Genomic DNA, 576,716 nt, shown 5'->3' with positions numbered 1-576,716 from the left:
TTATGCAGATAACAAGGTTTTTTTTAACGTTCTTTTTTTTTTTTTTTTTTTTTTTTTTTTAGAGAGAGAGCACAAGCAGGGGAGGGGCAGAGAGAGGAGGAGGCAGAGGATCCAGAGCCAGCTCAGTGCTCACAGCAGACAGCCCGATGCGGAGCTTGAACTCATGAACCATGAGATCATGACCTAAGCCGAAGTTGGATGTTTAACCAATTGAGCTACACAGGTGCCCTGGAAAGTTTGTTTTTTTTTTTTAATGTTGGACCTCAATTATAGAATTTCAAATGTGATATATCATTGATTTCACGGGCATACTCCAGATATCCTAATACCTAGTGCTGCTCAAACATTAATGTCTACATCGGTCACCTAGGGATTTTGTTAAAATCAAATTTTGATTGAGTAGATATGGCATGGAGCCTAAGAATCTGCCATTATTGCAAGCTTCCAGGTGAGGCTGACGCTGCTGGTCCCCCATGATATTTGGGGAAGCAGAATCCAAAGCATTTCCTCTTTGACAGAACTAATTAATTGGTGGGTGATCGAGCATCGCACAGCTGTTAGCTCTGAAGCCACAGAACTATCAGATACAGGCTATTGTCCTCTTGTGCAAACACAAATCAACTATTTCTTTCCAAGGAGGTATTACTTATCTGAAACTTTATTTTAACTGCCTTCTACTGGGCATTTGGAAATAAATCTTAAATGAGAGTGAGGAAGTTTGAAATTTGTATTCCTTATTGAAAAGAGATTGCTTCATTTTTCGTGAGGCTCAGGGTCGCCGTCTAGTTGGTGGTAAGTCATATCTGTGCACAAGCATTCTGGTTCTCATGGAGGGCTTGCACTTCTCCACACCTTTGAAATTTGTGTCAGAGTAATGTGACTTGTCTTGGCTACTGAAGCCTTAGGACATGAGGGTCGCATCACCTCTAAGCAGGAACATCAAGAGCTTGTGCACAATTTGCCAAGTGCCCTTTTCTTTTTATTATTTTTTATTTTTTTTTTCAACGTTTATTTATTTTTGGGACAGAGAGAGACAGAGCATGAACAGGGGAGGGGCAGAGAGAGAGGAGGACACAGAATCGGAAACAGGCTCCAGGCTCTGAGCCATCAGCCCAGAGCCTGACGCGGGGCTCGAACTCACTGACCGCGAGATCGTGACCTGGCTGAAGTCGGACGCTTAACCAACTGCGCCACCCAGGCGCCCTGCCAAGTGCCCTTTTCCTGGCTTTGTGATCATGGAGACATATCCCGAGATGGAATCTCTGTCGGGCTTAGGTCCCTGAGTGATTTCAATGATTGGACACCTACCCTACACACGCGTGTGCTGCTTCAAATTGGTTGTGTAACATAAGCAAGGAATAATCAACTGAGATTCAGGGGGTATTTGTTAAGGTGGCCTAACCCATCCTGACTTATATAGGAATTGAAACCATCTCTGAGAAATAATTCTTAGAAAGTTCAAGAGTTTGGGGATCCTGGCTGGCTCAACTCTTGATCTCGGGTTTGTGGGTTTGAGCCCCATGTTGGGTTGTAGAGATTACTTAAATATAATAAAATCTTTTTAAAAAGGTGGAGGGGGGGGCGACTGGGTAGCTTAATCAGTTAGGTGTCCAACTTCGATTCAGGTCATGATCTCACGGGGTTCGAGGGCTCAAGCCCCACATCGGACTCTGTGCTGACACCTCAGAGCCTGGAGCCTGCTTCAGATTCTGTGTCTCCTTCTCTCTCTGCCTGTTCCCTGCTTGCACTCTGTCTGTCTCTCAAAAATAAATAAAATGTTAAAAAATATTTTTTTTAAAGTTCAAGAGTTTTACACAAGTAGTTTCACAATCATGGACTGGTTTTGAGTGCATATGAGGTTATGTAGCTGAGGTGGCTCATTTCTTTTGAAAGGGAAATAAAAGTAATCAGTTTATAACTGTAACTGGCCCTTAAACAGTTCGAACTGTGTGCGTCCACTTATACGCAGATAATTTTTGATAAATTCAATACAGTACTGTAATTGTGTTTTCCCTTCATTATGGTTTTCTTTCTTTTTTTTTCAGTTTATTTATTTATTTTGATAGAGACAGAGAGAGTGCAAGCGGGAGAAGGGCAGAGAGAGGGAGAATCCCAAGCAGGCTCCCTGTGGTCAGTGCAGAGCAAGATGTGGGACTCAAACTCACGAAACCATGAGATATGACCTGAACCGATATCAAAGAGTCAGGAGCTTAACCAGCTGAGCCATCCAGGCACCTCCCTGGTGATTGTCTTAATAACATTCTCTTGTATCGAGCTTACTTTATTGTAATATAGTATATGATATATATAGCATACAAAATATGTGTTAATCAACTACTTATGTTATCAGTAAGGCTTCTGATCAACAGTAGTAGTTAAATTTGGGGGAAGTTGAATGTTATATGCACATTTTCGACTGTGTGAGGGTTCAGCAAGCTTACCCCTACCCCCTGCCCCCCACCGCAGTAGGATCGACTGCATATGATCTGTGTTTTGAGTGACCTTATCCTGGATTTACTGGGCATATATGTTAGATGACTTATATAAGAAAATATTCTGCAGTCTAGCTGAGAGAAGAATTTGTGGTTGGTAGCATTTTCACATACCTTCAGAGAAGGGTTCTGAAGAAACAAAGAGATGTCATGCTCACACTCTATTTTAGAGTGGTCAGGATATCGCCTTGCGACAAGAGACCAAGATATTATAATACATTTCAGGCAAGATTTAACATCATGAGACAGTTTGGATTCCTATCACAAAGAAAATGAAGGAAAAAAATGAAGCCTCTAGTTTGAATTGCAGATTATTTTTGGACAAGACAACCCTGGAAATTATTTCTGTCAAGGGAATCCAAAACAATTATGTAAATGAGCCTGGTGCTTCCTATTCTATTTTGTTTAAGGTGAATGGGGATCAGTTCAACTCTTGTAAATTTCCCTAATATCTACTGGCAGAAACATCATCACATAGGTTAATGAGTTTATTAAAATGGATGGTGAAAAAGTAAGAAATAATATTTATCTCTTACTGATATGGGACAGTCTCTCCTTAATCAGTCTCTTTTTTTCAGTTTTAATATGAAGCTACTTTCTGACCTTTAATGTTACCAAATTACTTCAGCTCCTGAAAGATATTAATATAGCATAATACATTTTGTCATTTCAGTAGAAGGTTCTGAGTAAGACTGGTCAGTTTGGGAGCCTGAAAAAAATTAGTTCTAAGTTATTTCCTCGTGACTGAAATTGCAAACGTCAGATTCCATTACAGGTGGCTAACAGTGGAAGACTTCCTCCCTTCATTCAACCCAGGGTATCTTGGAAATCTTTGTGCACTGTTTATATAGCTTAAAAAGCTTTCTATAGCTTTATATAAAAAGCTTTATATAGCTTACAACAGGACTAAGACTTTGGGATACTCTTATCTTTACTGAACACCTACACATAGTGAATCCTGTGCCAGCCACTGAGGACGTGATTGTGAGCAGCACAGACATGCCACCTGGTCTCATGGAGCTTCCAATCTCTTGGAGGCGTCAGATCCATAAGCAAATGCTTGTGAACGACCACTAGGGCGATGTTCCCATTACTATTGCTGTGTAACAAACCACATGAGTCTAGGCCTCATGGACTCTATGGGTCAAGGATTCAGGGTGTGGCTACGTGATTCTTCTACTCCTCCTGGAGTGACTGACGTTACTCAGTGGGACTCAGCTGGTGGATGGATGGGCTGATCTAGAGGCTCCAAACAGCTTCACTCACATGTTTGGTGGTAGGAGTGGCTAAAAGACTGAGCTCACATGGGACTTTTAGCTACTCACTTATCCGAGTGGTTAAAAATCTGAGCCAGTGGGGCGCCTGGGTGGCCCAGTCGGTTAAGCATCCGACTTCGGCTCAGGTCATGATCTCGCGGTCCCTGAGTTCCAGCCCACATCGGGCTCTGTGCTGACAGCTCAGAGCCTGGAGCCTGCTTCGGATTCTGTGTCTCCCTCTCTCTCTGCCCCTCCCCTGCTCATGTTCTGTCTCTCTCTGTCTCAAAAATAAATAAACATTAAGAAAAAAAAAATTAAAAAAAAGAAATCTGAGCCAGCATCCATGCATGTTTCCAGCCTGGTGGTCTCAAGGTGGTTGGATTTCTTATAACGGGGTCAGCTTCCTCCAGACCACATGTCTCAAGAAAATTAGGTGGAAGCTTCATGACCTTTTTGGACCTAGCCTGGAAAGTCACACAACAAGACTTTTAGCAACTTCTTGTCTGTTAACAAGTGAGTCATAAGGCCAGCCTAGATTCAAGGGCAAAGAAATTGGATCCCATTTCTTGGTGTGAGACTAGCAAATTCACACTGCAGAAAGCTTGTGGGAAGGGAGATATTATTATGGACCTCTTTTAATGGTGAACAATGTGTACTTAGAATTAGCTAGCAGGACTCAGTTCAGACAATCACTTTTGTTGGTAACATCCAAAGTACCATAGTTGGGAACTAGCTGAACATATGCCTTATTCTCATCATCAGGATTGATCAAGGGGTTGACTTCGACCATATCAATGTCATACAGTTTCTTTATAGCCTGTTTGATCTGGTGCTTGTTGGTTTTGGCATGCACAACAAATAGAAGTGTGTTCTTGTCTTCTGTGTTCTTCATGGCTAACTCAGTAGTCAGAGGGCTTGATGATGGCATAGGGGTCAATCAAGCCTGTTTCTCCTGGGGGCATTTTTCCGAGGATATTTGGGCTGCCTTCAGAGCCACAGTGTCTTGGGCCATCAGAAGTTGGTTGATAGGCAAATCTTCTTTATGACTATCTTCAAAAATGCGATCTTCTAGAAAAAGAAAGAAAGAAAGAACACGGGATCCTGGGTGGCTCAGTTGGTTGAGTGCTTTTGACTCTTTTTTTTTTTTTAATTTTTTTTTAACGTTTATTTATTTTTGAGACAGAGAGAGACAGAGCATGAACGGGGGAGGGGCAGAGAGAGAGGGAGACACAGAATCGGAAACAGGCGCCAGGCTCTGAGCCATCAGCCCAGAGCCCGACACGGGGCTCGAACTCACGGACCGCGAGATCGTGACCTGAGCTGAAGTCGGACGCTTAACCGACTGCGCCACCCAGGCGCCCCGAGTGCTTTTGACTCTTGATTTCAGCTTAGGTCATGATCCTGGAGTCATGAGATCGAGCCCTGTGTCAGGAGCTACTCTGAGCATGGAGCCTGCTTCAGATTCTCTCTCTTCCTCTGTCCCTGTCTCCTGCTGGTTCTCTCTCTCTCTCTTTCTCATTTAAAAAAGAAAAAGAAAAAACCCCACAGAGTTGGAGAGAAAGACTTTACAGAACTATAGGTAAGAAAGAGTGGGCATTTAGAAAGGTAGTAAGAGGAAGGCAATAGAGACATCCCTAAGCAGAGTAAATACTCCTCACAAAGGCAATGTGGTGAAGAGGAATTTGCCAAATTTGAGTAACAAAACAAAACAAAACAAAACAAAACAAAACAGTTGTAGCTGGAGCATGGAGAGTGAGGGAGAGGGTGAGGTTCAAAGATCAGGTAGCATCTTGCAAGCCATGTTAAGACATCCGAATGCTATGCTAAAAGCAGTGGCAATCAGGGGCGCCTGGGTGGCGCAGTCGGTTAAGCGTCCGACTTCAGCCAGGTCACGATCTCGCGGTCCGTGAGTTCGAGCCCCGCGTCGGGCTCTGGGCTGATGGCTCAGAGCCTGGAGCTGTTTCCGATTCTGTGTCTCCCTCTCTCTCTGCCCCTCCCCCGTTCATGCTCTGTCTCTCTCTGTCCCAAAAATAAATAAACGTTGAAAAAAAAAAATTTTAAAAGCAGTGGAAATCAGATGTTTAAGCAGAGAGTGAACATGATCTGAGGCTTTGCGTGGATCTTTCTGAATGAATTGAAGGGGTCAAGTCTGGGCCAGTGAGGAAATATTTGCAGTGCCCACACTGATGATAAGGGTGGCCTGAATTAATATGGCAGCAGAAAAGTAGACAGATTTGAGTTCTATTTAGAGATGTAATTGACAGATCTTGCTAGCAGATTGAACGTGTAGAGGGTAGGGATTGTGCGATGTATTGGTTTCCTAGGTCTGCTGTAACAAATGTGAAAGGTGAAATAAAATGGAATAGCTTATGTCAAGGGGTTTTAATGTTTTTATTTTTATTTTTGAGACAGAGAGAGACAGAGCATGAGCAGGGGAGGGGCAGAGAGAGAGGGAGACACAGAATCCGAAGCAGGCTCCAGGCTCTGAGCTGTCAGCACAGAGCCCGACGCGGGGCTGGAACTCACAGACTGTGAGATCATGACCTGAGCTGAAGTCAGATGCTCAACCGACTGAGCCACCCAGGCGCCCCAAAATGGAGCAAGGAGGCCATTAAGGAAATGGGCCCTTATGCATGTCCTCACTAAATAAAACCATGAAACTTTGAATTGGGCCAAACTCCAAATATTCCAAGGACTTTGCAACCTGCTACAGTAACAGACTTGGCTTAGTGATAGCTTAGCAACTAGTTATGTCTACAAAGATGTTTTCTGCCACCAACGCCAATCAAAATCTTTGTAAACAACCTCTACAAGTGTCCCATTTTGTTTTTTAAAACTCCTGGCTTCGGGGCGCCTGGGTGGCTCAGTCGGTTAAGTGTGCAACTTCAGCTCAGGTCATGATCTGACAGTTTGTGAGTTCGAGCCTTGCGTCAGGCTCTGTGCTGACAGCTCGGAGCCTGGAGCCTGCTTCAGATTCTGTGTCTCCCTCTCTCTCTTCCCTTCCTCCACTCACACTCTGTCTCTGTCTCTCTCAAAAATAAATAAACATTAAAATTTTTTAAAATAAATAATAAAAAAAATAAAACTCTTGGCTTCTGTTCCTTAGTGGGACACAATTTCAGTTACTACCTGAATCTATACTCCCCAAATGATACTCCCCATCACTTTGCTTCAGTCATCACATGGGAGACTCCTGTGTGTCTGTCTCTGTGTCTCTTCTCTTCTTAGAAGAACACCAGTCATATTGGATTAAGGGCCCACCCTACCCTTGTATGACCTCGTCTTTACTAATTACATCTGCAAAGACCCTATTTCCAAACAAGGTCACAGTCACAGATGTCAGGAGTAAGGACTTCAACTCACCTTTTTTTGTGCAGAGGGCAAAATTTAATCCACAATATGAGGAAAAGAAAGGATGCCCCTCAGGTTCCAGCACAAATCCTTGAAGGAGTAGTAGTGAATGGTGTTGAGGCGCAAGCAGGCTGGGGGAGGCAGCTGGGGAATCCAGCGTTTATGTTGAATAGGTTAAATGTCACTTAACAGTGAGATGCCCAGGTGGGGATATCAAGCAGGTAGTTGGATAGACAAGTCTAGAGATCTCTGGCTGGATATCTGAACAAGAAGCCCAATGATGAGGGAACTGTATCCTGCTAGGTGACAAGCAAGAAAGTGCAGGATAACTGGATGGTGAGAACAGAGAGAAAAGCCTAGAGCCCAGGGGACCTCCACTGAGTATCTCAGTTCATAGAAGAGGAAATCAAGGCCAATGGTCTTCTAGTAAATGTTTAACAACTTGTGCTCACTTTGCCAGCACATATACTAACTACTAGCTCTCCAGGGGGAGGAGAGGAGAGAAAGCCCTGATTTGCAAAGTTCACCAACTCCTGTGGTGTCAATATTCCTGCCATGGTCACTGGCTTGAAAAATTCCTGAAAATTTAAAAAATTGATTTCTTACAAGCTGGTACAAGCTGGCTTGAACACATCTCTCCTGCTTCAAGCTAAACCATCAGCCTACCCTTTATGGGCCTTAGTGTCTTTATCTATGAAATGAATGGCTGCTCCAAATGGTTTCTTCAAAGTCCCTTCCTGCTTTCACATAGTGTAAATCCTAACAGCAAAACTTGGGGTCTGTCCTGATGTTCCCTTTGAACACAGTATTTTCCAATTAAACAGTTGAATGGGTAAGGTATAAGTAGTGACACTCCTGTTCAGTGACTGTCAGCTCCTGGCTTTCAGATTTATAGGCAATCACATAGAGGAGGAAGGCTGGAAACTACTCTCACTCTCTGGAGTCCTGTTGGCAAGTCTAAGCTCTCTTTATCTCTCCTCAATTTGCCCTGCCCTTGCCCCAACAGGTCAACTACAGGCTACCCCTTGGACAAGGTCTGCCCTTGAGTGTGAAGAGGTCTATAGAAGCCCTGAAAGAGGACTCAGGCCACAGACAGAGGATTCTGAGGTCTCTGGACTCAGAGCATAATCTATTCAGAGAAGAGATAGAGGTTCTGGTGGTTACAACTACTTGGCCCCATGGACTTGGAGGGGCTTCTCTTCCCCCTCTTGCCTAAGGGAGATGTTGTCAAAACACATGGATTATATGAAATCAAGTACGGTTAAACCTTGGTTTGTGAGCACAATTTATTCTAGAAACATGCTTGTAATCTAAAGCTCTTGTGTATCCAAGCGAATTTCCCCTTAAGAAATAATGGAAACTCAGATGATTCATTCTACAACCCAAAAAATATTCATATAAGAATGATTACAATGCTGTAATATAATACAAAATAACAAGGAAAATACAAAATATAAAGAAAAAGAAACAAATTAACCTGCACTTACATTTGAAAAACCTTCGTGGCTGGTGTGAGGGAGACCAGAGACAGGAGGGTTGTTGTGTAGGACAACTTTCACTATCACTAATGGAACCACTGCTATCTATTGGCTCAATGGGATCTTTTTCTGCATGGGGGCCATTGTATATACTTGCATGGATGTTGACTACAGTAGAGTATTAATAAACTCTTGTCATATGCTGTATTTAATGTAACTGACAATAAGGCAGCAGAGGAAAGGGTCTATATCTGACCTGGAATGAAGCAAAGCATTCCTAAGCCTACTCTTGTTTGGAAAAGCAAAGGACTGTCCACGGGTGCTTTGAAGTGACAAAAAAATACACTAGCGCCAATTGTGGGCACCTTCCAACATTCTGAAAAATCACGGATTTCTGCCAAACACCATGGCCTAAGACTGAGCATCCGAGCATGGGAGACAGTCACCCGCAATCCCACAGCAAGAGAGAGAGAGAGAGATAAGAACCATTGGCTCATTTGTGATCATGTGACTTTCGGTGTCACGTACTACTCATATTGCAAGACACTGCTCATTTATCAAGTTAAAATTTATGAGAAATGTTCGCTTGTCTTGTGGAACACCCACAGGAGAAGTTACTCGCAATCCAAGGTTTTATTGTAATAGGAAAGAACCTACTACATGTGTGACACATAGTAGGTGTTAAAAATGGTGGACTCCATTTCTCCTCATGGTTGTATTTGACTAAAAGAGGTTCTTTCTATAGGAATTAAATATATATGTATTAAGCACATGCTTTATACTGTGGGAGACACCAGCTGTGTGTAATACACTATCTCTGCTCTCATAGGCATTAAAAACTTGTTGAAAAAAGAAGACACTTCAAAGGTGTAACTGATCCAGAAGGCACTTTATGAAATGTACAAAATGGTGCATGACCTGGCTGTATGGAATACAGAGAAGTGGGAGAATTTGAACTTGGAACTTCAGAGAAAGCCACACAGAAGATGCTGTGGGAATAGACAGACAAATAAGGTTGTATTCAGGGTCCATAGTCAAATTCAGGGACCCTGAGTGGGCTATAGAGTTGGAAAGCAATATTAAATAAACTGGAAGAGACAATGCTGATCAGCGTCTATCTTTGATGCTGGAAAATGAAGAGCTATTGAAGAATTGCTTTCTTTTAATGCTAAAAAACAGTCAAAATAGTTACTCAGAGATTTTTAGGGGTTTTTTGCCTGCAAATTGACCTTTGCAAGGGAGATGATCCAAAGGCTGTTAATGAACCAAGGCAAAAGAGGATTTATGAAAGAAAGGAGAAAGGAAAGAGAAAAACTGGATGGTCTGGGAAAAGTGAACCTTGGTTTACTCGTTTTGGGTAAACAGATTTGCTGGTAGCTAGATAAAAAGTTAGCTGGAGCATCTGATCTTGAGCAGGTTAATAAGGTATTGAATACAATCATTTTATTTCTTTTCAGATGTGGGAAAAGCTTACCTTTTAAGTGTGGCACACACATGTGACAGGCCATCTCTTTGGAATCCCTGCATATTTCCTTCATTAGCATCTCCACCTTCCTTAGGCCACAATATACCATGTCTTTCTTCAGAGGTAATTTAGTGATGGTATAGGAAATTTTGAAAATCAGGCAGAAAATCACCCTTTTAGTACAATTTTTTAGCAGGGGGTATCACTTCATGGTCAATTTCAATTTTTTTTTAACATTTATTTAATTTTGAGAGAAAGAGACAGACCGTGAGGGGGAGAGGGACAGAGAGGGAGGGAGACACAGAATCTGAAGCAGGCTCCAGGCTCTGAGCTGTCAGCACAGAGCCCGACGCGGGACTTGAACTCACGAACCGTGAGATCATGACCTGAGCTGAAGTTGGATGCTCAACCGACTGAGCCACTCAGGCACCCCACTTCATGGTCAATTTCATATGCTTTTTGCCTCACATCACTTTTTCTCACTCCTAGCTCCTCAGGGGTTTTGGGGGAAGCGGTTAAAGAAACACCAAAAAAGAAAAAAAAAAGCAATATTTAGAGAAACAAAAATTCATAAAAAGCAAGTAAGAGGTCTTTCTAGAGTTGAAAGTTTGCTTGTGGAGGAGAAGCCTGGCTTGCTCTGAATGGTCCCAGAGCTCTTGAGTTAAGACCAAGAGGTAAACATCACAGAAAGACACGTTTTACCTTGTAGAGCACACTGAAAACCGTGCCTGCTGTCTCAGGGTGGTAAGTCCCCATCACTGTAGTTCAGGTGAGACAGGAAGGATCACCTACCAGGGACACTTCTGCAGGTATCTAAGCATGGAATGTGGGGCAGGAATGAATGGCATCTCGGAGCCTAACATTTAGCCTGTTGGGCTGCTCTGGTGTTCTATAGTTGTGAACAAATCATCTTAAAAAACAGTGTCTTGAGGGGCGCCTGGGTGGCTCAGTGGGTTGAGCGTCCGACTTCAACTCAGGTCATGATCTCATGGTTCGTGAGTTCGAGCCCCGTGTCGGGCTCTGTGGTGACAGCTTGGAGCCTGGAGCCTGCTTCGGATTCTGTGTCTCCCTCTCTCTCTCTACCCCTCCCTTGCTCGCATTCTGTCTCTTTGTCTCTCAAAAATAAATAGACATTTAAAAAAATTAAAAAAAAAATAGTGTCTTGAGGGGCACCTGGGTGACTCACTTGAGCTAGTTGAGCATCTGACTCTTGATTTTGGCTTGGGTCATGATCTCACACTTCATGAGATCACTCACTGTCAGCACAGAGCCTGCTTGGGATTCTCTCCCTCTCTCTCTGCCCTTCCCCTGCTCACGCACTCTCTCTCTCAAAATAAATAAATAAACATTAAAAAAAATTAGTGGTTTGAGACTACAATAATCATTTGATTATTCTTTCTCACAGCTCTGAGGTTCAACTAGGCTCAGCTAGGCAGGTCTTGCTAGGGTATCTCACATCAGACAGTGGTTGGGGTTGGGATCCTCTCAAACACTCCCTCACTCCCATGTCCGCACCTGGGTTGGCAAGACTCAAACAGCTGCAGGGCTGGAATGCCTGGCATCCTTGGGCATCTCTCTCTCCTGTGTGCTCTTTTCAGTACTGTGACTTTAGGGGAATGGACCTCTTACAAGGTGGCTCAGAACTAGAAATGCACGTCAGGAGAGCAACTGACAGAGAGAGAGAGAGAGAGCGCACATATGCCAGGCAGAAGGCATTTTGCCTTGGTGAGTCAGCCTCCAGAGTCCCATAGAATCTCTTCTGCTGTCCTCTATTAATTGAGACAGTCACAAAGACCTGCCCAGGTTCAAAGGAAGAGGACACAGACTCTACTCTTGATGAGAACAGTGGAAAACTTCTTGAAGTTCATGTGGGACCAGAGATATTCTTTTTTTTTTTTATGAAATTTATTGACAAATTGGTTTCCATACAACACCCAGTGCTCATCCCAAAAGGTGCCCTCCTCAATACCCATCACCCACCCTCTCCTCCCTCCCACCCCCCATCAACCCTCAGTTTGTTCTCAGTTTTTAACAGTCTCTTATGCTTTGGCTCTCTCCCATTCTAACCTCTTTTTTTTTTTTTCCTTCCCCTCCCCCATGGGTTCCTGTTAAGTTTCTCAGGATCCACATAAGAGTGAAACTATATGGTATCTGTCTTTCTCTGTATGGCTTATTTCACTTAGCATCACACTCTCCAGTTCCATCCACGTTGCTACAAAAGGCCATATTTCATTTTTTCTCATTGCCACGTAATATTCCATTGTGTATATAAACCACAATTTCTTTATCCATTCATCAGTTGATGGACATTTAGGCTCTTTCCATAATTTGGCTATTGTTGAGAGTGCTGCTATGAACATTGGGGTACAAGTGGCCCTATGCATCAGTACTCCTATATCCCTTGGATAAATTCCTAGCAGTGCTATTGCTGGGTCATAGGGTAGGTCTATTTTTAATTTTCTGAGGAACCTCCACACTGCTTTCCAGAGCGGCTGCACCAATTTGCATTCCCACCAACAGTGCAAGAGGGTTCCCGTTTCTCCACATCCTCGCCAGCATCTATAGTCTCCTGATTTGTTCATTTTGGCCACTCTGACTGGCGTGAGGTGATACCTGAGTGTGGTTTTGATTTGTATTTCCCTGATAAGGAGCGACGCTGAACATCTTTTCATGTGCCTGTTGGCCATCCGGATGTCTTCTTTAGAGAAGTGTCTATTCATGTTTTCTGCCCATTTCTTCACTGGGTTATTTGTTTTTCGGGTGTGGAGTTTGGTGAGCTCTTTATAGATTTTGGATACTAGCCCTTTGTCCGATAGGTCATTTGCGAATATCTTTTCCCATTCCGTTGGTTGCCTTTTAGTTTTGTTGGTTGTTTCCTTTGCTGTGCAGAAGCTTTTTATCTTCATAATGTCCCAGTAATTCACTTTTGCTTTTAATTCCCTTGCCTTTGGGGATGTGTCGAGTAAGAGATTGCTACGGCTGAGGTCAGAGAGGTCTTTTCCTGCTTTCTCCTCTAAGGTTTTGATGGTTTCCTGTCTCACATTTAGGTCCTTTATCCATTTTGAGTTTATTTTTGTGAATGGTGTGAGAAAGTGGTCTAGTTTCAACCTTCTGCATGTTGCTGTCCAGTTCTCCCAGCACCATTTGTTAAAGAGGCTGTCTTTTTTCCATTGGATGTTTTTTCCTGCTTTGTTGGCCATACGTTTGTGGGTCTAGTTCTGGGGTTTCTATTCTATTCCATTGGTCTATGTGTCTGTTTTTGTGCCACAGAGATATTCTTATATTCACTTTGGAAAACACAAACTGCCACATGAGCTATCTCTTGGATGAGTTTTCTCCCATTTCTGGATGGGATGTCAAGGCAACATAATCATAACTCTCTTTTTTAAAAAATTTTTTTTTAATGTTTATTTATTTTGGGGACAGAGAGAGACAGAGCATGAATGGGGGAGGGGCAGAGAGAGAGGGAGACACAGAATCAGAAACAGGCTCCAGGCTCTGAGCCATCAGCCCAGAGCCCGACGCGGGGCTCGAACTCACGGACCGCGAGATCGTGACCTGGCTGAAGTCGGACTCCCAACCGACTGAGCCACCCAGGCGCCCCAATCATAACTCTCTTAAGGTGCCTCAAGCTTCTGGGGCCATGGATGTCTCTTATATAAATGTCATAACAGGGGTCTGCAGTCTTTATCTGAGGAGAGATAGTTCTTCTTTTCCCCAGTTCTTGAGATCAACCCAGAACTGAAGAAAGGGGAATAAACAGGACAGACCTGATAGTGACATTCATGAATAGTTCAGGGAGCCAAACATGGGGCTAGATGCATGGATATGTATCCCTCTTCGCTGGGATTCCTGTGGAGAGGGAAACACTGTCAGCACCCACTGATTAGCCTTAATCTATAGGTTGGAAAAGATGGATACTACATTTCTAGCCATTTGCATCAGTGGGGGATCACGTTCAACTGCTAACAACAGAGATTCATTTGCAGTAGCTGGAACTCACAAAGGTTTATTATATAAAACACAGCTGAAAATCAGCAGGGCAGGGCAGTTCTGCAAATTCTTTGTGGATCAGTCTTCCCCATATTTTTTTGCTCTGTTTTGCTGCTCTATTTTTCCATTTCCATTCAAAAGATCACCTCATGGTTCAAGGTGGCTGCTGGAGTTCCAGCTATTATATCCACATTCCAGGCAGCAGGAAGGAAGGAGGAAGCTTATCTCATTGTCTTTTATTTTGAGAGAGAGAGAGAGAGAGAGAGAGCAGGAGTTGGGGAGACAGGCAGAGGGAGTCCTAAGCAGGTTCCACACTTGGTGTGGAACCCAGCGTGGAGCTGGATCCCATGACCCTGGGATCATGATCTGAGCTCACATCAAGAGACAGAAGCTCAGTAGACTGAGCCACCCAGGCACCCCTCACTGTCTTTTAAGTAGGCTTCTCAGAAGTCTCAAACTATATCACTTTGAACAGAACTTAGTTTTATGGGCTCACCTAGTTACAAGCAAGGCTAGGAAATATAGTTTCTTAGCAGGAGATGTCTGAGGTTTTGTTTTCTAAAGACAAGAAGTGAAAATTAATATTTGCCTTATCTGTCAAATTTCTACTTAATGATAAAAAAAAGATACCCACCCAGTTAAATGAATCATAGAGACCTTTCTAGTGACATGTAATTGTGGTAACATTTCTTCTTTTTGAGCGCCTTCAAGAAATCAGAGATTTAATTCAATATTTCAAAATCTGAGATGGGAAATAGATTTTGTAGAATCTATTTCCACTCTGAACAGTTGATGACAGCATACAAAGCATGTTTTTAACACCCCCTCACCGCCCCCCACCCCACACTTCTCCAATTTGGCCTTTTGGTCTAAATGACTGAAGTCACAGCTAATGCAAGATACAAGAGGACAATTTAAACCTTAAAGAATGGCATTAGCTCTCTGCAGCGTTCAGTGAGCTGGTCCCCGAGACTCTCCTTGACGTGCTGGCAATTTAGGTAATTGCCGCTATTAAGACATTTGCGTGTGTTACATACACACGAATGTGCATGCCCATCCGCTCAGAGAATATCAGGAAGTGTTCTAGCTTTCCCCACCTGCAAACATCTAACCCTTGAAGGGCCACCTGAAGTCCCATTTCATTCCTGAATATTCTCCTAACACCTGTGCTCTGCCATGTCTCCCCTCTCTTTACTCAGAGACTGATTCTACTGTTTGCGTTTAACGATTAGTACCCAACATTTAACAAACATTGAGAGAACGTATGGGCTGCCTGGGTTGCTCAGTTGGTTGAGCGTCCGACTCTCGATTGGGGGTCGGGTCGTGATCCCGAGGTTGTAGGATCAAGCCCGGCCTCAGGCTCTGTGCTAAGCATGGAGCCTGCTTGAGATTCTCTCCCTCTCCCTCTGCCCATCTCTCCTGCTTGTGCTCTCTCTCTCTCTCTCTGAAAAAAAAAATAAATTAAATTAAAAAAAAAAAGAGAATGTCTAACATGAGTCTCAAAGACTTTAGGACTTCAGTGTGGCCTATTGGTGTCATATGTAGGATTCTTATCTCTCCAGGTTGAGCGTGAGCTCTTTGAGGGCCTCATACTTGTTTTATATCATTCCATTTTAAGCATTAATTATTTCCCGGGTTGAGAGATTGCTCTGGTACTAGGCATCAGAAACTAGAGGAGTGTGTACTAACCGGGTCATTGCATGTTTCCATTAAGGAAAAACAAAACAAAACAAAACAAAACAAAAACCTTATTCCAAATCTTTTTTTTTTTTATTATTTTTAATTAAACTCTATGACTAACATGGGGCTCCAACTCAAAATCCTGAGATCAAGAGGTTCGTGTTTTACTGACTGATCCAGCCAGGCACCGCCTTACTCCAAATCTTTGAGTGTCAAAAGCAAACTGGAAGACACATTCCAGAATAGTGTGAAAATGGGAAAGACAGACAATACCAAGTGTGGAATCACTGGAATGCTCATTGTTGGTAGGAGTGCAAATTAGTACGGCCACTTTGGAAAGCTATTTAATCGTATCAACTAAAGTTGAACATAGGCATATTTTATGACCCAGCAACTCCACTTTGACTTAACTACTCAATAGAAATGCCTGTCAACAACAATAGCAACACAACAAACGTGCACCAGAATGTTCAGAGTATTATTCGTAATAGCTCCAAACTGGAAACTACCCATGTGTCTTTCAGCAGTATAATGGATAAAGAGATTAAATAAAATGTAAATTCAAACAATGGAATATTATAGGAAGACAAAAATGGGCAAACTCTCGCTGCATGAAACAACGTGGATAAATCTTACAAATATAACGTTGAGTGAGAGAAGCCAGGCATAAAATAGGCCTTGCTGTTTGGTTTCATTTATATGAATTTTAAAAACAGGCACACTAATCCATCCTATTGGAAATCAGGATAGAGGTTACCTGGAGTGGGAAGGGGTTGCCCATGGAAAGAGGCACAGTGAGGGTTTTGGGGGTGCTGTGAATGTTGTATTTCCCAGTCCGGGTGCTGGTGACATGGTTACGATGAAATACAAGCTGAGCTGTACACACGATGGTGCATTGTTATCTGAGTGTGTTACAGCTCAAAGAAAACATATTAGAAAACAAAGCCAGAAATGACAAGCTGTGGGATACAGTAGGTAATCACCCACCCAAACTTCCTGTGTTCCTGGGCATTATAAAAGGAGAGGGCTACTAGAAAACCTCCTAACTTGCTTTTCACTCTAACATCCTATGGTTCTACGATTCTATTAAGAGCCCATCAAGGGGCGCCTGGGTGGCTCTGTAGGTTAAGCGTCCAACTTCAGCTCAGGTCATGACCTCACAGTTTGTGAGTTCGAGCCTCCTGTTGGGCTCTGTGCTTACAGCTTGGAGCCTGCCTCAGATCCTCTGTCCCCCTTCCCCACTTGTTCCTCTCTCTCTCAAAAATAAATAAAACTTTTTTTTTAAAGAGCCCCTTGGAAAAAGACTAGAAGAAGAGTTCTTTGACTCTAGGTCACAGAAAGAAATTCCAATTGCCAGGTAGGAGCCTGGGACCAGGCACCCTATGTGTCCGACCCTACTGTCCGGTGTCCCAAGACCTGGGAGAGGGCGGTGTGCAGCTGTGCAGAGCATCCTTTACTAAAGAGGCGAGAGAGGCTGGGAGGCTGGCTGCAGCTGCACCTTCTAGATTTCCTCCTCCCCTTCTCTTACAGTGTCCTCTGTCTCCCTTCCATTGTCAGCGGCTTTCCTGGCTGGCACCCTTGGTTTTCTGGGGCTGACAGTCGGCTGGGAGAAATGCCCCTTTTCTCTCCCTTCGTTAGCAGCTGTCTCAGTTCTTCTCATTATGGCTGTTCCTGTGAGCTCACAGGTCCTCTGTGTTGTGTGTTCTCCACCCACCTAATAGCTGAAGTTGCCCTAGTTCCTTTTCCTGGTGGCACACAGCATTTCAAAGTTAAATATGTCAAAAGTCTCCCTCTCTGCCTTACCTCTCAATGGCACACTTGTCCATTTCAGTGTGCTCCACTACACTGATGGCTCAGAAAAAATAATCAAGGGATAAAAATCAAGAATAGAGATGCTACAGGGGCACCTGAGTGGCTCAGTTAATCGAGCATAGACTTTGGCTCAGGTCACGATCTCACGGTTCCTGAGTTTAAGCCCCGAATCAAGCTCACTGCTGTTAGTGTAAAGCCCTCTTCAGATCCTCTCTCCCCCCTCTTTCTGCCCCTCCCCCACTCTCCCTCTTTCTCTGTATCTCTCTCAAAAATAATAAAACACTTATAAAAAAAAAAGGATAGAGGTGCTACAAATGGGCAGAAGGATCGAAGGTGGAGACGGACATTGACCAGCACCTCCCAGCCAATCACTTAGTTATTAAGTAGTCTCTACTCACACGTGGGGACAGGTTACAGAAAACGCAAACAATGCCAGGTGTGCCCTCCACAAGCTCCTGGCCTAAAGGGGATGCGGGATGCGGGCAAATGTAGAGGTAATCGACAAAGAGAAATCGCAAATGAATAATAATGCAGCGATGAAATGGAGAAGACACAGGGACACAAAAGGGGCCCGGGGGCCCCCAAGACAGTGCCAGTTGCATAAACAAAGCCTTGTGGAAGGCAGACAGGTTAAAATTGGAATCACTTTCAGTGCAGTCCAAGTCTGAGGCTGGTTTGGGAGATTAATGGAGCATGTGGCAGGCTGGCTCCATAATCATGAAATATAGATGGGACAGAAGTTGGCTCTGTGAGTTTCACTTGGGGGCTTCTTTGGTGGAAGATTATTTCCAAGGGAGGGAGAAGAAATAAGGGTGACTGTGTGAAGCTGAGGAAATTTTTGAGCAAGGAGAAATAAAATCTAGTCCATGCTGGGAGAGTTGTCAGGATAAAAATTGTGCAGGTTCTACCACTTGTGCTTGGAACATTGTGGGAACTTGGCCTTTCCCCCTCCCACCCCCAGTGCATGGTCTGGGCCCTAGTCCTGCCTGCTTTGGGTCTGATGTGTTCACCGGGTCTCCAGAGGTAGACAGGCAGGGGAAGTAAAGAGTATCAGTTTATTCCTTCCACCCTCCATTCCCACCCCTGATAGAAAACACCAGTCATAGGGTGCCTGGGAGGCTCAGTCAGTTAAGCGTCTGACTCTTGGTTTCTGCTCAGGTCATGATCTCATGGTTTGTGAGTTTGAGCCCTGCATCGGGGCTTGGGATTCTGTCTGCCTCTCTCTCTGCTCTTTCCCTGCTCACTCTCTATCTCTCTCTCAAAATAAATAAAATTTAAGCATTCTTCTTTTTTCCTTTAATGTTTATTTATTTATTTATTTGAGAGAGAGAGAGAAAGACAGAGCATGAGTGGGGAAAGGGCAGAGAGAGCGAGAGACACAGAATCAGAAGAAGGCTCCAGGCTCTGAGCTGTCAGCACACGCGGAGCTCGAACTCACAAGCCCTGAGATCATGACCTGAGCCAAAGTTGGACACTTAACCGACTGAGCCACCCAGGTGTCCGAATAAAAATAAACTTTAAAAAAAAGAAAAAGAAAAAGAAAAAAAAAATCTTAAAAAATAAAATAAAAAAAATAAAATACCAGTCACTAAACAATCTGATCCAACCATTAAAGGATGAGCCAGATGTGGTGAGATGTATCTCATCAACTTTTAATTTCTGTGGTTTTCTGGACTGCAAACCAATTGGCTATAATAGAGAAAAATAGCCCAGGTTCTGTGGGAAGTACATGAAGTAAAATATGATGCTGAAGACTGGATCTCATCACCTGCTTTCGGGATCATTGTCCACAAAGTCACCAAAAGATGAAAACGGGTACAAAACTTAATAGTAAATGCCATAAGAGCAAACACTTTTATGGGGTTTACCATGTACCCAACCCGATGTTCTAAGTACTTGTTCGAACCACAACCCTGTGATCGAGTTACTGTAACTACGCGCATTTTAGAGAAAGAAAGCAACTGAAGGACAGGGATGTCCATGTCACTCATTCATTCATTTGACAAATATTTTTGAGCTCCTACTGTATGCCCAGACACAGGAGGTCTGCTCAATTGCAGTCAACAGAAGGCACAGTCACAAGCCTAGCCTGCACAGGCTGTCATAACAAAGTACCACGGACTCGGTGGCTTAAAGAGCAGTTTATTTTCTCACGGTTCTGGAGCCTGGAAGTCCCCAGAGAGGTGGTTTCTTCCAAGGTCTCTCTCCATAGCTTGCAGATGGCTGCCTCCTCCCATGTCCTCACACAACCTTTGCTCTGTGAATGTGCCTTAAAAAAATTTTTTTTTAACGTTTAGTTATTTTTTAGAGAGAGAGAGACAGAGAGAGACAGAGAGAGAGAGAGGGCGGGCAGGGGAGGAGCAAGACAGAGAGGGAGACACAGAATCCAAAGCAGACTCCAGGATCTGAGCTGTCAGCACAGAGCCCGACGTGGGGCTCGATCCCACAAACTGTGAGATCATGACCTGAGCCGAAGTTGGACCCTTAACCGACTGAGCCACCCCAAAGCCACTGTGAGTGTGCATTTTTGACGTCTCTATGTCCTAATCTCCTCCTCCTATAAGGACACCAGACAGACTGGATTAAGGCTGTGGGTCTCATTTTTAACGTAATCACTTCTTTAAAAGTGCTATTTACAAATACGGTCACATCCTGAGGTACTGGGGTGGGGAGGTTAGGGCCTCAACATATGAATTGGGGGTGGGGTGGGCATGGACACCACTTAGCTCCTTAGCTGGGAAGACAATTGGATCCCTTGACCAAGGTCATGGAACCTTCACCTCATCCCTCTAAACTGAGGTTGGAAGGTTTCTTTCCCCCAGTAACATCAGAATCCACCAAGAGTCTAAACCCTGAATGCCTGTGGCGGGCGGAGGAGGAGGCTCACCGAGGCCGTTTCCCACATTGTTATCCAACGGTCTACTGACTGCAGTACAATGGTGGCTTGTGTGCACCAAGGGAAGCAACAGTGTCCAATTGCCCAGAGTGTTTGCTAAAAACGCTGAAAAGGAAACATCTGCTTATACTATATCCCCCCACCCTTTTTTCTCTCTCTGAATGCTTCAAAAGCGAATAAAGTGGATTTCAGTAACCCTGCCACACAAAGCTGGATTCATGCCTTCAGTAATCCCTTCTATGCTTGTCACATTCATTCTTGCTCTGAGGCACTTCAAACACTGTTGATTTATTCTTCCATGAATCTGAATGAAGGTAACGCTGTGGAGCCAAGTTGCCCTCGCTCTTCGGGTGGGATTTCACGGTCTATCTGCCAACTCATTAAAAACACCCACCCCTTCCAGTTTTCAGGATTTATCCTGAATGTAATTTCTCTTAGTCTTCTTAATCTTGAAATAAAGAGCTTTTGGACCCCTCAGTGTATTATATCCACCAAAATATTCTTTTACTTCAATCCCTCGAGATGATTTGGAAGAATATTTAAAAATGTTTAAAAGGGACATGAGTGTGGCTGAGCAATCACAAGGCACTGGCTGCACAATGCTATCGAAATGTGTTCCCAACTTGAAATGTCCCGATCCCTTTAGAGGGCAGGGAAATAGACAGTTCAGACGCAACCACTCCTAGGAAGATAAAGATCCTTGTATGTTTCCACAGAACCATTTTTCTCTCTCCTTTTCAAGCCCTTTGTAAATATTCAAGATTTGGAAATCCAGGTAGTACACGGCATCATAACTGCTGGTCTGGAAGGGCTGCAGACAATTTGGTGCCGCATCTAACTCCCTCCTGCCGTAAGTTAAAAAGGCTGTCTTTGGTGGAGAACAAAGAGCAGCCATCTGCTTATTCAGGAGAAGCCCCTTTTGTGCGGAAGAAGAAGCTGGAAGGATGTGCATTCTGTGCCCAGTTCCACTAGGGATTCCTTCTGTGACTTAAGAGATCATTTTACATCCCATCACCTCGAGTGTCTTCCCTTTAAGATGGCAGTGCTTTACCACGTTCCTCGCTCAGGGGAGTCTCGTGCAGAACAATTAAGGGTTAATTAATTAATTACAGAACAACCGACCAAGAGAGATAATGAGGATTTCTGCTGCATTTCCTTGGCTTTGGGTAAGGCTACCCCTAAATCAACTTTAATCAGAGGCGTAGGCCTCAATTTTTCATTCGTAGTCACACTGTGAGGTTTCAAATGAGCATGAATCCCTTGAATATAATTTTTCCCAACTCAGATATTTTTTCCCTTGCAAGACTGATCTCTAGTAACTACTTCACTGGGTTAATCAATAAGTGTTCTTGCATTAAATTTCATAGTTCTGTTATGAGTCGATGAAAATGACAAGCATTTTTTCTTTGCTATTTAATGTGGGTTTTTGTTGTTGTTACTGCTGTTGTTGTTGCATATCTAAGTTAAAAGGAAGAAATTCCATATGAGTTTGGTTATGTCCAGCTTTTAAAAAAAATGTTTTTAATGTTCTATTTATTCTTAAGAGAGAGAGAGAGACAGAGACAGAGCATGAGTGGGAGAGGGGCAGAGAGAGAGGGAGATACAGAATCCAAAGCAGGCTCCAGGCTCTGAGCACAGAGCCTGACACGGGGCTCGAACTCACAAACCATGAGATCATGACCTGAGCCAAAGTTGGACGCTTAACTGACTGAGCCACCCAGTCATAAGCCCCTGCTTATGTCCATCTTTTATCTTCAGAGATAGTCCTGCCCAAACCCGGGACAGAATAATGGCACACCTTGGATGCAAAATCAATGACTTTGAGAAAGAAAAAAAAAAATCTCTGACCACCTGCTGATTATCCAAATGCTCGTTTTCTAGGGTGAACGTGACGTATTTTCCTCCCCATCTCCCTCCTGGTGCTCACTTTGTTGACGGAAGATGAGCTGGAGTGCACATATGTAGACCAAGAAGGCTGCATGAATGGATATACTCCCTGCTGCTGGGAGGGCTGGCATGAGTTCTAAGCTCAACCCTAAAGAGCTGTAGTTCAAGTTTGAACTTTAACGTTTCAGACCAGTGATGCCCCAGGTGGTGGCTGAACTCTCATTTCCTTACCACCTGATTCTGTTCCAAACAGAATGGGATCTCTCATTCGTGTCCTGCAGAATGCAAGATACAGTTCCCCACCATATAAAACAGCCCACTTCCCCCTCTCACGGCCACAGCAAATCACATCACTGTCTTGCTGAATGTAGAAAACTTCTCCCTTGGGCTAGAGGTGCAACCTCCACTGTTTCCAGTTTCCCAAAGAAATATGCTGTCAGTCCTCAAGAAACATATTCTACTTGGTGAAGACAGCTCAATTTTATTCAACTTATTCAACCAATGTTTATTGATGATCAATGTGCGACATCACTAGGAACAAACTACTAGGAACAGAAAGAAGGTATCAGGCACAGTCTGCCTCGATGGGGTCAGAGTTCATCTAGAGGATAAGAGCCACATAGCAAGGCAAGAAGGTTAAACGCAAATTCATTGGTCAAAGGAAATCTGGTCAAAGACAAGTAAACAGAAAAAGTTTAAGAGAAGATGGAAGTTTTCCTTTGGGGATTAAGTATCCAAAGTCCAAATCTGGGAATACTAAGAATTCATTCTTGCAGTAGAAATTCCTGTACTTTCGGGATGCCTGGGTGGCTCAGTCATTTGAGTGTCCAACTCTTGATTTTGGCTCAGGTCATGATCCTAAGGTCGTGGGATCAAGCCCTGCTTCGGGCTCTGTACTGAGCATGGAGTTATCTGTACTGCTTGGGATTCTCTCTCTCTCCCCACGCCCCTCCCCTGCTCTCTCTCTCTAAGAAGAAATAAAGAAAGGAAGGAAGAAAGAAAGAAAGAAAGAAAGAAAGGAAGAAAAAGAAAGAACCTATTTTTGTTGGGTTCAGAAGAATTTCTTTTTGGTAAATTCTTACAGATAAATCCAAATTTCTTCTTACTAATAGTGGAGTGAGTAGAGGGGTCCCAGAGATAATCCAACCCCCTCATTTAAAAAGGTTTATTTATTTATTTATTTATTTATTTAGAGAGATCGAGAGAGAGAATGGGGAAGGGGCAGAGAGAGAGGGAAAGAGAGAGAATCTCAAGCAGGCTCCATGCTGTCAGCTCAGAGCCTGATGCAGGGCTTGAACTTACAAACTGTGATTTCATGACCTGAGCCAAAATCAAGAGTCATACACTTAACTGACTGAGCCACTCAGGTGCCCTCAACCCCCTCATTTCACATATTAGAAAAATCAAACTCCTAAGCTAAATGATTTGCCAAAAATCACATTGATAACAAATGGTGGACTGGGTCTAGAATTCAATTTTCCTGCTCAATCTCATGTTATATGGGAATAAAAAAAAATTACTATGTATTTACTGTAATTTCCCATTGTATTTTTTTCCTAATACCTTCAAATTTGTGGAGAAACCTTTAAGCTACATTAATAGAATTAATTAAAATATAATTTGATAGATTGCAAAATTGCCACAGATTCTTTCATTCTGTTACCCCTTGAATGTTTTCTTTACTTTATGACTGGCTTTAACCAATAGGGCATGAATGAGAGTAAGGTTAGCTGAGGCCTCAAGGGAGCTCATGCTTTGGGGCTTGCCCTCTGGCTGCTGTTGGAACCCAGGCTCCATGTAAAGGAGCAGAACATAGCCTTCCGGATGATGAGAGACGCATGGACCGGTCAGACCAATTGCCCCCATCAGCCAACAGCCCAGGCAGCCCTCAGCCAAATCACCAACTGGCTACAAATCCATGAATGAGCCTGGCTGAACTCAGCCGAGCCTAGCACAGAGCACCCAGTCAACTATTGAGCTAGATAAATGCTGGTAAGTCCCATAATAGTTGGCGATGGTTCATTGCAAAGCAAAAATTGGCTAATACAATGAATATAAGAATGAATAATAACCATTGAAGAAGTAAGTTCAAGCAGGAGGGTGCATGTTGCTAGTTGGAGTAAATGGTTAGAGGTTCCATTAAAAAAAATTTTTTTTAATGTTTCTCTATTTTTGAGAGACAGAGACAGAGTGTGAGCAGGGGAGGGTCAGAGAGAGAGGGAGACACAGAATCCGAAGCAGGCTCCAGGCTCTGAGCTGTCAGCACAGAACCCAACGGGGGACTCAACCTCACAAACTGTGAGATCTTGACCCGAGCTGAAGTCAGACGCTTAACCGACTGAGCCACCCGGGTGCCCCCAAAGGTTCCTTTTTAAACCTATACTTGATATTCTAGAGGGCAGAACCTTAGTGCTGAATTTGCTATTTTATGAAGGAAAAGGCAGAAGCTGTATGTTATCCTTTCTTCCCAGGAGAAACTTCCTTATGAGATGGAGACAACTTCTCATTACACTTGTTTCCTAATTTAATTTCGAGCCTTGGCCAATAACTGGCCACTAATTAACATGAAATTGCAAATGAAACTTTCTATTAAGAGCACACACAGGCGTCTACATATGCACACATGCGTGCACAGGCACACACACACACGCGATGCTGGCAGATGCAGAATTGTGCCTCGTCTTACAGGATCATTTGTCCGGGAGACTGCATATTGTGTTCTCTTCCAGCCAGAGCTCTGTTTACTGTGGATTTCTGCCAAGATAACCCTTGGCATTCTTCAAACAAAGATTTCTCTTTTACCAAGAACATCTCTATAATGCAATATGTTTTTCTGGAGTTGAAATATAACCCTGATAGAATATAAAGATAACTCCTTGTAATAAATAAATGAAACACTATATCCTGTGTTCTCTGAGAACAAAACTTAAAAGAAAAACAGTTTTTAAAGTCCATTCAGAAAGAGATAGGCTCCTGACGATATTTGGAAACTTCTTCCCACTGCATCATCTTAGAAGTTCTAAGAGAAATATGTATCTTAAGACAAATACATAACCAGTTTGGAAAACAAGAAGAGGTGTTTTTGGTAGATCAGAAGGAAAATAAGATTGTACCATAAAAAGGAAAAGCCCATGTAGGAAAAGACTTCCATAAAATACGGGTGGCTTCCAGCCTAAAGGTACATAACTGGGAGTGGACAAGGATCTGGGTGGGGGTGGCTTCTGGATTGCTGGTTGGGATAATGCCAACACACAAGCCAGATAGTTGACCACTCTTCTTCCCTTTCCACCTCCCCACCAGCTGGATGGTGCTCAACTGGACTGCCTTAATCTAAGTAAAGTGAATCTGGCAGCTAGATGGGAGAGGCATCACACAATACTCAGGGGGATGGTGACCAAAAGGAGTACTGGAAATGACCCATGTCCGGAGCATGGCATGCTTTGCCTACCCATGCATCCTGTGCCTTCGTCTACTCCCAAACCCAGGCAGGGATGCAGTCCACCCCACCTAGAAGCAGATCCTTCTCATCCAGTGTAATCAATGATGGGTGGTCATGACAAACGGACAAAATATTCACAGAATCAGGTGAACAGGAAATCAGGGCAAGAATCCACAAACATGTGAATGGATCAACAACACGGAAAAAGCCTCACCCAACTCAACAAATGGAGAAATGCAGTTAATACGGCAAACAGGAGAAGCTTTTAGAATGGTTGTAATCCCCATTCTTAAGTGCATCTTAAGAGGACACTGTAGCCATCAAAAACAATGAGTTGAAGATCTAGGGAAAAATTTTTTTTTTATGTTTATTTATTTTTGACACACAGAGAGAAAGAGAGAGAGCATGAGCGGGGGAGGCGCAGAGAGAGAGGGAGACACAGAATCTGAAACAGGCTCCAGGCTCTGAGCTGTCAGCACAGAGCCTGACGCGGGGCTCGAACTCACAGACTGTGAGATCATGACCTGAGCTGAAGTTGGGCGCTCAACAGACTGAGCCACCCATGTGCCCCGATCTAGGAAAAATTTTTAAATATGTTTTTAAAATTAAAAACCAAGTAACAGTCGGATGCCTATGTGACTCAGTTGGTTGAGTGTCTGACTCCTGATGTCGGCTCAGGTCATGATCTCATGGTTCGTGAGATTGAGCCCCATATCGGGCTCTGCGCTGACAGCATGGAGCCTACTTGGGATTCTCTCTCTCTCCCTCTCTCTCTCTGCCCCTCCTCATTCTCTCTCTCTCTCTCTTTCATAAATAAATAAATAAACATTAAAAAAATTAAACTGAGTAATGGGACAAACAGCAAAATAGACATTGATTGTCACATAAGTTGGTGGCCTAGAATAGGAATTCTGCCAGAATGCTGAACAGGAGAAAGCATTATAAGGCAGAGAAGAAAAATTAAGGGATTTGGAGGAACAAGTCAGAAGTCCCAATATTGTCTAGTAGTAATTCTGGGAGAGAATAGAGTGAAGGGTGAGCATGAGAACACTCAAAGCAGTAACAAAAAAGGAAGTCACAAAACTAAAGAAAAACAGCACTTGAACCGGGAGGCTTAGCTCTATGCTATTGACAAGAGATATATCTATATTATAACCATGCTGAAGATTGAAAATAAATACATATAAAGCTCTATAAGGTAAAAGCTACCAAAAGAAGGCTGAAGACCAGTATTTCTAGGCAAATTGAAATCAGAAAACATTACAGGAACTAGAGGTATTTCATACTGATAAAAGGAACAATGAGCCACCACAACTGTTATAAACTCTATGCCCTTTCTTTCCCTGCTTTAGAATATTTAAAAAAAAAGTTTTAATGTTTATTTATTATTGAGAGACAGGGAGACACGGAACGTGAGCAGGGGAGGGGCAGAGAGAGGGGGAGACCCAGAATCTGAAGTAGGCTCCAGGCCCCGAGCTGTCAGCGCAGAGCCCGACATGGGGCTCAAACTCACAAACTGTGAGATCATGACCTGAGCCGAAGTCAGTCACCCAACCAACTGAGCCACCCAGGTGCCCCGGTGCTTTAGAATATTTAAACAAAAAGTGAATAGAAGAAGAAAAAACTAAACAAATTCATCCCAACGGATACTAGCGATTACATCTGGGGAGGAGGGAGATTTGGAGATTTGGTTTAGACAATAAAGAAGACTGAGCCACTCAGCTGCCCCTAAAGAAGACTTTCCTAAATCTGTATTACTTGAAATTATTTTTACAAATAGATGGATCCATATATTAATTTTGCACATAATTAAAAAAATAAGAGCTATATATTTTAGTTTGTACCCTACTTAATAGTACTTTGCATATTTAAGCCAGAAATAATTCCAACACCAGCCCAAACTGGTCTTCCTTTCTCATTTACTAAAATCTTGTTCATCTCTGCCACATAGATTTTAGCATGAAATTTCTTGCCTTTTTGCACTGTTAAGTTGTTAAGTGGACTTCAATCGTGTAACTTCAATTAGGGTATCCTGGATGAAAAGGGTTTTTCTTATATTCTAAATAATAGCAGAATATTATTAATAGCATTCAGAAGTAGTGTTTTGTAATGAGTGCTTCTGATGTAGTACTATTTGTATTATCTCATTTAATCTTCTCAATGGTCCTTTAGAATAAGTACCAGGACAGATCCCACTTTACAGGTGGGGCAGTTGAAGGTTTTTTTTTTTTTTTCTTCCTTAGGCAGGATAAATAATTTGTCCAAATTCCCAGAGCAAATAACAACAGAAAGAACCAATATTTGAAAGTAGGTCGGTCCAATGCGGGATTCTGAATTTTAACCGCTGTGAACCGGTCTGGGCACACAGAACCTGCTCAACATAGGTTTTGATGGCTGTTGGCTGATTTCATGTCTCTCGGGCAGTCCTCTGGCTTCAACTCTCTTTGATGTCAAGAGAAGGGATCTGAATTGGAGCATTTGAAGTCATAATTAAAGACTGTAGTCAGGGGAGAATCTCAGCAATCATTTTACAGGGGAAGAAAATGAAGCCCAGAGAGGTTAAGGGAGTAGTCCTAGGTCACAGAGCTCAATCCTGGAACAGCTAGTACTGAAACCAACTCTCTTAGCTCCTGGATGGCAGACGCAGCAGGTGCAGCTTCCAAGCGGCCTGCCTGCCGCATTGTTGGCTAGGGCTCTCCCAGCTGCCCCCTCCCTGCCTCCAAGCCTCAGCACATAAACTGCCCACAGCGTGGCTTGAAGTGGACCACGCGATCCATCGCTATGGGCTTTTCCAGAATGAAGGTGTGAAAATCAGAAAGGATTCCAGGAGCAGAATGCAGGACTTCAGACGGTAAAAGAGGTGCCGAGGGGAGAAAACCAGAGAAAGGTTACAGAATAGAACAGAAAGACAGAAAGATACAGAGAATAGAAAGATCCTGAGAAAATCCGGAAGGCAGAAGAACTGGGGCTGTCCAAGGGGGAGAGAACAGCTTCAGACAACCCCCAGAAGGACTGGATGAAAACCAACCAGAACCTTCTGTAGTCATTCCAGGGCTCTTGTTTCTTCTGTGGTGGCCTCATCTGTGAGTAGTCACCATGAGAAACATCTAACTGAACTGTGGCCTTTGTCTGGGGTACAAGCTGTAGTCTGTGAAGTGACCTGTAAAATAAAACGGATTTTGTTTCCTTTCCTGTTTTTATAAAAAAGCTTTGTAAACATTTTCTTTAAACTGTGTGTTTCAAAGCCAGAGGTGTTTCAAAAATGAAGTCATGAACACCTCTTGCCTAGATTCTCCAATGGTTTTGCCACATCTCTGTGTATTTTTCCTGTTCTTTTTCTTGCTGAACCAGTTCAGAATTCATATATCATAACTCTTTACCCCTAAATACCTCAACCTACATATCCTAAGAACAGGGACATTCCCTTCTGTAATTAAAACCTAATCATCCTGGTTATTTTACACTGGTACACTATTTAAAAATTTTTTTTAATGTTTATTTATTTTTGAGAGAGAGAGAGAGAGAGAGACAGAGTGTGAGTGGGCAAGGGGTAGAAAGATAGAAGGAGACACAGAATCTGAAGCAGACCCCAGGCTTTGAGCTGTCGGCACAGTGGGGCTTGAACTCACGAACCATGAGATCATGACCTGAGCCAAAGGCAGATGCTTAGCCAACTGAGCCAACCAGGTGCCCCTCGCTGGTACACTATTATTGTTGACTATCCAGTCCATATTCAAATTGCTCCAGCTTCTCTTAAAAATATTCTTTATAGGGGTGCCTGAGTGGCTTAATAAGTTAAGCATCAGACTCTTGGTTTCAGCTCAGGTCATGATCTCATGGTTTGTGGGTTCGAGTCCTGCATCGGGCTCTGCACTGACAGTGTGGAGCCTACTTGGGATTCTCTCTCTCTCTCTCTCTCTCTCAAAGAAACTTTAAAAAAAATGTTTTTTATAGCATTTTTTTTTCCCTGATCCAGGAACCCATCTCAGATCAAACACTGCATAGAACTGACATTTCTCCTTAGCCTCCTTTAATCTGGAACCGTTCCTCAGCCATTCTTTGTTCTTCATGACCTTGACATTTTGAATAGTATTAGCTGTCCCTCAGTTGGGGGTTATCCAGTGTTTTCTTGTGATGAGAATCATTCAGTTTTCATGGCAGGCCTCCTGCAAGAGTGAGGTTGTGTTCAAGTGCAATGGCTTTAATCACAAGGATTTTATATAGTATTAATCCTGTTTAAGGAGTGTAATGCTAAGTGACATCAAATTAACCAGGAAGCAAGCCCTGAAGAGAGAAAGCACACTCAAAAGGGAGGTCAGCGTGTTGACAATACTCTCACTGCCTGCCCATTCAGTATGCAAAACAACTTCCTCTCAGTGAGCTCCCATCACACTGACCTCTTTATTTCTACCACGAGGACACCACTGAGCGCCATTAATTTTTCTGCAGAAAGGAGGGGAAAAAAATCTAGGCGGAAAATTACTCTTCATTTCAGTCTGCCCATAAATGCAAATGTAGAAACTCTCATTGTCAAACATAATCATTGCCCTTCGGAAACATCATAGCCTTCAAAGAATTTGAAGAGTTGGAAGAATTAAATCAACTGTCTAGTTTTCACCACTGAAATTTTTAAAAATGATGAGGTCAGCCTGTCACCTTTAAAGACGTCCATTTCACCGTGTGTTTATACCCATGTTTGTGTTAAGGGTGTTGTGTTAAGCTTTCGTTTAAGAAGCTCACAATGTTGAGTTTCTGAATGCTAAAGGTACCTCCTGCATTTACTGGTTTCCATTTCCCAAACTCATCTCTTCTGTCCGGGCACCTGCCAACCCTTGCTCCGAGCCTCCATTGTCTTCCTCAACACTGTTCTAAGAGTTTCCTGACTGCACGCAGCACCCACTCTTGCTCCAGCAGAATCCAGTTTCCACAGAGCAGACAAATAGATTCCCCTACAATGTACCTCAGATCCTGCTACTTTCCTGCCCAATGACTTCCTCTTCGCTGACTTTCTCAAAATCCAAGTCGCCTACCACCGCCAAAAGGATTACCCCTTCCTCCTTCTCCAACTGCCCCTCCTCCTCTTCTCTCCCTCAATCAGCCTCTTCCAGTCATGCTAACTGTTCTGTTCCTTGAGTGAGCCTGTTTCATTCACCTCAGGGCCTTCGTACTTGCCAATCTTTCTGCGTGGAACCCTTTTTTCTTTGACTTGACCCAAGATAGTTCTTTCTTGTCATTTGGGTGGCAGCTCAAATGTCACCTCATAGGAGAGGTTCCACTCCAAACCAGTCACGTCCTTCGGAAAACTTTCTGAATTCTCTTTCTGAATTTATCCCATTGATACATTTGTTTATAATTTCATCATGTGACTCCACTGCAACATAGGGTCCATGGAGACAAAAAAGCGTTTTTTTCTTGCTCCCTGCCAAATCTTGAGTGCCTAAAACGACTTCTGGCATGGGATGAGTGCTCTGTAAATATCTATTGGATGCGTGAAAATGATTACAGATTACAACTAGACCCACTGAGAGAGGCGATTTATCCGGTGTTGAACAAATGCTATCGCCTTAACGAGCTATCCACCTTGGTCACCAGATTTACCTCCAAATGCTTTAGCTATTTACAAAGATAGTTCTACCAATTAAGGGGAAATAAACAGGGATGGGGGCCGAAGCATAAAGGAATAAAAATATGAAACACGAGGGCCTCATGCAAACATGTTTCATATGTTTCATATGTAACATATGCAGTGGGTTAATTTAACCCACTGCACCTAAGGAGTGCAATAAATGAACCTTAAGAAGTACACAATCTACTGCACGTGATGCCACCCTGTCCCAGGTCCCATAGCCTGCTGTCCACCTCTTGTGAGTCTCTATAGCACTTCATCTTCCTTCTGCTTGTCTCCCCAAATGTAGGCTTTTCCCCATAATGGAGGTGAGACAGCCTTCTTTTTTGTTAATGTAGTTTATTTATTTATTGAGAGAGAGAGCGTGTGCGCACACAGGCAGGGAAGGGACAGAGAGAGAGAGAATCTCGGTGCTGACGGTACAGAGCCTGACATGGGGCTCGATCCAACAAACCAGGAGATCATGACCTGAGCTGAAATCAAGAGTCAGACGCTTAACTAATGGAGCCATCCAGGTGCCCGGAAAGCCTTCTGTCTCTATATGCCTTGTTTCTCAGTGTTCTCATTGACTTCATAGCTGTACCCATCATTTTTCTACCAGAAAATCCCAAATTCATCTCTCAGTGTGTTCCAGATCATCGCCAGCTGGAATTTTTTTGGCAATCTGAATACTTCTTAGAATGCCTCAGCAAGTCCGGTCTAGTTTGTCCAGAAGGCAAAAGGCCCATAGTTGCCCATTATTCAGAAAGGTCTGTTAATTTCTGAAGTGCATGGATCATATCTCACTTCATTTCTTTATGATAGAATAAGCATCCGCTGAGGCAAGTTTGAGGTCACATAAACTTAGCAGGAAATAAAGACTTTACTATGTTAGTGGAAATACACACATCGCATGGCTTTTTGTGTGTGTGATAAATGACACCAAAGTTAGTGGCTTAAAAGAGTAACCATTTTCTTGGTTTGTGATTCTGTGGGTTCGACCTCAGGCTAGTGCTCATCCAGTTGGTTTTTCTGGTCTTGGCTGGGCTTAGTCATGCACCTGCCCTCAACTGCTGAGTTGGCTGGGGCAGAGGTACTTCAACTCTTACCTCTGCTTCCTGTGGTCTCTCATACTCCAGGAGGCTAGCTTGGGCTTGTTCTCATGGTGATGACGGACGGGATCCCGGGAGAGCAAGAAGAAGTGTGCAGGGCCCCTGGGAGTGTGCCCTGGGAAGTGTGCAGGGAGTGTGATTCCCAGGCTTGGAACTAGCATGCCGCCAGTTCCACTACCTTTACGCTACCACGCAAACCGCAAGGCCGTCATCTCTCGATGGGAGATGCGGCAAAGTCACACTGCCTGGGGGTGTGGATGCAGCCGGGGAGAAGATTGTGGCTATTTCTGCTAACAGTTCACCACAGTGAGGAGCGGTTTGCTAGGGGAATGCATCTCTCTGAAGTGTGTGTAAGAGAAGACACACGGAAAATGGTAGTCAGGCAACAAACCCTAACTTCCTGTGTTTGCACGAAATACCGTAAGTCACGACCTGGTCCTCGCTAAGTGTGTTTCAGTGTGCTGCTCCTCGGGAAGGAAGTCGGAACTGCTACTGCTCCAGAACAGTTGTGCCCCAGTGGGTGCCCGCCTGGCCCCGACCGGTTCCCTGGGAGTGGGAGATGATGACAGCCACAGCAAGTAAAGCCTGAGATAGCAGTCTCCGTGGATGTGGCTTGGAAGCTACAGGGGATCAACCACCTGCCTGAATGGGTGACGGAAAAGCTCAGCTCAGGAGGATGGCAGAGGGGAGTGAGGCTTCTAGGACAGTGCGTTTGGTCATTCCTTTTCTACCTGCCCTGTTGCTATGACAACCGAAGGCTGTCTTGTAGATTCATCAAATAGACAGGGGCATATTTGAAGTGCAGGAGAACTGCTTTGATGGAGATTTATTTTTTTTTCTCTAACTTGCCACAAGCAGGTGCTACTTCCTGAGTTTTTTTCATTGGCAGTCCTGAATGGAAATTTACATGCCGATAAATCAGATTAAGGCTTTCTCAGGCAGTTAGAGGAAGGTGCCAATACATCCTGGCTGCTTATTCCAATCCCTTGTAATGTTTTTCAAACATATTGGAGCCCCACAAGCAAGAAATATAATTGGTGTAAGGTGGTACCCCTTAAGGATTTTTTTACACGTTTATTTATTTATTTTTGAGAAGGGGGGCAGGGGCAGAGAGAGAGGGAGATGGAGGCTCCAAAGCAGGCTCTGTGCTGACAGCAGAGAGCCTGATGCGGGGCTCGAACTCACGAACCTTGAGATCATGACCTGAGCTGAAATCAAGAGCAGGATGTTTAACCGACTGAGCCACCCAGGCGTCCCAATGATTTTGTTTTTAAAGGTGACCAGGTGACTGATGTGCATCTAGAGTTTTGAATGGCTGTGCTAACGTGATAAACTCAAAGTCATGAAGAATGACGGTGTTGCAAAAGCACTTGTAGGTGTATTTGTGTTTTAATTCTGGCTCCACCACCTTCTAAGCTGTGTGGCCTTGAGAAGCCTCACTGTCCTCATCCACATAATGGGACCAATAATACCTATTGCACACCACTTGTGAGGACAAGAAATAGCATTTTTTTAAAATATGAAATTTATTGTCAAACTGGTTTCCACACAACACCCAGTGGTCATCCCAACAGGTACCCTCCTCAATACCCATCACCCACCCTCCCCTCCCTCCCACCCCCATCAACCCTCAGCCTGTTCTCAGTTTTTAAGAGTCTCCTATGCTTTGGCTCTCTCCCTCTCTAACCTCTTTTTTTTTTTTTTTTTTTTTTTTTTTTTTTTTTTTTTTAAGAAATAGCATTTTGAAAGTATACAGCAGGGGTGCCTGGCCGGCTCAGTTGATTAAGTGTCTGACTCTTGGTTTTGGCTCAGGTCATGATCTCACGGTTCGTAAGATTGAGCCCCGCATCCAGCTCTGCGTTGACAACGTGGAGTCTTCTTGGGATTCTCTCTCTGCCCCTCCCCTGCTCGTGCTCTCTCTCTCTCTCTTACTCTCAAAATAAATAAATAAACATTTTTTAAAAAGTGTAGAGCAAAAGAAAATGAAAGGAAATGTCAAATTATAAGGAATGGCCAAGAACAAATGAAACTGATTGGAAATGCACAACTGGATGATAAAACTCTTACTAAAGTGTCTACCTATCAAAGTCAGAGTACATATTTGTACACCTATGTTTATGGCAACATTATTCACAATATCAAAAGGTGGAAACAACCCAAATGTCCAACAACGCATGAATGGTCAAGCAAAATGTGGTGATACACACAGTGGAATATCATACAGGAAGGAATTTCTGACACTTGCTACAACAAGAAAGCACCCTAAAGACATATGCTAAGTGAAATAAAGAAGTCACAAAAGGACAAATACGTATGAGTCCACTTACATGGAGAACCTAGGGTAGTTGAGGCTGGACACTTGGTTCCTGGGCCTGTTTTATTTACTTTTTAAATTATTTTTTAATGTTTATTTATTTATTTTTTGAGAGACAGAGAGTGAGTGGAGAGGGGCGGAGAGAGAGGGAGACATAGAATCCGAAGCAGGCTTCAGGCTCCAAGCTGTCAGTACAGAGCCCAATGCAAACCTTGAACTCATAAACCGTGAGATCATGACCTGAGCCGAAGTCACACGCTTAACCGACTCAGCCAACCAGGCGCCCCTGTTTTAAAAGCATAAGCAGAACCATAGTTGTCTTAGTTGCCTTGTTAACTCAACTCCACATTCTGGCTTGTTCCCGACTTAATTAACTTTGCCATTTTACTCCCATTCCTTGTTGACCCAATGATTGTAGAAGAATGCTTACCTCCAGGTTGTTTCAAGGCCCCCTTCCTCAAGGTTTCAAGAACCCCCTGACTCTCCTCTCAGGTATATAAGCTGCCCTGAGGCTCAACGGGGCAAGGCAGTCCCCTGCCTCCTTTGTGAGCTTCCCTTCTGATAATAAAGCTTGCCCTGCTTCAAAACCAGTGTGTCAGACGTTGGTTTCCCATGCAGTGGGTGCACGGATGAGTTTGGGTTTGGTAACACACTCAAATTCACAGAGACGGAAAGTAGAATGGCACTTGCCAGGGGCTGGGGAAGGGGGTAATGGAATATCGTTTACTGGGTACAGAGTTTCAGCTGTGGAAGATGAGAAAGTTCTGGAGATGGATAATGGTGATGGTTGCACAACAGTGTGAATGTACTAAATGCCAATGAATCGCACACTTAAAAATAGCTCAAATGATGAATTTTCTATTATGCATTTCACTACAATAAAGAAGATAAAACAATGGTTTTGTTTCGTGGGGAAAGGAAACAAGAGGTTCCGATTAGGGTGAAGCAAACGGGAGGGTCTAGTGTCACCAGCCAGGTTCTGTTTCTTGATCGCGGTGGTGTTCACAACGGTATTCGTCTCGTAATAATTCATTATTTGTTTTGTTTCATTTTCTGTTTTATTTTACAACTTGACAGTAAAAAGTTTTTTTTTTTTAAATAAAGACATAATAAACAAACACTTAGAATTGCATTTGCCGTGGAGATAGCCATTGTTCTGTGGGTCATTCTCGTCCGTGCCCTTCTCCACCTTCCTCCTCTTCCTCCTCTGCTTCCCCCTTCTCCTCCTTCTCCACCATGACCACCCACCTAGCATGATGGTCTGCCCACAGGTGGCTCCAAGACCCACCTGCTGTATTAGTGATGACAACACTGGACCCATAAAGGCTGCAGGACGCAACTTAAGTGCCCTCAGTCTGATGGGAGAGGTCAAACCACCAGGCCTGACCTAGGTGCCGGGAGTAAAGGGTAATCACAGCATCAACTGAGGCACCTTTTTACCGAGAGGGAGGGTTTCCCAAGCCTACTCTGAAAATCCCAAGCTGGATTCATGTCTAGGATACACTGAGTCCTGTTTTAGAGCTCCGTGCTCAGTTGGCCCTGGGTGCATGAAAATTAATGTCCAGCGTGAGACGATGCAGAGCTAGGAATTAGATAGTTCAGATTATAAGTGCTGGAGGCATTCAGAGCAAAAGGAAGTGGCCTTGAAAGATGAAAAAGGCTTGGAGAGGCAGAGGGAAGCCTGAAAAGGAATGACTTTCCAGGAGCCAAGACAAAGAGGAATTGGATGGCATTTTGTGACTTGGGAAAAAGACCAGCGGGGACCAGGGAGACAGGTGGGGAAATTGGGTTAGACTGGTCACCTGGATCCAGATGTGGGGTGGCCTTGGAGTCAGGCAGAGAAATGCACATTTGAAATGGTGGGAAATAGGCGGTCATTGAAGATTTTTGAGCAGAGGTAATGAAAGGATTGATTTTAGCAGTAGCCCTGGAGGAAGATGGAACGTTCTTGGGGGGACAGATCTGTGAGACACAAGAGAGGTTCATTTGAGAGGAAAACCAGCAGGACTTGATAATACTTGAGATGGGAATAAGAGAAGAAAACCATTTCTAGGGAATTAGGGAAGGCAGGTGGTCTGCTTCTAGCATTCTTTATTTAAGCTCTAGACAACCTCGACTTTGGCTGAACCACTGAATCAACTGGAGATCTTGTCAAGATGTAGACCGATTCAGCGTGTCTGGCTCTAAATTCTGCATTTCTACCAAGCGCCCTGGTGAGGCTGATACTGCTGGTCCACAGATTAACTGCACTTTGGGAAGAAAAGTTTTAGAACCATAGTTTCCAACTAGACTGTGCCTGGGAGTCTTCTGGAGAGCTTTTAAAAACCCAACGCCCAAGGCCAGACGTCTTCAGTCAGAATCTCTGGGTTGGTGGGAAGTAGGCATTAGGATATCTAAAGTTCTCCAGGGGGTTCACCTGTACAGCCTGGGCTCAGCTGAGCTTTGGATGCTCTAGATTTCAGAGGTTAAAAGAACATATTTAAAAACATCTTCATGGGGCGCCTGGGTGGCTCAGTCGGTTTAACGTCCGTCTTTGGCTCAGGTCATGATCTCACAGTTCGTGGGTTCGAGCCCCGCATCGGGCTCTGTGCTGACAGCTCAGAGCCTGGAACCTGCTTCGGATTCCATGTTTCCCTCTCTCTCTGATCCTCTCCTGCTCACACTTGGTGTCTCTCTCTCAAAAATAAAATAAACATTAATTTTTTTTAATTAAAAAAAAATCTTCAAAATCTTCCTAGCAATACCCCTTCCATAAATACCCCTTTTTTAAAACAACAAACTTGCGTGCATCCGATAATCAACAACAACAAAAATCAAATTGTCCCTTAAGATGCAAGGTGCCTGAGTAAAATAACAGTAGATCTTTAATGCTACTGCAGGGAGTACATTTTTTTAAGCTGCAGGGTAGGAGACGGTTTGCAAGGCCTGCAAATGCTGGTGATTTATGAGCACGAATGCACAGTGCAGAAGCTGTTGAATTGCTTCAGCTCATCAAAGAAGCTTCTCGGAGAGGTATTTTGAAGACTTCCCGCTGGTCTTCAGTCCGGGTTTCTGTAAATCCACCTATGAGTGGTCAGGGCTTCTCTGCTCCCCGCTCTACCAGGTGCCCAGACTCAGCCCTCTGCTCCTCATTAATCTTGACCATGTTGGAAAAACACGCAAGGCAAAACCCTACACTGAGTGGCAATTAAAGTACTTTACAACAGACCGCAAATTGTGGCTGTAAAAGAGTACTCCTCCCAGGGCTTTCTCCCAGCGCCCTGAAATTTATAGCAAGTGGCCTTCATTCTCGCGGGTATTAGAATTACACAATGCTGGCGCTGGGCAGAGAAATTTAAGAGGCGGGCACAGACCCTCACCAAATGCACAAGCCCCTTTTAATCTGATTTCTGCTGGGCAGCCTGGCTGAGATAGAAATCGAGCTATCGCATTTCCTCCTGTGTGCATAGAGAGGCAGTGTGGTATCGTGCAAAGATCCCTATTTCCAGAGCCGAGGGACCCATTTCTTGTTCGAGTCTTGTGTTTCAGTAGCCAGAGTTCCCTCATCTAGTAATCTGGAATCAGACTGCCTTTTCTGAGGGATTGTTATGGTCAGGGATATGCTGATAGATGTTTAACACCAAGCTCTGGTGGGCAGAGGGAGCCCAAACTGTTTGCTGATTTGCATGGTATGAATACCCCTATTGTGGCCTATTTCAAACTGCCAACCCGGTATTCCTGAACCCACAGCAACATGCCATTTGTAGCGTGCACACCGTCCAGATACAATAACTCCAACCTACTTATAACTTCAAGGACATAGGTGATAGTAAAATGTAGTAAAAACATTAGAGAGTGATGGAGGTTAGATATTTATCACCTTTTAAAAATACAATTTATTGGGGTGCCTGGGTGGCGCAGTCGGTTAAGCATCTGACTTCAGCCAGGTCACGATCTCGCGGTCCGTGAGTTCGAGCCCCGAGTCAGGCTCTGGGCTGATGGCTCGGAGCTTGGAGCCTGTTTCCGATTCTGTGTCTCTCTCTCTGCCCCTCCCCCGTTCATGCTCTGTCTCTCTCTGTCCCAAAAATAAATAAAAAACATTGAAAAAAAATACAATTTATTTAAGTGTAAGTTTACGTAGCTTAATCTTTAACAATGGATGTTTAAAAACCAGCTCACAAACATTCCTACAAAATTTTTAATTGGCTCTCACAAGCCAGGAGAAGGTGGCTCCAGCGTACTCTGGGTTGTGACGACCTAATGAAATAACGTGTAAAAACATCCAGCATAGGGGCACCTGGGTGGCTCAGTCGGTTGAGTGCCTGACTTGGGCTCAGGTCATGATCTCACAGTTCGTGAGTTCTAGCCCTGCGTCAGGCTGTCTGCTGTCAGCACAGAGTGGGCTTCAGATCCTCTATCTCCCTCACTCTCTGCCCCTCCCCCGCCTCAGAAAAACCCTTCAGCATATTCATTAGGCATTTGTTTGCTAGGGCAGGCATGATAAAATACCACAGATTTGGTGACTTAAGCAACAGGAATTTATTTCGTCACGGTCTGGAGCCTGGAAGTCCAAGTTTAAGGTGTCGGCAAGGTTGTTTTTTGTGTGTTTGTTTGTTTGTTTTTCTGAGGCCTCTTTTCTTGGCTTGTAGATGGCCACCTTCTTGCTGTGTCTTCACATGGCCTTTGCTCTGTGGGTGCCTATCCCTGGCATAACCTCCTTTTGTAAGGACACCAATCCTACGGGTTTAGGGCTCCACTCTTATGACCTTATTTAACCTTAATTATCTCTTTTAAAACCCTATCTCCAAATGCAGTCATTTTGTGGGTTATAGCTTCAACATAGAAATTTGAGGGTGAGCAAAATTCACTCTCAGCATTTAATAAATATTGCTTGCATATGAATGCAAATAGTGAAGTTTCAATAATGAGCTGAGAATGACCTCTCTTCTTCTCTTAGAGGCTTTTTTTCTTTCTTTTTTTTTTTTTTTTTAATCCTATAGGGAGACTTAGGCTATCTATGGCTAAGAAAATCTTGACTGGGATCTCTCTTTACTGTGCTGAGGCTCATATGCAGAAGGTCCAATAAAATGTCAAGGGCTATACAAATTGAAAATTAGCGTCATGGTTACTATTTCTTTCTCTGCCGTGACTGGTTGTTGTGATTGTCATTTTGATACCAGCTAAAATTTCTCTCTAAGTCATGTATGCCCTTAGGGGATGCCTTTAGGTATGTAACAGTCCATAGCTGGCATGTGATTACTTATGTTTTGTTCTGTTTACTTCTTTACGCTAGAGTCTGTGGAGCATAGAGTTAACAGTTCAATCTCTAAAACCCGAATGCCTAGATTTGAATCTCAGCTTCACAATTATATTGTCATGGGTACAAACCACAGGTGTTGTTATATCATGCTATGATTTTTGCAGAAGTTAAAAGGTCCCCATACAAAGGGGAATGATCATCACCAGGAATATGATCATCTTCCAAACATTTAGGTTTCTTTGGCTTGCCTCAGCAAAGGAGAACACACTCCGGGGAAGCCATGGATGTCTGAATAAGAAGGAATTAGGATGGGATTCTTGTCGGATCAGTCCTGTGAGTGTTTCTAGGGAGTGTTTCTAGGGAGTGAAGGAAGTGGCTGGGGGTGGGGGTTGGGCGAGAAGACACTTTCGATGGGTCCTGTCAGTGCAAGGGGGTCACTCAGTAATTGGGAATTGACATCATTTTTATCTAGAGGGTAAGCAAGGCTACAGTCATAAGTGGTAAAGAAGCTATAGTCACTTGTGTTAGCTGTAAGAGGGGAGAGTCCAGTCACTTTTGTGCTTCTAGAGTATCCTGCTCTTTGCCTTATTTAAAGTATTGTCACTGTTGACAGTGAATTTGTCTGATGATCATTTTACATTCTTTGAGCATTGTTTATTTCAATTGGGATCATTATGGTCCAATTGTCTTCAGGAATGTTTTCTCATAGGTGGCTCAAAATAGTATTCTCATCACTACTTAGATATTATAAGATATTATAATTATTAAACAGGCAGCTATTTAAGACATGAGTAAAGAAGCATTATATTACCATAGCATATATATTTTGTGAATTATGCACACATATATATTATCTTGGCAAGCATATTTCAGTGTAAGTGTGGGGTTTTTTAAAGTCTAGTATTTTAGGGGCGCCAGCATGGCTCAGTCAGTTAAGTGTCTGACTTCGGCTCAGGTCATGATCTCATGCTTGGTGAGTTCGAACCCCACGTCGGGCTCTGTGCTGACAGCTCCGAGCCTGGAGCCTGCTTCGGATTCTCTGTCTCCCTCTCTCTCTGTTCCTTCTCTGCTCCCTCCCTCTCTTTCTCTAAAATAAATAAACTTTAAAAAAATGAAAAAAAAATTCTACTATTTAATTTTATACAATTTACAAACATTATTCTGAGAAAGAATTCATAGGCTTCACTAGCTGTTCAACAGGTCTAAGGAATCCAGAAGTTTAAGAACATGGCATAGCCCAACCCCTTCATTTTATGGACCAAGTGACAGTCTTCAAGAAGACACTTTAAGTCACTGGCAAAGGAGGGATGAAGATCCACTTCTCTGTCCTCCGAGGCAGGAAAGAAGAAGGAAAAGAGTGGAAAAGCCATGGACTTTGGAGACCAACAGACTAGCATTTGTTGGAATAATAACACTGACTCAGTTTGGGTCTCCTTGAAAATAAAACAAATGGCAGGACTTCCTTTTAGTATTTTGTTGAGGGGTCCAACTCCAGGCCAGTGAGAGTGAGAAAAGGAAAATGAGACAGGGATGGATGGAAAACAAATATAAGGTGATGGATCACTGAGTTTATTGCATGAGAACACAGATGATTGTTCAATCAGGAGGGTGGTCCACAGCAGCAAAGAATCAGAGTCACAGTAAGAGTGAAGACTAATGAAGGAGACACCAAGTCCTAAGTCTACTGCCTGGACCTGTCTTCATACTCCCAGGTTAGGGGCACATCGATAAGTTTGGCAAAAACACATTGTTCATGGATTAGCAAGAGGTAAGTTAATGATGGTGGCAGTGGGAGTCTCTATTGAGGGACACTTGAAACTGAGGAACTTTGGCAAGGTGCATAAATTGGACTTAATATGAATATCTATCTCATGCCATTGCCGTGAGGAATAGAAAAAGAAAGCACTGAGCCCAGAAGAAAATTCCATAGTTGGAATATACAACATAATTGGCAATATCCACCTGCATACACCTCTTCTGGCATTCTTTGCACCTTACCATAGAAACTTCCCTCAGTGACCTTTCCTCAAGGATCTCAGAATGTGGTAGTCTCTTACCCAAAAGTCTCTTACTCCTCAGACTTGGCTGCACATTGGAATCAGCTGGAGACTTTAAAAAAGAATGATGTGTGGGTCTCACCCCAGCGATTCTGGCTCAGTTGGCTAGGGGTCCAGCCTGGGCATCTGTTGATCTCAAAGGAGGGGTTGAGTCACGATTGCAAAAGCTGAAATGCCAAACCAAAAACCCACAGCCTCTTCAGTGGGTCTTCGTTTTATTCCTCAGTTCAACTCTCTGCATTCCTTGGATTGGTTTTCCTTGAAAATTCCCCTCTGATTGCACCTTCGGGTGATCTAGACCAAAGGTACCCTGACATTCTTACCGTTCCCTTTCCCAAGAAGCCCTAAGAGAGAAATTTCTGCCTCTACCAACTTCGTGTAGGCAGTGCAGGCAACACCATTTTTTTTTTCTCTCCATCACAGCTGGATGTGTTCATCTGTACAGGTGAAATCAGGCACACTTGCTAATTGTGATTTTGCTCTGGGCATTGCAGTGGCCGTAAGTCTAGACTGAAGCTAAAGTATTGGGGTCCACTGCTAGTTGAAGATCACTCAGGAATGAAAGTGACAAATCTCTAGAATTAGTCGCCAGTAACATATTGAAAGATCTACACTCAGAGGATCTCAGACAGTTGGGAAGAGGAGGTGAATCGCTCGGACTAATCCCTCTCCACCTTGCATGAGCTCTCTTCCACAAGGTCCTGGCAGACATGTGGCCAAAGCATTTGATTTATGTAAATTAGTTTTTTAACTCCCAGGTTTTCAAGAACACAGCGATTGGATAAAATGAGGGCCATCTGAGGTCCTCATGGAGTTCACCAGGTGGTTGTGAGTTGGAGTACAATGAAGCTGCCTGTTATAATGAGAAACATTCAAGGCATTGCTATTCTGCACACAAATGCACAAAGAGATTGTTATTCAGGAGGTGTGTAAAGAGTTACCTTATTGCTATTCAAAAGGCGCTTTCTCATTTGAAGAAGTCAAGGAAATCAATATGCTGTAGTGACTGAGGCATTCAGAAGCTCAAGGCATAATAGAGAATGAGCCCCTCCCCCCTCCCCCCAAACCCACAGATCAAAATCAAAGCTCCAGTCTTGCTTGTAAGAGTGGAGACTTGGAAAATACACAAGGCAGGAGCTTGGCCTTGTTCCCCAGAGAGATAAAAGGTTATGGTTATTTCAAAGAATAAGAGAAAGCATCAAAGTTTGAAAATAAACATTTGAACTTTTTTTTTTTAGAATAGTTATCTAAAGTCAATGGAAGCTTTTGAGAATGGCCCATCATTTGATAGCATGCATGCATGCACATGCGTGCATGCTATTAACAATGCCTGCTGCATCCAAGATCAGCAATGCATAATTTCTTTTTACTCTTGACTTTGAAACAACATTCAAACCAGATGTGGAAATATAAAAAGAGAGGTCTACTGGCATCACACAGCTCCTAAAAAAAAACCCGTTTCCTTATTTTGCTATTTGAACATAAGGAAGCATATGCAAAATTTATTACCTTTTATTTTTGTCATAAAATTGGAATAAAGCCTTTATGGAGAATTTACAATGCTCAGGTGACTGTGCTAAGGTTTGTAATTGAACCACATCTTTGCTATTTTAATATTTAATTCAGTCCAACCTGTGAACTCAGATTCGTGCCGGGCACCTGGGTGACCAGCTGTCCCAATTTGCCTGGGACTGTTCTAGTTTGGGCACTAAAAGTCCTGCATCCTGAGAAACCCTTCACTCTCAGGCCAACTAGGAAAACTGGTGACTCTCCTGGGCATTGAGGAAATTACCAAAGAAAGAGAAGTTCCTAAACTTGAGGAGTTTACAACTTAATTGGATTTAAAAACAAAGATCCATATATTCAACTGACAGGTACCACTTCAAGAAAGAATGTGACTAATATAAGCTTAGTCTGTGATTAACATGGTGGTAATGCTGTAAACAAGTACTAAGGAAAAGCTCAGGAAAATAAGTACTTCAAAAGAAAGAGAAGTGAGTTTGCTTTGAAGTTCTTAAAACTTTCAAGTGTTGAGTCAAATATTTATTGAGGGACAAGCATAGTGCCAAGCAGAGTATATAATGTCAAACAAGGCATATGTTTGCCTAGAGACTTAGTTCTGGTCTCTGTGCCACTAAATCATCCCGTTTTCATGAGCAAATCACTTACCTTGGTTTTCTTATTTATAAAAGGGGTATTATAATATTACCTTCCTTATCTATCTCATAGGGATATTGGGAGAATCATATGAGATGAGTAGTATATATAAAAGCATTTTGAGGGGCACCTGGGTGGCTCAGTCGGTTAAGCATCCGACTTCGGCTCAGGTCATGATCTCATGGTTTGTGAGTTCAAGCCCTGCATCGGGCTCTGTGCTGACAGCTCAGAGCCTGGAGCCTGCTTCAGATTCTGTGTCTCCCTCTCTCTCTGCCCCTACCCCACTTGCACTTTGTCTCTTTGTCTCTCTGTCTCTCTGTCTCTCTCTCTCTCAAGAACAACAACAAAATAAACGTTAAAAACATTTTGAAAACTACAGAATGCAATGCTAATATAGGGAGTAAGTAATGTTATTTTTATCATGCTGATGAACAGGAAAATAAACCCACAGTATGACTTCAATGGTCTATAACTGTGTTGGCCAACATGGTAGCCCCCATTGGCTATTTGGATTTAAATAAAATTAATTACAGTTAAATAAAACTTTAAAAAGTCAGTTCCTCAGTCACCCTAACCACATTTCAAGTCCTTAATATCTATAGATGGCTGGTGGCTACCATAACCAATAATGGAAATAATTTCTGCATTGTGAAAAATTATCCCATTATCACCGCAAGTTCTACAGAACACAGCTAGTCTAGAAGTAAATGATTAAAATTTTATACATTGAATATGGTGATAATATGTCTTTGAGGTAGGGTCATTTCTATATAAAAGCAGAAGGTAATGATGATGCTATACTGTATGGCCATACTGTATGGTCAAGGTGTGGTAGTCATTACCGCTATTCACTGCTTAGTCCAGTTCTCTTTCTTTTCTGGGCATATGTTAGCATGGCACTTTCCAGAGCCCTTGTAGTTGATTCGGTCAGAACCATGACCAATTATTGTCAATGAACACAAGTGAGGTAAGTCACTTCCAGGTTGAGGATTTAAATTATTAATGAAAAGCCATCTAGGGTTCTATCCTTATTCTTCCATATTTACTAGAACCGTCCCAGATAATGGCTGCTGATCAACCTGTGTCACAGCAGAGTTCAATTCCCAGCTGACCCTCGATGGACATGTAGAAGGAGCGAGAAGCCAACCTTTGTTTGTGTATGCCCCTGAAATTCCAGGAGTGTTTGTTATGTTGGCATAACCTAGCCTATCCTGACTGATACTTTACTCTTGAACTAAGAACAACAAAAGACCCGGTTGTCTAGGTCTCTGATCCTAGTTCTTCTCTAGCCCTGACCATTCACCAAATACACACACACACACACACACACACACACACACACACACACTTAGACTCACATGCACATGTAGTAAAAACAGAACAAAACAAAAAAGATACAGCAGACCCGCCTACCCACAAATGCATCCAAGCTGCTCTGCCTTGCTTTCTTGCCAAGAGAAGATTCAAAGCCACATGTAACTCATTTACCACACAGCCTGGTTTTAGAAACAGAGTATAATGTTCTTGTTTTCTTTTATGAGGTTCTGGATATTATGATTTCATGAGGACTAGAGTTGGTGTAACTGGAACCTGACGTTTCCAACGTGGGTTCATACACTATTTACCAGAATGTACCTTTAGTCTTCATCTCTCCATCTGTAAAATGGAGGAAGCAAGAAGAATGATAGCCATCTCAAGTGCTGAAGAGATTATTTCCCCTACTGAGAGGAAGTGTGGGATTTGCTAGGCTAATGACAGAAAGTACTTAGTTTTTGAGGAATGGAAGAAGATAGATTGGCACAAATTATTCATGTTCTGCTGCCTGATCTCAAAGCAAAGATTCCATTTTAAAATGCCAGGCAGCAATTTAGCTTTTGCAACACATTACATATTATACTAAAGAGGTGCCATTGGGAAAACGTTGTGAAGAAAGTGCAGAAATCTCATCTTTCTATGCAAATATATTGAAGCATCCCCCATGGACCGGTATACAATACTGTACCTGATGCTTCTACTGCTATTCATCAACATTGCTCAGCCCAGTGTCTACACATTGCTCCCCTCTACTTCCTCCTGCCACCCAATTCTATAAAGCGTAGAGCCCGGCTTGCAAGATGATTTGCTGTCATAGCTATGGAGTGTCTACAAGCAAAGGGAAAGAGATATACATCAAGTACCTACTTGGAGTGCCATGTATCAAGCATTTTCCCTTCACATCAGCTTTTTGACCTTTTATAAACACTCTGAGAAGTAGCTAGCATGATCTTCATTTTTCACACATGGAAACCAAGGTGCAGAGATGTGGTCTAACGTGTGCAACAGACGCACCATTCACATGCACCCATTTACCTACAGACCAGTGGCTTCTTATGACAAACACCTGTCACATTTTGCCTGGTTTGCTCTGGCTACAGAAGCAAGCTGAGCCCACATACAGACCAGAACAGAAAGGCTGGAGTGTTAATACCGCTGGGAGCAGTCCTCAGACCCTCATGGGTAGATGTCAGTGGATAAATGCCCAAAGCTCCTTTTCCTCTTGTGTAGGAGAACACAGACGCAGGCTTTGCACGGCCTCCCAGAGTTCCCCAGCGTGAATGAGTCACAATTGCCCATCGTAGTAAATTGCTCAGTAACATAGCTTGTATAGGTTTCCTTCCCTTTGCTGCCTCACTTCCCCGCTCCCATGTTAGTGCTTCCTAGAATCACCTCCTGAGTTCACTAGTTGTCCTCAAAGCCTTTTCTCAGTCTGCTTTCAGAGTGAACCTGATGTCAGACAGTGTTCCAGCCCATATAATTAACAAATGCTAGAGCCAAGACTCAAATTTGTCTGACTCTATACATTAGGAGAGACCAATTTTTCAAATGATCTCTTGTCTTCACTCCAGACCGTTGTGATGGATACTGAACACCACAGAGATAAAAGATTAAGGCAGGGAGTTATTGTCTCTACCAATGACCTCTGTGCTCTCCAGGGCCTTGACTTGATCCTTCTAAAGGCAGCAGCCCTTCAGGGAATCTGCCCCTGAAAGGCTTCTTGGCCCTTGAGCATCTGGGGAAGTGAGTACTACCACAGAAAGATACCCTTCCCGAGAACTCAAAAAGAATTTGAAGGGAAAGTTTCTGGAAACTCATTTTGATGTCTCAGAATGCAACCCAGGTGGCTGCATTTATGAACAGCCAGAGTAGTGAGGGAGAAGATATTCTACTCTGCTTATTACCACCTTAATTGTAGGTATACAGGAAGGCCAACCACAAAGTCAACAGTGGTATCTCCATTTGCCTGTTTTTGCCATGGCCATAAGCCCAATTACCTATGGTTGGAAACTTCCTGCAAGGATGAAGTTCCCTTATGTATCAATCACAGCAAGCAAGCCATTTCAGGAAGAAAGCATAACCTGAACTATGGAAGACTGATTATCTTCCTTGTAGCTTTTCTTATCGATGCCTCACCCAAGTTGATCTGAGAAATAGCTAGCATGATCTTCATTTTTCACACATGGAAACCAAGGTATGTAAATTTCTTTTTGGATGTTAGAGTCTACCCCAAGTTAAGAATGTCATCGCCATGACTACCTTTACAAATGACATCACCCATCAGGAAATGAGAGTCAAGAATCTGGCCACCAGAGAGGGGAGTACTGCCTGGCACAGCCAGGAACTATAGTAGTGTATTTAATAAATACACATAAAGGAAATTGAGTCATGGTTTTCCTTGAAGTCTAATAAGATGCTTGAACTAAGGTCAAGTGATATAGGGTTTTTTGTAAGAGAGATGAAGGGAAGAGGTGATGAGACATAGCCAGAGGGATTCAGTTCACAGAAAAATAACACCTTCCCCCAAGTGCCTGCTGCCTTGACATCCTCAAGATTATAGATTTCCCCAGGTGCCCTTTCCCTTATTATTAACAAATGGTTTTAAAAATTGCTTCTTATTAAAAAGTGGCTTGTGACATTTTTAAGATTATTTAAGTAGATCTTAAAAGTTTTCATCACTAGAAAAAAAATTGTAATGATGCTAGGTGATTGATGTTAACTAGACTTACTGTGATCACTTCACAATACATACCAACATCGAATCATTTTGTTGGACACCTGAAACTAATATAATATATGAAGTATATCTAAATTTTTAAAAAATGGCTTGTGCGATTTCAAGAGCTTCCGTCAGGCCAGAGATGGGACAACTTGAGTGCTAATAACGAGTATAATGACAAATGATTGAAACTTAGCAAATATGTTTTTTTTTAATTTTTTTAATGTTTATTTATTTTTGAGAGACAGAGAGAGACAACATGAGCGGGAGAGGGCAGAGAGAGAAAGGGAGACCCAGAATATGAAGCAGGCTCCAGGCTCCGAGCTGTCAGCACAGAGCCCGATGTGGGGCTCAAACTCACCAACTGTGAGATCATGACCTGAGCTGAAGTCAGATGCTCAACTGACTGAGCCACCCAGGCACCCAGCAAATATGTTTTTTTAATGTTTACTTATTTATGAGAGAGATGGAGAGAGAGAGAGAGCAGGGAGAGAGGCAGAGAGAGAGAGGGAGACAGAGGATCCGAAGCAGGCTCTGCACTGACAGCCAAGAGCCCAATGTGGGGCTTTAACTCGTGAAGCCCAAGGCCATGACCTGAGCGAAGTCGGAGGCTCAACTGACTGAGCCACCCAGGTGCTCCAACAAATACGTTGAAATATATGAGTTCATAATCACTTAAAAATTGATTGGAAACCATTGGGGGGGGGGGGTAGAAACAAAACAACACATCACAGGTTTTCAAAACTGGTAAATAAAGAGGATGAGTTAATAAAAAAGTAGGAAAGAAGTCCCGTGCCCCATACCCGTCACTAACAGAGGTTGTAGATCCTGGTCCATTACCACTGAGGGGTGTTAGGATACACTTTTTCTACCGCAGCAGCCCCTGCCATGCTTCCCTTCCCCACCGCTGGCTACTGCCCCCAGCTCTGCTCGCTTCCGCTGGGGCTGTCTTCCTTCCCAGCGTCTTCAGCCCACACCGGATGCAGACTGCAAGCTTCTTTCTGCCCCCCAAGCCCCAACACGACACTGTCACGAGCCAGTTCCACTTGGAAGACTTTAATTAAATTCTTGGGGAAATGGTGGCAGAAGAAAGCACAAAAAAACAACCAATTAAAATTAAACAGACGTCTCCATTTTGAAGTTCTTTGATCGCCCTCCCTCCTTGGAGAGTCTCTCCCATTTTCTGCAGATTCTGGCTGGTGTCATCCACATAGCTTGGGTCTCCCCTCCTTTTCTTTCCTTTCAAATATCTCTCAAAACCCCGCTCCCTCTCACCAGAAGCCCTTACCAGCCTCTTTAAACTTTCTAAAGCTTTTCAATTTCTTTTAAGGCAAATAAGTTAACCCCTTCTTGATTAAATCTCTCCCAATCCAGATTATCCCCTGGAGAACATGACAGATATAATCGAATATGCCCATTTAAATTGCTTTTCTTAAACAAAAGAGACATTTCTCGCTAATTAGAATTCTGACTTCTTGATGGTCTGTGTGATTCAAACTCTGGTCAATTTCTTTTTTTTTTTAATCTTCTCATTATAATGAAAAGTCTCTAACATTTTTAAAGGTTTAATTTCAAGTACTCGTTGGTGCTATTAATCAAAGATGCATTATGTATACATTTCAAACAAACTTTATTAATCAGCATGCCAATTACTTTTTAGTTTGTGTGGTCTGTTTCCCCCTCAGGCACCAGCCATCAGTTACTTTTGATCCGAAGTGCAGGCCTTTCAGCCTTGTTCATTGTAGTATTAGTCTATGACCTTCGCAAACAGACTGTTGCTTTGTTTGGGGGGGAAAAATCTAATTACTGTAGCTAAATGAACTGGAATTAATTAAGTTGTGGATACTTGACATTTATAGTTAATTAGTCATATCTATCATAAAAATAAAAATTGGGCCTCTTATCTCTCTGTTTTATCAACCATGCTGAAAATCAATAGCGTTTCTAGAAGTAGGGGGCAGGATAAGGGAGTTCTGTACCAAGTCTCACAGCCTGTTTGACCCAGAAGTAAACACAGGACACTGTTAAATGATGGCTAGAAATTTCTTAGTCAGCTGGAGAGAGTTCTCTGGAAAAGAATCAGGGCTTCAGGCATTTCCAGGTGGGGACTTTGACACAGCATAATTTGGGGACCTCTGTACAGGAAACTTGCTACATTAAAGAAATGGGGGCTTTCTTCAGCTTTATTCAGCGTTTACGTGTTGAGTCTCCATTTGTCAATGGTCCCTGTGCCCAAGATGAGCACGGTCAGCCACAGCTAGGAGACAAGGGGCTAAGAGTCCATGGGAGGTTTGCTGAAGTCACCCAAGGTCCATGATTCTTCAGCCTTCCCTTCAGCGAAGGGGGTCATCTACGGGGAGTGAGTTCATAGGGTCACCATGTAGGTATTAATTTACAGAAGTATAAATACACATGAAGAGATCAGAGAGTTGTGCTTTGTTTTTGGGCCCCCGTGGTAAGCTTCCAGCTTCCTTCCAGGACGGCTGGTGCACTTCATATTTCCGTCAGCAATGTGTGAGATCATACTTCTCCCCAGAATTATATCGATATTATAGCTCCTCCAAGTTTTTGGTTTTTTTTCAAGTTGATGGATGTAGTAATGTTCCTTTGTTAGGCTAATTTGAATTTCCTTGATGACAAGTTAGCATCTTCTCATAGTTTGACTTTTGGCAAGATCCGTTAGAATTCAAATTATATGTTCTTGGTGTATCATTTCCACTCCTGGAAACACATTTGAAAGAAATAATGCCTTTTTGTGTAATATACTTATATGTATAACAGCCTTTCACAGCTAAAAGCTGGACACAGGTCAGTGCCCATTAACAGAGAAATGGCTGGCTAAATCAAGATGTGTCTATATTATGAAGTACTATACAGGCATTAAAAAAGAACAAATGAGAGGGGTGCCTGGGTGACTCAGTCAGTTGAGTGCCTGACTCTTGATTTCGGCTCAGGTCGTGATCTCAATGTTTGTGGGTTTGAGCCCTGTGTTGGGCTCTGTGCTGACGGTGTAGGGCCTACTTGGGATTTTCTCTCTCTCTCCCTCTCTCCCTCTCTCTCTGCCCCTTCCCTCCTCTCTCAAAATAAATAAACAATAAGAGCAAATTGGAGCTATACCACATGACATGTAAGGATTGAATGAGTAAACTAAGAAGCTGAAAGTAGGTACAATATCATTCCATTTTGGAATGTAAAACCATCCTTGGACCAGGCAAGAGAATCCTTGGCCTTGTGCTCTTCAGGGCTTTGTTCTGGACCTTTTCCAGAGTTAGTGTGTGCAAGTTAAAGGGATGTGCCTACCCAAAGACCCTATGCTTCCATTCAGACCTTGGAACCCTGAAATTTCTCACTCAAACAGCTCTAAACCCAGTTATAAGGTCTGCATAGACCTCTTCCTTTGATCTTTCTTCTCAAAGTTGTCCATGCTAGGTCAAGTACCCCTAGGCCCAAAGGGAGGCCAAGGGGTAGCTTTTTGTGGAGGATACAAATAGGGCTTGAACTTGTAGACTGAGGTATCCATGTGTGTGGGCACAAGGTCTCTAGCTATGTGCAGAATGGAGTTAGGGGTAAGAAGGGAAGGAGACAGATCATAGGCTGAGAATCTCCTTTTGTGTTCTTGCCACAGTCCTACAAATATTAAAGTCAGGCCACCCACAGACATGGCACATTTGACCAATGACCAGACACCCTTTCAATTGTGGCTGGGAAGGTATTTAATGTGGCCACACGGGAGGTGTCAGGTTCTGCAAAAAGGTATGTTTCTTTGTCTGTTTAGTCTCCAGGCAGAAAAAAATTGTTCCCAATGGAGGATCTTTAGAACCCTGCACACCGAAGGGATGAAGGTCCCATAGAACAGTGTTGCCTCCGAAGAGAAAGCAGACGCCGAGCCGTCAGCATCTGCAGAGAACTTCTAACTGGAGCCTCAGGTACAGCTCCAGCACAGCACGGTGTGGACATTCCAGGACATATCAGCCCTGTGAGACCAGGGAAATGCATCAGAAAGTCCAGCTCAGCCCCATAGTACCCAGGTTGAAGACTGTAGGCGCCTATCAGAACCCACTGGAGGATCTTCCTGTTGAGTGGCATCTATATTTACCCAATGCAAGGCACAGGTTTGATGCAACAAATCCAGGTGTCAAGGGGTTCCTGGGTGGTTCGGTCAGTTTAGCGTCTGACTTCAGCTCAGGTCATGATCTCACGGTCCATGGGTTCGAGCCCCGCATCAGGTTCTGTGCTGACAGCTCAGAGCCTGGAGCCTGCCTCGGATTCTGTGTCCCCTCTATCTCTTTGCCCCTACCCTGTTCATGCTCTGTCTCACACTGTCTCTCAAAAATACATAAATGTTAAAAAATGAAAAAAATCCATGCATCAATAAGCCTCTGCATATGTTTATATGTGGATACTTCGGTGAGGTGGTTCCTGTGGAAAGATAAGAGTCAAGATTTTATCTAGGACTGCATAAATCTAGATAAGGAAGGTCCCTTCCAGACCCCATTTTAATGAGATCATTTTCTCTATGGATTTATGATACTTCACAGAAGAACTTGCTGGCATTCCCTAGAAAAAGATGCCCTTCAATATCATGTCTTCCCCAAACGCTTCAGACATTTATTGGGCTTACAGTTGTTGAAAATATTTAAAATTATCACATAGTCATAAAAGGTTTCTACTGGAATGAAACATTTAGTTCAATAATTTTTCAATGCCTTTTTTTTTTTAATTCTTAGAGCAAAAACAAAATGGATAAAAGCTGAGCTGATCTAACCGAATTAGGGCTGGGGATTTCTATCTCCCTTCACTGGCCACCCCTGCTCCAAATTTAAATACCAAATCTGAGCCAAATTTAAATACCAAATTTAAATACCAAATTTAAATAGATCATGTTCCTTCTTCTTATTTTAGGTAAAAAAAGGGCGTTATTAAGAGGTTAACCCTTGGAAGGAAGTAAAGATTTATTATTGTGCTAATTATGTGAAATATTAGGACATAAATATAATAATAGCAACAATGGTCATTACTTTATGAGCACTGTAGGCAAAGCACTGGGCCAAGCCACTTATGTCTATTACCTCATGCAATCCTCTTAACAACCCCATAAGATAGATACTAATACTATCCTCATTTTCGGATGAGAAAACTGAGGCTTCAAGATCCAGCAAGTGGAAGAGTCTGAGTTTAGAGATATGGACCCTGATGGCAAAATCTTTTTTTTTTTCTTTTCATGTTTATTTATTTATTTTGAGACAGACAGAGAGAGAGAGAGAGAGAGAGAGAGCATGTGAGTGAGGCACGGGCAGAAAGAGAGGGAGAGAGAGAATCCCAAGAAAGCTCCACAATGTCAGCACAGAGTCCAACACAGGACTCATACTCATGAACCATAAGATCATGACCTGACCTGAAATCCAGAGTCAGATGCTTAACTGACTGAGCCACAAGGTGCCACCCCCCTCACCCCTCCTCCCAGTGCCAGAATTTTAATCTCCACTCTCTATAGCAGATTTTCTCAACTATGGCACTATTGACATCGGCAACCACATAATTCTCTGGTTCGGAGAGCTGTCCTGTGTATGGTAGAATGCTTAGCGGCATCTCTCGCCTCTTTCTCCCCATGGATTCCCGTAGCACCCTCATGGTGATCAAAAATATCTCCAGACTTTACCAAATGTCCACAGTGAAGCAAAATTGCCCCCACTAAATGTGGCCCCAAATTGCCTGGTCAACAGATAGACTAAGTATTCATAAAATCATTTTATGGAGTGCTGTCTTCCCATGGCTGCCTGTGTGGATCTATGACATGGACCAGCTAAATAGCTGATAGAAGACCCCACACAATAGTCACTCTGGGGAATCACTGATGAAAGAAGCTTGCCTTGTGCATCCAAGCAACAGGTATATTTACTGACTATTTCCCCTTCTGGGCTGTCACAGTGTTACTCCATAAACACTGTGCTGAGTGTCTTAACCATAATAATTTCTTTTGGAAAAATTGTATCCAATATAGGGCAGTTCTAGATTTGGGGTGCCTGGAGGTGATTAGATTTGGGGGTCCATTTTAGAAGAAAGGAATAGAATATTTGTATAAACACAAAATTCAGGGCAGTGCCTTGGAGGTGCTTATACTTTGCAATAAATACACCTCTGGACGCATAGGAAAGGTATTCTGCCTGTTTTATGCACACATAAGAACCCCTGATGCTTTTTAGCATAGCTGTTCTGCATTCTTCCACACTAAGGTGGCATAGCCATTTTCTCTTTTATGATGGCTTTACTATATCAGAGTGATGGAAGCTTCCTTGTTGCACCAAGATTGATATGATCTCGCCTGAAAGTATGCTATCCAAATTATGGAAGGAATTTTTCTTGCTTAGTAGCAATTTAATAGGGCTGGTGTAAAGTAAAACGGAGTAAATACTTGAAAAAGCAAGTTCCGCTTCATTGATGAAAACCATACTGTGGGTCTGAAGTAGCCAACTTTCTGACTATTAAGAAGAATTATGTTTCACTCCCCTGCTCATAAAGTGTCCTGAAGTTTTCTAATCAATAACATTTCCTTCGCTTTATTAAGTACAGAAAGTGATTGGGTGGAAAAATCAACTTGATAAACCTCAGCAATAATTTAATTTGCCTTCTTTAAAATTTCTCACCCAGCAGGCAAGAGTAAAAACTGTGGTAAACACATTAGGGGGAATAGTGGATTATGGTAATGAGGAAAGGCTGTCCCATAATGCCCACCCCGAGTTGTTAGCACGATTCATACTTCATTTGCTGATCTGAAGGGGGGCAGTGGAGTGTTATAGACACCTCTCTTTACCCAGCAGGTTCTGCTACACTTCCTAATTAAGAAAAACAACCCGTACCCCACTTTCCTTCCTCAGCTTCATATCAGCCTCCATATTTCTTCCATTTCTGCTTTGGGAGAAAGATGAATGCATTAAGTGGCAAGGTCATGGCAAGAAAGTAATTCATCCCCATCTCCCCTTCTTCCTCTGTATCCCCTGAGAATGACCCAGAATAGAGGCTGAATAAATGCTGGTTTCTAAGAGCTTACAGAACAGGCTTTAAAGGGATCCCTTGGCAATACCCATAACCTTACATAGTGAGTCCCTTTACCAAGTAGGGCATGTGTGCCCCAGCTGCCGAGATTATGGGTGGATATACCACACACAGCTGCTCCCTTCTCCGGAGGATCGCCCTCGGTCAAAGTTGCACTCGTCTACTAGGGCTGACATAACCAAGTACCACAGACTGGGAAGCTTAAACAACAGAAATGTACCCCCTCACAGAGGTGGAGGCCAGAAGTCCAATATCAAGGTGTTGGAATCATTGAGTCATTCTGAGGACTCTTTCCTTGGCTTGTTGATGGCCATCTGTTCTGGTATCTTCTGTGGTCTTCCCTTTGCATGAGTGTCTGTGTCTGAATTTCTTCTTTTAAGAAGACAGACATATTGGATTAGGACCCACATTAATGGCCCCATTTTAGTGTAATTACTTCTTTGAAGGCTGTCTCCAAATACAGTCACTCCCTGAGGTACTGGGGGTTAGAAATTCAACCTATGAATCTGGGAATAGAGGGGACAAAATTAAGTTTATTAAAAAAAGGGCATGGCAGGGGAGCCTGGGTGTCTCAGTCAGTTGAGCATCCAACTCTTGATTTCGGCTCAGGTCATGATCCCAAGGTCGTGGGATTGAGACCCAAGGCAGGCTTCACATTAAGCATGGAGCCTACTTGAGATTCTCTCTCTCTCTCTCTCTCTCTCTCTCTCTGCCTCTCTCTCCCTTTCCCCTCTCCCCAGCTTGCACGCTCTGTCTCTAAAATGAAATAGATGAAATAAAATAAAATAAAATAGAATAAAGTAAAATAAAATAAAATAAAATAAAATAAAATAAAATAAAATAAAATACAAAATGGTAGCACAATCCCCAGCTGTTTACAGCCAACAACTGACATGGGATTCAAAAGACTGGCCCTCTTACCTCAAGGTCAGACCAACTCTGTGGTGAATCTGTGCTCCAGAGTTCCCCACACAATCAGGTTGAAGCTTGTCTGAACCTGAAACCACACCCTTGCTTAACTTTTATTCCCTGTCCTATCCTGCTCTCCTCACTTTTTTTTTCTTGAGCTTTCTTCCCCAACAAATCATTTTCACAGGAATACCCATCTCAGTCTCTGCTTATAGGGGACACGGTCTTTTAGGACTGATCAGGATCTTAGAAAACAGGAAACCCAGTTTCCAGCCATGGTCCAGCTTGCTGTTTAACCTTGGGCAATCTGACTTATCTTTTTCCTCACCTATAAAATGACAGTGGGATAAAATGACCTCTAAGTTTCTTGCCAGCTCCTATGGCCATATGTCTCCTACTAACCCATCCAGTGCCCTTATATTTCTTTTTTTTAAGTTTATTTACTTATGTTGATAGAGGGAGATAGAGAGAGAGCAAGCAGGAGAGAGGGAGAGAGAAGGAGAGAGAGAATCTTGAGCAGGCTTTGTGCTGACAGTGTGGAGTCCGATGCAAGTCTTGAACTCGCAAACCATGAGATCATGACCTGAGCCGAGATCAAGAGTTGGATGCTTAACTGACTGAGCCACCCAGGTGGCCCTCCCCATATTTCTGTTGTAACTAATGCATCCACTGCAAAACTAACCTCTATGGGGTTGGAGTCCTTAGCTGACATCAAACCCCTTTTCTTATATTTTTTCCTCCTAGTTTAAGTGGTTAAACAAGAGAGATAATCAGCAGCTACAGAAAAGCTGCCATCAATATTGCCACCAGAGACAACCTTGAAGACGTCCCCATCTTGGCCAGACTTGAGGTAGGAGCATTGTATACACTCAAATCTGTAACAGGCAAAAGAATTCCTTAAAAATTATTGAATTGCCAAGTAACGATAGCACAGAAACACTTGTCAATCAATCCATTAAAACCAGTTTCTTTCCCCATCCGTCATTTGAACACATCACCAAGGCTAACTAGACCACTAGATGGGTTTTGTATTTCATTGAAACTAAAAAGTTATCAATAGCATGCTATTATTTTATGTACCATTCAAAGAAAAAAACCCCAACAATTCCATTTCAGACATGTTGCATTAAAAAAAAATTTTTTTTAATGTTTATTTGTTTTTTGAGAGAGAGAGACAGAGCATGAACAGGGAAGGGCAGAGAGAGAGGGAGACACAGAATCCGAAGCAGGCTCCAGGCTCTGAGCTATCAGCACAGAGCCCAACATGGGGCTCAAACCCACGAACTGCAAGATCATGACCTGAGCCGAAGTCAGACGCTCGACGGACTGAGCCACCCAGTGCCCCATTTTGCATTTTTATCTGCTAGAATTTTTTATCCTAATGAAAGAGGATTTTGTATCCCTATTGAATTTTTTATCTGTGTGAAATGAATTAGATTCATTTAAACATTTTTTTTTAATCTATCAGCCTCATACATTAAAAAAGGAAAGTAGACAGGAAATGTTATTTAAGATATTCTCAAAACTTCTTCACATTTGGAGTTTAATTCTGAATCACTTTCAGCTCCCTTTTACCAGTGACTCAGTTGATGTCATCTTTTGTGCCAAGAGCCAAAGTGACAAGCCACTTCTTAAAACACGTGCACCGCTCTCACCTACGGGGTTTTCCTTTAAGCCACTGACACCATGTTATAAGGGTTTTGTTCTGGTTTTTGGCTTTTGGTTTTTACTTTTCATTATGGAGAATTTTGAACAAAGCAAAAAATGTAATAAGATAATGAACCACGCTTCTGTGGATCCATCACCTAGCAACTACCAGCCACCAGCATCTGCCATCCCCAACTTCATAAACTTTCTTCTCCCCTGTATAATTCTGAAACAAATGTCTGACAGATCATTCCATGTGATGCGTCATTCCGACATGTGTCTGAGATATCATTCATCCATAAACCTTTCAGTATCTATATCTTTAAAATACAGTTTTATTTTTTTAAGTTTATCTATTTTATTGTATTGTATTGTATTTGTTATTTATTGTATTGTATTTTAAGAGAGAGAGAGAGAGCATGAGCAGAGGAGAAGAGAGAGAGGGAAAGAATCCCACGCAGGTTCCATGCTGTCAGCATGGAGCCCAGTGTGGGGCTCAAACTCACAAACTGTAAGATCAGGACCTGAGCTGAAACCAAGAGTCAGAAGCTTAAACGACTGAACCCCCCAGGCACCCCGAAGATAGGATTATTTTTAATATAATTTCAATACCCTTTCCAACACAAAGAAAATTAATAATTCCTTAACACCACCAAATATCCAGGCCATGTTCAAATTTCCAATGATTTCACAAACGTTATAACCTTTTAAAAACGTAAAAAAATAAGGATCCAAATAAAGTCCTCACATGGTATTTTATTGATATATCTTTTTTAAAAATCTCTCTCCTCTGTTCACCTTTTTTCACTGCGACTTATTTCTTGAAGCAATTGGGTTGTTTGCCCATGCAGAGTTGTCATCATCTAAATATTGTCGATTTCATCCCTGTAGTGTAATTTAAAATATCCCTTTGTCACTTGTGTTTCTTGTTAATTGTGTGTTATTTTTCATCTAAAAGTTTGATCGCAGATAGGTTTGATTTTTTTCAGCAGGAACACTTCATAGTGTTGTATTCTTCCATCAGGAGGCATAGAATGTCTGTTTTTCTCTTCTTGTGATGTTATCAGCCCTTGATGTTTGATGCCAAGATCCATTGGTTCATTAGCAGTTGCGAAAAGGTGACATTCCAATTCTATAATCCTCCTTCACCTAAAGGCTGAAAGTTTCTATAAAGGGAAACTTTCTCTCATTTCATCTACCAATTCTGCAAGTTTTATTTAATCCACGCACCAGACAGTCATTCCCATTTTACCCCTACCACCTGGCCATGAGTGATTGAAATAGAGTTGTTCGTGTGCATTTAGGGGCCATGTAGTATGAAAAGAATCGCTTCCTTAAGCATCGGAATTACACTTGTTGCTGAGGAGTCTCTCATGGAGAGCTGCATTGGAGTCCAGAATAGTTAGGAACAGATGATGTGCTTCTCTGAACTCACACTTTCTTGCAGAGTTCTGTTTGTGTGCATTGGTGTGTTTGTTTGTCAAATGTGTACAGTTTAAGTCATATAAATTAAATGCAAATATGACCTATAATACTATAAACTTTGTTATATTATAGTGGTTAGTTCTATGCACTGTGTATTTCTCTTCCCTTAGATTATTAGCACATTTATATAATCTTTTTAAAATTTTTCACGTTTATTTATTTATTTTGAGACACACACACACACACACACACAGAGACAGAAAGAGAGAGAACAAGCCAGGGAGGGGCAGAGAGAAGAGACACAATCCCAAGTAGGCTTCAGACCATCTGAGCAGAGCCTGATGTGAGGCTCGAACTCAAGAATCGCGAGATCATGACCTGAGCAGAGATCAAGAGTCGGGCACTTAACTGACTGAGCCACCTAGGAATGCTGCACATCTACATAATTTTAATCAACCTCAAAGTCCTCAAAGTCAAGGTTCTTACAAAAGTCACATGCCCTGAATCCCCTCATTCTTACCTCCCTTTCAGTCTGAGCAGCCCTCAGTTGTGTTCTCCCAACCATTGCCAAGACAGGAGCCCTACACAAACATGTCCTCACTCTAGTAGCTGGGGGTCTCATCTATACTGTAGCCTAAGCCCAGTTTCCATGGCCCATGATGCTCAAAAAACCCACACAAAGTAACTATTATTACTTTTTTTTATCCCATGAAAAAACTGAGGTTAAGAGACATAAAGGAGCTTCTGTATAGTAAAAGAGCTCATGAGCGCAGGGTTCATTTTCCTCTATATTTTTCAAACAAGATCCTGTCTAGTATCTTTTTTTAATATAAATTTTTTAAATGTAATGTAACCTATGGAAAAAATGCAAAAATCATTAAGTGCACAGCCCAATGGATTTTCACAAAATAGACACACCCATGTCCTCAGAAACCAGCTCAAGAAAGAGAACAGGATTCCAGAAGCCCCTTCGTGTCCTTTCCTGTTACGGCCAGACATAACAGTAACCACCATCTAAATTTCTAACAGAATAGATTATTTCTATCTATTTTTGAACTTACATAAATAGAATCATACCAAATGTACTATTTTGTGTCCAACTTCTCTCACACAGCATGAGAGTCATCTAGCCAAGATTTACATTTCTCAGGCTCCCTTGCAGCTAGGGGGTGCTGTATAACTACTCGTGGTCAATGGAATGTGAGGGAAAGTGTCATTACCAGACACAGGTGGTAAGAATCTTATGTGCCTTCCTCACACTCTCCCTGCATCTCCTATGAAGACCCTTGAAGGCATGTGTTGAGACTGGCAGTATTTAAGCTGGAAGGGTGCTGAATTCCTAACACACTTCTCAGGCAAGCAGTGCAACCTGACTGGAAACATCCATGTGTGACTTTGCATGAGCAAGAAATACACTCTACCACAGTGAGCCGTGCAGGTTTGGGAAATATTTGTTATAGCAGCTGGCCAAGCCTGATCGATAAATGGGGTCTCCTGGTACCTCTGTTTTTCAGGACAAAGCTTCATAGGAAGACATCCAATGTGGCAAAAGAGTACTTTTCCCTTATCTCTTTCTTTCCCCCTTAAAGAAATGACTTCTTCAGCATAGGAAAGGAAAACAGCCCCTGAGTTTAAATGTCAGAATAAGGGGGTGTTTGGGGGGTGGGACAAGCTATAAAATAGAGAATAAAAAAGTGAATATATGGGGCTCCTAGGTGGTTCAGTTGGTTAAGCATCCCACTCTTGATTTTGGCTCAGGTCATGCCCCTCTCTCTCTGCCCCTTCCCTGCTCACTCTCTTCCTCTCTCTCAAAATAAATAAATAAAACATTTTACAAAAGTGAATATTTGAAAGAACTGAGAAACACAAGATTGTATTATGATGAAAGATACTTCTTTTTTTAAAATTTTTTAAATGTTTATTTATTTTGAGAGAGAGAGAGACAGTGAGTGCTAGCCGGGGAGGGGCAGAGAGAGAGAGAGAGAGGGAGACACAGAATCTGAAGCAGGCTCCAGGCTCTGAGCTGTCAGCACAGAGCCCGACGTGGGGCTTGAACCCACGAGCTGTGAGATCATGACCCAAGCCTAAGTCGGACGCTCAACCGACTGAGCCTCCCAGGCACCCCCTCACTTCTTTTTTAAATTGATGGGTAAGTTGACACATAATATTATGTTAGTTTCAGCTGTACAACATAGTGATTGGGCAAGTCCATATGTTGTGCTCACCACAAGTGTAGCCACACCTGTCACCATACAATACTAATACAATACCATTGACTGCATTCCCTATGCTGTGCCTTCTACCCCGGTGACTTATTCTTTCTATACCTGGACACCTGTACCGCCCACTTTTCTTCACTCATTTTGCTCATCCTTTACCCCTCAAGGTGTTCACTTCTTGCCTCTGCTACATTTAAAATACAGAAATTATTTTCTCCTAGATTTCTATTTCTAGGTCACTGGGGATGATAGTGTATGTGGGGATGATTTTAGATTTTTCATGATATTGTCTGTTTACTCTTGGAAAATATGCCTGGAGGAGCCCTGTTGTTTTTAGTGGCAGGGAAGACACTTGAGGGCACTTGAATTATTTTTAAATTTTTTTTTAACATTTATTCATTTTGGAGAGACAGAGAGACGGAGCATGAGTGAGGGAGGAGCAGAGAGAGAGGGAAACACAGAATCTGAGGCAGGATCCAGGCTCTGAGCTGGAGCACAGAGCCCGATGCAGGGGTGGAACTCACGAACCATGAGATCATGACCTGAGCCGAAGTCGGACGTTCAACCAACTGAGCTACACAGGTGCCCCATGGGCACTTGAATTTTGAATCTAGAACAAAGGTTAGCAATCTTTTTCGGTAAAGGGCCAGATAACAAATATTTTAGGCTTTGTGGGTCACATACAGTCTCTGACATATACTCATCTTTGGGTTTCTGTTTGCTTGTTTACAAACCTTTAAAAATGTACAAGCTGTCTTAGCTCAAACTATACAAATACGGGGCACTGGCTGGATGTGGCCGGGGGGCCATAGTTTGCCAACCCTCAGTCTAGAGCATTACTCACTTTGACCTGGATCCTCATGTCTCTGGAGTTGGAGACATTGTGGAAAGAACTTGCCTTCAAACCCATAACCTGGAACAAATTAAACAGGGCTATTTACTCAAGCATTCCTTGGATGGTGCTGGAGACATCAAAAAGGTTCTTTTTTTTTTTTTTCAATTTTTTTAATGTTTATTTACTTTTGAGAGAGAGAGAGAGAGAGAGAATGAGCAGGGGAGGGGCAGAGAGAGGGAGACACAGAATCTGAAGCAGGCTCCAGGCTCTGAGCTGTCAGTGCAGAGCCCGATGCAGAGCTCAAACTATCTGCTAGCTCTGACCGAACTATCAAATCATGACCCGAGCTGAAGTTGGACACCCAACCGACTGAGCCACCCAGGCACCACCAAGGACGTTCTTTTCATTCTTCTCCAGCTTCCCAGTCCAAAGAATCCTCAGTGAGGATGTCAACAGCCAGAGGCCTGGCTGAATAGCTCTTGCCTCAGAGCAGGTGGGTATGGACCACACAACCCACAATTCCCTAATGCCTTCTGCCAGCAGAGCTCATCTTGGGTGGTGTCAACAGGAAGATTGCTCATTTCAGATTATTTTCATTTCCAGCCTTGTGCCGCTTCATCATGGTGATGTTTTTATTTGCTTCTAAACCCCTGGGGTTGTCTCTCTATTCACTGCAACTTCTGAGTTGGTGGCCACTGAGTTCCTGGACTCCTCATCGGTGCCTGCTACTTCTTGCCCTGGGGCCAATGTGAGGCCCCTCAGGCAGATGCTAATAAACCATTGTGGACACTTTGCCCAGATATTTCTGTCTCACTCTTTCATGGGAGCTTTAATTCCCAGCTGCTCCAAGTGTGGCCTTGAAGCCAGTAGCATCAGCATTCCCTTGAAACTTGATAGAAATGCAGACCTGGGATGCTGCCTCAGAATTATTCAACCTGGCTCTGCATTATTAACAAGATCCCTGGATGATTGGTATGCACATTAAATTTCAAGAAGCGCTGCTCTAACATTAGTTTTGTAGATAGTTTAGCTACAAGGTTCTCAGCTCTGTCTATACGTTGAGCTACCTGAGGAGCTTGAAAACACACAGATGCCTGGGTCCCACCCTCACAGTTTCTAATTGATTTTTCTAGGTGCACGCAAATTAGTATCTCCTGGTTTCACACGAGGATCACTTAAGCCCCACTACAAACCAATAAAATCAGAATCTCTGGGAGAGGATTTTTGGTTTAGCGAATCTGCCCCGGCCCCTGGCCCAAACATACTGGCAGTTTCCATGAACAATCTATGTATTTTGGTGTAGGCTGAAAGGAGCCTTTGTGGTAGGGCTTTATAGTTATAAACAGCTATGTTATAAGCTATCCCCAAAGCTCAGTGGTTTAAAACAGCAAACATTACTTAGCTCATGAATCTACAATTTTGACAGGGCTCAGCAAGGACAGCTCATCTCCCTCTACTCAGTGTCAGCTGGGACAGCTTACCTGAGGACCAGAGGACTTACTTCCAAGATGGCACACTCACGTGGCTGGCAAGGTGGTTCTCTCTGTCGTTTAGGAGCTCAGCCAGTTTGGTGGGCTTGGTTACTCTCCATGTGGGCCTCTCCACATGCTGCTTGAGCTTCCTTACGGCATGGTGTCTGGGTCCTTACAGTGAGTGTTCCACAGAAGAACCGGGCAGAAGCTATATTGTCTTTTATGACCTAGCCTCACAAGTCATACTGGATCCCTTCTGCCATAATCACAAGATAATAAAAGTCATATTATAAGAAAGACTATATGAGATGGAAGATACTGTTGCAACCATCTTTGAAAAGTGTATGTCACTCACCACGGACCACCTAGAACATGTCTGTATGATGGTGAAATGACCAGTGACAGAGCTGACCCATCAGCATTATCACAATGATCAAAATCTTTCAATATCCAGAAGAAAGAGAAGTCTGACTCCAATATCTAGAGGCTTGCTTTAAAATATAGCGTATTCAAAAAAATAAAAATAAATAAATTAAATATAGTGTATTCATCGACAATTTGAGAGATGAAAATGCCAACAGATCAGGATCTGCCAACAGATCTTTCTTGTCTTTGAAAAGATCGTTTGCTATTCACAGTTCCTAAGAGGAGGTAGCATGCCATGTCATGGGGGGCCACCTGAGAAAACACTGAGCTTGATAACATGCAGACAGAGAGGGGAACTGTGTGCGAGAGCCTTTACTGTGGTTTCTTCAGGAGAGAATACATGAGGCAAGGTAAGCAGGCCTAGGATTGGGTGGTTTGAATAATTTTCGCAGGCCCTGGGACACAGGAGCTGCCCCCGGTTGTCCGGTACCTGGCCCTGGGGTGATTAGGCAAGTGGATAGTAGCCCACAGTGTGAGATCCTGTAAAGGAAGTGGTAGGAATGTGGGCTGAGGATTGGTTGATTTGTATTTGAAAAGCGTGCTCATGGGCATGTTTTTCGCCATCTCCAGGAATTGGCTAGCACTGGGAGGGGTCAGCCAGACCCCAGATGTCAAAGCAACAGAATAGAGAAAATAAAATACATGGTTAATACAATACTAGGATCCATGTTTTTCCAGAGCCTTTTTCAGATCTCACTATGGTAACAACTGTCATGCAGTCATTCAGCTAATAGCTTCTGCCATTTCATGGCCTAATAGCTCGACATTCTCCTTTGTCTCGGACAAGCAGGGGCACTTCTTGGCTGTTTGCCCCCAAACTGCATTTTGTAATAGCCAGGCAGATTAAATGCTATCAGGAGGGCTCCAGAGGACAACCAAAAAACTAGACATAATCCTGTTATAAAGGATGAAGTAGGCAGAGGAGGCAATTCTCTGTTTATAGAGAATCTATGAGATACTTCCTTTAAGGGATCCCACTGCAGTAGCCAAGGAGGTGGAATTTAATAGGATTATTAAAGCCTATCTATCCTAGAATTCCCCGTCCCAGTTCACTAGAGGGTATTCTGGGTCTGGCCATTCATTCTCTTGGCCGGAATCTAAACTCAGTTGGGCTGTCACTAGGAAAGCCCACTCAGGCCATCTCCATGTGGTTGGGCTTCCTCACAACATGGCAGCTGGCTCAGAGACTGAGCACCCCAAGTGTAAGCATTTTAAGAAGCAGGAAGCAGAAAAGCAGAAGCAGCGAGTCTTCTCATAGACTACTCCTGGGACTGGCACAGCGTCATTCTGTTACACCCTACAGATTAAGCAGCCACTGGGACAAGCCCAGATTATAGGAGAGAAGAACAAATTCCCCCTCTCAAAACAGAGTGACAGCATCCACAGTCATCTTGAACCCCCCACACAATGTGAAGCCTTCCACGAGAAACCAGACTCTCTCTGAAGACACAGTTTATTTCTAATGCCATCCTTTTCCCTCTGCTCGGCCAAGAAACGTTTTACTGTTTAGTCTCAATTCATAATTTTACCAGGATGTGCTGAAGTGTGTGTCTTTTTTCATTAATCACATTTGGAGCTTCGCGAGCACTTTTATCTGCAAACCAAGTCTTTGTCGGGCAAGCAAAGTTTTCAATTATGTGTGTGATTAACTCTCTTCCATCTGTCTCATCCACTCCATCTGGAATGCCTATTAGTCTCTCTTAGGTCTCCTAGATCTGGCCTCCAAATCTTTTTTCTTTTCTTTCTTTCTTTCTTTTTTTTTTTTTGCCTGGCGGCTTCTATTTCTGTATTATTCTTTCTGTTTTGAGAGAGATTTTTTTTTTTTCACTCTGTACTTCATCTTCCCAGCCACTAATTCAATTGTTAGGAGAGACCGTTGTCTTCTTTCCATTTGTTTATTCATCAGGACAGGGCAGAGAGATGCGGGGGTAAGGGTGGACAACACACCTAAAATTTTTATCTCCAAATTAAGATATGAATAAAAAACACGCTATCAAGGAGCTCCTTTGCTTGTAATGTATTCTGTGTGTGTGTGTGTGTGTGTGTGTGTAACCTATGTATGCAAAGATTTCCACTTACATGTGGCATTTATGAAAGATTAGATAAGTGGGCATCTCCCCCTTTTCCAGTTTTAGGACATAACCTTTAAAACTAATTACAGCTTTTCAAAATGCATTTTAATATAATTAACATGATCAATTAATACCTTAATACAACATATAATCGTTTAAAGTTATACACAGCTAGTAAGAACAAAACAAGGAGCTGCCCCCTTAAGTGATGTATTACATGGACTCCTCAAAAAGAAAAAAGAGAAAATTGTAATATTTTAGGGGCGCCTGGGTGGCTCAGTCAGTTAGGCGTCCGACTTCGGCCCAGGTCATGATCCTGCACTTTGTGGGTTCAAGCCCCACATCGGGCTCTGTGCAGAAAGCTGGGAGCCTGGACCCTGCTTCGGATTCTGTGTCTCCTCTCTCTCTGCCCCTCCTCTGCTTGCACCCTGTCTCTCTGTCCCCCAAAAATAAAGAAATATTTAAAAAAAGGAAACTGTAATATTTTAATGGAAATGTAAGAATATAAAACAGGTAAGATGGCCAAAATTATTATGTACACTATCCTTGGAGATGAATGCTGTGTGGGTTTCTCCACATCTGAGTCTCTGCCTATAATTATTTGCATGAACAAATGATCTGTTTTGTTTGTTCAGTTGCTAAGAGTAAAAAGAGAAGGTATATGTGGGTCGAATGAAAAAGACAGTAGTAATCATTTCTTCAGGGGATGTTCTGGAAGTGGGAGCGCTGGGCTAGCAGCAGCAGTGTCTGGGAACTTTGGAGAGATGCAAATTGGTGGACCTCCACCCCAGACCTACAGAATTTTATTTCTATTCATTTACGTTTTAAAGCTTATTTATTTATTTTGAGAGAGACAGAGGGAGAGAGAGAAAGAGTGCATGGGCGTGAGAGAGCAGGGGAGGGGCAGAGCGAGAGGGAGGGAGGGGCAGAGCCTCCCATGAAGGCTCCTCACCGTTGGCTCAGAGCCCCACGTGGGGTTCCATCTCACAACCGTGAGATCAAGGCCTGAGCCGAAATCAGAAGTCGGATGCTCAACCTACTGAGCCACCCAAGCTGATACACTCCCAAGCTGAAGAACTGCTTCTCTAATCTGCAGTGTCATCAAAGAAGGGCAAAATCATCACCTTTCCTATAGACCAGGAAGCCACGCTGGTAACAGTGGTCAGGTTTCTTGTGACCACTTCCTTTCTATCTCAGTCCACCAAATCTCCTTCATTGTCCTCAAACCCCTCCCAGTTCACATTTCCACATTCTTGGACAACCACTTAAATCATATCTGACATAACTCAAAAATTGTTTTAAAAAGTATCTGTTTAGGTGATTTTTTTTTTTACTTCTCAGAGTCAATTTTGGTAATTTGTCTCATAAACACTTATGCATTTATGATAGATCACCAACTGTATTATTCAACACTAATTATTTTTCATGTCCTCTGTAGTTTGCCACAATAATTAATTTGCTTACATTCTTTCCAACATTTTATTTCTTTTCTAATGTTTATTTATTTTTGAGAGAAAGAGAGAGAAAGACAGAATGTGCAAGCAGGAGAGGGGCAGAGAATGAGGGACAGAGGATCCAGAACAGGCTCTGCACTGTCAGCATAGAGCCTGTTTTGGGGCTCAAGCTCACAAACCATGAGATCATGACCTGACCCAAAGTCATCGGACTCTTAACCCACTCAGCCACCCCGGTGCCCTCTTTCTAACATTTTATTATAGGGGTCTTCAGATGCACACAAAAATGGAAGAAATTGTACAAGGAGTCACATATGCACCATCTAGATTCTACAACTGTTGATGCTTTTCTTTGCTTTATCACAAACCTATCTATCAGTCCATTTTACTTTTCTTTTTTCTAAAGTTTATTTATTGACTTTGAGAGAAAGAATGCACAGAGGAGGGCAAAGAGAAAGGGAGAGAGAATCCCAAGCAGGCTCTGTGCTGAGCAGAGCCCAACACGGGGCTTGAAACTATGAACCCCGAGATCATGACCTGAGCTGAAACCAAGAGTCAGATGCTTAACCGACTGAGCTGCCCAGGCACCTCAGTCCATTTTACTTTTTGATGTAGTTATTACTATGTTGTAGGTATCAGTACGCCTCACCCCTGAACACTTCAGTATGAGTATCACTAGCTAGACATTAGTATTGGTTTATGTTTTTGAAGTTAAAATTTTCATACAGTGAAATGTTTACATCTCAGCTGTTCAATTTGATGAGTTTTGGCAAATACATACAGGTGTGTGCCTCGAATCCTCTCCTATTCCCCAATGTGACAGTAGGGGATAAGGAAAATTGCTATAGAATGATCAGCTCTGAGATATATGTGGATATTTATTGAACAAAGATAAATAATCATTTAGATATCTAGTCAGGTAAGAATCATGTATAATGGAGGAATTAAGACGGGCCATGGGGCGCTTGGGCAGCTCAGTCGGTTAAGCATCTGACTCTTTTTTTTTTTTTTTATACATTGTACTTATTTTTGATAGAGAGAGACCGCACAAGTGGGGGAAGGGCAGAGAGAGACGGAGACACAGAATCCAAAGCAGGTTCCAGGCTCCAAGCTGTCAGCACAGAGCCCGATGTGGGGCCCGAACTCACGAACCATAAGATCATGACCTGAGCTGAAGTCAGGCGCTTAACCGACTGAGCCACCCAGGCGCCCCAAGCATCCAACTCTTGGTTTTGGCTCAGGTCATGATCTCATGGTTCATGAGTTTCAGCCCTGCTTTGGGCTCTGCACTGATGGTGTAGAGCCTGCTTGGGATTATCTCTCTTGTCTCTCTCTCTCTGCCCCTCCTCTGAATGTTCTCTCTCTCTCTCCCCCCCAAAATAAATAAATAAACTTTAAAAAAAAAAAAGACTGGTCTCAAGCACCTCAGTTCTGAAAGGAATTAGAAAATATCAGAAAGATTTGGAGGAATAGTGTGGTGTAATCTCTGTGAATTTGAATGAACACAGTAAAGTCAAGAGATGATATTTTCAGACAGTAAGAACTCAAACAATATCATACCCATGAGCCACTATCAAAGAAGACTACTTTTGAATAAAATATAGCAGCCAAGACTAGTGGAAAAGCCACCAGTGATACTAGTGGGGACAGTATCTCTGTGTAATAAAAATAAAACAAAAAACTGAGTAATGAGGTCTAGAAGGTAAATTTTATATACTTAGATAAAGGAAATAATTATTTTATCGAAGCAGAAATAAAAAGATATGAATACCAGCCTCCTCATTTTGTAAGGGGATTTGTCCAAATTTTAAACCACGAAGCTGAAATGGGGTAGATGAGGAGTTTTCTCTCTGCTTCCTTCTTTAGCTGTGATGCACACCCCACCTCACTGCTGGAACCACAGCCTGCCCCAAAACATACAAAGGCATCTTGATAAAGTGATGAAAGCAGACTTGAGCATAATCACCCATCGGAATTATGTGAAGCGGAGACTGACCTTGGCAGTGGGATATTTTGTCTTATATAAGCTTCACTCTGATGCTCACATAAAAAAAAAATGCATAATGGCCTTGAGCTGGACTAGAAACACTGAGACATAAGAAATTGGACTGGGGGGGGGGGGTTCAGGGTAGAGGCACCAAGAGACCTAGTGAGCCAAAGGGGAGTGGGGGAAAGAAAGGGAAGGAAAAATCTGCCTCTTTCACCTCCTCTCACTAAGTTAACAACGGGCTTTTTCTTAAATCCTCACCCTCACTAATTATCCTTGTTTTCTGCCTCCACTGGGCTCTCAGAGGCCTGCACCTTCCTTGCGGGCTGTGGACCTCTCCATTTCTCTGGCCTTCCATTTCCTTCCTATAAAATGGAACTAATAATTCCTGAGTACAATAACGCCTGGGCTGATGAGCCCGTAAGGTTGGGGTGAGGTTTGAATACAATAGTGGTAAAGGCATTTTGCAAGTGTGGCCCAGGCGGGAGCTCCTATGGGATATCCTCTGACCCACAGGAAACAGGTGGGTCATGCTCTTCCCTCCTATGCTGCTTTGTTTCTCAATGCAACCACTGCATTCATCGTCCATGAGGCAGAAAAGCTCCCCCTTCCACCTGCAGCCTCGAGTCTTCTCTGTGTGGGTCATGTGGCATCTCCGTCAAAGCTGCAGGGGTTAAGAGATACAAGGAACCAGTGAACAGTCTTTCCACCAATTTAATTATAGTAAGTGGAAACTGACCAGAGATAGCCTTTTCAAATTACTAAGATTTGTTATAGTATCATTTGACATATCAAAGAATTTAATCTCTCTAGACTAAATCTTCCCTATTCATTCATACACATGTTTCTTTGGAGCAGAGGTTATAAGCCACCCTGTCCTACTCCCTAGGAGATCCCAGGAAGGGACAACAGGCACCTTGTAGGCATGGATGCTCCCTAACCTCCCTGGTATCTGTAGGGACCATCACTGTGGATTGGATCTCATCCAAGGGCTCTTGTACCAGTGAAATCCAGGGCTCTGGCCAGCAACTGATCCACCCATCATTAAGCAGAGGGCACATGCCCTGCTAGTTCATGACAGGTACCATCAAGCTGTGAATACTTATGGTTCTTCTTCAATTTATTTCTTGAAGTCTAATTGTGTTTCTCTATGGTGTCGCAATCAAGTTACATTTCACACGTGAATACAAACTGTTCTTATTCTCGGTATTAGGAACGGCTTCTCTGTGATTGTTTCCCTCAAGGGTCCTGCTTGTTCAGACCCTTACTATGATTAACTGTATACAAATTCGCCAACCCTAATGTATACCGACCCTGGCTCTGATTAGCGCAGATGTTGGCTCTGCTACCGAATTTCCCAAACCGGCCATGGGTTTCATGGGTTTGTAAACCAACCCTCACAGGTTAGTGGTGACATTTTAAGAGGCCCATCGCCGGAATGTGAGCAGCCCTCGCGTGTGCGTATTGATAGAGCGATGTGACCAGCACTGGGACTTTAAAGTCATAGTTCATATGCTTATTACCCTCAGTCTCCACAAGACAAATGTCAAGTTCTCAGAGGATCCCCTCAGCGCTCTTCTCACAAGGCTGGAGGTGAGAGTAAGCAACTCCCTCCCTCCTCCTCCTCTTCTAAGTAATCTTGGTAGAAGATGGGGGAGGGGAATGCCACATCCCTTTTATACCCAAGAGGTTGGTTGCATCAGGCATTTGGCATAGATGACCTAAAACCTCGCTACGGAATGGAGAATCTTGCACCTGTCATTTTCTTGTAAGCCTGTGGAGGCCTTGGTGAAAACTCGAAACAAAGATTCTCATTTTAACATCCTACTAAATATTGCTATTCTGTTTAAGTGAAAAGGCATTAAAGTCTGTAAAAAGAAAACCTATTCACAAAACATTGCAAAATCAATTAATCCAATACACCAAATGTAAACAAGCAATTGATGTGTTTTAAAATTGTAAAGAACACGCTTATCTTGGCGACTTGGAGACCCTACTGATACCCTTATTAATAAGCCCAATGACACTGTTTTAATAAGCCAACATCCCTACACATCATTTGGAAAGGGAAGAAAAAGAGAAAATTGACTTTTTCCTCTGTGTTTGTTGCTGACATGACTAAAATAATTCACACACAAAGAAGTTCAGAGTCGAGAGCTTATCTTATTTTTCAGTGAAATGAGCCCATCTTCAAAATCTCCATCTTTTCATTCGACCCTTCTGGTGCTATGCAGGCTTAAATATCTAGGTGGTACTCGAAAAACAAGTTTAAGGATGGTAGCGTCCAACTGGCCCCGGATACCTGACTCACCACACTATTGTGTTACCAGTACACTCCACACTCGGGCGCTGGGCCACCTTCAGCTACACTTGGCCAAGACACCAAAACCAACCACTTGCTCCCTCTGGGACTTGGCAGCGGACAGCCGGTTTGCCCTTGGTCAGAACGGGCTCGGAGACCAGGTGTACCACACCCAAAGATTCCAGCCGTCAGCTTCCAAGTGACTGAAGGAGCAAAGAAGATGGAGTTGAGGTCAGTCCTTAGGAATTCTCATGGTAGGGAGCAGATACTCTGATGCAGGGGTGCTCAGAGCTTGACTGAGGTCTGAATCCCTGCTGTGGTTGGCAGCACATCTCTAGTGGGCTCTGTCCAAAGCATCTGAGTCATTAGAGTGGTCTGGAATAACACTGGAGGGTCAAGGTCCATTAATAATAGCATTTGGCAGTGGCCAGGATGCTGGAGGTGACCCTGATGCCGCGGCCATTTATAACATCATCAGTCATTGGCACTTTTGAGTGCAAATGTGTATTAGATCACCATTGAGATTAACAGGGATACTGGGCAGAAGGAGAAAGCCTGAAGGTGTATAGGTGAAGGGGAAGGACATTGATTTTGGACAGAAAAGCCTTGAAAGCAAAACTATAAGAAAATGCATTACAAGTAAGAACATGTAGACCAACTGTTGGTAGCTGAGGAAAGAGGACAGGACACATCCATCCATTTGCCCAACCAGGCAGAGACGAATGTGACAGAGGGCTCACAAAGATTTGATTTGCTTTAGCTTTGTGTCTTATTCGGTTTTTTGGCCCCGTTTTCTTCTGGCTCAGCGGCTCCAGAAAGAATTGTGTTTATTTTCCTTTGAGGAGTCAGATCCCTTGGGTTCCCACTTGCTTTGAGCAGCAGGAGAACCAAAAAGGAACGAATTCTGAACACTCTGAAAAAACAGATTCATGCAAATACACTAGAGATGGTGTTCAAGAAGAGTTTATTCAAGGGAAACTGGAGCTTTTACAACCCTGCCAAGGTCAGCGCGTCCCGTGGTGTTTCCCCACAGATTGGCATCCATGCCTCCCGTCAAGAGGAGCCCATCCTCCCCTGCTGTCTGCTCAGGAGGTCCCTGGCTCCATCAGGTCTTGCTATTCAAAGGGTCATTATTCAGCATCCTGACTTCTACCTCCACTCTGCCACTTTTTGACCATTTTGCTGCTCTCTAGCTCTGCTGCCTCAAGGTGGGCAGCAGGGGAAGTTACAGGACCTAAACCATGAACCCGCCATTGTTGTTACTGCTGATGGATGGTCAGGTGAAGGGGAGATGGGACTATGCCCCAGATGGAGGGTCAAGATATTCTGGGAATTTTAGCAGCTAATTCTGTCATTTACATGGAAATTTGACAGTTAGCTATATGTAGGTCAGCCGTAAGGCAAGACTCAGACCAGACAAGCAAAAAATAAGTTTACCCTAAGTGATTGCTTTGTGAGTTTGAAAAATAAGTTTCTCCTAAATGATTGCTTTGGGAGTTTGACTTTAGAGACTAAAGGAGAAAGGGAAGATGAAGAAGAAGTGGGTCTGAGTATGGGGCTGACCACTTTCTTCTAGAAAAAACTGCTGACAGCCTTGTGATGCTGTAGCTATGAGATTTCTATCCTGCGACTGACTCACCAGCACCCCAGCTGGTGACTCCAGGCAAAGCCACCTGAATCAGAGGCTGTCAGTCCGTGGGCTTGTCATCAACCTATGAAAAAATTGAGTTTGTAAATTCTTGGGAATTTGAATTAAGCGCCAGAGAAAAACAGTTACTTTAGAAAGTAGAATGAACACCAAAGAAGCTTTCCTGGGCCATGTTCCAGTAGCCATGACAAGGGAGTGGACAATCTGAGGAAAATCAAGAGATGGAAAGAGGTAGACTCTTTAGCACGTAACTGAGTCATGTTAGTGGCTGTGTAAAGACCTGGGAGTCCCTGCTGCTGGGGTCTCTGGAGCTGTCTCATGAATCTGCATTTTCGCTTGTGCTGATTTCCAAACAGTGATTATCGCTCAAGCACGAAATAGCTAAGTGCATCTCTAGGATGACTTCTCAGGAATGATGTAGTGGGGATGTCTGCTTTCGGGGGGAATGAGAGGGAGCGGACTTCTGCTCCTCCACACGCTGGACGTCAGTGGCTGTTCAGCTACCTGAATTCAGTCTCACATGCCCCCTTCACACGCCCCATCGAAAACAGTGACAGAGTAAGGTGGAGTTTGCCATTTGGCAGAGTTAGGACACAGGTGAATCTTGTCTTCTCTGTTCAGTAGTTTTCCTTTTTATATGTTATAGTTAATGTTTTGTTGAAGAACGATGTACATCCAGAATAAATCTTAAGAGGGCAGCTCCACAAATTTTCACAAACTGCACTCATCAGTGTAACAAAGGCACCGAAACCCGGATCGAGAAAGAGGACATCACCAGCCAGTCAGCAGTGCCGTGGGGTCCACTTTCCATCACGAACCACCCCAGTTAAAGTCACTACATTTGCCTGCTTCCGTATTTTGTGTGAATGGAATCATAAAATATGTGCTTTCTGGTGCCTGAATTCTTCATGCAATATTATGCTTTAGAGATTCATCCATGTTGTTGCCTGTAATTGCAGGTTTCTGCTGATGTGTAGCATTCTATTATATGAATCTACCACAGTTTTCTGTTCTACTGTTGATGGACATCTGGGTTGTTTTAGGTTGGGGCCATCACAAATAATGCCGCAGGGATCATTCCTGAACACGCGTACGCATTTCTGTTGGGCATATACGAAGGAACGGAACTGTTAGATAATAGAGCATGCAGATGTTTAGTGTTTATGGACACTACCAAAGAATTTGCCAAAGTAGTTGACTGTTAGCTTTCTCTTTAAAAAATTTTTTTTGTTGTTTATTTATTTTGAGAGAGACAGAGACAGCCTGATCAGGGGAGGGGCAGAGAGAGAGGGAGAGAGAGAGAATCACAGGCAGGCTCCACACTGCCAGCACAGAGCCCGGCGCAGGGCTAGAACCCACGACATCGTGAGACCATGACCTGAGCCAAAACTGAGAGTTGGATGCTTAACCAACTGAGCCACCCACGTGCCCCAACTTTCTCTTTAATGCTCCCTTATCTCTGCTTCAGTGCTTACATTTTTGTCCAGTCCCTACCTGCCACCATCACCCACCTCCCATACCCCAGAATTCCAAGCTTCTCTACCACCTTCAGCTCCCCAAGGTTTGGCTGAATTCACACACATCCTAACCTTGCACGACATTAAATATTCTGGATCTTTCCTTTGAAAAAGAAATCTTTTCTTAAAACCTGCCTCCATTCCTGCAGCCCTTAAGACAGCAGGCTAAATGCTTCCAGGATCCAGTTTGTCTTCAAACAAGGGCACTTAAAGCCAAGGACACATTATATCTGTTCCTGCTATAGTTCCCACGGTCGGGTCCTGATGATTCTTTTTCTTTCCTTCTTTCTTTTTTTAAGGTTTATTTATTTATTTTGAGAGAGAGACAGAGAGAGAGAGAGAGAGAGAGAGAACAAGCAAGGAGGGCAGGGAAGAGAGAGAGGGAGAAAGAGAGAATCTCAAGCTGACTCTGCACCCAGCACTGAGCCCAATGTGGGGGCTCCATCTTATGACTGTGAGATCACGACCATGAGATCACCACCAGAACCAAATCCAATAGTGGAACGCTCATTTGACTGAGCCACCCAGATGCCCCCTGATGATTCTCTTTCATGCCTGACTTGATTCGCTATTGACCAAGCTCACCAAATCTAACGTGTCCTGTGTCCTAAGCCCTCTGCAACCACCCCTCCAGGAAGAGCTAGGTAGCATCACTCCTGTCCCAACAGAGTTCATCAACACTTGATGTTCCACTCTCCCATCCACTGGCCCTCCTCTCTTGGTGCCCATCCCCAGATTTGGTGCCTCAGAGTCAGCTGAGCTAAGTGCCTTCTTTGGGAGAAGCAACATCTAGGAATCTAGACAATGGCAACCTTGATGAGTTGCTCACTGAGGGTTCCAGCAATGCTAGGCATTTTCTTGACATAGTGAGCTGCCTACAGAAAAAGGAAAGGGCATGAGGGGAAATATTTTGGGAAGGCAGATCCTTCATCATCCCTCAACTTCCAACTCTTAGCTGCTCTCTGGGCTTCAATGACACAAAGCAGGACTCTCGGTTCCTGCATTTTTACTAATTCACTAAGGATCTAGCAAGGTTGGGACCCGTTCCCGGGTACTTTGTTCACCGAATTTTAAAAATTAGTAATTTAATAGAGTGCCTAGTTTAGTTTATTGTAGTAGATACTATACAAAAGTATGTTTTTTAATAATGTTTATATTACTGACATGTCAGATATGCTTTTACGTACAATTCAGGTTGACAAATATTTATTGACCATTTGTAATGTGTGAGGTATTGCAAATAAGTTGCAGTTCTGGCTTTCAAAGGAGGCATTGAATTTAGCCCTTAGGGAAATGATTACCCTTGAGGAATTAGGAGACTTTAAGGATTTTACTGTTGGTGTTTTTGGTTCTGGTCGCCCAGAAACAAACCGTGAAACAGAGACGTGAGGGCAAGTTATTTGGGAGGTGTTGTAGATGTTGCTGGTGCCTTGCCCGCACCTTGCACTCATTTGGATAGACCATAGTCAAGGACTGAATACTGGAGATTAGGGCAGTGGTAAAAGATCAGCCCACCTTCAAATGCAAGGTATGATAACCCTGTGACGTCAATCATGCTCCAGAGTCCCCCCACCCCACCCCATGGGATCAGGCTGAAGCTAGACTTCCAAAACCACATTCTTTCTCAGCTCCTTCCCTGCCTATCGTGCTCCCCTCGTGAGCTTTAAGGTTTCTCCCTCAGAAGCAGTCAGTCCATAAATCACTTCTGTAAGACTTCTCATCTGAGGCTCTACTTCTAGGGAACCTGACATAAGGTAGGAGGGAATCCCAGGGAGCATTTGTAGGAGACAGGTGAAATGATACAGGCAAGGAGGCCGAAAGTCTGCGATATCAGCGTGTCACCATATGGGCAACTGGGGTTCGACTCCTCTAGGATGATGCCGCCAAATTTGGCAACTAAAAATGCAGGATGCTCTATTAAATGAGAAGGTCTAACAAACTACAAATAATTTTTTTTTTTTTTAGTAGAACAATGTCCCATGCAATACTTAGGACATATTTAACGAAACCGTTTTCCATTATTTGTCTGAAATTCAAAGTTAGCGGGACATCCTACCTCGCATCTAGCCCTTCTCTGCAGGCCTCTCAGAGACAAGGCAGTCTAGAGCATGTCTCAAAGTTGTCCCATTCAAGGGATGAGGGAGCTGGGGTATTTATCCTTCAACTCAGTCATCATTGGCTGTATGATACGCCTGATGATATTAACTGGTTGGTACTTTGGCCATGGTCTGGAGACTGGCAGAAAGACAACCAGCAGGCAGAGAGTAGCCATCTTGCAGGAAAATGGTCTCAGCTGGTACCGGAACGGTGAGTGCAACAGGACACGGGCAAGACAGCAACCGTAGAGCCGGCTGGAGCTTTCCTGAATTCCTGACAGCGAAGTCAGATAAAGGCAGCTCTGTCTTTCCTCAGTTCTCTGGGTAAGTTGAGATTATGACCACAGCACATGAAGGAGACAATTAGGCTGAAAGGAACTAACTGTTACAACAAACTGTGACAGACGGAAGGGCGTGTGTTCATGTGTGTACCTGACAGAGAGAGAGAGGAAAGGCAGAGTTTACTCTTCCGGAGATCCATAAGAAACTGAAAAATTCCTGACCTGTCATTTTCACCAGAAGTAACGGTGCAATTATGGGAAGTGTCTGGGTAGTTCTAAAATTCTTTTGGAAACCAGGGAACAAGTGCTGTTTCCATTTCCAGTTAGAATAATAAAACCAAGTGATTACCTCTCCATCATCAAGCCCAATTAGATTTTCAAAATTCTCTTTACACCAATAAGTGTCAATACTATGGGTATGTCTTTTTATCATCAGTTCATTGAGTTTCCGTATGCCATCTGCTCTAACACATGGGGAATGTATATTTTCTCTTGTTTTTACCATTCTTTGGGAATTGTTTAATCTCTAATCAAAGCCTGTGAAAATGAACTAGACATAATTTCAGTGCTATTTCTTCATTCGTTGTGTAAATGTGTATATTCTTCTGGTCTGAAGGGCCATGGCCTCACTTGGGAACAGTGCGATTCATTTAGACAGTGGTAAGAAACCATTATTTTTTTTTCTGAGCTCAAATTCTAGTTTTAAATTATTAGGAATAAATGTAATTTGGTCTTGTGACATGTGATATATTCAACGGCTCTAGGGAGAAGGCATAAAATATGAATGAAATGAAATGTCTTTTAGTGGCATGTCAGAGGTTAGACATCGAGTTTCATTGTTTCTAAATAACATTGAGGACCTTCAGTCTTGGCTTTTTTTTTTTCTTTTCCTGTTCTTATGAGAGGAGCATTATATCTGACTCATTCTTAAATTTTTTTATTACATTTATTTATTTTTGAGAGACAGAGTGAGACAAAGTGAGAGTGGGGGAGGGGCAGAGAGAGAGGGAGACACAGAACCTGAAGCAGGCTCCAGTCTCCGAGTTGTTACCACAGATCCCGATGCGGAACTCGAACCCACAAACTGTGAGTTCATGACCTGAGCTGAAGTCGGACACCTAACTGACTGAGCCACCCAGGAGCCCCTCTGACTCATTTTTAAAGTCATGGTAATGGACCATAGCTTGCCCAAACTCATCCATGAGCCAGCTAGCCTGCTGTCCCACTTGTATCATTTCTGTCTTTAGAGGCAATGTGAATGGACAGTAGCTGTGGCCATCATGTACAGTTGTACAGGTTGTTTACAAAGGCACCCAATCAAGCTATTGAGTTGGGGCTAAAACCCAGTCATATCCCACTCACCAAGTTATATCCCACTCCCCAGGGCACATGGCTACTTCCCTCCTAGAGGAAGGGGCATTTTTTCTTTCTTTTTTTTTTTTAAGCTTATTTTTATTTGTTTTTGAAAGAGAGATAGAGAGCAAGTGGGGGAGGGACAGAGAGACACGAAGAGAGAGAATCCCAATCAGACTCCGCACTGCCAGCACAGAGTCCAGTGCGGGGCTTGAACTTCCAAACCATGAGATCATGACCTGAGCCGAAACCAAGAGACAGACGCTTAACCGACTGAGCCACCCAGGCGCCCCCTACCCCCAACCAGGCACTTTTTCTTAATAAACAGAAAGGTGGCCAAATGGACTATTAAAAATCTTAGCCATAGCTCTCAAAGGCATGGATTCTATGGATTTTGAAACCAAGTTATTTAGGCATTCCTGGCAGGTTTTTCACGGTTACTAATTCCACTACTATGCTTCATTAAGACATAGTTTATAATACTCAGGATCTCTGTGAATTGTTGCAGAGTCCTTTCCCCTCAAAGCCTCCCAAAAAATGCAGACTAGTCAAGGTGTTCCACAGTGCAGCAAAAATGGCTGCCCGCTCTCTGAGGGAAGGAAATGCCCTAATTCTCACAAATTGAGGTGTGGAATTTTCCAGGCCATGTAAGAACTGTCCATCACCACAAATTTCTTGACCCTCAGACTGGCATAACAACCCCTGCAGCACAGCCCTTTGGGGGATAATTCTGTGAAGAGAGGCTAGGATTGACTGAGGGATAGTAATTCTTCTTATCACCTCAATGGCGAATAACATAAATCCAGGGTGTCCATAAGACTAATGCCAATTTAAACTTTAATTGCTTTGGAAGTACAAATGCTATAAGCTTAGAGCAAATAGCACTTGAAAAGTTAATTATCAGAGCATCTGGTTGGTTCAGTTAGTTGAACACCTGCCTTCTGATCTCAGAGTGGTGAGTTCAAGTCCCACGTTGGGTATGGAGCCTACTTTAAAAAAAATGAAAGGTTGGGGCACCTAGGTGGCTCAGTCGGTTGAGCGTCAGACTCTTGGTTTCAGCTCAGGTCATGATCTCCCTGTTTCATGGGTTTGAGCCCTGCCTCAGGCTCTGCGTTGCCAGCACAGAGCCTGCTTGGGATTCTCTGTCTCCCTTTCTCTCTGCCCCAGCCCAAGTCGTGCTGTCTCTGACTCTCTCAAAATAAATAAATAAACTGAAAAAAATTTAAATAAAATAAAAGTAAAACCCTTAAAAAATGAAAGGTTAATTATTAGAATTTTCAAATGGTAATATGTTCCTCCTAAATTTAACATAACCATTGCCCTGTGTTATGGATCACTCTAGTCAATTTTTTTTTAATTTTTTTTTTCAACATTTATTTATTTTTGGGACAGAGAGAGGCAGAGCATGAACGGGGGAGGGGCAGAGAGAGAGGGAGACACAGAATCGGAAGCAGGCTCCAGGCTCTGAGCCATCAGCCCGGAGCCTGACGCGGGGCTCGAACTCACGGACCACGAGATCGTGACCTGGCTGAAGTCGGACACTTAACCAACTGCGCCACCCAGGCGCCCCTCACTCTAGTCAATTTTGAACACGGTAAATTTTATAAGCTGCTTTTCAGTGATCAACCAATAATAGAGGCTTTGTCACATACACGATAGCTTTGAAGTGACCCCCACAGAAACAGCCTAATGGAGCTACATCAGGTGATGACACTGCCATACAAGAAGACCCCACTCTGGATCCACTGGCCTGAGAGGGGTTACCCAGAAACTGTTGCACGTAAAAAAATTCAATTTAAGATATAGTGTTTAAAATTTGTGAAAGTAAATAAGTGTAAAGTACACTTAAACCCTCAAACTTTCAAAGGAGCATTTTGTAGATTTGTAGCATTGATATTTCCGAAGTTACTCACACTTAAAAGTACACAAAGACTTTTGGGACATGCTGTGTGTTCCCGTAGGATGACACAGAACTTTCTTTTCTTCAAATTTGTTTCAATGTTTATTTATTTATTTATTTATTTATTTATTTATTTATTTATTTGTTTATATTTAGAGAGAGAGAGAGCAGAGAGAGAGGGAGAGAATCCCAAGTAGGCTCTGGGATGTCAGCGTGGAGCCCAGTGTGGAGCTCGATCCCACAACCATGAGATCATGACCTGAGCTGAAATCAAGAGTCAGACACTTAACTGACTGAAGCATCTCAATGCCCCTTTCTAAAAATTTTTAAAAATATTTATTTATTTACTTGGAGAGAGAGCTCGTGTGCGAGCAGGTGAGGGGCAGAGAGAGACAGAGAGGGAGAATCTGAAGCAAAAACTTCCACACGTGACCGTATTTAATGTGCACAGCACATCATGAGGTCAGCTTACTGCCTCTGCCTTACAATCCAGTAAGCTGGATCTCTACTCCTTTGCTGTCAACACAAGCCACTAGCCTTGTGTGGCTATTGAACACTGGAAATGTAGTGAGACAGAATTGATAGGTGTTATAAGTCTAAAACACATATAGGATTTTGAAGACTTGGTAACGAAAGATAATGTAAAATATTAATAAAATTTTAATATCGACATGCACTGAAATAAAGAGTTTGGATTAGGTAAGATTAAAAAATTTTTAATTCATTCCACCTGTTTCTTTATACTTTTTAAAGTAGTTGCTAGAAAATTTTAAATTACACTTGTGGCTCACATTTATATTTCTTTAGATGTTCATTTAGCTTTAGAGAGAGAGAGAATGGGAGACAGAGAGCAGGGGAGGAACGGAGACAGAGGGGAACACAGAATCCAAAGCAGGCTCCAAGCTCTGAGCTGTCAGCATAAAGCTTGATGTGGGACTCGAACTCCTGAACCGTGAGATCATGACCTAAGCCAAAGTTGGACGCTTAACTGACTGAGCCACCCAGGCATGCCATCACTTTATATTTCTGTAGGACAGCACTGCTCTAGATCAATGCATCAACACCGGCTACCCACAAATATAAGTCTGTGACATGTTCTGTCTCACAGTGAGGAATTAACTGGATTTATGCATTGTCCTTTGGGAGATATTTGAGTTTTCTGGGAGACTGTTAAAAACTACAAATTTTAACCTAAATGATTTGTTTCTAATGAGGAAAATTCAGGAACTATTTTGGATGTATAGTAACTTATTCCACTGAGAGACAAAGGCAAAGTGAGGGTTGAGAGGATCTCAGAAAGATGCCCTGAATCTAAGAGGTTGCTTTGCCTCTAAGCTTTGAGAAGCAGTAGCTTCCAGAGGCTTCCATTCCTCTGTCAAGTGAGGAGGTGACACTAATCCACCTGCAAAGCTATCAACAGGGACCAGGAATGTCAGGTGGGAAACTGTTTCCAACTTCCTTCATGAGAGCAGGAGAGGAGAGCTGGTTTGGATTGTAAACTCACTTCCTCAGCTCAATCATGCTTTCTTGACTGTATGTTAGAAAGGCTAACAAATGCCAAGAGATCCAACATAAGACTCCATGTAGGTGAAGACACTTTGTCTCACCTAAGAGCAGTGTTTAAATATGCTTGTACGTCAGCAGTAATCTCCAGGATCTGGACAATTAAGTTGTCATCTACCTGATGTCCTTGAACCTTCACTTCATCATCAATAAAGTGGAAGATAATATCACTCACCTCATGGGATTGTTGTGTGGCTTAAGTAAGACAACAGTTATTAAAAAAACAACAACAACCATTAAGTGTATCAATTAGCCTTTGCTGCATAACAAATGATTCCAAAACTTAGTGACTTATTAGAAAAATTTTTTTCTCAAAATCCCATAGCTATCTTTGTGGGTTTTTTTCCCTGAGCTTGGACTCCTTCATGGAGGTGCATTCAGCTTCAAGGTTGGCTGGCCATCTCTCTCTCTGTGGTCCTTCATTCTCTGGGGGCTAGACTGGGCTCCTTCGTATGATAGCGGCAGCATAATGCATATACAATTACCAAGCCTCTACCTCCATCACATTAGCTGATATCCCATTGGTGAAAGCAAGTCACATGGCCAACTCTAGAATCATTTTAAGTGGTGTTGACACCAGGAGATATATTTCATTAGGGGCCATTATTTAAACAATCTACCACACCGGGCTGCCATTGACTGAATCCTTACTATGACCAGGCACTGGGCTAAGCATATCTTATGTCATTTAACTTACTGACAACCTGGGGAGTCTGGTGCCTTTTAGCTACATTTTACAGGTATTAAACTAAGGCTGAGTGAGATGGAACTCTATGCCTAGGGTTCCAGGAGCTATTCACTGGCCTCAATCCCTCTAAAATTTGTGTTCTAAAATCCGATTACACCTTACATTCAACATTAGGGGAGGAAAGGAAAAGGGAGGGAAAAGAGAAGATTCTACTTTCTGTGGTGCCTTGAATTACCCTCAAGAAAAATCCCTGGCCAAAATCTTAGAGGTCTAAGGAAACAAAGCAAACAGGTCAAGGCACGAGACAGTCCGACTTAGAGCAATCTGAGACACCTCACCTTTTCAAGGTTTTGTCTCTTAACACGAAAAGCCAAAGGACAGGCGAACCTGGAGGGACCACTGCTATGACACACATTATTACAGCTCTAAAGTTGAAACTTATCAGTTGAGCTGACAAGAACTATAAAACTCATTGACATTTTCTGACTATTTGATTTCCCCCTTTCCCCAATTCCACGTTTATTTTCTTCCCGTGTTTATGTTTACACCCCCTCACACAGAGAAGCAAAGGTGTTAGACAACTTATGTATTCCAACCAGCAGATAAAGTCAACGGAAGTGATCACAGACAAGCTCCTGCAGAATGGCAGTGCCATTATCTTTCTTAGAAAATGGGATATGGCTTGGAAAGTGAGCATCTCCATAAAGAAGCAGAAGCTCTCTTTTTAGATAAAAATCTCATTAATAATTCTTTTCTCAAATGGGAAGAGAAGAGGCAAAGATTTGTTGAGATGGAGACCGCAGAAGCAGATAGCAGCAATCCCTGGCTGCAGCCTGGAGATGCTGGCGGAAGGCGCTAAAGGTTACGTGAATGAGGGTCGTTAATATTCATGGCGGCATCTGGTACTATGTTGCCAGGAGACAGTAATGAGAACAGAGCATCTTCCAGGTCTAATGGCACTGCGGCTGCCACATCAATCCTGCCGTCCCCAGAAATGAGATCTCTATCATTTGCAAACAGGGAAGCATTGGTGGCTTGGCTGTCATTCCAGAAGGTCACTAAAAGATATGCAGATGAGCTGCCCATATTTCTTGGGCTGACACCCACCAGTGTCCCTCACAGCTATGCCTTTTCAGGGACACCGTCTGACAAGGCAAGTCATACGGGGATAGAAGGAACTGGGTATCTGCTCTTGATTCTTAGAACACTTTGTGAAGTTCTGTCCTCATGGATTGGGTTTCCCTACAGATGTCTACTACATGAACTTCTTTGGAGGCATTTATCCTCATCAGTTTGGTGCTCTCAAGACCTGTGTGAGCGTCTTTGCTTGCCCAACTGTAAGGTCCTCAAGAGCATCCACCAAAACAGGTCATCATAACCCCTAAGCCAGGTGCCAACTTGGATTGTCCCAGGGGCAGACCCTGAGACCAAGGTTCGACCTACAGTATTCAGTTCTTCCCCTGGTTAATGGGATTCTAAATGGGAAAGTTATTTCAAGGTCTTATCTGTCTCTATTCTCTTCCAAATGGGGCCAGAGCTTTCCATACACGTTTAGAGACCAGATAGGTGTAAAGGTCTTTTTACATTTGTATCAAAATTTCCCACTTTCTTACCACTTTTTTTGAGAGAGAGAGAGACTGCAAGCAGGGGAGGAGCAGAAGGAGAGAGAAATATAGATAATCTCAAGCAGGCTCCATGCCTAGTGTGGAGCCCGATGCAGGGCTCTGTCTCACCAAGCCTTGTGATCATAACCTGAGCCAAAATTAAGGGTCAGATGCTTAACTGACTGAACCACCCAGGTGTCCCTCTTACCACTTTTAAATATAACTTCTCGTGTTATTCTCACCACAACTTGGTGGATTAGATCATCCAAAAGCTACTTATTTTGTATTTGCCACATATGGATGAGGACACAAGGAAGTCCTCACCCTTGTGGAATCACCTTTCAGTGGGGTCGTGGGGAAAACAGACAACAAACAAACATATGCATAAATTCATTTATTCATACATCCAACAAATAGTTATTGACCACCTATTCTGTCCGAGGCATCCTTCTGCATACTGAGGAGACAGCACAGAATGAAACAAAATTCTCCTTTCTTAAAGATTGTGACTTAATGGTCATAATTACGACAAATGATTACAAATAATGACAGCAAAACCTTAAAATAGAAATCCATTATAAGTGGAAATAAATGCAATAAACCAAAATTAAGACAAGAAGAATGATTGGAGGCATGCTTTTACTATTTTAACTGTGATCAGGGAAGTGTTCTCAGAGGAGGTGACATTGAGCAGAGACATGAAGTCACCCAAATACTGGTGCACTAAGTCAGCTCGTTTGGCTCCCAAGAACTGATGGGGCACATCTCTTCTCAACTCCACATTCAATGACATCATTTTGGGAGCTTAAAATCAGCCATGGTGGGGATGCCTGGGTGGCTCAGTTGGTTAAGCATCTCTTGGTTTGGGCCCAGGTCATAATCTCACGGTTTGTGGGTTTCAGCCCTGCGTCAGGCTCTGCACTGGCCATGTGGAGCCCGCTTGGAACTCTCTCTCAATGCCCCTTCCCTGCTCATTCTCTCTCTCTCTCAAAATAAATAAATAAACTTAAAAAAAAAAAAACAAACAGCCCTGGTAGGAGGATTTGTACACCACAGATGGGCAAATGTTATAAATCAGGACTTTTTTTTTCAGTCAGTTGTTAAGTATTTATCAATATCCAATTGCATCCAAATCCTCAGGGACAGAATCTTGGCAGAAAGAACATCCAGTATGAAGGCTTTGGATTGCAAGAATGTTTTATTTGTTGAGACATACCAAAAAGATCAGACATGTCTTGAACAGTGGTCCTCACCACCTAGGAAATGTTTAGAATTACAGATTCCTGGGCTTTACCTCAGACTTGCTGAATCAGAAACTCTGGAGCCCAGAAATCTATATTAAAAACCCTCCGGGTGACTCTGCTGCAGGGGTAAGTTTGACAACCACTGGTCTAAACTAAGCACAATGACCAAGTAGGAAAGTGGGCGGAAGCAAGCTTGGAGACTGAGGTCTGCTCACAGGAGACCTTCTGGCTTTGCTAAGGACTTGCGATGGTTTATGCATCAACTTGGCCGGGCCACAGTGACCAGACATTTGGTCAAACATGATTCTGGATGTTTCTATAGGGTGTTTTAAAATAAGATTTGTTTAAATTGCTGGGTTTTGGGTAAAAGCAGGTTGCTTCTCACAATGTAGGTGATCCTCATTCAATTAGCTGAAAGCCTAAACAGAACAAAAGACTGGCTTCCCTGAGCAAAGGGGAAATCTGCCAGCAAATGGCCCTTGGACTTGAACTTCTGCATTGGCCCTTCCATGGGTCTCCAGCATGATGGCCTACCCTGTAGATTTTGAACTTGCCAGTCTCTGTAATCACATGAGCCAATTCCTTAAAAGAAATTTCTATCCTTCTGGCTCTGTGATTTTGCTTCTCTAGAAAACCTTGACCGACACAGGACTCAAGCTTTTTCTTTTAGTGAGGTGTAACACCTAACAGTAGGGCAGCAGGAGGAGGAGGCTTGAATCAGGGGCATGACATTAACTGACATGTTTTCAAAGCTTCCCTCTACAACCAGGGTCCTATGGCTCCAGGGCCAAATACAGCCTTCAGCCATTTCAGACAGCTAAATGCAACATGTGATCCTTCATTTGAACTTGGTCCAGAAACAGGATATCAGTGCAACAGATGGTGACATTTGGATCAGGTCTGCAGGTTAGTTAACGGTATTGTACCCGTGTTAATTTCCTGGTGGTAACACTTCATCTGTGATGTATTGAGATGTTAATGTTTGGAGAAGTTGGGAGAAGGGTGTGCAGAAATTCTTTGTATGAATTTTGCAAACTTTTGGTAAACCACGTATTATGGTTTACAAAACAAGAACTTAAAAAAGGAAACAGGGACGCCTGGGTGGCTCAGTTGGTTAAGCGTCTGACTTCAGCTCAGGTCATGATCTCACGGTCCGTGAGCTCCAGCCCCGCATCGGGCTCTGTGCTGACAGCTCGTAGCCTGGAGCTTGTTTCAGATTCTGTGTCTCCCTCTCTCTCTGGCTCTCCCCCGTTCATGCTCTATCTCTCTCTGTCTCAAAATAAATAGACGTTTAAAAAAAAAGTTAAAAAAAAAAAGGAAACAAAAACAAGCAGAAACAAAGATCACTAGCGGCCCTTGAAGAGCAGACCATGGCGGAGCGTAATAGCTGCTGGGATTCTGATGGGGGACGCAGAGGATGAGTAACAGATACCATGGAGACAAAATTGAAGGTAAAGCTGACATAGCCCCTTGACTTCGGTAGCCTTTCTCATTTATAGATGAAAGCCCTCCGTCTCAAAAGGGATTGAACAAAAAGGAGCTTGTTGACTCACATAACAGAAAAGGCTGATGGCAGGTATTAACCTTAAAAATAAAACAGGGGAGTCTGAGTGGCTCAGTTGGTTAAGCATCCAGCACTTGAATTTGGCTCAGGTCATGATCTCTCGGTCGTGATATCAAGTCCCACATCGGGCTCCATGCTGAGCACGGACCCTCTCTCCTTCTCTCTCTGTCCCTCCCCCACTCATGCACATTCTCTCTCTCTCTCTCTCTCCCCACTCCCCCCCCCAAATAAATAAATAAACATTTTTAAAAAGTCGGTTATTATACCAGCCAAATGGGTTTATTCCGGAATAGCAGAGAATTGCAATTTGGGATAAGCAAGCTATGGAAAAACTATAGGCAAGTCTGGAGAACAAAGTGGAGGAACACTCTTCTCCAGAGGAAAGGAGGGAGTCAGGAGGGGTTGTTATATAGGCAAAACTGTAAACTGGGAGTTGGAAGTGTTGCCAGGCAAGGAGAAAATCTTTCTTCCTCCTGCTGGAGTAGTAAGGTATAGAATTCTTCCAGTGGAGAATACCAGGTACGTCTCTTCCTCTCTGGGTCTGTAATTGATGTTGAATGGCAGGGCGCGAGTGCTCCTCTCGTCTGACCTACCTACCTCACTGCAGTGAAGTTTCCCTTTATTAATTTTCTCACAGGCATGGCTGGGTTCAGAAGCTCAAATCACATCATCACGGCTCATCTCTCCTTTTCTTCATGGCACATTTCTGCTTTCCTCTGTATTTACATAATTCTTGGGTTAACCACAACATCTTCAGGCTTAAATCCTTTTTAAAGCTAGAAATACCATAGGAAATAGGGCTCCTCTTCTCCAAGTGGTCCAGGGAGAGTCTCATAATTAAGTAATTAGGCTTACCTTGGGTCCTGTTCCCAGTGATGGACCAACTTTGAAGGAAATCTGAATATGTCACCTCAAATTATACCTCTTTGGCATAAAAATTATTTTGAGCTGGAGGCAATTCAGAAGCAGTAAACACAGAAAAACGTTCCCCTTTATTCCTGAAGGCAGGAAATAAATTCTGCTTTTCCTGGAGACAGACTTATCAGCCCAGACATGGTACCAGAGGAATCTGCAAACAAACTTGTTAAATTCACCCTTATCTCCCTAGTGACTTCTTTACCATTTATTGACTTGGCCCAAATCCCTTTGTCTTGTCAATTCGTTACAGATTTATTGTTTCTTCATCTACAAGGTACAGAAGTTTCTTGTTCCAGTCACTTCTCCAGATCTTTGTTCTCTTGTGAAGGCTCCCAAGCACATGTAAAAATTTAACAAAATGTGCATGCTTTCTCTTGTTGTTAGTTGGACTTTCAGAACCAGCCAGGGACCTTAAGAGGGTGGAAGAAAAAATTTTCTTTCTATACAACCTCTTGGAAGATCCATAGAACACACTGATTGGCCAGTGCGGGATCATCTGACCACCAAGATGGCTAAGCCCATGGGGTGCGGGGGGTTCATTTTCACCCAAACCTGTGATCCAAGAGTTGGGGAGGGGTGATTTCCCTTAAAAAAAAAAAGATGCTTTATCTGGAAGGAGATGGACAACAGGAAGATCAAATTGGGTGGACAAATATTTTAGTATGCGTGGACACGTCAAGGTGACTTACTTAGAATCATAATGGTGATTATACACCTAAGCAGATGCTTTGGTCTCTACATCAGAATTCTTTCTTGTTCCCTCCAGACAGTCATGGAAGTCTCTCCTTGGATGGGTCTGAATTCCCATAAAGAGAATTTTTAGGAACCGGAGTTGAGAAGTTAGGCTGTCTGTGCATTGTCTCCAAACAGTTGAGAAGAGTGGACACCAAACTACCCTAAAACTTTAGAAGTCTTGCAATCTCAAAATCTTAAACCTTCCTTCCTCCACAGAGCTTTTTCCCCACTTGCTGAAAGTGAGATGTGGTTCATTCCCCCTGCCCTTCATCTGTCATCCTGACATTCAGTTATTACTAAGGGAAATGGGGAACCAAATCAATGTCTTCCAGGAGGTCAGAGCTCTGTGGAGCTCCCTGCGGCTCAGTGAATCACTGCTCTCCCAGTCTGCAAAGCATGTGGGCAAGCCTGGGGAACTGAGTCTGAAGCTGGGGCAGTGGGGGGACAGGAGGAAATGTGGCAGGAGGGGATCAGGACAACGCCCACCAGCAGCTAACTTGGTTTTGACCTATGTCAGCTCACAGAGCCCTGTCCTGAGGCCAAGTGATGACCAAGCAATGGGAGAGGGGAGCAAGCTAGCCTGGTGGGTTGGCAGGCTGGTTGTCTGGACAGGACGTCCCAAGGTTTTGGCCCTTAGCATGGACAACATTAGCTTGTGGTCTGGTCCTCATGCGTGGGCATCCAGGATTCTACTTGTTCATCTTCCACTTCTGATGACAAACTCAACCCATCAAAGACTAGTATGTATGCCAGAATGATGCCAGTTTACTAATTTGCAAGAGAAGAGATGTCTTTTCAATATTCAGCATACTCACCGACAATAACTCTTTCCCAGAATTAAGGTAGTTGGAGAGTCAAAGCAATCATTAGAAGGCTGCTTGCAGGCATTGTGGGGAGACAGACCATCAGAGCAAAGGGAGATGGGAGGTCCTCTACGATTGTTTACCCCACAAAAGGCAGAGTCTAGCAGATTTGGGCTGCCACACAAGGCCCTTTCCAGGGACAAAACTGGGCCCAGACATCACTAATCCATCACAGATCTCATTTAGGCCAAGCCTAAAATACAAGTTAATATGGCATCCCAAACAACCGCAACCAAATTATTGGAAGTGGCCCATGAGGTGATATCTTCTAGGTATATATTATATATTAAGTATATATATATAAATAATTTAGGTATACACACACACACCCCATCCCCCACCCTCACACATTAGTTTGAGGATTGCATGAAAATAAGCTGTGGCCAAATTTGGCCTGGGAGTTATAGTGTGCCAATCCCTGCTCTAAATTATAGGATTTATTTTTAAATACTCTGATCAATAGAAACTAAACAAAAGGGAATGGATTTCTAATGCAAAACACAGGCAGCGACTAGGAATATTTGGTGCCTGTCATGACTGAAGATCTAAGACCTGTTACAAAAACAAAATCCAACTGAGTGAGTTTATTTTTTTATTTTTATTTTTCAATATATGAAATTTATTGTCAAATTGGTTTCCATACAACACCCAGTGCTTGTCCCAAAAGGTGCCCTCCTCAATACCCATCACCCACCCTCCCCTCCCTCCCACCCCCCATCAACCCTCAGTTTGTTCTCAGTTTTTAAGAGTCTCTTATGCTTTGGCTCTCTTCACTCTAACCTCTTTTTTCAACTGAGTCAGTTTAAAAATCTAGGGGTGCCTGGGTGGCTCAGTCAGTTAAGTGTCCAACTTCAGCTCAGGTCATGATCTCATGGTTGCTGTGTTTGAGCCCTACGTCGGGCTCTGTGCTGACAGCTCAGAGCCTGGAGCCTGCTTCAGATTCTGTGTCTCTGCCCCTCCTGTGCTTGCACTGTCTCTCTCATTCTTTCTCAAAAAATGAATAAACATTAAAAAAAATGTAAACATCTAGTTGGCATTATTCAATTATTTGGGAATCCGGCAACATCTTATTAAGCAAGTAGAAAGCAAGGAGTTGTACAAAACGGAAGGTGGTTGGGGGGCAAGGAAGTTATTAGCAAAAGAAAACAAAAGGCAAGGTCATGTTCCTTTAGGGAGAAGGTCAGGGGTCTTATAATATGGATTACCTAAGCTTCCTTTGGGGATGGAGAGGGCCCATATAACAGATTACCTTGTTGTTGCTGACCAGAAAACTCCTGACCAGCCGGTTAAGACTACATTTCTGAAAGAGGTTAAAATTGAAGTTAAGTTAGGTATTGAGTTCTTGGTGACTTGGCACAAGCAATGCCATTTTGGGCCTGGAGTTTTCTTTTTAACAGACCTAAGGGTCCTTATAGAATAGAACCTGGCAAAGGTTACATTTAAAACTCCACATGGAAAGAGCAAGGGTGCTTGGGGAGCACCGTCCTCAGGGGTCAGGATGCTTCTATTCTAGTTAACATGTCAATGGAAAAATTAGAAGCCATAGTCCAGAGGCCAAGGTGCCAAAGATAACCTTTCTGGTTATTTTGTCTTCCCCTGTTGGTTTTTCTCTATTGTGAAATCAAAGGCAGAACCACTAAAAGGTCTACATTCTTATCTTCAGGGGCAGCAAAGAAGACTGTGCCTCTCCACCTCCAGTCTCAGACAAGATGCTTAACCGACTGAGCCACTCAGGTGCCCCTCTATCCAATTTAAAGATTGTACAGAGGACAGGCGCCTGGGTGGCTCAGAGGGTTGAGAGTCCTACTTCAGCTCAGGTCATGATCTCACAGTTCGTGAGTTGGGGCCCTGTGTTGGGCTCTGTGCTGACAGCACGGAGCCTGGAACCTGCTTCAGATTCTGTCTGTCTGTCTGTCTTTCTGTCTCTCTCTCTCTCTCTCTCTCTCTGTCCCTCCCCTGCTTGTGTTCTCTCTCTTTCTCTCAAAAATAAACAAATAAACACTTAAAAAAAAAAGAGTGTACAGAAACAGAGTACTCAAAAATTCTATAGCTCAAAGTATGGCACCCTAGAAAGAGAAGGTTTAGGGTCTCTCTCTTGCCTCTCTCCCTCTTGCTCTCTTTCTCTCTGGAAATGATACTCACAATGAAACAAATTCTGGGCGTGCAAAATACTTACGGAAAGCAGTTCCATTGTCGTTATAGTCCATTAACTTTCTAAGGTTTCTCTTTTGGAAAATTGTTTTTGCTTACATGGGCTAAGACAGAGAAAAACACCCTTTTGGAAAGCTGCAGAAGCTTTAAATGGATTCAAAGAGGTTTTCAAAAGCACTTCAAGCCATTCTAGGTAGCACAGGTGTTGACATATCCTAGAGAACCCACTTCCCAATGTCTTCAGGTTAGGTCCAACAAATTCTCTTCCCCATTTCTGCTTTGGGCAGGGCTGGAAGAATAGAGGTAAAGGCAGGCCAGATCGTGAGTCTGACATATTCCCAAGCAGCCAGGAGCTTTGATGTGGACTGAATCCCTTTAAAATATATATATATATATATATATATATATATATATATAAACGAAGGAAAAAGAGCTGAGCTGGATGGGAAGGCATCTGGGATACCACATTTGTTGGAGATTTTCCTACAGTCTCACTGAGCTTAGCACTTAGTGAGGTGACTTTGTTCACCTGCATCCAGGGAGATGCTCGGTGAGAAGGGTTAGGAGAAGGGGGTGTCACACTTTCCCAGGGTGACTTCCTTATTTCTCAACAGCAATGTGAACATCCAGGGCCCGAAGCATCTATATTAAATTAGGAGTCCTAACGCACTATTAAAAGCCAAGTATAAATGTTTCAGGTCAACCTCTGTTGGTGATTATTCATTTCATTATCAATTAATGAATTGAAATGATTCATTTCTATTAACGTATGATTAATGCATGTGAATAGTTCAGAGATACTGTCTGCAAGTAGAACTTCCCTGTCTTTGTCCTTCCTCCTCCTTTTCTGATTCAGTAGGAGTTTAATTGCAGTTGTCAAAGCCATCCTATTTCAAACAGAAAGGGATCTACTACAGGGAAGTAGGTGCTTACAAAGCCATCGGCAACACAGCAGAAAGGATCTAGGCTGAGTTTTTCAGAAGGACTTCCGGAACAGGCCTCCCTAAGGAGCTGCTGCGTGGCCACGGTCAGGAAGCCACAGAAGAGCTACCCCAGGGCCCCAGGCCACACAGCCTCTGTAATGATCTGAGGTCAGGAAGCCACCACCACACCAGTAGCTCCAGGAACATGTCACCTCGGCTATGACCCATCCTGATAAATGGGTTTCTCATGCTTCACTTTCTGAGAGTCTGGGACCTCTGCTGTCACAGCTGCAGGCAAACTACAATCCCCTGACCAGAATTCACTGCAGAAACATAAGAGGGAACAAAGAAGCACGAAAAGAGTCTCTGTCTTATTGTTGCCTTCCAAATACTATAGATGTCTCCTGAAAGTGATTTGGTTCCCCAAGGGGCAAGGGAATCTGTAAATGTAGGCTTTATCTTTTCAATCTCTAGCAATAGTTGTAAGAAAGTGGGATGGAATGGAGTGGACAAAACTAGAATGCCTGCTTTACCTTCCTTCTTTTATTTTTTTTAATTGTTTTTCTTTGTGTTTATTCATTTATTTTGAGAGAGAGAGAGAGAGAGAGCGAGCACAACAAGGGGGGGGGGCAGAGAGAGACAGAGAGAGAGAGAGAGTGAGGGAATCCCAAGCAGGCTCCATGCCACCAAGGCAGAGCCCTAGGGAGCGGGCTCGATCCCACAAACTGTGAGATCATGACCTGAGCGGAAATCAAGAGTCAGAGGCTTAACTGGCTGAGCCACCTAGGCGTCCCACCTACCTTCCTTTCTTGCGTAGTGATATCTTCATTTAGAAACTTCTTTAAATACATACATACATACATAGAAAGAAACTTCTTTCACACCCAAGTAGAAGTGACTGATGGCAGTAAAAGCATTATTGTTTCCGGGTAGATCTATATGTGCTGAAAATTTTAAATGGGAGAGCTTTTTATTAAGTGGAAAGATAGCAAGCTTCAGGATATATGTATAAAATTATGCCATATTAGAAAAACTATGTATATGTGTGTATATATATGGGTATTTGCACATATACGTGCATGTATACCCATATACATATGCAAAAACTGCTTATATAAGAATTATGTGTTTGTATCCACGTACATAAGTGAAAGCATAGCATAGAAAAGTCTAGAAGGATATACACTTCACTCATTAACAGTGGTTACCTCTGGGTGTGGGAATAGGGAATAATGTGAGAGGGAATTTTTTTATTTGTATAGCTTTGAATGTTTTATTAAAAATCTATGACTTTTCAAATAGCGTAGTATTTTGAAAGTCTTGAAACCATATCACCTGTGAAGAGTTGTGGCCAGTCCTCTGGGGTGCCAATCTGCATGGTAGCTACATGGGATTCTACATATGTAGAAACACCCATGACACCGTACACATGAGACTGTTGTAGTTTACTTTATGTGATTTATGCTTCCATAAAACAAACAAGTAAAATAGATAAAAGATGTAACAGTCTCAGCTAGTTGAAAGGTATGGGAGAGCACATGGCAGAGCACATCTAAATAATGTCAAGGTATGTGGTCTTAGGCAACTTATGGAACTTCCCTGAAACTCAGTTTTACTCATCTGTACAGTGGGTATTAGAATAGTTGCCATCTCTGTATTATAGCACGAATTAAACAAGCTAGTTTATGTAAAATACTACGTGCCTGGATCATAACAAGCACACAACAGTAATTACGGAGGGAGTCCTTCTTCTCATCTATCAGAGTAAATATATTCTTTTTCTATGTCTATGATAATAAATTACCACAAACTGGGTGTTTTAAAAGAGAGATTTAGGGGCAACTGGGTGGCTCAGTGGGTTAAGCATCCGACTTCTGCTCAGGTCACAATCTCACGGTTAGTGAGTTCGAGCCCCGCGTCGGGCTCTGTGCTGACAGCTCAGAGCCTGGAGCCTGCTTCGGATTCTGTGTCTCCCTGTCTCTCTGTCTCTCCCCTGCTCATGGTCTGTCTTTCTCTTTCTCTCAAAAAGAAATAAATGTTAAAAAAAAAAGATTTTAAAAAAATATTTATTTTTTTCACAGTTCGGGGGTCCAGAAATCCAAAATAAATGTGTCTGCAGGGCTGGGTCCTTCTGGAGAGGGAGAGGAGAATCTGCTCTGTGCCTGTCTCCTAGCTTCTGGTGGCCGCCGGCCACCCTTGGCTCTCCTTGGCTTGTGGACTGTTAAATTAATTACACAAGGAGATCATTACATTGAGTGGCCCTTCTGTTCTGGTGGCCCACAGGAGCAACCCAAACCTCAGCCTGCAAATGCCTCCAGGTTAAGGAACGAAAGCCTCAGGGTAACCAATCACAGGCAAGGAGCCATTAGGAGCCTACTACAGTAGGTCACATAACTTCCTTTCTTTGCTTCCATACCTTCTCTGCACTGGTTCTGTCCTTGGAGCGCTTCTGACCTCTTCTGCTTTCTTGATGCCAGATTCGAACTGATTTTTGCCCAAATAAACTCTTCAAACTTTTAACATGCCTCGGTTTATCTTTTAACAAGACGCTTCACTCCATTCTCTGCCTTTATCTTCCCGTGGCCTTCTGCCCTGTGTGGGTGTCTCTTTGTACCCCTCTCCTCTCCTTGTAAGCACACCAGTTATGGCACTGCGGGCTCAGCCTAATCCAGCATGACCTTGTGACCTCATCTTGACTCTGAAAATACCCTTATTTCCCAATAAGATCACATTCTGAGGTTTCAGGTAGACATAGGTGGGGGGTGGGGTGGGGTGGGGGTGACACTGTTCATCCCACTGTAGCCAGACATTACTATGCAGCACTAATGCTCAGAAACATTTAAAGGGCAAGGGAGGGGGGATGCGGGTCTCATTCTCCCCAGAGGCAGCCAGGAACCAGAGTCCCTGATTACCCAATATTTGTGGACTTCTAGTTTACCGTGTTTAATAAAAAATAAAGTGCCAAGTGAGGATAAATCACAAAACTCCTATGGCTATGATCCAGGCTGCTATCCTGACAGCAATATCATTTTGCATAAATAAAATGCAAACTTTTCACCGCCGTCAGTAATAAACAAATACTATAAACTCCCAAGTCTTGTGTAAACGCTCTATTTGTTTCCTTCCATTTTAATAGGCAAGACTCGCCTCTGTGATACTCGAGGTTGCTTTTTAAATGTGCCACTAGAGGGAGGAAAGGCTGTATGTTTGTTTTTGGAGTGCATATTGCAGGATAATAAGGTTTCCTTTGTGCAATTACGGCAAGTATGAGCTCCGTGTGTGATGGCAGAGTAATTCCGTCTTCACGTTGACGATGCACACGGCATTTGCAGATCCGAATGGTACAGTATGAATCACAGACTGGGTTCCCATTAAAAGCGTATTGTTTGGATGGAGATGGGAATCTATAACATTTCAAATGCTTTCTTTAATCACCGAGGTTCAAACGCTGCCTTTAAAATTGGACTTTCGCAAAGTAAGGATAGGCACTGCGTTACACACAGAGTGGCTTCTGGAAAGAACCGCGGTGCGGTCATTTGAGAAGATGGGAGGATACGGTGGAAGGGCTTCAAGATTTGCCATTGAAAGCCCAACACGGTGACCTCTCAGGTTTGTTTTTATGCAAATATGGATGTCACATTGCTAAGCAGAGTGATCTAGCCCTGAGAAAAATAATAACAGTAATAATTAACTCTTAGGTAATACTTACTGTGTACCAGTGCTTTACGTATGTCAACTCATTCTTCCCAGCAACCTTTCAAGGTAGATAATCCCATTATTCTCCTTATTTTACAGATGAGGAAACTGAGGCCCATGCTCACAAAGGTAGTGAGTACCAAGGCTGGTTGCAGGGTCCAGACTCTTAACTATGATGCTATGGAGACTTGTAAGGTAAACTTATTGGTCCAAGGTCCCACCCAGATGCTTTAATTTTTTGTTTAAGTTTACTGATTTATTTGAGAGACAGAGACACTGTGAGTAGGGGAAGGGGAGAGAGAGAGAGAGGGAGAGAGAATCCCAAGCAAGCTCCACACCGTCAGTGCAGAGCCCGATGTGGCGCTCGAACCCATGAGAAACCATGAGATCATAACCTGAGCCAAAACCAAGAGTGGGACCCTTAACTGACAGCCACCCAGGCACCCCTCACCAGATGCTTTAACAATGTGCCACCATACTCCTATTTTAAGCTAAAATTAAAAAAAATTTAAAAAACCAACCCCCAAATGGCAATGCCGAGTGCTGATGAGGATATGGAATAGCTGGAACTCTCACATTCTTGGTACGACTCAGTCCCTTGGGAAACACTTTGGTCATTTCTCTTATAAAGTTAAATATAAAATTACTACATGATGCAGAAATCCCACTTTTAGGTGCTTATCCAAGAAAGATAAAAAAGTGTCCACACAAAAACCTGCACATGAACATTTACAGCTGCTTGATTCATTTTTGCCCCAAACTGGAAACAAACCAAATGTCTGTCACTTGGTGAATGGAAAAACTATTGTATCTCTGTGTAAAAGAATATTACTTAGCAACTAGAGGGGACAAACTCCTCCACAAACCTGGATGAATCTCATATAAGTTATGCTAAATGAGACAAGCAAGACTCAAAAGCTACATTCCATATGAGTCTAGACGACGTTCTGGAAAGGGCAAAATTACAAGAATCGAAAGTGACCAGCGATTGCCAAGGGCCGGGGGTGGAGAAGAGCAGACCTAGGGACGGCATGAGGAAATTTTGGGGGTGTGGAACTGTCCTAGATCTTTATCGCAGTGGGGGCTTCCCAACTCTACGTGTTTGTCCAAACTCACAGAACCCTTTACTGGAAAGGGTGAATATTGCCATACGTAAACGTGAAAGTGAAAGACAACGTAAACAACGAAGGCAGGATTTGAACTCAGGCTGTCTGACTACAACTCCTTGCCTTTTCCGACACGCCCTGATGTGTAACCTTGAGAAAGCCCCTTGGCATTTCTTGGCACCACTTCTCTCACTGCACAATGGGGATAGTGATACCGATATCAGGATTGCTGCAAGATCATGTAAGAGTCGATGTCCAGGAAACAAAAGCCACATGAGGTATTTGACAGCAAGAATGCAATTACATAGGGATTGGAGGAAAGCAAAAGGGAACAGTGAGATAGTAACTGCAGGAAGTGGCTATCACTCTTAGGGCTGGGGAACCAAGGGAAGAAATCAGAGTTCTGACAGAATCTAGAAAGTAGGAGGAGACGCCCCTCCTAGGAACTTGGACGTGGACCTCTGAAGGGGGCACACTGCATGGCTGCAGTTGGTCCTTCTACAGGCATGGGAGGCAGAAAAAAGCTCAAAACTCAAGCCAATCGATGCCACTGGGGAAAATGGTATGGTTGGAGTCATGCTGACGGGGAAAGCAGCGAAACAAGGATGCTGCAGTTCCCCCAATCCATGCCCTGCCAAGCCCCACTTCCAGCCTTCCAATTTCCCTCACAGCCTCCTAGTGCCAGAACCTATGCAGAAGCCCGCCAATGAAGCTATGGAGCTCGCAGGACTCACCATCCGAAGGCAGAGTGCAAAAGTGTGGGTTTGGGGTGGAGAACCTAATAACTGTCAGAGGTATATACTCAGCACTCATTCATTCATTCATCAAATATTTTTTAAGGATCAGATACTCAGCTAGGCAAGACTCCCGTCCTTAAGGAGCTGAAACTAAATAAGAAAAAATAGAGCAAGCTAAGAAGGGGTCTCAGTGTGTGTGTGTTGATTGGGTATTGCAAGCAGATATGGGAATGTTTCCGGGGAGAAGTCATCTCCTCCAGGTGTCAGATGCTTGGAACAGTAAAGCTAGCACATTATTGCTCTGAATGGCATTAAGACTCTGGCTGTCTTCCTGGGGAGAGAAAGGACTCTCTGTGCTCCCCTGACATCCGTGGGTCCTGCTTTGAGATGGGCAGGATCCGATAATCTGAGTTGCCTAGAAATAATCCTGCATGGGGTTGTTAGCCCAACAAATCCTCGTGGCTAAATTTCTCTGGGATCCCAAGTGTTCCAGTCTCTCCTCCATCCTCCCTTTCTCCTTATAAATGAATGAATGAATGAATGAATGAGTCCCAAAAGGCCAGATCCCATTTTAGAGAAAAGATGAAGTCCCATTGCCTTTGCCTATTACATATACAGATATTCATGTAGCCATCTTTATAAAGGTATTGACTTGACTCAATTATCCAGTTTCAAAATAATTTTGATTGTCCCAGTTGGTTTATTACTCACTGTAGGCAAAATTTCTTCTGGCTTAGTAGCCTATCTTATGCTTGGGCAAGACATTGTTCCCATCCCAGTAAACTGCCTTCCAATTGAAGCCTGTCTCAGGCTCTGTTTCTAGAGAATCTGAACTAAGACATCAGTTGTTCCTGCAAGTTCTCAAAGTGATCCTTATAGGTGCCCACAAAACAGTCACATGCAGTCACCCCTGCTGCTGACGGGTCTGCTCCCATGATGAGAACATCACTCTCCATACTAAGGATTTCATCCCCAGATGTGCTCGGAGTTTACAATTCTCGGGGAGCTGTGTGCAGTGCAGGAATGTGGGGGGCAGAACACAGTGTGTGGGCATCTGGAGGGGCTTAACAAGCCCCCCATTCTGTATGAAGTGCTTCCACCCTTGTGACCCAGGAACTGCTATCAACCCAACGTAGCAGGCCACGTCAAACTGGCCAAGTCCTTGTGTCAAAGCCAAAGACTTAATGTCAAAAGATGTTTGAGCTACCGTAGTCAACCTTACTCCAAGTTCAGCTTTCTTCTCGGTGATTCTACGCATGTAACACTCTGCAGGGAAAGAACGTGAGTTTTGGGCCTCGTACTGATATATCAAATCACTTAATTTCTCTGTCCCTCAATGTTTGCCTCTGCAAAATAGGACACTAATACCCACATCGCAGTCTCCTTGTAAAAAGTACATTAAACCATGTGAAACAAACAATATGAGGCCCGGTTCAAGTGGTAGAGTTGTAGGTTTTTATGAAGGGGCCGCAGCTACCTTCATAAACCTTCAGGCATTGTCTTTGGCCTCCCTGGTCCACTCTACCTATATTAACATGTAAATGAATGCAAATATTGACCGTACAACTGGCCTACAGCGTGAAGACACTTTGATAATGCCATATGCCCCTTGGGACTTCTTCCATTTTATGTTGTTTCTTCTTCATTACCTCGCCTGTCTTAGCCCTCTGTCCATCCCTCTTCTGTCTCCTTCTCTCTTCTTGCCCTTTCACTTCTCTTTCCCTGAGCTGTATGCCTATGTTAATAGGAAGAGAGGCTAATCAACCTTTGGGGATCACATAAAAGCATCACAGATCTGCCCCTTATGCATTCAGCCTGTAAAAGATGCTCCCTGCAGCCCACAGGTATCCTGGCACTCACCTTCTCCATTATGTCCTGCAAACACCTGGAATACCCTACAGGCTTTCTCTGGCATGCTCAGTCCACTCACGGGACTGTCTGGAAATGCTAGGAGCAACTCTCTGTTAAGAAGAAAACAAGAGTTGGAGGATTAATGCCCCTGTTTCCTTGCCTCCTGGGTCTATCAATTCTATGGCGTGTTCTCCTCAGCCACGCAGACATGGCAAGCAGGACCGAGTCACCCACTGGGGAAGCAACCTAATCCTTAACACGCCTTGGATTGCCTTCCTCCCTTCCCATCTCACTTGTCCACTCCCTGTTGGTGCATTCCAATACTTCTCTCAGTTCTGCTTGGAGGTTGGGGGGCAACTCAACATAAGACACCACTCCAACCCACTCAACATTTTCAACCTCAGGGTGGTCCCTCCCTGTCATGGTCTAAGAGTCAGGAACCAGACATCCCATGCTAGAAAGAGAAAAGATGTTGTGAAGATCTGCCGTAGTGCACCCGCGACCAGTTTTCTTTGTTTGTTCCAAATAGAAGACATGATTATGGTCATAACTCACTGGATATTATTAAATCTTTCTGGTTCTCACTTGCACAGGCATTTGTCACCCAGCATTATCTCTTTATTACCTAACCATAACAGTTTTCTCATTTCTCGAAAGACACAGCAACAGTTCTGCAAACAATGAAGACAAAATTGGCTGATAGGGGAGATATATTGGGGGTACCAAGAACTCACCAACAAAGAGTTATTAAAACATCTCCCTGGTACAGTTAAGAAAGAAAACCAACAAATTGTTCCATTTCAGCTAACGTGAAGGCAGGTAGGTTGGGGGAAGAAAGAAGAGATCCCTTAGAGACATCCTTATTGCTCCATTCCCTGGCTCAGTAACAATTAGATGTCAACCACAAACACCTATTTTTCATTCGTTCCCTCATGTATTCATCTCGAGCCAACATTCTTGCCTAAAATTGCAAAGCTGAGGGAGGTAAATTTTTTTTACTTTCAGCAAACTCAACACTAATGGTCAAATTTAAGTGACAAACATTCCTCATGATAAAAATAAGGCCCAAAGCTCCAGCACAAGTCATGCACTGCTTTCCATTCATCTAAACCCTTATTACTAGCAGCAGCTTGAAGATATAGTGAGCAAGGACTTCCACTAGATGTGTTCATTGTGAATTTTAAAGATTTCTATTAAAATACAACCAACCAACCAAACGGAAAACCCATAAAAAGTAAGATCATTCATAATTTCTCATACTTAAAATTTTATGTAAAATAAGAAAAAAAATAGCTCTTCTTCCCCCTCCCCCCCAATCACTCTCCCACTCCCAGGGAGTGGGATTGCCTTCCCACTGGGGTGGTGTTGGGGGTGGGAGCATAATTCCACTGTGATAGACAGACCTCCAGCATCTTTGCATGCCCACTAGACATATTTATATTATATTCCCCTCCCCCCACAGCTATTTCTCTAATGAAAATAAAGGAATGTGTTCATATTGTTCAGAAATTTTTGTTTCTACGTAATAGATTGTGTATAAGCCCATGACATCCATTTTTAACAGTTGTATACTATTCCAGATTTAGATCTTCACTTCCCAAAGGATGTTCAGTGAGAACCAGTTCTCTGAGATGTGTTCTCTCTCATTTATATCATTTGTGTGTGTGTGTGTGTGTGTGCGATTTCAATTTATAGTTCAATCTTTTGCAGATTTACAAAGCATACAAATCTATCAAGGATTTTGACATGTCTTCCAAAGCCCCCAATTTTTTATTCTGTGTAACAAAATGATCACAAATTTCTTGGATCACAGAAAATCCTCTATTATGGGAGTGTCCATTATTCTGCTAGAAAACACACCCTTAATACACTTAGGGAAACATTCATTTAATGGGGTGGCTGGGTGGCTCAGTCAGTTGAGTGCCTGACTCTTGATTTTGGCTCAGATTATGACCTCATGGTTTATGAGATCAAGCCCCACATCGGACTCTGTGCTGACAGCGCGGAGGCTGTTTGGGACTCTCTCTCTCAAAATAAATAAGTAAGCATTAAAAAAAATAATTAAATAAAATAATCCCCTACCTAGAGTCCATCTAAAGTTAGAGGAGAAAGCCCCCTTGAACCATAAGAGTCAGAGAAAGAAAGCGAGGAGAAAGACTCAGGGCTGAATCCTCCTGGGGCTGAACACTGAAGAGAAAATGTGGCTAGAAATCCAGAAAGACCAATTCACACACCAATGAGATGCTTGCTGCCCCCGTGAGGAGTTTGAGACATACCTGGTGGCCACCCTGATGGAGCTGAGGGGCAAACATGAAGAATGGGCTACTGGTTCCTCCTGTAAGAGCTCTTTTAAAAGGTGAGAAGTAAAGGGGTGTAGAGTATGCCACCCCAAAATATGCCTCTTTGACATAAGGAATCTTTTGAACTGATTATTTTGAGAAACTGCAGACATAGGAGAAGCTCTGAAAACAGACTAGAAATTACCCTTTTGTAGGGGAAATTTCCATGAAAAAGGCCTGTGCCAGGCAGAGAGCTATTGTCAGAAATATCTTGTCACCTGAGAGACTTATCTGCATGGCAGGGTACCATTTGTTTACCAAACATCTTCTCACCTTCCTGTCTTTGGAGCACAGGATCCTAGCCCTTTCCTTAGCCCTGGAATGCAAGCCTCAACCATCTGGCCTCCTTCTAAGCCTCATATCTTCGGGGGGCTCTGGCACCTAAGGACATATATAATAAAAGTTGTGGGGTTTTTTTTCTCCTGTAAATTCATCTTTTTTTTTTTTTTTGAGAGAGAGAGAGAGAGACAGAGACAGAGACAGAGCATGAGTCGGGGAGGGGCAGAGAGAGAGGGAGACACCAAACCTGAAGCAGGCTCCATCCAGGCTCCGAGCTGTCAGCACAGAGCCTGATGCAGGGCTCAAACTCACGAACCATGAGATCATGACCTGCGCCAAAGTCAGGTGCTTAACCAACTGAGCCACCCAGGTGCCCCTAATTCATCTTTTATTACAAGGGTGTCTCAGCCAAGAACTCAGAGGGGTAGAAGGAAAATTATTTTTCCTTCCCTAGAGAATGATCACAGAGGGCAAAAACAAAACAAAATCAAAGGAAAGAAAAGTAAGGAGGAAGGAAAGAGCTAGCTGCCCCAAGGCAGCATATTCTTCAGATCAAGCCACGTGGATAGAGACTGAGAATAAATACCACCTGATGTCATAATCTCTTCCAGCAGAGAGTCTAGTCCCAAGCATCAGAGTGACACCAAAGTCCTCTGTGACAAGGAGACCACAACGTCTCTATAGGACTGTGGAAAGGAAGACTTGAGAGCCCTAAAAGTCCACACAAAGCTGATTGTTTCCTCTCCAAGTTCTTGAAAGTCTGGTGTTGGCTTAGCAAAGCCTATTAACAATGATGCTTTGGGGGCTAAAATAATAATAATAATAATAATAATAATAAACTTGTTTCTCAGTCTTTTCAGGCCAGTAGAGGAAATTTCAATAGCTCAAGTCAAAATGGGCCAATGCTTCTGTCTGATTTTTAGCAATAATAATTAGCTAGGTTTATCTAGCACTTACTATATGTAAGCCAGGTTCTGGAGAATGAACTCCCACATGAATGAGCTCATTTAGTCCTCAATAGGCCCTCTGTGGGTACTACATTAACAGGTAAGGAGACAGAAGATAGAAAGGGTTTACTGACTTGCCTGAGGTCACACAAATGAGACCACATGAACCCAAACAATCTGATTCTGGACTGTCCATACTGGTCTACACTGCCCGCCAGAGTGTCAGTTCTTCCTGGCAGCTCAGAGTAAGGCTGGGTCTTCTTGCTCAGCTCTCAATGCCCTGTGGGTCTATGCCATGCCAGACCCAGAACTGCCTTCTCTACCTTGGCTCATGTCTAGATGTCCTTGTTTTGCTATTGGTTGTTGGTGCTTCCCTTGGATTTCCTATAAATGGGCATTTAAAAATCCTAATGTCATCGATTGACCTAGGAGTTAAAGGGAATTTTTCTTGTGCTTTCATCAAAGACAGAAAGGAAGGTTAACATTGGCTTAATGGTCCAATGTGGTGAGGAGTGAGGTGAACCATCCCTGTCATTCAGGGTGAAGGAAGGGGGCTAGAAGATAGGTGAGAAAGTATAGAAACCTGTGTGTTTACCGAAGGATCAAGTGGGGACAAAGATGTCTCTTTCATCTCTTGGGCCGATCCTTTTCAGGGGCATGAGAGGCTGGTATAGATCCTGCATTAGTTATGTTTTTCTTCCAGTCTGATTCTATCTCTGGTTTTTCTAGTTGATGGTATGGGGAAGAGAAGGAGAGGAAAATGATGAAGTTCTGGGGTAAAGGTGGTATGATAGGAAAAGATAGGATAAAATAGGGAAAGGATAGGACCTGAGGTCCCCAAATGGGAAAAAAACCCACATATTTTGGAACAATTCTAGGAGTGTCTGACTACAGCAAACCCCTCAGGCTTAAGGTGCCTTTTAAGAATGTAACAGACACCACCTACTCTTCTTCAGGTTTCATTCAGGAATTTGACTAAAGACCTAACTAACAATAAGTAGTAGACCACAAAGCCTATGACCCACAAGGAAAGATATGGCCACAGACCACCCCTCATACAATGGAAATGAGCCAATTAGGAATGGACAACCCAGCACCTAGAATTATCAAGCCAATGAGGGAAGAAACTGAGAAGGAAGGAGGGGGAAGGGGAAGGGGTGTGGGGTGACCAGAACCTCATAAAACGAGGAGCCTTGCTGATAGTCCTTGGACATTCACTTTCAAATGTCCCCTCTCTGTAAAGAGCTTTCTTTACTCCTCTTTCTAATCTTATACTCTAATAAACTTTTGCCTGCTGTTCCTTTTGTGCCCACCTCTTCAATCTTTGAAGCGGTGAGACAAGGATTTCCCGGGTATTGGAGTAAAAAATCCTGCAACAGTGGGGTTCGGAGCTGGCGGCCAAGAAAGAATTCTTGAAGATGCCTTTGGCGCAAAAAGGTGATTTTATTAAAGCTCGAGGACAGGACCCTTGGGCAGAAATAGCTGCAATGGGGTTGTTAAGGGTGGCTCCTTGATGCCATGGGGCTGGGGGAGGGTAAAGTCAAAGGGAAGTTTCCAAAGAGATTTTCATATGCTAAAGGTTCACAGATTACTGGAGATTTAGCTATTGTCTAGCTAAGGTTGTTTTTCCCTCTAGCAAAGCATTAACATTCAGACAGCAGAGAGTTCCTAGAGAAATGTTCTACTCTGCCTGCCTCAAGTATTTGTCAATGGGCTGCAGGTTAAAAGGAAATTCAATTCTATCTGCCATTTCCTTCTTGCCTTTGTTCCCCGCATCACTCTGGAGGGGAGGGTGATCTTGGGGTTCCAGGAAACTGAGTCTACAGGTTTCTGCAAATTAGGCTATTGATAAGATTGCCTTTTTCTTGTAATTTACTAAGATATTTGTCATCTGATGAAGACTGCCAGTTTAACCATTTGTTTTCTGTCCTTTCCTTTGTCCTTGGGCAGCCTGGAGTGCCTGAGGAATGTCACACACATCCCACCTGGAGGTGGGGGTGTGCTAGCTTGTGCTTTGCCCTCTGCCTGCCTTATGCTCCCTCATCAGGGAACAGAGAGGCACAGCTCAAAGCTGACAGTAGGAATCTTCTAGAGTCTGAGCAGAGAGATGGATGCGTCCAAACTCAGTTCTCATGGGCCCACCCACAGGGAACATTCACCTAAATTATCTTAAGCATCAGAAAGAAAACTATCCGTCACGTGGACAAAGGTAAAGGGAGAAATAGCCTTCTAGGAACTTCTACCTCCATGGCCCAGGGTGGAAGTGACTTGGGGCTCAGCTATGTCCACCTTGGAAGGGAGGAAGGCCTAAGGCCCCTGATTCCTCCTGGTTCAGGGCTGACATTGCAGGCCTCCATCTTCCCTAAACCAGTCAGAGTCCTATTTCCCAGCTCACCAGCCCCAGGACCCAGCCAGCTCCCCGTGCTGCCCACACCTTCAGGCACAGCCTCCCCTGGGCTGCCCCACGAAGTAAGCAGTGGAGGCTTCCTGATAGGCTCACTTCCTACAACGCCCGCAGAGAAGGACTTGGACTGTCATCACTCTGTCCCTGTTCCTCCTTGGGGGAAGAGTTCGACAGAACAGAAAATTATTTTTGTTGGATTTATAATGGACAATAATGAAAAAATTCCTTCTCATCCAGATTAAGCCAATGTATGCTCACTATATGCTCACTATCAGATAATTGACAATTAGTGTGTGTGTGTGTGTATATATATACATATATATATACATATATATATATATGTATATATGTGTGTGTTGAGTGTATGTGTATACACACTAATATATATATAAATATATATAAATTTATTTTCAAGGAAAGTAAACCATTTATATAGGAAACTTTCATATGCAGGCCAAGGCCTGCCTCACCTTCCTTCATCTGCTTTACTTAGCCCACTCCAAGGTTAGAGAATAATATGCTTAGTTTTAAGAAATAAGCTCTGTGGGAGAGACTGGTCTTCACGGAACACGCCCCAAGCCATCTCTAAGGGAGAATTCAGAAGCTCCACACGAGGGCTGGACCGAGGTGAACGAATACGTTGCCGCAGGATGGTTCCGCGCATGAAGCGGGGGCAATGTGGAGGATCTGGGAGCAGCCTGAAGAGCAGGGAACAAACAAGTGTGATATATTCAGAAGGGGGCAGGCAGCCTGAGGGAAGATGGTGGATTTATAAGGAAGGTCAGCTGATGAGAAAGTAGGGCGAAGGGGCAGTGTTCTTTCTAACATTTACCTTTGTTAAAAGTAAAAACCAGGCATGTCCATGGCTCAGTCGTTTGAGACTCCAACACTTGATTTTGCCTTAGGTCGTAATCTCAGGGTCGTGGGATCAAGCCTTGCATCGGGCTCCATGCTCAGGGTTTCTGAGTTTAAGATTCTCTCTTTCCCTCTCCTTCTGCCCCTCCCTGCCTCTCTCAAATAAATAAATACATAAGTAACCCATAGGCTCAAAATGGTATTGCAAGGGTTAAATTGTAGTGTAGGGCTAACCTGTAGCCTTAAGAAATAACAGCTTTGTTTTAACACTGTAGATTAAGAGATAACAGCCCGCCTATCCATCAAGGGAACAAAAGTTCAAGGAAAATCAACTGGATTCGTGTTTGATTGGATTGGGGCAAGGGCATGTCTGAACTGTTTCCACCCCCATCTGGGAACTATTTCTTTGTTCTATTCCCAGGTGATGATAAGACGATGTGGTCGGCTATAAAAACTCTGTACCCCGGCTGTTCGAGACCACACTCTGGTCAAGAGTGTCGGTCCCGATCGGTTGGCTTTGCCTCTCATTGCAATAAACTTTGTTGTGACTGTCACTGGTGCCCGTAGCATTCTGTTTCAGGAGTCGTGTGGATGCAACAGTATCGATTAGGCCAAGTCACCAAACCAGGGTTTAACACCTAACCTAATCAGAGCTTTGACCTTCCCCAGAAATATAGTTTTAACTGGTCAGTCAGGAGTTTTCTGGTCAGCACCAGTGAGGACATCTGTCACATGAGCCCTCTCCCTCCCCCAAAGGAAGATGAGGTAATCTGCAGGATTTGACCCCCTGTACTTCCTCATAAGGGAAAATGACCTTGCTTGAAACAATCCTTTTCTTTTGCTAATAACTCCCTTGCCCTCACCCTCCTTCCTATAAAAACTTTCCATTGTGTATGACTCTTCTCAGCTCCTTTCTACTCTCTAGATGAGGTGCTCATGAATGGCCTGATACAGCCAATTAGATCTTCAAATGTACTCAGTTGAATTTTTTTCTCTAACACCTGAAAGATATTTGCCAGTCTTTTATATATTTCTTTTATGATACCAAGTCTTTTGTAGGGGAAGAAAATTTTTTCTCTACCCTTCAAAAATAGCTTCTGGCTGGTCTCAGAATTAAATTGACATGAGACAGATTAACAGGAGGAAATCAAATTTAATGTCATACATCTGGGAACCCCACATACAGGAGAGGTTCAAAGACATAAAGATAAAATGAGATGTATTTGCTCATCTTGAGCTAAGGAATGGGACGGGGGCCTGAGGCTTCAAAGGGGCAGAGGACAATTCATAGGACAGTAAGAAAGATGTTTGGTAATGAGACGTTTGCCCAGCCGTACAGATAAGTCATTTACATAAAATGTATCTCTTATAACAACTCTGATTCTGGGAAAGGCCCCCAATTTACATTCTTCCAGGCAGGTAAGGGAGGAGCAAAAGATTCTCAAGACCACAGGGTCTCATTTGCTTTCTTCTCAAAACATGGTCACGGGCTAGAGTGGAGACTTGCTCTGAACTCTTTCACTTAGAGATCTCAATTAGGACTGGCTACAGTTCAACAGAGCACCTCCGGTAGCTATGGCTATCGTGTTGGACAGCACAGTTTCAGATCACAAGAAATAGGTCATGCTTTAAAAATGGCTGAGCACAAAGTAGAAGCAGCAAGAGTCCCTGAATTTCTGTGATGAGGGAGCGTGGGCCAAGTCGAGGGCAAAGTGCGGGTTGACAGCGACCCCCTCTCCCCAACACACACCCAGGTGGGAAATGTCCCATATTCCTTGGACACTCCAGGCTACCCAGAACCAGGAAAGGACAACAAAAAAAATGGTTAAGCTGATAAGAGTCTCCACCAGAAAAAGGTAATTCCATCATAGCCTGAAGTCCAGGAACTCCCCACTGTCTTAATGTTAAGGCTTTGCTAGAGGGGAAAACCACCTTAGCTTGACAATGGCTAGGCCTCTAGTAAGTCTTTGCATGTTACAAGTCTGTTTGGAAGCTCCTTCTCCCGTGACTCCATGAGGGTCACCCCCCACACTTACAGTGCAGCTCTTCCTGCCACGGGCCCTGTCCCCGTGCTTTAATAAAATCACCTTTTTGCACGAAAGATGTCTTCAAGAATTCTTTTTTGGTCGTTGGCTCCAGACTCCATGAACCCCACCATCACCCCAAAACTTCATCATATGGAGCTGCCCTGCCAACACTGAGCAGTTTCTCTCTAAACTCTGTTTTCCATTAGAAAAGGAACTTTCATAGATAGTTTACTTTCTAAATATATATATATATATATATATATTTACTTATATATTAGTTTACTTTCTAAATATATATATATATATATATATATATATATATCTTCTTTAAACCATTGTTGTTTTGGTTTTCTGCCACTTGTAGCAAAACCAAATTCTTTTTTTTTTTTAATGCTCATCTATTTTTGAGAGACAGAGCATGGGGGGGGGGGAGAGGCAAAGAGAGTGAGACAGAGGATCGAAAGTGGGCTCCCCTCTGTCAGCACAAAGCCTATCTCAGGGCTTGAACCCACGAACTGTGAGATCATGACATGAGCCAAAGTCAGAGGAACGCTCAACCAACTGAGCCACCCAGGTGCCCCACAAAACCAAACGCTAATTGATTCATGATACTGTGTTATACAAAGTCCCCAGTCTGCTCCCAGCCCTCATAGGCAGCACGCACATTAAGGAAGCAATTCTGCTGTGCTAAGCAGAAGGGTTCCACAGAGATGGTACACTGGAGACCCACATAAGGGTTTTGTTTGGACTTGCCAGTGTTTGCTTGACATTTAAAAATCAGCAATTTCACACAAAATCCAGACTTTCAGCTTCTCTCAAAATACCACACGAACTGGCAATGCTGAGCCAGCCTTGACTGTCTGAGGCAGAGGCCCAGTGGTCCTTTCAGACAGCGCCTGTATTCTCCTTTTGCCAAAGTCCCTTCTCTCCCTTTCCTTAAGACCATGGCTGTACCTCGCTCAAAGATGTTTAGTAGATGCTGGCCGTGACCTGGTCCAGCGTCGGCATCCTCCACCTTCTGTGAGTGTGATGTTTGACAGCTTTCCTCTTCTCCAAATCATCATTCTCAGCCACATGGGAGCTGCCTCCTAGGAGGCTGTGTGCCCTTTCCCACAGGGGGGACCTCCTTGCTGATGACTGGTTGACCCAGGCATAGAAAAGGCTGGCCTCCTTGCCTCAAGGTGGGACAGACTCTGTAGGACGATCCATGCCAGAGCTCCCTGTGGTGTCGGGCTGCGGCTCACCTCCAGCTGAGCCCACATCCCAGCTCAGCTTCTCCCTCTGCTCTCCCCCTGCTTCCTTCACTCCCTCTCCTGAGTGTGCTTCTGCAACAAAGCCAAGTGCACCAAAATTCCCATACCTGCCTCAGCTCCCAGCCCCTTGTAAAAATTTGAGTTTTCATGGTTAAACTGGGGAGACCCCTGAAGGGTGCCGAAACAGTGAAAACAGCATTTGTCCAGCAAGCGGGGCTGACAGGCTGGCCAGAAGAGACATGCTTCAAGTAGCCACAGTCAGCCTTTGGAGGTGAATAGAGACTGTCAGATCGATGGGTATCATGAGGGACCCAGAAGGCCTTCTTGCCGTGATCTGAGAGCTATTGTTCTGAGCCAGCACATGGTTCTCTGTACCATATACCTGGGCTTACTCATCTCCTGATTAGTGCTTCCCTTGACTTGGATGTCCTTCCACTGTCGCCAGCTAGGCAAACAGCTCATCCACAGGCAACACCATGAAGCCAATCTGATCCCCGGCTGCTGTCAGGAAGAGCCAGCATATGGGAGTGTCTTCCTCAACATTTGCCTTAGCAGAAGGGCGTAGCTCTGGGAACAGGATAGCGAGCCCATTATTTCAGACTAATTAGGTAACGCTCTACCTTCACACTCTGCTGGAAAGGACTGCACCTCTAAGAGCGTGCGTATGGCACCCCCGGAGTTTCTAAGAGAACCTACTGAGAGGAGTGTCATCGGATGAGAGCCTCCAGCTGCTACGACTTCAGATCCACTCATTGTTCACACCGGGGCCATGCTGCTGCCGGCAAATGATTAAACATGGTGGGGGTAGGAGGACCAAGGCAACCCTTGTTCCAAGTCTCCCCAGGGACCTGGCCGTGACCTGAGGCACATCCTACCCAATCCCTCTCCTTTGCCATCCCTCCCTTCTCTGGAGTCAGGCCTGTATCTGCTCCGAAGTCTCTCCCTACCTACTCCTGTGCCCTTTCCCTTTGATTCTTTACAGTCATTTCCCCCAGGAAGTTTCTTGTATCCATCCCAGCATCTGCTTCTTGTAGGACCCAAGCGGACACATTAGATTTAAGCCCTGGGGTTTGATCTGTGGAGCTGTGGGTGCAAAGTGAAGCTCAAGTCCAAATGAGACATTATAATGGAATCCAAGGCAGCAACGCTTAAAATTATGGCAGACATTTGCTAATTGGAATGAAAAGATGTTTATGATAAGGTAAGCTGAGGAACTATAAAACATATAAACAATACAACATGTATTCCAAATTCGTTTTGAAAAATGTATATCTAGAAACATTTTAGAAGGCTCCATGTCAAAATGTTGACTGCTTTGCAGGAGTCTCTGTTTTTGTCTTTTTGCACATTTGCAGTTTCAAATTTCCCATAATAAAAGTTGTTTCAGCCCAGGAGGAGAGTATACCTTAGAGCCTAGAGCACTTTGGGAAGGTCACACAGGGTGTGAGATTCCACAGAGCCCCAGGGCCACCCCAAGAAGGGGCACCATGGGCTGGGGCACCCATGGGCTGTGGGCACCACAGGCCTAAGGAAGAAGCAACCCTGCAGGCATGAAGATCTGAGGGAAGGCCCTGGAGAGAAGATATGTGGGGTCCCTCTCCCTTATCAAAGCAGGGATCGGTTCAATTCCTATCCCTGCCAGTGCCACCTGGCTGATTCCCATGTCTTCCTTCTATGACCCAATAGATCTTGTCACATGTATTATTATAGCTCATTCATTCATTCAACCAAAATGTATGGAGCTGTACTCTTGGCTAGGCCTTCTGTTAAGTTCTGAAGATTCTGGGATGGGGCAGACACCAACCATTGCTTCTCAATACCCATTCTCTCCTTTTTCTTTGTGAAGAAAATGCCGATTTTGTGTAGGGCAGCAATGTGTCTGGTTACAAACCGTATGTCCCAGCTCCCCTTGCAGCCAGGAGGGGCCTGGCTCAATTAGCAGGCACCCTGGCCCTTCAGCCTGCACCCTTCCTGATCTCTGGAAAGGAGACTGAGTGCTGGAGAGGAAACCTCCTTGGGACCATAAATGGAGCACGAGGGACAAAGATCCCATATTGAAGATGTTGGGACAAAAACCTTGAAAGAATCCATTGCTGGCAGCATTATCAAATTACTGAAATGGATCTGCAGACTTCTTGTTATATGAGAAAAGCAAACCTCTCAGTCCGTTTACACCACTGTTTTGGTGGTTTCTGTAACTTGCAGCTCAAAATCCTAACAGTGGCGCAAACAGAGAATGAGTCCTAAGCCCTGCCTTACTATGTATGGACAGAGGGCAGAGAAGTCAAAGGCAATTATAAGCCAATGTTATTAGCAGTATAGACGGGAGGCACCTGGTTCTCTGGGTGCACAAGTAGAGAACAACTCACAGAAGCAGGGAGGTCAGAGAGGATTTTTAGAGGAGAAGCTTTTTGGTTTCATCGTGAAAAGCAAGTAGGAATTAGGGACACAAAGGGAGGTACAGAGTGTGAATGCTTCTGGGTAGAAGCAGTTCCCAACGGCTGGAGCAAAGAATGACAATGTGTAGAGATGGGGACCTGGGGTGCAAATCTTAATCCTTACCCAAGGCAAGGAGCCAGATTTGTACCCTTAGAAAAATGGAGCAGGGTGTTGGCATTTCAGCGAGAGTATCTGTGCTACTCAGTTTGGGAACGGATGGGCAGGGTAGGGTCGGGCGAGGTGTGAATGATGCTGTCCTCCAGGCTCTTGGGGACACCAAGCCTCTGAGGATAGAAAGGGATCCCAGGAAGGTGAAGGGGCCCGAGAGGGAGCAGGAGGCCATCCTTGCATCTGAGCCGTGATGTGTAGGACTTCTGTAAGAGGGAGAAGCAATAGTAGGAAAGCATTCAGGGAATGGCCAGCCTAGGGCAGAGCCAGGGAGGGCTCAGGGAGGCCAGGGGTGGAGGGAGCATCTGGGGATGATGTTCTGTTTACCAGGGTGGTGCTTCTGAGGTTTAGTGGAAAGGTCCGGGCAGGGCAGGGGTGACTGGTCGGTGGGTCAAAACAGAATTGCCAGAGCAGTGTGGGTGGAAGGAAATAAGGTGGACAGTCCCATTTGCCTCAAAGGTGAGGATGTTAGGCCCAAGAAGTGTAGCTGCTTTTCGAGAATTCATCCCTGCCATCAGGCTTGAATGACTCACTCTGCTAACGAAGGCATGGGACATCTACTATGTGCCCAGAAATGTGGGTTTTAACCAGCCTTCTTAGGACTTCTAGCACCCACTGAAGTTTTTGAGAACCACTGGTCTAGATCTGTGTTTCTCAACCTTAAATGTGCATTCCTTGAGGATCCTACAGAGTACAGATTTTGACTCAGTAGATCTGGGTTGAGGGTGAAGAAGCTGCATTTCTTTCTTTTCTTTTTTTTTTTTTAATGTTTATTTACTTATTTATTTATTTTGAGAGAGAGGATGAGTGGGGGAGAGAAAGAGGGAGAGGGAGTCCCAAGCTCCATGCTGTCAGTGCAGAACCATGTGATCATGACCTGAGCGAAATCAAGAATCGGATGTTTAACTGACTGAGCCACCCAGGCGCCCCAAGAGAGTCTGCATTTCTCTTGTTATTCTTTAAGAAAAAAAATTTTGTTAACATTTATGCATTTTTGAGAGACAGAAACAGAGCCAGAGGGGGTGGGGCAGAGAGGGGGAGACACAGAATCTAAAGCAGGCTCCAGGCTCCGAGCTGTCAGCACAGAGCCTGGTGCGGGGCTCAAACCCACGAACCGTGAGATCATGACCTGAGCCGAAGTCAGACGCCCAACCGACTGAGCCGCCCAGGCGCCCCGAGAGTCAGCATTTCTAATAAGCTTCTGGGAGATGCTGCTGTTGCTGGCCACCGACCACACTTTGAGCAGCAAGGGTCTAGACAAGAGAACTTGTTGAGACAGTAGAGAAACAGTTTCTAGAAACAGTTTGACTGCTTTAGCTTGCAGAAGGCTGAGAGATGATTTAGTGGCATTCTTCAAAGGACGTTGTTTTAATTTTTTTTTTTTTTTAATTGAGGTCAAGGCACTCGAGAAATGGGCCGGCTCCTAAGCAGGCATAATTTAGGATAGGCTGCTTTTCATAGGTAATGACATCTTTTTTTTTTTTTAATGTTTATTTAATTTTGAGAGGGGGGTTGGGTAGGGGCACAGAGAGAGAGGGGGACAGAAGATCCAAAGTGGGTTCTGTGCCGATATGATAGGAAAAGATAGGATTCAGTAGGCAGAGAGGGAAAGATTAGGACTTGAGGTCCCTGGATGGGGGAAAAAACATATTTTGGAACAATGCCCAGAGTGTGTGACCACAGCAAACCCTCTCAGGCATAAGGTTCCTCTTAGGAATGTAACAGACCCCACCTACTCCCCCTCAGGTTTCCTTCAGGAATTTGACAATAGATCTGAGTATGGCCATAGGCCACCCCTCATACCATGGAAACAAGCCAATCAGGAATGGACAACCCAGCGCCTAGAGTTACCCAGCCAATAAGGGTAGAACCTGAGAAGGAACAAGGGAGAAGAAAGGGGGAAGGCTGACCAGAACCTTATAAAACAAGGACCCTTGCCTATATATCGTCTTGGGCATTCACTTTCGAATGTTCCCTCTCTGTAAAGAGAGCTTTCATAGTCTTCTTCCTTTCTGACCTTAGACTCAAGCTTTTGCCTACTACTTATTTTGTGTCCACCTCTTCATTCTTCGAAGTGGCAAGACAACGAATCCTGGGTATTGTGGTAAAAACAAAAACAAAACAAAAACCCTGCAACACTGACAGCAGAGAGCCCAGTGTGGGGCTTGAACTCACAAACAGTGAGAATGTGACCTGAGCCAAAGTCAGATGCTTAGCTAACTGAGCCACCCGGGCAGCTTGGTGATGGTCTTAAGTGAGAGCCCATCTCAAGGCTCCTGCCAGCTTGGGGTTTCCAGAGAGATTTTCCTCTCTGCACTACCCTGCTGACGTCTAGAGTCTCTGCTGTATGAAGTCTGAAGGGGACAAACTGGAAGCAAGGCGGGCAGGGGGGTAAGGGTGAATTGAGTTTAAGAAACTGCTGCTGTGGTGACAGCTGAAGGAAACCAAGAGTCAGTAATGGTGGCTTCTCCCAGTTCCTAAGGGAACCTTGTTGGGGGTGGAGAAGGCCGGGAGAGCATGTCACAAATGCCATTTGTCCCCTTAGACTGTCAGCTGAAACTGGCAAGGGCAAAGCCATAGCAGAATGACTCATGCATTTAGATAGTGATATGTGGGCCAGCAGAATGTCTCCAGGAATAACCTCACAGCTTCAGTCTAGGAAAGACAGATTTTATGCAAAGATAAACCCTTTCCAGCCCCCACCCCAACCTGGGTCTCTATGTGCCATTGGGCAAAGTTTTCTCAACTAACAACTCCCTCCAAAAGGAAATTCACCAAAGAAAAGGCTTCTGACAATATTTTTTTGCACATCAGAGAGAGATGATATGAGGGTAGTTAAATTTGCCAGGCACAGTATCAAGGCTTCAATACAAACTCCAATATTTACTAGCTTTGTGTCCTTGGGAAAATTACTTTGCCTCTCTGTGCTTTGGGTTCTTCATCAATCAGCTATATTTGCTTTCTTCCCTTTGCCAAGCTATGCGCTGAAGGCAGTGAGTGCATTTTGCTCATTTGTGTCTTCTGGTGGCACTTGACTGAGAAGTTTAAGGTCCCTGACTATTCGTTTTATGATTTAAGTTGGGAGCTCCAGGAAGTAAGTCCCACTGGCATTCTGGACAGGGAGGAAAAAGTGCCCGTACACTTGTGGTGGTTGTGCTGGGAAGGCTTTGGAGAAGAGAGGCCATTCAGGCTAGGATGGCATCATCATAAATTTCAGAGGAGGTGACAACTGCTGGGGTCCAAATGATGTCATCGGGTTTCAGTCCCCTTGTCTTTGCCTCTAAGGCAGCTTTCCCCAGCATTGGCTCCTTCTCCAGGTCAGCTCTTCACATCTCGACCACATGGAGCTCCAGGCAACTCCAGCTGAAATAGTTAAGGTTCTTAGTTCTAACAAAAGTCCTGTGGTTGAGCCCTTCTTGGACTCTGATTGGCTCGTGTGCTGGTACCTTGGACCTGGGTCTGCTCTTATTTGCTAGGCCAAGGTCACGTGCTCAGCCTGGATGCTGAATGGGGGTGGGATCAGCTCTACCTACTCTTAACCACTCTTATGTTGTGGCCTGAGGTTGGGGGAAGGGTAGTGCCTTAAGCAAATGTGGTGTTGCTGCAAGAAGCATTGGGAATGTATTTTGCTGGCCGAAATAGCATCTGACTCTCAGAGCATCCAGCCCTGTGCCCTCGACTCCCTGATTCTTTTTTGATCCCCATTCTCCATACCCTGGATGCTGGGACCCGGATTACACTTCATATCCCTCTTATCTTTCGACTGCCTACATCTGATTCTTGAGTTCAGTTCATAGGATTTAGCAAAATTCAGGGGAGACCAGAAAGAGTGGGTGACTCCACATACGGGGAGCATCCCAGGTCCTATTTGGCTTCACTTGGGTCTTTATGCCAATATTTGTTACATCGTCTCGATGAGAAAGTACATTGTGAGCTCCGCACAACTGCTCTACAGAGGAGATTTGGGGAAACAAGTATTCAGAGACCAGGGATGCTCTGTCTCCATCTGGACCAACACTCACGTGTCACTCTTCCCACCTCTGGTAAAATAAAAGCAGCTGACTGAGGTGTCCTCAAGCAAAATCCACGAGACTCAACTCTGGCTTCTGATGGTAGTTTAAATGTTTTATTACTCTGACTAGAGCCAGGGCACAGGGGTGCAAGAGCGTCTGGCTCTGGGGGTCCCATACAGACCAGGTTCAGCCACTTGCTGTTGGCAAAATCCAAACGCAGAGAAATGAGTAGTGGCGAAACAAGACAGGCATTGATTTCAATGAGGTGAACCCTGGGAAGAGGGCGAGCCGACTAGCTCTCAAAGACTGTCTCCGAAGTGCCAAAAAATACTTCCAGGTTTCTATAAGGAAAATGTGGGACAAAGATCAGTGGATACGTGCAGGTAGGCAATGAGGGTCAAATCGATCATTGTCAAGGGCAAGATCTTGCTGGCTCAAGGTAGTCCTTATTGCTTGCAGGTGGGGGGGGGGGCAGTTTTGGTTCCCACCAGGGGATACTTTGCCCGCAGGATCTTTTTGCCTGAGTTAAGAGATAAGCTGGAAAGAGCTTAATTAGAAAGCTTGAGGTCAAAGTGGAGGTATTTGAAGTCCTCTTTCATGACCACTTTGTCCATTTTTGTGACTCTCCCACCCTGCCCTCACTTTATCCTTTCCCTGCTTCCAACCCCAACACCACAGGCTTCCCTCCCCACCCAATCCTGCCAGACCAGGCAGCATGCCTGCTAAGAAGAAGAGGTAGGGATTGCCCTTATTTTAAGGGATCTGAGGCTCTGTTTTTCTAAAAGATCCTTCATTAAAATCATGGCCAGTAAGCAGTGGAAATAGTAGTGCCAAGAACAGTCGAGAAGCAGATGTTCATGAGAAAAGTCAGCCAATAGGTAAATCACCTGAGCTGAGGTAGGACTTTTGGGATCATAGCAGTTAGGACAGGATGAGGGACAGAAGACAAGATTGTGGTGATTTGCAATGTTATTTCTGTAAGGGTTCTTTATGTGCAAGCAAGGAAAACTAACTTTAGTGCAAATAAGGGAGGAATGCAATTTATTAGAGGAAGGTGAATGCCCATGTAATAGGAAGAATATACGACCAGCCACGTCTCAGAGAGGATGGGAACCAGATGGTTTGGAGACTAGACAGAGGAACCATTTTCTGTTCTTGTAAGATTCATTCCAGTTTCAAGTTTCCAGGAGTCTGGCTGACACACTCCTGAGAGCCCACCAGTAACTGCATGCAATGGCAAGAGACCGGTCCCCATAAGAAAGGTGAAGAGGCTATTATGAAAAAGCAGGCGAAACAGTGATTTTTTCCACCCCAGAGGTCATCGTATTGTATTTGTGGGCTTGTCTTTCTGTGCTATTTCTCCATTTCTTGGTGACAATTACAAAGATAAAGTTTCTGAGAAACATATCAGTAACATTCCACAGGCATGTTACTGAGTGCCTACGTTAGACCCTCTGCTGGTCATTGCACATAAAGGCGCCAAGGAAACATCATCATGGCCACCAGGGTTTATAAGGATGAGGTGGATGTGGAACTCATTGGGGCAATGCAGTGTTGTTGGTGCTACGGAAGAGGTATGTCGTTCTAGATAGATGGAGAGTGCTCAGAGCAAGAGCAAAGGCACAGAGGCACCAAACCTTCTGGGTTATCGAAGTAGAGGAAGTTCTCAAATGATGAGGATAAAGTGGGGTGTGTGGAGAAGTCAGGCTAGACTGGCATTCGTAGGCCAGACCAGACCATGGAAGGTCTTTGAAATGAATCTGTGGGAAGGGGGAGCATTACAAGGGTTTGAAGCAGAGTAACATAATGGTCTGATTTGCATTTTAGGAAGATCCTGATGGCTTAGAATAAAGACTGGAAGAGGAAAAAGAAGATTTTCGCAAAAAAGCAATAGCACTAAGGGTGAAAAAGAGACAGCAAGTAAGTGCGGTGTTAAGAAGGAACCATTTACAAAACTTTGAGTTGATTTGTTGGGGAAGGTGAGGGCGAGGGAGGCACCTAGCGTCACTCTCAGGCTCATGGCTTAGGGAAAGAGGTAGATGGTGACACCATTTTTTTTAAAACCAGGTTTTCATGAGGAAAAAAAAGAGGAAGGAATAGATTTGGGAGAGAAAAACGGAAGTTCAGTGGCAGGTACTGGATCCTGGTTGTCTGTGGGGGTACCCAGGAAGAGCTCTGCAGTAAGACATTGGATCTTAACGTCCAGGAGCTGAGAGACATCAGCATGTGGCAGATGGGTATATGAAATGTAGGGGAGAGAAGAGAACATAGCTTTAGGTATGAATGCTTGAGAGCAGAGAATAAGGAGCTGGGAGAGGAGCCAGAGAAGGAACTGTCAGGGAGGTAGGAAGAGAACAAGAGTACTGAGAAGCCAGCAGAAGGTGATGTTTTAAGAACATGAAGTACCCAAAAATGTCAGATGCTCAGAGAGGTTCCACACAATAAAGCTCAAAAACTCCACTGGATTTGACATTTGTAAGGTCATTGTTGACCAAAGCTAGAGATTTTCCAGTGGAGTGGTAGGACCAGAGGCCAGATTGGGGTATGTCCAAGGGCTAACTGTGTGTCAAGGAGAGGGAGCCATGATCCTAGGAAGCTGACTTCTAATATACCTCCCCATACCTGTAACCCCATGCTACTGGCTCCAAGATGACCTGGGCCTCTGAATGGGATTGGTTATGAAGTCATGCATTCATTCATCCATTCATTTATCTATTTGTCTTTCAAGTGTCTACTACATGCCAGGTAATGTGCTAGATACCCAGACTCAAAAGATGAGGAAGACCCAATTGTTGCCCTAGAGACTCCAATGACTTAATTGGGAGACACACACAAAGATCAGACATATTGCCATGTGATGGAGTCTGTGTTATGAAGAATGGGGAAGTCGTGGCAGGCTTCGTGGAGAAGTGACAATAGAGCAGGGTATTTATAGCAACTGTCATATAGACAATGGCCATCCAAGAAATATTCTGAAGCAGGGGAATGATATGATCAGGTTTTTGCTATTGTTTTATGCATAAAAGTGATGAATTTTCACAAATATAATGCTCTCACATAGCTACCCTCCAGATCAAGAAGCAGGACATGACCAGCTCCCAGAAGCCCCTTATGTCTCCTTGTAGCTACTGGCCCACCTTTATCATGACCTCTTTGCCTCCAGCCCTTTGAGTTTCTTCACACAGAAACAGTACATAGTACATGTTTTGGTCTTCTGTCTTTCACTGGACATTACATCTATGAGATTCTTCCATATTGCTATATACAGCACTGGATGCCTTTTGGGAAAATGTGCCAAAGATGTGAATGAGTAGATTGTAAAACTCAGTCCCTTCCTATATTTTATAGTCCTTGAACATATAATTGACCAATGACTCTTGGCTCCTTAACCCCAGCCAAATTTAAGTGGGTGGAGCTGGCTCTCCCTACTTCTACACCTCTCTCCTTAAGATTCATTATTCATTCCTCTGATTGCTTAAAATGTTCACTTAAGTACAAGATCTCTTGCATGTCCATGTTTGCACATGTGAGTATATTTGTGTTTGTGTGTTTGTGTGCATGTGTGTTGCCTGAGAGGAGGGGAAAGAAACTCTATCTAGGGTTCCTAGAGGGGGAAGCAGGTGAGGCTGATAGGCTGTCCCAGATAGAAACAGGCCAGTTTGCAGGGCGTACGGCTGTGATGGACAGAGTGGGAAGTGGAGCAGTGGACAGAGTGGCAGAGTGTGAATGATGGAGCCAGAGCTCAGGCTGTCCCAGTAATGAAGGGACCACCCTCAGAGGAGACCTAAGTCATTACTGTCATTCTAACTGCCACCCTCTCGAATGCTCAGGAAGCTTGCGAATCCCAGAGCAATTCATTCCCCATTTCTGCTGGAAGAAAAATGAGAAATCATACACTGGGAGGAATAAGTAATTCCTGCCTGTCTGCTTAAAAATACATCAAGACCCTGCAGAGAATATGCTTTGAAACCAAGGCCTTCAGATACTGAGCAGTCGGGCAGCTTCTGCTGCCAAGGTCTATGCTGCCTGACAGCTCCCCATAAAATTCCTGAAGAAAGAGGTTATACTGCTAATAAAACCTACCCCCAGAGTCTCTCTTGGCTGAGTTTTGTCCTATGAGCCCTTTATTCTTTCCCTCACTTATTCAGAGGTTAATAAGCTTGTATTTTCAAGGACAGCTCTAGATGTAAAGGAGAGCTGGCTCTTTTCTCTCTCCACCTAGAATGAAGATTTGTTCTTTCTTAAATTGACAGTAGAAATGTTTTGGGACCTGAGATGCCATTTGAAAGGACTCTAGTGTAAATCCAGTAGGGCCTAGAGCCTTGTAGCAAGCAGTGAGCTGGGGGGGTCCCGCAAGACGGCAGTTCCTAGCCTCTGAAGCATGCATTGGCTTTCTCTCTGTCGGCATCTAATCAAGTGCTTTGCCATCTCTCTCTCTCTCTCTCTCTCTCTCTCGCTCTCGCTCTCGCTCTCACTCTCGCTCTTGCTCTTACTCTCTTGCTCCATATTTGTGAATTTTCTTGTCTGTGAGAGTCTCATTATCTTATATATTGGCAGGTTGGCCTGTGGGTTAGAAATAACATCCTCCAGTGGCCTTAGGTTATGGATTGGGAGCCAAGACCCTGAGAAGTAGAAGGGTCTGTCCTAGAGACTTTCCAGATGGTTTTGGAGATGACTATACCTCAGTCAGTGATGAGGCATCATCATCCTGTGACTAAGTCGGTGATATTATTCCTGACTTTTGTTTTAGAATGACACATTGGGATGCAGTTGCTCTAATGCCAGGAAATGAAACCCATATACATCATAAGGATCAACTTGATATCATCAGAAAGAACGAAAAATTAATGTTCTTGAGCCAGTGTTGCATTCTTTCTGCATTCAAAATTTCTGAAATGACTTATTTTTGGAGGCTCCAAGATGGCTGTGTGATTTCTAAAAGTAAACAGATTATTTTAATTTCTTGGGTATACCGTCCAAAAGACAACAAAAGATAAGCCAAACTCCGTATACACTTAATTTCCGAACAAGCTTCCAACTCTCACCTTTGGCTGCTCTGCTGAGACAAGATAAAGTATAATGGTAAACATATGGGCTCCCAAGGGCCAGCTCCATGAATAGCTGTGTGATCTTGGGCAACTAACTTAGTCTCTCTGTGCCCCAACTTCCTCAATACAAAATGGCAATAATTTATGCCTACTTCAGAGATTCATCATGAAGTTTAAATGAGGTCAACCTTGAAAAGTGCTTAGAACAGTGTTTGAAATGTAGGAAGAACGCAATAAATGTCAGTTATTGTAAATGTTAATTTTCAAAATATGTCTCTTAGAATATCATAGCTCCTTTGGGGGCATGCATTGCCATTTTCATGCAGTGCTAGTCTAATGTCATACATATAATCAGTGCTCAGTAAATACTTGCTGGTTGGCTTACACATAAAAGGAGCTGGCTTGCACATAAATTGGAAAGGAGCAGGTCTCAGAAGAAATTTGTTGTTGTTGTTGTTGTTTTATGATTTTATGGCACATATCCACAATCCAGAAATCCATTTTGATTCATTTATGGCTTTATTCTTCAAAGGTTTTTTTAAATGTTTTTTTTTAATGTTTTCATTTAATTTTGAGAGAAAGAGAGAGAGAGAGTGTGTGTGTGTGCACACGTGGGAGAGGGACAGAGAGAGGGAGACAGAAGATCTGAAGTGGGCTCTGTGCTGACAGCACACAGCCCGATGTGGGGCTTGAACTCACAAACCATGAGATCATGACCTGAGCCGAAGCCGGACACTCAACTGACTGAGCCATCCAGATGCCCCTATTCTCCAAGTTTTTACAATAAAAAAATTCAATGTAAGAGTCTATGGTGAATTAGATAAGTAAATAAATCCAAGTTATTCTATGCTGGGATAATATTTGTCTAGGGAAGGCTTTTTTTGTAGCTAATGTTTGGATGACATCCTTCCACTCATTACCAACCCCTTTCCATCCATCAGTTCGTCCACGAAGTCATCATGAGTCTATTACATGCCATCATTAGCGTTAGACAGTGGGTCTATGGTGCTGCATAAATCCACGCCCTCATGATGTTTGCAATCTAACGGGAAGACAGACTTCAAATAACCACACGAAATGCAAAACTGTAGTTGGCAACAAGTACCCTGAAGAAAAACAGGTATGGTAATATATCCTGAAGAACTAAGGCATATGTACACGTACATATGTATGCGCATGTGTGTGTATGTGCACACTCTTGTATGCTTGCCTACATATGTGGATATGCACAAATGTTCAGCATGCATTTTTGAATTTTGAGTGTCATGAATTTTGTTGGTCTATTGGGTTAGACTGGTTAAAATCTAAACTGAACTGCTACTTTTATGTAATAGCAGTATAAAGGTAGACGACCACCTTTTCTGTGCACATATTGTCTCTTGTACCTTTCCAGCTATTAATAGCAGCTACTTGTTTTTGTCTTTTTTTAAAGATTTTATTTTTAAGTAATCTCTGTACCCAACCTGGGACTTGAATTCACAACCTCAAAGTCAAGAGCTGCCTGCTCTACCAACTGAGCCAGCCACGCACCCCAATGGCAGCTACTTGTTGAGCTCTAGCAGATACTGTGTTAAAGCTTGAATATCCCCAACAACACTATGAGCAGGAACTGCCATTCTCCCCATTTCCAGATGAGGGGCTGAGGCAAGGTGAGTTCAATACCTTGTCCTAGGTCAGCCACATGGCAGTGTGAGTCCCTGGCCATCTGCTTTTTTTTTTTTTTTTAATTTTATTTTTTTAATGTTTATTTATTTTTGAGAGAGAAACAGAGCACAAGTGGGAGAGGGGCAGAGAGAGGCGGGGACACAGAATCTGAAGCAGGCTCCAGGCTCTGAGCTGTCAGCACAGAGCCTGATGCGGGGCTCGAACCCACGAACTGTGAGATCATGACCTGAGCCGAAGTCGGACCCTTAACTGACGGAGCCACCCAGCCGCCCCATCTGGCCATCTGCTTTTGTCTTTCCTCACCAAACGCAGTAGAGAAATGGCTCCTGTGGAAGGCAGAGGTGTACAGGATCTGTAGGGAGCAAGAATGTGGTAACAGTTCAAAGTACCACAAGAGGTGAGCTTGGAGAGTAACAGGGTTAGAATCCGATTGCACCAACTGGTCCCTTGTTCTCCCTGAGCGAGCTGACTGTTCTAACGCTTCAACAGCCTCTTCTATTTGGACAGCCTCTCATCTGAGTCCCTTGTTGAGGTGGAAGACATCAATCGCCAGCTGTCTTCAGGACACCTTGCCTGATGGGGTCTGGCCCTTCCAACTCAGTAGGACCAAACTCATCCCCTCCCCCCGTCTCCTGTTTCTCCCTTGTTCTCTCATTCCCATTGGTGACATTAATTTCAGATTCCTCTTCAGCTTCTCCCACCCCCAATATGAAGCAGCTCACAAGGTGAGGTGATTGCGTCTCGGGAACATCCTGTTTAACCCCAAGAGGCTTCAATCCTATGGCTCTTGTCTGGTGATAGTATGGCTCCCATAGTCCCCTTTGAGACATGTTCTTCTCCGCTGACATTCCTTTTCCCCTCATTCCTCAAAATTTGAGTCCCTGCATGAGAAGCCACCCATTCACCCCATGCTCCTCAGCTCAGATGCTGAGAATCATTTCTGTGCTGGAAACGTGAATTGCTCTGGCCACACCGAAGGTCCCGAGAGATTTCTGTAACAGGAAAGTAGGTCATATTTCTTCTTTGGGAATAGATACTGGTGTCAGCAGATATGACACTCTTTGAAATTGAACTTGGCGATTCCTCAAAAGTGCTTGGATCCTCCCCAACACCATGCTAGCGGGCCCTCCAAAGAGGCCAGCCTCTGACTGCCCTGAGGTAATCTGAAGAAGCCAGCTGCTCAGAGAATCCGAGGCCAGTGTTTCAGGGGCCTGGGCCAGGTTACACTTCTGTGCAGCGCATGGTTCAGGCTGTGCGGTTGGCGGCAGCTTGTACGTGCGTGGGTGGGCGGCAGGTGGAAGCTAACATTTTCAGGGGGGTCGGTCAGGTAGGGAAAGCACGTCCCGCCGAGGAGAGCGGTGAAACTACGAGAAGCTGCTAGTGGTGGGGGCACTTCGCGAAGGACTGAATTAAAAAACAAAACTGACTTCTAATTTGGCACCAAATATTAATGATCGTTAACACTTGTGAAGAACTTAATGGTTTTAAAAGTATTTCACATATGGTATCTCAGTTAGTCCTTGTTGGAATTCCAGATGAAGCTTTTATGGTCTCACCACGACGTACCTTTCCTAGAGAGTGTTTATCACAATGGCAATTATGCATTTCTTTTGAGATTTTTTTTAAATGGGTGTCTTCCCTACTAAACTGTAAGAATCATGAGGACAAATCTTGTTTTCACTCAGCATTCTTTTTTTTTTTTTTTTTTTAAATAAGCTTCACACCCAGCCTGGAGCCCAACGTGGGGCTTGAACTCATGACCCTGAGATCAAGACCCTAGCCGAGATCAAGAGTCCAATGTTTAACCGACTGAGCCCCTCACTCGGCAGTCTAGGCCCAGCACCTACAGGAATGCTCTAGCATATAGTAGGTGCTCAGTTAATATTCAGTGAATGAAGGAATTCAGTATATAAATGAATGGCTGTATGATAATTGTATAAAAAATGTTACTGGGGCTCCTGGGTGGCTCAGTTGGCTGAGCGACCGGCTCTTGATTTCGGCTTAGGTCGTTATACCAGGGTGGTGGGATCAAGCCGTGTCATGCCCTGCACAGAGCCTGCTTAATATTCTCTCTATCCCTCTCTCTTTGCTCCATCCCCCTACTTGCATGCATATTCTTTCTGTCTCTATCTTTCTAAAACTAACTAACTAACTAACTAAATAAATAAATAAATCCCAAAAATGTTACCTAAGCAAAACACATCCCGGACAGATATGCATGTAGGACTTATTTTTTTTTTAAGTTTATTTATTTACGAGATATAGAGACAACATGAGTGCGGGAGGGGCAGAGAGAGAGGGAGACCCAGAATCTGAAGCAGGCTCTAGGCTCTGAGCTGTCAGCACAGAGCCCAACGTGGGGCTGGAACTCACAAACCATGAGATCATGACCTGAGCCGAAGTTGGACACTTAACCGACTGAGCAACCCAGGTGCCCTTTCATTTTATTTTTACTTTTTAATTTATTTATTTTGAGAGAGTGAGTGCGAGTGGGGGAGGGGCAGAGAGAGAATCCCAAGCAGGCTCTGTGCTGGTGGCATAGAGCCTGATGCGGGGCTTGGACCTATGAACTGAGAGATCATGACCTGAGCCAAAATCGAGTTGGATGCTCAACCAAGTGAGCTACCTAGGCACGCACAGGACTTATGTTTTTCAGTGAAGAGACATTCTATTCTCATTGTTATTGTTTTATTCTTATTCTTTTTTTTTTTTTTAATTTTTTTTTCAACGTTTATTTTTGGGACAGAGAGAGACAGAGCATGAATGGGGGAGGGACAGAGAGAGAGGGAGACACAGAATTGGAAACAGGCTCCAGGCTCTGAGCCATCAGCCCAGAGCCCGACGCAGGGCTCGAACTCCTGGACCGCGAGATCGTGACCTGGTTGAAGTCAGACGCTTAACCGACTGCGCCACCCAGGCGCCCCTGTTTTATTCTTATTCTTATTCTTATGTTACCTTATGCCTAATGCACCAACAAACCCTTTAAGAACTTTTTGTTTTGAAATAATTATAGATTCAGAGGAAGTTGCATAGAAATCACAGGGGAGTCACAAGCACACTTCATTCTTTATTTCTCCAGTTTTGAAATCTTGCATAACTGTAGTACAATTCCAAGCAATTTTTTTAAAAGCTGTGTTTTAAAAAAGGACTTAAAGGAATCAAAATCACTATCTTGAAAAGATATTGGCATCCCCATGTTCACTGCACTATTATTTGCACTAGTCAAGACGTGGAGAAAGCCTGTATCCACTGACAGGTTAATGGATAAAAAAGATGTGATGTACATACATCTACATATGGTCCATGTGGAATGGACCTTAAGGGCATTGTGCTTACTGAAGTCAGTCAGAGAAAGTCAGTACTGTATGATCTCACTTGTATGTGGAATCTAAAATAAAAACAGAAATGAAAATAAAACAAAACAAAATCGAACTTACAGATACAGTGAGGCAGGGGGTAAGGATGGGTGGGTGAAATGGGTAAACTTGGTCAAAAGGTACAAGTTTCCAGTTAGAAGAGAAGTAAGTCCTGGGGATGTGATGTACAGCATGGTGTCTATAGTTAACGATACTGTGTCCCGTGTTACATAATCACAAACTGCTAAGCTTGTGTGTTCCCATCACAAGAAACAAATTTTGTAGCTGTACAGTGATGGATATTAACTAAACTCATTGAGTTCATCATTTTGCTGTATCTCAAATCATTACGTTGTATACCTAAAACTAGCACAATGCTTTGTGTCAATTATACCAGTAAAATGAAAAAGAACCTGAAGAGTAGACTGAGTCATACATGGTAAATAAGACCATCTCCGTTCACAGTGAGGCTGAGGGGCTCATCCTGTAAAAGTCCCTTCCATGGTCTGGGTGCTCCCTTGTACACTTAACTCAGGTGGATATGGAGGGAGGTTCACAGGTGCACCTTGACATGGACCCTGGAAGCACACTTACTTAGCTTCTCCCCACCTCTGTTTTCCTTGGGGCCTCCAAGGGCCTCCCCCAGGACTTGAGAACCATGCGTCAGACTTAGTCTTACCACACTTTCCTGCATTCGCTGAGTCTGAGATACCCATCTCAGCACTCATTAGTAGTAGGACTTAGGGAATTAACCTTAGGTGAAACACTTGTTTCACTTCTGTGAATAGTATTTACTGGAATGGGAAGTTGAATCTCTGGAGGCTGGTCTAAGATGCATTGGATCGTTCTCCCCTTGCCATCAAACAAACACTGGAAAACACTCAACAAATCAGAAGCCTAGTGCACGTTTTTCTTTTGCAGTGCATCTAAGGGGCTGTGAACAAGCATGACCAACAATCCATCCCTAGCTCCCCATGTGGTAGATGGGAATAAAGCCCATGGATGGGCTGAAAGTGTCTGATTTCTGTAATGTCCTGTTACCTTAGCACCTCCCCCAAGTTGTGGAATTTCTTTACTCATCTCCCCTTAGTAAATAAGCACGACTAAGAAAGCTAGGGTCATGGCTCAAGTAATTCTCAATGTTTATGGATTCGGTGAAGAATGAATTAAATCAACATTGCATGGCAATTCTTGATTTGTTTTTTTTTTTAAGTTTATTTATTTGAGAGAGAGAGACAGAGAGAGAGAGAGATCGTGGGGGAGGGGCAGAGAAAGAGGGAGAGAAAGAATCCCAAGCAGGTTCCCCGCTGTCAGCACAGAGCCCGACATGGGGCTCAGTCTCACTAACTGCGAGATCATGACCTGAGCCAAAATCAAGAGTTGGATGCTCAACTGACTGAGCCGCCCAGCCTTCCCAATTCTTGATTTGTTTTGAATAAAATTAGAAATCATGAACTGCCCATCTTCACTAGTCAGCTAACCTGGCCAAATCAAACCTTAAGCCCAGTCTTCTGTGTCTCATCATCTCTTGGTGTCATCTTGGCATTGTTTTGGATGCAGTACAGCCATGATTTGGTTTCTCATGGGTTGTCTCCTTCTTCATCTTCCCACATCTGCTCATGGGTCAGGGTGCAAGGAAAGGAAAAGACTGCAGAGGCACAGAGAGGGAGACCTTGGCATCACTGCTGTGCTGAAGCATGTGACCATCTCTGGGTAACTGGAATCTCTAGAATATTATACACATGGAGAACTGACTATGCCATACATCTGGGGTCCATTCAAGCTCCATTGTTTCCCAGATAAGAAATTTTAAAATGTTTCTGTTTTGCTTTGGCTTAAGTTATCTGATTTGACTGTCCATACAGTTGTCAAACTAATCAGACAATTATCTGTGTATTTCAGCACTGCTTATATGCACAGTGTGCCACCCTCAGATTGCAAAATGAAACTGGGAATTTTTCCTGACTATCTGACAGTTTTTAAATTACTGTAGAAATGGAGGCATTTTTCATGTAGTTTATTTTACCTGTGTCTACCATGATATTCTAAGATACTTCTGAATCTTCAATCCAGGCAGGCTGCTAGGGTCACAAAAGCACAAAGGTAGACAGGCTGAATAAAATCTAGCTTTGTCCGAATTTATGATTAGCCCGGAGACTTCTCAGGCAGATAACAAGATGCCAAACATTAAAATAAGAAATTTCTCAGACTGAGAAAAAGAAGCCTAACGACTGATTTTGTAAACAACACTGAGTTCCATCACTTGGGGCTCTTTTATTCCACACACAGTGTTGCCTACCTACCATGTTGAACTGTAAACAAATGCTTGTCTTGTAAGGGTAAGATTCTTGGGGCTGCAGCATCCCAATAAGCATGGTTAGTGTGCCTCTGAGAAGTGTGTTCAATCATTCATTTCTGTGGTTTTGGTAGTCTATCATTGCAGGGTATCCTGGACCATTTGTTTCCAATGTATTAAGTACTTATAGACTGATGGACCTCGTTTTAAGCTTCATGGGTTTGGAAGAACATTAAAAAAAAAAATAGGGGCGCCTGGGTGGCACAGTCGGTTAAGCGTCCGACTTCAGCCAGGTCACAATCTCGTGGTCTGGGAGTTCGAGCCCCGCGTCAGGCTCTGGGCTGATGGCTCAGAGCCTGGAGCCTGTTTCCGATTCTGTGTCTCCCTCTCTCTCTGCCCCTCCCCCGTTCATGCTCTCTCTCTCTCTGTCCCAAAAATAAATAAACGTTGAAAAAAAAATTTAAAAAAAAATAAATAAAATATACAGTTCTGTCTCCTGAAGTGCCTGTTTATTTAACTTAGCCAAGTTGAACAAACATATCACCACTAGAAAGGAAAATTGTCTGTAAAGGCCAGTATGTTGATTTTGGAATGTGCTGTAGAGTTGCTCTCAACATTAGCCTGATAAACATGGCGACCTGCATTGATATTAACCGGTGAAAATGGCCGATGTGAATGAATGACACTGAAGATTTGGACTTGAGCCATCTCGTGTGCTATGTGAGGCGCAACAAAGAAATGGCAGTAAGACTTCTTTCATCTTGGGGAGGATGATCAAGGTCTACGGAGGATAATGGATCCAGTCTTTCTAGATGTTCTGCAGCTAAGTTGACAGTGTGTAGTGGGATGATGGGTTCCTGCTGCCGTTCATTCCCAACCCTTCCTGTTCACAACTCTTTCTCAAAGTCACAGATAAAACAGTCCCCTTTCTTGTTTCCCTTCTGGTACACTATTCCCTCTTAAAGGTGAATAGTATCAAATCTAGAAAGGTAGTTTGTCTCCAGTTCCAGTGCTCTGAAATTTTTTTCCTGGTGTTGTTAGATGTAACTATTATATTTTGGCCAAACGGTATTGCAACTTTTCTTTTTCAGAGCAGTCAGTGTGTTCACGCTGTGCAACAGAAGGAGAAAAACTCTTGTTTCCATATTTACTGTGCATGTTACTTCACCCCCAAGTGATTGATCATTTAAAGCAAGGTATTTGGCATTCTTCTTGAAAAGCACTAAATTAGTTCTTTTCCCATCCAATGCTGACTTTCAGCATAGAGACGCATATAGTGATGTTAAAAAAGTAAATAAGTAAATCTTTGGTTTCTTTAAAGTGATATTATCGAGACATTCATATATAGTACTACTTAGCTATTTCATATGTACAGTTTGATGGTATTTATTTATTTAAGTTTATTTATTTATTATGAGAGAGAGATAGTGGGGGAGGGGCAAAGAGAGAGGGAGAGAGAAAGAATACAAGAAGGCTCTGCACTGCCAGGGCAGAGCCTGATGTGGGGCTTGAACTCATAGACTGTGAGATCATGACCTGAGCCAAAGTTGGATGCTTAATCAACTGAGCCATCTTGGTGCCCTGTTATTTATTTTGATTTTTTTTCTTATTTTAGAGAGAGAGAGAGAGAGAGAGTTAGTGGGGGTGGGGCGGGAGAGGGGCAGAGAGAGAGAGAGAATTTCAGGCAGGCTCCATGCTCAGTGCAGAGCTCCATGTGGGGCTCCATCCCACAACTCAGGGATCACAAGCTGAAATCGAGAGTCGGATGCTCAACTGACTGAGACACCCAGGTGCCCCACAGTTTGATGGTTTTTAGTATATTCACAGAGTTGTGCAACCTTAACCACCACCTAATTTTAGAATGTTTTCATCACTCACCACGAAACAGCTTTGTACCCATTAGAAGTCCCTCCCCACTGTACCTGTCCCCAAGCCCCTGACAACCATGAATCTACCTTCTGGGTCTATAGATTTGGCTATTCAGCGCATTTGTTATAAATGGGCTCATGTATATGATCTTTTGTGACTGGCTTCTTTTCCTTAGCATAATATTTTTAAGGTTCATCCAGATTTTGGCATGTATTAGTATCATATTTCTCTTTATCGCTGAGTAGTATTCCATTGTATGGACATACCACATTTTGTTTATCCTTCCATTATTTATGGACATTTGAGTGGTTTCCATTTTGGGGGTTATAATGCATAATGCTGATAGGGATGCTTATGTATATATGTTTGGCTGAACATATATTTTCTTTTCTCTTGAATTTATAACTGGGAATAGAATTGCTGGGTCATATGGTAACTCTACATGTAACATTTTAAAGAACTGCCAAACAGTTTTCCAGAGTGGCTAGACAATTCAACATTCTCACCATCGGAGGGTCTCAATTTTTTCACAACTTTGCCGACACTTGTTATTGTGAGTCTTTTGATTATAAATATTCCAGTGGATGTGAAGTACTATCTCATTGTGGTTTTGATTTTCATTTTTCTGGTGACTACTAATTCTGAGTACCTTCTCATGTCTTTATTGGACATTTGTATATGTTTGTTAGGGAAATGACTATTCAGACCTTTGTCCATTTTTTAATTAGGTTGTCTTTTATTGCTGAATTTGTTGTTTGATTCCCTTTACAAACATATGATTCAGAAATACTTGAAAATATTTCCCCCCCTTGTGTGGGTTGTCTTTTCATTTTCTTATTGGTTTCCTTTGAAGAATAAACACTTTTTATTTTTTTTAAAGAAACTGTTTTTTTTTTTAACATTTATTTTTAGGAGAGCACAAGGTGGGGAGGGACAGAGACAGGGGAACAGGCTGACAGCAGTGAGCCCGATGTGGGACTCAAACTCATGAACCAGGAGATGGTGACCTGAGCTGAAGTTGGGCACTCAACTGACTGAGCCACCTAGGTGCCTCTAAACATTTTTGATTTTGATAAAACCATTTTGATATCCATTTTTTACTTTGGCACTTTTGTTTTTGGTATCATATTTAAAAAACTATTGCTTAACCCAAGGTCACAAGATTTCTTCCTATGTTTTCTTCTAAGAATCTTTTTTTTTTTTAAGAGAGAGAATGTGAACAAGAGAGGAAGGCTCCATGGAGCCAGATGTGGGGCTCAACATGGGGCTCAACACGGGGTTCTATCCCATGACCCTTGGATCATGACCTGAGCCAAAATTGAGTCAGATGCTCAAGTGACTGAGCCACCTAGGCATCCCTTCTAAGAATCTTATAATTTTTAGCCCTAACATTTAGGTCTAAGATTCATTTTGAGTTAATTTTTGCACATGGAGTAAGGAAGGAGTCCAACTTCATTCTTTTGAATGTGGATATCCAGCTGTCCCAGTGGCATTTGGTGAAAAGCCTGTTCTTTCCCCAAGTAAATTATCTTGGCACTCTTGTCAAAAATCAATTGACTATAAATATAAAGGCTTATTTCTAGATTCTCCTATTCTGTTGATTAAATGCCTGTCCTTATCTGGTAGCACCTTGACTTAATTATTGTAGCTTTGCAGTAAGTTTTTAAATGGGAGAGTATGAATCTTCTCTTTTGTATCTCTTTTTTCAAGATTGTTTTGGCTATTGTGGGTCCTTTGAATTTTCATATGAGGTCTAACATCCCTTGGGCTGCATCTGCAAGAGAGTCAGCTGGGATTTTGATAGGGATCGTGTTGAATTTGAAGGTTAACTTGGAGAGTATTGCCATCTTAACAATAGCATGTCTTTCTATACATTTATTCCTAAGTATTTTATTCTTTTTGATGGTAGTGTAAATTTCTCAAATTCATTTCTGGATTCTTCCCTGCTAGTGTGCTTGACACACAATTGGTTTTTGTCATTAATCTTGCATCCTGCAATCTTACTCAACTTGATTTTCTGTACATAAGATCATTTCCTCTAGAAATAGAGATAGTTTAATAATTATTTTCTAGCCTGACTACCTTGTATTTCTTTTTTTCTTCTTTATCTCATTCCATCCCCTCTCTTTTTTCCCTAACTGCCCTGGCTAGAACCTCCAGTACTATGTTGACTAAAGTAGTGACAGCAGACTTGTCTTGTTCCTGATCTTAGGGGGAAAACATCCGACCCTTCACTATTAAGTGGGAAGAAAGGTCTCATGTTTATTATACAGAACTGCTGGAACAGTTCTATATAGACATATTCAAACATATATATAGTTCTATATATATACAGATATATATATAGTTCTATATAGACATATACATATAGATACCACGATGTAAGACAAAACGGTCAGCTCAGGTGTTGATCACTGGACCTTCTTTTGCTTTTTTGTCCCTTTTTTTATTTTATGTTTGGTCCCAGCTAAGGAGACCTGAGATACCATATTAATTTTTCCTTGTCATCTTCAGCATGCTATATGATCAGCAGTCTACTACAAGTCTCCTCTTTTGTTTTTTTTCCCTCTTTATTCCTAATTCTCATATCCATTCCCCTTCCCCCTCCTAAGCACCCATCCTAGTGTGCTGATAGGCATCCCCAGCACGCATGTATTCTTTAAAAATTCTTACTGTTTTGTGTCTGAGCTTTTAGTGTATGTAAATGGTATTAAAGGTGCTATGACGTCTGTTTCCTGATTTTTTTTGTCTTGACGTTTCGTTCCAGGTTGGCGTTGAACGTACCTTCAATCTGTTGCTTCTGACTGCTTCATTGCACTCCGCTCCTGTTGTTGATCTTGCCCCATTGTGGTGGACCCCAAACTGCCATTCCCCACCCCCAGTACCACAGACAATGCTATGATGAAGGTCTTCATTCACATTTTCTTACATGCCTGCCCAAGGTATTCAAGTAAGGGATTTTGCCTCCTTTGGCTTCAACATGTTTAACGTAGTGAAACAACATCAGTTTATTTTTCAGAATGGCTGAGTTGACATTTCCAATGGCAGTATGAGTGGGAAGTTCTTGGTCTGCTCACAAACACTTGTGCTTTTTTTTTTTCTATCTTTTTAAGTTGTTATCCTAAGGAGCACAAGGTGGGTTTGTTGTTTTGATTGTAACTTCTCTGATTTTTAGTGAAACTGAGGATTTTTCATGTACTTCTTTTCATTTTTTCATTTTCTACCTGTAAACTGCTTATCTATATTCTCTACCCACTTTTCTCTTTGGTTTCTTCATTTTCCCTATTAATTTACAGGAGTTATTTGTATGTTTTAAACACTGATCCTAATCCCTTTCAGATAGTACAAGTATTTCCTCCCAGGTGGCCATCTATTTGTCTATTTTTTATTGATATTATTACTAATGAATATATTTGGGGAGCTAATAGATTAAAATGATGACAATGGTCTAAGTTTGTTGTAAGTTGAGAATATATATGAAAAATTTTAAACATATGAGAGATTGGAGTGTCCATCTTCGTAGATCTAAAAGAAGTCCAGTCACCAGCAACAAGATCAATGATGGTGGCTGGTATCTTGTAAAACATATATACACAGCACCCAACACACACACACACACACACACACACACACACTACTCCTTCTTTAACTCACTAGTTTCTTGGTTCCATACCCATTGACCTCTTCTCATTGGTTTTCTTTCCATTTACCTTCTCTTCCCTTTATCTTGAAGCAACTTTCTAAACGAACTGTGATCACTACCTTTAAAAACACCGGGGCGCCTGGGTGGCTCAGTCGGTTAAGCGGCCGACTTCAGCTCAGGTCATGATCTCGTGGTCCGTGAGTTCGAGCCCTGCGTCGAGCTCTGTGCTGACAGCTCGGAGCCTGGAGCCCGTTTCAGATTCTGTGTCTCCCTCTCTCTGACCCTCCCCCGTTCATGCTCTGTCTCTCTCTGTCTCAAAAATAAATAAACGTTAAAAAAAAACAACATCAATAGGACAACTATTAGGGTGACAATTGTCAAAAAAACCAGGAAAGAACAAATGCTGGCAAGGATGTAGAGAAGTTGGAACCCTTGTGCATTGTAAAATTGTACAATGTAAATGGTGTAACCTTTGTGGAAAACAGTATTGGAGTTCTTCAAAAAATTAAATATGGAATACCATTTGACCCAGCAATCCCACTTTGGGGTACATACCAAAATACCAAAAGAATTAAAGGCTGAAATTTGAATAGATATTTATACACCCACATTGAAATAATCTGGTCACAAAAGGACAAATACTGTATGATTCCACTTCTATGAGGTTCCTAGAGTTGTCAAGTTCACAGATACAAAAAGTAGAATGGTTGTTACCAAGGGCTGGGGGAAGGGAGGAATAGGGAGTTATAGTCCATGGACATAGAATTTCAGTTTGGGAAGATGGAAAAGTTCTGGAGATGGATGGTGGGGACGGCTGCACAATAAAGTGAATGTACTTAATACCACAGAAATGTAGGTTTTAAAATGTTTAAAATGGTAGGGATGCCTGGCTGGCTCAGTAGTGGAGCATGTGACAATTGATCTTGGGGTCGTGAGTTTGAGCCCCATGTTGGGTGTAGCGATTATTTAAAAATAAAATCTTAAAAATTTTTTTTAAATGTTTATTTATTTATTTTGAGAGTGAGAGAGAGAGAGAGAGAGAGAGAGAGAGCATGCATGCATGGGGGCAGAGAGAGAGGGAGAGAGAGAATCCCAAGCAGGCTCTGTGCTGTCAGTGCAGAGCCTGATGAGGGGCTTGAACTCATGAACCGTGAGATCATGACCTGAGCTGAAATCAAGAGTCGGATGCTTAACTGACTGAGCCACCCAGACGCCCCCTCAAAACACCCTAACAGATTGGTTGACAGCTGGATACATGTGCTGCACCCACCTATGGAGATGAATTAGGGATATTTTGATTCTGGGAGAAGTAACAGGCCACGGGACCTTCTACTCCTTGTGTGGAGGTGTGCAGGGCTGGGTTGAAGCCTACTGCTTGGAGGTCCCCCAGGATGGAAAAACTCTTTAAAGTGTAGAGATTGCCACCTGATACCTGGAACTTCGACAGAAGTTCTGGTGATGGGCTGGTGTTGGATAAAGCAGTGTCAGGGGCCAGGACATCAATGGCATGGCTTCCTAGGTTGGCCAGAGGTAAAAGTGTCCGGGCAAGAGTACTGATAGCCCTTCTGATAGTCTTGCTGCGGCCTGGCCACATGAGCCCACTGAGCTGGGCATGTTTCAGAGACAGATAAGAAATGTACCAGGGAACCCTATGTCCTTCAACATCAAGTGTATCCTTAACCTGCATAAGCAACCGCTTGCCCCCATCACGTCCATGTGTCTGAGTGTCTCATTCTTGCTCACCCAAGAGTGACTGAAGGGCTGAGGGGTCTCCATCTCTCCTAGACAGTTACCTGCAGACTCCCCAGTGTACCTGGCCCCGTACTGCCCGAGGGCTCTCTGCAGAGACTGTATGACCACCGCACCGTCTTTTTCAAAAGGCAAAATACTCGGGGATAAGGTAGGCCCCGGAAAGTCATTTCCCCTGAAAAGAGTTCAAGGAGATTGGAGGCTGACTGTGGTGATGAACTGATCTATAATTGTGACAGGCTGATATTGTTCCTCCGTGCTGCAACAGACTTCAAGCGCCAAAGAGCTCGGGAAACAATGTCTTTAAAAAAGATGAAGCACAGATAATGGTTTTATTTTGTCTGAACCAAATAGGAAATCACATCCCAAACCCTTTCAATCACCCTGCGATGTCATTACCCCACTCCATCAACACCGCTCATAACCCCTGACAGTGACAAGAAGACCTCCATGATGGCATTTATCTCAGGGAAATGGATGTATTAGCTATTTGCGTGACCTCGGAAAGGCAACATTTGCAAGCTGAGAGGCATTTCACAGAAGCCATCCCTTTTGGTGGGAGTGAAGTCGAAACGTTGTTGCTGGAATTAGATCTCCTCTTGAAAATAGCTGTAGGAGAGAAAATGCCAACCCCCCCCCCCCCCTTGCCCTCTGTCTCACACTCTCTCCTCCATTCCAGTTGGCCTGGTCCCACGTGGTCCACAATAAATGCTGTTCTCTATAATCAGCAATGAAAGAAATGGGGAACTGTGTTCTCCACTCTGGAATGTCACTGGTGCCTGGTACCTGGCTATCCTGCTCTCCTCCTGCCCCTTCCCTGCATCACCTGGGGTTGAGAAACCCCCTGAGAAGGCTTGTGTGTACCTCTGTGAGTAGATGACCTATCAGAAAAACTCTCCTTTTGCTTTTCTCGTTCCCCTCCTGACTCTTTGACTTATTTTTTAAATTAAAAGTCAAGCACACCCCCACACCCAACATGAGGAATGTGAAGTGGTAAAACTTTGCAATGCCACAGTTCCTTCTGTACAAAGAGGCAGTATCTAAGGGCACCTGGGCGGCTCAGTCAGTTGTGTCCAACTCTTGATTTTGGCTCAGGTCATGATCTCATGGTCTGTGGGATTGAGCCTCAAGTTGGGCTCTGTGCTGACAGCGTGGAGCCTGCTTGGGATTCTCTCTCTCCCTCTTTCTCTCTCAAAATAAATAAATAAACTTAAAAAAAAAAAAGAGGCAGCATCTCTAAGGGGGTTTCCAGGTCTAGAGTTTGGGGACTAGGATATTGAATGCTTCTCTTGCTCTCAAAGAAGAGGTGGGAAAGCAAATAGATGCACAGATACATGATAGGAAATAGTTGATGAGGACCTAGGAGCTATAGACACTCAAATAAATGGTGACTATATTATAAGGCATCATACATGTATTATGTCCGTGTGTATACACATGTATGTATGCATAATTCTTTTATGTAAGCACATACATACAAACAGGTACAGAGATATAGATATAGGTATATCTATAGATATAACTGAAGCCTGAAAAATCTTATGAGGGAGGTAATATTTCTTTTCTACAGAGGAAGCACTTTCAAATTTTATGAGTTCAAGCTATTTGCCCCCAAACACCCCAAACTGAGGTTCCAACTCCGATGGCCCGGGCCCAATGGACATGTTTTCTTCTTCTGGTGATGACATCACAGTTGGCCTTTTTTGGGGAACCAGTTTTCTCCCAGGTCGTGCAGCCTTCTAGCAAATGTCAAAGGGCCATGCTCTTCTCTGTCCAAAGAGCAAGCAGGTGATCCAAGTCAGGTTAAGTAGACTCTCTCCGATGACTCTGAACGCTGAAGGGAAAAGATGCATAGTGGGGGCTGATTCATCCCCATGGTTGTTGCCTAGAGAGACCATCCCGTTTGTTTCTGAGTTCCCAAACCTTACGGCTACTCTGAGCCATGTCCTTTCTGAGGGTTGTTCCTTCAGGCTGTCCCTCCATGCTGTGAGCTTCCCCCGTATCCTCCAAACAAATCCCTTTCTGTGTAGGTAGGTGTGGTAGGTGTGGGAGTGTGCCCCCACTAGGCCTGGGGGGCTTCTTCCCCTGCTGTCACTGTGCTGGACACTGATGGCTCACATCTGAGGCCCTCCTAGCCCTCAGCCACCCAGAGCTTCCTTGCCCAAGTTTAGACCTTCTTCCAGGAGACAGTCTGCTGGGGTACAAAGACCCAGTGTCCTTGCCTCATTCTGGACAAGCCCAAAAGCTATCCCGGGTCCAGAGCTCCCCTTAGGATCAACTCGAGGCCTCTGTTGAAATTACATCATGGTTCGATTTCTTCTTCCTGCTTCCTTTACTCCTTTTACACCTTGTAGCTTCTGTGAACCCTGCCCAGTACTGCTGCTGTCAACAGATTTCTTTTTCTTTTGTTAATTTTTTAAAAAATGTTTATTTTTGAGAGAGAGACAGACAGACAGAGTGCAGGTGGTGGAAGGGCAGAGAGAGGGAAACACAGAATTTGAAGCAGGCTCCAGGCTCTGACTGTCAGCACAGAGCCCAAAGTGGGGCTCCAACACAACAGTGAGGTCATGACCGGAGCTAAGGTCGGACACTTAACCGACTGAGCCACCACTAATTGTAGATTTCCACCAGAGTCTGGGGAACGTGACCTGACGGATCTGGCTAAACTTCTAAGACTTGCACCAAAGACCCCAAGTTGATTCAGCCTGCTCTGTGCACCCCTGTATGTGCTTGCTGGGACTGTCAAACAAGGTACCCCAGATTGAATGGCTGGAACAACAGAAATTTGTTTTCTCACAGTTCTAAAGGCTAAAAGTCTGAGATCAAAATGCTGTCAGGGTTGGTTTCTACAGAGGTGTCTCCCGTCGGCTTGTAGATGGCTGTCTTCTCCCTGTGTCTCCAGATCTTCACTCTATCTACCTCCTACTTCCTTGTCTTATAAGGACACCAGTCATTGGATTAGAGCCCACCCTAATGACCTCATTTTAATGTAATTACCTGTTTTTAATTTTTTTAATGTCTGTTTATTTTTGAGAGAAAGAGAGCAAGCAGGGGAGGTGCAGAGCATGAGGGAGACAGAGAACCTGAAGCAGGCTCTGTGCTGTCAGTGCAAAGCCCAAAGCCCAATGTGGGGCTCAAACCAATGAACCGATGAACCCTGAGATCACGACCTGATCCTAAGTCAGACGCTCGACTGACTGAGCCACCCTAACAGAATTACCTCTTTTAAGGCCCTGTCTCTAAATACAGTCACTTTCTGAGGTACTGGCAGTTAGGACCTTAACATATGAGTTTGGAGAGGACACAAGTGAGTCCTTAACAGCCTCCAAAGCCTGAGCTCCTCCCAAAAGTCTCTGCGGGTAAGAATTACATGGTTTGCTAGCTAGCCTGTGAGCAGGGCAGTCTGAATGTTTGCATCTCTCAGTGCTTAGCCCTCCTCGTTGGCAAACTGGATCCAACTGCAATCTGTAACCCCGAAAGGTAATGAATAATATTGATGGCAGTGCAGGATATATCAAATAGAAAGTGGAATTAAGATGTACTGATTTTAAGTGAAGGAGAACTGCTTGGTGCTTCCCTTTAAAGGCAGCCAAGCTACCAAATCAGTGGGGGAAGATGGATGGGTCAGTGGGGCCAGGATAACCAGAAGTCTTGATAAAATAAATCAAGTTGGAGCCCCTTTGTGATTATTATTACTCTGAAAAAGAAAACTATGGAAGAATTTATTTTGTAATTTTGGTACAGGGAATGCCTTCTGAGAAAGTCACAATACCCGGAAGCAATTTGTTAAAAGGGATACATGCAACTACATTAGAACAATCACCATTGGGGGCGCCTGGGTGGCTCAGTCGGTTGAATGTCCGACTTCAGCTCAGGTCATGATCTCACGGCCTGTGGGTTCGAGCTCCACGTTGGGCTCTGTGCTGACCGCTCAGAGCCTGGAGCCTGCTTCGGATTCTGTGTCTCCCTCTCTCTCTGCCCCTTCCCTATTTGTCTCCGTCTGTCTGTCTGTCTCTCTCAAAAGTAAATAAACATTAACAAAATTTTAAAAAAAGAAAAAAAGAAAAATCACCATTGAAATCCTGAGTGACCTACAGCTAATGGAGACAAGGGGAAGGGGGTTCGAGGCACTGAACACTTTGAATATTTCACCCACCCCCCCGCCTCCACCCCCTCCCACCATCCCTCTGGCTGAGCATCCATTATCTACAAACGTGGAAGTGCTTGACATCACAGAGGACACTGCATTCTCGCTTCCAGGAGGGCATTCTCCGTGTCGCCAGCCCATGCCTAGAGATGTTGCATCACTACCCCATTCTTTTTTTAATTAAAAAAATTATTTTTAATGTTTACTCATTTTTTGAAAGAGAGAGAGACACAGAACACAAGTGGGGGAGGGGCAGAGAGAGAGGGAGACACAGAATCCAAAGCAGACTCCAGGCTCCCAGCTGTCAGTACAGAGCCCGATGCAGGGCTCAAACTCACAAACCACAAGATCGTGACCTGAGCCAAAGTTGGACGCTTAACCGACTGAGCCACCCGGAGCCCCCATCAATACCCCATTCAGTCGTCGGTGGGCACAGGTGAGTTCTAGCCCGTGGAGACTGACTATGTATGCCTCTCGGTCAAGGCCCTGCTGGCTGATGCATCTGCATTTGTGGCCACTGCTGCACCTGCTACGGTTGAAGCAAAGGGGAAGTCAGAGGAGTCTCATGAGAATGTGGGACTTGTCTCTTTGACAGCAACCTACTCAGCCAAGCGTTGCTTGTGGAACAAGGAAACAAAGGCTTACTTCTCTTTAAAAGAAAAAGAAAAAAAATTTAAAAATCTGCATGGGAACAAAAGCACAACAAATCAAGCCAAAACTGTTGGGGGAAAATGTTTAAATAATGTTGCTGAAAATGCTGATTTCCCCAATTTATAAAGAATTTCTATAGAGTAATAAGGAAATAATACAATCTACTGGGCAAATGATGGAAATAGTTCAGAGATAAGGAAATACAAATTGTTTCTAGACATTTGAAAAACTACTGACTGGCACTAAAAATAAGAGAAAGTCCTATTAAATCCAATTAAGACAACTTGAGAAGCTGTATTTTATTTTATTTTATTTTATTTATTTTTTAAGTTTATTTATTTATTTTGAGAGAAAGAGTGACAGAGCAAGAGCTGGGGAGGGGTAGAGAGAGAGGGAGAGAGAGGGAATCTCAAGCAGTTTCGTGCTGTCAGAGCAGAGCTCAAAGTGGGGCTCCATCCCATGAACCGTGAGATCATGACCTGAGCCAAAATCAAGACTTGGGTACTTAACTGAATGAGCCACTGAGGCACCCTGGATACTGTACTTTAGCTATTATAATGGTAAAAGACAAAAAATAAAAATAAAAAAAATGTAAGCACACTCAGGACTATTGAGGGTGTGGGGAAATAGTCACACTCATATGTCAGTGCAGGGATTAATTGTTGCTTTGTCAGGGATGGCAATTGGGAATACTCACGAAAATAAAAATGCATACAACCTGTGACCCATCTCCCAGAGCATGAAACTGAATGTTCACAGAGATCTCTGGTTTAGCAGTGAAAGAGCGAAAGAGCTGACAATCCTGGGACAGAATGGATATCGTTGTACCCCAATACTCACTCTTCCCTCCTTGTTTCTTAATAGATCCCCAAGTTTTCAACACCATCCCTAGATCATGACTACATTTCCCATCCTCCCTTGCAGCCAGGTGTAGCTTTGTGACTAGGTTTTGGAAAATGGATATAACTGAAGGGATTCTGTGAGCTGGGGAGTGTCTTTCTTGAGGGGGAACACATAGATCTTTCCTCCGGCTGGGAATGCAGATGTGAAGGCTGGAGCTTCAGCAGCTACCTTCGAACACAAAGAGAAAGATCTTAAGTCTTTGAGACTGTAGCTACCAATACCAGCCCTGAGACATCGAACTCTGCTCATTTTTTTTTTTTTTCATGATATAAATGTCTATCTTGGTTGGGTTAAGTTGTTATTTTACATACTTTAAAAAGGATTTTGGTAAGATGAATCATAGTACATATGCAATATTACATACCAACCAACTCTTTAAAGGAAAGAGGCATATCTACTAATGTACAGTCACTAGTATATACAAGTATAGAGAGATGAAATGCTCTACAACACACGCACACACACACACGTACATGAAAAAAGCAAGGTGAAAAAGGTGTTACAGTGTGTTGCTATTTCTACAAAGAATAAAAGTATCTAGATTGTATGTTTGTCTATGTATAGATTATCTCTTTCTGGAAGGGCACCAGACACTGGTGACCATAGTTGCCTCTAAGCAATGGAACCAGAGGAGTGGTAAAGGAAGGGAAGAGACTTCTACCTCTGTGCCCTTTTGTATCTTTTGGATTCATCTTTTGTGCATGTATTATCTATTTAAAATAAATAGTAAACTTCAGAAAAATGGAAAGATGCAGCTGGGGTTGTCTGCTGAATTCCTCTGGGGCTGAGGCAGAAAAATCGAAATGGCCGGGGGAGGGGGAGAGGAAGAACAGAAGGAATGCATGGGAGGCGGTACATGCATGAGGGTCTAATTGCTTACAGCACACCATTAGAACCAGCAGATGGGGCAGACAGATGCAAATGAATAAAGCATTAGCAGGGAGATCCACAGAGAAGCAACAGGCCAGGGAGGAATTTGTGTGACAAATCTGAGCAGACCGGGTTCTGACTATGTGTGTTTTCTGCCCACGTCAGAGAAATCAGCAATAGTTACTTCTGGAGAACAGCAATGTATGGCTCTGTGCAGATCGAGGGCAGAGCAGGAAAGTGATTGAATTATCCATCAATCCCCCGAGTGTGACAATTTGTTTACTGCAACAAAACATTTTTTCTCCTTTCCTCCAGCTTAAAGTGTTTTTGATAGATATGTTTTTGAAAGTAGACGCTGGAGGGATGTTTCATTTTCTGGGTACCGAAAACACACCTGAGCAAGGTGATTAGAGGTAGGCTGTTGAGTGTTTCAGAGATGCTGGAATGAAGTGAGGATCCTTACCCTTTAGACATACCCTGTAGGACCGCTGCAGGGAAGACACAGGACTCTTGTGTTTAACAAGTGTGCTAAGGAAATTGGCATGAATGCTGCTTGAGATATAGACAACTAAGCAAAATTGGACAGCTTGGGTAAAAGTAACTCCAGTCAGAATCGTTAGTGTAAACTGCCTAATTAGTATGCAGCCAAGTGGCTCTCATGTAATATTAGATGTTTACGATTGATTTTAAGTCTTTTCTGAAGATAGCAATGAATTCTATGAACATGTTTGCTCAGCTTCAAAAATCGGTGTCAGTCACCTAGTGAAATGACTTGAAAGAAAACACAACAACCGGCAATGCCAAGTTCTGGTGACAATATGGCACACCCAGATGTATCATACACTGCTGGTGGGAAGGCGAAGTCATACAAATACTCTGGAGAGTGGTTTGGCTTTTTTTGAAAAACAAAAAACAAAAAACTAAAGTTTAACATACACTTAGCATCGAGCAAGAAATCCACTTCCTGGGTTTGAACCCCAAAGAAATGAAAACTTAGATTCACACAAAACCCTGTATGTGGATGTTGATAGTGGCTTATTCATAATTGTTAGAAACTGGAAACAACCCAAATGTCCTTTAACCTCTGAATGGATATACAGATTGTCGTATAATTAAGTACTGCTCAGGAATGAAAAGGAAGGAACTACTGAAACACTCAGCCACATGGCTGAATCTCAAATGTATTTGCTGAGTGAAAGAAGTCATACTCAAAAGACCACATACTGCATGATTCCATTTATACGACATTCTAGAAAAGATAAACTGTAAGGACAAAAGACAGATTAGTGGTTGCCAGGGGGTAGAGATGGAGGGAGGGACACAGGGGGATTTGGGGGGAAAGGTCATGATACAGTTCTACATTTTGATTGTATTGGTGGCCACACATCTGTATGCATTTCTCAAAACTCAGAGAACTGCCTATTAAAAATAGTGAATAATGCTGTATGAAATGTATGTATGAAAATGATATCTTGAGGTACCTCAGGGTACCTGGGTGGCTCAGTCAGTTAAGCATCCGACTCTTGATCTCACCTCAGGGCTTTATTTCAGAGTGGTGAGCTCCAGCTCCACACTGGGCTCCACACTGGGTGTAGGGCCTACTTAGAAAACAAACAAACAAACAAACAAAACCCCCAGAAGATGCTACCTCAATAAATCTGACTTTAAAGTAAAAAGTCTGGGACGTCTGGGTAGCTCAGTCAGTTGAATGTCTGGTGAAGAGCTGTGGAACCAATGATGGCTGTCTCAAGAGAAGATTCTCAAAGAGCCGGTGCCCACGTAACTGTGAAAAAGATTTTTGTGGATGGCGTTGAAGAAGACACTGAAGAACATCATCTAAGAAGTTACGGTGGACAGTATGGGAAAATTGAAGTGATTGAAATCATGACTGACCCAGGCGGTGGCAAAAAGAACGGCGTTGCTTTTGTGACATCTGATGACCATGACTCTGTGGACAAGATGGTCACTCAAGAACGCCATACTGGGACTGGCCACGATTGTGAAGTAAGGAGAGCTCTAGCTAAGCAAGAGATAGCTAGTGCTTCATCCAGCCAAAGAGGTTAAAGTTGCGGAGGAAACCTCACTGGGGGAGATGGCTTTGGTGGCAGTCAAGGTGGTGGTGGATACGGTGGCAATGGGGATGGCTATAACAGATTTGGTAATGACGGAAGTAACTCTGGAGGTGGCAGAAGCTATAATGATTTTGACAGTTGCAACAACCAATCTTCAGATTTGGGGGTCCATCCAGGGAGGAAATTTTGGAGGCAGAAGCCCTGGCCCCTGTGGCGGTGGAGGCCAATACTTTGCCAAACCATGAAACCAGAGTGGCCATGGTGGTTCCAGCAGCAGCAGCAGCTATGGCAGTGGTAGGAGGTTTTAATTACTGCCAGGAAACAAAGCTCAGCTGGAGAAGGGAGCCAGAGAAGTGAAAGGGAAGCTACAGGTTACAGCAGTTGTGAACTCTGTCAAGCACAGTGGTGGCAGGGCCCAGCTGCTACAAAGAAGACAGGTTTTAGACAATACTCATGTGTATGGGCAAAAACTCAAGGGCCTTATTTGTGACTAATTGTATAACAGGTTATCTTAGTTTCTGTTCTGTAGAAAGCGTAAAGCATTCCAACAACGGGTTTTAAGGTAGATTTTCTTTTGGCACCCATGCTGTTCATTGCTAAATGTAATAGTCTGCTCACGATGTTGAAGAAACATGTCTTTTTTTTTTATTAAAAAACTACATGAAGAAGACAAAAAAGCCTGGAATACATACCTAATATTTATGAGACAGAGAGAGAGATGGGATGACAGGACAAAGAGGGTTAAATGACTCGCTGCAACTCCCTGGGATTGATGTTACACCCTGAGTGTCATGTTTGATAATGGGAGGCAAGAGGCTATAGACCCCCAAAGCAAATGTCACAATGTTACGGTCTTGCTTAGGGCTGACTCTTTGTTTCAGTGTGTGATTGTGTTTGTTTGTTTGTTTTCTTCTGTTTCTTTATTTAATTCTACTTCTGACAGCATTTTTTTTTTCCATTTCTAGCACTTTTTCCAACATATCCTCTGCTGGGGAGGGAAAAGAGAAGGCCTAGCTCTGAGAATGCAGACATTTGGGTTAGAAGCATATGACTATCAGCAAATTTCTCCATACTTTTTCATCTGGCAGAGTTTTCCTCAATCAGTCACACATTTATATAGAAGTCTTGGTATCTCAGGGATCTTTTTGAACATTAATCTTTCAGCAATGAGTTTGAAACACCCCGTTTTGTACTAATATTCCTTTTAGGGGGTTTGAACGGTTTCTGGAGCATATTTTCTGGAGCAGTAACAGAAAATCATAAAAACTCCATGGCCTCATTATCATGTCATTTGCACAGGGCCAATTGATCTGTGTGATACCAGTTCTGTGAATTCTTCCCTGGAGTGCAGTGGGTCAGAGTCCCGCTTACTCTTTTATATACAGAACAAAAACTATTACAGTTCCTAAGCATCCCGGCTTTGTTCCTAGAAATATGGAAAAGTTCAAATGTGTGCCTACCCCCGCTGGTAATGGACCACAGTCACATGGGAGCATGGTGGGCTCTTCTTACCATGGATGGCCAGAATATATCATCGTCTGAGGTCAGAGAGAAAGGGAATTCAAACACACTCTTGAGTATATTGGGATATCAATTTTGTTGGTTTTGTTTCTTGTATTTTGAGTAGGCAGATAGAGCTTATTTTCAGGTTATTGGTCACTGAGAGCTTTTTGGACCCATCGCTGCCGGGTGCTCATTGTTGCGCATCTTCGACCTGCTGCCATAAAGCCTTGGACGTACCCCAGGATTACGAAATGTGATATTGGCCCCATAATTGTCTGTCATGAGCCTTGGGGGCTGCTTTGCTGTGGCTGAACACTCCATGATCCGTCTGTCAGCCTTGAAATGCTTCCCTATTCTGATTCAGGCATGCAATGAAGCAGGTCACTGGGAGCTGTGCCTTCAGTAATCCTTCCAAGGTTTAAGTAGTCAAGGGGTGGGGGACTGAGGGGGTTAATAGCATGAAGGTTCAATCAGGTAAATCCGATGAACAAAGTATTTTATTTCTAGGCTTAGTTTCGCCTGGTAGCATTTGTCTCCCTATGTAAAGAGAGTGCAAATTACTATCCCATCATCTTCTGTACTGTATTGAATTATCAATATAATTGTAATCAGCACTTCTGGAAAGTGCTGATGGCCTATTTTGTACTTGTTTGTGTTAATCAATGTTAATTACAAAGCAAGCACAGGGGTTAACAAATTATAATGGGTTTAATTAAGCTTGACAGTAACAAATGGCATAACCTTTATGTTCTGACCTGGTTAGAGGAACAAAAAAGGACAGAATGGGCCAAAGAATCATCACACAGAAATTCATATGTATATACTGGTTATCTACAGAAACAGAGTCATGTAACGAGCTTACTGGTTTTACCAATTACCAACCCTAGCATTTACTAATCTGGCAATACTGGAAGTACAGAGAACTGTAAGACCTGTTCTCTAGCCTTGAAGGATTGATAATCTGGTTGGAAGTGAGACCCAGAAAACCAAGGTTTAAAATTCGCCAACGAGTAGCAAATGAGTGCCGCCAGCCACGGTGCAAAGCAGTTGGTGGAGGGGTTGATTATTGTGAGTTGGTGCCAGTGCATGGGGCGGGGAAGGGGCAACACTATTGGCAGTAGAACCCTCAGGATGGACTGGATGCAGGAGACAAGGAGAGGAAGTGGCATTCCTCCTGGATGTGCAGCTGAATTGAAGTGGGAATGCAGAAAATTGTGTTTCGAGAGCATTTATTCTTCCGTGAACCTGCTTCACTGATGTAAGTTCCACTGAGAGGGTGGGTGGTGAGGAAGGCAGTGTCGGGAGTCATGTTGCTGGTCTGTGCCTGCCTGCCTGTCTTCTCATTTGCAATGTAAGAAATGACCATGAAGACTCTTTCAGCTCCAGATTGCAACTGCAAAGCCCTTGATTAGGGCCCTGTTTTACAGCTGATTTTTATGTCACTCATATTTCTATATGTTTAAAAGTCTCCTGAATTGCCACATCCATTGAAAAAGCCTTCTCATTATATAAGATAGGCTGTATTTGAATGCAAGCAATAACACCCACATACCCTATACCAAAGGGCTTAAGCAACAAATTGGGTTATTGCTCATGAGATTTATCAGGGATGAAAAAATACCACTTCTCCACTACTCTCTTAAGTTTCTATCTGGGGTGTGTGAATTAAACTGCGGGAAGAAAGATTAACAGGAGAAAGGCCTTATTTTCTCTGCACATGGGGGGCATCACAGAAAAGAAATGAAAAATCCCCCAAAGTGTTCAGACCTGGGAGCTTACACACTGTTTTAACAAAGGGTGATAAAATGCAGAGAAGTGACTGGACAAAGGAAAAGGACTTGGGTTCCCAGGGATAGTAGATTGTGGGAAATTAAATACATGAGGGAAACTAATGGAAGATGAGGGTTTTTTGTTTTTTTGTGTGTGTTTTTGTTTTTTTAGTAAGTTTTGCTGACTCTCTCTCTCCAGTAATAAGGACTGCTTTTCTGATGGTATAGGAGAGGAGAGAAGAAACACCTTCACAAAAGGAAATTTGTGTCCTGCTTTTAGGCAGGTGGGGGAGGGTAGGGGGCTCTTTCTGTGTTTGCTTCTTAATTGTCCTCAGCTTAAAAGAATTCTTATGTCAAAGCGACATATTTTGGGGTGGCATATCCTGATCCTCTTAGTCAACAAGTGGTTCTGCTTGTCTGGATGGATTCTGTCACCCTGGGATGCCCTCACTCATGCATCTGTGATCAGCTAGTGAGTTGGCTGGGGTGGGCTGGTGCCAGGGGACCCCACTCCCAAGTCTGGTGGTTGGCTGCCTGTTGGCTGTGGCACTGGGTTTGACTGGGTCAAGCCATCCTTAAGCAGGTCAGCCTGGGCTTGCTCACATGACAGCATCAGGGTCCCTCGGGTGAGTGGAAGCATGCAAGGCCTTCAGACACCTAGGTTTGAAAGTGACAAAGTTAATTCTGTGGCATTCTATGAGTCAGAGCAAGATACAAGGGCAGCCATACTAGAGAGGTAGAGAAACGGACACTGCCCCTGATTGAGGGTAGCTGCAACCTGACGTTGCAAGGTCCAAATACAGGTGGGGAAGCATTTGTAAGTGTCTCTAAATCTGTCACACTGTTTTAGGTAAGGAGGCTTTCTCACTATTCCTGGAGCAAGACCCCCACTTTCCCAACTCTGAACATTTTGTTCCAGGTATTTTCTCTGGCTGAGAAATCAGCTCTTCACCCATCTTGGGGTTCAAATTCCACCCATCCCTTTGCAAGGCCCATCTCCAAAACTAATTCATCTACAAGACGTCTCCCCATCCCTTCAACTAAATGTGGCATCTGACTCTGAAGGGTTGAAATGTTGCCACAGACTCTACAAAGTCTGTCGATTTTGAACTATTTGTAACCATAGGTACAGTTATATGCAGTTGAAACAATCTTTTTTTCATCTTAGTATATAAAATGACTATGATTTAGGGTGATAGTTTCCATTAAATTGAATCTTCTGTGATTTCTTCATTCACTTCTGCTATAAAAGAGAGCTGGGATTCACAGCTACCTGCCTATAGATTTGTAGCAAAATTTCTATGTATGACTTTTGTGATTATCTTTGCTGTTACTTAGTAGCTCAGGTTTTACAATCCGGCTCCAAAGCACACTTTTTCAAATTATCTTTGCTTTTAATGTTTAGTATTTTAGGAGATCCTAAATTTACCTTTACATTTTATGACTTAGAAAATGAAAACGGTTCTGGGTTTGGATTTGATATCTGTAATTCCTATCTCTGATACTATCAGGCAATTGTTTGAAAACAAGAATCCTTTTTTTCATTTATTGGCTCACTGTTTAGCTCCTGAATTCAACTTAAGTCCCATGGTGTAAGACAACCCTACGAGGAGATAGATATTAAGCGTACTGTGTGATAGAATGCTTGAGGTCGGTACTTTTAGCACACAGGAAAACAGATGGGTTTCTGAGATGTCAGTTGTATCCTATGTTCCAATTTAAGTGTGCCAGTCTGCTGCTTATCAAGGTTTTTTAAAAGTCATGTTTGTGAGAGAGTAAATCAATTTTATTCCTTAAAGGCTAGGGGAAGAAATACATCGCTGTATATATAGCTGATAGGGATATTGTTTTTTTTTTTGTTTGTTTGTTTTCTGATGATGGTATTTCAAGATGATTCGAATATTTGTAGGGAGAGTGAACATTCTATTCTAGCGCTATCTCACTTTGAAATGAAGAAGCTAAAACTCAGGGAGTTTCAATCACTCACAACTATTTGGCAGTACAGAGATTGCTAAACATCAGAAAAAAAATAAATGAAGACTCAAATAAACTACATCAAAACAAGCAAAGTACCTCTTTTCCCACCTCCCCATTGTCCCTCTATGAGTTGAAGCTTCACTGCCACCTAGTCAAAACCTCTATGCCAGATGTGTGGGGTCTAGTGTGTCTGCGATGCTCTGTTTTGTGTCAAATGGCAAGGTCATGGGAGGTCAGGGGCTTATAGGCGTGTGTAGGCTGCTGAAAAGAAGCTAATGAACGAAATAATGAATTAAACCTCACCACTAAGCAACCAACCAACCAACCAACCAACCAATAAAACCCCAGGCACAGAAAATCGCTTTATGAGTAAGCTAGAGCTCCTCCTATAAAGTTCAATTCGTTGTCTTTAAGAATTGAGCTGGCATTGCCGGGGATGGGCCAGTCGGGTGTTCGGTGCGCCCAGACCCGGGAGCGTGGTCGCGAACAGGGGTGGCGGTGATTCGCTCCAGGGTCGGGCTGCACGCCCCCTGCCCACCCCAGCGAATTGAGCACGCGCTGTTTGTCCCCACTCAGCTCCCTTATAAGGCGGACCCCGCCCCTGCCCGGGGCGGCGGGGGCGGTGCGCCGGCTCCCTGGCCGCGCCTCCAAGCAGCCCGCCGCTACTGCGCATGTTTCGCGCGGCCCGGTCCAGCTTCCGGCGGTCCTTGTTTTCCTGCAGCCAGCAGTGGTGAAATCTGCACCCAGCTCTGCTTGCGCAAGTGGGAAAAACCCTGGGTTTTCAGGGCTCTGGGAAACAAATGGGATGCTGATTCCGGGCTAGCCGGGGGGCTCTAGGGAAGCAGAAGTAATGATTCCTTAATCTGAGTGGGTCACGTTTGCTGACATCATCTCACTTAATGCATTAATCAACTCCAGGGTGTTGTTTCCGATTTGCCTTCAGGCAAAAAGCCTCAGAGGTGCCTAGCAATGCAGACTGCAGGACGCCCAAGACTAGTGTAGGAGCTGGGGCTCAAATCTAGCAGCCCGGTGTCCACTCCCTAAGGCCTCTGTTACAGCTTGGCTTCCTGGACGAGCAGCCCCTCTTGCCTGGCCCTGGTCCCTTCATCTGAACAGAAAGCCACTGCTCCAGACACTCAGACACCCTGGGAGTGTGAAATACCCGCAGGGAGGGAGAGGGGTGAGGGCTGAGCTTCCCTTCTCAGCCCTAGGGGGACTCCAGAGCCTGGTGGATCTTGAGGACCTGATACAGTGGGCCTGCCAGATCCTGACCATCAGCTGCCCTAAGGGGCAGGAAGGGAGGGGTCCTGGAGCTGGGCTGGGGTGGGCTGAGCGGCTCTGAATGGGGCAGTAGGAGGAAGACAGAACTCAGGTCTTGGCTGTGGTCACAGGTGGCTTCCTGGGTGTGTGTGAAGGAATACGTGAATGCATAGCTGAATGAATGAATTTATATTCTTCGGGAGAGGGCAACGGGGAGAGGAGGACTCAGGAAAAAAGGCTGGGTCAGGCCTCACTTCTTATGCCCTAAGCTTTAAAGAGAGGGTCGTTTTCACGCCTATGTTATGATTAAAACAGAACTACTAAACTGTAACAAATGCAAAAAAGTCCAATGAAGATCTGATTTCAGTCAGTGTAGCCATTCTCGCCAGCAGTTTAAAAACATCTAGTACCCTTTTTATTTTCATTTCTCGTCATCCCTGAATTGAGCGGTCCAAAACACACCCCTTGGTTGGGTAGTCTTAGAGCAGCAGAGAAGTACCTAGTGGGACAACCCACAAACAAGCTATGATAATCTCTGCGCCTCAGATTCTTGTTCTGTAAATTGGATGAGCTAACTCTTGCACAATGGGGTAAGACCAGGTCTTGTTATGGGTTGACACACTGTTTTCGGTCATCTGAGCCCCAGGACTGAGGTCTTCGCTCTGGCCCTAAGTTACTGCGACGCCTTCCCTTTCTTCCTCCTCCCTAGGTTTTCAGGTGATAAGGCTGGGTTGTAGCTTTCCTGAAATCACTCCTCTCCGGTAACCCTGGGTGACTTACTGGCCACCGCCTGCTCGGAGGCTCTTCCTGACTAGGCGACCTTAGGTGGCCGTGCTCTGGCATCCCGACCCCGCCCCTCTTCGCCGCCCGGCCGCAGCCAAACCCCGGCGCGAGGATCACGCGGGCCGGAGTCGCTCTGGGCATGCTCAGTGGCCCGGCAGGTGGGGCCGCCGCGGGACGCCCGGTCCGGCCTGGAGCGGAGGGGCGGGGGTAGAGAGAGGGAAGTGGGCGGGAGCGGAGGGCAGAGTCGCTAGAGTAGCCGGCTGCTGTGGGGCGCTGGGCAGGTGGGAGCCCGCGTGGGCCAGGCCGGGATGAGCGATGGCATCGGTCAAGGTGGCCGTGAGGGTCCGGCCCATGAATCGCAGGTGAGTTGGGGGAGGCCTTAGGCGGCCCCCCGATGCGCCCCCACTCGGATGAGCCTCGTCTCCAAGTCCCTTCGAAGGGCAGCCTGGACCTAAGTATCACGGGACGGTCTGCGGCCCACTGCTCCCTGGCTGTGGCCTCTGGGGGCCTGGAGCACTTAATGCTTTGCTGTCCCTTTTACCCTGCCCTGTTGGGGACCCTGGGGGTACCTAGTTCACGAAGCCACGTAGAAGATTCCTGCCGTATTAACTTGTGGAGGTTTGCGTGCCGCCCCCCCCCCCCCCCCCAAGCGTCAAGGGATCACTTTCATGAAGGCGTAGCCTCCTTTGGGGGGAATATGAGAGTGGTTATGGGACACCTCAGCTGTCAGAGGAGCTCTCCTCAATTCTGTCAACTCAGAAGTTCTCTAGTAACAGTAATGTTACTGTTTAATTTCTCAGTGAGCGAGGATTTCGAGTCCCTGAATGTGAACCCTAACTTCTAATCAGTAACTTAGCAATTCTTAACTTCACGTTCAAGAGTGTATGGGAAACTTTAGCAAAGTTTTGACTTCAGAGGGGGAAAAAAATCAAGGACACTTAGGCACACGTGTTTGAAATCCTCTGGTGTTAACAGAGGGGAAGAGCTATAAACACATTTAGAATTTAATCTTGTATTTTTCAACAAAGTAATGCTTTTCAGAATGATTTGACTCTATTCACTGAAAAAACAATCTGTGCTTGCTTCTCAATGACCTCTTTATAATCAGTTTAGGAAGATGCTTTAGAAGAGTTTTTAAATTGGTTTAACTTTAAAGAATGAAGTAGACGTAAATGGTATGTGTCCTTCTGAATTGACAGGCCAAGTTCACACAAGGCCATTTGTTTTTATTGGCTTCTCAGTCAAGTTGTTGGACATTTGACTTACCATATGGCTTTTCCACTTTCTCATGTCAACTTGTGGAGGTAATTGTTTGGTGGTTCTGACAGCTGATTGGGGCATCAGAGGATCATAAAATCAAGTGATTGCCAGAATCTTCCTCGACTCACCCGAATCTCCCTTTTTCTCTTGGCAAATAGGGAATCATTCTGGGTTGTAGCTATTGTAAACCAGTGCTTTTGTCATTTTTAAGTTACTTGTAAAGCTTTTTAGGGAAGGAGTTTGACTTTTTTTGTAAGTCTGAAGAGAATATGGATGTTTTTCTGTGTATTCAGTCATACAGGACAGATTCTTAAGTCATTTAGACCCTTTAAAAAGATTTTTCTTTATTCTGGATTTACATGTATAAAGAAGTTCCTCTCACTCTTTGGAATAACATGAACACATGCTAGAAGATTGTATTGAGTAACTTTAGAAAGCACCTGCCAAATGCAAGGCACTGTCCTGAGTGCTATCTGGGGAACAAGGTGAATAAGGTGTTTTTTATTTTTTTAATAAGGTGAATGAGTTTGTTTTTTTAAAATTTTTTAATGTTTATTTTTGAGAGAGAGAGAGAGAGAGTATGAGTGGGGGAAGGGGCAGAGAGAGAGAGAGAGACAGAGAGAGAGACAGAGAGGGAGACACTGAATTTGAAGCAGGCTCCAGGCTCTGAGCTGTCAGCAAAGAGCCTGACAAGGGGCCCAAACTCATGAACTGCAAGATCATGACCTGAGCCAGTCAATCGCTTAACCGACTGAGCCACCCAGGTGCCCCTAAGGTGAATGAGGTTCGATGAATGTCTTCTTAAGAGCCTACTGTCTGATGGGGTAGGGACTACACCCTGGCAGGACTCTCCTAAAACATGGGGCTGGTTGGGAGGGATGGTGCAGGTGCAGTCCTTTGCCAGTGTAGGCCTGGAGCCAGTTACATGGAGTGGCTGCAGGAAACATCCAAAGTCATGTGATTTGAGGAGGTAGATTGAAGTGATGGTATTTATGCTTTCAGCAGAGAACTCTGGTGGTGGTATCAGGATTAGGGCAAGAGGTAAGGAAGTAGTGGTCTGAACCAAAGGCAGAAATGGGAAGGCTGGGTATGTACACCAAGACAGTTTACTGGCAGAATCGACAGGATTTGGCAGGTCCTTGGACAGGAAGGAGGAGGACGGGGAAGAACAGAGAACCGTTAACTGAAGTTTGATGGTCAAGGAGGTAGAAGAGGTTTGGGGAAGGTGTGTAATGAGGTTGGTATATAACCTTTTGGAAACGGGATGCAGTGTGTCAAGTACAAGCACCGTGTGGGCACAGAGTGAGTGCTGCCCTCGTGTTGACCCTGTTGTGTGGGAAGGGCATCTGTCTCTTTGGTGGCATTCGCTAGACTTTTAGAAACATGGGTTTATGTCTCAGGTGATTTGAAGACTGACATTTGGAAATCTTTTGCACATGGAGGACAATTTAAGAGTATTACAGTGAGATTTCTCAGGAGGAGAAAATCTTATCTTTATAAAGCATATATATATATATATATATATATATATGCACATATATATGCATGCATACACGTATATGCATGTACTTATGTGTGTATATCTACCTATCTATCTATAGATATATATATAGCAGGTTACAAAAATAATGTTACAGTAAGAAGAAAAGGATTGGATACTGGGATATGCTTTTCTTTAGGATTCTAGGGAGAAGATTGGCTTGCCCCTCATGAAGGAGAATTAGCATAGCAAATTGTCATAACAGAGAAAGGAGAAGTGTCTCTTGAAGGAGGTGATGGTTTTTGCTGTCAGATGTTGCCAAGATGGTGCCCTGAGGATGTGAGTAAGATGAGGTCCTTGGTCTTGGAGACAGGAGCCTTGGTAACCTTCCAAAAGGCAGTTTCAAGGAGAGACAATGATCCAGAAGTTGGACATGAAATGGAAAGAGATGGACAAATGGCCGACCAGAAGTGCTTGACCTAAACATGCAAATTATAATAGCAGTAAGAAACAATTGTTTAACAGTGAGCTTGGTGGACGTTAACTGAACATCAGGTGCTGGTGAAAGAGCGGTGATGAAATCATAAAGGGTCAAAACCCCTGAACACTTTCTTAGTGGGAATTTGACGGTAGCTATCAAGATTGGAATTTAATAAATACACTGATTGGACAGTTTCATTTATAAAGATTTTATTTTATGGATTATATTTCTGTCTACCAAGACGTATGTGTAAGGATGCGGGTAGGGATGTAGGTGCAGATGTAAAATTTTTGTTTTGTTAATCTTCAGAGGAGATTTAGGCAAAGAGGAAGCAATCGACAGAAAGCAAAGGCCTGAAGTTTTGGGAGGTGAGGATCGCTGTTGGAGCTTGGCTCTAAAAGGATGGAGGCATGGCAGGGGGATGCTGACTTTCTGAGCCAGGAGCCTTTGCAGTAACTAGTCCTTGCGAACAAGCACCCAGTGCTTGATTCAGGCTAAGATGCAGTGCCTTTGTTTTTACTACGGTGGGGCTTTGGTTATGTGGCAGAAGTAGTAGTTTCAGGTTTGAAAGAACTGTTATTTTGCATCACATAACAGCAGCTACTTTATGTGAGAGTTTGCTCTGTGGCAGTGGTACAAAATCTAATTTAATCTTTGTTACAGTCTTGGTAGGTACAGACTATTATTGTCATGCCATTGTACAGATTGGGAAACATAGTTAACTTGCTCGAAGTCAGTTTTCTTTTTCTTTTCTCTTCTCTTCTTTCTTTTAATATTTATTTAGTTTGAGAGGGACAGAGGGAGCGAAAGTGAGAGAGAGAATCCCAAGCAGACTCTGCGCTGTCAGTGCAAAGCTGAGGTGGGGCCTGAACTAATGAAATGTGAGATCATGACCTGAGCTGAAATCCAGAGTCTATGCTTCACTGACAGAGCCACCCAGGCACCCCGCCTGAAGTCAGTTTCCGAGGGCAGTCAGCCCTGTACTTTTTGCAAATGAGTAAAATGTTTGCAGAAACTTAATTTGTTCATTGCTTTTATGGGCAAAAGTTTAACATTTATGTATTGTCTTTTTATGCCTTATGTACGTATGTCTTATGCATGCCTTTTTCTTTGTGATATCTCCCATTGTTCTTAGGCCCGGCCTTTTCTTTTTTATTGGTTTCATGTTTTACAATTTTACAAGATACTTCTTTTCCCTTCTGAAGAGAAAAAAATAATGATTTGGTAACTAATTCGTTCATTTCCTTTTGTTTTCAGTTGTTTGCTTTTTTTTGCAGAAACACTACGTGATTCTTTTGCACCATCTATCCTGTCCCATTGATTTGCCAGTGTTGATGGGGCTGGGGTCTGAGGGCAGACTGCGTGGGTCCCAGTTTTGGCTGTCATTTACAAGCTGGGTAAATTTGAGCAAGACACTTAATTGTTTTAAACCTCAGTTTTCGCAACTGTGAAATGGTGATTGTAATTGTACATGCCTTATAGATTGTGAGGCAAGGTCTTTTTTATGTATTTTGTTACTGTGATTGACAAGATGACACATTTGAAATTGAAGTTCTGTAAATACGTAAAAGATTCGTGAGGTGTTACATGCAGTTCCCTCATATTTTCTGTCCTGTCCTATTTTATTCTATTGTCTTGTTAAAAAGAATGCTATTTCTAGATCCACTAGATTGACTTCCAAGATCTATTAATGAGTTGCAGTTGGCAGCCTGAAAAACAACCGTCGTGGGGTTCAAATGAGATCATGCATGTGGATAAAGCCCTCCACACAGTGCCTGGCATGCAGCAAGGGCTCTGTAAGGATCAGTTATTGTTATTGCTGTTGTTTTCACATTTTAATGATGGCAACTTTAATAGTAAGTTTTTGAAAATTTTTTTGCTAAAAAAATATTTGCGAGTGCTGGCAACAGGCCAAGTGATAGCTTTTTAACGTGCTTTCTTATCTAATGAGGCAAGACCCCCCTCAGTCCTTCCCTTTTCTGACTGTTCTTAGCTTTCTTTCCGGATTAGCCTCTCAGGTGGACCCTACAGTCATGTCTATCAAATTAAAAAGAGAAGAAGAAAAACTGTCAGTGGTATTTTGGGATTGACAGCTTTAGGGTGTACTAAAGTCTTATTTTACGAGTGTCAGGGTGGTCTCTTGGATCTGTGATGAAGACAACAGATGGCTCGGGTGTTAAGGGTGGGAGACATCTGTCAAGACGCTGCCATGTATCAGGCATCATGCTCATTTCTTTACCTTGGCAACTTCCTTTCCTGCTCCCACCAACTGAGTGACTGAGGGCTTGATTATGCCCATTTTACAGAGGGGAAACTGAGACCCTTGGATAATAGCCACTGGGGTCTGGATTTGTGCCAAGTCTACCTTCCTGTCATTTCTGAAGCTCCTCCATTATACAGACACTGAGATGAGCAGAGGGCAGGGGACAGCCAGGCAGGTAGGAACGAGTACAGTTACAAGGGGTTTTAGACCAACCGAAGCTTCTTGTAAGAATCAGTTGACAGGTAGGTAGACAGGGTGTTGTGAGGACTTTCCTTTGTTAAGCTTGGGCTTTTATCCTTTTATGCTCCAGTTTGCTGGCGGGTACGTGGCTGTGGGCCGCATGGGGCTATTTCAGTTAACATCAAGGGAGATTTCAGTTGTAGTTGCTCACTGGCGCCAGTCACATTCCAAACACTCAGTAGCCCACGTATTCAACAGTGCAGACATAGAGCATGCCCATCATCGTGGAAAGTTCTCTCCGGCGGTAAGACTGAGCTGGCTTGAGTCCCAGATTTGCCGCTTCTTAGCTTCCTGCCTTGGCGCGTAAGTGCTCTGTGGTTCAGTGTCTTCAAGTATAAAATGGAGATCTCCACAGGACCCACCTTGTGGGCTGAGATGGTGCCTGAGTGCGCTAACACTTGCTAATGCTGCTGGGCCCCAGAGCAAGGGCTCTGTAAATCTTGGCTATTATTTTTAGGCATTGGGGGCTACTGATGGTTTTAAAACAGGGTTGTCATTTGCCATTTTATATTTTCAGAAGTTTCATCTAATAGCAGTGTGGAGAACTGCTACCAGGACCAGCAACAATGAGCTTTTATTTAGTATTTGCCAAGTGCTGTGCTAAGTGCCTCTTATGCACTAGTATTATCCCGTTGGCTTTCCTATCGTACTCTGGGATGCAAGACCCGGGGCCTAAATGTCTGTGTGAGTGGGCAGAGGCCAGTGCAGGAAGACCATAAAAACTGAAACATGACCCATGACGATGTGATTCTGGACTAGATTGGAGTCTTAAGAGGTGTTGAAATTCAACCAAGTAAATTCAAAAATCTAATAGGCTTTATTAAGCAATTCGTGAATCAGGCAGCATCCCTGTCTAGCGAATTGTAAGGAGCTCCAAGGAGTTGTACAAAATGGAAGGTTTTTATAGGAAGGAGGATGGGGTGAGAATTTATTAGCAGAAGAAAATATTGTTTCAGGCAAGGTCACCTTCCCTGAGGGAGAACAAAGAGTCTTATTAGGTGGATCACTGTGTCTTCCTACCTCCATGGTGCTGACCAGAGAATTGTTGGCCGACTATGTTCCTGGGAGAGGTTGAAAGTACAGTTAGGTTTGATATTAAGCCCCACTTTGGTGACTTGGCCTAGCATAAGTAACTCCCATTTTGGCCTGCGGTTTTCTTTTAACATAGGAAGGGGCACAGTCGAAGGATATAACTTGCAAGCAAAATCCTGAAGAAGGTTTTAGCATATTTTCTGACTGTGAAAATAATATACGCTTATAAAACAATGCATGCTCTGAAGACAAGTATGTCAAAGAAATCGAATTGAAGATAGCTCATAACTCCATGATCCAGGGATAGCTACGTGTAAACTTGATGCATTGGAATCCAGCCTTTTTTTCCTTGTGTAGCAACACAATGTGTACACTGTTTTATACCCTACTGTTTACATATGTAAGAGACACCCTGAAGACCAATCAGCAGTACACAGAGAGGCAAGAATCAAAGATGACTGAGTGGTTTGGGATATAAGTGGGAGAATGACTCCCCCGCAAAGTTAGGCTGCCAAGGTGAGCTGGTTGGGGTGGAGGGGCATGATGATGAGTTGAGTTGGCTCTGGATGCTGGTGGGGGATCCAGGCGGTAGGGACTCAGGTGAAGTATCAGCCCTGCGGTGTGCATTTGGATGTGGGTTCCTTGAAGGTGACGGTGGATGTGGTGGAAGTGAGCTTTGTTTCCAAGGAGAACGATAGTAAAGAAGGAAGGGTTGGTAGCAGAACAGTGTAACTGGCTGTGTGACACTTGCTCTTTAAGACTCAGTTCTCTTTTTGTAGGACATTGATTCTCAGGGTGGGCCAGGGACAGCTGGGAATCACTGAGATTCTTTTAGGAAGTTGCCAAAGTCAGAACTACTTTTGCAGTAATACTAAGATAGTTGCTCTTTTCACCCTTCTCTCATGGGGAAGTGGCGGAGTTTTCCAGGAGCACCGTGATGGACCGTGATGTCGTGGCTCTGTGTGCCATTCTATGTTTTAGAAATTTCTCAGTTTTAATTTCTTATATGGTAACTGTCAGTAAGTAGTACTGCTGTTCTGCTTCTGTGAGGCACATGGCCAGACTTGGGCCCCAGCCCTCACCTGGGCACCACAAACCTGGGCGAGGCAAAGGAGAGGTGTGGTGTGTTTGTTTTTGTTTTAAAGAAGTGGAACAGAAAACAGGGAGGTAGGGGTGGGAGAAAGAAGGCTGTGGGGGGAGGCAAGGGAGGGAGGTAGGGATGGCTAGAGGTTTCTCTCACGGGGTGTGGGGCAGCTGTGATGCTCCGGGTGAGTGAGGTTCCCCAGGGAGGGTCGTGCTGTCACTGACTCACGGGATTGGGAGCACATGGAGGTTTTATCCCTTCTTTTAGATGGACTTGGCAAGTAACGTGAAGCGAGTGACTGGTGTTTTCTCATATACAAAATTTAAAAATATCTTAATGTGTATAATGCACTTAAATAAGCTATGAGTACTAGTGGTTTAAAAATGCTCTTTAGTGACCCAGAGTATTAAATAAGCATGATTTGGTATTAACTTTTTCTTTGTTTTATTCATGGAGGCTGTGGGTGAGAGATCCAGAGTGTGTTTGTCTTTCTGTCTGTGTGTCAGAGGTTATTGAGAAATGTCCAGCTGTATAATACATAGCGCTTTGGTGTGAGGTTGATTCATTTTATACATCCTCATTTCATGGTTAATTTTCTAAATTGTTTCAATAGCTTTTGCTGTTTTTGCGTGTTCTACAAGTGGGAAGCCGTCTTGCTGAAGCTTGTTTTGGGAAGGAAAACGTTCTAGTCCCACCTACGCCTGGGGGAGGATGTGTTAGTGCCTTATAATTCCCAACCCCTTCCCCAGGACTGAGAGCCTCTGGTTTGTTTTGGTGGCCTGACTACATTCCGTCCGGCTCCAGTTGCAGAGACAGTCCAGGAAAAAGTCCTTCATGGGAAGGCGGGCATGGTTCCCTTGGATTCAGCCTGCCAATTCCCATCAAGCTCAGAGGAGGTTCCCGCCAGCAGGACCTGGAAGCTTCCCCTCACTGTCCGGGGCTCTGGGCTGAGTGCTTGTTTCCTGCTCTATTTCCAAATACATTCATTATTCATTGTTGCTGCTTAGTAGGGGAGAAATAACTACGTCTGTCATCAGCATAGACACTTTGAGCAAATTTCAGTGGGATATGTAGAATTTAAAGTCAGTTGAGAAAGAGCTTTCGCTAACGGTGCTGATCAGTGATTTTTGTCATCGATTACTATTGCCAGCGGCTCATTCATTTACTAGGAACTCTGCTAAGGCTTGTGTGGTTGCTATCTAATTTAATTCCTAGCAACAGCCCTATAGGGGTGAATACTGTTATCTCCATTTTATAGATGAGGAAACTGGGGATCAGAGAAAGATCGGGTCCTGGCCCCAGTTTTATCACATTACACTGGTTTTCTGGCTTCATAGCATTTACATTATCTGAGTGTATGTATGTGTGCATATGAATGTATTTTTGTGTGTTTGCTTTTTTATCATGTTCTTGCATAAATTCTGTGAGAGCCAGTAGCCTGGTCAGTCTTACTCATGGATGTTTCTCTGAAGCCTAGAACTGTGCCTGGCAGAGAAGGGTACTCAGAAAATATTGCATTAATTACTGCCACCTCCCTTGCTCCCTGTTTCCCCTATCTTTCAGTCTGTGGATGCTTATAAGGAATCAGGAACCCCTAGCCCAGCACCTGTTACAAGAAATCAGGAACTCCTAGCTCAGCACCTGTTTTAAGGAATCAGGAACCCCTAACCCAGCATCTGTGGGATGTCTCGCACTGCTCTGTGTGAGGAGGATAAGGGAACTTCGATGATCTTCCTGTTGGATATTAGGAGGACAAGAGAAGTAGAAGAGGGCTGAGGAGGAGCCTGGGTGAAGAATAACAGCTTTGGAGCTTTCCCTGCATATTAAGTTAATTATACACAAATTGCACATCGAATACTCATTATGTTTATCTCTTAAGGTTAGAGAATTGGAGATAAAACACTTACTGTGTTTAAATGATACATAGTTTATGGGACAAAACACTCATGTGCCTTTTTTCAGGAAAAGGTTTTGTGTTTTTTGTTTGTTTTTGTTTTTTTAGCTTTTTATCTTGAAATAATTTTGGAATTCCAACCTTCCCTAATATTCATGTCTTACATAACTGGGGTACAACATCAAACCAAGAAATTATCTGTATAAGACTATTAATGAGACTATAGTTTTAACTGACCTTTCTCTGTTCCAGCAACCAGTGCAGGACCCCACCTCACACTTTGTTGCCATGTCTCCTTAATCTCTTCTGGTCTGTGACAGTTCCTCAATTTCAAAAGAGTGCCAGTCAGTTAGCCTGTGGAATGGCCCTCAGTTTGGGTTTCTCTGATGTTTAATCATGATTGAATTGAAGAGACAGTGTTGTTGAGAACACCACATAAGTAATATTCTGCTCTTCATTTCACATCATGCCAGGGTATGTGGTGTTAGTCTGTCGTCTTAGTGGTGATGTTGACCTTGATCACTGGTTAACGTGATGTCTGCTGGTGGTGTCTGTGGTTGATAAATATCTGAGGGAGATACTTTGTGGGGAAAAGTTTTTTTTTAATTTTTTTTTTTTTTTTTTTTTAATTTTTTTAACGTTTATTTTTGAGACAGAGAGAGACAGAGCATGAACGGGGGAGGGTCAGAGAGAGGGAGACACAGAATCTGAAACAGGCTCCAGGCTCTGAGCTGTCAGCACAGAGCCCGACGCGGGGCTCGAACTCACGGACCGCGAGATCATGACCTGAGCCGAAGTCGGACGCTTAACCGACCGAGCCACCCAGGCGCCCCTTTAATTTTTTTTTTTTAATTTTAGAGAGAGAGAGAGTGCCGGGGGGGGGGGGCAGGGTAGGGGGTAGGGTCAGAGGAAGAGGGAGACTGAGAATCCTAAGCAGCTTCCACACAGGGCTGGATCTCCTGACCCAGATATCATGACCTGAGCCGAAATCAAGAGTCATGCTTAACCAACCGAGCCACTCAGGTGCCCCTGCAGGAAAAGTTTTAAATTTCAGTTTTATAACACTGTTTTTATCTCCATGGGAACACATTTCAGATGTTCTAATAAAAGTTATTGTGAATATAAGATTCATTTAAAATATCCCCCCTACCCAACCTTGTGAAAAAGGATTCATCATACTTAAAATGAAGGACATTTGTGTTTTGGAAGGCTGATGATGATTGTACAGGACTGTATACTTCTGACATCTGCAGTAAGACACGTATTAGCTCACCACATGCTGATGTGTTCTATTCTCTACTGTTTCATTAAAAAAAAAAAAAAGATAGTTGTTACCCGCTAAATTGATTTTAAGATCTGCAGTTTGGAAAACACTAGTGTAGTGGATTTATTGTCCAGAACAGAAATTGGTAAAATCTGATTTTGTTTTTTTTTCCCGAGAGAACATCAAAGTTAGGATTGTGTTAGATTGAAAGTCAATCCTGTTTCCTCTAAGACGCTGGAGGGCTCATGATCCCAAGAGGATAAATCAAGCTTAGAAGGAGATTTTTCAACTTTTAAGAGGCTAGGATTCTGAACCTACCATGCGATGTCTACTCTCAGGATCTTGCTTCTTGAGCCCTCATGGCCTCATGGTCTTTCACCAGGTTACACCTGCTGATTCTTATTTTCAGGGTTTTATTAACAGAGTCTAAGCCATCACAGTGATTCTGCTTGGAAATTCTGCTTAGGGCAGAGGTAAATCACTCTGTGAGCTCCCTCTTAGTGGGACTTAAAGTTCCCTAGAAAGGTTTTAAGAAAAATAATTCAAGGTGATGGAGACTAGCTCAAAAGTGAGAACAATTGCAGAGATGAAGCTTTTAAAAACAGATTTTGGTCTCTTCTTTTTCCTTAAGTTTTCCTGTGAGCTGTCTCTACTTGATCAGATTGAAAGGCAATTGTGAGAAAAATGTCACCAGTCCTGGGCTGGGACTCACATTGATGATCCAAATAAGGTGCTTTTCTTTTCTTCTTTCTCTTCTTTGTTTTGAGGTGGGGTTATGCCTTACCTGCTGAGCATCCTGGAAGTATTGGGCAAGCACTCTGCCCTGTCTAAAATGCTGAGTTGGTCTCTTGCTTGAACACTCCTTGCTAGGAACCAGCACAACAGTGTACTTCCCATTCCCCCCCAACTCCCCCAGGTGCAGGTGGTGTAGTCCTTCTTTTCTTCATTTTATTTTAATATATAAAAACTTTTCATTTTGAAACACTTACAAAAAGTTGCAGAGTAGGGCAGAGTTTTCACATGGCTTTTGCCCAACTTCCCTAAGTATTATAATCTTAGACAACTATAATTAAAAACCAGCATAGTAACACTGATACAGTACTATTCACAATAGTGAATCTTAATCTGACTTATTCACATTTCCCAAATTTCCCCAATAGTGTCTTTCTTCAGGTCTAAAATCCAGTCCAAGATCGCACAATGAGTTTAGTTGTCTTGTAAAACATCTTAATTAAGCTCTTTTTGTTCTTAGGGCCAACTTTGTCTTTCCTGATATGATACTAAGGGTAAGAATAGATAACATTTCCCCTAGAACAACTCTCTTTGAAAGATTGAGGAATTATGCCTCCTGGCATCCTTTTTTGGATTATAGACAGACACTTTGAGCTGTTAAGACCTTGGTTGGATTAATTGTTCCACATGTCAAATGGAAAAGACACATGGGGACCTTTCATCCTTGATGGGGTGGAAAGGTTTGGAATTTGGAGTGAGTTTGGGGGAAGGCAGGTCTTAGTGATGTGTCAAGAATTTTTTTTTTTTTAAGTTCATTTATTTTGAGAGAGAGAGAGAGAGAAAACATGCATGAACATGCACAAGCAAGTGGGTCAGGGCCAGAGAGAGAGAGAATCACAAGCAGGATCTGTGCTGTCAGCACAGAGCCTGACGTGGGGCTCGATCACATGAACCAAAAGATCATGACCTGAGCTGAAAACAAGAGTCAGATGCTTAACCGACTGAGCCACCCAGGCACCCCTCAAGGATCAGTTTTAGACATAATTAGTTAAATTTGTAGTACAGGGGCTACAAACTCAATGCCTACATGGGACCAGATAGGCCTTCCACAGTCCACATTACAAACTCTGAGTCGGGGAGGTAATCGTGTGTGGAGGGGCACTTGCTAGTTTCTCTAGTAAACTTCCCCCCATGTTTTAAGGACTTCACACTAAAGTTACCAACACCGTTTATCTGTTGCTCACATAAGCAGATCACTGTGTGTAGTTCCCAGTCAGCTGGTGCTCCTGGAGCCTCTACTCTCTGGGCCTCACCATCCTCTCTCTCCAGCTAGTGGAAGGCGAGTGGAGGGTAGGGCATGTTTTAAGGACTTCACACTAAAGTTACCAACACCGTTTATCTGTTGCTCACGTAAGCAGATCACTGTGTGTAGTTCCCAGTCAGCTGGTGCTCCTGGAGCCTCTACTCTCTGGGGCCTCACCATCCTCTCTCTCCAGCTAGTGGAAGGCAAGTGGAGGGTAGGGAGGTGCACCCACCTCCGTGGTGTGGAAGAGACATGTCACTAGTGCTCACCTCCCATTGGCTACATGGCCACACCTGGCTGCAGGGAAAGCTGGAAACCGTAGTTATTTTACTGGCTGGGACACCACTTCCTGGAGATAATTCTGTACTGTAAAGGGGAAGCTATCTAGTTCTGCACACTGTGTCTCGAGAGGCAACTCCATCTGTTCCAGCCAGTGATACCATCAAGGACCTTTGCACTTACCTTTCCATGTGGTACAGGTGTGGAAACCCAGATGTCCACATGTCCTGTTTCTTCCTTCTTAGTTAGATGTCACCTCCTCAGTTGTCTCATTGAAAATATCATCTCCCATGCCTGGTATTTCCTATCTCCCTTCTCAATTTTTTATTTTCCTTATCACTCTTATCACAATTTGGACTACTGTGTATTTTCCTTTTTTAGTGGTTTATTGTCAGAGTTACTCTATGAGGACCGGGGCCATTCCTGTCTTGTTCTTGGATATCTTTCTTGTACTTGACATGTGTTCAAGTATTGAATAAAATGGGAACACGGACTGTTGAAATCCTCAAAATTTCAAATGTTGGCTAGGGTTATAGCTAAAACAAACAAGCAAACCATGTCTATGGGTGTGATCCTGGCTGCTAGCCTGGGCCTTGGGTGGAGAGCCAGGTGCCAGGGGCTGGGGCTGGAAGACATGGGTTTGTTTTCCAGGTCTGCCACTTGCTCATTGTGTGAGTTTGGGTGTGTCATTTTACTTCTCTGGGTTTCAGAGCCTTCTTCTACAATGTGAGACTAATAGTCCTCCCCACCTGCCCACCCCCACCCCCCACTTGCTGAATTATTGGACTTACTGTGTATCGAACTGTGCCAGACCCTGTGCTGGTTGCTGGGGGAATGAATGCTGAGTGAGGTGACCCCAGGAAGCTTCCAGGGAGAGGGGAGGTTTGATCTGGACTTCACACAGTGAAGTGGGAAAGAGTCATAGCAGAGTAAAGATATTTTAGTCATTAAGTACTTATTGAGCAGCTGTGTGTGCAGGGTGCTTTTTAAAGTTTGGAGATTCTTTGCTGAACAGGATGATAAAGTTGCTGCCCCCAGAGAGCTTATATTCTAGTATACTACTGTCGAATAGAAAGGCAGTGTCCCCCACATATGTAATTTAAAATTTTCTGGTAGTCACATTAAAAAAAATAAAAATAAATGGGTTAAATTAACTTTATCAATCTAATTTAACCTATTATATTCAGAATGTCATTTCAATATGAAATCAGTAGAGTAAGTATTAATGAGATATTTTACATCCCTTTTTTGTACTGTCTCGGAAGTGTGGCATGTTTGTTATACTTACAGCACAACTAACCACGTTTCAAGTGCTCAGTAGCCACATGTGGCCAGTCACTGCCATATTGGACAGCACAGGTCTGGGAAGTAAACAGATCATATGTAATGGCAGGTAGTTAAAAGTTCTATAGGGGCGCCTGGGTGGCGCAGTCGGTTAAGCGTCCGACTTCAGCCAGGTCACGATCTCGCGGTCCGTGAGTTCGAGCCCCGCGTCAGGCTCTGGGCTGATGGCTCGGAGCCTGGAGCCTGTTTCCGATTCTGTGTCTCCCTCTCTCTCTGCCCCTCCCCCATTCATGCTCTGTCTCTCTCTGTCCCAAAAATAAATAAAAACTTTGGAAAAAAAAAAAAGTTCTATAAAGAAAATAAAGCAGGGTAAAAGGATAGCTAACCATACCAGGGGTCAGGAAGGGACTTTCTGGGTAGATAAAAGAAGGTGATGAACTATGGGGATATCTAAGAAGAATCCTCTAGGCAGAAGGAATAGCAAGTACGAAGGCCCTATGGCAAGAACATGCCTGGAATATGCACTGGATACTGGAAGCCATGTGGGAGGAAGTGTGATGCATCATGTGGAGCTCAGGAAACCATGGTAAGGTTGTAGGCTTATTGTGAGTGTGGTTAGGGCCATGGCAAGAGTGAGAGAATGGGAGTGACCTGATCTGACTTCACTTGTCCAAAGGTCACTTGGGCCACTGGTAGAGAATGGACTGTAAGGGGACAAGAATAGAAATGGGATGATTTGAGCAAGAGGTGTGGGTGTATATGATTATGATCATTCATACAGTCTTTCATCCTGCAAACATTCATTGGCCGCCTACGAAGTGCTGAGCATTATAGTTAGGCACTGGGGATACCAATGGGCATGATCTATGTTCTCAGGAAGCTCAGGCTAACAAATGAGTGGCTGGTTCAGAGTGGCAAGCTTGAGTAGAGGGGCAGGCAGAGAACAAAGGGAGCCATTCTGTTGAGTAGGCAGGTGTGGTGATTTCTGGCTGTCCTATTTCTTTGCATGACCGATCACCAGGCTGGTGTCAGGCTAAAATAACTTGAGCTTAGGTGACCTGTAAGACCCTCGTAGCACTGAGGTCAGCAGCCTATATTCTGTTGACTGTTGGGCAGCCGCTGAAGATGAGTTCAGGGAGGTGTGGGGTCACACTCAGCCTGTGATGCAGGTAGTGGACCAGTTCTGGAAACAGGAGGATGGTGAGAAGGGAAGATGGGACACTGCAAAGGCAGGCTTTTGTCCCCAAGGGAAGCTTATTTCCAGTGGTAATGGTAACTTAGCCTACACTTTCTACTAACCAGTGGTTTTCAGATTTTCTGCTCTTTCTAATGACCAATAAATTAATTAAAGGATCAGCGGAAAGACTTCACTCCTCCCTGCCTGGAACATAAGTGCTTGTGGAACTGGTTTGATTATAATTTGATCTTGGCTGGAATTCCTCCCTCCTTTGATTTTGAAGAGTCGGAGGATTTTGTGGTTGTTTCTTTTTGCTGCCTTTCCCCTTTTCCCTTTTTTTCTGCTCTGACTTTTGAGAGAGAGCTATTGCTAATCAGTCCTAGATACATCGGATTTATTTTCTGTACCATCTTTCTTAGCCTTTGGAGCACGTTTGTAGTTCTTGATTTGCTATTTCCGATTCATTTATTCATTCCTTCATTCAGCAGACATGGAGTGCTTTCTGCATACGGGAAACGACTTTCTTTGTGTGTGAGCTTTTCCTTGGAAGGATACCTTTGGACTGTTTACTGATTACATTAGCGAGGCAGAGATTTCACTGTCCTGTAATCCCAGTCTTTCACACAGTACTTAGTACAGTGAAGGTGTGATAGAGGCATGGATATGGAAGAGCAGGTAAATTAGATGCTTCTTGTATCCTGGCTGTAGAGTGCTTGCATGGAATAGGCATAATCAGTGCTATTATAATTTTGTCTTGTACTTTTTAGGATTTCACGTGGATATTGTGATGGCAAAGCACAATCTGACATAACTCAGTAATAAATGGACAAAGTCTACTAGTCACCAAGTATTTGGTTTTACTATATAGATAATAAAATACCTTAGGTATTTGGAGACAGGAAGATAGTGTGAGCTCAAGTCTATAGGTAAGGAGTTATGGCAGGAGTTGAACATTGTGGTCTGACTAGGCTTAGCTTGGTGAAAAGCAGAGGTTTTCATGGTGACCTTGACATTTTGTCTAGCTACTGAGCTTTTATTGAGCCCTTTTCTTTGGTCAGAGACGATCGAGGCCATAGTCCCTACTCTCTAGTAGCTCGTGACCTAGTGGAAGTGACAGGAACAAAGGGAGCTTCAGAAGACCCCTAGGTAATGATGGTGTATTCGAGACATGATGTATGAGGGTGGGGGTGTTGAGTGGCGCCCCTTCTAGGGATGGGAAGAACATTCCAGAGGAGGATACCATGAAAGGGTATGTGTCAGGCCATGTGCTAGACCAGTGATTCTCAAACATTTTTGGCTTTGGGGATTTCTGCAGTCTTAAAAATTTTTGAGGACCCCAAAGAGCTTTTGTTTTTGTGGGCTACATAAGTCTATTATTTACCACATTAGGAATTAAAACAGAAAAATTTAAAACATAGGAGTATGTAAGCACACATTCCTTTAGTCGTCAGAACGATTCATCACACACATTGCAGCCCCTGGAAAACTCCACTGTGCACTTGGGAGAGAATGAGAGTGAAAAAGACAAATAATGTCGTGGTATAATTATGAATATAGTTGGCCTTCTAAACCCCGTCCCCCCCACAGTCATTAACAACCACAAGGCAGCTGCTGGGTTGCATGTTGGGGATGTAGTGGTGCATAAGCCAGGCACTGTCCTGGTCTTTGTTGGACTAGGTCCTGTGGTACTATGTACGGAAGCTTGTGGTGAGAGCTGGGGTCTAATTCAGACTTGGGGCATCAGGGAAGGTGCTTAGGGGAGAAACATCTAGCTAGATCGGAAGTGGGCGTTGGCCAGGGACAAGTATAGCAGATGGAGGGAACAACGTGGAAGGCCCAGAGACCTCATTTGAGGAGCTGAAGGAACTTCCAATGGCTGTGTGTTAATAATGCATTTGCTAGAACAATACCAGCAGTTTGCTTTCTCTGTGCAGCTTCAGTGTGATGTGATTTTATCCACTTGTTTGTTTTCAGAGGCACACATGGCTGTTCTTAAGTCCCTTCCCTATGTGGCTTGTAGGCAGCTAAGGGCCTTGTTTCTTGGCACTTGTGTTGGAGAGCTTCCTGTTTCAAGTGCTGAACTGGGTTTGTCAAGCTTTGAAAATGCAAATGGAGCAGAGCCATGAAACGTGAGGGGGCTCAGTGTGCAGAAGAATGGAGACTGAATTAAAAAGCATAATTAATCATAAAAGAACAGAAAGGCGACACTTGAGAGTTGAGGACTTGAGTGAAACAGAAATGGAACTGCTCGTTTGATGTCATCGTGTGATCGCAAGATGAGGCCTCGGTCTCAGACAGTGAGTGCCATTGCATTGTGTGCTAGCTCTCGCCCCTCCTCCCCTCCTCCTTTGAAATGAGGTCCAAATTAGAGATGCCAGTATTAACGCCAGGTGCAACTAGAGACTTCCTTTGCCCTCATATAGTTGTTGTAGGAGGGGCCTGCTTTATTGTGCATTTACTGTTTGGTCAGCTGAGCCCCAGAAATGAGGACAGACCTGTTTTGCTTTCTGCCTGTTTGATTGCAAAGAACATCATGATATCAGAGGACTTTCTTACTTCAGGGCCTTCTGGCTTGATGACAAGGTTATTTCTTTCATTTCTGCGTAAATTGTGGTAGTGTATTCAGTTTCAAGGAATCTGGGATGAGTTCTTGAGTCTTAAGAACCAGCTAATGCTGCCCCAGCAGTACAGCTCTGGGGAAAGACAGCTTCACTCTTCAAAAGGGGCACACCTCGAGGGTATCAGGACATGAAAATACTGGCAGAGAGTCAGAAGGATTGAAAATTAAAGAGGTGCAGCCTATGCTAAAAAGATAGAAGCTATTCCTCACTGGTAGTTTAAGAAATCCTAAAGATGTTAGAAAACCTGAACAGATCACACCTTATTTGCTCCAGGCTGGGTTAAGTCATGTTTTATTTTGTTAAAAGTCAGCTTCATTGGTTTCATCACATCAGCCAGCATTGTCCTTGGCTCTCTGTCCCTCGAGGTGCCATGGGGAGAAGATAATAGAATCCAACAGAAAGTTTGAGAAGCCACAATCAAATTCTTTAGATTTGCTGCCAGTAGGTCATTTAAAAAGGTTTTTTTGCCATTAGAGGCATAACCTGCTCTCTGAAGTCTCCCAAGTTTTCTATGGGGTCTCAACTCCCGTGTCTGGGGAACTGGCGGAGAGCTGGTGACCTGTGTGGGCTGCGGGGGTAAGCCAACATCACCTTCCTTTCTGCTGTTCTGTGGAGTATGGTCATAGGAGTGCCATTGTATTTCAGGAATAACAAGAATATTCACATAAGATCTTCTGATTTTTTAAAGTACTGACAATTAATTAAAGATATTTTAGAATACAGAGTACACTAGTCCTAGCCTTCGGATGCCACTGAAAAATATCTGGCATAGAATGAATGTTTAAAACTTCTCCCCTACATCAAAATAAAATGCTTCTGCACAGCAAAGGAAACAACCAACAAAACTAAAAGACAGCTTACCAGATGGGAGAAGATATTTACAAATGACACATTTGGTAAAGGGTTAGTATCCCAAGTATGTAAAGAACTTATATAACTGAACATCAAAAAAACATAGTCCAATTAAAAAATGGGCAGAAGACATGAACAGACATTTCTCCAAAGAAGACATCGAGATGGACAACAGATAGATGAAAAGATACTCAACATTGCTTATCATCATGGAAAGGCAAATCAGAACCACAGTGAGATATCATATTATATCTGTCAGAATGGCTAATATCCAAAAGACAAGATACAACAAGTGTTGTTGAGGATGTGGGAAAAAAGGAACCCTCATACACTGTTGGCGAGTGAAAATTGGTGCAGCCACTGTGGAAAACAGTGTGGAGCTTCCTCAAAAAATTAAAAATAGAGGGGTGCCTGGGTAGCTCAGTCAGTTGAGCGTTTGACTTCAGCTCAGGTCATGATCTCATGGTTCGTGGGTTTGAGCCCCGCATCAGGCTCTGTGCTGACAGCTCAGAGCCTGGAGCCTGCTTCGGATTCTGTGTCTCCCTCTCTCTCTGCACCTCCCCTGCTCATACTGTGTCCCTCTCTGTCTCAAAGATAAACATTAAGAAAAATTAAGAATAGAAACACCACTTGATCCATTAATTCCACTACTGGGTATTTATCCAAAGAAAATGAAAACACTATTCAAAAAGAAACATGGACCCCTGTGTTTATTGCAGTGTTATTTACAATAGCCAAGATACGGAAGCAGCCCAAGTGTCCATGGATAGACGAATGGACAAAGAAGATGTGGTACACACACACCCACACCCTTACACACGTAGTGGAGTATTACTCATCCATAAAAAAGAATGAAATCTTGCCATTTGCAACAGCATGGATGCATCTAGAGAGTATAATGCTAAGTGGAATAAGTCAGAGAAAGACAAATACCATATGATCACACCCATGTGGAATTTAAAAAACAAAACAAATGAACAAAAAAAAGACAAAAAGCATACTTTTTTTTTTTTTTTAAGTTTAGTTATGTTTGAGAGAGAGAGAGAATCCCAAGCAGGCTCCACACTGTCAGCACAGGGCCTGATGCAGGGCTCAATCCCATGGCCCATGAGATCATGACCTGAGCCGAGATCAAGAGTCAGATGCTTAACTGACTGAGCCACCCATACATCCCCCCAAAACAGACTCTTTAACTATAGAGAAAAAATTGATGGTTGCCAGAGGGGAGTTGGGTGGGGGATGGGTGAAACAGGTGAATGGGATTAAGAGTACACTTACCATGATGAGCATTGGGTGATATATAGAAATGTTGAATCACTGTGTTGTACAACTGAAACTAATACAGCATTGTATGTTAATTATACTGGAATTAAAAAAAAAATCTTTCTCTTTTATTTGCAACTCTTCAGACCATTTCCCCTTACTACTTTTCTGCATTACCGGTGTTTTCAATATTTGGTGGTGGGGGGGGAGTTGTCATCTTTGAGTGCTCCTGGCTTGTCTCACTGTTGTGTCACAAGCATCTTTGAATTCTACTGAATGCTGAAAGATGCTGGTCCTTTCCGTGTTTCTGTGAAGACCAGGAAAGAGGTGTCATGGTTGGGGAGGGGGCTCCTGGAAGAGGCAGCCCTAAAGTAGCTTCTGTGAACAGTGCTGGTAATGCTGAGGACAGCAATTGGGTCTGCATAAGCCCGTCCTTCACTGCGTGCTTCGACTCTGTCCTCTGAATCCCGTAGTCTTCTCTAGGGCAGGTAGGGCAGGCAGGACTCATCCCTGTATTATGGACGGGTAGGCAGGCTTGGTCAGCAACACATTGGTCAGTTAGAGCTGCGGAATGTGAACCTGGCTCTTTGGACCCTGAAATTCTGGGCTACGTTGCTCTGACTGTGGCAGACTGCATGCCTGAGCCTGAAGGCCTTTTCTTCTTTGTTGAGAATTTTGGTGGCCTGCTTGATATTTTCCCACCTCTGTCATCTGGTTTCATACAAGGTCTGTGGTCATGGTGCGTTTTCTCCTTTGGGCTTTGCTAATGACATTGTGGGGGAAGCCCAGCTTGCCCTTCTGAGACCTTTAATGGGGGAAGTAGAAAAACCAGGAGTTTAGGATGCTGGCCTCACATCTCAGCCGATGGCTTCCCACCCCAGAGAGTGGATTTAACTCGTAGGGGGTGCAGCTGGGCATCAGGAATTTTAAAGTCCCTGGGAAATTGCTGTGTGCAGCAGAGCTGGAGGACTCCTGAGTTGGGAGACAGCTGGAATGTGATTACTGGTAACGCTCCAGCTCCTGGACACCCCGCATGATGTCAGAGTGCTCTCCATTGATGCCTCATGTTTTCCAGGTGATGACGAAATGAAAATCGGCTTGAGTGTAGAGCGTGGCTTCTTCCTCTGTTCTGTTTCTCTGCTATTGTGCTTTGTTTTTGTTTTTGTTTTTTTTTTTTAATGTTTATTTATTTTTGAGACAGAGACAGAGCATGAACAAGGGAGGGGCAGAGAGAGAGGGAGACACAGAATCTGAAATGGGCTCCAGGCTCTGAGCTGTCAGCACAGAGCCCGACACGGGGCTCGAATTCATGGACTGCGAGATCATGGCCTGAGCCGAAGTTGGACGCTTAACCGACTGAACCACCCAGGCGCCCCTCTGCTGTTGTGCTTTGTATCACTAGTCAGAAACTGCAGATGGGGCGTAGCATACTCCGTGTCTGACCAGTGTGGTCTGAAAAGCAGTGAGAGCCAGGGCAGGCAGGGAGCAGCTCTTCACCAAGCCTGGCTGTGTTTAGGCACCAAGGAAGGTGGTGTGACTCAGTTTTGTTCCAAGAATAGCCTGGAAAGGGTCTGATGACCTACCCCCTTGTCTCCTAGTATACAAAATGTGGGTGTTCCTTTAGGCAATGATTGGGTTTCCCTTTTGGACTGACTGCATTTCACTTACCATGTCAACCATATCAGATCTTTCCTTGGTCTGGCCTCCCATGCTGGGGTGGGCCTTTGCTTTAACAGACTGTTTGGTCTCACCCACATGGGGTGATCGTGGGATGGTGAAGGTCACGGTCTATGATTATACATCGCTGTATACCTGAGAGCCTCGTAAAGGGAGACATGCATTTGTCCTTTGACCTACTCCTGCCTCTAGCCACTGTTGCCCTCTTTAATTTATTATACAATTGCAAGCTTGCCCTCGGGGACAAAGGGAAGGGGCTACTGGGCAAGAAGGACGGCATTCGTTTCCTGTCTTCAGACATCGAGTATATAGTCAGAATCACTAGACACCTTTCTCAAGTATTTAAAAATAAGTGAAGGAAGGGGCACCTGGGTGGCTCAGTGGGTTAAGCATCCAGCTTCGGCTGAGGTCACAATCTCATGGTTTGTGGGTTCGAGCCCCGTGTCAGGCTCTGTGCTGCCAGCTCAGAGCCTGGAGCCTGCTTTGGATTCAGTGTCTCCCTCTCTCTGCCCCTCCCCCCCCAAAAAAAATTAACATTAAAAATAAGTGAAAGAATTTTGGTGTTTCTGATGTTCTTTTTTATGAACTGTGGCCTCTGGATTGTGTTGATGAAGATAAGGCACTTTATAAATAAAACCTATGAGGATCAACTATCTGGTGGTTCTTCATAGTTTTGAGATATGGCTAGAAAATTTGGCAAAATGTATTCTGGATTTCCTCCATTTCCACTCATTTTTGGAAAGCCCTGGAAAGGTTATTAACACAGAACTGCCCAACAGAATGTAAGCTCCTGGAGGGCAGGGCTTTTTGTTGTTTTTGTTTACTGGTGTATGTCCAGTGCCTCAGACAGCACAGGCACGATAAACACTTGCTGATGGATGGATCTTGGGTTTGTGATGGAGATGAACTGATTGTCTGCTGGGTGCCTGGCCTTGTGTTGCCTGTTTTCTTCTGTCACATTTTTCAGCAGAAAATGATGCATCAGGAGAGCTCAACCCACAGCATTGCACAATCAGTACTTAGGTTTGTTTTTTTTTAAGTTTATTTATTTAGTGTGAGAGAGAGAAAGAGAGAACACACACGCATGCAGGGGAGAGAGAATCCCAAGCAGGTTCTGTGCTCAGCATGGAGCCCAGCCGGATGCAGGGCTCAATCTCACGACCACAAGATCCAGACTGCGAGATCATGACCTGAGCTGATATCAAGAGTTGGAGGCTTAACCCACCGAAACACTCAGGCACCCCTGTGTGATAGGTTTTATTCAGCCATTTTACAGGTGAGGAAACCAAGGCTTGGCAAAGTTCAATCAGGTGCTAAAATCATAGAGCTGCCGAGAGGCAGGGTTTCAATGCAGGTGCCCAAAGCCCAGTGCTTCCCTGCACAATTATTAAACCACTCTGCTCGGCAACATCAGAAGCTGTGCTTGCATCTGATTCCGCTCTGACTCGAGGTGAAGTCTTTTGAAGAGTCTTACAATTGAGTATTTTGAAGCATACCTTTCTCCTATCTGGTATATTTAGCTGGCAATGTGGTAAAAGGAATCAATCTTCTTTTTATGAGCCAGCTATTGTATTTTTTTTTTTTTTCATAAAGCTGTCACTGAGAACATTTCTCTAAAATAGAGATAAATCTGGAAGGAGGGTTGTGGTAATGGTGTGGGGAAAGAGTCGAGAAAACTCATTTCTTCGTGTTTCGTGGCGCTGCCACATTGCACGAGGGTATCTTTGGATGTTAAATAGTTGGCTTAATGTCTGAGCACAGGAAAACAAAAGGAAGTATTAGTAAAGTTCTCCGTGTTTACATTTAGGCCATTTCTTTTAACTTGCCACTTTCCTTTTGTGAACGTGTTGCTTCTGTGTTTTGGAGAAACGTGTTGAAGAAGTTTGGTCATACTCACATCCCTATTTTTCTTCTGTGATTCAAAAGCGATGGACATTCTCACTGCCTTGGTTCTGGAGTCAGCACAGCTGTGTGTCTCCGGGAAGAGCCGAACTTCATTTTTGCCTTTGGAGTTAACATCTGCTAGGTTAACTGATACTTATAGGGAAAACACATCTGCATTTAGAAATTAAAAATGTATAATGGACTTTGAAGCATAATTAACTGCATTTTAAGGCTTGGAATTCAAGAGTAGGATCTTGTTTTCACTTCACCTGTTTCATTGTTTCATTGCTTAATTTCATTCATCCATCTAGGTGCTTTCTGTATGTCAGGGTGTAGTGCTAGGTATTATGGGGTATGCAAAAATTAAGGCATTATGTCTGCCCCCAGGAAGCGGGTGGACTGGTTGAGAAGACAAATATGTAGTCCCCCAGTAGTAAACAGGTGGAAGGTAGAAACCGCTATGATGTGTTATGAAATATCACAAAGGTGTGTGTTAGGAAGTATCACACAGAAGATGTGGTGTGTTATGGAATATCACACAGAAGGTACTGGCTAGGAGAAGATTGGGAAGGCTTCCTGGAGGAGGAACATCAAAAAGCTTTGAAGGAAGAGTGAGATGGAGGGGAAAAGTACATTCCAGACAGAGAGCACAGCATGAGGGTCACTGTGAGTCCTGGAAAAAGGTGCTGTTTGGGATGCGATGGGGGCTTGGGTGGTACAGGTGTGTGTGGGAGATGAGGCTAGACGGGCTTCTTGTGCCCTGCATCTAGCACCTGATGCAATAGACACCTTGCATCCAATTTAGGGAGTAATCTTGGTGTGGATTGCTCACATGTGCAGCTGGCCCATTGTGTTCCCGTGGGAGCCCAAGCTTCCCTAACTCCCACCTTCAGGGGGAGGTAGTTGAAATTAAGTTTGGTGTTCTAGCTTTGCGCACAGCCCAGAGCCATTCACTGTGGCTTGGAAGTATTGACTGCTTACTTCCTCTAACTTTCCATAGTGCTGACTCTAGTAGCGACTAAAGCAAGTCCCTTACCCTCCTGGGGCCTCACTTTCTCTCCGCCCGAGTGGAGGTCATGGACGAGGTCTCTTCCGAGTCCATCATCTTCTTGTCAAGTGCTCATCTTGGCTCTCAAGCCCTTTACCATCTTGGTCTCCAGTGGTCCTCCCTGCAGAGTATCCAAAATTCCCTGCAAAGTGTCATTATCATCTTTAGTCTCAAGCAAAATTTAGTTCTTTTGGCTTTTGGGCTTGAATTTTATAGTGTATGAAATTCTTCACCAGGTTTTCTCAACTGGGCCAGGGTTCTGTGACAGAATTAAATTATGCCTAATGCCCGGAGTAAGGCATCCACTCACTATATGTAATGAATTAACTTTCCTTCTATACTTCTAGAATGGTACTGGTTATACACCTTCCTTAGGAGAAGTGAGAAAATAGTTTTCAGTATATGTGCATATTTTTTTCTTCCCTTCTTTCTTTCTGTTTAATTGCAAATTACATTATAGCTTTCACGCTGTTTTGCTACTTGCTCTTTCTTCCCACTTACCAGTGTTTTCAGTGACTGTGGTGTTCCAGAGTTCGGAAGAGGAGCCTCTGTTGGAAGCCAACAGTGATACCCTGAAAGGCACAGTCCACATCTGGATTCTTGTTCTGGAATTGGGGCTGGGTGGGTTGGGCTCCATTCAGAAGAAGGGCGGAGGCCATCTAGTAAAGCACCCTTTCAGAAGGAGCTAAGAGGAACTACGCTTCCTCACTCATAGGACCCCGGCTCCTCACAGCTGAGGAGGGCATCACAGATCACCCAGGTCAGTGCTTCCCAAACCTTGGTGGTTGAATATAGAGATTCCTGGTCCCCATCTGGGGGGATTCTCACTTGGTAGGTCTGGGTGGGGATGCTTCATGTGATTCTGTTGATCTGCAGGGCTTGGGAATCCTGGATGTGGCCCCATTGTCTTTTGGACACACCTGTGCTCTGACAGTGGCCCAGTGTCTCTTGTGTGGCCTGTAGGACCCTCCTTGGCTTCCTTTCTCTACTCTTGCCCCTCGGGAGTCCATGCACAGTAGCTGGGGGAGGATTTAAAAATGTAAGCGGGATTGTGCTATTCCCCTGTACTCTTAGCCCTCCTGTGTCTGTGGCCTGCTACCACACGTAAGTTCCAACGTCCTATAAAGGCCTGACATACTTTGGCCCTGGCTTCCTTTTCTGACCTCACGTCCCATTTTGCTTACCCCCTCTTACCTGCAGTCACACTGGCCTTCTTGCTCTTTCCCCCAAACCTCCTGCTGGTTCCTGCCCCAGGGCCTTTTCCCTGCCTTTCTGTTTATCTGGAATGTTTCTCCCAGATCTTTGCCTGCCCCTTGGCCTTCCTGCAGTCAGGCCTTTGCTCACACGTTAACCCCCTTGGAAAGGTCATTTCTAGCCACATGCCTCCCACTGCCTCTGCCCTCAATTCTATCCCATGACACTGTTTCATTTCTTTATAGCTAGTTACCAGTGTCTATGATGGTATTGTTTTTATTTTTTTCTGCTCCCCTCACTATAATGCAGATTCCAGGCAGACTCTGTATTGTTTACCGCTTTTTCCCACACCAGGAATATTATCTGGCATGAAAGGTACTAAATATTTGAAGACTGAGTGAATGCAAATATCCGCATAAGGATTTGTCCCAGATGAGGATTTGTCAGCCTCCACCTAAACCCCCTCAGGGACGATTCTGCACATGTCCAGGCAGCTCATTTGCATCGAGACAGCTCTGATTGTTATTGACACCACTCTGCCACAGTGGTGGCTGCCACTGGCCGGCATACTCTACTGCATGGATCAGGAGTTGGGGCGGTGGGGCCTGCGCTCGCCACCAGATCCTCTGTTGCCGCATCGTGTTGCCCGGCTGCCAGAGTGCGGTCAGCACAGCCTCAAGGTTGTGCCCCTTCCCCAGGCAGCCTCCCACAGTCCCCTGACCAATAAGGAGCATCGAGGCCCAGCCTGGGTAACTCTGAAGGGCCGTCATAGTTCAGGGCTGCCTGTGGGGTCAGTCGAGGCTGCCCTGGGGCCTGTGTCATCGCAGTTCCACTGTCTTCTCTGCTCGGTCCTGCTGCCTTCTCCTTTTTCCAGGTGTCCGTCCCAAGAGCACCCCGCTTTCTAAACTCCTTCACAGTATCTGCTTCTCCGGGATCCCAACCTGTAGCAGTGGGCTTGTTGCCTAATCTTTCAGGTTCATTACACCCTCTCCAGACCAGGGGAAATAAAAGGTTCACCTTAATCGCCTGCTATATGGCAGGGGTCAGCGGAGGATTTCACTTAGCATGGGACGCTCATAGCCTCTGAGACCGTGACAGCACTGCTGTCCTTGGCTGGTCCGTGGAGGCAGGCCGCGGGGAATGGAGTGGAGGCTCCGCAGACCTCTCACAGGCTGCCACTCCAGCTTGGCCCTTGGATGGAGGTCATGGTGCGCTAACCTCTCGCTGACCGCCGTGCGGTGAGGTGTGCTGTGAGGAGCTGAAATGAAGTCAGGGGGATTGCCTTAAAAACCCACTCCAGAATTTTCCGTGTCTGTCTCCCCCTGGGTTTTACCCCAAAACTGAGTTGCAGGCTTTTATGATTTCATGGAGAGCAACTAAGAGTAGTCAACAGTTCCGGAGGTCGGCGGCAAGATGGCGGCTTAGGAGGACGCTGGGCTCACCGCACGTCCTGCTGATCACTTAGATTCCATCTACACCTGCCTAAATAACCCAGAAAACAACAGAGGATTAGCAGAACGGAGTCGCCGGAGCCAAACGAAGACGAGAGGCCCACGGAAGAGGGTAGGAAGGGCGGCGAGGCGGTGCGCGCTCCACGGACTGGCGGGAGGGAGCCGGGGCGGAGGGGCGGCTCGCCGGCCAAGCACAGCCACCGAGTCTGGCTTGCAAAAGCGGAGGGGCCTGACGGACTGTGTTCCCACAACAAGCGCGACTTAGCGTCTGGGAGGTCATAAGTTAACAGCTCTGCTCGGAAAGCGGGAAGGCTGGAGGACAAAGGGAGGGAGAGCTGCTGAGCCCCCTGACAACAGAGCTCAGTTTGGTGGGGAACAAAGGCGCTCGCCAGCGCCATCTCCCCCGCCCATCCCCCAGCCGAAATCCCAAAGAGAACCTGTTCCTGCCGGGGAACTTGCTCGCTCCGCGCAAACACCCAACTCTGCGCTTCGGCGGAGCCAAACCTCCGGCAGCGGATCTGACTCCCTCCCGCTGCCACAGGGCCCCTCCTGAAGTGGATCACCTAAGGAGAAGCGATCTAAGCCTGCCCCTCCTGCCCCCGAGCACCTTGCCTACCCACCCCAGCTAATACGCCAGATCCCCAGCATCACAAGCCTGGCACGGTGCAAGTAGCCCAGACGAGCCACACCACCCCACAGTGAATCCCGCCCCTAGGAGAGGGGAAGAGAAGGCACACACCAGTCTGACCGTGGCCCCAGCGGTGGGCTGGGGACAGACATCAGGTCTGACTGCGGCCCCGCCCACCAACTCCAGTTATACACTACAGCACAGGGGAAGTGCCCTGCAGGTCCGCACCACTCCAGGGACTATCCAAAATGACCAAGCGGAAGAACTCCCCTCAGAAGAATCTCCAGGAAATAACAACAGCTAATGAGCTGATCAAAAAGGATTTAAATAACATAACAGAAAGTGAATTTAGAATAATAGTCATAAAATTAATCGCTGGGCTTGAAAACAGTATACAGGACAGCAGAGAATCTCTTGCTACAGAGATCAAGGGACTAAGGAACAGTCACGAGGAGCTGAAAAACGCTTTAAACGAAATGCATAACAAAATGGAAACCACCACAGCTCGGCTTGAAGAGGCAGAGGAGAGAATAGGTGAACTAGAAGATAAAGTTATGGAAAAAGAGGAAGCTGAGAAAAAGAGAGATAAAAAAATCCAGGAGTATGAGGGGAAAATTAGAGAATTAAGTGATACACTAAAAAGAAATAATATACGCATAATTGGTATCCCAGAGGAGGAAGAGAGAGGGAAAGGTGCTGAAGGGGTACTTGAAGAAATAATAGCTGAGAACTTCCCTGAACTGGGGAAGGAAAAAGGCATTGAAATCCAAGAGGCACAGAGAACTCCCTTCAGACGTAACTTGAATCGATCTTCTGCACGACATATCATAGTGAAACTGGCAAAATACAAGGATAAAGAGAAAATTCTGAAAGCAGCGAGGGGTAAACGTGCCCTCACATATAAAGGGAGACCTATAAGACTCGTGACTGATCTCTCTTTTGAAACTTGGCAGGCCAGAAAGAATTGGCACGAGATTTTCAGGGTGCTAGACAGAAAAAATATGCAGCCGAGAGTCCTTTATCCAGCAAGTCTGTCATTTAGAATAGAAGGAGAGATAAAGGTCTTCCCAAACAAACAAAAACTGAAGGAATTTGTCACCACTAAACCAGCCCTACAAGAGATCCTAAGGGGGACCCTGTGAGACAAAGTCCCAGAGACATCACTACAAGCATAAAACATACAGACATCACAATGACTCTAAACCCATATCTTTCTATAATAACACTGAATGTAAATGGATTAAATGCGCCAACCAAAAGACATAGGGTATCAGAATGGATAAAAAAACAAGACCCATCTATTTGCTGTCTACAAGAGACTCATTTTAGACCTGAGGACACCTTTAGATTGAGAGTGAGGGGATGGAGAACTATTTATCATGCTACTGGAAGCCAAAAGAAAGCTGGAGTAGCCATACTTATATCAGACAAACTAGACTTTAAATTAAAGGCTGTAACAAGAGATGAAGAAGGACATTATATAATAGTTACAGGGTCTATCCATCAGGAAGAGCTAACAATTATAAATGTCTATGCACCGAATACCGGAGCCCCCAAATATATAAAACAATTACTCATAAACATAAGCAACCTTATTGATAAGAATGTGGTAATTGCAGGGGACTTTAATACACCACTTACAGAAATGGATAGATCATCTAGACACACGGTCAATAAAGAAACAAGGGCCCTGAATGAGACATTGGATCAGATGGACTTGACAGATATATTTAGAACTCTGCATCCCAAAGCAACAGAATATACTTTCTTCTCGAGTGCACATGGAACATTCTCCAAGATAGATCATATACTGGGTCACAAAACAGCCCTTCATAAGTTTACAAGAATTGAAATTATACCATGCTTACTTTCAGACCACAATGCTATGAAGCTTGAAATCAACCACAGAAAAAAGTCTGGAAAACCTCCAAAAGCATGGAGGTTAAAGAACACCCTACTAACGAATGAGTGGGTCAACCAGGCAATTAGAGAAGAAATTAAAAAATATATGGAAACAAATGAAAATGAAAATACAACAATCCAAACGCTTTGGGACGCAGCAAAGGCAGTCCTGAGAGGAAAATACATTGCCATCCAGGCCTATCTCAAGAAACAAGAAAAATCCCAAATACAAAATCTAACAGCACACCTAAAGGAACTAGAAGCAGAACAGCAAAGGCAGCCTAAGCCCAGCAGAAGAAGAGAAATAATAAAGATCAGGGCAGAAATAAACAATATAGAAACTAAAAAAACTGTAGAGCAGATCAACGAAACCAAGAGTTGGTTTTTTGAAAAAATAAACAAAATTGACAAACCTCTAGCCAGGCTTCTCAAAAAGAAAAGGGAGATGACCCAAATAGATAAAATCATGAATGAAAATGGAATTATTACAACCAATCCCTCAGAGATACAAACAATTATCAGGGAATACTATGAAAAATTATATGCCAACAAACTGGACAACCTGGAAGAAATGGACAAATTCCTGAACAACCACACTCTTCCAAAACTCAATCAGGAGGAAATAGAAAGCTTGAACAGACCCATAACCAGCGAAGAAATTGAATCGGTTATCAAAAATCTCCCAACAAATAAGAGTCCAGGACCAGATGGCTTCCCAGGGGAGTTCTACCAGACGTTTAAAGCAGAGATAATACCTATCCTTCTCAAGCTATTCCAAGAAATAGAAAGGGAAGGAAAACTTCCAGACTCATTCTATGAAGCCAGTATTACTTTGATTCCTAAACCAGACAGAGACCCAGTAAAAAAAGAGAACTACAGGCCAATATCCCTGATGAATATGGATGCAAAAATTCTCAATAAGGTACTAGCAAATCGAATTCAACGGCATATAAAAAGAATTATTCACCATGATCAAGTGGGATTCATTCCTGGGATGCAGGGCTGGTTCAACATTCGCAAATCAATCAACGTGATACATCACATTAACAAAAAAAAAGAGAAGAACCATATGATCCTGTCAATCGATGCAGAAAAGGCCTTCGACAAAATCCAGCACCCTTTCTTAATAAAAACCCTTGAGAAAGTCGGGATAGAAGGAACATACTTAAAGATCATAAAAGCCATTTATGAAAAGCCCACAGCTAACATCATCCTCAACGGGGAAAAACTGAGAGCTTTTTCCCTGAGATCAGGAACACGACAAGGATGCCCACTCTCACCGCTGCTGTTTAACATAGTGCTGGAAGTTCTAGCATCAGCAATCAGACAACAAAAGGAAATCAAAGGCATCAAAATTGGCAAAGATGAAGTCAAGCTTTCTCTTTTTGCAGATGACATGATATTATACATGGAAAATCCGATAGACTCCACCAAAAGTCTGCTCGAACTGATACAGGAATTCAGCAAAGTTGCAGGATACAAAATCAATGTACAGAAATCAGTTGCATTCTTATACACTAACAATGAAGCAACAGAAAGACAAATAAAGAAACTGATCCCATTCACAATTGCACCAAGAAGCATAAAATACCTAGGAATAAATCTAACCAAAGATGTAAAGGATCTGTATGCTGAAAATTATAGAAAGCTTATGAAGGAAATTGAAGAAGATTTAAAGAAATGGAAAGACATTCCCTGCTCATGGATTGGAAAAATAAATATTGTCAAAATGTCAATACTACCCAAAGCTATCTACACATTCAATGCAATCCCAATCAAAATTGCACCAGCATTCTTCTCGAAACTAGAACAAGCAATCCTAAAATTCATATGGAACCACAAAAGGCCCCGAATAGCCAAAGGAATTTTGAAGAAGAAGACCAAAGCAGGAGGCATCACAATCCCAGACTTTAGCCTCTACTACAAAGCTGTCATCATCAAGACAGCATGGTATTGGCACCAAAACAGACACATAGACCAATGGAATAGAATAGAAACCCCAGAACTAGACCCACAAACGTATGGCCAACTCATCTTTGACAAAGCAGGAAAGAACATCCAATGGAAAAAAGACAGCCTCTTTAACAAATGGTGCTGGGAGAACTGGACAGCAACATGCAGAAGGTTGAAACTAGACCACTTTCTCACACCATTCACAAAAATAAACTCAAAATGGATAAAGGACCTAAATGTGAGACAGGAAACCATCAAAACCTTAGAGGAGAAAGCAGGAAAAGACCTCTCTGACCTCAGCCGTAGCAATCTCTTACTGGACACATCCCCAAAGGCAAGGGAATTAAAAGCAAAAGTGAATTACTGGGACCTTATGAAGATAAAAAGCTTCTGCACAGCCAAGGAAACAACCAACAAAACTAAAAGGCAACCAACGGAATGGGAAAAGATATTCGCAAATGACATATCGGACAAAGGGCTAGTATCCAAAATCTATAAAGAGCTCACCAAACTCCACACCCGAAAAACAAATAACCCAGTGAAGAAATGGGCAGAAAACATGAATAGACACTTCTCTAAAGAAGACATCCGGATGGCCAACAGGCACATGAAAAGATGTTCAGCGTCGCTCCTTATCAGGGAAATACAAATCAAAACCACACTCAGGTATCACCTCACGCCAGTCAGAGTGGCCAAAATGAACAAATCCGGAGACTATAGATGCTGGAGAGGATGTGGAGAAACGGGAACCCTCTTGCACTGTTGGTGGGAATGCAAATTGGTGCAGCTGCTCTGGAAAGCAGTGTGGAGGTTCCTCAGAAAATTAAAAATAGACCTACCCTATGACCCAGCAATAGCACTGCTAGGAATTTATCCAAGGGATACAGGAGCGCTGATGCATAGGGCCACGTGTACCCCAATGTTCATAGCAGCACTCTCAACAATAGCCAAATTATGGAAAGAGCCTAAATGTCCATCAACTGATGAATGGATAAAGAAATTGTGGTTTATATACACAATGGAATATTACGTGGCAATGAGAAAAAATGAAATATGGCCTTTCGTAGCAACGTGGATGGAACTGGAGAGTGTGATGCTAAGTGAAATAAGCCATACAGAGAAAGACAGATACCATATGGTTTCACTCTTATGTGGATCCTGAGAAACTTCACAGGAACCCATGGGGGAGGGGAAGGAAAAAAAAAAAAAAGAGGTTAGAATGGGAGAGAGCCAAAGCATAAGAGACTTAAAAACTGAGAACAAACTGAGGGCTGATGGGGGGTGGGAGGGAGGAGAGGGTGGGTGATGGGTATTGAGGAGGGCACCTTTTGGGATGAGCACTGGGTGTTGTATGGAAACCAATTTGTCAATAAATTTCATAAAAAAAAAAAAAAAAAAAAAGAAACAGAAAAAAAAAAAAAAAAAAAACAAAAAAAACAAAACAGTTCCATGATCTTTGAGTGGTCAGGATCAGCCAGAGAGGTTAAGGAGAAGCTGGTTTCGGGAGAATAGCCCTCCTGAGTTTGTTTCTATATTTAGACAAAGGTGAGGGGACATGTATGAAGCCTCTGCTGCTGCATTGGGTACTGAGGGTGCAAGCGTATTTGAAGACTCAGCTTAGTATCTGTCTGTCTGGGCTCTAGGAAGGGAGGCGAACACACACGCATCTAACTGGAAGAGCCTGCTGGATGCACACCCCGGCTAAGACACGGTGGCATCCTGGTTAGCAGGGGAAAATAAAGTGTGAGTAGATCTCACGCGATATTTGGGATATAATTACACTAAAAAACCATTTGTTTATCTGAAATTCACATTTAATTGAGTGTCCTGTATTTTATCTGGAGCCCTAATAAAAGGGCAAAGAGGCATGTCATGGGGGTAGCACAGAGGGACTAAGCAATTCATTGAGCATATGGGATCAGGATATAGTCTAAATACAAATATTGCATGAGATCTCATACCACTTACAGCTTCCTCTTTATCCTCTCAGAAATGCCTTGTACATCTGGAAGCATATATGTGTGCATATTCTTTATGCTTTATTTATTTGCTTACCTGCAAACTGGATCAAGGTCTGCACACTGTTTGCTACTTATTCTTTCTCCGACTGAGCAGTTTTCCTTGGACTTCTTTCCATAGTGGTACCCATGGAGGTCACATATTCTTTTAAAAAATGGTGTTTTATTTTTAATTTTGCTTTGGAGTGTCCTGCCACCAAAGTGAAGGCAGTTAGATATTCATAGGATGTAAGTTTGCATTTTTTATTTTTATTTTTTTTAATGTTTATTTATTTTGAGAGTGAGAAAGAGAGAATGAGCAGGGGAGGGGCAGAGAGAGAAGGAGAAAGAGAATCCCAAGCAGGCTCCGTGGTCACAATGGAGCCTGACACAGAGCTCGATCTCACGGACTGTGAGATCATGACCTGAGCCGAAATCAAGAGTTAGATGCTTAACTGACTGAGCCACCTAGGTGCCTCTTGGCATTTTTTACTTTTAACTGAAGTATAGTTCACATACAGTATTATTTTAGTTTCAGGTGTACAACATAGAGATTCTACAATTATATACAAAGTATGTAAGTTTTGAGATGACTTTGGGGGATACTGATTGACTTCAGAACTCAGGGTGAGTAAGCTGCTCTTCAGAATCTTCTTGGATGACACTCAGTTTGGAGATCTGAGTACTATCCAATCAGGCTGTCCATAATGGAGTGACCAAATACCATCAGCTGACCACCTGGAATCAATTTGAATTGCTGAATAACTTAAAAATATTTCAAAATACTTGAATTAACATAGTTCCCCCCCCCCCCCCCCCCCCCCGTAAGTTTCCTCCTACTCACAAATCTGAGAGCTGACACAATTCATCTCTTTTCTGATCGGAGGTTTTACTCTTTTCCCTTCCTTCCTCCTGTTCCTTCCCTCCAATATTGATCTATATCTCAGTCTACTTATTCCAGCTGGTTCATTTGTAGCATCTTATGATCTAGTTTCCAGACCTTTCAAATAAATTACTCATTTATATGAAGGAGCCATAATTGACTTTTCGGTTGAGAAACCCAATTCACCAAAGTGGCTCGGGAGAGACATAGTTCATTTTGCTCTATTATCAAATCAATGTTCAAATAATATTTTAGGATTATTTATTTTCCTCAATATGAGAAAAATGTCAAGATTTATTTCCCATGTTTCTTAAATGTCAGAGGAAATTGACCTGAGCTGGGGGAACTCTCAATGCCTGGTGTTTTACAGTTCTCAGCTGAAGGATTAAAAGACAAAGCACTGGGCACTGATTTTGAGTGTTGCCCTTGTGCTCAGTGGACTCAGGTTGTAGATTATGAACAAAGCTGGTTCTTGCTTCTCTGGGATTCACTAGACTAATTGGAGAGGTGACATTAGCAAGGATGTGGCCCGTGCGATTGGGGATGAACTAGGCAGGTATATGAAGGGAAATGGTTTCTGAGGTTTTATGATGGTAGGTGAGTCAAATTAGACCCGAGAAAAGCCTTTCTTTGGAATGTGGATGGGGATTGGTTGCACCGTAGCATGTGGGAAAGCAAGAACCGAGAAGGGGGTGCATAGGGAGGCTGGCATTAAGTAGGGGATGCACGTGGAGATGGCTAGGCTTGGGTAAGAGGCAATTATTTAACTTTTAGTCAGCCCATCACATTCAACAAGCATTTGATGAGCACCTCAAAGTTGCAGGCGCTGTGCTAGGCCTGCGGATATAAACCCAAACAGGTAGGGTCCTTGCTTTTTAAGAAGTTCAGGGTCTGGTGGGTAAGACAAGTAAGAGGACGCTCTAACGAGGGGATGGGAGAGAGGGCTCAGCGAAGTCTCTCCAGACGTGTGAGGTCTAAGCTGAGTCTGGATGGCCGGCTGGGAGGGGGTCAGGATGAGGAGGTGGGATTGATACAGTGTTGAATGGCAACATTAGTTAGGGTCAGAGCAGGAAGGACCTTGTATACTGCTGAGAGTTGGATTTTATCCTGTAGCCTTTGAGAAGTCATTGAAGGAGTTAAAGCAGGGGAGCCTCAGGGTGAAATATGCAACTGGGGGAATCCCTCTGACAGCAGGGTAGAGTGTGGATGGGAAGGGAGAAGGCTGGAGGCAAGGACACTGGCAAGGTGGTGGCAACCCCAGATGCAGCAGTGTCTGTGGGGAGATGTGGCATGTGGCCAAGGTGGGTAGATGGGTGGTCAGTTTCACAGGACTTAGTAACTGACTGTTGGGTGTGGGGATGAGGGAGCGGGAGGTAAGGCTGTTGGTTGGAGTGCCACATGGACCTTGAAGTCACCTCTGACAGTTGAAGGCTCTGCAATGAAGCAAAGGCCATGACAGTAGCCTGTCTCCAGTGGATGAGATCTTGAGCAGGGTTGGTCAGCAGGTTGTGGAGGGAAAGAGACGAACTAACTTTTGAGATCTTCTTCAAAGATTGTTTCCATTTGTGCTTTTCTTAGACTAAAATAATGCAAAACACTCTAAAAATTAACACCGCAGTAACAGTAATGTACCTGCCTATTTTAGAATCCTACAGAACATTTTATTGTAAGAAACGATTTAGCCCATAATTAGTATGAAGTGTACACAGTTTTTTTCATTGCCGTCGTCCAAGATAGGAAGGTTCCTAAATATAATTTTGTTCTCCAGTACTGCTCCAGGGGGACGTCAATTCAGTCACCGTGATTAACGGTGATGATAACCATTCTTACCAAACGTCGATCCCCTGGAACTGCGAGGTGATCCAATTCAAGCCTATCTCGTGTACTTTCAAGTCTCCTTAGAGAGTCCTGAACCTTTGTGAAAGAACTGCCTAATTTAACCAAGGGCACTGTAGGAAAATTCCCGCTATCCACTCGTCAAAGATACTGCGTTAAGGCTGTGAGAGGTTTGACATCACAAGCGAGAGATCTGATGTGGTTTTGACAGGCAGAAACTGCCTTGTAGGAACATTAATACCTTGAGTGTTAAAATCTTTTCCTGGCATCCCCTACTGCAGTTTCTGACAGAGCGACATTCAGCCCTCCATCCGGTCTCTGAATTCACAGTGATTTCCATGTCAATATCTTCTCCTCCTGCAGCCTTTTGACAGCTGCAAGAGAGAGATGGATCTCAGGTTGTTGGTGTTAAATATTTTGAATTTTGATGAGATTTGAATTCATCAATGGGTGCTTTTGGTATTTGAGTGATTTCCACTAGTCACCAGACTTCGTACTGAGTGAGTGTCCCACCCTTTACCTTGGGCATGTATTTTATTTGTGATTTCCAGGACAAAGTTCGCAGGGTTTTCCATTGGCTGGGTTCATTAGATGGTTAAGAATATAAAGTTCCCCTTTGGCACCCAGATTATCTACGTTAGACACAGAAATATAGTCTTTTCCTTCTCCTAGAAGGGTATTGAGCCAACCAGAGTTGTAGAAAGTGACATAAATGTCACCATGGCCCGGGGTACCAAGCTTCTGGGTTTTCCTCTGAGTAAGATACATCTTTGGCTACAGGCAGTAAGGATTCTTTATTAATCCTTGGGTACCTGCTTTGATTAAAAGTGTAGATTTTTACATGAAATGTTTGTTCTTCTCTAGTATTTATTTTTGTATCTTCATTTGTGTTAAAAGTACTCATTAGCTTATTAGAATAAGAGGAATATCTGTTCAGAAGTTCAGTTTGCTGAATGGTCAGATCTAAAAAGATATTCTCATTTCAAACACTGTCCAATTTTTTTTGGGTCTTTGTAGCCCATGCTGGTTCTCAAACCGCCGTTGAGTTTCACCACCACCAGCTGGGGCATCACAGAAAATAAATATTGTCAGGTAAGCCCTGGCCTTCATCTTTTCATAGCATTGAATGGAATCTTCCGGAGGTCTTTGGATTTTTGCCCAAACCACAGCAGGTCCCTTTTCTTGGAAAAAGCTATGAAATAGCTTCTGAAATCCAGTAAGTTATTTTTTTATTGTGCTCAAACTCATGTGATGATGCTGTGGTGAGTATTTTTTCTAGTTTCTTCTTCAAAGATAATTCCAGCTGTTGTTGAATGACTTTTTGGAACTGAGAAGCACCATCTTGAGACATGACTTTGCTAAGATCTCTCTGAGCTGTGCCTCAGTTTCCATAACTGGTTCCTGCTTTCTTACTCCCTGGGTTTTTAAATATTCTGTCTTCAGTCCATTTTCCCCCTAAGTAATTCCCTTAACCTGATTTTTTTTAAGTTTATTTTTATTTATTTTGAGAGAAAGAGAGCAAGTCGGGGAGGGGGCAGAGAGAGAGAGGGGGGGGGGAGACAGAATCCCAAGCAGGCTACATGCTGCCAGCATAGAGCCCAGTGCAGGGCTCAACTCCACAGACTGCAAGATCATGACCTGAGCCAAAATCGAGAGCCGGACGCCCAACCGACTGTTGCCCCCTTACTCTGATTATTTTTAAGAATAACTTCAAGGTATTGGCAGCAACCTTACCTTGACATTGGGAAACAGTCTGGCTATAGAAAGGGCTAGAAACTGATAGCTTGGCAGGGTGCTGGGAATGAGGTAACCTGGAAGTCGTGACAGTCAGATGGCTTCTTAGATACCAGTAAGTCAGACATTTGTCGTTTTTGGTCAGAAGCCACTGTACAACTTAAGAGCAAAGAGTAGAGACAGTGTCAGCCAGGCTATGTCCATATTCTGCCATATAATTTTATAAGTAAAACTTAAAGGTCAAAGTACAAAGGTGGTGAGTTTCCCAGTGTACCAAGTAGATAGATAACATTGGGGAGTAGGTCTTACGAGCAGTAGCATCAGGCTTATCATATTAAGATAATGTCAGCACAGCACTTTACAAACTTTCACATTCACCAGAATCACTTAGGGCTCTCGTTGCAGTGCAGGTGTGTGGTGCAGCCCGAGAGCCCTCATTTCTGACAGGCTCCTGGGCTGCTAATGCTGCTTGTTCTTGGGCTGCATTTTGAGTCATGAGGGTATGAGCTGGGGCTCCTGTGTTTTTTGGGGTACAGAGCTCTTTGGGCAAGTAAGGAAAGCTGTGGGCCCTCGGAATAGTGAACCTGCCACCTTCCCCCTCCCACGACCACATCCCAGTGCATATGATTTCAAGGTTGTGAACCCTTTGAAACCCACCCAGCATCTTCAGATTTCAGAAGTGGCTAATAGACGCTCAGATGACGTAATGGTCCTTCAGTCAGTATCTTCTCTAGTATATTTTATAGTGTGGATATTCATTTAAAACTAGGAAGGTACTGCTGTGGTTACCTACAGTTAGAATAAATGATCACGTGGGAGGGCCCTTTAACTCGCGCTGCTCCAAGGGTGTAAGGCTCTGAGCCTTGGAATTGCTTTACCTGTGACGTCTAGCAAGAGCGGTGGGCATGGTGTGAATGTCATTTCTTCATGTTTTGTAAGTGAGCATTGACCAGTGGTATGAGCACCTGTCGTAGTCACTTCTAATCTTTGATCCCTGGATGATTTTGCGCTGCCGGCAGGTATTTGTTGATAAGAGTGGTTTTAAAGTGAAAGATCTGGACACATTAGGTTAGTGACTGAGAGCCGACCCACGTGCAGATGGAAGGGCTGGAGATGTGGCAGCCCGTGCATTACTAAAACTAATTGTGTAGATCTCTTGCTGGCCACGGCATGCTGTTGGTACTTACGTGCTATAAGAAAGGGGTGGTTTGGTGAAGTATTTGTTTTAAGACCACATGAGCACGGGGTGTCCCTGAGGCAGTTCTCACTTTTGGGTGAGATCTGGGCACCATGCGCATGGCAGGGATTTCATTTATTTGTCTGTCTTTTAAGCCATTGTTCTGTTTCATCCAGGCCTAGACTTCTTCAGACTGGCTGGAAAAGTTAAATCAGGCCGTAGGAGTCCATTGTAGTTCTTGAATGATGTTTACAACAGACTGTTTGGGTTTTATTATTCAGCCTGTTCATCCTAAGGTTGCCAGATGCCTTGTTCCTCCACCCCGGGATTATTTTTAAGTAAATACCAGATGCCATGTTATTTCACTTATAAATATTTCAATGTGTATCTCTTAAAGGTTGAGAGTTTTAAAAAAAAAGCATCACGGTACCATTATTAAACCTAAAACAGTAGTAATAATTCCTTAATATCAAATTTTTAATCAGTGTAAGCATTTCCCTACATATATTATAATTTCTAAAAATGCCTTTTCTGTTTGCACTGAAGTCCAATTGGTTGATAGGTCTTTAAAGTCTTTTTTTTTTTTTTTTTTTGTTAAATCTGTAGGTCCCCCTTCCATCTTTATGCTCCTTGCAGTTTATTGTTATTGTTCTTGAATAAGCTGGGTCCCTTATCTGCCCACCTGCCTCGAAGCTGGATTTTGCTGATTGCCTCCTTGGCATTGATGGATGGATTCCCCCTGCCCCCTGTGTTTCCTGGCAGATCACGGTCCATCAGGTCTTGGGCAGAGTCAGTCTTCCATGTGGGAGGGATAAGATTTCTGCAGAGGGGTGCTGGTGTTTCAGTTTGGATGCCCAGGGTGTCTGGTTGTCTCCTGGTGGTGGAGTCAACAGCCCATGATGGTCACTCTCTAAAGCCATGAGTTCACCAGAGTCACAAAGTGCTGACATTTTAATTCTTTCGTTCCTTCTTGATGTATTAGGTAGAATACCCTGAAAAGAGAAACTTTCCCAAACAACTCTTCGGTTACCATGGAGTGCAGATTGTTTGGGAAATGCAGGTGGGGCATCTGGGTAGCTCAGTCGATTGAGCATCAGACTCTGCTCAGGTCATAATCTCACGTTCCTGGATTCAAGCCTCACCTAGGGCTCTACACTGACAGTGTGGATCCTGCTTCTGATTCTCTCTCCCTCTCTCTGTCCCTCCCCTGTGTGCGTGAGCTCACATGCTCACACTCTCCCTCTTTCAAAAAGCATTAACATTTAAAAAACAAATGATGGGGTGCCTGGGTGGCTCAGTCGGTTAAGCGTCTGACTTTGGCTCAGGTCATGATCTCACGGTTCGTGGGTTTGAGCCCCGTGTCAGGCTCTGTGCTGACAGCTCAGAGCTCAGAGCCTGGAGCCTGCTTTGGATTCTGTGTCTCCCTCTCTCTCTGCCCCTCCCCTGCTCATGCTGTGTCTCTCTCTCTCTCAAAAATAGATAAACATCAAAAAAAAAAAAAACTAAAAAAAAAAAAAAGGAAATACAGGGTAAGTGCTTGAATCTTCCCCTTTATTTACTAGTTTTTAAAATAATGAGGTGACTCTTTTGATTCTCCAAAGGGGACATTTGGTTTTTATCTTTTAATTATGAGCTCATAATTTATGCGTATCTCACGCGTTTCAGTCTACTGCAGTTACTGTTCTTTCTGCCGCTGTGCTTTGTCGGCGGCCACTTATCAGGTTGACTCCTGAGTCCTTTTGCTGCGGCTCTTGTCTTGGTTATTTCTCACTGTGTAACACAACTTAGGAGCTCCAAACTCCTAAGCCCCCAAATTTAGGGGCTTAAAATAACATTTATTATCTCACTGTTTCTGTGAGTCAGGAGTCTAGGTGGGATTTACCTGGGTCCTCTAATGGCTCAGGGTCTCAAGGCTGCAGTCCAGGGCCTTCCAGCCTGGCTGGGGGAGGGACACTTCCAGGCTCACCCAGGTGGCTGCCGTCAGGCCGCAATTCCTTGCCATGTGAGTCTCTCCCAAAGTTTCGCAGTGTGGCAGCTGGCTGTCCCCATTGCCAGGGCTCTGAGAGAGACACCCTCAGGAGAGCCAGCAAGTCAGAAATCAGAATCATTTTATAACCCAAACTAGGAAGTGACAGATCATCACTTTTGGGGTGGTAGTGTTCTAGTTATTAGAAGTGAATTTCTAGGTCCAGCCCACTTGTGGGGAGGGGATCGCACAGGGTCACAGATACCCGGAGGCAGGGACCACCAGGAACCATGTTAGAGGTTGCTTATGGACAACCTGGACAAACCAGTAACTTTTTTTTTTTTTAACGTTTATTTATTTTTGAGACAGAGAGAGACAGAGCATGAACGGGGGAGGGTCAGAGAGAGGGAGACACAGAATCTGAAACAGGCTCCAGGCTCTGAGCTGTCAGCACAGAGCCTGATGCGGGGCTTGAACTCACGGACCGCGAGATTATGACCTGAGCCAAAGTCGGCTGCTTAACTGACTGAGCCACCCAGGCGCCCCCAAACCAGTAACTTTTGATGTGCCAGCATCCTGCTTTCTTGTGTGAGAAGATAGTTCAAATATTTGGATTGAGTCTTTCTTCAAAGAACCCTGACACTAAATGGAATTTAGAGGCTATAATTTGGGCATAAGATTCTAGGCCTTTTCAGAGGACAAAGCTAGGGAGTACTTTCTTTTTCCTTCTCAATTTCAGATAAAGTTTATGCTAGTAACCTCATCCATCTTATGTTTGTATCTCTTTTCATCTAGAAACCTTGGTTCTCAAGGCCACAGCCATAATTACTCCATTATCATCCCATAATACACAAACAGAAGTCTCCGAATGCCGACACTTACTTTACCATCAAATATATGATTACTCAAAATGCTTTAAGACTTCTTTATAGTTGTTTTTCTCTCCGGGCTATATCCCACTGCATTCTACAGTCAGATTCCAACATATAATGGAAATCATCTCACACTGTGCATGGCACCTGGGTGGTTCAGTCAGTTAAGTGTCTCACTCTTGGTTTTGGCTCAGGTCATGATATTGAGGCGAGTGAGTTTGGGCCCCACATTGGACTCGGTGCTGACAGTGCAGAGCCTGCTTGGGATTCTCTCCCCCTCTCTCACTGCCCCTCCCCTTCTTGTGTTCTCTCTGAAAAATAAATAAACTTAAAAAAAAGGCAAAAACCTCTTTGACTTCGGCCGCACCAACTTCTTACTCAGCATGTCTCTGGAGGCAAGGGAAGTCAAAGCAAAAATGAACTATTGGGACCTCATCAAAATACAAAGCTTTTGCACAGCGAAGAAAACAATCAGCAAAACTAAAAGGCAACTGACGGAATGGGAGAAGATATCTGCAAACGACATATCAGATAAAGAAAGGGTTAGTATCCAAAATCAATAGAGAATTTATCAAACTTAACACCCCAAAAACAAATAATCCAGTGAAGAAATGGGCAAAAGACATGAATAGACACTTCTCCAAAGAAGACATCCAGATGACCAACCGATACATGAAAAATGCTCAACATCTCTCATCATCAGGGAAACACAAATCAAAACCACCATGAGATACCACCTCACACCTGTCAGAATGGCTAACATTAACTACTCAGGCAACCACAGATGTTAGCAAGGATACAGAGAAAGGGGCACCCTTTTGCATTATTGGTGGGAATGCAAACTGGTGCAGCCACTCTGGAAAACTGTATGGAGGTTCCTCCAAAAACTAAAATTAGAACGACCCTACAACCCAGCAATTGCACTACTTGGTATTTATCCAAGGGATACAGGTGTGCTGTTTTGAAGGGGCACATGCACCCAATGTTTATAGCAGCACTATCAACAATAGCCAAAGTATGGAAAGAGCCCAAATGTCCATCAATGGATGAATGGATAAAGAAGATGTGGCACATATATGCAATGGAGTATTACTCAGCAATCAAAAAGAATGAAATCTTGCCATTTGCAACTACGTGGATGGAACTGGAGGGTATTATGCTATGTGAAATTAGAGAAAGACAAACATCATATCACTTCACTCATATGAGGACTTTAAGATACAAAACAGATGAACGTAAGGGAAGGGAAGCAAAAATAATATAAAAACACGAGGGGGACAAAACATAAGAGACTCCTAAATATAAAGAACAAACAGAGGGTTGCTGGAGGGGTTGTGGGAGGGGGGATGGCTAAATGGGTAAGGGGCATTAAGGAATCTACTCCTGAAATCATTGTTGCACCATATGCTAACTAACTTGGATGTAAATTAAAAAATAATAAGTTATTAATTAAAAATAAATTATTAATTAAAATAATTAAAAATTAATGAAAATTATTAATTAAAATAATAAATTATTAATTAAATGTCACACTGTGGTATGCCAGTTCACTTGCTTCCGCTTACTTTTATGTTTTAGGTCACTTTATTTTTATTTTTTATTTTGAGAGAGAGAGAGAGTGCATTGTACATGTGGAAGGGGTAGAGAAAGAAGGAGAGAGAGAATCCAAAGCAGGCTCTATCCTGCCAGCTCAGAGCCTGATGCAGGGCTCAATCCCATGAGATCATGACCTGAGCTGAAATCAAGAGTCAGATGTTCAACTGACTGAGCCACCCAGGCACCCCTTTTATTTTTATTTTAATTTAATTTTGTTTTTTGACATGGAACACATGACCTGGACTTCAACTGCACTAAAACACTGATCTGTTTTAGGTCATTAAAAAATAATCTTGTTTTATTTTCTTGTAATTCTAGCATCCTAGGTATACTTTTCTCCACTTTGCATTCCCCTCTTAACAATACATCCTGGCTCCCATTCCCTAACAGTTGATAGAGACCTTCCTCATTCCTTTTTCAGTAACCGACCACTCCATTGTGTAGATACATGGTTATTTATTCTCCAGAACTGTTCTCAGGAGTCCTGTGGACTTCCAGTTCTGCTGTTTTCCAGGCACTGCAGTTTCTGAATGTATATGGAAAGAAGGCGGGAGGAGGTGGCAGTGCCCTGGCTGCTTCTAGAAGCAGCACCTGTTTGCAACCATTCATACCAGTTTTCTACTTGGTTCTCCTCTTGGGTGGAGGGGAGAAGGTGTCTTTTATAACCAGGTAGGTGGGGCTGCTTTTTTCATGAGTCACACAGCCCTCCATAGTTTCTGTCATTTAATTTACACTCCTCTTGGCTGGCAGTTAGAGATTCTTCCAGGTTTTGAGAACACATTATTTGTCAGTCTTAAGTTTTTTGATGGTGGCATCTGTTTTATGTGTCTTTGTGTTTGTATTAGTAAAGATTTGGGAGGAGTGGTGTCACAGATTGTGCTTCAGATGCCATTTAAAAACAAACCCCCATATGTAAAAAGTAAATAAAACAAATGTTTTAAAAACAATCTTTTCTCTCCTAACTAGTACTGAATTTGTGTTGCAGGGAAAAGGACTTGGAAGCCAAATTCATTATTCAAATGGAGAAAAGCAAAACAACAATCACAAACTTAAAGGCAAGTAGCAACCTGGCCATGCTCCACGAGCCTCCATGTTTGTTTTATTGTCAAAATGATTTCTGGGTAAATAAAACACATCTGCCATTTCCTTACCCCTCCTTCTCAGTTCAGCTGGCCACGTCAACTTGTACTTGTCTAGGGCTCAGTCATGAAGTGAAGGGCTATGTTTTATCTCTTCTCCCGCCACCTAGTTTTATTTGATCTCAAAACCTTCAAGCTGTAGCCTTGGTGTGCAAACTCACAGATTTAGCCCCGACTACACAATGTTATACTGTATCCTGTGCTAGATTCTTAGCCTGGCATCTAGCTGCATTTTGTGAATCATTAAGTAACTGTTGGCCCTAGATTTGTTTCCATTCTTTTTTTTCTTTTTAAGTTTATTTATTTATTTTGAGAGAGAGAGAGAGCATGAGCAGGGGAGGTGCAGAGAGAGAGGGAGAGAGAGACAATCCCAAGCAGGCTCTGCACTGTCAGCGTGGAGCCTGCCATGGGGCTCGAACTCACAAACCGTGAGATCATGACCTGAGCCAAAACCAAGAGTTGGATATGACCAACTGATCCACCCAGGTGCCCCTCTTTCAATTCTTAATGAAAATAATCATGTTTTTAAACTTGGCAAGGGGAACTTACATTATTATTAAAAATTCAGGGAACGAAAGATTTAAAAACATGGATTTTTTTTTTGTTTGTTTTTTTCTGTAAAAGACAGTCGAGGCGCATCTGGGTGGCTCAGTTGGTTAAGCGTCCCGACTTCGGCTCAGGTCATGATCTCACGGTTCGTGGGTTTGAGCCCCGCGTCAGGCTCTGTGCTGACAGCTCAGAGCCTGGAGCCTGCTTTGGACTCTGTGTCTCCCTTTCTCTGCCCCACCCCTGCTCACACTCTGTCTTTGTCTCTCAAAAATAAATAAACATTAAAAAAAAATAAAAAGAGTTTTGAAAAAGTTGGAAAAACCCAGAATTTTCTAGGGTGGCATATTTCTTCCTTTTGCACTTAAAATATCCTATTTTTTCCTTTGGTCAGTGAATTTGTTAAGAATTGTGAATACTTTTCACTTGGTGGGAGATATGAGTGTAAAATTAATAATAGTAAATCATGTGCTTGGTGGACTCTGCCCCCTTGTCCTCCCAAATTTGTCATTAACTTACAGGTTGGGGTTTCGGAGGCCTGCTGCTCCATGGCCAAGTGCAGATCAATCTCTAGTTGGATTTCTGTTAATTTGTGGCTCAAGGGACTAGATACTTTGGAATCTCAAAGTAGTCTACTTGATCTCCAGTGATAGAAGCTGGGGAATGTTCCTCTCTTCCAATTGGGCCATGCTCTAGATAATTTGATAGGCTTTCTTTGAGGCTCCGTGTCCCTTTGCCCCAGGCATTCTCCAGTGGAATGTCTTTCTTTCTCCTCTGAGCACAATCCTGGTACCTTCTAGCTCTGTCTGGCCCCACCTGGCTTGCCCTCCTTTGACCTCCCACATCTACTTGTATTTCTGCCTGTCATCACTTGACCATCACCTCCTGTTAGTTACCTTTGCTTTGCTTTGCTTCATGTATCTGTCTGCTCACCATGCTTTGGTACAAGTTTAATCTTTAAAAAATTATGTTTACTGGAACAGAGCAAAGAGACCCTTGGCTTTGGATGCTTCTCTTCTTTGTGCATTATGGAATCTATTTTCCTTGATTGTTCTGGTGCCTTTTGAGTTTTACAAACATTTCCTCGTCCTATTTAACAAAAACAGATGTCCAGATTTTTAACATTTTAATAAGAACCGTAGAAATTGTGTATTTATAGAGTCTGAATTATATTGGAAAATATGATGCTCATTAAATTTTTTCAGCGTGTGTCCAGGGAACTGTGTAAAGCATTGGTGGCTTATGATGATTTTTAAACATGGTTTTTGGCTCAATTTAGGTATATAGCAAGGTAGACAAGATACATGCAAATATCTGCAGTAAACTCAGAATATGTCCTGGGAGAATCTAGCCTCTCGGAGGTGGGAGCAATTACTTCTGGTTGTAGTGCCCAAGGGAAGCTTCATGGGAGAGGAAGCATCCCACCTGGAGTTTACAGTGGGGCCACAAAGCTGCACAACTCTAGGGGGCTCTACTCACATCACCATCTATGTGAATGGCACCCCTTGGAGTTCTATAGACCCTGACTCTGTTGGTTTTGGTTAGAGGGAACAGTAAAAAGAATTGAAGCCAGGAAAGAAATAAGAGTCTGGCCAGAGTGTTGGCTTCATATAAGATAATCATAATAAGAAGTCCAGAAAAGAAGCCTTGGGTCATATCATACCCTGGATTGCTGGGAGGAATTTAGGATCTCTCTCTCTCTCTCTCTCTCTCTCTCTCTCTCTCTCCCTCCCACCTCATCCTTCCCTTCCCTCCCTTCCTTCCAACCTTACCCCCTCCTACCCTCTCTCTGTCCCTATGTATTTAGGAGGGTGTTCAGGAGGAATTAAATGCTTTTTTAGTCAAGTGATCATTATACATTTTTAATGGATTTTTCTTTTTCTTGAATTGGATAGATCATTTAGCTAGCAGTGCTCTTTACATTATTATCACAATCCTGTCTAGATACCAGAAGGAGGGACTGGGGACTCAGGAAGAGAACGGACGAAGACCTTCACCTATGACTTCTCTTTTTATTCTGCTGATACGAAAAGTCCAGATTATGTCTCACAAGAGATGGTATGATATTTTCATAATCTTTATTTTGATTTATTTCCATATTGAGGAAAAAAATGCCCATCCTAAAACTCTATAAAACATCTTGCTGATTTTTTCTCAATATAATTTATGTAAAATCTACCTCTGCTAACTTAGCTTTGTTACATAGCACCATTAAGCCTGAGAAGAATTCAGTCCCCAAAAAGTTGATTTTGTTTTTCACTTCTAAGCATGATGATCATAATTTCCCCCCACCCTCCCACCCCCAAACTTGGAAAGGACTACCGTTTTGAAGGAGCTGTGCAAATAAAGCATTTGGGGAGCGCCGTTTGTATATTGCTAAGCCCAGCAAATAAGCCGCTCAGCTCTGAGTCCTGCTGTGATGCAGGGCTCTGGAAGTTAGATTTCAGACCAAAGCCCCACTTCCTGTGGACCATTTTAGGATTATCGAAAGAAGGGTTCTAGAAGGAATGGACATTTTGTTCAGAATTTTTCTAGAATCTAGAATGTAGCTGTAATTTGTCCAATAAACCGGTGCTATAGGGTTTTATGGTCTAAAATGTGGATGTGACATGGCATAGAAGAACAGACTCGGAGATCCTCCCAGGAGACCATTGCATATCGATGCTGCATGTGAGCAGACTAAGGGGATTTCCCTGGGTGGGACCAGTTGGGTGTTTAAACAGAGCAGAGCTATGGGGAAGCATCGGTACAAGGGGAGGAATATGGGCTTCTTCCTGGCTTCTTAACAGCTTCTTCAGATATATTGCTTTAGGACTGCATGTGTTACAACTAAGATAAGAATTCCTGTCTTGCCTACCCTGGGTTATAATCCATGCGGTGGCATCTTAAAGTGGTATTATTGTCTAGTTGCTTGCAACTTCGTGTGTCCATGTTCCAGAACCACTGCATTGACTAGAGCATGTTAAAAATGCAAAATCTGTACCAATTCCAGACCCCACTGAGCCAAACTGCATTTTTTAGCAGATTTGCACACCTCGACATTGGAGAACTTAGCATTGGTTAAGCACATGGTTTGTGGAAGAAGTCGGCTTACAGAGGCAATGTAAATGTTGGAGTTAAGATAGACAACTTAGAGAAATTATTCAAAGGAGAAGATTGGAGTGTTTGTATCCAGAATGTGTGGGTTCAGCATCAGGGCAAAAATTGAAAGGATGACAGCAATAAGATTGAGAGCCATAAAGAACGATTAGCTGCCTGGGATGAAAGAGGGGCCAGGAACTAATGTTGCTTGAGTTTGTGTTGGTGTCTGAAACTCTGCTTGGCACTCATGTACTTGTCTCACTTCATTCTCAGAAGGCCAGGTTTCACTTTAGCTCCGTTTTTCTTTGTCGAAGAGACTCTGAGCTTAAATAATGTGCTCAAGTCCATACACCTAATGGACTTAATAGTAGCCGAGATGAGATCCTGGGGCTGATGTGTAGGGCAGGGGAGATGCCACTGGAGGGTCTTCAGGGCATAAGGTTGGTTTGTTCTAAATGATAGATGAATAGGGCAGCCTTATTGATGAATAAATGAGTGAGGAGTGTTAAAGAACAAAATTCAACCGAGTAAATTTGAAAATCAAATTGGCTTTATTCATCGATTCATGAATCCTGCAGCATCCCATTCAGCAAGTAGAAAGGAGCTTTGAAGAGCTGTGCAAGATGGAAGGATTTTATAGGCAGAAACAGGGTGGGACAAGTAGCACAAGAAAAGATTGTTTCAGGCAAGGTCATTTTCCCTTAGGCAGAAGAGTAGAGGGGTGTTGTTTAGGTGGATCACCTCATCTTCCTCTGGGGGATGGAGAGGGCCCATGTGGGAGATGACCTCATTGGTGCTGATCAGAAAATTCCTGACCGACCAGTTGAGACTGCATATCTGGGGGAGGTTGAAACTGCAGTTAGGTTAGGTATTGAACCCCAGTTTGGTGACTTGGCCTAGCATAAGTGACTCCATTTTGGGCCTGTGGTTTTCTGTTTCACAGCAGCGCAGATAACTTTCCTGTTGAGGTAACTGGATTGGTCAACATTGGCAGCTAGGAGTCTGGTGAGGAATAGAATGTTATAGATACTAGAATCCAGATTTCGGCTTTAATACAGGAATACAAATGAAGTGGCTGGTGTGAGGGAATTTGTTCAGGGAAAAGCCAATTCATTCCACAGTCTTCAGAATGTCCTCAAGAGATGATGGATGAAGAGCCAGGAAGGTTTCCATGTCTAACTTACACAGCAAACGGTTGGATTTTCCTCCTTATTTAACCTGAATTTGAGGCCTTTTGGGGACAGAGGGCTGTGGTGAGGGAAAGTCCATGGGGGGAGGAGCAGAGCAGTGTGTGACAGCAGGACCTGGCACACTGGAGATGCTCGGTAAACATTTGCTGATTGACAGAAGTCGTTTACAGATGGTGGTTAATTTATGGGAACAGATGACATTTCCTGGTTCTACAAGAGTCAAGATCAGGGAAAGAGTAACAAGTTTAGCTCTTTTGGAAGTTAAAAATAAATGCTCAGAGTTTAAGAATAGTTTTAGTTTGTGCAAAGCTTCTGATAGGGATAATTTCCATGCTTCGAGTAATGGGTAGCGTCTCTTCTCAGGTGTTTTGCGTTTTTCGACTATATAAATAACCTGAGATTGTTCCACTAAATTACAAAACTAAAAAAGCGTGGTGATGTATTAGTAAATACAGTACTACTTTCTAGCAGAAGCACATGTTAATAAAATCAGCATAGATACAGGAAAATACCTATTTTTTAAAACTCTATTAAAGAGAAGGGTAGTCTTCCCTCACCCCTAATGTTAAAAATAGCTTCAATTTTGATTACTGATTAAAGTTTTCATGCTGTCACCTCTGGCCCAGGATTTGAGCTGTCAGGTTGTACCCCTGCATAAACGGGAAGATGCAAGCTTAGCATGATGTTGGTCTTCTCTTCCTCCTCCTTTTTATCCTTCTCATCTGGATAGAGGGGCATCTTGAGGAAATATATCATGCCTATTACTAGAGTTCAACCTAAGTTTCCCTTACTGTTAAATAGCAAGTAAGATGACCAGTAATATTTCTTTCTTACAAATTAATTTTATGTTTGGAAAAAAAAAATCATTGGACAATTTAAGTCTGTATTCACATAAATTAAAGACCATTAAATAAGGTCTGATTTTCTTAATGGTTCTTCAAAACTCCAAAGGGAGGCTTTGATCTCCTTGATTCAACCCTGGAGAAACTTGAAACCTAAAATCTCCCACTTGACAAGCTGAATGGGTGAGTCTTTTGTTTTAACAGTGCCCTCTTGTGGGCAGTTCCCCTCAGTTGAGGCCCTGGGATGCCTTGGATCGCTCTGGAAATCCACTTGAAAATCTGTGCTCAGATATACAGCTATTTGGGTCACCTGGCCAGGTGAGGCTCTCAGCCGGATTTTGATGCCAGTGGCCAGTGCCAGTCGAGGAGGGGAGAGCTCGGTCTCACAAGGCAGCCACTCCCTCTCCACTTTGATTTGATATTGATGCTAAACAGGTCCTTCCTGGGAGCTGCACTGGGGTAGCCTGTTTTCCTTGCCAAGAACCCCAAAGATGTGGACAGTGTCCCGCTGCTTCTCTGGGTCCTGGGACAACTTTGGGTGGGTTACTTGAAGCTGAGACTGAGCCCGGCCTGGGTCTCGGTGCATCCAGACCTGCGTATTCTAGGCCTGTTTTGCAGTCATGTTCACCAGCACCAGGACCCTCCTCCTCCTGTTCCAGGCCCCCAGATCTGTTGGAGAAATCCAGCTGAGTTGGCTTTCTGGAGAAATAGGTAATAGTAAAATGGTGTGTGGGATTTTTTTATAAACATTTTTTTTTAATGTTTATTTCTGAGACAGAGAGAGTGCAGGACAGTGTGAGCAGGGGAGGGGCAGAGAGGGAGGGAGACAGAAGATCCAAAGCAGGCTCCACGCTGACCTCAGAGAGCCCTATGCGAGGTTTGAACTCACCAAATGTGAGATCATGACGTAGCCAAAATCTGACACTTAACCGACTGAGCCACATAGGCAGCCTGGTGGGTGGGATTTTTAATCTTGGGAAAGAATTTTATTTTGAAAATGTTGGGGTTTGGTTTAAATATATTTTCAATGAGTTTGTTTTAGCCTCAGACAAAGGTATTACAGAAGATCCTTTTTTTATTCTTTGAGAACTTTATGGAAGGCTGTACTTCCTATCCAGTGGCACCCCATGATAGGGTAAAAATGATGTATGATTTTTATTTTTTGCTTAATCAAAGAGAATTGAAGAAATATTTAGAGTTTTTCCTCATGTTCCATATGCCATGGTGAAAACTGATTTTAGACAGGTGGTCTGGAGCCCTGAGCCTCCCTGGGATTCCTGGCTTCTGCCTCTTCATGGTTTGTGGGAGGAGGTCCTTTCAGGGAGGACTGGGGCCTCATGCTTGATGTTGAGGGTGTGGGAAGAGGACACTGAAGGGTTTAGCACAGGCTTTGGGGTCAGAAATACCCAGGTGCAAATCCCATCTCTGCCACTCACTGTGTATGTTCACTCATCTCACTTCTCCCCCTGAGAAATGGATCTAAGTGATGCTTACTCACCCTGTAGAATTTTATGAGGACCAATATACGAACTCCTTGTGACCTGCTATTACTATTGAGAGTTGAATAAGTCATCAGAATTTGAGAATAGGACTAGAAAATATCCACTCGTAGAGCTGAAATGGATACAAATTAACAGTATGAATGAGACTGGTCATTTTGGAAGTGACTCAATTGAAATGATAGTTTGGAAATCTTTGACCGAGAAACTGAGGGAAAACAAGATGGCGGCAAGATGGTACCTGAAGAAAGCTGAAGTCTGGTTGGCTGTGTTTATATTTTGTCCTTGGATGATAAGCTGTGTTAGTAGCAGGGATAGTTTATGTGGAGCTGAGGTTGAGGGGCCTAGTGTTTATCAGCCTTGTCTAAGGATGGGTGTTCTGGCTGCAGGGCTTAGAACCCTGAAGGGGAGATGATGGGTCTCAAGTTCAGCTGATTCAGCGTCACTCACACAGACTAAACATTCCTGAGGGGTTAATGAGGCTCCCACCTTGGACTGTAGTGACGCCACAAAACAGTGCCTCACTTTTTCCTGGCTCTAAGAACCCGATCATGCTTCCTCTCTGACAGGGGAAAGGGGCAGTGTGAAGGCTTGTGGGGTTTGGGCAGCTTTGGTTGGTCCCCTTCCCAACTGGGTGTACTCAGGATGGCCACACATGTCGATTGGCCTCACTGACATCAGTTGTCTGGGCGAAGTATTTGTCCTTCAGCCTGTTTCATTTCCCAGAGTGTCCCACTGCAGCTGAGTGGTGCATCAGACACGGTCTCAGGCCAGTGTAGGCACAACCCCAGACCTCACACAGCTCCTGTCCCTGCCTTCTCCATCCGAGGCCAATATTCAAATAGGAGAAAGCATCTGGACTCTAACTCAGGGGAGCCTGGCCTTCCCAGCCTCATTCACACCCACCCATCACTCAACCTTCTGAGACTTATTTTGATGAATAGCCGGACTCTTCAAATGACAGTATTGATTTGGCATGCTTTGGGCAATAACTTCTGGCTGCAGTGATTTTTAGGTTTTGAATATTTAGCTTCTGGAAGCTCTGATAGAATGCATAACTTTGTAAGTTTATTTAATTCTGAAATGGTAAATCATCATGCTTTAAAAGCATCTTTGCTTCTTAGACATGACTGTCATTTTGCCTTGTTTACATTCAGGAATTTTTTGTTAAGTAGGAAAAAGGATGGGGTTGCTCTTTTCTTCCTTAAAAAGTTTCCTTTTGATTAAAAACTGAGGTACATACATACTCTGTTGTTAATAGTTGTGCGAAGATTTTATTTATGTGGTGTAATACTTGCAACACAAAAGTAGCATTAAAGAATATTTGTCAACATTAAAGGGGTTCTTATTAAAATCTATGGTAATTGTGTCTTTTGTGTTTTTTTTTTTTTTCTGCTTTCAGGTTTTCAACACCCTCGGCACAGATGTCGTGAAGTCTGCATTTGAAGGTTATAATGCTTGTGTCTTTGCATATGGGCAAACTGGATCGGGAAAGTCATACACTATGATGGGAAATTCTGTACGTTGTTTTACACTGTGGGAAGAAAATTTCTTATTATCTCTCTTTGGACTGATAGAATTATCTCTTTTATCTACTTGGTCTGTACTAACTTGCTTTTCATGTTCTGATCATTCTTTAGCAATAAGATAAAACTCAGTAATAAGTTGGACTAAATTTCCTTTGAGAGATTTTAAATTAGAAATAGTTTTAAGTTTATAAGCATGAATAATGGATGCAAGTCTCAGTTCATTTTCCGTTTTTAAAGGCTTTATAATCTTATCAAAAAAGTATGCTGGGCCCACAAGTAATTTATTCTTCTTTTCTGCCAACACAACAGTTTGAATAAAATTACTGAACTCTGTTCTTTTTAAAATTATTCAAAACATATTTTCCCCAAGAAAAATGTAAAAAAAAAAAAAAAAAAGAAAATCTAACTCTCTGGTGGGAAGGTACTACATAACTCCAGCATATACATCAAAAGAGAATTATGTAGTTTGTATGGAGTCTATGTAATTACGGAGTATGTAGAGTTTAGTAGTTATGCTGTATAAACTAACAGACATTAAAGTTATACTTACCCCAAAATATGGAAAAGTAAAAGCTATACATTATTGCAGGAACTTTATCTCGTTCTGTGTTTTCTCCAGATCTAGGTAGTGTTTGTGTGTTCTACTTATGTCCCAGTAAAAACTCTCTTCACTGCCTGTCAGACCTGTGGCCAGTTCTAGATGTGGAGGTGCGAGCAGAGGGTCACAGGGCTTCCTGCTGGCAGGCACATGGTGTCTTTAGTGCTGCAAGTTTGGTGGCTCATGGAAGGTAGTGGTAGTGCGTTCCTGAAGGAGGGTGGGTCTTTCCAGATGAAAGTATTTGAGTGCCTGTGACCTGGCTTCTTAAATTCAGCCTTTTCCTTTACGGAAGTAGATGGATGCTGTTTTGTGAATCCTCAATGCTGAACAGAATGGAAGAATAAATAGGAGAGTAAACAGTTCGGGTCAGGAGTTTCACATTTCCTTTTATCATTACTTCTCCCTTCCGAGTTTCCCACTGTGCCTTTACAAAAAAAAAAAAAAAAAAAGAAAAGAAAAAAACCTTCTCTAAAAAAATGAAATTTACATGTTGATTTGTTAGTAGCTATTTTACTTAAGTTAAACATTCATAAAGTACTCCTAAATCACACCTGTTTTTCTCTGACCTTTCGGTTGAGTAGTGTTTGGGTCTTCCTTTTTATTTTGTTTTTTAAAGGAAGAACAAAAAATATGGTGAAAAGCCCAGTTTTCCTTGATAAGAATTGGTACCAACTTAATGGTATAAGGGAAAAAAATCTCTTAAAGCTGTAAAGATAATTCTTTTTTTTTTTTTTTAATTTTCTTTTAATGTTTATTTATTTTTGAGAGAGAGAGACACAGAGCATGGGCAGGGGAGGGGCAGAGAGAGAGGGAGATACAGAATCTGAAGCAGGCTCCAGGCTCTGAGCAGTCAGCACAGAGCCTGATGTGGGGCTCGAACTCACGAACCCACAAACCGTGAGATCATGACCTGAGCTGAAGTCGGATGATCAACTGACTGAGCCATCCAGGCGCCCCACTAATTCTTTTATTTTTTTGCTGGCGTTGGGGGAATGTTGGGTGAAGGTAGAGAGGGTCTTTGGAGGGAAACACTGAAGCTCTGAAGTTTTGGTTTCCTGGCAAGAATACTTGGCTTCATCTTTAGCATCGTTCTGAGGTTTGTCGCTTGTTAATGCTGGCTGAAACATGAATATTCCTGAAGATGCCCACATTGTATAAGTAATATGATGTTATTAAAATCTGTCTAGGAAGGCCAGTGTAGGGATTAGTGTATCAAAGGAGGGATACACTACATGTTTTAATGTGGTCCTGTCACCTAAATTTTAAGACTTACCAGCTACTTTGAGTGCTTACGAAGATTTCATTGGCATTTTTCTTTTCTGCCCAGCATATATTTCACCTTCTTTGGTCATTTGACCTTATGAGCTTTTCCACATTTATTCTACAGCTGTAGACCATCTTGTTTAAAAGTTAAGGAATAGATCTGTTTTCAAGCCAGGATTCAACTGATTAACAGCTGATAGCTGTACATTACCCTAGACCCAGCATGTAGAAGCTAGAAAGCTTCATCCTTTCATTTCAGAGGATGGGAAGCAGTCCCGAGGGGGTAGATGGTGTGTCAGGGGCCTGCAGTGGTAGGCCTGGGGTTGACATGCAGGCCCCTTGAGTCTGAATCCACTCTGGCAAATTGCAGATTCAGCCATCAGTTTGCTTTTATTTCAAGTGACAGCTGTGACATTCCTCTTCTACTGCAGGGCGATTCTGGCTTAATACCTCGGATTTGTGAAGGGCTCTTCAGTCAAATAAATGAAACCACCAGATGGGATGAAGCATCTTTTCGAACTGAAGTCAGGTAGGGCCCGTGGCCTGAGTAACTGAATGTGTGAGCTTGGTTGTAGCTTCTCTCTAGGCTCGAGCACTAGATAAAAGATAAGGCCTGCGGATTCCTGAAGGGAGAGGCTGCCTTTTCCCCTCCTGTACTATCGGAGCTGGAAGTAAAGCTTAAAACACGTCTGTTTTCAGTGACTTTCTTGGGTGCAATTTGGATTAGGATTTGGGAGGCTGGCAAAAAAAAAAAAAAAAATCCCTCTAGGTCAGAAACTCTAACCTAGGATGTTTATCTGAAAGAGAGCGAGCTTTCGACTTAGAAGTGTGTATCCCATTCACTTGCCTTATTCTTTTAGCTAAATAAGGTTTGTGTTATTCTTTGTGTTGGTAGGGTCACTGTACAGCTAATCTTAAAATAAATCTGGATGGATGAGGAGTCTTTTTCCTCCTTGAAATAAAACCTTTGTGGGGAACCAGTCTCATCATTGGGTTTGAGGACAGACACGGCGATCAGAAGTCTTTATGGCTGGCCCAACCTCTCAGTGGCTGTGTAGCCTTGAACAGTTGTTTAAAACACTCTACACCTCCACTATGTAGCCTGTAAAATGGGGATAATAGCAGTACCTACTTGTGGACTGTTGTAGGGATTAAATGAAGTAATCCACTTAAAGTGCTAAGCATGGTACCTGATAGATATATGGTTACTGTCTATAAAGGTATGTTGCGGCTGTTATTGTTGTCGTTTTGTTGTTATTACTGTCTGAAATTATTTCACTGAATTCAATCCTGTTTAAAATTTTTAGCTACTTAGAAATTTATAATGAACGTGTGCGAGATCTACTTAGGCGGAAGTCATCCAAAACCTTCAATTTAAGAGTCCGAGAGCATCCAAAAGAAGGACCTTATGTGGAGGGTAAGAGCAAGTATCTCACAGCTCTGTTCTTCTTGGGAATTTCCGTAACAACAGTAGTTTCAGGGGGAAATGTGAGATAATGGCGATATGCAAAAGATTTATCTTTGGCATTTTATTATAGCAAAGATGACATGTGTCGTCACTGCAGCTATCACTAGTAAGAATTTATACTTCATTGAGCATTCACTGATTTTGTGGGCTTGCCAATAGATTTCCTCTGGCTTCCAGAATAAGAACTCTCTGGAAACTTGTTTTTCTGTTCTCAGGCAAGATAACCAACCCTGTAGGCTGCCTCTTTAAGTGGCATTGTGTCTTAGCGGTATATTTTTACTGACCTTAATGGTGGCTTATGACTGTATGGAGATTATAAGACCTCTCACCTTGAGAGAAGAGCGTTGACAGAGTTTCCTGTGCTGCGGTCCTTGGCATTTGTATTGTGACACACTAGCTGCGTCACAGACACTTGTGAGGAACGTCACAAGTAATGGTGGCTGGCCCCTGCTAATTATTTATGAATAGGCTGGCTCCTCTCAACTTCCTGGCATAGGCGTTGAGTTGTGGCTGGCCTGTAGGAATCACAGACATGTGCTTTCCTGTGGCTGTTGTCCTGCATTTGCGTCTCGTTGGAGGCAAGGCTGAGAACTGGTCATGGGCTTAAAGGTGTTCCTGTTTTGGTTGTCTTTTTCACCTGGTGACATCAGGTGTATTAACAGGCCCCATCTGCATTTTATTAAATTTCCAATGAAAATTTTGCCTTTTATGCCCAAAGTAAGGTGTATAACTATGTATTTGTTTTGTGGAGCGTAGAATAGCTATTATTGTTAATAGCTTTTAGGCTAACTGTGCCTTCATGCTTCCCTTTAATTGTCTTATCAGATGTTAAAACATATTATAAAGCTGGCTTATGAGGAGACAGAATAATCAGACAGAGGAAAACATCCAGAATATGATGTAGATACTTATGGGGATTTAGTTTCTAATAAATCTGATGTTCAAACATTGGACAAATATTGGTCGTTAAGCTGTCTGGGAGGAAAAAAAAGTAAATTGGCATCAGAACTCAGCTTTTGTACCAGGATAAATGGCAAATGGAACAAATATTTTAATATTGAAAGTGACTACTTTCAATAGCCAATAAAATGGCTACAAGAAACTGTGGGTTAATTTTTTCTTTCAGAAATTTGCAGAAAGGAAGCCTTTTAAAAATTTACTTAAAACCTAGAAACCATAAACTAAGTGTTAAATTTGAAATGGTAAAAAACAAACAAACAAACAAACAAACAGAACAGAATAAAAATTTGGCAGAAATACAGTCAGCAAGGTAAAAAGACAACTTGAAAAGTAGGAAAAATCTTTTCCATCCAAGTTCCAGATAAAGGACTAATTTCCCAATAATAAAGAGATTCCATAACCCAATAACAACAGACTCAACAACCAAGTAGACAAATGAACAAAAGATGTGAATAGACTTCACAGAAATGGGAATATGGATGATTTTTAAATGAAGGAAAGGATGCTTAGCCTCACTCATAATCAGAGAAAAGCAAAATAAAAAAGTCTTCAAGATACCATTTCTTACCTATCCCCGGCAGATGTAAGTAAGCCTAAGACAGTGTTGGGCGATAGACAGTCTCATCCATTGCTGCTGCTGGGTGTAAATTGCCTTCTATGGAGAATGGTGTTTGCAATATCTACCAAAATTTCAAATGTGCTTTGATCCAGAACTTCTGCCTCTTAAGAATTTTTTTTTTGTGCAGAAATATTCAGACATATCTGAAAAGACCTATGTACAAGATTATTTGTATCTGCGTGACTTGTAATTGTGAATAGAATGTAAACAACGTCTATAGTTTCAACAGGAGACTGGTTAAAATTGGTTATGGTGCATGCATACAGTTGAACACTTTGCAGTCACACAAATGAGTGAAGAATCACCTTAACTGATACAGAATATTCTTCAGTATATTATTACATAGAAAAAAGCAGGATACAAATGGAATTACACACACACACACACACACACACACACACACACACACCCGTGTATGTAATTGCCTGCATATCTATGGGTTATTTTTAGAAGAGTATGGAAAAACTAATTACATTGGGTTGTCTGACACAGGGAAGTGAGCAGTGGGTTTAGGATGGGTGGTGGGAAACCCTTTACACAGTATATCTTTCATAGCTTTTGATTTTAGAAACATACGAATGTTCCCAGAAAATGAATGACATGTTTTTTAAAGGATTAAAAAAAATGCTCTTGGGTTTTGCACGAAGCTAGTGTTTATGTTTCCTTTGCTATAACTAATGCTCATGAGGTCGATGATAATAGCTAACGTTTATCATAAATACCCTATGTGATAGGTACACATTATCAGAGGTGACTGGGGCTCAGCGAGGTTAAGTGACTTGTGCATAACCATGTAAGTCCACTGGTAAGCAGCAGAGTAGGACTTGATCCCCGAGTCTGTGTTATAAACTGGCACACCGTAGGAACAAGCAAGATCTTTAAACAAGTCAGCAAATTTGTACAGTTGTGTGTTATTTCCTAGGGGTAAATTTCTTATTCTGTTTATTGTATATTAGGGAGATTTCTTCAGCACCCCCCCCTCTGCTTTTTTCCCAGATTTATCCAAACATTTAGTACAGAATTACGGTGATGTGGAAGAACTCATGGATGCAGGAAATATCAACCGAACCACAGCAGCGACTGGGATGAACGACGTCAGTAGCAGGTCTCATGCCATCTTCACCATCAAGTTCACTCAGGTGAGGGCAGCTAGGGGGCCGGCTGGCTCCATCCTCGAGGTCTTTACTTGGTGATTAGCACCAGCTGAGGACCGATCATTGTTGAACCAGGAGCAGCAGCAGGCAAAGGTGACGGCCTGTCATCTCCTTGTTAATTAGAGACGAACATGTGTTGTGTGCAGTTTCTCCGTGGTTACAGGCACGGTCGTTTGAAATATCCAGATGTGTACCCTCAAGAAATAGTTAGCAGGCTTCAGCCCTGTTCTAGACAGAAAAAACTTGCTTTTTGCATAATTAAGCAAAAGTTTTCAGTGTTGTGAGCTCTGTGGGAGATAATGGATTGCAAGTCAGACCAGCTGGAGGCCAAGGTGAGTAACTCATTGTGGTACATTATCGCTCCATGGCACTCGCCCCACAATGTTGATTATGATTATTTGAATGATATTAAAAGGCAACCAACGTTTTTAGGTACCAGTGTAAGAACTATTCTGATTACGAGGTGAGGTGTGTTGTGACTGTGTGTGGAATTACTGAAGGTAAATAGTTTAAGACCTAGGCCAGTAGAACAGATGAATGCAAACACGTAGGGTCCTCTTGGGACTTGAGCGTGTGTTAGGAGTTTGGGGATGTCCTGGCCTATGTTAGCCATTGAACATTATCAGATACAAAAAATAGTATTTTATTCAGGAGGGGAATCCCAGACCAAGAAAATAAAAAAATTCTCGAAAATCAGTCAGAACAACTCCTAATAAATGCTCCACATCTTTACCTTTTGTTACATCTTTGCTTATGATTTACTGTAGTTTTTTGGATTTTCTCCTTCTTTCTGGTTAATGTGAATTAGGATATGGCCACCTCTGGTTTCTAAGAGGCTTACATTTCTATCAAAATATGGTAATTTCTTTTTGGCATTTTGGCTCAGACTGTTAAATGCAGGTTAACAGTCGTTGGGAAGGTAAGATTTTGGTAGAATCCAGAAGCAAGGAATACACTATTTAAGGTTTTCAGTGTTTTATAATTTGTGAAACAAGTTTTGACATTGAATAATGGTCAAATGGTCTTTTAACAATTGTCTACATTTATCGTATTTTGGAGAGCCATTGTGCTTGGAATGCTGAAGACTCTAGATGAGAACAAAACTACTTATTTATTTACTTCTATTTTCTTTGTTGAGTGCCCACAGTGACTTGTGTCCTGTTCTACTACAGACTTAGTAAGCCTTTGTTGAGAATGACCGAGTGATTTGAGTAATGGAACAGATATCTTCAGAAAGTTTAAGAATTACATATGGTAGACTTCTGGTGTATTCAGTTTCATTTGGAAGTTTCTATAACCAGTAAGAAGGCCAACGAAACAACAAAATTAAAAACAAAAAACAAAAAAACCCCAAACCCTACCCCAAGAGATCACAGTGAGAAGTGGAAAATAATTAGAATTTGTATCACAGACAACATCAGGGCTCTTTATACCTCTTCGATTTTGCTTTTATATTTTGCTACAGGCAAAATTTGATTCTGAAATGCCGTCTGAAACCGTGAGTAAGATCCACTTAGTCGATCTTGCTGGAAGTGAGCGAGCGGATGCCACCGGTGCCACTGGGGTCAGACTGAAGGAAGGGGGGAATATTAACAAATCCCTCGTGACTCTGGGAAATGTCATTTCTGCCTTAGGTGGGTTTCTGCTTGTCCCCTGCCCCTCTTACTCTTCGTGGTACTGTGTTAGCACAAAGCAATTATGTATAATGTTTGTGTTACAGTCTGAGAGGATAGCCTCAAGGTTTTCTGAAGCCAAATTAGAGAAAAAACTTTACTTTTTTTTTTTTTCTTCTTTTTCTTCTTCCTTCGTGCAGCCGATTTATCTCAGGACGCGGCAAACCCTCTTGTGAAGAAGAAACAAGTTTTCGTGCCTTACAGAGATTCTGTTTTGACTTGGCTGTTGAAAGATAGCCTTGGTGGGAACTCTAAAACCATCATGATCGCCAGTAAGAATTTCAAGTTCTTGTCCTCAGCATATAGTGTTTTATGTGAACTACCTGTAGATGTGTAAGTTTAAAGCATCTCGTTAGGAAGTAGTGCCTTTTTTTTTAAGTCTTAAAAAAGATAATAGTTTTTCTATCTTGAAGAAAATCGCTGTGATCCCTGTCTACACTATCATATTATTAACTCTCTTTCCTGTTTCCTAGTTAGATAAACTTGCCATGTGTTGTGCAAATGCTCCTGCATTTTTCACTCACTGGAAGAAGTGTAACAGAAAAAGATGTACAAAGGGGAGACAGTTGCTTGGAAGAACTCAAAAACTTTTAACCCCACTTTCTTTTGCCTTTTCTCCCCTTCTTGTCTCTGTGTCTCCCCCATTCCCCAGGCCATGCATTAATGGTAGAGAAAAGGGATCTAACCTAGGGTATGTACCCCAGATACAACTATCTAGTTACCTGAACCCTAAAGGCTGTGGTGGGGGTTCAGGGGGGTGGTTAACCAAAGCTTTAGAGGAGAAGAATTCACTGATCTACTGACTCTTTTGAGAAGTAATAATGCCATGGATTTTTGCAGGTGGTAGACTTTGCTGGAACTTTTAAAAGTATTTTAATTTCTGTGTAGTATTGAGAAGTACAAATAGTCTTAAAATCTTCTATATTTTCAACAGAGAAAACTCCTTACTTAAAGCACGGTGGAAAGTCTCATATCTCATTTTAGAGTTGGTTAGATAGCTAGCTGATTCTAGACTTAAGAGGAGCAAAATGACATTTAATTTGGTATAGTGAGCACCTTTCCTATAAATCTTAGATAATTTTTAATATTCATTACCATGGCAATGAATATTTAGTCTATCCAATGACCCGGGGTTAATCTGACTTTTAAATTACAAACCAACTTTGTGTTAAATGAAACACGGAGTGCTGGATAAATTATTTTTTGAATTCGTTCTTCACAGCCATTTCACCTGCTGATGTCAATTATGGAGAAACCCTAAGTACTCTTCGCTATGCAAATAGAGCCAAAAACATCATCAACAAGCCTACTATTAATGAGGACGCCAACGTCAAACTCATCCGTGAGCTGCGTGCTGAAATAGCCAGACTGAAAACGCTGCTTGCTCAAGGGAATCAGGTTGGGTTTTTCTGAGATTTATGGATAATTTTCTTTGAGTAATGACATCTATTTCTAGATCTTAATGAGACAATTATCGCACTCGTTGTATTGATTTGAGTAAATAAGTGCTAGGTAAAGCTTTGAATGAGTTAGCCAGTCTCCTTTACGTTACCCTCTCCTTGGCCTTTGCATTCATTATGGGCTCTGTGTGTAAGATTTCATCCACGAAGCCTGAAATGATTAAGTATCTAATAGTTATCAATTATGGATGGAAATTTAGCATGCAATAGGATTAGCCGCATAATCTCCATTAGTGGAAGGAAATTGAGGTGCTTGGAGTAAGATTTAAAATTCTACCCATGCATTTTATGGTTTGAAAATGTACTTTGACAGAATGAAAGACTTGTTTGAAGACCTTTCCGAATCTATTTTGTATTGCCCATTACAGAGGTGGTTATGGTGATACAGTGACATGTGTGACACACCTGTAACTGGCTGAGATGATGTCCTTGAGGCCTTGCTTGACTGTCCAAATGGGTTCACCCTGGGATGTTTTGGGATTCCAGTGAAGGGCCTTTGTCCTTGTTTTTTCACAGTAAACTTGCTTATCTGTGTAGTGTGCACGCAGAGTTACGTTCTTTAATGAATAGTGTGAGTTAGGTTCTGATGGGTTTTAGATACTGTTGTAAAGAAAGTCCACCCTTGAAAGAAAATCAGGGATAGCTTTTTAAAATATTGGACTTAGATTTGAGTTAGAAATAAACAAAGATACATTTCTTCCCATTTTCCTAACCCATACATGGATGTCTTAAATGTATTATTGGAAAAAAAAAAATGCTTTTCTTTAGATGCAGAGTGCCCTCTCTAGAGCAGCTTTTCATCTAGAAATGTATGGCCCTTGAAGCCCTTGACATACCATAAGTGGTTTGACCCATAAAACTATTGGCAGAATGAAAACCTCACTGAGTTTCCTGCATCCTGAAATGTACCTGACAGTTTATTCCCGTCCGATGGCAGACAGCATTTGAATAGGAATTCTTCATTGCACTTAAAAATATCTCCACATAGGGGCACCTGGGTGGCGCAGTCGGGTGGTTGAGCAATCGACTCTTGATTTCTGCTCAGGTCATGATCCCAGGATTGTGGGATCCAGCCCCACATCAGGCTCTGCACTGAGCGTGGAACCTGCTTAAGATTCTTTCTCTCTCCCTCTGCCCTTACCCCACTGGCGCGTGTTCTCTCTCTAGAACAAAACAAAACAAAACAAAACAAAACAAAACAAAACAAAACATTCCACATATATTTTACTTTTTTTTTTTTTTTTAATACTTTTTTTTTTCAACTTTTTTTTTTTTATTTATTTTTGGGACAGAGAGAGACAGAGCATGAACGGGGGAGGGGCAGAGAGAGAGGGAGACACAGAATCGGAAACAGGCTCCAGGCTCCGAGCCATCAGCCCAGAGCCCGACGCGGGGCTCGAACTCCCGGACCGCGAGATCGTGACCTGGCTGAAGTCGGACGCTTAACCGACTGCGCCACCCAGGCGCCCCTATATTTTACTTTTTGATGTGGACCTTTCCTGTGTGTGAAGGCAAGTTGCCAGAATGAATAGTCCATCTGTATATGATATTATCAGGCTCCCCTGACTTAGGACATGATAGTCATTTTAATTTGTATACCATGCTATTGGGATCTTTTTTTCTTTTCTTTTGTTGTTTGTTTGTTTCTTAATTTTTGAGAGAGAGAGAGAGAGAGAGAGCGAGAGAGAGAGAGAGAATGAGTAGGGGAGGAGCAGAGAGAAAGGGAGACACAGAATCTGAAACAGGGCTCCAGGCTCTGAGCTGTCAGCACAGAGCCTGACGCGGGGCTCGAACTCAGGAATGGCGAGATCATGACCTAGGCTGAAGTCAGACGCTTAACCAACTGAGCCACCCAGGCGCCCTATGGGATCTTTTTTTCAGTGTCATAAAAATTTTATTTATCTAAAGTGAACACTTAAGGATGATTTGGTAGGATCACCCACACTATTCTATGTGAAGGGAAGTATTTGGACGATTATTGGTGCGACTTGTTGTACTTAATGATTTACTAAGTTGCGGCAATGAAGGAAAAGAAAGATGAGCCTTTTTAAATGAACCTGAGGAAATCCTTGAAGGAAGCCTTATCATACAGACAGAAAAGTTTAATTTATTAAAAGCTTTCCGTATTCTGTCTGAGGGATGTCTTGAGACGTATCATGTGAACCAGTTGCCTTTTATCTTCTTTCGTGACCGAGGGCTGCTGCTGTAATTGAAGGAGTATTTTTGTGGGTGAGGGTGAGGATGGAAGAGATAGTTAAGTCTATTTTAGAGCACACTGAAGATAAAATTCTTCGGTTAACTTCATACGTTATAATAAAAACAGGAGTCCAATTTAAAATAATTTATCACACTATGAAACTATAAATTGTTGTGGGACAGTACAGGCTTATCCTAAATTAATTAAATTTGTGATGCTCAGTAAAATAAGCAGGTGTTCTTAAGTACCCATTAAAAATCTCTGTATAATTTTTTTCTGGTAACATTGCTCTATTCCTACAATATTCCAAATGCTGCCATGGTTCATTGAGATGGTTATTCAAATCAAAGTCCCATTATTTGGCTAAGGGCAGCTAAATAAAAATCAACTCCTTTTAACAAGTTTTTGTATTTGCCAGTGCAAAATGTCAAATGCATCAGAATTTCAAAAGTACAAAGTAAATAAAGCACAAGAATATAACATGTATTTGTTTCTCCTACTACAGAGAAACACACCGATATGTGTAGTTGTATGTGTATATACATATATATGAACTCTGTATTTAAGAGTTATTTATGTACAGGGAAACTACATATTGTAAGTGTACAGATTATTGAATTTTCGCAAGCCGGATCCACCGATCTAACCTGCGTCCCTATCAAGGAACATAAATTACCAGCATCCTGGAAGACCCCCTTGATATTCCTTTTCCAGGTGCTACCTGCCATTTCTGTCAAGAGTAACTATTATCCTGACTTCTGAGGGCATAGATTAGGTTTTAGTGTTGCCTATTTTTGTTCTTTTTGTAAATGGAATCATGTAGTATATACTCTTGGTCTCATTTCTTTCATTCAATGTCGTGTTTGTGAGATTGATCCGTGGTGTTGCATGTAGTTGTAGATCCATTCATTCTCACTGCTATATTGTATTCCATCACACAAGTGTGTCCCAACTCATTTATCCAGTGTAATTTTGATGGGCATTTGGGGAGTTTCCTTTATGGGGCTATAAGTGCTGTTGCTGACTTTCTTCTGCATGTCATTTAGCGAATGTACCAACGTGTTTCTGTTAGGTTTATACTTAAGAGTGGAGTTGGTGGGTCGGAAGGTGTACATATGCTCAGTTTTAGCCAGACAGTTTTTACAGTGCCTGTACTGGTTTACATCTACCATGAGCACACGAAAGTGCCCGATCTCGCTGCTGCAGGCCCTTGTCCACACTGGGTTCTATCCAGTTTTCATTGTGACCATCTGACGGATGCACTGTTATGTTACAGAAGGATTTACTTTGCACTTCTCAGATGATCAATGAAGTTGAGTATTTTGATCGCTTGTCCTTTCAAGTGTTCTCTTTTGTTATATTTAAAGCATGTTTTCAGAATTCTACTTTAAAGCTGACAGAGAGAACGTCTGTGAACTCTTTTTCTCTTGGATATATCTGGAGATGAGAAAATTAAACAATATAGAAATGAAATAAGCCAGAAAAGTCGGGAAGCAAAGGAGGACACTAAAATGGAAATAGGATGAATTTCTCATCTGTATAGCTGGAGTCACAGAGAAACTTTAAATGATAGCTAGATAATAGAAATGTCATCATGTGCAAACTTTTAAGACACATCTCCAGGAGGGTCACAGACGGAAACTGTTACATGATATTTGTGTGAATGAACACAGGCCTACTAGGTAATTCAGAGGGGAAAGGAAGAAGTACAAACAGCATTATGTTGTTTTTACATTTTATATATATTATGCATACCTTAAAAAAGCACTTTATGGGGCACCTGGGTGGCTCAGTAGGTTGAATGTCCGAGTCTTGATTTCAGCTCAGGTCATGATCTCAGGGTCATAGGATCTAGCCCTGGTTTGGGCTCTGTGCTGAGTGTGGAGCCTGCTTGATATTTTCTCCCTTTCCATTCCCCTTCCCTTCCCCCTCCCCCTCATTCATGTGCTCTTTCTCTAAAACAAACAAAAAAGCACTTTATTAAAGAGTGTAATTCATAATTAAAACCAAACATATCAACTTTTATAAAGAAAAAAAACCAAAAAACTATAGGAAATAGCAGGAGACAGAGCCAAACATATTTGCCACAGGGAGCTGTAATCCTCTGTCTCATTTCATGAGAGCTCACATAGACCAAGGTAAGGAAGGACGTAGCATATTTACATAACACCATGAAATTTTGCTCTAATCAGTACAAACCAAGAGAAATAGATCACCAACTTGTGCCACAAGTTTCCTTATTGTGAAAAGGGCTTCTTTTTTCTTTTTTTAATATTTTTATTTATTTATTTAAAAAAAATTTTTTTTTTTCAACGTTTATTTATTTTTGGGACAGAGAGAGACAGAGCATGAATGGGGGAGGGGCAGAGAGAGAGGGAGACACAGAATCGGAAACAGGCTCCAGGCTCTGAGCCATCAGCCCAGAGCCTGACGCGGGGCTCGAACTCACGAACTGCGAGATCGTGACCTGGCTGAAGTCGGACGCTTAACCGACTGCGCCACCCAGGCGCCCCTATTTTTATTTATTTTTGAGAGAGCAAGTAAGTGGGGGAGAGGCAGAGAGGAAGGGGGCAGAAGATCCAAAGCGGGCTCTGTGCTAATAGCGGTAAAGTCGATGCAGGGCTTGAACCCACAAACTGCGAGATCATGACCTGACACTCAACCGACTGAGCCATCTAGGTGCCCCCAAAAATGCTTCTATTAAAAAAAAAAATAAGGAAAAGATCACAAGCTGACCGAAAAGTGAATAAAGAATATGAGCACAGTTCACAGGAAAAAGTTTCAAATGGTTTCTAAGTCTATGAAAAAATATTCAATGTCCCTTGAAATACAGTAAATGCAAATATTAAGAATAGTGAGATGAAAATATACGGATATGGATACATAGTCATTAAGCTGTGTATTTTGCTGCATGTAAATTATACCTCACATTTCTTAGAAAACCTATCAGATGGGCAAAGATCAAAATGCTTAATTGCAGAGTATATTGGCCCGGGTGGGAGGCGACAGGTGCTTATACATGTCGTTGGTGGAGTTGATGCTGCTGCAGTTGTGATGCCGTGTTACCATTGGTTTAACACATGAACTTCATCTGAGTATTATTTAGTCCCGAACGTCTTTCTTCTAAATGGACACCTTGCAAACAGTAATTTAATTGAAAATGGTTTAGTTTGACCAGATATTTCCTTTAAGAGGACTTAGGTGGGTTTACCAAAAGGCCTAGTGGTCATGATAGCCCGCCCACCCGCATGTGTTCAGTCGGTGATTATCTGCTGAGTTGACGATGTGGTAGGAATGTTTCAGCTTTGAGTATAGATGAAAAATCCCTATAGTGGAGTCGGTGAAATTAGCCATGTTATAAAGGGGTCACTAATTGCTGTGAAAATTGTCAGCCACATATAAACTATGCAGGCATAATAAAGCCTGCCACCTGCATTTCTTCACTGGCAACTATTTGTCGAGTACCATCTGTGTGCAAGACGGCATGCTAGGTGCTGCAATAATGTGCTGTAGTAACGTGTTAGCAAAACTCCTTTTTTTCCGCTATGGATGAATTTCCTTTACTAGTGCTTATCTTGTTGGCTTTATTCTCCGTAATCTGGGTAAAAGTGGGAGGCCATCTTTATCACCAGACAACATCTCTAATGATAAAAATGGCTCCTAATAGGAGAATTGCATCTGGATTAGGATGGACTATATATAAACTGTAAGTGTGGGTGGAAAGCCATAGGTTTGGGTTTCCCTGAGTGCAGTGACTCTTGTAACTGAGGATGTCTCTTGTGGACCCTAGAGGGTATGCCTGAACAAGAGATGCTGCCTCTGGCGGGGTGTGGGGCTTCTAGGCCAAGGTGAGCCCCCTAGGTGTGTGTTTCAATCTCAGTCCTTCGAGAGGGCTAAAGATGGTAGCTCCTGACAGCTGTGGGGACCATTACAGAGACTTCATGAGGACCTTGCTGTCCTGTCCATGTGGAGTGTGGCCCATGGTAATCTTGTCAGCCTGAAAGTTTAACTGAGCCAACGAAGACCACTTATGGCTGTTGCATTCATTTGAATAGAAATTGAAATGTAAATAATAATGAAAAAAAAATGCTACAGTCTCTGAGGAGGAGAAGTTGGCAGTTAAAAAAAAAAACATACATAAATGACTCACAAATTCCTTTGGAGGAATTTATTGATACACCTATGTACATGGTGGTAGCATTGCTGGTAAAACAGAAGATTAGAAAAAAACCCTGCATTTCCATTACTAGGAAAGTGCTGACATAAATTATGGAATATTCATACATATGGATATATGATTTGAATATTCAAATATTGCATACATATATGTATACATATATGGAATACTGTATGGTGAATTGGAATTGTTAAAAAGAACGAAGTGGTTTTATTTGTACTGAATTTTCTCCAGAATATATTGTTGAGCGAAAATGGCAGTGTTCAGAATAGTGTTCTGCTAGTGTTTGTGCTGTTTAAAAAACAACAAAAATATGCGTGCATATGACCAGAATGACTTCAGGTTTACACAGCATATTGGGAAAAAGTGGTTGCCTGTGGATGGGGAGGGAGGAAGACCCTCTCTAGTTTTTGTTTTTTAAATTTTTTACTTGAGTGTAGCTGATGCACAGTTTCAGGTGTACAGCATAGTGATTCAACATCTTGTGATGTTCTGCTCACAAGTGTAGCTACCGTCTGTCACCATACAACTCTATTAAAATATCATTGACTATATCCCCTCTGCTGTATCTTTGAAAGTTTTTTTTTTAATGTTTATTTATTTTTGAGAGAGAGCCAGAGCACAAGTGGGAGATGGGCAGAGAGAGAGAGAGAGAGGGAGACACAGAATCTGAAGCAGGCTCCAGTCTCCAGGCTCCAGGCTGTCAGCCCAGAGCCTGATGTGGGGCTTGAACTCAACGAACTGCGAGATCATGACCTGAGCCACAGTGGGATGTTTAACCAACTGAGCCACCCAGAAGTCCTCACACCCTCGCCCCCTCCACATGCTGTGCCTTTTATATGACCCCTTTCTTTTATTTCTGATGACATCCTAGGGAGCACTATGTCCCTACCTCTCAGATTATGAGTTCTGAATACAGTCAGAGCCCCTCTGTGCCCTACCTGGCTCCCTGTGCTTCCCCTTCTGTGTCTTGTCCCAGTTCTAACCAGATTTTGGTGTTTGTCATTCATGCGTCAATCTTTATACCTTTGCAACACGCATAAAGAAATGGGTAGCCATACCACACATGGAGTATAATCCAGCAGTGAAACTAAATTTAATTTGCATGTATCAACATGTATAATTCTCAGAAGCCTGTGATTGAGCAAGACTTATGCTTCTTTTTGAATTTTGTACATTGTGCGTATTCAGAACAGATGAATTCTTTCAGATTTAGGGATTTAGACCGTGTTTGATTTTGGTAAAATGTCAGTATGTAACATGTTTGTCTTTTTCCTTTGCCTTACTGATTTGTATTGCAAATGTGGGTTTGCTAGGATGCTATGGTTTTGAATATTACGAGATATGTACCCCATTGATTAAAGACTCAGTGATGACTGACACTTTTGGGGTGGTTGTGGGACAGTACTTTTCACCTTTGCTTAATAGTTATTTGGCTCTTTTTGATAATTTATTAATCATGGACAAATCCTTCCTGTAGATTATTGCTGTTTACTAATTACTTTTCTCTTTTATGGCTTAAATTGTAGATTGCCCTCTTAGACTCCCCCACAGCCTTAAGTATGGAGGAAAAACTTCAGCAGAATGAAGCAAGAGTAAGTGATACCTGACTCGTTATTTTTTAAAAATCTTTTCACTGTTATTTTAAGTGCATGCTTTTTAATACTTGCTGTTTAAACTCATTTTCCTTCTTCATTTCACTGAACCCTCCCTCTGCCTCACCCTATTTTGTTTTTTTTAATTTTTTTTCAACGTTTATTTATTTTTGGGACAGAGAGAGACAGAGCATGAACGGGGGAGGGGCAGAGAGAGAGGGAGACACAGAATCGGAAACCGCCTCACCCTATTTTTAAAGAAGCACAATGGTTGACTCTTGGTGTATCTCATCGTGTCCTCTGTGACTTATTAAATGGGATTTGTCTGGTACATGATGGTTACGGCAACTGAAATTCACATGCAGGCCGGGAGGCTGCTCGGTACTTCAGAGCACACAGGAGCCCCGAGTCGAGGGAGGCCGTGTTCAACATTTATGAGACAGCGGTGGTCCCCACAGCTTAACCGTAGCTGAAGAATGACCACCGTTTAGTCTTTTTGTCATCCCTTTACTTTGTTTCCAGTGGGAAGTGCAGAACTGGGGGAATCTCTGAATACTCCACGTGGATGCTTAGTTTCCCTTAAGCTAGGGAGAGCTGAAGCAGGGAGAGGGAGTGGCAGTGAGTGACCAGAAAGAGAGTGGCTCTGGAGATGTCGTGGGCTGACGTTGAGTGCTGGTATGCTGGCTCTTTCTGAAAGCCAGTTTCATGGCTGACCTGGTTCTGTACTATTTTTGTTTTTTAAAAAAAGAGTCGTCTGTGAAAGAAAAACAGGCACTGAAAGCATTTTTTTGGGTTGGATTTTGTTCACTGTGCTGAATGGTTACAGCAGATTGAGAAAGAAAATTGGATTCTATTGGTAAAGCTCTTTGAAGAGTACACAATACTGAAGATATAAATTGGCTTGTAGTCAGGAACTTGTTGACACTTCCCTGGGTAATTATGCTGATGAATTTGCTGATAATAGCATGAGTAAAAACATTAGTTTCTTACTCCCTATTTTTCTGATGAAATTTTGTATTTTAGTGCTTCAAATTCTAATTTTGAGTGCTTCGAAATGGATATAGTCTTATATTGTTTCTTAATAATAGTTTTTAGGAATACCTAGCAAGTTAATAGAAAGCAATAAACATCTTAATTTGAATGCATTACACATGCTGTGACAGAAATGACTACGTATCTCGTTCATAACAATTTCTAGGTTTTAAGCTAGTTTTCTGTTGACCGTTTACAATCGTTTGCTGTCTGTTTAGCTATAAATCTTATCACCTGGTCATTTGTTAGAGGTGGTATCACACATTGGTCTATTTTGTAAATGAAGATTATTTGCTTTAAAATCCATAGTAAAATAAACCCAAGGCATACTTAACAATTTGTTTAAAGCTAGAATTATTTGATTGAATTGGAAAAGGATTGATTGGCTTGTCATTTCTTTTTTAAAATTTTTTTTTTTTCAACGCTTATTTATTTTTGGGACAGAGAGAGACAGAGCATGAACGGGGGAGGGGCAGAGAGAGAGGGAGACACAGAATCAGAAACAGGCTCCAGGCTCTGAGCCATCAGCCCAGAGCCTGACGCGGGGCTCGAACTCACGGACCGCGAGATCGTGACCTGGCTGAAGTCGGACACTTAACCAACTGCGCCACCCAGGCGCCCCTGGCTTGTCATTTCTTCAGGGAGAACATACCTGTTGGTGAAATGCAGAAGCATTTATTATTGAATGCCGTGTTTGTCTGATAAATTGCCAGTGAGAATCTGTGAACCTATGATTATAAATTGGTAAATTGAATATATACCAGTCCTTCCTTCTTCTGTAGGGAGAAGAGGCAGAACATTCCCTCTCGGAACATTGCCTCTCTGAAAGCTTTTTCAAAACACACCCTGATAGCCAGGTGGCTTTAACTGCCATCATTAGAGCCTGAAGTTGCCATCACTCAAGGGATGAGACGAAAGACTGGGGTGAATGTGCAGTTCCAGACAGCTCAGGACAGTCTTTGCAAACCGTTAAAAACACACAAAAAGCAAAACTAGAGAGGGTCGGTCCTGTTTCTTTCATTTATGTGGTTTTAACCAAGAAGATGATTGATTTTGATTTTAATAACTAGTGAAAATGAAGCGGTATTCTTTTAACTTAGTCAGCCCTATTTGGGGTAAATGGAGTAAAATGAATGACTGCCGAACAATTGAGTATAGGTGGGTTAGGTGTGGTTTGGTTTTCCTCTCCGGTAAGCCGTCCCTTCAGTTTCCCCACTTGTCAGTAACAAAGGCTTTCTGTCGGGGAGGTGTCTGACATGAGCACCTCCTCCAGTTGCTATATACTCAGTGGCATGTGGGGGGTGTCTTGCTGTTGGCAGTGAGAGTGCAAGCAGGTGTATTCCCGGCATGCACTTTGGCCTGGTTAAATAAGCTAATGTCTCAGCTGCAAGAGCGGTATGTTCAGATGGGATGGGAGTGGAGAAGTGGCAGAACTGCTAAAGTAGGGAAGGAGGAAGGCTTTGAAAGGACGAGTGCCATCTGTCTGTCCAATCCTACCCCGTCCCTGGGGGGAGTCACTCTGTTTTAGCTTCAGGGATATTCATTTTTACAGGACACATTTTTTTTTTTTCCTACCTCTCAATCTAATATCACTGTTTGCTTCTTTTTTTTTTTTTTTAATTTTTTTTTCAATGTTTATTTTATTTTTGGGACAGAGAGAGACAGAGCATGAACGGGGGAGGGGCAGAGAGAGAGGGAGACACAGAATCGGAAACAGGCTCCAGGCTCTGAGCCATCAGCCCAGAGCCCGACGCGGGGTTCGAACTCACGGACCGCAAGATTGTGACCTGGCTGAAGTCGGATGCTTAACCGACTGCGCCACCCAGGCGCCCCGATCACTGTTTGCTTCTTAATGAATTACTTACTAGGACCATTTACAAAGTTTTATGGAACCAGCAAAATATTTTTATTAGACTTGAGGAGCGGTTTCCAACTGTGCTGTGTTCAACAATTGGGGGGATATTTTCTCCCCTAGGTTACAGCAGACTGGAAAGGAGCTGATTTTTATCAAAAGATTTTTGCTTTTACTAAAAGAGTTAGTTAAAGAGCTACCTTTTTTCTTTTTTAAGATAGAATGAGATTTATAAGTCCTATTAATTAGCTAAAGCAGCAGATTATCTCTTAAAGAAAACTGCAGCATCCAAGGTGATTTAATCATCCCATCTAATTAGAAAGAAAAGCAAATCACTATTTTTTTAGGACCTAGTGTATAATCGGGAAAAATTAACCCATTTAATGGGACATTCCCGTTCTTGAACTTGTAATTTTTAGTTAATATCCAAGGAAGCAGCTTTTACTTAAGTATACCATGAAAAAGACTGTTGTAAAACTCTAGGCAACTTGACAATTTTTTTTTCCTGTTCTTTCCTTTGCTACAATGTAGGTTGTAGAATGAGATCAGCTTATTTGATTTATATTTGGTGATAGTTCTTTCAGGGATCAAAATTACTATGTAATTAAAGATATGTATCGTACATCCTTCCATAAGCTATAAGAGTTTAGAAACTTTCTAGAAGAAAACCACAATAATGGATAATGAAGCAATCAAACATGTGTACTTTTCCTTTTAGGTTCAAGAACTGACCAAGGAATGGACAAATAAGTGGAATGAAACCCAAAATATTTTGAAAGTAAGGACTATAATATGGTGCCTTAATCTTACTATCTTGGCTTAAACAGATAAAACTTTTTTTTCCCTTCTACCTGATATATGGCTACTACATGCTTTGCTTAAGGTAAGACCAGTGACTTTTGGGGGATTTGGGTTCTGGTTTAATTTTGAAGAAATGGAAATAGGAAATAGAGCTATGAGACATTAAAGGTGTGTATTTTCACATGCAGAGGGGTTGCTGATATGTAAGGTGTTTGTTTGTACTTGCTGGAGTTTTTCCATTTTTGATTCAGCACATATTAAACTCCACTTAGTATTCAAGGGCATCCACTTTGCTTTCCTGCTTTTGTTAAACCCAATGTAAAAGTGATAGGTTAAATGGGGGGGGGGGAATAAAAAAGTCTCGTGTCAGTATTGTAGAATGTGTGTGCATAGCATGGCTAGATTTCAGATTACGAAACTAGTAATTTCCTATTGGAATTTTTTTGTGTGTGTGTCTCAAGGGCTAGACAGAGATGGTCTGCATGTTTGGCGATGCTAATTGTGAAAGGATGTCACCAGTGGCCTCCAATTTTCATTTTCTATGCTTCAAAATACACGCTTCTTGGTGTTTCCGGCTATTGCCGAGTTGGCAGAAAACCTGAGTCCTCTATTGAGGGTCAATACCTCAACGACATTTGAGGTTCGGACCGGAATATAAGCTTTGATAGTGTCTGACTTCACACATGAGGGAGGGGGATTCAGAGACCACTGAATCCTGGGTTTGTTTTTGAGGCCTATTCAGACAAAGTATTCTGGAAAGAGTGAAATGTCCTGTACCATAGGTGAGGCTGGAGAGACCAGGTTTAGCTGCATGTCTTGGCAGAACCCTACCCTATATATGAAAAATGGGGCACCCACTTAACCGTTTCATGGGGGCAAACTCTTGAAGGCCTGGGTCAGCCAGGTAGTTCTGTGCCTGACAGCTCTGAAAGAGGTCAGCAGCATATGCTGTAAAGTTCTCCACATGCCATTTAGGCAGCTTGGCCTGCTTTGAGGCTTAAAAAGACTTTCTCACAAGGTGGGAGGTTGAGCTGTGCTTCTCAGTGGGGGTGGGTTGTGATGGTCTGAGAGATGATGTTTCCCGTTACAGAAGGTAAGGGTTTCTGGAGGGGAGCCTCCTGATTCTGATGATAGTGTCATATTATTTTGAAGTACTTCTTCAGCATTTCCCATGTCAATAGATTTTTGTTCAGGAGACTGACCAAAAGACCTCACTTGCATTTGCAAGTACCATAGTCCGGTGTGGAGCAAGCACCCCCAAGACATGGGTAGTTTTCATCCTGTAGCTGCATCAGCTCTAAGGAGCAGTGCCACAGCCCCTGCCTAGGAAGCCCACGTCGTTTGACCTTTCATGACGCGATGTACACTCACCTTAGTAAATTTGCAAAGAGAGAAGACGGAAATCTGTTCCGTTTAAGGAACAGAGAAACGAGATAGCTCTTTGAAAAGTCATTAGCGCATGTAGTATCTGTTAGCACAGGAGGCAGTGCACCTTTTCATAAGGTGATTTTTGGGCCCTGAGGCTAAGTTCTCCTCCAATTCCAATTCTATTATTCATAAATCTTTATTTTTATTTTTTTATAACTATTCAGATGAGAAGAATGGAAATGTGTTGTGTGCTAGGTGTCAAAGATTATGAGAAAGGCTAATGATATTTCAAATTTTATTTGGCTAATTTTATTTCAAATTTCAAATTGTCTCTCGCTCTTGCAAGCCCATTTTAGATTTCTCTGCTGGTATTTGTGTTTTAAATCTGTAGTCATTTTCTGCTTATATTTGCTGTTTTAGGGGCGGTCTTCCTCTCTTACTGGAAGACGGTGCCTGAGGGCTGAGGTGAAGGAAAGAAGGCGGCTACTCAAACGCTGTTTTTGAAAGCATTCTTTGGAAATTGATGAGGAAAATGAGTGTTATTCGATGAGTTTGTATCTGTGTGGTAACCTGTGTAATCCTTTCCCCTATTTCTGTTGTCAGACGGTTCTTTATCAGCTATTGCTCTAATAATGCTGCAGAGAACCCACCCCAACCCAGTGGCTTAAAACCACGTTTTCTGTCACGCGTGTGCAGGTTGGCTGGGGGTTGGCTGGGAGTTGGCTGGGCTTGGCTCCAGGCTGTCGGTGGGTTCCGGGTCTGCCCCACATGTCCCTCATCCTCTTGGACCGGCTGGTTTTCTGGGGTGTGCTCTTCTTATGGTCTTGGCCAAGGTACAGGCGGGCATGCCAAGTCGTGCAGGTGTGTTTCAGGCTTCTGCTTGCGCCGTGCTCGCTAGCATCACATTGACCAAAGCAAGTCACTTGACTGAACTAAAAAGCAAAGGGGAAAGAAGGGTATTTTACTCACAATAAGGCGGTGCCAGGGTGTAAATGCAAACGCGCTTTCAGATCAGTAGTTCAGTCTGCACATGCCTGTGCTAAACTGTGGGAACTTGCTCTTATACCGAATTAGCACATTTTGTAGAGACAGGCCCAGTGAACCAGTAGGTTCCCAGGATTATGTTCACTGTCAAGACCCAACTGTTGACTCTGCCAGTTTCCCTGTTATCATCCTTTCCAAACCCCAATTCTGAACATCCAAGGAGAGTCCTTTGGGGAACAGGCAGATGAGAGTTATAACATCCAGGGGATAAAGGGAGAGACCAGGGCTGATTCAGTGTTTGTTGGTGCCACACCTGTCTGCCTTGTTTCTTTTTCTTGTCCAAGTTTATCGGTGAGTCATTTCAGAGGAGCCACATGGCTATTGCTTGAAGAGAGGACTAAGGAGAGGGGCATAACCCATCTCGTCAGGCGTCACATTGGTTTTTGTTGGCGTTGAGATGCCGGTGCTGTATGCTTGCATCTCCTCAGTCAGTGATGAGACCCGAGGTTAGTTCATTGGCATACGCCACATGGAGGTGCTTTGGGAGTAAATGAGAGCCCCCTCTCCTGCAGGGGTGGGACTCTCAGTTAGTGTACAAGGCAAAGGTCTCTTAAAGTCAGATTCATGTGAATTACGCTTGGAAGTTCCTTAATTTCCCTGGAAATCACTAGAGGCTGGGATCCTGGATGCTCACAAGCCAAGGAGTAACTTTGTTCTTTTCTTTTCATTGGGCCTGTTGCTTCCCTTGCTCTGGATGAGGGATCCAAGGTCCTCCTGAGTGGGGGTGGAGGGAGAGCAGAAGGCTGCTGGCCAGATTCATGCTCTGACAAAGGGTGATGGCTATTTGCAGCCAGACTGGTGGCACCGCGGTGGCAGTGACAGAGCCTCAGGCTTCGATCTGCGGAACTTGGATCTCAGGCTTCAGTTCTCTTTCTGACTCACTGGGTCGTGACACTTACCCACAACCATCACATACTCTGGTTCCTAGCTTGGATATCATGGTGGATGGCAACCTGTTCCCTAGATCCAAGTTAACAGGGGAAGAGATAATAAAGTTCTAAGAGTTCTTTTGGAAGTGGCTAATGAAGGTAGAAAGTATGTTAATCTTGAGGAGGCTGTTCTTAGGCAGTTAGGTAATGAGAGTTTTACTATCCTTCACAATGGACTCTGCATATCCACTCTCTTGCCCTTAACCTGCCTTCCTTATTTCATTAATCTTCATTTTCTGCAAATTAGAGTTCAGACTCCCAGAGGTAGTGAGCTCCTCAGTTCTCTGTTTACTTTGACAGTTATCCCTGCCCCTGGGCCCCCGCCGTCGCACCCGCCCTGCCAGACGTCTTGCTGGTCCCCGCACACCTGCGCATCGGGTCTCTTGGTGACTCTTGGCCTTTGCCTGTATTGCTCCAGCATTCCAGATGTTTCCGCTTTCTGGACCCATCAGTATCCCTGTGGAAGCTCTGTCCCTGCTCACACTTCCACCCCACCTCCTAGTTGGAATGATTTTGTTCTCCTTGGGCCTTTAGAGCAGTTGGCTTTGCTTCTGTCACAGCATCCATCATCATCTGAGGTTGGTGGCCTTGGTTTCTCCCCCTAAATAGGAGCAGGGTCTGGGTTAGGACTGTCTCTATTATTCTGTAAGCCAGCTTCTGGAACTCTGCCTCTCACTGGGCAGGCAAGCAGTGAAAACTTAACCTCATTAAAGTAGTATCAAGAAGCAAAAACCCAAACCAAGACTTTTATATTAACTCTCTAGGCTGTCATACGAAATATCACAGACCAGGGGGCTTAAACAGCAGAACTTTATCTGCTCACAGCTCTGGAGGCCTCAAGTCCAGGATGAAGGTGACGGCAGGGTTGGTTCTTCCCGAGGCCTCTCTCCTTGGCGTGTGTCCTCATGTGGTCTTTTCTCAGTGTGCCTGCCTGCACAGCTGCTCATACTGTGTGTGTCCCAGTCTTCTCTTTTTACGAGGACGTCAGTCATATTACACCCTAACTGCTTCAATTTAGTGTCATTACATAAAGGCCCCGTCTCCAAATACAGTTATGTTCTGAGGTACTGCGGATGAGGACTTCAGTAGCTGAATTTTAGGGGGACCCAATTCAGCCATAACCTTGAAGCACACAAATCTGACGGTCTGGGGGAAGAAGTAACACGGAGTGTTGTGCAGGCACTGGTCTTGTTCCTACCTGTGCCTTATGTTCCTCGTTCTTCTTTGAAAGGCTTATACATGAGGGTGTGTTTTTATCCTTAGAAGGAATGTGGCTGTGTTCCTTTGGATTATGGTCCAGCCCTTCATTTGAATCAGTTAGATATTCGCCAGACTGGGGCTCCTGGACCAGCACCATCTGCATCGCTGGCCCTCAGGCTCCACTGCAGATGAGCTAAGTCAGAATCTAAGGTGCCCGGGTGGCAGGTCTGCACCATACAGTTTGAGGAAAGGTGGGGAGCAGTCTTGGGCTTTTTTGCCGTCGGATCCCTTTCCCTACTTCTCCGGCCCTGCCTTGGGTCATGGGGGGGCTGGCCCCTGGGGGCTACCCTTTCTCAGGCTCCTGGGGGACTCCCCTGGAGATTGGAGCGAGAAAGCAGACGTCTCCCCCTCAGGCTTCTTGTAGCATTCGTGTGGCCCAGCCCTGGCCTTGCCCCTGTGTCCCTCCTGCCCAGGGGTGATGCTGGTTCCTGCTGGTGTCAGTTTCTGGGTGGCCTTACCATCCCCAGTGGCTTCCCAGCTCCTCCTTCAGCCAAGTAACCAATTCTCTGTTTTAAAGCCCCTGGGATGTAAGCACTGAAGCAGCTTCTGTTCCATGGTTCAACCTGGTCTGATAGCAGAGTCAGTCCCACATCTCAGTCTCTTGACGTGCTGTGCCGGCTCCTGAGAATCTGGGTTGACTCTTCTCTTTTTGATCTTTCTAGTCTCTTCGAATACTGCCCCGGTGTGTTTTTCATCCTGGCTGAATTTGTGCTAAACCGTGATAACTCTCTTGGGTCTTGGAACTTAATGTTGTGATAAATCCAGCATCTACAAACCTTGGGATCAGTGCATTCCTGAGGCCTTGGTGTATCGTTCCCTTTTTGCATAGCTTCCATATTGTGCTGACTGCTTACTGTTTGAAGTGGTTTATAAAGTGGCTACTTGATGCGCCTCCTGGGGGCCTTTTGGCGTGGCTTTTTATAAATCCCGTATGTTTTATTGTTGATGAATTTTTTCAAGTAATGAGTCTCCGAATGCGTTCTCCATTCCCACTTTCTTCCCCCTCACCCGACCCCTTCACATACCTCTTTGGTGCGTCTGCTCTGTACCCGTTTTGGTTTCTCTGTTCCAGCATTTTATAAACGGATGAAAAAAAAATGCTCAAAGGTGTTATCTGACTTCCAAATAACTCCTTGAGTTCTGTGCTTCGAGATAAAGCACAGTCAGTTTGGACTGCAGCATAGAGCTCTCAAGTGTCTGACAGATGGTGTGGCAGAAGGGAGCGCTACTCTACGGGGTCTGTCCAGAGCCTAATGATGAAGTTTGGCCTGCGGCCCCGAGGGGGCTCTCTGTTTGCATCCCTCCAGCCTTGGCTACTCTTCTCATTTTTTAAAAAACTAGGGTCTCCTCCTTACTGAAAGCATATTCTTCGATTACTCAGCGTCTGACTTGCTTTTGTGTTTTATTGTCCAGCACAGAACGTCTGACTGTGACTTGGCACAAGTGTAGGTCGGGGAGGAAGCGGGCTGCTTAGTTGGAGAGACTTGTCCTTGATAAGTGAGCTACTTATATAAGTTCCATGAAAGTTGTTTTTTGTGTTTTTATCCCCCCACCCCCACCCCCGCCCCAGACATTAATCATACGGATTTTTTTCTTAAAAAAATTTTTTTTTAATGTTTATTTACTTTTGAGAGAGAGATAACAAATGAATGGGGGAGGGGCAGAGAGGGAGGGAGAGCGAGAATCCCAAGCAGGTTCCATGCCATCAGTGCAGAGCCTGACTCAGGGCTCGAACCCATCAACTGTGAGATCACAACCTGAGCTGAAATCAAGAGTCAGCCGCTTTATCAACTGGGCCTCCCAGGCGCCCCATGGAGTGTTTTGTTTTGTTTTGTTTTGTTCCTTACACACAGTAAACAATGTTTGTTGAATTGAATTTGGAAGATGGAGCATATTTGAATCTATGTGACAGTGGGATCCATATGCAAATGATTTAAGTTTAAATTGTGCTGGGTCTTAATTTTCCATCCCTGAGGAAGAGAAGAGCAGGAGTATGGCAGGGCTGGCTAACACTTTGATGGAAGAAAATGTTTTACTTTTTCAGAATGTTTTGAGTAATAAGAAATAGAGTAAAATGAAATTAGAATCCTTTCTTGGTTTAAGATTTTCTGAGCTTAAGTTTCATGGATAGGCCTACTTTAAACCAACTTATTTCTGTTTTATGATAGAAATCAGTCAACTGAACTTTTGTCTCTGGAAGATTATGGCAACCTATAAAAGATTTTTTTTTTTTTTTGCCTGGGCTGTCTGCTGTTTTCCATTTCGTGGAGCAAACGTGTACTGGGGAGGGTAATGAGTTTGGAAACAGCCCTAATAACTGGGGCCGTTGCTCAGCAGACGTGTGGCAGGCCTTTGGATTTCTGCTGCCCAGGGCACTGAATCCTCTGGTTTCCAGAAAACCTACAAAGAAATCATGGGAGAGATGACACTTTTTGTGGCCTTTGCCTCCTTTAGATGCAGTTAATCTTGACCTCTTCTTGGTACAAGAACTGAACCTGGGGGTAGTAGCTCTAGGATAGAATTTTATTTATGGACATCGATTTTGCCCAGATTTTGGATTAAGGAGGAGACAGCTCTTTTCAACCACGGGTCACCTTCCTTATTAGCAACTGTGTGGGCATTTGATGGTTCAAAATTCTGACCTCCGACAGTCTCACATATTGTTTATAGTTTGTAGTAGCATATAAAAATATAGACTGTTGTCTCTAGAGCTCATTTGGCTACGTGAAGATAATACATTGAATTTCCAAGTATCCATTCAAGCAGAGATTGGCTGCAGCGGGAATTTTAGAAGTCAGTGCTCTTTCCCCTTTGGTTTTCATTGTGAAAAAAGAGTGAGCCCAGCTCAGCACCTGCTCATTCATGCTGCCCACGTGCAGGTCATGCCTTTACGATCTCAGTAACTGCCTTGTGAGTTTCATTTTTTTTTATGAGTTTTAAAAACTTTATTTTCAAACTTTTGAAAACTTTTTGGTAAAGAAGGGATAAAAGGTGGTGAGCTTTTTGTTTTTGTTTTTTGTTGGCATACCAATATCCTAATAAAATAGGACTGCTGCCTATGTTGATAAAGAAATTGCTAGTGTTACACTGAATTAAAAAATATTCTCCCTCTAGTGGCCTCCCCAGCTTCCCTCATTGTATCCCTCCTGTCCATCTACCCACCACCCATTCGTCCATTCATCCATTCCTGTCCATCTTCTTTCACCCTCCCTCATTCATTAAATGTATGTTTATTGAGAGCATCTTCTGTATCAGACATAGTTTGAGGCACTGGGTATACCTCATGAACAAAGCAAAAAAATCCCTGCCCTCATGGAGATCATTGCATCCTAGTGCTAGAAGGCTTTTCCCCCAAATTGGACATTCTTCTGTAAACATTCCATAACCTGGTCCTCTTCTCTTCTCCTTTAAAAATAGATTTATTAACACAACAATATAGTCCACTCCTCTGATTGTTTGATATTTGAGGTCTCAGATTATGTAAACTACATGTCTTAATTTTTTAGTTCTGGTATTTTATTAATTAAATATACTTAAAGAGATAATTTATACTAAGCGCATTAAAATGTCTGTCTGTATAGCGCTTTGAAAAGCCGCAGAGGCATAGAAAGCCTTTTTAAAATTGACATCCATTAGGGTGGAAACTCCATGGGGGTACAGCTTCTGTTTTGTTTGCTGTTCAGAGCAGGTCTGAGCACTAAATGGACAGCTAGAAAGGCCCCTATGGGGTACATTACTAGAAAAGTTGTTTACGAATGAGTTAATAAATTATGCCCACCATTCTTTCTGTTAGGTGGTAAACTCTTTGAGGTCAGGGAACATGATCACTAGCTTTTGTATCTCTCATAAATTCTAGTGCTTTATGTACTAATTTTTTAAAAGTAGGAAGTGTTCAGCAAATAATGGTTAAACTCAATTAACTGTGTTCTCCCATTTCTGAGAATGTTTCAGGACACGTTTGAAGATTTTTGGTGCATAACATTCTGCCCTTAAGCCTAGGGTTTTAACAGACTTACTATTTCCCATGATTTTGTGGTACAGGCTGGCTCAGCGGATTCCCAGGACGGTCCAGAATGGCTTCACTCACATGGGTGGTGGTTGGCTTGGTGTCCACTGTGGATGATCTGGTCATGTGTCTCTAATCCTCGGGCTCATTTATATGGTGGTCTTGAGGGAGGATGAACCCCAATGTCCAAGCATTTTTCAGCCCTCACTTGTACTTCATTTGATAATGTCTTCTTGGCCAGAGCTACTCATACGGCGAAAACCAGGGTGAGGTGTGAGGGAGTTACCCAATGGCATGGGTACAGGGTGAGCAGTGATTTCTTCCATTTTTGCAAAACAACTGACCACAAGAATCTTTTTCTCTATTCTCTGTGACCTGTTGCCTTACCAACCAGCCTCAGTGATTTGCAGCTGCGTTTTTGTGTGTGAGTGCGTATTCTTGTCTTTCTATAGAGGACGGTACGGAAAAGAGAGGATTTGGGATAGGGGTTGCAATATAGATGAATTGAGAGAGTGTCATAAGAACTTCTTTGTTTCCTCACTTTAATCTGCAGACTAATGTGGATGACTTTGTGTCTGTTTGAACAGAAGTCATCTACAAAGCCCATGTGCAAAGCCCTTTCTCTTTTTTAGTGCATTCACACATACTATCTCATTGGCTCTTTCTTGATTTGAAGCAAGAGAAAAATGATGTGATTGCACTTGACATAGTATGTAGTTGTTAATTTGTCAACTTCTCATGAAAGTTGACACTGGCTGTTAATTTCCATCAAACAGTGTGTTTTCCCTTGTCTAAAGTTTTGCTCTTTGCAACTGCTTTTTGATGAAGGGCAGAGTAATAAAGTTATCGTTCTCTAAAACTTGGACTCAATAATGAATTGGGGGGACCACTGTCAACGCTACAGCACTGGAGGTTGACTGAAGAACTTGGCGGGGTCAGAGGCTAAGCGGGCGATTTACAGAACTAGCTCTGATGTTGTTAATAATGCCAGGGCTCCCATATTTTCTGCGGCAGTTTTCAGCCTGAAGGAACTGCTCGTAAATAAAGGCAATGCGAGTGTATGTTGGTTCTTACTTTTGAGTAACGTTTCTGGAGCAAAAGGCTCAGAAATAAGTCAAATGCACACTGTTAAATGTTGGAACCATGCGATAAATTATTTTGAATACATAGGGGATTTTCCTTCTGATCTTTTGCAGCGAGGCATGTGCGTTGATGGGCTCTTACTGCATATTTATTGCCACGGTCAGGGAGGAAAAGATTGCCTGGTCATGTGAAAGTATGCTTTATGTACACCTGAACTCACTGGGTGTGCTAAAGTGTAGGCACTTGGTTTCATTGGCGGGGAGTCTTAAAAAGCGACCATTTCATGGTACAGATCCGTTTATTGTTCGTGTCACCCCGGAGCACATCTAACTCACCTTGGAAGAGTTCTAGCAGTTGTGAGTTTGAGAGGAAGGTGTGTTGGGGGCGGGGGGTGGGCGTGGAGTGAGGAGATGACGCTTGCCTGCCTCACCTAGAGGACTCTGCCTGTACACCCTTCTGACCTGGGTCCCATTGACCTCTCTGTTTCTCAAAACCTCACCACAAGATGCAGACAAGAGTTGTACCTGTCACGTAAAGTGACAGATGAGCACATGCAGGATGTTTAGTGTGGCGTCCAGCACATAGTTAGCGCTGTAGGCATTACAGTAACGTTAACTGTTTTTTGTTTGGTTTTCTGGGAGTCCATCCTCTTTTACATAAAACTGGGTTGCCAGTAAGTAGTGTGTATCTTGCCAATTGGGCAGAAAAAAATTATGTATATAGAAGCTTTCAAAAGTATATAATTTCATGCTCCAATGTGGCATTAATTCTAAGATACTTTATGGTATAGCATTTTATGTTTGTTTATTTCGAGTAACAGAAAATCCAATTCCAAACTTGCTTAAGTGGTAAAGCTCAGAGAAGAGTAATGGTCTGGAGGCAGCATGGGATTTAGGCATGGTTTAATCAGGGCTCTGGTTCTCTGGGATTCTTCTTGGTTTTGCCTTTTTGTTGTATTGACTTCATCTTCGTGTGTTCTGTTCTTGGAATGGCAAAGCGAGAGCAGCAGTTACTTTTATATCTACCTACTGTACCATCTAAGTTTCAAAGTGTCTGGGTTTCAGAGTGCCTGACAGAATTCCGAGCTTTGTACAGATTGGTGCATTTCTTAACCAGTTGTTGGGGCCGAAGAGATACCGTGTGCTGACTGGCCTTGGCTTGGGTTGTCTAAATCAAGGAAAGGCGTGACCCTGATGAGTTGAGATGAACCAGGGCCCACCTTTGGAGCTGGGGGTGAGGTCAAGACCGTTGGCCACAGATGCTGTGCACTGTGTAGTGGGGGGAGAGGGTGAATCTTAGTGATGCCACCACGTTTTTCACAGACATAGAACCTGGTCACTTACTGGAGTGTGAAGTATCTTCATTGCGAACAGGAGGTGCAAGTTTTTGAAACATGCTTTTATTTCTTAGTAGAAAATGTTTTCGAATACTTTGTTTATGACTTAGAAGTCCTATATTCAGCTGAAAAATTATGTGAAAGGGCCCGCTGAGTATCTGTACTGTGGTGTGAATATGTCATAGGAGAGAAACCTGTCTTTTTTTGGTCTTAGAATTGAAAGATGGCACACAGTGAATTCCGTGTGTTGAAATGCATTTTCCTCTTCTCCCTTTGATTGATCACGTTATTTCAAATGAACCCTCGGTGTGGGTGTGTTCTCCTCTCCAGCTTTTCATATGTAGTTTTGAATTTAGCTTAATTTCCAATTGACCCCTTTAGCGTGATGTTTCCCAGCCCAGTCTACCTAGCAACAGTTACTATGAGCAGTGTGCTGGATTTGCCCCTCCGTTTGTAACACAACAGCAGGTTTTAGGAGATTACTTTTCCTTAGCATCCTGCTTGATTTTGCCTTTGCATTATTTAAGGATGACAGCAGTTTCTCTTAACTCCAGGCAGCAGAGCCCCAAGGTTTTTGTGTTTTTTTCTTTTTAGCAAAAGTGATGGTTTTAAGAAGTATGTATCTGTAAGACAGTGTAATTAGCAAGTGGGCATCTCTACTGGAAAAGAAACATGGACCTAGGTGGCATGTAGATATTTATTACCAGGATATTCTGTTACTTGCAGGGGGTGGAAACAGCTATACGTTTCTAATATGTCATGTAATACACTCTATAGCACCAGCTTTGCCAGCCAGAAACAGCTTTCCCCAGCAAGCTGTCTGTGTCTCAGAGATGACAGGAGTTAATTTCAAATAGCTGTGGTTTCCCCTTGAAAGAATCTAACAACACAGACATCACTAAAGGTGGTCATTTTCCTCTGGATCCAGTACACTCTATATTAATGTGTTATATGTAAGCCTTTCTTGTCCTTGCCGTTACAGTGACGATTACCCTGGCATTCTTAGCAGATCGGGCTGAGATCAGCAACAGAACTTGCTACGACACTTCTTCAAGTTGCAAAGTCCAGTTTCTCACCCAGAACAACTTAAATGTCAGTTATGCTGCATGTCACAGAAGTTGCTTTTCCATGTATAAATGGTTTCCACTCAGAATCCCTTGTGGACCTTTTGCAAAGATCATTTTGTGGGTTCTTCAGACTCCAGGACGGAGAACTGTGGGAGATGGCACCCTAAACTCTCTACTTTGAACAGGTGCCCAGTGCCTTCTCACAAGAGCAGGGACTCATATGGAAGATCACCCCTTAGAGCACATCTTGATGTGTTATCGCATGGGTGTGGGCTTCTGGAAAGAAATGGCACACATAACTTCCTGCAGTGTTTTGTGATCCCCACACTGGGCACTCATGCAAGCATTTGGAGCCATTGTGTGATGCCATTTGGAAAGAAATCTCAACTGAATAGATTACTTTGCATAAAATGGAGTGATTTATTCACAGGACTTTGAAAAACATTAGTGTTTATTTTTTAAATTTAGGTTCAGTGTACACAAAGTGTGCAGATCCGAAGCGTGCCACTCAGTGAACATGTGTAAAAAAGCGCACGTCTAGAGTGGACAGCTCATCAATTTTGAGCTGTGTATGCACCATGTAACCCACACCCAGATCAAGATAGAGAAATTTCCTACTCCCCAGGGGCTCCCTCTTGCCCTCCTCAGCCAGATGTTTCCTGCCTCCCTCTTGCAGAGGCCTTCCCCGTTGTGACGCTTGTTACACAGGGAAGGGTCACCTCTACTTGAGTTTCATACACACAGATTCATGCGGTATGTTCGGTTTCTGTGTTTGGCTTCTTTACTGCAGTGTGTTGCCTGTAAGATTCATCCATGCTCTGTCTAGCAGGAGTTTCTTCTTTATTATGCAACTCTACCACACTCTTTTTATCCATTCTCCCATTGACTATCTCCATTTGTGCGATTATGTCCAGCCTTTTGGTTATTAGGACTAGTGCTTCTGTGAACATTCTTGAACCTGTTTTGTCGGGTGCATCCTTTCACCAGGCCCCCTTTTCCTGGCTCTCATCTTGGTAAGAGTTGGTCCCGACTTGCCTGTCTCTTCCGTGTGTCTGCCCATTCTTTATGACCTTCGAATCCTTGACCCAAACATCCCCTGTTCCTCGCCCAGCTGGCTCTCATTCTGGGTGAGGCCAAGGGACCAAGGCCAGACCCCCTGTCCTGGCGGATCAGGTCTGGACCCAGCAGGAGCAGAACCGCTCATCCACAAACAGCAGATGTTTGCCTTCAGTCTATGTGGGTTCTTTGTGTAATGTGTTTTTTTTTTTTTTTTTTCTGTTTTCATCTGGGTTTAGTTTAATTGGGTGATTAACACAAATTAATTCTGATGTCTCTAGCTTTGTAGAAGGAATTTCAAAGGTTTTTAATACACTCTGTGGATTTTTTTTTTCTGTAAGTCTTCTTTTTTCACAGCCAGATATTTAATAATTTGTGTCCTAGAAAGCTGTTGTGGACAGTCTGGTTTTCCTTTGCTAGATTGTGGGGTCCAGAGGTAGCGATGTATTTTAATTGTTTTGGGAAACTTAGCCCTCTCCCCTTGCCCCCAAATCACTTTGCACCCAGCAATTTAATATTAATAAGAATAATAGTAGATAATATTTATTGCACACTTTCTTTACTATGTGTTAGGTGTTATTCTAAGTCACCAATGCTTAATAGAAATGTAATGCAAGCCACATAGTAGGGATTTAAAATTTTCTAAAATAAAAAAAAAAAAGGGGCGCCTGGGTGGCGCAGTCTGTTAAGCGTCCGACTTCAGCCAGGTCACCATCTCGCGGTCTGTGAGTTCGAGCCCCTTGTCGGGCTCTGGGCTGATGGCTCAGAGCCTGGAGCCTGTTTCCGATTCTGTGTCTCCCTCTCTCTCTGCCCCTCCCCCGTTCATGCTCTGTCTCTCTCTGTCCCAAAAATAAATAAACGTTGAAAAAAAAAATTAAAAAAAAATTTTTCTAATGACCACATTAAAGAAATAAAAAGATATAGCTTACATTAATTTTAATAGTACACTTATTTAGACTAATATATAAAAATTACCACTTTGGCATATAATCAATATAAAAATTATTACTGAAATATTTTATGCTCTTTTGTTAATAAGTCTTTGACATGCATGAATTTTACATTTACAGTGTATCTCCATTCAGATGCTAATTTTTAAAAAAAATTTTTTTTTTCAACATTTATTTATTTTTGGGACAGAGAGAGACAGAGCACGAATGGGGGAGGGGCAGAGAGAGAGGGAGACACAGAATCGGAAACAGGCTCCAGGCTCTGAGCCATCAGCCCAGAGCCTGATGCGGGGCTCGAACCCACAGACCGCGAGATCGTGACCTGGCTGAAGTCGGACGCTTAACCGACTGCGCCACCCAGGCGCCCCATCAGATGCTAATTTATATAAGATACATTTGATCAGTATTTTGATTTTATAAAATTTATAGTTGAAAAATAGATTCTCATATTAACTGTGTTCCAAACATATTTAAAAGTTTTCCAATAAATCAATTGAGTGTAGTTTAAGAATTTAAACCAATAAATTAAATGAAAATGACGAGTGGGGCGCCTGGGTGGCTCAGTCGGTTAAGCCTCCGACTTCAGCTCAGGTCATGATCTCGCGGTCCGTGAGTTCGAGCCTCGTGTCGGGCTCTGTGCTGACAGCTCAGAGCCTGGAGCCTGTTTCGGATTCTGTGTCTCCCTCTCTCTCTGACCCTCCCCCATTCATGCTCTGTCTCTCTCTGTCTCAAAAAAAGATAAAAGTTTAAAAAAAAAAAAAAAAGAAAAGAAAATGACGAGTTCAGTTTTCCCACGGCATTAGCCACATTTTAAGACTCTTTTCAGGAGCCACATGCATGCCACAGTTTTAAATGTCATATGTATTAATTTGTTCCATTCAGTAGTCTCGTGAGGATGGCATATTTGTTTTCTTTAAAAAAAATTTTAATGTTTATTATTTATTTTTGTGAGAGAGAGAGAGAGAGAGAGCATGAGTAGGGGAGGGTAAGAGAGAGGAGGAGACACAGAATCCAAAGCAGGCTCTAGGCTCCGAGCTGTTAGCACAGAGTCCAATGCAGGGCCCGAAATCACAAACCATGAGATCATGACCTGAGCTGAAGTTGGATGCTTAACTCACTGAGCCACCCGGGTGCCCCATATATATATATTTTCAATTTACAGACAAGGAAACTGAGGCCCAGAGGGTACACAGTTAAGGAGGAGGAGATCTGAATTTGAACCCTGTCTTGAGGTCTGGGCTCGTGACTCTACTGCCCAGTTCTTGATCATTTAAAACTGACCTCAGTTTGTTTCATATTCACATGCACTGGCTTTTGTTTGGTCTTTCCCCTAACCCTGGTCTTTGTGCTTTTTCATATTATAAAGATTGATGAAAAAAGTGATTTTAGAAAGTGACCCCATATTTGCCCTGAGTTTGGTTGTTCTTCAGTGTTTTAAAAACCAAAATAGATGATGGCCACTGTTTAAGTACCAGCTGCTCTGTTATCTCTGTAAATGTCAAGACAAGATTTGCTTTCTCTGCAGTAACGGCTCAGGGTTTCTTCTGTGTTTGGAAATGCTCTTTCTTTAATAATGGTTCTGGGGTTTTTTTTGTTTTTGCTTTTGTTTTTTTCCCACCAAGGTTGGGCTTACTCATCTCTTTTGCCTTGGCCCCTTTCTATAGTCTTTTTCTTTAATTTTTTTTTTTTTAACATTTACTTATTTTTGAGAAACAGAGTGTGAGCCGGGGAGGGGCAGAGAGAGAGGGAGACACAGAATCTGAAGGGGGCTCCAGGCTCCGAGGTGTCAGCACGGAGCCCGATGCGGGGCTTGAACCCACGAATCTCAAGATCACGACCTGAGCCGAAGTTGGACACTCAACTGACTGAGCTACCCAGGCATCATGTATAGTCAGTCTTTTTCTTAAGCAGAGAGTCACGGTTATTTCCCTGGGTACCGGAATTTTTTCATCCTGGTGTGTGATATTTGCCCTGTTGAACAATGCAGGCATTGGGGTGCCTGCACAGTCAGAAGTGTGCATGAAGTTTGACTTCCCCAAAACTTAACTACTCATAGCCAACTGTTGACTGGAAGCCTTACCGATTAAATGAACAGTTGATTCGCATGTGTTTTGTCTGTTTTATGTATTATAGAATGTATTTTTACAATGAAGCAGGCTAGAGAAAAGAAAATGTTATTAAAAATAAGGAAGAGACGATACTTTTACAGTATTGTACTGTATTTATTGAAAACCGTCTGTATACAAGTGGAGACACACAGTTTAAGCCTGTGTTGTTCAAGGGTCAAGTGTACTGTCATTTTGAGTGCTGCATATGAAGAAAAGCAACATAGTGGTCAAGTGGTGATTTGGTGTAGTTCCTCTTTGGGCGCTGCGCTCCAGGTTCCTCTAAGACCCTACTCTTACTCTCTCCCTCCCTCTGAGGTCCTCTTTCTGTGGGTGTGTGCATCCCATCGCCTCTTTGCTGTGACTCTCATGTGAATGAAATGGACAAAGGCCTTATCCTCTCTGGGGTTCTTTCCCATTCTGGGTGGTCCCATAATTCAGACTTTTGAAATATTTTGGCTATTTGATAATTATTTAAGTCTTACTAACTGAGGTGACCTGGTTTTGGTACTTGGATTTGCCCCTCACTAATTGGGTGACTTGAACCAAATATACCCCCTTTCTCTTGGTCTCATGTTTTTCTGCCATAAATGGCACGGTCTGGTCTAGATGAGCTCTAAGCTTTCCTTCTATTCGACAAGGACTTAGGTTCTTTCTCAGGAGGCTGCATGTCATTATCCCTGTGGGCCTCGCCTCTTGGGTGTGGGAATCCTTTCCTGTTTCTTTTTCTTCAGGGGTCTTCAGCGAGGTCTTGCTTTTAAATTTTTTTTTTTTTTTTTGACGTTTATTTATTTTTGGGACAGAGAGAGACAGAGCATGAACGGGGGAAGGGCAGAGAGAGAGGGAGACACAGAATCAGAAACAGGCTCCAGGCTCTGAGCCATCAGCCCAGAGCCCAACGCGGGGCTCGAACTCACAGACCGCGAGATCGTGACCTGGCTGAAGCCGGACGCTTAACCGACTGCGCCACCCAGGCGCCCCAGAGGGCTTGCTTTTAGTCCCTTGCTTCTGGATGTTTTGGGGAGGTGGGTGGGGACTACTCTTCTTTTTTGAACGTACCCTTGTGGCCTGTCTTAGTGTGGGCATTGATGCATCACATACATACATAATGTCACACAAATCATAAGTTTGCTGCTTGATGGATTTTCACAGACCAAACAGACATAACCTGCAATCAGGTGAAGAGGCAATGTTGTCAGCACCTCCAAGTCCCTGCCATGCCCCCTTCCGGTCAGCGCTCCGTCGAAGGAGATGTCTAGCTTTACTTCTAGGAGCATGGCTTTGTTTATCCTTCATTTAAACTTTATACGTATGGAATCATACAGAATGTATGTATGTATGTATGTATGTATTTGGTAACTGGATTCACTTTTCAACATTATGTTTGTAAGACCTATCTATAATTTTGCACATAATTGTATTTTAATTATTGCATAAGTGTGGCTATGTCACAATTTGTTTATTCACTCTATCCTCTGAATTTAGGTTGTTTCCTGGTTTGGGCTGTTAGAAATAGTGCTGTTTCGAACCTTCTCGAACATGTCTTTTGGTGAATGTAAGATATCTCTGTTGGGTGTATGGCTAGGAGTAGAATTGGTGGGTCCTAGAGCAGGTATATGCCCAGCTTTAGCAGATGCTGAAAGTAGGTCTTCCAAGTAGTTGTACTATTTACACCCTCACCTTCTGTGAGAGGCCCAGGTGCTCTCCCTCCTCACCAACATTTGCAGTCTTCTGTCTTTTTTTTCCCCACTGGAGCCATTTTCTGGGTCTTTCAAACTGGTTCTACGTGGCATTTCCTGATGGTTTTAAAAAACTTCCCATTATTTTTAATTAGCCTTATTTTCCAGATGACTTCACCTCAGACCCTGTCATTATGTGAGCTGCCCCACTGTTTGGTGTCCTCGGCCACAGGACGCTCCTCCAGCCTTCTCCAGCTCACCTCACTTTGTTTACGCATAGACTCGCTAGTCACCTAACAGAGCTGTCACTCTGTCACCAGCTCCTCACAAATGCTTGAGGGGGACCTTCTGAGATACCTGGGGCATAACAGTGCAGTGGTCTGGAGCCAGCCTAAATCTGGTGGGTCTTTGGGGTTCAGCTTGCCTCATTTCCTTCCTTCTTGCTTGTTGAGTATAACCACTTCTCCACTGGACATCCCCTTCCCCCCATCTCTCTTTAGCTATTGGGAACAGTAGCTGTTATTTTAGCCAGGTCAACATTCTTTGTGCAAAGTGATAGAAATAACCATAATTGTAGCAAAAAATTCTAGGCACATTTTAAATTAATTATATCTCTTTCCTCATCTTAGAAAACATTTTCTTATTTTTTTTTTTTAATTTTTTTTTTCAACGTTTTATTTATTTTTGGGACAGAGAGAGACAGAGCATGAACAGGGGAGGGGCAGAGAGAGAGGGAGACACAGAATCTGAAACAGGCTCCAGGCTCTGAGCCATCAGCCCAGAGCCCGATGCGGGGCTCGAACTCACGGACCGCGAGATCATGACCTGGCTGAAGTCGGACGCTTAACCGACTGCGCCACCCAGGCGCCCCTAGAAAACATTTTCAATGAGCATTCCCACTAAACTAGGTAAAGAACCTAACTTTATTCTGGTGACAGTATTTTGCTTAATCAGAATGTTCATGACTATTGTGGTTGAGCAACAAAGCCCACTTGAATTACATTGATTTCTGAAGATCATTATTAAAAGGCTTTAGATAGTACTTATGGTTGAGAAGTACAAGGTCATAGTAGATGCAGTTTCATGTGTCTTTGATCTAGGTCGGGAATCATCTTAAATCTTTTTTTTATTTTTTTATCTTGAGAGAGACAGAAACAACACGAATTGGAAGGGGCAGCAAGAGAGGGAGAAAATCTCAAGCAGGCTCCTTGTTGTCAGCGCAGAGCCCAATGTGGGGTGTGAACCCATAAAGCTGTGAGATCATCACCTGAGCTGAAACCAAAGGTTGGACGCTTAACCGACTGAGCCACCCCTTAAAGAAATCTTTTATGCTCCGCACTGATTTCTGTTCAGATCTCCTTTCTTTTCCCCAGTAGCACTGTCTTCTTCAAAGTGCTGTGTCATTATGTGTGGTTTAAGTAATTAAAACAAAATTCTGAACGAGACCTTAAAGATTATTCTGTTCATAGAACATGGGATATAGAACAAGGGGCCCAGGTGAGAACCTAGGCGAAACTCTTCTCTTGTCCTAGCCTTTTTTTTTTTTTTTTTAAATGGAAATTGAAGCCAAGAGAAATTAAATGATTTGGTCTCAGAGTTCTAGAGGTAGAACCAGGGCAGGCTCCTATTTTCGTACTCATAATTCAGTGCTCTTTGATTATTCTTTACTTACCTTTTAAAATGGTTTCCAGACACCTAGATTCTTAGTACAAAAATGGTACTTTACTTTGATGAAGAGAATATAGCTAGCCTGCATCTTTTAGAATATAATTTTAATATGTAAAATTTGGAGACAAGATTTAGCCCATGGCATATTTAAATCAGCAAGCCATTCTATAATGGGCTTCATCTGCATTTAAATTATTCTTCAGAGATTTTTGAAAGTTGGTTTTGAATAAATGGCTTATATTTATTGTTATATTAAGCCAGAGTGCTTTTTGGTTCAATTTAACAGGAAGTCTTTTAATGTCTGCAGAATCTCCTAACATTCCAGTCTGCTGTTAGTAAATAAAGATATGTTTGTGTTTAAAACCAACAAAAAACTGGAGAACAAAATGATTTCTTTACCTCAGCCAAACGAGTGTATTTTCTCAATGGGTTAATCTTAGAAGATATTTTAAATTTTGGATTAGAAGATAATTGACAATTGGCATTTCTAATTATGAAAAAAGATCTATTTTAGAGTTATACACATTCCAATTTTATAATACGCAGTTAATGTGATAATTGAAAGAAATGTTGTGCCGCAGGGTGCTTTTCAATTTCTTACCACTTGATGTCACTGCAGATAGGAAAAGCCGGCTGTCTGCCTATTTAATTCCAGGGTCCTTGGTAGTGAAGTTGTCTGAAAGGACATGACAGGTACTGCTGAGTGGACTTGGGCTTGGTCACCGATTTCTGGATGCCGAATCTGTGTGAGAGATAAATTGTGAAGAATTTAGTATAACTAGTATCTTGTTGTGGCTAACTCGAGAATTGCTGAGAAAAGATGAAATGTACCACCAGGTTTCTGGAGATTGTTTTCTCAGTTTTAAAATAGTTTTTCTAAAATTGCTGCGGGAGCAGAATACCTGGATACATGTACCATGTTAATCTGGGTCTAGGTGGTCATTTCGATTAGCTTGCCACTCGAAAGCTTTCTTTGTCCTTTGCTTGTATTTGTCACTTACAGAAATTTCTTGTTATGTCATTTCTTCTTTTACCTCACATTTTCCTTGGTTTCAACCCCCGAAATTCTGAGGAGAATTAAAATATATCATTCCTTGTCTTCTCTTTGCATTACCAATCGTACATTTGGTAATACCTGCTCCCTTGGCTTTTCGGTATAGTGGATGGAGAGTACTCCTCCTTGGTTTCTGCTGGTTTGTGAAGCTAAAAACCTTCATAGATAGGCAGATTGGATTTTCTCCCAGTCTCTTCCTTGTTCAATTAGTAACAATTAAGGATGCAAGAACGCAAACCCTGGAACCCAACTGCTTGACACCCAATCCCACCCAGCTCCATTGCTGTCTGCGTGACCTTGGGTGGCTTCTTTAACCTTTCTGTGCCTCAGCTCCCTCCTCTGTGAAATGGAGATAGTCGTACCTGTCTCATTGGGTTGTTGTGAGGATTAAATGAGTTGTTTGTGAAAGCACTGAAAGTAGTGCTTGGCAAATAACGTTCTCACGTTAAGAGCTTGTAAAATAAAGGCCTTCAGTTTCAGGCACTCTGGGGGCACATTGTTAAATGCTAAATAATCTAAAGTATATTCCGTTTTGTTAGGGAGGGAAGAAGAAAAAAATTTTTTTTCTCTTACAGGACTGGTGACAAAAGATAATGGCTATTATTGTCACTTCATTTATTCATTTACCATTTTAGAGCACCTGCTTGGTAGGAGGTGCTGCGTGAACATGAATAAGACTTTTCTTGCGGCGAGGAAACCAAAATGTAAAGAAGTGATGAAATGAATAGTTGTAGGTGCTGCGTTTATAAGAAGGAGTTAACTGCATCAGGGATGCGTTTGGATGCACATAGCAGGAACCTGAGAAAGGGTCCCGTAAGCCAGTTAAGGGTTGTCCCTTTTCCCTCCCTGGATGGGAATTGTAGAGCGAGGCTAGCTATATGCTTAGTGGTTCACGGCTGTCAGAGCTGAGAGGCCTGTGTCATTCTCTTGGTCTTTCCCTTGTGGTTTTGAGGCCAGTTCTGCAGCTATGTAATCACATCTGAGACTTAGGAGGAATGGGGAAGAACAGTGGGGCATATGTTAGCTGAATTTACCCCTCTTTTAAGCCTTCCTCAACAACCCTGCTTATATCTCATTGTAGAGTTATGCCACATGGCCCCTTCTGGCCACAAGGAAGGCCAGGAAATGGTTTTCCAGCTGGGCACATTGCCATTCCTACCCAAACTGACTTTTTGTTCACACTGAAGAGAGGGAAAGCAGAGGCGGTCTTGACCACAAGCACTCGCTATGTGCCAGGCACTGCCCAAAGCATCTTACACGTAGTAATTCACTGGGATCTCATAACAGCCCTGCTGTATGGGTATTCATTAATCTGCTGGAGGAAATGGAGGCTAGAGTAAACAAGAAGCTTGTTGCACAGCCAGTAGGTGACCAGGCTGGCCAGAAATCAGTCTGAGGATTGGTGGAGGTGCCAAGGAGTCCTTGGTCAACAGGCCACGCCTTCTGTAAGACAGTAGTGAGGATGTTAGGAGGGGCTCAGAGGAGAGTTGACCTTGAAGCCAACCATAGAACTGGGTTGATGTTGGGAGTCTTGGGCTGCGGTGGTAAAGGCTTTCTGATGGCCTGAGCTTAGAGGAATCCATTACTCTGAAGTTTTGGAGGAAGCTGAGAGAGCTTGGAACAAGGGTCTAGGAGGATAGAGGTGCCAAGGCTGGAGAAAGAACATAGGTCAGACCATGGTGGATATAATTTCCCCTTCAGAACTCTTGCTGCTTCATTATTGCTTCAGGAAAAATACTCAGAGCTAATTTAAATTCTGAACATATATTCTGAAGACATTTTTCCAGTTTAGTTTCATTATCTGAGCCATCAGTATGTCTTTTGAAGTGTCTAAGAAGTATATTGAAATTTCTTATTCATTTCTCTCATTTCACATTGAATTAATGACATAGAATATTCAAAATGGATGGAGCCTTAGAACTGATCTTATTCAACCTTTTCATGTCATAGTTGGGAGCATCTGAGGCCTGAACATGATCTTTCCTTGCTGAGTGGTCTTCAGGATTACATGGGGAGTCAGTGTCCGAGTCTAGGTCAGAAGATCATTTTCTCATTCACAGTCCAGCGTCCTCCTACCATTCCAGTATTTCCCAAAGTGTGTTCTCCAAGCCCTGTGTATCTCCTTCGCAGTGTACTGATATTTGGGTAATCATCTGCAATGATGTGTTTAACATGCATCCTCCTTGGATTCTACCTTTAGTCCTTAGTTGAGTGCTTGACACAAAAAAGACACTCAGGAAATGTTTGTTGACAGATTATTCCAGTATTAATGTGGTTCCTTGAGAGAGGAAAAAAAAAATCCTTGTTCAATTAAGTCTTGGAAATACTGGGTTAAACAAAAAGTTGGAAGAGCCTTTAATATACTCATGTGCTCTGTGGCTCTAAGATGATTATAAGGAGGGGGCTGCTCACTTTAAACTTAATGTGTTCTTTTTTTAAAAAAAATTAAGTTTATTTTGAAAGAGAGAATGAGCAGACGAGGGGCAGAGAGCGAGAGAGAGGGAGAGAGAGCATCCCTAGAAGTTTCCTCTTGGCATTCCATGCTGATAGCGTGGCTCAATGCGGAGCTTGAACTTAAGAACTGTAAGATCATGACCTGAGCAGAAACCAAGAGTTGAATGCTTAACTGAGTTACTCAGGTGCCCAAAACTTAATGTGTTCTGAGGACTCCTGTTTGGCTCTAAGCCAAATGTCCTTTTTCGGTTTTGGTATCCAGCCTGTGAGGGAACTTGTAGCCTGAATTGAGTCCTTGGGACAAAAACAATTTTTATTCATTTTAGATTGCCTTCTGGTCTTTTGCTAGTAAAATGATGAAGGGTTTTCTGCTAAAAAATCTGTTGTTTGAGAAGATAGTCCCATTTTGAAAAATGATTCATGTTCTTAGTTCCTCAGAACCCCGATCTTGTTTTTGTCCATCAAGCATTGATATTCGGTTGTGGTTAGGCTCTAAGGTTGGCCCACTGAAGTCTGTTTATCTCAGGGAATGAGGTGCCCTGAGATAACGGCTTGTGCAGTGTTTAGAGAGGGGATCGGCATGGTAATGGCACATAGAGTAGGTCAGCAAAGGCAGAATGCAAAGTCCCTGGGCTGGTGGTCGATGCACCGAGACGTTCTGGCTTGATCCACAAAGTGGCAAAAGCAAACACATGACACTATCCTGGGAAACTTGGTAATAACTGTGATATTAGTCATATGATGGGATTCACACAATGTTTCCCCAGAGTGTGTGGGAGTCTCCTCATCCCAGAGATTGGCTTAGGCCTTTTACCTTTGTCCCCGGGAAGATTTCTTTGCTTATGTAAAATTAGGATTACCTCTCCAGCTCCCACTCAGCATAGCTCGGTGGCCTAGAGCATCTACTCTAAGCCAGTGAGTTTGGGGTTGTAGCCTGTCTTGGCCACTTGTGAGTCTAGCAGAGTTACTTCAGCTTCCTTTTCCTTAAAATGGAGATAGTAATAATTTCTACCTTCCCAGAACAATTCATGTAAAGATGTAATCTGTATAACTGCTTTGTACAGTGTCTATGAGAGAGGTTGGCATACTTGCCTTAAAGGACCAGATAGGGAATATTTTAGGAGCCATACGCATATTACTAAGTGGGACAAGCCAATCTGAAAAGACTGCATACTGTAAGATTCCAAGTAGATGGCATTCTGGAAAAGGTAAAACTATGGAGACAGTAAGATCAGTGGTTGTCAGAGATAGGTTGAGGAGAGCAAAGGATGAATAGGTAGAACACAGAGGATTTTTAGGGCAGTACAATTATTCTGCAGTGGTGGATATATGTCAAAGCCCATAGAAGGTACAACAGCAATAGTGCAAATATTTTTTTCCTAGTCTGTGGCTGATCTTCTCATTCTTTTGACATAGCAGAGGTTTTAAATTTAATAAAGTGCAGGTTAGCAATTATTTCTTTTGTTGGTAGTGCCTTTGGTGTTATATCTAAAAGTCACCACACCATTACCATACAAGAAGTCATCAAAGTCTTCTGCTGTGTTATCTTCTAGGAGTTTTATAGTTTTGCATCTTACATTTAGTTCTGTGATCCATTTTGAGTTTATCTTTGCAAAGGGTCCTTGCATGGTGTCTACTTTTTCTGTGAAAGCCCTTTGCATATGAATCATGGTTTTTAAAAAGTCTTAGTGTGGTAATTACAACTTCCCTCCTATATGTGACTCTGGTTCTGATGCTTTTTAAAATCCCTTCAAACTGTGTTTTTATCTTTTAGTATGCCTTGTGATTTTTAGTGAAAGGTGGACATGATGCACTGTGTAAGAGAAAGTGTGGTGATAGGCCTTCAGTACTGTAGTGGAAAGGTTTTGGAGGAGAGAAGCATTCTATAATCCCATGATAGGGCTCAGTCTTTTGTTGAATCTATGCCCTTGGACTGTAAATGTCACAATGTTTCTCAGTTGGTCCCCCCCCCATGTCACCTTAGATGGGACAGGATGGCCAGAACGAGCTAGAATTGGGTATTTCCCTTCCCCCAGATAGGTTAGGTTCTGATAAGACCCCAGAAGGCTGGGCTTTGGTAAAACAGTTTATACTGAGGGCAGGCCTTGTTAAGAAGAACAAAATGCTCTGACATATTTCAAGACGACTACTTTCCCCTGCCTCCTGCTGGAAGCATAAAGGAATTTTTCATTCTGATATTCACCGTGAGTGTCTGGTAGAGCTCCTGGAGGAGATCTTACAACATCTTGGCTGGCCCTCTGCAGTTTTTAACCAGCAGACTTGTCCACACTGAGCCTCCACCAATTTGTCAAATTATCATTTATGTTTTCTTACCCAAGCACTTTCTCATGCATTTCTGCTCTAGTAACTTGTGGTCTTCTGTTTCTGGCTGTCTGTCTCTCTAGTTTAGGGGGCAGCAGCTTGCACTGTGACCTCACTTCTCTGACAGTAAAAAAAAAAGTTTTTCATTTTTCAGTTTTTTTTTCCCAGCTTTTTTCTCTTGTTAGGATGGAGTGTGACTTCTAAGTTCCTTACATGGCAGACTAGAAATCAGAAGTTAGCTTTTTTTTTTTTTAATTAATCCCAGAATGCATTCTCCTTCAAGTCCTGATCTGTGTTTAGTCATATTTTGCTCCCTATAATTTATATTTTTATTACAAAGTTGTAGTAGTCAAAACAGTCTATTATTGGCATATAAATACAGACATATATATAGACCAATGGAACAGAACTGAGAGCTCAGAAACAAGGCCACACATATTTGGCAAACTAATATTTGACAAGGGCACCAAAATATTATATATGGAAAGGATAGGCTCTGCAATAAAAGTGATACTGGGGAACCTAGACATTCATTTGCAAAAGAATGCAATTAGATACCATCTAATACCACATCACAAAAATTAACTCCAAATGGGTTAGACTTAAGACCCAAAATCTTATGATAAATATAAGAAAACATAGGGAAAAACCTTTTTTGACATTGATACTGGCATTGGTTTTTTTGGAGGTGACATCAAAAGTGCAAGCAATAAAAGCAGAAATAAACAGGTGGGCCTACATCAAGCTAAAAAGCTTCTACAAAGCAAAAGAAACAGTCAACAGAAAGAAAAGGCAACCTACAGAATGAGAGAAAATGTTTGCAAACCATCTATCTGATAAGGGGTTAATATACAAAACATATATGGAACTCTTACAACTCAATAGCAAAGAAACAATCCGATTAAAAACTGGATAAAGGACTCGAATAGACATATTTTTTCCAAAGATGACGTACAAAGAACCAACAGGTACATGAAAAGATGCTCAGTATCACTCATCATCAGGGAAATGCAAGTCACAGCCACAATGAGATACTACCTCACACCTGTCAGAATGGTTGTCATTGAAAAGACAAGGGGTAACTAGTGTTGGCAAGGGTATGGAGAAAAAGGAACGCTTTTGCACTGCTGGTGGGAATGCAAACTGGTGCAGCCACTCTGGAAAACAGTGTGGAGGTGCGTCAAAAAATTAAAAATAGAATTACTGTTTGATCCAGCAATCCCACTTCTGGGTATATATGTATATGAAGGAAGTAAAACCATTATCTTGAAGAAATACCATGTTCATTGCAGCATTCTTTGCAATAGCCGACACAGGCTAAGAACCTAAACATCCACTTATGGATGAATGGATAAAGAAGATGTAGTATGTTGTGTGGAATATTCAGCCATTAAAAGGAAAGAGATCCTGCCTTTTGCAGCAATGTGGATGGACTTTGAAGGCATTATGCTAAGTGAAATAAGTCAGAGAAAGGCGAATACTGTATGATCTCACTTATATGTAAAATCAATAAAAGGTGAACTTATAGAAATAAGAGGGTAGAATGGTGGTTGACAGGGCCGGGAGGTTGAGAGAAATGGGAGATGTTGGCCAAAGGGTCTAAACTTCCATAAGATTAGTTAGTACTGGGGATATAGTATACAGCATGATGAATATAGTTAATATTGTTTTATATACTTGAAAGCTGTTAAGAGAGTAGATCTTGAATATAATCACCACACACACAACAAAGGTAATGATGTTAGGGAATAGAGGTTGTTAACTAACCTTATTAATTGTAATTTTTTGCAGTATATATACGGGCATCCAGTCATCATATTGTACACCTTAACCTTATGTATGTTATATGTCAATAATATCTCAAAGCTGGACAGATAATTAATACTTCAGTATAAAAAAGCCAAACAAGCTTCCCTCCCTGCCTCACACCTCTGAACCATGTGGTGGTTGAGACTGCATCCTTTATATTTGGAGCACTGTTGTGGCATCCACTCAGCAAAGTGGTCTCTGTGTGCCTGCTGTGCTTCAGGCAGAGGCGTAGACCCTGGGCCTATGGGACCAGACCGACGAGGTTTCTGCTTTCATCAAATTTCCATCGTTCTGAATTTCTTACACATTTCTTAAGTTCAAGAAGAAAAGAAGTATAGGAAGAATGATTTTGTCTATTCACTAAGAATTTCACTTAGAATTTTTTAAGTGAGAGGAAAGATAAGTCTGCTTTGCTCATCTTTGGCTATGTAGAAGTTAGCATGGGATGTGATTATATAAATGTTATGCACCTGTATAAATGTGCGTGTTGGGTTCTTGTTGGGAGCCTTAAAAATGATTTTTTTCTTTCACCTTTAGTTGTTGAACTGTTTAAAATGGTTGGTGTAGAGACTTTGCATATGCATGTATATTTACATATGGGAATGCTATAGACGCAGCTACATTTTAAAATAATGTGTGTATTAAAATGATTTAAAATAAAAAATAGTGCAGGGGCCCACCGGAAGAGCTGCACACAGTACTTTAGAGGTGTGTGTGGAATGCTTTGCTGGTGGAGGACAGAGCCGCTTGATGGACTGAGGCTGTCTGACCACCAACGGGGATGTGAGAGGCTGTGGACCTAAGCTGCATTAGCAACGAATCTCTTTTATTAAAGAACCTCTTGACTTCCCATTCATTATGGTTCAATTCCAGTGTAGTGCCCAGCTCTCTGTGGAATTGGTGTGTTCTGGTTTATCTGGAGGCAGAGAATGCCCTAGAATGAATGACTACTTGAAGTCCTTGTTTGTTGTTGTTCCAGTGTTAGGCATTTCTTTCTTCTAGGAGCTGGAAATGCTTTTCGAGGCATGTATTAATCCTCTTGAGGCCACTTTTGCAATAAGGCAAGGGTCCTTATCTCTTGTACATTTATTTTTAAGTAGGTGGAAACCTGCACGAAGCATCCAACAGTTAAATGATTTATCAAAGGTCACTCCTAGAATGCACGGTGGTTAGGAATTTGACTCTTGGCTTCTCTTCATAGCCCAGAGTTCAGCCTGTTTCATCTTTTATGTCTGATAAATGTTCAGCTGGAACAGGTTCTCAAAGAACTAGGAATTGCTCTCTAACCTTTGGCAAATGACATTTTATTTAATTTTGAAAACCAGTACTTTGTGCATGACTGTTGTGTACTGTTGCGGTCGACAGTTGGGGTACACATGTGAAAAAGTGAAGAAAGGGATTCAGAGTCCAGTTCGCATGAAGAACTTAGCAGTGGGTCCCAGGGTGCCACAGAGCAGTGATGAGGCTGGAGCTTGGGGTGCATGCCCGTCCTAAGCTGTAACCACTCTGGGAGCTAGATGGCAGAGGCCATCAAACTTCCTGATTTGTATATCTGCTAAAGGAACTTGGCAAAACCCTGCACTCACTTTCACACTTATAAATTTGTATCTAATTGTGTTTTGTCACACATTTAACATCAGCACAAGCTAGGATTTTGGTGGATTTTAAATATTAACATTTTAAAATTTTACATCACTCTTTGAAATGAATCCAGTGAAATCTGAAATCACAGGGACTCAGCATCCACTATCATCTATGCAAAAATGAGTTAAAGGTCTCTTTTTAACTGTTGGAAATTTTACATCATTCTCTTCTCTCCTTGAACCTGTGTATCCAATTTGCCCTCCAATTTTTTTTTTTCCCCTAGTAGAATGTATTTTTGCGCTTAGAAGTTTTTCTTTGATCATCCTATCCTAATCCCTTGCACTAAAACCATGCAAATGATTTGAAATGTAATTAAAAATATTTCTTAGAATCATGAGGCTGTAATTATTAAGAAAATTTCTTCCAGAGTGAGCTACCATGATAGTTATTAGTTGTACACACTTTATCAAAGCAACCTAAGTGTTATACGTTTTGGTGACTAATTATTATACCTTAAAAATGCTACTAAAAATGTGTCATTTACCCAATGTGTGGGACTTCCTCCTCAGTTAGAGGGACTGCTCACAGGGACGTTGATGGAGGAGCACTTGCAAGTCGATGAGTTGGTGGGAATAGGAAGAGAGTCATCTTTGCAGTGTCCTTCCCTTCTTCCCAGGGGTTTTAGGTAATAAGCAGACAGTCATGTGGTGATCTGTCATCAGAAATCACTATTAATGCTCTGTGTGCTGACAACTTGAGATTTGGTCCTCCTTCAATTTTGTTGAAAGTCAAGAATTGGAAACCTCCCGACTTCCAAACAGGCTTTGTTATCTAGTCATTAGAATCATTCACTTTCTCAGTTTCTGGGAAGTTTACCAAAAAGGCTTTACCTCAGCTCATCAGACCCCTATCAATCATACCTGTTGTGGTTTTACTTTAAGGCACCTTTTAAAATTCTATATACTCTGGAAAGGCTGAGAATGCGTTTTTATTTATATATTATTGGCTTTAAATGCATTTTTCTCTCTATACTATGTGTGTGGTGGAAACCATGAGGCTGTGGACTTATTATCTTTCTACTTAGAAAAAAAGAGTCTTCTGGTTTAAAAACATCAGACTCATTCTTCGGTTGAAACAAACACATTAATATCTGTTCCTGTTCTGTTTTCCAGTCCTAAGATGGTTATATGGGGAGAACTAGGTACCGTACCCTTGCTAACTCGAAGTAAGGAAACTATTTTCAACGTGTCTTCTCATTCCCCCGGCTTGCCGTGTTGCCAACATCCCCTAAAATAGCTCAATCCAGGCCAGATACCCAGGTTCTATCACCAGCTTTGACTTCAACGGAAATGTGTGGAGGAAGGTAGGAAATCCTGTAATGTGCCTTGAGTCAGGAGGCTTAGGTTTAAACTAAATATTCACATTTTCTTTTTGCTTGGCACCTTGAGTATAATATAATTAGGATGGGTAGTGTTGGGTGTGGCTACTGCAGGCGGCTTCTTCTCAGATCCATTCTAGACAAGCATACAGGTGAAAATTGGAGATCTGGAGCCTTTGAATCTGTCCTTGCTTAGTATTCTCGGGAAGTTTCCATCTTTGGCCAACTTCCAGTTTGAGACTTCTGCTTTGGGGCAGTGACTCTCAAATACAAATACCTCTCTTTGCTCTGGTAGGCCAGAAATTTACTAAGAATTCATGTCGTCTGATCATATGGTGCACAATTCTGTGGGCTTTTTATACCTGATTGTTACTTGTCAGTTATGTAGGTCACTAAAATTTGGTATTTATAAAGGTAAATTGGGAATGGCTTGTCAGTATTCCATTAAGAAATCTGTAATTTTCAGGAAGAGCTGTGCTGACAGTCACTGTATTCTCAATTTGGGTTTGAGCTGGTAGTGGCTTTCAATCACAGATACTCTTTTTTTTTTTTTTTTTTTTAAAGAGAGAGAGAGAGAGAGAGAGAGAAAGAGAGTGTGGGCAGGGGAGAGGGGCAGAGGGAGGGAGAAGGAGAGAATCCCAAGCAGGCTCCATGCTGAGCATCAAGCCCCATGCAGGGCTTGATCTCACAAACATGAGATCATGATCTGAGCTAAAATCAAGAGTTGGACACTTAACCAACTGAGCCACCCAGGCGCTCCTCATTCACTGATATTCTTGACTTAAAAAAATGTATAAATTGTGAGTTACCTTTAGTTTGGCTTCATGGCGATCAGTATACCTTGTTATGTGTGTTTCATCTTTTCATGTATAGTGATGAGTGAAATGGATCTGTTTATTGTAAGCTGAGTTGGCATGATTTTGTTTCTTTCTGCATCCTTTTTGATTTCTTGCTCCACAGAAAGCAGAACCAATGGGTCTCATGAGTTTCTAGATTCTTTATCTTTTTTTTTTTAATATGAAATTTATTGTCAAATTGGTTTCCATACAATACCCAGTGCTCATCCCAACAGGTGCCCTGCTCAATACCCATCACCCACTCTCCCCGCCCTCCCACCCCCCATCAGCCCTCAGTTTGTTCTCAGTTTTGAAGAGTCTCTTATGCTTTGGCTCTCTCCCTCTCTAACTTTTTTTTCCCCCTTCCCCTCCCCCATGGTCTTCTGTTAAGTTTCTCAGGATCCATGTAAGAGTGAAAACATATGGTATGTGTCTTTCTCTGTATGACTTATTTCACTTAGCATTATACTCTCCAGTTCCATCCACGTTGCTACAAAAGGCCATATTTCATTCTTTCTCATTGCCACATAGTATTCCATTGTGTATATAAACCACAATTTCTTTACCCATTCATCAGTTGATGAACATTTAGGCTCTTTCCATAATTTGGTTATTGTTGAGAGTGCTGCTATAAACATTGGGGTACAAGTGCCCCTATGCATCAGCACTCCTGTATCCCTTGGGTAAATTCCTAGCAGTGCTATTTCTCGGTCATAGGGTAGATCTATTTTTAATTTTTTGAGGAACCTCCACACTGTTCCCAGATCGGCTGCACCAGTTTGCATTCCCACCAACAGTGCAAGAGGGTTCTCGTTTCTCCACATCCTCGCCAGCATCTATAGTCTCCTGATTTGTTCATTTTAGCCACTCTGACTGGCGTGAGGTGACATCTCAGTGTGGTTTTGATTTGTATTTCCCTGATGAGGAGTGACGTTGAGCATCTTTTCATGTGCCTGTTGGCCATCTGGATGTCTTCTTTAGAGAAGTGTCTATTCATGTTTTCTGTCCATTTCTTCACTGGATTATTTGTTTTCCGGGTGTGGAGTTTGGTGAGTTCTTTATAGATTTTGGATACTAGCCCTTTGTCCGATATGTCATTTGCAAATATCTTTTCCCATTCCGTTGGTTGCCTTTTAGTTTTGTTGATTGTTTCCTTTGCAGTGCAGAAGCTTTTTATCTTCATGAGGTCCCAATAGTTCATTTTTGCTTTTAATTCCCTTGCCTTTGTGGATGTGTCAAGTAAGAAATTGCTGCGGCTGAGGTCAAAGAGGTTTTTTTCCTACTTTCTCCTCTAGGGTTTTGATGGTTTCCTGTCTCACATTCAGGTCCTTTATCCATTTTGAGTTTATTTTTGTGAATGGTGTAAGAAGGTGGTCTAGTTTGATCCTTCTACATGTTGCTGTCCAGTTCTCCCAGCACCATTTGTTAAAGAGACTGTCTTTTTTCCATTGGGTATTCTTCCCTGCTTTGTCAAAGATCAGTTGGCCATACTTTTGTGGGTCCAATTCTGGAGTCTCTATTCTATTCCATTGGTCTATGTGTCTGTTTTTGTGCCAATACCATGCTGTCTTGATGATTACAGCTTTGTAGTAGAGGTTAAAGTCTCAGATTGTGATGCTTCCCGCTTTGGTTTTCTTCTTCAATATTGCTTTGGCTATTCGGGGTCTTTTGTGGTTCCACACAAATTTTAGGATTGCTTGTTCTAACTTCGAGAAGAATGCTGGTGCAATTTTGATTGGGATTGTATTCAGATTTTAATTTTAGATTATTGACTATTACACTCTGTATCTTTTTTCAAGGTCTTTTTCTTTCCATGTTTCCATCTGTATATAGATTATATTCAGCTTAAGCTCAGTACTTTCTCTGTTGTTCATTGCTTCCCACCAGTGTGTTTGGCCATGGGTTACCCCATTCCTCTCTTCACTCTGGTTTATCTCTTGGATGATATGAATGGAAGTATCACCTCTGGGATGTTGGAGGCTTTTGTAGTAAATAACAAATGGATTGCCTGTAGGGCTCATGATGCTTTTGCTGAAGTTTAAGCTCTATTTTCTTCCAAATCCTAGAGTCAAGGAAAAATCATAGACCATTGTACTTTAAATCCAGCTTGCATTTAATTTTTATTTGTACTTCTTTGTGCCATATTGTCATGATATGTGCAGGTTTTGGCTACTTCTGTCTCATTCTGTCTGGATTCATAACATAAACAACTTGGGATTTCCATTGTATAAGTATTACTCCCCCATGATAAAACTCTTTATTTTCCCCATTTTAAAAATCTTACTGTTATTTTAAATGAGTCATTTATGAGTGGAGAAGTGAGACATGTCAAAAACATTTGACAGTTTTGACTCTTAGAAGACAGCTGGGCGCTAAAAACGGTGAAGCCCGCTGAGCACAGGTCAGAAGCCAAAGAAAGGGTGTTGGAAATGTTTCAGAAACTTCTACTCCTCTGAGAGACCCCTCTGTGCACACATCTTAAGGGCTTTTGAGTTTCCTGGCCTGCAGGAGATTAGCAAAAAGCAAATTAGAAGTGGGATAGGAGCTGTGAGGAGCAGGCCCAGATAGCAGGGATAAATGACAACCTGCTGATTTTAAAAGAGGCAGAATAATTTAAACAAATCCAAGCACTTTGTTGGCTCCTCGGTTCAGGCTAAAAGCTGCCACCACACCACCTTCAGAGGGCCCAGCCTGTGGCATGGACTGCATTCTGCTACATTGGAGTCATCAGAGGCCATGACGATGACTCAGAGCCCCAAAGACATACACAGTGCACTCAACCCAAGAGCCAGCAAAATGTGCTGCTCCTTTGAGGAAGATTTTTCTTGAATATAATTCCCTTTTATAAAATGGTTGAGAACTTCATAAAAGGAAGCCTAGGCTTTTGGGAAAATTCCTTTGTGGAGAATGTCTGACACCCACACCTAGCCACTGTGTTGGTTAAATAGGCTCTTATAAGTGTGTATATATATTAAATTTTTTAATGCTTATTTTTGAGAGAGAGAGAGAGAGAGAGAGAGAGAGAGAGAGAGAGAGAGAAAACAGGAGGGGCAAAGAGAGAGGGAGACACAGAATCAGAAGCAGGCTCCAGGCTCTGAGCTGTCAGCACAGAACCTGACGAGGGGCTTGAACCCACAAACTGAGATCATGACCTGAGCTGAAGTCAAACACCCAACTGACTGAGCCACCCAGGAGACCCAGTTTATATATATATATACACATACACACACACACACACACACACACACACACACACGTGTGTGTGTGTGTGTGTGTGTATTTAAACATTTGTTTGAAACTCCTGAACCATGAGATCATGACCTGAGCCTAAATCAAGAGTCGGATGCTTAACCCACTGAGCCACTCAGTTGCCCCAGTTTTTGTATTTTGTTATTTTATGTGCAATTACAAGTTTCTTGGGGTCAGGGACTACATTTTGGGCATCTCTGTATTACCTAGAGTAGGTAGGTAGTCACTGAATATTTGTGCATGATTGTCTTAGTCTTGGTGATGAGGGTATAACTCAAAAGTCAGAAATACCTATATGCCTGTAATTAAACTTATATTAAACTGTTTGGCAAGAAATCATGACTTCAGGCACTTGTTAAAAAATGATAATCATACAAGCACTAGAGTTGGTAAATGGGGAATTGGTGTTTGTTTAATGTAAATTCTAAAAAGACTTCTGATATGATTATTTTAATTATTAAAAGAAAACATACTGGGTATTAGTTGTATTATGTTTCATCCAGAAGTGAATCAAAATGCCTTTTAGAATAATAAGAAAACTAATACCTTCCATTTATACTGCACTCATCTTCCAAAGAGTTCAAAGCCGTTTCCAGGACTCATCTAATTAATCTTTTTGGCTCTCCTGCAGAGTAGCTAGTGGGGCATGGTGTGTGTGTGTGTGTGTGTGTGTGTGTGTGTGTGTGTGCAGACACATTTTTTATGTGGATTTCTTCCCTTCCCCCTTTTTCTCCCTTCCTCCCTCCATCCCTCCCTTCCTTCACTTTCCATTTCATCTAATACAAACTCTTTTCTGAATCTAATCTTGGCTAGAATGTGGCATTTTGTTAAGTGTCATGTTTCAAAGAATTGCGTACCAGTTTTAGAATATTAAGCCACATTTATTCATAAAGACAGAGTTTTCTGGAAAAAAAAATATAGTGTGTGCTACTCATACACATCAGACCATTAATCAGAAATTGATATCAGGTATGCTATTAGAACATAAATTTCAGCAGCGGCTTCCTGTTTTGACTCTTATAATAGAATTTGATTTCTTAGTAATTGCCTTTATTTTCATGCCCACCCTTGGGTGAGTAGATCGCTTAAGTGACTGAAGCAAGCACTTCATAGGAAAAGTGAGAAGCATGAGAAGGTGAAGTTATTCCCAATGTAACATTTTCTCTTTACGTAAAGCGACCATATTAATTTTCTGTCGCCTTCGCCTCTTTGCCAGACTTGCTCACTTGGGCAGTTGTTTATGCTGCATCTGTCATTTTCTTTAATTGATATTCATCTGCGGCAGCCACCGATGCCTTTGTGGATCGCTCTCAAAGCAGCTGCGTTTTGGCAGTAAAGTGGCTCAAAGCAAAACTACCCCATTTTGATCTGGGTTGTGGCAGAATCTTTAATGGATTTCTTGATTGATTAAAGTAGAAAGGCCTCACAAAACCACAAGAAAACTACCTCCCCCACCCCCCATCTCCTGCAACACCGATTCTGGTTTCCTCTTGGTTGTGCTTTATTGGGTGGTGCAGGTAAATTTTTTTTCTTCCCAAGAGCATAAAAGGATTTTACTTCCACCCTTTTTTCTGTGATCTTGAACTAGGGATGCCGGCATGGCCAAGCGGCGAAGAAGCTTTCCTTGACTATCACACCGTCCTGTGTCAGGTCCTTGTCAGTATCAAGGATCAGTTTCCTATCTAGGGGAGGCCTTGGTGTGACTCTTTATAAACATCTTGAGTGGGAAGCTTCACGATTGCATGAGGCAAAGACTTTTCAAGGTGTTACTCATACTCTTCTTTGTTTGTTGCCGGACAAGGCAAGGTGGCACTCACATAGGACCTGCTTAGCTGTTGAATACTGGATTGCAAACCACAGCCAGCCTTTTCATGGATGAGGCAAATGAAGCCTTCAAAAGGCAGAGTGTTCAGGACCCACCCCTCCCCCCATCCTCTTTTTAACATCTCATGGAGCAGAAATGAAGGGCCATTGTGACGTTGATTTGTAATTGTTATAACTTCATTTAGACAAAGTCATCCATTGACTTTTCATTATTAGGCAAATAGTGGTGAGTATGATTTCTGGGCTAAGACACTGCTCACAGAAATTTTGCAGCATTGCATGTTTTCTGTCCTTTTCAGTGTACACAGATTTAGAAATACTAGGTTACCGGTACAGTTTACTAATGTTATTTTGTGTCCACAAAAAAGGAAATGCATGGCCTGTCTCTAAAGTGGAATTTAATCAGAAGTCTTTCGTAACATGAACCAAAGTCAAGTGTTATTTATCAGTGTTATCAGCAGGAGTAAGAAGTTGCTGAGATTCTAACCCAGGACCCATTTTATGTGTCTTTCTTGGACTAACTTGTAAATGAGAGTAGTTGGAGAATAGGATGAGGAGGGGACATTATCCTCATTTACGTTTCTGTGTCTTGATACCTGGGTGGAGTCTTCAGGCACTGGAGGTTTGTTCCTACCTTGAGGCTTCAGAATTAGTTCTAGTTCTGAAGCCTAGAGCTTTATGGCAAGGCAGATTCCATCATGGCTAGATGAGCCTTGTCTACTCCATAGCATTCATAGGTCAATAAAAGTGTCAGGTGAATTCGGGTTCCATTTTTGTGGCAAAAAAAACCAAAACATGGGGACATGTTCTAGTGGAGGATGTGGTGTTGCAAGATAGTTGAGTGTGGTGTTTAGCATCATGGTTTCTGAAATCAGGTTACTTTTTAGTCTGGTCGTAGGTGCCTTATGTATTAGTTGTGTAATTTGGGTAGGTGTCTTAACATTTTAAATGTTATGATATTAGTGATCTCTTTTAGTTTCTCTTTCTTCTTTGGGATTACTATATGGAATTCAGAGGGCCCCACATTCTGTCAGGGCCATATCGGCTAAAGGGCACACAAGGCATCTATGTTTTGGAATAAAGGACTGTTGTGCGCATGTGCACACATGAGTGTGTGCTTGAGCTTTAATTGGAATAAGAAAAAAGTGAGACTATTTTTAGCAAGATCATGGAAGGCCTTTTCTGTTTGCATTTTTGTTTCAAAGAAAGAAAAGCAATCTACTGCAAAGACATTAACGTCAGTTTGAATTTGAGAATGTAAGCATCGGAGAGCTATGTATTCCAAATTGGGCCTCCCAGAGGAAATATGAATCTGTCATGTATTTATATGAGTCAAATGTGGTGAGTTGGATTTTAGATACCTAGAAATCTTTCCCCAGATTCAGTCAGAGCTTCAAAATTATATGCCCGGACTGGATCATATTAGCTCCCAGTAGAATTGCTTTGATTGAACTAACTTTTGGCAATATCCGATGAACCTATGTTGAAGGACATTGTAATAAATGCCCTAGAAAGCAGGTTGCCATGTTTAATCTGAGGAGTTGTTAAGGACTAGTCTGTTTGTCTCTGTGACAACCAGAGGGGACAGTTCTCTTAGGAGGAAGGGCAGGTACTGTGCCAAGGAAAGGTTTTGTTTTTAACTCACAGATACTGTGAATCAGGTAGCCTCTTTGTATTGGCAGATATATTTAGCATCAGAGGTATGTCCTACCCTAAACGAATGTATGTGTAGATCTTTCTGGCAAGCAGTCTGTAGCCTGTCCTTTACTTCTTAATTTAGCCTACTGCCCATTTGTCTCTTTTTTCCCTTTTCCTTATTATTATTATTATTATTTGGTTTTTATTTTTATTGTGTGTGGACTCTTGTTGGGCACTAGAGTGGAAGTGACAAAGAATATATGTTGTTACTTTAATTCCTGTGAGCTGTTTACTTCTTGGTTTTGACAACAGTTGATAATTCATGCCTGATTCAATGATTTCACTAGAAGTTGTGGAATAATGATTTTCTAACTTTATCATTCCTTCCTCCTTTATTAGCTAGTTTTCTTCTGTGCAGTGGACCTTCACTTATCACCAGGACCCACTTAGATCCTCTGAAAAGTCAGGATAAGTGCTTCCCCCCCACCCCCACCTTTTATTGTATTTTTAAAGTAAGGAATTGGTTTCATAGCTACTTAAAATGATGACAAATAAGTTGGGTTTTGTTTTTTTTTTTTTTTCCTTCTGGCACTTTCTTTTCCTCTTTATTCTTTTTTTGATTATTATTAACAAATCATGGAATTTCCTGGATCAGTATGCTTTAGTCAACTATAATTAGCATTCTTTTTGATTTAAAAATCTCACAATTTTGTTTAGTGGCTTTTTTTCCTACCTGTGTCCCTATACAACCTTACAATTTTTTTTTAATGCTTATTTATTTTTTAGAAAGACAGAGAGAGACAGAGACACAGAGACAGAGCACGAGTGGGGGAGGGGCAGAGAAAAAGGGAGACAACAGAATCTGAAGCAGGCTCCAGGCTCTAGGCTCTGAGCTGTCAGCACAGAGCCCAACACAGGGCTCTAACTCACAAACCGTGAGATCATGACCTCAGCCAAAGTTAGAAGCTCAACCAATGAGCCACTCGGGCTCATAATCTTTTAAAACCTACTTGTTCTCTGCTGGAATGAGATGTCCTAGGCGCATATTGAACCTCTTCTCTCTCAGAGTTGAAATCAGCCATCTCTCTAAGGAGCCCTGGTTCCTGTTAGTGGTGAATAGTGTTGATACCAATCTCTGAAACCTAGGGTTCCCACTGCTGCTGGGGTGCGATGGCTTCTAAGCCATTTCATAAATATCATCTTTGTATTTTATTTCAAAATTATGTGTTTTCCTTTAAGTGAAAATTTTGATTCCTAAGACCATTAACAAATTATTTATTTGATTTATTCAATACTCATTTTATTTTTCTGAAAGCTTTCAGGACAGCATTACTAATATATAACTAATAAAAAAATTAATGAAGGAAGTTTAAAATACATTTCTAGGTCTTTGTTCTCAGAATGTTAAGGAGGGTTTGTAACCAGGATGCTGTGTTAAAAATTTACCTAAAATAATTGTTTATGTGGTTGTGTTTTCATTTTGATGAGTACTTGAATTCATTTGTTCCAGTTTATTTTCAATTTTAGGATTAAAAAATTTAAATTATTATGTTATACATTAAAATGATACACATAAAGAATAAAGTATATTTACATATATATATATATGCTTATTGTACCTGTGTGTATATATAATATTAAATTTGTGCAGTTCTACAACCTAAATCAATATAGAAAGGTGTACAGAGTTTAGTCTTTAGTTTTTATTATTGTCCATTTTTGTTAGTTATTTGTTTATCCTTCCAAAAGTTTTCCTTTTAGAAAGTATGAATACATGAATATGCTTTTGGAAAGCAATGAATATATATTTTTGTTCTCCACGCTTGTTACACAAAAATAAGACAAGAAAATACATACATTGTTCTACATCGTTTTATTCATTTATCAATATATCCTAGTTCTCCTTAGAGATTTTCCTCATTAGTTTTTTTTTCATAACAGAACAGTTATTTTGTGGATAGATATACTATATTCACTATCACCTGACCCAAGCTTTCTCTATTGCGAGACATTTTTTCTTTAATGTTTTGAAGAAAATGTTTTAATATCATAAGGAATAACTGAATGATGTGGGTGTGTGTGAAAGTCATTTTGTACTTTTCCTTGTGAATTCATAGAATAGAATTCTAGAAGTTTGGGGCGCCTGGGTGGCGCAGTCGGTTAAGCGTCCGACTTCAGCCAGGTCACGATCTCGCGGTCCGGGAGTTCGAGCCCCGCGTCGGGCTCTGGGCTGATGGCTCAGAGCCTGGAGCCTGTTTCTGATTCTGTGTCTCCCTCTCTCTCTGCCCCTCCCCCGTTCATGCTCTGTCTCTCTCTGTCCCAAAAATAAATAAACGTTGAAAAAAAATTAAAAAAAAAAAAAAGTCTATTGGCTTTCTAAGTGTATGTCTGGGTGTTTCCAGTCATATGATGTACCATCTAATTCATAGTTTAGAGCAGGGGTCCACAAACTTTTTACATAAAGGACCAGAGAGTAAATGGTTTCAGCTTCGTAGGCCAGGTGCTCTCTGCCACAGCTACCAGCTCTGCTGTCATAGTGCTGAAGCAGCTGGAGGTGGCACTTTCACAGATGCATGTGACTGGACTTGGCCACAGGGCTCTAGTTTGCCAAGCCCTGGTGTAGAGAGTAGTGCTTTATTTCAGAGACCTTTGCTTGCAGTAGGTTTCAAATGTTTGGTGTGTTCCACTGTTTTGGTTTCTTGTTTGGATGGAGAACTGTATTTTGTTCCTTTGATCACTTTTTAAAATATCTGTCACCTTTTGTCTTACCTGTCTGCCATTTGATCTTGGCTTCATTTTCAGAGCTTTTCTCATTTTTTACATTCTTCACTGTGCTTTCTCGGATCTCTCTTTTCTTGTGCATTCTTTGTACTTTAGTCTTCGTTTCCTAATTACTTTTTTCTTTTTATCCTCCCTGAGTTCTGTATATTTCTTCTCCCTTCCTTCTATTGTGTGATTATGTCTTTGAATTCTTGGAATGTTCTGTAATTTTCTAGCTTTTGTGACTATGTTTTTCTGGTGAATTTTCTTATGCTGAGAAATATTTTTTTTTTTCCCATAGTGGATATGGCAGTTTTAGTTGCCTTTTTGTTCCCATTTGAATTATTTGTATTTTCCTGAAATACCTACTAGCCGCAGGGGCCTGTGAGGGTAGGGGACTTAGGGCAGCCCTCCTGGTTTCTCAGCATAGCATCTTCTCCACAGCTGCTAGTGGAATGGGCAATTTCTTTGCTACATACCACTGGCTCTTTGCATGTTTCGCACTTTCCATGCCTTTTCTTTCTGCGTTCCCCAATTCTTCCTGTTCTACCCTATTTGTTCTCAGACCCGGCTAGAGCAGTTCCCACAAAGGATGAGCCTCTCTCCTTCTGGTGGTGAATATTTTTTTGCTGGTGTTTTCTTGGTCTGCTACTAATAAAGTCCTTTTACCCCCCACCCCCCCACCCCTCTCCATTCTTCCTGGTTATATTTTCTCCCCTGCACATGGCTGTCACCTCTCGTGCCATCGACTCTGCTGGTGCAGTTTTACCCCTGCATACGTTATTTGAAACAGGCATCGATAAAAGTTTCTGTTTATTCTTCTAGTTGCTTTTCATGGTTTTTAGGATAAGTGAATAATCCCCATAATTCCTACCTGAACCTGGACAGAGCCCATGTATTCCTTTTAAAATAGGTACACGTGAGCTTATTTTTTTTAAAATTTTTTTTTTCAACGTTTATTTATTTTTGGGACAGAGAGAGACAGAGCATGAACGGGGGAGGGGCAGAGAGAGAGGGAGACACAGAATCGGAAGCAGGCTCCAGGCTCTGAGCCATCAGCCCAGAGCCCGATGCGGGGCTCGAACTCACGGACCGCAAGATCGTGACCTGGCTGAAGTCGGACGCTTAACCGACTGCGCCACCCAGGCGCCCCCACGTGAGCTTATTTTTAAAGTACAGAACATTAAAGTAAATGAAACCAAGACCTGACAAAAAAAAAAAATTGCCTCCCAACCCTTTCTGCGGATGTCTATGGGAATGTTTTGTGTGTTTTGGGCATGTAATCTTCACTAGAACTGGATAGTGTGAACATGAGGCAAGGTTTGTTTAATAGTTACTTCCTCTCCTGAATTCTGGTTTGCCAAGTTCACAAGAGAAGGCTTTAAGTGAACGTTGACCAAGATATTCTGAGAAACTGTGAATTGTTTTTTTGACGTGGTGGTATTTGTTTCAGCTTAATGGAAATGGCAATGCGATCCAAAGAAGGAAGTCTTCCAGTTACTTAGGAGAGCTATTTTGGGTCAGTTATGATTTACCAAGAATCACCATCAGTGTCCATTTAAATAGTGAGCGAAGTGCAGTTGCGTATGCCTCATAAACTTTCTGAGTCGCTAGAGGAGCCCCATTTTCCCCCTTGTTCCTCATTATTCTATGAAATGTGTTTCCATGTCTCCCGAGTCTAGCAGCATCTTGCATTTGCTGCTATAAATGTCTCCCATCAGAAGGCCAAATAAGGAAGTTACAATTATAGAAATGTTTTCCCTAAAGACATTAGCCACATGAGATGCTAAATGACTTGCACTATTTCAGTCCTTCTCATTTGTAGGTTTTTTTTCCCCCCCGCTGTGAGCTTGGAAGGCAGCTTGCAGAATATATGCTGACAAGTCTATTTTCTGTGTAATGTGGAAAAAAACATTGAGATAGAGATTGTGACTGACCCAAACCTGTATGAGAATATGCAGGAATTAGAAGGTGACACTGCTGTCAGCGTGCCACCCAGCTGCCCCCTCCCACTGCCGCATTACTTGTCAGTTCAAACAAATTGCAGTATTTTTTGGTGTGGAACACACTAAGCTATAACCTGCTCACAACATCCTACTATTTCTCTCCAAGAGTGGGCATGTTTTCAAGAACTGAACTCCTGTCAGTCAAAATATAGATGTGAAATCTTGTTTGTTTCTACATGTCTGTGTCTCTTCCCATGGAAAGCTCAGCCCAGCCTCACCTCATTTGTTGAGCATATACTGGGTACCAGGTTCTTTTAGGTGCTGGGCTTACAAACCTGAGTGTAATGCTGTCCTCGTTCTCAGAGAACTCAGCCCAGGGAGGGCGACAGCGCGTAATTACAGTGCCATCAGCCGGGAACAACAGTAATGGAGTGTGTGTAAGGTGGGGAGCTTGAGCAGAGGAAAGAGCCTGTTGGGCGGGGTGTGTATGTGATGCTAGGTGCAGGCACAGGGATCTCAGATGCACTTTGGCTCTCCTGTCCTCTCTCTGCCTCATGCTGGGAAAGCTTCTGCAGTAGAACTTGACCAACTTTAAACCAACAAATTCAGTATGTTGATACTTTAAACTGGAAAGACAACCTGATGGGTCTTTGAACTCTGTGTGCAAATGTTTAATGGTAGCGTTGGGGCTTATGCGTTCATTTCTGTTGTGGCTCTAGAGCCCGGTTGCATGAACACCAAAACTCAGGTATGTGTGTGGGGGAGAGAGGGAGTTCACTTGGAGGTATTCGTGTCTCTTCTAGCTTTGTGTTTCCTTTGTGAGCTACATTAGCAAACATCTATAAAATTGGAAGCGGTTAAAATTCAAACACAAGTAAATTTTACCATAGATTAATACTGAAGTAGGCTGGATTGCATTTAGAATTAAAAAAAAAAAATTTGTTTGCCCTTCCTGTACCATGTCCAGTGTTCCATGGTATATCAATTAAAAAATTGATGTTTTGAAAGGTAGAAATTATCAGTTTTCTTTTTCTTCTTAATTATTTCAATTTTCTTCTAGTATTTATGCTGTTTAGTCTCATACTTATTCTCATTAGAAACTGTGTTTCTGGTTCACCTTCATATCCCATGGTGTTTTGCTCCTGGAGGTACTCTGTGAGTGTTGAACCAAATTGTGCGAACTCTGTTCAGTTTTAGCAGCTATTTTTCTAGTAATTACCTCACCCATCTGCCATCCGTTTTACTGTTGCTGATGTAATGAGAGGTCTTATATCCTATTATTAATAATTATGTTTAATTTACCTCTCAATTTTGACATTTGCATTCTGCTTTATAACCTTATTTCCAACAATTAATAAGAGATCTTTATTTTGAAAAAAAAAATTTACTGTAGTTGACTCAACAATGTCACGTTAATTTCAGGTGCACAGCATAGTGATTGGATGAGTCTGTATGTTCTGCTGTGCTCACCGCAAGTGTGGCCACGATCTGTCACCATAGCTATTGCTATTGACTACATTTCCTGTGCTGTATGTTTTATTCTTGTGACTTACTCATTCCATACCTGGAAGCCTGTATCTCCCACTCCCCTTTGCCCATTTTACCCGTGCCCCCAACTCCCTGTTTTGAAATGGTTTCAGTGCTTATTGTCCCCCATGCCCACCTCCATTCTTGGGTGCTTTGTTTAGATCATCTCTTACTTATCTCAAAATAATTGTTTTCAGAGTGAGTCTGCAGACCATCTTTTGTTGCTTGTGATACTTTGGCAGGTGGAAAATCATGTGGGTACAGAATTCTTTTGGTTTTGAGTTTTTTTCCCCTTCAAAAACTGTGAATGTCACTTATGTTTTGGATTCTGTGTTGCTACGGGGAATTCTTATGTCATTCTAATATTTTTCCCATTTGTGACTATTTGTCTTTTATCTTGATACTTACAGGTTTTATAATTTTACATTTTAGTTTTTATTTTATTTTAGTTTTTTTATTTTGTTTTGTTTTGAGAGAGCGAGCACACACTTGAGCAGAGGGGGTTGAGGAGACGAGAGAGAAAGAGAGAGAGAGAGAATATGAGAATGAGAATGAGAATGAATGAGTCTTAAGCAGGCTCCCATTCAGTGTGGAGCTTAATGCGGGGCATGATCCCATGACCCTGGGATCGTGACCTGAGCCAAAATGGAAAGTCAGACACTTAACTGACTGAGCCACCCAGGCTCCCTTACATTTTATATTTAATAAAATTCCTCCTCCTCTCCCTCCCCCCCCTCCTCCTCCTCTTCTTTTTTGTTTTCCTCCTCAGAGATTTTTTTCCCTCATCAGATGCTGGCCTCTTTTCAGCTTTTCTTTCCAGTGACTCTTTGTAGCTCGCTCTCATGTCTTCTCTTCCTCAGGAGTACCCATTTCCTTTCACTTAGATTTTCTGTTTCCTTCCTCTTTGTTGCTTATCTATTCTCACATTGTTCTCATCCCTTCATCCTGGACACTTTGCATTCTGTGATTACATCTCTTGTTCTCTGCCTCACTCATCTGGTTATTTGGAGTGCAAGTTTTGTTTCCTCTTTTAATACAGAAATTAATTCTGAGTTTGCACTCCCCTCTGCTGTTTCAGCTCCATGTCCTTCATTTCTCTCCACCCCCCATTTTTACATCACATGTTCTTGGATTAGCCTCTGTTTCTTATTGTAAACAGAATAGAGCAAAATATTTTCTGTTATCTCGAATACACCATTCCCCTTATTTTACATGGCAAAATCATTTTGCCTGGAGAGTCCCTCTTATTGGCTCTTGCGGGCTATTGCCGCTTGTTGTTTAAGTTACTAGTAGTTGTTGCCTATTGTTCTGTGGTCAGTGAGGACCGTTGATGTCTTAACATTGCTGAGTTTGTTGTTGCTGATGTTTGGGATCCTTGTGCTTGTCTGTCTTGGGGGATTCTCTTTGGTCCCCAACACTGCTTGCCTTGCTGCGTGTTAGAACTCTTGGCCAGGCCGGAAGCTGAAGGACTGGTCTAGGTGGGCTGCACTTTGCCAAATTCTTGGTATCTTCTGGTCGTTTGCCTAGCTCAGCTTGCTTTTCTGACAAGGGATGGTCTGTTGCCATCCTATTTTATGGGATTACTTGAAGATTTATTCATAATAGAAACATTTGTATTTTTTCTCTTGGCATAAATGCAGCATGAGAAACATCTTTATAGGATGCTCTGTGGGCACCTCCCGTGCTTCTCCTCCTTCCTGTTTCCTCCTCCATGTGTCACGACACGGTGTGCAGTGGCTGGTGCCCTCCATCCTGGCTGTGAGTGACGGTTGATGTAGAAGGAGCACTAGCAAGGGATGATGAAATAGTCTAGGCTACTCCAGAAAGGCGGTTCCTCCCGCCCAGAATTGGCACTGGGTGTATGGAAAAGCAGGGGAAGGAACCTTTCTGGCTGCCCTTGCTGTCTTTCCTCAGACACTCACCTGCCTATGGTTTTATTATAAAACGTATCTCTCAGGATCTGGCGCATTATTACCAGTATGGCGAAATGCCTAAGTGTTTGTTTGGTTGCATTGAGTTCTGTGTTTTTATCAGGGTTTCAATATGGACCTGGCTGAGAGTGGACCGGCTGCCGCCAGTTTTGGCCGTTGCCATCATAAGCCGGAAGTTCTTATTAGAGCTTTTAACTTGCTTTTAATTTGGGGTGGACATTTTCAATGGACTTTCCCAGTGTATGTTTCTGGCACAGCTTTTCTTTCCCTGATGAAATTTTGGGCCGCCCTCCAGGGCTCTTCACCCCTCTTCTCATGACTAGTGAAGTTGGAGGCAGGTCTGTGATCTCAATTCAAGAAGGTGATCAAAAAGGTTGGAGTATTTTTCACATTGGAATATGTCCCTGTGAGTTTTTACTTAGCTACAACTCCCTCTGTCTAATTGAAGGGTAGACTCTTTAGGTCATGGTGAATCTTTTAGAACGGGAAGGAAGAATGAAGAGATGTTCTAAGTGGTCCACATCTAATGTAAATCAGATAAGCCCCTAAAGAGAGGTATTAAACTCTTTCCTCTTTTCCTGTTTTCAAGTGCAGTCCATGATTTGAAGGACTTAAAGTGCTCACTTAGTTCGCAGGGGAGCGTTCACTGTGTGTTTGAGTGTCTGCGCTGTGCTGGGGCTCTGAAAACCACCTTAAAAAAGACAGGTTGTTGTTCTAAAGAGGTGGAGGGGGGGGAATCGAGTTGGTGAATATGAGTGGATTTAGTCCAGTGTGGGGTGATTTTTTTTGAGTCCTAATATTTTCTCAGGTTCATCTCTAAGTTAAAAATTTTTTTTTTTTAATGTTTATTTATTTTTGAGAGGCAGACAGAACGTGAGCAGGGGAGGGGCAGAGAGGGAGAGAGAGGGAGACACATAATACAAAGCAGGCTATAGGCTCTGAGCTGTCAGTACAGAGCCTGACGCAGGGCTCAAACTCACAAACCGTGAGATCATGACCTGAGCTGAAGTCAGACATTTAACCGACTGAGCCACCCAGATGCCTTAAGTTTTATATAGGAGCACTTCCTGTTCAGTCTGTAAAGTCTTCAGAAATCCACTCTTTGCTACCTAGCTTGCCTACTGATGTTTTAAGCTGAAATTGATACAATACCTAAGATTTAAATAGTATGGTCTCTAGAAATTAGATGAACATTTTCCTTGTTTAGCAGTTAGAATCCATGGACTTTTTAGGTGATCAAAGTCTGGCAGCTATTTTATGCATATATATGTGTACATATACATATATATACATATTTGAATTAAGGGTATATTCTATTTTAAGGAATTGTTCTAATTTTGTAGATTTCCATTGCTTAACATTTCTATATTTTAATTGGCCTAATAAAGCCTAAATTGACGACATTATCAGAGCATATGAGGATGCAGACGTAAAATGTTCCTGCAGGGAAGTGTTAATGGAATCAAGATGGTGCAGGAAGGCTCGCCACCCAGTTCACTTGCAGCCTCGAGGTATGCAGTGACATTTTAAAAATGTCTACTGAAGCCAGACAGTCGGTTCATTAGATTAATTAAAGTACAAACTAACCCCAATCTGGTGTTTTGATAACGGCCACAGGGCTGTTGAGGTTGGAATCGGCCTGTGTTTGACAGCACTGTCATTAAAACCACAATGGAATCGTCTCTATAGTTTCTCCTAAACTTTTGAATTTACCTTTTTAACAAAGGAGCGGACTTTCAGCATCCCTGATTGTTTTCTCAATGTTTAACTGATGTATAAGGGTAAATCTGTTTTTTTATCAAAGGTGCCAGCCTCCTTGTCTCTTGTCTCATCTCTCCTGCTCATTGTGGGCCACTTGTGACATCAAGGCAGCAACAACAGGCTTCCACTCTCCCATAGGCTGTCCGTTCTGGCAGAATCAGGCAGGAAGAGGAGGTTGTCTACACTGTCAGTGGTCACATGCAGGTTTTTTTGTTTTTTAAATTTTAATCCGTTACGCACTGAAACATCTGTAAAATAGAATAATAAAAATGAATCATTGGAATACCAAAATGGAACACAAGATGCACAAAAATACAAGTCCCAATATATTTTTAAAGTTATTTATTTATTAAAAAATTTTTTTTTAATGTTTTATTTATTTTTAAGACAGAGAGAGACAGAGCATGAGTGGGGATGGGGCAGAGAGAGAGGGAGACACAGAATCTGAAGCAGGCTCCAGGCTCTGAGCCGTCAGCACAGAGCCTGATGCGGGGCTCGAACTCACAAACTGTGAGATCATGACCTGGGCCAAAGTCGGACGCCCAACCGACTGAGCCACCCAGGCGCCCCTAAAGTTTTTTTTTTAAATTCCAGTTAGTTAACATATGTGTAGTATTACTTTCGGGTGTACAATACAGTAATTGGACACTTCCATACATCACCTGGTGCTCGTCACAACAAGTGCACTCCTTAATCCCCATCACGTATTTCACCCATCGCTCCACCCACCTTCCCTCTGGTAACCATCAGTTTGTCCTCTGTAGTTAAGAGTCTGGTTTGGAGTTTGCCTCTCTCTCTGTCCCTTTCTTTAACCTTTCCTTGTTTGTTTTGGTTCTCGAATTCCATGTGTGAGTGAAATCTTATGTTATTAGTCTTTCTCTGAGCGACTTATTTCATTTAGCATAATATTCTCTAGCTCCATTTATATTGTTGCAAATGGCAAAATTTCATTCTTTTTTTATAGCATATTAATATTCCATTATATATATATATAAATCACATCTTTATCCGTTCATCAGTTGATGGACACTTGGGTCATTTCCACAATTTGGCTATTGTAGATATTACTCCTATAAACATAGGAGTACATTTGTCTATTTGAATTAGTACTTTTGTATCCTTTGGGTAAATACCTAGTAGTGCAATTGCTGGATTAGAGGGTAGTTCTCTTTTTAACTTTTTGAGGAACTTCCATACTGTTTCCTAGAGTGACTGGTTCCCACTAACAGTACAAAAGGCTTTTCCATTCTCCACATTCTCAGCATCTGTTGTTTCTTGTGTTGTTGATTTTAGTCATTCTGATTTAGTCATTTTAGGTGTGAGGGGATATCTCATTGTAGTTTTGATTTACATTTCCCTAATGATAAGTGATGCTGAGCATTTTTTAACATGTCTGTTGGCCATCTGAATGTCTTTGGAGAAATGTCTGTTCATGTCTTGTCATTCTTGAATTGTACTATTCATTTTTGGGGGTGCTGAGCTTTATATATTCTTTATGTATTTCAGATATTGTTTATCGGATATGTCATTTGCAAATATCTTCTTCCATTCTGAAGGTTGCCTTTTAGTTTTGTTGTTTCCTTCATTGTGCTTTTTTATTTTGTGTTTTTTTTGTTTTATATTGTGTTTTTTATTTTGATATAGTCCCAATAGTTTTGTTTTGTTTGTTTGTTTGTTTTGCTTTTGTCTCCCTTGCCTCAGGAGACATATCTAGAAAGAAGTTGCTGTGGCAGATGTCAAAGAAGTTGCTGTATGTGTTCTCTTCTATGATTTTTATGGTTTTAAGTCTCATATTTGGATCTTGAACTCATTTTGAATTTACTTTAGTATACGATGTAAGAAAGTGGTCCAGTTTTGTTCTTTTTCATATTTGCAGATGACATGATAGTATATATAGAAAACCTGAAAGACTCTACCAAAAACTGCTAGAACTGATGAATGAATTCATTAAAGTCACAGGATACAAAATCAACATACAGAATCTGTTGCATTTCTATATACCAATAATGAATTAACAGAAAGAGAAATGAAAGAATCAGTCCCATTTACAGTTGTACCAGAAACCATAAGATACCTAGGAATCAACCTAACCGATGAGGTTAAAGACCTGTACTCTGAAAACTACAAAACACTGATGAAAGAAATTGAAGATGACATAAGGAAGTGAAAAGACATTCCATGCTCATAGATTATTGTTAAAATGTCTATATTACCCAAAGCGATAAACGTATTTAATACAATCCCTATCAAAGCATCAACAGCATTTTCCACAGAGCTAGAAAAGACAGTCCTAAAATCTGTATCGAACCACAGAACATCCTGAATCACCAAAGTAATCTTGTAAAAGAAAAGCAAAGCTGGAGGCATCACAATTCTCGGCATCAGATTATATTACAAAGCTGTAGTAATCCAAACAGTATGGTACTAGCACAAAAATAGACACGTAGATCAGTGGAACAGAATAGAAAACTCAAAAGTGAACCCACAATTATATGGTCAGTTAATCTTCGACAAAGCAGGAAAGGCTTTTTTTCCAGTGGGGGGAAAAATGGTCTCTTCAACAAATGGTGTTGGGAAAACTGGATAGCAACATACAAATTCTAGTATTTTATTATTAGATTCAATGCTCATAAAATTACTCTGTCTGTTTGCTCTTAAGGTTTCTGAACACTTGCATTTAATTTCTGTACTTATTGTGGACCATACTCTGACTCACTGTGTTCTGGGCTTGTGTGTTACCATGTAAACACCCCGCGATTTTGTGAAAAAGGACCTGATGCACGTTCCCCTCTGAAAGTGCTGATCTGGGCAAAAATGTGACAGGATGTTGAAGTTTGCATTTTTAGGAAAGGGCTGTCAAAACTGCTTCTTGGTTGAGAAGACTTGAAATTCTAAGCCATTTGTGACTTGTTATTCAAATTGCCCACTTAAAAGTATATTTAAATTAGCTCTTGTAAAGTTCTTGGTTGGAATGACTTCACATTGAGGGTGGGGGGGTATATGCATACAAATGAATATATACACACATATCTATAAATATACATATGCAGTGAGAATGAAAGAACAAATATATTTGTGTATTATTTATTCATTCTCATTTCCTCCCCCCAAATCTCTAATAAATATACATTGTAATAATGTATATTATTACATTATACATTGTATGGTATAATGTAATACCTGTATGGTTGGCCCCTGGGACTAGGAGGGTTTTGGCCACAGTTTAGTATAGAATCTAGCTCATTTTCCAAGTCCCCAGGAAGGTTTTTGTATTGTTTCTGATGTGTAATGAGAAGCAATTATGAATGTCTATCTGTTCCCTCATCCAGCACTGAGAGGTTCATTGTACATGTGGGGTTACTCATCTCAGAGCTGTTGGCAATAGCCAGTGATTGAAAGATTCTGAGAGCCACTTAAATGCCCATGAATAGAAGACAGGTTAAATAAATTAGAGTGTATTCACACAATGAAATTGTTCATAACTCTATAAAACCTGAAGAAGCTCTTTATGTACTGATATGGAATGAGCTCTAGAAATACTAAGTGGAGAGAGAGAGACAGAGAGAGAGAGAGAGAGAGGAGAAGAAGGAGGAAGAGGAGGAGGAGGAAGAAGAGGAGGAGGAAGAGGGGGGAGGAGGAGGAGGAAGGGGAGGGAGGAAGAGATGGGGGAGAGAGAAACAAGGCTCAGAATGGTATGCACTATGCACTGTCACAGGAGAGGCAAAATGACAACAATGTGCTCCCTTGTGCCTGTGTCTCTGCAAAATTTCACAGGACCCTCTGGGGAAGGGTCCTGGTTGTCTCTGGTGTAGGAGTGGGATGGAGTGTTTTCACTGCATAATCCTTTTATATGGTTTGAATTTTATTCTGTGTGAATGTATCAGTGATTAAAAAAAAAAAACAAAACTAATTGAAATGATACAATCTGTTGATAATTTTAAAAACAGACCTGAGGCCATCAACGTTAAAACTGTGTGGGCTTGTGTCTCAGGCCGGACAAGGTTGTGTCCAAGATGATTGCTCCATTGCAGGGGAGATAAATATTTTTCTAAAAGCCGTTTAGCCTGTTGGGCAATAGTTGTGTGTTGTAATGATGAAGATATAAATACATAACCTTGCTGAACTCTTGCTTGGTCCCAGACACTGTTGTAATGGGCATTGAATGTTTTGTGCATACCATCTTATTTAAACTCAGTTTAGATAAGATATAAATTCAGTTAATATAAGTACTCGGGTTTCTGCTTTCAGAAATAGAGAGAGCAAGTTTAAGAACTCAGCTAAGGTCAAAGTTATGTATGTGTAGGAGCCCAGGATTGAGTGCAGGAAGTGGGATTGCAGAGCCTTGCCTCTCCTGACCAGGCCAATGTGGCGTGCCTGTCAATAGAGACTGTACAAAGCCCTGACACCCAGTGATTATCAAGTTCAGGAACTAAATTCTGGGGAAAGTACCCAACTACTGTGCAAAACAGGACACAGCACAGTGTTTATTGAGTCCTAGGTCTGTAGTAAATGATGCAAAGAAGACTCAGTGTCATATTGTCCTTGCTCAAAATAAACAATAACAAAAATATCAGAAGAAAATAATTTCTACAAGGAGAATGTTTAGACTGGATGGATAACCTTTAGTCCTACTGGTGTTATTATTTGCCACATCTTATAAGAACCCATAGTATTCACCAAACAACGATGATATGCCTACTATGTGTGCCAGAAACCACAGGTAAGGAAAGACGTATGCATAATCTCAGCCTCAATTAAATACCATGGGAATGAGTATAACTGGGTAAATTGTTTTTTTCATTGGGCATGTTAGAAGTATGTTAATTATAAAGCAAAGCATGGCAGGGTTCAGGTAGAAGGAATCCACAAAGCTAGGGAAGCCATCCTTTGTTCTGATTGATGAAGATTATGGATTGTTGTTATAGCTTCTGTTCTGCATAATCTCCTATTTACACATAATTTTATGCATAAAATGGATGAAAAGAGTATAATACCTTTTCCTATTCTCTGTGCCAGGCTAACATCCTTCATTAATTCAGTGTTGAAGTAAGAGATGGGGTGGGATGATCAAACCCTCTAATCCACTGATAACAGTGCCCCCTTAACACTTTGCCAGGCATATTGCTACGTTGAAGGAGGAAGGAAGGAAGGAAAGGAGGGAGGAAGGAGGATTAAGAATATTTTTAGGATGGACCTGATGAGAGTTTTAATCTATTCCTGCAACTGAATATTCCTTCAGATATTTTGCTTAACTGCCACTGAACAGATACATGTATATTTTTTCTTTATTGGTAGAAAATAAACTTCATAGGAAAAAATGGAGTTAATTTTCCTAAAGGGGAAAAAACTTAGTTTTAGCTAGTATTCTCTTTCTGGGTTACAAAAGTTTACCCCTTAGAGCAGAGAAATGCAAGTTACCCATTTGGGGTGGAAAATAGATAACCCACTTCCCTATCATCTTAAATACAGCATAGCAGTAGAACAGCGCCTTAAAACTTTTCATGGCGGGATTTGTTCTTGGTTTTGATCTGAAGAATGAAAGAATTTCTGGAAAGGGAGGTAATGCCTTGGCAGGGCCAGAAAATGGCCCGGCCTCTGGCATGGCACCTTTGAAGAATGCTTTCTCCTGGCTTGGCAAAGTGGGGTGATTAAAACCACAACCAGCTGAGAGGCGACATGTGAGAGTTTGCTGTGGTGTAACAGGAGCCTCAGTGTTCCTTAATGACCCAGACATCATCGTCATGAAACTTGAGTAAATTTTGTGCCCCATACAGGGATATTTTGAGGCCACACTTAGAGCTCTGCTCTTCGGTGCTACATCACATAAGTTACCATTATCCTGATTTCTATCTGCATACACGTTGTGCCTGTGTTTGAGCCTTAGACACGTAGAATGTTGCATCTTTTCTTCTCATCTGTCGGGCTTCTCTCCTCTACGTTTGGTTTGTGATATTCATCCATGATGTTTTCTATGGCTGCTGTTTGTGCCTTCTCATGACTAAGTATTATTGCATTGTCTGAATAAATGGCAGTTTACCCATTCTGCTCTTAACAGGCATTTGGGCAGTTCGCTGGTTTTTTGTGGGAGTATTTTGAATGGTGCTGTCATGAACATTTTCGAGCGTGTCTTTTAGGAAACACCTGTATGCATTTCTATGGTGTGGAGGTCAGCGGGATGCTTTAGTAAAGGGCTAGGTAGTAAACAGTTCCCTCCTTGTAGACCATGTTGCCTGTGTCGTGCCTACCCACACCTGCTGCTGCAGCACAAAAGCAACTGTAGACATTATGTAAATAAATGAACGTGGGAATGTGTATTTTAATAAAACTTTGCTTATAGACATTGAAATTTAAATTTCATACAGTTTTCATATGTCATGAAATACAATTCTTTTGTTTTTGTTTTTGTTTTCAACCATCTAAAAATGTAAAAAATAATCCTCAGCTCACCACTGCGTACAGAACCAGGCAGCTGGCTTGATTTGACCTGCGGCAGGAGTTGGCTGACCCCAGCCGCTGGGCATGTACCTAAGGGGGAATGCTGGGTCACGTGGTATAGATATTCTCCAACTATAGAAGACCCTGCCTGTTTTCCGTAGTGGTTCTCTCCATGTACTTAACAACATGTAAATAGTTCTGTCTGAATGAAGCACGTAGATTTGAGAGTTTGGATTTTGTGATGTTTCCTTACTTTTGAGTTGTTTCCTTACATTTGAGTCCTGATTGGTTATGATTTTGAGAAGTTAGATGTTGTGATAAGCAGCTGGCACTGCACTTATTAACAGAAATAATTGGAGTATGTAATTGGACAGTGTTGCATGTGTACCTTTTATTTCGTTTATTGCTTTACTAATAGACCAGATAGGAAACACAATTTAATTCTTATTTTGAATTTCAGGTTTCCCTGAACTGCTCTGTAACCTTAGCCACACATGCTTTATTTGTAAAAAGATTTCAAATGTAATTTCTCTTTTTAAAATGGATTACATTTCAGATTTTAATAAACTATTGGGGCCATGTGCAGTCAGCATTCAAAATTATATTTGGGTTTTTGAAAGCCCTCCACTTGCATAATTTGAGTGAATGTGCCCTGTTGATTTACTGGGCAGTTTATCTTGCTAAAGGTATATTAATAATATTTCAAAGTGTAATGTATCACTTACAGGAATACTTGTGTAAAATATTGTTGGCCATGAGAGTATTTATGCAACCAAGACATATATTTATATTCCTGCTAAATTGATTGGGGGAGAAGGAGCTGGTCTTTTGGGATTGGTGCTCATATCAAGTGTTGTGAGGTAAATGACCTGAACTCTCAAAGGGACAGGATTTGAGTGGCCTTTTGAACAGGATTAACTCCTTGGGTTCTTAGAGGATACTTTATCTAGTTATTCATGGAGTTCCAGGGTCACATCCCTCTGTGCTGGGCTTCCTTGCCATTCCCAAAGTTTACTGCACAGCCAGGGCGGAAACTCGCCTCTGTCCTAATGTGTGCTTCTGCTGGGCCCTCACTGCTCATGGTGTCGACAGCTGTCTGAACAGTGGGGTTCATTAGACTGATTTGGTTTTAGTGTTTGGGGTGGATATAGGTTAATAGAAGGAAGAGGGTTATAGTCTCCCTTCTCTGTTAAAAGCAGGTTTTATTACGAACTAGGAGACAGAATGAGCCCATCCACTTGGGGTTGGGTCTTCACTGACTCACCAGCATGTCTGGAGTATGCACTTTCCAGAAGGAAATCTTGAGAAGCCAGAAGTGTGCCTTGTCTTTAACTTTTTCTCTGTCTCTTCTTTTCTCTGTCTCCTCCTTTCTTAGTTTTCTAAGTCCCCTTGGGTAATGATAGGCTCATGTGGCTAAGAAACAAAAGAAATCTCTACTGAGTTCAGGAATTAAGCCCCTCCCTTCTCTCAGCTATTAGAGAAGACCTCTTCTCCCATTTTTGTGTGAAAGAGTGAATGAGAAAGCAGCTGACCAAAAAAAAAAAAAAAGGTGAACTGGAGGATCTTTGCTTTTGCATTTGTTTATTTCCTGCTTAATTCAGATCTGGGAATCCAGATACACTCTGTGAGTTCCCACTTATTTTCATCAGTGTGTTCCTGATGCCTGTGGAGGATGGTAGATTTTTACTGAAAGCCTTAATAGATTTTTCAGGGGTGATTTCTGCTGATAAAGGTTGGCTACACATCCCTTTGGCTTCCAGACATCTGCAGATTGTCCTTATCTCTGCACCTCCGTCTTACTGAGATACAATTGGCATACAACACTGGATTAGTTTTGGTGTACAACATGATGACCTGACATGTGTTTATTGCAAAATGGTCACCACAATACGTTTAGTAAACATTCATCACCTTGAACGGTTATACATTTTTTTTTCTCGTGATGAGAACTTTTAAGACTCTCTCAACAACTTTCAGTGTATACAATATAGTATGTTAGCTTTATCACCAGGCTGTACATTACATCCTAATAACTTATTTGTCTTCTAACTGGAAGTTTGTGTCTTTCGACAACCTTCACTCATTCCACCTCTCTCCCTCTCCTCCCTCCCTGCCTGCCTCCACCTCTTGCAACCACCAGTCTGTTCTCTGTGTCCATGAGTTTGGCTTTTTCACATTCCACATATAGGTGAGATTGTACAGTATTTGCCTTCATCTGTCTGACTTATTTCACTTAGCATAATGCCCTCAAGGTCCATCCATGCTGTTGCAAATAGCAGGATTTCTTCCTTTGTAATGACTGAATAATATTCAATTGTGTATATACATATATATATATATATATATATATATATATATATATATATATATACACATTTGTATATACCACAATTTCTTTATCCATTCATCTGCTGATGAAATTGGGTTGTTTCCCTGTCTTGGCTGTTCTAAACAATGCTGTAATGATCATAGGGGTGCAGATACCTTTTCGAGATCCTATTTTCACTTCCTTCAGATAGGTACAAGGAAGTGGAATTGCTGGATCATATAATAGTCCTATTTTTGATTTTTTGAGGAATTTCTGTATTATTTCCCATAGTGCCTGCACCAGTTTACACTTGCATGAGCAGTGTGCAAGGGTTCCTTTTTCTTCACATCCTTGCCAACACTTGTTACTTCTTGTCTTTTTGATGATAGCCATTCTGACAAATGTGAGGTGATCTCTCATTGTGGTTTTGATTGGCATTTTCCTGATGATGAGTGATGTTGAGCATCTTTTCACGTGTCTGTTGACCATCTGTGTGTCTTCCTTGGAGAAATGTTTACTTCGTTTTTCTGTCCATTTTTTTATTCATATTTTTGTTGCTGTTGTTACTGGGTTGTTATCAAGTTCTTTATATATGTTGGTTATTAACCCCTTATAAGGTTTGCAACATTTTCTCCCATTCTATAGGTTGCCTTTTCATTTTGTTGATCATCTCTTTTATTGTGCCAGAAACCTTTTGAGATTCATGTAGTCCCACTTTTTTGTTTGTCTGGCTTTTGTTTTCTTAGCTTTTGGTGTCAAATCCAAAAAAAAAAAAAAAAAAATCATTGCCAAAACATTACTCCCTATGTTTTCTTCTAGGAGTTTTATGGTTTCAGGTTTTATATACAATCCTTTAATCCATTTTAAGGTTGATTTTTGTGTATGGTGTATGATAGTGATCCAGTTTCATTCTTCTGCATGGGGCTTTCCAATTTCCCCAGCACCATTTGTTAAAGAGACTATGCTTCTCCCCATTGTATATTCTTTTTTTTTTTTTTTTATTAAATTTTTTTTTCAACGTTTTTTATTTATTTTTGGGACAGAGAGAGACAGAGCATGAACGGGGGAGGGGCAGAGAGAGAGGGAGACACAGAATCGGAAGCAGGCTCCAGGCTCTGAGCCATCAGCCCAGAGCCCGACGCGGGGCTAGAACTCACGGACCGCAAGATCGTGACCTGGCTGAAGTCGGATGCTTAACCGACTGCGCCACCCAGGCGCCCCCTCCCCATTGTATATTCTTGTCCAGGTGGGTTTATTTCTGGCCTCTCTCTTCTATTCTGTTGACTTATGTGTTTGCTTTTATGTAAATAACCGTACTGTTTTGTTTACTATGGCTTTGTAATATGGTTTGATATTAAGAAGTACAATGCCTCTAGCTTCGTTATTTCTCAAGATTGCTTATGCTTCTTGGGGTCTTTTGTGGTCCTATGCAAATTTTAGGATTGTTTGTCTTATTTCTATGAAAAATGCATTGGATTTTTGTAGGAATTGTGTTGAATTTGTAGGTCACTTTGGGTATAATGGACATTTTAACAATAGTAATTCTTCCAGTCCATGAGCGTGGAATATCTTTCCATTTGTTTGTGTCATCCTCAGTTTCTTTCATCAGTGTCTTAGTTTTCAATGTGCAGGTCTTTCACCTCCTTGGTTAAATTTATTCCTAGGTATTTTATTCTTTTTTGATATAATTGTAAGTAGAATTGTTTTCTTAATTTCTCTTTCTGGTCGTTATTAGTGTATGGACATGCAGCTGATTTTTGTATATGAATTTTGTATCCTGCAGCTTTACTGAATTTGTTTATTCTAATAGTGTTTTGATGAAGTCCTTGTGGTTGTCTCTATATAGTATCATGTCATTTGCAAATAGAGACAGTTTTACTTTTTCCTTTCCAATTTGGACACCTTTATTTCTTTTCTTGTCTAATTTCTCTGGTTATGGCCTCCAATACTATGTTGAATAAAAGTGGCAAGCGTGGATGTCCTTTTCTTGTTCCTGATCTTAGAGGAAGAACTTTCAGTTTTTCACCATTGAGTATGACGTTAGCTGCGGGCAGGTTTTCCTTGTGGAAGGCTTTTGGAGGAATAGTCTCTTGGCTTTCATTTTTGGAGGATGAAATTTTGTTTTGTCATTCAGAGTTCCATCTTCAGAACATTATATAACATGAGATAAAAATACAATAAGATAATAGCCTTGGAGATATACTTAAGTTAAGTAAAATATATTTTAAATAAGATAAATTGAAATACAATAAGTTTAAAAGTTTTACATGAAAATATGTCCCTTTATTTATTGAAAAAGATTATTACATGTATTGTATTATTTTGGTTTCAAGTGTGTTTATTTAAAAAAAAATTTTTTTTAAACGTTTATTTATTTTTTGTGACAGAGAGAGACAGAGCATGAACGGGGGAGGGTCAGAGAGAGAGGGAGACACAGAATCTGAAACAGGCCCCAGGCTCTGAGCTGTCAGCACAGAGCCCGACGCAGGGCTCAAACTCACAAACTGCGAGATTATGACCTGAGCCGAAGTCTGACGCTCAACTGACTGAGCCACCCAGGCGCCCCTCAGGTGTGTTTATTATAGAAAATTTGGGGGCACCCGAATGCTCAGTCGGTTAGGCGTCCAACTTTGGTATCCGAGTTTGGCTGAGGTCTTGATCTCACGGTTCGTGAGTTCGATCCCTGCAATGGGCTCTCTGTTCTTAGCATGGAGCCCTCTTCGGATCCTCTTTCTCCCTCTCTCTGTCTGCACCTCCCCTGCTTGCAAGTGTGATTTTTCTCTCTTTCTCAAACATTTAAAAAAATTTGGAATGTAAAAAAGTATAAAAAAAAATATCCAGAGATAATTTGTTTTTATTTTGTAGTATTGCGTGAGATGCGGGTCAGGTTCAGTCTCTCCTTGTCTTTTCTCTCTTTCTCATATTTATTTATTATATTTATTATGTATTCCAAATAGGTACATAACATGAGATACACACACACATACACATACACACACACACACACACACACACACACACACCCTTGCTATAGATGGAATTGGTCCCTTCCAAAATCCATTTGTTGAAGCCCTAATCCCCAGTGCAACTGTATTTGGATGTAGAGCCTTTAGAGAGTAATTAAGTAATTAAGAGTAATTAAGAGTAATTAAATGAGGTCATAAGGTTGGGGTCCTAATCCAGTAGGACTGGTGGCCTTACCATAAGAGGAAGGAAGAGAAATCTGTCTCTTTACCATTGCTTGCATGCTCAAAAGAAAGACCATGTGAGTACAAAGTGGGGTGGGGGCTCCTGCAAGCCACGAGTGGAGGCCTCGGAACAAAACCTGCTTTGCTAGGACCTTGATCTTGGACTTCTCAGCCTCTAGAACTTTGAACAATAAACTTATGTTGTTTAAGCCACTCATTCTGTTGAATTTGTTACGGCAGCTCAAGATGACTAACAGACACGTACAAACATACACATGAATCATACATATACAGAGACCCACACATTTTAAACAGAAATTGAGATCATTTTCTATGTAATCTAATGCAGTTTTTTCTGATTATCATTAGCATGAATCACACTGTGATACATATATTTTTCTAATGTATGCCACATGCTTTTCCATATTAAGTCAGCTGAGACTAGTTTAGCTTTTTGTGTTGTGATGTAAAGCTTTATTTTGTTTTAAACGTGACCGGTATATAGTGATACATCTGAGCCTGTTGAGATGTGAAGCATCTTTCGTGGGAGACATAACTGAGATTATTTAAATGCCCAGCAGTGCAGAAGTGGACAGTCACAAGTGCAGGTGTAAAACATAGGAAGGCATGAGGTTTTCTGTGCGGGCTTTGGAGGACTGCACAAAGAGGTGTGACAGTGTTAGCGAACCTCTGTGCTGAGTTTAGTTATGTGGTTTCAGCAAACGATGCAGTCAGTCTCCTGAAGGTTCAGTTCTCTTATCTCTAAACCTGGATGGAGCTTGGTAGGAGCAGCTGCTTAACAGAGGTGTTCTGAAATTCAGCCATGAAGCTCTTGATGGGCCCTTCCTCCATGACATTGGTGGGTGCCTGCACAGAGCCATGTTTTCCTTCCTGGCTCTGGACCATTCCAGACTACTGAGTCTGCAGGATAACTGTGTGCTGGGTCCGAGAGGAGCCACCATGTGCCTCTGGCTTTTGCCTTTGTGAAGTGGATCTGCTGATACCGATCCCTTGAAGAAACGATGTCCAGTTAATTTATTACAGTAGTCCCCCCTTTTCCTCAGTTTCACTTTCTGCGGTTTCTGTTACCTCCATCAAGTGTGGTCCGGAAGCAGATGACCCTCCTCTTGACGGATTGTCAGAATGTCAGCAGTAGCCTACCGCTGTATTACAGCACCTGCGTCATTCACCTCTTCTCATCACGAAGATGAGATGTCATTCACATCTTCTCATCACGAAGGCATTCTATCATCTTGCATCATCATAAGGAGAAGTAGGAGTGCAGTACAATAAGATGTTTTGAGAGAGAAAGAGCACATTCACATAACTTTTACTACAGTATGTTCTTACGTAATTGTTCTGTTTTGGAATTATTGCTGTTAACTCTTACCATGCCTATTTTATAAATTAAACTTTATCATAGGTACATATATATAGGAAAAAAAAAAACCAGTATACATTGGGTTTGGTACTATCTGTGGCTTCAGGCATCCACTGGGGGTGTTGGAATGTTTCCTGTGGATAAAGGGGGGACTACTGTACATTGCCCAAGGAAGAAAGCAACCTTTGTTACTCATGACATTGATACGGAGGCACATCAGTTTTTCTGTGGCCTGCATGTTATTTGCTGGCATGTGATGCCATGTTATTAAATGGAACTCAGGAGGAAGGATGTGGAATGCGTGACTACACGCTCCTAGCCCATCAGCATCCAGCTTGACCCAGTGGACTTGAATTTTGCTACAACTCTGAAAGTCTGTGCAGATTCCTCATGGGCAAGACTTTTGTCGGATAAAATATTATTTGGAAAAACTGTCCATGTACCAAGACCTTGACATTTTTTTTTTCAACGTTTATTTATTTTTGGGACAGAGAGAGACAGAGCATGAACAGGGGAGGGGCAGAGAGAGAGGGAGACACAGAATCAGAAACAGGCTCCAGGCTCTGAGCCATCAGCCCAGAGCCTGACGCGGGGCTCGAACTCACGGACCGCGAGATCGTGACCTGGCTGAAGTCGGACGCTTAACCGACTGTGCCACCCAGGCGCCCCAGACCTTGACATTTTTTTGGTGAGACAGACATGCTAGTTGTGAATTTCAGGGGTTTTGTTTGCTTTTTTTTTTTTTCCTGGTAATGCTAATTATTTATGCTAAGTAAAGATATGGATGTTAATGATAATAGCTACCATCTGTAATCCTGATAAGTAGATACAGATAAATCTATTTAAAGATTAACACAGATGTAGTTTGATACACAGATGTAGCCATAGGTATGTTTACATAAGAGATATGTCATTACATATAACATTGACACAGATCCAGATTGGAGACAACAAAATGGAGATACAGATAATACATAAGAGGGTATCTTTTATTCACTCCATCATCCCCAGCATATACTAGCATCTGGCAAGTAGCAGTTCATTAAATATTAGTTGAATGAGTTGCAGAAGCAGCTAACTGGAGGATGAGGGGATTGCAAGTTGATAAACTAGTAATATACTAACATGGTATATCCTCCAATTGGGCCCAAAACAGAGGTGTCAGTCATATGGGGGAATATAGAAAATTATGGCACAATCCTGGATGTGAAATACCTGGGAGCTTAAAAAAAAAAAACAACTCATGCGGCGCCTGGGTGGCTCAGTTGGTTAAGCGTCCGACTCTTGATTTTGGCTCACGTCATGATCTCATGGTTCATGAGATCGAGCCCCATATCAGGCTCTGTGCTGACAGTGCAGAGCCTGCTTGGGATTCTCTGTCTCCCTCTCTCTGCCTTTCTTTCCTCTCCTCTCCTCTCCTCTCCTCTCCTCTCCTCTCCTCTCCTCTCTCTCTCTAAAAAAAAGAAAAGAAAGAAAGAAACAAACAAAGAAAGAAAAAGGAAAACTTAAAAAAAAAAAAAATACCATGCTTGGGCCCTGCCCCTGAGATACTCAGTTAAGGGACAGAACAGGGCTCAGGCATGATACTTTTTAAAAACTCCTTGAGTGATCTGCTGGTCTAACAGGACAAACAACTACACATAGACGTTAATGTCAGTAGTCTGTATTCGACTGAGATCTGAATGGTTAGGCTGCTTAACTGTGGTCAGTACAGAGGGCGTGTCCTCTGTGGATCTGAGTAGGCTCTAAATGTTTCCCACAGCAAGGGGAAAGATGGGGTAAGATTCAGATAGAGGAAGGGACTGCAAGGCTATTCCAAACAGACTTTCCAGCAAAGGCTGGAAGGTGGATATGAGCGTGACATTTTCTGTGGGTAAGAAAACAAGAGTAAACCGGCTTTACATGACCAAAGCGTGAAGCAGATGTCAGAGTGAAGCTTTCTAGGTTACAACGTGGCACTTAAAGTGACCCTTTCACCTAGCTTTCTTACCTGTGTTCAAATTTGTATTTTATAGAAATGCCCTTGTAGTACCTTCTGGTGAGCCCTTCTGAGTATTTTAGGCTTCCATTCAAATATACTTCAAATATACTAATGTACTTCTGATCACAAGATCCTGCTTTACTTAAAAAGCCTAGTTAAATATTAATGCGGGGAAATTTGCTCTTGCATATTTTCACACGTAATTTCTTTAATTGGTATTATGCATTTTGCATAATTTAAATACCAACATCTGGGTGATTTGCTCAGCCAGCAGAGGACTGCTTCATCAGAAAGATCTACACAGCATCGTTTCTGAACTGCCTGCCAAGAGTTAGCTGTTGGTGTTTAAAATAAAGAATGTTTTCCGTAACGGGAAGTGTAGTGGAAATTGAACTGCCCCGAGAGTTTCTGTTCATTAAAAGCACAATATTAATTCTATTTACTGTTAGGGGCTGACTGCCAATAATCCTAGGAAATTTAGATTTGTTAGCACCATGGAGTAGGTGGTGGCCAGATTCTTCTCTTCCTATTTCTGCCCTGGTGAGTCTGGAACTGTTCACCATCTGTTCTAAAGGTGTTTCTTTTGACCACAGGTACTTTAATGTGGATTGTTTCAAAGTCGTGTGAAAAACAAGGTTTTTACATTTCTACCCTAACTTTCATGATGTAATAGGTGCCAATCTGATATCAGCATCATGATGCTAGGTAGAGATGTGTTGGATACTTCTTAAATCATTTATGATGATAGTCTTTTAGGATCAAACCTTCACATTTAAGCAAGAATCCCTTATAGCTTGACTTATTCTGGCCATTTTAAATATCCTTTTGAGGTTCAAGAGCTGCTTTTGCCTAGCAAGGAGCATAAAAACAGGACTGATCAGAAATAGTCTCAGGCTTGGGATCAGAGATCACGATACTGTTAAATATTTTGGCTCTCACTGATTCCATCCTGAATTCTCTTTCTCTGGGCCTAGCTTGTTGTCCTGCCACCGTTTGCTTTCTGGAGGGGAAGACACACAGTAGATGTAATTTTGGTAGCCTTGAGTGCCCTGAAAATATTAAGCCCAGTGGAGTGGTAGAATATGTATGTGCCTGGGAGTAGGGGAATGGGGTCTAGTAGGGCATAAACTTTATCTGAGCAGGGACTTTCTCCATTTACTCACCGCTGTCTTTGATTTTGAGAGAGCAGGCAGCATGTGTGGTAAGAGCTGATTGACAAGAAGGGATAAGCAACAAAGTCGGGAGAGAATGTCCCAGGCAGAAAGAATAGCATGTGCAAAGGCCCTGCAGTGGGAATGAGGAGGCATTCTGGCTGGAGCATTGTGAGTCAAGTGGAGAAAGGAGGGAGGCGAGGTTGGAGAGGTGCACAGGGGCCAGATGAAATGAGATGTGGGGGTCATTTTATTCTAAATGCATGGCAAACCACCATAGGGTTTTATGCATGACCTCTTGATGTTTAGAAAAGGTGGCTCTGGCTCATATGCAGAATGGATTGTAGGGTGGCAAGAGAGGAAGCAGAAGGACCAGCTGGGGGATGTCAGAGACTCCAGGTAGGATATGGTGGTAGCCAGATCAGCTCAGTAGCAGTGGAGACAGAAAGTTGTGGATGATTCAGACTTTGTTGTGTAGGTAGAGCTGATGGACCTACTGATGGTCTGGCTAGGGGAGTTGAGGCAAAGAGAAGGATCAAGGGTGGCATCTAGGTTGATCCACTTGATTCTTCCTTTTTTTCAAGCCATCGATTGCTAATTCTGCCTTCCCACCTAAACTTCCTCCTTGCTGGAGCCTCATTCTCATTAAGGCTGATCGCCAGTCCTCCCTTGATTCTAGGTCTGTGGTATCTGCCAGACCTTTTCAGTTATGGTAGACTTCCATTCCCTTATTAACTTCCACAGACTATTCTTTCCTGTGTGTGTGTGTGTGTGTGTGTGTGTGTGTGTGTGTGTGTAAATCAGATTATGATTCAGAGAGCATAATTAAATAGAGCTCTCATAAGAAGAATTACATATTACCAATAGACTTGTAGGGTCATAGAACATGCTGTTAGCCACCCAGTATTATTTTTATTCACTTCTCTCTCACATTCTCTTCTGGGAACACAGCAAAAATAAAGTTATTTCCTGGAGGAATGTGAAAGAGATTCTTACCTCTTTTCATCATACTCAGGCTGCATGAACAAAGAGTGAAAGAAGACAGGATGATAGTTGGCGGTTCACATGTACAGCTTCATTGATTTCCTGGTAATCTTGGCAACTGTTTCCTTTCTCTGTTAGATTTCTTTCTGTGTGTGGAAGAACATACAAGAAATAGTAGCTTTTGGGTGAATGTCAGCTTGTGGTGTGCTTTCAGGATTTCAGAGCTAGTTAGTTTGTGTTGCCAGTGACCATTTATCATTTTGTATTATATGAGAAACGTGTAAATTACTTGAGAACACTTGCTAGTCAAGTTGGTGAGTGATTTTAACAAGTCACCAGTATCCACTTGCTGAGCTGTCTGCAAAGTATTACTAGTAAATGTCAGGATTGTTGGTTTTTTTTTTTTTTTCCTGGCAATAAAAATCTTTTGGATATTTATCAGATATTTGCAACTCTTGCAAGCTCTCCAGTTTTCCTTATTTCTCATTAAGAAGAATATGTAAAATAGTTGAGAAGGATGTCTTAAGGTCAGTCCGTCTAAACTGTCACAGAGTGCACCTACCTCTGCAGTGTCCTTTATAATCCCGCTTTTCTTTTTCCTCTGTTCCCATTCTTCCTGCACGTCCTTGCCAGATTCATCTTCTAAAGTATCAACCCGTTCCTGTTTTCAAAATTCTCAATGGCTTCCTGTTTTCTGAATCAAATAATGATCCATCTACCTGGCTTTCCCGTCCATTTTTTCCAGGTTTAGCAGGTAAAGTGAATTTCCAGGGGTCTCTTGTGGATATACCCATGTTTGCTGTTGCCCTGTCTTTACTCAAGGAGTCCCCCAAACCTGGAGTATCCCTTATTTTCTTCCTTTTTGTAACCTGCTGAAATGCTACTCTTTAAAGAGGCATTTGGAGATGACATCACAGTTTCAAAGATGGGAGGAAATAATAAAAAGCAAAGCAAGCATCCCATGCTGCAGCAGAAAAACCACCGTGAACTCACTAATAGGGAGCAGATGACAAAGTCACAAGCCGGCCCTGAGCAAGAGGGAAGGTTGTTCCTAAGCCTGCACATCGGAAGCTGAATCAGTGAGGGTTCTTAAGGAATTTAAAAAAAAAATTACTTTTTGATGTTTATTATATTTGAGAGAGACAGAGCACAAGTGGTGGAGGGGCAGAGAGAGAGAGAGAGAGGGAGGTACAGAATCTGAAGTCAGCTGTGCTGACAGCTCAGAGCCCGATGCAGGGCTTGAACCCACGGACCGTGTTATCAGGACCTGAGCCGAAGTCGGACGCTTAACTGACTGAGCCACCCAGGCGCCTCTAAATCAGTGAGGGTTCTAAAAACCCTTCCCGGGGCCCTCCAGTCTGGGGAAATCCAAACTGATTTCCCTGTTCTTATTTGAGGAGCCATAGAAGTAGCTGGTGGTGGTAACTGGGAGGAAGTGAAATGCAGAGCTGATTCTCTTTGTAAGTAAAGGCCTGGTGAAATGGTGAGAGACCTGGGAGCAGGCTTCCCCACAGGAGTGGGATCTCAAGCAAGAGGAAGGAGCACAGTAGAGGATATTTCATGACCTTTGCTAAGAGAGGGCAGAGCCCTGGAATTCAAATTCACCCTAGAGCCTCTAGGGTGCTTTGTTTGAAACGTGGCTCTCGTCATTCCATCTGGCTAGGGAAAAGTGATAGAATGCAGGCTACTCAGTCTTTGAACTTGACAAGATCACAGGAACAGCAGGACAGGGGTCAAGGAGTTGCCCGTTGTGTGTTAGAGCATACGGAATCTCTGGATTCCTAAGCATACACACCTGAGCACATATACGAGATGAGAGATAAAACTAGGGTAATTCTAGAAACATAGTTACAGTAAGGGATGGGTGGACAGATGGACAGAAAGAAAGAAAGAAAGAAAGAAAGAAAGAAAGAAAGAAAGAAAGAAAGAAAGAAAAGAAAGAAAGAAAAGAAAAGAAAAGAAAAGAAAAAAAGAAAAGAAAAGAAAAGAAAAGAAAAGAAAAGAAAAGAAAAAAGAAAAGAAAAGAAAAGAAAAGAAAAGGAATCTAGCATGCAAAAGACAAAGGGTCCAGATCTCGATGAAAACATACCTCAAGGCATGGGAGTTCTTTACAATTGTTTCATTCTGTGGAACTAAAGTTAGTGAGAAATGTGAAGTCGGTAAACAAAACAAGATGATAATAAAAAGCAGAATGAGGTTGGGGGAAGAAAAAACAGGAGATTGCAGACCTAAAGAAAGAGTGTGAGGTCCAAAACAACATCCAGTACAGCACTAATACGTAAAATTAGAAATACCAAGGGAAAGAATAGATGCCATTGAAATCAAATTACTAAAAGAGTAAAGGCTTCATAATGTCAATGAACACAAATGAAATACTCAAGGTATTAAGTAATCAGAAGCTAAAATATAAAGAAGACAAAGACAATGTCATATAAGGATAATTGGCATCCCTGAAGTAGACAGTCAGCAAATGAAACAAAATGCAGTAGAAAACAAGCCAGTTTTCGTGAAATGAAGAAATAAGCAAAAGAACTGGGTCTGCAGATGAGTCTTGTATTCCAGGAAAATTTGGAGTACAGAAGGTTCAAGACTGAAATCTATCTTAATTAAGCTATTGGATTTCAGAGATAAAGGAGTTCTTCATACCCCCCTGGGCAGAAAAGCAGATTGTCTGCGGTGGACTAAAAGTTAGTGTAGCTTCGTATTTCCTCAGAGTAGCAGTCAGTTTCTGAAGATAATGGAGCCATGTGTTCAGCATTCTGAGGGCTTAAAGGAAGTATGACCCGACGGTGGCCCACACTGACACAGCTAAGGGGTTATTCAGGTGTGAGGGCAGGAGGCAGATATTTCCAAATGTGTACAAACTCGAGTAAGAGTGCTTAAAATCAAAGCACGTATGAAAAATGTATGTCGGCAGCACCATCAGACCGCTAAATATGCTTCATGACGTTTTAACTTAAAAGGATATTTTAGGAAATAGCCCTTGTAGTGAAGGAACATTTGGTTGAAATTCAACAAATACTTCAGTTTCTTTTCCTTTTGTTAAATTCACATAAAGTCACGTGCGGTGTGTTAAATGAAAAAGTAGCTTTGCTAGAGGCTAATTTTATTTTTTATAAAAGTCTTCCTGTCTGCCTGGCTTCCTCCCTCCCTCTTTACACACACCGCGGGCACCGGCTCCAGGGGAACCTTTCGTCTTCTGCTAAGTGTCATAGGCAAGTTGGCAGAAATTAACTGCACTTTATACTGTGAGGCAAGGCTACAAAATTTTGCTAGTGAGACACATAATTCTCCATAGACTACATTTCCTCAAAAAAGAGTCTGACATTTAATTTTTGGCTGTCAAAAAACAATCTACTTAAAATCACTTACTCCCTACCATGGCGAATAATCAGCACTTATTGAGTGACTGCTGTGTGCCCGGTGCAGCCATATTCACCTGACATAGTCAGTGTGAGGAAAGACAGTTTCTATTCTTAGACAGCTCTTAATTTAGGTGGGACAGACACATCACCAGTTTTCCTAGTATTTCCCAAGTGAGATCCAGCTCTCAGGAGACTTCTCAAAAGGGAAAAATTGGTTTTGTTGTTGGTTAAGTTCTTGTTTTGGTTTTCACTTAGTCATTGAGGAAAGCTGTTGACTTTTGTCAGAAAGTACTAGATGCTGAGGATATGGTTGTGATTAAAAGAGGTAGGACCTCTGCTCAGTCTTATAAACAGGTATGGTGGTTACATGGGGCGCTCCCAATGAACTAAGCCCTTGTGTGGTCTCCTCCCCTGGAATCGGGCAGCCCTGCCTGTAACTCACCTGAACTGCTGGAATGTGCCAGAAGTGACACAGTGAGCGCAAAGGCACTGGACACATGTTTTAGGTTCAGAGAAACATATTGAACATATTATTTGCAAATGTAATGAACGTAATGTTTAAAATAAGCTGATAGTATGTTTTGACACTTTTAGTCAGGCTATGGTTTCCTTTTTATACGATAATTGGTTGCCAGAAGCTTTGTTTCAATACAAAATACGTGCAGCTCTATATATTTTCCCATTTCTTTGGGACATGGCGTTCCTAGAGTTGGGGGAGGGATGGCCAATTCTGCTATGTTAAATATTCCATCTTATCAAAGAGGTGTTTCATAAATTATGTATAACAGTAGATGCCACTCAATAAATATTTTATACGTGATAGATATTTTTGTCTGAAATTACTTTTTCACTTGAGCAATGATTTAAACCCTCGTTTTTAGTTTTATGAGGTGACACTTTTATAATATCGTGTAGTGAATGCAGCTTGAATGTCATGGAGCTTTAGAGCAGCATTAATCATAAATTCATCTGCCCCCACTCCCAGTCCTGGAAGACTGTCTCTTAATTCAGCTGTTACCCATTCTGTGTATGGAAGTGTGTGTGAGAACATGCTGGTGTGTGTGCATGGGAAGGGGGAGTGGGGACAGGTAATGCTTTTGACCTCGTGGCTCCAAAGTTATGAATTTCCAATGATTTTCAAAATCTATGAGACTTATTTCAAGGAAGGGAAAAAGAAAGTATTTTTCAGTGGTTTTTTAAAAAAAAAGGAATATGAAACTAAACTGGGATGTAGTCCAAAACAATTTCTCTAGTTTGAGTGGGAGCTATGAGAATTTAAAATATTGCCTTTTCCTCGGGTTATTGTCCACTCTTATGCAGAACGAAAATACATATGTCTCTGCACTTCTGAGAACAGTCACTGTCCTCTTCACATGGACCTAGAGGCCTGGAACATTCGTTGGCAGGCGGCTGTCTAACCACATATGTGGTACTGTCACAGTTCAGAGCCACCAGACCTTCCAGTGAGGACACTGTTTTATGAAATAGAACCGTGTGATTAAGTTCTCCACTCTAACATATATCTTTTTTTTTTTCTTTTTTTTAAAGCACATACTTTCCTCTCCTGCTTGAATTCTACAGTCAGGAGGAAAAGAACACATTCTACCAATATCTGAGAGATAGGAGTAGAGGCTGGTTTATTTAGAGTACTCATTTAACTAAGATTTGCGAGGGCCTTGGTACAGTAAATCAGGATTACTGAAGTCTCCAACCTGGAAGCCTGAGGTTTTGAGCCCTGCAGTGGGAGCCTGGCTGATAAGAGGAGTAATTGAAGAACAATGATACGCTTCATTTCCTTTTCTTGAATCGAAGTTATGCATTGGTCATTTTCTCTGCGTATCTATTTAATGGTTGTTAAATTAAATTGCTTTCTTTCAAGTGGTGATTTTTATGGTTTTTTTTTGTTTTTTTTTGTTTTTTTTTGCATTTCATTCCATCACCCTCTTGCATGACTGCAGCTCTGTGGGTGTGTGTTTGAGACTCATATCTGCAGAGATGAAGGCCCAGGAAACTTCTCTCTTCCTGCTACCCTTCCTGAACCTCTTAGTAACTCCCTTGTCTATAAGGTTGTGAAGTTCTGAATCCTTCACCTAGAGGATGACATCGTTTTAATATTTCAGTGACATGAAATACATTTATTCATTGCAGAAATGTAAGGTGTACTGAGTATGTTTCAGGCAGTGCTCGCTTTGGGGATCTAGAACTGTGCCCTGGTCACAGTGTGCATTATAGGGGTGGGGTGGGAAGAGACCCGCTAGGAGTGTCTCTACCAGGAGCCTGGTTGGTAGCTTAGAGCTTGCTTCCCCATTGCTCACATTATACCTAAGATCACAGAGTGCAGCGTTGTGCTCTTGGACATGACTCAGTCAGAGCTTAGCATGGCCCAGCCTCAAGGCTGGACTTTTCACCTTTGGTCTTTGGAATTTATCTCAGATTTGTTTAGAAGCCTGATTTTAGAGCTCTTTTGTCTTGGTACTGATGGGCCTTATGTTAGGACAGGGACCCATGGTCTGTTGCCTGACCAGCGCTGTTGCCGCCCTGCCTGCATTTGTCGGAACTTCGTGTACCTGACCATTCATTCATTCATTCATTCATTTGACGATACTAACCCGTTACAATGTGTCAGACATGAAATTAGGCACTGGCTTATATTCTAGTCTGGACAGGTAATAAGCTCATATGTAATATATCATGTAGTGGTAATTGCTAAGGAGGGAAACATCAGAATAAAGGAGGTTAGTGCTTATTACTTTGTGTGGGGTGATGGGGAAGGTGGCATTTGAGTGGAGACTTGAGGTACTGAAGGCTGAGTTATTTATATTTATACACACACACACACACACACATGCATGTATGGGAGTTCTTCTCAACTAGAGTTGATGTAGTTGATGATATTTGCTTGTATCTGGAGACTTTTTGGTTGTCACAGCCTTGTGGAAGCAGTAGGGTACTACTGGTATCTAGTGGGTATGTAACCAAACTCAAGGGTTTGCTTGGGGTGCACCAAACTGAATGCCACCCAAGGAAAACAAAGAACTTTCAATAGGGAGAGAGTTCTCAAAGCACTGTCTCCCCATGGGGTTAATACGGGAAACTTTAATTCAGCGTGTTAGGGAGCAGGGGCAGGGAGTTTGCATAGGTTTGCAAGGAGGCTTGCAGGGAGTTTGCATTGGGTTCAGTTGTGCATGCCTGACATGTTAGCATGCCAGTACATACATCCCATCTTTGAAATGGTGGAAAACTGCACTTATCAGAGGGGATCTGGGTATTGTAATGAGCTAAAGGTAACTTCAGAACAACTCGGGGGTTTCTGTAAAACCCAGGCTGTCCTCACCTCCAATCTGGCTCAAGCTGGCTTATGTAAAGGGATATCAGGTGAGACATACCTAGCAAGGGACTGTCAGGTCAAGCACCTAACTGGGGCTTCTCCTTGGCTGGAGCTGTTGGTTCTACAAAAACGAAACACATTCCTTCCCTACTTTTGTTCTTTCCTCTCCTCCCTTCTGCTGATAGCTTTATTTGCGTAACTTCCCATTCCATCATAGCTAACAGGTAGAGGCCAGGGGTACTGCTAAGCCACCTGCAGTGCACAAGGCATCCTCCCATGATGAAGAGCCATCTGATTTGAAATGTCAGTAGTGCCAGGGTCTGGGAGCCCTCTTCTAGGGGAAGGGAAGGGACAGACAGTGACAGAAGAAACAGCCACCACAAAAGCAGAAGGAACAACGATGCCTAAAGCCCTGAGTTGGGGACGGGCTGGCAAGTTTGAGGAAGGGCAAGAAGCCTCTGGACTCCTAGACAGGAGTGAGCAAGGTGGGGGGAGATGAGAACGGGAGGTTAGCAAGGGATGAGATCGTGTAGAGCTTTGTAGAACCTTACAAAGGCTTGGGCTTTCAACTCTATGAAACGGGAGGCCAGGGAAAGGATTCGAACAGGGGAGCAGCCTGCCCTCACATCCCTCTGGCTGCTGAGTAGAGCACATGACACAGTGGGGCACCAGTGGTGGTAGCCTGGTGAAAGATGATGGTGGTTGGGGCACAGGAGGAATGTGGTGCAGGTGGTTCAATGGTGTCAGATTAGGTCATATTTTGAAGGCAGAGTCAACACTAAGCATGTAGGATTTAGAGAAAGAAAGGAGCAAAGTATAGCCTTGGTGTTTGGTCTGAACAATTAGAAGGAAGGTTGGCATTTACCGGGATGGTATGGTGTGCAGGTTTGAGAAGCAGGGGAAATCAAGGGTTGGGTTTTTCTTTTAATGTTTACTTATTTTGGGGGAGAGAGAGAGTGGGTGGGCACAAGTGAGGGAGGGGCAGAGAGACAGGGGGACAGAGGATCCTAAGCAGGCTCCGTGCTGACAGCAGAGAGCCTGATGCAGGACTCGAATTCACTAACCCTGAGATCATTATCTGAGCCAAAGTCAGATGCTTAAGCGACTGAGCCACCCAGGCACCCCAAGAGTTGGTTTTTTAATGTATTAGGTTTGAGCTGCCTGTTTGGCATCCCCATAGAATACACTGAGGTAAGTGATTGTATGTATGCATGAGTGTGGGGTCAAGGGAGACGGCTGTCTGTAGCATTAGACTTGAGTCATCGCATGTAGATTGCAGGTGAAGTCCAGAGACAGGATGCGGTCATCAGGGAGTGACTATAGGTACTCTGGTCCCAAGGATGAAAGCCTGCAGGAGAGAGTGGGAGGGGAGGAATTAGAGAAACCACTAGTGTAGGGAAGACTTTGGAGGAGATTATTTCCAAAGGGACACAGAGAAATTGTTGGTAGTTGGAGGAGATGCAGAGCCAAGGGGGGTGGTCATGGTGGTCGTTGTTGGGAGAATGTGTAGCAGATTTTTATGTACGTAGGGATGACCTGGTAGGTATTAGAAGTTAGTTCAGGAGACAGAGGGTCAAGTACATCTGGCACAGAGGTTGCTAATGCACAGGAAAGGATTGCTTTGGGGAACATTCACAGTTTGACCATAGTAACCGGTGAGAAGAGCCGACAGATTGGGAGACTTCTAGATATTAAGTGAAATAAGGGTTCTGAAGAGGGAGAAAGATTACTTTGTAGTTGGGTGGTCCTAGGACCTTTCCTAAGCAAGGCAAGGTCTGAGCTTGGTTTCAAAGAGGTTGTATTCATCAGGCAATAAGTTTACTTCATTTTATATTGAGCTTTTTTTATATTTCAAGTTCACTTTACCTGCCACATACCAGGATACCAGCATGAAGATTTTCCATTTTTCTTGCAGCTGTTTTTTTTTTTTTTCTTCGTTTATTTATTTTTGGGACAGAGAGAGACAGAGCATGAACAGGGGAGGGGCAGAGAGAGAGGGAGACACAGAATCGGAAACAGGCTCCAGGCTCTGAGCCATCAGCCCAGAGCCTGACGCGGGGCTCGAACTCACGAACCGTGAGATCGTGACCTGGCTGAAGTCGGACGCTTAACCGACTGCGCCACCCAGGTGCCCCACTTGCAGCTGTTTTGATGAGAAATAAAATACTACTCATTCTCTTTCCTCTAAGTAATCTTTCCTTTCCTTTCCCTCCTAATTTCAGGAACAAACTCTAGCCCTTAGGAAAGAAGGGATTGGAGTTGTTTTGGATTCTGAACTGCCCCATTTGATTGGCATTGATGATGACCTTCTGAGTACTGGAATCATCTTATATCACTTGAAGGTTAGAAATGGCTTAAGTAGAACATAATTTTGTTTTCCGTTTCCTCTTTAGACACTAGCAGGGTTTCCTGTAATACTCTATATCCGTGAACACAACTATTACATTAGAGAATACACTACAAATCTTTGAGCCCTTTGGGGATTTTCAATGGTTCACTGGTGTTCTGTGGTATTAAAAGTTCCCATGTTTATGGAGTTCTAAAGCTAAATGAAGATCCATTTACTTTGCCTGCCACTTTGGAGAATCAGTGAGAGAGAGGTAAGGAACAAAAAGGCAGGCAGACCAAGGAAGGAAAGTTACAACCACCAGGAGCTAAGATTTGCTAGATGTAATTTTCTAGTCCCTGGGGTTAATTATAAAGCGTGTCTCCAGCCTACATTATTGGGCCTGGTCCCAAACTGGCAATTTGTGTCAAGAGAACAGAATTACCACATTAGTATCAGTGGTTGCCTCTGTAATCTTGACTTAGTATCCTCTCTCTGATCCATGCGTTAAAATGAGGATAGTGTTGGATCTGAGCTTTGCAGGCTCCCATAAATTGTATCTTTAGATAGGAAGAACCTCTGGCCCCTAGAGGAGAAACTTGCCAGAAAGGATCAGGAACATCAGTGGGATTACCCACGTGGACAGAGTATGGATGCAAGCCAAAAATAGGATCCTACCCTTGTTGAGCAGGAAGCCTCAGGACCTGTGCATTTTCTGGGCAACATGGGACATTGTTACAGAGCCTCAGTGAACTCTAATTGCACTGAGGCTATGGCCTGTCTGGAACATTGCTCAGCCTATCAGCCACCAGCTTGCTTGAGTTTACATGAAAAATGGAGAAACAGACCATTCTTCATGTTCTTGCTAATAAATTCAACTTAACTTTTCTTCCTAGGAAGGTCAGACATATGTTGGTCGAGAAGATGCTTCAACAGAACAGGATATTGGTGAGAATCTTTATCAGTTTCTTCTTCCCAGTGATTTTTAAAAATCATTTAATGAAGAATTTTCTTTCGAATGGCTAACACTAAAGTGATTATAAAAAAAAACCTCTTTTGCAAATACAGTATCGATCAGTATGTGCATTTCTATAATTTTGAATGCAACTCAAATGAATGGAACAGAACAATTAGTTTAGTGAATAAAATGGAGTTGTACATCCTTACCCCCACCGTATATACATTCTATACTCTGTCACAACTTTCGAGAGTAATTTACTCTCGTCACAATGGGACAGTGATGAAAATATGCCAACAGACACAGATAGAGGGTAGCAGATCCCTCAACAGGAAGGATATAGACACCTGTGCAATGATGCCAGAGTGCACAACACACATGCATATGGAGGTATGACTTCTGGGTTTCCTGAAAGTCTTTGCCGAGACCCACAGATAAGCAGTGATTCAGCCCGGGAGCAGGGTCAGGTCTTGTTAGGCTTTAAAAGCATACCTGGGCAACCACTGTAGTGGTGGTGGTTGGTGTGTGTGTGTGTGTGTGTGTGTGTGTGTGTGTGTGTGCGCGCGCGCGCGCGCGTGTGTGTGTGTGACAAGGTGGGGAGTGGCAGGGGAAGAATTCTGTCTTCTCAGCTGTTTTTAGAATTGCTGGTAATGGACTTGCTTTCCTGCCAAGTGTAAGCTATTCATCACGCCAAAGCTAGCGTAGTTCTGTGTGTTTTACTATTTGCTGTGAAACTGGGAGAGCTGAAAACCAGTTCCCAGAAGTCCTCAGCTTCAGCTGTTTTTGAGTGGAACTAGGTGTCAGGCCTCCTCTTCTGATCGTTAAATTGTGTTTGACCTTTGGGGTTGCTGTAAATGATGATGATTGGTAAGAACACATGTTTTCTGTGCACAGAAAAGCTCAGTAGTATGGTTCAGTGGAGAACAGTGGGAGCTGTTTGATTTGTACTTCTGAGAATCTGGCCAAGAACTGTGCCTAAAATTGTGTAGGTTTTTTTTGACAGGCGTTCATGTCCATGCCTGGCCACTCACCCAAGTAAGAATAACTCGGTATAGGGGCGCCTGGGTGGCGCAGTCGGTTGAGCGTCCGACTTCAGCCAGGTCACGATCTCGCGGTCCGTGAGTTCGGGCCCCGCGTCGGGCTCTGGGCTGATGGCTCGGAGCCTGGAGCCTGTTTCCGATTCTGTGTCTCCCTCTCTCTCTGACCCTCCCCCGTTCATGCTCTGTCTCTCTCTGTCCCAAAAATAAAATAAAACGTTTAAAAAAAATTTTTAAAAAAAGAATAACTCGGTATAGTCCTACAAGAATAGGTACTTTAGCGGCCTCATGCTCCGAGAGGTCAGTGGAGGTCATGTTCTCTCAGATTTGGCACAGGCTGTGGTGGTGTGCATCCCAGTGCAGCTTCTGGAGACTTCCTTGGGCCTCTCAAGATCCATGCCAGGCCAAGTTCACCTTTGGTTTCTGCTCCTGGAATGCAGTGTCTATAAGTGCAGAGGTTATAAGAAGGGCCTTGACCCACAGAGCCCTTTTGTTGCTTCTGTTTTACAGTGACCTTTGGGTGGCTGGTGGAGGAAATTTATTCAGCATCTGAGCCACACAATGGTATTCAATTAAGACAAGTTACTTAGCTATATTCTCCCTGAAGATGAGAGAAATTAGCATGTGAGAACTTACTTCCTTACACAGGTGAAATCCAGACCCTTTGAGGTAACATTCAGCGTTCTGTCAGTTGATGCCATGAAGTCCTGAAATTCACTTTTCTCCCTGAACATAAATGTTCACTTCATAATATTTACATGGAAAAGGAAGGGTATTCAATATGGAAAAATAAGTAAAGGTTGGGACTCACTGTACTCGATAACAAAGAAGATATTATCTTTCTTTTTTCTTTTTCCAACTTAGTTCTTCATGGCCTCGACCTGGAGAGTGAGCACTGCATCTTTGAAAACGTCGGGGGGACGGTGACTCTGATACCCCTGAGCGGGTCTCAGTGCTCCGTGAATGGTGTTCAGATCATGGAGGCCACACACCTAAATCAAGGTATCTGGTTTTTGGTTTTCAGAGTTCTTTGTGTATGCCGTTGCTAGAGAACAAGTTGGCCAGGTAATGGGAGAACGTGTGCATCTTAGAATTAATTGCTGGTTAGTTATAAGAAATATGCAGACTGTTTGCTTCATTATGCTGTTTTCTGTTTTGCTGGAGGACTTCTTTATATTCCAGTTGTCTTGTTGAATTAAACATATATATAGTTGTCTTAAAAATTATTGCTCTTATGGAAATATGACTTTAAAGGAATTTTTTAAGTTAAAAAAGCACCTTTCAAATGCAAAACCTTAACACAGTGCCTGCTGTTAGTAACTTTATTACCATATTTGTATTCTTTTTGTGAATAGTTGTGATTGTAGCATACATACAGGATCTGGTATCATAGCTTTTTTTTTTCTTTCTAAATAATTTCAGTTTTATGGAAAATTTGCAATTCTCATACAAAGAACTTTTTAGTTTTAGAAGCATTTGAAGGTAAATCACCAACATGATGCCCCACCACCCCTGAATAATTCAGTGTTTATTTCCTTTAAACAATGGCATTTTCCTGTGTAATTACAAGATAAGCATCCATATTAGAAAACAAACTTCGGTACATTCCTGCCATCTGATCCTCAGACTCCCTTCAAGTTGTCGTTTGCCCAACAGTGTCCACTGTGGGTCCGGGATTCAATCCGGCATCATGTGCTGCATTGAGTTGCCCCACCTGTCTTGTCTCTTTCAGTCTGGAAGAGTTCCTTTGCTTTCCTCTGACTCTTGGGACTTTGGAAGGTCAAATATGTTGCAGAATGTCCCTTTACACAAGTGTAGCATCTATCTGCTGCTTCCTCGCGATGACACTAATATTGTGCCTTCTTGACAGGACTGTCTGAGAGATGATGCCCTGTTTTTCCCACGTCCCATTACTGAGGAGATGCTTGCTTTGATCATTTGATTAAAATGGAGCTTGCCAGGCTTCTTTACTATGAAGCTACTCTCTTCCTCCTTTTTATTAATAAGGATATTGGGCAGGATTTTGAGATCATAAATACCCATTCTTTATCACACTTTCACCCACTGGTTTTGGAACCATGTTGGGGAGTGCTGGTGTCTGATTGAATTATTATTTGGATGGATGCCACGTGGCAGTCTCCCTCCTTCTACATTAGTTGGATTTTTACTATAGGTATCAACAGGGTCACATGGCTCACCATTTTATTTGGTAGGTCTTGGTCTGTCTGTCATTATTTGTTTTGATACACAAATTGTCCCAGGTTTGGTGAGTGGGAGTTGCTCCAAGCTGATTTCTGTGTCCTTGGATCTTGTCCCCAGCATCAATGAGCACTTCCTTAATTTCTGACACAATAACATGTTCCAGGCTTCTCTCTTAATACTTTGCTGGAATCAGCCAGTTCCCCAAGGAGCCTTGGTTCATCTCAGTGGAGAATGGGATTTAGAAACCAAGATCTGAGCTCTAGACGTATTCGTCGCTCTTGAGGTGTTGCTGTTCCCAGGTCCTGTTAGTCAAGAGTTAGGGAAAGTGTGTGTCTCTGTGTGTACAACACATACAACTATATTTATGTCTGTAGCTGTGTCAGAATTTCAGCATCTATATTGCTGACCAGGAGTTCATATCAGTACCTCTAATCCAACACAATACCATAGCATTCTTTCTAGTTTTTTCCTTTTTTCATATTTGTAAATAGCTCCCTTTTCTGATCGTGATAAACCTGACTTCCATTATGTAACCAGTATGCTATCACTTCTGCCCCCTCCTCATGCAGGGATCCTCTTCTTCCTGTTCAGGCTTTGACACCCCATGCTGGACTACCACACCACTGCCCTCACTCTTCTAGTGCAGACACTGAAACTTACTCCCTTCCCATGCTGATGCCTGCTTTGCATAGTCCCGCCTAATGGCTTTTGTACTGAGTCATGCGAGGAGGAACAAAGGAAACAGTTGATATATCTTAAGCCCCCCCTTTTTTTTCTGTATATTATGCATAGTTTTATGATAACAGTTTTTTGTAGTTACATACTATAATGTATCTGGTTTGACATAGGAATTGGACACATGGGGGAAATTGGACAGATGGAAAGCATATAGTTCATTGGTGTTAGTGAAGTCATGAGCAGAAATCAGTTGTAAGGAGTTATCTCAGAAATGAAGGATGGTATGGTACCAGAACCATCATCCTTTTATAGGAAGGGTATAGAATCCACTGAAGACATTCTAAAAGCAACTAATGGAGTATCCACCCATGAACCTACCACCAAGTCATCCACTCATCCATTGATCTCTTCATCTGTTTTTGTACTATTAGTATTTTTCAGTGTCAGGGTATGTTGAGCTTGGCAAACATTTGGGTACCTTGGAGCTGGCTGGGAATTTCAGAGTTCAGCAGTAGCCGGTGACTAGCCCAAACCAAGGATACCATGAGTGCCCAGTGATGGTCACCAAAGCAGCATTTTCTGCTTGTCTGTAACCAGGACAAGGACTCTGGCAGTAAGGGTTGGAGAAGCTGGTTCTTGCTGGACAGCAGAGTAATAGTCATGGTGAGAGGCTGTCTGCCCTGAACCCAGAAGGTTACCATAATTGGCCAGCAGACAGGAGGTCACCATATAGGGCTTTTCAGTGGCTGTCCTGCTTGTGAGCACACAGACCCAGACCACCTGTTTGTTCACGCTTAGGACCTCAGGTGGAGGGCCTGCTGCTGTTCCTCTGGGCAGCAGGGCTGGTGCACAGGTCATGGTGAGAGGTGGGAGATGGGTCCCCTTGTGCAGTAGAGATCTCTGTAGGGGCTGCATCCCCGTCAGGTCAGGGGAAGTTGACCTTGCTCTGATGACTGTGTATTGTTATGGGATTTTATAAGAGGCTTGTACTGGTTTCCAATATCATCGTTAATGCATGAGTAGAACTTTAGAATTCATTTCGAAATATTTAATCGTTTAATACATCTGGGGTAGACCTAATTTAATTTTTTCCATATTGGTTTATCATTTATTATAACCTTATCTCATGCATGCTAAATACCCACCTCTCTTTCGAAGAAATTTTCTTTCCCAAAAATGAACGCTGACACATAGCAACGTATCTATTTTGTGGCTTTCCACTTTGTTCGTGTACTCTGTATTTCTACTTTTGTACAGGTATCGCACAATTTTAATGCTTGTTATGTTTTAATATGCTTTAATTTCTCTTCTTATTTGAGTGTTTTTGTGCTATTCATACCTGTTAATTTTTTCAAAGAAATTGTAGAATCACTGGTTCTACCATTATGGGTCAAATAGTCTCTTGTGGGTCCTCTTGGAGGTTAACTTTTATGTGTAATGGTGTTGCTCCGAAAAATATCAGTTTTAAGGTCCCAATAATACACTGTAAAAGGAGCTTTTAGAGCACATATTGTTTAACAGGGAAACTGCCTAGAACTTACTGTTCAGTATTGAGGTTATCTTCTACCCTTTGCCCACCCACCCCCATAGAAAGATTATTATTTATTTGGTTCAAAGAATATGCTTATTATTCCACTGCCATCTGCTTATATAGCTATGATTATGTCTCTAATTCTCTTGGGAATTGAGGCATTGAAGGTAAGTAATAAATATATTTCCCATATAGTATTTTTATCAAGTTTTTTTTTAATCTTAAATTTTTACCTTAATTGAAAGTCCATTTAAAGAATATGCCTATTCAGGTTAGTGATGACTGAAACTAAATTTTTGACTTGTCCTCGGAAAGTAGTACTAATTGACATTTAAGGTTAATGGTCAGAATTATCTTTTTCCTGTGGGGTATCTTGTTTTTATTACCATGGTGCCATGATTTGGGCTTGAGCTCCTCTGGTGCTCTGCTGAGCTACCGACATAAAAATGCCATGTTACAAAGCGTCAAAACACGGTGCACCAAGAACAAATGTCATTAGCAAGTCTTAGGGCAGTGAAATGCAAGATGACTTTGTGTTTCAAGGCATTACATGAACGAAGCAACAGAATACCGTTTTTTTAAATGCACATACTTTCAGACTGAAACTTCCGACCAAGGAAAGCCATGTGTACGGTTCTTCCGAAATTAAAGGTTAGACTTCTCCACATACCTTCGTTTTTGAGGATTATTAAAATGAGAACTGGAACACATTTTAAAAACACAGCATACGCCCTGTGTTCTTTTTGGTTATGAAACTATGTAGTAAAAGCAAAAAGATGTGAATGGGACTAACACATGCCTACTTTGGAATGGTGTTAACCTCTGGAGAGGAAGGGGGAGTCCTGGGGAGTCTTTTACCAGGTAGGGCTGCAGAAGAATTTCCAGCTGTATTTGTAAGATTTGATCGTTTAACAGAAACAAAAAACAAAACAAACCAAACAAACAAAAAACAAGACCAAAATGAAAAAGAAAAAGAATATGGACTTCATTAAAATATAATAATTGGGAAACAGAATTAAACATATCAGTATATTCATACTCCAAAAATTACTTGGCTTTTGCCCATGAAGCAGTTTCAGTGAAGGTGTCAAGAAGAGATGGATGTCGGGGCGCCTGGGTGGCGCAGTCGGTTAAGCATCCGACTTCAGCCAGGTCACGATCTCACGGTCCGTGAGTTCGAGCCCTGCGTCGGGCTCTGGGCTGATGGCTCAGAGCCTGGAGCCTGTTTCCGATTCTGTGTCTCCCCCTCTCTCTTTCCCTCCCCCATTCATGCTCTGTCTCTCTCTGTCCCAAAAATAAATACACGTTGAAAAAAAAAATTAAAAAAAAAAAAAAAAAAGAAGAGATGGATGTTAACCCAAGTCACAGCCATCTAACTGCATTGAGTCTGCATTTGACAGGATTCCAGGTTTACCCTGCATTGCCAGCAGCTTCCTATCTTTTCACTATCAGTTTCCAGTTTATTGCTGATATTTGATACTTAAATGTCTCTTTTCATTAGTAAATTACTTCATTTGGAAATGTGTTAGGCTGTCCCCTTAAAAAGCACAGGCAGTAATTACCACTTCCTTATCTAGATCACTTAAGAGATTTGTGAATGTCAACTAATAGGAGATTTACTTGTATTTAGCAGATTTTCACCATTGTGGGGAATTTTTTTTTTTTAACCTGTATCAGTTAACAGCCTTACTTCGAGATTGTATAAACAGTACTTTCCCCGCCTTAAATTATAGGAGTATTTCCGTCTGGCAACATCACTAAAATGAAAAGCGTTTGCTAGTGCCGTGGGAATTAAATGAGATGACATACAGAATGTGTGTTGCCTAAAGCCCGGCACATGAAACCTTTCTCCTCCTCTTCCCTGAGTTCTTCCAGAAGCCACGCACGGCACATGCAGCATCACACCTGAGTGTGCTCTTCCATTGCTGTGTTCTCTGGAGCTTAGCGTTCCTCACTCCCACGATGCCATAGAATGATTGCATCGAATGACTTTATAGAATAATAGTGTGATTCTGTAGAAAGGAGGCAATTGCTAGAGAAGAAAGCATGAATTTGACCAGGGTATCTAGTGCATAGGCCTTGAGCTGTTCTTGGTAGTGACCTTAGGCTTTTCTTCTTCTTTTTTCCAAATACTTACTATGAAATGATACAAAAATCAAGTGAGTTACAGTTCAAAAAGTATTTCAGCATTTTCTATATAATTGCTAGGAACTCTTCTCTCTTACGTTAATTATTATTATTTTTGTCCTTTTACTATAAAATGTTACTTGAAAGCTGATAGTTGTTAAAAGGTGATTAATTTTCCCATTCATATCAGTGGACTCCCTTGGTCATCTGGCGGGTTTTTCAGAGCTGTTGAACGTTCATCTCTTCTTTTAGACATGCCGCAGAAACTGTATCTGGGGACTTTACACCTAGGTGCTTCTGAATGCATTATGCTTGAGTGCCAAAATATATTTGCATCTATTCAAGCACTCAGAAAGAGGTAACAGGTGATCATCTGGGGAGTGGAGCTGAGGAGGCTTTGATAAAATTTTCATTTGCTTAAGCGCTGCTGCGAGTTGTTCAGTGGCAAATTAAGAAAAGATTTTAGTGGAACTAGCAAGGGAAATGGATCTTCCAGCAGCTTTTCCAAGGTATCTAATGAACAGAAGAGATCTTTTGTACACTACAGCCAGCCAGCAGATATCAGTGGCTGGCCTCCCAGTTAACTCACGTGTACTTGCTCATAAGTACTCACTATCATTAGATTTTTTCCTCAGACTTGAGATCTGTACATATGATCCCTTTTTCTTGTACATGGATGTTTCAGTAGATGCTTTTGAAAGTCAAAGCCCCGGCTCTTCTTAAAGACTCTACCCAAAGCCCACAGTTCTTAAAAGTGCATCCCCATATCAGTAACATCAGTAGTACCTAGAGCATTTTGAAATGTTCCGTCCTAGACCTACTGAGTCAGAAAATATAGGAACGGGGCCTAGTACTTTAGTTTTTCACAAGCCGTGTAAGTGATGTTGATGAACATCTGATATGAGACCAGCTGACCAAAACTAATAACACTCAAGACAGTTTCTTGGTGTCCCAGATGTTGGTGTACACGACAACCATATGATAGTCCCTTTAACCTCTTTCTTCTCTTCATTGAGTTCATCTCTTGTTAGAGATTTTCATGACCTCTCTGTTCCTTTTTAAATGTCACTTTTAGCTTCATGTTCCATAGAGTCGCTTGACAATGTGCCTTGGCATGGATTTCTTGATGTTTACCTGTTTTGGATTTGCCCAGCTTCTTGAATCTGTAGGTTTATGTCTTTCTCCAGATTTGGGAACTTTTCAGTTATTATACTCATTCAGTCATAGTCAAAATTAAATAATTTGTTTCCACATAGTCTTTCTTCCCTTCTTCTGGGACTCCAATTACATGACTGTTAAGTATTTTAGTATTGTTCCACAAGTCCCTGAGGCTCTGTTTACTTATTTTTACCCTTTGGTAAACTTTTTTTCTTTTTTCTTTAAAAAAAAATTTTTTTCAATGTTTACTTATTTTTGAGAGAGAGAGAGAGAAAGCATGAGTGGGGAAAAGCAGAGAGAGAGGGAGACACAGAATCTGAAGCAGGCTCCAGGCTCTGAGCTGTCAGCACAGAGCCCAACTTGGGGCTTGAACTCATGAACCATGATATCATGACCTGAGCCGAAGTCAGACACTTAACTGAGCCACCCAGGTGCCCCTCTTTTTTCTTTTCAGATTAGATCATTCTAATTGGTCTGTCTTCAAGTTCACAGACTCTTTCTCTGTCCTTTCTACCATTCTATTGAGTCCAACCAGTGTGTATTTTTATTCTGGTTGTTGTATTTTTTTAGTTGTACTATTTGATTCTTCTTTGAATAAATATCCTTTATTTCTTTGTTGTAACATTTTACCTTTCAAGATTATTCTCCTATTTTTGAATATTTATATAATAGCTGATTTAAAATCTTTATCAAATAAGTTCAACATCTCTATGATCTCCACGTTGACATATGTTGATTGATTTTTGCCATACACGTTGAGGTTGCCCCACTTCTTCATATGCTGAACAATACTAGATTGCATCCTGGACATTTTTGATATTTTGATATGAGATTCTGAGTCTTGTTTAAATCCTATGGGAAACATTGATTTTGCTTGGTTTTGTTTTGTTTTAGCAGGCGGTTGACCTGGTTGGATTCATACCGTAAGTTAGAATTAGCCTCTGGGGGTTGTGATTCTAGTTCCAATGCCAATTCAATTTTCAAAGCCTTTGTGGTGCTATTCTGGTCTGTCCCGTGTGTGCCACCTAAGGGCCTGTCTGGGACCTGAGCCGTAGTCTGTATCTCAGGTCAGTCCTTGAAGTCTTTGTGTGCTGTTGAGGGTCAGAACTAAGTGGCAGAGGAGTTCATAAATAGTTCTGTGAGTCTGATTTCCTGAACTTCTCCTTCTGTGTCAACACTGAAGAGTCTTCCCGTTTCTGTCATCTGGCTAGAAATCTGGAGCTTTATACTACTCTTTCATGTTCTTTCTGTGCTTGTGCTCAAGTCTGGGGCCAAGAAGGACGAGGGCAGAGAGAGAGAGAGAGAAGCTACAACACTATGCCCCACCCCATGGAGATCATAGCTTCTCTGATTGGTGAGGGATTTCCCCTTCCTTGTAGGTATAGGCATCCGTGGGCCCCCTGCTGCTTCCTCTGTTGCTGCCGGGACACCCTCTCACTCCACCTTGAACCTGAACTAGAGGGCTTCTCCTGGAGTTCTTTCATTTGTGCTGATGTCAGCTTTTGGGTTTCCTCCTAGACTAAGCCAGGGAACACTGGAGGGTGCAAATAGTACATTCCCTGTCTGTCCATTGGTGCTTCAGATCCCTGTCTTCTTCAGCCCACCTGCTACTGCTTACTTGTCAGGGCCCTCGAATAACTCCTGCCTGCATTCTGCCTACACTGTAGTGGCATTCAGTGGGACAGACAAGGCAGGGTGTGTTTATCCATCTGTGCAGAACCCAAACTCCTCCCACAGGGTGGCTGTAGACTGCCAAAAAGGGAGAAATTTACCCAAAGCTGAATTCTGAAGTGGATGATGCATTTGTCAAAATGGCACATGGTGAAAAAGTGATGTAGATGTGCTTTGACCAAAGTGTGTGGCAAAGAAGTGTCTGAAGCCTGGAAGGTGGGTGAAGTGGAAGCCAGGAGCAGTGGGGAACCAGGGATGCTGAATCGTGGCAGGTTTCTAGGGCTTGGGAGCCGTAGACTGCAAGGTGTTCACCATTCAGTCAATGCATAATATGGTCGCTGACATGAAGGACAGTGTGACATTTGTGTAGACCAAGGGGGCTTGGAGATGAGCAGTAACACAAGATGGGTGATGGAGGGAAGAGACCCGTGTTGCTGCTTGGAAAGAAGAGAGGCATTTGGAAAGAACTATTTTGGAAGGAACGATAAAATATTGACAGCTTGGAGTGTGTAGGAGGCTAGAACTGAATAGTTGAGCTTGTTACTAACAGAATAAATGGTATTGTTGGCAACAAAGAATATGAAGTAAAGAAAGTTACTAATAGCCTGACCAGTTAGTATAATGCCTTCCATTCAGTACCTTAGAATTTGTCATTTTATATTCTACTGTCTGGAATCATCCTCTAATTATTTCATACACTTTCTGCATTTTCCTTCAGAAGAATGAAAATTCCTTTTTGCATCTCCTGTCAGGCTTTCAGAAGAGGAAAATCAGCTCCCACTTGCCCCACCCCCACACACATCTAAACGTTTCTTTGGGGATGGGACTGGAATATCTTGGGATTTTTACATAGCTCCAGAGTCAACCCATGCACACACTTGGACAAATAATTCTTGATGGATTATTTGGCTGGAAACCTCAATAACAAAGATTGAAAATCAATTTACTTTCTTCTCCAGAGTTTCACAATGTAGGTTTGCAATTTTTCCTTTACCAAGAGTGAACAAGGATTTAAGTAATTTATCTAAATCAGGAAATTGTAAATCCACATTTGAATTATAAATGTTGAAAGGGAAGGGGCCAGGCCTATGTGGCCTTTTGACAAGGTGTCATGTGTATTTATATCCTTCACAAATACTAGCAGACAACCCGATGGCATGCTTTGACACTGACGTCCATTACCCTTGATGCTGAGTGCCTGTCACTTATCCAAGCTAGCTGTGAACCCCAAGCCACCTACCCTGTTTGAATTTGTCAGTATTCATATAAAATTTTCTTACCACAAGCACCATGTCAGATCTTAATCTTCCCCGTCTCATTGCCTGAAGCCGTTTGGAGATAGAGAAAAATTACTATAATTCAGGTGTCTTAAGTAATAACATCAGTGTCACAAGAGCCCAAGGCCTTCAAACATATTACTTAATGCGTTCTCAAGTACTGGTGTTATTAGTGGAAATCAGACTTTCTTTTATCAGGTCCTCCAAATGGTGCCATCATCATAACTTATTTTAATGTAAATATTTTGAGGATGTTTTAAATCAGAAGGAAAATGATCCTACACAAACAAGTTTTAAGAACTTCACCCATCCTGCCTTACCCTGACCTGTATCTCAGTACCATTCTAGAAAGTTACATTCCCTGAAGCACCTGGTTGACTCAGTCAATTGAACGTTTCAGGTCTCATGGTTTGTGGGTTCGAGCCCCGCATCAGGCTCTATGCTGATAGCTCAGGGCCTAGAGCCTTCTTCGGATTCTGTGTATTCCTCTCTCTCTGCCCCTCCCCTGCATGTGCTGTGTCTTTCTCAGTCTTTCAAAAATAAATGAACATTAAAAAAAAAAAATAGAAACTTATGTTCCTAGACAGAGATTTGCTTTTCTGACAATTGTATCCAAAATGAAAACTTCTCTTTCACGGAGCATGCTTTAGCCGTCTGTTATATCCTGTCTGTGTGCTTGGTGGGGTGGGGCGAGGCTTTCTAAAGTAATCAAATTCAGGGGCGCCTGGGTGGCACAGTCGGTTAAGCGTCCGACTTCAGCCAGGTCACGATCTAGCGGTCCATGAGTTCGAGCCCCGCGTCGGGCTCTGGGCTGATGGCTCGGAGCCTGGAGCCTGTTTCCGATTCTGTGTCTCCCTCTCTCTCTGCCCCTCTCCCGTTCATGCTCTGTCTCTCTCTGTCCCAAAAATAAATAAACGTTGAAAAAAAAATTTTTTAAGTAATCAAATTCAGAATTTGGAGACTGAAGCAAAATTTCACCAGGCCCCTTATTTTTTGGCCTCTAAACTCCTGTTACATTGGACCATCCACTTTTGGGAAGTATAGTTTTCTTACATGTTTGTATTAATTATAATCCAGAATTAATTAATTTGTACATCATCACCTCAGAAATATTCATATGACAACATTTAATAGGATAAAAGAGTTGATTTATTTGTGCCGTAGCAGAATTAGAAAATCTCACATAAAATTTGAGGGTAATTAATAGTGATATTAACGATTATTATCACTATACTGCTTAGAAATCCATAGAAATGTTTACATGTTTAATTTCACTTTCAGTGTACCTGAAATACTAAAACAGAAAATCTTCTGTGAAATCAGCATTCAGTGGTTTCATTCATAGAGATTTAAGCAAAGCATTTTTTTTTCTTTCTTTCTATCTTTTTTTTTGGTTGTTGTTAACAAGTGCCTCTGTGTACCCTTTTACAATGTCATTTCCCTTCCATTTCCTTTTAAGACCATCTGGAACTTGTCTACCTTCTGGTATTTAACAGGCTCTGAAGTAAACTCAAAGAAGCCATCATGCATTTTAAGGAGGCTTAGATATGCTCTAAAAATTACAAACTAAATGCATCAGAAAAGTCCATCTGCTGTGACTAATCATGTTAACCTCCGATCAAGGAATAGTTCATGGTTAAAGAGTTTAAGATCTGGAAGGAACCTTAGAAAGTATCCAGTTTGATGACTAGAAAAGGAAACTGAATTCTGGAAAGGGTGAGCTTAACTCACCCTTGGCCACACAAGAGTTTGGGGCAGGGCAGATAATCTGGGTCTTAACACACACAGATGTTAGGTAGATATGTACATATACGTACGTGCATGTGTGTGTCTGAGTGTGTGTGTGTATATACACACATACATACATATATACATACATATATATACATACATACATATATACACACACACATACATACATATACATTTATATATATTCATGAGTAAGTAGGTTGGTAGGTAGGTTGGTAGATACACTGATGGATAGATGTCCCAAGTTTTTCTTCTAGAGCTTCAGACCCATATTTCTGCCTGCCAAAGCCATCTCAAATTCATTATGTATAAAACCAAACTCAGGCTTTCTCTCCCAACCCAATATTGGTCCTTTTTCAGTATTCTCAGTCTGTGTGAACAGCTCCCCGTCCAACCAGCTGTTGCCTGCCAGTACCCAGGAACATCTTCTTTACCTCCCTTGTCCCTATATGCAGCCCATCATGGGGTCCTCTTGACCTTATCTTCTACATATCTTCCTGATTTGTTTATTCTCCTTCTCTCCTCTCCCCTTCCCCCCAGTGCTGAACCACCATTGTCTTTGACCTGGACTCTTGCAATAGCCTCCGACCTTATTTATCTGCATCTACCCTTGCCCTCTTTGCTTCCTTCTTCAAACAGTGGAAAGAATGAACTTTCTGAAACTCTCATCCAATCATGTGATGCTGCACAAAGCCTTTCACCATCTTCTTATGCACCCTCATGAAGTAAAAGTTGCTTTACTGTATCTTGAAAGATTCTATGTGGTCTCTTCCTTTCCCTCTCTCAAGCTTCATTGTATGTACTGTTCTTCTCCCTTTCCTGTGCCGTAGGCATTTAACTGTCTTCCAGTCACTCAGCATCATCACCACCACCACCATCAGTTTTTCCTGCCATGGGACCTTTACACATGCCACTCCCTCACTCTCCGTGCTTCATCCTCAGAGCTTGTCTTAGACACCGCTTCCCACTTCTTCTTTCCCTAACTTCCTCTAAATCAACCCTCTTCTTATGTGCTCTTTGAGTACTGGGCAGGGTATCTCTCCTGTAGGTGTAGCTTTGCATCTAATTGTGGACTTATTTGATTATTCACCTCTCTCTCTTACTTATAAATTCCATGAGGGCAGGGCATATGTCTGACTTGTTCAACTTTGTATCTGCAGTGCTTATCATAGTGACTAGCATGCAGTCAGGGTTCATTAAGTACTTGTTGAATGAATGAACAGCAGCATAATGTAAAAACAAGCCATTTTTTAAGTTAGTAGGTTTGTTGAGTAAAGGAATAAAATGAAATAGAAAGAAACCAGTCTTAACAGAGCCTCTTTTTTTTTTTTTAATGTTTAATTATTTATTTTGAGAGAGAGTACACACGCAGGAGGGGTAGAGAGGGAGGGAGAGAGAGAATCGCAAATGGGCTGATTTGGGGCTCGATCTCATCAACCATGAGATCATGACCTGGACCGAAATCAGGAGTTGGATGCTTAACTGACTGAGCTACCCAGGGGCCCCTAACAAGCCTCTTTCTATGTGCCAGGCAGTTTATGTACATTATTTAGGTAGAAACAAGGAATGGTCATGGATAATTTTGTTTTCTTTTATAACTCTTAAAGGGATTTTTATGTGTATTTCATGCAAATACATGGGTGGCAAGATTATTTTCAATGATTTAATATGATATGAAATATGTCTCTGAAATACCATTTCTATTTTTCCATTAACATATTTTAGCACTTTTCAACCTGCATGGCTGGGCATTTGATTAACAGGAAAAAAATAAAAAAAGAATTGGATTAAATGTAATTAGCACATTGAATGTGATTGCCTTATTAATCTCTAATTTCACTTCCAGAGCATTAAATATACCTATATCCTAGACATGGCTGCTTAGCTTTTGACTTCTCTGTATGGCACACTGTTCTGAGTCCTGGTCATAAAAGGCATAGAAAACACCTTTCTTAATTATGGTAATGGTGCCTTTTCATGATTGGAAAATATACGAATATAATTTTCCGTGAGGGGGATAAGCAGGTTGTAGATTGTTTACTATCCACTGCTATACTTTTAAGTCTCTGAAAACTGTGTTCTTCTTTTCATACGGACTCCCTCTCCGCTAAATAATGATAACTGCCAGAACCAACCCTTTCAGTAGCTCCCTGGGGTTATGACCTAACCCGTTAGGTTTTAACCATATTGAATTTGAGAATCTGAGGCAGTATGTTGAGTAGGCAGGTGGATATACTGGTCTGAAGCTCTAGAATAGCCACCTGGGGCTACGATATTACTTTTGAGGCCCAGGTAGGGAAATAGTAGCCAAGTGAAGAGGTTGGTGACTGCTGTTACCCCACAGGTCACGTGCCCTGTCCAAAGGAGGCAGCCTTCAGCAGCCCAGGGATTTTTGCCAAGTGGCAATACAAATATACTGATACATTACCTTCTAGTTTTTGAAGGGAAATCAGAAAGAAACTCAGTACTTTATGTAAAAACTGCAGATTTTTAACTGGAAGCTAATAATTTTAGTTTTTAAGTTTTCGCGGGGCACACAAAACATCTCTGAGCTGGTTTCTCTAAGGCCATCAGTTTGTGACATTTGATGCAACTTCTCTCCCTTGGCTCTCCAAGTCCTCACAGTGTCTGTTCTATCCTGGTGCTGTTTCTGATGCCCCGCATTTTGGGTGGATTTGACTCCTTCCTCTCCCCGCAGCAGGACAGGTCCATTTCCCTGGTCAGGCTTAGCCCTTCCCTGTGGTTTCCCCAAACTGGAACCACCTCTCTTGTCCTCGGGCTGCCTTGTGAGACCCAGCTGAGGTCTGTCCCCACCTACAGCAGCCTTGCACACATCACTTAGATGCTTGACCCCTCATCACATGTCGTTGTCTTCCGTGGTTGACTTCAGTGGATATGTTCTGTCCTCACAAAGAAGTGCATTCTTTTTCAGGGCAAGGATTGAACATGGGGGTCTCTTCTGAGGTGTGATAGACTCTCGGGTATGGATGGGACCAGACGACATAGTGAATCTCTTCTGGAACATTGCTTCCCTTAGATGCCTCTGATGACAAGGAGCTCACTGCCGTCTGTGGCACCCATGCCAGCTTTGAGCAGTTCTGAATTTGGAAAGTGTTTGTTTGCTTATTTGCTTAAAAATACTAAAATTTGTCCCTGCCCTTAGTTAACATTTTTGTTACCCTTGGGTACTTGGCTTGAATTCTGTTGCCTCTTGTGTGATCATTTTTTGAATAAGCAGAACCTTGGTCCATCAAATGGAGCCTTTCTCGTGTGTCTCATGTGGCCACCCAAATTTTAACAGAGTTTTAACAAGAAGCAGTGTTTTCACATGGTAATAGACCCTACACATACACAATTTCTTTCCTGTCAAATTCTGAGGTAGATGTTAGTAGTGGTTACCTGTACTCTGCCGATTATACCATGTTTTCTTTTGAAAGCGCTTTCCTTCGGGATTTCTCCTTTTACTGGCATTAATAAACATTTCCCAAATTTGTGACCATATGCTTTGGTTGGTATTACAGCATCTCTTTGTAGAACTTACTGCTTTTTTTTCTTCCTAACAATCAAAACTATAATTATCTGGATATTAAGTTTTAAATCTCGTAATATAATGCTTGAATCCATCACTTCTGCCTTAGTAACATGAGTATTGTGACACTCAGCTATAAAAATAAGAATATTTGCAGGTTTAAAATTGGCTTATATAAGCAGACTTTTGAGACTAAGTCTTTCCCTTATTATTACCATTTTATAGTGCACCGGAAATTACATTTCAGCTGTAAAATTCCACAACATGATGTTGTCAACCAACCGGTTGCTTACCGTGAACTCATTGCTGTTTTTGTATGTTCTTAGGTGCTGTGATACTCTTGGGAAGAACCAATATGTTTCGCTTTAACCATCCTAAGGAGGCTGCCAAGCTCAGGGAGAAAAGGAAGGTGAGCAGCGTAACATCTCCAGGAGCCAATTCTGATTCTGGTGGGGCTGGGGCTGTGGGAGCAGTTTGATTTTCCGGAGTACGGAACTAGAAAAGTCACGCTGTAGCCTGTGCTAACTGTATGGAGTTGTTTCTCAGTGGATGATTGGCTGATGAAGTAGGAGAGCAAACTGGTCAAGTCCAGAGCAGGGGGAGAAATGGCTCCTTCTAGACCCTTCTCTTCACCCCTCCACCCCCCAAAAGGAGTTGGGCATTGTTTTGCATTAAGTGGGGAGTGACTTCCACTTATGAGGATCTGTTTTAGGAGTTAACCCAATATCAGAATCAGTTTCATCCAAAGGCCTGCTTCCTTTTTACTTTCAGCCATAGCAAATGAGACTTCTGGTTAGGGTGTGAAGCAGAGAGGGGGTGAGTTTGGGACAGCTAGTTGGATAGGGTCATCCAGAGGGCACTCTAAGTGCAGGACGGGTGAGGTGGGTAGAACACCTGAGAGAGAAGGGAAGAGATGAGAGAGAATGTGTCTTGGGACACCGTATGTCCTTAGACTGAGGAAGGTAAAGGCTACAGCTAACATTTCTATGAGCCAGGCACTGTATGAAACTTCTACAGCATATTTTACTGCTTAATCTGTGTAGCAGCTCTTACTAACCCCATGTCATAGATGATCAAGATGAGAAACTGAGGCTTACTTGTTCCCTAACTAGCACGTGGCCAGCCTGCACTGCTGCCCTGACCCGCTGACCTAAAGGGTCTGCCCTTCACCCCTAAGTCACAGAGCCCTGCATGTCAACCTCCTATTGTGAGGGCTACCCAAGGGTGCCAGTACCTTCCATGGGAAAGAACGAGAAAGCTGCAAACCCCAGCCTTCTCCACGGTTGCTCGTTCCAGCCAGTGAAGCCTCTTATCTATTCTGGCCCAGGGTCTCCCTGGAGGGTCCTTTTTGGTTCACAGTTGCAGAGGAAGAGAGGGAGGAAAATATATGTGCCAGTAGCTTTCCATGGAAGCAAACAGGTTAAGCTCTTACTTTTTGGTCTCCCTTCCCCTCTCCCTCCTCATCTTTATCCCTCAACACATGTGAGTGCTGCTGAGAACAGGACACAGCTCCCGCCAGGAATGGAGGGTGACCCTTCCCTCCACTTCAGTGCAGCGTGGTCGAGGAGATCCCCATGGTTGTGCACTTCCTGGCTAGCTTCCCCTGTCCGGGCATGCTGGGGCCCCGATGTGGTTAGCTGAGGCTTGGGTTGGAGTTATATTTGTTGCTTGGCTGTCCCTGATTTGCCACCCTCAGGTAGACCAGTTGGCGTGCGTGCTAATGAGGGGTATATGTACCTCATTGCCTCTCACAAGGTGAGAGCAGTGAGTCCAGGGCTCTGGCCCTCTCTCCCCCACTAAGGTAACCGCTCTGCCCTGTGTCTGCTCTTAGAGTGGCCTTCTGTCCTCCTTCAGCTTGTCCATGACTGACCTCTCGAAGTCCTGTGAGAACCTGTCCACGGTCATGTTGTATAACCCAGGGTGAGTGAACAGCAGCATCTCCTTCCCTGTGACTGTCACTTTTGTGGTGTTTATTGTGTCAACCCCATTAAAGTCACTAGATAAAAATAAAATTTCTGCAATTGCTCCTCCTTAGCAAATCAGCCATAGTCATTTCCCAAGTCGCTTTTCAGCCCTTGCTCTGTCTGTACATAATTTTACTTCATTGTAATCACAACATAAATGAGATTGTGTGTTCCGATTTTTTTTTTTTTTTTTTTTTTTTTTTTTTTGCTGCTTAACAGCGTAAGAAGCATTAGTGAGGGTTGTTACAGCCTTCGTTATCGTTTTCGTAATTGTCTATTATTTTAGAATTGGCTCTTTGATTATGTAGTGCATGATCCCCTTGGTTTAGGCACTTTCATCTCATTTTATAAATTTATTGTAATAACAGACAATTTTGATTCTGAGGGCATCCAGGAGTGCAGGAAATTGTGTTCAGTACATCCAAGCCTTGGGGGGGACCCCTGGGGACACAAAGAACTTTGTGGCTGGGTTGCTCAGGTCCTTCACAGTTTCAGTAGTGATGTGGTGGTGACAATGAAAATGCCTAAGAACAGGGAACTGCACAAAAGGACTTTGGGGTCCTTTCCTGTTTTATGAGGTCCCACAGTTTTATCTTTCCTACAGAGGGAATTTCCTATAAATCAGCAGAGGTAAATCTAACAACTGAAAAAGTGATGTAAAACTGACGACGACGTCTTTTAGAACTGCGCTGCACCGAGGAGTGGCTGCATTCCGTGCCAGGCACTGCATTCGGCATCTCATACCCGTTGTCTTAATTCTCTGGGTGACTGTCCCCGCTTGACATGTGGAGAATTTATAGCCATTTGCTGGCCCACGTAAGGTCTCAGCCCATGCAGTGACCATGTAATTCCCTGCTTATCTCTAGCTGGGGGCCTTTTCAGACCTGGGGCCGGTGCCCTGCTAGAGCCCCCACCCCACCTGGGCAGTGCTCACAGATACTGAGTCTGGAGGCATCCCTCTTCTGGCGCAAGTCCCTTCACTGGTTTGTGAAGAGCAGGTTATGCCTACCAGGGATTTCTTCATTGCCTTGGGAGTTTAAATCTGGGAGGGACCTTTGATCTTTTTTTCGGGATTCCTCATTTTATAGGCAAGCTGAAGACCAGATTTCACACCTGGCTGGAGCCAAAACAAACAAACAAACAAACAAACAAACAAACAAACAAACAGAAAACCCAAAGGAAAAAACAAAACAAAAAACAACCACCCAGTGCAACATCATAGCTGCAGGCTCCTGGGCCTCTCCCACTCTCCAGAACTTCTGCAAGTACAAGCCACAGTTAATTTGTCAGCCTTTGTCTTTACCCATCTTACAGGTCGGCTCTCCATCTTATTACATAGCTGTTGAGGAGAGTTGTGCTCATCAAATAAATCTGTCTTGAAATAATCTGTATCGATAAAGCCCTCAGAGCGCCTGGGTTATCGCTGCTTTGGAAGGCATGTTCCGTTAGAGGTCTTCAGTCCCTTGCAGTAGCGTTAGCAACTGCCTTTTGTGGTGGCTGGGATGGAGTCATTCATATACTCACTTTGTTTAATATAATATGCCAGTCTTTAGGGTTAATTTCAGTTTAAGTATTGTGAGCCCATCTGTTCAGTATTGTTTGACTGAACTGTTCTGGAATGTGTACCGTGCTTGCTCGTAATCATCTCCCAGTCCAGGACCCAGCTCTAGTCCTGGAATCCAGTTACCAGCTTCTTTATCCATGATCCTGGGGCCTTTTACTTTGAACCCATTTGGAAATCTTATGTGGCTGTTCGGTGCCTTTGAAAAGCCCCAGACTGATGTGCAGTCAGCTCATCCTCTTGGAGACACAGGGTCACCAGCTGTGAGCCCCCCTCTCCCTTGCATTGCCACATGGTATCCAAGGACTTCTTTTTTTCTCCTCTAAGCAGAGGTGAATATGTAGTCCTCTTAAAAGTGATGCCAGTTTAGGTTGTTTGCTGGTTTTTACATTACAACGATCTTTCTCAATATTTATAAAATTCAGGTTAGAGTGTACTAATTTTTCACCCTCCAAGCTTTTCGGTGACTTTCCGTGGTCCCAAACAATAGAATGCCAACCCCTTACCGTGTCACTCAGGCTCTCCACCGTGAGTGCCGTCCTCGTAGCACATCCCTACGTGTGTTCTGGGTTCTAGCCATTTCAGGGACCCTTCTGTTGCTCAGACCTGCCTGGACTAGCCGTGCCTTTTGGGCTTGTCTTTTGCTAGTTTCAGAGCTCTGGCATGCGTTTTGGGATGCGCCTACTTGTCCTCTAAAACACAGTGCATGCGGTCTCTCCTCTGGAAGCTATTCCCATCTTTCCTCTCCCAGTCGAAAGGAAGTGCTCCTTCTTCACTGTACATTCTGTCATCCTCATTCTGGTCCTCTTTGTAATGGACATTCATCAAACAACAAGCCTTTTCTGCCTGCCTCCTGTGGGGAGCATAGTTCTACCCAGGGGCACAGCTGCCCACAACCCTGACAGGGTCAGTTTACAGCTCGCTAGAGGAGAGAGGCAGGCACAGGGGATTTACAAATGGGTGCAGAAAGTGGGAATGAAATGTCCTGAGCAGTGGAGTGATCAGGGAGGGCTTCCTGAGGAGGTGACATTCAATCCAAGACTCTGGAACGACAGAAAGGGGGAGAGAGGAGAGTCTTCCAGGAAGAGGACAAGTGCAATGGCTTCTACCCGAGGAACAGCAAGAGCTCAGAGTAGAGGGAATTCAGTCATCGGAGGTGAGGCTGGTACATAGACTGGGGCCAGCTGTATAAGGCCTCTTAGGCCATTGGCAGGAGTTTGTCTCTTTTCTAAGAGGGCTAGGGAACTCTTCCAGGGCTTTCAGAAGAAAAGCAGCCTGATGATGTACTTCCTACTAACCTTAGAATGTATGTCTCTTGGAGAAAGTAGCACGGAAACAAGAAACCGTTTAGAAAGCTGTTTCCTTTGTCCACGTAGAAGTGAGAGTGGCTTAGAATTGGGTGGTAGCCCTAGAGATGGAGTGCCATGGAATCAAGGGTCATGCCCAGGTTTCAGATGTAAATAGCTGGGCAGATGGTGTGTCTGTTCCTGAGATGGGGGAGGCAGGGAGAGTTGGCGTGAGCTGGCCTTTGCACAAGAGTTTGGCTTGTGTGAGTGTCTCTCCTATTTGATTGGAAGTGTTTTGAGGTCAGTAATTGTAGTAATTACTGTAGTAATTTGCTTGTAGTAAATTTACTTGTAGTAAATTACAAGTAAATTACTTGTAGTAATTTCTGTATTTTATTTTATTTTATTATATTTTAAAGTTTATTTATGTTGAGAGACAGAGACAGTGCAAGTGGGGGAGGGGTAGGAAGAAAGGGAGAGAGAAAGAATCCCGAGCAGGCCTCATGCTCGGAACCCAACCTGGGGTTCGAACTCATGAAACCATGAGATCATGACCTGAACCAAAACCAAGAGTGGGATGCTTAGCTGACTGAGCCACCCAGGCTAATTTCTGTATGTTGAAGTGTCATTCACGTAACGTGCATAGTAAATGTATAGCAAACAGATTAAGAGGGAAATTTTAGTAGGATACATAGGTCCTCTTGGGAAAAGATTTTTTGCTAATTTCTCTGGGCATGGATATTCCAAAGAGTGAAAAATGGTCTACTATATAAAGAAATGTGTTTCTGTCACATGGGTCAATTCCTAAATGACACTGAAGTTATGTGAATAATCTCAAGGTCATGTTCAGGATCCTCAAACAAAAAAATGGGAAGATGGTCTTGTGATGAAATTAATTAGACCAAAACAATCAGAGAATTCAAGTGAGAAGCAGCATCTGTGTTAGATTACATTGCAGTTGGCTGAGGAGATGGTTCTAGATGCATTTGATACTGCCGTTGTGCATCCTGTTCACCTGGCTTCAGTTAACAGGCACATTTTGTCTCTGCCACCCTTGCGGTACTCATTTGTAAAAGCTCAGATTAAAATTACTCAATACTTCGCTAGCCTGACTTCATGCTCCCTCACGTCTAGCCCCCCTCAACTTGCCACCTGCTGTAGAGAATGATTGCCCATGAATTAAAGCATAATTGGAGAAAAATTTCCTACTCTGATTTATGGGTGTCACGAGGTGTCTGCTCTAGCAACTTGGCAAAATGAAGCGGGATTAAAGTATCGCCATGCTGTTTATACTTTTTTTGATGTTACAGGTGTAAATACCCTCGGCTTAAAGTAAGTACCACGTGATAAACTGGAAGACCATTGGAAGAAACATGTTTTCTACTTGGACCCTGACTAAATATTTATTTATAGATAGATAATGAGCTGCTTGGAACAAGAGCATGTTAGTTTCTCAAGATGGAAAATAGCCCTGAGATGCTTGCACAGATCAGCACATATTTATTGAGAGTCTTCTGTGTAGAGAACCTAGAAGTGTCAGATGAATGTTCTTTCTGCCCAGGAGAACAGGCACACGCTCGTGAACTCATTTTGAGTGAAGGCCAAGCAGCATGTGATTCAGGGCAGAGAGTTGCCCCTGGGAGGTCTGGGAAGTGATCCTCCTCATGTAGCCTTGCCTTGTAATATGTTGGGTAACTTAGAAAACCAGAGACTTCCAGAAGGAATCCTTCTTGACATTGCGATTGCCTCCAGCCGGCATCATGGAATCTGAGTCTTAAGCCTAATTCCCAGGAACACTGTTTCCTCAACCCAGCTGTCCCTATCATAAAAATTTCCCGTTACATCCCATTCAGCTCCCTCTCAGTGCCATAGCGACACACGCCTGGAATAAATAGCCAGAGAGCATCTCAGGGGAAGGGTAGTATGGAGGGGATAGTGTGGGTTATTAGGAGCCTTAAGTGAAAACTGGTCTGAAGCCTCTGGTGTAGTGCTTTCTTCTCTGTAGTTGAGGATATGAAGCTGTCAGGAGTCTGTAGTACTGCCTCAGCTTGGAGGACAAAGTGAGGAAGGATATTAAGTGAAGATTTGGTCTTGGACTCCCTCCCCTTAGAAATCCCAAGTCACTCCCCTCAGTTCTTCTTGAGAATTCTCTCCAAGATTCACAAATAAACTGGATTCTGTGCCGGGCCTTGAGATGTTTGCAAGTAGGAGAGGCAGGCTGGACAGAAGAGATTCTGGGAGTCGGCAGTTTTGTGGGCCGAGCAGAGGAGTGCTGGCAAGAAAGAGTCCTGCTGAGCAGAAGGGTGTGCTAAGAGGAGTCCGCAGGTTCAGGCCTGGCTTGGGAGCATTCTGAAAGCCAAGTATGGATGAGCAGACAGAGCTTTTCCTCCCGGAGATGCACTGGGGTTCGGGCAGGTGGATTAGAAGTAGGAGAGGGATGGCAGCTCGGGTTCTCTAGGCACATCCACGGTACCCGTGTATGTGTAATGTTTTTATAAATTCGATTAGCACGTCCAGAAGTTATGGCCATGATTAAAATATATGGCCCCAAATGCAACAGAGAACAATTTTCTGTATATTCATCAGCATTTGGTAGCTCATTTCTTCACTGTTTTAAATTGTGATAGCATACTTAACATAAAATTTACTGCCTTAACCACTTTTAAGTGTACAGTTCAGTGCATTCACATTATTGTGCAGCTCATCTCCAGAACTCTCCATTTTATAAAACTGAAACTCTGTGCCCATTAGACAGTAACTGCCCATTCCCTCCTTCTCCCAAACCCTGGCGATCGCCATTGTAGTTTCTGTTTCGGAAGTTTGACTACTTGGGGTACCTCACGTAAGTAGACTCCTGCATTATTTGGCTTTTTGAGACTAGCTTATTTCACTTAGCATAATGTCTTCTAAGTTCATCCCTGTTGTAGCACGTGTCAGAACTTCCTCCTTCCTTTTTAAGGCTGAATAACATTCCATTGGACATATGTACCACATCTTGTTTATCCACTCACCTGTTGAGGGACACTTGGGTTGCTCCTACCTTTTGGCTGTTGTGAATAATGCTGATATGAACACGGGTATACAAATATCTGTTTCAGGCCCTGCTTTTAGTTCTTTTGGGTATATACCTAGAAGTGGAATTGTTGGGGATGTGGTAATTCTGTTTTTAGTTTTTTGAGAAACTGCCATCCCATTTTCCACAGCATCTGTACCATTTTACATTCCCACCAAAGGTGCACAAGGGTTCCAAATTCTCCACATCCTCGCCAACACTTGTTTTCTGTTCTGTTTTTTTCTTTTTTCGTTAAAATTTTTTTTCTTTTTACTTTTTAAAGTTTTTTTTTTTTTAATTTATTTTGAGAGAGGGAGAGAGAGAGGGCACAAGCAGGGCACAAACAGTGTGGGCTCCATCCAATGAATGGTGAGATCATGACCTGAACCGAAACCAAGAGTCGGACGCTTAACTGACTAAGCCATCTAGGTGCCCCTCTTTTTTTTTTTTTTTTTTTTTTTTTAAATAATAGCCATCCTATGGGTATGGGGGGGGGGGGTGATGTTCCTTTGTATTTTGTTAAAAAAGTTTTTTTTCTCTTCCATTTTCTCAAGAATGTTTTATCCGGAAAGTGATGTCTGGAAATATAGAAAGAAAGAAGATCTCAAAATTCAGTTCCCCCAATAAATACAGTAAACAAATGATGAACATAAATCTAACATAGATTGATTTCCTGATGACCTCTTTCAAGCACTGCCGCGTTCAGTTTAACCAGCCCATTGAGATTGGGTACCTTAAAACCTAATTGATGGTAGGAATCCAAGAAGTTTTTCTAGCCAAGGAGAGATGTGATCATCTTTGCATTGACAGATTCACTCTGGCAGCTGAGTAACAGAGGCACCAAGGAAGCTACGGGAAGGACGCAGAGATGAGGGCTTGAACTGAGACAGTGGTCAAAGGAACCTAGAAGAAGGGGTGGGCTCCACAGCCATTTGGGGCAGGAAGTCATGAAGCCTGGATGATTAATTGGATGTGGGAAGTAAAGATGTTGACTTCTGTTTTCTGGCTTAAATAATTGGTTGGAGGTGGAATGCTACCTGGCTGAAATACAGATACAAGGGAAGGAAGAGCAGGTTGTCAAGAGGCAGGAGGATAATGAGTACAACCTTGAAAAACTGAGCCCCAGGCCTTGAACTTTCTCCCATAAGTGACTGTGCATTTGAGTACTCTGTCAGCCGCTGCATACCCCTGGACAAAGCTGGAGTCTCTGTGGCTTGACCAAACAACAGGATGAAGGAGGTTTCCCCTGTTGAGTAAAATAGATATTCACAACATCTACCACTTTCCCCTCATCCCTTTGGCTCCTGTTTTAGGGCAGTCCTTTGTCCAGCCCTGTACTGGGGCTGGGGTGAGTAAGACAGATAGGGGCTCAGTCACCTTGGAGCATAACTCATTGCACAAGGAAGACCCTCGTAAAGCCTGTCAGAAATCAGGACACCAGTAGCATTGTCCTTGCACTTGCCAGGCTAGGATTCCTGGGATGTCTTTAAATTAAGGAAAGCTGTGCAGTTGAGCCCAGACCCCACCCCTCAATATGCTGCATCTCATTGAAGGGGATCCTTGTCACAGAATTCTCTGATCAGCAGGTGGCCAAGCTCTGGTGATTAGTGTAGAGGTTGGTATCCCCTACCTCATATTTGCCTCATCTCTTCTCTAGATATACTACTCAGCCATAAAAAAAGAGAAGGAAATCCTGCTTTTGTGACAACATGGATGGACCTTGAGGGCATTACGCTAAGTGAAATAAGTCAGAAAGAGAAAGACAAATATATATGATTTCACTTATGTGTAGAATCTAAAGAAACGGATCGGCCAAAACAAAAGAACTAAGCTCATAGATACCGAGAACAGATTGGTGGTTGCCAGAGGGGAGGAGGGCAAGTGGATGCAGGTGGTAAAAAAGTACATACTCCCAGTAAGTAAATAAGTAATATAATGTGTAGTAATGTACAGCATGGTGACTATAGTTAATGTTATTATATGGCACATTTGAAAGTTTCTAAGAGAGTAAATCTTTAAGGTTCTCATCATAAGAAGAAAATTTTTGTAACTATCTATGGTGATGCATGGTAACTAGACTTATCATGGTGATCATTTTGCAACATCTACAAATACAGAATCGCTGTGTTCACCTGAAACTAATATATATCAATTATACCTCAGTTAAAAAAAAATAAAGTAAATGGCCAGTGTGATTAATACCTGAAGACTGGCAAATGTCATTAAGGTGACTGTCATGGCCCTGAAGGTGATTCCTGACTTCCTCTTTGCAGTGGCACAGGACAGACTCACTGACCTGCCTCATTGGGAAGACTGTCCCAACCTTAAGTCACACCTCCTTAGCCCTTTGTGGTGACTTCTTTCTCTAAGACCCCTCTTCTTCCCAGCATTTGATTTGGCCCCTCGGTGCCCATGTGGTGACTTCCAAGCTCCAGCAAAATCATTCATGATTCTGTTCTCCAACATTGTCTTCTGTCACTTTCTACCTCCAACTTTATGCCTTGGTTTAAGTGGACAAAACAGATCTTTCACAGCTCTCTCCAGGTCAGGCCTGTCTATAAAACCTGTCCATAAAACCGTCCCACTCTTTGTCTTGGTCAGTCCTCTTCATCTTTCAAGCCCGAGTATCAGAATTGTCTCCTCAAGAAGCGGTCTGTGCGTCTCCGATTTGAGATAAATGCTTTCTCTTTATTCTCTTGCAGGCATTTTGTGCATATTTTTAGCAGAGCCTTTTCCAAATTCATTTAATTGATGTTTATGTCTGCTTTCCCACTAGGCTTCTTGTGGACAGAGACCATTCCTTACTCATTTTTAATCTCCAGAAGCTCCCACATAGTGGGCTCTTAACAAATGTTCATTGAGCGGTAGGTTTTGGCCCGCAGATATGCTCCCAGTACAAAGGATGTGTCTGTTCATAGGTCTTCAGATGCCTCGTGCTTCAGATGGGTCCTGTGCCCTTTTTAGTATCTCCACTTTTTAGCTGGCCCCTGCCTTTTGAGTTTTTCACTCGTGCAGGCATACTTTTTTGTGGCTTTCTTAACTGTTACAAGTGACCATATCTCTTGGTTTCTTTGGTATCGTATAGACCTGAGTTTTTGATTTTGTTTTTTTTGCAGTAGACTGAAAATTACTGCTGAATACTCAGTTCCTCCTACAGCAAAGCTCTCTGAAAGAAGTATGTCCAGTTTACGAATTATTGTATGCAGTTGAGATCCGACTTATCTCTCTAAAGCGACAAAGCAACCGGTTCTTTTTCCTTTGTTCAGCAGGTAACCTACTGATTCTCCACATCACCCATGTCTAAAAAAAACCTCATGCTCTAAATCATAGTAAGATTTGGAGTTTTTGAAAGTGAAGTCTTTACTCCCCAAGAACGTTTAATCAGTCAAATTGGGCACATAAAGTTGGGTATATCATTTCTAGCAGAGTTTTGGAACTTACTCCTGGCCTACATCTCAAGCTCCCTGGAAACTAAGATTTGTATACACACATGCGTGGTACTTGGTGCCAGAGAAATTTTGGATGAGGCAAAGCAGCCCGGTGACTTCCTTTGGGAGTTAGTTCCACTTTGGAGTAGTGCCCAGCGAGGGTCTTTGCCAGGAAGTAATTTCGCTGCGGGGGAAAGATTCCTCCATAATCGGCACAGTCTTTATGAAGAAACCAAGCCCACTGCTTAGGCATCCTCTGTCTTGCTCTGAGACTGCAAACAGACAGCTAATTTGGCAGGATGTGGAAGCTTTCACAGCTTCTCAGAAGTGCTCTAAGCAAAATTATATACATTCCAAATTCATTTCAGTCTTGAAAATAAAGAGATTTTCACTTGTGCATTAGCATCCTTTAAGCAATAACCAGTGGTGAGTTGATTTACATGGGTATATTTGAATAATTGAATTCTGAAGACGAGAAACATCTGGCTTTCAAATCCATTCGGACCAAAAAATATCCAAATCAAAAATCAGACATGTATTTGGTAAGCCATCCAAGAAGCTTCATGGAGTGTGGCATTGCAAGCTGGGGTTTGGCTGGCATCAGGGCCGCTGCAGACCTCGGTAGCTGGGAAGGCTCCTAAGTGGGGATGGTCTGAAGTCATCAGAAATCAAGAAATGAAGACAGACAAGTGAAAATTATTTTCAGTCTAACGTTTTAACATGTTCATTATGGAAAACTTAGAAATTATAAACAAGCAAAAAAGAACTTACTGCATAGTCAACATGCCGCTGCATATTTGTCTCTACCCCTGGCTGTTCCACTGTGTAGCCATTTCTGTCTTTGTGTATGTATGTGGATACTCTTTTATACACACACACTTATATATTATTTATATGTGTTCTTTAACCAGGACGGGTTCATGAAGAGTTTTTGCACTTATTCACCTTTTCTTTTCATAAATATTTTCCTACATTATTTTAATGACCACGTGATATTGCATTCCTTGGGTATTCTGTGCCTTACTTCTTGTCTGTTGGTAGGCATTTTGTCTAGTGTTAAGTTATCACAAACAATTGGGGTGAACATATATGTAGCAGGTAAATCTTTTTGTTTCTCCATGATTACTTCCACAGGGGGAAAAAAAGTAGAGATGGAATTAGTAGGCCAGAAATGTAAATAGTTTTTTTTGTTTGTTTGTTTATTGGTTTCTTTTATTTCATTTCGTTTCATTTCATTTCATTTTTTATTGTTTATTTTTTATTTTAGAGAAAGAGGGAGAGAGTGTTGGGGAGAAGGGCAGAGGGAGAGAGAGAGAATCTCAGGCAGGTTCCATGCTTTGCACAGAGCCTGACATGTGGCTCGATCCCATGACTCTGGGATCATGACCTGAGCTGAATTCAAGAGTTGGACGCTCAACTGGCTGAGCCACCCGGGTGCCTCTGGAAATGTAAATAGTTTTAAGGCCCTTGATAAGTGTTGACAAATTGCTCTATAGAATGGTTGCACATATCACCACCATTTTCTACCAGTACTGTAGGAGAGTTTCCAATTGCATACAAACTAGAAAGAGATCCTCTTGAAGTATAGAATACCAATATGAATACACCTTCTTGAGTGTAGCTGTAAGCTGTCTTCATAGGAACTAGATTCTGGGGAATCCTGCTAACGGTGGCTCTCTCTGGAAGCATGTCCTGGGCATCCTAATCATCACCAAGGATTCATCAAGGACCTAGTTTGTCCTGTGTGGAGCTTCATGCTGTACTAGAATGCTATATGTACTTAGCTCCAGCCTTCCTGGCCCTTTCAAGTCAAAAGTAGGGATGACAAATTAGAACGTAAAGCTGGAAGGAAGTAGATTCTGAATGAAGAATTCTGGGATTTGTATCAAAAAGCCAGAGGCACCAAGATGGCAGTGAGGACGTCTCACTGGCTGACAACAATCGTATGGAAAAAAAGTACAGTTGATCCTTAAACAATATGGGTTGTTCTTCAAACAGTACACATCCATTTGTATGCAGATTTTTTATTTTTTTCCTCTTAAAAAATTTATTTTAATTTTTATTTATTTATGAGAGATAAAGAGAGAGAATGTGAATGGGGGAGGGGCAGAGAGAGAGGGAGACACAGAATCTGAAGCAGGCTCCAGGCTCCGAGCCATCAGCACAGAGCCCGACGCAGGGCTCCAACTCATGAGCTGTGAGATCATGACCTGAGCTGAAGTTGGATGCTTAACCAACTGAACCACCCAGGTTCCCCATGTAAATTTTTTCAATAAATACAGTACACTACTGTGAATGTATTTCTTCTTCCTTATGATCTTAATATTTTCTCTAGCTTATTATAAGAATACTGTACATAACACATATAAGATTCAAAATATGTGTTAGTTGAATTTATGATACCAATAAGACCTCTGGTCAACAGTAGACTATTAGTTAAGTTTTGGGGGAGTGAAAAGTTATATGTGGACTTTCAACTGTGTGATTTTTGACTGCATTGTTCAAGGGTCAGTTGTAGTTTCATTTTCTTTCCCATCTGCAGCCCCTTTCCTATTTCTTCCATATGTCCTCCCTCCCCATTTCCTGCCTTCAGCTGAAAAAATAAATACATCACATTAGAGAGAAAGTATGGAGACCTCAATAATATGGTTACATCCTGTTGTACTGAGCCTTAGCCTCACTGTGGATCACTGTAAGCTTCCAGAAAACAGTCACAGAATCTAATGTGTTGTTCACTCAGTGCCCAGCATCGTACCTGAAACTTAACAGACATCTGATCAATGTGAGCAAAGTGAATTCACTTTCCCCCCTTAATTCATACCAGTGTGGAAGGGGCTTCCGAAACAGAATCTGGTAATGGCTGGATATACTCTTGATGAGATTTGCATCTTCAGGTGAGACCAGGGTCTCCACTATATCTCCTGAGAGAGAAGGTCACATTGCCTGTGAATACAGTGCCCTGCTAGCTCCACCTTTCTCTCTTCTCTCTACTTTCCGGTACTTTATCAATTCTCAATTCTTTTATCTTTTTTTTTTTTCTTGCTGACCTTGAGCATGGAAGTTTTATGCATGTAGTTGGCAATATTTATGTTGCTGCTGATTTGGTAGTTAGCCTGCATTTTAGTTGATGTTTATTTACTGTGTTTGTCTCTGCTGGTTTATTTTATCAGGCCTTGCCATTTCTCAAAAGTTTGCTTCGCTGCAAGGCTGATTTCTTCTCCAGTTTTTGGTCTCATTTGTCTTGCTCTTTTATGGACCATTTACTAACTTCACAGTTGCTCTAGAGTGCCTTAAATAGCTTGTTAAGATACAGTCTTGGGGACCATGTGATGAAAGTGGGCTTCTTCCTTCCACTAATGGAGATTAGTGTTAATTACTGACTTTTGGGGTTTTTTTGTTTTGTTTTTTTGTCCTTGAATGGTATTCCACTGTGAACCACTTTAAGCGATGAGCTTCCTGTGTTTTCTGTTTTCAAAGTAGGCAGAAAGATGAGCTGTAAATTCAAAGAACAATCTGTCTTTATTCAGTTACCTTAGATTTGCATTGTCTGAGTAGCAGGCTGCATTTCCTCTTCCTTCATTTGATAATTGCACAGTTGAAAGCTGAACTGTAAAGGTCAGCTGGGGAAATGAGACTTTTCCTGGTGAAATGGTGAATGGTAGTTGTGGGCAAGGATGGAAGATAGCAGATTTCCTTAGTCCTACATGGCAGCATGATTTGCCTTTGAAGATCCATGTTGTATTCACTTGACTACATGCCACGAGCTCTCCATAATTTGTTAACTCATTTGATGAGAGCTTCTTGCTGGTTCAGTCAAGGGTTCCAGTTGTACGTATCCATTCTTGCTTCTGGGTCTTTTTGTACATGCTGTTTCCTTCTGGAGCACTCATCCATGTGTCCACCAGTTCCCCGTGTGGCCGAATCCTACATAGTCTCTAAGATCCCAATTTATTTTATTTTTTATTTATTTTTTATTATTTTATTATTATTTTAAAATATAACTTATTGTCAAATTGGTTTCTATACAACACCCAGTGTTCATCCCAGCAAGTGCCCTCCTCCCCGCCCATCACCCACTTTCCCCTCTCCCCCACCCTGTCAACCCTCAGTTTGTTCTCGGTATCCAAGAGTCTCTTATCTAAGATCCCAATTTAAATGTTGCTTCTTCAAAAAGGCCCTGCCAACCTCCCATTTGAATTTCATCTCCTTAGCTATTCACTGAAAGCATCCTCTGTCTTTCCTTGGTAGCATTTGAAATAGTTGGTAATTGTGTCTCTTGGTCAACTGTCTACTCTTGGTCTATGTATTTAGTAGTAAGTGAAAGGGTCTGATTTTCTTGATACTGTGTCCCTGCTCCAAGTAGGTGTTTGAGAAATAATTGTTGATAGAATGTGTGTGTGAATTGTTGTGCCCTGACAAGGCAGTTTCATCCCCTTCTTCTATCACAGACCATAATTCTAACCTTGAGAAGCTGCGCCCACATCAGTGACCTTATGATCTAGTCAGGTTAGTCATCATTGTCGTTGGATAAAATGGAAATGAACCAGAGATTCATAGAAGCAAAAAGGAAGTAAAATGGTTGCTATAATCATGGTAGATTAAGAAAAAAATTTGAAACAGGTAGTTTGTCTCATTATAAATGGAAATGCTTGTTACAAAAAAGGAAAACATTCAGAAATGAATAAGGTAATCACAAGCATTCACAATCCTCCCACCAAAAAATAATGATTGGTTTATGTTTGTAATATTTACTTAGATTTATAGTATATGTGTTTTAATTGTACATCAGATATTGTAATTATGCATTATAATGATTACTTAAAAAAACAAATTGAGATCAAACTAGATATACAGTTCTATATCCTGCTTTTTCTTTTAACATTTTATTGTGAACTTTTCCTCATGCCATTGAAGACAAGTCTTCATTCTGTTTATATCATAATTGTAATTCTTGCTTAATCGTAGAGGACTTTTGGAACCCCTCCCCCCCCCCATAAATTGTTGCAATTAATCCACTTATGTAAATCTTTCCCACTTTTTTTTTCTTTTGTCAGCTACATCCGCACTCCCTTGAATTCTGTATTTGATGGCAGCTACTGCTTACATTAAAGCAACAAGGGGAGGAATGAAGAGAGGTGTCAGAGAGAGAAATAAGGAAAGGAATGGTTGATGACCCAGACCATAAAAGGCATGACAGTAGAGAGCAGGGAGTGGGCACACAGGCCGGTGGAGGTACGGCAGGTTTTCCCAGGACTACTGCTCACCCCCAGCCTGAGACAGAGGCACGCAGTGCAAGCATTGCTTGTTCGGTGTGGTAGCATTTTGTCTTTCAGTGGGTGATATCAAAGAAGTACAAATGTGTAACGCAGATCTGTAACACTAAAGCCCTTCACTTCAGTGAAGGGAGAGGAGCTGTGGTGCATTTTAAGTCTTTCTCACATCTTCAACTTCCCTCTGTGCTCTCTGCTCTGCTGTGCCTCTTCCCTCTGCTCAGAAACAGGCACAGCTTTTCTGAAACGAACCCCTTCCTGGACGACCCGGTGTAGATGGCACCACACCGTTTTCTGTGTCCACTATCATGTACCTCTCCAGCATGTAATTGCTTACATTAATCATGGTGCATCTGTATTATCGAATTGCATGATATTAAACTATGTTAGACAGTAATCGTTAATGATCTGGGGACTTGTCGGAAGTATTCATTAAGAGGAAAAGGTTACAAAATGAACTCTGTTGTTGGCTCTCCTCTTGTGTGTATTATGTGTGGCTGTGGAGGCTAAAGGCTGTAGGCCGGGATGGATCATGGGGATTGTATCAGTAAGTGTTTTACTTACTTGTATTTTGTACATTTGCTACAGTTAGTGAACTTTCATCTTGAGAAGGGTGGGAAGCACCAAAAGTTGTTACTTCTTATGGCAAAGGGAGCTCTGCATTGGCTGATACCGTCAGTAGTCCTTGTCCAGGGATTCTATGGCTATGTCATTGGGGTCTGGCTCTGAGCCTCTTGTACCTGACTTCAAAGCACTACTCATAGCAGCCATTGGTTGAATGCCTACTATTTGCCTCACAGAAGGCCCTCAGGATACACAGTCAATTAAGGCGGGTCTCTTTCCTTAAGGAACCTTGGTGGACAGGGCTCTGTCTGCCCTCTGACCTGTAAGGCTCTGTGTGGTTTTGGTGGTTTTGGCTCTGGCTCCCTCTTGGGCCATAGTTGCTCTCATACCGTCACTATCTCCCGGTTCCATATGCTCTTGCCATGCTGGTCTTGCTGTGCTCCCAGCATGCCACACACGTTGTCTTCTGGTCATTGGCCTGGCTTCCCACTCGTGTTGGCACCAGATACATCCTCATGGTTACTTCTTCCACTTAGCTCTCTCCTAAATGTCACCTTCTCTTTGTACCCTCTCTCTGGTCTTCATTTTTTTTTTCATAACCCTTATCGCATAACATACTCATTGTTAGTTAGCTGTCCTACTCACTAGAATGGAGGGTTTATAATGGCAGGGACTTAGTTTCCTTTGCTGAACCCATAGTGCCAGTGCCCTGGCACATGGACGCCATATTGAACAGATGAATTATTGGCTGTGTGAACTACTGGTTCCTGTTTTTTTGTACCCAGTGTCTTGGGTAGAGGACTACACAGGGGTGGGAGGAAAGGTTGCCCACGGAGGTGCTCCCCAGAGTGTCAGCTTAACTTTTGACATTCTGTCCACGGTCTACCTTTTGGGTTCTATTTCTTCTCATCACTTCTTTATTTGTTCTGAGCAATAGCCAGGTGTGCCCTTTACTGCTTCCTTTGCTTGCATCTTTTGTCTTTCTTCTCCTGTTTTTCTTCAACTAGATTTCCCCCCACTCACCACACTACGCCCGTTGTTATTCTGTCCATCTGTCAAGGCCCAACTTGACAGCAGTTCCTCTGCTAGGCATCCTCTCGTCCCTGCAGCTATAAATGCTCTCCCTCCAACCCATCTCCTGTTAAAAATGGAACTTTCTCGGGTTCATCATGTGCTGTGATTGATATGCATGCACATTTTATTTCACTTATAATCTACTCTTAAGATGCAAAGGCACTTTATCTATTCAGTATTGCCCTTGTACATGTTAGGTGTTGATTAACATTTATTGGTGATGTGGCATTCATGGCTGAATCAGGTGGCAGGAAAATCACCTGAGGTACACTATTCTGGGTCCAACAGGGAGAGGTGCATTTTGGAATGATAAACCATTGTCAACTTCTGGGAGGCTGTTTCTGGGGTAAAAGTTACCCTAGTTCAATTGAGGAGGTAAGGTGGAATTGCAGTGTCAAAGTGAGAATGGAGGAGGCGTAGGAGGAGGTGAGCTTTACTCTTGGCTCCTCTAAAGAAGAGGTCACCTTGGACCTCCCTCTACTACTCTCTGGGCCTCAGTCTCTTGGCCTATAAAATAGTGGGGGGAGAAGAGTGTAGGGTGTGTGCCAAGTTGAATGAACAATCTCTTGAGTCTCCATGTAGTCGTAACCACATGTGATCTTGCAGCTCGATCAGGTAGGTCTCCAGGGTTTAACATCTGGTTCTGGCTGAGTTTATTGGAGCGAGTTTTACCACTGTTATGAGAAATAGGCTGGGGAGAAAACTCACTTAAAATGCTTTTAGTATAGAATTTTACTTTTTTTTTTTTTTTTTTTTTTCAAAAACAATCTTTGTTTCTTTGGGCACTTTCCATTTGCAATACAAAAGGCTTAAGACTGGCTCCTGAAAGTCTTTTCTGAGTACTTTCTAGACTAGGGATTTGAAAGTTTATTAGAAAACCATTCCCAGAGTACTAGGGATATTTGTGTTATAAACTCTGACTTCTAACTAAAAGGGGTTTAATTTCACAACCTCCTAGATTAAATTGCATTGTGAGACCCTCATTTTGATATATACACCTTGAATTGCAGTTGTATGTAAGTCACTGTATTACAGGCTATACAATGATTTGGGAGGAAAAAAGGGAAATGGGGAGGAGTGGCGTAGCAATTCTACTGTCTCTACAAAGCAACGATTCTTAGCTTTCTTTTTATTTATTTATTTATTTTTGAGAGAGAGTGAGAGTGTGTGCTGGAGCACCTGTGCCTGTGAGTGGAGGAGGAGCAGAGAGAAGGGAACAGAGGATTTGAAGTGGGCTGTATGCTGACAGCAGAGAACCCAATGTGGGCCTGATGTGGGCTGGAACCCAGAAACCGTGAGATCATGACCTGAACTGAAGTCGGACACTCGACTGACTGAGCCACCCAGGCACCCCTACTTTTAGCTTCCTTATAAAAGTCTCTAATGATGCACATAGGAAAGACCTCAGAGCCTTTCCATGAAGAGACGGGGTCTGGATGAATGGCCAGGTTATTTCATGCATTTCCCTGTGCCTTCCTTGGGGTAGTCTCTGGTTTCTGCTCAGGAAGATTATTGGATAAAACCTGCATCAACTCCAGCACCCAAATCCAAACTTCCTCTTCAGTCTTTAAGATCCACCCCTATCTCTTTGGGAGTTTGTTCCTTTGTAGTGAGGTGGTTTGAAACTGGCTGGAAGTTCCTGAGAGTGGTAGGGTGGTAAGAAGGTCAGCCATTCTGGTCTCACTGTTACCAGAACTGTTGTTGAAACCTAATCCCTTGTGAAGGATCAGGGACAAGTGAGCCATCTTGCATGGAGTTCTGGTCTTTTCTAGCTGCTTTCCACCTGGCCCTTACCAGAATCTGGACTGCAGACTACCACCGTACATCCCTGGCAATGGGCCAGGAGTTCTTTAAGAAATGATGTATGCTTGATCAGAACCCAGCTACATAATTTGCAGGGTTCAGTGCATAGTGTAAACATGGGGCTTCTCATTCAAATAGGAAGAGTCTCAAGATGACGGCAGTAGACAGTGAATGCAGGACCCTGTGTGTCCTCACAGGTGGCACACCCATGGGGTCAAACCTATGAGAACCTAAAAATCACGTGGGGAAAATTCTGGCTTACCCATGGCCTAAGAATTTTCTTTCCCCTCACCTGTTCACGTACTTATGGAGAATGTCCATATGGGGGACTACCTTGCCTTCAGCTCACCTCCATTGTCAGGTCACTCCCTTCTAGTCATGCTGGGGCCTGGGGCTCAGCCTCAGTTACCTTCCACATCTGCCCCCCACCACAGCTGCCAGTACAAGTGTTGGCTGCACTTGAGTAGCTGTTTGCCTCCTTTTTGAAAGTGAAACGACATCAAAGACACAAAACTAATCACCCCTGGCATAACATAAGGACTCGGATATTTATGCCTTCAGTTCATTTAAATTTTTCTTTTTCTTTCTTTTTTTTGATAATTACAGTCTCACTTTCAATGTCATGGTGTGAACTGAGAAATTCCCACCCCCTTGCTTTTTCACTGCCGATGATAACAGGAATATAAATTGCAAGATGTGCAATTATACCTAAAAATGCTAGATGTCTTTTTAATGCAAAAAAAAAAAAGCCCTTTCTCATAAAAATAGATTGTATGCTGCTTTTTTTGTTGGACCTAACGCAGTATGTGTACTTCCAAATGTCATTTTAAAATGCTAAAAACAGCTGCAAAAATTACATCCTTTTGTGGTTTTCCTTTTAATTGTAACATTTAGGAAATTAGCATTTGGGGCCAAGATAATTCCAGTAAAATAAGATAGTGAATTACAATTATTTAAAATGAAGCCACATTAAAATACAATTATAGTTGATATTCTTTCCCTGATATTAACACATTCACGTTTATCTTTCACAATCTCTTGAGGTTTGCTATTTGAAATAATTATCATTGATTAAGGAAAGAGGTGCATTTTAAAGTATGATTAGTAAATATGTAATATTTAATGGAAGTCATACAGTACCAGCAATAGCTAATTCACCTCGTATTTTGAAATATAGTTCTTGACTTTGTAATTATGACTCTCAGAATGGTTGGGACTTGGTTTTAAGTTAAGACTGAGCATCTTTATGTTTTGTTTTTGTTTTTTTTTAACTCTTATATTTTAGGAAAGAAGGGTCATTTGTTATCAAGGGCATTGCTTTTAGTAGAAAGCAGTCAAACTTTTTTGCCCATTTTAGAAAGAGACCACAGGAATGAATCCATACTTCTTCCTTATGAATTCAAATGGGAATCTTTCCCTGACTTCTTAACTCAGAACATTACATATCATTAGATGCCTCTCTTCAGGAGGGGTCAGACAGCCTCATTACATCTAAAGTTGACAGCTTCCGTTCGTCCAAGTTCTTTTCCTTTCCTTATCACAATCTGAAATGAGAACTTCTACCAAGGAGGAGCCAGGGTTCTCATCAGCCCAGAGACTCCGGTTCCCCTGAAGCTGCCCTCAGACCACCCTTCCCCTGCCCCACAGAGCTCTGATGTGTTCACTTATGGCACCTGCCTCTCCCAGCCTTTGCCCCTCCTTACTGTTGTCATCTAAACTTACTTTCTAAGCTTCACCATCTTTTTCAGTCCTGCTGTTATCTTGGGTGATTCTGTATGCATACTTATGGTTAAGTAAGCATATTTACTTCTTCAGCCTGGAGACTTCTTAGATTTCTTCATTTCACCTGTAAGAAGACTTGCTGCATCTCCACTTACTTCTCTGTCCAGTCAAGTTTTCATCCCCAACACTTGAGCTGTCCTCTTCCCAAGTCCTCAGATGGTCCTTTGGTTCTTTCACTTGTTGGAGACCCACCTGGTTCCATTGAATTTTCTCCCTGCCCTGAGCCTGTATCTGATATCTCAGCCCAATGCTATGAGAGAAAGCCATGTCAACACAGAGATGGGCACCTCTGTAAATTAATGATCCCTAGGCTTGAGTGATGCCCACCCACCCACCCCCTTTTAGTTTGTTGTACTTATCAGTTCTCTTGTCCATTGGCCTTTTCAGGTATTACTAGTAATCTTCATGTTCTTTATGTCTCTAACCCCACCACCTTCCTCCTTATTCTTAGCAGAGGACCTTGCTTCTGACCTCACAGAGAATACAGAAGTCCTAAGAAACATCACCACCAAAGCCCATGTCTGCTTTGCTTTTGTCTTTTCCTCCATCCTTCCTGTCTCAATGGCTGAATTGCTCTTTGTCTTCTCCTACCTGTACTATGGATGCTGTAGGATTCATAGCTAATATTTGTTAACTGCTAAGTGCTCATTATATACTTCCATCGGATCCTCCACTCAGCAAGGACTAAGCTTATTCTCGAGTGTAGTTCCAGATGAGGAAATTAAGGCTTAGAGAGAAATTGTCCTGTGGTCTTATAGGAGCCAGGATTTGATCTGGGGTAGACTAATTCCAAAGCCCATGTTCTTAGCCATCGTTCTGTCCTTTCCTTCCAATTCCAGCTTAGGGGCCTCTATCCCCAATTTGTTTACATTCTGTCTCTTCTGGCTTGTTTATACCAGGGTTTAAATACGCACAAGTCTCTTCCAGCTTTTAAAATGAGGACCCATTCTCCTAAAACTACCACTTCCCCTTCATAACTAACATTACCGAGAACACTCTCTATTGTTCAGCCTCTGCTCTCCTCCCATTCAGTCCCAGTCCACTGCAGTCTGGCCCCAAACCCAGAAAAGCTCACTCCAAGTTTGCCAGTGACCTCCATGTTGCTAAGTTCAGTGAGTTCTCCTTGGGCCCTATCTTACTTGACTTTACTGGAGCATTTCATACTACTTTTCTCCCTTCCCTTTGCTTTCCTGTGCCCACTCTTTCCTAACCTTCTCTCTGTTTCTTTAACTGCTCCTTAGCCTCGTTCTCTGCCAGTCACTGTGGTATCCGTGGTCTTCCAGATTTGTCACTAAGCTCCTTTATTCTCATTCAATACATACATCCCGGGTAACCTCATCCGCTTTTGTGGTTTCAGTTGCAGTCTAGATGCTGGTGAATCCCAAGTCTGTATCTCCGTCCTTGACAATGGCCCGAGAGCTAGACCTTTGTATGTATCTCCCTGCCTGCTGGACATCTCATTTAGTAGAACTTTCTGGAGTCATTAGCTTCCACAAATGTATGAAATTGGGCTTACCTTCTCGAAGGCAGGACGGAGAAGAGGTGAAAATTGTGAGCTCTGGCGTCAGGATTGATTCTGCCTTTTACTAGTGATATGACCGTCCCTCACATGTCAAATGGGATAATGACGGCACCTACCTCACAGGGCCATTGCAAGAGTTAAATGCGAAGTCCTCAGAACCGGGCGTAGAGTGAATCTTCAGGGGACGGTGGCTGCTGCCCTCATCTTGGCCACCATGAGTACTAGCACTAGTGTGGCTGCCATTACGACTTCTGCCTCCCCCACTGGTTTGTCCCCAGTGCTCTTCTCCATCTCAGTGGATCCCAATACATATTATTAAATGACTCATGTGTTCACACCTGGAGACCTTTTAGCTCTTGCTTTCCCACCTCCTGTGTAATCCAGTCAGAAACCTGAGGGGCATCTTTGACTCTTCCTTTCTTTAATGTTTATTTTTGAGAGAGAGAGAGAGAGAGAGAGAGAGAGAGAGAGAGAGAGAATGAGTAGAAGAGGGGCAGAGAGAGAGGGAGACACACAGAATCTGAAGCAGGCTCCAGGCTCTGAGCTCTCAGCACAGAGCCCAGTGTGGGGCTCTAACTCACAAACCACAAGGTCATGACCTGAGCTGAAGTCTGATGCTTAACTGACTAAGCCACCCCAGCGCCCCAACTCTTTCTTTCTTATCACATGGGACTTTTCTGCCACCATCTTTAGGATCAAGTTCAGAGTCCTTAATATTTACTTTCCAAGGCCCTTCACCATCTTCCTTCTTGTTGTCCTATTAGGCTTTGGGTCTTGCCGCTTCCCCCACAGCAAGCCAAGATGTGGTTTTATTGACCTTCTCTTGAATTTCTATATCATGAATGAGGAAGAATGGCACAGCTTCGGTATAAGTTACCTCAGAAAGCTTGCCTTGATTCTAGGTACTACCAAATTCTGGGATCAGTACCCTGCTCTTGTATGTTATAACACTGTGTCCTTCCTGGCTTGCAACCTGTTGGGTGTTCACTTGTGTTTATTTGACTGTCACAGACTGGGAGTCTTGTGGAGGCAGGGACCACATCACTGATACAGGCTGTTATGTCTCATGTGCCCCCACCCTGTGCCTGGCACCATGCTCAATTAAAAAAAAAAAAAAGTAGGTGCTCAGAGCATCATGTTAGAGATGAAGATATTAAAACTCACATTTTATGACCTCTTGAGATGACACAGCTCAGTAGCAACAATTGCAGTGGTCAGTAGCCCAGGTTTTAGTGTATCAAACTTGGATTCAAGTTCTCCCTCTGCTACTTAACTTTTCTAAGCCTCAGTTTTTTGTTCTGTAAAATGGGGATGAGAAGCATGTCACCCTGGCAGGGTTGGGAGAACAGAGGAAGGGTATTGCCAGCTAAGAGCCTAGCCCAGCACCTGCCCCTGGTACACAGTCCTCAGGTGAGAGGATTTCATTCAAACCCAGGTCTCCCAACTCTCAGGGGAGCATTTGGTTTCGGACCACATGTCTGTGACATTGTCAGAGCAGTGTCTACTGTTGGTTACACTGGGCTGTTCATAGAAAGTAAAACTAGAGATTAAAGGCAGTTCCATTAGGGGAATTCTCTGGTTTTGAAAGTGTTTAATCTAATGATTCTTTTTGACCATGTAAATATTTCTAGGAAAGCTAAACTGTACTGAAGTCTAAAAAATACCTACTAGGAAACATTTTCAAGGTTCTGTTTATTGTTGTATAACAGAGAACAGTCACATATTAACTTTAATAAAACCTTATCCCTACTTAGTATAAAGGCATATGTGCTGAGCTTGGGGACTTGCAAATACCCTTTGTATATATTTATGTGATTGATTTCTCATGGATGGCAATGCCTACAGTCTACAGATTATTTTCATTTGATGGGAGGGTATGTACAACCCTAAATGACAAGTTTCAGGGAAGGTTTAAATCTTTTATTGTCTATCACAAATTGGAGCATTGCTCATGAATTGAGGGAGGCTGTTTTGGGAGTAGGCTGTCATGGGTTCAAATCCTGGCTCTTCCACATCTCACCATTATGACCTTGGACACGTTGTTTCACATACCTGAGCTCTGGGTTCCTTATCTGTAAGATGGAGAGACTTTGCTAACTTTAGGGTTTGCTGGGAAGACAAAGTAAGCTAACGTGGGTAAACGACCTAGCACAGCACTTAGTTCTGCTTATAAAAGACACCAGGCATCTTACTCTCAATGTCCGCTCAAATGAATAGGTAACACATCTATTTGGAATGTTTGTTAGCTCATTGTAAAGGTTACTTTTGCCAGCCTGGATTTGCATGTCATATGGGAAAGTTTGTGATGAATTTTTCCAGAGTTGAACTTTTTAGCTCTAACTGCCATTTACCACAGCAGGAAAATGTAGAAGTTTAAGAACTACAGTTCACACTGTTTCATAAGATTTCACACTGTGAAATCTTGTAGTCATTAAGACTTGTATTTGAGGAGGATCAACTTTTGTTATCAATAGATTAGCAAATTGTTTTAAAATTCTCAGTGACTAGCCCCCTTTATTCTGGTAATGCTGTGGTAAATCTGTCTACAATCTACGTAGCCCCAAGTAATTTCTGTATCCTAGAACTACTAGTCATAGGAAGATCTTGGTGGACTTCCCTGCGCTATAACCATCTACAAAGTAGTAAAAATATGAGTTTGACTACTGTCAGAATTATTATTGGTACTCAGTTATTATTAGTGCTGTCATGAGGGGAACATTGCAAACATAACACATCTAACTCCCTGGAGTCTTTGCTTCAAGCAATTTTTGGGAAATACGATATTTATAAAAAGAGACTTCAATGTGTGCATGGCTATTGGCTGTTAAGTACCTTACTGCTTTTTTCCTGATGTTTCCCCCAGTTAATTCTTTTCTTAATTGATGTCTGTGCTCTCTCTCTTTGTCTCTCACCTCTCTGGCAGTCTTTTCCCTATAAAAGGACCCATCTGTCTAAGGTAGAGATTCTCTATTTTATATACTCATCAGTGATTAAGCTGCATGGAGTAGACATGCTTATCATTTAGAAGTTTCCTTTAACCCTGCTTTTTCAATACATTCGTGCTTTGTTTGTTTTCCTTCAGGTCAAATATGTTCTTTTCAAGCCTGAATGCCAGCACCCAGAAGAATGTCTAATTTCTAATCATAGTCACAGAGCAAAGAAAACATTTTAAATTGCTAATCCATTGTAATTAAAAATAATGCTTAAAAAATGGATGCTCTTTCTAATATGCAACTATATACAGAGAATGAGAGAGAAAAGCTGTTTCTGAAAAGTGACTCATTTTCATTTGATTTTTATTAGACTTGAATTTGAGCGGCAACAGCGCGAAGAACTTGAAAAATTAGAAAGTAAAAGGTAAGCCATGTGGAGTACGGGTTTTAACACTACTGTAGTCTGTGGATTCTTGCATTACTGCTCCAGACGGATTTCTTCGGGTCTGTTTCACTACCTTGCTCTGGCTCTGTGTCAAGTATTTACGTGTTTAATGACTGTAGGTCATTTCTCTAGCTGGTTAGTTTTACCTCATGTTTGAATGTTTTGAAAACAGTACATCTTCAAATACTTGGGAGAAAGTGGGAATAGAGTCAGTAGGCAAATTTCATACACTCGTTACATTTAATATGCCAAGTGTATACTTATGTTTAATCTAAAAGCATATCCCCCTTAGTGATTATCGCCTGAGGTTTTAAAAAGCCAAAAGAATGACAGTTCCCCTTCCTTATATCTCCTCCCCTTTTAAACATCTTTGTGTATGTTATTTGGCCATTTATATTTCCCTTCTATAATTTGCTCCTTTAAATTCTTGGTCCACTTTTCTCGTGTGTGTGTGTGTGTGTGTGTGTGAGTGATTTTTTTAGCTGATTGGGAGAAGTTTTTTTTATATGTTCTGAATATAATTATCTGATAAAACTAAGTATTTTCTCCTTCTCCCCACCCTCATCCTGTTTAACGAGCCAAGAAACAGAGTAAGGTTATATATTAGAGTAGAAACTAAAGGCCAGAGAAAATCTGTAAATTGGATATTTATTTTCTGGAACCTGGAGTTTAGAATGCTATAGACCAAGCATGACATGTAACCCCTGAAATCATGCATCTCAGTTTTCTATGGAGACTCCTGTTATTCTCAGTGTTATGTGTTAATAAACTAATATTTGGGGCCATTTGGTGATTACCATTTGTCCTAAACTAGTGATTAAATGCTAAATAGCATGCGGTTATTTGAGCTGCAACAATGAACTGTCGATTATCTTGACTTTGATATTTGACCCCAATGAGTTGAGGACAGCATAAGCATTTTTATTTAATGTCATTTTGTAACTGAATTTCTATTGAGTTTTAGCCATTGGGCTGAATAACATTATTCACATTTAAATTTAAATTGGGCACGGTTCTTTCTCTTTGAGCTCAGGGGGCTTTTAAAATTATATCATGCATAACACATTATGCTTATAGACTCTACAAAGAAATGATATCAGAGGCAACTTCAGGAGATTAGGCAAATGATCTGTTGGACAGTTACAGAGTGAAAAAGCTAAGCAGTGTGCTGCCGGAAATGAAAAGAAAAGCAGTTCCCCCCACTTTTTATTTTAGTGAAGGGCCTGACTTTGTGGCACGTGTCCATGTTCAGAACATTTCAGGTAGGGAAAAGTTCGAGCACCATTCGTATGTAGTGAGCAGACGATGATGGGTCAACGTTTGGCATTTCAGGAAACTCATAGAAGAAATGGAAGAAAAGCAGAAGTCAGATAAGGCAGAACTGGAGCGGATGCAGCAGGAGGTGGAGACTCAGCGCAAGGAGACGGAGATTGTCCAGCTGCAGATCCGCAAGCAGGAGGAGAGCCTCAAACGCCGCAGCTTCCACATCGAGAGCAAGCTGAAGGATTTGCTTGCCGAGAAGGAAAAGTTCGAAGAGGAAAGGCTGCGGGAGCAGCAGGAAATCGAGCTGCAGAAGAAGAAGCAGGAGGAGGAGAGCTTTCTCCGAGTCAAAGAAGAGCTCCAGCGGCTCCAGGAGCTCAACAACAACGAGAAGGCCGAGAAGATCCAGATATTTCGAGAGCTGGACCGCCTCAAGAAGGAGAAGGACGAGCAGTATGCCAAGCTCGAGTTGGAGAAGAAGAGGCTGGAGGAGCAGGAGAAGGAGCAGGTCGTGCTCGTGGTGCACCTAGAGGAGCAGCTGCGCCAGAAGCGGGAGATGAGCCGGCTCCTCCAGCGAGGGGAGGTGCAGCGGGTGGAGGAGGAGAGGAGGGACCTGGAGGGCATCCGGGAGGCCCTCCTGCGGGTGAAGGAGGCCCGGGCCGAAGGGGAGGATGACGGCGAGGAGTCAGAACGGGCTCAGCTGCGTTTCCTGGAGTTCAAGAGAAGGCAGCTGGTCAAGCTGGCCAACTTGGAGAAGGACCTGGTTCAGCAGAAGGACCTCCTGAGGAAAGAAGTCGAAGAGGAACAAGAACTCGTGGAGCGTTTAAAGTCTGCAAACGAAGATGACTTCAGAGTGTCGGAGAAAGATGCCGAGGGTGTCACACACGTCACCCAGGCGGCTCAAATCCTCGAGAAGATAAAGCCCGTGGAATACAGGCTGCAGTATAAGGAACGCCAGCTCCAGTACCTCCTGCAGCATCATTTGCCAACCCTGTTGGAGGAAAAGCAGAGAGCGTTTGAAATCCTTGACAGAGGTCCTCTCGGCTTAGACAACACTCTTTATCAAGTGGAAAAAGAAATGGAAGAAAAAGAGGAACAGCTCGCTCAGTACCAGGCCAACGCGAGCCAGCTGCAGAAGCTCCAAGCCACCTTTGAGTTCACTGCCAACATCGCCCGTCAGGAAGAAAAAGTGAGGAAGAAGGAAAAGGAGATCCTCGAGTCGCGGGAGAAGCAGCAGCGCGAGGCACTGGAGCGGGCCGTGGCCAGGCTGGAGAGGAGGCACTGGGCCCTGCAGAGGCGCTCCACCCTGGGCCTGGAGATCGAGGAGCAGAGGCAGAGACTGGCCACGCTGAACAGCAGCAGCAGCGAGCAGTCCGGCCTCCAGGCCAGCCTGGAAGCTGAGCAGGAAGCCCTGGAGAAGGACCGGGAGAGGTGAGGCTGGACAGGGAGAGCACGGCACACCGTCGGTGCCAAAGGTGGTGTGTTTTCCGCCCTCTCAAGGTGTGCGTCTCGCTGTCTTTCTAAAAAAGTGATTCTGTTCGCCTGTGTGTTCTCTGATACAGCAGCCAACGCTTGTGGTCCAACCAAAGCTGAGAAAAGCACCCCCCCACACACATTTTCTTGCTCCTTAGGATCCTCATCTGAGAATCGTTGGCCTGCCATTGAAAAAAACACTCAAACAAAACCAGAGCCCTTGTCTATGACTCCACTGACTTATGGAATACAATTATTGTCATATTTGATAAATACGACTGCTTCCAGCTTGCCCCTTCCCCTGTATCTGTCCCCTCCCCTCCCTTTTCTCTTTCCCTTCCCTTCCTCCCTCCTTTCTTCCTTCTGTCCTCCCCTTCTCAGCCCCCCCTCCCCCGACCATCCCTCCTCAGAATTTTTCCTACCCTCCCCTATTCCCCCTGTCACCCTCACCCTGGGCCTAACATCTTCTCTGTGACCAGCACTAGTTACAATACAGCATCATTCCTTCGGTCACAGACCACACAGAGCAGGTGCTGATTTCCACCCCTGTTGGGAAGCTGAAAAATAGCCCTTTTCCTTCTCTTCCTGATTCACAGTATTTGAAGGAGACCCCAGGATTCTGTATTCAAAAGGAAACTGCTAAACAAACAAAATTCTCCAGGTGATTCATGAACACAGCGAGCGGTATATTCAAGCACGTGTGGTGATGATTTACTCATGTTACTTTTGGTGTTATGAAAAATAAAACTAGGAACTGGCACTATTTTCATGGTAAAGAAAGAGTATTTATCTTCTCCCACCCATTCCCTGTCACCACGCTTCCCACACGGTAGGTTCTCAGAAGGAATAAGTGCATGAAGTCAAGAACACGTTTTTCTGGTAGCCCAGCAGACGTGATGCCAAGACTCCCAGAAAGTAGGTAGTCTGCCTGGTGTGCAGACATCACCCGCTTTGTTGTCCTGCCCAGCTTTCATACCCTGGCCCACCCCGTTCCTGCCTGGCTGGCCTCAGCAGGCTCTTTGATCTTTGGGCCTCAGTGCGTCCTCTTACAAGAGGGCGGAGGAGACCAGGGGCCTGTGCATTTTCTTTAGCTCCAGACCCCTTGGTCGGTTGAGATCTTACCTGAAGCCCAGGTTGGAGGGCCTGGACCGCTACCCCCTCTCCAGCATTCCAGGCACCCACAGCGCCTCCAGAGGGGCTGCAACCGAAGCCCAGTCGGCTGGCTTGTAGGAGCCCAGCTTGATATTGGCAGACGCCAAGGATCCATACTAACGACAAAGCAAGACCTGAGGCTGGAGCCTCTCTCCATCATCTTGCCTGAACAGTTTGGGACAACCTCCCTTTCAAATGATCTGCTTATACTGTGGGTTCTATTTACCTTTGCTCTCTGGTAATTCCCTCTGGCAAAACAGCAAGAAATAACAATCAAAAACCATAATGCTATTACTTCGGAGAAATAGGTTGGAGTTTTAAGAAAATGATTGCAGGTATGTTATGTAAATGAAATTGCCGGACAAAGCTCCAGCCCCAGGAAATTTAAAGCAGTGGAGGGCACGCTCTCAATTTATATCCTGCAGTGTGCAGTGAGAATGCCACGTGGGCTTTTAGCTTGATGTCCCTGGCTTTTGTCAACCAGCTTCACTCCCTGGCCATTAGTATTAATACTCTATTATAGCGGATATAGTATTGTGATTTCCAGGGAAGTGATTTCCTGATGTCAGCGTTCCTCCAGAAGCCACACAAAGGATGCTTTTGGCTTCATGTGTTTTGATGGAGTAGACTTTGCTAAGACCCAATTCAGGCCAACAAATTCTGAGCTCTTTGCTCTGGCTGTGATGCTACTGCAGCTTTCTGTGGGTGTTGGTTTTGTGTGTTATTATCTCTCTGGGTTCTCACGGCTAAGCCAGGGCCTGCCGTGCGGCCTGAGTCAGCCGCTTGTGAAATCCCACAAGTGTGAAATTTTAAATTCAAGTAGAACTAGCTTAGACAACAGTGCACTGAACTTGGCTTTCCTTGTTGGCTTCCTTATGAGCAAGATTTAATCCATTCTCTGTCATCTTTTCCACCCAGTGGTTATATAGTCATTGGGGACAAGTGTCACGCAGTTAGAAAGTGGCAGGTCTACTCACCAGCCCACTCTGAGCCACTTCGTCCTCTTGTCTTCATATGTGCTGCAATCCTTTCCTGGGATGCCCTGCTTCCCTTGCCACCCATAGAAATCCTGTTGGGGCTTCAGGACCCCATGCCAACAACCCCTTTGCTCTGTGGTATCTTTTCCACTGCCCCACTCCTGAAAGATGTCTTTGACCGACTCTGGTACATGTCGTCTTAACTATAAATGTTGGCAGTTACTTGCTTATATCTGGCTCGTTTTCCTTACCATCTCTAAGACTTTGTATTAATATTGTTCCCTTGTTCTTGGCCCACCAACTGGCCCCTGATGTCAATGTTTATGCATTTTTCTTCCTCCTTTGAAAAGACTACATGCTGTGGAAGTTGATGCTTAGTAAGTACTTGCTCATCAGCAGACAGATGAATGGCTGAGTTAGGCTGGGCATTGCCTCCATGGAACCCATGAGTGCTGACCCTTGTGACCTTGTAATTACATCCCTGCGAGTTGAGAACTTGGCTTTCCTGTAGGTCCATCAAATTGCTGTTGGTAACACCAGAGAGCTGGTAGGATCATGCTGTGCCAGCATCTGAAGCTAGAATCCTTGAAGTTTGGGACTGAAGGAATTTAGACTAGTTGACTCTTCAGATTGGTGTATGAAAAAATTGAGGCCCAGATTTCATTAACTCACCTTAGTTCACACAGTGAGGGAGCTGTAGCGCCTATGTTTCCTGGGCCAAATTTACTGGCAATCTTGGCCCTCTAGCCTCCTGGCCCTGGATCCAAGCATTCCTGGGCCAGCAGGAGAATGAGCTTACACACACTTGACCTCATATTGGATGTATCATTTATCATTGGAAATAAGTGTTTGGTTCTACAGTGGTTTAATTTCTCAAGATACTCACCTTGCCTTCCTAGGTCTCTCTCCTGTTTCTCTTTCCTACATCCTCTGCCTTAGCCAAAGTGGATTTCTAGTTTTTGTGACTTAGGCCTTTGTTCATATTGCTTTTTGTACCTGGAGAGCCCTTAACCCTCATCTCCAAATGCCAAATTCCTACGGGCCTCTGAAGATTCAACTTAGAACTGCCTTGACCATGCAGATCCTCCTTGGGTTGGTGGTGGTTAAAAATTCTTTAAAGCATAGATCTCTTTTGTCAAACAGAGGTATGTAGGGGGATCCCCATATGTGGTCAAAGACCAACTGTTTTGTTGAGGCAGGGGTAGGGGGCTCAGAATCCTGTACATCTACCTCAGAGGATTGGCTCAGCACTGTGGGAATATCTTTGCCCTTGATAATTAAACTCTCTCCAACTTTTGAACACCTGCAGCATTGTTCTGAATCCTTCTCATGGCTTGTTATCCCCTTATACCTTGTCTGATGCATATGTGGCACCTTTACTACTAGAAGGTAAAGCTCTTTGCAAAAAGTGTCTAGATCCCCCATGGTTTCAAGAACAATGTCTCACCCAGTGAAGATGCTCCGGAAATACTGTTCATGAATGAATTCATGTAACTCCCATCTCTGTAGATTAGAGCATGAAATCCAGCAGTTGAAGCAGAAGATCTGTGAGGTTGATGGTGTTCAAAAGGGGCATCGTGGGACCATGGAGGGGAAGGCTCCTTCTTCCAGCTTGCCATCTAGTGCTGAAAAATCTCACCTGGTCCCTCTGATGGATGCCAGGTACTGGACATTAAACTGATGCCAAACTTACATTTGCCATGTGGTTTAATGACTCACTGTACCTTGTATTGTCCAGTGTGCATGTGAAGGGATCTGTCAGAGGTGACTAGTGATAGGTGTCTCTGAGATATGTATACTTTGTCTCCATAAATTTATTGCCTGGGGGGAGAGGTATCATTTGAAGGGAACCAAAGATCTGAGGACTGGCCATCCAAACCCAAGTCATTTTGGAGTAGTGTTGTGTGAGAAGGTAGAATTGGAAGGTCCAGGGAAACCATGTCATCTAGAAAGGACTGAACCAAGGCCAGGCTGAGAGGAACAAAGAAGTAGAGTTAATTGAACCATACCAAGAAGAAGGACCTCGTGCTGACAGTTAATTTATGAAGTCATTAATTACAAATAGATGAAGTCTGTTACAAAAACTGTGCCAGTATATTTGGAATGGTCATGAATAGCATATATACCTGATGTTACTATAGTAAAATGGTTTTCAACTTGAGTGGTATTGTAAATTGCTCTGTGACTTAGAGCTTTCAGATAAGTTGACTTAATCATTCTTTGCCTATAAGAAAGTGGATTATTTTCGTCAACTCCAGCTGTGTCTTGGGGACATTTCAAATTGGGCAGTCATGAGCCCTGAGCAGTAGGTGACATGTATTTGGATATCAAAATGTATGAAGAATGGTATGGGCCTCTGTGGCCCCTTAACTCTAGGTCTGCATCTTCAGTGGGGCTAGTTTAAACTCTAAGTAAAAGGTCCAGAGAAGTAATTCATTTGTAAGTGCCCTTGGCTCTGGGTCAGCTGCACATGATTTTTCTTTCAGTATTGAAAGGTAACTACTGCATTTTATTATCCATTCTTCTGTGCTCTTTTACTTAAAATATTAATCTCTTTGCCTCACATTTCAGGAAATCATCAAGGCATGGTTCATAGTACCGAGATGTTTCTAGGAGTGCACATGTGCTTAGAAAGATGAAACCAGATTATTTTTTAGTGTGCTAAGAAATAAACATGCAAAACAGTTAATTTTAAATAATCCATCTAATCGGTGTCTGTATGGGGGAGGGAGAGTCTGGAGCTAAGCAAGCCTTCCATGTGGGCAGTCTGAGCCACTAGAAAGATTTTAGCTGGAACTAAAATTCTTCCGTCTTCCTGGTTTCTCTGGGTGGATGGTTGTACTTCATACACGTTCACCTCCATTCTCTAGGGTGCCATATATTTAGTTGACAACTGCTTCAATCATCAACTGTTTCTTGCTTCCACTGTCTTGGCCACATGCCAGGCAGTTTGAAAGGTAGAGGGGCCTTTAAAATGTGGTTTCTCACAGCCAGGTGCCTATGGAGAGACACAATGGAGCAGAAACAATTCAAGCCATTGTTCCCTTGGAATAGTGAAGATTCATAGAGATTGTGCCCACTCTCCCCCTCCCCTTTAATCCTCTTAAATGACTTTATGATATGAAAAATAACACTCACAATTTTCCATGTGAAGAAACTGAGGCTTGGTGAATGAAGTGTGGGTTTTCAGAGTCTGGTCTGAGGCCGTGGAGCCTTCTGAAGCCAGCGTCTGTGATTCTCCTGGAGCAGGGGTTCCACCAAGGAGAGCCAGGAGAGATGTGGATGGGATCATGTCGTCTCCCTTGTATTCTCAAGGTTCTGTTATTAGTCCACTTCTCTCTTGTTTGGAGAAAACCCAGATCATGAACACATGGCACTGCATTTCTTAGAAAGTAGAAAAATGGTCAAGGTCCCGAGTTGTTATGTTTGATGTTTAGAATGAGAGAGCACCTCTTTTTGAAGGGTGTAGTAAACTGAGGATCTCAGATGCCCTCTGTGGTTAGAAATCTTTAAGTGCCACCTCCCCCATCTCTGTTGTTTGCAGGATCAGTGCTTACATTGAAGAAGAAGTCCAACGACGACTTCAGGATTTGCATCGCGCGATTGGCGAGGATAGCAGTGCATCTGCAGATGTGGCGAGGGTGAGCTGAGGGAGCCAAGCCATCAGTCATTTGTTTTATTTTTTTAAGTTTTTTTTTTTTTTAATGTTTATTTGTATTTGAGAGACAGAGACAGAGCGTGAGTTGGGGAGGGGCAGAGAGAGAGGGAGACAGAGAATCTGAAGCAGGCTCTAGGCTCTGAGGTATCAGCACAGAGCCCGACGCTGGGCTCGAACTCATGAGATCATGACCCAAGCCAAAGTTGGATGCTTAACCGACTGAGCCACCCATGCACCCCATCATTAGTTTTCAAGGTGACCTCTCCATAAGTTGGTGGAGGTAGTGGTGAGGGCCCCCTTATTATTGTTTCTCGGTGAGAAAACTGAGATGCAGAATGTTCTCTAAAAATTAAATATAGCTTGGGTGGAGCTTAACATGTTATAAATAGTATTGGTTCAAGAGAAACTTTGTTTATTTAAGAATTTTGTACTTCTGGGGGAATTCTTAACTGAATATAGAGTCTACTAAAATGCTTTATTTACTTTGACTTATAAAGATTCTACATGTAACATTTTTCCGTTTTCTCCAAAAAAACAACCAACTTCCTTAAGTATTTAATTTTGCTTGATAAATTATCCTGAGTAGATATATAATTTTGCTTTTGAGAAGATACGTATATGCGATGTTGATTTTTATCAAAATAGAAACATTTCATTCCTATTCCTCAAGTTAATAAGGGTCCTAAGGAAGTTTTATTTCATTTATTTAATTTATTGAATTTTGTTTAATATGTTCATATTATTCTTAGAATTTTAAGATTAGGAATAGATGCTTCAGTTCCCTTACAGGCAGATGGAGCGATAGAGTCATACTTACCTTGGGAATATAAATTCTATAGAAGGGATGTCATTGTTGAGTAAGTATGTTTCTTTAGAATTTTGTTCCCATAAATATTTCTAATCAAATCAGTTTCTTTTCCCTCTATGAACAAGCTATAATTTAATATAGAGCGCTTTTTATTTTCTTATCAGGATAATGAGAAACTCCACAATGGCACCATTCAACGTAAGCTAAAATATGAGGTAGGTAATGATTTTTCAGATTGATAAGGTCGCCTTAAATTATGGCATGCTCGTGTGATTAAATTTTCTTAATGTTTGGTTGCGTAATTAGAATTTTGAAGTCCCAGTGAGATTAATGGCTAATAGGGAAGGCAAGCTATTATATGGACTTAAAATTAAACGGAATCCTGCAGGTTGAAAACTGCTTGGACTTTATTTGAATGGCATGTAACTGTGGTGGAGGCTCCTTGCCCAGTTTTTCATTTGTAACAGTATCCTTTCCCCTGGTCTGCATTTAAAAGGCAGAATTATATAATCAGAATCAGATATGGGGTTTGGAAATGAAACTGAACACTTCTCAATGTTTTAAAAACCCTGCTCATTTTATGGACTGTGAGTTGGCAGTAGTACAAAGGACATACTCTCGGTTGATTAGCTTATTTCTCTGGTGGATTGTCAAACCAAGGTTTATTTGGGCATACGATTTGTAAGGTTTTACTTGTAGTATTTTCTTCCACTGAGGGACCTGTCCTTCCCATACATTCCTAAATTAAAAAACAAAACAAAACAAAAACAAACAAAACAAAACTAGATGGTAGAAGTCTTACAGATGGCGCCCATATATTACAGAACAGAGAACAAGAGGTGAAGGGCTGGGTGTCCCACAGGAGGCTTAGCTGACTTTGGCCACTGCCACGCCTCCACCCGGCTGGTCCAGTAATGACATTGTCTTCCTCTAGACATTCTTATCTCTAGCAGGTAACCTTGTGAAGTGTAGGACGTTGCCTGTTATTTCTTTGTGTCCACTGTGCCTGGCCTGTAGCGGGGAAGCCTTTCACAGTGCTGGTTTGTAGCTCTGGTCACGGCAGTCTAACCAGGGCAGGCATAATTAAAGATTCCCATGAAGTGAACCAAGAGGCAAGAGAAATATGACTGAGGTTGAAATACTTGTCAATTTCCTTTTGGCCCTGTCATCTGATTTTCATTAAGTGTGCCCTGATTACTTTTACATTTTGGACATACAGTCATGGACTTATTTTCACAACTAAGTCTGACCTTTTGCAAATTGAGTGAAAGATCTTAGGATTTATTTTGGAGCAATTGAAATATTAGACCAAGAAGTGGATACTGTGGATCAATCCCGCACAACATATTTCTTTCAAACACTTGGCAATTTGTAAGATAAATAATATGGAAATTGATGTCCTGTGTGTGAATCAGATCATCCATTCTTAAATCATGTATCAATCAATATGAATAGCTTAGGCTTTCGATTTAACCTCTGCATTAATCCGCACAATGAAACCAATGACTGCAGGAATCTTCATGTGCAAAAAGGTTTGCAAAAGGTGCTGCCAACCCCCATTTCAACTGTTTTTGACATCTTGAACAGAAAAGGTATCTTGCCCCGCTGCTGCCCAGAGATGTCACTGGCCCTTCCGGCAGAGAAGAGGGGAGGGAGGTGGAGCGGAACAACCATCCGGGTCCTCCCACGACACAGAGCATCTCGGCATCTCCTGCTCCCTCCTCAGCATCGTGCGAGAGAGCCCACCAGCGAAGACATCGGTCCTCCGTACACAAGGTGTGGCAGAACAGTGATCGTGGATACGGTCATCCTGAGTGTGCAGGCTGTTTCCAACCAAAACGTTTCAGTCTACCTGAAATCACATTTCTTAACGAAAGCAACACCAGTGACACAAAACATCAGCATCGGTCCAAACATCTCAATGATGTGATGACTCATAAAGATAAACCCAACTTGAGAATCGAGTCCAGCTGGACTTTGCTGCAAGATTTGTCCCAAGAAGTGCCTCTACATAATGGAAGCAAGCAGACCAGGCAAAGCAAGTTACTCTGCTTGGTCCTCTCTGAAACGGTTTCTGGTGAGGAGGGTGCCTCCCACAGCGTTCCTCAGCATGCACCCGCCGGGAAGTTTTGTGGTGAGCAGCAAGTCGAGAGAGAGTTAGATGCTAAAAAAGCTGACTCTCCACAGTCCCTGATAAATATCAGGACAGAAGGAAACAGCGGGTTGGGCTATTTTTACCACAGGCTGGCAGACCTTTATAAAGATACCAGCAGTCACCTGCTACAGGCTGGCACAGAGGTGATCCGCCAAGCCGGGCATATAGGGAACCTGTGTGACCCCAGGGGGCTCACCTCCCATGTGACGACATTTATCAGAAGATTACCATTTCTGAAACACTTTCCCCTGGACACGCCCCTGAGGTCACAGCAGGCATCATCAGAGCCTTATTCTTTCCCCAGAGAAGCTCAGGCTGGCAGCAGGGTTCCTGAAGAGGCAGGAGCCGCCAGGCCAGCAGAGGGCACCATGCCTTTCAGAGCATCAGGCCTCACTGCTGCCTCTGCTGCTGCAGGATCCCCAGACTCTTCCGCAAGCTCAGTGCTGCACCTAGAATCTGAAGATTCTGGAAGGAGACCCGCATTTAAGCAGACTCTTGTGCGATTCCCAGCTCAGATGCTGAAACTTCAGGAGCAGCCTCTAAAAGACTTTCTTGAGCACGTGGCTTGTTCCGTACCAGAACTCTCAGGCGACATAAAGGAAGTCAAAGGTGTTTACTGGCTTGCTGTTGCTAACTGCACAGAACCTGACCCTCAGCCAGCATGTTTGCTTCTGCTTCATTCCATGCTATATGCTTTGGTTCTGTCAGATAACCCTTCAGCCTCAATGGGCATTTTTCATGCTCTGCCTCTCTCTGGACTAGAGGAAATCCAAGTCGGCTTTGGTGGGCAGAGCATCAGACTCTTGGGCTCTGCAGAGAGTCTCCTGCTCACCGTATTTAGTTACAGCAAAACCCTCTGTCAGCAGATTTGCGGTGACCTCCTGTGTGTCCTGATGCCCGAGTCTGATGCTGCTGTCCGCACTAATCACCCTTTGTTCCAACAAGATCTGGTTCAGCTTTCTCTTGACTGGAAAGCAGAAATCCCTGATTTAGTTTTGGCAGACGGTGTTCGGTTGTCATCCAGATTCCAGGATACCTTGGTTGACATGATTTACTTTCTTCATGGAAATATGGAAGTCAACATCCCCTCTCTGGCAGAGGTACAGTTACTGCTCTACACGACAGTCAGAGTCGAGGGTGACCCCGGCCAAGACAACCTCCAGTCATTAGTCCTTCTGAACACCCACATTGCCCTTTTAAGGGAAGATCGAGTTTTCTATCCCCACACTCAGTCTCTAAACACACCTTCTCCACGAGCACAGTTTGATGTGACCAGATGTCGTGCTTTAAGCGAATTCAGGTATGTCGTCGTTCCAGAGAAGGAAACCTTGTCAACCGTCCAACTTGTCTTCCCAGAAAAACTCAGACTCCCATCAGATTCAAAAAATAGCCCAGCTGAGCACTTTGAAGGAGCCCAGAACGTCCATTTGTTCCCTGGCATGCCGTGTCCTGAGGGCAGTCAGAACGTGGCACCCGAGGTCTGGAAACTGACCCTCAGCTCTCAGGATGAGGCTCTGTGGCTCATCGCACACTTGACAAGGCTCTCAGGAGGAAACTTATAAAAATACTTGGCATATTTTTTGAGATTTTTAATAAAATGAACATTATGAGAATAGTCAAGGACCCGGAAAGGCTCTGTGTACCTAACTGATTTGACACTAGAAAAATGCAGACCTCTAAAATTGAAAATGTAAATATGTTAAGTATCTACAATTAAAAAAAAAGGCGGGGGTAGCAGAGCACTGATAAAATATCTTTATCACCACCCTGCTTCCTTTTCTTGAACCTCAGCCTTGTAAATTTGGGTCTGCCTCATTATTTGTTAGGTGATTAAAGCATTTCTGATTGTTTTTGGCTTCATGTCGACTTCTAGTAGGGTGGCTTGGAATGTGTCTGTGTCTGCTGGATTCCGGCAGGCTAATTTGTGCTGCTTGAAAAAGTGCCTGGTTGGCAGTGACCTTCACGGACATCCTCCGTTTTAGCCATGATTAGGACAGCTCTGTAGCAGAGCACATTAGTAATGCATCAAGCTTCCTGGAAGGACCCAGGGATTTAAAATACCCTCCTCTCACTATAATACATGGAATGGAGACAGCACCACACGCCCTGTGGTGTCTTCTTCCTCAGTTAATTGCCTTTTCCTTCCTCCTTTCAGACTTTTTGACTATTGCTTTCCAACCTATGTGCTTTCAACTCCTTACTTGTTGGTTTAGTTTTGACTACCCTTCCCCCTATGCCACATGCCCCCCCACATGCCAGGACTTTCTCCGAGCTTTTATATTTCTGTCCTGGAAAGACTCTTCATCTTCAAGTCTGACTTTTTCTAACGGCTTCTGTAAGCAATCTTATCAGCTGCAGGGTCACCTCAGAAGGCATTCGGCTCTTTCCTCTGGCCGCCCTCCCTCTCCGCCTCCCACCTAACACATCATCACTCACAGCCTCTGACCAGCATGTTCTGCTGGCCCGAGCTGGTCCGCTGGCCTGCCTTCTGAGATGAGTCATGCCCATGGCAGCCTCAGGTATGTCTCTCTTCACAAAGTATGATCCGGTACTCAGCTGCCCTCCTCCTCTGTGAGAGGCTTGAAACTGGGCTCTTCAGAAGCTCTCTCTCCTCTGAGTGACCCTTTCTTTTTTATCCATCTCTGTTCAACATTCCTATGAGGAATTCCGTTGCATGTCTTATATTTATTAGCTATTTCATCGGGTCCTAGGTTTCACAGCCAGTGTTCTCCTGTTTCTTGGATGTGTATGTTCTACTAAATTCCAGAGTCTTAGAAGGAAGGAGGTGGATTCTTCACTGCTCCATCCTCTCTCTTCCACTTCTAGCCAGGATCATGATGAGCTCATGGTAGCTACTCATTGAATGTTGCAGGCAGCTGAGCAAATCAGCGATTCCATGAAGCCATTTATATTAGCCTTGGCATGGAGGGGTCATTCTTCTGTTCTAGCCAGACCTTTGGATGATGTACAATATAAATGCCATAGTCCTCTCTTCATTTCTACTCCTGATCACTGATAGGGGCAGTGTCAAAGCTTAACCCAGAAACTCACCGGCTCCCTTTGGCCACAAAGTACAGACCTTCCTTCTTTCCCCCTCAGAACTAGCAAGCTACTTAATGTGCTTGTTAAGTTCTGTGCTTCATCATTGATTTTCCTCTCCCCAGGTGTGGGGCAGTAAACAGGAAAGGGCAGGAAACTGGCCAGTGTGTTAGGATCTACACACCGGTGGCTGCTGTCTTATCTGCCATAACCGTGTAGAGGCTTTTTGACTTTTTGAGGCAATAGGGTTCAGATGTTTTTAGGTGGAGCTTGTTTTTGTCACTTCCACCCTTCCCCCCATGCACACATACACTCCCTGTTGCCTTATACATGAAGGGTTTTGAGTCTCTGATGAGGATATCATTAAAATTAGTTAGCTTGTCATGTTTTTGGCCGGAAGATCTACTGTGGAAGGAATTTCTTAAATGAACCATGGTAGCCTTCTAATATCTTATCAATAATTTTCACATAACTTCCCCCTTTTTTTGCTCTTTTCAGAAAATACTTTCTTAAAAATTGCCCATTGATTATTTTCTTAAGTATCCTTAATAAGAAGAACAGAACTAATGATCATGAAGAACAGAGGGAATGAACTTTAAGATGTTAGCAGAGGGACAGTATAGTTGGGAGGGAAACAGTACATAAGCAGCATAAGAACTTTAACAAAGAATGAAAAATATTAGACAGACTTGCTTGTCTTCATAGATTAAAAAAAAACATAATTCTATGTTATAAATTATGGTCTTTAATATTATTCGTAGATGGAGAATGCAGCAAATACAAGCATTGCATAAACATCCTATTATTCATTATAACATCTTCCGTCTGCTTTATGACCCAGGTAGGCCACAATGAGGATTACATTCAGGTCTCACCACATAATAGAAGAGGCCTCCGGCAATCCAAATTTTACATGTCTCTTCTCTCACCTAAGCATACTTTTTATCTTGAGATCAAGTATGTTCCCTGATATGAGAATTTGATTTACTACCCATGAAGTAAGTAGTAAGGTTGTCATACCTTAGGTTGTCCCTGTAGAGGCCAGGGGAGTAGTGTTTGTGCCATTATCCACTGTGGCTTTAATCCTGCAGGCTTCCCTCTGTCTCCACTGGCTCATTCTTTAGGAGTTCTGGACCTGTGATGCTACTATAGGGAGGAAGTGTGAGCATCTCCATACTCAGCCTAATGGGGGATCGTCTCAGTTGTAATGAGTTCTTGCATCAAGGAAAAAAAAAAAGGTTCATACATACTTTGTTCTGTGGCATTTTCATTGTTGTAGCATAGGCCTAAACATTTACATTGTGGAACTTGTTAATGCATTCTAGACAATACCTCTTTGAGTACTTCGAAATACTGATTTCATCTGAATTTGATTAAAATCCATTTTGTTCACAGCTGCCTGTTTTACAGAATTGTGGTTGGCAGGGTGAATTTATTCAGCCTTTGTTGAAGAACATTTCAAAACAGTTTGTCTTCCCTTTCTCATTACTTAAAAAATGTAAGTGCATCCCTTGGAGAGAATACTTATGCTTCCCAAGTAATAATTACGGTAATTTTTATTTACATTCTTTTTCCTACATGATTTCAAGTTTTGAATGATAAATAGATTAGAGCACTTTTATTAATGCTTCTTTGAAGGTCAAGCAGTCTTACTGGCTAGGCCAGTGTCTAGTGAGGTTATTTTGTTAATTGTCTTAATTTGCATGTTAGACAATTCTGATTCATTATTTAAGATATCTTTTGTGATAGGTATTATATCAGTCAGCTCTTGCTGGGTAACAAACAACCCATAAAAAAATAAAAAGCTTTTATTTCTTATTGATGGTTGTAAGTAGGTTGAGGTGGCTCTACTTGTAGGCTACGGATCATCTGAAGTTTAGATAGTGTTGGTCTACTCCTGATGTCTCATTTTGAGGTCTGTGCTGCAGGGTCAGTGGCCATAATAATGATGACAGAAGCACAGAAGATGCTGATGCATCATGTCTGCCAGTGTCCCACTGGCCAACACAAGTCATGCAACCAAGTCCAAAGTCCAGGGGCAAGGAACACTCGATCCACCAAGAAGCCATGGCAAGACTGGATATATGCTGCTGCAGGGAAAAGAAAAATTGGAACCAGTAGTTCAGTCTGCATGGATATATTATGTCAAGGTCCTAAAGCTCTATTTAAAATAAACTTCAGATAAAGCTTGTAGGACTTCTCCCTAATGGAAGTATTCAGGTACTGGGAAGAACATATGTCATAGGACCATTAAAGTTACTTAGTTCAACTGGCTTTCCAATTTAGTCCTTTCTTGACACCTCCAGGACTGCTCACTCTCTACCTCACAGCAGTTTATTCAATGGAACTGTTCTCATTGTTAGGCCATTCTTTCCATCATCATCTTTATTGTAATCTACATCTGTAGGGCCCATCCATCATTCGCATTCTTGTGTAACAGAATAGAACAAATCTGTTCCACAGTCTGTGTTATAATCTGACTGACCCTTCAGAGAAGACCATTATCTCTCTCACCTTCTCTGATTTTCCTTTTTTACCTCCAACATCCTTCAGTTCCTTTGTTGTTTCTTATCCAACATTGTTTCCAAACCACCACCATCCAATCTCTTGCTAGGGTTGCACTGTTGTAATTTTTTAAGACCTCCTTTATAAGGAATGGAACTGAATGATTCAGTTAGTAAGAAGGAAAGAGAGTCTGTTGTAAATCAGTCCTCCTGCCATTTAACACCTGGTTAAAATCTTTGGTGCTAAAGGTGGCAGTGGATTCCAGTGATAATCCAAATCCCCCTTACATTGTGGTTGACAGTGTACCAACTTCTTTCCCATGTATGGCTCCTTTTGAGTCCCACAGTGATCCTCCTGGGATGGAGGAATTATCATCAATCTGCACTTCATATTTGGGAATTTAACTCAGAAAGGATCACTTGACTGATAATTGGAATCAAACCCAGACCTTCTTTGTCCAGAACATCTATTCTTTCTGCAATGCCAAAGTCAGTTCCTGGTCACATTGTCTGGGTAAATTTTTTTATTGATTTATTCTTCTCATGGGGATGACTATACTAGGGATAAATATTTGGAAGAACTATGAAGTTGATTCTTTTCTGACTTGTAAATTCTTTTATTGGAATTTCTAGACATTGAAGATTATTTCTCTTTTTATGAGTTATTTTTTCCCCCAAAAATTCCCACGCAGATTTCTTTGCAATTCCCTTGTTCCATTGTATGAACCTTATGTCTCTTTTTTGCTCTCTGCATTTTTATCTCCTATAGAAGAGAAGCGTAGGTAAAGTCATAATGCGAATATGGTATAGATAACCTTGTATGCTCAATGTCGCTGCTTTACCTGAAGTTCAAACAATATGCTCTACAGATACCTGAAAGAATCTTCCCCTCCCTCCCAACTTTAATTTCTCTTGGGCCTTAGAACCGAGCACAGATTGAACCAAAACTAGGGCTCAGCAAGAATTAGTGAGTGAAGATGCGCGATCCTTTTGTGGCTAATCATGGACACTGTAGAATTGGAAAGGAGAAAAGTTGATTTTCCCTCCTGAACATCCCAAATTGCCAATGTTTGTGTTTGGTATAAGAACCACTTAGTAATTGTTGCCCTGTTCTCACTTATACTGGATCCATTCTTTAGTCTTTTTAAAATTTGATCCATTTAATGATGAGTTATCCCGAGAAAATGACCATTAAAGGGACTAGTCTTTGATGCTCTAGAGAAAGATGGTAACGTTCTTAATGATTTCAAGTTAAAACATTCATCAGATACCCAGTGTTTCCAAATTTTGAAATAACGTTGATCAACTCAGATCTCTATGGATGAAATCATCTATTCTGGTAAGAATCCTGGATCAGGAACTGTTAGCCATCCTTTTGGATTTACCCTAAATCCACTAAGAGTAAATAAGATATTCCATAACTATTTATGTCCAACAGCTTGTCATTTTCTGGGTAGTTTATCCCTAAAGATATATATCAAAATTGAAGAAATACTCCTTTATTTGAAAACCTTTATCTCTGTTTCCTCATGCAAGTTTTTTTTTAACTCACTTTAAGATAAGGTTAGCACTGTTTCTTCATGCCCTGGTGGTGTTAAGTCCTCACCTTGACCAACATGGTCAGGAGATACCTGTGGCATGTGTGGCTACATCTCTTAGCAGACTCCAGTTCAGCTCTATGTACTTAGCCTTCAGAGATGATATGGTATTAGCTCAAGATCCTTTCATGACAGGGGTGCCTGGGTGGCTCAGTCGGTTGAGCATCTGACTTCGGCTCAGGTCATGATCTCGTGGTCTGTGAGTTCGAGCCTGCGTCGGGCTCTGTGCTGACAGCTCAGAGCCTGGAGCCTGCTTCGGATTCTGTGTCTCCCACTCTCTCTGCCCCTCCTCCACTTATGCTCTGTTTCTCTCATTCTCAAAAATGAATAAATGTTAAAAAAAAAAGTTTTGAAAAATAAAAAATATCCCTTCATGACAGAGGCAGGCTTCACCTTCCAGAGATGAATATAAACATGTTTTGGCTCTTTATTCATAATTTGGACTTGCTCACACAAGGTACCTTTATTCTCTGCTTCTGATAACATGGCTAATACTTGAAAATATAACTGATCCCCTAGCCCTCCCTCTGTCCCAGACCTCTGTTTTCAAACCTCCTGGGCATAGGAAGTCCTTGATACAAAATAGCTCTAATTAGAATTATCAATGTGGCATGTGTGGTGGAAAAAAGGAGGGAATAGAAATATGTGCTATGCTGGGAACAGAGAAAGAAGAATTGGTAGTTTTGTTGAAGCTGATAAAAACCCAGGTTGCCTGTATTTTAGAAAACCTTGGATATTTGGCTCTAGGAGATCAGACGGCAGTCCTTAGGTCTGACCTTGTCCTAGTCAGAGCATACACTGAATTCAACCATCTGGTACATAATTAGAGTATTTAGGGGAAATGTTGATGACTCCCTGTAGAATTGGTCCATTCTGTGCCCTCTGCAGTGTCGACATTGATCTGAGTGGATGTTAATGCCACTTCCTATTAATTTCCTTAACTTGTCCCTTTTGAAGGAGACAGCCTTAGTGGGAAGAGAAGATTCTAATCTGAATATTCAAAATATAGTCTGTGATCTGCCTGCTTTTTTTGGCTGAGGACCCGACTATAGTGTTTCCCCAACAACAGAAAAATAGCATATTTGTTGACACAAGACATTATTTCATTAAAAGCTACCAGAAGAGTATTTCTTTGCATTTTATTTTAAAAGATGTTCTTATGTATAGGAGCATAATCCAAATTACTAATTATGTACTTTTCCTTGACCTTTCATTTCTAAACAGAACCCACTCCACAAGGCATTTAAAGTTCCTTGAAATGTCCTGCGTATTTATCCAGATCTGCTGTAAGATGTGTATCCAGCCTTTCATGTTTCTTTACCTCCTCCTGTGATGTATGACCAATTTCCCTTCCATGTCTAAGCATCTTCTTTGCCACATGTAGAAAAACCATGACTGATTCCAAAATAAATAGCTCCATAGAAATTTAAAAGCTCCCTTAAATAATAGGATATAACATGATATAGCACACATTTACTTGTCTAGTATAAAACTCAAGATATTCAAAACATAGCTACTTTCAAATAAAAAATAAATTTCTGAGACATGTGTGTTAGTTTTCCTTCCTCTCTAACATAAACATAGTTTAGGGGAATGTCAGGAACCTTTCACACTGCATTCTGAGAATTCTACATTTCTCATGAAATTGACTTCAAAAAATAGTTTCTAAAAATCACATGGCAGCAGTGATTTGATAGAAACACATACTCTTTAGATTTGTCTCTCTGTTCATCTATCTGTAGATAAAGGCTCAAACATCTTCGGATCCTTAGTAGTTATTTTTCAGTTACCCATTTCCATAGTTGTATATTTCTCTACACTTGTTAATATGGAGTTACTCTGAAATCTGAGATTGAAGTAAACTGTGACTCTGGGCGATAGTGAGGACTCTGGTAATATTTCTAGCCCCTAGGATGCTAAATAATGAAGAGAGAAATATCAGTCTTCTCAGCACCAGATGCGGCTGAACTTTGCTGTCTGATCCTGCGGTTGGGGCAGTGGCTCAGAACTGTGTTCTGTGGTATACGTGCAGGTGCTGGTATATAAGGGGCCGTCCTACATTTAGATGAGCTACATAAACATTACAGGATCCAGTTCCTCCCAGATAAATGGTCTCTACTTCTTTCATGTACCCAGTTAAATTATCAAAGGCAAGAGTTTTTGTCTTTAAAGGGTGTATAATCCCAAGCTTCAAGCAACTTTCATTAGGGATTATTTCACAACTATAAAAGTGTTAGAAACAGAGAACTTTCCAGTCCTAAAATGGCTATGTAGTAACCAGACCATCAGTTTCAGTCTTATCCCACTTTGAATGTTGACTTATAAAAGGAGAAAGCTAAGTTGGCTAACTTTAGAATGTAATCCATCTGGAGTGGAGAAATCAAATCTTTGTTCAAAATTTGATGCAGTTGAGAAAAAACTAAAGGTCTTAGAAATTACAGAGACTTTGTAGAAGTTATTTTGTATTCTCAGGACCTATTCTCAGGACCTCATGAATGGTACCTTCTGGGTGCTCAGTAAAAGATACCAATGTTTGATGTATATCCTAAGGGGACATCTAAGAAAAGGCATTTAAAAAGTTGAAGCCTCCATTGTTCAGTTAATAATATACATGGGTGGTTTGGGCTGCAGCTCTTCCTCAGTAAAAGTCATGACATTTTATTTATTTATTTATTTATTTTATTTTTTATTATTTTTTTAATTTTTTAACGTTTATTTATTATTGAGAGGCAGAGAGAGCGAGCAAGCAGGGGAAGGGCAGAGAGAGAAGGAGACACAGAATCTGAAGCAGGCTCCAGGCTCCGAGCTGTCAGCACAGAGCCTGACACGGGGCTCGAACTCACGAACCATGAGATCACGACCTGAGTCGAAGTTGGACACTTAACGGACTGAGCCACCCAGGCGCCCCAAAAGTCATGACATTTTAGATAGCCATGTGTATATTCTTGTTTTTCTCACTCAGTGCCCCCATCAAAGTATTTTTTTTTTTTTACGTTTTTATTTTAATTCTAGTTAACATCCAGCATTACATTCGCTTCAGGTATAGAATATAGGAATTCAACAAGTTCCATATAACACCCGGTGCTCATCATGACAAGTGCACTCCTTAATCCCCATCATCTATTTAACCTACCCTCCACCCGTCTCCCCTCTGGTAACCATCAGTTTGTCCTCTGTAGTTGAGAATCTGTTTCTTGCTTTGTCTCTCTCTTACTTTTTCCCTTTGCTTGTTTATTTTGTTTCTTAAATTCCACATGAGTAAGATCATATGGTATTTGTCTTTCTTTGACTTACTTTGCTTGGCATAATACATTCTACCTCCATCTATGTCATTGCAAGTGGCAAGATTTCATTCTTTTTTTGTGGCCGAATAGTATTACATTGTGTGTGTGTGTGTGTGTGTGTGTGTGTGTGTGTGTGTGCGCGCGCCACATCTTCTTTACCCATTCATCTATTGTTGGACACTTGGGCTGCTTCCATATTGTAAATTGTAAATAATGCCGCTATAAACCCCTGTCACAATTTTAAAATCCTCCTAGAATTTACTTGTCAGTCTGCTTCTGACCAGAAGTCCTACAGGGTGGGACACTGTCATGTTCACAGTTGGGTTTTTGCTCTATAGGTGGTATTTGCTAAATACCATGCCCACTTCCATAGACATGAAACTGAGGTGCAGAAAGGGTGGGTGGGTGACTGTTACACTGAGACCAAGACCTAATGCTAGGATTTGATTCTGGGTCTTCTCTTTCCCCTCTCTGAATCTTTGAGGTGAACCCCACGTGCAATCCCAAGTGATTGCTTCAGGGATACCCCTAATGGTAGAGTTTCAATACCAAGTGTATTACACTTGATGTTGTTATCCACACCTTTTTAAACCCCCCAATACACATAATACTGTTCCTAGTGCATTTAATTACTTTTCTTCCTTCTTCCTTTTCCTAATTCTAGCCTCTTAGCATAGAGAGAGCTCCTCATCAAATGAACTGTGGTATTGTCCTTTGGGTCTAACTGGTAGGGAGGACCAGGTTTCTCCTAAGGTAGAGCATGTGGGTCTTCGTTTCCCAACTAGTATTATCAGTTGCCAGAACCCCCACAGCTGCCAACTGCCAACTTTGTGAGTTTGAGCTCCATATCAGGCTCTGTGCTGACAGCTCAGAGCCTGGAGCCTGCTTCGGATTCTGTGTGTGTGTCTCTCTCTGCCCCTCACCTGCTCACACACTCTCTCTCAAAAGTAAATAAACATTAAAAAAACATATATATATATATATATATATATATATATATATATATATATGTAACATATATATGTGTGTATGTAACATATATATGTGTATGTAATATATATATATATTGAGCTCTCCCCCTCTCTCTCTTTCTCTCTCTCTCTCTCTCTCTCTCACTCTCAAAATAAATAAATAAATAAATATTTTTTAACGTTTATTTATTTTTGGGACAGAGAGAGACAGAGCATGAATGGGGGAGGGGCAGAGAGAGAGGGAGACACAGAATCGGAAACAGGTTCCAGGCTCTGAGCCATCAGCCCAGAGCCTGACGCGGGGCTCGAACTCACGGACCGCAAGATCGTGACCTGACTGCAGTCGGACGCTTAACCGACTGCGCCACCCAGGTGCCCCAATAAATATTTTTTAAAGAGCATGGCATGGAAGATTTCAGGGCTTAGGCAGTGGAGTACGAACTTTATGGCTAAAACATAGCCATAGGTCAAAGACATTTCTTAACAGTAAATGTGCTTTTTGAAAATAAATAAAACCACTAAATTATTTCTCTTCCTTTTCACCCTTCAAAGAGATAAACATATTCCATGCTTCAGGAAATGTCTACCTTTCCAGTAATTTGGAAACATGCTGTCAGTGAACTGAAAGGTCTTTGGCAACGTGCACATTGAGAAACTCTTCTCTTTCTTTTTCTTTCTTTTTTTTTTTTTTTTTAAAAGAATTTCCACGGTGGCTTTTGACATCAGAGACAACTAAGTAGGTATACCATTGCCGTAAAATTAACAGTTCTTGTTTTGGGTGACCAGCCACACGGGGAAAAAATTAGATGCTCTAAAAGGCTTTGGTAAGTTCATACCATGCCAAAATGTTTACGGGGTCCACTAGATGAAAGCAGTAATCTAAGACAAATTATACACCTGTCTGTCATCCAGAAATCTGAGCTTTCATTCCCACACAGCTAGGCTGGACCCTCCACATTACACCTGGCTAAGGATCCAGGACCACATATTACTCAGTGTTTCTTTTTAGTCAAATAAGTGAATCTTACTGCATAATCATGGCATTCCCATCTTCTTAAATTCTGTGTATGTTGGTTGAAATGTTCATTTGCTAACTTTATCTCAGGTGAAGTTATTCAAAAATTTCATGATGGCAGTATAAATGGTGATGGAGATGGGCCAGCAGGCATCATGGGGCACTGGGTTAGCCTGAGTTCAAATCCTAGCTCTGCCACCTGCCTTTGTCACATTATCTTAATTCACAAACTTTGGGCCCTCACCTGATAAGTAGGGTTCAGTAACAATACCTCATAGGGAGATCGTGAGGATTAAATGAAATGATGCAGAAATGCATTAAATGAACTGTTTAGCACAGTCCTTAGTATATAGTAAGTATTCAATGAATGCTAACTATAATTACGGTAATTAATCTTTTATTACTGCTACTGCTTTAAAAACATATTTTCTTACGTTTTCTAAAGCCCCAGGTTAGTCCAAATGATAAGGATTGTTCAGAGATTTCTATCCATTTATACTCAAGAGAACTCATTTTGAAGATTTATTTTTTTCATAATGCTTCTTTCTCAAACCCCTCTGGCTTCCCACCATCCAGACCATAAATGTTTGTCAGAGCCAGGCTGATTATTAATCAAATGAAGCCTAAAGAAAATACTTGGTATTTATTTTAATTGTGGTTTAAAGAGCTTTCCCCACCATACTGGCTTATAAAAATGCCTAGAAGTTAAAAATGAAGTAAATTTGAATAAAGTCTTTAGCTTTTGGAGCTATATGTACAGCAATCTGATAGTCTGTGAAAAGAGAAGAAGTTTGTCAGATGATCAAGTCTTTTCAGAAAGGAATCTGGTTTACACTGATTTTTTAAAAAGTCGGGCTATGTAATCTGTTTTTTCACTTGTTCTTATAAATTGGAAGGAACTTCAAAGCCAAACAACATTTTGAAGTGCTTTTGCCCTAATTTCTTGGAATAGTATAACTCAAGAAATGGTCTTTTGTGATGAGAGAAACTTAGCATTTCTCTTTCAAAGGAAGCCATCATTTTTCTAAATAAACTCTACTAGTTTGATGCTCTCTTCTTTGCTTGAAACACATTTTCTCCCGCCTGCCCAAACATGGTTTTTGCTGAAGAGTGATCTGGGTTTCTCTTTGTTCTCCCCATCTGATGTGCCTTTGATAGAGGATGGTTTCTCGCTCTTTGGGAGCAAATCCAGACGACCTGAAGGACCCAATTAAAATTAGTATTCCACGCTATGTGCTCTGCGGGCAAGGGAAGGACGAGCACTTCGAGTTTGAGGTCAAGGTAAGTGCCCCTTCTTTACTCTTCTGGAGGAATGGAGGCTTGAAGCTCCCAGGGCTTTCTCTGTCTATATACATATATACATATGAAAGGAGATGAAGCTACATGTGAACATGTTGTTTTATAGCATATTGGTCATGCCCTCCTTTAAACTGATATGTGAAAGTCTAGACTGTAAAACATGGAGGGAAGTTATGCCATAGAAGGTGGTGGTGGCTGGGGATTCAGGCAGACACGGGAGGAAGTTCTTGTCACCAGCCCTACAGGCAGGGTGACCAACCCTTCCAGGTTATCCAGGACTGTTTTGCTTTCAGCACTGAAAGTTCTATGCCCTGGGAAACCAGTTCATGCCAGGCAAACCAGTGCAGTCGGTCACCCTATCCCTGGTGACCTATCCCTGGGCTTAAGCTCAGTTTTCTTATCTATAAAAGTGGGAATAATAATGTTTATGTTACAAGGATATCCGTGCACATAAAGTTATAACAGTTGCTATAATTACTACTGTTGCTTTTAGTGTTGTTTCTATTATTATTAATTTAGGAAGCTTTCCTAATCCATTTTAGTCATGATTTGATTTATACAACTTTTCAGGAAGAAATGTGCCTGCTTCCTTACATCATACTTTCCAAAATAATGACTTCATCTTATTCCTAACTTAGTTCCATTGACTCATAACAATTCATTAAATATTGCTGGATGCTCTCCTCTCTTCAAAGAATTAATGATTAATAATAACACTTCTTCGTTTTCAAGGCTAGGCAAGGGTATTGATGTAATAACATCCACTAGGGTCACCAGTATATGGCTGTGTGAGGGTGTTCTTGGAGGTGAACATCAGGCTGGGAATCTGGACGCTGAGGTCTTTAGGCTCTGATTCTGTTGCTGTTTGTTGAGTGATGCTAAGTCTTTGACCTTCTCTGAGCCTCAGTTTTCTCACTGGTGAAATGCGGAAATTGGATTACACCGGCGGTTTCCAAATTTCTTCTTAGCAAAGACGTTTGTTGAGAAAATATTTATGAGGAAGGACACTGTGGAAAGCAGATCAGCATGGAGCTGCTGTGGGGGGAGAGGGCGGAGGGAGCCTGAAGCCAGCAGTCCCCACCCCCACCCCCAACATGCCCCTTGGTGGGGAGTGGAGCCCCTGGGTCCTTAGGGATCTCTCCCTTTTAGGCATGCATATTCATTTTCAGTCTTCCAGGAGAAAGAGTGCCGATGAGTTTTGTAATTAATCAAGTTCTCAGATTCTTATCTCTATATATTGTTTTCCTTTTTATTTTTTAAACCTAGGCACTAATTTATACATTTGAGGTCCCTGCTGAGAGTACATGATGTCTGGGGGGGGGGGGTGGTATTTTGAACGTCACTGACCAGATTGTGTGGTTTCTTATTAAAATGTTATGCCACGTCCAGGAGCCAGTACTTCTCACCACCCCTGACTGTATGCCTAATGCCTGCTCAATTTCTGTTCTCAATCGTTTGAAATTGTATGTGTGTGTGTGTATTTAGAGTTCCCTTTGTACATACATGTAATGTTATATACATTTATCAAAATACTCTCTGAAGGTATGTGTATTATTTCTATATTTAAAAAAAAATTTTTTTAATGTTTATTTTTGAGAGAGAGAGAGCATGCACAAGCGGGGCAGGGGCAGAGAGAGAGGGAGACACAAAATCCAAAGCAGGCTCCAGACTCTGAGCTGTCAGCACAGAGCCCGACACGGGGCTTGACCTCACAAACTGTGAGATCATGACCTGAGCCGAAGTCAGAGGGTTAACCGACTGAGCCACCCAGGCACCCCAGTCCATATTTTTAATTAGAGGGTGAAGACTGGCTTTCACCAGCTCAGAATTTGAATTCTCCTAAACAGAGAGCTCACAGCGCTGGAGAACATGCAATGATTTTCATTGGTGCATAGATATATTTTATTTTAATAGATAAATGTGTTAATAAAATATAACCATTAAATTGATTTCATGCCTAAAAGATAAGATCATGGATAAAGAAGATACTTAGTTGATTTAGTATGATCTCACTTATATGTGGAACCTAAAAATATAAACCAAGCTCATAGATACAGACAGATTGGTGGTTGCTGGGGTGGGTGAAATGGGTGCAGGTGGTCAAAAGGGACAAACTTCCAGTAATAAAATAAATAACTCCTGAGGATGTCAAGTATAGCTTCATGATTATAGTTAATAATGCTGTATTCCATATTTGAAAGTTGCTGGAAGGGTAAATCTTTAAAAGTTCTCATCATAAGGAAAAAAATGTTGTAACCATGTGTTGTGACAGATACTCACAAGACTTATTGAGGTGATCGTTTCACAATATATACAAATATCGAATCGTTGTATTATACACCTGAAACTAATACGATATATGTCAATTATACTTCAAGAATTAAAAAAAAAAGAAAAGAACTAGAAAAAAAAAACTGAGTTGATTTAAATTTTTTTTTTCAACGTTTATTTATTTTTGGGACAGAGAGAGACAGAGCATGAACGGGGGAGGGGCAGAGAGAGAGGGAGACACAGAATCGGAAACAGGCTCCAGGCTCTGAGCCATCAGCCCAGAGCCCGACACGGGGCTCGAACTCCCGGACCGCGAGATCGTGACCTGGCTGAAGTCGGACGCTTAGCCGACTGCGCCACCCACGTGCCCCAAACTGAGTTGATTTAAATAAAACTGGCAGGCAAATAATAGTCCAGGCCTTATCAGATCTGGCCAAAATTGTGAAGATCATTCTGTGAAGGCAAGTTAGAGAACCCACATACAGAAAATCGTATGGGACCTTTCAGAATCCTGGCTTTCAATTCAGAATACATAAAATCCAAATCCAAAGAGTTTAGCTTTCTTTGAACTTATCAAAGCCAAGTTCTGAAAGCACATCAATTGCTCTGCTTCCTTCTTGTACTTATCCCAGGTGCTGTAATCGGCATCAGGAATGGCTTGTTAACACTTGCTGGAGAATCCCTAGTTCTCTGTGTAGGAAGGGCTGGAATGCATTGGCAGGTAGGTGTGCTGAGGGTCTGACATTCTTCTGGGGTTACTAGTCACAGAAACATCAGGGCCCCAGTACTAGAACATGACCTGAATATACTGCCCCTCCCCTGAACAAAACAAAAACGGCCACACCCCAGCAAAGGCATAGCTGTTGGGATAGTGCTGGGTGCGCCAATGTCCTGTCCAGTCTCCACCAGTTAACCTTACAAGCCGTAGTCTCGCTGTGCCTCATCTGTAAAATGGGGATAAAGAGACCTGCCTGGTTGGATTAGTATGAACAGTGCATGAACTTAGGTCATGTAAAGTATTTAGAACAGTGCCTGCCACATGCTAAGTGCTGGATAAGTGTTTGTTTTTAAAAAATAGGTAAATTTTTATTTAAAAAAATTTTAAAGTTTATTTATTTTGAGGGAGATAGGGAGAGAGAAGGAGGAGGGGCAGAGAGAGAGAGAGAGAGCGAGAGCGAGAGAGAGAGAGAGAGAGAGAGAGAGAAAATCCCAAGCAGGCTATGTGCTGTCGGTGCACAGCCTGACACAAGGCTCAATCGCATGCACCATGAGATCCTGAGCAGAAATCAAGAGTTGGATGCTTAACTGACTGAGCCACCCATGTGCCCCATAAAATAAGTAAATTTTTAAAAGGCACAAGGAATGACTGAGATTTTACCCTTGGAATCCTCTTAATGACTTTGGATGTATAGTTGTATCTTTGAGAGTTTGGGGGTTTTGTTTTGTTTCCATTTTGATTGTTAATTCCCCCTCAACATTCCTGAATTCTAAAATTAAGCATGGCAACCTTTTCCATCCATGATTTGACTATTTGATGCATTGACAGTTTTCTAGGACAGTCACACTTGTGATAACAGTTTGGCTACTACTAAAGTCTTTTCTTGATGAACCGGTGGCTTTCAGGCAGCTAAGGTAAAAAGTATTTTTTTAAGTCTATTCTATTTAGTTTTAGAGACCTTTTTTGAAGGAAAATCTGACGTTAATGTATATAGATATTTTATACTATAATACTATATACTCCAGAGAAATCTTCACTCCTTTTTTAAACAAAAGCGATTTCTGTTTTCTGTTCTTCCCCTGTTATGGTCTTCAAAGTCTCCTGGGATCCTGAATATACGCAGCAAGGCTCTGTCACCAGCAGGGAAGGGTCTTGTCAATGATGTCAGACCCCGGTTGACTGTATAACTTGCTCCGTGGTCACGGCCGGTTCATTTAAGGGGCCAAGCTGGCCCATGGACACACGGCGCCCACAGGGTTCAAGTCTCCACAGGCTGAGTTTGCCCCAAGGAGTGGGGCGGGGAAGACAGCATCTGGTGTTATAGCTGCCCCGAGCTCTGTCTTTCAGCTTCTCCCTCACCCTTCCTGTTCCCTCTGCCTCCTGCCCTTTTCTGCCTGCCTTTCCTGAGGTAGCATTTATTACTTAAGTTATTCCTTCTTCCTGGCCACTTTCATTTTAATCCCCAGTCGAGTGGCTCTGATTGGGTTGCTCCTTGCTGAATGAAGTAGTCATGAGCCAGGTTAAGGTACTCTCTGAGGTCAGGTATGAGGAGTGGAATTTGGAGGAGGAAGGAGGACAACAGTGGTTCTCAAATGCTCACCTTCTGGTCCCTGATGAGTTCAAGGAAGTTCCCATTGCTGGGATTTAAAATGAGAAAAGTAGACTTTTTCATTAAACTAAAATTTAATTCAAAAGGACTTTTTCTTCTGTATACAGGGATTAAAAATAACTTTCTTTTATGAAGTAACTATGAAAATAGATACATATACAGGTTTTTGTTTTCTGGTCCCATTTGATTTTTTTCAGTTAATTTTGTTGAGGCATAATTTACATACAATGAAACGCACGTATTTAAGTGTAGTTTGACAAGTTTTGACATGCGTATACCCATGCAACCAGCACATCAATCAAGACTTAGGACTTTTCAGTCATTCCAGAAAGTTTCTTGTGCCCCTTTACGGTGAGTGCCCCTGCACAGCTGTCTGCGACTATAGATGAGTAGTGTCTGTTCCAGCACGCCGTGGAGATGTGGCTGGCAGCGGTTACTTTTCCATGTCTGGCTCCTTCCACATAGCGTGATGTTTTGGAGATCCATCCATATAGCTGAGTAGAACAGTAATTTGTTTTTTGGTTTTTGGTTTTTTATGACTAAATAGCCTCCCATTGTATAGATATATCATGATTTGTGGAATGGTATTTGTCTTAATGTCCTTACTTGACAATACAGAAAGCTGTGATCTCCATGATGCACTCCCTTCACACCCCTTGCCACCCACTTATTTTGCTCATCCTTGAAGGACACATGCCTGGGAGACCCGGGGCGAGGGCCTTGGTTCCCATCACCATTGTGGTTATGCCTTCCAGCAGGTCGCAATAGCACATCCTTCTGGGACTGTGTACACGTGTACTGCAAGAGATGTACGGCCTGCAGACTGATGTCACAGGCGGGCAGAGAGCTGTGGGCGTGCTAGTCTAGCTACTCTTGGAGAAGAGCACATTCTGTGCTGAATGGTGTTGAATGTCACCCGCTGGTCAGCAGAATGTACTGGTACAATACGTGCTTGCTCTAAACCGCAGCTGTCACAGGTTATACCACTAACTGGACTCCAGCAGTCATCTTAAAACTCCTGCTTCAAATGCTTTTCAGTGATTGATACAGGAAATCAATTACACTGCGTTATACTTGCCATTTTCAGTCAGCCAGGACCAGGGTGGATAGAATTTAATTTTTAAATTAGATTTCAGTAGGATGCAAAACACCGGCCTGGGAAATCTGTGGTTAAGTCTCACGGAGGCTGGCATACTCTTATGTTATAGAAATAACCTTGTGTTTCCAGCATCGTTTTAAATTCTCTGCCCTTTAATTTACATATTAACATGGTAATATAAAGAAATAAGCCAACACTGGTGTATTTTTTTTAATATTTTGTTTCCTAAGAGTCTTTATTCCTGTAAAACCTGTAGGTAATCTTTACAAGAGATTGTTTTCTGTCTTCCTAGAGCCGCGACTTCTGCCTTGTTGTTCCCCTTCCCCCCACTCTCTGTCCTGTCACCTGGTTTCCTCCCTTCACTGCAGAGGTCACAGCGGCAGTCACATTGTTTTCTTTCAGTCACTGTCATGTTTATAGATGGTCTTCCTTTGGGCCCTCCTTGCTGAGTCCCCAGCCCTCCCAAAGGCTCTGACTGATAATGGTCACCCACCCAGGAGAGATCACTTAACAATGTGACACACACAAGTCCATCACCGGGTGTTCTTACTGGTCAGAGCCCTTGTGGAGCTTCGGGATTTTGTGTCCTTGTGCCCTTTGTAAACAGCGCCCCACGGGCTCCCTGTGCTCCGACTGTGCTGGTGGATTCAGTCATTGAATAGCCATCCCACCCACTGTTTTCCTAATGATGTGGCTGCTTCTCTCATGGTCCAGTGCAAGTACAGGCAAATCATGCTTCTGGACTGTGTCTAAGTGCAAGAAAGCCAGTGCGTTCTGCCTCCCCGCTGCCTTTCCACCCTACCCTCCAGCGTGCCAGCTCACGCACATCCTGGCTCCAGCAGTCTCCAGCACCCACAGAGAGGTTCCGTTCTGCACAGAGAGGTAGCCCTCTACCCACTGTCCACCTGCTGGACATTATGCTGGTCACCTGAGCACGCCAGCCCCTTGCTCAGGAAGCACCTGTTGTAGAGTCGTATCTTCTAAGGAGCCCTCTGGCCACCTGGCACCCTAGTCATACCCACCCATGCTGTTCAGAGAAGGACAGCGCTCTGCCCTTTTTGTGTGGTGGCAGGAGGTAAGCCTTTTGGGGCAGAATCACTTTGGTCCACTTGTGGACCAAAGGAACACAGGACTACATACTTTACCTCAAACACACAACATCTGAAACAAAACCGTTCCTAATTTCAGTCACGTGATTTGTGCTAAAGGTACCACAGGAACAGTCACCTCCTCTTGCTTCCAGATGCACCTGGTTTTCTGTAACTCCTGATCGGCGGCCTGAGAAGGAGAGGAGACACAGGGGGGAATGATAGCAGGAAGGTGTACCCTTGGGGTGGGTACCCTTCCAGCACAAGCTTGTAGACCATCTGCGAGGGATTCCTGAGTGCCCAGTCTGTGGTGTCGTTTTCTTTCCTGTCACGTGAGCTTAGGTATGTGAGCCCCTCTTCCAGTCTCAGTCAGTGCTGCCCTGGAGTTGAAACGCAGCCAAAGGCAAAATTCAGGCAGCTGGCCTCTGGCTTTTACGACTGAAGGAGCCACGTGACAGGGACCTCGGGGCCTGGGCCAGACAGAGCTGTGCAAAGGTATGAAGGGAGAGGAAGCGAACTGTCACTGTATGATATGCGTTATTTTGCCTGAACAGGTTTTCAAATATTTCGGTGAGTTCTCAGCATTTCAAACTTGGGAGAGCTGACATGGAAATCCAAATTTGTCACGTTTCTGTAAAATATCAGAACATGTGGGAACCCTGGGCCGGTTTTCCCAAAGAGCAAGCCTGATTGGGGTGAGCCGGCGGCTCCTCTTGGTTTGAGGCTCTTGCCTCCACTGTGCCACAGACGTCATTGCCCCCAGACACAGAGGAGATCACCGGAGGGAACAGTACACGCCAAGTCCCGACTGCCCAGAAGGGCTCACAGACCAGATGGAGTCTCTGATCACACAGTTTATGAAGTCCATTTACACACACAGGGAGAGGGGAGCAGGTGGGCGGAGGACACTACCTGACCCCAGGGTCATACCGTGTTCACCTGCCCTGTCTCTCTCTGCCCCAGAGCCTTTCCGCTCTGCTCTCCAGTGCGCATTTGCCCCAAGGCCACGTGCCTGGCCAGTGCCCTGCTCAGCACCCCTGGTTTTCACCTGCACTTCTTGGGTAGCGCGCTTGTGGGCCCAGCACGGGACCGGGTCCTTCTTGTCAACGGTGGTCCATTCAGGGCTGAATTAGCTGTTGGCCCTGAGCTGCCTGATCATGACCTACTACTTTGTATCTCTAGGTAATGCTTTTATCTGTTCTATCGTATTTATTTATCCCATCTGTCTCCAGCATGCCTTATAGGTTATAGGACTTTATTTAGCACATCTTATGCATTCTTTTGTGTCTGGAAAGCTGCCTGTGTCCTGCCCTCTGTTCTGGCACATATCCTGAGGTTTATTTACCTGTCTCACCTGAGCTGCTGGCTTACTTACTGGCAGTGCTCAGCCCCTCTGAGGAGCTTCATCCGTCCTCTGTGGCAGAGCTGTAAGTGCTCAGGTAGCACTTAGACTCCCCCTGCGCTGTCTGCTGTCTTACACCCCTGTACTCACGGAGACTCTCAGAGGTTTGTTCCTGGCTAAACCCTTCAGGCAGTTGTGTTTGCAGCCTCTCTTCAGGGGAGGACAGCGTCATCTATCAGGCATCTTCCTCAGCCCGGGCACTTTGCCAGGCATGTCCGCAAATGTGGAAGCTATACCAGGATGGGGGTATTACTTGCATTTAATGAACTAGGCCATTATGAGCGATTTGCCCAAGGCCACATGGCCAGTGAGGAGATCCATACTGGTTCCTTTGCTTACTCATTTTAATGTGCCTTATTTATTTATTTATTTATTTATTTAAGGTTGAGAGAGAGCGCAAGTTGGGGAGAGGGGCGGCAGGAGGGAGAGAGGGAGAAGGGAAAAGAGAGAGAATATGAATCCCAAGCAGGGTTGATGTTCATTGTGGAGCCCATGCAGGACTCTATCCCACAACCCTGGAATCAGGGCCTGAGCTGAAACTGAGAGTTGGGATGCTCAGCCAACTGAGCAACCCGGGTGCCCCAATGTGCCTTCTAAATTTCACTACTTTCTGCTCTTTTTAGGAGTCGATGCCATATTTTAGTGTTGCCCCGGATGGGGGGCCATTTCCACATCCTTGCCTACTTTCAAAACCTATTTTTGTGTGCATTTTAATTTTTTAGCTCGAGTTGTGGCCAAGTTACAGGCCCTCTGTAAATTGGGGCTATTAAGAAGGCTCTGACAGACCTGGAGAATTTGATGGTGGAGAGACCTGCCAGGGAGCATGAAGAGAGGAAATGCCCAGAAAATGTGCACTTTGAGAGTTGGAGCAATCACATTTACAGTCAGAGAAATTTTTCTTTATTTGGCAGAACAGAAATAAGCACCATTCCAGTCTGTTAGATAAACTGTGCACACATACATCTTTCAGAAATACTCCCAACTTGATAGAATATAAATGTTCAGAAGGATTTGTGTGTTGGCATCTGAATCTCTGCTTATTAGTAACTTGATAGATTCTCTCCCTGTATGTGTATTAGCATAGTCGAGACAAATGGAGTGTTGCATAAGCTGCGGTCCATCTAGATCCCTTTGTGTGTTATTTTCAAACACAAATAACAAGTCAAAGAAATAACATTGGGACTGGAAGAATCATATTTTATCCTATTTTTTAAAGCACCTTCCCATCTTTTTGAGAACTTTGTCTTTCGCTACAAAAATTAAGACAAAACCTTTTTCCCTTCCCTTATTTTCACACAGAGCAACTCATCTTTTTATATCACTTTCACTTGGGGCAGTTGTGTTTGCCTTCACAAAATAAATGCTGCACATATGAAAAATGGCAAAGAAGAAATGAGATTGAGTCATAAGCGCAGAAGGAAAGCAGTCAACTTGGTTTGGCCATGCCTTGAATTTTCATTTCAAGTTTGTTTTTTCCCTATAAGAATATATTAATAATTCTTCTTCCAAAACTTTAGAATTTGGGGAGGGAGGTTTAACATCTCTCCTGGAATAAAATTGGTTTTAAACTAAATCACAGGGGTGCCTGGGCGGCTCAGTCCATTAAGTGTTGGACTTCAGCTCAGGTCATGATCCTGTGCTCCATGGGTTTGAGCCCCGCGTCAGGATCTGTGCTGACAGTTCAGAGGCTGGACCCTGCTTCAGATTCTGTGTCTCCCTCTCTCTTTGACCCTCCCCCACTCACCCTCTGTCTGTCTGCCTCTATCTCTCTCTCAAAAATACGTGAACAGTAAAAAAAAAAAATTTTTTTTTTTTTTTTTAAATTACAAAATGAGGGTCGCTGAGTGGCTCAGTTGGTTAAGCATCCGACTCTGGGTTTCAGTTCGAGTCATGATCTCACAGTTCGTGGATTTGAGCCTTGTGTTGGGCTCTGTGTTGACAGTATGTACCTTGCTTGGTATTCTCTCTCCCTTCCCCTCTCTCTGACCCTCCCTCCCTCTTTCTCTCTCTCACAATAAATAAATAAACTTTAAAAAAATAGGGGCGCCTGGGTGGTGCAGTCGGTCAAGCGTCCGACTTCAGCCAGGTCACGATCTCGCGGTCCGGGAGTTCGAGCCCCACGTCAGGCTGTGGGCTGATGGCTCAGAGCCTGGAGCCTGTTTCCGATTCTGTGTCTCCCTCTCTCTCTGCCCCTCCCCCGTTCATGCTCTGTCTCTCTCTGTCCCAAAAATAAATAAACGTTGAAAAAAAAAATTTAAAAAAATAAATAAATAAAATAAAAATAAATAAATAAATCATAAAATGGTTTGCACTCCCATTTTTGCAGTTGCTATCCAAAGATACCCCTTGCCTTTGAGTGGTGCCTAAGAAAAGACCTGTGATCACAGTGCTAGGAGTTACCATTTATTGGGTGCTAAAACACCCTGCTAATTGTTTCACATGTTTTTCATTCATCTGTAGTTTAGTATCCTGAGCCCATTTCACAGATGAAGAAACTGAGGCCTGGAGGAGTTGTGTAATGGAGCCCAGGTCACACAGCTAATTAGTGACTAGACTAAAGTTAGGATCTGAGTCTGTCTTCATCCAGAGCTTTTCACTATTCCATTCTCCAGTGATGACTGGCAGCGCATTTGCATTCTGGTCTTTGCCTCTGAATACCTCGGTAATTGGAAGGAAAATTGGTTAGGCAATTTCCCACAATTTTAAAGTAGAATAATTTCCCCTATTCCTCACTGGTTTTGCAGAGGTGTTAGGGGAAGGGAGAAGTACTTATTAGTAATGATCTTGTATTTTAGTGTACACTAAAATAAACGAAATTATCTCAAGTTTTTTTTTTTTTCCAACGTTTATTTATTTTTGGGACAGAGAGAGACAGAGCATGAACGGGGGAGGGGCAGAGAGAGAGGGAGACACAGAATCAGAAACAGGCTCCAGGCTCTGAGCCATCAGCCCAGAGCCTGACGCGGGGCTCGAACTCACGGACCGCGAGATCGTGACCTGGCTGAAGTCGGACGCTTAACCGACTGCGCCACCCAGGCGCCCCAAAATTATCTCAAGTTTGAGGGTGCTGAAACTGAAGCATCGAGTGGTTGTAATTTCTAGTTATTGCAGAAGGCTGATTCTTTGGTCAGCGAGAAAGCAGGTTTGGAAGCCAAGGGCTCTGGGGCACTTCATGTACTTGGTGCTGCATCTTCACGGAAGGATGTTTGGGGAGTTTCCTGGATAGAAGGCCAAATGATCTTACCTCGGCATGGGCCTCCTACTTTCCGAAATCTTTATGCTCCAGCTCCATACATCTCCCATCCATGTCACCAACAGCCAGGGCAGATCTGGGAGTGGATTATAGACTCCTCTCTCCTTGCCCAGTGCACTGGCTTGAAGACCGTGCTCCTGCTGGGGCCTGACTTCTTGACTCAGGTGCCCTGGAGACCGAATTTCCATTGTTGGTAGCCTCTTGGTTCATGGGACCACTGTGATGCAGGGGGATGCCTGGTCAGTTCAGGATCTCGTTACACAGAGTTCATGGGCATGATTCAAATGGCAGCTAGTCTCTTGCCTCCTGGGTGGTTGCTGACACAGTGTCTTTTCCTTTGTGTCCACTTGGCTACAGAGCTCAGCACTCCTCTGGGTTTCTCAGAAAGGTGTTTAAACTTGCCTGAAATTTCCCCAGGGAAACCAAAGAAGGAGGTGCATTGCACATCTCGGAGCAAATTACTGAAAATACCCTGTTAGCTAATTATGTTCTCCCAAACATAATGTTCTCCAAAATTATGTTCACCAGCCTTCCCACTCCTGCTTCCCAGATACCCTTTGGGAGTTCCAGCTGCTGCCCCCTTGCTAAGTGAAGATTCCGCTCAAGCCTACTTCTTAGGCCTTTTTTTTTTTTCAAGTTTACATACCTGAAGGACCTTGAAGTTCAGAAACAAATGCTCTGAAGTTTAACTAGGACCCACCCCTTTAAAGGCAACTTAGAGACCACCTTTTGTTTCTTGATGTGTTTTGGGGGAGTCTTCATCTACTCTCCTTGTCCCACTCACTCTCCTTACCCTAAATCTTTTGTCACGGTATTTCTTCTCAATCAGCAGAATCCTCTCTCCAAAAGGAATTTGATAAATGACCTTTTGTCTTTCTTTGTTTTGCAATTCATTACCCTCTCCCTTTATCTTCTCTAATGCATAATGTCTAAAAACTTGAAACAGCTACAGGTAAGTCAGAAACAGACTAAAATGCAGTTCATTCCACGGCCCACATTGCAGGAGAGAAAGGGAATTGGAAAATGCAGTAGAAAAGTATTAAGGTGCACCTGGGTGGCTCAGGTCATGATCTCACAGTTCGTGAGTTTGAGCCCTGCATCGGGCTCTGTGCTGACAGCTTAGAGCCTGGAGCCTGCTTTAGATTCTCTCTCTCTCTCTCTCTGTCTCTCTCTCTCTCTCTCTCTCTGCCCACCCCCCCTCACTTGTTCTCTGTCTCTCTCTCAAAAATAAATAAAAATTAAAAAAAATTTTTAAAGTATTTATTAAAAAGAGACCATGGGCTCCACTGTCTCCATTGTTTATTATTTAATAAATACTCATTCGGTACATAACATATGTAACATGTAACGTAGTGGTTCATTTTTTTTTTTTTTTTAAAGACCATGATGGAACTATCAACATATTGAAGGACAGAAAAGATGAGTAAGCAGTTCATGTGCTTTAGGGTCAACGAAGTGGGGGAGAGAGAAACATGCAGAAAACTAGAACAATGCAAAGCAAAATGGGAGTCAGGAAGATAGCATTTTTGTTTACCTAAGGCAGATGGGGGGATTTCAGTGAGTTGGAAAAGAGAGGGAGGGCTTTTGAGGCAGTGAGAAAGGCAGGATAGAGGCCTGAGGGCAGTCAGAGATCAACGATCTGTGCTAAGAGGAAGCAGTACACCTGAGGCCAAGCTGGAAGGCTGGGGTGGGGGGGGGGATTCTCAGGTAGAGAGTGGGAACAATGAAGTGAAGATGAAGAGGTTTGGTGGGGGATGGGGAGGCAGAGAATGAATGTAGCAACAGCATTATTTTGAGAGGGTTTGAAATGTGCTCAGGAAGGTGGTTTTGGGTGACCCTAATCACCTCAGAAAATATTATCACTGTCCATGAGGACTGGAAATCTAGAAAATTTTGAAATACTCCTTGCAGAGAATGTAATCTGGAAGGATTTCCAAGTAGGAGTGACCCTGCTGAGTCAAAAGAGCATAAATTTCATACTTTCTGCTTTCTGTGGGAGGCAGCACACAGGAGAGAAAGCGGGCACCCTAGACTGCCTGATTTGGGGGGGTTATTCTAATGTGGCCCCACCAGAAAAGTCCAGGGAGCTGGGGAAATGAGGTCACCTCGCTGGTCCTCCAGTGACAGGAAGACTGACCTGGAATCCAGCCTGGGCCTAGGAGGAGTGATCAAGAGGGAAGAGGTGAGCTAAGAGACCAGAAGAGGTTACGAGCATCCCAGTGAAGACAGTGGACTCCACAAACGTAGGGCGAGTGTGCCCATTCGAAACCCTTTGAAGGATTTGGCCATCTTAGAGGTGGACCAGAGCAAGGAGTTACAGGATGATGGGCAGGCTGTGGTTAGTGAGGTGCTGGCCTCTTTTTCCACTTCCAGTTTAGTTCCATTTTGACAGTTGTCTGAGCTTTTAATTAAGTCTGATGTAGTAACACTTCCGACCATACAGATTCCAGTGTTTGTAAGAAGGTTCATGTTCCCTTGAACGTGTTCACAGTTGGGTTGCTGAAGACTATATTTTGCAAAAATCTGACAAAACTTTAGTATAATGTTTTAGTATAAAAACTTTTAGGAAATATTAGGTTGGCATTTTGACGATTTCCTCCAAACTATTACGAAGTAGAAGGAATTTTATTTTTACATACTTCAGGTACCTCCTCAAAATGTTGTTTGAGAGAATTCCACAAGTAACTATTTACATGGAGGCCAGCTAGAAGAGTTTTCTTTGGGTGAAAAATTGTAGATTCTCGTCCTTACACAGATAGATACATGCAAGGGAATATATACTGATGACAGATCTTAAAATCGGCAATTCTCAAACCAGCAAAATATGTATATAACATAAATTTGTGGAAAGCACTCAATCGAGAATTGTTTATAAGTAAATGCAGTTCATCTTGTGGACATGTTTATGGTGTTTAAGTTGCACTTGATCATTTTATGGCCCAGGAAAGATGGATTTGTATCAGCAGAACCATTCAGTGAGAGAGAAGTAATGAATTTGCTCCTCAAAGATACACAGTAATGATGCCCTGCTTTCTGAACACTGAAGAAAATAATCGAATATTTTGGTCTGATTTATCTGTTGTAGTGATCTGTCCCTTCTCTGCATCAACACCTTATCTCATGCCCAATTTTAATTTGGGGCAAAATGGGACTTTAATATATTATCTCTCCTTTTTGTGTAGTTTGTCCAAACCTCATCTTGAAGGGGTTTGACATTTTCCTTGGAGAGATGACACATGCAGTCCCCTTGCCACCCACTTCTGCGGTGATCATGGCTGGCCTTAATTTTTCATCATCCTTGTCTTCATCCTCTTTCCATGTTGATAGACAAGAGGAGATTTAGATGGTTCATATATGAAGTAGGAAGCTTGAACTGTTTCAATCCCTGTACTTAACCTGGCTAATTTAGAAATCCCTCTACATGTCACTGTAAGCTTAGGGTACAGACACATTGAAAAGGCACCATATTCTCCGTGCAGTTAAAAAAAGAAAGTATAGTATTGTGTGACTCATTCAAATAATCTGATTCAGATGAACCTCCAAGAAACCACCAGCACAGACTGTGTGGAGCCACAATTGCGGCAGGCTTTGTTCACCATTTTGGTTGCCCTGGGCCAAGCCTGGAACTCTTACCTGATTGGAAAAGCAAAATAATCTTAAGAACATCTTTCAGCAAACTACCAGTCCGGCACATAGTAGTAGCTCAATAAATGTTTATCTCTACAGTGAGAGTTCTCCTACTTCTACCCCAATTATTGCCAAAGGCTCATTCCCTTAGAAGGCTTAAAATTCTATAGGGCAGAGAGGCATTCATATAACCAATACCAGTTCTATAAGTTAATTAGTACAACTTTAATTATATAACTGATATCCTGTGATATGTGCTCTGGTTAAGCATTGAGTACCCACTAAGAAATCACAGAGAAGGGAACAATTTTTCCAGGGACAGAAGAGGAGGAAGGAAGCTGCCAAGGGAGGGACTGTGGTTTGTTTGGGTGTGGCTCTGGAGGCTGAACAGAAGCTCTCTAGTCATAGAATGGAACTATGAGAGGCCATTAAAAAGACCCTGCAAAAGACCAATGAATACATCATATTTCTGTGTTGAGTGTGAGATTCTGTGTGAAATGTGAGATTTCTGATCCACCGGGAGCTGAGGGTAGAAAGGTAGCATTCGGTCAGCTTGGAAAAGTCCCTGAATGCCATACTAAGGGCCCTTGGCGTTGAGAGAGGGTGGGAGGCCAGTCAGCCGCCATATTTTGATCCTGGACCAGCAATACTACAAGTAGTTTATGGCATGGGTGCTTACCCTGAATCCCCTGAAAGGTTTGTTAAGACACGGGTTTTGGGGCGCCTGGGTGGCTCAGCCGGGTAAGTGTCCGACTTCAGCTCAGGTCATAATCTCACAATTTGTCGGTTTGAGCCCCGCATCGGGCTCTGTGCTGACAGTTCGGAGCCTGGAGCCTGCTTCTGATTCTGTGTCTCCCTCTCTCTCTGCTCCTCCCCCATTCATGCTCAGTCTCTCTCTGTCTCTCAAAAATAAATTAAAACAAAACAAAACAAAACATAGGTTGCCAGGCCCCACCTCAGAGTTCCTAATTAAATAAGTATGGGTACAATGTCCGAGCTTGCATTTCTAACAAGTTGCCCAGTGAGGCTGGTGCTGCTGGTCAGACATCACACTTTGAGAACCAGTGATTTAGACTATAGACTGAAACCTCGAGGGTTGAAGTCATTCAGATCTGTATGTGGGTTTGTTGACTTGAGTTTATTAAAATATCAAGTAAGATAGGCAATAAAATAAATCATTACCCAGAATGTGCCAATAATGATCTTCGTTGTTCAACACTTTGGAGAAATTGTATATACGGTGTTAATGGTTCCACAGAGTCCCCTTCCTTTTTATTAATAGTGGGACTCTTGGAGTCACCAGCATAGCACAGTGAAAACGGGGATGCCTCTGACACCTGTACGGACCTTATCAAGCCCAGTTCAAAGAAGTACATGTATAAAGCTGTGGACAGGCCTCTGCACATTGGGCCATTTTTCTCTGTCCCCTCCCAGCTCTGCACACCACCATGTTAGCATCCCACATCCCACTGTGAGCTCTGGGGGCTGATATCAAGAAAGTGGAAGGAAGTACATTGGATACCTTTCTGGGGATTCTCTCAAGGACTCCGTCCTCTCCTTGTTGACTTGTTATCTGGTGCCCAATGCTCTCGATTCTGCTGCCCAGGAAATTACTTAGCCATGTCACCTCCTCCCCAGGATTTGGTGTGTGTGTGTGTTTTTTTAGAGACATTGGTATCCCTTATAGAAGCACTCTTCTGGGTCCACTGTGGGAAAGGGGAATGAACCCCCAGATGGTGAGGTAGATTTCATTAGAGATTTCAAAAGGTGGTCCCACATTAATGAGCTGAGAAAACAAGGTAGAAAAACCATAGGCCAAAGCCCCAGAAGCGAAGTGCCCACTTTACCATATCTTTATCCTCATTCTTCCTTGAGGGCATCTCTTCCACCCAGAGAGATGAAAGAAGTATTGCTGTCCCATTGTCACCAAGAGCCTGAGCATATGTAAGACAAGTCCACCTTGGAGCTCCCTCTTCCTGCTCTTCATTTAGGATGCCTGTGACATTCCAAGTACTCTTCTAAGGTGCGGTGAAAACCAGCGAAAAGTGCCACCTCTCCTGGAGCTTACATTCCAGTGGAGAAGGTAGACAGAAAACAAGATACTGTGGTGGGTAGTGAGTAGTGCCTAGTATAACAATAAGTTGGAGAAGAGGAGCAAGTAGTGTGGAGATGGGAAAGGGGGTGTGGTTTTAGATAGTATATCCTGAGAAGGTATAAATGAGAAGGTGACTTTTGAGCAAAGACCTAAAGGAAGTGAAGAAGCTAGTCATGTGGCAAGAGTATTCCAGAAAGAGGAAAAATCTCATGAAAAGTCCCCGAGAACATACCTTCTGTGTCGCACATTTGAAATGTTCCAGATAGGCGAGGAAACCAGAATGAGCAAGGGAGTGAGTGGTTGGAAATGATGCTGGGAAGGAGACAAATCATAGCGATCCTTGTAGGTCAGTTGAAGAACTTGAATTTGCACCCTGAGTGATATGGGGCAGCTTGGAAGGATGTCCACTTCAGGCAAAGAAATGGCCCCATCTGACTTCATTTTTGACAAGATTGCTTTGGCCGCTGTGTGAGAAGGGGAAAGTTGGGGTTGGGGGAGAGCAGAAGCAAGGAGATCCACTAGGAGGCTCTTAAAAATAACCCACACAAGAGAGGGTGGTGGCTTAGACTGAGATGTGAGCGGTGGTCATGTTGAGAACTGGGCAGAGTCTCATTACATTTAGGAGGTAGGTGGAAAGGATTTGCTGACTGAATGGATATGAGCTGTGAGAGAAAGAGGAACATCAAGGATGATGCCAGAGGTTTGGGATTGAACAGGTAGAAGAGTGGCATTGTCATCTACTGAGATGGGGACGTGGGAAGGTGAATGAGTTTGGTAAGTTCAGCCATGTTAAGTCTGAGATGCAATTCGACATCCAAATAGGCAGTAGGATATACGAGTCTGGTTTCGGGGGACAGATATGAGCACCCAGGGAATCATCAGCATATACATGTAAGCTATGAGATGGGGATGAGATCATTAAAGGAGTGAGTGCAGGTAGAAAATAAAACATGTTCAAGGACAAAGCCCTGGGACATATTGATGTTTAGAGGTCAAAGATAAGAAATCTCAGCAAAGAAAACTAAGGTAAGGGAGTGTAGCCATCTGGAAGCCAAATGAAAAAGGTGCTGCAAGGAGGACCTGTCAGATACATCAAATCCTGCTGATACATGGAGTATAATCAAGACCAAGAATTAACCAGTGGATTGGAAATATGGAAGTTGTTGATGACCTTGGTAAGAGTAGCTTGAGTGGAATGCTGTGTAGATTGGAGTGGATTCAAGGAATAATGGTAAGAAAGAAATCAAGATATCAAGAATAAACTCTTTCAAGGAGATTTGTTATGATGGGAAGAATAGAAATGGAGTGGTAATTAGAAAGGAAAGGGAGGCCAAGGTGGGAGTTTAAGATGACGGACATAAGAGCTCGTATAGATGCCGATGGGAGTAATCTAGTACAGGATGGGAATGTGTTGGTACAGGATAGAGAAGAGAAAATTGTGTATTGCAGTATCCTTCAGCAGGCAAAAGAGGATGGAATCCAGTTTTTAAGAAGAGGGCTTGACCTTAACAGGAGCACTGATCCATATCTCATGCCTGATAACAGGGGAAAACATGAGGTACACGGTAGATGGTGGCAATGAGGAGACTCGCTTGAGGGTGCCTGTGGAAATGTTCTTTGGATTTCTTTCATTTTCTCAATGCAGTTGGAATTAAGGTTATCCACTGAGGACCAGGAGAGAAGTGATGGAGGCTTGAGGAGAAAGATGGGGTAGACTTTTAAAAAACTTACCTAGGAGAAGAGTGGATGGAACTGGAAAATGAGGTATGACTGGTGGGAGGCCTCCAGGCTGACTGAAAAGTGTGGACTGTGACTTTTAGATGAGACCAGTCAGTCCACTCGGTGGCATTTTTTACTTCAGCCACATTCTACTAGGCAGATGCAGGACCATGTTGCATTTCACCAGGGCTATGGTTTAGTTCTTAGTCCAGGGAATTTCAAGAGCAGGATGAAGAGGTTTGAGGTGGAATGCAAGGGAATGGTGGTCATGATTGCCCATGGTTTCCAGGTTGAGTGAGGAAGGAACAAGGCAGAGGTCGAGGACCAGGTCATGGTGTCGGAAGGATCATCTGTGTGTTAATGGAATGGACAAGATTCATGACAGCAGTTCCATAGTGTTGGCGTGGATGACAGTGAGCAGAGCCCAAGACCTTCAGGGAGTTGGAGAAGTGACTAAGGTGCATCGGCCCCTGCAGGAAAGATGGAGCGCAAGATCGGAAGGCATGAGCTTCACAGAGGAGGGATTTCAGAATGGACAGAGGAACGATGGTTTGAAAGTTGGGTAGGAGAACAACAGTGCCTTCCTACATCCCAGCAGAAAATAGCCCCTACTTGAGAGGACTGCAGGCCAAGTGATTCTTCAGGGGAGAGCCAGTTTCCAGTTAGAGTGAGGATGAAGGGGATGTTTCTGGAAGAGGCTAAGGATCTAGGGTGTTTTGCTGGTGACTGGTTAGGAGTTCAACAGAGAGCCAGGGGGCAGTAGAGACTGAGGGATGAGGGAGTTCTAGGCTTCTTTGATGACTTCCTATGGAATTCAAAGTCCCAACCCAGCAAGGTCTCACCTGTGAGCATCCAGCGTCTTCCTGCTCCCAGGCCCTGAGTGTGGCCCCGTTAACGTTCTGGGTTCTCTTGACAAGTAGGCAGCATCGTGGCCCCTCCTGTTACAGTTCTCTCTTTGATACCTGGTTTGCATCCAGCCAGAGCAGTGTATTGCTGTGTTCTCACCCTAAGGAAGTCCTCACACCCATGCTGATTGTGGTGGCAGTGCTTCAGTGGGGTCTATTGAAGAGGAGAGATCAGAGAGAAAGCTCCCCCTCCCCCAGGTTAGCCACAGGGAGCAGTGTGGTGACTTGCGTACCAGCTTTAAAAACTTATAGCTGCAGAACTGTACTGTTTTTATTTAATTTAATGTCTTTTATTTTTTTGTAAATATACTTACCTTTTTTATTTCCTTAGAGAAATAACTTTTTAGGGGGAACTCATAAGAAGAAACCCGCCACAATTAAAAAAAAATCATTGAAAATAATGAATACATAAGGCTATATTTCATTCTTTCTCATTGCCACATAGTATTCCATTGTGTATATAAACCACAATTTCTTTATCCGTTCATCAGTTGATGGACATTTAGGCTCTTTCCATAATTTGATTATTGTTCAAAGTGCTGCCACAAACATTGGGATACAAGTGCCCCTAGGTATATGGCCTTTTGTAGCAACGTGGATGGAACTGGAGAGTGTTATGTTAAGTAAAATAAGTCATACAGAGAAAGACAGATACCATATGTTTTCACTCTTAAGTGGATCCTGAGAAGCTTAACAGAAGACCATGGGGGAGGGGAAGGAAAAAAAAAAAAAGAGAGGGAGGGAGCCAAAACATAAGAGACTCTTAAAAACTGAGAACAAACTGAGGGTTGATGGGGGGTAGGAGGAGGGGAAAGTGGGTGATGGGGGAGGGCACCTGTTGGGATGAGCCCTGGGTGTTGTATGGAAACCAATTTGACAATAAATTTCATATTAAAAAAAGAAAAAAGAAAATAATGAATACAGAACCAGAATGCTGAACATTTTTTTTAAAAAGTAAAAGTACATGCTCCTGTAACCTAAAATCATCTCACTTGCCACTTTGGGAAATGAGCGAACCAAATGGCTGAGACTCAAGACTCACTCCTCCCGAAGCTACCCGCATGGGTATTCTCCCCACTATTGCTTCTCCCTTCCTACTGATCCCCTGTGGTTTATATGTGGGAGAGTCAGGTTGAATGACAGTGCTCGAGAAGGGCATTGCTGTAATGTGCAAGATAAGATTTCCCATAAAGGGATAAGACCCATGTGAGGGCCCTGCGGTGGGAAAGAGTATGTGCTTTCAGGGAGTATGCAGGAGTGAAGACACCTAAGGGGGGGCAGGCTTGAAATGAGGCTGCTGCAGGCAGTGGGTTAAAAATTTTAAATTTGGCTCTTTAAAATTAAAAATTTGGGCTCTTTTCTATGGCAGTATGAAACTACCACAGGGTCTTTAGGGGGGCGGAGTGTGTGGAATAAAGCTGCCCTTGCAGTTGTGCAGAGAAGGGATTGGAGGGGGCAAATGTGGATGCAGACAACTGGGGGAGGCCCTGGCAAAGGCCATCTGAGACCCGCTGGCCCGGAGTGAGATGGTGATGATGGTGGAGGATGGAAGGATAGAACTCTAAGAAATGTTTACAAAGCAAAAAGAGCAAGACCTAGTACTCGTTGGACCTTGGTCACATTGGTGGGGAGGAGGGGATCAGGTGTGGCTTCAGCATCTGTCTGACAGGGCTTTCTTGATGGTGGCAAAATACACCAGATAAGAACTAGAGACTAGAGAGAGCATGTGGAGTTTGGTTTTAGACAACATGACCTTGAAGTTCCTATGGCGTGACATCTAAAGAATGATGTCTCCAACTCGGGTACATGGGTCTAGAGCTAGGAAGAAAAGTGGGAACTGTAACAGGAATTTGAGACTTGTTAGCCTGTGATTGTCCAGGCTGGTGGTGTCTACCAGCCTCCCCTTGTCACCGTGATCTTAATTATGTGAGCTGATGTGCCTCAGGACCTTTGCATGTGTACCAGTTAGCACATTCAACAGGAACTATAAGTTCAACTACCAGTTAAAGATTGGACTGAGAATTCCTCCTCTAAAATAAAGCCAACTATGTTGTATGTTTTTATGCTAATAATTGAGTTACAGATTTTTTTTTCTCATCTTTCTTTGTCCTCTTTCTCCTTCTACCTTCTCTTCCTCCTTTTCCTCCTCCCTTTACTTCTTGGCTTCTCCTTCTCTCATTTTTTCCCATCCTATCCACTATGGTGGCATGTGGGAGCCTGCACTGACATTTTGTATGGGCACAGTGCCATAACAGAAAGGTCACCCTATGGGATTTACTTTCTACCACCCGAGTGGAGAGTAAAGGGACACTTTTTATAAGCCATTAAGAGGTGACTGTCTTTCATTTTACATAGGCACATGCTGCTTATAAACAGATTTAGGAACCAGAGATGCATCCTTAAGTAGAGAACACTTATTATTTATAAGTCTTATTTATGCAGCTAGATTAATGTTTTCAGTTCTGGAGAAATTTCACATGCTAATCACTTTTTGTTAATTTTAAAATTATTTTTTTTTAATTCTAGTCATTTTTTCCCCTCTAATTAATGCTGATTTATTTTGATTTTCCTGGTAATAGATTACTGTCCTAGATGAGACATGGACCGTATTCAGGCGCTACAGTCGCTTTCGAGAAATGCATAAAACATTGAAGTTAAAGTATGCAGAGGTAAGTTATGAAATAATTATCTCCAATTAAGAACATTTATTTTATAAAGTAAATGAGCTGATTGCATTATCACGCTCCCCTCCCTTTAGGTATTAGCTTGTAAGTGTCACCGAGTTTTGTTGCAATTACGCATCTGTCAAAGGTAGCTTTTTAACTTTTGTTCTTTGTTTCATTTCTGTTCTACACAATTTAAACATTTTCTGAACACAGGATTTTGAAAGTGATAGTAAAGTGACAGTAAATGAATTCTACCCTTTTAATACATTTTACCAATTTTAAACAAATATTTTAATAAACTTACAACTTCTTAATGGTAAGATCTACTAAAATGAAACAGTAATAAATCCCTCAATATAGATTTGCCCTTTTTTTCTCTTAAAAAAGATATATCAATGCTTAGACTTCCACTTAACGAGAAATTAGGTCTTTAAGGTTAATTTGCCATCAAACATGGTTGGGAGGTAGATAGTCAATATGGAATTCTCTAGAAGCAAGGGGGTATTTCATACATCTGATCAGATATCCAGAGTGTATTGATACATTATTAATCTTTTCCTCTTTGGGCAAAGACTAGTTTTTAAAATCCTTCTTTTTTTTTTTTTTTTTTTTTTAGTATTTTTATTTATTTTTGAGACAGAGAGCATGAGCAGGGGAGGGGCAGAGAGAGGAGACACAGAATCCGAAGCAGGCTCCAGGCTGTGAGCTGTCAGCACAGAGCCTGACGCGGGGCTCAAACTCATAGACTGTGAGATCGTGACCTGAGCTGAAGTGGGTCGCTTAACTGACTGAGCCACCCAGGCGCCCCTAAAATCCTTCTTAACAAAGAAAAGTATTCTTAAAGTTAATGTGTATCTTCCAAGTGAGCGAGTGAGTGAGGGAGTGTTTTTACTTGAACTAAAGGAAGCCTTGTATCTGCACAACTCTTTGGGAATTTTGGTTTGAACTGACTGCAAATCAGTCAGTAGTCGTTGTCTAATATCTGCTCTCACTAAGTATTGCTTTTCGACACTATTTATAGTTTCTTATGACAGCCTAGAAAAGAATTTAGTCAGACATTTTTCCCTCACATCAAATAACTAATGCTTCCTTAACCTTTCCATGGCTCTTACTCTTTCCTATCTGATATAAATATAAAGAGAAATTCCTTTTTATAAATAAAAGCTTCCTTGAGTACTGGGAATTGAGGTATCCGAAATTCTCTTGTTAAGCTCTTAGGTAGCAGTGAATTAAAAGCTGAAGAAGTGGTGAATTTGGATTTTAGTTCAGTGTTCCTCAAGAGGCTTCAGTTCCAGAAGTAACTGCATCAAAGTCAAGTTATTGAGTTTGTTTCTGCAATTACTCTTCATGTCCCAAGTTAATATTGACAATAAAAATTGGAAGTATCATGTACATGTTACCGTATAGAGTGACTTGTTTTTAAATTGAGCTTTGCAGCTCATTACCTGCTTAATTATAAGTTACTCCACCAGTGCTTTAATAATGTGCAGGTTTTCCCCAATGCTACAAATGTATGTATATCATATCAATTATAATACGTGTGTATCATGCATTGCAGGATTTATTTCATATCTGTTCTTTCAGTGCCATTAGTTCAGCACCATTGTATGTAGGCAGATTTAATACATTCTAGTAATAGAGTGGTGGACAAGAACAAAAATGTCTTCTCTTACGTATCCTGAATTCATATGGGGACACACTGACAATAAACAAGGAAAATATAATAACTAACACTTAACGTACACACACACTATGTGACAGTTACCATCTTAAGTGAGCTGCATGCCTTCTAGGAAAAATATCCATAAAATGTAATGGGCAGAAGATGTTGGGCATTTTAGTATAAAGGTTGTTTCAGGGTTGGGCACTCAGATGCCGAGTCCTGATCAGTGTTTTTAAAGAAAATTTCAAAGCAAACAGAAGCAGTCTTTAAAAACATAATGGAAGAGGGGCGCCTGGGTGGCGCAGTCGGTTAAGCATCCGACTTCAGCCAGGTCACAATCTCGCGGTCCGGGAGTTCGAGCCCCACGTCAGGCTCTGGGCTGATGGCTCAGAGCCTGGAGCCTGTTTCCGATTCTGTGTCTCCCTCTCTCTCTGCCCCTCCCCTGTTCATGCTCTGTCTCTCTCTGTCCCAAAAATAAATAAACGTTGAAAAAAAAAAAACATAATGGAAGAAAACACCCCTGAGGTTAAACATGATGTAAGTATGTAAGTGGAAGAGATTTCCTGGTAGCCGGCAACATTAATGAACACAGATTATCACATATGTGATAATCCTTTTCAAGGGCAGAAAGAGTGTACGTACCTGCTGAAAAAAGTTAAGTGAGCTTCGAATGAGGAAAATCAGGCTGGTCTCCTTCATCCAGTCAGTCACAAGTCTGTATTGAACCACCCCACACTGAATACCATTGTCGGCAAGACAGCCACATCCCCTCCTCTCAGGAAGCAGAGAGAATGAACAGTAAACAAACAAACCAACAAATAAGATAGTTTTAGATAATGTTAAGTGCCATGGAGAGAATAAAACAAGGTAATGTGATCGTGTGGCATGAGAGCTAGGCAGGCCTGGGGAAATCTTAATGTTGAAAAGGAGCCAGGCATGAAAATCTGGGGTAGACACATCTGAAGTAAAGGGAACAGCAAATGCAAAGACCCTGGGGTGGGACCACGCCTGTTGGCCAAGCATGTTCCAAGAATAAAAAGTCCTGTGAAAAGTGGCAAGTGTGGTAGAGATGAGGACAGGGAGGTAGGGACAGGAAGTAGGGACTGTATCATGTATCACTTGATCACAAGTATTGTGGGAAACCACTGAATGATATTAAAGAAGGTCTGGATGTGGAAACTAAGCTGGAATTTCCATTCTATCCACGTATGACTTCCCATACAAACTCTTTTCCTGAAGGCAGGCTCACGATCTAACTGATAACCAAGATTGGAAATTGCTTTTCCTTGTTTTGAGTCCAACTTGGTGACTTTGCCTTCTTCTGAGGGCAAAAAATGTAAAGAACTTATACATGTATGCATGTGTTTGAAAGAGAGGAGGTAATGTGAGTAGTGATTTGAAACCATGTGGTGAGATCCTAAAATAAACACCGCCTGTAGAAAGGGAGGTTGTAATTACAAAGCCTGAGGGGGCGCCATTGAGATTTACAGTAGCCACACTCTGACTGGTTTCCTCACCATTGACTGAGTGCTTCCCATGTCCTGGGTCTTGTGTTATGCTTTTGCCATTCAGGACCCTGTGGTCAGAGCCAGAGACTTGCCTCCTGTCACACACCTGGTGGGCAGAAGCGAGTCTGGAAGCGCAGGCAATTGGGCTCCATTTACTATCTCTAAACAAACAATAGTATAAAAATAGAAATGGGAAAACATTATCTGTAAAAAGGTAGCAGCATGTCATTGTAGCTCTAGATAAATCTTATTTCAGTGAAAGGAGAACGGCATTGCCCAGTTAACATTTTCAAGATGAAGCTTAAATGTCAAGTTGAATATCAGCTGTATTTTCTTCCATAAAGTTGATTTTTCTTTTGCGCAGCCTACCTTCACATACTCTTACATGCTAAGTGTTTGTGGAGACTTGAGATCAATAATGTTCATTAGGTATTCAACAGTTATGATTGCTCTTATCATTGTGCATATTGTTGACGTCTCTGTATATAACGTTAATCTTACTGAAGTAATCATCTATCTCCAAATGGTCTACTTGGCCTGTCGGCATCCTAGAAATCATTTGACTTGTTAAAGACGTAACTTCTTCAGGAAGGCCCAAAGGTTCACATAGAAGGATGCTGAAAATTTCCTCTCACAGATAACTGTTTCATAGCCAAGTGGGAACATATTTTATTTACCTCACTCCTTCACTAAATTGGGGTCATTATTTCGATAGAAGTATGAAACTCCTCTTGTTCTTTTAGTTACAAGGGTAACAAGATGGTCGATTATTTTTTTTTTTGTAATGATACATACTAAATTTACCAAGTTATACAAGGTTTCAATTTTTTTTTTTTAATTTTTTTTTTCAACGTTTATTTATTTTTAGGACAGAGAGAGACAGAGCATGAACGGGGGAGGGGCAGAGAGAGAGGGAGACACAGAATCGGAAACAGGCTCCAGGCTCTGAGCCATCAGCCCAGAGCCTGATGCGGGGCTCGAACTCTCGGACCGGGAGATCGTGACCTGGCTGAAGTTGGACGCTCAACCGACTGCGCCACCCAGGCGCCCCAGGTTTCAAATTTTTAATCAAGCTGAAAAATATATTGAAAAAATACCCTTGAATTCAAAAATACATAGGCTTTGTAATTACTTGCCAAGATGGAGAATCTTTGTTCACCTTGAAACTTTAGTTTGGGTTGTAGCTTATAATCTTTTGGAACTTTGAATTATATCCTGTTCATTCACATTTTCTTCTGGCATTTTAGCCCTGTTTTTCCTGGGGGATATACCTCTACAGGAGTTTGATACAACAGTTCTTTTTATGGCTATTTTCTTTTTTCTTTCACTATTTTTTTTTTTTCAGATAATAAGTTACATGTGTATGGTAAAAGATTGAAGTCATTCAAAGAGGTATACATAGAGTGTGAAAGTTTCTCTTAATCTGGCCCTCAGAAGTAATCATTTGCAATGCCCTCAGGAGTTCTTGGGTCCAGCTAAACATTCGTACTCACAGGACTAGCATAGGCCATACCTAGCGTTGATTGACCTGAGGAAGGTATAAGACAAATATCACTGCTTCCAGCAGAGTACCTACAAGAGACCTGCTGAGCTATAAAAGAAACCTCACTCAGAGAAGCCTGAATCTACAACTTCACACCAGATAGCTATCACTTCCCTAGTCTATACAAACAGTTTATCAGCTTATCAAGTGATTGATCATTTTGCCAGGAGCAGTGGTGTCTACTAACAAAGTTAGCGTGCCACCTTATCAGATTCGCAGATTCCTCTTCATGGACATAGGGGTAGTTTCCAGATTTTTGTTGCTGTGACCGCTTCTTTGTGGACATTCTTAAAGGTAGCTGCATGACTTCCAATTCACACATGCATGCTTCCCTTGTGAAGAAATTGGGTAATTGCTCAACTGTTTTTAAAGACTTAATTTATGAAGAACCAAGATTAGGAAAAGAACACACAAAACTTGGGTTGACTGAGAGCCCCGAGCCTTACCCCCAAGTAGTGGCAAGGTTTTAAGAATTCCTTAACCGTCATTCAGCTACGTCTTCTAATTTCCCAGTTTACTCCCATGTATTTGCCTAATTATTTACTGTGTACTATAATGTCTCCATAAGGAGAGGGATGTCAACTGGAGACCCCTCAGGGATACTTTATATACGCTTGGGTGGTGACCTGATTAAAACAGGAAGAGGTCATTGATTATTAGCTATAATGTGTGTCTGTGAAGAAAATAGAAGGACTTTAGGGTGATTACAAGCAAAACGAACCTGTGAATTGAAAGGACAAAGCCACTGGGTCCCATGAAACTCAGGCATGGGGACTGAGGGCAGGGACAAAGTAGACACCGAAGAAAAATTGAGTCCGTTGTTTTTGTATCGTGACAAATTTCAGAAAAAGAAAACAAAGTTCTTTGTTCTGTGGAACACTAAAGAAGAACGGATTGGCTGCAGGTGGTGTTGGATCATATGTGAACATTATGTTCCTTCCATTTTCAGATTCACTGTGTGAGGGGCTGAGCCCTCACTCGAGGTGCTGCATTGTTCAAAGTTTTTAAAATTGTTGTTTTATTTTTGTTTATTCATTTCCCTTCATCTTAGCTTCTTCTGGATTCTAAATAGGTTTCCCTTTTGTCTTGAATTAATTGTCCTCTTGATATACTGACATGTATTGTGCAGGATAATAGCTCCTTCTAGCTTTCTTTCTCTGCTCCCCTTCATTGACCTTGTATGGAATCTTAATCAAATTAAACCCTGTGTTTTCAGATTCCACATCTGTAAAATGATAATGCCACAGCTAGTTTGTAAAAGACTGTGAAAGCCTCAGATAAAATATTTTATTGAAAGCGACTATGAAGTAATATGCAGCATCTGCTAGAGAGCATGTCTTTGAAATTTTATCATGCAAATCATTTCTGCAGTGCTCTTTATCTGTATGAAAAATTTTGTACTCCATTAAAGTCAGTAGTATAATCCCTTTAAGCATCAGTCAAGTTATATGCTCAAACACAATTGTTCTCTTTTTGCCATGGAGGAGGTAGAGTTACCGTTAAGATCTCGTGTCCATGAAGTTTACCTATGGATCCACGTCATTGAGAGTGGACAATGATCTGATCAAAGCACAGTTTATCATGAAGCTGGGAAGAGAGACTATTTTAAGACCATGTTCCCTCTCAACCATCAGAATGAAGAGTGACAACATGGTGCCTGTGCCCCCTCCATTCTGGATGAGTGGTCTAGGGGGCTCTGAATGTATTTTATAAAGTAGGAGGACATGGGGCTGGAAGATGAGAGGGTCAGTGAGAGCTGCTCATTCTAGGAGGTTCGGAGATGCCACACTCTGATTTTAGAGGTCTTTAATTTTAATACATTTAACAAGTGCTAGAACCTAGTGGGCACCATACTTCTCAGGAGAGCCATCTCACAGTGAGAGAAGTTAGGCATTGGAATCCATCATCAAGGGTCCTTTTATAATCTGGGCCAAGAGTCATTCGGAAGCAGGTTTGTGTTGGTCTTCCTGGAGGCAAAAGGATGAACCATGAAAATGGGCTATGTTCTGTATTGAAAGGTACCATCAAAATAAATGCTACGGGAACTTTTAATGCCCGTGTGTGGTGACAGCATACGTGGCATGGAACATGACGTGTGAATGTCTACATCATAACTGAGTTATCACAGTGAGTCATTCGAGTCCCCAAGTGTCAAACAGGACCTCAGCCTCCATCAACCGCATCCCCAAGGGGGCTCCCTTCTCCCTACAGAGCTGGGGGTGGGGGGAATGTTTTCAGAGCTTTTGAATAGAACATGAAAGATTGCTGTATGGAGCAACTCTTCTGTCTCAAGTCTAAAGGTCTCTGGGTGCCCAGTGGGAGGGGAAAAAAGGAGGTGGTTTAATTCATATATGGACTTTCAGTTTGTGCTGATAGAACCATTTCTCACCTTCTGTATTTTCCAAGTAATTTCCCCAAAGCAGTACCAAAAATAAAAGGGGGTGGGGGTGGACAGGGAAGAAAAGAAACTGGCTCTTGGCCTTGGATTTGATTTGGACAGCTTTTTGCCATCCATCACTGAAATGCATTCTCAACAGTTTTATAACCAGCTTTCCAAATTTAATATAAAAATTGCAAATCTACTCACCACCCAAATTATAATGCTACCAACCATAGCCATAGGGAGCATTCAGTAAGCCTTAGATAAATTCACCTGTACCAAGAGCTCAGCCCCCTTGGATTTTTAAATAGCAAACAGCTATGTAGGCAAAAATAGAATGCTTCCTGCCAGCTTCCTGACCTAGTATGTTATGAGAGACCAAGGTACCTCACTGTATGGTTTGCAACACATTGTTCCCTCCACCCAAGACATAAAACAGTATTTTAATTACTTCTTTCAAGTGTATGGGGAGCTGGGGGCAAAAGACTTCAGAATTTTCTGAGAAGCTTTTCGCCAAACTAGGAAATTATGATTCAGTAAATCTGATGTGGGGCCTGAGAGTGGGTAGTTGGGGCCCCAGTTCCCCAAATAGTGCTCTCTGGACCACTGGTTAGTATGCTGCCTGTCATCTCTTTCACAGCCACCTTGGGAGCATTGGTTGATTTTTCATTATTATAGGTCACCAGTTCTAAAAGGTAATTTCCAGGGACCAATCATCTTGTCAAAATTAAGGATAGGCTATGTTAAGCCTAGGCAGTGGGGGCATGTTGATTGTTTCTTTGACCACCAAAGACTGTGAAGCATAGAGTATCAGGCTTTCCTCTGCAACCGGCAAGGAGACTTTTATAGCAACGGGTTGGACCCATTTGCACATTATGAAATGTAAGTACACCAAGGAGTCTTAAAGGTTTGGGCACTCCCAAACCTCATGGGGACTCATGAGGACTCATGGGGTGCCTGGGTGGCTCAGTCAGTTGAGCATCAGACTCTTGATTTCTGCTCAGGTCATGACCCCAGGTTTGTGCGATCAAGCCCTGCTTTGGGGGCTCTGCGCTGAGCATGGAGCCTGCTTAGGTCTCTCTATCTCTCTCTCTCTCTCTCTCTCTCTCTCTCTCCTCCCACTTGGCCCCTTCGCCGCTCATGCTGTCTGTCTCTTGGAAGGAAGGAAGGAAGGAAGGAAGGAAGGAAGGAAGGAAGGAAGGAAAGAAGAGGAAGGAAAGAAGGAAGGAAGGAAGGAAGGAAGGAAGGAAGGAAGGAAGGAAGGACACTTAAATGCTCAGTTTGGTTGAAAGTCACATCAAGACTTGGGGTATAGGCAGAGTTCATGTCTCTTCATTCCTAGTCCTCTTTCTGTGTTTTGAATCTTCCTCTCCATGACCTTGGTCATTCATGAAAGAGGAATTTTCAGAGTGCCCCAGATGAGACCAAAGAGAAGAACATCTCTTCTCTGCAAAAATCTGTTAGTTGAATAACGTGACAAAGACAGGTTCTTGCCATGTCTCAGTCCCTGAAAGAGACAAGTAACATCATAATAAGAGATAGAAAATGCAAGCATCTGAGTTAGTCCAACTGTATAATTATTCTTAAATATGCAACATTAAACTCTCACATATCTGAAACATTTCTCACTTTCAAAATTGTTGCAGCATATATGAATGTCCTCAAATCTATCTTCACTGGCCCCTGCCTGAATAAGATTGATACTGGCTTTGGGAGGCTTTGTGTGATTGCATTTTAAAAAGTTATCATCTTTATACAGAATATGACCAAGTCCGTGCAGTCTCAACTATGTTCCCAGCGATGGTTTTGTACATAGGATGACTCCAAGTTTTAGCACTTCAGTGACAACAGGACAGCAGCTCTGTCTGTGATATGTCCTCATTGTAATTGCTGGCTATACCATGTGGACCACCAGCAAAGAGTCCTGCCTTGTCCATTCATTCAGCAAATATTTGAGGAGAGTCTAGTATGTGCCTGGCTGTGGGCAAGATAGCAGGTATTCATCAATATTGTGTGGTGTGCTTATTATGAGAGGTCTGTTGTCATTGCTCCTTTAATAATCCACCCAGATTGTTCTGAAGAGTTGCTCTTTCATGCCTCTAGTGAAACTTGGAGGAGAGTTCCTTTTTTGTTTGTGAGTATATTTCTCAGTGACAGCTGTTCTTATAAGACCTTGGAAATTGCTATTAATTTTGAGTAGCCAGAAATGCTCCCACTTAGTCAGCTGTGAGAATTATAGCAGCCCTTTGATGAGTTTTCATTATTTGCATTTCTCAAAAGCTGGAGTGGCTAAAATTCACAGCCACAAACCTGCAAGGTGTGGATGTTTCAAATGCTGTCAGTCATCATGTAGGTATGTCTACTTACAAAAGTCAGGTTATAGCTGATTTGACCAATTAGAGTGCCAGGTAGAATTTCCCCCCTTAATCTTTAAAAATCAGGTACTAGTTAGGTAGCCAAGTGTTATGGGAGTAAGGGAAAAAAAAAAAAAGAAAGCTTTGTAAATGAGGAATGAAAATAAAGTACACTTTTATTAGGTGGTAACAGAAGTCAAATGTTTTTCTTTCATCAGTAAAGATTCCACACTTTATTAGTTGTTTTCGGTTTTCTTTCAGTGATTTATAATCCAGTTTTAGCAGCTTAATTGTTATGAAATCATAAAAGATAAACAAGGCTTTTTATCTCTCATTTAAATTTCTGTATAAGGGCTGCCATTATTTATATTCAAAGAAATAATGATCCCATTTATCAAAATCTATGCTGTTGCCTCCGAGACCACCTGGGCTTAATATAGGGTCTGGCTCACCCAAAAAGTGAACTTGGCCAAGAGAGAAAGGCTTATAATAAAATCAAACATTTCCATTGAATTTAATTTATCTTCGTGATGGCAGCAGACTGGCCGACCTATCTTATTATAATCTAATAAACATTGGAGTCAGCATTTGGGCATGATGGCTCTTTGAAGATAATTGAGCTGTGTGAGTTCACTGGGAGTCAGAAAGGGAAAAAACCAACTCTGAGATCATTAAGATCATTAAGAAATATTACAAAGCAACAGAGAATGCGGACACTATTGCTGATACATATGCACATACGTACATAGCTACCAACTTCATGGATGCATGGATTCTCCATGCTTTCATTTTCCCAAAACTGAAATTCACAGGCAATTCCATAAAATGGCTGCTGGTTATAAGCAATTATTAATTGTCTTATCTGATGCTGTTGATAGTTCTTCATACAGATCTGTTGTTCAGCCTGCAAATTAGAGGCTTGTGGGTTCAAACATTCAAAATGAAATTAACAACTCGGGGTTTTAGACTCTACAGTCACTGAAGAAGGGAAAGACAAATTTCATTGGAAGTCGGTAGGCCTCAAAATTACTGATTTCATTTTTCTAATGGCTTTTATTTCAATCTTTTTGTCTTTAGAATATGTTTTATTTACTGAATTGCAGAACAAGCTTGTCATTATGTTTCTCTCAGGCCAAAGAAATGTGCTGTTTCAGCCTCATTTGTTTGTTTCCTGTGTTTTAGTCTGCATAATCACATTTCATAATTATACAAAGTAGGCCATAAGGGCTGTTAGGTTTTCTTCCAGTGTTCTCCAGGCCTACCATGTCTTCCACAAATATCCAATTTATTTGATCTCCGTCATCATTTTTAACTTAAACGTACAATTTTCCCATAAGAGCTCAAATATCCTTGCATCATTTCCCACTCCTGCTGCAAAGATAATGGTTGTAGCAGGAAAAGATACCATTTTAAGGGATTTCTCATGAATACTGCATTCCCGTTTGTATCTGTCCTTTTTCTATTCTACAACCTCTTGAAAAGTACTGTGCTTCATGATTATAAATCCGGCCCTATTTCCCTTCTACATACCTTTGCCTTTCTTCAAATAAGAATGCTGTGAGGATTTTGCAGGAAGTCAGGACATTCCTCAGAGGCAATGTAGCCAAGTATCTCCTTGGTATCCAAATGCTACTCCTTCTTACTCAGCATACAGAGATTTTCATCATCAGTACTTGAGTTACAGAATTTCAGAGCTGAACAGAAACTTAAAACATCTTAGGTCAACTCCTTCATTTTATTTATTTTTTTTTTTTTTTAAATTTTTTTTTTCAACGTTTTATTTATTTTGGGGACAGAGAGAGACAGAGCATGAACAGGGGAGGGGCAGAGAGAGAGAGGGAGACACAGAATCGGAAACAGGCTCCAGGCTCTGAGCCATCAGCCCAGAGCCCGACGCGGGGCTCGAACTCCCGGACCGTGAGATCGTGACCTGGCTGAAGTCGGACGCTTAACCGACTGCGCCACCCAGGCGCCCCAACTCCTTCATTTTAATAGGTGGTAAAACTAGGTTTTTTTACATCGCTCGAGAATATACCAGCAGCTCCGTGCTGAACTGAGACTTCAAACTCTGATTGCCCCAAATCCCAGGTTATTAAAAGAAAAAGACATATGGCGCTAATTTAACTGTTCCATTAAATCTGTAAAGAGAATAATCACTTTTTATTGTTTCTATAAAGATGATGCATGCTCATTTATAAAAATTTCACGTAATACAGAGAGAAAACAACAGATTGCCCCAAATCATTCTCTAAATATAATTAATGTTACTATTTAATGAACATTATCTTACACACTTAAATGAATAGGCACAGATAAAAGGATGGATATATAGATTGATAAAAAACTAAAATGAGAAAAATAATGAAATAATTTTATAACATTAGGGTCATTCTAAATGTCGTATCTTTAATTGCAAACAGTAAGTTTAATTTTACTTGAATTTGTCAGAAGTGAAAGAAAATGAAATTGAAGAAATTACTGAACTTCAAATTAAATGTTGCTCCACAAGAAGTTTTAAGTTCTCTAAAATATATAGGACTTTAAGAAAAAAGATTATAAACAAACATTAGAATTTAGTTGCTAGTTTTCAAATGTGTTTCTAGTTTACAAATGACCAGTTGTGTTTCCCTTTTATGAATGATCAACTGACTCTTCTAACAAAGTTAAGATCAGTACACTTATGTTTACTCCCATCTCCCAAATTTTAAGTCATTTTGTATTATCTTTTTACACTGTCAAGGTATATAGCATTCACATTCTTTTATACCTAAATTCATATAATTATATATTATTAAACATTGTACATAGACGTATATAATTATATATTATTAAATGTTGTGATTTAAAAAATTTTTTAACATTGATTCACTTTTGAGCGACAGACAGAGCATGAGTGAGTGGGGTGGGGGCAGAGAAAGACGGAGACACAGAATCTGAAGCTGTCAGCAGAGAGCCCGACACAGGGCTTGAACTCACAAACCGTGAGATCATGACCTGAGCTGAAGTTGGATGCCCAACTGACTGAGCCACCCAGGCGCCCCTAAATATTGTGATTTTAAATAGAGGGGACATTTACTTTACCATAATTTCTTCATTCCTGAGATCTTTATATTGTGCTATCTCTTGGTTATTTTTTGATCATCCAGTACATTTTTGAAAAGATACAACTTGATGTGTTTTACCAGAGTTCTTGTGCGCTTGAGAATGTCTCTCTGTGGCCTGTGCACTTGAAAGACACTTTGGTTAGGCATAAACTCTTCAGGTCATGTTGACTTTTCCCTTAGCGCATTTCATTTTGCATTGTCCCTTACTCTCTATACTACATGCTAATCTGTGTTTTCATTGTGTTCATTCTAGGTTTGTTTCTTCTACTGGGGCTTTCATTCTAATAAGTGTTTTTTGCTTTTTCCCCATTCTTTGTGGAGTGCTTCTGGCCCACTTTTTTTTTTTTTCTTTTTCTCTTTTTTTTAGTAGGTTGTGGGTAGGGAGAGGTAGATAGTGAGGGTGTGGTGGTACTGATTTTTCAATCAACTTTTTTTTTTTTTGGCTTGTCAGTTTTTGCTGAAAGCTGGACGTGGTGTATTGGATGAAAGGAATTGAGGTAGATAGGCCTTCGGTGTGAGGTTTTTATGTTCATTGGCTAGAATCCAGGCTGTGCTTGCTGTTTGCTGTAGCTGTGGTATCAGAGGCTACCGTTTTCCCAGGTGCCCTTGTTTTGGTCTTCCTAGTCTTTGGGTTTGGCTAAAGACTTCTTCAGTAGAGCCTGGGGCTTGTAGCTCTTTACGCTGTAATCAGGAGGCCTCTTGATGTGGTGGTGAGGTGTGGCCAGAGGGAAAGGGAAAAGCCTGCATTGGCCTTTGATCAGGTAGTCCTCTTTTAGTGAGCCTGCTGTGGGGCATTTTACTTTCCCCAGGTTTGGTTATCCCAAAGCGCTTAGATTCTGGTACAAGTTTCCCTTGAGGGCAGGCCATGTTAAGGACAACAGAGAACTTTGGGTGTATTTCAGAATGATTACTTTTTCTCTCCTGCTGGAAAGTAGCAGATTTTTCTCCCATCTCAGGATGAGAACCTGGCTGGACTCCTGGGGGTAAAACTAACAGAAGTGTGCAGACCCCACACGTACCCAGAGTTTTTAACTCAAATACTAGTCTGTACTGATCCTCCAGTAATTCACCAGTTACAGTTTATTTATTTTTTAAAGTTTATTTATTGTGAGAGAGAGAGAATGAACAAACGGGGGAGGGCAGAGAGAGAGGGAGAGAGAGAATCTCAAGCAGGCTCTGCACTATCAGCTCAGAGGCCTGTGTGGGGCTTGATCTCATGAACCGTGAGATCATGACCAGAGCCCAAATCGAGAGTTGGAGGCTTAACCCACTGAGACAGCCAGTGCCCCTCACCAATTACAGTTTAAATTGTTGCTGCCTCTCCTGGATCCAGCTACAGGCTTCTGCACCCAATAGGATATGGTTCTCAGTCTCTTCCTGCTTGTCTCTCTAGTTTGGGGACGTTAGTTTGCCCCATGACCTCAGCTCTCTGATGGATCTACGAAGAGCTGTTAATTTTTAGTCTTTTCAGCTTTTTTCTTGTTGTGAGGGCAAGGGTAATGGCTTCCAAGCTTCTCAACGTGTCAGATCACAAGCCAGAAGTCCTATTTGAATCGTTTTAGATTTATAGCCTCCCCTGTTACTAACAACTTACACTACTATAGTACATGTGCCACAACTAGTGAACTAATATTGATCCATTTATTATTGTTTACATTTTTGAGATTTTCTTAGTTTTTACCTAATATCCCATTTCTGTTCCAGGATCCCATCCAGGAATCTGTCTTACATTTTATTGTGACACTTTTTTATACTTACCTAATTTTGATGACCTTGACAGTATTGAGGAATGCTGGTCAGGTATTTTACAGAATGTTCCCTGTTGGGATTTGTGTGATGCTTTTCTTGTGATTAGAGCTGTGGTTTGGGGGAGGAGAGAACCACAGAGGTAAAACTGCCATTATGATCATGTCAGATGAAAGAGACAAACACTGTCCGTGGGGCTTATCACTGTTGATACTGATCTCGATCACCTGGCTGAGGTTTCTCCCAGTTTCTCCCCCGGAATGTTACATGGCTTCCCCCTTTTCTACACTTACTCTTTGGAAGGAAGTCCCTGTGCACAGCACACATTTTAGTCATGGAGAGGTATGTTCCACGTCCTTCAGGGTGAGATAGCCACAAGTTATTTGGAAATCTTGTGCGTGGAGGGCTTGTCTTTCCTTTCCCGTGTCTGTCTTTATTCAGTTGTTTGCTTGTCCGGTCATATTTTGGCTATAAGCCAATACTAGTTTTTTTGTTTTGTTTTTTAAATTTTGTTTTCAGATTATTTCATCTTTGGCCTTTAGGAGCTCTTTCAGTTAATGCTTGTGCTCCTTTGTAACACTCCATCTTTGTGCTTTGAAGTTTCTGGGCACTTCCTTTCGGGCACTATGAGATGCTTCAGGCTTAGCTTACATCTTCCCTGTCCCAGTCCTTGAGTCAGCCATTTCTCTCAGAGCTGGCTCGCTTTTCCACCCCTCTCCCCTTGCGGTCTCTTCCTTCAACCTGTGTACTTCTTCAGCTCTTCTTTTGAGATGATTTTTGTGGTTTCTGCAAGACCATGAGTAACTTCTTTCCTTTTTTTTTTTTTTAAAGTTTCTTTCTTTTAAGAGAGAGAAAGACAGCATTTGCAAGTGGGGTAGGGGGAAGGGCAAAGAGAGAGGGAGAGAGAGAATCCCAAGGAGGCTCCGCACTGTCAGCATGGAGCCCGACATGGGGCTCGATCTCACAACCGTGCTGTCATGTACCGAGCCAAAGTCAAGAGTCAGATGGGCGCCCAGCTGACTGAGCCCCCCAGGTGGCCCGTGAGTGACTCTGTGTCCGAACGTCTCTGGCTGTCTCTGGCCCATTCTTCATGTGGTGGTGGTTCTTTATCTGCCTTTGCTTACATGTCCCTCATCCTCCTTCTCACCCCTACTCATTTAGTCATCGTACCCATCTGGGTTCCTCCTAATGGCATCTCATCTTTCAGTGCAGCAGACTAATGGCTGGGGGAACAGCAGTGTGTCCCGGGGAGAGGGGAGGACAGATACTGGTGATGATGAAGGCAGCAACCTACTATGTGCCTGACCTTCTGCCTGGGATTTTTCTGAATCTCTTTCCACCGGTTTTGTCTTTGTGACACATACTCTCTTCCGTTCTGGTGTTCGTGAGACTGTGGGATCGCTGTGGGGTACACACTTGGCCTCAGACCTTTCCTCTCCTTAGTAGTGTGAGCTTCCCCAGGTCCTTCCCCACCCCCACAGCCCTTACCCGCCTTCCTCTTGCTGTGGCTGTCCCTTGCCTTTTCCTTGTCCCCAGATTTAGCCCTTTAATCGCAGTGTAGCGGGCTGCCCGAGAGTTTGCATGCCTGCCTTGGTGGGCAGCTCATGATGCCAGCGGTCTGGGAGCAAGGTGAGGGTGGCCCTGGCAGCTCCCCATCTCCCCACTCCCCACAAGCTTTCCCTGGGTGCTGCCCAGGCTGCAGGGCAGAGCCCTGCCACTTTCCTAGTTTGGAGACACAGTGTTTCCTTTTCATCTCTTCTCTTGTTTTTCGTGCTTTTGAAGGGGAACAAATAAAGCTCCGCCAAAATAAATATAATTATTTTAATGGAGGTAGTATTTTTTTTTTTTTACCTTCAACCAGAACTGTTCCCTCACATCTTATCATTTGTAGAAAGGTTATTTTCTGGTAGAATCATACTTTCCAACACGAGACACCCTCTCCATGAGAGTTATAAGGGGGAAATCATGGCCCTTGTTCTTTATGAAAATGAAAGTGTAAGGAAAGTCATTTTTCCCTCGTTACTGAATCCCACTATGTTGATAATTTGTATATGAATCACATTTACCTGAGTCGCTCTCGAATTTAGTCACTGTAAGGAATATAGAACTTAAGGAACTATGATTTTTAGAAATGTAGGACACTGTATTTCCTTTATCACAGGTTACAAAGGCAATCAAAGAGGACATTGTCCCCCGCCTACAGATTGCCATTCACTGTTCCTGACAGTGTCTCTCATGGAAATCAAATCTAGACCATCTGCTGGATTAAAAAATAAGTCGATAAAAATGAAAGTTTGTGAATATAAAGAACTTGAAAAGAAATAAAAACGTCCAGCGAATATAATTTATCTTATTTACAAATTTCTGTTTAACATGAGGAAACCAAGCAAGCAAACAGAAGATGTTGATGTACGTCAGACATGAGTAGAGAAATCAGGGACAGTTCGGAACCGCCCCCTTTCTAACCCTTTCTTGTGTTCTTGTTGGAAATGTTACTTTTCAGACAGCAACACTTTCGGCAAAATGGAAGAGTTTTTCTTTTTGTTTGGCGTGTTTATTTGTGTTTGTTTTTTGTTTGTTTGTTTTGCCCATTTGTTTGTCTGTTTTGGCTCTCCAGGCACTTTATTTAAACTGACCAGTGGCTTTGTTGATCTTGGTAAATTATCCTTTTTAAAAAATTTAAGTAGGGGCGCCTGGGTGTCGCAGTCGGTTAAGCGTCCGACTTCAGCCAGGTCACAATCTCGCGGTCCGGGAGTTCGAGCCCCGCGTCAGGCTCTGGGCTGATGGCTCAGAGCCTGGAGACTGTTTCCGATTCTGTGTCTCCCTCTCTCTCTGCCCCTCCCCCGTTCATGCTCTGTCTCTCTCTGTCCCAAAAATAAATAAACGTTGAAAAAAAAAATTAAAAAAAAAAAATTTAAGTAATTCACAATCCAGCCATGAAACCTACGGAGGATTGCTTCTGCTGTCTGTTTTAACAGAAACGAGGCAGTCACTTTGTTCTTGAAGAGAGAAAAAGTTCAGGTTTCTTCTCTGTTCTAGAGCTCTAAACTCTTCTAAGGATTTTTATAATGTTACTGGGTTTTTTTTAAATATAATTTATCGTCAAATTGGTTTCCATACAACACCCAGTGCTCGTCCCAAGTGCCCTCCTCCATGCATAATATTACTGTTTTAAGAACGAAGCAGTAATTCCTGTCTCCTTCCCCTAGTGCAGGCAAAGACTGTGATGGTCCCTTTTCCTTATGGAGGATGGGCTGATTCAGATGGCCGAGTGTGGCTCTATGTTCTGGGTCAACAGCTGTTGGTTCCCAAATGGCTTCCTGCATCACCTGGCCCCCGTTCCCAACTCCTCGGCTGTTTCACTGTTGTATACTTTTTAATATTCAATACTTCTAGTTTAGTATTATTTTGAGTAAGAGAAATAGCCTTTGAAAGAATATCGGTTTGATATAGCCCACTGACAGTCCATCAAATGAGAATACTTACCCTTGGCAGGTAAAGCAGGTGGAAATGTATCTTTGCCCTAGTGGTCGCTTAAAAATGTCAAAGTTTTATGCAGGGTTTAACCAGATGAAATTGCTGATATTCAACCATTTTTAACTTACAAAATTGGCAATTTCATCTCATTTAGCCTAAGAGCTTATAGATAGCAAGGCTTAAACACCGGTGTTAAGATTCTCTAAAAAGGAGAAATGAAGGTCATTTCCATTCTATCAGAAGGAAGAGAGTTGGAGAGCTGTTTCTGATGTAAATATAATTATTTTAATGGAGGCAGTCTTTTTCTTTTATACTTTGTCTCACAGCCTTGCCTTTCTACTTTAATTTGCTCTGTGCCCCAGCCCCACCAAAAGCACATGGACCCACTAGTGTGCATTTCTATCATGATTCATACTGGAATTTCTGCCCCTGTTCCTTCCTCTCTTCAGCTGTGTATAAGGATAGCCACCGTTATTCCCAGTTTTTATTGGGAGAGGAGTAAGCTGACAGGAATGGACTAATCTCATAGGACCAATCCCAGGATGGACTTCTGGGAGCCTGCCTCCCAACCCAGCCCCTTTCCTGTTACCCCCACTGCTGTTGCTCTCCCGCATGTTCCCATTCCCTTGTTGGGTACCAGTCTTCATGGGGTTCTGTTCACAGCTCTTGGAACTGTTGGCCACTGCCTAGCAGCTATACATCACTCTTCTGGTTTAATATTCTTAAGAAGGGGTTACTTTTTTTCTTCTGAATCCTAGATTCCCAAGGACTTGAAAGGGGTTTTTCTGTACATTGCAGGCACCCTCTACAGCACTGTTGTGAAACACTCAGAGTCAGCGCTGATTCCTTGTCTCAACTCAGCCACACCATGACTGTTTAAGTCTAGAACTAACTGTGTTTCCTGGTCTCTGAAGTTAAGTGGTTGAATATTATAGTCCTCTGATTTTATGCCCGAAAGTTGTTAACAGGTGTCCTTTTCTTCTTAAAAATCTGAACGACAGCATTACACATACTTTATACGTGCCTGTTTCACAGGGTGGTTATTAACAGCACAAAATTTTATCCTCCCTCTCAGAATAGAGTATTGCTGTTGACAACGAGGACAGCTAAATGCTTGCTCCCCACCCGGTTCAGCTGCCTCAAGTCCTGTTAGTGCCCCATTTCTGATTGAGCACACAAACGTGACTATAAATTTCCCCTGACAGAAACCACATCACCTCATCAGCCATATAAGAAAATGACAAAACAACCAACTGTGACAGCATGCCTGCCAAGGTTTCAGCATCAGTGCTGGGGGGAAACACACTTGGACAAGATAAAATCGGGGCTAGATAAAGCCCAAAAGACAAGCTCTGGTGTACCTGTCTTCTCGAAACTGCAACAGCTGGGAAGTGTGTTTTTGCCAGCGAGGCCAAGGTTCCAGAAAACCCTTTGCTCCCTGAGGCTACATCACCAGTCCAGGGATGGAGAGAGGGTCCAAGAGGATGTGGCATGCTGCTTTTCTTGTAACGAGCAGATCTCTAGCAAATCGTAACAGTAGCTAAGGTCCATCTGTCATTATTTCACTACATCTTCACAGAAACCTGGGGAAGTTTAGGATCGTTGTCCGCCGCCTTTCCTCAGGGAATATTTAGGCAGAGAGAAACACAGCCAGTCAGCTAGATAGTGGTCAAGCCAAGATTCAGACTGGGTGTGCCTTACCTCAGTACCCAAGGTCTTTCACTTTACCTTGAACTGATTTTAAAGCTCCGTGTCATCACCAAAATTGGAACGTGGTGATAGTAGGAGGAGAAGAGGTGCTCCATGCCACCCACCCCAAGTTTTCTCTGCTTTGGTACAACGCTAGAGTGTGAAAGGAGTAAACATCTTCCCAACCTCAGTTAACTTTAAAGAAGGACATTAAGTCATCAAAGATACCTTGATGAGAGTTAACAAGGAGAATTGCTATTGATAAGAAAACAGAAGATACCTTAGATACCTAATAAAAGATGACAAAAGAGTTGAGCAGACACTTCCCCACAATGACCAACCAGATGATCAGTGAGCATGTGAAAGTGACACTCAACGTCATTAGTCGTTAGGAAAATGTAAACTTGAGCCACAGTAGAGATCACTGCCCACCCAATGGAATTGCAAAGACAAACCAGAGATGGACCAGATATTGGCAAGAATCTGAAGCAACTGGATCTCTCAGTCCCTGCTCATGGGAGTGTCAGGTGGTTAAACCACTCCAGAAAACCATTCGGTAATTCCAACACAGCTGAACACTTTCATACCCTGTGACCCAGCATTTTTACTCCCAAGACTCTGACCAGCAGAAATCCCTGCATATGTTCATCAGAAGGCCTTTGGGAAAATGTTCATAGCAGCACAGTTCCTAATGGCCCCAAACTAGAAACTAACCAGTAGCCCAGTAACACAAGACTATTAAACAAAGAAATGGTGGAATGTTCGCATAACGGAATACTGTGTAGCTACAAGAATGAGCAAACTATTGCTACACACAGCAAGGTGGATGGATCTCACAAACATGAGGTAGGGTGGTGAAGGCAGACACCAAGGAGTTCATAAAGCTCAAAAATAGGCAACACTGAGCCTCACTGTTGAAAGTCAGTCAGGCTAGCGTCAGTCTTTGTAGAGGGCGGGAGAGCAGGGCTGCGAGGGGGTGCTTGGCGGGGCCTACGGTGCTGAGCATGTTCTCTTTCTTGATCTGGGTAGTGGCTTCAGTGTGTTGAGATGTTGAAAATTTACCAAGTTCACTTATGTGCACTTTACGTATATTCTTCTACTTTAATACTGAGCTTTTCAAGCACTAAACATATAGGCGCCGGTTCTTAATTTTTGACTGCCACTGTGGTAATAAAAATTTAAATCAACTAAGAGATTTACATGTGTATAAAACAGGGATTTTGTGACACACTGTGACATATGTTTTGGAAGAAACGTTAATTTTTTTCTTGATAATCCTTCGTCAGCTCAGTTTGTCTGAACCCGACAAGGTGAGGAAGGCAGGAAATAGTGAATTTCACCAACACCAGCAATTATTGCTCCGCTTAGCATTCATTTGACCAGAGCAGCACTGGCTGGTCAGGTGCTCATCAGATTATGGAGTTCTTTCTTGCCTCACGGCCTATAATAAAACTTATCTTTTTATTACGATTTTAATACCTCCAAGAAGAGAGGCACAAAGAAAATAACCATGAAATCCCGAGACCTGGCTAAAAACAAATCCTAAGCCTTTATTCTCTAAAGAACAAGGAAAAGATTCAAAGAGAGGTCCTCCCTTCACATGGGAATTCTTCATTTGTAACCATAGCTATAAAAAGGCAATATGGAATGTTTAAGGAACCTGAACAGTGGTCTCAGAATGTTTTACAGAATGTTCCAGTACTGTGCAAGGTAAGCTTTCATTCCTAGCACAAAAAAAATTGAATTCTAGTGTGAGGAGGGGACTAAAAGAACAAACTTGCGTTTTAACAAATAAAACTTGGGAAACACCCATCTGAGACAAAATATTGGGACTAAGACCTGTCCTTTCTCTGAGTTCCCATCATCTCTCCTCCTCATTTGACCATTGTGGAGTCCTACCCTGTCCGTTCAAGGTCACGCAGTAGATTAGTGACAGAGTAGGGGAGGACCTACCATCTTTAAATTTCCAACCTCTTCCTCTTTTCACCCCATGATAGAGACTGCAGATAGTAGATAAATAAAAGCCAAAGGTTGTAGGTATGATATTAATGCATCTCTTATAAAATATGTATTTCAGCTTGCTACCCTTGAGTTCCCTCCAAAGAAACTATTTGGAAACAAGGATGAACGAGTGATTGCTGAGAGGCGAAGTCACTTGGAGGTAACAGAATTAAGCTTTGCTTTCTCTGTATAGAAAATTTGCCATATGATTGACCAGTGAGAATTGTTCCTGTTATACAAACACTATGGCTCTTGTTCACGGATGTGAAGGTGTTGTTTCATTAACAGCGGAGGTGGCTGCGGAACATCGTAAAGTAACGCCATCGGTTTACTTAAAATGTCCGTCCTTAACCCCCCTCTGGTGTAACAGAACGTTTTTCCGGCTTTGAAGGAGATCACATTTCTTCTAAGGGTTAGGAAGCAGGCTGTGGGTGAGAGCTAACGATTCGCAGAGACAGATGGTCTGTAATACAGATTGAGGTACAAAAGCTTGCTGCAAGAAGCTTGAATTAATTAACTGAAGATAGATAGTATTGCATTATTGTTACTTTTTTGAGAGAGTTGGAAGCAAAAAGACACATACCTATTTTGGTCATGGTGAGGCTTTGTTTGACTTGTTTTAATTTATTCTTCTGAGCCAGCTACATATAGAACTTTGGCTCAGCACAGCTTGTTTTTCTGAGTGCCTCGCTGCCAATACACATTGTTGACTGCTTTATGTAGTTTGTATTCCTTTTCAAGATAGAGTTGCTTATTTGGTTGGAATCTAACGCTGAGGCTGAATCTAGGTGCTAAGGCACGGTCATAGGTATCCTGGGTTGTATCTCCTGCCGTTGTGCCGTTTTGCCTGGCTCGTGTCCCTTGCCACTGAGGCAGGCAGGATAAAATTACAAATAGCTGACTACAGTCTCATGTCAGCAAGCTTTCATGGGGCCTCTCAAATTCCTCTGTGCTACTTATTTAAGAGGAATAATAATAAGACCTGTTGCAAATGAAATCAAGTAAGAGAAGGCCCAAGAGAGCCCCTCCTGAATCATGAAGTGCTACATCAAAATTAGGTTCTATTCTCATTCCTGGTGACAGCCAGTTTGAAATGACTGCCCGTGGGATCCACTTAATGCTAGTGAACCAAGGATTAGGGAAACATCCAGAGGCTAGAGGGTCCAGTGAGAGCAAAAGAAGGGGAAAAATGGGAAACTAAAATTAAAGATTAGGAGATTGTGGTCCATCAGGGCAGCTTAGAGTTTTGAGATCCTCATATAGAATCACTCTGAGGAAAGAAGGATTTTCAGGGTGTAGCAGTCCTTCCTGGCATTTGAGTTATACTGGAGGAATGATGCGTTTGAAGAGGTCCTGGGTCTATGAAGTCTGAGCTTTGAATGAATCATGGTAGGTTTCTAAAAATCATCTATGAGTTGGCATGACCCTGATACCCAACTGAAGGGCTTGCCTTCAAGGGAAAGGTCATGGTGGTGAGCCTGCTTGATCAAGTTCTCTTAAAGGTTTGCTTTGTATCATACAAAAAAGTGTACAAATAATGATAGAACTGGTGATGGTTTTATTTTTTTACCTAACCTTTACCCCCTTCAGTTATCTAGACTTGTTTTTAATGGAAAGGTGGAGCATGATAGCGTATAAAAACAAGTTTATAAACCAACAGGAAATCGACTATTATCTTTCCTAGCTTCTCGGGGCTCCTGTTGAATTCACACGGTGCCCGGCTGTGCCACTACAGATTGGGCATCTTGTGTGTTGAGTATTTGTGAGCTCTGCCCTTGGTGACTCCTGTCTTTCCATTCCAGGTTTCAGGGTCAGAGCACAGCTCGGGGGCCTCTTTCATTCCTGGTATTTAGGTGGGCCCATCTTTGTTCTTTCTGTGCCTCCCACCCAATCACCTAGCCCTACTAAGCCATCAATTGTTAATGAACAGAATTCTGTATTGATGTCTCTACCTATACAAGGAGCCATTCCATTGCCTGTGGCTGTTATTTACCTGTGGCTTTAGCCTTTAAAGAATGGATTCCATGCCTCGTAGAAATAGGCACATTTTAAATTAAATGCATTTTCCTCATGTTGACGGTTAAATCTTAGAGTATTATGTCCTTTTCAAGGAGCAAGGATAATTCAGTTTCACTTTAGTGGAAAATTAATCTGAGATTCTTGAGTTAATTTCCCACGACTATTGTATCTTTTTTTTTTTAATCTAACATCAGAAGCCACCATCTGATTTACTGTATTTTCATGTGAAAATTAACATAATTACTTTCCCTGAGTTTCTGTTCGATTTAATTCAGTATACATTTACTTAATTCCTAATACATGCTGGAGACAGTGCTAGGTATTATATAGAATAATTTCTTTCCCTCTAAGAGCATATATTTAAATTCCTATATGAAACTTTACCTAGAGATAAAACTAAATACATAAATACGTACAGAAAAATGGATTTCAGTAGACTACCTTTGTGCTAATACGCTCTATATACATAGCTTTGCTCAAACGAAATTATCTGACAATTTTTTAAAATCCAGAAACGCAACTTTATAAACCTCCTCACCCTAAGTAGGCTGTATAAAGCGGTGTTTTAAGCAGGCATTCATTGGGCTTTGATCTGCCTTTCTATTAAAATAGTTCCAAGATTTATAACTTGTGTTTAAGTTTATAGGCAGAAAATATAAAATATTTTCATATTAAAGACACAGACACCACGCTGGTTCTTCCCAAGCTATGTAACCTGTTACAGTACTTATTTGTAAAAATGATGGGTAGTAACAGGAATTTCTAACCATCATGAGGTGTTTTGGAGGTTGAGTTTCTTACTTTGGAAAGAATGATACTAGCTGTGTATGTGGTGGTGGTGATGATGGCAGTGTGGGAGCCTGAGGGTTGTAGCCTGGTTATATTGCACCATAAAAGGTAGAAGTGAGTAAGAAGGTGATGATGGTCGATGGAGGGGTATAAATATGGCTTCCAGTGCTAGCTCTCACTGATAAATTTGTATGTGGCCCACCCACACAAAGTTATTGGGCCAGCCCTAGTTTATACCTGGAGCCCCATTTTCCAGAATCTGGCCTGCTATTGCTTTGCATCTCAAGCTCGAAAGCTGCCCAGCACTTTTGCTCACAAAGAGCCATAGAATCTTTGAAGGTTTGTAATGTGGTTTGTAACATTGCTTCCCTTGAGGCCCTGGAGGAACCAGCACAGTGTAGGTGTACGTGTCCTGGGCAGACCCTGCCATCAGGCAGTCAGAGGATTATGATGGCAACACTCCCCATGTGTGACATGCTTCCCAGGCTCATACATCCCTTTTTGTAACTTGGACAGCAGCCCAGGAGACATATGCTGGCAGGTAAGATAGTGGAGGTGACAGGAAACGAATACATCAGTCTCCGCCTGATGAATTATTTTGAGCAGAAAGGTTCTGTTTACTGTATTTGAAACCAGGTACCATTAATATTAGGCTGAACCATAAGAAACTGCCATTGTTGTAGGTCAAAGTGACAAAATATTGGCAGAATCCTCTGCTTTCACATAATACTACTGCTATCTTCCATTTACCTGGGCATTCCCTAAGTACCAGGCATAAACAAAATGCTCATATGTCATCTTCTCCCCCAGTTAGCTTGTGAGGTGAGCTCTGTTATCATCTCCATGTTGTAGGCAAGGAGATCTAGGAGGAGGAGGGGGACCAAGAAGGTCCCACCACCAGTCACTGACAAAGCCTCAGCTCACACTACGGCATCTTTCAGAGCAAGCCCCTGTCATAATAATCAGCATGCTCGAAGTTTGGAATGGAATGGAGTCTTCCTGTAAAGGAAATGTCTTTTCCTTTGAGGAAACATCATCTTCCAGCATTACACCACAATGTTAACTAAGATCCATTGCCTCATTATTTATCCTTAAATACCTTTTTTTTTCATTCAGCAAGTATTGAGCACCTACTCTGTGCCAAGCAGTGTTCTACAAAACTCTAGAGCAACACAGTGTTTCTCATCTCTTTTTTCCTCATCTCTTAATTGACCCTGACTATAGGAGTGACCTCTCATTATATTTTTTTGCAAGGAAAAATACTTATCATAATTGTTGATTTTTAAATATTCACTTCATGGCTCATCAAAGGTTCTGAATCTCAATGGGTTATGGCTTTATTTTTAAATTAAAAAACATTTTTTTAATGTTTATTTTTGAGAGAGAGAGAGCGAGAGCACGCAAGCTGGGGAGGGGCCAAGAGAGAGGGAGACACAGAATCCAAAGGAGGCTCTAGGCTCTGAGCTGTCAGCACAGAGCCCGGTGTGGGGCTCAAACTCACAAACCACAAGATCGTGACCTGAGCCAAAGTTGGACCCTTAACCGACCGAGCACCCAGGCGCCCCATGGCTTTGTTTATTTTTAAAGCATATGTCTACTGCTTTGTCAAATCATTACTATGCAGATTTATTTTCTACATGAATTGCCAAAGAGTATAAACTTAGAATATCTTCAGAGATTTTTGTGACTTTAAATATTTTATGCAAATATTATATGTAAAAAATACATACTACGTTATTATATGTATATCCAAATGGCTATCAAATTGAGTTCTAGTAAGAAAAATGTGGTTGGCCTTAAACACGGCTCTAGGATATACTGCTTCTCAGGCTGCAGTAGTAAAGAACCACTTATTTATGCTCTGTCATTTATTAGTACTTTCGCAGAATGAGTGAGCATTAATTACTAGAAACATGAAATGAAAAATGAAATAAAAAGGTCATATAAAATGCAAGCATAATTATTGAGCTTACTATATATAGATTCAATAGACATAAAAATACTGTTAAATTGCAATACAGGCGTCCAAAACACATACCACATTTTGAGTAGCACTATTCCGTAATGTCCAGGAAACCTCCCCTCCACTTCTGTTCAGACTCCTGTCACTGTTTTGCTTGTACCAAGAGACAGGTTTATGTCCCAGACCTTCCCTGTTGTACTCTTTTCAGTTCCTTGGAGGCAGCAGAGTTGCCATCTCATTTGATTCTTAGCCTCCCATGATATTTTTCACATGCTTCACAAATCCATTGAATTATTCAATGAATATCAGAAAATCTGCCCCCATTACCCCCAAATTAATGAGTTTTGTGTTTTGTTTTTGTTGATTGGTGAGAGGTACGTTTTTGGTTACTAATTTCAGGCAACATCATCATCTTACTTGGAAACATTTCTGCTAATCATCTTAACAGTCTATCATTTCAAGGAGTAGTCTGTAATTAATGAAAGTATGTGAAATCCTCTAAAACCATAAAGCTTTCAAGAATAATATAGCCACCTTTGGAAGTAAGAACCTGAGAGATTTCTAGGAAGTTTTCTTCAAAGAACTAAAGAGCATGCAGCAAGCCCAAGGCAACTTCTTTTTTTTCTTCCCCATTTTCATCTCATATTCTAGGGCCCTGTTAAGGGTAAAAAGTGGTGTAGTTGCTAAGCATGTGGGCCCTGGGGCAGATTATCCTGGTCTTGAATCCCTGTGCCTCCCCTTTGGAGTTAATGTCACTGCTTCAGTTTCCTTCTCTGCAAAATAAGGATAAAGAACACCACCATCTTCCTAGAGTTGACCTTAGGGTTAAAGGGGGTCATGCATGTAGCACAGACTCTAGTACAGAGAAGAACTTTCCAGACTGCTGGGCAGTCCAATGATGACAGTGAAGATGGGGGTAGTGGTGGTGGTAATGACAATGACAACAGTGATGGAACCTTTGAGGCATGTTTAGATGTGCTTGAAGAGCCAGAGAAGGACAAGAGAGCACCGCCCTTCAGCAGCCATAACGTGTAACAATATGAGTACCTCAGTTTGTCACATCTACTTGGAAAATCAATGTCTGAGGGCAAAGACGCTAACATTATGTAAGTATTCTTATTCATGGTGACACCTGGATATCAGGAATCTCTTGCTTTAATGCCAGCCTTTCTTTCAGCCTGTAAAATTATACTCTGAAAACTAGAACTGGTTTTTGATGATTTAATCGTGGTCAAGCTGTTATTCATTGTGAAAGAGATAAGAGGCATAGGATCATTATGAAATGAGCACACCTCCTCCACATTTACTTGGCTTTTATTCACAGCTGGTTAGTTCTCTTTGCATGTTTCCTGGGTCATTGGCTGCAAGACTGCCCACTGTGGAGTCCCCAGCTCACACCTGATGCATCTCCTGAGCTTCTTCCCCTGAACAAATAGACACAGGTCAGTGCCTTTCAGCACAGATGCCCAGAAATATACCTCCTTTCCAACAGTGTTAGGTTTAGTGGCTCACAGCACTAAGGGAGAACATATACAATGGGAAGTACGGGGGGCATCCCAGCAAAAACGTGTTACAAAGAACTTAAGGTAGGATTTGAGCTTGTTTTAGGTGATTTTGGGGAGTGTAAGAAAGTGGCGCTTTGCTCTGGACTGGTCTCTGGGCTGATTCTGTGAGTGTTTTAATAATTCTTATCTAGAGGGCAAGAAGAAGAGAGTGTTGTTAAAACTGTGATTGATGCGGCACGTGGGTGGCTCAGTTGGTTGAGTGTCTGACTCTTGATGACTTCTGATTTTGGCTTAAGTCATGATCAAGCCCCTTGGGATCAAGCCCCATGAGATTTTCTTTCCATCTCTCTCTGCCCATTCCCTGCTTGCGCACGTGCGCTCTCTCTCTCTCTCTCTCTCTCTCTCTCTGTCTCTCAAAATAAATAAATAAAATAAATAAAACGTTTTTTAAAAACTATGATAAAAAAAGCAGTCAGCCATGTTAGCCAGAGTAGGGACCTATTTGGGCATATTCATGGTTTGTACAGTGTTCATGTTTTTGTCTGTGTTTAGACGTGATAATGGAGCAGTCTTTGTGTGGGGTCAGGGAGGGGAAGGGGAGGCGCCTTCATGATCAGAGTAGCATTGTCCTGTGTTAGTATTCTTTGAAGTTGTTTATGGTTGACAGGAGAATGCTACAACTTAGCTGTGAGTACCAGGCCAACCCCTAGCTATTTTTCTTGCTTTCTTTCTTTTTTTCTTACAATAAAGGGATGCCCAGAGTTACAGGTATAATCTTTCTAAATGGAAACAGTGCACTAAATGAAGAGCTGTTTCCAAAATAAAGTCTTGATAGTTCAACTGCCTTAGCTACCAAATACAGGTATTAGTGGTGATTGTCAGTACTGATGCCACCACTACCCCCCACTGCCAAGAGTCACTTTTCTGGCTTATGGTGCCTGCCACACATACAGTCTGGTTCTCCTCTGCCTGTTCTACTTTAGTTTTATGTTAGCTTCAAACCTTAAATTTCTAACAACAAAATCATTTGTTTAGACGTTTTATAGGTTGAGCCCTGTCAATTTCAAAGTAAATTTCAGGAGGTAAAAATCCTTAAGTTTTCTCATTCATTTAGCTATCTTAAAGATATCCAGCAGTTCTGTGCTTAATTTAACATCTCTTCTGTCTACGTTCTGCTGATCTCACAAAATGGATAATTGTAGAACCATTATTAAACGTAAATGTAAGGAATATTTCACACAAAGGACCATTTTCTTCCTCACTAATGTTTTTTTTTTTTCCTTTTGGTTTTCTGGTTGTTCACATTAACTGTTTTCTGTTATTAGTCCATTACCATCATTGTCAGTAGCAAAGCATTTTTGAAGGGGGTTAAGTGGCTGTCAAGTGCATTAGAGGGGATGGAGCCAGTCTGACAGCTGTTTCATCTTGATGCTTCGTGGAGTCAGAAGAACTGAAAAGGCTGTGATACTGGGGCTAAGGTTAGGGAAGGATACAGAAAACTATGTGATATTGGAATCATGCAGAAGGTTCTAGAGTCAGACCTGGGCTTGAAACCCAGTGTCCATGTGAACTTGGCAAGTTTCTTCTGTCTCTGAACTTCAGTTTCTTACTTACTAAGTGGCAGAACTAATATCTCTACTCTGTAGAGTTATTGGAATTACATGAGAAATCATATATACCGGGAGTAAGCCACGCCATAACATGTGGGGAGAAGAATTATGAGAAAGAATGAACTCCACAGGTAAATTGCCAGTCAAGAAGTCATTTTATATGACAAAAACCCTTATCCTATCAGTTTAAGTGGTGCTTCATGGTCACATCAAAGATCGTGAGTCTCCAACTGGAAGGAAAATCCTACTTTGGTTTCCATGATTAGTTGTTGGTTTAGGAAGCCAAGATTAAATGTTACCCAAGAGAGTAAAGACTTTCAAATCCACATGGAGGCCTGGAGTGGGAAGGGAAGCACCCCCATACTGCCTTCAAACAGTTTTATTCTCTTGACATTTTTCTCCCTCTCTTCCTCCTGTTCTTCCTACTCCCCCACACCCTCAAGGCATCCTGTATGGGGCAATGGCTAGCAACTCAGGAACTCAAAACACAAAGTGGAAAACTTGTTCTCCATCGTTGGGCTTGTGACCTAAAACTCTAAGCTGGCAATCAGGATCTCCATTTCTTTATTGATTATGATTAAGTCAGCTGAAACATCTCCAAGCTTGGAGCATGTCCTTCAGTTCAGATGTCTTCTCCTCGGAGAGACCTGCCTCCAAGTGGAAGCAGCCTTGACCCATTAATCCCCACCATATCCCCCTATAGTGTCTTGATCACAACACTTAGTAGCAGTTGGAGGGAACTTTTGTGTGTTGGTTTGGTTTTTAAATGCTTTATATTTTACTAGAAGGTAAGTTCTGTGACGACAAGGATTCTAGCTGCCTTGTGTATTTGTTTCCTCAGTGCCTAGAACAGTATCTGGCCCTTAATAGATTCTCAGCAAATGTTTGTTGAATGAGCAGTTAAAGCCATGCTGAACAGTATATGCACATATTTGTTCTGAAAAATTTTTTTTTCTTTTCTCAAAAAGAGAGCATGTGCTTGAACTTGGGTTTGAATGCCAGCTCTGCCACTTTGTAGTACGCCACTGGGCAAACTCCTTACCCACTCTGAGTTTCATTATTCTCAGTGTAGAATAGGATCAAATGAGAACAGTATGTAAAAAGTACCTAATAGAAGGCATAACCCATAATGCGTCCTTAACTACAGGATAATGGTTAAAAATGTACACTATACAGTCCAGTAAAGCTGTTTGCGAATCCTTGCTCTGCTGCTTACTGACTAGGTAACCTCTCTGTCAGGCTGTCTCCTCATCTATAAAATGGTGATAATAATCGTACCCACTTTGTATAATTGTGAGGGTTAAATGAGATGATTCATATAAAATACAAAATACTTGGGTGCCAGGTACATAGCAAACCCTAGAAATGATCATTGTTTTTGAAAATGTTGCTACCTCGTAGTTGCCGTATAGTGACTTATGTAGTAAGTATACTTTTATAATTAAACATTTAAAGTCCCTAATTAATGTCATGGGACAAAGAAAAGGAAATAAAAGGTCTACCTATTGAGAAGGAAGAAATAAAGCTGTCTTATTCACAAATGACATCATTATCTATGTAGAAAATTCAAAATAATTGACTGAAACACCTTTTGGAATTGATAAGCCATTATGGCAAGATTGCAGGATACATTAGTTAATTGCATTCCCCTATACCAATAATTAACAAGTGGAATTTGGAATTAAAAACACAGTGTAATGGGGCACCTGGGTGGCTTGGTTGGTTTAGCATCTGACTATTGATTTCAGCTCAGGTCGTGATCTCACAGTTCGTGAGTTTGAGCCCCACACTGGTCTCTGTGCTGACAGTGGAAAGCCTGCTTGCATTCTCTCTCTCTCCCTGTCTCTCTGCCCCTTGCCGCCCCCTCCCCCCAAATACATAAACTTAAAAAAAAAACACAGTGTCATTTACATTAGCACCCACAAAAAGGAAATGCTTAGGTAAAAATCTAACAAAGTATGTATAAGGTCTATATGAGGAAAACTATAAAACTCTGATGAAAGAAACCAAAGAACCAAATGAATGAGGTATTTCATGTCATGAGTAGGGAGACTCAGTGTTGTTAAGATGCCAGGTCTTCCCAACTTGATTTATAGATTCATTGTAATCCCAATCAGAATCTCAGCAAGTTATCTTTTGACTATGGACAAACTGAAGTTTAAATGGAGAGGCAAAAGTCTGGAATAGCCAATACCATATTGAAGGAGAACAGAGTTGGAGAACTGACACTACCCAACGTCAAGACTTACTAGAAGCTACAGAAATCAAGACAGTACGTTATTTGCAAAAGAACAGACAAATAAGTCAGTGAAGCCCAGAACTAGACCCACGTAAATACAGTCAAGTGATATCTGACAAAGGCACAAAGGCAATACAATGGAGCAAAATAGTCTTTTCAACAAATGGTGCTGGGACAACTGGACATCCACATGCCAAAGGGGAAAATAATGAATCTAGACCTAGATCTTACATCCTTCACAGAAAGGAACTCAAAATGGATAGTAGATCTAAATGTAAAACACAAAACTCTTAGAAGCTAGCATAAGAGAAAACCAAGATGACCTTGGGTGTATGATGATAACTTTTAGATACAACATCAAAGGCACAGTCCATGAAAGATATAATCGATAAGCTCAAAGTCATTAAAATTGAAAAATTTTGTTCTACAAAAGCCCACACCTAGAGAATGAGAAGACAAGCCACAGACTGGGAAAAACTATTTGCAAAAGATATCTGATAAAGGACTCTTACACAAAACAATACAGTGAGCTTTAAAAAGTCAACAATAAGATGATGAAAAACTCAATTGAAACATGGGCAAAGACATGAACAGACACCTCACCAAAGAAGATATACAGCTGGCAAGTAAGCGTATAAAAAGGATATTCATCAACATCATGTCATTAGGGAATTGAAAATTAAAAAAAAAAATGCTATACCTCTCCACACCTATGAAAATGGCCAGAATAAAACACTAAGGACATCAAATGTTGATGAGGCTGTGGAGCAACAGGAACTCTCATTCTTTGCTGGTGGGAATGCAAAATGGTGTGGCCACTTTGGAAGACAGTTGAACATTTCTTATAAAAATAAAGACAGTCTTAATATTCAATTCAGCAGTTGCACTTCTTGCTGCTTACTCCAGTGAGTTGAAAACCTATGTCCTCACATACACTTATATGTGAATGTTTATAGCAGATTTATTTATAATTGTCAAAACTTGGAAGCAATCAACATGTCCTTCAGTAAGTGAATAGACAAACCATGGTACACGAACCAAGAGTTAAATATTACTCAACCCTAAAAAGAAATGAGCTATCAAGCCATGAAAAGACATAGGGGAACCTTAAATATATACTACTAAGTGAAAGAAACCAATCTGAACACTATATACTATATAATTCTAACTATGTGACATTTGGAAAAAGCATAACTTATGGAGATGGTAGAAAGATAAGTGGTTACCAGGGGGAAGGGGGAAGGGAGGGATGAATGGGTGGAGCATAGAGGATATTTAGGGCAGTGAAACAACTCTGTATGATGCTATCATGGTGGATACATTATTTGTTTGGCAAAAGCCCACAGAATGCACAACACCAAGAGTGAACCCTAATGTAATCTATGGACTTTGGATGATGATGATGATGATGATGATGATGTGTCGGTGTCATTTCATTGCTTTATGCAAGATGTCACACTCTGGTGTGGGATTTTAATAGTGGCTGCGGGCATGTGAGGCTAGGGGTATATGTGGGAAGTTTTTTTACCTTCTTCTCAATTTTCCCGTCAACCTATAACTGCTCTTAAACATATCACCAATAACAAATTACAAATAAATCATTATGCAATCATCATACATTTATAATCTCCTTTCTTTCCTTTTTTTCCTCATTCTTCTTTCACTTCTACCCTCACATCCTCCAATTTTTCCAATGTCCCTTTATTGCTTTGCTAAAGAAAAAAGAAGGAAGAAAAATGGATGGATGGATGGATGGATTTGACATCATTACACGTTTTTCTTAAGAGTATGAGGTTAATCTGTTAAAAGAAAGGTAATCATCCTCTAAACAAATAATATTTTTGATACGTATTTTATCCACTTTTAAACAAATGATAATTTATATTCCATTAAGATTGGCTCACGCCTTACTCTGAAACTTTAAAGTCACTATTTTGTCTCTTTACCAAGCACCATTTTTCTTCACTCTTTCTTTCCAAACTCAGATGTCTGTGTATATGATCAGTGCTTCTCAGAGTCTGCAAATTAATGAGGTGCCTATCCAGTGGACAGCCTTCACAAATTAAAACATTTCAACACAGAAACCAAGAAGGAAATCTCTTGTAATTGGATGTAACCGTAAAATAAGGTTAAAGGCCACTTGGAATACTGATGTAATTGACAAATAGTTGTAAAGATCCTTTCCCCCTATAATTTTCATATATTACTACAAAGACTTTTTCACATTGATATTAGGTTCAGAAGACCTTTGTGCTCTTCTCTCTTGTAGTATCACTTGGGATATTTTAGGTGACCTATTATTACATTTAATTACAGAGTATAATTTGTAAAGCTTTTTTCCTTCAAGTGTCACTTTAAAAAAGTCTCAATAGAGGTTGCCCTTTCCTATACCTCTTAACTTTCCACTGTACTAAAACTAAATGCCCCTTCATTCTGTCAACTTAATGTGAAGATCTAGAAGGACTTGAGCACATTCATTATAGCATCAAAATGTGTCTAGAATTTCCCATGGGAAAGGAGAAAACATCTTTATTGAAGGACATCGCCCCAGATCTCCTTGGTAATCTTCTTTGGCAATTCTTTCCAACCCATTCTGGTTCAAAAGAGGAATTAGGTTTACCTAAGAATATAGTGTTTGTTAATATCAGGTGTTAAAAGAATTCTTAGTATCCAAGAATGTAATCCTGGTACATTTGCACATTTCTGCTCCTCCAGGGTTTATGCAAACTATCTTCAACTTTACAAACATCGATGCATTAAAGAAACTTTGAGATATCATGACATAGATATTAATGGTCTATTTTTCCTCCTGTTCTTACTTTATTTCTCATGACAATATTTATGAAACCTCAGAAAGAATAATGTAATGAACCCCTGTGTGCCCTCCCATATCATTCAACTTCAACATTTCATTAGCATGTGTCCAGTTTTGTTTCATTTCTACCCTTAGGCATGGCATTACACACAATTTAAAGCAAATACCACACATTATATATTTTAATCATAAATATTTTAGGATGTACCTCTTAAAAAGCAAGATACTCAGGGTGCCTGGGTAACTCAGTCGGTTGAGCATCTGACTCTGGCTTTCGGCTCAGGTCATGATCCCAGGGTCTGGGGATCGAGCCCTATGTTGGGCTCCATGCTGATTGTAGAGCCTGTTTTGGATTCTGTTTCTCCCCCTCTGCCCCTCTCTCCCACAAGCACATTGTCTCTCTCTAAAATAAGTACTTAAAGGGGCACCTGGGTGGCTCAGTTGGTTGAGCGTCCGAACTTTCATTCGGGTCATGATCTCATGGCTCGTGGGTTCGAGGCCCCCATCAGGCTCTGTGCTGGTAGCTCAGAGCCTGGAGCCTGCTTCGGATTCTGTGTCTCCCTCTCTCTCTACCCCTCCCCCACTCGTGCTATGTCTCTAAAAAATGAATAAACCTTAAAAAAAATTTTTTAAATAGGTACTTAAAAAATCAAGGCACTCTGTTTTTAAAAATAAAATCATTATCATCACACATACACCCTAAAAATTAGCTAATCTTTCAAAATAAATAACCAGTCATTGTTCAAGCCACATCAGTCTTTTTTTTTTTTTTTCTCTTCAGTAGATGAATCAGGACCCAAATTATATCCATACGTGATATTGGTTGATATACCTCTAAAGTGTATAATAATCTATAGGTTTCCCTTCCCTCTTCTTTTTCTCACCATCTGTTTTTGATGAAGCCATACCATGTATTCATTAAATTCCTACATTTTGGGTTTTGCTAATGGCATCCTCGTGGTGTCATTCACCATGCTCCTCTAAACCTGCATTTTCTGAAAACCAGTAGTTATATTGAGAGGCTTGATCTAGTTTAGGTTTGATTTGGTGGGGGACAAGAACACTATATAAGTGGTGCTGTTCTGCCCATCTCAGAGGAAGCATGTCTAGTGGTCACTTGTAATCTTTGGTCTTTATGAAAGCAGTGCACTGACAATGACAGTCATTGCCTGTGAATCAGCATGGCTTGTCACTCAGTTGAATGAGACCTGGGGGTGGTAATGAAACTTGTATGGATGCCCAAGACCTGGACACCAAGCTTAACAGTGAAATCTGGTATTAAATATATTTGTGAATTTTACATTTCTACATACAACTCATGGTATCGAAATAGTGGTGTTTTTTGTTTTTGTTTTTGGTTTTTTTTTACCACTTCACTAATCTGGTGTTTGGAAACAAGTAGTTGGGGTTCTCCAGAGAAACAGAGCCTGTAGGGTATGTGTGTGTGTCTGTGTGAAGAGATTTATTATATGGAATTGGCTTATACAATAATGGAGCCTGAGAAGTCCCATGATCTGCATCAAGGTAGAGACTGGGGACAGCCAGTGGTATGGTTCCAGTCTGAGCCTGAGGGCCTGAGAGCCCTGAGAGCTGCTGGTCTAAATTCTGTTCTGAGAGCCAGTAGTCTTGAGACCCAGGAAGTGCTGATCTTTCCATTCATGGCCACCGGCAAGAAAAGACCAGTGTCCCAGCTCAGTGCAGCGAGGCAGGAGATCCCTTGAACTCATGGAAGTGTCAGTTTTCTTGGTTCTGTGCAGGCTTTCAGCTGATTGACCAATGCCACCCACATTAGGGAGGACAGTCTGCTCAGATCGTACTCAAATTGTACTCAGTCTGTGTACTCAAATGTTACTCCCACCCCAAAACACCTTCACAAACAAACCAGAATGTTTGGCCAAATATCCGGGCACCCCATGACCCAGTCAAGTTGATGCATAAGGTTAACTGTGACAGAAGCCATTCTGTTCACCCCAGATGCAGCTGCAATGGTAATTTTTCCATTTGTTGGGCTTTTGATATTCTAATATCAGCCACAACTACAGTCCCACCTCATGTGCTGTCCTAGCAGTAAATCAGTAACATCTGTCATCTCTCCAGGCCCCTTGCTCATTTACAAGGTGTTTGGGGCTTGACAAATACCTAACAGAGATTCTCCAACTCTTTCCTGTTTATAGAAATAGCATCTGATGAATTTAACGCAGCACAGCTCGAGATGGCAGGCTTAAGAGCTGTGCATGCTCTGTTCGTGGAGGTCAGCATACCACATTTTTCATTTCCCTGGTTTCTTTTAGAAGCAAAATGAAATGAAGCCTGAACATTGCAGTGTTAAACAGCTGGAGGGTTGTTCCTGCTCTCCTCCTAGATACAGCGCAGCATCGCTATTTGTTTTCTTTTATTAAATGTCTCATTGCCTCTGAAACAGAAGTAGAAATCACAAGTGGCATGGACCAAAGGAGCCTGCAGCCTAAGCTTACTTCTCTGTTGCCCATACCTGGAAGTAACTTGCCTGCTTGTTCGGAGACAGATGTCAGCTTCAAGTTGCTACTGACCTTATTGTTTACTCTGCTTAATTAAATACCATTTTAATATTTTCTCATCTGCCTCCCCTTAACAGCTCACATTCATGCTGAGGCACAACACGGATGAGAAGGAAAGGTCTTTTAAGCCAGAGCACTTAATTAGCTTCCAGGCCCCAGGGGGAAGCATTGCATAGAAATACAGCTAAAAGTAGGGAAAAGGGTAGCCATACCTGAGATGCAGCAGTTGATGGTTGAGAAAACGCTGACCACCTTCTGATGATGCCCATGTTATTAAAATTGTTTTGGGGGTGCTGGGTGTCTCAGTCAGTTAAGGGTCTGACTTTGGCTCAGGTCACGATCTCATGGTTCATAGGTTTGAGCCTCACCATGGGATCTGTGCTGACAGCTCAGAGCCTGGAGCCTGCTTTGGATCCTGTCTCCCACTTTCTCTGCCCCTTCCCTGCTCGTCCTCTGTCTCTCCCTATGTCTCAAAAATAAATAAACGTTAAAAAAAATGTTTTTGGTTGTTTTGGAATCAGTGACCATTTTGAATCCCATATATGATAGTGACATGTTTGTATCATCAATTTCTGCTAGTATCCCTGCTTATTTGCTTATGCTTGCTCATGTCTGCCAGAGGCTACTAATTTTTCTCTTCCCCCTTGGTGTAAATCAAAGAATGGCCCCAACCCCCACCCGTAAGGTTCTTAGTCCCTTCCAGGCACTGTCAGGTGACCGTTTAGTGCCCCCTGACTGTATTGTTTTACATGCAGTAACAATCTTGTTAAGACTCATTGGAGGAGGAAATTCCTCATACATTAAGATATTATTATAAAATAAAATGTGGTATAAGATATACTTAATAGATTTAATTATAGATTATATTATACAGGTATAGGCATAGCTATATAGTTATATAGGTATAATCTAGAAATAGATTATAGATGTATATGGAGATGTCAATAGATATAATTCAGTATTGTGTATAGATACATGGAAGTATTCATATAAAATAAAAATCTGTTTTTGTTGTAAAAACATGCAATACAGGAGTTCCTGGAAATGACGGCAGCATGGCCCAGTTCCCTTAGTGCTGGCCGCCATTCCAGCTTGCTCCTGGGGCAATGCCACAGTCCAGCCCAGTGGATGTTAGCTAAGATATGGGGCAGGCTGGGAGCTAATTTGTAGCTCTTTATCTTCTGAATGCTCTGGAATCATTCTGACCATGAACTGACTTAGGCCCAGTGCATGAGCCACAGTCACCTCAGTCTTATCACCTAAGGTTGCAATAAAACTTGCATTTTAAATTCTTTAAAAATGCTTGTTCATCCCTAAGAAGATAACGAGTAAGGTTTCTGTGAATCAAAAAGTCCTCATCAGAAAACCAAAAATGCTGAAGACTAAGAAAAATGCTGGGGAGGGAAGAAGGCTGCTGGAGCCAAGAGCAAAGACGACCCCCACCCAACCCCACCCCCATCACCCTGGCTGGCTTCCCAAGCTGGTTAGCAGGGAGCACTAAGCAAAGGACTCTCTCTTCACATCTAAAGCTGGGATCCCCCTTAATCACCACCAACCCCAGCCCCATCCTGTAGCAAACACATGCTGTGTGCTGCTCTGTGACCCTTTGACTTTCCCATGGTTCTGGCCACAGCCCTGGAGAAATGTGCTACAGCGCCCCAGGGCTCACTCGCTCTCTCCCTCTCTCCCTCAGGCTGCAGCCTAGTGGTTAGAGGGAAATGAGGCCTGCCTCAAACAGTAAGAGACGAAGTATGGATAAATGTGCCTGCCTCCCGTCATTACAGATGACTCAGAAGCACAGTCTACATGTCTCTCGAAGGGTCCCCAGCAGGACCAAGTGCTGCCCTGGATGGTAACCTGTGCATCGACAGCCCTCTACTGGCCACCTCTTTTTCCCACTCTGACTTTCCCACCCCTTTATCTCTGCATCCAAGATCATCTGTATATAATCTCCCTCTGTCTCTGCTTTCACAGGGTCTCAAATAGAGGCATTTGCCCAGAGGTCATTGCTCTTACAGTTGGGCATATATCCCTTCTGACCATTTTTCCAATGAGAGAGAGATTTTAAAACTTTTTTTTAAAAATCAGTGCCAATTATGGGTATGCTCAAATAGTTGTACTAGGCTTTCCTGGAAAGCAGTTTTCTGCATCCTGGGCATTCCATTCCCCTTTCCCTACCAGCAACCCTTGCGATACCTTTTGGCATTTTCTTACAAACTAAAATTGCATTTGTGTATTGCTTCCTTTTTTTTTTTTTAATTTTGAAAGTTTATCTTGAGAGAGATAGCGCGAGTGGGGGAGGGGCAGAGACAGAGAGAGGGAGGCAGAGAATCCCAAGCAGGCTTTTGCATCATCAGCGTGGAGCCCGATGTGGGACTCGAACCCATGAACTATGAGATCGAGACCTAAGCTGAAACAAAGAGTTGGACACTTAACCGACTGAGCTCCCCAGGTGCCCCACCATTTTGATTTTTGGTCCTCTGCATGTGACGTAATACTTCTCTGACCCTTACAAAAGCTCTGCCTGTACCCAGGGTTCTGAGCTTTCCTGGTTCTACTTTGGTGAACAGCCCCTCAGTTCTGCTGGTTGTTCCATGTACATTCTCTCTCTTGTGTCCTTTATTTCTTTCTAGGAGATTTTTGTGATGATTTCCTCCTGTCAGGGTTTTTCCTCTTATTGCTTTCTGGAATACCATTTGTTTGTGTTGATCCCCTGGTCTTGTCCTCCTTGAATTTTCCTGTCTCTTATATTTGCCATTTCTTTCTGTCTCTTTCTCCTCCCCCCTCCCTCCTTCAGTTGGTCCTTCTCCTCAAGGTGTTTGCGAAGCACTGCACAACGCGATCCTTTTCATTCTTCCTGACCTTGTTTTAACATTGTGCTTATTACTTTTGCACCTTCTCATGCTGTTACAAGCCTGAAGGCCTAGCTTCTTCCTGAAATGGTCAATTATATTTATTTCCATTGACATCTGTATAGCTCCTTGTCATACATTCCTTTTGTTGCAATAGCCCAGAAGACATACACAGAATTCTTCTTGTGTGTCTGTTTATTTTAAGAACCAATTTCTCTTGGGACGCCTGGGTGGCTCAGTCGGTTAAGCGGCTGATTCTTGACTTCACCTCAGGTTATCATCTCACAGTTGGTGAGTTCAAGCTCCAAGTGTGGCTCTGCACTGAATCCCAATCCCTGCTTGGGATTCTCTCTCTCTCTCTCTCTCTCTCTCTCTCTCTCTCTCTCACTCTCTCTGTCCCCCTCTCTCCCTCCCCCCACTCGCTCATTCTTTCTCAAAATAAATTGAAAAAATAAAACTTTAAAAAAAGAACCACTTTGTCCAGTCTCTGCTAGTTCTCAGCTCACTGTTTATATCAACATCTGGCAGTCACCCTTTCTCTTTTATAAATTTGAATTAGGCTTTCTTGAAGATGCTTCGATTCCTTTCACTCCATTTATTTAGATTTGTTTTCCAAGTAAATTGTGCTTTTATTAAAGGTGCTCACTGTGGCCTTTGCCAGTGAACTTCTGTGCTGTCCTTTGTTGCTTCTGAAACTGTATCTTTATTTTAGAATTCAGGTAGTTGGTTTTTTTTTTCCCCTTGGATGATCCCCCTTTTTTTTTCTGCGTGTGTTGCTTATATTTCATAACAGTAATGAATCATAGCACATGTTGCAGTCCTTTGAGATGATACTTGGGAGAAAGAAACGGGTAAGAACATCAGTTTGTCCCAATTTCGCTCAACATTTTGTCTTTATTGTTTGCCTGTGTAAAGCTCCTGTCCATTTTTAGATAGGCTTATTTCTGTTCCCAGGAATTCACTGCAATGCGGTTACATTTACATATATAATATTCATTCCAGGCAACCAAAAAAAAAAAAAAAGAAAAATTAACACTTGGCCTAATTTGTTTCCTAATTGAGATCACCTGTTTCATAGTATTTATAAGTAAAATTGAGAAACTGCTACGAAAATCAAGAAAGCATTTGCTAATCAGAGTTGAAAATGGCAGTAAATGAAGCCATCACCCTTTTCTCGGTGGATTTTTTAGCCTGCTGGAAACAAAGCCCCAGTGGATTCTGGAGCTTTTATTTCCGAGCTCTGTGGATAAAGTGCTATGAGCAGCAAGATAACCATCTGCCCTAACTATCTCCGTAGGCTGGGGTATTTATGCATTTTGGTGTCTGTTTGCTGCTGATTCACCTTCTCTTTGCCACTTCTGCTGCTTATTTATCTTCTAGTCCCCAACATTACATTTATTTGCAATTTCTTACTCGAAAGACTCTGGGCAATCCAAGTCATAGCTCAGTCAGTACAAACTGACATTTCTTACTTTGGAAGGCAGTTTCCTTGTGACAGAAACTGGATGTCAAATTAGCCCAAATTAGCCCATTATTTCTTAGATTTAATGGCCCCATCGCTTTCTCCGCTATCCCCCAGCTGGTGTGATTTCCCTTTCATCTGTACGATCTTCTTTCCACATTTTGCCAGGACTCTGTTTTAACTTGTACCACATTGCTTTCAGTGCCTCTCAGCTGAGAACAATCTCGAGTGCTAAAAGTTGTGACAGCTGAAAGACTGTTGCTCCCACAGGCTCAGGTTCGTTGTGGGGAACAGAGCCAGACACGAGTATCCAAGGAAGCACGTGCTTCATCCCCTGCCCAACAGGCAACCTTTCCAACTTCTCTTCTGCAGCAACTTTTCAGATTTGGACAGAGGCCAAGGACAGTTTGAAGAGTTTCTAAAGTTTGGCTTTGAAGCATAAGTTAAGATAAGCATAAGCATATAAGTTAAGCATAAGCATAAGTTGATAGACTCCTTCTCGACAGTAATTTAGTAAACTTCCTTTGTTCAGAAGAGAGAAGATACTATAAATCCGTGAAATTTTGCTGCAAGGGAAGATCTGAAAGAGAGAAAACCCAGGCTTCTCATTGTTCAGCAGGAATTATTAACATTTAATATTAACCTACCATTCATTGCATCAGGTACCTAATAGACCGTGTCTTTTATGAGCAAAGTGCTGTGCAGGAGGTACATGTTTTCAATGTATATATTTTTCAACTTAGATACTTAATTGTGTGGATGATATCTGTTTGGTGAAGGAATTATTAAAAATCTACACCTACCCCATCCTTTTTTAGAATTAGAGATGTTATATGAGAGAAGGTTTGGTCTGGCTTTTCTCCCTGCCTCCAGCCTCCCCGACATAGTCAAGCCTCCATCATTGTCCCCAGTGAAAGGGATCACCGGTGTGGATAATCCAAATCCTCAGCTAATCCTCTCCGTGGGGTGGGGTCACAGGCCCACCGCTCAGGGCCACAGGCCTAATCACACCTAGGGCATGACCATGGCTCCCTCCTGGGACGTAGGGCAGTGGGTGGACACTGAGGAATAACTCCCAAGGCAGGGAGATATTCTGAAGGCAAATAGCCTCACAGGGATCATCAGGAGCCCCTCGTCCAGAGAACAAAAAAGGGGCAGTGGGTCTTCCCTCCTAGTCTCAAGAGCTGACCCTCTTGCCCTGGAATTCAGGGACTCATTGGTATTCAGGGATGGCCCAGTACAAGGCCAGCCTGAGGAAACTTGCCATCAATACAGAAGTGACCTCAGGTCAGACATAAAAGGGGGGGATGGTCCTGCTCAACCACAGGCACGGATGGTAGAGAGGAGCAAGATGGTCACGTGGGGGGTCCCTGAAGCGTCACACCGTGTCCCGGTGCTTGGGCTTCTAAGAGGGAGACTTTGGGATGCCAGTAATGAATGCGCAACTACATCTTGATTCTTAAGCTTTTGGGGACCTTTGAATTTGAGGTTTCTTTGAATTTGAGTTTAAGTATATTATAGCCAAGAGGTACCACACAATGAGATTCTCATTTGAAAGTCTGTCAGTCACATTGGCCATTTGGAGCAGTCATCCCCCTCAAAATGTCAAGAACCTCTTTGAAGATGTAGATGGTGCAAGAAGGAATCGTGAGCTGAGAAACAAAGAATAGTTCTTTCTTTCTCCAGATAGCATTTTTCAGAATCTCAGTATCCAAACTATATCTTAAAATGAGCTTTGGGGGCATAGTTAATTTACCTGGTGTAGCCTATATTTTTAAACACATGAACATGATTCCCCATTTTGAGAAACACATTAACTCTTTCTTACTTTAAAGCAATTTTTGAAATACAGGGTCTGCCAGCATCTGATATGAGGTGACTTTGGAAAAAAACCATTCCAGACTGTTGTCTTCCATTTTCCTTTGAAGGGGAAAACATTAAAGCATTAAATACTAACACATTTTAAGCCCACGTGCCCTGAAACATCTAAAAGAGGAGAAAATGATTATATTTGCAGATTAACTCTGCAAGGACAAAGCTGTGTAGATAATAATGTCACCTACTTAATAAATGCATGCTGTGACTTGGGCCCTGCCCCTAGCACCTGACAGACCTCTCATTTCATCTTCTGATTTAAAAAGCATTCTAATCAGATGAGGAAAGTGAGGTGCAGGAGAGTTTCACGACTTAATCTAGACCCCAGCATGGTAATGCCCCCCATGCCCAACGTGCTGGCTGCTGTGTGACTGGGTGCCCAGGACGTGGCTCACAGTGCAAGGGTAGGACTCCAGCAGTCGTGTGGTCCACATGGCCAGGTCCTCTTCCGCCCTCCCCGCCTGGATGCAGAGACAGTTGCTGTGTGTGGGACCCTTACCAATCTCTTAACCTAGATCCAGTAAACAAAAGTCAAAGAACCAGAGCGAGCCCTGGAAACTGCGCTTCTCCACAGTGTCTGTCCTGCCGTATTTTGCTTCAGCCGAATGAGGTTGAGAGGGGGGCCTGTCAGACTGCCTGGAAGCGGGTTTGCCTGCTCCCTTACAGCTGACATGCCATTGCTCACGGCTCAAGATGCAGCCTCAGCTAGTTGCTCTCTTCCCTTCATGAGCCGAAAAGATGGGCCTGATACCCACTTGGGTTCTAGAGAAAAGCTCAACCAACTTCACAGCCTGAGCTGATGGATTTGGGGCTTTCTAATGTGGCCTGTTTGTCTGAGGCGGGGGGGGGGGGATCTCCCCCCAAGCTTGCTGGTCTACCAGGCCGGGTGGCCGAGATCATTGAAGCTTGCTTCTTACCCTGAGCAGGAACGCCAACCTGTAAAAACTGAATATCACATGACTTTAAATGCGCATTCCTTATAAAATGTTTAAAGCTCACTGGATTTTATTAGAATATGTGAACCAGACTGAGTATATTAAATTTATGAGTCCAATTGATGCAGTACCATAATAATTCAATACAATATGCTTATGTCATTAAGCTCATAAAGAAGATTCTCTGAATAGCTGTAATGAATAGTTCCAATTCTGTAATCACAGACTAACATTTTCACCCTGATGAATTTTAACTGGGAGCTCTCAGAATTCTCTATAAAATCAAGAAATAAATGCCATATTTCAAATGATGACTACTTATTTCAAGTATTTACTTTAAAACCTAGGATGGATAGAAAAGAAGTACCTGCTAAGATAGAATTATTCATTAGAAATACTAAAAAGGTTGGAAAAGGTTAGTAGCAGGGACTGTGATGTATGGTTAGTCATAAATTATAAATAAAAACCAATGAGACTTTTCTATTCTGCTTTGACTAATTTCATTGACTCTCTCATCCCTTACCTTCTTCCCATGCATATCTATTGTGATTATCTATCACCACGTAATAAACTACCCCAAAACTTAACTTCCTTAAAGCAGCCACCACTTTATTGCTTGTGATGCTGTGGTTCTGGAATTTGGGCAGGGCTTGGCCAAGTGGTTCATCTTTTCCAAATGTCAGGTATCATGTCAGGCCACTTACATGGCTGTATTCTGATCATGGTTCCACTGAGGACTGGGCTCAGATGGGGCACCGAAGCCTGCAAGGTGACTCCTTCACTGTCAGCTTTATTTCCAGTGTTTTCTCTTGGAAAACAGAAGGCCTGGCAGGATCCATGGATCAGAGAGAAGAGATGCTGTTGGAGCACAGTGAAGAAGCTGCAACATGAGGACCATTGGAGAGCCGATCCAGTGAGCAGTACATTCCAGAAGTGTGTCCCCCGCGTAAATGAACCCCACATAGTGTGTGGTCCAGCCATGCTGGACTCTTGGTGGGACCCCAAACTGTTCATTGTCAACATGAGGCTTTGCACATCCCCCGCCCCTCTCCGCCCCCCCGCCCCACACTGCCGGGAATAGGCTTCTACAGTATCTTCCACGAGTATCTCTACCTGTCTGATTCTTACTCATCCTTCAGCTCTTGGCAGAAATGTCACCAGTTCCCAGGACTAGGCTGGATGCCTTTTCTATGTACTCCAAAATCATCTCATTCCATATTTTAATCAGAGCTTTACTTGTCCCAAGTCCCTGGAATGCCTGCATGTGACTCAAGACGAGAACTGACCTTATTCACTACTGACTCCTCAGCAGCATGGCATATAGAAAGCTCTCAGTAAATATTTGTTGGGTGCATGAATGAAGTCTCAAGAGGAGCCGACAAAGAACAAACCTTGATCCAGTCTTCAGAAGACAAGTAGGATTTAGATGAAGGATTCTGGACAATGAGGAGATGGTGCTGGGCAGCCCAGGCTCCTTTTCAGCACAGGCTCAATGTCTGTTTTAGTCAACGTTGGACACCCAGTGCTTGGCACGCTGCTCCATGTAGGGCAGGTGTGTGGTAACTGTGGTGGATGGATGAGTTGCTTGAATTAAACCATCCTAATTTCATCAGAGTGTAGAGGACATTTAGGACCATGTCAGGAAAGGAACCCAGCATTTTTGATTCAGTGGAGACAAATTTTAGGATCCCTAAAATAGCCAGAGAAAGGTGTCGACTAGAATTTATGAGAGTTTAGAACTGGGAAGACTTGAGTGAGTGAATATTGACCCCACTGGTAGGGGGTTGATTCATGATCCATGGCCAGTGGTGACCAGACCTCTCATGTCTAGAAATATCCCAGCATGTCTCCATCCCCGCTTGATTGGTCTTTGGAACCCATCAGTCAAGGATGAATTTTCCAAGTGCTACAAGGTAAATGAAACCTCTAAGTCTTATTAGACTGATCGTTATCTTTAAGCTGCCCTGGCTAATGGCTTCTGGAAATGAATTCCAGCAAACTGTCTTCCCTGTTAATATGTCACAGTGGAAAGGTGGATAAGGCCCTACTACATTTTTAAAGTACGTTTTAATAATTTCAATAACTTTAAATTACATTACAAATTTATGTTAAAATTTTGTGAGATGAAGGGGCTCCACAACAATGAGATGGCTGGGGAAATCATGAGAGTGGCACAGCTGGGTGGTGCATGCCTGTGAAATGAGCAGCAGACTACACTTACAGTCATGAGCCCTGTTAAAGCAAGCTTTTTAGTAACCTAAAATAGTCATGACTTTATCCCCCTGAGCATTAAAGCAAAAGGAAGGGAGCCAAAAAATAAGGTAAGATCTTTGAAACGCTTCTGAAGCCCTCTTATTCCCACGTGTTCTCTATGCATGCGTGCGTGTGCACATGCACACACACACACACACACACACACACTCACACACAGTAAATTCTGAGAGTCTGCATGGTATGGAGAGCCCTAAAGAGAAGGGCTATGTTTACATGCACATTTACTCATTACCTTTCAGGCTTAAGGGATTGCACCTTATAAGTGACATTAAGCCATCTGACTTTCTCCTGAATTTAAAGACCAAGTTGTTTGTCAGCTTCTATAGTCTGTTGACATTGGCTAAGCCACTGCCTCTTGGGATCTCAGTTTCCTCATCTGTAAACAGGATTCACATACCTGTCCTCCTCCACCTCAGCATGTCTTAGGGGTCATGGGAGCTCATGAACTGGTAAGTGTTTTGTACAAAGTGCCTGAAGATCCAAATCCAGCATCCAGGTCTTCCACATTCTCCTTCAAGTCCTGCTGTTCCCCACACAGAGCCCTGCACATGCTAGCCTTACTTACTCCCTTGCTCACACGGTTTGCTGAGTTTGGATACCACTCCGTCTTCCCTCCTTTCCAGATCCCAGACCTGAAAGGAAATGGCTGCGAGATGAGAAGGGCCACACTATCGAACTCCCTGCTGATCATGCAGGTTTTTGCCTGGAAGGACTATGGAGCATATGGTCGGTCCCAATGACCAGACTAACGTTTCATCCAGAAACTCCAGAATTGAAAAGAACAAGCCAGCAGAGGCCATCGTAAGGCCAGCTTTTAGCTAGGTTGTTCCGGTAACTTAAGTACTTTTCCTTTCAGCTAGAGCAGAGCCTAAAATTATATTGTAAGGCACATATGAATCATGTTAACAAAATGACCTTCATCAAGAATGAAATAAAAATGAAAATAGCAGGTAGCAGCACATTATATTTTCAATTTTTTTCCTCATGCAATGTATCGATTGAGGTACCAGGCTAAAGCTCTAAAATAATTGACTAAATTCTTGCTGAATTACCCTGTATTGCTGTAGGGAGTGTGCTTCACCTTTCAGAACTCATTAACACAGCCAGTAGACCATATTAGCCTGTGTTTTGGTTCAAAAGATTAATAATATTTAGTTGTTGTATTTTGAAATGGTGTTGGAATTTTGAAGATTGGCCTGCGTGTATATATCAGGCTTTGGGCAGGAGCTTTCCAGGTAAATACTTGGCCGGGGATGTACCACTAGGATGCACTGACCCATCAAAAATGTTAGTCACTAAAGCCTCCTAGGAGTGAGAGAAGGGTGACTTGGGCAGATCTTGATGTGACTACAGACTACACCCCCCACAGCCCAGGGGCTTGGATGTGGTATAGGTGGAAGGTTTCCTCTGATCTTGACTGGCACCTACTACCTGCCAGTGCTCCGGAGTTAATGTCTGTTAACTCGTTTGCAAACAGTGGAAAATCACTGGGGCCGCATTGTAAGCAAATGGACTTCTCCACTCCCAGGCTTGGGAATGGCCCGACCAAAGTCTCTCCTGGAGCTGCCCCTCTGTGAGAGAGGTCCCTGAATTTCTTACACTCTTATAAATGCTCTATGGCAGTGGCTGTGAAGTCAATAAGAGATCGATTCCAGCAGATTCCAAGTGGTATCTCCAGTAGCTCTTTGGCAGTGAGGTGCCCATCCCAGAATATGAATGGGAAAAACTCACCAGCCCTCTGCCATAAGTCAGCTAGATAACCAACCCCCAAAGAAGGGAAAGCTGTTTTTTCAGAAGGGAATCTGAGTGCTATTAGGGAAGGGAAAAGGAAGCAGGGCAGTCAAAACATGGCCAGTGCTCACCAAGGCTCTGTAAGGAAGATATCAGAGCATGAACAGAGTTACATTGGACTCTGTGGAGAAGAGTATAAGGCTCACAGCTAGAGGTCTTTTTCTCATGTTTGTATGGAACATTAACTCTAGAGAGCCCAGAGGCCCCCTGTCTCTGTGAGAGCAGCCTCAGGCCTGGAAAAGGCAGCATATCTGGCTCAGACAACCTTGCCTGGTGAGAGACAACAGTGCTCAGGACATGGGAGGCCCAACAGGATAAAACAGGGATGGTAGACGCTGGACAGCAGGCTGGTGATTGAGACCCAGCCTCTAGGGCTGAAAGATGTGGGTATGGATCTGGTATTCCCACCTCTGTGCTTCATGACCTTTGGGGCATTACTTAAGCCTCTTGGTCCTCAGTTTCTTCATCTGGCAGATGGGTCCCATGCAGTGTCCCTATTTCATAAATAGCTATTTCATAAATAGCTCTTGTGGTAAGTAAATGAGATATACCATGAAAAGTTCTCACTGTGCCTAGAACATTACATGCCCTTGATAACTGGCCTCTTTGTGAGAGCAACAAGATGGGAGCTGGTCAGACTGTTGTGTGTACGTGGGAGACAATCCTCAGGAAATAGAGTGGTCTTGGCAGGTATGAGCTGACCACTTTCCTTTGGAAAGGAGAGGTCAGGAGCCTGATGTAGGTGTCTCCAACAAGCTGTGTGTCCTCGTCTTTCCTGTGTTCTTTCGGCCTTCTTTTGAAAGGCTCCTGGTCCCCTCAGGATTTTGTCTTATTTGGAGGTGGAGATTAAAAGCACATGCCTATTTAACAGTTCCATTTGGAACACACCCATGGGGTGGTCTCTCCCAGTTTCGTCTACGCCTGCTCATTGCCTTTGCATGGATTGACTTTAAAAAATAATAAGAGGGGTACCTGGGTGGCTCAGTCAGTTAAGTGTTTGACTTTGGCTCAGGTCATGATCTCACTGTTTGTGGGTTTGAGTCCTGTGTCAGGCTCTGGGCTGACAACTCAGAGGCTGGAGCGTGCTTCAGATTCTGTGTCTCCCTCTCTCTCTGCCCCTCTTCCCACTTGTGCTCGCTCATAAATAAATAAATAAACATTAAAAAAATTAAAACATAATAAGATATTCCCGCGGACTGTAGAAGAAAGGCACTTTATGGAATCCAGGTACTCTGTTCAGTACTGAAATGTGCGTTCAAGATCTGCCATCTAAGCCTGATTTTCTGAAAGTATCAATAAGAAAACACCTTATACTTTAGTGTTAGTCCAAGTAGCAAAAAGTAAATAACCTAGATAAATGTCTCATATATTTCTTAAATCTTTTTTTTTTTTTTTTTTTTTTTTGCCAAATCAATACATGACTCAGAGTTTGATCTCCAATATTGCTGTGCTATTTGCCTTCTCTCCCCTGTGGCTTCTGTTCCCCCTTCCATCCCAAAACTTCCTCTCTCACCCTCCTCCAGCCGACCCCTCCATCTCTCAGGGCCCCTTTTGGCCCCTGCCCTATCCTGCAATCACTCATACTCAGACCCTGTCCCAGACCCTTTCTTGCTCTGTACTATGGGTTTGCAATCTTAATTGAAAAAGGATTTGGTTTAATCTGACCTACATCCTCCAAGTACCAGGATGAGGCAGGGCCGAAATGTTGCACAACCTCTGGGGATATAACCATCTATTCTCAGTGGCCCTGATCCGAGTGTTGAATGAAGCAAGGACTCAGGTGAGATGCCCCCCCCCCCCCCCCGGCCCTCGGCGGGCAGGGGTTACCGGCCCTCTGTGGTCCCGAACAGCAACAGATTTGAATACGTCTACTTTTGTTTCTTCTTCTTTTTTTTTCAATGGAGAAAATGCCATGTGAAAGAAACAGAAACTTGATATTGGATTTCACAAATCCTTTTCCTACTTTGCCCTTCTGACCCTGATAAGCTACTTAAACTCCTAATGTCCTTCAATTTTTGTAATACTTTTTTATAAAGTGCACTGCCCTGGGGATACAGCTTGGCCCCTGGACTTATTTTTCACATAGCAGGGAGGGCTAGCCTTGACAGGAAGGACTCTCATTTTCTCCCTTCAGCCACAGATGCCATAGAAAACATGGTAAGCCCAAGCCACAAAAATTACTAATGTAAATATGTGTATATTTAAATATGTATTTTATGTATAATTGTAACGTATATTAAATATATGCAAAGGTCGAGTTCTAGTTCATTGGCTGATCTAGGCCTGAGCCTCAACTCCTAAAGGGAAACTTTTTTATTGGAGAAAGAGTGATAAGCTTGATTCACCAGACACCGCGTTATGTAGAGGCAGATTTTATCACTGAGGAAGAGCTCAGAGAGAAGAATCAAACTAGTCACCGTTGCTGGACTATCTGCAAAAGACAGTCAGTGGGCATGTGCACATGCAGAATACTATACAGCCATGATCATGAGCAAACTACAAGGATGCCCAACAGGGTGAGCGAATCTCCCAAGCTTTGTGTTACACACAGGAGGCCAGACACAAAAGAGAGTGTCCTGCGTGGTTCCAGTAGTGTGAGCTTCAAAAACTGGCAGAACTACTCAATAGCGGGAGAAGTCAGGATAGCGTTGTCGTTGGAGAAAGGACTGCGAGGGAATGTGAGGCGGGCCCCCTGGGTACTAGCAACATTGTCTCGTTTTTATCTAGGTGCTCATCACACAGGTACGTCCAGTCTTGGAAACTTCATTAGGCTGTGTGTGCATGCTGTTTTCTCAGGGTACACCTCAATTTTTAAAAATTAACTCACCAGCGTCCGTCATCAGGGTTCTTTCCAGGCACTTTTCCCAAGCTCAGCAGTGTGCCAGGCATGGCAGTGGTTACAAAGAAGACGGATATGCTGTCTGTGACCTCAGGAACCTTCTGGGAGTTTACTTTTGTCTTCTGTCCCCAGCCCTACACCTAGTCCTTTGGTTTTGTCATTCACCAGAAGTTGTCCGGCCCACTGCAAGCACGTGGCTCTGGACACAGCACCAAGGCCACCCTGCCTCCCCTTGGATACTTCAGAGCACCTCGAGGTCACTATGAAGAGTACTCTCTAATCAAAGCATTTCTTTGGCCAAGGAAGCAGTCTATGTAAAGGGAGCCCCGGCTGCCCAATCCTGCAATGCAGAGGTTTGTTTTGCAATGAAAAAACTCTCCTGTAATGTTTCTAATGCGTTGAATGAGGTCCCTGTATCTCCAGTTTCCATGGAGACATGCCAGTGAGTTCATTTAAAGAAAAAGACACTCCCTGCACCTAGTTTAGTTTACTGGTCTCTTGATGGCGGTGACCGGGCAGGGAAGGCATCTCCAATATTTTCTTTATTTTTATCTGTGTTTTTTAACTTTAACTTTTCATGACCCCCTTTGGGTTCCACTGGCCCTTTAAAGGTCCCCCACTCTTTGTGAACCAATTACGACAAATGCGGATACAACATCTGTTCCTAGATTTGAATACCTTCCATCCTGTCGGAATTCATCTCCAGGGCAAGCTGGTTGTGAGCATTAGTCTGCACACTCGTGCGGCCTGTGGGAGACCTGTAGCAGGGGCTGTTCCCAGCTCTGTTCGAGTTTTAGACTGTGGCAGACTTGTGGCCCCACACTGCAGTGCACAAGCTCCTCCTCATCCTTGCTGGAAACACTTCCCTCTTGACCTTCCCACAACAGTCAGTTTGCGCACGTGTTTACACGTGTATTTATCGCATTGTAAAGATTGGCCGGCCGGCAGGTGTGGTCTGCGTTGGACACTCGCATCCACGTTAGATGGATTTTTGGGTCCCTCTAAAGTTGCTGTTCTCCGCTTCCCTTCCCCCAGTGAGGTTGAAGTCCGGTTCCTTTTGCCCCTGATGCAAAAAAGTACTGGTGTAAGATCTTCATTTTTCAGCAATTGGTCTTGACACCTTCTCGCCTCGACCTGATCGCTCTTCCAAGCTCCTTTCCTGAGAGATTACCGTGAGACCAGTAAGTGAGGAATACTGAACAAAAAAGACAGAGTCCGAGTTAAAAACCCTTGTTTTCCAAGTCCCCTCTCCTGATCGCTAGCCTTGCTCACCTCCCTGACAACAGGGTCCTCATCCAAAAATGGCTATGACTAATAAGAGCAGATAATTCTAGGCGGAGTACAATAACAACATAAAACAAGGTGAGCTCAGAAATGCGGAGGCAGGGGCGCCTGGGTGGCGCAGTCGGTTAAGCGTCCAACTTCAGCCAGGTCGCAATCTCGCGGTCTGTGAGTTCGAGCCCCGCGTCGGGCTCTGGGCTGATGGCTCAGAGCCTGGAGCCTGTTTCCGACTCTGTGTCTCCCTCTCTCTCTGCCCCTCCCCTGTTCATGCTCTGTCTCTCTCTGTCCCAAAAATAAATAAACGTTGAAAAAAAAAATTAAAAAAAAAAATTAAAAAAAAAAGAAATGCGGAGGCACAATACAAATGTTTTGTTCTCTTGCTTTGGGGATGGCTTCACGGGTGTACACACGGTTCAAGACTCACCAGATTGTCCGTTTGAAGAACGTACAGTGACTGTGCATCAGTAAGAAATGAGACGTTAGAAGATTTTTAGAAAGTAAATTACTATACGGTGTCAATTATTAATAATCCTCATTACTTTTAAGAAAGTAGCTGATGAATTTTCCTTGAGCAGAGTGTCTTTCAGAAGTAAATTTAAGGCCGGCAGTTCGTAGGGGCAGCTGGATGCCACTTCTGCTGGGCCAGGTTTTCGCAATCGTTGCGTGAGTGACATTGGGAACGCAATAATGCTTGCATGGGGCTGTCCCGTGCATCGTGGGATGCGCCTAGATGCACGCCACACCCCCCCACCCAGAGTAACGAAACCATCTGCAGACATCACTGTGTGTCTTCTATGGGGTGGACCGCCCCTGGTGGGAACCACTGCTTCTCGGCCTCAGCCATGTTTCACTGACAAATTTCTTTGTTACTCAAAGTCCATAATAATTATGTTTAATGTCAGCATTTGTGATAGGATCATTTATATTTTTGAAATAAGCTGAGGCAGTAATAAAGATTTAGGCTTACTCATTTTCTCTTGTAAATAACACTTGCCTGACCTGAAATATATGAACTATTTCTGTATGTCCTCTTTTCCTTTAATACATCCTGCCTGCACCCACGTCTCATTCCATCCCCGGCATCTCGGATCCTCGTCCCAGACATGCTTTGCTTGCTCGGTGCCAGAAAAGGCGGCGACTGCTGTGACAAACACGTGCAGCCGTGGGGAGGGGCAGAGCAGGGGGTTCAGAGCAATTAATCTTAGTCAGAATTTCTTTTCATTGATGATTATGGGTTTTGCAAAATGACTCGTAAATATTAGTACTTGGAACTGACCCGCTTGTCCCCAGCATTTCTTTTCCTTTAAAGGATCCAAATCAGACAGTTACAGTGCTGTTTAAAAATGCTAGTGAGCAGCACATTTAGCATTCTACAGATGGCTAGCCTTTTTCCCCCTCCCTTTAATTGGCTTTCTATTTAACAAGTAAGTTGGGGGGAAACGACCTGTTAAAAAATAGGATATTAACTGATGCCACTATTGTTGGCAAGCAGACCACTTCCCCACCCCCCATCCTGGCACCACATTGGCATTTCTCTGGGCATTGTCCGCAGGTAGACCTGAGGCCATGTTGCCCTGAGCCAGAGAGCAGAGACACCTGCGTAATGGATGTGGTGGCTCTATTCCCTTGGGTTGGTCTGGTGAAGGCCAAGGACACACAGATTCCCATGTGCTGTTTCCAATGGCAGCAACAGCTCTTCCAAAGTGGGTGGCAAGTTGTTTCTGGGATTTCTTCTCTCTTTTTGACTCCACCCCACGACGACGTCTAACCACGTTTTGTCTCCCGTCTCTTCCTCAGAAATACCTCAGGGACTTTTTCAGCGTGATGCTGCAGTCCGCGACGTCTCCCCTACACATCGACAAAGTGAGGCTGACTCTTTCCAAACACACCATCTGTGAGTTCTCGCCGTTCTTCAAGAAAGGGGTCTTTGACTACAGCAGCCACGGGACGGGGTAGAGCTGGGGGTGATGGAGGAACCACCGATGCAGTGCCTTCTCGTCCACGTGGCCCTCCCGGCGCGCGGCAGCCTCCCACACTCCTTCTGGGCCTGCCTCCTCCTGTGGCAGCCGGACGTGCAGCAGCCGGCCTGGGCCGCCCCGCCAGGGCCTCCCGGGTGCCTGACTTTGGACTGGCATGTTTCGCTTCGCTGGTGGTGACCCTGACGGGCAGCTGCTACTGTTCCATTGCCGTTGAATGTGGCCTTTTCCCCCATAGTGCTCCCTCCTCCTTGAAGCGGGAGGCCGTCCCCTGTGGCAAAATGGACGTGGCCGGCTTATCTTGGGCCTCCCTGAGCCACGCCAACCTGGGACCTCCCAAACTGGGTGTGCGGCTTACCAGACCTATTTGAAATGACTTTCATCTGGTTTCCTCTTCCACCAAAATATATCTTATTTTTTATATGCCTTCCATATGGCTGGCTGTATCCCACGAGAAGCATTTTAAATGATTTCATTGTATTTTTTCCGTTTCCCCTCATTTGAGTCAGAACTTTCGTATGATACCTGACCACTGATGTTTACACAGAATTTCATATTCTGCAAAAGGGATTTATGGTCCAATCATGACTGGAATCTTCCATGCCTGACAAATTAGATGTAGGCGACATCACTTAAAACATCTGTACATCCATACAAACAGGATATATGTTTAATCTTGAATATCTGAGGAAATTTTCCTAAATGTAAATGGCTACTGTGCATTCTTGAGCTTTCTCCACTAAGCACAAAACAAGCGCGTAGCTGAATGCATATTTTTAAATTTTTTTTTCACGTTTTTGTTACAGAATCTACTGGATCTTTGGCTGAAAGACTAGAATTTACAGTAGTTTATTAATGATCCCTTAAAATTACTCAGGACTTAATGTAGCATTGCACATCCATGTACAATAAAACTGCTTTGTTTTACTAAGAAGAAAAATGTAAGTGGAAAAATATGTGGCATATACTGAAATGTATATAATTCTACCTATAGATTTATATATGTACACACGCCTGTACAATAGTTGTATCAAAATATATAATCATCCACGCCAAATTTATTAAAGGTATTTGCTATTTCAAAATTTAAATTGAGCTGCTATCAATATTAAATGAAGTTATAGAACCTATCCTGTAGCACCGTTTATTTTAAGTTTGCGACATGATCATCCCTACTGGTCTGTTTAAAAATTTATCTAATGTGTTTGGAAAGATCGGTAATGTATAATTTAGCATTTGTGTTGCAGAAGATGCTGTTAGAGTAACATTTGAAGCCACGAATGAATGGGGTAACAAAATGTGTTTGCATTCAGTCTTCTACAATATACCTGTGCAACTGAGCCCTCCAACCTGAAAAATATGTTTAAAGATGCAATTATCCCAATAAGGGGGAAAACTATTATTACACTAATTAGATATCACAGTTTAATATGACAAAAATGAGGACATTTAAAAATTGCTACAGAAAGACTTGCTTTTTGTCTCCAGCAGTGATTACAGGCATAGGTTTAGAGGCAATTACTACCAGAGAATTTAAACCTGCAGATTTAAGGATAAAGCTGGGAGATAATAATTAACCATAGGTCATTCATCTAAAAGGAGTCAAAACACTACAGATTGTCCCTCATTTGCAGAGTAAATAAATGGTTTTCTTCAGCTGACCAGATAATCTGTCCCCTGCCCTTTTGGACCTGTCTCTGAGGCCAGGCTCATGGCAAGCGTTTCACTGAAGTGACACAGGATACGATAATAACCTGGCAAGAATAAATAGACCCGTGTTTGTGAGCCATGCAGGAGCCAGAAGACCCTTTGATTCCAATCCTCATCTTAAGTAATCAGTATTGAGTTTGAAGTTCAAGCGCTAGCTGCCTCTGGCTAAAGCTGGCTGTAGTGTTTGTGGGTCATTTCACCTCTCTGAGCCTCAGTCTCCCCATCTGAAAACAAGCTGTTGCACAGGATAATCTCTCTTTCCTGTTCTAGCCGTGGTCACAAGCAGGGGGATAACTACTCCTGATGGATGGGCCAGGTAAGCCCCTGGTGTGCGGATGTGAAATACAAACTTCTAACCAGACCCAAAGGCAGCTTGACCTGAATAAAACATGAGGGAATGTTGAAAAGCCAATGAAAAGTCTCACCTAAACAAATAATGGAGTTTCTGGAGTGTAGACAAAACAGATGTCAGAGTCAGGATGACAGAATTGAAGCTTTGTTAATTTAGACTGATTCAGAGAAGTAAAAGAAAATTAGCAGATACCGATTTTTTTTACTTCGAGTGCCTCAAATAAAGTAGTGCTAAAATGACCGTTTTATCAATTCAGATTGAGGTGCCATCAACTTCTAAATATTCCTGTAGTCAGTTGGACACATCTAAGGAACTTAGGATTCTTTAGGACCTAGGACCTAGCATGTCCTAGGTCTTGCTTACATAGTAAAATGTGTACACCAAGCTTGTTTATACTCACAAGTAGGGTAGGCGCCTTCGGCTGGGATCCCACCCAGGCCTCGCCGTCTTGACTAATTTGGGCTTGTGCATAGGGAATAGCTAAGTCATGCTGGCTTCCGAATGATGGGCGTCTAGAAGATTCTCAGGCCCATAATGTGGAGATGCCTGGAGACTCATGAACTGGGTACCCAGGCCCCAGGGCCACTTCTGTGCACATCTGTATGTAGAAAGGCCCAGTTCTACACTTGGCTCCATCCACCCACTTCGTGCTCTGGCCAGCGCATGCTCGGCAGTTTGGGCAGAAGGAGCCAGAAGTTTCACAGCTTAGAGCATCTGTGAGCTCAGATATGTAGCTCCTGCAAGGCTGCAGTCCCTCGCCTCAGAGTCGGGGCACGTTGATGTTCTGAGTGCGAGTTTCAAAGATGAGGTTCAGATCCACCTCCCCCAGTGCACAATCCGACGCGTGCCCCATCGCTTCCTCAGACCTGCCGTCCGGGGTAGAGAGCAGGCTTCTGTTGTGACGTGGCTCGTTGTTATGCCGAGCCTACCCCAAGCAGGCCTCATCTCCTCAGAGGGAACTTAAGTAACAATTCAAGATGGTCATGAGAGAATTTTCAGTGACACCCTGCTTTCCGATCAGTAGTGTTGGAGAGAGGTTTTAAATATGCTCCTTCACAAACGCCTAGAATGATGCCTTGAGGGGTCATTAGTCCGGGGTTGAACATTTCTCCCACGTGAGGCCCTTGTCTTCCCATATTCCTACACACCCATGCAAGAGTAGTTCAGGATGGACTCTGTTACTGGGTAAGTGGGTTTTTTTGTTTGTTTTTGTTTGTTTTCATTTTGAAGAAGAGGAATAAGAAATGTCTGTAAAATAAATCCATGGCAAAATCAACTGCTTCAGTTTTACTTAAATTATCATGACAGGTGAGTTATGTTTTGGGGAAACTAATTAAAGGCCATTAATCTAGGGGGACTCATTCTTGGCAGATTAAGCCCTGTCTGTCCCACCTTTTAATGGCAGGCCTCTTGCTACATGCAAGAAGAGGACCCGGTTGTCGACTTTTTTCCTTTTGTTCAGAGTGTTTTTTTCTGATGATAATTACATGGGTAACGACTCTCTGGTGCTGAAATTTTGAATTTTGCACATACAGAATTGTTTCTGAGTTGAAACAAATCCACCGGTTGTTATAAATTTCTAAAGCGTCATATTTCAAATGGATCTTACAGTGGTACCTGGGAGTTATCTGAGGTGATGTTGGTGGTGGCCAGGCTGTTACCTTCAGAAGTCTTGTCCATCTGGGAACCCAGAAGAACCCAGCTACATTTTGAAATGGTAGGAAAGACAGAAAGACATTTGGTTGAACTGAAGGGGTTCAAGGATGCGAGTTTATCCTTGTTCCCTGCAAATAGCAATCTGCATGCATTTATCACTGTAGAATTCTGTGCGCTATGCTCTGGCACTGTCTCTTACTGCACTGCCTTTCTAGAAGTTTCTCCCTTTTGTGCATCTCTTGGAAAATGACTAAATATAAAATGTTCTTTCTTTGACTATGCTCATTTGGTACCCCTTAATTTGAAAATTAAATAATAAAGTTTTTTTTTAACCTGGGGATTACCTCTCCAAAAACTGATTCTTCTGTCAGAATTTGAGGTTCATCAATTTGATTTTTCTCCTTCTCCATTGCTGGAAAGGCAGAATCTTCCCCATTTAGGGAGAAATAGATGTGTTTGCAAAAAGATGCACAAACCATCTTTCTTTCTGCATTGAAAATGGGGAAGTGCACTAGGTATAAAATTGGCAATGCACAGAGGGAAATGCATCAGCAGAATGCAAAAGCCCCAAAGGGTTAGCGTACAAAGCTGTTCGGTACCATTAAGGCAGGTCACCTGAAAGAGAGAAACCCTTGTCTAGAACTTAAGTCCGGGTAGGGAAAAAAAAAAAAAAAACATGTGAAAAATATAGTTAAATATCTTCACTGCTTAAAAGCGGAGTTATTTTCCTCAAAGTGTTGTGAATCCTTATGCACAGTTAATATTTGCAGAAATGTTTCCAGTAGCACTTAAAGTTGTGCCTGAGAGCCTCTCACTAAATTACAGCCTGAGGGTCTGTTATTCCTGAGGCTCCTTCTTCCTTCTCAGCCAGGAGGAAGGAAGGGAAGGAGGGAGGAAGGGAGAAAGATTGCAGCTGCTTTTCCAAAGCTGCCAAGGAATATCTTAGAGGAGAGGAATCACAGTGAACAATCATAGCAGTTGGCGGTGATTAAGAGCATCTTTAATATTTGCACTTTCATAGATTCTAAATTCTGTTAGCTTTTCTCCTGAAAACAAGCCAGAAGCTATGGTGTATATGGGGCGGGGGGGTGGGGCAGTGAGGGGTGGCTGGAGGAATGGGGGTGTGTGGCTTGCCGTTATAAATGACTCTTTTTGGTTGGTGTTTTAAGCCCTAATTTTAATGAATGTAATAAGTAAAGTCAATTCACAGAGGGTGCAATTCTTTGATTGCAGAGTAATATTAAAACCCTGTTTATCCTTTATAAGCAGATGGGGAAAGTCATGTTTACATTATAAAGGATTTTCTTTGCTTTCTGGTACAAGGGCCGCAGCCTAAATATACCCACGTATAGATTTCTTTTTTCCGAAAAGAACTCAAGGCCAAAGAGTGCAGTGCTCCCCTTGGATTCTGAAGCGCAGAGTGTTCTAGAGTGGAGGATGCGTCTGAAGAGGTTGCTGTTCAGCAGCCTCGCTGTCTGTTGCATGTATGCGCGTGTCTGATCAGGAAACCGGTGCCAGCTGGCCCAGCCCCACTACTCACACTGCCGCCTAGTCCTACCTCATTCATTTCCTGTGTAAGCCATTCCTCTCCCTGCCTTGTGCACCCCACTGGCCCCTCTCTTGTTCTGTACCCCGTAAGGGTTTGGGAGAAAGGATGGACAAACACGGTGAGATGAGCCTCAGAAAGTTCATAAAGTATGGATGATGCTTGCCCTACTTAAAGCCAGCTGTGTACGTGTCACAGCCACACCGCCAGCTCCTTCCTGCCATGTGGAAGGTTGAAGGAAGGATCAGACCGAACTGTGGCCATTCATGTGAGTCCACTGGCCACATGTTAAGTATTGAGATCCTGGCTGAGAGAGAACATGGCGCAGAGAAGGTAGAGCAACTGGTTGTGTTCTGCTCATTCCTGGTTGTGAGAGCACTGACCTGCTCATCGTTGGCATCCCACACACCATTCACCACATACTCATGAGCGTCTTCCATGTCCTAGCATGGGACTGGGGCCCCCACACTGAGGTGAGCTGTATGGTCATGGACCCGCCCTCAGGGAGCTCTCATTCCACTCAGCGACCCACCAATGCTTGCCCAATCACGTGACTGCAAATTGTGATAAATGGTATGGAACAAAAGTAGATGGTGCCAGGGGAGAACGTACTAGAGAAATGATTTCATCTGGGAGGATCTGCAGTTTCCCTGAGCTAAGACCTGAGCAGTGAGGAGAAATGAGTGCCAAGGAGGCAAAGGGATTGCCCCAAATCGAGGAAAGCGCATGTGTGCAAGAGGGAAAATGCTCATCGCTATAACATGAAGAGAACATCAGGGACAGTGACAGGTTGGACTCCCATCCAACCGGGAACAGGCCTGACCCTGCTTAGCTTCCAAGATCAGACGAGATCAGGTACATTCAGGGTGGTATGGCCGTAGACATGACAGGTTGGAGAGAAAGAGGCCAGAGGAATGAGCACCTGAGAGGTTGCTGGCTGAAATTTTGTAAATGAGATCACGTTTCCCATCAGCCACCACTGTTTTGGAAGGATATTCCCCTGGGGGAAGAGCACATGGCAAGTAGGGCTCACCCTTTAAAATCACACGTAATGAAGAGAAGCAAACTTCCTGATCCAATATTAACAACGAAGGGATAAGATCTGACTGAGAATACTGTCCTGTGCCATCTAAAGGCCGGAAGTTCTGCTCTTGTCATCTTGACCTTAGGTGTGTTTCAGATTCTGAGATTTCAGGGGCTTTTGCCTTAGAGAGGCATGATCTCACCAGACCCTCAGATGTCTTGCCGGGTGTGTCCAAAGTCCCATAATACAGTAGCCAGCAAACCCAAGTAAAGTTCATGTCTTGTCTTTGGGCTCCCACCTAATCCTTGCTTTGTAAACAGAAGAATAAGGAGCCCCATGCAGACATAGCTGTCAAGAAACTATGAGGTTATGGAGTTTGGTCTATGACAGACCAGCAGTTGCACAAGGACACTGTGTCCTCCTTAAGGCTGGGGTGCCATGATCTGCAGCCCTAAGTGGACATCAACTCCTCTGTCCACCTTTTGAGGCTGAGCATAAGCATCCCAGCCTCCCCATGAAAGAAAAAAATTGCTTTCAGATTAAATAAACAGCCTGTAACCCATTCCGGGTACAGAGAAGCCCCTTGGCTGGAAAAGAAAGCAAAAATCTCTCAGCCAGCCTGAGAATGTGGTTCAATAAAGCAGGTCAGTTTCTGTGGATCAGTGGCTCAGAGACTAACATCCCTAACACAGGGTCTCCCCAAAATTTCAGCCTGGTCCACTTTGTATGAATTCAGTGCTACCATTCAAAAGGGCCATTGCTCTTCATACATTAATTCACGAGGCCATTTGGTGAGCTAGCTTCTCTGCTGGGTGCACACAGAAGGAGCCCTTCTTGGGCCCCCCAACGATGACAACATGACTAATAGGGGACAGACTGCCACTGGCTGTGGCTGTGGTCACTGAAAGCTTCCCACAAAAGGAAGAGGCCATGGGGGTCAAGACACATGTCAGGTGAGGAGAAGGTGCAGCAGAAGTGAAGGATGACAGGTTGTGTTCAGCCTGACAGGGGGATACACCTGGCCTTGGGTATCACAAACAGCCAGGCCCACACTGCCGATTCCCCTCTGCTGTGCTTCTCGAAGGCCTCCTCTCTCAGAGTCAGAAAGGGGAGGTACATGCCGAGGCAAGAGTTCATTTTGTTGGGGGTGGGGACACTTCAAAGACAATCTCCCTAGGTAGCTTTTTTCAGGGACGAATCTATTGAAGTTAAAAGCAAGAGGAAAGATAGGGCGGGCCACCTAGGGCCCTCTGGCTGCACATGATACTTCTTTTTGGCATCAGATAAAGTCAGGTTCCTGCTGCTTCTACTAAGTGCCACGCCAGCTTTCTGTGTCACCTCTTTGCACATGTGGCTATGACCTCAGTGAGCTGTGTGGGGCTCCTGAGAGCCTCAGATACCCTTGGGGATGGCAGGAGTTCTGCTAGTTTCCCAAAAAAACCATGAATACTCTGCTACCAGCGTCCAAGCTTCTTGTTGTGTCCTTAAGCCAAGCAAAGCATTCAAAGCATAGAAGGAAAGTCTCCATCTGTTCTGGAAAGTCTGCCAGTAAGGCGGCATCTTGTGGATGAGGAATAGGTGATAATCCAAGCCGGCCCTGCAGAACACAACTTTAGCATACTTTTAATGCCTCCAGGGAGGTCTAGGTTGCTCAGAGTGGCCCCAACAGAGGGGGCCCATTATTTCTCGCATTTTCTTCCTGTGCCTGCAACGGAACTGAAATTGCATCAGTTGAGTTGTACCACCTTTGGGACATTCTCCAAGCTCCCAGCAACACCACTCCACCTGGGTGGAGACAAAAGGATGTCAGAGCCGGAAGGAGCCTTGGAAACAATCTGGATCCAAGATCCGCTCAGGAGTTAGACACACAATACACATGTGGATGAGAGGACATCCTCCACCAAAGGGAATTGAGGGCATGCTGCAAAAGTGCACACGTGGGAGCCGGGCAAGCCCAACCCACCTGCAGGTGGCATTCTGCCCATGGTTACCATTTGCAATCTCTGATTGAGTTTTGAGAGAAAGAGAGAGCGAGAGAGAGAGCATGAGCAGGGGAGGGGCAGAGAGAGAGGGAGTCAGAGAATCTGAGGCAGGCTCCAGGCTTCAAGCTGTCAGCTCAGAGCCCGACGTGGGGCTCAAACCCACGAGCTGTGAGATCATGACCTGAGCCAACATCAGATGCTTAATTGACTGAGCCACCCAGGTGCCCCTGAAATCTCTGATTTAAATCCATCTCTTAATTTACCAAAGGCAAAGCAGCTGGAAGGAGGTGATGGCTTACCCAAGTCACTGACCTGAGCCTCAACGTCCTACCACTGCCCAGATGAGAGGAAAATGCTGAGTGCATCAGTCAGGATAGGTATCGCACCAGTTATTTTCATAAAGAGAATTTAAAACAACTATAGTTAATGTAGAAGGTGAAAAACAGAAAACTCCAAGGTATGGCAGAGGTAGTAACCACAGGAAACTGCCATCCAGAGTGCTGGGGAGAACATGAGAAGATTAGAATTATTAAAACTTAGAAGCTTGGAGGAAAGGCCGCCACAGAGTTGAAACTGACAGCCCAAAGGGAAGGGGCACTGGCACTGGTACTGGTGTCTGGGGGGGGGGGGCAGGCGGGGAGGATCCTGTGGGGCTGGGACCCAGGCTTCTGAGGACGAGGTGCTGGCGTCTCTACGGGCCAGGGTGCAGTGAGGCTTGTCGGCAAATGTTGGGAAAACTGCACACTGGATTCAGCTGCTGCTCCTGGAGGGGAGAAGTGTAGCTGGGGTGATGCTGACGGGAACAGGAAGTCATCTAATCAGGAAGAGGAAGCAGACAGGAAGTGTTGTAGAGATGATGTTCACAGAAACAGAAAGCAAAAGAAACACATCCCTTCTTGGTCCCCTAGCCTTGCTTGTCTCCCTCTAGGGCCCTGTCTTGGCCGAGCGTAACTGGGAGCAGCTGGCAGAGCAGAAACAAGGTCTGCAGAGTCCTAGTCCCTGCATCCCAGAGCAGAGAGGGACAGGTTTTGAGCTGGGAGATATGTGTTCACTAACTGGCACAATGAGCTTTTGCTCCAGTTGAAGCCTGGACCTAACACTCATCAGCTATCAATCAATTTGCAGAGAACAATCTGGAAGCCAGGCCCCCTGTCCCCTACCATAACCCATCACTGGACATCCTTTGGATGCCACGTATGCCAATTGCTGGACACAGGACACTCTAGTCTGGGAGTTAATCTGCATGGACTGTGTCCTCTAAGAGCTCACCTGCAAAGGTAAAATTTATTCCAAACATTTATCAGGTTGAAGCCCAAAAGACTGGACACTCTTGTCTCTCAAAGCGGCCGCAGCCATGTGGCACCTGCACAATGCAATGCTCGTCACATGGGAAATGATACCTCAAGCATCTCCTGCCGCATCTGCCTTTGCCATAGGCTACTTTTCCTGAAATGGAAAGAAGTGTTGAAAGACTGCTTTAAAAAGACAAGGGGCCAAAGCATCCTAGGACACCCCTCCCTGCACCAAAATGATAGTTGCTCTTTCTCTAATTCTTCCCTTACATGACAAAGAAAGTCATTTTGGAAGGATCTGCTCCAATCCCAGGGTCCTGGAAGGCTGAACTACAATCTCAATAGGGCTTGCAGACATACACAGGATGTTTCTAGAGCATCTAGCAGGGAAGTGAGCTCTATGGTCAAGGGCCTGGGGACCCTGAATTTACATGCTGTTGATTAAATGCAGTGGTGTCACAATAGGGCTCTTATGGACCTGTGTGGAATCACCTCTATTCTCTGCACTCAAGGTGGGCAGCCTCATCCCTTCTGCCTGAGTGATCCGTAGTGCTACTCACCTGAGAAATTACTTCTCTGTGTTTATCCCCATGAGAGGCAAGATCAGCCATAACATTCCTGGCACTGGGCCATGACATTAACCTTCAAAGACCTGAAACGGCTATTTTCCTGGCTGTTGTGAACTTCAGAATTTGGGAACAGATATTTCCTGAAGACGTTTAACATCCTGTGAGCAAAGGCGTTGGAAGTGTTGCCTCGGTCTCGTTTTTCCCAGTCTCTGCTTGGCCTTTTTGCACAACTGCTTTTCTCACGTGGAGGCCTGTTCTGCCAAGCCACGGAATCCAAGGCTCGTCTTCCCATTTGAGCTTTCCTGCTCACCCATACCAGGAATGGACACATCGGGTGTGAAGGAGTTATGCAGGAAAGTTCTGAAAGAGAACTGGCCAAAGAGTCCAGGGTCCCAAGAAATCGCTCTGCTGGCATATAACAAGCCTCCTGGCTCTGGGGCTCATACTTCTCTAATTATCAGAATGAAATCCTCAAGAAATGGAATGAACATTTAATAGTTGCTTGCTTCAACATCTTACCCCTCCAGTCAGCCCACAATGACTGGGCTGGTATCTGTCTTCCTCTTAAAATGGATGCTGTCCAGGGAACTCAAAGAACTTCATTTATTTTCATTAAATTTCCTGGTATCAGTGACAGACGATCGGCTCCTGGGTGTGGGGGATGACAAGTGGCTGAGAGTACATCTGATCGCAAAGAAAGCTTCATCCTGTAAAGGTGCAGAAGTGTGAGTTGTAACAGTCCCTGCCATCTGAGAAATACCCTGTCGCAGGGCTTATCAGGGGAGACAAGCCAAAGCCAGACCTACAAATTCAAGGGAATTCAATTAAAAGTGAGGTTTTTCAGAAGGGGAAGTCTGAATAGATAAGACATATTTGAAGCAATCTCTAATTAGCCATCATCCATGTGGTAAAGGGGGAATGCCAAAATACAGGTAATTCAGAATATTCGTTCAAGCACTTGGGTTGAACGTCCTTCTCTTCTGCCTTATAACAAAAATCTCTAGTTCAGAATCTACTAATTTGAGTTGTACTTTTTCATCCTCTGTGAGGGCTGGCAGAGATGTCTCAGAAGGACAGAGAGGGCACACACAGAATGGCCTGATGTGCCACCTTTGTGTCCAAGTGTCAAAGTTGTGAAGAGAAATGCTCATCTTTTGAAGCTTGGGGGAATTGCTGTTTCCTGGAAACCCTGCTATCCTGAGAGAAAGTTGAAGACAGTTCAGCTTACGCCCCTCACATGCACAGGCTCCCCTCCAAGGGTGAAGCCCGGGCAGGGAAGCAGCAACCTGGCCATTCCTGGAGGGAACAAGGGTAAGCTTAAGGGTCACCCCCCCCCCCATACCTGGTGGTCCCACCATTACTGCCATGGGGTGGGCAGGCTGTCTCTGACACCCACAGCAACTGTTAAGTGGGGCAAGGGAGGAGGGGAGGATGGGTATCACTGAGTTGGACCAGTCCTACCAAGACCACAGTCCTCCAAGGTCAAGGAGCTCCATCTCCCAGGATATTCCCTGAGGCAAGAAGCTCTGCCCCCACAGTGTGCTATTTCCAGTAACACGTTGTGACACCAAGGAAAGCCTATTTTCTGTTCTCCCTAAATGTGCTGTTACATCATTGTCTGATGCAGAAGTCATCAAAGAAAATGCGACAAAAACAGTGGGAAACAATTACTATAGAATTGAGTCAAGCAATAAATTAATAATGACTGTTTAATATAATTACCGTGAGACTCCACTTACATGAAAATTTTGAGAAGGCAAAGCCACGGGGAAAGGAAACATCAGTGCTTTCCAGGAGGGGGGATTTGGTGGGGGGAGGTTGGGGGAGGAGTTCCCCACAAAGGGGTAGCACATGGGAATATTTTGGGGTGAGGGGTTGTTCTATATCTTGAGTGTGGAGGGAGTTACAGAAGTGTAGGCATTTGGTAAGATTCATAGAACTGTATATTGCAAAAGGTTTTACTGTATGTAAAGTATGCCATATATATACTTTTTTTTTTTCAGGAAATGATTCAGTAAAATATGTTGACTATCGGACTCTATTGCATATCATGACTGTTTCTTCTTCCTTTGTACCAGACATGGCTAACATAGTCCTGTGGGAGAAAAATACAAAAATAAAGTAAAAAATAAAAAATAAAAAAACCAAAGCCTCAGCCTCCAAAATCCAGTTGGTGAGCTTGGGCCCCAGGGCCTGACTGGGAGGGGGATACCGGGTTGATGGAAAATCTGTCACCTCCCTGTAGTCTGTCAGCCTACAGATGGCAGGGACCATTTCATGGCTCTCACCAGGTGCTCAATAACAGTTGTGAAATAGAAGATAGGGATGGGGGGTCACCAACCATGCCAGCTCCAGAGCCCTCTTCCCTCTCCCCTTCACACTCTCTTCTCCCTCCTTCTCTCTTATTTCCCCTCCCTTCTCACTCTTTCCCCAGCCCACCCCCAGCACTGTCTAAGGATTTCCACTGTCCCATAGCTAAAAGATCATGGGCCCAGATCTTACAGGAAAATGGATCCAGAGGTGTTTCTTCCCAGTCCTTCAAGTCTCTAGGAAGACTCCTGAGGTGGGACATCAGAACTCACTAGAAAAGTAACTGCAGGGTTGTCCAATCACATGGAGCACCGCATGCTCAGGACTGTAAGATGAGAATGTTGTCACCATGTTGGGGGCCAGCAGGGGCCCAGCATGGTGAGGCTGTGCCAAGTGTGGGGTATCCGCTGAGCCCACTAGGGCCAAGTCACAAAACACCCAGTGAGGGGTTAGACTTCAGGACTCAGTGGGAAATACAGGACTGATAACAACTGTCTGTAACCTTCAGCTTCCATGTCCGATGCCCTCCTAAGTGATGAGTTCTGGAAGGACAAGACTGCATTCTTCTGTTCACTGCTGGTTCCCCTACTTCAGCACGTGGCATGCTCCATGGTTATTACACTGAGTTGGTGTGTATGTTTGGGGTTGGGGGCTGAGGGTAGCAATGACCAGCATTCTAAAAAGACTCCTCAGGCTACTGCTTGGAACAGACTAGAGGGACCAAATTGGAAGATGCGAGAAAAATTCGGGAGCCTTGGCTGGGGCAGCCTCTGTGAGGAGAGAAAGACAGGGTGGGTGTCTGTCCCTTTGGTATCAACAGGATTGGATGGATGGATGTCCAATGTAATTGAAAACAAAGCTGCAGAAAAAAGATCATTGCCTTCTAAAACTGTGTTCTGGCTGAAATCCTTGCACTTCTTGGTATTTGGGAGGAAAGGAAAAGTCAAGGAAAGGAAAAGTCAAGGTTGTGTTGGTCAACCTTCTTTGCTTCAGCGTGAACAGATTGGAAGTGCTATCCCAAACCCCAGAGGTGGAGTATTGCTTCCAGGCTCCTAAATGTGTTGTTATTTCTTGTTCTTGTAAAAACCCAGAGCAAATAGCAAAGAGAAGGCTTATAACCAGAGGCTCATAGACATTCCAGATGCAACAGATGCTCGTGTGTGTGTCTGTGGGACATGGAAGAAGGGAGACGGTCAGGTTTCTAGGAAGTCTACAAGTGGTGAACTGAAGCCAGATGGCCAAACCTGAGGGACTGTCATGGCACACTGGAGCATGAAATCTGATTCTGGAGGGGGAAGGTTTGGCAGGAGCCTGGGGGTGGTGATTCTCAGCTAGAGGTTTGTGTGGGATCCGGGATACTTCAGAGGTGGGTATTGGAGTGCCTTAGTGTAAGGTCTTCCCTCAATCCCAGTTCAGCTTAGGTACTCAGCCACCCCATGTGTATGAGCCACAGTCAAATGCCAAAGTGAGTCCACCAGTCCTTCCTCCTCTTTTCCTTCAGTCCACAGCAGGTTTATGTTTGCCCATGCCTCAAAGCCTGCTTCCTTGCCTTTCTTCTCTCCCTTCTATGCTTTCTTTCCACTGCTCCATCCAGGGACAGAATCACAACCCAGGCCCATGGATTCTGCAAGTACAGGACCAGCTAAAGCATCCTGGTCACTGGGGTGGGTTCAGTAAGCTAAGATCATCTCCCAGAGAGGACACTTACACCATCGTGGGCTGGCTCAACAAATTGAGGTCTGTAGGGTAACGCTAATGGATGGAAGACCACAAGTAGGGTCCTCTACAGGCATAGTCAGAAGCTGTCACCCACAGGTGGAATTCCCTCCACCTGTCTCTCTCTCCCTCTCATTCTCTCCCTCCCTTTCAGAAATCTCAGCCCTGGTTTTAAAGTCTTCCAATGGGTCCAGTCAAGCCCTACCCAAATCATCCAAGACACTTCCTTTACTTAATGTTAACTGATGAAGACTTTTAATCCCAGCAGCAAAACACTTTCACAACAATATCTAGGGTAGCATTTGATTTCTAAGTTGGGGACTATAACCTCACCCATCACAGAAGCCTGGCTCACCATGCAGAGTTTCCAGGCCTGTCAAGCTGCTGCTCAATCGGTCCCAACCTGGAAAAGAGTCATGCTAAGAGGCATGACTTCTCTGCTGGCCATTGAGTGGCATTCTTCTGAGGCTGGGCTGTGATGCTGGGCAGGGGAAGCTGGTGGTGTGCAGGTACAGCTCTACAAGCATGGAGGAGAACAGTAACGCTGTCATTTCAGGGACTCGGCAACAAGCCTAATTTGGTTCCCCACGGGATAATGAGAAATCTTGGTTTGTTGTGATAACTACTGAGATGCCCTAAACTGACTATTCCTCTTCCAAGATCCAATCTGAACTACGAAACTATCCCACATGATTAGTGGGAACTTTTGACCCCACAAATGGTGAGATATGTCACCCAGGACATTCCCTTGAGTGAGCTTCATAAACTAGTATTTTAGATACTGCACAGACCAGATGGTCAGCCCAGGAATTCACCCTGGGTTCTCATGTCTGAGAACATGGGGTCCAGAGAGGAATCTAGACTCACTGCGCCTGAAGGTGGCAGTGATATTGGTATGAAAGGATACAGATGGTGTTCACATCATAAAGAATGCCAAACACAACCTGAGAAAATAGTTTGTAATGTACATGACAAAGAATTGGTAGCACATGAAAAACTCTCTTCCAGATTAAGAAAATAGACTCATGTCTTTTTAGGACTCTGATTTTTATGATGGCAAAGAATATGAACATAAAATTAACACCAACAAAAAGAAATTTAAGTGGCCACTGAACATTCCAACAGATGCCCAATTTTACTAGAAATTAAGATTTCAAATGAAGTCATCACTGGGCTGTCATTTGAGATACCTGGGAGTGATAAAATTTTAAAGAGATTCTGGTACCCCAATGAATGGAGAAATTGATACTCTTTCTGCTGCAGGGATGTTACTGATGAATCTCTCTATGGGTCAGTATTTGTCAAAAGTCTTTATGATTTTCACATGCTCTGACTTATCCGTAGATTGTTTGCAGAGATGGCCCAAACATCTCCTCTTGTCCCACATTCCCTGTAGCAATGTGATCTGCCATTCTCCATCAGTTATCTGGTCTCACCTAGAGACTTGCTTTAACGAACAGAATGCTACAGAAGTGAAGCATACAACTTCAGAGACTAGGCCTCAAGAGGTCCGGCAACTTCCATTTTTGCCATCTTGGAACCCTGAGCCACCAGTTAAAGACGGTAGGCTACACAGACAGAGAGACCACCAGGAGAGAGAGGCTCTGGCTGATAGACAATGCCAACCATGAGACGTGTTCTATCTCCAGCCACCTCCTTGGCTGCAGCCAAATGAGCCATCCTGGCCAACACCTCATGGGGCAGAAGGACCACCGGGCTGAGCCCAGCCAAACCACACAATCGTGAGAAATGATAAACTGTTGCTGTTCTAAGGTATTATGTTTTAGGGTAGTTTGTTACCTAGCGATTTAAAATTCTATAGAAATGGACAAATGCACAAAAAGGTACAGGAACACTTAGGATAGTACTGTAACAACGAAAACAGATAAGATTTTTACAAAACCGAAATAATGCCTATAGAGGAATAGATGAAGGAATTAGGGTGTCTCCATTACAGTGAAATGCAACGCAGCTCTTAAATATGCCAGCACAGCCCCATTTTACCAACACAGAAATATAAGTACAATACATTAAGTGAAAACAGCAGGTTGCAGGAGAGTATGAATAGCTTAGTGGTGGAATGTGCAGGCTCTACATAGTGGACTGAGTGTGAACAGTGGTCTCCACAATCAGTGTGCTGTGTGACCTTGAGGAAGGCACTTTGCTTTTCTGAGCCATCAGAGTATCTGTCTGAGATTCATGAGAATTAAATGAGGTAATTAAGTAAATAGCTTATTAATAGTATGTGTAAATTTAACTCATTGTAGGAGCTCAATTAGTAGTAGCTTTTATTATGATTATGATCCCATTATTAAAATGTATGATTATTAATAGAATAATGTTAATATCAGTCTATTATATTACATAATAGTCATTGTATGTAATGTATTATATTAGCATTAATTAATAGCAACAGGAAACCCTATTTTTATAAAATATGTATATATATACATAAACTGCATTACATATAAATATAAGTTTATATTTATATGTATATATTTATAAATACGTTTATATTTACATAAATATATAAAACATATATGGAGGTGGATTTAGCAGATACTTCACTTTTTCCTCTATTCTCTTCTATTTTCAGAATTTTTTTTTTTATTTTTTTTTTTCAACGTTTATTTATTTTTGGGACAGAGAGAGACAGAGCATGAACGGGCGAGGGGCAGAGAGAGAGGGAGACACAGAATTGGAAACAGGCTCCAGGCTCTGAGCCATCAGCCCAGAGCCCGACGCGGGGCTCGAACTCCCGGACCGCGAGATCGTGACCCGGCTGAAGTCGGACGCTTAACCGACTGCGCCACCCAGGCGCCCCTATTTTCAGAATTTTTATGGTGGGCTATATATTTTATTTTTTATAGTCATTTCTAAATTTTCAAAAGCAGGGACACCTGGTTGGCTCAGTCAGTTAAACATCCTGCTCTTGATTTCAGCTCAGGTCATGATCTCATGGTTGTGGGATCAAGCCCTGTGTCAGCCCCATGCTGAGCCTGGAGCCTGCTTGGGATTCTCTCTTTCCTTCTCTCTGTCTGCCCCTTCCCACTCATGCTGTCTCTCTCTCTCTCTCTCTTTCTAGGAAAAAGCATTCTGTTTTCTACACTTCTTGATAATTTAACTTAGCTATGTCACAAAGAGTTTCCCTAAACTGTGTGTGAGTGTGGAGGTGTATCTGTGTTCCTTGCATATAATCCCAAATATGGGAGCCCCACAATTGATATTAAGCCCCACAATTGTTGATTTAAACACATTACTTACTAAAAGCATTGAATGAATCTGTACTTCTTAGTAGAATTCATATTAGAACACCTTGTCTCCTCTAACTCTGGTAATAAATTGCTAAGGGAAATGTGGCATACCATTTTTTAAAAAAATCACAGAGTTATTTATGATGCATAAAATCTAAGTATACAAAATCAGTTTTTCCCTGAAGAACTTCTCCTTTATTATATATTAAGAAACTTCTAGTATTAGCACTGAAAGATCCCCTAAAGTCTGGGATCTTTTTGGACAAAGTTCAGAATTCATTTTCAGCACTACAACAGGGATCCTTAGAAATCTCAGCTAATTTTTCCTAAGCTAATACACAGGACATACTGTTCTGGAGATGGAGGAGGAAGAATGAAGGACCAGGTGCACAGGGCACTCACACCATGGAATTTCAAGAGAGGAAATTCTTTAAAAGCCCACCACAGTTGTCTGTGGTCAAATACACACATCTTCTTTTGTGGATATTTCAAGGCATTTTATAATATTGAGATTTCCTATAATTGATGCAGTAAAGAAGTATTTTTGTCCAAAATTTCCTCAAATCATAGAGCACCTGGTTGGCTCAGTCAGTGGAACATGTGACTCTTGATCTCTGGGCTGTGAGTTCGAGCCCTACATCGAGTGTAGAGGTTATGTAAAGATAAAATCTGTAAAAAAAATTTCCTCAAATCATTTGATCATGGAATTATGGAATCTTTTTGTTTGTTGATGTTTATTTGGGATGAAAGAGGAGGTGATTATTGACAGAAATAAGGTCTATTTTCATCTCACAGAACACACACTAGTGACTGGTGGATGGACTAAACGGTGGACAGAAGGAAGAGAGGGAAAGAGGAATGAAAAAGGAAGGAAGGTAGGACATGACATAGGAAAGAAAACAAATAAGGTCTATAATTTTAAATTTATGATTCCAAACCCAAGAATGCTCTGAAATCAGAACAGGTTTTTTTTTTTTTTTGTTTTGTTTTGTTGTTGTTTTTCTTTTTCCCTCCTGCGATTGATAGTCTCATTAGGTGGCAAATCTTAACCAGAAGTGACATGAGGTTATTTATAACCTTTACTGAGCCCTTCCAGTGAGAATATTCCTATGTTTTACTGTGGAAATATTCATGTGGACGATCATGGGGTTTCCCCTCAGACCCTGATGGGGTGTCACATACTCTAGGGTCACGGCGTCATGTTACATTTTCCAAATCTGAAATATTCTGAATTCAGCTGGTTTGAAGGCATCTTGAGAAGAGACTGTGGGTCTGTTTTGCCTCCATATTTGTAGAGCTGTTCATGTCAGGTACATTCACTTGCTGGCCTGTGAAATGGGGAGAGGGCCTCCCAGGTTGGTTTCAGTGGTTAAATATGATAATACACTCAGAAAACCAACACCCTCTGGACACAGCGTGCTCTTCGAAATGTTCGCTGCTCTCTTCCCACTTTGTGCCGGACTGACCCCACCAGCCCATCTGGTCAGCATCGATGCTTCATCATCTCTGAGTTTTACCTGTCGCATGTCAGGAGAGCACTGAGCAGAAGCCAAGATTATGTGTCTGTGTGTTCCTCCCCCTGCAGAAACCCTAACATAATTACCACATAGGTCAGCTCTGCCATAAGAGGCTATGCCCGGGCTTGTTGTGTTTTCCTTCATACAGCTTTAATGATCTCCTCTGTGTAAAACATACCATTTTAAATTAAAAAATTAAAAATTCAGAGGCAGATCTCCAAACAAGATAGCGGCACCCTCTGTTGGAGTCCATAACATTGAGGTACACACACCATCATGCCAGGGACAGTTCACACAGATAGTCACCAGTGTCGTAAATCTGTGTCTATAGCTGTGGATCCTAAGACTGAAATACTTATGAACAGATCAAGTCAACCTGACCGCTGCTTAAAAAGTCACCCCAGTTTGTTACGCTATTTAATGGGACCAAAGTACATATTTGTAGGGAAAAAATAGGAATGACAACTCCCTAATCGCATGCTCTGAGTCTTGCATTCTTTGTAGGTTAGGAACAGGGGAGAAACAGAAATTTGGGAGGAGTAGCTGAACACATGGAAAGTAATAAAAATAATCAAAATTATTTCTTTTTCTCATACTAAAAACCAAGACTTTTAGAGAGAAGCCTTTAGTAGGAGTTTGGAAGGTTGATAACAAACCAGTTTGAGTTTCTTTGGAAATATGGAGCCAGGCTCGGATGCTCAGAAGTCCTCCCAGTCAAGTAAGAAGATCCCAGGGCCATGGGGTTCCTGCTGCTAAAAACAAACGAACCAAGCCACAAAAAAAAAAAAAAAAAAAAAAAAAAAAATCCCAGGGCCAAGATTAAGGAATTAAGGAAGGATGTGGAAAAACAAGGTGAGGCTTGAGGATTGAGCTTCTGTGAGCTGTCTTCTGACCCTCCCTGCAAAGACAACTCTTAGGCAGTGTACCTGTCTACCTCCTGGCCTCAGCTTCTGTTTCTGTTTGGTGTAACACTCTTTATTCAAAAGATCTTTATTGAGCACCTGCAATGTATCAGGTACTGTTCTAGACACAGAGAAGATCACAGGGAAAACAGCAGACAGCTTTCCCCTTGCTCTCAGGCTCAGGTGAAGAGGTGTGAATATTTAACCACTTAGATCTTGGGATGCTAAGCCAGGCAAGGGCTTCTGCTCCCAATGAATAATACCTTGGTCTGCATTTCTCAGAGTCTCGGGTACCAGCTCTATCCCTGTGTGTCTCTTACTAGTTGTAGTGAAAGTGGCTAGGTGTCCATGAAACTTTGTTCCCCACCTCCCCAGTAATGCAGCTGGTGCGGGGAAGTGGCTACCCAGCCAAGCTCTTTCTACCCCAGCTTGGTGGAGACTTATGACTAGTTCTAACCAATGGAATGTAAGTGGAGGGGATGTGAACTATTTCAAGGCCCATGCTTTGAAGACATGGGTGTACCTGTTCCATACTTGCTTTTCTTTCAACAAATGAATACAGACTAGGACAAGACCCTAGGGGTGGATGTGTGTCCTTGAATAACCATAGTGAGGAGAGCCACTTGCCCCAGTGAATAAATGCTACTATACTTTTTTTGTTGGTAGAAATGAATTGCTACTATATTTGTTGCATTTGTGGGTTTATTTGTTGCAGGACTTTAGCCGATCTTAACCAAAACACGTATCTTATGTCTTATTCTATAGTATATCTCTATATCTCTCTTCCAAGTTCAAGTTTGTAGCTCTCAGGAATCCTTTGTCTTTTCTCCTTTTTAGCCGAGTTATCCTGATTCCTTCTAATTCTTTCTGCCTTTTGTTTTTGTTGTATGTCTTCACTCCTCTTGAGATATTTTATGGTTATGCTTTTTTTTTTGTCACATTCTAACAGCTACTTAAACCCCATTCTGATGCACCTGTCAAATGGATGATTACCTCAATATATAAAGATATCCTACAAATCAATAGAAAAATGGGAAAAGTATATAAATAGATATAAATAGTATATACAAATTAAAAAAAGTATATAAATAGATATATACAAATCACAGAAAAGTAAATACAAATAGTAGTTGCATAAAAAGGTACTGCTTTTCTCAAAATCAGAGAAATGTGAATAACATTTCATTGAGATATTTTTTCAACCATTACCCTGGCAAAGATAGAGTATATTAATATACTTTATTGACAAGAGTGTGAGAAGAAAGGCATCCTCATGTAGAGCTGTAGGGAGTATAAATTAGCGTAAGCTCAGAGAGAGATTTGGCAATATCTTCAGAATTTCAGAGGCACTTTGCATTTTGCCCTGCTATTCAATTTATAGGAACTTATCTTACAGATATTTTTATGGGTACAAATTTATGCATGGTCAAACTAATTAATTGCCGTTTCCATAATTGTAAAATATTTTAGTATAACCAAGATGTTATCATTGAGGGATTGGTTAAATAAATTATGGTATGTTCATGAATAGAAATATTAAGACCCTTAAGAAGCAGAGAGGAAGATCTTTATGCCCACATAAGGATACATTAAGGGGAAAAAAGTAGAGAATAATGTCTTTTGTACACTATTCTTTGGGTAAAAACATACATACATAAATACAAATGGTAATATAATTTATATGTACATATACATGGTCATATATTGTATATATGATTGTGTATTTGTATGTATATTTGCCCATATAATATATATATATAATATTACATTACTATATACACATATCCACACATATATATACATGTATATACATACATACACATACACACACAAATTTATAGAGGATATATTTGGGAAGTTGCACAAAGACTGGTCACATTATTGGTTATATGGAGGAAAATTAGGTAGATGTGGGTGAAGGAAGGAAGGAAACTTTTTACTGAATATATATTTCTAATTTTGAAACACAAAAATAAGAAATCTACTCAAAAAGGAAATACAAGTATTTCCTAAAACATTTATCTTTCTGTTATAACTATTTGCTCACTAGAGTCATTATTTGGGCTGGAACATTGGTGCTCAAACATTTTGGGAATTATGGTCATTTCTAAGGATCTGCCGAGATCCACAGATGAAAAATGTACACAATATTATATTCAGTTCCAGGGTATCCACGGACCTCTTCAGCTCAGTTACCAACTCCCAGTTAATAACTCCTGTTTAAAACAAACAAAACAAAACATGTAAACAATGAAGGGCAAATGAGAAGACCTATTTCTTTTCTCTCCCTCTTAGAAACTGTGTCCCACCATGTTTATCTCATTGTTCTTTGTTTTTGAACACCTACCCTTTTTATATCTAATTTTCTGGGTTTCTTTTAAAAAAGAAGCCTTACAAAATTACACTAGTTCTGTGATTACATTTTTTAAAAGTTTTTTTTTTCAACGTTTATTTTATTTTTGGGACAGAGAGAGACAGAGCATGAACGGGGGAGGGGCAGAGAGAGAGGGAGACACAGAATCAGAAACAGGCTCCAGGCTCTGAGCCATTAGCCCAGAGCCTGACGTGGGGCTTGAACTCACAGACCGCGAGATCGTGACCTGGCTGAAGTCGGACGCTTAACCGACTGCGCCACCCAGGCGCCCCTGTGATTACATTTTTAAAAAGACTTTCCCTTAATTTCCTACCTCTTCTTGAGAATTGATTTCCCTTTGATACACATTCAGAAACACACTTTTGCTCACCCCCGGGGCTCACTTTTGAACAACTGTTCTTTTTCCTGTCCTTGAACTCATTTAATATAAGCCCTGTGTCCCTTTCCTTTGTTATTAAGCATATTTCCTGGAATCCACATTTGGAAAGAATTTTCTTTTTTTTTTATTAAAATTTTTTAAAAAATATTTATTTATTTATGAGAGAGAGAGACAGGGAGCATGAGCAAGCAGGGGAGGGGCAGAGAGAGAGGGAGAAACAGAATCTGAAGCAGGCTCCGGGCTCTGAGCTGTCAGCACAGAGCAGGACTTGAGGCTGAACTCAAGAACCCTGAGATCATGACCTGAGCTGAAGTCCCACGCTTAACTGACTGAGTCACCCAGGTGCCCCTGGAAAGAAGTTTCTTACAATGAAGAAGTTTCTGTGATAGAAAAAAACCTAGCATGGAACTAGCACACAGTACGTGCTCAATAAATGTCTTTCAGCACACCGTGCTTCAGAATGTTGCATGGCCTCAGCCTGCCTACAGTGCTGCCCACCTCCTTTCCTGAGATGGGTGCATTCAGTCCACACTGACACCAGAGTAAATAGAACCTGAAGCCCAAGGCCTCACAAGTGGGAGAGCATTACTCTGACTCACCTCATATACCACCTCCCACTTGGGTACTCTTCATTCCGGTGCTCCACCCAGATCTCCCCTTCCCATGAGGCATCTGTTCCTCTAGATACTTGGAATGATGTCTAGTGATGGCACTCAGCTGAGTGCCTTCCCCAAGAATTACATTTGGCTGAGGGGAGCCTCCTCCCTAAAGACTAGAGCCCTTCCCTTGGGACAGTCCAATGACTGCGCCATGCAAGATCTATAAATGGCCGGCTCCTTACCTCAGTTCAGGGTAACTGGGAAAATCTTTCTGAGCTCTAGGGTGCTTTGTGGGATGGGCTGAGGCTGCTGTTGCAACTTGAAGACAGCCCAACTCCTCCCTCTGCCCAGCCGAGCTTCCCTCCCTTCCCCCCCGATGCTGTCTCAAGAGCCCTCTGCCACAACCACCTGCACCTAATTCTCCATCTCAGAGTCTCTTTCCTAGGGAATGCAGAACTCTAAAACTCTCAGACATCGAGCCGATCTGGAAAATGGCTTCTGAAAGCTAATACTGCAATGACCATCAATTGTTTTTACCAGCACACAGCATCCTTACCCCCCTTCTCATATCAGCCTCTACATTTTCCTCAGGGTATGCCTACCACCCTTCCTCTCCACCCTTGGAGCTGAGCCCACCCCACTCCAGCCTGCCATGGGGGAAGGGGAGTGATCTATGCCTAGCCAATCAGAGCAGCACATTGCCTTGGCCACTGTGATTGGCTGGGGATGGCACATGACCCCAGCTGGGCCAATAAGAATCCTCCTCAGGATTTATGCTTCAACCATTGAGGCAAAAAAAACAAAACAAAACAAACAAACAAACAAAATCTTTGTCCTGGAGTGATGAACTGACTGGATAAAAGAGGATTTCAGAGGAAAGCAGGATGAAAAGATGAAGATCGTTGATGACATCATTTGACCACCTGAACCCAGCTATTTCTCAACGCAGATCAACTATGAAGTTTCCCATGGGGAGTTAATGTATTTTCTTATTTAAGCTCATTTCAGTTGGGTTTCTCTTGAGACCAAGAGTCGTGTCTGATACAGAGGGTTTATCTTTTAATTTCCCTCAATTACTAACAACAACAACGATGATGAAACATTTCAATTTAGATTTTTTCTAAGATGAATCCTTTCCTGCTTCTTAAGCAGAGCTCCGGAACTTGACTTTTTCCTGAATGCCTCTGGGACATTTCTTGTCATACCTCTGGCATCTTTACACTGATGCCCAAAGGGCTACCTTGAGTGCTTGCACCTGTAGGGCTTGGTGTAGAGGGCTTATTAAGGTCTCATGTCTAATCACTTTGAATTGAAAATCTCTCTCATTACTGCCAGGCTGTTGTCTTTGCCATTTCTCTCTGCTGTCACTATCATTGCTTCTAGCAACCCCTCTCCTCCTCCTTAATTGCAGCTTTGACTTAGAGATCTGATCACTAAGTTCGTTTGAATTGTGTGTAAAGTAAGTGAATGGAGGTTTTGAGCAAATGCCTGGCAGACTCTCCTATGCCTTAGGTGTGTAAAATTTTGATATGTAGACACTGGATATTAAATATGGCCATTCAGTTGCATTTTATGATTTTTATACTTGTCCTGATATATATTTCCATTCAGGAAATGTATGGGCTAGGAGACGTTCCCTCCATATAGGCAAGATGTGATATTTGTCTACGCAACCAGAAAACTTGGATGGTATAGGATGACCTCCGTCTGGAATATTGTTCTGTTCTGAACATAATGTTCTCAAAGGAATTCATTCCACATGAAGCAGTGACTTTCTGAATCAAGAAAACTAGAAGGAAGCCTACTGTAAAAGAGTCCATGCATACGCACATGCAAACCCCCAGTTGGCATTTATGCCAAGTGATTTTTCACTTCAATTGGCATATCATATGCCATCCTAGTTACTGATATTCCTGGGTAATCTGTACGTGTCCAGAGATGAAAGTGGAATTGCTAGCATCAAGTTGATTTCTCAATTTAATTCCAGTTGTTTTTATCTCATGAACTTGACTTAGAGCAGCCAGAATGTGATGCACTGACTTCTGCTAGCACCAATGACAGAGTCTGAGAGCCCATAAGTGGAAACAGGCACACAGACTGGGAAAGGAGAAATTTGCTTCCGTGTTCCCCTGTCTCTGGAGAGCAAAGAGCAATTATAGAAGGGAGGAAAATGTTCCCAAGAAAGGAGGAAATCTGACAGCCCCTGATAGTCAAACATCCTCAATTAGCATGAAAATGGCATGCGTTATTTTTGCACAAAGCGAACTAGTTTTGCCAATCACTTCAGCTCCTCTTTATTGCTTTTGAGTATGTTTATTTTGACGGCTTTTTATTTATTCTTTTTTTTTCCCCATGGCACGTCAGAAATATGGCCCCATCTGGAGACAGTGCACAACTTGATGCTTTCCACCGCCCTTCCAATCAGGAGTAACTATAGCTGTCGGGGGAGCACTGAAAAAATGTCAATTAGCTATAAAAGTTCCACAAACAAGCATTATGTCTTCCTCTTACGAGTCCCTGGGTGCAGCTCAAAATTGAGCAATAATGTCCACAGTTAAAAATGGCTGTTGGGGGCCCCAGCACTCTCTTTTCCCATTAATAATTGCTTGGCGCGGGTGCTGGCGTCACTGCATGTGCCCGGTGGAGCCCAGGAAACCGAAGGGTGTGTCAGCTAAGAAGAGCTACAGCTCCCATCACAATCACGGCGCGGAGGAGTGACCCCGAGTCCCTCCATGCTCATCCCACGTGGCAAGTTAATCCTTGGGGGAATGGGGACTTGAGCCACGTCTCGTCTGACGGCCGGTTATTCTTGCAGCTGTGCAAGCGCCGGCCACCGCTTCCTGCCCATGTCTCAGAATCACATCAGGATTGCTCTGGCTCCGAGGGAGAATAAGGGAGCAGTCCACCTTCTGGTGTCACTGTGATTGTCCAGGCGCCAGCCCACATGGCCTTTATTTATAGAATGCATGCTGTCCTCTAGGCTAGAAGGCAAAGCAAGTCTCTTCCACAAGTGAAACCAGGCACGTGGGGCCAGTGGATGTGGCCTGTCTTGACATGTGAAGTGTACTGAAACCTTATTTATGAAAACAGGCAGCTGGCCCAAGCACTGTGGTTTGTCAGTTTGATTTTTTTTTTAATGTTGCATTACAATATTATTTATCTTGACTATTGAGGTTTTTGACACCCCCTTAAATCTTGTGCCTGCGGTCAGTGACTTACTCTCTTCACCCCACTCCCAGCTCTGCCTTTTAGCCAGAGAACAAGTGGATGTGGGTCCTGCTACAAAAGCTTGCCTGTGTGTTTCGAGGAAAGGACTATCCCGTTTAGCAGAGTTGGGGAAGAAAAAACCAACAGTGCTGTGCATGGAAGTGGCATCTGGAAAGAGCACGAGGACAGAGCCTGGTTTCAATTCTTGCTCTGTGGCTGTGTGACCTTCAGCAAATCATCCAACTTCTCTGAGCCTCAGGCTTTTCATCTACAAAGCTGAAATAATAATATCAACCTTGGAGTATGGCTGTGAAGATTAAATGAGATATGTATATCAAGTGGCTGGCACTTGATAAATGGTGCTTTGCCAAATGTTTGCAGAGCGAATAATCAATGCCAAAAATGTTGGTCAAAGGACGGGAGGATTTTATATGGTCAGATTGCTTTCAGCTGGACCTTTTTTGTCATTTCATATTCTACATCAACTTTTCATGATTTCTGCCTACGTTTATGTTCTATGCTAGACCCAAGGGTAGGATTAATACATAAATCTTTTCCATATTTCCCATTATGCTTTGGGCAAGCATCTGATAAGTATTTGTTGCATGAATGGAAAGAAAGGTTATTAGCTAACAATGGTATGAATAGATATAAAACCAGCGAGTGTGGTTCTGCATAGGTGACCTGAGCCATTTACAACACTGTCAGCTACGGGACGCTTAGGAGGGTTGGACTCAAAGGAGGTAAGTTCAGGGACCTTGAAAGTTACAGTGACCCAGTGATTCCCAATGGAGGGTCATATGCATAGATCATTGCCCGGGTCCTTGTCCCTCCAAGTGGGGGGGGTGGCAAGGAGAAGAGAATTTAATGCTTTTGCTGTTCCCAGGGTTGGTCCATGGAGATTCAGTTCATTCGTAACCTGCTCAAGAGTCAGAAAGTTCTGAGTTATCAGGGAAAGACTCTGCTGGGGGTTTTTTAGGTAAAAGATGTCAAGAGGGAAGCCTGTAAGTTGGTGACCATGTGATTTATCATCAAGCTGGAGTAATTTTGGAAGTTAAAGGGGATGCTGCTATAATTATACTGAAATGAAAGATACCAACCCAGGCTGTTCTGGGCAAAGCGGGACACACATCCACTCTCCTTCTAAGGCAAACATGCAAAGAGTCTCCTGCTCAGTGTTGGAAAGAATAAAGTCATCTGTGCCTCTGCCTGGTGGGCAGCACTGGTTCCTTTTGCGAGGCAGGCCGCCGCATGCCTGCCCTTTGCAGCCCACTGCTGTCAGTGATTGGACAATTGTGCCTCTGTGTCCTCTCCTTCTCCAGAGGCCCGGGGTCCCCGAGAGTGGTTACTCACCTATGGATGGGGGCTGGCTCTCCTGTTGCACTTGTGATCTCTGTTTGAAAGAGTGATGTATTGCAAGAGCCTGAAAAACGGAATCAGAAGTGAAGAGGCCCGCAAAGGCAGAATGCCAAAGAGGTGAACGGCGTGGGATGCCCAATTATCTTCTAGATAAAAGACTGGTGTAAGACCCGGAAAGGATGGTAGATAATCACCAAGTCTAACACGTCACCTACTGGCCTCCCCCTCCACCCAATTTACTGTGGAGGAGGGTAAAATCAAGAGAGTAAAATAAAGTGCTCAGGCTTATGAATTCCTTCCAATTCACGGCTCTGGCCCACACGTGCTCCATGGACTCCAGACGCAAATATGCCACGGCTTCCTCGACATCTCTGCTGATGGAAATATTAGACTCAACGTGCCCAGGCAGGGCCCCTGATCTCTCGACACACCTGAGCACCCTGCCCACCCCCTTCTCTCCACCCAGCAAGCCCTCCCTGTCAGTCATTCGGACCCCACATCTTGGGGTTACTTGTGACTCTTTGCGTCTTCCTTCTGTGTCACATTTAATCTGTTAGAAAATACCATTCAGAATACATCACTGTCTGACCGCTGTCGCTACCTGTTTCAAACCCCCAGTGTCGCTCACCTGGGCTGTTACTGTTATTGCCTCCTAACTGCTTCCACTCATACCCGCCTACGGTCTTTTTGCCACCGAAGAGTCAGATGAATCCTTTTAAACCCTGTCCGTCCGTGTCATTCCTCTGCTCAAAAATCCCAAATCCGTCTTCCGTCTTCTGCAGATTAAAAGCTGAAATCCTTACTCTGCCCTGCAAAGCCCTGCACAAACTTCACTCACCCCCATACCAGCTCAGTCTCATCTTCTAAAGACACTCCCTTGTTCACATAGCTACAGCTATTCTGCACCCCCCCTTCTGCTCCTCAAATAAACCAGTCAAACCCCTGCCTCAGGCCCTTTGCATTGGCCGTTTTCCTGTGCCTAGAATACTCTTCCCACCCAGCTAACTCCCTCTCTGCCTTTAAGTCTTTGCTCAAATGTCAGCTTCTATTAAACTGCTACACCCTGTTCCTTTTCCTGTTTTGTTTTTCTGCATAGCATCTATCACCTTCTCATATACAGTAAAACCTTGGATTGCAAACGGCTGTTCTGTGAGTGTACTGCAAGACGAGCAAACATTTCTAATAAATTTTAACGTTTATTCGTTCTTGAAAGACAGAGAGACAGAGCATGAGTGGGGGAGGGGCAGAAAGATGGAGGGAGACACAGACTCTGAAGCAGGCTCCAGGCTCTCTCTGAGCTGTCAGCACAGAGCCTGACACGTGGGGCTCAAACCACAAACTGTGAGATCATGACCTGCGCTGAAGTCGGATGCTTAACATACTGAGCCACTCAGGCACCCCCATTTCTAATAAATTTTAATTTGATGAGCAAGTGATGTCTTGTGATACAAGTAGCACGTGACGCCGAATGTCACATGATCACAACTGAGTCAGTGGTTCTTGCAATCCGCTTTGATATACAAGTGCTTTGGATTACAAGCATGTTTCTGGAATGAATTAGATTCGCAAACCAAGGCTTTACTCCACCCTGTATTTTACTTCTTATTTTCCACTTACTGTTTGTCTCCTCTGAGTGGAATATAAGCCCCCTGAAGGTAGGAATGTGTGTCTCATTCCCTGCTGTCATCTCAGAGCAGGTATCTGGCACAAAGTAGGAATTCAGTGAATATTTTCCGACTGAATGAATTCTGCTCTTCGCCAAATGCCTAATGTATGTCAGGTGTCTACTCAGTATATCAAGATGTTCACAGCAGGATCTTCCTCTTAACATGATCCTGAGGTTTTGGGATGGAGGTACAGCCAACCCCAGTGGGATGTAGTGAAGATGCATAGCAGTGGTAAGGATGTAGCCGGCACCCTCTCCTGTTCTACCATGGGATTAAAACAGGCAGCATTTCCCCAGAGCGGGTGATGCTGGGACTGGAATTTGACAAGCAAGTGGAATTTCACCAGGCAGTGAAGCAGGGTGGCAGAGGTGTCCCTCACGTCTCAGCGGGTTTCCACTCTGCATACTGATTCAGAGGGCAAGGCTTGGTACCAGGGAAATAGGGATAAGGGATTATTTGTGATAGTCACGTTTCTCAGACAACATTTTCTTCTTGACAGACAGAGGATGATCTGACCGCTTCCCAGGACGCTCGAGTCACCCAAGTGATCCAGTTGGCTCACCTGCTGCTGAAATGAAAAACAATTTTCCTGGAGAGCAACCTGGGCAGGTGACCTTACAGCACCAGAGCCACTGCGCTGATCACCATCCGCTGAAATCATTGGCTGAGATGTAAGGACGCCCTGCTTTGTCCACAAAGCCTTTTCAGAACACAATGTGGTCCTGTATCCAATTTCCCCTGGGCTCTCAGGAAGCACTGGCTCATAAAGGGCCTTTGGTTTGTGATTTCTTAAGAGAATCTCCTTTGAAGCCAAAGATATGTCTGTTTTGGTTGAGTCCAGATTCTCTCTGAGGAATAAAAAGACCAGCACATATGTGATGTTTGTGAACTACTTCTGTGGCATCACTGAGAGAGAGAGAGAGAGAGCATGCATTGAAGCACTGGGCAGGTGCTGCTTTCTGGCTCGGGGGCCTGTGTGACCGCAGGATTGTTCCAAATTCCACCATTGCCTGTCTGGGTAGGTTTGACCATTCTGGCGGGATCAGTAATATATCGGTTAACTATTTATCTGTAACATATCACTGTTGCACTTGGTGGCCTAGACCAGCAAGAAATCCCTTCTCCCAATTTTGGATCGATCCTCTGCCAATTTTGTCTGAAACAGCTCATGAGACTGCATCCAGCTGGAAAAGCAGGTTGGCTGGAGCAGGGCTAAGCTGGGATGGCTGGAACGTCCTACCATGTGGTCTTTCATTCCAGAGTCTTTCCAGTGGGAGTCTTCCTGGCATGATGGTCTCAGGATAGCATCCCCAGGAGGCAAGTCCCAATACATGTAGCACTTAGCAAGGGCTTACATCTTGTGGACTTGGCCCAAACAAGTCTCATGGGCAATCTCAGAGTCAAGTGTGGGAGAGGAACCACACACAGGGATACTGCGAGGTGTGGTTTGTTGGGCCATGACTATAACCATCTTGCACAAAAGGAAAGAAGAGATCGCCAGCCACGCCCTCCTAGTCCAGGTTCTGTATCTCTTCTCTTCTGCCTGTTGATGTCTTACGGTTCCCACCACAGTCCTGTGTGTGCTGCTGGCCATGCTGGGAGACCATGGAACCAGGCAGCACGTAGGCCAACATGTACATCCTTAGCCTGTTACCTCCAGTGAAGTTTTTAGGAAGGCAGGCCCTGCTTCCAGCTCTAATTCTGACCCTGAGCACCCAGAGCGATTCTAAATACATGCAGATATCCCTTCTTCTTCCCCTAGAGTCAGAGGTAGCATTCTGCACCACAAAAAAGAGACCCCTGTTGGAGTTTGCCTCAGAGTCTGATGGGACAATGCCCCCCAACTTCCATGCACAGATGATGTCTCCAAACAGCAGGTCTCTCCTCTGTCATAGTCATCTCTAAGACTTAGAGTCTCTAAAGGCCTCCCTCCTGGTATTTGTGCTCTTGTGTGACCTTCTTCATTTGAGTGGGAGCTGGCTTACTGACAACAGAATGTGGCAAAGTAATGTGACTTGACTCCTGAGAATAGATTATAAAAAGACTGAGGTCTCTATCTTGGGTACTGTCTTGCACTCTCTTGGGTCCCTTACTCTAGAAGAATCTGGCCACCAGTTGGTGAGGCAGTCCTGTGCAAAGGCCCACATCAGTGAACCTGAAAGTTGATCTTCTGATGTGTCTTACCAATAAGACACTCATGTGAGTGAGTGAGCTCAGAGGTTGTCCTTCTCAGGCCAATTCTTGAGATGACTCAGCCCCAGCTGACAACCTTAGTACAGCCTGTGAGAGAGCCTGAGTCAGAACCACAAAGCCAAGATGCTCCTGGATCCCCAATCCACAGGAACTGGGAAATTACATGTGTTTGCTGTTTCCGGCTGCTACATCTGGGGCCCATTTGTTACACAGCAGTAGGTAACTAATACACAATCATATCCTCACTTTCGGAAACAGCCTTTGTAAAAATGTGCAGAGCTCAGAACTCCCACCCCCACCCCGGACAGTGAGTACAAGACTAGCTGAGGCAAGAAGGAGGAGAAACAGGGAGGGAGTAAGAAGTCAGGAAGATTTCTTCCCCCCCCCCCCCCCCCCGAACCACTTGTCCCTACTTGCCTTCCCTTTGTGTTGTGGTCTTTCAGAATGATCATCCAAGCAGAAAACAGTCTTCTCAGGGTTAAGATGATAGCAACAAGTAATTTAATACTTTGTTTTGATTGGATTAGTAGTAAAGGCAATGCCTAGTCTCTAGCTGAGACAAGGAAAGTTTAGCTGTATAAATTAAATCTCTTTAGCATCATTGGTTTGAACAGCCTACTTATCTTTGCTCCAGATGCTCGATACATTTTTGCTTCTGTTATTCTGAGGTGGGAGGGGAAGCAAAAATGAATTCTCTTTTCTTAGGTAAGAGGACTGATCCCCTGTTCCTACCCCCCATGACTACTGCAGCACATATGGTTTACAGCCACTGAGAATAGTAATGGGTCTGCCTGACTTGGGTGAGCACCGGAGCAGAAATTCTCCCTCCTTTTAACACTTTGGCTCAGCGAGGCAGGCCAAGCCCTATAATCATCATTGATTATCTCATTCGGCGTGACTCCTGGGAAATCTTGGGTGAAAGCAAATTGAATTGGATATTTGCTGCCACTCTTGTAAAAGGAGCCCATCTTAGATTAATTTCAGGCATGATAGCAGCCTAGAAAATGAGGTCCCAGAGTAGTGTGGCTGAGGGGGCTGTCTGGCACTGTGAGAAAATGCAGCTCTTGTGAGCTGATGTATGTAAAGGCTTAATAGCAAAGCACAATCTTTTAACATAGAGGATTAGTCACAGAGGGGAGGCTCCTTCATAGATGAGCTCTCCCGGCTGGCACATGGAAAAGGCTGATTGTTAAAAAAGATTAATTAAATAAAGCCCATGCTGCATTGTTTCTGTGGGTGTCTTAGGCCCCCTAGGGAGAGAGGGCTGCCCCAGGTCTCTCGGGGTAGGCTCTTAGACATAAAGGGGAAAGAGTCCTTTTGTGGACTTTGGTTCATTCTATGCAATCCCTAGCCGTTAGTGGGGGAAGATGAATAGGCAAAACTTAAAAAGGCCAAGGGTTTATTTAATGAGAGGGGAGGATTGGGGCTGGCACGTCCTGCTGGAGGCCCAGTGGCACTGCTGGGAGACAGAGTAGCACTCACACTTGAGCCCTCAGGCACCTGCCTCGCTCGGAAACACCCTGCCTGGCAGGAAGTGGGTCCTTTCTGAGCCTAGCAGAGGAGATTCCAAAAGGGCAGTGGTCATGAGATTGGGTGACAGACATGGTGCCAACTAAACAAAGCCAATGATGTGAAATCAGCCCATAGGCACCAATGCTGCCGGCAAGCAGAGCTCATGGGCATCCCCAAGCAGAGCAAACAGGACTTTGGCTGTGAACTTGGGAAGATTTTATGGGCAATACTCGAACGACAATAATAACAATGACACTAACACGAACTATTTATCAAGTGCCTTCTGTATGTCAGGATATTGAGATGTATCTCTCTATTTTGATATATGGGTATAGGTATAGATATAGATATAGATAAATAATGGCCCAGCAAGTAAGTATAATTTGTGGTGAAAAATATGGGTACTCCACCAAGGTCGCCTTGGGTCCCCTTTCACCCATTTTGGGGATGCTCTTGCTCCAACAGTAAGTACAGATGGCTACTTTTCATAGGATTTCTCCTCTGGTGGTAGAATATGCTTTGCAGAGAGGGAGGTGCCTCAGTTTTTATATCCACTCTCCTTCCAACAGCCCTTAGCCAATGACTAACAGGTGCAGACGTACAAAACACCTCTGGGTAGGGCCGACTTGGAGGCATGATTTGCAGCCCACAGTGCTCTTCAGGATCAGGCTGAGGCTGCCCTTTGCAGGACTTTTGCCTGAGATCAGTCTCCTGTTTGGCCCCTCCTTTTTTCTCTCCTCTTCCCCTGCTCAATCTCCAGCTTCCTCTGGCAGTGCTTCCTGACTAATACAAATCTTCATCTTGGGATCTGTTTCTGGGAAACCAAACTTAAGGCATCACCCTGATTTTTAAGTTAGAAGCTGAAGCTGATGATGAGGTGAAGTCACGAGCTTGCGCGTAGTGACACAAGTAAGTTTACAACCAATCCCATCTGACTCCAGAGTCCATGCTTTTCACATCTCCCACAAAAGCCCATTTCCAAGAGGAAGTTTTTCCTACAGAAACATGAGAAAAGCTCATGCTTATTATCATACTTTAGTTCCCTGCTAGGAGTGTTTCTTGCCCCTGGGACCAAGAGTTGGTCAAGGTCAAGACACTGCTAGCAGCAACTGCCTTGTAGGTGGATTTGTGGTTTCTTCTACGCCCAGATTATCTGCCGTGCCAATAGCTGTGGGATATATCGCAGTGTTGTGTCACTATTTTGTGTTCATTTCCTTTGAAAGCCAGCCAGGCAACTGCAATCATGGTCCTGTTGTTGCTACCTGCCTTCGAAAGAGCTAGTCAGGCCCAAGGGGAGATAAACTTCAGCAGCCTAACAGAGCCCAAGCGCTGGCCTTGGTGCCAGAGAAATTACCTAAAGTTGGAGAAGGAAGAAGAGGATGGCAAAAAGGCAGAGGCTGTCAACTTTTGACTCAGAAATGCATGGACTGAAATTCTAGCTTATAAACTAGACGAGTCGCTTCAGACAAATTTCTTAACTTCCCTAGCCCTCAAGTCCTCATCGGCAAAATGGGAATTCTAATTGTCCCTAGTTTATAGAATCGCTGAGACTTTTGGATGAACTAATGTGTGCAAAGGACCTACTGCAAGGATTGGTATATGGTAAGTATTCGATCGTTGTACCTGTGCTTTAATTCATAGTTTAGTTGCAAATAGTTTTTCCTTATTTTAAGTAGGAGGGAATGGTCAGGAGATTGTATAAAATACAGCTAGCATGTCAGTGTATATCAGTGAATACTCAAACTCCGGCAAACTGTCTGTTCACTAAACGGGTCCTGTTTTGTGCCTATAATCAGGGAGAGGTAAGGGAAGACCCGTATTATAAAAGCTCCATTTTCTCATAGGAGCAGTGTCTTCCACAGCCCATTCAATGATCACAGCACAATATAGAGAGCCCATGACTGTGAATTTTTATATTCTGGAGGAGTTCTGTAACCTTCAGGCTTACAGATAAATAGTTAAGTGTAGACAGAAATTGCTTGGTTGTTGGCTTGAGGACCACTCAAGTTAATTTCCTACAAGTGTCCAATTGGCCCTATTTTCCAGGGGACCATTGCTTCTGGTTGTGATCTCAAACAGAGGCCTGAACAATGTTTATTTAGGTTCATAGTATGTCTACCGGAAATGTGCTTTATTCACCATGACTGCAATGATGCCGCAGAACAAACATTAAAACGTCAGTTGGCTACATCAGACAGAAGTTGATGTTTTTTGCTTATGTGACCTTGGATCGGATGGAAGCTCTACTTCAAGGTATGGGTTTGGTCCAGGTCTGCTTATGTGTCTGCCTTCTGGGGCCCACGCTGAAGGGGCAGCGGCTCGCTGGGCTCACTCTGCTAGTGGCAGTCACAGGCCAAACCATGCCAGCACCTTTAAAGCCTCTGCATGTACGCACCTAAGATTACATTGGCTGAGGCAATCACTGGACCAAGCCCCAAACCAAGTAGCTGAGGAAATATACTCTGTCCAGCGTAGGGGGAGGGTGTCCAAAGTCACACGACAAAGCACGTGGATGAATAATTTTATAGTGGGAGTGTGTGGGAAGTGGGAGTGGGGGGGAGGGAGTGGGAAAGAGTGTGACAACAATCTAATCTAACACGTCAGAATAATGAGATATCACACTGGACTCAGAACAAGGACAGAAGACAGAAACAATCAAAGAGAGATCAGAGTGTTAGCTTAGGTGCTCTGAGCATTTGCTATGTAGTTGGTAGAAAACACGCTGAAATTACCCCGAAGGACACCCAGAGGTCTCTCTTCTCTTGCTGGTGGTTATAAGTAAACAGATAAAAATAAATACACACATGTATATATCATAAGTTAATGACACATAAATGATCCCTCCAGGGTAGGCAGTCACTACTGTGGCTAAATCTGGCAGGGGGTGGGGTGGGGAAGACACACTTACAGATTCTTGTTTGAGTAGAATTTTAGGATCAAAATCACCATTTCTTGAGCTGTGTAGGATTTCTTTTGCAGGTCTTTGCTTGTTGGTTCTTGTCAGTTGAATTATCCGAAAGTGGCTCCGTTAGCCTTTTAGCTAAGCAAAGCATTCCTGCAAGTACATACCGCTGAGTTGCATGCATTTTTGAAACATTAAAATAGTAGTGGGCATGTCACCAGGCTCCATAACTCTTGGCTAATGATGTGTACCTGGCAAGAGTCCAGGTTGATTGGGGTGTATCATTGTCTCCCTTCCCAGAGTGTGACGTCTGGGAGCTATGTGAGCAGTGGCATTCCTGGGAGAGCCACCCCCTGCCCACCTAAGGATCCAGCTAAGTGGGCAGGGAGAGAATCCCTAAAAGGCGTCTGGTTTTCTTATCCCAGTCACACCTGAGCCATGCTTAAAGGTCCTCAACAGTAATACCTGTGCTTTACATCTTCCCTCTCCCTTACTGAGTGTCTGGGTAAGTTCACTTCAAGGAACAGGGACAGAAATAAAATAAACCTTGGTGAAATTAATCCTGACCTCTGCCGATGAAAAGTTGGGCATGATGTGATCAAAGCACACGTTTGAAGTGTGGCTCCCCTATATACCAGCCTTCACTTAACCAGAGGTCAAGACTCGGCAGGCCACGGCTGAACTTGGCCAGCTGGCATATTTGCTGTAGCAGATGAGAATGTGGACTTGTGTTCTTCTCCGTGTGGCAGACCCGCACTGTCGTCTCTGTGTCCCTGGTCCACTTGATTGATGTCTGTTACCTGACTGTCCCTGGAGCGATGTAAGCCTGAAACAATCCTAAGCCTCATTTTCCTCAGTGGCCAAATGTCGATGAAGTCTGTTTCCCAGGGTGGTGGGGAAAATCTAACACAGCATTGAGGATAAATGCCCAGCACTGGTGAGCACTTCATGAACTCAGTTTCTCTTTCTTGATTCCTTTTTATGTTGCTTTCCCTTTTCTCTTTCCTGTTTCTCATTCCCCTCCCTCTTTTTTTCCACTTTCTTAATTGTGATGCCTTGATATCTATTTTATTTCTTGGGTAAACTTTAAACAGGTTTTTGCCTGTCAGTGGGAGCTCTGGGCTATTCTGGCTTATCCTGAAGTGAAAGTCATATTGAATGCGTCTTCTGGTGCCCCACAATTTCTGGATTATCTAAAAGGCACAAAAGTGATTCAGCACTGAGTCAGTCAAGATTAAGTTCATTGCTCCTCTCTGGATTCATCCATTGGTGGCCAGACACCTCACCCCGGGGATCTTACAGTTGGTGAAATTAAACTACCTCACTATGAGAATAGGAAATAAATGAAAATATAATTCCAGTTCTTTAAGACCACCTAAATAAGTGCATACTGCAGGAATAAACTAGCAAGAGGAGGGTGATCAAGAGACTTGGAACTCAAAGTGGATGTAGAGACAGACTTTTCTAATCCCTTTCTTTTACAGTTAAAGAAACGGGGGCTTATTAAGTTAAGGGACTGTTCAAGGCACATGTGTATTTAGTGCCAAGGACCTTTGCACTTAATGCCCAGTTTTCATTCCTCACCATGCAGACTCGCTCATTACAAGAATCCAGAAGGTTTTCAGTTTCTGCATTTTGAATAACAAGGATTGAACTGGAGAGTAATAGGGGCAAAGGTTACATAATCAATGAAGAGATTATTGAGTAACAATGCTGACCTTGGTTGTGAAAAGAGAAAGGAAGAGCTATAGTATTCACATAACCCAGGGGGAAGAGAGGGGAGGGGAACGGAGATCAGAGATTGGGGGATAGGCTCTGATTTGGATACTTTCCAGCTGTAAACTTGAAAATGCCATTAAATTTCCTTAAGCACTATTTCCGATATTTGCAAAGTAAAGATAATTATTTCTGAGCTTCCTGCTTCGAAAGGTTACTGTGAGCTTCCAAATACAGATTATTTAGTCCAACAAAAACAGTTACTGTGCACCTGCACACACCAGAGATTCAAAGGTGAGTACAGCAAGAACACGCCACATATGCTAACTGATGAAACACTTACGTGCATAAGAGAACGAATCATTATTATTACCACCTTGAGGGGTGCTCCCTCGAAGCAGTGACAGAATGACATCTGTTGGTGCTTCCATCACCCACACACAGCTCAGAGCTCTAGGATTTGTTGGTCTTGGTAGTTACAGAACACATAAGACATTATCCAATGGCCATTGTTTAAAACGGTGCTTCTGAATTTTTTTTTCTGCCTTTATAGACATGTGAGTTTCAGGAGTGACTACTCATGTGTCGTTCTCGATGAAGAATCATGATCCAGATGGGAAAGTATAAGACAGAATATTATGGATTGAAGGCTAGATTTCTTAAGTTGCTTCATTCCCAACTTGTTTTAAGGTTCTGGATGACTCACCCAATTTTTCTGAGTTTGAATTTCCCTCAGTCTACAAAGAGAAGGAATCTTGCCCTGCTTGCTCCAGAGGTTTCATGGGGAGTCAAGATGGCACTAGGTGTGGAGGCATTTTTTTTTTTAATTTATAAGTGCTGAAAAAAAAAAAAGTTCAGCAGCAGGCCTGCAACCTCTTTTGGACCATCTGGGGGAAAAAAAGAGAAACCAGACAAATTCTCTTGCCAGCTCACTACTAACCAGATTTCCTGGAAAACACACACAAATGGTAATTTGCCATTTGGTAAATGATATTTGCCAGCAGAAAGATGAGGGAAAATCTTTGTCTGTGCACTACTTTTAGCAGGATTAACCTAGCCTGTGTCAGCCGCTTATTGTAAATAAACCTGAAATTAATGCAGTTATGGGACATGGCTCAATGGAAAATGTTTCAGAAGCTACATCATTTATTTGCCAATTGCTAATTCTTATAAGCTGAATCAGAAGCAAACTTGGTACTAGGTCTGATCAGTGATTCACGCTGAATCTCATTTGCATTATTTTCGTGTTAGGTCAGGAACCACCATAGGTAAGGTATGGAAAGATAGGTATAAAAAGGAGGTATTTCACAACTGAAATGACTCATGTGTTCAAACAATGCACTAGATGCAGTGCTTAAACCTCACATGTGAAATCTGAACCAAAGCAGGTCAGAGGAGGAGAACAGACATCTGAGGAGTTATGCTGATGATCTTAGATTTCCCTGAGGGGAACACATCTTGGCTGTGTCTTCCTATTTCCGGTAAACATTGAATCAGAAATAAATTTGATACTGTCATCAACGGTTTGAGTTGAGTCTCATTTGTTTCGTCTCTGTGCTTCCTCAAGTGGCCTCGCAGATAAGGTACTATCATTACATTGTTTTTGAGCGTCACCAAGGAAGCAACTGAAAAACCCAAGCCAATCTTTAGGGTAAAGATTTTGTGTATGTGTGAGACAAAAATAAAGGATAAAGAGAAACTGAGACTCTACAAAATGGTATCTTAAAAACTTTGAAGATGGGGAAGGCATTGGGGGAGAAAGAAAATGCCACAAGCCTTTGCTGACTCCGCCACAGAGAAGCAGCAAGTTAGAGCAGGCTCTTGGGAAGGCTCTTCAGTCACTTGTTTCACACATCAAGTATGGTCTCCAATGTCCACAGCCACAGATATTCCATTGATCATTTCTGTGGTTGGATTTTCCCCTCCCGATTAACTCCTGACCGGCCCACAAACCATTTGTGGTCTCTTCTGGGGCCCAGTAGGACAGCAGTTTTCTGTGTTATTGCCTTCCTTCTCCTCTATTGTTACCACGTATTACCTCTGTCATATCATCACCTATATGATATATGTAAAGCTCAAAGAGCAGGAGAAATGAGGCGAGCCTGGACTCCCAAGTGCTCTGCCCCTCTGATTCCTTTGTTCACACATTGTCCATCCCCATTTTGAAAGCCAAGGGATAGAGGTAAAGTCAGGTGCAAGAGATGGCTATTCTCTTTAGTCTAAGTAAAAGTATTCTCTAAGGGGATTAGCCTAAAGAGGCAAGAAAGCAATATTTTATCTTCTTGAGATTCACAAAGGCTCACTTCTGCAAGCCCCAGACAGGGAATTGGAGAGAACAGTGGTTTTCCTCCTTGACTCTCCACCTTGGCTGCAGAATTACCTCGGGTGCTTTCTAAAAAATAGTATGCCTGGGCCCTGCTCCAGACTAGTTAAATTAGAATTTCTGAGTGACTCAGGTATGCTATTTAAATGTTTCTTAAGTGATTCTAATGGGTAGCCAGGGTTGCAAACCGCTGGGATAGACATTTTGTGGTCATTTGTTTTTGTGCTTATGAAGAGTCAGGCAGTAAATGTATTTTGGGTCATAAAGTGGCTCAGAGCCGAAATATTTGCTATTGTGAGAGAAGCTACATAAAATGACAACCCAGCCACAGACCAGAACATTGTTAGTTCAGCTATGAAACAATTTCTTTTGATGTTTATGACACTAAAGATCCTGAGATGGTGCTGTCTGATGAGAAGGGGCTTAGTGATGCCCTGAGTCTATCTGTGAGCCAGAGAAACACCCTGATTTGACTTCTCCCTCCGCAAGTTTATCAACTTAAGGAGGGCATTAATATTTTTATCATTTTTTAAACCATTTTTTTAGCAATTTTTTACCCTTTTGTTAAAAATGATTTACAAGTGTTATCTTATTAGAAAGTGTGAGATTCAAATCAGGTCAGGGACATAACCCTCCCCATGTCCTTCCCACTCATGGGGCAGACACTTCCGTTCTCAGGAGAAAAAGCGCTGAATTTGTATGTTATTCCAGAAATTCTGAACTGTGCAGCCAACTGGATCACTTTAAGGACCCAAATGGGAGACATATTTGTAGTCAATGTCTGCACATAAGGTATTTCTTTCTGCATAATTTTGCTCTTAAAGATGATGGAATGAATTGTACTTTAATTAAATGCAGAGGGAACACTAATCTACTTTGAAAGGCACCACTAATCCACTTATTGGCAACCAAGGTATGTAGATACTAATGGGACTTTCAGAAGAACAGGCACAAGAAGGAAACCATTTCTAAGAAATACCAATCTTGGCATAGGCACAGTCGTGTATATATCCATCATGGCCAATGGCTACCAAGAAACCTCAAGTTAATCCATTATACCTTCCTTAACTCATGCCTGTGTCTTCATTAGGGGGTATGTACATGATATAAGCAGTTATAAGCAGTTTTTAGTAAGCAAATGATATTAAGAAATTAAGGATCTATTTGTAACTTGGTTCTCAGGTCCAATTGTACATTAGTTTGGTCTTCTGTTAATAAACTTTTGTGTATGTGCTCCAAACTTCAAATTATTTTCTACATATTATTGTGGTCTTGTATGTCGGCCCTCTGGAAAACTTTAAAAAATAAGTTGTATGCTATTGCATTTATTGATGGTATTATGAATAGTTTCATGATACTGTTTTTAGTTTCCTTCCTTAAACAGACACTGGAACTTCTATAGCAAATTACTCACTCATAGAATATAACTGTTGTTCAGGAAATGCTCGAATATTTTTGGCAGAAGAAAGAAAAGTTTATCAGCATTATTTATATATATATATGTTTTAGCATTTATTCATTTTTGAGAGACAAAGACAGAGCGTGAGTGGGGGAGGGGCAGAGAGAGAGGGAGACACAGAATCTGAAACAGGCTCCAGGCTCTGAGCCGTCAGCACAGAGCCCGACGCGGGGCTTGAACTCACAGAGTGCGAGATCATGACCTGAGATGAAGTTGGACACAACCGATTGAGCCACCCAGGCACCCCTCAGCATCAATTTTATTGATAAAATAGCTTAACTGTCTAGAAATAGTCCATGCATACACTGTGCACACACTTTCATTCTCTGCACACTCCCAAGATTGGCCCAGAACAGCCTTTACTATTCCTGCACTCTTCATTGGCAGCTGAGGGAAGGAAGGACAAAGGAAAAACATGCAGAGCAAGAAGAGAGGAGGATCCCAGGAGAATGGGAACAATAAAGTAGCTATTAGTAAACATATATCATGTCTTTAAAAATACAAACCTTGGGGCATCTGAGTGGCTCGGTCAGTTTAGCGTCTGACACTTGGTTGCAGCTCAGGTCGTGATATTACAGTTCATGGGATGGAGCCCCACATCAGGCTCTGTGCTGATAATATGGAGCCTGCTTGGGATTCTCTCTCTCCCTCTCTCTCTGCCCCCCACCCCCCACTTGTGCTTTCTCTCTTTCTCTCAAAATAAATAAATGAGCATAGAAAAAATACAAACCCCATCTCCAAGCCACTTCACAATTTCCTCTGTTAATCTTGCGATGCCCCATTAAAAAACAAAAGCACAAACAAAAAAACTCCTTACGTGATTCAGGTAGACTCAAAGTATATATTTGACAATCAACTATCAGCTCATTTGGTGGCTAAGGTGGGGAGAATAAATAAGCATTTATTGTATGACTGGTATACTCATTCTCTTGTTTTTTTATGCATAATGATTTTGTAAGATAGAGATTATTATACTCATTTTGTACTTTATTTTTTAATACTTAAAATTTTTTCAATGTTTATTTTTGAGAGAGAGAGAGAGAGAGAGAGAGAGTGGGGAGAGGCGGAGAGAGAGAGGGAGACACAGAATTCGAAGCAGGTTCCAGGCTCTGAGCTGTCAGCACAGAGCCGGATGCAGGGCTCGAACTCACAAACTGCGAGGTCATGACCCAAGCTGAAGTCTGACGCTGAACCGACTGAGCCACCCAGGCACCCCTGCACTTTATTTATTTATTTTTTAATGTTTATTTACTTTTTGGGGGGCAATCCCCCACTAGCTAACTTGACAGTAATTTTTTTTAAGTCATAATAAAAATAAATGAATAAATAAATAAATAAGTAAATAAATGAAGGTGTCTTTATTCCTGTTCTGTTAAAATTTACACTTGTTCATACACAGTTTTCTATTTTCAATTCCCTATTGAATTTAGCCCAACTCACATCCCTTTTGGATTGAAATAATGTGAACAGAATGACCTATGTCACTTCTAGGGTTAAGAGTGAATGATGATTCTTCATCTTTCCTCTCCCTCCTGCTACTGTGACTAGCCTGAGTTTCTGAGGGAAGGTGATGTGGAACAAACGCCTCCATTTATAAGTAATGAACATGCATCGTAAATAAGTCTGCCATGCACAACATTGAGCTCTGGGGATTGCCACGGCAGCGTAACCTAGCCTATCCTGACCAGAACTTCCTCCATCCATTGCAAGTATATTACTGACAAGCAGCATTTTGGAGAATTTACTAATTGTCACTTAGGTCAGAATTGACAGAGAAACCATACCTCTGACATTGTAACACCACCCAAGAAGAAACTTAGCTGTTATAGACCATTAGCTTATCCATCAATGAGCAAAAACTTGCAAGTGATCTAAACTGAGCAAACTTTTGACTCTATCTAGTACTGTTTCTCCTCTGCCTGCAAAATATTTAGTAAATGGCAAATTTTAGTCAATAGTGAATTATAAGGAACTGCCTAAATTCTTAAGATGTAAGAAGTTATTTATATAAGGAATTTTTAGAAATCAACAAATCACTGTGAAAATTGCATATATTTTTTGTTCTTGTTGTTTCTACTGTTGCCAATGACTCTTGAATGAAATAATATTTGCTCCAATGAATTGAGTCCTTTTGAGGGTGAGAGATCTGGCTCTAATTCCAAATTTACCCAAATGACACAACGTCTCCAAATTAGCCATTTAAAATAATTCCCTTGAAAGTACGACTTGGAAATGCACACCAGAGAAGAAAGAAGAGTTTTTTAAGTTTACTAATGGTTGCCTTATTGTTCCCATTCTCCTGGGATCCTTCTCTCTTCTTGCTCTATGTGTTTTTTTCTTTGTCCTTCCCTCCCTCAGCTTCTAATGAAGACACCCAACAGCACAAGAAGAATAAAGAGTTTTCTGAGCTGGTCTTGGGAATATGCAAAAGATTAAAATGTGTGCTGAATTGAGCCAAGGTTTATGGGTACAAAAACAGATCAGAAGGCCAAAGGGGAAATCAAGTCAGCGGCCAGAAGTGCAATCAGGAAAGGCAGTTGACAATAAGAATCAGCAACAGGAGCTCTGGGGAATCCCACAAAACAGATGGCTGTTTTTTTTTTTTTTTCCAGCTTCACCATTACACCTGCAAGATCTGCAGAGGCATAGCAAAGGCCCTGTGGGCTTCCGCTGCCATTCTGTGACCTTCAGGATGACCTCTAGCCTGAGATTATTTTTTTTTTCCTTTACATTTATTTATTTTGGAGAGACAGAGACAGAGCACAAGTTTGGGAGGGGCAGAGAGAGGAGACACAGAATCCGAAGCAGGCTCCAGGCTCTGAGCTGTCAGCACAGAGCCCGATGCGGGGCTCAAACTCACGAACTGGAGATCATGACCTGAGCCAAAGTCGGACGTGAAGTCGGACGCTTAACTGACTGAGCCACCCAGGCGCCCCTCTCTAGCCTGAGATTTAGACCAGAATTTCTCATGACTCTCCTTCCCTCTAAATCCAGCTCTCCTTCACTACTCTGCCTCAATGAATAGCCTCTCTTCCATCAGTGTTCCGAAGCAGAATCCTTGGAGTTATCCTTAGTTGCTCTATGTCCCCCATTCCCCACATACAATCCTGATGTTTTTACTTGGAAAATACCTATTCAATTCAAATTTCTTCTCTGTCCTCACTGTCTGTGGTGCATTTTCCTGTCACCAAACTTTTCCTGTTCCATTTCATCTGATGTAGGATACCAGAGTCAACCTCTTATAGAAGAAATGGGAATACCAGTATCTTAGCTACAGCAGGGTGGGGAAATGATGAAGTTATTTTATTCTGAGAACGAGTGAGCCCCTGAGAAGTTAGTACAGGGGATTCAGAGACAAACAGGTATAAAGAAACCTGTCAATGTGGGGGTTCTTTCTGCCAGGTTCCTGGTCTCTCTCCGGGTGCCACTTCTATGAAGCAACACAAATCCTGGCCCAAGGATGAGACACAGAAGAACATTACTGAAGGATTTCCCTCCAAGCTCTGCCCTACAGCCCTCCACTTCCTGGAATGGTTGACACCAGAAAAGACCATTCATTTTAAGAAAGACTGTGCCTTCATTCCATAGAAGTATTGTTTTATGGCTTCTACCAGATATACTTGAATAGGTACAGAGCTCTTAATATTTGCAGAAATGGCACAGAGAAGCCAGGGATGGAAGGCTGAGGCAGAAAATTGGATCTAAGGGGAAGGCCCTGGAGCACTCAATCTGAGATTATTAAGGGCCTCGCTTTGCAGAGAGGGCACAATGGGTGTTTTCAAGCAGGAATGAAACTCATTCCCATAAAGAGTGAAGTTGAGCATTCAGACCAAGCTAGGACAATGCGTGTATTTGAGCAGGAAGGGATAAATTTCGGTGTATTGCTCCTAATGCCATGTGCTTCATCCAATTTTATTTATTTATTTATTGAAAAATTATTTACTTACTTTTTTTTCAAGTATTATTAACATGCAGGGCTATATTAGCTTCGAGTGTACAATATAATTTAATGTTTACAACAGCCTATTGATTCTTTGGGAGGAGGAGGTGCAAAGAAATTAGATCGACGCTTCCCTAATACTCTTAAAATTTGTTTATGTGAGTTATTTCTGTTAGTATTTATTAGAAATTAAAACACAACGGGGCACCTAGGTGGCTCAGTCAGTTGAGCATCTGATTCTTGATTTCAGTTCAGGTCATGGGATCCAGCCCCCTGTCAGGGTCTGCGCTGAGTGGCGTGGTGGGGGGAGGGGCACTGCTTAAGATTTTCTCTCTCTTTCTCTCTCCTCTCTCTCTCCCTCTGCCCCTCTTCTCCACTAGCAGTCTCTTTCTCTCTCAAATAAAAAAAAAGAAATTAAAACAAAAATTTTAAACCCAAGTCGACATAAACACATTCTATTATCCCCACAGCCTCATCTGAATCTCTCAACAAGTGCTTGATTGTGGGCCAGGAGGGGTGGGTGGCCAAACAAAGGCCCATGAGAATACGATACAGACTCACTTTATACCATTGCATTTGGTGCTAGGTAATGGTGGGTCCATTTCCACTAGGAAATGGTGGGTCATGGCTGAAATCAGAAATGACCATGAGCCCTCGACACGGAGAGAATGTCTCAAAAGCGTTTATGTGAAATCTAACTGTTCTTCCTGAGAGCTTTCAGAATTCACAGTGAAACGCAGTGTGCATCGACCCTGTGTCTCAGTTCCACCCCTGCAAACCGCTAAGCCTCCCTGGAGTTTCTCGTATGGAACACCGGGCCCCTTAGGTGTGTGCAGGGAGGAGCTGCAAATAGGAGCTTCCTCTCATGGGCACTGTGGTGTCGGGTGAGCCAGGCTGGGCTGTGAGGATGTTGTAGTGACAGCGGTCATCTCGGGAAAGCGTGGCTCCATTTCTAGTCTGCTGATGACGGGCACCTCCAGGTTTATCTTCCCTTGTAATGACTCTGTTCAGAGAGATGTTTACCACTCGCATCCCATTGGCGGGGCTCTGCAATCCATGAAAAGCCCTTTCAGGAGTCGTCACGTACATCTGTAAATGCCTGGAAATCAATGCCATTTAGCCAGCGGTAGTGACCTTTCAGACACAGAGATGATTTCGAAATGGCATGTGAAAGATAACATCCAGCAGTGCCAATACAACACACAGAATTTCCAATACCACTTTAAGGACCCTCTCTTGCAAAAATGGAGTAAAAGCCCAAGCTCAATATGCTTCACAGGCAGCTCTCAAAGCTCAAGAAAGAGTGAAGGCTGGTCTGGTTCACAAGAAGGGTGTTAAGTGCCAGTTTTCACCCCCTTTGTCAAAGGTCACATCCAATGACTGCATTCCTCATAGAAGAGAGAAGAGAAGAGGGCCAAGACTTTGAGACTAAGGCTCTAGGTTCTTATCTTAGCTCCACTTTGTGATTCTGCCTGGGAATGTCCCTCTCTGAGCCTTAACTTCTCCATATATGGAATGGGGTAAGAATATTTGTTGTATGTGCTTCAGAGGTGCAGGAGGCGTTTTAGAAACCTGAAATGTGTTCTCTAAAATAATCGTGGGGTACCTAGATGGCTCAGTCAGTTAAGCATCCACCTTTTGATTTGGGCCCAGGTAAGGGTGATCCCAGGGTTGTGGGATGGAGCCCCAAGTCAAACTTTGCGCTGAGCATGGGGCCTGCTTGATTCTCTCTCTCCCGCTGCCTCTTTCCTCTGCACGTGCACTCTCTCCCTGAAAAAAAATCCTTTCAAAAATAGTGTTTATCAATGTTTTAAAACTTAGATCACAAAGATTAGCTAAAGTAATACACTAAAAATAATTTCAAATTCCATCATCATTTTTTTCTATTCATACATTCTTTCTTATGAATGTATGTATTTACTCTAAAAATGGTAATATTGACCATACTGTTTGTAACCTACTGTTTTACTTAACACTATATTGAATACAGCTTTCTAAGTCATTTACTATTTTCCCCACAACTTTTAATGATTATGTAATATCCCATTGTGTATTTGGAGCATAATTTAGCCAACCAGTTTCTAACTATTGCATTTTCATGCACTTTCTCTTTTTCTCTCTCTGAGTTTCTTTTTGCCTTTCAGTTTTTCTCTTCTCCTTTCTTTCTCTTTTTTCTTTCTCTCCTCTTTCTTCCTTCCTTCTTTGTTTTTCTTTCCTTTCCTCCCTTTCTTTCTCCAACCCACCCAGCTCCTTCTCACTTTCATTTTCTTCTTCCTTCTTTCTTTCCTTCCTTCCTTCCTTCCTTCCTCTCCTTGGCAATTATAAATGATGTTGCTGGATGCTTCTCCCACCACTGTGATAGTCCCAAGGAGCAAGTGTAATAGAAACAAGGGACAGCCACATGGCAGGTTTAGCAAACCAAACCCTTTCCTGGGATCTTGAATATAGATCAAAAGGATGCAGGGGCTCCTGAGTGGTTCAGTTGGTTGAACGTCTGGCTCTTGATTTCAGCTCAGGTCATGATCCTGGGGTCATGGGATGGAGATGCTTGGGATTCTCTCTCATGCACTCTCCCTCTGTTCCTCTCCCCTGCTTAGGTATGCCCTCTCTCCCTCTAAAAAATAAATAAATATATATATATATATATATATATATACAGAGAAGGATGAAAGTGGTACAGTGCCTTCGCTCTGGACATGGTGCTATCAAGCAGCTCATGCTACAAAGACTTTCAGTTTGCGCCCATCCATTTCAGCCATGGTTATTCAGCATCCCCTTCTTTTCCTCCCTGTAATCCTGTGAGATCCTACAAATATTTTTGACGAACTTCCCTCTTGCCTAAAGTAGCCATGGTCCATTTCTGCTGCTTGTTATCAAAAGATCTCTATAACAAATGCAATCAGGGAACATCTGTAGATTGCATAGTACTTACCTGACTTTTTAACATTTCAATTAATCAGAAACGGCCTACAGACACTAACATGAATGTTAAGTCTATAATCTTGTTTATACTGAGATTTGGGGCTTTTTTGCCTTTATGAATGCAAACTGCCTCTGGAAATAGTAAACTTATGCACTTTTTTTTTTTTAGCCCACCAAGTAAATTGATATTTGTTTAATTGGCGAACAAAATCTATTAGTGTTTTGGCTGGACCCTGCTGGGAATGAGATTCAGCCTCTAGACCCAGTTTTATAGGCTATTTCTGAACCTCAGAAAACAAAGATTTACTATCACTTTTATAGAAATGCTAATAGGACCATAACTATAGTAACACAGATGGCACAGCTGTGAAATATACATACATGTGTGCATAAAAGAAAGCACGATTAGGGAAGTAGATGTTTGGATTGCCTATGAGACAGAGGAACTTTGCTGTGGGATGGTTTCTGTTTATCCACATGGCCTAGCAGAGCAGGTCACAGGATGGTTTTCTTTGTTGTCTTTTTTTCTGGTTTTCTTCAAGGACCCACACCCGAGCCTCCTCAGGGTTAGCCTGCACACTAGTTCTCTTATTATTCTCTCCCATCAGAAGGAGTTCACTGGGAGGCAAAGTGTCTGGGGAGCATTGACCTTCAGGAATCCATTGGTGATCAGCCAGTGGCTTCCAACTCACAACCAAGAGCAGAACTGTGATAGTAATGACATTGTTGGGCTCTTGAACTAACTCCCTGACTTTCTCTGATGGGTGGTGAAGATGGCACATGTTACTGCAGAACAAGACGCAGCCACTAAACAGGATGCTGAAGAGTCAGACTGATTTGGGACTTAGAATGTGATAGACCTAGTTTTGAATTCAGTTCAGCCATGTTGACCTGACTGAATAATGTATCCAACAAACTGCCTAGTTTCGGTCATTCTCTCTAAACCCTCAGTTTCTTACCTCAGAAATTCTTTCAAATGGTTGTGAGGATTTATGAAACAGTGAATACCTGGTATGTAGTAAGCACTCTTCAATGGTTACTGTTATCACTTTTCAATAATTATATTTGCCAGTAAGATATTTTGAGATTTAAAGAACTCCATAAACCTCAAGTAATGGGTTCATTAAAATGATGCATTTGGGAATTCGGAAAAACAGGAATCCCACGTTGGTAGCAAGGAAAGGGAGATAGCTCAACAAGCAGGGTCAGGGACCCCCAGCATGTCTGAGCCTTGAAGAGTATGAAACTGGATCATCACGTGGCATTCAAGAAAGCTCTGGATGTCAGCGGCCAAAGCCTGTGTTGCCCTAATCTGGAATTTCCCTATTAACCTGACCTCTCTCCATTTATTTTTGTCTTTTATCTTCCTTGTTCTCCCACTCCTAATGGCTTGTCAGAGCAACTTTTCAGTTCTTGCTGACCTTTCTGTACTTAGCAGTTTAGAGTTCAGGGATGTCAGAACCTAGCTCACCCTTTTTTGGGGGAGAAGTTTTCTTTCCAGACTATATGATAAGCCTCATTCTGGCTACCTTGGGATAGATGCTTTTCCTGGTCAAAGTGGACACAGTGGAATTGCACTGTATCTACATAATATAACTGAACTTAACTACATAAGCTACGTGGAGAGAGAAATAAGGAGAGACAGAGGGATGGGGAAAGAGAACACCTGTGATTTGCCAGCATTTCTTCTTGTGAGCAACTGTCTTGGGACAAGTGCCAAGTGGGTGATTTGAGTCTGTGGACTCCTCAGTTTTTCTTACTCATACATGAACTGCATGCGATTCCAGTGCTTGAATGTGGATATTTTTGGTACTGCACTCTCTTAGGTCAGGTGTCCAGGAAGCAGACTCTGAGATGGAAAATTGTGTTTAGGAGATGGAAATTGTGTTTAGGACATTTATTGGAGAGTGATCTTGGGACCTACATCTGTAGAGACTTGGAGAGCAGGGTAGGGCATGGAGAAGTTAAACCATGGTGTCTTTGCAACCAAATCTTCAGAATTATCCCAAGTTGAGTCAAGAGGCCTAAGTGTAAAACCATAAGAAACTCTTAAATACAGAGAACAAAGAGGAGAGGTGGGTGGTGGGATGGCCTAATTTGTCGATGGGTATTAAGGAGGGCACTTGTTGGGATGAACACTGGGTGTTATATGTAAGTGATGAATCACTGAATTCTACTCCAAAACCAAAAACAAACAAATAGAAAGAAAAGAAAAGAAGAGAAAAGACAGGAAAAGAAAAGAAAAGAAAAGAAAAGAAAAGAAAAGAGGAGCCAAGTCTACATACCTCCATGTTAACCAGTCTATAGATGCAGCTGCCCCCAGGAAAGGGGCATAGCCTTGGGCAAACAGCTGGGAGCCAAGAGCAAGTAATATTTCTGACAGTTGGGAAACAGGTGACTCATTCTGAAAGAGGGATTTGGGTACAGCCTCTACTGCATGTATCTATTTATCTATTCTCCTGTTCATATCCATCTATCTACCATTCCATTCACTTAACACATATTCATTGAGTGCTATGTGCTGGTCACTCTTCTGAGGTTGGGATGCACTAGAGTGCAGAGATGCCCTCTTGGAGGCTACATTCCAGTGAGGGAACAGATGCCCAACTTCAGGTAGTGATAAAGGCTAGGAAGAAGAATAAACCAAGGTAAGAGGTCAGAAAATGCCAGAGAATGTTATCTTATATGCTGTGCTCAGGGAAGAGATTTCTGCCTAAGTACCTTTTTAAAAAAATTTTTTTTAAATGTTTTATTTGTTTTTAAGACATAGAGAGACAGAGTATGAGTGGGATGGGGCAGAGAGAGAGGGAGACACAGAATCTGAAGCAGGAGCCAGGCTCCGAGCTGTGAGCACAGAGCCCGACGTCAGGCTCAAACTCACGAACTGTGAGATCATGACCTAAGCCAAAGTTGGACGCTTAACCAACTGAGCCACCCAGGTGCCCCTGCCCAAGTTCCTTTTATGCAGTAACCTGAATGAGGTGGAGGAGCTGATGAGACTAATTGGGGAAGGAATGTTCCAGGCAGAAAGAGCAGCAAGTTCAGAAGTCCTGAGGCATACATAAGTTTGGCAGGAAGGAGGAAGTAGTCCTGGAATATAGGGTATGGAGGGGAATGTGGTGAGAAATGTTGGAAAGGTAGGCATAAGATACATCCTATAAGGCCTTGAGGGTCATGGAAAGGACTTAGAACATTATTTTGAGTGGCATAGGCATCACTGGATGATTTTGAGCAAAGGAGTAATGTGATTTGACTTTCACTTAAGCAAGACTACTCTGGCTACATGCGGGCAAGGGTGAAAGCATGGAGATCAACTGAGAGGCCAAAGGTCTAGGATGGTAAGTGGAGGAAGAGAAAAGTGACTTCTAAATAGCAACCTGCTATTTTATGTAATGTTCAACAAAATAAAACAATGATTAGTTTCCAACAATGGATGAAAAAAATATCTGTATTGGGCTTGTTGCAGCAGAGTATACAAAGTGATGAATTCCTAAGAGATTTTTAAGAGTAGTTTTGGTAATATACAATTTTAAGTTTATTTGATAAATGTAAACTGTAACCCCTAGAACTTTTATAAAATGAGTTGTGAATGAACCTCTGTCATAGCATTCAACTCTTGAGGGTAGAGACTATGCTTTTCTCTGCATCCTCAATACTTAACATGGAGCCTGGGAATAAAATATTTGTGGAATAAATGAATTAATTATGAATGAAAAGAGGATGGTACTGAAAATTATATCTGTCCTATGTGGGCTCTGTACAGACTGGGTATGCTCTCAGTTGGATATTACATTCAATAAGAATGAGTCAATTAGGTTCCTGGAAAATATAACATTTTCTCTGACCAATCAACTTGCATTTGAAGTGAGGATATTCTGAAAGGTCAGATGGGATTGAGAGTTCAAAATTTGGATGCTCAATTTCCAACAGCTCAAAAAGGTGTAAAAAGACAATACTTTATTCTTCATTGTCAAGAGGCTAGATACCTAGGGCAGATTACATTTTCTAAAGATGGTTATTCATCCCAAATGCTCTTCTGCAATTGACCTTGCCAAGCCCATCAAGAGACTTTACCATCAAGAGAAGGAATCCATTTTCTACTTCCTTGAGTCTGGATGTTCCCTGTGACTACCTTGATCAATAGCATATGACAGACATGATGCTGTGCTAGTTTCAGACTTAGTTTAATTTGATTGAAAGCTTCCTCTTTCAGCCTCTTGGAATGCTCACTCTTATGACACTCCCTTTCAGAACTTGGCTGCCATGCTGTGGAACTCCCAAGACACATGGAGGTATTTCAGTTGACAGCCTTAGCTAGCTGCAGTATCAGTTGCCAGTCAGGTGCACATTGAGCCCAGTCGAGCCTGGTTGAGCCTTCATTCCAGCCCAGTTGAGCCTTCAGATGACTGCAGCCCCAGCTGACCCTTGGCTGAATTGCATGAGATACACGAAGTGAAAACCACTCAGCTGAGTCCAGTAAAACCAAATTACCATGAGAGATAATAAGTAGTTTCAAGCTACTAAGTTTTGGGGTGATTTGTTGTGGAACAATAGAGAACTGGAAAAATATCAATCATGGATTTCAAATCACTTAGTGGATATTCATGCCAAGTGGAGTGGATCCCAAATCATATTCTCTCGAGATGATCTGGGACCCCTCCTACTGGCCATCCACTTAATAGGCATGGGGAGTAATATGCCTGTAGTTACTATCGTCATAGACTCATGAAGTCATGACTGAGTCTATGTGATTCCTTGCTATCATTTCTATCACCATTCCACTTTTCTCTCTCCCTACCATTGTCTGGCTCCTACTTCTTCCATGGAAATGGAGTTTCTTCTTTTTTAATCTAGCTTCATTCTTCTATGCCATTTTCTTATTATTCTTACCTTTTTTCTCCCTCTTCATCATTCTCTTACCTTTCCTATATCTTAGTCTTTCCAGGTTTGTAGCTGACTCTCCCCTAAATTCCTTTGAGTCCCACTACCTTTCTCTCTTTTGAGTTCCTTTTCTGTAGTGGACCACTGATGCTCCTGCCTGCCTGGAATTTCTTGCTTTTTGTCTTAGTGGCATCATGGAGATATACCTCATTCATGTATGTGATGTGTGTGAGATCCTCAGTCAAGATCCTTTCCCCAAATCCTCAACCAAAGGTAGGTCATATTGTCCATGACCTGAAAAAGGATGGTTTTCAGTAGGGTATCAATAGAAAGTGGTGATTACTAAGTGCAGACACCTGACGAGGCGGCCCATTTCCTCCTCTATCTAGATCTGAGGAGCTCCTTCATTCTGTTCTGAGGACTGCTTATTTAATTCTTTTCTATTCCACCTGCTTACTGAACTATCCTTCCAACAGGTAATTTTAAATTTGAGTCAACCAGAATTATTTTCTGTTATCTGGGCCTAAATATCTTAGCTGACATATTATTTCCCCCTTCCCTCCCCGCCCCCACCTTTTATTCTCATTAATGCCCTCCCCTTAGTTCTGCTTTTCTATTTATTTCTCTGTGTTTCTCTTATTGTCTCTTTTCATAGTCATGTATACAAATGAACTTTCTCTCACATGCACCCTCCACATTTTTTTTCCCCTTCAGGGTCTGCTTCTTTTCTTTTTATAATTAAATTGTTTTAAATTAAAATCTTCTGGGCCTTACTTATGCCCAATCAATTCCACATGGCTCTCCTTCCATGGCTGGTGGTCTGTGGTATTATAATAAATCTCTAAGCCTCTGCCATTGCTTTTAGTTTGCCAAGCTGGAGCTTATCCCTTACAGCTCCATCCCAGAATGTCTACGGGTTCTTCCAGAAAACAATGGCTTTTTCTTGTTGGATGGCTCAGTTCTGTGAGCACCATGCCTCTCCTGCTGAGTCTGTGGTGGTGTTTGTGCAAGTCTAGTATTAATATGACACATCTTTGCTGCTTTTTTGGAGGTCTTTTAGAAATCTCACTGACAGGGTTGGCTCACAGAAAATATCAGGGTCTAGTGTTGACATAATTTTGGAGTGGCAAATAGGAGATCTGTGGGGCATTAGAATTCCAGACCCAGGCTGTGGGGCACCCACATCCATTCTTCTAACCACTACCTATGCTGCTTCTCCTTGGGGTGCCAGTCTGCTTCTGCCATTTTCTGATTTGCCAGCATTGGTCTTGATGAGGACTGCACACAAGGGCAGGTCACAGGTAAGGTCTGTAGAGAGAATGTCTAGGGTCCATCTCTGAGTAGCCTGATTGTTAGGAGGGAGAAGATAAGGAATACAAGGGTCAGTTGAGACAGTCTAAAACTGAAGAGGTTTATTTGTAGCGTGAAGTGGACATTGTTAGTTCCCTGTCCATCTTCGCTTGCCACTCACTATTCTTATGTATGTTTTATTGATGGCTTCCCATTGCTGGCACCTAAAAAACCAGAGGGCTTTTGCTGGCTGCAGTAGTGTGCTTGGTCTGTGCATGGGGAAGGCCAGAAGTGCACAGGAATGTGCCTGGAGCAGCCTGAACCAATGACAAGGAGAAGTTGGTGGAGAAATACCTCACCTGTCTCACCTTTTGGAGGGGGAACTTCTTTGAGTTGCATTCTGTACAGTCTTACATAGGTCCCCAGTGGGATGGAACTCTAGTTGTCCACAGACATAACCTGCTCATCAAAACACATCATATTGGCTGCCTTCCCATCCCTGTCTTATTCCTCATTCTCTACCAGTGCTTCGTGAGGTCACCCTTCACCCCAGTAAAACATTTACACTCAAATCCTTATCTCAGGGTCTATTATCTTGGAGAAACTAACCTGAAAAGAGGGTCCTCAAGTTGCAGAGCCAGTAGGTGGCAAGTCAGAGTGATGCTCCCAGGATAGAAAATCGGCAGCAAAAATTTCAAAACACAAATTAACCCTTTGAAGAGTTCCTCTTATTAAAGTGTGTGTGTGTGTGTGTGTGTGTGTGTGTGTGTTGTGTGTTTTGTGTGTGTGTGTGTGTGTGTGTGTGTGTGTGTGTAATGGTGGGTTGAGGATTTAAATATTGTGAAAATGACTCTGGACTGGGGCATATGAACTAGAAGCCTGCTGATACTACAGTCCCCATAAATTAAACAAGTCACTATATTTTCTTTATTGAGTTCCTTTCTGGAAAAAAAATTGCCCTGCTGACCTCACCAAGAAACCATGATAAGCAAGCATTAGCTGACAACTGTATGCCTTTAACAGCATACTGAAAATGGTAGTGGTGATGGGGCATTAAGTTTCCTTTACTTATTAAGGTTTCTTTAGTTTTTATGGTGAAATAGTTTTGATAACAATTTTTAAAATGCCAGCATTGCACTAAGTTGTTTCTATGAAGGGCCCTGATTTTCAAGTTACACTCACTATATGTTCGCTGATGTACAAAGTGCCACAGTGATGAACATGCATGTTCTGAGCTCTAAAATCATGAATAGTTAATAGTTGTATTTCTGTTGCCCTGAGTCTTGTTTCCACTGTTGCTATTCATTTCCTGTTTAACATGTTTCAAGAGTCCACAATTGAACTAGCTGATCCTTTCAAGTCAGTTTGTCTTTCACTGTGTTCAGGACTAACACTTGGGGCTTTGATCTTTCCTGCCTCCTGTCCGTGGATCAGGCTCTGAGTTTTCTCACTAGGCCAGGAGGCTGTTGTGGGACCCTGGAAATACCAGCCTTATTTTAATTCTGAGTCTTGAGAGTATGATGGGTTTGTTATAAGATTCAAGATTTAGGACTACAGATTCAGAAACTCAGTGCATTTGGTTTCTTCCATGATGCTCTGGGGAATGGGTACAAAAAGAAGAGATGAAAGTTTGGTTGGTCCTAAGACCCAAAAGGAAATGTATCGACAAGTTACATGCTATGCACACTATGCTGTGGCTTTCTCCATGATTCGCTTGTTACATTTCCCTGGTAATCCTTCTAAATCCATTTTTGGTAGATAAGGAAACTCAGGTTCAGAGAAGTAAACTGACTTGCCTGAGATCACACCGCTCATGAATGCAGAGTTGAGATTCCACCCCAGTGCTTTCTTTGTCACTCTGTCCACTTTAAGTGTTTGGACACTTAAAGATGAATATTGGGTTCTTCCAGAGTCACATACTCTCTTTGAACTTTCCCTACCTGTGTAGGGGTGTTGAGTCAGATGTTCACTTTAGTGATTCCAACTTTTAGATTCTTGGTTGAGCTGTGAAAGGGTGAGCCTGTGCCAAAATGTCCTGGGTCTTCTATTTTACTGTTCTTATGATAGGATGAATTGACTTATCACATGAGACACATCTAAGATCATGAATTGTCTTTATGATGATTCCATCTGAGGCCTCCATTGGAGATTCACGGAGACCTCCATAAAGGTGTTCCTAGCAAGGCCTCCCTTAAGCTGGGTGGCTTGGGGTGGGAAGTTTCCCACACACAAATGCCCCCAGCCATGGTGTGTATATTCTTTTTGGCTTGCTTTCCCCTGCCACAGTTTCCCAAATAGACTGTACAAGCTTTCCAAAGAAGTTGAGGGCTTGCCTCAGAGCCTTCCCAAACTGTTTGAGAGCACTTGGTAAAGGCCCACAGTAACTGTGCATCTCTTAACTCTATACTCCACACCACTTGCTTGCTGACCTGGAGGGTACCCACTATACCATGGCTTTTCTCAGAAATGGCACAAGGCCTTCTTTGTTTCAGATTGCTATTTCTAATTCTTGGCTTTGGTCTATCTGTAATTAGGGCTCCAGGTTTTGTCCCTTCGGCCTTTGCCTTTTTTCTCTTGGGATACTGATTCTGACTCATGTTTCTGACCACCTTCATTTTGGGGTTATATTGTCTAGAGCACTCTGCTTTCAGTCTGGTCACTTAAAAATTATTTTTTTATTTAAAAACATTTTTTTGAGTATAGCTGACATATGATGTTACATTAGTCTCAGGCATACAACATAGTGATTTGACTTCCTTATACATTATGCTATGCTCACTACAAGTGTAGTTACCCCACCATACAACACTATCACAATATCATTGACTATATTCCTGATGCTATGCTTTTTATTCCTGTGACTTATTCATTCCATAACTGGAAACCTGTATCTTCCCACTTCTCTTCCCCCATTTTGCCCATCCCCTCACCCCTCTCTGGTTTGGCAACCATCAGTTTGTTCTCTGCATTTATGGGTCTGGTTACTTTTGAATGAGCCCAACTCCACCTAGGAATCACTGTGATGATAGCTTGGTCTGGAATTTCCCCACCTCCTTTACGAAGAGCAATTTCAAATCCCGTTTCCAGTCTGAGTCAGGAAAATGGGGAATGTAATCTGCTCTCCAATTAGATGGGGGTGGAGATAAAGAGACTCTAAGATGAAAAAATTCACTCCTGCTAAAGTAGCAGTGGACTTGGTCCATGGCCTACTTCTGCCTTACTCTTTTTGGGCCATTTTTTTTTTTCCTACTGAGACTACCCAGAGGTATTGGCTTTCTATTGCTGCATAACAAATTATTACAAACTTAGTGACTTAAAGCAACACAAATTCACTTTCTTAGTGTCCATGGTTCAAGAATCTGGGTATAGGTTGGCTGGTTCGTCTGTTCAAGGTTTTACTGAGCTGAAGTCAAGGTGTTGGTTAGAGCTGTGATTCTCATCTGAGGCTCAGGCCCTCTGCCAGCTCATTGGTTGTGGGAAGAATTCATTTCCTTATGGTTATAGGACTAAGGCCCGATTCTTTTAGCTATTGGATAGGACTTCTTTAGAGTCCACTTATAGTTTCTGGACACATGAGCCCATATGCTCATCTGATTAAGTCAGACCCACCCAGGGTAACCTCCTTTTGATGAATTCAAAGTCACCATAAGAGGGGATGACCTAGGGATTTTGTTGCTGTCGTACCCCGTGTGGGTACACAGCAGGAGTAGCTCTGTTCTCCACTGTTTTTGTGTCTTATGTTTAATTGGGGAATTGATACCTAAACAGTTATTAATACAATTAGTGGTATTGTACTACCTGATATTGTCAGGCTCATTAGCCCTTGGTTCTGCAGTTAAAACTGCTATTCAATATATATATATATATATATATATCTCATAACTATCACTTAGCAGCTCCATTCTTCCACTGCAGTGAGGGAAGGCTGGTGGCTTTGTTGCGTGGACATACAGAAGAGATCTGGGTTCTAACTCCCTCTTATATAGACTTTCAGCCAAGTCTCCTTTTCTATGCTCCACTGACACTTTCAATTCCAAAAGTACTTGATGCAAACAATTCCTGAAACTTTGGGGGAATTCTGTGATGTATTTCATGTTCTCCTCGGCTTAAGGATTCAGATTTCTAAAGTTAATTAACACTGATAAATCTGTTTTTGAAATTCTACTATTTTGTTCCTGCTGTCTTCTCCTATTTCCTTACTGACGCTTCATTGGAGTTTGGGGAGGAAGAGGATCTAAAAGAGTGTACACCATGTGGCATCTCCAACTAAAAACTTGTTAATTTCACTCTTGGAATATCGGGAACCCATGAGTGATGGAAAGACATCACAATATAGAGAGGGTTTGGTGACCCAGCTGTGACATGAGCTCGCTGCATGACCTTGAGTGAGTCATCTGCTCTTGTTAAGTTTTACTTTTTGTGAAGTAAGGCATTGGATTAGGTAAATGTGAAAGCCTCATCCATGATTCTACATGATATCTCCATTTCCCAGGATTCTGAGTTGATTATACCAACACCATTTTCTTAGCATATTGGATAAAATAATTTTTCCTGTAAAAATACCATCTTGGTTAGATTTCTATTCCAGTGTACAAAAAGGTCACAGTAGACTTCTGACCAAGGTGCCCGAATCTTTAGGTTCATCCCCGGACAGAAAGTCCTAGCAGTTCTGCCACATTGAAGCATACGCCATCTTTTGGGATGATAATGTTTATTAGGAAGCAAACACTTAGCTTTGTTAGGCTTTTTCCTGGCTGCACTTTGGAAAGGCCATTAGGAGGAGTTCTAAAATGGAGCCATCTTAGCCAAAGTCTGAATCTCCTTAGAGCATAGTCCACAGTGTAGGTTGTCTCCTTGGAGCACAAACTCTTTGGGTAGAGCATAATGATGGTCCATTTCTGGTCAGGCTCCCTGTGCCAGGGTTGATGGCTGGAATTGTCCTGATGAGTTTGAGAGAAAGACTTATTCTCAGGTCCATCTGTTGAATTATGGCAAATGAGACTATTTATTGTCTTATATATACCCTACGAAGACATTTAGAATAAATAATATAATAAAAATTGTGTTTTGAATTCTTTGGGAGAAAAGTAAATTATTTGTTTCACTGTGCATATCTGACTCTCATATATGCATATTACACACCCACATATATATGCAAATTTATATATATGCAAATATATGAATCTGACCCCTTTGTACATATATGATGAACTGTGACCTACTAAGTGTCAGTGTGCCTAAATATCCTTTCCAAACAAAGGTGAGAGGAGAGGAGGTGAAAAGTTTCCTTTTATGTCGCCCAGCTCCTCCCAAGATTCCTAAGAAGCAGGAGAAGCCATTTTCATGCAAGATCTAGGGAGACCTGGCAAGGGAAGAAAGGCTGCTGGGTTACCCACGTAGCAAAGTAGGCCATACACTGTGGGAGCAGTTACACCCCCTCCTTCCTGTTGAAACAGGGCATAGCTCTGGCATGCTGGAAAACCTCAGAGAAAGTCACAATGGTGTCCAGGGCCTGGCAGTTAAGGGAGGAGGTCACAAGGAAGAGGAAAAGAGAGACTGCAGTCCCCATGTGGCAGCTGACTGAATCCAAGGCTTCCACAAATAAACTTTAAGGAGAGTCAGAGTGTTTATTTTTGCTTTAAGCTCAGCAGTTAGGGACAAAAGCCAGTTAAAGGAAGGTTTAACATTCTTTGGAGCTTTCTTAAACATTCCATTAAAGCTAATTGTGGTAACCTGTGGATATGTTATGTTCCATGGCAAAAGAGGATTATGGTTGCAGATGGAATTAAGGTTGCTAATCAGCCGACCTTAAAATAGCAAGGTTTGGGGCTCAGTGGGTTAAGTGTCCGACTTTGGCTCAGGTTATGATATCACTGTTCGTGGGTTCAAGCCCTGCTTCGGGCTCTGTGCTGACAGCTCAGAGCCTGGAGCCTGCTTCAGATTCTGTGTCTCCCTCTCTCTCTCTGCCCCTCCCCAGCTCGTGCTCTCTCTCTGTCAAAAAACAAAATAAATAAATAAACAATAAACATTTTAAAAAATAAAAAATAAATAAAATAGCAAGCTTAGCCTGGATTCTCCAGGTGGGCCCAATCTCATCACTTGAAGTCTTTACAGAAAAAGGAAGCTAAGAGTGGGCTCAAGAGATGTGACATGAGGAGAATTCAACACGCCATTGCTGCCCTTGACAATGTAAGAAGGGGGGCATGAGCCAAGGGATATGGCAGCTTCTAGAAGGAACAGCCCTCAGTTTTTTAAGCCAGCCAGAAAATGGGGACCTAGTCCTGTAACTTCAAAGAACTGAATTCTGCCAGGAACCAAAGTATGCAGGCAGCTGATGCTCCCCTATAAACCAGGGACTCCAGAAAGACATACAGCCTACTGATAACCTGGATTTTTGCATGGTGAGACACCTGCCAGACTGTGACCTACAGAACTGTAAGATAACAAATTTGTGTTGCCTTAAACTAATGAATTTGTGTGAGCTGTTATGGCAGCAAAAGAAAACTATTACAATAATCAAAATGCAGAGGCCTAGACAGTCCAGTCTCTCTGCATCTTTAAATATTCTTCTTTTCAGAATCGCTCCCAGTCTAAGACCTCTTTCTCTATTTCTATTCTCTTATTCAAACATGACCTTGAAAATATATTTCCCTTATGTTTTCTACCTTTCATTCAGTATTTGCTGGAAATTTGACTCTATTGTCTTCATTCATTGCCCATATTTTGGCAGTTTTTAGTCTTGTGATTTTGTTTGTTGTTTTACACCTTTAAAAGACTGTTTTAGGGGTGCCTGGGTGGCTCAGTTGGTTACGTGTCCAACTTTGGCTTAGGTCATGGTCCCATGGTTCGTGGGTGCAAGCCCCGCGTTGGGCTCTGTGCTGACAGCTCGGAGCCTGGACCCTGCTTCAGATTCTGTGTCTCCCTCTCTCTGCCCCTCCCCTACTCACTCACGCTCTCTCTCTCAAAAATGAATAAATGTTAAAAAGAAAAAAGACTGTTCTAACTCCCTATACCAGGTTTAAAAATTACATGTAAGAGGGGCTACTAACCTGAAAAGATGTGCCATCTCAAGTAACCATGCAAATGTAAATACAAATAATGAGTTGTTTTGAACTGTCATGTGGCCAAACTTAAATGACATATCATATGATGTGTTGATGAGCATGGAGGGAAGTATGTGATTTTATACACTGCTAAGAGGGTGTGTAAATCTGTGAAGTCTCCTGGAAAGGAAATGTGACAATATTTCCATAAATAAAAGTGTGAGTTCCCTGGTATTTAGAGATGTGCACAAAGGTAAAAATGTCTATTCTGGCATTGTTTGAGATTGTGTGGAATTAGAAATGTAAATAAATGGCCAAGGTAACACATATAAAAACATTGGGAGGAGAAGGGGAGAGGGGGTGGGAGTATAAAGAACATTCAGCCCTTGATTCTGATCACTTCTCTATTGTTGAATGTTTTACAGTGAGGATCTGACCATGATTCCTAAAGTAATATGAAATGGGAAAAGTCCCCCGCCCCCCAAGCAAACAAACAAACAAATAAATAATAAAAAAGGAGGGGTGAGTGGATGGTTCAGTCAGTTAAGCGACTCAGTCTTGATTTCAGCTCAAGTCATGATCTCACGGTTAGGGAGATCGAGCCCTGCATTGGGAGATCAGCTCTGTGCTGAAAGCTCGGTGCCTGTTTGGGATTCTCTGTCTCCCTTTCTCTCTGCCCCTTCCCTGCTCTCTCTCACTTTCTCTAAATAATAAAAAATGTTACATAAAAAAAGGAAGATCACATTGAGGGTTTTTTTTTTCCAGGAGAAATCCAGGTCTACTTCTACTTTTCAAAATTAAAATGAAACCAGCCTGTTGTCAAAACCCAAAAAGTTCAGGCAGCAGGTGGATAATTTAGTCATGGCGCTGGCTGTTTAGTTATTTGGATAATTGAATTTAAGCCATCATGGATAATGTAATCCAGTTTAATTTGCAAAAATGTCAGGCCTGGAGACAGATCAGAAGGAAAACATTTGGTGATGGCAGAAACGTCATTGGAGAGACTTCCTTTGTGTTACGAGCTGTCTGTAAGAACCGACCCATTCCCAATATAAGGACTTAGATTGAAAAGATTTGATTAAAAACCTTGGCAATCTGGTGTGTGTTGTTAATGTTAGTGTTACATAATGCATTTTGCTAATTTATTTATGAAATGTTTGATTTAGTAGTCCATTTGCCCCTTGTCAAAAGCATCTGGGAATGCCTTCATTTTCAATTTGTTTACTTGAATAATAATTTGATTTGGGTTTCCCATTTGGCAAGTTTATTCTGATCTCAGTAACATCTATAATGAGACCACATGGTTGATTCCTATTGTTCTGGAAATTTTGGTCTTCATTTCAAATGTCACATGCAGCAAACCACCCATCATTTTCCAGCCAAAACATGTGCTTGTTGGCTTTGAAAAAGAACTGTAAGTAAAAATGACATTTCCTCCATTTATTCCTTGGATCAACAGCCAAACACATTTCTGCTTTTACTGCTTTTTGTTAGTCCCTATTGTGCCCACCGCTGTGCCCAGATTTGGGCATGACTGGCACTTATTTGCTTCTTGTCTGCTGGGAGAAAAGTCATCATAAAAAATGTCTGTAGGAAGAGTCTTAGACAACATGGGAGGAGAGTAGACATTGTGAATAGATGTCGTGGATAGGACTCAAGTTTAGTTTGTTTCAGACAGACTAATAGTTTCCTGGGTTCTGGATACACAGACTGAAATACTGGAACACACTGAGATACAAGCAGCCCTGCCTGGGGACCCCTCCTGTGTGCATTTACTTTGGTGCCCTGTGGGCAAGAATGCAGACCAGCAGTACTTAGTGGTTCAGTGTCAGAGGGAAGTGTGACCTGATAAGACATCAGTGCCTTTTAGGACTTTTGAATGCATATCAGAATCCCCTTGGGAGACTCAGAAACATAGAGAGATGTACTGAAGTCTTAATGCATGCTGATGGTTTCCCTGACTTTGTAATACCCATCTGACTCACATGCTGTGGCTGATTGGTTATACATGGCTTTCACCATGAATTGTATATTTGTACTCTATTGAAACAATCTTTTTGCAGTGGTTTGTTTTGCCAAAACATCAATATGGCAGAATAAGGATGTGTAGAGTAGGAACCTTGCCATAACTATAACTTCTGAAACCTTTGTGATCCAGCAGAATCTGGTCACTGGAGTGCTCATTTGTAGCTAAAGGTCATCTCATTATTTAATAGTATTTATGGTTTATTTTCTAGAGGTCATAGAGTGAAGACAAAAAAAAAATGGAGGAAATGATGACCTTTCATATAGAAGGGCAGCTATATTAGAAAAAGTCACCAGAGTATAGGCTCCTGTTGCCAAGTTAGTTATGTGATGAGTTATAACTATAGACCTGAGATAGGTTTCCAAAAGTGAATCAGTGAAAGAGTATCACTATCACTGATTCCAAACCAGGGGAATAGAAGTCTGGAGGCTTTTTAAATTTGCCCAAGGAAACCTCTGACTCTAGCATCTCTATATCCACCTGTGTCCTCTGCCAAACCTGTTTTTCATAATGCATTGCTTTTATTGGTCTTCCTTGGAACATATGTTGGGTCCTTGATAGTCACAGAGTATCTATCTTCATAGATGGGGTCTCTGCATGTGTGAGGACAACCTGGTGGTCATTAAGCCAGGCAAGAGCATAACCCAGACTGCTCATCTTCCATATCAGCTGGGCGATAGCCTGGGCTCTTTGAAAATCACAGGCTGGCTGTGATGTCCTCAGGGACCTAAGTTCCTCACCTTAAGTCTTTACCAAAGTATCTAGTATGCTTATGTTGTTCTGTAAGGTAGAGAGAGAATACTGCGTTTTTTCAGGAACCATAGCTTCACACTAGTCCTTAATTATTTAAATATTTACTTTATCTTGGTCTCCATGTTTCTACCTAGAAGACTATATCTTACACCCAGATTTTTTTTGTGTGTAATGCTTAAACGAGATCAAAACCTCTCATCTTGGGTCATTCATATTGTGTCCATGGGAGCCACTGATTCAAATGTACTGGTTCTTAATATAAGTGGTAAAGGGACCGTAATCAATCATCCCATGGGGGTCATGTTTAGTGTTAAGCACACTGATGACATTCTGAACAATGCTGTAATTTCATAATGATCTAGACATAACGTCATCAAGGAGGAAAAGGTATCAGAGCCTCAGACCTTGCCCTGCAAGCCCCAACTGAAATCATTGATTCACCACCTAAGCTGAACTTTGGAATCACTGAGATGCTTTTGCAAACTTCTGATAGCCAGGCCACCCTCCAGATCAATTAAATTGAAATCTATGGGGTGGGACCTGGGCACCTGCTTTTATAACTCCATGGGTGATTCACGTGAGGAGCTGAGGCTGAGAGCGACTGTTCTGGTTGCCTTGCTTCCCCAAATGTGGCCCTTGGATGGACAGCATTGGCCTCTCTTGGGAGCTTGTCTGGAATGCTGAATCTTGGCTCTACCTGAGACCTAGTGAGTCAGAATCTGCATTTTAACGAGATCCATATACAGCTCCTATTGTCCCTTTGGACAATCTAGTAACAAGGCTTCCCAGAACAGGGAAAAGAAAGCAATCCATACTTTTTTGTCTTAATGTGACATATTAAAGAGAAAATGACTCCCATATTATTACATATTTTTAATGTGCTAAAAAAACACTACTTAAATTCTTAAAATTAGAAATTATATTTGGACTCTAAGAAAGCCTGCCTAATATTTTTTGTGGGCAAAATGTGATTCAAAATTGTAGCCAAGACAATATTTATAATAAATGGAAAGCATTGGGCTTTGTTCGGCTTAGTGATGCTCTTGAAGGCATTTCACATAAATATATAGCACACAAGGTATGAAAATTATTTTGTGATTTTTTTTGGTACCAATTTGTATCTACTGGGGGAGACATTACTTTTTCAAGGGAGAGGTTGAATATAAAAGGGTGATTGAAAACAATACATCGAGGCTTTACCACTTGTAGAAACACAAACGCAGACAGAGGTGAACTGTATTTTCAAAGCAAAGGAAAATATTCAAAACTGTTGGTGAGTGGAATTTACATAGATCTTGATCAAATATGCATTCCCTGTCCTAAATTTGAGACTTCGCCACAGCACATAGCCTTGTCACATGGAGTGTTGGTTCTTTGAAATAGCAGAAAAGAGAGGTCAATAGCTGCTGAGAAGGAGCACATGTGGCAAAATAAACAGATACAGGGAGGTCTAGGCTGTAGAGAGAAATTGCCTTCTGTGAGACCTCATTTGCTGGACACCATGCTGGGTGCTCCACATACAGAGGACAGCAAGCTGATTAAGGCTTCAAAGGTAAGCTCCTTACCTTAAGAGTGGAAGTGGACACAAAACCAGACCTCTTTGCTTCCTCTGTGATGCCAGGTCATTGGGAAGTTCTTGAGGACCTCAGTGAACAATATCGCTGTTGTACTGGAGGCCCAGAACCTACCTTGCCAATTTGTAGTGCCTTTGAAAACAGCAGGGTGATATTTTATCCATTCTCTTCCCTTCTCCTTTCTTTCTTATTACCTTCCTGGATGCTCCTTGCTCTCTGGGTTTTAAACTGTAGGTCGTCTGCCTTTACCAATCAGCATCAGAAAAGCTATCTCCTTGTTATATTGTCCCCAGATTCCCATTAATCCTTTGGTGAGTATTTAAGGATGCTTTGCCTACAGAAAATTTCTGTCCACTTGCCTGGCAGCAAAAGAAACCATGTTTCCAAGATTCTTTCTGACAATTCTGACATGATCATAGCAATGTAAGATCCAGTGTCCCAATGTTCTCTTTACTTAGTGTCCCAGTGCTGTGACATGAGGCTCAGTTTATTTTTTTCAGAAACTCCCTGCTTCTAATCTCTTTGGCTAAAAGTCAAGGGCAGTTCGTTCACAAGATATCAGGATCTTAGGTTAAACTCCTCAAGCTGGTTGAGATATAGTAAGCCTAACTCCCATCTATGTGCAGCTCTGTCCCACTTGTCTTGGAGGATGAGCAGCTAGCCTCAATGCCCATGACTCAATATGATTTCATTCTCAAGATGACAACCACCTGGCCTGTATGACCTCCCACTGTTAGTTCTCTCTCTCCTCCCTTAGAGTTCACCTCCCTCCTCACTATCGTCAATACTCTAAAGGCACAAATTGGTCACAGATTAGCTGTGGTGCCTATAGAACTGTTCGTTTTAATTAAATTAGTGTTCAACATTTAAAGATCAGAAGATTTCATAGAAAAGTTATATTTTTGTTTTCTCCTCAAAACCCAAGTGAGATCAAAAAGAAGATCCAGGGAATGGGCCAACCTGGCAACCATGCCTGGACAGAGTCCCGCCTGTTCCCGAAGATGACCCACCCCACTTTCTTCCTTCACTCGGTCCATCCCTTTGTAACTTGAACTAAACAATGGGTTGTTTCCGATTCTTTGTCTCCCTCTCTCTCTGCCCCTCCCCCGTTCATGCTCTGTCTCTCTCTGTCCCAAAAATAAATAAACGTTGAAAAAAAAAATTTTTAAACAATGGGTAATTCCATCCCATCTTCTTCATTTCTTCTCTTTTCATGTATGACTAATCTTTTAATTCATTAAAATTTTTTTTCCAATTATTATACTTTTCATTTTGAGAAATTTTATTTGGTTCTTTTCCCATGACTCAATACGATTCATTCCATGCTCAAGATCACAACCACCTGGGCTGTATGACCTCCCACTGTTAGTTCTGTCTCTCCTCCCCTAGAGTTCGCCTCCCTCCCCACTATCGCCAATACTCTAAAGGCACAAACTGGTCACAGACTAGCTGTGGTGCCTATAGAACTGTTCGTTTTAATTAAGTTAGTGTTTGACCATTCCTTGTAGTATCTGATTCTTTTTTTCATGTGTTTGGATTTCTCTTTTATTCCTTAAAGCATATCAAAAATAGTTATTTTACCTGTGAGCCTGACAACTCCAATAGCTGAAGACCTTGTGATTCTGTGCCTGCCCTGATTTGTCCCAGCCCATGGCAGCTTGTCTGTGAACTGCCCATTTATGTTGCAGCTTGACCTGTGTGATTTCTTTGGGGCCTTGGTTGATTCTCTCCATAAAGGAATTAAATCTGTTCCTACATATTGCCTGGGACACTACCACTATGGGACTACTTTAAAGTTTCTTGAGGTTTCTTGAACTATAAAGGTAGTCCTGACACTGAGGCATCCCAGCTGGAGGTGATAGGTAGCATGGGGATCACCTCTACTGAGCTGTACTGACACATGCTCATCTCCTGAGCTACTGACCCTTGTCGGCCAAGGCTTTGGTGTCTGTTCATTAATGAGAAATGATATTCTGCAATCATGGATCAGTGAGCCATTTCAGAGTAAAATGTAGCAGCCTCTTGGTATTGTTTAGTAACAATATTTGGATTTATGATTTATTCTTGGTTTTGGTGGAATCTGGGGAAAAGAGTTGAGTTTTAAGATATGACTGGTTACTTAACTAGAATGTATCTATTAGAGACCCCCAACATGAACAGTTCTGGTACCAAGGTACCAAGGTGCTTCACCTACCCTGCCCCCCCCCCCCCCCCATAAGCACACATATACACACATGTGTGCACACACTGGTCCTTGTTACAACCTGGAGACAAAGCTCTCCAAGGAGACCCAGCCATGGAAGGACAAAGAAACTATGGCCTGCAGTCTCCTGACCCCTTTCCAAGCATGTCTCTGTCCTGCTGCTGCTGTGCTGAATTCCTTGTCCACTATTGTATGAATTTAAACTGTATCTTGTTTTTCCAGCAGTGGAATAGCTAAGGTGACTGATGTGTAATGAACACTATAGGCTCCTCTCAGATTCCCCACCTCTCTGGGGCTCAGCTTCAGTGTCTTTTCCTGGAGTTCCATGCAGCTGATGAAGGGAAATTGCAGTGTATTTCATGGTTTGCTGCAAACACACAGGGCTCCTCCCTTCCCTCTGTTTCTGGGTTCCCCTGAGGATTCCTTATTTCCAATCCAGGTCACAGATGCATTTAATCCAGAATTGTTTTTTCAATCGGGCCTTACACAGTATATCCAATCTTCTAAACTGCCAGAAACAAAAATCTCGAGGTGTGTGTGTGTGCGTGCACACACACACACACACACACACACACATGAAATATACATGTGTGTACATATATACAGCTATGTACACACATGTTTTTATATATGTATATATATATATATATATATATATATATATGAACACATACGTAATCATGATTCTCTAACCCACTGTGATCTGGTTTTCACCCCTCCTACACTGCCCATCCCTTTAATTTTGCTGTTACTGGGGCACCTGGGTGGCTCAGTCAGTTGAGCGTCCAACTCTTGATTTTGGCTCAGGTCATGATTCCAAGACTGTGGATCCAGCCCCGCATCGGGCTCTACTCTAAGCATGAAGCCTGCTTAAGATTCTCTTTCTCTTTCTCTCTCTCTCCCTCTGCCCCTCTCCCCTGCTTGCACACACTCTCTCTCTCTCTCTAAAAGAAAGAAAGAAAGAAAGAAAGGAAGAAAGGAAGGAAGAAAGAAAGAAAGGAAGGAAGGAAGGAAGAAAGGAAGGAAGGAAGGAAGGAAGGAAAGAAAAAAATTGCAGTTACTTAAGGTGCTGTCTTCTTTTTTCTCCTATTCTGTCTCTTGTCACTACCTCAGACTATTGCCTGCTGCTTGCAGACCACTTACAACCTACTGCCAATTTTTGTAAGTAAAGTGTTGCAGAAATGCAGCCACACCCAGTTGTTTCTGGCTTGTCGATGGCTGTTTATAGCGGTGGATTAAACAGGTCCACAAAGCCTAAAATATTTACTCTGTGCCCCTTAACAGAAGGATAAAAGGGCTCCAAAGTGCCTCGCTGTTGCATTCTGCATGTCACCTTTTGATGTGTGCTATTATGTGAAATTGCATGGTGTTTCACACAAGAGCATGTCCTACTTGCTGTGAAAAGTTCATTAAGCATCTTATGGGGAATTATGCCTTGGGATGTCTCATATGGGGTGTCAATATAGCCACATGTTGGGTGGATGTGTATGAAAGGACAACAGTGACACCTGACAGGTCTCTTTTAGGAGTTCATGAATAGGAGATTTTCTGATTATGGAGAACAGAATTGCCGAACAGAGTTTCTGACCTGCACCTCTGGCACCAAGAAGCAAGGAATTGGGGCTCCGCATCAGGCTCTCTGCCGTCAGCATGGAGCCTGGAGCCTCTTTGGATCCTCTCTCTCCCTCTCTCTCTGCCCCTACCCTGCTCGCACTCTCTCTCTCAAAAACAAACATTTAAAAAAAAACAGGAGGGGCGCCTGGGTGGCGCAGTCGGTTAAGCGTCCGACTTCAGCCAGGTCACGATCTCGCGGTCCGGGAGTTCGAGCCCCGCGTCAGGCTCTGGGCTGATGGCTCAGAGCCTGGAGCCTGTTTCCCATTCTGTGTCTCCCTCTCTCTCTGCCCCTCCCCCGTTCATGCTCTGTCTCTCTCTGTCCCAAAAATAAATAAACGTTGAAAAAAAAAATTTTTTTTAAATAATAAAAAAATAAAAAAAAAACAGGAGAAGCAAGGAATTCAAACCACAGTGTCAAGGAGCCAAGCCGGAGGGAGATGGTGAGTAAAGCTGGTTCATGCCTGGGGTCACCAGCAGAGACCAACTCTACTGTGAGGTCTTACCACAGCACAAGTGTGAAGTCCACCCGCGGCCAGGCTGTCGGGGCCAGCTGGAAAAGAATTCACCTGCATGCGGCCACTGCTTCTGCTTCATGGGGACCACAGAGCAGGGAGCCCCGGCTATGAACCCTCTGACTTTCAGGACTGGGCGGTGAAAAACTTCAAAGGCATACTGTGCTTCCCTTTTATCTGCTGTGCCCCTGAAACCAGGCATCTGTTTGGAGAGTTTGGGTGTCAAGAGGGCTTACTCCAATCACTTGTGGGGTGAATTAGCAGGGATGTGAGGGAGCTTCCTCTACTCAGACAGACTCTGAGGACTTGGGCTGAACAAATTGTTCAACTTGCAGGGAAGGTCAAGGTCCGGAGTTTTGAGTCGTCCCACAGCTAAGGGGCTAGGAGATTGCATTTCTAAAGGGTTCTGATTAGCAAATGAGGCTGTACGCTAGGACTGAGCTGGCATTGGTGAGGCAGCAGGTAGCGGGCACTTTTGCATTTCAGTGATTCTCTCACAGTCTATCAGAGGCTTGCACTGCTTTTTACTGAGGCTGTGTTATCTCATTTACCCACCCTCAGGCCTCGAGTACCCAGGGCCGCCTGACCTGGCGCCACACACAGCACAGACATATGACCTGCAGGTGGCCGTCTCACACTGGGGGTGGCTGCTCAACCATCTGGGAAGCACTTCAGAGGCGGTACTGAAACTGGCCCAGCACTCTCTCCTGCCCTCTTTCCCACATGTGTTCTTGCCACCACCCAAGTGAGCCCAAGACCTGGTCCCTGCTTCTCACGGATTCCATCCAATGGCAACTGAATCACGTCCTTTTATTATTTTTTTTATTTTTTAAAGTTTATGTATTTATTTTGAGAGAGAGAGAGAGAGAACCAGCAGAGGAGAGAGAATCCCAAGCCGACTCTGTGCTGTCAGCATGAGGCCAGATGTGGGGCTCAAACTCACGAATGGTGAGATCATTACCTGAACAGAAATCAAGTTGGACACTTAATTGACTGAGCCACGCAGGTGCCCCAGAATCCTGTTCCTTTTAGCAACTTGCTTGGGATCTCGTTTCTCATTGGTGTCATCTGTCTCTAAAGAGAACTGCTTGGTCTCTTGTCCTGCTGTTCTCTGTTCATCCTTGATTCATCTTCCTGGCCAGCTGCCTGCCACCAGCTCTGTGCTCTCCAGCACCGTCCCCATTCTTCCAGGTGGCCCGCAGGCTTCTTCATGTTCTGCCCTAACCTGGAGCTCCATTTCCAGGCTCATACTCCTCCTTGCCTCCTAGCCCAGCTCAATGCTTTAGTCACATCCCGGGGGCTCCTATAGGGAAACCATGCCTTCCTCCCATTTTTCCTGGCTGTGGCCACTGTACCCACATTTGACTGCACCACATTGGACTGTGCCACACAGGGCGCAGGTGTCTGCAGCTCTCAGTCATCTTAAGCCTCCTTTGTTTGGTCTTCCTCAGATGCTGTGCTGGAATATAAACTCCATTTGGGCAGGAGTCTCAGTTTTACTGATGAATTAGTTCTCTTAGTCCAGAACAGTGCTAGCCCATGGAGGGGGCTCAATAAAATATTTGCAGAAGAAATGAATTTGAAGGGGTTTCTCTTTATAATCCGTTACCATTCCTAACAACCTTTCTTATCAGTAAGTTTTCCCTCTGTTCCAATTAAATCCCTCTGCTACAAAAAGCAAGCACATCCTTGTCTGGGTTTTTGAGGCAGCTGCCAAACCAATTAGGCTCCCATTGCCATAAAGCACAGTAACCTGGATTCAAAGGATTCAGTGAGTCTTTGCTGACATTTTTGTCTCCTCTGCTCTGAGTAAGTTTGATTTCTTGACTAATCTCTTCAGAAATTTGTTGCTATATTCACAGACTAGTCTGGAAAGGGCCCACATTAGGCAGGCGGTTTCTGATGTTTACAAAACAGTACAAGGCTTGGGCTTTTCTCTTCTTAGGTCTTACTACAGGGTCTGGAAACATCTTGAAAGCAATGCCTGGTGCTCAAGTGGGTTCTTGGTGTCCAGTGGTCTGGGAAAGTCTGTGAACCTGAATGCCCATGACTTTGGATCTGTTTCTAATGGAGATCATCAGAAATAAAGTGGTTTCATACCCCCCCCCCCCCCCCCGACCCCTTCGGTGGAAAGCTCTTTGTTGGCAAATGGAGCCATTTAAGATTTGTCCTCTCAATGCCGGCTCAAGACCAGGACTCTGTCTCCGTAGAGAGGGCTGTCCTTGGAAAGGTTGAAACTAGGAAAGAGATGGCAATACCCCATCCCCTTTCTCCACCCTGTTCTTCCTCCTGGAAGTGCCCACTAATGGGAAGATAGGAACAGGGAGGGTGGACAGAAGGTGTAAGTGAGTAGCACTTTACTCTGGAACAAAGTGCTTCCTCGAAACACAGTGTCCAAGACATGAGATGCCCCAAGAACTGGAGATGCACCTGGGTGGCTCAGTTGGTTAAGGGTCCAACTCTTGATGTTGGCTCATGTCATGATCTCATAGTTCATGGGTTTGAGCCGCCTGTCGGGCTCTGTGCTGAGAGTGGGGAGACTGCTTGGGATTCTCTCTCTCCCTCTCTCTTTGCCCTTCCTCTGCTGGCATGCTCTCTCTCTCTCTCTCAAAATAAATAAATGAACATTAAAAAAATAAAAATGAAAAAAAAAGAACTGGGGCCCTGAGCTACTTTGTTTGACCTTGTTGAGAATCCCACGTGACATTGGGGTGGAAACAGTACCAAAACCAGCTTGTGCGATGTACCTGTGGTGGCAATGAAGGAGTGTCAGGGTGGCCAAAACTCTACTGGCCTTCTAAGCTGTCTCCTTCATTCTCGCTGTATCTCCTAGATATCCACCTCCATACTGAAGCCTGAATAATCTTTCTAAATCAGAAACCCAACCAACACCTGTCTTTGCTTCGTGTCCCTCAATACTCTCTGTGATGTGTATGCTCGCACCTGCGTTCTATGGCGCTTCATGACCTGCCTGGTATCTCCTTCCCTGGCCTCACTTCTGCTCTCAGCCTACTGCTGACATAGGCCTCCAAGGTCATTGGAGTCTGCAGGTTCTTGCTTCTCCTGGCCTAGGCCCCCTTCCCATTGTTTCTCATGCCCCATATCCTTCCCCTGTTTTTCCTTATCGGACTACACTCTATCCATTTTTTCAGACTACCTTTATGGGTCTTCTACTCTCCAGGAATACTTCCCACCCTTCCATCACCTCAGTGTCAGTAAGAAGTGTTTGTCCATTTTTAAGCATTTACTGATTGCCCACTGCATGCCAGGTGTGAGAAACAGAGCGGAGACAAAGACTCAGCCTTCCTCCTTGACGAGCACACAGACTGGATGTCCAAGTGTCCTATTCATAGTTCATGAACTGCAAAGAGTGAGAAAATCGAGAGGCCGTTCCTCGTATACAGGAAGCACTTAATCATTATGTGATGTTTTGTTTAAAAGTTAAAAATGAAACATGAGCTTTTAGAATCATAGGCCAACATTCATATATCAAAGCATGATATTCTCTTTATGGTGAACATAAATACCTGTGCTATTACATACATTTATTAGCATAATGTAAGTGTTTAGCACTACAGGTCTGGTGGGATCAAAAATGGAACTTCTGCCCAGTGTGAACGTTTCACCATGCCCTGCAGAAAGGCTCCCGTTCCGGGCTCAGCAGAAATGCTTGAAGTTTGGAATTTATGTTTAATATTGCCCTTATGGTATGCTATGGTTGCTATGGAAATGATGCTATTGTTTATTATTGAATGAAGAGTAACAATGAGCCCAATAAAATAAATCTATAATATTGATACTGAGAAATCTTGGAATGTGGTTATTTTTTTTTTCTTCCTCATTTGTCAGAAGCCAATTGAAAAAGGCCTTCCAATTAGTGGAAGGGCACACTAAATTTGTGTATCTGCTGGTCCCATGAGGTAATTCATTTCTGATAATAAAAAGGAGCATTACCTAATTCAAACTGTTATTATGCTGGTGTATTGGGCAACCATAAAATGCACCTACACAAATAATTTATTGACCATATAATAATAAGGAAACATGCCTAAGCTGCTGGAAAGTTCTCTTCAGTCCACAGAGACAGGTGGGCAGAATTGATTACTTTCAGGGTGGCTGTGTTAACATGGGAAATGATCAGTTCAGCAGCCTGAATGTTCCCATCGATATCTAATAGAAACTTTGTTGCAGTTATACTCAGTGGGAGATCAAATCTCAATTAAAAAAAATTCTGCAAACAGCCATTTGTCAAGTTCAGTAAGAACACTGATAAAGGCTGAAGAGATTTAGGGTTGCTAAAATGGAACCCAGTGGCTCTCAGAAAACTGGAGGGGCTGCTCACTGACCTCACACAAGCCACTGGAAAAGATTTTAGGACTGAATAAAATGGTTGGATTTGAATGGCAGGGCCTAGCTCTGAAGAAAAGCAGCTCATTTAGTTTTGGCTTTAATATTTGGAGGGAAATACTCTGTATCCAGTGATAATAACACAAAATATATTTTGATCCTTTCAATAGCCCAATTTTTGGCAGGTCTCCCCAATTCGGGGGACCATTTTCTCCAAGTAGAACAAGAGGATGGATGAGTATCTGTTGATCCATAGCCACTCCACAACTTGCTCTAAACAACAACTGTTTTACTGTTCAGTATTCTGTTGGTCAGGGACTTGGGCAGGGCTAGTGGGGGAAAGGTGATGGCTTGTCTCTGCCCTAAGTGTTGTCGGCCAGGCGTCTTGACTGGGGTTGGAGGAGCCAAGATGACCCCACTCATGCAGCTGGGGTTTTGGTAATGGCTGTCAGCTGGGATGTCAATTCTCCTTCACGTGTCCTTTCTCTTCCTCCAGGGCTTCTAGCTCCCCATGACCTCCTAGTCTGTCAGAATACTGGATTTCATTACATGGCAAGAGGACAAAAAAGGAAGCTGCCATGCCTCTTCACGCCTAGCATCACAGGCTCCATACTTGCCTTCTGCCCTATTCTTTTGGTCAGTGCAAGTCAGCTGAGATTCCAGGATGGAGGAATAGACCCACCCCTTGGTAGAGAGAGCAGAAAATTCACACTGGGAAGAGCATAAGGGGTGGGAGGGATTGAGGTGGTGATATTAGAAAACATTTTACCATGGAGGGTGAAACTATAATCACTTTTTTAAATGTTTATTTACTTATTTTAAACAGAGAGAAAGGGCACAAGAGCAAGCAGGGGAGGAGTAGAGAGAGAGAGGGAGTGAGAGAATCCTAAACAGGCTCCACGCTTGCTCAGCACAAAGCCTGACATGGGGCTTGATCTCACAACTGTGAGATCATGACCTGAGCCGAAATCAAGAGCTGGATGCTTAACTGACTGAGCCACCCAGGCACCCCTAAACTATAATCACATTTGAATGTTCAACCAGCCTTGGAAGTCATTGCTGTGCCCTTTGTCTCTGAACCCTGAAATCAGAGAAATCAAGCCCAGGTGTGTTGTTTGTTCCCCAGCAACCCCACTGTCCAAAGTTTGGTTGTCACATACGGTTTGGACACCAGGATAAGCCAACGTGCCAGCAAGGTGATGCTATGTAGTGGTCAAGGTCCTCATTGATCATCTAGCTTCCGCACTCACCTTCTGTCAGCTGGTTTAAAGAGGTCTTTCAAAGAGGTGACCGATTAAAACCAAATTTACATTATTGAAGCCAAACAATATGGAGCTGAAGTCAGTCCTTTAATCTCTTCCAGAAAGACTCTAGGGAGCTGTCTCTCTTGAGAGTAATATTGAGGCATTGTTTCATCACCTTGGGTTGGAAAAACCCAGGTCATTTTTTTAAAAAACCTTAAAAAATTATTAGTTTCCATTAGGCGGCTACATTGTTTATTTTAGCACTGCCATCATTTCACAGTCTCACCCCCTCTGATTGCCAATGAATGATCCTGGGAGTTCTTCCATGGTTGCCTAGTAACAAGCTAGCTGAGGCCAGGAGGTACCTCTGTCCCTAGAAGTAGAGAATGACATTGCATCCAAAATCAACTTTCCAAAGGACAAGTGACACTCCGAGATTCAAGGTTCTAGAATTGAGGACTTGTGTGTCATCTAATTCCTTTGCCTGTGAGTCCCAGCCAGAAGCAAGTAATGTCTTAAGTGTTTTCCAGGCCTCGCCAGACAGGAATACCAGTCCTGTTCTTACAGATAAGAGAATCAGCTGTTTCTCCCAACCAAGATTGCTATGGAAAACAAAGTACATTGGGGTATGTGCAAATTTGTAGGAATATTTTGGCTTCCTTAGGGCTGTTTATTTTCATGACCAAGCATGTGTGTATACACATATATTTAGGTAAAGAAAGGTACTCTGTAGATGCAACAGATCTTGACCCCTGGGCCGAGGAGTGAATACATGACTTCCTGGTTAAGTATAGAGCATTATCCCCCAGCAAGAGTAATTCCAAGGAGAAGTCATGTGACTAACGCGGAGCAGAGCTGTCTTTCCCTGGAAGGGATATGTTGACATTGGAAAAGAGAAGCTCTGACTTACTGCGTGGTGACTGGTTGGTCATTTCCCAGTCCTACAGAGAAGCTCCCATGTCTTCAGTAGGAGACAACAAAGACAACATACAAAAAGAGACAAGGAGAGATGTGAGACAGCAGAGAGGGAGATGGTGTCAGGACTGAGTCCCCAGCTATTGTTCTCTAGATCCTGAGTCATGGAGGTCTTTCAGCTCTTTCAGAGCCATTTAGCATCTTTCCTTGCTACGGGAAACTAATTCCTTCGCTTTGTGCTCGCTAACTCAATTTTACTAATATACCAAGTTTTGTCAACCTTTCACCATATAGAATTGCTAGGCTTCAAAGAACACAGCTGACTCCTGGGTTTTTATTTCAACTCCATAAGGAAGCTCATAATGGGTGCATAATATTGTGATTGTTCTTTGCAATATAGCCGTAGAGAAATATAAAGATTGTGTAAGCTAAGTAGATTATTAACTCGTCCATATAAAGTTGAAGTAAATATAAATAAAACATATATAATGCAAATACCTTCTGGCTTGACATCCCCTGTTGCTGATTGCATTTTAGCTGCAACAATATCTCCCGTCCCACATGTTCTTCTACAATGTGAACTTGACACTTCATCTATCATGACATTCAGTCTCTGTTCCCTTTCTTTGGACCTAGGCATGCGTGTGTCTCATTAGTAATGAATAGAAAGTGACAAAAATGAGGCTGTGTGATTTCTGAAGCTAGGTCATACAAGCAATGTTGCTCTCACCTTGATAGCTGGGACACTTGGCGTGTTTTTTGTTTGTTTGTTTGTTTGTTTGTTTTTTGTTTTGTTTTGTTTGGGTTGGTTTTGGTTTTGAGCAGTGACCAGCAATGGAGTAAGTCTGAATATCTTGAGGTCACCATACTGTCAGGAAGTTCAGGTTAATGGAGAGACCATGTGTGGGTCCTCCAGTTGATAGTTTAAGAGAAGATCCTAGATGAAAATCAGGATCAATTACCAGACCCACGGATAAAGACACATCCTGATGATGCCAAACCCCATCAAGTCCACCGCAGCATATTATTTCTGGGAGGTCTACAAAGGGTCTCCCACATGTATTCATGAAGCAGTCTCTGCCTGCTGTCTCTGCTGTTATCACATGATCTATCCTTGTCACTGTCTTTCTTCTCTTGTGACACTACCTGAGATTCCCTGTTACTGCCTTTTCCCTCCCCCCACTCTCATTTCAAAGTCCTTGTCAAAGAAGAATGATTCTAAAGCTTTTAGTACTTGGTGATTCCATGGCTCATGAAGAATCAGTGTTGGGGCAGGAAGAGATCCATGGCCCTAATTTTTGGTCACACTTTGTCAACTGGGCTCCAAAGCAGCTCAGGGTGTCACAAAGCCACTCCTTAGCAGTTTCATCCTGGCCCCGGTAGCCATACTTCCTCAATAGCTCTTACAGAGCACTTACTATGGGACAGGACTATTCCAAACACTTCAAGGATATTAGCTTACTTAACCTACATAACAGCCCCATGAGTTTTGTTGTTTTGTTTGAATAGGAGAAGATACTGAGTTACAGTGACATGAAGTAACTTCCCCAGAGTCACCCAGCTAGGAAGTCATAGAGCCAGGAGTCAAATCTAGGCAGTCTACTCAAAAGTCCATGCTTTTAACCATTGATCCTGATGAGTCCTTAGGGGCTCACATCCAGTCAATGTGGCCAGAGAGAGAACTGAAGCCACTCTGTCTCCTCCGTCTTCCTTATGTCTCTTGTATCTCCTCCCCAGTTATGCTAGTTGGTCAATGTGTGTGTGGTGTGTGTGTGAATGGGTGTGTGCACATGCACGTTTGCGTGTGTGTGTGCACCCACGTGTTTCTATACTGTGTATACTTGAAAGCTGATCATGGCTTGCCTAAATCTACAGATGAAGATAAGACCAGCCAATGTTTGTTATAAGAGATGAGCAAGCCCTAACCCAGCCAACCTTAAAGGCATCTGGGTTTTTAAGAGCTTTCCGGGCCCTTTGATGAAACCTATCATGCCAGACTAATGATGCTGCTGTTTGCCATTCATTCTCATTGGGTTTAATGAAGATAAAGGGGCTCTCTTTATGTGTCCAGTTGGGCTTAACAAATTAACCAGCCTGCCAAAAGGGTACATGCAAACAGAATATTTGTCCTCATAATGTTCATTAGGAGGGAGAAAGTTAACTAACCTTTTTTGAGGTGTTTCTTTTCCCAGGGCCCAGTGAAAGCCGCGGAGCTGAAACATTGTCTCTAATCTTATTTCCGATGGGCCTTTCCCTAACTTCTCCTTTTATGATCTTTTCACAGCTGTTATATTGAATCAGTATCATTATGTGTTTAAAAAAATATTATGCTCTGTGTTTCAGAGCTAACTACCCAGAACTAAATATTCTGGCCCTTTTTGGAAGATGACAGATGATTAGAGATCTGGAAAGGGTGGCGGGGTTGTTTGTTTGCTTCTTGTGTCCTCTTGGCAGCTCCCGGTGAATGATATGAAAGCAGCAGTTCTCAGATTTTTGCTACAGGTTCGTGGTGTAACTACGAACTGCTCTGTATGGCAGATTGCAAAGGTGGTGCAATGCCTCCCTTTCTTGAGTGTAGACCTCTTTGCAGTGTAACTTGGTCCCTCTTCGCATCATGAGGTGGAACCTGTACTTTGTACCTTGAAGCTGGGCTTAGAAGCGTGACTTGTTCTGTTAAATGAGATGTCAGCAAAGGCTTGAAGGGTACTTATGCCTTGGAGTTTGCTCTCTCTTGCTGCACCTGGAATCGTGAGACCCCTATGTTACCTGGACTCAGCTAGCCAGGTGAGTCAAATACAGCTGACTCAAGTAAACCAAATCCTTATTGAGTTAGACTTTCATAAGATCAGACATTTAAAACTGAGAAGAAGACCTGTTTGAAAACCAGTTATATAACATATTACCATATTCATGAATGTCTAGCATACTGAATAAAAGGGACAGCAAAACCTTGGATTGTGAGTAACTTGTTTCACGAGCATTCTGAAAGACAAACAAACATTTCTAATAAACTTTAACTTGACCAACAAGCAATGTCTTGCAATACAAGTAGTACGTGATGCCTGATGTCACATGGTCACAAGTGAGCCAATGGTTCTTGAAATTCACTTTGATATATGAGGGCTTTGGGTGACAAGCATGTTTCTGGAACGAATTATGCTGGCAAACCAAGGTTTTACTCTACTTCAATAGAATTGACACAGTGTTCTCATTTGGGTTCTTTCCCCCAACGACCTGCCCCCATCAATGTCCAGCTACAACAAGTTAGTTACAAGATGAAGCACAAAAAAACAATGAGACAGCCAGGGCAAAGGTGAAAAAAGTTGTCTAGGACCAAAAGGATTTTAGCTGTTGGCTGAGTAGCTCTGCTTTCAGAATAGACAAGGAAATTCAGAAGTCTGGAAGAACACTGGGGAAAAAAAAGTTTTAATTAAAAATCAAACCCACAAACAACAAAAACATCAATCAGAATAGAATAGCTTTTAATCCAACTTCCAAACCCAACCCACCTTGCACATCTTATATCTCACATATTTTTCAGATATTTTGTGTGGAACTGATTTAATGTCTATGAAACTTCTAGAAATCCTAGGATTACAGACAGTAAGGAAATGTTGCAAAAGCCCAATACAAAAGAAAAATAAAAGAAAGGAGATGCTGCTGAAAGCTTAGATGATCTCATTTGCAGCTTCTCACATGATGGGGCATGAGGACAAAGAAATAAAAGTGGGCTGTTCAAAGAAGTACTGTGTTCTAGGGGCACCTGGGTGGCTTAGTTGGTTAAGCATCCGACCCCGGCTCAGGTCATGATCTCATGGTTCATGAGTTCAAGCCCCACATCGGGCTTTGTGCTGACAGCTCAGAGCCTGGAGCCTGCTTCGGATTCTGTGTCTCCCTCTCTCTCTGCTCCTCCCCCATGCGTGCTCTGTGTCTCTCCTTCTCTCTCTCTCTCTTTCTCAAAAATAAATAAATAAATAAATAAATAAATAAATAAATAAATAAACAAACACACAAACACTAAAAAAAAAAAAAAAAGAAGTACTATGTTCTAAACCATTCCTTCTCATCCTACCATCTTGTCCATGTAGGATAGGCAAACACCTCTTAACAGTGGTTTTATAAAGGTGCTTCTGGATTTTGTAGCTGTCAGTACACTTCCCAGTTATACCACACTATTTTGATTTTCGAAAGGATACAGCTCATTTTGCAAATTTTGTACGTTTGGCAATTCTTTCCAGATGAAAATTTTTGAAAATGTAGCTCCAGAATCCCCTGGGTGGCTCAGTTGGTTGAGCATCCAACTTTGGCTCAGTCATGATCTTGTGGTTCGTGAGTTCAAGCCCCGCGTCGGGCTCTGTGCTGACAGCTCAGAACCTGGAGCCTGCTTTGGATTCTGTGTCTCCCTTTCTGTCTGCTCCTCCCCCACTCATGCTCTGTCTCAAAAATAAATAAACATTAAAAGTACTTCCTTTCTCTTTAATGTATTCTCTTTCTCAAAAATAAACATTAAAAAAAAGTAGCTCCATGGAAAATACCTTAAAATATTCATTCTAATCAATAGCTTGTTGAGAACCTATTAAGTACCCACTATTGAGCTGGACACCGCTGCAGATAATAATAATAAACTATACCACTTACTGCTACTTAGGTAAGGCTAGTCCCTTTAAAGAAACTGATTAAAACTCTCAATGGGCAAGTATTACTTACACTAGAAATTTTTTTTTTAATTTTTTTTTCAACGTTTATTTATTTTTGGGACAGAGAGAGACAGAGCATGAACGGGGGAGGGGCAGAGAGAGAGGGAGACACAAAATGGGAAACAGGCTCCAGCCTCTGAGCCATCAGCTCAGAGCCTGATGCGGGGCTCGAACTCACAGACCGCGAGATCGTGACCTGGCTGAAGTCGGACGCTTAACTGACTGCGCCACCCAGACGCCCCCACTAGAAATTTTTTTAAACTCATGATCAGTCATGAATATTTTCAACATAAAGATTGGATCTTAGCTTTGGTGACTTTAAGTTATCACTACATCATGAACCAAAATGTTGTTCAAGGACTTTGCTTTTTTCCAAGGAACATTTACAAAAAAAACATCTCCAAGTAACTTTTCCTTGCCAGATCTTTAGGCCTGGATGCTTTCCTCTCTGGAGACTGTGTCCAAATGGACTTTGCTCAGAGCTGGGTCTTTGTTGCTGTTGGTTTTTCTCTCCTCCCTGGAATTTCCAAACTTCTAGGCAAGGAGTCTGAATGCCCCCTATGGGGTTTAGAATACATTAAAATTTTTCTTCCATCATATCACTTATTATCTGCAATTACATGACAGTGAATCACTAGAAGTTCCTCTCTTTACTGTGATAGGCTAATTTTGATGATCAACTGAAGAACTGTTAAATTTTACGTCAATGCTCCACTGTCATTATGGAATTAGTATTCACAGCCCTGGTTGGGGAGAGTTCTAACAAGACCTAAAGGTTGGGGAGGCGAGTCTTTGCTTCCTGAGGTGCTGGGACTTAGATCCTCTAAGCATTGATCTTAAAATTTGGCATCTTAATGTCTTTTCTGGAGATTTCAAAATGAATCTTGTGTACTTTCCAGCCTCTAACTGATCCTGGAATGGAAACAGAAGACAGCCAATTTGCACAGTGCTGAAAATGATACAGAAGCTTGTTGTAAGTCATGTAAAGACATGGGCCAGAGAGGCCATGTCCCTTCCTAGAGTGAACTATTTAAAAGTCTGGGGCTCCAGGCAGACAGAAAGAGGGACATAGAACATATGAAATTCAGTGCTGTTTTTCTTAGAGCTCCTCAGGTACGTTGCTTCAGGGGTGTTCATCAAGTGAACAGTGTGTGTGAAGAAGGATTTAAACATCAAAGAGCGGTCAGAGAAAAAAGTCTTGAAGTGCTTTTCTACTGAACTTTGTATGATTTTTACTTTTAGCTCTTGAACCCCAGTTCCTACTTTCAGTCATGGCCCATATCCAACACTGGAGAACAAAATTATGTTTCCCATGAATATTCCTCATGACCAGCTGTGGTGGATGCTCTCCTCTCCCCCCGTCCTCTCCTCAGTACCCCTTGCCCCCCATTCCAGGACTTGTGACTCTCGAGACATACCAGGGAGTTAGGCTTCTGGGAGCAGCTTCTGGCCAGGGATGAATGCAAATGGAAAGGTGAATGCCCCTGCTATCTCACACCTTGGGTGGGACCACTCTGAAGTATGTTTAATACTGTTAACTCCCCAGGCGGATTGAGCCCCAGTTGCCCAGAGCGGAAGTCTCCCTCAGTATTGGCTGCTTCCCTCCTTGGTCTCACTTCCTTACTTTGCTGCAAGTACTTCCTAAGGGCAGCACCCAAACCCATCTATTCCTGTGTCAGGGTCTACAAACTAGAGGAAACCAACTAAAGACATAGCGTTTAAAAAGAGCCCCTTAGTTCCATTTATTCGTCATTCATTCATCACGCATTTACTGTAGACTCGCCATGTGTAAGGCACAATGCTAGGGCCTGGAGAAAGAGAGAGGAGAGGCATGCACCTTCCTGTTCCTTAGAAGTGACTTAAAACAAGGACACCATAAGAGAGGCTTGTGAATTCTCCAAGATCTCCAGACTAACGGTTCCTCCAGGTCATTCCCCTGGAATGACCCCCTTGTGTCCTCTAAAAAGATTGTGGATAGGAGATTACTGCACAACTTCCTTGACTTTTTTCTGGCCCATTGCTTCTCCTCGGTCTTATCTCTGTGTCTCTATTCACTTTTCAATTTTTTAAAAATATGTATTCATTTTTGAGAGACAGAGAGACAGAGTGTGAATGGGTAGGGGCAGAGAGAGAGACACACACAGAATCTGAAGCAGGCTCCAGGCTCTGAGCTGTCAGCAGTCAGACACGGGGCTTGAACTACAGACAGTGAGGTCATGACCTGAACTGAAGTTGGACGCTTAATGGACTGAGCCACCCACGTGCCCCAGTTTTTTTTTTTAATTGAAGTTTACTTGACACACAATGCTACGTTATTTTCAGGTGTACAACATAGTGATTGGACAACTCAGTTTTGAGTTCTTGAAGATGTTTTCTTTGAAATGTTTGATTGATACAAAATATCTGTATAGAAAATTGCCCGTGTTACCCTAGAAGTCTGTCTTTAAGACTCCCTGCAGACACTCCTCCCACAGGGTAATTGCCATCCTGATTTCCCCAGAGTGTTTTGTTTTCTTTTAACTTTAAATATTCTTGTCTGTGAGGTTCATCCATTGTTCTGGACTTAACTGTGCATTGTTCATGCTCATTACTGTGTAGTATTCCAATGTGTGAGTAATGATTTATTTGCTCGATTATATTTTGTTTTGTTTTGTTTTTTTATCTCCACCCCCAACATGGGGCTCAAATTCATGACTCAGATCAAGACGCATGCTCTACCCACTAAGCCAAGCGCCCCTATCTGCTCTACTGTTGATGGGCAGTTGAGTGGTTTCTAGTGGAGCTCATTATGAATAGTGCTGCTGTGAACATTCTAGCACATCTTTTGATGAATATATGGGTACATTTCCATTGGGTATTTGCTCAGAAGTGATGTTGGGTCATAGAATACGCGTGCATGTTCAGCTTTGGTGGATGCTCACAGTTTTCAGCAGTGGGTGTAGTGGATTCCACTCCCACCAACAGGGTATGAGAGTCCCATTTTTCCAAATCCTTTCTAATTGATTTTTATCCATTTCTTCTCATTTTAGCTAGTCTGGTGGGTGTGGGCTATGCCTTTTTATTTTTCTATAGATAAAGACTTAAATATTTGATCTCTGTAGCAGAAAGCCAACCGTCTCCTATGAGTTTTGTGACTAATAAAAAATTTTGCACCTGCTATTAAACTTTCGCTTTGGCACAATTTTTGTTCATAATCTTTGAAATTATGACTCATTGTGAGGGCTGCGTTTTGCAAAGCCAATCTGAATACTTTAACCAGCTAATCTTCCTTTCCACCTGGGAAGTGTTTGCATCACCCCCTCTCTAATGAAATGTGGACCCACCCACCTGAGCATCCCTCCCTGTCAGTCCTTTCTGCCTCATTATATCCCTGATGCTTTCATTTTTCACTCCATTTTTCTGCTTGATCTCCACCAATCTTTTGAACCACCCCCCACCACCACCACCACCACAAAGCAACAAACATCTCTTTTCTTTTGCTTGTGTGTTCATCTTTTCCCAGGAAGTCCTTGAGGGGACACACACGTTAGTGTTAGTATTCTCTTTTGCTTCTAAATGTTAATTTGTCCTTAGAGCTGATATAATGTTTAAGAGTGATTAAGAGTGTAGGGTCTGAGGTCTTCCTTCCTTCCTTCCTTCCTCCCTTCCTTCCTTCCTTCCTTCCTCAAATGTTTATGGAAGACTATCATGTGCCTGATCTTGTGCCAGGAGCTAGGATGTAATGGTAAGAAAAGCAGTTATGGTCCCTTTCCTCAATGAGTATATAATTTCGTTTCCATAATAAAAAATCAGATATTCACACTAATATGTTATTACAAGCTGTGATATGTATTGAGGAAGAAAGGCATGGGGTTCTTGGGTAGCGTCTAACAAAGAGATATGACCTAGTCAGGTGCAGTGAGAAAGAGAATGTTGGCCTGAGGCCTACATGACGGGAAGAATTAAGTAGCTACCCCATCCTCATTGGGGAGCATCTTTAAGGGATTATTTGCTCTTTTAGTAATTGTCCATTGCCAGCAGTAGAGGGGGAGAGTCTGTGTTAGAGACTACTTACTTGGTGCACACCCCTCCCCATAAACCACATATCTTGGTGTCGATACCCTTGTGTAGAACCTTTCTACACTAATTGGTCTTGGTCATGGGACTTTTTTGGCCAATGGGAAATTAGCAAGCATGACACAAGCAGACGCTCCCTCCTGAAACCTTGGTTTCAAGTTTGACTATACTGTTGGAAAGTTCATGTGGAAAGATGCCCTCAAGGCTAGGAGACTATAGGGAAAGTGAGAGTCAGAGAGAGAAATCGAGCCAGCTCCCAGTGATTCTAACTAAAGCTTGTGAATGATACCATCTTAGCTCTTCTATTTCCCAGTCAAGCCACCCCAGCCCACATCACGTGGGGCAGAAGCATCCCTACTTTGCCGTGCCTGAACTGTAGAATCCTGAGCAATAAATTGTGTCTCTTCTTTTAAGCCATGAAATTGTGAGATAGTTTGTTGTATGTAAGAGATGCCTGAAACATGTTCTTTATTCATCCTATCTGATTTGGGCGCTTACTGTGTTTCAGATGGCACTGAATGGAATCAATGCCTTTCTTCATGTAGTACAAACTCAGGAATTTTAACCTCAAGTTCATGAACTCCTTGAAATCGTATTCCCAATTTTGTATTTTATATATCTATATCTATATCTATATCTATATCTATATCTATATCTATATATCTATATAGATATAATATATACACACACACATTACCTATGTATATATAGACACATTACCTATATTATTTTGTATTATATATATATGTATATATATATATATATATATATATATATATACATTACTTACACACACACACACACACACACATACATACATACATATATATATTTTTTTTCTTTCCCCCTGGAGGGAAGACTCATGGCTTTCACTATACTATTCTCAAAAGGATCTGTGATTCCCAAAAGTAAAGAATAAGTGTTTCAGAAGAAAATAGATCCTTTAGATCTAGAAGGAGGTATATTCTACAAAAACGTCATTTTGAATAAAGTGCTCTCTGGGAACAAAGAGAAAAAAATGATTAATTATGCTAATTGGTGTTGGGGTGGTCTCCACAGCGGAGGTGATATAACTTTGTCTCCTTGAGACCACCTTCAGTAAAACAGCCTGGAATTTTATGCCAAATAATTTGTTTCTCCTCTTGTGCTGCATAGAGTTCATTGTACCCCTAATCTTTTAACTCACTGAGCCACCCAGGAGCCCTATGCCTCTGATATTTTAAGACGGGCCAATTTCCTCACACTTCCTTTAAAGACAAATAAGAATTTAAATAAATAAATTCCAGATATTACAGTAAGTAATAAAACTCAGGATTAGGCTTGCTTCTAGCATTCCTGGGGTCTAGGGCAGAAGTAAAAATGGAGGTTCACATACAATGGCTGAATATTTTAAAGTTACAAGTTCGGAATAATAAACTGTTTTTTTAATTTAAAAAATTTAACGTTTTTTTATTTTTGAAAGAGAGAGACACAGAGCATGAGTGGGGGAGGGGCAAAGAGAGAGGGAGACACAGAATCCAAAGCAGGATCCAGACTCTGAGCTGTCAGCACAGAGCCCCACATGAGACTCAAACCCACAAACTGTGAGATCATGAACTGAGCCAAAGCTGGATGCTTAACCGACTGAGCCACCGAGGAGCCCCAGGAGTAATAATAAACTCTTAAATAAAATATATTCTGTTCTCTTACCTTGTCAAAGTTAGCTTCCAATTCAGAATTCTCAAGACATTTCAGAAATCTCTATTGCACATGGCAGTGTGGAGAGAGATGGTCAGGCTCCCTGTGTTAGAGAATGACCTCTTTTCTCTTCCCAACCCCTAGTTCTGTCCTACACAGGAATATCAACCCATATGTCCATGATCTGTCCATATGTCCCCATAAGCAGCCATCCCTTTGGACCCTCTCAAGTTTGGGATTACACAGAGCAGCAGCATAGTTTACCCCAGAAGGATAGACCTTTCCTTATGATGGACCCAGGGAAAGTGTTCATGTAAGCCCTTAAAGTGAACTGTGGACCTTTTGGGCAGGGAATTTTAAAGTCTCAGACATTTGGTGTGTAATCTAGAAGGAGGTATTGGGATCTAGGTACATAGAACCCTTTGGCCTCATAGATTCCTCACCCCCAGGGTGGAGCCAGAAGAGGACCAGAGTGAAGACCCTTAAGATTGTGGCTTTTGAGTATGTGCAATGTGGCTGGTCCAAACTGAGATGTGTTGAACGAGTTGATTATAAAATGCATATTGCATGTTAAAGATGCAGTAAAAGAAAATAAAAAGAATGCAAGATTTCTCATTAAAGGCATTATAGTTATTTCTTTTGCTTTTTTATTTTTTAAATGAAGATAAAAATTTAAATTACCTATGTGGCTCACATTTGTGGCTTTCTTGGACAGTGCTGCTCTAAAGCATGGGGCCCAGGGCAGTGGCCCCTGTTGTCCTAATATGATGTATCACAGTGATAATGCTCTAGACAGCTCTCTCCTTCCCCACCACAGCCCCATCCACTCCCACACAACTCTTACCTTGTTTTGATCATTCTCACCTCCCAGATGCCTCTTAGATTCATGGTCAGACTTTGATGTATTATTTTGGACTCCTACCCTAGGATTTAACAACCTTCCCGACTCTTCTCACACTGGCTTTCTGGTATTTATTTCTGACTTACTTCTCTTTGCCCCTCCCTCCCACTTCCCATTGTCTTGAATGAGGACCTTTGTTCTCATCCCCAGCACCATGAGTCTGGTTCTTTAGGTATTACCCAGCCTATCCCTGGTTTTCCTTGTGAAGAGTAAGATCCCATAAGCTCCTTTACTCTCTGTGGGTCATTTTGGATGTCGACTATCTTAAGTATTTGCTATAAGGGCTTGCGTTTGATGGATAATAGCTTTCTTCTTAATCCTCTCAGAAAACATATTTGCATTTTTGCTGGAGTTTTCAAGTATTTCCCTAAGGATGGAATCCAGGGGCAACCTGATGGGGGAGGAGGCATATTCTAGACTTTACTTAAAGATTTTATAAATCCTTCTCTTTGCAAATATTATTCACTCAAAAAAATAGGTTTTAGAGACCCTGTGATGACTTAGTCACTGCTCTTCTAAGTTCGAGGACTCAATTGTGAGTAAAAATGGAGAAATTCCCCTTAATAAATTCATTACAAATCAAGGAATACAATATGCTCTATTGTAGAGGAGCATTTGGTGCTGTAGTTGGAAGGTCAGGGAGGTGAGGGTAGCTTCTCAGAAAGACATCCCCTGAGAAATCGATAAGTTACTGAAAAAATAAATGGCTTCTTCAGACCCTTAACGGGGATTAGTGCTTATATGAGAAGGATAGAAGCATGAAGCCTACTGGTGACATGTTGGAGGCCTGGCCATGCCTCTCTCCCTTAGAGACTTTTCTTTACATAACACCCTCACAGCAAATGAGATTCAAATTTTTGGCCTTGTAGCAGTCCACAGCATATGGGAATGGATTCCTTGCCTCCCTAAAAGGCCACATTGCTACTTCATGGATATTTGGTTCTAACTGGAATAGGGATAATATTTTGAAATATTTCCCTTTGCAATTATTCTTCTGGAATTATTTTCCTTGCAGAGCATGTACTTTCAAAGCCAGAGAAGTTGAGTTTGCCCCAGAGAAAAGAGGATACAGAATTACTCAGGGTAAACCAAAGGTTGAATTCCTGGCTTTTGGGACTTCTCTTGAGTCTATGGTGAGACAAGAATCTCAAAATTCAAGTGAAAGAACCAGGAAATTGAGGAAGGAAAGGAACATGCTGTTTGTTTCCTTCTTTATGGAAAACCTGACCATTTATCCTTCAGGAGGAAATTGAGTAAAATATTCACAAAGCTATTGAAAGGGCGGGCCTACGCCATCAACTCCATCTTGTTCTGTGTCCTTCACCTTGACCATGCCTCCTCCCCTTGAGTAACCTCCTGCTCACCTGCCTAACAGGACTCCGACCCTTCCCCAGCCAATTGGCTGAGGCCACAGCCATTACCTCACCAACTGCCCCTAGGCCCCAATAAAACCTTTGTGCTTTTGAAATTCGCTCTCTCCCCACTGTATCTCACCGCTGTGTGCCGCAGGTAGGGGATTGAGCTCCAGCTAGCTCGAATAAAGGCTCTTTTGTTTTTACATCGGGCTCGGCTCCCTAGTGGTCTTTGGGGATCAGGAATTCTGGACATAACACTATGAGAGTTGGTGAACTCTTACTTATGGTTTAAGACTCAACTCCAAGATCCCTGTCTGAGTGTTCCTGCATTGAGCACCCAGTCTTATAACTCCCATAATGGCTCTGAGTATGGAACTATTTTCTGAAAAATGCTTCAGTTCCTTCAAAACAGGGGTCATTTTTAAAAAATCTTTGTATCTCCAGCTCTAGCACAGCACTGGAATGATACTGAGACTCAGTAAATGTTTATTAAGCAAGTAAATAAAGGAGCAAATTCTCAAAGAGTTGGGAGAAAACAGCAAGAAACAAGTCTGATACAAGGCAAGGCTGGGGGTGGGGCACATTTTTTCAACCAGTAATCAGGATTTCAAAACACTGACTATGAACGTGATGAGGATTGTCCCAGGTTTTGAGTGGCCATCTTGAGAAATACCCACATGTCACATGAAATGTAATCCTTGAGCCTTTCTATGTGTCATTTGGAAAAGGACAAAGAACCCAAATTGGAGTTCTAATCCCTTCATCTGGCACTGATTATAGTTATGGGACCTTCAGAATTACTTTTTTTTCAACTGCAATGTATCTTGGTGTCCATCTTGTCCAACTGTCTCCCTTTGCAGATGAGTGAACTGAGTCCCAGAATCATTAAGTGGCTTGCTAAAGTTTATACACAAGGCACTGGCTGAGACCTTTTCTCCAACAGAATGTTGAACGTGGCACCTTTACTTGGCTGCCAAGAGAGAGGGTATGGCATGATTGAAAGCAGCCATCATGGAAAATCTTCAGGTCCAAGATAAGAGGCAAGTATAAAGTAGGGAAATGAAGCCAAAGTCACTGACCAGGTGTCTGACTAAAGGTGCTGAGAGAGATGTCACAATGACAGACTTGAGATGGAGCAAAGTCAGGAATCAGCAAAGATAAATGTTGGGCTCCAAGAGGAAACTCAGGTAACTTGATCCTAAGGGTTGATTCCAAGAGCCCAGGTTCAATGTTGGCCTCCCAGCTCAGATGCAACATCTTAAAAATCACAGCTCTTACCTAACAGTGCCTAGGGAACAACTCTTCTCAAATGTGATGACAGGGCCTGTCAGTAGTATTTCTGGGTCTTAAGTTGCTAGTTCTGCCTGGGTGTCTGTTCAGAAAACCCTTCGCTTTGACTAATGGCCCAGTAACTTTGTTGGTTCCTCAAAGGCAGAGAATGACTTACAGTTCCATTTACCCTGAGAACCCAGCAGAATACCAGGCACATTGGGTACTGTATTTGTCAGGTAGGACAACAAATAATTCCTGGCTAACAAATAAGCCCTGAAATCTCGGAGGTTTCACATCAAGGAGTGATTTCTCTCTGGTGAGAGACCTGAAAGGGTCTCCTCCAAGCAGACACTCAGATATCCAGGCTACTTCCCCTAGAGGCTCTGCCAGTTCAACACATGGTCTCCATAGTGCTTTCCAAAGGAAGAGAGCTATGGTGGAGGCACACTGGCTTTTCACTGCTTTAGTTCAGAAATATTCAAGTTGCTTTAGCTCAACATCCTCAGGCAGGCTTTAAAGCAAAGGTAGCCTTAATTGAGGGTCTAGTGTCTTTGCTTCAATACAACAGAGTCATGCAGCTGATGGAGTTCCAGTGATACAGCACACATGCCAACCTGGCACAGGTGCAGGAGATAGAGTCAAAATTATCCAGCTCTGTCACTTATTATGCCTGTGACCTTGGATATTGTATAAAATGGATATAATAATAATAATAATCATTGTTTTCAGGATTGTTTAGAAGGCTCACTGAGACGGTGAATGTGAAAAGGGTTTTTAAAGTCTCAGATACTATTAGAACTTTTGTAAGATCTTTTTCCCTCTGTTTTTTCCTCTCCAGGGCACTTTGTAGTTGTTATTGTTTTACATCACACTACAAGCGAGTTACAAAGTTTGACCATGAATAGAGAGGGTTAACACAGGATTGGAGCCTGTTTATTGTTAATTTTTCTGGGTTGTCACTACCTACCACAGATCCTAGGACATAATGACACTTAACAAGTATCTGCTAAATTAATAGGTGATTGAATGAATGAACTTGAAACCTCACCAATGCACTAAAGTGAGGGAACCTACTCAAGCCCTCTGGTTTTCTGACTTAATTGTAAATCTCTTAGAATTACAGTCTAGTATTCCACATGGACTACACATCATTGCTTTCCCTTCACCATCCACCCATCTATTTCCCTTTACTCCATAAACTCTCTCCCTAGAATCAAAAAAGGGCCCTTTGGGCCAGAGATGCAATAATGTATTTTCTGTTGTGGTTTTCTCTTCCTCCAACCAAAACGATTATCCTTCCCCCTCTGCTAGCCTGGAACAACTCTAACAATAATAATACCTATAATATAATAATAATAACAGGAACACCAATAATAACAATAACAGTTAACTGAGTACTACTTGCTAGTCACTTTGCTGAGCACGTAACATCCACTATGTTTGTTAGCCCTCCCACAACCTTGGAGTGGGATCTGCTTCCTGTTTTAGAGATGAGGGAATTGGTAAGGTGATAATAGTGTTATGATTTGAGTGACTCTGACTCCCAAACTTTTGCTCTGAACTGCTTTTCAAAACTGCCCCTTTCAGAGTAAGCCACAGTCCTCTTTCCAGATAGTGACATTGAACTTATTTTTGTTTCTAAACTCATTGTGATTTTTTTTTATTTGCAAGCTTATCTTTTCTAAGGACGTTAGTCATACTTTTGGCATCCATGATTGGCTGTTTCAAACATAAAACATGACACTGATGATGAACTTACATAGGAGACACACATATTTGTCTGAGTTGTTACTCCCAGAACTGCGGTATTTCTGTTTCCTCTGAAGGTTAAGTTAAATTTATTTGTGTACTTTCTTATTCTAACTTTGTTCTTCAGAATATTCTTTCTGCCATGCCTCCCAATCATGTTGGTTTTAGGGTAAATGGTACTCCCGGTGCTCTTGCTGGCCCAACCTGCTCAAAGTTGGACATGTAAACAAAAAATTCCTCCTTGCTCACAGATTCTGTGGGTCAGGAATTCAAATCTGGCAAAGCAGAGGACTCTTTGCTGCCCCCATGATGACTGAAGACTCAGCTGGGAAGACTTGATTGGTTGGGTGTGACTAGAACATCTCGGGGTTGGGCAGCTGGAACTGAGGATCAGCTTCCATGGTGGTTTCACTACTCACATGTCTTGTTCTTGGGCCTGGGGACAGGCTGTTGACCAGAACACCCACATGTGATCTCTCCACATTGCTTGGGGCTTCCTCACAAAATGGCGGCTGTGTTCCCCGAAAGTGTGCATTGAGAGGAAGCAGTCTGAGAGGAACTTGACCAGGATAATCAGGGGAGAGCTGAATGGGCTATTTTGATCTAGCCTTAGAGTCACACAGCATCATTTTTACTTTGTTCTCTTAAGCTACAAGTAAGTCATAAATCCAGCCCAGGTTGGAGAGGAGTGGAGTGACATTCCACCTCTCAACTGTAAGAGTTTGCAAGAATTTTCAGCCATTGGTAAAACAAGTCAGTAAAGAGCATTCATTGATGTGTTGATATTCTTAAGAGCAATTTGAGCACAGCCCTCAAAGAGAGGGCAGGATGACACAAACCACAACACTTAAATAAAAAACCTAAATTGGTAAACTGAGTCATGGCACAATCTTATGATACAGCAACTCTAGTTATTAAAATTACAATTTCAAGTGATATTTAAAGATAAGGAGAAATGTGCCAAGTTGGAAAATGCTGCAGTCAGTATGTAGAACCTCTACATATAATCACAGATTGAAAGAATCTGGCATTATGGATGATTTTTCTTTTCTTATGCTTATCCATATGTGTGAATATTTTTACAATAAGCATATGTTGCTTTTGTCATCAGTAAAAAAAATGAGATAGAAGGAAGGAGGAATTTGGAAAAATGAAAACATCTGCATTAGTTTCTGAAGAGCAAGAAATTGTTGGGTCAAGCTATCATTTGCATGTGTGTGGGGGGTGGGGGGAGAGGGGGGAGTCTGACCTTCTGGAGCCTGGAGGGCAGCTGGTCAGGCAGACTTGAGGGGCACTGTGTAGGGGGAGGGAACTTTGCGTCATTACATACAGGCCCTAGCTTGGGGGGGAGGGAGTCAGATGGGGAGACTTGTGCAAAGCCAAATGGATAGTTAGTGGAAAGGCTCGGCAGGAAGCACAGGCCAGTCAGTCCCCAGCCTGGACGTTTCCCCCCCACCTCTGCCATTGTCAATGAACTGACAAGCAGTGGCTGCCTGCGCCTTACACGGAGGACTGACACATTTCCACTCCCAGCGGGCTTCTTGCCTGCGGCACTGTGTCTATGAGCACGTGTGAAAGCTTTTGGCTTGGGAAAGCAGAGTGTGATTTTATGGAAATTGGGTAGGGTGTTGCGATAAACTTAGCAATCGTTGGTCATATCCAATGACAGGTGACAATTTTATTCTGAAAGAAGCTGAACCAGAGAGAGGAATGGGGAGAAGCTTAACGACAGGGAGCTTCTTTAGTTAAAGGGAAAATGAGAAAGCTCCAATTCTAAGGATGGCTTAGGGGAAGAGCCCCACAATTCAAATGTTCAGTTTCTAAAGCTTTCTAGGGGGCCAGATGGCATTGGTGCATCTAAAGGCAGCTCAGAAAGAATAGATCTTCTGTATCTCTAACATATTTTCCCTTTGTAGTATGAGACACATGTTCAACCCATCTCTGAAAACAGAATTCAAGATTAAAATATTTTGCCATCAGTATTCTATATTTTTACTTTCCAGTTCCATTGCATTAGGGCAAAAGCCTCATAGAGATGCTTCTGGCCTTTCATACCTTCTTTTACCACCTGTGAATCTTTAATAAAGAGCGGTTGCCCGAGGCAGGTGCAGATGGGCCTGTGACAGTTTGGGAGGTTGGCTGAAGGAACCAAGGAAAAACACACACTCATAACCTGGACTCAGTCATTCAGAGGGTTTCCTGGACAAGACCACGGCCAGAAACACTTCCAAAGACATGGGCTGTGGTGCAAAGGGTCATACAACTCTGATGGACAGGGCTAAAGTGTGAAATTTTTTCCACATTTTGATTCAGCTAGAAGTAAATTATGCCGATTGCTTTTGTGGTTTGTCTCTGCCTATTTTCAGAGAAAGTGTCAAGGAATGATTATTGTTTTTCATAAGTTCATAGGACCAGAGGATATGAGCAGTTTTTCCTAATTCTTAGACAGTGTTCTGCCATTCTATTTGAGATGCTCTTTTCCTCCTCTTCCTCCTCCCTCACTGAGAACCTCCCATGTATCCTGCACATTATGTAAATATATTTTTAAAAATGTTTTCCTTTTTTAATGTTTATTTATTTTTTGAGAGACAGAGCATGAGTGGGGGAGGAGCAGACAGAGAGAGAGAGAGAGAGACACAGAATCCGAAACAGGCTCCAGGCTCTGTGCTGTCAGCATGGGGCTCAAACTCACAGACCGTGAGATCACGACTTGAGCCAAAGTTGGAGCTTAACAGACTGAGCAACCCATATGCCCCTATGTAAATTTTTTTCATAAGAACTGTAGAGGGCTGTTATGATTCTTCTCATTAAAAGATGAAGGAACCTCTAGACTAGAGGATTATAGAGATTAGTTACTACTCAAGGCCACCGACTACTAGGTTATTGGGATGGGTATGAAATCCACGTTATATGGGGATGTTTTATACCTGAAGGCAGAGAACCTGGCTACTTCAGGTAGTGAGGGCTAGGTTCTCCACAATGGATGTAAGGTTTACCAGGAAGAGTTTTGGGTGATGCAGATTATAAGGCCAATGTCTTTCTAAAAGAGACAAGAAATTTCCTCCAGCAGAGAGAAGCTTGGAGAAGCCTATGATTGCAGGGGGCAAGCCTGGGAGGGCACCAGTGAGCAGAGCTGGTACTGGTGACAGGATACACAGCAGCCAGTCACCCTGCACCTCTTGGCTGTGTAGAAACATTCATGGTATATCACTTCACCTAGAGATCATTTAGAATCCAAAAATTTTGACTTTAAATATAAGGTATCAATTAAATAAAAAAATAAGCTCTTTAAACACTTGGCTAAAATATCCTTAAAATGTGGAATTCCACACAAAATAGCAAAGGACACACAAGGGCACATTTATAGAATGGTCAAAGTTCGGTATTTGAAATACAAGAATCATTCAGAAGTGGCCACAGGCAAATTTGTTTAAAAATGATTAAAAGCCAAATAGATTTCTAAAAAGGATAGATACTAGAAAGGATTCAGGGAGAGAGATTAAATATTAGACAAGTTGGTCATTAGATGACTAACCATTAAGAAACTTAGCTTCAGGGAGAATTAGCTCAAGTCCAAATAGATTCCCTGGAAGCTGCAAGTGATTGTGGCTAACATCCCAGGGATTTTGAGTGGTGGTGGGATATTGCAAACTGACAACAAACTCTTCAGAGATCACATGGTTGTGTGGAGGAAGGAATACTGGAATATCCAAAGAATGAGGGTAACATTGTTAAAAATTTTTTTTAACATTATATTTATTTTTGAGAGACAGAGACAGAGCACAAGTGCTGGAGGGGTAGAGAGAGAAGGAGACACAGAATCTGAAGCAGACTCCAGACTCTGAGCTGCAGCACAGAGCCCAATGTGGAGCTTGAACCCACGAACTGTGAGATCATGACCTGAGCCGAAGTTGGATGCCTAACTGACTGTGCCACTCAGGCGCCCCAAGGGTAACTCTTATCGTCTACAATTTCTTGCCACGATTCTAGGGCCAGAGGGCTGATTCATTTGAGAAAAAAGCTGTGTACTCTCCTTGGAATGGGGGAGTCATGTGCTGAGCAGAGGGGTACTAAAAGGGAGAAACCAATGTTTTGGGGTAACATACAGGCAGCAAGAGAGATGGAAGATATTTGGCAGCTGTTGATGGAGAACACTGGGCAGGAAAAGAGATATCTAAAGATTAGTTTTAAGACAAGGAATTCCATACCCTTGACAATGCCCTTGGCAATGTTCTTGCCCTTAAGGAAACCTAAAGACAAATGTTATTCTTCAAGCTTCTAAGGGCAGATTCCGTTGCTGGAATCTGTTCCATTGTTGTTAGATTCATTGACAAGCGAAGAGCAGCCTCAATATTGCCCAGCTATATTAAAGTTACAATCTGGTAGAAGACATGTTGGAAGATACTAGAAGACTAACATTTTGAGCTCCTTTACTTAATCTTCTTTTTGCTGTCCAGGGCACTATGAGTAGGAAGTGCCTGTTGAGCTATAAGGTATATTTCCAAATGCCTGGGAGTGGGGATGTGCTTATGGAGTTAAGCCAAGAGAACTACAAACACGAGGACAAAAAGTGTTGGCCCACAGATGTGCTATTTCATTATTTTTTTTATTTAATAGAGCCAGAAGACAAAAACCTGAAGATCTCACATTAAAATTGGGTTTCCCATTCCTGGTGGGAAACTGGAAAGTATGAGAATAACATAACACATGACATTATTGGCTGGACCTCAGAGGTGGCTGTCCTCTGTCTGTGGGACGTGTGCTCTCTGGCTTGCCAGGTGCCCCAGCACTACTTGCTGCATCACCAGGCCCCTGTCATTCTTGATGCCCCTGCCCCCACAGGCTCCACACTGTGTTAGGAGCCATAAGCACCAAGTACCTGGGCCTGTGAATCATCACGACCTGGCAAAGGAGATGCTGGGGACGGGCCACATCTTCCAAATGCCTTCTTTGGAGGGAACTACAGAGTGAGGGAGAAACAAGGACTTCCACAAATTAAGCTTGAGTCTAGCGGCTTCGCATGGTGAGTGTGGAGGGAGAAGGCAGGGGTGTATGCGGGGGTGTGGGAAGGCAGCAGATTTCATGAAATATAAAGCTCCATGGAAGGGAATGATGGAGTGGGTTAAAGCCAGGAAGTAAACACATATAAATATTTGATACAGAGTTCTAAAGCAGCAAGTGAGACAGGGAGAGGACAATAAATAAAGATAAAAAAGATAAAGATGCTCTTGAAATGTATGCAAATCAAGCCAGCCATCTTTGGGACTATTACAGCGTGAGAATGGGAAATAAGCGATACACGAGCCTGAGAGGCTGTGCATTGAATTTAAACTTTTCCTTGGGTATTTATGAGAAAGCTAAGGCACCTTCCCTGAATTTAGGCTGGAAGTTCCTCCAGGTATTGCCTCTTATGCCTTTTGTGAGTCACACAGAATGCTGGAGAAGGGGAAGGTGCGTGCAGGATTAGCAGAGCAGTAAACCGTTGTAGGCATCGTTTCTCGGTATGCCGGATGCTGTTGGAGATAACCACAGTTCTCTGGAGACATTGGTCCCCTTGGGACAGCAGGCTTCTGCAGATGGTGCAGCTGAGTGATTAACCCAGCAGGACCTTGGATTCCATTGTGATGTCCCAAAGAAAGTGAGGGTTTCTTTGAAATCAGGAAACATTCCCAAGAGCCCAACCTGGATACAAGTGAGCCTCTCTTGAGAGGCCAGCCCCCTGGGAGAGAGCATCTTCCTGTAGGATGCTTGGGCTTTCAGGGGTCCAGAGTATTGCTCCAAAGAAAGGTAGAGTGAGCAGAGTTCTACACATAATCACATGTGCACTAGAGGAATCACTTAGAGAGGAGCATATGCCTGTTATAACCACTTAATTACAGGGAGAAATTGCTAAGATGGCCTTACTAAATGCAGATGAATGAAGATGGTTATGGTTATCATTAAAACTGGTACTATTTCTTATTAACTTCTATTATTGCATGTCTCTGGGGGGAAGAAAAGAGGAAGGCTAATGGCAGTTTGGGTGAAAATGGCTTCCAACTATCTAGAAGGGGGAAGAAAAAAGTGCCTCTCAATTCTCTGAAATCGCACACAACTACAACTATCCTGAGTCGTGCTGTTCTGAAACCTTTGTTGAGAGAATGACATAGGGGCACTTCGTTAATTTATTTTGTTACTTATTTCTTTAAAACTTTGCTCTTCCTGAGTTAGGCTGCCCGCCTCCTCCCTTATCCAGTTCAGCCTATCTTACCTTCTAAATCTCTGTCAATCTGGTTACTTCCTCTCCTGTCCAGTGTGGTCTGCACATTTCTCCATACTTTCATCTGGGCTTTATGTCCCAGCTATGGTCCTCTTTTCAGAATGAAATCTGTTGCTTAAAATCCCTCAAGAATGTCTAATGGCTCTTTGGGTAAAAAATAAAAAAATAAAAAAAAAGAAACATGTTCTACAAATTTGCTACTTGACTGTGGTCCCTCTATCAGCTACCCAGGTATTTCCCTGGAGCTTTCTAGTGATTCAGAATCAGGGGCACCTTGATGTCTCAGTTGGTTAAGCATCCGACTCTTGATTTCAGCTCAGATCATAATCCCAGGGTTATGGGATTGAGCCCTGTATTGGGCTCTGTGCTGAGTGTGGAACCTGCTTAAGATTCTCTCTCTGTCTCTGTCTCTCTCTCCCTCTGCCCCTCTCCCTTGTGTGCTCTCTCTATATAATAAAAAAAAATTTAAAAACCAAACAAACAAGAAGAAATGCAGAATCAGTGTCCACATTTTTGCATGATCCCCAGGTAATTCACAAGTACGTTAAAGTTTAAGAGGCACAGTCCTGCAGGGGCATCTGGGTGTCTCAGTCAGTTGAGTATCTGACTCTTGGTTTTGGCTCAGGTCATGGTCCCAGGGTACTGGGATCAAGCCCGGCATTGGGTTCTGCCTTGGGTGTGGAGCCTCCTTGGAATTCTCTCTCTTTTTCTCTACCCCTCTCCCGTGCTTGCACTCTGTCTCTAAAAAAGAAAAAGAAAAAGAATAAAAAGGCACTGTCCCGCAAGGTTTTGTGTTCTTTCACTACTACCTACCAATCTTACAAACCTGCCTAACATTTATGGGTTCTGGACAAGGGTAAAAATGGAAGCCCATAAACCTAATGCCTAAATATTTAAAAATTAAGCTAGATGTTAAGTAAACTATTTTCTGTCCTTCTATCTTGGAACAATACACCTTCATAATGATCTAGAAAACTAGGTTTCCTTTAGGAATCCTGTACTCTTCGTAGTTCCATGCCATAACATATCAAAAAGCCTTGAGCATAGATACCCCATTCGCCCATCCAACATCTGTCCACAGAGCCACCAATAGCTGTCCTGTGGACATTTTTCAGGCTTAGAGGCTCCTTTTAGCACCATGGTCCACCTTCATAAGTGTGGATTCATGAAAGAGGTAAGTCAGGCCTTGGAAGCAGGGTGAGAGTTTTTTGAAGAAGGAATTCTGTGCATCCTGGGAGGACAGAATTCCTCTGGACTCTGGGAGACCAACATCTCTTTAGCCCTAAAAGCTCCTTGACCCATGGGGAAGGAAGGGGCTAGACAAATTCAGCCTTCTAAAGGGGGTCCTTCTAAAATCAGGGGCCTCTTTTACCTCAGTTGGAGGTCAGTACTATTCTCTAAGCTTCTCTTGAGTTGTGGCCTTCAATACTCCCTGACACAGGCATCCTGGTCTTTTTTTCAGTCCCCCATCCTTCCTCACTTCTTCTCTCCCAGTGTAAGGCCATCATATCCGATGACTGCTTTGCCCAGAAGTGTTCCCTCCTCAAATTGTGTGCATAATGCCATGCATCCTTGAGATAACAGCTCAAGCATTGTTTCCAAAGGGAAGGATTCCACAACCTCCCTGATGAATATGCTCCATTAGGGAAGAAATAATGACTGGTTTTACTCTAGCATCAAGCACAGTGCTTTAGCACACAATATGTATTGATACTTATTTGTGGAATGATTGCATGAATCTTTTTGATAGAACAACTAAACAGAATATGCAAGGTTTCAATGACTAAGCAGAAAAATTTTCCTGTCTATACTTCATATAGACAAGGTCTAATGAGTCACGTATGCTGTGTAGTGTTGTTTAGAATATCTCAGATAACTTTTTGACAATCTGAAAGATTGAAATAGGATCTTGCTTTGTTTATTCCAGAAAAGACCACTGGTTCTTTTTTTTTTTAATTTATAAAATAAGCTATATTTATTTTTTTATGTGCAAATTTATTTTCTTTGAGCATAGTTGATACACAATGTTACCTTTGCTTCAGGTGTACAACTTAGTGATTTGACAAGTTTATACATTATGGTATGATACAGACTTTCAATTATGGAATGAATAAGTCACAGGAATAAAAGGTACAGCATAAGGAATATAGTCAATGATATTGTAATAGCAATGTAATGGGACAGATGGTAGCTACATTTGGGAAGACCATTGATTCTTTTAACGAAAGCTCTGTTTTCTAAAATTTCCTATCATTTCATCATACTGCTTTGGAAAATGCATTATCTGTCCTTTAACTATAGTCAGATATAGACAAACAAAATTTACTACATTCTCATTTCTTGTGTGTCCTTTAAATTGATGTGATTTGAATTGTGCACTTTTGTTTTCCAAACTGTCTTACCCTCATTTGCCATGTGCATCAGCTTTTGCTACGTAACAAACAAATTTAGGGGCTTAAAAGATGAGCAGTTTTATTTAGGCTATTATTTGGTGGGTCTGATAGGAAGATCTCCTGGACTAGGCCAGCCAGTCTGGGGGCTCTGTCATGCATCTGTGGTTATCTGGTGGGTCTTCTGACAGCTGGTTCACCTAAGATGGTGTCAGTCACATGTCTAATGCTTTGGTGGCGATTGACTGGAAAGCTAGGTTTTCCTCCATGTGGTTCTTCATTTTAGTCAGGCTAGCTAAGGCTTGTTCACATGGTGGTCGCAAGGTTTCAAGCACAATCAGAGAAGACAAGCCTCAATCCATACTCTTTAATCTTCAGTTTGCATCACAGTTGCTACTGTTCCATTGTTCTAAAATGTGTCACACAGACAACCAAGATTAAAGGGGTGGAGAAATGGATTTTATTCTTTGATTGGAGAATTGCAAAATTGTGGCCAGTCTTTCAATCTAACATACTATATGCAAGCCATTATTTTTCAAGATAATCCCCAATTTATTTTCTAGGATTGCCCTTCAGAAAAATGCCAATTTTCTCTTTGACTTTTTCTCCAATATATTTAACAACCAATAATAGAACTAACCCTGGCTTCAGCTTCGAAGCTTAAAAGCTACAGAGAATGAATAACAGGAAGGCCTGTGCATTCCTAGCAGCATCTAGGACTGATTCTACAAGTGGGCACCCACTCCTAATCCAAGCTGGAAAAGTTCATGGGACAAGATGGCACCAGCTGAATTTATCCCAAGTGGGCAGCAGGAAGAGGATGGGGGCATCTGTGATTTCTATCCTGTTCTCCAGGAAACCTGTTACAAACTATATTTCTGGAAGACAGTGCAATCTGCTCTGTCAGATGGAAGCCACCATGATTCATATCTTAAGGATATGAGACTTTGGAAATCCCATATTTGACTGTGTTGCTAGAACAAAATGTATTCAGGGGAAATAATATATCTTGTCTCTGAAAATTCATTTGCTTTGACCTTAATATTGCTTATGACATGATGAAGCAGTATCAGCATAGAGGACCACTCTGACCCAGACAGCCTGAATTTGAATCCAAATTTTACCATCAGTTTGCAGCATGGCTTTTACTAAGTTAGCTAAACAATCTATCCATGCCTCAGTCTCCTCATATATAAGATTAAGATCATGATAGCACTCACTTCATTGGTTATTTTGAGGATGAAATGAGAAATGAGTACATGTGTCTAAAGTACTTATGACAGGACTGGCACATGTTAGGCATTCAATAAACATTAGCTCTTTCTATTTATCAGTAAAATAAGATAGATGTGAAATGTTTCCATGGGGAAATTCTTTGATCGAATGGATCCTTTCTATATTGGACTGGTTTATTCTCCTGTACTCAAGCGAGATACTTGAGTTGTTGGGCTTTTTTTTCTCCTTTTTATAAGAGAACTAATTATAACATTGCTTTCTTGCCATACTGAGGAGAGTTAATAGTTAATAATCTTCTTCTAGGATAGAAGGGGGGATAACAACTGAATCCATCTTACGTGTGGCTTTCCACCATCATATATTTTAAATGTTATCACTTTCCAAGTGATCATTAAATTATGATGTTGACAAAAGAATATTTGGACCAAGAGTGAAATCACCTTATTTCTAGATCTGATCTTGTCCTGTATTAGCAGGGTGGTCTCAGGAAATGTCCTTAACATCTTTTAAAAATGATGGAAACTTGGGGCACCTGGGTAGCTCAGTCAGTTAAGCATCCGACTCTTGGTTTTGGCTCAGGTCATAATCTCACAGGTCATGGGTTGGAGCCTTGCATTGGGCTCAACACTGACGGCGCAGGGCTTGTTTGAAATTCTCCCTCTCTCCCTCTCTCTGTCCCTCACCACCACCCACCAAAATAAATAAATAAACTTAAGAAAATGATGTAACCTCGTAGACTAGAATAATCCGTATAAGACAATTGATCTGTATTGGAAAGACCAAAGCAAGCTGGTAAGTGGATGCTTCTAGGCAGTGACATGAATATTCTGTAGTGAGGAGTATAATCATGAAGGGACATTTTAAGAGGTGATTCATTCTTTTTGTTTCCATATGAAGATAGGGAAGTGGGTTTATATTGAACTTTGAAAAATAAAAAGAAGTTAAAAAAATAAAAAGTTTTCGTGAAACTGCAATATGAATCTGAAATCATCTCATCTGGGAATCTGTGAAGGACTGAGACTTGCTGAATTCTAGGTAGGGGCAGCTGTTTCTATTAAGTACCCAGGGCTGCTGCAGTGCATGTGTTCAGGACTTTGGTGACTGCAGCATAATTTTTAGCTTGTTGTGTGGTCATTCAATAGTATTTAATTCAATAAATATTTATGGAGTGCCTACTGTTTTGGGCACTGTGTGATAGGGTGACAGATGGAGACAACACTCTGGTTTATGATTTCACAAGTGGCCATAAAATTCCATGCACTATCCTAAATATCAGACATTAGTTGTATTAGAGTACTACTTTAAAGGTCTTGAACAAGGACCATGACTGTAGGACAATAGGCCTAGACTAGAGTGTTAGTGCCTCTTAACCAGAACTCAGAGCCTACCATAAATTAAGATGTGTGGGTTATATAGAGGCTTCCCCAATTATATTTCAGTGCCTGTATAATTGTGAGGCTTTATTTTGGGGTCTGGGGGATGGCAAAATGCAGAACTTATACTTGTTGTGGAGCAAAGTATTTCTGCAGGTTGAAGACCCATGCCAGGAGATCTATTTACAGATCTCTCCTGAGAGAGCTAGATACAGATAGCATTTTCTAGATATATTCTACAGAATGACAAGCAATTCTTAGTGGGAGTCATGAATTGGAGGCTAGAGGCATTGGAGGTGGAGATTTTTACCAATAATTCATTTTATAATGAAGTTTGTATAGTGATGTCTCTAGACAGAAAGACAGAGGTAGAAGGGTTGCCCTTGAGTATATTTTCAACCCCATCTATGGAGGATGTAGTACTAACATCTTTGTTTTGAACTGGCCAATAACCTGAAAGCTTCAATTCTGGACCTTTAGGTCAAAGCATTTACAGGTGACCTAGAGCTCTAATTAAAGAATCTGATAGTTTGCATTTTACTTAAGCAACAAATTAGTTGTGAGGGCTTGGGAAGTGGGTTAAATGAGGCATATCTTAGTTTTCTAATCTGTAAAATGGACAAAACAGCACCTCCATCTTATGGTTAATTGGAAGGACTAATCACACACAGAGCATTTAGGTAGTGTCAGATGCAAAGTTTTTGGTAAATGATACCGCTTATACGATTCATGATCAGGTAACTGAGATATATAGGCTTAACTGGGCTTGACTTTTTAATTGATTAACATAAAAATTGCACTGTGTACATTTTCTGTGGGGTTAAGTGGTACTTTGGAATTTTGCTATTTAAGATGCTGTTATCTATAGGTTATATCTATATAGTGCAATTACATTGATTGCTTTCCATTCAATTCTACATTTCCTTTTTTAGCTGGGATAATGAGCAATTGCAGAGATACTGATGGAAGTTACTGAGCTTAAGGCAACCAAACAAAACATCTATCCATTATTCCTGTGGAAGCAGCCCTACTGTAACTGCCAGGAAGCATTGGAGTCTTTCCTACTAGAAAAATCTTACATCTCCCATTGTCCTCTCTTAGCTCTCAACTCTTTCTAATGAATTGGAATCATCTGGAGACTCATTGGTTGAACAAGGAGGAAGATGTATTAGTTATCTATTGCTGCACAACAAACCATCCCAAAACTTAGTGGTCTAAAACAACAATTATCATACTTGTTCATGATTCTCTGGGCAAGCCCTCTGGGCTAGGCACATCCAGAAGTTCTTCTGCTGGTCTTGCTTCAGGTCACTCTGTGGCCACAGTCATCTGAAGTCTCATCTGAGGCTGGAAGTCCTAAGATGACCTCTCTCCCCTGTCTGGCAGGCTAGCTCAGGCTTTTTCACATGGCAGCAGCATTCCAAAAAGGCAAGAGCAGATACTGAAAGATCACTTGAGGCCAAAACTCAGAAATTTCATGACATAAAAGCAAATTAAAAGGCCCGCTCAGAATCAAGTTGTGAGGGAATTGACTCTACCACTTGATGGGAACATCTGTAAAGATGTGGTGGCAATTTTAATGTACCACAGAAGGGGAAGGGAAGAAAGAAAAAAAAGTAAATGACAGAAACATTTCCTGACTGTGCACTGCATCAAACACCTCTCAATGATAATAGCTAGCATTCTCCGAGGGCTTGCCCTGTGCCGGACGCTGGATGCATATATACCCTATATGCGTATCTCTTTACTGTTCCTAACGACAACAATAATGTCAATAACATTATCATCTCTGTTTCCCAGATGAGACCTCAGACAGCTTAAAATTTTCTTTTGAAGTGACATGACTTGTCAATGACAGATAGGACGTTTGAGTGTAGGTTTCTCTTACTCTGGAGAGCAAGTTCTTGATCTTGTGCTCTTACAAATATGAAAGTTTGCAGGAAACCTCGCGGTTCTCCTTGTTTCTCTTGCCTTGAATGAGAGGTTAATTGACTGGTAGCCAAGAAAATGGCAGCTGTCAGTTGGAAGGAGTGCCAGGGAAAACTATTTTACTTATGGATCCTCCAAAAGACCTGAGGTGGTCTCTGTAGTATGGCTGCCAGTATCCTTTGACGACATCCAGTTATACCAGGTCAGTATCATTTCCCTTTTTAGAATTTCTTAGCCTGGGGGACAATGCCCGTCTAAGCTGCAAGAGATCCTGGGGCTGTGGGGGCTGTGGACAGGTGCCACCCACCCTATCAGAGCCAGCTATGCCAAGTGTGCTCTCTCTTTTTTTTTTTTTTTAAGTACTGAGCTTATCAGCCCTAAATATAACCAAGACTCCCAGGAAGTCAGCAGATAGCTTGCTTGTCAGCCCATCATGTATTTGCAGCCTCCTGACCCCATTCCCTTGTGGTATCTTCTCCCTCAAGCACACTAAACTCTCATTTTCCCCCTTTTTCGAGACCATAGAACTACCCTGATTGCTTCCAGGGCTTCTTCTTCATTCTGAGGGGAAAAGGACATCTTTGTGGTTCTACTGTGATTGACTCCTGAAAACAACTAAGTGACTTTCTGGCTTCTCTGTCACCAAAGTAGAGAAAAATTTACTGCCCTCCCCCACCCCCAGAAAAAAAAAAACACCCAAATTAAATATTCACTGAGGCATTTGCTATAATATCTTGTGATTTTTGTCACCCTTTGGAACAGTTCTTAACATTTTTTGAGTCAAGGTTATTACAGAGAGTCTGATGAAATCATCTTGCTAAGAAAATCGTGCATTCCCAAATACCAAATTTTGGATACATTTCTAGCCTGTTAGAAAGACCTGCTTTAGAAGAATTTGAGTCTTTGATTCAGAGAAGTCAGTAGATCAGAGGCATAAAATGCGAGGGATCCATCCAGACCAGTGGTAATTGACCCTGGTTGTTCATTAGATTCTCCTGGGGCGATTTAAAAAAAAAAAAAGGGATGTCCAGGCTGCATCCTAGACCAGCTAAATCAGAATCTCTGAGGGTCGGTCAATGGGCATCAGAATTTTTAACTGTTCCCCAAGGGATTTCAAATTGCAGCCAAATTTGTCAGACCAGCACCGTTCTGAACACAGCTGGCATATGTACTAGCTGCATGACCTCAGGAATCACTAAATTCCATTGTGAGCCTCAGTTTCCTGTTATGGAATGCTGATGATATTAGTACTGAACTCATAAGGTTATTTTGAGGAAAGAAATAATTTACTATATCTAAAGCTCCCGGAGGAGGATGTGTCACATAGTATGCAAAGACATTGTATTTTTATTAGAAAATGCAATGACTTGGGGCACCTGGGTGGCTCAGTCAGTTAAGTGACCAACTTTGACTCAGGTCATGATCTCACGGTTTGTGAGTTCCAACCCTGCATCCGGGTCTTTGCTGTCAGTGCAGAGCCCTCTTTGGATCCTTGGTCTTCCTCTTTTTCTGCCCTTGCCCCCCTTGCACTCTTTCTCTCTCTGTCTCAAAAAATGAATAAGCTTTGGGGAACCTGGGTGCCTCAGTCGGTTAAGCATCCTACTCTTGATTTAGGCTCAGGTCATGATCTCACGGTTTCGTGAGTTTGAGCCTTGCACTGGGCTCTGGCTGGCAGCAGGGAGACTGATTGGGATTCTCTCCGTCTCTCTCTGCCCCTTCCCTGCTTGCATTATCTCTGTCTCTCTCAAATAAATTAATTAAAACTTAAAAAAATACACTTAAAAATAAAAAGAAAACGCAATGACCAACATCCTTCTAAACTTCGTTCATTTACACCACGCATTGTTGTGTTGCAATACCAAGGGTTCATATTTTTTTTTTTGAAGTAGGCTTCACAGGTAATGTGGGGCTTGAGCCCCCAACCCTGAGATCTAGCGCCACTGAGCCAACTAGATGCCACCCCCCCCCCCCGCCCCCACTGCCTCAAGGGTTCTTACTTGAACCCTGCTTTCATTTTCTTTTTTTAAACAAGGGGAAAAACAAAGGGCAAAAGTGTCTGGTTGCTTCTGGTGTTAGTAAGTGTCAATGCCTCGCATTTCATGGGAGTGTTGAATCATCTTCCTTAAATTTAGGGTTTCTGCTTTACAGTTGTTCAGTGTTTTTGGTCAAAGTTGTCACGTTGAGCTCCAGAGTCAGCTACCACTGGATTTAAATTCTCTTGGTTTTAAATTCTCCAGGTGTATAGCTTTCATGCTCTCTGGGATGTGTTTTATGAGCAGGGCTTATTCAGTCTTCTCCCTTCCAAGGGAAGCTCTGAGGTGTGGGATGAGGTTGTCTGTGAGCCTCTGTTGACAAAGGCATCTCATGCAGTAAATGTAGGGCTCTCTGATATAGAGTGGAATTTTCTTTACATAGACTGCACCACCAATTTTTCCACAAAATAAATGTGACTGGCAGCTTTATCTGAGACACTTTGAGGTTCTCTTCTGCCAAGCTTGTAACCATAAACCTCGTGTTCCATTCTAAGTGCACCTACAATAGTCAAAACAGAGATTGTGATGGTATGTTCCCTAAATTATCAATCTTGTCTTGAAATTATAGACAGTTGCAGAGAAATAGCACAGGCACAAAATTTACCCAGGTTTTGTTCTGTGGCTACAGATGATTGAAATTAAAGACTTAGAAGAAATCTGGATTTTTAATTATAAAACAAACTACTGTACTACTGAATTCTTTAAAACAGTGCTTCCTTAGGCTGTTATGGCCAATTCTATTGAGAGCCCATTACTATAGCCATGGAAGTACAAGAAAATGTAGGTGAATAGAAATTTCTATACATGCTATTCCTGAAACTTAAGGAAAAAGAATTCTTAGATGAAACCAGAGTTTTCTAAATGTGGTTGCCCATCAGACTTATGAGATTAAAAAACAAAATTCTTATGACCATGTAACATTTTTGTTTTTGAGATATAAATTACATACAATAAAATGTACTGTATAGTAAGTGTTGGGTTGGTGAGTTTGGATTGTTCTATACAATCACATTAACACTACTCAAAATAAGATAAGGAATTTTTTGTCATTCCAGAAAGTGACCTTATACCTATTTCCAGTCAGTTCTCTTCTCCCTGGGGGCCACCACTTTCTGGCTTCTCTCACAGTAATTTAACTGGTTCCCATATAGTGTATGCTATCTTGGGCCTGGCTTCTTTTGCTCAGCATAATCTTGATGAAATTCACTTTTACTCTTGTGAGTAGTTCATTCTTTTTTTTTTTTTTTTTATTGCTGAATGGTATTCCACTGCATGAGTACCACAATTTCTTTATCTGTTCTCCTATTGATAGACATTTGGATTACTTCCATTGTGGAGTTATTTTTCCTAAGGATTTTCAGAACATTCTTTTACAAGCCTTTTTGTGGACATACTTCATCACTGTTCTTGGGTAATATTTAGCAGTGAAATTGCTGGATCATTGGGTAGATATCTATTGTTTAATTTCATAAGAAGTCACCAAAAAGTGTACCATTTTATACTCCAGCCAGAAATGTATGTGCTTCTTGAGTAGCTTTTTCAAATTAGAGATATCTGCCCTATCATTCCACTCAGAATACTGTTAATGATGCTCTAAGCATCTGTAGATGGAATTTTGTATACTTATGATCTATTCAGACAAATATTTAATTAACAAACTCAAAAACGATCTTAATGTTAGGAATAAGCACATTGATTTGTGTGACTGTGTTTTTCTCACATTTCAAGATTCTTTCTCATTTATCAGTTCATGAATCATTTTTAAAATTGAGCTATAATTTACATACCATAAAATTTACCCATTTAAATGTGCTCAGTACAGTGGTTTTCAGTGTAATGCCAAAGTTGTGCAACCTTCATGGCTACCTAATTCCAGACCATTTTCATCATTCCAAAGATCCTGAGCCCATGCACAGTCATTTCCCATTCTTTTTTCCTTCCATCCCTTGTCAACCATTAATCTATTTTCTGTCTATATGATTTGCCTATCTTGACATTTCATGTAAATGAAATCATACAATATGTAGCCTTTTATGTCAGGCTGTTTTCACTTTGTACAATGTTTTCAAGTTTCATTCATGTTGCGGAATATATCAGCACTTCACTCGTTTAAATGGATCAGTGATATTCCATTGTCTGAATATCCCAAATTTTTTTCATCCGTTCATCAACTGATGGACATTTAGGTTGTTTCCACTATTATGAATAATGTTGCTACAAACACTTGCATGCAAGTTTTTGTGTGAGCATATTTTTCCAATCCTCTTGGGTATATATCTACGAGTGGAATTCTTAGGCTGTATGGTAGCTCTATCTTAAACCATTTGAGGAACTTCCAGACAGTCTTCTACAGCAGCTGCATCATTGTACCTTCCCACCAGCAGTATGTGAGTGTTCCAATTTCTTTACATTCTTTCCAACACTTGTTGTTACCTGTCTTTTTGATTAGAGCCATACTAGTGGGTACAAAGTTATATCTCATTGTGGTTTTGATTTTCATTTCCTCAATGACTAATCATGTTGAGAATAATCTCATATGCTTTTTGGATATATATATCCAAAAATACATATATATGTATATATGTATTCAAATCCTTTATCCCTTTAAAAAATTGGATTATTTGTCCTTTTATCCTTGAATTGTAAGAATATTTTGTAGATTATGAATACAAATTCCTTCTCAGATAGATGATTTGTAAATATCTTCTCCCATTCTGTGAGCTGTCTTTTCACTTTCTTGTAGTGTCATTGGAAGCACAAAAGATTTTAATTTTGATGAAGCTCAATTTATCTTTTGTGATTTGTGCTTTTTGTGTCATCTACACCATTGTATAATCCAAGGTCATGAGACTTATGCTTAAGGTTTCATCCAAGGGTTTTTGCTCTTGGATCCACTTAGTTCTTTGATCCCTTTTCTTTTTTTTTTAAATTTTATTTTTTAATGTTTATTTGTTTTGAGACAGAGAGAGACAGACAGACAGACAGAGACAGAGACAGAATCTGAAGCCGTCTCTAGGCTCTGAGCTGTCAGCACAGAGCCCGACACAGGGCTCGACCTCACAAACTGTGAGATCATGACCTGAACCAAAGTCAGACACTCATCCGACTGAGCCACCCGGGCACCCCAAGTTCTTTGATCCAATTTTTTTTCTGTGATGTGAGGTAGGAATCCAAATTCATTCTTCTGCATGTATACTCATATGAAAAATATTGAGTATTTTCTCAATACTATTTGTTGAAAAGATTACTCTTTACTCATTAAATTGTCTGGCACCCTTGATGAAAATCACTTGACCATAAATATAAGGAATTATTTTTGGAATCTTACCTCTATTCCATTGGTCCATATGTCTGCCTATGCTAGTACCACACAGTCTTGATTACTGTAACTTCATGGTATGTTTTGAAATTGGAAAAGTGTGAGTCCTTCAACTTTGTTCTTTTTAAAGATAATTTTGATTATTATGATTGCATTTCCACAAGAATTTTAGGATGAGTTTGTTAATTTTTGCAAAAATCCAGTAGGAATTTGATAGAGATTACTTGGGAGAGTTGTATAACCTATCAGAATCTCAGCTTTTTTTCTTCTGTTAAATGAAGCTCCATTACAGGATATATGCAAATGTTAAATGATGCATGAGATTGCAATATAAACTCTAAGAGCTTTGCACATACAAAAGTATTTCTTTTCTTTAACCTACACTTGAAGGTGCAGTTCAGTAATATCAGAATGTATTCATCTTTTCTTCTTTTGGATCTCAAGACCTGAATATCTAATCACTTCTTGATCTCCATACCTCCCAAAGTTGGGACTTCTCTTTTTGTTCTCTGTGATGAACAGACTTTAAGGTGGTTCCCATATTCCTGCCACCCTTAGTATTCATGCCTTTGTATAATCTCCTTCTGAATGTGGGTGCGACCTATGACTTGTTTCTAATCAGTAGAATGTGGCAAAGTGATGAGATGTTACATTATAGACTATCTTGCTACTAGACTTCCTCTTTTTCTCTTTTGCTGATTTCGAAGAAGTAAGCTTTCTTGTTGTGTGACATGACCTATAGAAAGGGCTGCTTGGCAAGGTGTTGCAAGAGTCCTCTAGAACCTAAGGGGGGCTTCCCACCACAGCTGGAAATTATATGGGCTATTATAATATGGCTTTATGGCTGCAAAGAAACAAATACTGCTAATCACTTGAGTGAATTTGAAAACAGATTCATCAGTAGGCAATGACTCTTACAAGAGCTCCAAAAGCCAAACAGAACAGAAAGGTAGCCTCCACTTAGTTAAAACATTCTGAAATGGCAAGGTTGTGAGTTTCCTGCTGCTCAAATATGAAAAAGGCTTTGGAAAAAAGTGAGAAATCTAGGTTGTCTTCCTGCTGGAAAAACAGTAAGAAGGAAAGAGACTGTCTTGCCCTTCACAGAGGAACCGCAAAGCCTCCTCCAAACTCTCCCTGCAGTTGGGCAGCAATTTGTCTGATTCTCAGCCCCTCCATGGAACGTCATGCAGGGCCCTCATCCAGATGCCAGTGAGGCTTGGCTTGCAGGAGTGGCAAGAGGTCTCATCCCCATGTTATCCCCCACAGTGCTAGGGAACATCAGATGCATATCTCCCAGCAGTGTGGACACTGCCAAGCACCTGCTCATGCCTTCCCCAAGCTGGGTGCACCCACACCAAGGAATAGATCACTACACCTGTCTGGGGGAGATGGGGCCTCTCCAGCTGTCTGGCGCGTGACTGCCCCTAGTTCTCACAATGTACCTCAGGGGAGGCCAGCTGTGCTCTAGCTAATGACAAACAGGGTCTGAAGGAGAGAGTGATGAATGAATTTGAGGAGCCGTTGTCCCAGCTGCTTTAGTCTCAGTGTTGCTGCTGTGGGCTCTACTGTCTACATCTCCACACAAAGGCACAGTTCCAGGTGGGAGACTATCTCCATCTCACAGCAGGTGCCATTCAGTGCTTTCCCCACAGTACTTCCTGGATCCTGTCACCTGGCAAGTTAGCACTGAAGCTGGTATGATTAGATGCCAGTTTGCCACCAGGCTGGCAGAGGGCCCCTCAGGGATGTTGATTGTTGTCTATGAGGAAAGGGGGTTGCTATGTGCCAGCCCTGAGCATTCTTGGGGCTTTGTAGCCAGTACAGGGCCTGCCATGACTATGTAATTCAGTAACAGCAAGAACTGGGGCCCACCATGGGCTTAAGGGACAGCCCTGACTCCCCTTTATTTTGTTTCAAAATCTGTGAATGTGAATGAGTTATTTTCCTGGCAAGAACATCCATAGCTTTCGTTATATCCTTTAACAGTTACCTAGGTTCTTTCCAGGTGCTATGCTAAGCACTTAACTACATTTATGCCATTTAACCCTTATAATGAACCACAGGTAGGTGTTATTATTACATACATTTTCCAGATGAAGAAATTGAGGGCTGGAGATGGGAGATTATTGTTTAAAGTCACACACTGAAGAAGTAGGAGAGTGAGGATTCAAGGTCAGGTTATACCACAAGAGTCTCTGTAACCCAAGAAAAGTTGTGACACCTTGTGTGAATGAGCCCATTTGGAAAACAGCATTACTTCCCTTTTCTTGGTACCTCAAGATATGGTTCTCATTCATGAAGTGACTGTATCAGCTTCCATCCACCAGTGTGATATGTGACATGACCTTTATAAATGACGCATTCTGGAATATATTTCTGTATTTTTCAAGTTTTCTTCCCCCCTCCTTCCCTCTCTTTCTTCCTTGGTGTTTAGTATAGTAAAATATATACCTTGATGAAAATTTTCATGTTCATAGATAAACATGCATGTAACCACTACTCAGATGATGGCATAGAATAGATATCAAGACTTTGGGGGCACCTGGGTGGCTCAGTCAGTTAAGTGCCCAACTCTTGATTTCAGTTCAGGTCATGATATGGTTGTGAGGCTGAGCCTTGCATTGGGCTCTTTGCTTGACATGTAGCCTGCTTCAGATTCTCTCTCTCCCTCTTCCTCTGCCCTTCCCTCACTCATGCTGGTTATTTCTCTCTCTCTCTCTCTCTCTCTCTCTCTCTCAGAAATCAGCAGACTCTGTAGAGGGCCAGATAGTAAGTAATTTGGGCTTTGGAGGCCATATTGTCTTTGTGGCAACACTCAACTCTGCCATTGCAGTCCAAAAGCAGCTATGGCCATATGTAAATAAATGGGTGTGGCTATGTTCCAAGAAAATTTTATATACAAAAATCAGATGGTGGGTCGTATCTGGCTCTTGGCCATAGCCTGCTGAATCTTGCTATAGAATATTCCCAGCACCTCAATATGCTCACCTGCTCCCTTTCATAATCAATAATAACCTTCCCCACCCATCCAGAGGAAACTGCTATTTTGACATCAGTAACAATATATATTTTTTCTGTTCTTGGACTATAGGTAAATGGAATCACACAATACTATTCCTTTTTTTTTTTTTTTTTACTCAACACCATGTATGTGCAAATCACCTGTGTTGCTGCATGTAGCAGTAATTCATTTATATTTATTATTGTTGCTTTGTATTATATTATTGTTTCCATTCAGTGACTGTCCTACAATTATTTATATGTTCTCCTACTGTTGGAAATTTGGATTGTTTTCGGTTTGGGGCTATGATGAATACCCCTGGGGGTGAAAAAATTCTTTAGTTCCTTTTGAGGAATCTATACAAATGCAAGCAAAACCCTGAATAATATCTTGACTGATCACCATGCTAATTAAACTAATAAATTGCCCTAGCACACACTTTGGAAATGTATACCTGAATAGATGCAAGGTTCAAGTCTGCTTACATTATGGACCCATCCACCTTCCCATACTCTTGTTTGGAAAGGGTAAAGACACATTTTGAGTGGTTGTTTAATGAGGGCCTGCTGAGTACAGGGCAATGCGCTTGGAATCCAGAGGCTTAGCTTTCCCTTCTGGGAGATCTGTGCCTTTGGCTGTGACAGGTAACCTCTTTGAGCTTCTTTCCTCACCTGTGAAATGGGAGGGAGGCAATATGTGAGAATAAAAATGCTTATGAACTGTATTGCCATTCAGGTGTAAGGTGGTAGCATTATCATACAAATATATATAAATCATGGTGCTGTCCTCCAAAAGTACTCAATGTAGTGAAAATAAGTACCACAAAGCATAGTATATGATCATGTCAAATAGTAAACACTGAGGAGATTTGTGCTTGGACCAGCCACAGTGTGATGGGGATGATGGAAAAGGCTAATCCAGCAGGTAGATCTAACAGGGTTTTTGGACAGACTGAATATGGAAAGTGAGAGAAAAACACAAGGATGATTCATTCTGGGTTTTATTGCCTGAGCCACGAGACCAAGAGCATTGCCACTGAGTGGCATAGACTGGAAGAAGAAGGTTTTGTTCTGAGTTGTACTGTGAGGGTGGACAGGATTTCCCTGAGAGGAGGATATAGGGAATTCTAAATGGAAGTCCATTTCATACAAAAGGGAACTGGGGAGACCTTTGGTGGGTCATTTGGTCAAAGCTGAGGATGTAGAGAAAATGAACAAAACTGCATGATAATTGGTGGCAGATGGGCCATGCTGGTGAACATGATGGTTGTCCTATGTGCACAGGAAGACAACTGGAAGTTTTCAAGCCAGGACTTTAAAGCCTTGGAAGTAAGTCAGTGAGACCCTAAACACTTCTTACTGAATCTCTTCCTCAGGCCAATATGCTCACTGATTTGCTCTTTGAGAGATATGCAAAAGTACTGTTCAAACTACTTAAAAGATAGAAGCAAGTATTTACTTACTCACATATCCTGTGTTGGCCCCTTGAGCCACAGCAGGAATTGTTTTGGGGGTCTTATTTGTGATTGCAAGAATGAAGCAGAGAGGTGGACGATTCCATGCTTATATTTACAGAAACACACATTTCCTCCAATTATTCAAGAATCAAAGGTGTCCAAGGAAGGCCAACCACAAGACAAAATTTGAAGCAAAATAAAACATTAACCATGATGCTGAAAGATCTGATTGTGGTTCTTATACAAACCACCCCATCACCAAGTTATCTTGGGCATGTTACCCACTGAGCTTATTGAGATTAGTGCCCTCATCTGCAAAAGCAGGTAGTTGTCCTTCCTGACCTTCCCTCCAGGGCTATAATAAAAGTATAATAAGATGCTGTAAGTCAAACACTTTATATGCTGCAATGTGCTTATCAGTCTCCTTGTCAGTGCAGTGAATTAGGGCAGTAAACTTATTCTGCTTCCAGTCCCTACTCATTTCCCAAAGATCAAGCCAAGCTGGCTTTCCAGACTCTTCTTAAAAATCAGTGGCTGGGATTCTGCTGGCCACTGCTAGCACAAGGATGGGACAGGCAGAACAAAGAGGGCAGTGACCCCAAGGGCACACTGAGACACTGTGGGAGACACTGGTGCAACAGTGGTTTCCTTTCTGCAGACGGAACCAGGCAGGTTAGAATCTGAGGTTCTTGTCTTTAGGGTTCTCATCCAAGACCTGTGTGGTCCCAGGGCACCTTTACCTTACAAGCTCTTTGCCAATCATGGGTAGTTCTCCAAAGTCCTCTGTGAGGTTGGGAGATTTCAGGAAGCTGACTTTGACATCTTGGAAAGTGAGAGAATGGCTCTTTTTTCTCTTTTCTGTTTTCAGAGTGCCCTGTCATACCCTCAGGCAGGCCCACAGCGGCTCTAAATGCCATGAGGACCCACAGCTGCTCTGGACTCCATGGCTCCCAGGTACTCACCTGCCTTATATCAGAGGAGGCCTGAGGCCAGAGCTTGTCCTTTTAACTGTCTTCACCACTGGGCTTCCCTGGCCCTTGAGGAAACACAAGCAAGCAAACACATCTGCCTGTGGCAATGTGTGCATAGTAATTATTATCCTTTATAACAAAGAATCTGATGCCTCATAATTGAAAAGGAATCCACTAAATTATTTAAAAAAACATTTAGTGGTTTATGGGAAGGTGTGGTTGTATAGAGCCTGAAATTTGTTAAGAGTTGAGAGTTTGTTAAGAGTCTGAAATTTGGCCTCTGAGGAAACTGGGTTCAAATCTCAGTTCTGCCATTAATGGAACAGAGGCAACCTTGGGCTAGTCAATTCACTGTCTAAGCTTCATTTTCCTCATCTGTGAGGGGGACACAATGATACCTGCCTTGTAGGATTATTGTATGAATCATATAACACGTGGTAAATGATTCCAATCATGCTTGTTACAGTATGATAGACAGTAAAGAGATAGTATTTTGATAATACTATCAAATACTATCTGGCTAGCCAGAACTCAAGTCCATGTCCCACAAAAACTAGCTGAAATGAGAAAGCATGGGTACATTTAAACTATGGTAGAGAATCAAAGACATCAATTTCAGTTTCTGGTTGCAGCTAACTGACCTGGATTTATTCACATCTTGTATGCATGTCTATGGTTCCTGCCCTCCCATGATGACTCAGGGTTTGTCTGTGTGACTTGCTTTGGCTAATGGAACAAAAGAAAACATGATATAAACTGATACTTCGAGAGTGCTTTGTGGACTCTCTTGTGGCTCTTGGAAACTTGTTGAGCAGCCATGTGAGCAAGTCTGGACCAGTCCTGCTGGAGGATGAGACATATGAAGAGATGAGCTATCTCAACAGAGACAAGTCACAGATGACCTGGCCAGTGACTTCATATACATGAATGAGCTTACGTGAGACAGGCAGAAGAGCCAGCCAGCTGATCCCAGCCCAAATTGCCACCCCACAGCATCATGAGGTAAGTAAATGGCTATGTTCAGCCACAAAGTTTCAGTGGCTTATTACATAGCTATAGATAATTCATACACCAACTCCCCAGAGACTGAGAGCTTTAGTAAAACTTCAGAAAGGACTAGTTTGGGTCTTTTTCCCTTTGCGTGCAAGAATGCAAGAAATCCTTGTGTCTACAGACAAGAATTTTGCTGACCTAGCAACATGGATCTCACTAGGATACAGAGAAATGCATTAAAACCTCTGGTAGAAATCTCTAGCATGGCTTAGTAAGCCTCCCAGTTTACATTCATACACATCCCATGAAGCATTATAAAGCCTTGCTCATCAGCCCCAGATTACTGAGCTGAGTATATAAAACACTGCTCATAGGAGATCATCATTTTAGACTTAAGTAGAGGTGGCTTGGCTGTTGTACTTAGACTATTTAGAGGCAGTAATGAGTTCAATTTGATTTTTTATTTCCAGCCCAGGAAGTTGGCTTCTGTTCTTTTCCCAGAGATGGAGAAGAGATTTTAAAATTAGTTACATGAGACTGAATTTAGCCTCTCAAAGGTGATATTGAGGAAGCTGAAAAGGCAGTGAGAGAGTCTGGAGAACGAGCCAAGATTGGGTCATCTCTGGTCGTACTCAGGAGTTTGGTGGTTAGAAACTAGCCAGGACTCCTCACCTGGCAGCCAGAGCTCTCATATGCCCTAGACATTTTCTGAGCATCGTGACCAGCACAATTCCAATAGGACAGAAGGGAGATCTATGCATGTATTAAGTCCAGTCAACTGTTTCTTACCCAGGCTCAACAAAAGGCTGAGGAACAATGACATCTTATCTTTATGGATTTAATAAACAGTACTAATAACCACCACCACTGATTATTGAACAGGTTCTATGAATCAGGCACTTAATGAGTGTTATCTCTAGCTATTACAGTGTAGTAGGTGTTGTTCTCATTTCCTACCTACAGAGGGGAAACCTGCTGCCCAGGGATGTTAAATAACTCAAGTGTACACAACCAGTCAATATTCAAACCCAGGAAGCTCCTGCCCCTTATGCTATGCCCCACTGCTCTTACAATGAGCCAAGCAGGTCTAGTAATGCCTACAAAGATCATGAGGTCCAGCTCCTGTCTCCGGGTTAGGCTGAATCAAAAGCATCTTATTGTCATAATGTGCACTGTTGTGCATCTGATGAGCAGAGAAAATTTAGATATTCACAAAGAATATTGCAGACTTTTCCTTTTCTGGAATAAGGGGCTCCTCTACATTGTTAACCCAAACATCTAAGTCCATTTTCTTTGGCTATGCTCTCAATGGGCATGGAAAACCTATTCACACTGCTTTTATGGAAAAACAGAGAAGACAGCAACATAGGCAGTGTAATTGGCAGGCTCATCATTGGTCCTTCTTCTTCAAGGCCTCCATTCATCAATTATTCATTCATTCTTCATTTATTCATTCTTTAAGCATTTATTATCTACCATGCTTACTTTAAAAAAATATTTATTTATTTATTTATTTATTTATTTATTTATTTATTTTGGGGGGTGGGGTGGGAGAAGGGTCATAGACAGAGGGAGAGAGAGGAAGAATCCCAAGCAGGCTCCATGCTGTCAATACAGAGACTGCTGAGGGGCAGGATCCCATGAACCACAAGATTATGACCTGAGCCAAATCAAGAGTTGGACACTTAACTGACTGAGCCACCCAGGTGCCCAGACCATGCTCGCTTTTGATCTTATTTTTATCCTTAACATGATCGCCATCCCAAAGTCTCAACTTGTTTTTATATAAAATAAAAATGTCTGAGATTGTGATGCCTCCTGCTTTGGTCTTCTTCTTCAAAATTCCTTTGGCTATTCGGGGCCTTTTGTGGTTCCATATGAATTTTAGGATTGCTTGTTCTAGTTTCGAGAAGAATGCTGGTGCAATTTTGATTGGGATTGCATTGAATGTGTAGATAGCTTTGGGTAGTATTGACATTTTGACAATATTTATTTTTCCAATCCATGAGCAGGGAATGTCTTTCCATTTCTTTAAATCTTCTTCAATTTCCTTCATAAGCTTTCTATAGTTTTCAGCATACAGATCCTTTACATCTTTGGTTAGATTTATTCCTAGGTATTTTATGCTTCTTGGTGCAATTGTGAATGGGATCAGTTTCTTTATTTGTCTTTCTGTTGCTTCATTGTTAGTGTATAAGAATGCAACTGATTTCTGTACCAAAGCAGGAGGCATCACAATCCCAGACTTTAGCCTCTACTACAAAGCTGTCATCATCAAGACAGCATGGTATTGGCACCAAAACAGACACATAGACCAATGGAATAGAATAGAAACCCCAGAACTAGACCCACAAACGTATGGCCAACTCATCTTTGACAAAGCAGGAAAGAACATCCAATGGAAAAAAGACAGCCTCTTTAACAAATGGTGCTGGGAGAACTGGACAGCAACATGCAGAAGGTTGAAACTAGACCACTTTCTCACACCATTCACAAAAATAAACTCAAAATGGATAAAGGACCTAAATGTGAGACAGGAAACCATCAAAACCTTAGAGGAGAAAGCAGGAAAAGACCTCTCTGACCTCAGCCGTAGCAATCTCTTACTCGACACATCCCCAAAGGCAAGGGAATTAAAAGCAAAAGTGAATTACTGGGACCTTATGAAGATAAAAAGCTTCTGCACAGCAAAGGAAACAACCAACAAAACTAAAAGGCAACCAACGGAATGGGAAAAGATATTTTCAAATGACATATCGGACAAAGGGCTAGTATCCAAAATCTATAAAGAGCTCACCAAACTCCACACCCGAAAAACAAATAACCCAGTGAAGAAATGGGCAGAAAACATGAATAGACACTTCTCTAAAGAAGACATCCGGATGGCCAACAGACACATGAAAAGATGTTCAGCGTCGCTCCTTATCAGGGAAATACAAATCAAAACCACACTCAGGTATCACCTCACGCCAGTCAGAGTGGCCAAAATGAGCAAATCAGGAGACTATAGATGCTGGAGAGGATGTGGAGAAACGGGAACCCTCTTGCACTGTTGGTGGGAATGCAAATTGGTGCAGCCGCTCTGGAAAGCAGTGTGGAGGTTCCTCAGAAAATTAAAAATAGACCTACCCTATGACCCAGCAATAGCACTGCTAGGAATTTATCCAAGGGATACAGGAGCACTGATGCATAGGGCCACTTGTACCCCAATGTTCATAGCAGCACTCTCAACAATAGCCAAATTATGGAAAGAGCCTAAATGTCCATCAACTGATGAATGGATAAAGAAATTGTGGTTTATATACACAATGGAATATTACATGGCAATGAGAAAAAATGAAATATGGCCTTTTGTAGCAACGTGGATGGAACTGGAGAGTGTGATGCTAAGTGAAATAAGCCATACAGAGAAAGACAGATACCATATGGTCTCACTCTTATGTGGATCCTGAGAAACTTAACAGGAACCCATGGGGGAGGGGAAGGAAAAAAAAAAAAAGAGGTTAGAAAGGGAGAGAGCCAAAGCATAAGAGACTGTTAAAAACTGAGAACAAACTGAGGGTTGATGGGGGGTGGGAGGGAGGAGAGGGTGGGTGATGGGTATTGAGGAGGGCACCTTTTGGGATGAGCACTGGGTGTTGTATGGAAACCAATTTGTCAATAAATTTCAGAAAAAAAAAAAAAAAAAAAAAAAAAAAAAAAGAAAAGGTTCTTTGCAAATGAAAAAAATTAAAGTACTAAATTGTAAACTCTTTTGGTCCAAAAAGAATACTATGCTCTTTCAGGAATAAAATTTAAAAATATATATAAATAAAAATGTATAAAGACTTTGCAAAATCAAAAAAAAAAAAAAAAATGTCTGTAAAGTAAGTATAATAAAGTTAACTCTAGCTGTGCTCAAAAGAAGTTCAACATTCTTGGGAAGAGTATCCTTTCTGTAACCTGGGGAAGTCCCACATGTAACTGAGGGCTAAGCTAGCCATCACTGGAGCAGGTGAGATTTGTGGCTCTTAAGAGGAATGGCCAATAGGTACATGAAAAAGTGTTCAACATCTCCAATCATCAGGGAAATGAAAATCACAACCACAAGAAGATATCACCTCACACCTATTAGAGTGTGAATTATCAAAAAAACAAAAAACAACAGTGTTGGTGAGGGTGTGCACTGTTGGTAGGAATGTAAATGGGTACAGCCATTATGGAAAATAGTATGGAGGGTCCTTAACTAAAAATAGCACTATCATATGATCCAGCAACTCCACTTCTGGGAATTTATCCACAGGAAATGAAATCTGGATCTTGTAGAGATATCTGCACTTTCATGTTCTTTGCAACATTATTCACAATAGCCAAGATTTGGAAACAATCTGTGTCTGCCAATAGGTGAATTGATTTAAAGAAGTGATATGTATCTATAATAGATATAGATATATATTTATATTTTATATGATATAATATATTTTATATTGTGTAATATAGAGAATATAATATGTATATAATGTATTTATAGTATATATTTTCCCTGTATATATTTTATATATGTATACACACACATATAAATATATATAAAATGAAATGTTATTCAGTCTTAGAAAAGAAAGAAATCTTGTCATTTGTGACAACATGGATTAACCTGGAGGACATTATGCTAAGTGAAATAAATGAGACAGAGAAAGACAAATATTGCAAGATGTCAGTTATACGTGGACCCTAAAAAAAAAAATCAAACACTTAGAAGCAGAGAGTGGTGGCACCAACAGGGTGGAAAGTGAGGAAATGGGAGTTTGGGAGATGCTGGTCAAAAAATGTACAAAATTTCATATATAGAGAATGAATAAGTTTTGGAAACATAATGGTGACTATGGTTAACAATACTGTATTGTATACCTGAAATTTGTTCAGAGATCTTAATTGTTTTCATCAAAATCAAACAAATAAGTCCCCCCCCCCCACCAAAAGATGACCAAGTGGGATAATGAACATGTTAGTTTGATTGTGGTATCCTTGCATACACAATGCAGAAGAAAGGACACTTTATTTAAAAAAATATGTGTGGGGGCACCTGGGTGGCGCAGTCGGTTAAGCGTCCGACTTCAGCCAGGTCACGATCTCGCGGTCCGTGAGTTCGAGCCCCGCGTCAGGCTCTGGGCTGATGGCTCGGGGCCCGGAGCCTGTTTCCGATTCTGTGTCTCCCTCTCTCTCTGCCCCTCCCCCGTTCATGCTCTGTCTCTCTCTGTCCCAAAAATAAAAAAAAAAAAAAAAAAAAAAAACAAAAACGTTGAAAAAAAATATGTGTGGGGGATATATATATATATATATGTAGATACACACACACACACACACACACACACACACATATATATATATTTGTTGTTATTGTTGTTTGTTTGCCACAGGCAAACCAGAATAGAATCAATGGTGTGAACCAGTTCATCCTGGCTCATGAGAACTTTTAGTTAAACTATGAAAACTTTTGTGAGCTGTTGGTAGCCTAAATTGGATATGTTGGAAGTACTTTACCCACAAAAATTGGCTAAAAATCAGAACTGCATCCTTCCCATCCTACTCCTGCCCTGGAAATCAGATTGTTATTTATCACACACCAATGAGAATAGTCCTGATAACACCTGCAGTGTAAGCCAGGACAGTGTTTTTTTTTTTTTGCTTTGTTTTTCTTATTTTGTAATGCAACTGCCTGACTTAAGATTTGATTCCCAAGGCATCAGTTTCAAAGAAGCATCCTCTTCAAAGATGGCTATCTGGAAAAACACAATGCCAGCCACACAACTAGATAAAGCACCAGGCCCCCTCACTTCCCATGATGGAGGCTCCTTTGATTTAGATATATCGTTTGATTTTGATAACTGACCATATAAGCCACTTGACTTTTTCTTGTGCTTTAAATTTTCGCTCTTATGTTTTAAACTCACCAATAAAGAGTGAGCCTGCGAAATTCTAGGCCCCCACCGTTCATCCCAATAAAAGCAGATCTGTCCGGAGTGCTGTCTCTCTCTACCCATGACCTTGCTGTGTAGCACCAGGTACACTATGTAATTTCCAGGTCTTGTAAGTAACAGACCTCTATTTTCTTCAGAGCTTCCTGAGAGTTGCTGCTGAAGGTCATCTTGCAATCATGGGCTGGTTTAAGAGCAACACTGACTATTGATAGGCTGAGGCTGGCACAAAGCAACACTCATTAAGAATTTGTCAGTGCTCCGTAGTTCCTTGGGAAATGTCAAGCAGGTTTTGCTCAAGAATGTGTCAAACTCGGAGGGGCGTTTTGGCCTCCTCTGTGCTAGGCCATTTTGGGGATCTTTTGATCACAATAAAATGCACGTTGAAGACTCTAAGAGAAAGTCAGAAGTTTGTACATGCACCATCAAATATAAAGCCAAAGAACATATGCATATTATCCGTACTTCCTCCAGCCCATCATTTATCTGAACTATCCTGAGCCCTAGGGAGTGTTGATCACTCAATGTTTGGGACTGAGAAGAGAGGGGCCTTATACATAGCCTGCAGCCAAGTCTATCAGGGGAGGACCAAGCTGAAAATGTCTCTTTTCTGTCTCCCTCCAACACCATCCCTTTCTTCCACCCTAAGGAATAGAAATCACAGGCTCATGGTGAAATACAATTATATCTTACTTTTGCCTTATTTGCGATGAAAGATGAAAAAGGACAAGGGTTCCCTTAGCGATATATGAAAGGATACATATAAAAAAGAATAAGTAGGGTCTTTAAATACGTGTTTTTCAGGGTATTTGCAGTTGTGCCCATTTTCCCTCGGGATGAATGCAATCACAGTGTTATATTGAGCACTCACAATATGCCTTAAATCACTCTGCACGTATGAGTGGAGTGATTTATGTTAGGCAGTAGATAATCAGCCCCAATCTCATCTAAGGGTGCAGCATCTTTGCCTAAGAAAAACTGTTTTTCAGGTAAAAAAAAAAAACCCAAAACCACAACATTGCATGAAGGTGCTGGGGTTAGCAAGATCACTTGAAGATTATCCTCTAGGGTCTTCTATATGGGCCTCCTGTGTCTTCTCAGCTTCTGTTGGTGAGGTTTCCCTCATTCAAGCAACTTCCGTGGTGTCCTAAACGGGGCCACTGTCTGCTGGGTCCACTCATTACATCTCCTTCTTCACCTCTGGATCCATCTCCCCGTCTGCTACAGCCATTAGCTGGCACACTTTAAGAGGCTTTAGGAATTCTATCAGTGAAGTCCTTTTCCCCTTGTAGTAGAATGCTGGTCTTCCCTTGAGGAGCCTGTTCTCCAATCACCACATCAGTGTGCAGTGTGCAGTGTGCAGTTGTTGGTGGCCCAGCCCTGAAGTTTAGAACAGAATTAGGACCTTTGCAACCACTCACTCCCTTATGCTATACTTTTTTTTTTTTTTTTTGGAGATGCCTGAGGATTGATGTCACTGTCTCAGACTCAGGGCATCTTCAATTCACCCCAAGCCTGTGTTTTCCGGTATCCCTAATGCTGTGCCCCTTCCCCTCCAAAGCACTAGTCCCTTTGATCAAGGCCCAGAAGAAGAAGATGTTGTCAAATGCCATCTTTTGCTTAAGGGTCAGGTACACAGTGACTGGTCTAGAGGTCGCCCCCTTCAGTTGATGACAGTTCTGACCTTAAAAATGCGTTCCTATCATTACACTGAAGTTCCTGTTTCTTCTGCCCACTGGTTCTAGGACGATCCTTTGAAGTCCTGCAGATACAGCTTTATATACTCTTCCCATAAGAGTCCTGCACACATAGGACACAGCCATTCTGCCCCCAGACAGCACAGGCGTGCTTCGCAAGGGAAGATGCATTTTAGGTGATTACCTGTAGTAAGCATATGAAGTCTAAATATTAAAGCCAAGTAGAAGAAATGATGCTGGGAAATTGGAACACATCAGAATTTTCCCTAGCTCCACTCTCTCTTAGGGACCTGTGGGTACTCCAGAGGTATCTCAGAACCTGATATCTCAGAAACTCATGTAGACACCAGCCCTGCATTCCTGTGTTGTCCAGCTAATTGTGTTGGGCCCTTGTAATCCCTCTTTTCACGTTCCACTTGCCTGAAGTATTTTATAACCTTGATTTGGAGCTAGATTGTTTCTGTAGTATATTGAATTTAAGACAGCTTAGGATCTTTAAATGGGATGAAGCCTTTGTTACCAGGAAGTCGGATGGAGGGGAAATACTGGAGGTGCCATCTGCCAGAAGGATTATGAAGACCGTGAAGCTCGGAACAAGATGATACAGAGCCTCTCCATGGGCAGGGGAGAAGGGGTTTCTGTGATCTATACAAACTTCCATCAACACGATACTGCTTTATGAGCTTAAGCTTAAGCTGGTGCACTGCTTTCTCTGTGACGTCTCTTGACTTCAACAAACATTTCCCACGTTATTACAAACTGTCTTGGTCAAGGTTTTGTTTTTTGGGTGTTTTTTTTTTAGGTTGGTTTGCACATTTAAATATATTTAACATTAAGTAGTTTTGATTAATCAATTAAGCAGCTGTGATTTCCAAATACTATGGGGCTCTAAAAACTGTATGATGCAGAGTTTTGGGTCTTTGCAATATTCACATATATGTCCTCTTCTCTTTGGTGGAGTGGGAGGGCTCCTAATGACAGGTTGGAGAATCAAAGAGGGTAGAGTTAAAAAGGTAACTAAAATGGTTATTGCTAAGGGATCAGGGCAGAAAGGTACTAAAAAGAATTCAGAGGAGATAATACTTCCTTTGGACTGAGCAGGACAAGCTTTCTGAATGAGATGGCCCCTGGGGCACTAAAGGGTTTGCTTGAAGTTTTATAGATGGAGAGTAGTTGTCAGGGATTCAGGAGGGAAGAACTTGAGCAAAGGAGGTGTTAATCAAAAGGAAAATGTGGAAGGCAGAACAATGGCCTCACAGATCCTGGTCCTAATAGGTTTCTAACCCTAAGAACCAGTGAAAAGCTTACATCACACAGCAAAAGGGGCTTTGGAGATGTGGTACAAGTTAAGTGTCTTGAGATGGGGAGATTATCCTAGATTGCCCAGGTAGACCAAAGGAGAGGATCCTTCCCAGTTGTGGCCAGAAAGAAATGTAATGGTGGAGGATGGGTCAGATAGGCAGTACTGCTGATTTTGAAGATTGGAAGGAGGGGCCATAAGTCAAGGAATGTGGGTAGCTGCTAGAATCTGGAAAAGGCAAGGAAATGGATTCTTCTCCAGATCTTCCAGAAGGGGATACAACCTTCATTTTAGCCCATTGAGACCCATGTTGGACTTCTGATCCACAAGACAAACAAGTAATAATTGTATGTTGTTTTTAGTTACTACGTTCATGGTGACTTGTTATGGCAGCAGTAGAGAACTAAGACATTTGGTATTAAAAGAGCGTTAGTGGGTGTCCCTGGCCAGAATTTACAAAGCATGAAGATGAAGAATTGGAACGGAGTTCTGGTAAGAAGGATAGAAACAGATTTTGAAAGGTTTGGTGTGTTGTATGATATTATTATAGAACAGATTAACAATTTTGAACCATTGATTAACATGGATTCTGAAATATGTATGTCTTAGAGCTTCTCAGAAACTATGTCCCATATTTTGTAGCTCAAACAACTATTGAAGAACAAAAACCCCATGAAAGGAAAATCTTAACATACAACAACTAAAATTGGCCAATTATATGTTGCAATCTCCCATACAACAGAATTTTATGGTAAAGAATTTGGAGCCTTCTGGAACCTTATGAAAGATTTAAGACATAGAACCTGTTCAGCATTACCCTCTGTTAATTGTCTATATGAGTGCAACATTGCCTTAATGTTCTGCATTTGAAAATTGTCTCTATCCTTTTTCAACCCACCAGGGAAATCAGTGAAATGGTTAAGGAGATTGACTCAGTGGTGTTAGGTGACTTGCCTCGGGTCACAAAGCCTTTAAATGAGAGCTGGACGGGGCGCCTGGGTGGCTCAGTCGGTTGAGCGTCCGACTTCACTCAGGTCACGATCTCATGGTCCGTGAGTTCGAGCCCCGCATCAGGCTCTGTGCTGACAGCTCAGAGCCTGGAGCCTGCTTCAGATTCTGTGTCCCCCTCTCTCTCTGGCCCTCCCCCCATTCATGCTCTGTCTCTGTCTCAAAAATAAATAAATGTTAAAAAATATTTAAAAAAAAATAAAAAAATAAATGAGAGCTGGTGCTTGGACTCCAGTTATTCTCCAGGAGTGCTGCCAGATTCCAGGGAAGACACTGGCTGTTCTTTGGGCTATAGAAATGGGAACTCTCAGCCAAATCACTAGGTCTCCTGCTGCCAGCCTATGTGAGACATGGTCAAAGGGACATGAAACTCTCCCTCATAGCTGGTATTCACAGGCAGGCTGCACTAAGGCTCCTTTCCATTACACCAGAACACATTTAAAGGCCTTTCCCACCCAGATGTAAAGGGGCTGCTTTCTGGGATCTCATGAGGAAACAGCAAGTGCAACATTCTTTGTAGTGGTATCTTGATAAATGAAGAAATTCTGCAATATGGTTTCTACCATATGGCATGTTGCCTAGATGTGTCCCAATCCCAAACCATACTTCTTCTTTCCCCTTTATAACAGAATAGGTTTCTTTGGCTCACAGTATCTGGGGGTCGGTGGGAGGCTGGGGAGGCGAAAGATGGAGTGCTGTCTCTGTTCAAGGGTGTGGGCCAGAGTTTTGTTGAATGGATTCAGGTTATGATTCTATACACCTCTTTGTCCCTTTCTTCCCCATCAGGAAGAAGACTGTGAAGTGAGAGAAAAATAGAGGTCTTTGTTACATCTGAAACTGAGATTAACACAATGAAGGGTCATGCGTTTGAAGGGAAAATTCTGTTTGTAGGAAAATTCAGATTTGCTTAGACCTTACTTTAAAATGACTCCGTTGTTATATGAAACATAGCAAGGATACTGTTAATAGCAAGGAGCTGGGAACTAT

General features: G+C 42.6%; 1 protein-coding gene and 1 pseudogene across 10 annotated transcripts; both read left to right on the top strand.

The window, feature by feature from the left end:
* Nucleotides 1–143,359: 143,359 nt before the first annotated feature.
* LOC125162914 (heterogeneous nuclear ribonucleoprotein A1-like) lies at nucleotides 143,360–145,806 on the top strand (annotated as a pseudogene).
* A 7,217-nt stretch (nucleotides 145,807–153,023) lies between these two features.
* KIF16B (kinesin family member 16B) lies at nucleotides 153,024–448,306 on the top strand. Of its 10 annotated transcripts, none has more exons than XR_007150865.1 (27): nucleotides 153,024–153,152; nucleotides 198,083–198,152; nucleotides 200,727–200,840; nucleotides 206,797–206,913; nucleotides 209,216–209,313; nucleotides 210,092–210,201; nucleotides 212,828–212,970; nucleotides 214,451–214,619; nucleotides 214,799–214,930; nucleotides 215,881–216,056; nucleotides 224,022–224,087; nucleotides 227,690–227,749; nucleotides 301,740–301,859; nucleotides 302,740–302,791; nucleotides 304,703–304,840; nucleotides 320,090–320,172; nucleotides 321,595–321,683; nucleotides 346,373–346,426; nucleotides 347,780–349,138; nucleotides 352,819–352,971; nucleotides 354,854–354,950; nucleotides 355,940–355,990; nucleotides 371,500–371,622; nucleotides 394,006–394,095; nucleotides 415,634–415,717; nucleotides 441,056–441,233; nucleotides 448,141–448,205. XR_007150865.1 is itself a non-coding variant. In XM_047852577.1 (27 exons), the coding sequence occupies exons 1-27, from the start codon at nucleotides 153,106–153,108 to the stop codon at nucleotides 448,297–448,299; spliced, it is 4,047 nt and encodes a 1,348-aa protein (XP_047708533.1). In that variant the 5' UTR covers nucleotides 153,024–153,105; the 3' UTR covers nucleotides 448,300–448,306. The 10 variants fall into 10 exon arrangements, 9 of the variants coding, with proteins under 9 accessions (XP_047708533.1, XP_047708530.1, XP_047708529.1 ...); XM_047852577.1 differs by lacking the exon at nucleotides 441,056–441,233 and adding an exon at nucleotides 438,979–439,071 and having other exon boundaries at nucleotides 448,141–448,306; XM_047852574.1 differs by lacking the exon at nucleotides 441,056–441,233 and adding an exon at nucleotides 421,653–421,770 and having other exon boundaries at nucleotides 448,141–448,229.
* The last annotated feature ends 128,410 nt before the right edge of the window (nucleotides 448,307–576,716 follow it).

This window comes from Prionailurus viverrinus, chromosome A3, assembly GCF_022837055.1.
Source record: "Prionailurus viverrinus isolate Anna chromosome A3, UM_Priviv_1.0, whole genome shotgun sequence".
Lineage (NCBI taxonomy): Eukaryota > Metazoa > Chordata > Mammalia > Carnivora > Felidae > Prionailurus > Prionailurus viverrinus.
This window is presented reverse-complemented; position numbering and strand designations above follow the sequence as displayed.

What these genes read in the sequence shown, in the direction of transcription:
- KIF16B (XM_047852569.1), top strand. Translation starts at nt 153,106, where the DNA reads ATGGCATCGGTCAAGGTGGCCGTGAGGGTCCGGCCCATGAATCGCAG. An exon ending in TAAAACCATCATGATCGCCA is followed by an intron (nt 214,931 to 215,880) that starts GTAAGAATTTCA and finishes CGTTCTTCACAG; the next exon opens with CCATTTCACCTGCTGATGTC. An exon ending in GTCCCTCTGATGGATGCCAG is followed by an intron (nt 352,972 to 354,853) that starts GTACTGGACATT and finishes TGTTGTTTGCAG; the next exon opens with GATCAGTGCTTACATTGAAG.